Raw genomic sequence first — 576,716 nt, forward strand, 5'->3', positions numbered from 1 at the left:
CAATCTTTGTGCCAATGAGTTGAAAAAGTTTGCATGTTTCCCGCTCGCCTTCCTTGCATTGATTCCTCTCTTATCAAAGGTGCACAGACATATCAGCAGGTGTCGTCTTTAAAAAAAAAGGATTTCCAGCTCTTCCCGAATTAAAAACTTGCTGCTTTATTTATGGAACATAAATATATTAAAAAAAATCTGTTATTTCATTAATTATGTTAGGTGCAATATGTGAGATGCACCACGTGGCTGAGAAAGTAAGAGTCAGGAAATCCTTCTCTTCAATGAGTTGAAATAGACTTTGGGGACATACTAAGGCAGGTGATATCAAGAAAAGTGCCCAGGAAATGGATTTCTCACAGGCAAATTGTTCCTTCGAGCTGTTATGATTCACATCTAATGGAATTATCATTGTACAGACTACTGAGAAGGAAAATGTCAGAGTGAGATGTGGATCTCATATTCACAATGTATCTATAAACGCTGATAAAGATGTATTGTATTTTTATTTTTTATTCTAATTATTGTTTATTCTTATTATTTATTTTGTAGCATTCTTAATTCTAAAATGCGAAAACAAGGTTTACTATATGGAATAAGTGGGTAATGGTACGTAATTATATAAATGGTATAACAAACAAAAAGGTAGCAAAAGTATAAGCAGATATGGCTACGTAAACAATACACAGGTAATATGGGAAAAGAGACCCCGCCCATGAGGACCTCCAATCTGCAAGGAAGGGGGAAGTAGACAGTAGGTGAGGGTAGAAGCTTTTGATATGGCGGGGAGGTGGTAGATCTTCCTAAAGAAAAAAGGAGGCGATATTCAGGTTGTCACCTATCTAACAGATATATGATGACCTATGAATTGGTGGGATCCAACTGCTTGGATCTATTCTCCACCTATCGACAGCACGTGGCATCTTTATTCCCATTAGTATTGAGCAGCACTGTACTTGGTCAACCACTGCTCCATTCATTCCCTATAGAGCTGCCTGAAAAGCTAAGCGCAGTCCCTTACAGAGCGGATGGAGCAGCGGTCGGGCATGTGCAGAATACGGGCACGGGGAAAATGTTTATGAGATGGAGGCAGCAGGAGGTAGTAAGTGCTTGTACACACTTACGGGCATCATGTTACCGTGTTTAGATGGGACAAACTATATTTCAAAAACTTTACAATTATATTAAAAGAATTAGCTTAATAGTTTATCTTATTAATTAAAAAAAATGTTTAAACCTTTAGGGGAATATGGCAAATAAAAGTCTGCCCTAAAAACAAGGAATGTGGTCAGACATCTCTTCAATGAACCCTGGGATTAGCGATCAGGCAAAAATTCGAATTTGCGACTTTTTTTTGACAAATTTGATTTACATAGAAGTTTTTCTTCGCTGATGAAATCCCCCTTATTATGCTCTGGGGTCTCTCAAGAACCAAGAGCATAATAAAAGTAGGATCTAAAAACTATAGAAAACCTTATACTCATCTTATCGCTCACCTGTCCGGTTCCTCTGCTCCTCACCATCATTATCATCCATCTCCTTATCACCGCCACCCACTCTGAATCTCTGGGCCTTTCCATGCCATGCCAGGACTTCCATCTGTGATGAGGCCATGAAGGGTTCTGCGTAAGAGCATGTGAAGGTCATCATGACGTCACGACGTGCCCCCTTACCTGGCAATTTTGCTGATTTCGCGCAGAAGCGATTTACAAAAATTTTCCATTTTGGCAAATGCGTGTTTGCAGTACTCAAGTACAATTCAATTCCACTTGACTATATTGGTTCTTCTTTTCCTGGGATGTTCGTCTATTCTACAATGCAGTCCTTTATCGTATCACAGAAATTCCTTAGAAGGTCCCACCTAAATGCCGCGATCAGCACTGGTAGTGGCATTCAAACGGTTTTCTCTGATCTTTGCCATTGATGCAAGACATGGACAGGGAATTACACCCAATGCCTTGCTTCTGATCCTACAGGCAAATTTCTGCTGCACCTCTTTATACAAGTATCATTTTTTGCATTGTAAGGTTCAAAAATGTTTGTTTAAAGGAGGAATAAAAATTTTGAAAAAACATGGCTGCCTTCTGCCGTAAATAGCACCACTGTCGTTTACAGGCTGCGCATGGTGGTATCACACTGTTCCAGTGAATGGAGTTTAAGCACAATATTAGGCACAGTTTAAGGAGAAAAATTGAGTTATTTTGGAAAAAGCATTTCTTTATAATGACCTTACAACCCCTTTAAGCAAAACTGCTGTTGTTATTTCTGGTACTTTTCATTATTTAACCTAATTTATGAGAATTTCTGTGAGTACTGTTTTCTATTGAATGATATTGAAACCTTTGTTACCTTCTTCTTTGTTCAGTGCGACTTACGGTTGAGGTTTCAGCATCAGTTAACGGTCGACCTTCTTGTCGCTTCATGCTGAAATAAAGGAAATCTTGCATGAAAACTTCCTTTGAACAAATAAATGTTATACTCGCGGTCCAGACTTATTGTTTCTATTACTAAATCACAGCCGTATTAAAGCTCAAAGCAAATAAGAAAAAATAAGAAAAAACAATCTAAACTTAAAGGGGTTTTCCATTTTTAGCAAATAAACCTGAGTCATTGTACGTTAAAGGGAACCTGCCAGGTCCAATAACGATATTAACCTGCAGATACAGGGTTAATCTGAATGAGAATAGCAATCTAGAGGTGCCTGGCCTGAACTGTAATTATCCCAGGAGCCGCCGGCTTTCAGTCATGCAGGTGTGTCCGTAGCAATTACAGTCACCGCCCACTGCACTGAGAGCGACGGCTGTCCACACCCTGGTACTGACTTATAGCAGGATTTGGAGTGCTACGGTTCATAGCCGGCTGTCAGCCAAGGTCGGGGCATGCTCGCAGTCGGCGCTCTCAGTGCTTCGGGCATACCTGCATGACTGAAATCCGGCGGCTCACGGGAGAATATCAGTGCTTTCAGTACTGTGTCCGGGCACCTACAGATTAACCATGGATTTCAAAATTGCTGCTTCCTGTCCACCCCCTCTGGTGGTGATGATCACACTGATATGCAACACGGCAGAGATTGTAATTTTGTTTTCTATACAGATATTATATGATGATTCCTTTTTCTCATTTATTTATTTCTCATATTTGGAGATCATCAGCAAGTTGCCAGGAGCTGATGAAGCTGAGGTCTTATATGTGCATCTAAACAAGCCCTCATCCACATTAGCATAATGTCAGCTGAACCCACCGATATCGATGGGATAGGACAACAGACTATGGGGATGCCGGCCGACTGGTTGTCAGGGAAGATGTTGATCATTTTTGTCTGATTTGGGACTGACGATCGTATTGTTTTCCTTAAGAATAATCCAGCAAAATGGTGAAATTGTGGCTCCCAATCACCATTTTGCTGGATTCGCCTCATTGCAACAAAAATTGGATATTAATGAATCTAATGTTAGGAGTCGAGTTCTCGCCGCTGCACAGGGGGAATCTTGAACCATGTCTGCTGCGGTCTCCCATTCTGCATCGGCTGCAGTGGAGCCTGCTCAGTGGAGACATCGGTCCCAGCGTCTCACTGAATCTGATACTGTGCAAAGGGTTACTGCTGCCTCTCCAGGCTTTACTATTGTACCCTGCACTGGTCTGCGGCGAGCAGGCTTTTCTGGGACTAAGTCCTGCTTTGCACAAACTGAGCATGCCCAGGGCAAGATTTCTCAGTGGAGATCAAGGGTCACATGCTCAGGTACTGCAGCAACTTCCATTGGTCCTCCAGGAAGGCCCTGTACCTGATCAAGTTCTGTGGCAGCTTTCCATTGGTCCTTCTTGGAAGGTCCTGTAGGTGCTACAGCTATAAAGGGTTCTCATGACCGCACGTCCATGCGCTAGTGTCAATTTATGTATGAGCTCAGCGCCAGTGTGGTCATTTTTTGTATGCAGTGAGGGACCCGGCTGAAATAAGCCCCTAGAATGCTGGCACCTCTGGCGAGGAGTTTTGTGTGTGTATATTCAGGAACCCGGCTGAAAAAAGCCCCTAGAATGCTGGCACCTCCGGCGAGGAGTTTCATGTTTGATTTGACTGCATGACCACCATCTGCTCTACTAAGTAGCTGTGTTCCTCTGTGAGCCAAACAGGGCACAGCATTATCTTTGCTAACAGACTCTGTGAAGTAACAGAGTGTGTTTATACCACAATATAGTACCGCCATATCTAGCTGCTAGTGCTTTCCTGCACGGTGGATCCCGGGTTGCGAACACACCAATTTCCTCTAATAAATATATATTCGGTGCGTTCCGCCAACCCTAACCTCTAATTTTTTGTGGGGGGGGAAATTGTATTTGCTTCAAATCAATTCACTCATCTCTAACACTGGTTACATGTGTTTCACTGGAGGTTTTAATAGAAGTCAAACAATTCAATCCACAGAGAAAGTAGTTTCCCCATTGTTACTTCTTAAGTGCTTTCAAACAATATGTCTGCGCTGTTGGTTTTTACAGGTCTGGCGGCATTATATGACATCAACTGGGATGGCGAATTAATTCTCTGCATGTACTGACAACAAACAGACAGATAATCCATTTGTTCCCCATAATAGTCATAGGATTCGTTGATGTCCTGCATCCAGGTGGCTTTTGTGTAGTTTAATTATTGCTTTGCTGTGAATCAAATGCAGAATTGACTGCGATGACCAAAGACGGGATCAATGAACTATGCTCCTGCTCCAAGAATAATCTGAGGACGCAAGACTTGGACGTGCAGAGAAATTACTTACATTTTCAGGCATTGCATGTACATGTTAGCAGAAAACATAGAGCAAAGCAAAATAAAACCGGATCATGCAATACTCAGCAAGTTTGGTAATAAAATAAAAAGTTTAAACGACCACAACCATTTCAATAAAGTTAGCATAAATCGATAGTACAAGCGATTATAAGAAGCTTTGCAATAAGTCTTATCAGAGAAATATGCTTCCTTCTCCATTTATGAGCCACCCCCCTCCTGCTACCTGAACTTATTATTACAAAACTATAAAAATCTGTCTGCTGAAAACAAGAAGGATTTCCAGCTTAGATTACAGCTGCCTGTAGAGAGAAAGGCAAAGACAGACATCATGCTACCACTTTATATTATTTTATCTCAATTCAATGGTGGATTCACAGCTACACTGCTCAGTACTGCTGCTAATTTTGAATATGTGCTACGACAGAGACAGAAGAACAGGAATTCATCATTTACTTATCTTGCTTATATAACGCTAATAATTTCCATAGCATTTTACTGTCCCCATTTGGGCTTACAATCTACATGTTTTATCAGCATATCTTTGAAGTGTGGGAGGAAACTGGAGGAAACCCACGCAAACACTGGGAGAACGTACAAACTCCTTTGATGTTGTCCTTGGTGGAATTTGACCCAGGACCCCAGCACTGCAAAACAAAAGTGCTAGCCACTGAGCCACCGTGCTGCACGCATGTATGTGTGAGAAATCATAGCAGCTTGTCTCCACCCACTAGCTCAGAGGCAATTGAGAGTTAGAGAAAGAGCCTGCAGAGGGGAAACCTTGGGATAAAAGTAATAGAAAATGGCCAGAAATAATGTTATTCATTAGAAGCTTTTTCTTAAATATTACCTAAAATTTCAAGTATTCTTTAAGATCATGAAAATATTTATTGCCAGAAAAAGGCTTGGTTTCCTCACATTATATGTTTCCAGATAAAGCATACCTTCTACAAATCATGCAACCGGGATCCAAGAAGTATCGTTTCTCCTTGCGGAGATTGACATGTTAAAGGGAACCTGTCACCCCAAAATTCGAGTATGAGCTGCAGCCTCCGGCATCAGGGGCTTATCTACCGCATTCTGTAATGCTGCAGATAAGCCCCCGATGTAACCTGGGCCTCTCTGACCTTTCTCGGCACCTGCGCACTGCAGTACTTTGCTCTGACCTCAACGGGGCAGACAAAGTACGCCTGCGCTGGAGCCGCAGCAGGAAGAAAAGAAGAGGACGTCATTGCATGAAGATGGGAGGCGCCGGACCCGAATCGAACCGGGACCTCCCCTGGGTGAGTATAATCTAACTCGTTTTTCTTATCTTTCCAGGTACATCGGGGGTTTATCTACAGCATTACAGATTGTAGATAAGCCCCTGATGCCGGTGGCCGCAGCTCATACTCAAATTTTGGGGTGACAGGTTCCCTTTAAGCATGTCGAGGTGAGGAGACTTAAAGCCGCAATGCTCCTCTGGGAAACATGCAAATTGTCTCTTCAGAGAGGAAGAGGACTAGAGCTCTAGTGCCACCTATTGGAAGTAGCAATCCTAACAGTCAATGTTGACTCTTTAACGAGCCTGGTCACATGGCTTAAGATAAAAGCAAAATACAAAACATGCAAAATCATGAACGATATCAGTGTCATATTCAGAGTAGAAATTTCAGTGATCGGTGTGACTAAATTTGCTCCAACCAGAGTCCATATATGTTATTTCTAGTCTGTAGCTGGACCACGTTGCTTTTCCTAGTGAAAGAATATCTAGTAACGTCCTGGAACTTAGTGTGCTGCAGTTACTGCATGCTATAAGAATGTGCTGCTTAGTGCTTCTCATATATATCCAGGACCCTATAGTGAACCCATCCAGATATTTAATGCTCATCACAATCTATTGTATACAATGTATAATCGGCGTGCAGTATCACTGCTTTCACCTTGGGTAATATAGTAATGCCATCAAACAATTGAATAGAGAATCCAAATACCAGTCCATAGAATTAATATTGGTGCTCTCTCTACAGGTATCCCCAATGACGTCAGCCGTGCTTTGCAAAAAGACCAAGTACAAATAATGTGTAAACCGTACAGAGAAGAAGAAAACTGCATGCACTTACAGGTCATAAAAAAGTCACAATTTGATTTCAAAGAATTAAAAACATTATTTGAAATGCTGGAAAGTATGGACAGCAGCCGTTTCGCCTTAGGTGAGCTCTTCTTCCTGGTTCTAAGGTTTCCTATTAATTTCTATTAAAGTTCTGTTGTATAAGAGTTAATATAACAGATGATTCATGGTACCCGAAGCACAGGCCCTGACTTCATCATTCCAGACAGGTATGTCAAAAGCTGAAGCATTTTAAAGAAGCTATACTTTGAAAAATGAGCCGGGGATTGTGGTCCAAGGCCGGTGTCTGGAGGCTTCTCGCATGTCTGCCTCGATCCTTTAGACTGGAAGAAGTGGCGTAAATTATGATATAAATGTGCTCTAGTTCTGATTGGTGTACATTTCTTGTGGTGGTGCACGGCAGCTGAAAGATGTGCCAAATTTATTAACTCCTTAGTGGTCAAGACAATTTTTTTTTTCAAATCTAAAGTGTAACTTTACGTGATGATTGTCTCTGGAATCTTTCGAACATATCCCAGTGATTCTGAGAATTTTATTTTTTTTTCATGACACGTTATACTTTATACTGTGGTAAATTTGGGTTGATATGTTTTGCGTTTATTTATCAAAATATTGGAAGTTCTTTAATGGTGAAAATTAAAAAAAAAAATTGTAATTAACGAATGGGGTAAAATAGTCATTCCCCTCCCTTTGTTAACCATTTAGATGCAGCTGTCTCTACTCACAGCAGCATCTATGGAGTGAAACGTTCATGGTTGGTGCCAATACTGTTCGGGGAGTCGGCAGAATGGAGCCAACTATAGCATACATATGATACCGCTGCATTTACACCAGTTGTGGTACGCTATTCTCTTTTTTCTTGGGTCTGTGAAAAGGTCCATTGGTGAACATTAAGGGGGAGACTTATGACTCCTATTAAACTTGGCCATCTTACTCTAGTGCACTGTTCATAAAGACTGATGTGCCAAACGCTAGTCTCAATGAATTAGCACCATAGATATTACGGGATGATCCGTATTCTATTCTTATTGTTTTTTATTCTACTTATAGGTTTTCCTGTTCAGTGGAAATTAGCGCTCACTTAACAGGGTTTCCCATGTTCTGTTTTCAGAATCACACGGCTTCCCTGCATCCCAGTCTTCTGCTTGTCAAGAATGGTGCTCTCCTGAAGATCGAATGTGTGTACTGTACCAGTTGCACGATTTGGTTTCTGGACTGAACTGTGCGCACTACCATGTTGCTATCAAGAAAAGGTTTGTCTCTGCAGAATCAGAGGACTGCAGGGGGACTAGAGCCATTCAAATGCAGCTATCCGGCCATCTTCAGAAGAGCACTTCAATGTTTCACAATTATGAGGCTGATATGACACTGTAAGGAGACTTATAGGCCATGCATTGCTCTTCTAGGCAATAAAATATGCAAATTATCTCTTCAGAGAGGAAAAGGACTTGAACTTTAGTGTCACATATTGGAAGTAACAATCCTCAAAGTTAATATTGACCCTTTAATGAGCCTTAGGATATGACTTAGGATAAAAGCCAAACCAGAATTTCAATTTGCAGACAAATGTTGCCTCTCCTCAGTGCAAAACATGTGAACTGATTTGGCTGTCTCTCCTTGTGGAGAGTGACATGCCAGTGTATGAGTTTCTAATTCTAATAGGTGGCACTAGAGTCCTAGTCCTCTTCCTCTCTGAAAAGGCACATTTTATATTTAATTTTCCAGAAAAGCATTGTATTGCCTATAAGTCTCCTTACATTTGCATGTCATGCATGTCACACTCCTCAAGGAGATATGTTACCCCTTAAACTCTAGTCAGGACCTCTCACACAGTAAAATCAGATCTTTTGCTTTGCATTGATGAAGGACAACACCCCAAAGCACATGTCTGCAAATTGAGAATCTGGTTTGGCTTTTTTCTAAAGTCTAAATGTGGCAAAGCTCGTTAAAGGGTCGATATTGACTTTTAAGATTTCTACCTCCAATAGGTGGCATTAGAGTTCAAGTCCTCTTCCTCTCTGAAGAGACAATTTGCATATTGTTTTTACAAGCATTTTACAATGGTACCCACTTAAGAATAAACCCACTCAATTTTGTCAACTAAATCACATTAATATAATTATAGGATTCCCAGAAAATAGAATCGTGAAAGGATGTGAATAAACAATGCTATTTTCTCTACCAAACTTCTCTACCATAGATAGAATTACCTGTTTGAACTCTGACCCAGTTTGTGTATTTCAGTTATTTTTAGTGAAATCCTCTATTACTTAGATATTGATTAAATGACAAAAACAAAAAAAAGTATGGTAACAATAGAAATAGAAGACAAAACATTGTTACTCGACAATTGATGCCAGCTTCTAATTTCTGGGACACTGCGCTATAGAGAGAAAAAAACAGATGGACAAAGCTTGTTTTTAAATTTGTAAAAGAGAGTGAAAAGTAAAGTGAGGAAGTGAATTTATGGTGACCATTAGTTAAATAGAGGTCAAACAGAATTTGGAAAATTTTAAACTAGCCTTGATCTAGAGCAGACCTGGGCAAGCTACAGGCCGCGGGCCCCATCTGGTCCTTTGGCTGTTCCTACCTGGTCTGCGGAATGGAACAGCAAGAGAGCAGGAAATAGCTGTCACGGCTGCCATCCCCCACCTTCTTGCAACATCTCAATTCTGAGGAAGAGAAGAGTGGGTCACACTATGATACACAGAGCAAGGTTCAGCATCACACCGTACAGCGCAGCAGTGCATGGGCTGGAGGAGTTGTCCCCACAGCAGATCCTGTGCCTGATCCTGGAAAGGAGAGCAAGGCAACAGCCCCAAGAAAGAGCAAAACCACCGAGCCTGGGGAGCAGGCACTACCGCAGGTCCAAGAGGAGAAGCAGGCAGAACTGTGAGTGTCACTAGTGTCCTGCGTGGTCAGATCACATTGTGATGGCTTCTGAAGCTGTAGTCTGACCACAAGTCTCAGCAGCTGTCTCTACCCTGACCCCTTTATGAACATGGCTGCTTGCTTGGCCATAGTGTCCATGTGTCCACATGGGAAGACTTTTGGACTAAGCACAAGTCAGTTCAAAGTTAATGATAATGTGCCGGCACATGCCTGGACCTGGACTAGATGTAAAACTTTCGTATCTGGCAGATGTTGCTGAAAGGAGATTTCACCAAAACGGCCACTGCTTTCAGAAACTTGTCATCGAGTCAATTGCTCAGAAAGTTAGGCCACAATTTGTGACCCTTCTCCTTTTGCGATAGAAATGCAATTTAACTGCTATGCAAAGTATACAATAGTACAAAAATGCAATAAGTACAAAATTAGGAAAAAAGGTAAAACATCGATGGGGCAAAATACTTGTAGCCTTGGAATAATAATGAAGTTGGCTTATTAAGAACGGAAAGTTAAAGGGGTTATTTAAGGTTTGTTTTTTTTGCCCTATGGAGCTTTAGGCAGGAACTTACCCTACAACAATTTATTCCAGTTCAGAGCCTGGACCTCTCTTGCAGCAACTATCCTGTTTCCTTTGATGTCATGCCAATAGAACAGCTCCTTCTCTTCTGCTGTTCTCTGTTGATGGGGAATTACTGTCAATGTCATGCTGATTGACAGCCAGCTCACCTGCCTAACTACAGAGAGATGGCTGTCAATCAGCATGACCTTTACAGAAATGACCTTTTGACGGAGCTGAGTTGCTCTGTCGATGTGTGGTCAATGGAAGCAGAAGAAATGGCAACTGAGATGGGAGAGATTGTCACAGGGCAGAACATGCAGGTAGTTAGCAATTACGTGCTGGTAAGTTCTTAGCCCCATAGGGGGAAACAAATCCAGGATATCCCCTTTTAGTTACTCTTTGTTAAGAAATGTTGTAAATTCTTTTTTTCAATAATTCCAACTTTTTTATTCCTTTTCCTTCTTTTCCTAATGTTTCTTCTTTCCAGTGATTATGTTTTATCATGTGCTACAAGATGTTTTCTCAAATTAACTTTTCTCAATATTTTTTTCCAATCAGCGGGACACATCTATTAAATATGAAGTCAGGAGGTATTGTATTCTCTTGGGTTCTCCCTTGGACTAGCTCGAGGCTCTTACCATATGTTCTGAATCAAAATCCCTGATGTTGTGTAGTGCTGAAATTCTGGTTCTGTTGGTTTCACAGTAAGCCCAGGTGCAGCATAATGAGTTGGACACATGCTGTGATCAATACTCAATAGCAAAGTGCCTCAGTCTAGATGCCAACATCCCCAAGAACATGCCAAGGGAAAAGATGGGGGCAGAATACCATGAAATAATTTTTTTTTTTTCATTTTTTCTGGTCCCCAGCAGCACATTGATAGGTCAGTCTTCACTGACTTTGAAAAACTGCCTCCGATTGTCTTGAGAAGTTTGGTTTAAAGATGCGTTGACTTTAACTCAAGCAGAAAAAAAAATTGCCGCTTTCCTCAAATGCTAATGTCTCTGTGATCATTGTGATAGTGAATATTACTAAATATATAGGGGAAATTTAAAAAAAGTACCGTACTAAATGTTTCATTATTCATAGTATGCGATGTAGCAGATGGGCCTTACAATTACGATGTGTGCACTGAATTACAAACGGATGTTATGCGCTATGACAGAATCTTACTTGAGGCAGTGGTATTTTGGTTGCTGGAGATTGCCAGAATTATGGTAATTAAGAAACTCCAGTGAATAGATATCTTAAAGGATTTAAAAAAAAAACGTTAATGGTGTTTTGTAAGAGAATACAGAATAATGCAGCATGAATATGCAGTGAATGTAACTGGACAGGTTTACAGATATTAGAAGAGGCAGATGATATCTCTCTAGAGTATACAAAATATTGAGAGTGCGGAACCTCTCTGCTCTTTCTACAATCAAAGGGTCATTCCCATCTCGGCAAGTTATCACCTTGCCATAGGTCCAACAGCTGAGACTCCCTCTGTCCCTTAGAATGGTTCTCAGAAAAGCCCCTTAGAATGGTCGTACATTCAAATTGCGGTGCCATTCATTGTCTATGCGATCTAAGAAATAACCGTTCTCGTTGTGTAGACTGTCATGTGTCATGATCCAGTTCTGAGTTTATGTTCGTCTTATCTCTGGACTGGTCATGTGGGAGTTAATCCCCTCTGCCTCACTTTGAAGCTGGCTGAGCTATTTAAGTCCACTGCAGCCTGTGGGCCAGTGTCAGCTATAGTTCATGCTGCACGGTTTGAGCTCCTGACCTGGATACTTGTACTAGTGTTCCTTTTGCCTCTTTCTGCCTGCACCCGTTTATGACTTATTCTGACCTCTGTCTTGTACCCCGACTCCGTCTTATGTCTCACGTTTTGGTTACCACGTTCCCGGGAGGCTCTGACTACTTGCTTGTCCCCGACTACTCTCTGCTCGCCCCTTCTGTTCCGCGCTGCTATCTCCGTGCATGACTTTGGCTTGTCTGACATCCCTTTCATTACCTGTGACACCTGTGTTGTTGTTCAGTGTTGCTGCGCTGTGTGTACAACCTCTTTTCCTTAACCAGCACCCCCTGGTGGAGGTTGCTCTATACTGCACTGCAGCAGCACATTACATCAAGCAGGCGTAAGGAGACTTATAGGCCAAGCAATGCTTTTGTAAGAATATAAATATGCAAATACCCTCTTCAAAGAGGAATAGGTGTTTTGTTAAACTAAAGTGCCTCATATTGGAAGTAGCAATCCTAAAAGTCAATATCTAGTCTTTTACAAGCTATGCCAAATGACTTAGCATAAACCACTCAAACCAGAAGCTCCACTTGCCGACACATGTTTTGGTTTGTTTGCCACTCATCAGTGCAAAGCAGGAGATTTTATTTTGTTGGGTGAGAGGTCCCTAACAAGGGGTCTAAAGGGTAAAGTTTTAAAATAAATGGAGTACCCAGGTGCGGCCATTATAGAGCTGACGGCCCTGTGCTGTGCAGCTTGGTAACTGGGTAGTTCCGGCCGCCTCCGATATTGAGAACAGCTGATCAGCAGGAGTGCTGAGTGTCGCACCACCACTGATCAGACATTAATAACTTATTATAAGGATAGGCCATCAACGATAAAATAGTGGACAACCTCTTTAACAGTTACTGGCAAATATTGGGCAGATATAGGCGAAAGACTCTATCTGTGCAAACTCTTTTAATTTCTTTATCTCCAATATTATTTAAGTTAACATTTATACATTGGATTAGCAATAAGCCCTTTGTTTTCTGTTAAAATCAGTGGATGCATCACAATGTTTACTGAAATAAAGTGATTAAGATTATCTGGAGGTGTTCATGACTTTAACATATTAAGTCTGGCTAGTAACTTTGTGCATAAAAAATAAATAAATTGAATTTACTGGTATATACACAGGTTCCTAAAACATATTCTATTCAATCAAAACAGATTACAAATAAGTTGATACATTTCATAAAATACTTTTTAAAGGCTTATTCACATGTCAGTGATTTTTGCCGTACGAGAAAATTGATCTGAGTTCCATCATGGTTGCATCAGATATTCAACAAAGTGACAGCAGAATTCCATCAGGATTTGGTCAGAGTTTCATAAGTTTTGCTCTGATGAAAAAAATTTAGTTTCTCCACCCGGACAGTACTTGGATGGCAGAACCTTTGATTGCCTAGTTTGATCTAACACTTGGATCATCGGACACTTCTCCCCGATTTTGCATGGACGACTCGTTCAACAAAAAATTACAGACATGTGAACGGCCCATGTGATTGAGTCCTTACGGTCAGAGCCAAATATAGTGGTTTTCATTATTGCAAGTTATGGCGCATTACTAGAAATTACTCTGAACAAAGGAAGGAAACAGACGGCACAATGTCATTTCTGACTCACCGCTGTGCATACATTTCAGCTTCATCCCATTTACGCGAAGGTGGATGTGTTGCCCTAGTTGAGAGGACTGTGAATATATCTGTATGTACAGAGATCCCACTACCGATAGCCAAAATGTAATATTTCTTCTTTATGGTTGTCTGAAAATACGTTGGGAATTTGTAGCAGTGAAAAACTAAATTACAATAAAAGAACAAAGTTGAAAGTTCAACACTTTTCCTTAATAGCAGAGTGAAATAAACAAATAGCACGGGGAGCAATCAAGGACATCGGTAGCGAAAATAATTGTTGTAAAAATATTTCTGTGGATTTTGCAAATGACATTTAATTTTTTTAATAGGAAAATTTCCTTTACGCTTAAAAGTAACACAAAGAAATGAATAATAAAAATACGCAGGAGATAGTCGTGATCACATTGAGTGTCAGACTGCAGAACTTTCTTAAACTTCCGAAACCCTCAGTCTTCTGGATTTATTTAGTTTTTAATATCTTCCATTTTTAGAGTCAGAGTTGTAGGGGAGGAGGACACGCGCTCAGACAGGAGAGGGCCCCTGTGCAACAAAAATATAAGGGGCCTTTGCAGTCCAATAACTCATCTTAATGCAAAAAACAACTGGCTTTAGAGATGAAGGTGGGCCCCTTATCTCTTAGACCTCAAGGCGACAAGCTGTACCAATAGTGTGTCTGCCCCAGCTCCTGCTACAACCTATCGTTTTACATGCAAAAGTTGGGTCTTTTAAGGGTCAAAAGGCAGGATTGACACAGGATTTGCCCAAAAGATACATTACAGGGTGTGTTCACATTTGTACTCTCCGTTAATTGGATGTCCGTTATTGTGGAGAAACCAGAGTATAATAAATGTAAGATGTAGAAAATAAAAAGAAAAGAAAAAAAAACATTACTCATGTCACCTCTTACCTTCTCTGCTCAATAATCTCCAGTATGTTACTCATCGTTTCTTCTTACCGAACACTGAATCCCCAAGCTGCGTCACGTTAGGCCTGGACATCTGGTTGCAACTAATCCCAAGATGTTCCTGTGCATGCACAGAGACTTCTAAGGCCTAGTTGCGGTGGAAGTTCTGGTGTAGAGTACCTGTCGCAAAGTCGTGGTGCACATCCTAATGTCATGACTAGTGATGAGCGAACGTCTTGGAATAAGGTGTTATCGGAGCATGCTCGTGTATTAACCGAGTGTCTTCCGGCATGCTAGAAGAATATGTTCTCCTGGAGATTAGCAGCCGGCCAACGTCTCGGTCATTGGCTTTTTCACATAAAACACAAGAGCACTCAGCTGAACGAGCACTTCTGTGTATGGGAGAGTTGGCTGAGATGGCTGTTGGCTGAACAATCAGACAGTGGTGTCTGAATGTGGCTTTTTCCTATTTCTTAATTAAAAACACAACAAACATTTGATAGTGTTTTAACCCTGCTGTTGTCTTCGGTCTGGGGAGACCAATTTTGAACTTTGGTATTTTTGGGGGTGTTCAAGATGCGGTTCTGAAACTTATGGTTGATTGAATGAGGATGGGTCGGTCGGCCACGGGTTTCAGAGCCGCGTCTTGAAAATTGTAAAGAATATTGAAGTTCAAGGTCGGTCGTTTTTGACCGAAGACAACAGCAGGGGAGTATTGGGAACTAGAAAGGGATAGCTGTCGTCTCAGAGGTAGATAACGTGTTTGGCATCTTAAGGTTTTGGAAAAAAAAATATTTTCCTTTCTTAGAATCACTACAACAATAAAAAAAAATAGCTTCAAAGCTGGAAATATCAATGCTGTTTTTGATTAAACGTTAAAGTGAAATATACCATATCCCTAAAGTATCATTGCTCCTACCAAGTAAGATTCGTATTGTCCGTCACAGTGAAGCAGCTTTCAAAGCCTTTAACAGAGCAGCATCTCTCGAAAACATTTCCTTTTTCAATAGGAAATAATCTTAGAAATCCCTTTTCCCTCTCCGACATACAAAACAATTAAGACCTGCGAAGATGTTCCAAGCCCGAGATATCAGAAAGAGTTTAGTGTAGGTCGGACACATTGTACCTGTTAAGAGGAAAGTAAAACATTTTGGTCTGAGTTTCGGCTTTTATAAAAAAAGAGTTGTCAAGATGAGCTTTTATTATTCACGAAAAGACTTCAAGCTAAAAAGGCAGAAACACTAATAGTGAGGCAAATTGTAGTGTTATCAATTCATTTCATGGAGACGCTATTTGGGATGCTTACAATTTACAGATCTCTTTCTCAATGTTGTAAACATAAGGATAATTTAAAAAATGTTGAAATAAATAATACTGATTAATAACTTTTTTGAAGGTAGAAATATTTTTTTTTGCTTTCATGCATTATATAGATCCATTTTCATATTCGGTTTGACAGGCATCCTATTATTGCTTGTCACCTTCAATATTCTCTTGATATTTCGACGCTTGATTCTTGAGTAAGGATCAACGGGGCTTTGAGAGCAAGTCAGGTAGAGAAAAAGCCATAAGCCTTTTATTACAGCTGGCAAGAAGAGAACTCTCTCTCTTGTATGAAGTTAAAGATCTGTCCCCGGTGTACCTCCTTTATTGTACAGAGGCCTATAGAGTTTTTTTAATCTTATCACTCTGGTTCCGATGAAAAAAAATGAAAATCTTGCCATGTTCTATTGGCTGCTGGTACGGGGATATCACACTTGAAGAGAAATAGAAGGTGGACATGCAAAGATGTTAATTACTTTACTCTACTCGTAGAGAATGCTCTTCGAATACTGATTTATTTTGTTTTAAAATCCTGCAAAAGTTTAGATAAAGCAAAATATCTATAAAATGATCACTTTCAGGTCAAATTGTCTTTTTTCATATGTAAAGACTTCTATTATTTACTTTTGCAAATTACATTAAAAGAAAAAAAAGTATTTCCAGGTTACTTGATGGGGGCAATCATCATAAGATAAAAATAATATGTATGTATTTTATATTCTTGAATGTAAATTGTTAAATTTGCATAAAATTAGAGCAGAACAATTTTCCTGTATGCAATTTAGATTACTTAATGATTATGTGTAATAATAAAGGTCAGAAGGAATACGTGAAAGTTGTGCTCAAATTTCTTAAGAACTTTACATTGTAGAAAAAAGAAAGTCTCTTATGAGAGAACATTATTCCTATCAATAGTTGGTATTAACTTATTTTAAGAGTTTGATCAGGACTATGATATGGTTGAACCATCTTCAGGTTTAGTTATTGTAGCGTCGGAGTTCCTGCAAGCTTCCCATTCTCGTCTCCAGGGATGCCGACTCACTCACTCTTTGGTCCTTGGTGCACATTTCCCTTCCTCTTCCTGCTGCTGCCTCCCGGGGTCTGTGTTTGCCTGGCATATCCCATGGCACTGTGCCTATGGCACATGAGTGCATGCTCCACTTCTCTTAAAGAGACAGCACACGTTGTCCTAAAGCATCCCCAATCATTGATTGGGAGGCACTTATTATTTAAGGCACCTCCACCTGTTGGGAGGTGCCTGAGCAATGTATTTCACAGTTGTCTGCATGCTTGCTAGGTCTCATGTCCCCAGTGCTCATATCTCAGTACATCAGTCTTACTTTCCATGGCGGCCTGTATTTCAGTTGTATCTTACAGCAAACCCATCCTTTCTACTGGTACCTGCCTGCACCTCAAACTTAAGCTCAGAGGAATATGCTTTTTTTTTTCCACTTATAAGCCACTTAAGATTCCTCCACCTTCATGAACTTAAGTTGCTTGGAAATAAAACTACAATCTAATTTGTTCAAAGAGACTGCAAGCTCACTAAAGAATCAAATGAAAGCAATCTATTAAGATATGAGGAGAGAGTTAAAGAGTGGAAGGCAGAGAAACATGTAGACAGATCTGGTGATTTATTTTAAGTGTTTTGTTGGATTCACAGCTACACTGCCCATTACTATTGCAAAACATCCTTCTTCTGCTTCTGACCTTGTGCTACATAGAAAAAGGAGAGCAGGAATCCCTCATGTTTGTATATGCTGTGTATGAGAGTCAACATAGCACTTAGCCTCCACCCATAGTTTGGAGACAACTGAAAAGCAGAGGCGTAGTCTGTAGAGGGGAACTCTAGTGAAAATTGCAGGCTGCAAGTCACATAATGAACGAAAATACTGTTATTAATTATGTATGCACATATGACTGTTTATTCCAAAAACTTACCTGAAAGTATGATTCACTTTTACTAAGTTACAAGTTGGTTTATTTTGGTTCTCTTATAAATGAAGCCTTTTAAAACAATGCATATACTACAAATTTTACTCAAAACTAAAGAGGGGCAAATCGATTTGCAGGATCTTGGTCTAGCAGCTGGATGGGATCCCAGGAGAGACGGTCTCTTACCTCCTGACACTTCCTTAGGTTAGCAGGCCTGGGGTGCAACATCAGTGTTGCGGCATGACGCATGTGATACAACACCATGGCGGCTAATCAAAAGAGGATTTAGAATTTCCGACAGGTAGGAGATTCACTCATCTCTACTTAAAACCTAATTCCCGTACCCAGTGCGACAATAATACTACTATTCCTACCCTTTTATTCAAGGAAAAGATTACTTATCAATTTTACAAAAAAGGTAATTTTGCAGTGGAAAAATCAGTGCAATCTCTTTATATCTGATATCTCAACTCATATTATATGAAATCTTTTTAAATGACCTATCTTTGTAAGAACATAGATCAATGTGGCATTTCTTTTCCACAGTAGGTGAAAAATTATTATATATTACAAACAGTCCAACGTGGAATTTATCAATTCATTTTGGTTTATGACCTTGCAGAGCTCACTATTAGATTTCCCAGCTCCTCAACGAGTATACCAAGAACCAATTTCATGAGAAGTCAGTTTCCATAAGGAATTGGGGCCGTGAGTGGTAACCAAAGATTCATAGGGGAAGCTCTGTGTGCATGTGATTTATGAGCAAGCGGCGTGTTCATCATGCTTAAAACAATGGATCGATCCCAACAAGATAGCAATATTTACCATACATTCACACGCGCAATTTGTGACCTGAGCAACTCTAACTTATAGTACCTTCACACATAACGAGATCGTTAATGATATCGTTGCAACGTCACGCTTTTTGTGACGTAGCAACGATCTCGCTAACGATCTCGTTATGTGTGACAGCGACCAACGATCAGGCCCCTGCTGGGAGATCGTTGGTCGCTGCGGAATGATCAGGACCTTTTTTTGGTCGCTGATCACCCGCTGTCATCGCTGGATCGGCGTGTGTGACGCCGATCCAGCGATGTGTTCACTTGTAACCAGGGTAAATATCAGGTTACTAAGCGCAGCGCCATGCTTAGTAACCCGATATTTACCCTGGTTACCATTGTAAAAGTAAAAAAAAAAACACTACATACTCACATTCCGATGTCTGTCACGTCCCCCGCCCTCAGCTTCCCTGCACTGTGTCAGCGCCGGCCGTAAAGCAGAGCACAGCGGTGACGTCACCGCTGTGCTCTGCTTTACGGCTGGTGCCAACACAGTCAGTGCGGGAAGCTGACGGCGGGGGACGTGACAGACATCGGAATGTGAGTATGTACTGTTTTTTTTTTTTACTTTTACAATGGTAACCATAAGCGGCCCTGCGCTTAGTAACCCGATGTTTTCCCTGGTTACCCGGTGACTTCGGCATCGTTGAAGACAGTTTCAACGATGCCGAAGTTGTTCCCCTGATCGTTGGTCGCTGGAGAGAGCCATCTGTGTGACAGCTCCCCAGCGACCACACAACGACTTACCAACGATCACAGCCAGGTCGTATCGCTGGTCGTGATCGTTGGTAAGTCGTTTAGTGTAACGGTACCCTTAGACCGTTGTTTTTATGGTTAAACGGGAACAAACCTAGTTTTTCCCTAGCACACATCTGTGAACTGTAATGGGTTAATCTATCTTTACACTCTCAATCTTGCATTTACCTTAAAGATGAGAAAAACTGTCTAAATTCTAATTTGCCAGATTAGCTCAAATTCCACCATGAAATACAATTTACATCCAATTTATGGAACTGCATGGAAAAGAAGATTATGGTCTGGAGTCTCTCCAAACCCCTGAATATAAAAAAATGGAGGAATTGGAAAATATAATAAAATAATTCACCTCACCCCTCACTTATCCTGGCAATGCTGCTCCCCCATCTGGTCCTCTTTCTGGCTTTGGTCTTTTCTTCTGTCTTCACTTTTCGGGAACGCTGACATTGACTTGGCTTCAAGTGAGATCGCATGTCATGTCGTCATGGGTGTTGCCAGAGATAATGTGACCTAAGCCTTAGATACACAGAGAGAGAGAAGCCGGCACTACTGCTATGAAGACGGTCGTGTTTGAGGAAAGGGAGATAATCTTGATTTATAGGTAGTGAAAACCTCATCAACAACGTCATTAAGAGATGTCAACATGTCCATAGCAAATAGATCAATGGCTGCACTCAACTGTACTAAAGCAAGGGAATGTGTGATACATGAAATGTGAATAGCATAATGGCTCGTGAAATCTATGAAAAAACACATGAGATGCTTAGCACAAGATTTGGCCAAAAATGTGAGCCCATCCACCAACTTCAAGGTAATCTCACGGATCGGATGGGTCCCCGACCTGACTGCCTAGTGTGAACACTTACCTCTGGCTAATATCATGGTAATTTATAGGAAGGTCGGAACCAACTGTGTTTGGATGTAATGAAAATCACAGCATGAAGGGCGGGGCGTTCAAGTCAGAAAAAATAGTACATAGCAAATATAGGAAAACTGACTGAACATCCGATCTGAGATTACCTTGACGTTTGGTGGATGGGCTCACATTTTTTGGCCAAATCTTGTGCTAAGCATCTCATGTGTTTTCTTTACTAATGCATTTGCTGAAAGGAAAGGAAGACAATTATGACCTGCGTTTGTTAGTGTGATTGCCTGTATGGCTGGTGCCAATGGTGCTGGCGGTGCTTCTGATGCTTGCGGTTCTCACACTCATAGCCACGGTATGTGAGTTTCTTTTACACTGCTATTGTGCTACATTTTAGATCTCTGCACTATCATTCCCAATGTGTTAAAAAGTGGTGTGAAGTACCTGGAGATGGTGTGCAAAAGATTTTTTAGACAGATTTATTAAAGGGAACCTGTCACCCCCAAAATCGAAGGTGAGCTAAGCCCACCAGCATTAGGGGCTTATCTACAGCATTCTGTAATGCTGTAGATAAGCCCCCGATGTATCCTGAAAGATGAGAAAAAGAGGTTAGATTATACTCACCCAGGGGCGGTTCTGGTCCGTTGGGCGTCGTGGTCCGGTCCGAGGCCTCCCATCTTCTTACGATGACGTCCTCTTCTTGTCTTCACACTGCAGCTCTGGCGCAGGCGTACTTTGTCTGTCCTGTTGAGGGCAGAGAAAAGTACTGCAGTGCGCAGGCGCCGGGCCTCCCTGACCTTTCTCAGCGCCTGCGCACTGCAGTACTTTTCTCTGCCCTCAACAGTGCAGACAAAGTACGCCTGCGCCGGAGTCGCAGCGTGAATACAAGAAGAGGACGTCATCGTAAGAACATGGGAGGCTCCGGACCGCATCACCCATCGGACCAGACCTGGACGGGGACCGCCCCTGGGTGAGTATAATCTAACCTCTTTTTGTCATCTTTCAGGTCTCCAGAATGCTGTAGATAAGCCCCTGATGCTGGTGGGCTTAGCTCACCTTCGATTTTGGGGGTGACAGGTTCCCTTTAAGCTTTATAATAAAGAAAATGAGACATAATAATGCGAGGTGGGACATTTCATTAGGAAGTTAAAAAGCAACAAATCAATGGGAAGACCCCAGTTTCGCCTCAAAAGTATGTGCCATGGTGAATTTTGGGTGAAGCGATAATATAGTTTAATTGGGTCTCAAAAATTTTATTGGGCTCCCTCCAGTATCTCAATGTTAAAGCTTGTTGAATAAATAAATGACAATTATTAAAGGGAATGTATAGTTAGAAAATTATGTATTGTTTAAAACAGCTTTTTGTGTTATAGGCATTTGAAAAAAGAAAATGATATTGCAATTTTCACACTGGCCACTGGGGCTTTGTGAGGTCTTATTTCAGGAAGAGTTTTCAGCAGTCTCCTTATCTGCAGAGGCAGGACTACAATGACAGGCAATAACACCTCTATACACAACTAATAACGCGGGATCCACCAATCACAATGTCACACCTGGCCCCTCCCTTCACAGTGATCTTTGCACATGCTCATTAGGGTCTGGATCTCTTAATCTCTGTTAATGTACATTTTCTGATTACACATCCCCTTTAAAGATAGGAAATGACTCCGTTCTATAACCGCTTAATTTTTCTACACATTTTTTCTCCATAAACGGCTTTTTCTAGCTGTTAGACCTGTTTCTTTGTTTAGCGGTGCCACCTGAGCAGTGATACATGGAAGAATAATACCGCTGCAGAAGAACATTCACTATATGAAAACTCTCCGTATAAACCCAGAATGTAAACCACTCTCCATTCATAAAGAAACCACTGATAAAAGCGATAAAAATGGAATCGACATACTGGCGCTGTCTGTAAATAAATTCCATTCCCCCTTATCCTTTTACACTTTTTTTTCTCTCTTTCACACTAATGTAAGAATTAGCAGAATCGCGGTTCTGATGTATCACGTTCATTTATATCCGAGCGACTGACGTCTTAATTTAGAACATTAAGGGACAAATAACGATGTTAATTAAAAACAGAAAAGACTTGCCAAAGAATGTCTCTTCCATAGAGAACAATATACTTGCCCATTTCCGCTACATTTTCTGTAGACGTATTTTTTTTCTTCTTCAAATGGATTGAAAAGGATTATATCTCCGACATTTTACTTAATCATTATAATGATTTTTTTGAAGGTAAGGTTTTAATACTAGAGGCAGGCTAAGACCGTCCCGATGGGAATAAATTCTCGCAGTATGATGGATTCTCCACTTATTTTTAATCAAATTAGTGTTAACTAAGAACCCTATGTTATTTACATGTACTATTACTTTTTTTGATTATTTACTTACTATAAGGGATAAGCTCAATTTGTTTTTGTCTATTAAATGGCCACAGTGTGAACGTGCTCTTATGCACTGTATGTATACCAGCTTATGCTCCGGTTCATTTCTTTGGTTTCGCCGTATTATCAAATTGTTTTATATTTTTTTATTTTATTATTTCCGGGAGAATGCAGACGCAGCCGAAACGCGCGTTGGGGTCGTGGCACCATCAGACCAGAGGTAATGTAATTGTTATTAGTTTGTTTGGTTGTTACCCGTTATTCTGCCGCAAGTATTATGGACCTGGTAGTGGAGCATATGTGACTATGCCGTTGAGGCAGGAATGATTTGCAGTCCACGTGGCCATTGATTTACGTGGTAATGGGTTATATGGTTGTAACAGTTATCTCTGGTCTGGGGTGTCTTTATGTTGGTACTATTCCCATCAATAGTGTTTTATTATAGATGTATTATTAATAAAAGCATTTGAAATTCTTTGTATGTTTAGGTCTCTTTTGTGCAGTTAATTGTAGGTTTATGTATGTATGTGCAGGACTGATATTGTATCATCTCCTTATGGGCACAGGGTTAAACTAAGAGAGCTGTCACACAGACCGCTCTCCAGCGACCAACGATCCCGAGGTCCCCGGTAACCAGGGTAAACATCGGGTAACTAAGCGCAGGGCCGCGCTTAGTAACCCGATGTTTACCCTGGTTACCATCCTAAAAAGTAAAAAAACAAACACTACATACTTACCTTCCGCTGTCTGTCCTCGGCGCTGTGCTTCTCTGGTCTGGCTGTGAGCGCCGGGCAGCCGGAAAGCAGAGCGGTGACGTCACCGCTCTGCTTTCCGGCTGACCGACGCTCACAGCCAGTGCAGGAGGAGTGCAGAGCACAGCGCTGGAGGACAGACGGCTGTAGGTAAGTATGTAGTGTTTGTTTTTTTTTACTTTTAGGAAGGTAACCAGGGTAAACATCGGGTTACTAAGCGCGGCCCTGCGCTTAGTTACCCGATGTTTACCCTGGTTACCAGCGAAGACATCGCTGAATCGGTGTCACACACGCCGATTCAGCGATGTCTACGGGGAGTCCAGCGACGAAATAAAGTTCTGGACTTTCTTCCCCGACCAGCGATCTCCCAGCAGGGGCCTGATCGCTGCTGCCTGTCACACTGGACGATATCGCTAGCGAGGACGCTGCAACGTCACGGATCGCTAGCGATATCGTCTAGTGTGACAGTACCTTAAGGGTAACCTGTCCATTGTGTGTCTAAATTGGCATTTGTGTTAATGCTATGTATGATTACTGTTATAGTTGTAGGAAAAGCGTAGTACCCTACTTGGGCCACTAGATGGGGGTGCAGAGTTATTCAGCTTGTAAACTGTTAAGTGGGAGGAGCTAATGGCAGTTAATCTGGGAAGCATCTGGAAATTTGAATCAGTTGGGCGGGAGCGCCCTGTCAGGGCAGTCGGTTCTGCAGCAGCCCAAGATCCAGTCAGGCAGCATCAGGGCCAGGAAGGCTATGAGAGAAAGAAGGAAGGCATTGAAAGGGTCACTGGCAGTGCAGCATAAGTGGGACTGTGGCTGACAGGGAGGAAAGAACTAAGCAGTATGGACAGGTCACTCAGAATGTGGCGGCTTGCTAAGTGGATGGATGTACTCTGGACCAGGGCGAAATGGTTTAGGGGAATCCCTACTAAAGTAAGACTGGGCACAGAGGACGCTGGAGGATCGGTCATCATGGTCCATTCCGGAAGTGGGCTTAGTAAAGATGAAGGAAAGAGAGAGAAAAAGGAGAAGCTGTGTAATGCAATGCCTGAGGTAAATGTTGACAAGGAAAGAGAGGAGATAGGGACAGAGAAGGAATTGTGCATTGTAAAGCCTGCTGTCAATGCTGGAGAGAAACATTACATGTCTGTTTCTAGTAAAGTTCATAGCTCAAGCCTTCAACGGGACTGTGACTCTGTTCTCCTTCGGTTGAGGAAAACATGCAGATCTTTATAGGAAGCCCCGAGAGAAAAGGAGCAGCAGCTAGAAATTTGAATCAGTTGGGCGGGAGCGCCCTGTCAGGGCAGTCGGCTCTGCAGCTGCCCAAGATCCAGTCAGGCAGCATCAGGGCCAGGAAGGCTATGAGAGAAAGAAGGAAGGCATTGAAAGGGTCACTGGCAGCGCAGCATAAGTGGGAATGTGGCTGACAGGGAGGAAAGAACTAAGCAGTATGGACAGGTCACTCAGAATGTGGCGACTTGCTAAGTGGATGGATGTACTCTGGACCAGAGTGAAATGGTTTAGGGGAATCCCTACTAAAGTAAGTCTGGGCACAGAGGACGCTGGAGGATCGGTCATCATGGTCCATTCCGGAAGCGGGCTTAGTATAGATGAAGGAAAGACAGAGAAAAAGGAGAAGCTGTGTAGTGCAAAGCCTGAGGTAAATGTTGACAAGGAAAGAGAGGAGATAGGGACAGAGAAGGAATTGTGCATTGTAAAGCCTGCTGTCAATGCTGGAGAGAAACATTACATGCCTGTTTCTAGTAAAGTTCATAGCTCAAGCCTTCAATGGGACTGTGACTCTGTTCTGCTTCGGCTGAGGAAAACGTGCAGATCTTTATAGGAAGCCCTGAGAGAAAAGGAGCAGCAGCAATGCTGACTGGGAGTCATGGAGTGTATGTGAGGGGAGGTCAGGGTGTGCGAGAGACTTTTACCTCAGCCACGACTACAGCCCTGGCCGACCCTTACACTCTGTGACCTGCACAGAGGTTATTAGGCAGAGAGGAGAAGGACAACCAACACCAGGAGCAAAACAATAATAATACAATGACATCACAAGAATCTGCATAACTTATCATATGCAAAAAAATTGCAAGTCAAATTTATATATGAGATAGCCAAAACGATAGTCTATAAAATGATGGCAGTCTCATGTTTGAAGCAGTTGTGTATGGTGAGATATGGAGCCTGAAAGTCAAAAGTTCATTGTTACCCTTTTGCTCGGCAGTGTATTGCAGTCATCACATTATACAGCACTGTGTTCTTACAATTGCTCATTTTTCCTTTCTACCCAGCGAATTCTTCTCTATTCCATTAGGTCTAAGACATCACTTGATTAAAAACAGAATAGCTAGATCCTTCTAAGCTCTTTGTAGAAACAGGAGGTCAATTTTCCCTGCATGAGTCATCACTGCAAAAGTCCCTGACAAGGGGTAGGACGGAACAGCTGGGTCAGGAATTGAAGAGGGGAATGATAAATGCAGGGAAATAGACTTCCTGTTTCTACATAGAGAAAAGAGAAGAATTAGCTGGGTAGAAAGGTAAAATGAGCAATTGTAAGTATACAGTGCTATATAATGTGATGACTGCAATATTTTAAGATGATAAAAACTTTAATGTGATAAATAGAAATCTTGCAATTTTTGCACTGGCCACTGGGACATTTTTAGACTCTTTTTGCTGTTTCAGAAAAATCCCATGTACGCCAGTCTCAATAGTCAGGTGTTACTTTTATTCTGACGCAGCTAATGAGCGTGTGCAAACGTAATCATGAAAGGGGGATGAGCTGGGTCAGGTGTGGATCAAATATTGGGATTGGTGGATACTGTGTTATCAGCTCTGTATAGAGGTGTTATCTGTCATTGTAATCCTGTCTCTGATGGTAAGGAAACTGCTGAAAACTCGGTCTAAAAAAAGCCCTCACGGCCAGTGCGAAAACTGCACGATCTCTAATTTTATTTTTCACTGGCCATGTCTGTTGTGACAGCTACTGTACATACTGATTTTAAAGTTAAAATTTTGGTACAGATACCTAAACTATTTCTATCCCTTGTCTGACCTTGATCAGGCGGTGTGAACATCAGCTCCGGCAAGAGGGGAAAAGTTACTAATGAAAGTCTCATTTCTCCTCAATTTGTTTCTCTTAGGGTTTAGAGCATTGTCTATTCATGTTATCATTTACTTTCATAGCAGCGATCTCAGTGGAAAAGGGACAGATTGAATCTCACTTTGAAAAAGACATAGAAAAAAATGTGTTATTATAGCTGAGATGAACGAAGGAGTATACAAAAAAAAAGGAGCTGAAGGGTAATGGAAACAGCAGATTTATTCACAGACGTCCGAGGATATAAAACATCAGGTCACAAGAGAAAAATAGCAAAAAGGACAATTTATAGTTTAATCAGAGGTGTGGGCGGGGTCGGACTACCTGGCAGCAGGTTCACTAGTCCTCCGGTGATAATCTCCTGCTGATAAAACAGTGATTTTTATCAAAACTGCAGCAAGCAGCCCAGTAAGAGACGTATCACTGAAATCAGACTCTCAGCCTCTGTATCATGCTGGTTTCAGATCAGGTGACAAAAATCTGCTGACAGATTCCCTTTAAATCGTGTGTATTTTAGATCTGTAACAACGTTTCAGACTACACGTTCTTCGTTAGACTTTTCTGTCTTATAATGAAGCCTGTTCATAATAAAACCAGCACGCAGCATGATCATAGTTTATGCTTGAAGATGAGTGTGTCCTTAGAAGTCTATTTGGCTACGGGAGGTATGTTATCTCATATATTAAAGGGGTATTCCCATTTACAAGATCCCATCCCAATATGTAGTAAGCGTATTAATAATAATATTAGCAAATACCTCCAATTATCACTGTAGTGTAGTTCTTCTGATTAGCTATGTCGCTTACCCTGTGTTAAGGACAAAGCAGTAACATAGATATCAATGTTTACAGCCACTAACAACTAACTAATTAACTAACTGTCACCATATGAGTGGTAATAACCATGGATACCTTATTGCAATGCCCAGCACATGGGGTAAGTGACAGTTAATGAGAAGAACTATTCTACAGTTCTAATTGGAGGTATTTGCTAATATTATTATTATTATTAGATCTGCTACATATTGGGAAACGATCTTGGAGATGGGAATATCCCTTTAATTCATGTAAATTTGCAGAACAAGATCAACCACCCATTTTGAACTGAAAGGTTTCACTGCCCAGTCCCAGGCCTAATTTGAGTTTTCATAGACATATATTACCGATATCACCTTTGAACATGTTACAGATCAATATCTAAGTTACTATATAGAACTGTAGAATAGTTCTTCTCATTAACTTTGTCTCTTACCCCATGTGCTGGGCATTGCGATAACTTAGGTATCCATGGTTATCACCGCTCATATAGTGACAGTTAGTTAATTAGCTAGTTGTCAGGGGCCGTAAACATTGACATCTATGTTACTGCTTTTCCCTTAACATGGGGTAAGCGACATTGCCAATTAGAAGAACTACACTACATTTCTGAAAGTTTGCGATGCTCAGTCCTTGGTCTAATTTGAGTTTTCAGAGACACATATCACCCCTAGGAAATGACCTTTCAACATGTTATGAAGCAATTGTACATCAAGTTTGCTGTCAAAACATTCAAACAGCGGAGGATACAATCGTGAGTTGTGCGCTTGCAGTTTCTTTTCTATTTTTTACATAAAACTTTTACTGTCGCCTGCGAGCAAGAACTGAGTTTAGTAAAACAGTTCTAAGACGTCATAGTTCTAGGTCCTGGGAGAAAAATCATACAATAGCGGCTCTTATCAATGAATTGGAGTGTCAAGCCTTGCAGAAAGTTGTACATAAATATTGTGAGTTTTCACTTTCCCTGGAATATTGGGATAAGTGTCTCTATGATGCCCTAGTTACTTTTTGGGTTCAGCAACCCAAAGCTTGTTTAAAGGCTGTGACGCAGCCAATCAACAAGCTTTACTGTGTGGGCAATTCCAGCTCAATCACAGCCATGCCAAGTATTGTAACCTTGGCCAAATCTGTGCCTTGTCACAATTCTGTCTCTGAGCCAGATCCTTTGGCCTCATGATTCTCATTTGGTCTGACATGCACTGTGAGCTGTGAGGTCTTATATAGACAGGTGTGCGCCTTTACAAATCAAGTTCTATCAGTTTAATTAAACACAGCTGGACTCCAATGAAGGAGTAGAACCATCTCAAGGAGGATCACAAGGAAATGGACGGCATGAGACTTAAATATGAGTGTCTGAGCAAAGGGTCTGAATACTGATGACCATGTGATATTTCAGTTTTTCTTTTTCAATAAATTTGCAAAAGTGACTACGTTTCTGTTTTTTTCAGTCAAGATGAGGGTGCAGAATGTACATTAATGAGAAAAAAATGAACTTTTTTTGAATTTACCCAATGGCTGCAATGAAACAAAGAGTGAAAAATGTAAAGGGGTCTGAATACTTTCCGTACCCACTGTATATATTAGACACAATGACATCGAAATGTGGTTAAAGTGTATACTGATGGGCTGGCAAGAGACTCAGTATCCGTATGTTCCAGACTTCTGGAGCGCCCACCAGGGTCGTGGGGTTCCCGTGCCGGGTCCGATGGTTCTTCGTGGGTTGTCACAGCAGCAGTGACCCGCCAGGTCCGTGGCCCTGGGCGTCCAATAAAATTAAGATAAAGGGGAAATAAAGTTTATAGGGGATTAGTTCGTGACACCACAAGTGGTGGTTGGCAATAAGAAAATGGCCGACACTGCAGCTCAGGTCCACTGGGGAGCTTGGTGATGTAGCAGATGTTACAGCTCTCCACGGGTAGAGCTAGGCCCCAGGGCAGTTAAAGTGTTAAAGTCTATGATAGACTGTTGTAGTGCAGGGCAGCTTACGCAGTAATAATCCTGAGGACACATCAGGGTGCAGTTTTCACACTTTACTCACAGTCGAATGGTTACAGTCTCCAGCCGGGTGCTGTGTCCTCCAGGTCTGTGGTCCAGCCAGCTCTCAGGTAATTTAGGGTTCACTTTCCTGAGACTCCCTTTCTTATGTTCCTTCCCTGGCCATCTCTCTGCGCTGACTTCGCCCTCCTGCCCTGCGCCTCACACACGGTGTCCCAAGCCAGCAGCCTCGAATCCTGTCAGGCGACGACCTCCTGGTCCCCTAGATCCTATATGGCTGCCTTTTCAGCGAATGTGTGTGGATGTGGCTGTGGCACATACAGATACCACAGCCTCCGGCTTGCTAGCTGAGTCTTGTAGTTCCTCCACTAGTCTGGGGAGTCCCCATCACTGCGACCTGCTCCTTTCACCTGACTACGGGCAGCATGGATTTGGGCGCCACAGGAGGATTCTTCACTTCCCTTGCCCCTAGGACCCCTTTCTTCCTTCTCTCTTCACTTCTGCTCTGCTCAACTGCTCCCCACTAACTGAATAACTTTCCCTCCAATTGTCACACCACCCCCCACCAGATTGCGGCTCCTCTTCCCTAGCCTAGAGCAGTGTAGTGTTGAATGCACAGGTGCGAGTCCCGGATAGTGACCCCTCCTTACACAAGAGAGCTAGATACCATACCTCTGGCTGAGGTGCAGTACCTCTGTGGCGACTGGATCCTCAGGGGTGCTACATTTCGGGTGCTCATCAGCTACAAGCTATTTGCATCATATACTATGTATCATATAAGCCACTTATATTTGTATACTCGCCTCTAGTCTTTCAGTCTTTCAGAATTCGATCTGAACATCATTTTATTTTGAGCCCAAAACACCTTCACTTCAAAATCCTCCGCAGTTACCAGCTTCAAATTTCCGTTGTCATTAAATTCTCAGATAATCACTCTGCCCACACAAGCTACAGAAAAGCAGCATTAAATCCATTCACAGGCGCGATTTGGATGTCACAAGAATTGAACAATTCTGCAACCTGAAATAAACTCAGATGTTTTATTGATGCAGAGCAAAACAAAAAATATAATTATTGGAGAGCAATCAAAGCACAATATTCATGCACATTATCTCCATTTAACTCACCATTTACTTCCAGTACAGGATGCTCAATAACTGTGACCCTACAACACCGCAAAATACAACATACAGGTGCTTCTCACTAAATTAGAATAACATCAAAAAGTTCAATCATTTCAGTTCTTCAATACAAAAAGCGAATCTCACATATTCTATAGAGGCATTACACACAGAGTGATCTATTTCACGTGTTTATTTCTGTTAATGTTGATGATTATGGCTTACAGCCAATGAAAACCCAAACGTCATTATCTCAGTAAAGTAGAATACTTTATAACACCAGCTTGAAAAAATGATTTTAAATCTGAAATATTGGCCTACTGAAATGTATGTCCAGTAAATGCACTCAATACTTGGTCGGGGCTGCTTTTGCATCAATTAATGCATCAATGCGGGGTGGCATGGAGGCGATCAGCCTGTGGCACTGCTGAGGGTTTATGGAAACCCAGGTTGCTTTGATAGCAGCCTTCAGCTCTTCTGCATTGTTCGGTCTGGTGTCTCTCATCTTGACAATACTCCATAGATTCTCTATGGGGTTACGGTCAGGCGAGTTTGCTGCCAATCAAGCCCAGTGATACTGTCGTTTGTAAACCAGGTATTGGTACTTTTGGCAGTGTGGACAGGTGCCAAGTCCTGCTGGAGAATGAAATTTCCATCTCCAAAAAGCTTGTCGGCAGAGGGAAGCATGAAGTGAGCTAAGATTTCCTGGTAGACGGCTGCACTGACTTTGGTCTTGATAAAACACAGTGGACCTACACCAGCAGATGACATGGCTCCCCAAACCATCACTGATTGTGGAGACTTCACACTAGACCTCCAGCAGCTTGGATTGTGGCCTCCACACTTCCTCCAGACTCTGGGACCTTGATTTCCAAGATCTAGTGTGAAGTTTCCACAATCAGTGATGGTTTCAGGACCCATGTCATCTGCTAATGTAGGTCCACTGTGTTCTATCAAGACCAAAGTCAGCGCAGCCGTCTACCAGGAGATTTTAGAGCACTTCATGCTTCCCTCTGCCGACAAGCTTTTTGAAGATGAAAATTTCATTCTCCAGCAGGACTTGGCCCCTGTCCACACTGCCAAAAGTACCAATACCTGGTTTAAATACAACAGTATCACTGTGCTTGATTGGCCAGAAAACTCGCCTGACCTTAACTCCATGGAGAATCTATGGGGTATTGTCAAGAGGAAGATGAGAGATACCAGACCCAACAATGCAGACGAGCTGAAGGCTGCTATATGGAGAGATGTCAGCTATTGAGGCCCAGTCCCCAGCCGACCTCTAAAGTAACACACATGGCTGGAATCATACATGCTGCCCCTAGTTCAGATAGCACGTATTCGCTGCATGGTTCTCTTTAATCCTGCCCTACATAGCAATTTTATGGGGTATTTTTATTAGTTTTCATTACTTCCACCCCATTTAGAAAGTTAACAGCACTTAGAGGCAGATGATGGCTGAATAACACAACCATCATCTGCTGGGAAAAATGCGGACGCAGCTTCTGAGTTTGCATTAAAGACTTGTGATGTGTGCAGGGAAGGGAAGGAGGTGAGCTGTGACATCACCCATTGTGAATGGTGGATCCTGTGTTCTCTACTGTATATAGAGGTGTTATCAGTCATTGTACAGGAGGAGGAGGTGAGCTGTGACATCACCCATTGAGAATGGTGGAGCCTGTGTTATCTACTGTATATAGTGGTGTTATCAGTCATTGTACAGGAGGAAGAGGTGAGCTGTGACATCACCCATTGTGAATGGTGGATCCTGTGTTATCTACTATCTATAGTGGTGTTATCAGTCATTGTACAGGAGGAGGAGGTGAGCTGTGACATCACCCATTGAGAATGGTGGATCCTGTGTTATCTACTGTATATAGTGGTGTTATCAGTCATTGTACAGGAGAAGGAAGTGAGCTGTGACATCACCTATTGTGAATGGTGGATCCTGTGTTATCTACTGTATATAGAGGTGTTATCAGTCATTGTACAGGAGGAGGAGGTGAGCTGTGACATCACCTATTGTGAATGGTGGATCCTGTGTTATCTACTGTATATAGAGGTATTATCAGTCATTGTACAGGAGAAGGAAGTGAGCTGTGACATCACCAATTGTGAATGGTGGATCCTGTGTTATCTACTGTATATAGAGGTGTTATCAGTCATTGTACAGGAGGAGGAGGTGAGCTGTGACATCACCATTGTGAATGGTGGATCCTGTGTTATCTACTGTATATAGAGGTGTTATCAGTCATTGTACAGGAGAAGGAGGTGAGCTGTGATATCACCTATTGTGAATGGTGGATCCTGTGTTATCTACTGTATATAGAGGTGTTATCAGTCATTGTACAGGAGGAGGAGGTGAGCTGTGACACAACCCATTGTGAATGGTGGATCCTGTGTTATCTACTGTATATAGAGGTGTTATCAGTCATTGTACAGGAGGAAGAGGTGAGCTGTGACATCATCTATTGTGAATGGTGGATCCTGTGTTATCTACTGTGCATAGAGGTGTTATCAGTCATTGTACAGGAGGAGGAGGAGAGCTGTGACATCACCTGTTGTGAATGGTGGATCCTGTGTTATATACAGTATATAGAGGTGTTATCCGTCATTGTACATTAGGAGGAGGTGAGCTGTGACATCTCCTATTGTGAATGGTGGATCCTGTGTTATCTACTGTATATAGAGGTGTTATCAGTCATTGTACAAGAGGAGGTGAGCTGTGACACCACCCATTGTGAATTGTGGATCCTGTGTTATCTACTGTATATAGAGGTGTTATCAGTCATTGTACAGGAGGAAGAGGTGAGCTGTGACATCATCTATTGTGAATGGTGGATCCTGTGTTATCTACTGTGTATAGAGGTGTTATCAGTCATTGTACAGGAGGAGGAGGAGAGCTGTGACATCACCTGTTGTGAATGGTGGATCCTGTGTTATATACAGTATATAGAGGTGTTATCCGTCATTGTACATTAGGAGGAGGTGAGCTCTGACATCTATTGTGAATGGTGGATCCTGTGTTATCTACTGTATATAGAGGTGTTATCAGTCATTGTACAAGAGGAGGTGAGCTGTGACATCACCAATTGTGAATGGTGGATCCTGTGTTATCTACTGTATATAGAGGTGTTATCAGTCATTGTACAGGAGGAGGAGGTGAGCTGTGACATCACCTATAGTGAATGATGGATCCTGTGTTATCTACTGTATTTAGAGGTGTTATCAGTCATTGTTCAGGAGGAGGAGGTGATCTGTGACATCACCTATTGTGAATGGTGGATCCTGTGTTATCTACTGTATTTAGAGGTGTTATCAGTCATTGTACAGGAGGAGGAGGTGAGCTGTGACATCACCTATTGTGAATGGTGGATCCTGTGTTATCTACTGTATATAGAGGTGTTATCAGTCATTGTACAGGAGAAGGAGGTGAGCTGTGACATCACCTAATGTGAATGGTGGATCCTGTGTTATCTACTGTATATAGAGGTACTATCAGTCATTTTACAGGAGGAGGAGGTGAGCTGTGACATCACCTATTGTGAACAGTGGATCCTGTGTTATCTACTGTATATTTAGGTGATATCAGTCATTGTACATGAGAAGGAGGTGAGCTGTGACATCACCTATTGTGAATGGTGGATCCCGTGTTATCTCCTGTATGAGCTGTGACATCACCTATTGTGAATGGTGGATCCTGTGTTATCTACTGTATATAGAGGTGTTATCAGTCATTGTACAGGAGGAGGAGGTGGTGAGCTGTAATATCACCTAGTGTGAATGGTGGATCCTGTGTTATGTACTGTATATAGAGGTGTTATCAGTCATTGTACAGGAGGAGGAGGTGAGCTGTGACATCACCTATAGTGAATGGTGGATCCTGTGTTATCTACTGTATTTAGAGGTGTTATCAGTCATTGTTCAGGAGGAGGAGGTGAGCTGTGACATCATCTATTGTGAATGGTGGATCCTGTGTTATCTACTGTGTATAGAGGTGTTATCAGTCATTGTACAGGAGGAGGAGGAGAGCTGTGACATCACCTGTTGTGAATGGTGGATCCTGTGTTATATACAGTATATAGTGGTGTTATCCGTCATTGTACATTAGGAGGAGGTGAGCTCTGACATCTCCTATTGTGAATGGTGGATCCTGTGTTATCTACTGTATATAGAGGTGTTATCAGTCATTGTACAAGAGGAGGTGAGCTGTGACATCACCAATTGTGAATGGTGGATCCTGTGTTATCTACTGTATATAGAGGTGTTATCAGTCATTGTACAGGAGGAGGAGGTGGGCTGTGACATCACCTATAGTGAATGATGGATCCTGTGTTATCTACTGTATTTAGAGGTGTTATCAGTCATTGTTCAGGAGGAGGAGGTGATCTGTGACATCACCTATTGTGAATGGTGGATCCTGTGTTATCTACTGTATTTAGAGGTGTTATCAGTCATTGTACAGGAGGAGGAGGTGAGCTGTGACATCACCTATTGTGAATGGTGGATCCTGTGTTATCTACTGTATATAGAGGTGTTATCAGTCATTGTACAGGAGAAGGAGGTGAGCTGTGACATCACCTAATGTGAATGGTGGATCCTGTGTTATCTACTGTATATAGAGGTACTATCAGTCATTTTACAGGAGGAGGAGGTGAGCTGTGACATCACCTATTGTGAACAGTGGATCCTGTGTTAGCTACTGTATATTTAGGTGATATCAGTCATTGTACATGAGAAGGAGGTGAGCTGTGACATCACCTATTGTGAATGGTGGATCCCGTGTTATCTCCTGTATGAGCTGTGACATCACCTATTGTGAATGGTGGATCCTGTGTTATCTACTGTATATAGAGGTGTTATCAGTCATTGTACAGGAGGAGGAGGTGGTGAGCTGTAATATCACCTAGTGTGAATGGTGGATCCTGTGTTATGTACTGTATATAGAGGTGTTATCAGTCATTGTACAGGAGGAGGAGGTGAGCTGTGACATCACCTATAGTGAATGGTGGATCCTGTGTTATCTACTGTATTTAGAGGTGTTATCAGTCATTGTTCAGGAGGAGGAGGTGAGCTGTGACATCACCTATTGTGAATGGTGGATCCTGTGTTATCTACTGTATATAGAGGTGTTATTAGTCATTGTACAGGAGAAGGAGGTGAGCTGTGATATCTCCTATTGTGAATGGTGGATCCTGTGTTATCTACTGTATTTAGAGGATTTATCAGTCATTGTACAGGAGGAGGAGGTGAGCTTTGACATCACCTATTGTGAATGGTGGATCCTGTGTTATCTCCTGTATATAGAGGTGTTATCAGTCATTGTACAGGAGGAGGAGGTGAGCTGTGACATCACCTATAGTGAATGGTGGATCCTGTGTTATCTACTGTATTTAGAGGTGTTATCAGTCATTGTTCAGGAGGAGGAGGTGAGCTGTGACATCACCTATTGTGAATGGTGGATCCTGTGTTATCTACTGTATATAGAGGTGTTATCAGTCATTGTACAGGAGAAGGACGTGAGCTGTGATATCTCCTATTGTGAATGGTGGATCCTGTGTTATCTACTGTATATAGAGGTGTTATTAGTCATTGTACAGGAGAAGGAGGTGAGCTGTGATATCTCCTATTGTGAATGGTGGATCCTGTGTTATCTACTGTATTTAGAGGTGTTATCAGTCATTGTACAGGAGGAGGAGGTGAGCTGTGATATCACCTATTGTGAATGGTGGATCCTGTGTTATCCACTGTATATAGAGGTGTTATCAGTCATTGTACAGGAAGAGGAGGTGAGCTTTGACATCACCTATTGTGAATGGTGGATCCTGTGTTATCTACTGTATATAGAGGTGTTATCAGTCATTGTACAGGAGGAGGAGGTGGTGAGCTGTAATATCACCTAGTGTGAATGGTGGATCCTGTGTTATCTACTGTATATAGCGGTGTTATCAGTCATTGTACAGGAGGAGGAGGTGAGCTGTGATATCACCTATTTTGAATGGTGGATCCTGTGTTATCTACTGTATATAGAGGTGTTATCAGTCATTGTACAGGAGTAGGAGGTGAGCTGTGACATCACCTATTGTGAATGGTGGATCCTGTGTTATCTACTGTATATAGAGGTGTTATCAGTCATTGTACAGGAGGAGGAGGTGAGCTGTGACATCACCTATTGTGAATGGTGGATCCTGTGTTATCTACTGTATATAGAGGAGTTATCAGTCATTGTACAGGAAGAGGAGGTGAGCTGTGACATCACCTATTGTGAATGGTGGATCCTGTGTTATCTACTGTATATAGAGGTGTTATCAGTCATTGTACAGGAGGAGGAGGTGAGCTGTGACATCACATATTGTGAATGGTGGATCCTGTGTTATCTACTGTATATAGAGGTGTTATCAGTCATTGCACAGGAGGAGGAGGTGAGCTGTGACATCAGCTATTGTGAATGGTGGATCCTGTGTTATCCACTGTATATAGAGGTGTTATCAGTCATTGTACAGGAGGAGGAGGTGAGCTGTGACATCACCTATTGTGAATGGTGGATCCTGTGTTATCTACTGTATATAGAGGTGTTATTAGTCATTGTACAGGAGAAGGAGGTGAGCTGTGATATCTCCTATTGTGAATGGTGGATCCTGTGTTATCTACTGTATTTAGAGGATTTATCAGTCATTGTACAGGAGGAGGAGGTGAGCTGTGATATCACCTATTGTGAATGGTGGATCCTGTGTTATCCACTGTATATAGCGGTGTTATCAGTCTTTGTACAGGAGGAGGAGGTGAGCTGTGACATCACCTATTGTGAATGGTGGATCCTGTGTTATCTTCTTTATATAGAGGTGTTATCAGTCATTGTACAGGAGGAGGAGGTGAGCTGTGACATCACCTATAGTGGATGGTGGATCCTGTGTTATCTACTGTATTTAGAGGTGTTATCAGTCATTGTTCAGGAGGAGGAGGTGAGCTGTGACATCACCTATTGTGAATGGTGGATCCTGTGTTATCTACTGTATATAGAGGTGTTATCAGTCATTGTACAGGAGAAGGACGTGAGCTGTGATATCTCCTATTGTGAATGGTGGATCCTGTGTTATCTACTGTATTTAGAGGTGTTATCAATCATTGTACAGGAGGAGGAGGTGAGCTGTGATATCACCTATTGTGAATGGTGGATCCTGTGTTATCCACTGTATATAGCGGTGTTATCAGTCTTTGTACAGGAGAAGGAGGTGAGCTGTGACATCACCTATTGTGAATGGTGGATCCTGTGTTATCTACTGTATATAGAGGTGCTATCAGTCATTGTACAGGAGGAGGTGGTGAGCTGTAATATCACCTAGTGTGAATGGTGGATCCTGTGTTATCTACTGTATACAGAGGTGTTATCAGTCATTGTACAGGAGGAGGAGGTGAGCTGTGATATGACCTTTTGTGAATAGTGGATCCTGTGTTATCCACTGTATATAGAGGTGTTATCAGTCATTGTACAGGAGTAGGAGGTGAGCTGTGACATCACCTATTGTGAATGGTGGATCCTGTGTTATCTACTGTATATAGAGGAGTTATCAGTCAATGTACAGGAAGAGGAGGTGAGCTGTGACATCACCTATTGTGAATGGTGGATCCTGTGTTATCTACTGTATATAGAGATGTTATCAGTCATTGTACAGGAGGAGGAGGTGAGCTGTGACATCACCTATTGTGAATGGTGGATCCTGTGTTATCTACTGTATATAGAGGAGTTATCAGTCATTGTACAGGAGGAGGAGGTGAGCTGTGACATCACCTATTGTGAATGGTGGATCCTGTGTTATCTACTGTATATAGAGGTGTTATCAGTCATTGTACAGGAGGAGGAGGTGAGCTGTGACATCACCTATTGTGAATGGTGGATCCTGTGTTATCTACTGTATATAGAGGTGTTATCAGTCATTGTACAGGAGGAGGAGGTGAGCTGTGACATCACCTATTGTGAATGGTGGATCCTGTGTTATCTACTGTATATAGAGGTGTTATCAGTCATTGTACAGGAGGAGGAGGTGGTGAGCTGTAATATCACCTAGTGTGAATGGTGGATCCTGTGTTATGTACTGTATATAGAGGTGTTATCAGTCATTGTACAGGAGGAGGAGGTGAGCTGTGACATCACCTATAGTGAATGGTGGATCCTGTGTTATCTACTGTATTTAGAGGTGTTATCAGTCATTGTTCAGGAGGAGGAGGTGAGCTGTGACATCATCTATTGTGAATGGTGGATCCTGTGTTATCTACTGTGTATAGAGGTGTTATCAGTCATTGTACAGGAGGAGGAGGAGAGCTGTGACATCACCTGTTGTGAATGGTGGATCCTGTGTTATATACAGTATATAGAGGTGTTATCCGTCATTGTACATTAGGAGGAGGTGAGCTCTGACATCTCCTATTGTGAATGGTGGATCCTGTGTTATCTACTGTATATAGAGGTGTTATCAGTCATTGTACAAGAGGAGGTGAGCTGTGACATCACCAATTGTGAATGGTGGATCCTGTGTTATCTACTGTATATAGAGGTGTTATCAGTCATTGTACAGGAGGAGGAGGTGGGCTGTGACATCACCTATAGTGAATGATGGATCCTGTGTTATCTACTGTATTTAGAGGTGTTATCAGTCATTGTTCAGGAGGAGGAGGTGATCTGTGACATCACCTATTGTGAATGGTGGATCCTGTGTTATCTACTGTATTTAGAGGTGTTATCAGTCATTGTACAGGAGGAGGAGGTGAGCTGTGACATCACCTATTGTGAATGGTGGATCCTGTGTTATCTACTGTATATAGAGGTGTTATCAGTCATTGTACAGGAGAAGGAGGTGAGCTGTGACATCACCTAATGTGAATGGTGGATCCTGTGTTATCTACTGTATATAGAGGTACTATCAGTCATTTTACAGGAGGAGGAGGTGAGCTGTGACATCACCTATTGTGAACAGTGGATCCTGTGTTAGCTACTGTATATTTAGGTGATATCAGTCATTGTACATGAGAAGGAGGTGAGCTGTGACATCACCTATTGTGAATGGTGGATCCCGTGTTATCTCCTGTATGAGCTGTGACATCACCTATTGTGAATGGTGGATCCTGTGTTATCTACTGTATATAGAGGTGTTATCAGTCATTGTACAGGAGGAGGAGGTGGTGAGCTGTAATATCACCTAGTGTGAATGGTGGATCCTGTGTTATGTACTGTATATAGAGGTGTTATCAGTCATTGTACAGGAGGAGGAGGTGAGCTGTGACATCACCTATAGTGAATGGTGGATCCTGTGTTATCTACTGTATTTAGAGGTGTTATCAGTCATTGTTCAGGAGGAGGAGGTGAGCTGTGACATCACCTATTGTGAATGGTGGATCCTGTGTTATCTACTGTATATAGAGGTGTTATTAGTCATTGTACAGGAGAAGGAGGTGAGCTGTGATATCTCCTATTGTGAATGGTGGATCCTGTGTTATCTACTGTATTTAGAGGATTTATCAGTCATTGTACAGGAGGAGGAGGTGAGCTTTGACATCACCTATTGTGAATGGTGGATCCTGTGTTATCTCCTGTATATAGAGGTGTTATCAGTCATTGTACAGGAGGAGGAGGTGAGCTGTGACATCACCTATAGTGAATGGTGGATCCTGTGTTATCTACTGTATTTAGAGGTGTTATCAGTCATTGTTCAGGAGGAGGAGGTGAGCTGTGACATCACCTATTGTGAATGGTGGATCCTGTGTTATCTACTGTATATAGAGGTGTTATCAGTCATTGTACAGGAGAAGGACGTGAGCTGTGATATCTCCTATTGTGAATGGTGGATCCTGTGTTATCTACTGTATATAGAGGTGTTATTAGTCATTGTACAGGAGAAGGAGGTGAGCTGTGATATCTCCTATTGTGAATGGTGGATCCTGTGTTATCTACTGTATTTAGAGGTGTTATCAGTCATTGTACAGGAGGAGGAGGTGAGCTGTGATATCACCTATTGTGAATGGTGGATCCTGTGTTATCCACTGTATATAGAGGTGTTATCAGTCATTGTACAGGAAGAGGAGGTGAGCTTTGACATCACCTATTGTGAATGGTGGATCCTGTGTTATCTACTGTATATAGAGGTGTTATCAGTCATTGTACAGGAGGAGGAGGTGGTGAGCTGTAATATCACCTAGTGTGAATGGTGGATCCTGTGTTATCTACTGTATATAGCGGTGTTATCAGTCATTGTACAGGAGGAGGAGGTGAGCTGTGATATCACCTATTTTGAATGGTGGATCCTGTGTTATCTACTGTATATAGAGGTGTTATCAGTCATTGTACAGGAGTAGGAGGTGAGCTGTGACATCACCTATTGTGAATGGTGGATCCTGTGTTATCTACTGTATATAGAGGTGTTATCAGTCATTGTACAGGAGGAGGAGGTGAGCTGTGACATCACCTATTGTGAATGGTGGATCCTGTGTTATCTACTGTATATAGAGGAGTTATCAGTCATTGTACAGGAAGAGGAGGTGAGCTGTGACATCACCTATTGTGAATGGTGGATCCTGTGTTATCTACTGTATATAGAGGTGTTATCAGTCATTGTACAGGAGGAGGAGGTGAGCTGTGACATCACATATTGTGAATGGTGGATCCTGTGTTATCTACTGTATATAGAGGTGTTATCAGTCATTGCACAGGAGGAGGAGGTGAGCTGTGACATCAGCTATTGTGAATGGTGGATCCTGTGTTATCCACTGTATATAGAGGTGTTATCAGTCATTGTACAGGAGGAGGAGGTGAGCTGTGACATCACCTATTGTGAATGGTGGATCCTGTGTTATCTACTGTATATAGAGGTGTTATTAGTCATTGTACAGGAGAAGGAGGTGAGCTGTGATATCTCCTATTGTGAATGGTGGATCCTGTGTTATCTACTGTATTTAGAGGATTTATCAGTCATTGTACAGGAGGAGGAGGTGAGCTGTGATATCACCTATTGTGAATGGTGGATCCTGTGTTATCCACTGTATATAGCGGTGTTATCAGTCTTTGTACAGGAGGAGGAGGTGAGCTGTGACATCACCTATTGTGAATGGTGGATCCTGTGTTATCTTCTTTATATAGAGGTGTTATCAGTCATTGTACAGGAGGAGGAGGTGAGCTGTGACATCACCTATAGTGGATGGTGGATCCTGTGTTATCTACTGTATTTAGAGGTGTTATCAGTCATTGTTCAGGAGGAGGAGGTGAGCTGTGACATCACCTATTGTGAATGGTGGATCCTGTGTTATCTACTGTATATAGAGGTGTTATCAGTCATTGTACAGGAGAAGGACGTGAGCTGTGATATCTCCTATTGTGAATGGTGGATCCTGTGTTATCTACTGTATTTAGAGGTGTTATCAATCATTGTACAGGAGGAGGAGGTGAGCTGTGATATCACCTATTGTGAATGGTGGATCCTGTGTTATCCACTGTATATAGCGGTGTTATCAGTCTTTGTACAGGAGAAGGAGGTGAGCTGTGACATCACCTATTGTGAATGGTGGATCCTGTGTTATCTACTGTATATAGAGGTGCTATCAGTCATTGTACAGGAGGAGGTGGTGAGCTGTAATATCACCTAGTGTGAATGGTGGATCCTGTGTTATCTACTGTATACAGAGGTGTTATCAGTCATTGTACAGGAGGAGGAGGTGAGCTGTGATATGACCTTTTGTGAATAGTGGATCCTGTGTTATCCACTGTATATAGAGGTGTTATCAGTCATTGTACAGGAGTAGGAGGTGAGCTGTGACATCACCTATTGTGAATGGTGGATCCTGTGTTATCTACTGTATATAGAGGAGTTATCAGTCAATGTACAGGAAGAGGAGGTGAGCTGTGACATCACCTATTGTGAATGGTGGATCCTGTGTTATCTACTGTATATAGAGATGTTATCAGTCATTGTACAGGAGGAGGAGGTGAGCTGTGACATCACCTATTGTGAATGGTGGATCCTGTGTTATCTACTGTATATAGAGGAGTTATCAGTCATTGTACAGGAGGAGGAGGTGAGCTGTGACATCACCTATTGTGAATGGTGGATCCTGTGTTATCTACTGTATATAGAGGTGTTATCAGTCATTGTACAGGAGGAGGAGGTGAGCTGTGACATCACCTATTGTGAATGGTGGATCCTGTGTTATCTACTGTATATAGAGGTGTTATCAGTCATTGTACAGGAGGAGGAGGTGAGCTGTGACATCACCTATTGTGAATGGTGGATCCTGTGTTATCTACTGTATATAGAGGTGTTATCAGTCATTGTACAGGAGGAGGAGGTGAGCTGTGACATCACCTATTGTGAATGGTGGATCCTGTGTTATCTACTGTATATAGAGGTGTTATCAGTCATTGTACAGGAGGAGGAGGTGAGCTGTAATATCACCTAGTGTGAATGGTGGATATGGTGTTATCCATTTTATTTATTTGTGTTATTAGTCTGTATATTCAAGTCTGTAATGATGAGGTGGCTGCTTAATAGTTATATGTAGAGAAGAGGACGTGTAAGTCTAACATTAGACATAGTGATCAGTGTAAGAAATTGCAGGATTTCTTTTTTTATTAATATAGGCTGTGATAGGGAAATTTAAAAAAAAATAGATTTTATATGAATATTTTAAATCAACGATAGATAATTCTCTGATGAATTACACATTCCCTTGTAAAGCCTGTGTACCTACATTGGAATGGGGCAGCTGGCTGTCACTTCCATCCGAAACACTCATTCTTGTATGCAAACAATATACACATTAATTATTATTGGCAAATATTGGAAAAAAGAAAGCATAATAAACCATTCGGGAATAAAAGCAATAAAAGACAGACAGGTCCTACTGTAGGACTCCTGCATAAAGAATTGCCGAATTATACCAATATTTTCATCCTGACCCCTCTCATCAGTGGAAGCTCCTGTATCCGTCATCAGCAAAATATGAGCCCTGTTATGTGACATGCGGCAGCGCCGCTGATGGAGGCTGATGGCTGACATACTCCAGTGGATTCACTGCTGTGTTTATTTATTATTTACAAATCCATATGTGATGGATGATCACAAACAGAACAATGCAAACTATGCTCCATCCCTTCCTACAGCTGAATGTTTCAGCCAGGACGGAAGTTCAGGTTGTGGCCATACTGTCCTGCCTGCTCCATTCATTGTGAGACGGGTCTGGAGCAGGATCCGAAACATTCCCATCATTTTTTTTTTATTATTTAAAGTGGGTAAAAATTCTGTTCTGTATGTATTAAGTATTGGACGGAGAAGCATGTTCACTCGGAGCTCAAAATCCTCAGAATATGCTATATATATATATATATATATATATATATATATATATACATACACAGTATGTCACTGTCTTCTTGTATCCACCACTAGAGGGATTATAGAAGTGTAATGAACACTATTTATACTGTTTATATAGGATACAGTAATCTCCTAGCGGTCCGCCGACACCATAGATAGGGAGAACGTAGCTTTGTGTAAGATCAATACAACACACAACCCACTATAAAGATAGAAGACATTGAGAGCAGACTTTAAAAAAAAACACCACCATGGCGTTACATAGTGAATAATCACTTTAAATCCGAATTCAGAAAGCCCTGGTGTTGATATGACCATTCATGTAAACATTTCCTGCTCAAAGAAGTCACCAGTTCCTATACATATACTATGTGCATTTCTATTATTAATATTTTTTTTTTTAATTATAACATATATTATTACTTCATTTTCATATATATATATATACATACATAAAATCATTTATTTATTTTTATATATTTTATTATATATATTATAAAATTAGATTACTATTATATACTTATATTATAACATAAACATATGTTTATATAATACATACAAACAATATATAGGTATTTATATTACATTATATATACACATAAAATTACACGGAAAATACAAACAACATATAGGTATTTATATTACATTACATACACATAAACTTACACGGAAAATAATACATTTTATTATTATATTATTATCATGATATTGTATATTTTATTACAGAAAAAAATAGCAAAAATATATTATGAAAACAAAACAAAGAGAAATAATGAAAGTGTGACTTTCCTCCATGAAGTGTAAGAAGCAGGCAGAGAGGGATCTGGCCAGGTCTCCTTCCTCCTGAGCAGGCAGGGGGTCTCAGCTGAGGCTTGCATTGTGCAGAGCTGCTCTTGTCTTGATTTTAACCAGTTTCCTCTGTTTTGCCTCAAGAGTCATCTGGTCTGCTCTTGTGATTGTGGATACGAGTGGACGTCCCCCTCGCCTGATTTTATCCAGGGGGGCTACGCTGTACAGCTAATGATGGCTGAGGCAGGGCATTGGCTTGAGAACCTGGAGAAAGCACAGCAGCATTTTTCTCTTGACTCAGGTTCTCCTCCTGTAAAATCACATTGATTGAATGACACAGGAAGTTTATAAAGCAAAGTGCAAAACAACAACAACAACAAAAAAAAGAAGCATCAATTCAAAGACACCCAGGAGAATTACTGTAATGCAAATGTAGGAGAAAAAAAAATATGACAAAAGATTGTTTGCAAAGAGAAAGGAGTCTGCAGGGAGGTGTGGAGAGCTCCTCTAAGACAGGATCAACCGCATGGCTTTATTAGATGGAGTCGGGGGCTTTTATTCTTCTGATGAATAATTGGGAAGAGAAGGTTCAGATGGAGCTCAATGGTAAGTGGGGTGGACTGTATACATGCAGGAATGATGTCTAAGGAGGGACTACAGCAGGAAATGGATGAGTAGGGTCTCTGTCTCCTCCTCTGTACCTGAGAGCTCCAGGGAGCTGTCCAGACCCTGGTGCTGAATGGCCATTTCTCTGCTCTTAGAGATCCCATCTCCTCCAGAGGAGCTGTCCACATCTCACTGCTGAATGTCTGCTCGTAGTTTCTGATTTTCTTTTTTTTTTTTCCCCTGCTTTTACTGGAAAATATTAAGTCTTTTTTTATCTACAAAGAAAGAAAACCTTTCCTTGAAGAAGCAGGTGGAGATCCAAGATAGAGTCAACCATCGAGAACCATTGACCTGAAATATGCTCCTTGGGTCCTGCAGTAAAATCCTGGATGCTTCTTAAAGTTTTCTTGTCCAAATATTTTTGGAAGGAGGAATCGACGTTAGGTCAGTCCAGAAGTTCGATGCTTCCAAGCTTCCTCGGCTTTCCTATGAAGACTTTGCATCCTGACTCCAATCTGATGGTCCTTCACGTTTACTCTTTGTAGATGGGACTTTTCTTCTACATGGGCTTCATCTCATTGATTATGGTAACTCCCTAAGAACTACGAGAACCCAAAAAAGTCAGGCGGATCTAGCAGTCACTAGGTTGTGATGCGCCATTCCTGCTGAGTCTTATGGCTTGAAGGTAAGACACGCTCTATGATAGATAGATACATATGCATGAAGGCTTTTCCCTACGCAACGACCAGATCTTGGCATTTTTTGCTCATTTTAACCAACTGCTTGTGAATGCATCAAGCAGCTTGGCTCGGTGGAGGAGTTCTCCAGCGATTCGTCTTGTGTTGATACGTTGATGTGGACTGTTACTGACAAAACTGTGTAGTATTCTTTTCCCTTTGTGGACTCATTAGTGGACAATGTTTTTAAAACCTTTCGCAAAGACAACTAAGACTAAGTGAAAGAAATGTGCTCTTTTGATTGCTCAGCCTTACTTTAATGATCCTCAAGGTTTCTTCGAGGAATCTCCTTGACACATTTGAGTAAATATTTCCATAAATTGTGGCTCATGGTGTAAGACCTATGGAATATTAATACACAGCAGACAGGACAGAGTTAAAAGCCAGACCGTGATAAATGCATCTTGCAAGGTCTAGCCCCCCGTGCAGCATGTAGACGTGTAATAAGAGGCTGCGATTAACTCTTGAAGGTCCAGAAATCTCTTTTTTAGAATACTTGTAAAGAACATTGAATGGTACGTGTATCTCCGAGAGAAAGCGATGTCACTGGATACTTCTTCAGAATTAAATGGTGCATGGCAAGGATGGATGGTTGGTAAAAGAAAAGGTATCTGATTTTTTTTTTGCCGGACGTGAAAGAGTTTGAGGTTGCTAATAGGGGAGGATTGCAATGACCTTACTTATGTAAAATTAGAGTGTGAAATATAGGATTCCTGAAGAATACTAGTACGTGAACGGGCTTCGGTCATTGATTTGTCTTATAATGCTCATTTTACTGATAAAGTTACTCCTGGATTTGCCTTTGAACAAAAGTTAGAAACAAATGGAAGGAGGTTGGTGTATATATATGTGTGTGTGTGTATTGTAGGGATTCACGCTCTTGGGTAGGCATTGGCAGCATTCACACAGGCAATGGCCCAAACATGTGCAGTTTTACTGCTTTCATAAAACTCCAAAGGTTCAAAACCAAAAACCTGGGCACAAATATATCACAGCGAATAAACAGTCCATTTATATATATATATATATCAGTGCAGGCTCACCCAACCGGATTACAGTGTTGTCTCCTGGAGCAAACTTTACTCACAGAAGATGCACGATCCCACCTGTTATGGTGTCACCTTCAGCAGCTTCCAGCACCAGACCGAAATGTTTATCTCACACTGAACAGGCTGCAGCTTCCACACGGTTCTCTGCAGCTCCAACATACAGACTGCTCAGCTTTCCTAGCTGACCCGTGCAGTCTCCATTCAGCTTGTCTCTCTCCCTTCTACAGCTCACATTTCGACTGGTCTCTCACCAGCTCCTGCACACTCCACTCTGCACTACATCCAGCGGACTGACACAGGGTGAACTCATCTCCTAGATCTTAGTCAAAGCTAGCCAGGTGCATCCAAATAAGACCTGCAGTGCTAGGATTTAACCCATTACCTGTCTTTTCTAATATATCCCCTTCATGACCGGGGGATTTTCCGTTTTTCCGTGTTAGTTTTTCTCTCCCCTCCTTCCCAGAGCCATAACTTTTTTATTTTTCCATCAATATGGCCATGTGAGGGCTTATTTTTTGCGAAACAAGTTGTACTTTTGATCGACATCATTGGTTTTAGCATGTCGTGTAAACAGGAAAAAAAATTCCAAGTGTGGTGAAATTGCAAAAAAAGTGCAATTCCACACTTGTTTTTTGCTAGGCTTTTTTGCTAGGTTTACTAAATGCTAAAGCTGACCTGATATTATGATTCTCCAGGTCATTATGAGTTCATAGACACCTAACATGTCTAGGTTATTTTAACTAGTTGATAGCGGCGGGTGCATCGCGATTTCACCCGCCGCTATTGCAGGCACATGTCAGCTGTTCAAAACAGCTGACATGACCCGGCTTTGATGCGGGCTCACCGCTGGAGCCCGCATCAAAGCGGGGGTTCTGACCTCGGACGTACTATCCCGTCTGAGGTCAGAAAGGGGATATATATATATTTGTGTGTTTTGTACAGTAATCATTCCATAGTACAATTATGGATCCTGGGAGTTTACGTTGAGTCTTTGCATAGGACCACAGGCTATCTTATCTTCTTCTGAGACTTTCAGCGATCAGCTGTATACCTTGATAGATCCAGGCTAGCCAGTGTTCAATTCACTTACTGCGCCACCTCAGGGGATATAAGGTATTGCACAGTTTTGAAATCAGTGAACTATCCATGAAATACTCAGATTAGCTGAGGATTGTTCTTTGCCTTAAAGGGTCCTAAGTTGGGACCCAATAAGGGTCCTAAAAGGGACCTCAATCTGTTAACTCAGAATACCCTTATAAGTGATATGAAATTAGTTTTTTTCTTACTTAGAAAAACTCTTCACTGATAACTTTTTTCATTCATATGATTGCGTTACATATAAATGCAGGATTTGTGAATGTTTAATCTCACTTTATTGCTGATTGACGCTGATTTTTACAAGTTTGTATCCACGTGTAAAAGGTCTGTAAATTCTCCTTTTGTCTGCATGGAATTTCTACATTGATAGATCAATTAGCCCTAAAGATTCTACTTAGGACAGAGATTTAGACTGCGAGCTTGTCATGGGCAGGTAATGTCGTAAGTCTTTGTACAATGATATGGAATATGTTGGTGCTATCATCAGCCAGAAATAACTGTATTTATGCAATGCTGTAATTTTTTTTTTATAGACTCGCCAATGAAAACTTAGAATTCCATGACATTGATCTTACACGGTGCTCAACAAAAAAGATAACATGAATGTATATTCCCTAAGTAACCATGGCCAGTACGTGAATCATAGTTAAAAGGGTTGGCCACTTTTTAGGACTTTTTTTTTTTACTTAATTAAATATAATTGGGGATAAAGATCAATCTTATTAAAAGATCTCACCGTTTGTTTTCTAAAGTGTCCGCAATGCGCTATTTATTCAAAATTGCAGAATGAGTTAACTGAGAATCTGTCAGTGAGCTCGCTATAAAGGTCTGACGGGGAGTTTGTAACTTTAATTTTTAGCTCTTCTCAGCTGATTTATGGCCATAGGCTACAAGAGAGTCGAATGTGGAGGGAAACAGAGAGCCTGTAAAAGCCAAATGGTGCAAAATTGTTGATAAAACGCAATTAGAAAAATTATTTTTGGTGCCAAATACATGCATTTAAGTAAAAAAAACTTCCAAAAGTGAAAAACCACTTTAATAGCATCACGGTTCAGTTATACACTGATCATTAATATTTCTTGCAGGGAAAGTAAAGGTTCCATATGGTTGTGTTACTACTTGTCAGTTTCTAGAGTGAATTGGGTGAAATGTGAGCGGTTGGCTGGATCAGACTACTTCTTGTTCATTGACCTAATAAAGCTGTTAAAATTAGGAAAGTATAGGGGTCCTTCGCTCAGGACCTCTTCTAATAGCCATATATGATGGCAGTGTCAATGATCGATCTTGGCTCTGGACGATTCTCAAGTGAAATCTGTGAACAATTATTGATTTCGATGGGCGATAGGTAACGAATAATAACACAGTGTCATAATCAATAATGGAAATAAATCATGGTTTTATATTCAGCAATCATTGGTGGTAGATGGTCCAAGCCCTGGACTTGCAAACAAACACGTGGTCAGAGCAGCAATGAAGGCGCCATCAAGCCACTCTGCCTTAGCCAGTTCGCCATGGACTGGGGGTTGGAGCTTTGCATTGCCTGGAGAACCATAAGTTCAAGAAGACCACTAGTAATTCGAGGGTATGTTTTACCTTCTACTGGACCAACCAGAAATAATAAAACAAAACCACAGAAATGAGCCGGAGCATAAGTGGTTATAAGTGCAATCTGTAGGAGCACGTTCACACTGTGTTCATTTAACAAACAAAATCCGCGAAAAAAACCAAAACGAGCAATTACCCTGTAATATATAAATAAGTAAATAAATAGTACATGTAAATTACGTGATAATTAGTTAACACTAATTTGATTAAAAAAGCATAAAAGCCATCCCGTCACGACAAGGTGAACCCATCGGGACCCTCACCTTGTGTCAGCCGACCTGTATGTAGGTAAGGGCTGAGCGAGCAGGACAGGGGCTGATTGTTTATGCAGCCGTCCAAGAGAAGTCACGTAGAGGAATAGTATATATTATTTATATATGTTATTTATAATGTTCTGCTACAGAATTTACATGTACCAGTCACAGCATTTCACACAACCTCAACCTCACACAACCTCAACCTCACACAACCTCACACAACCTCAACCTCACACAACTTCACACAACCTCAACCACACACAACCTCACACCACCTCAACCTCACACAACCTCACACAACCTCACACCACCTAAACCTCACACAACCTCACACAACCTCACACAACCTCAACCTCACACAACCTCACACCACCTCAACCTCACACAACCTCACACAACCTCAACCTCACACAACCTCACACAACCTCAACCTCACACAACCTCACACCACCTCAACCTCACACAACCTCACACAACCTCACACCACCTAAACCTCACACAACCTCACACAACCTCACACAACCTCAACCTCACACAACCTCACACCACCTCAACCTCACACAACCTCACACAACCTCAACCTCACACAACCTCACACAACCTCAACCTCACACAACCTCACACCACCTCAACCTCACACAACCTCACACAACCTCACACAACCTAAACCTCACACAACCTCACACAACCTCACACCACCTCAACCTCACACAACCTCACACCACCTCAACCTCACACAACCTCACACAACCTCAACCTCACACAACCTCACACAACCTCAACCTCACACAACCTCACACCACCTCAACCTCACACAACCTCACACCACCTCAACCTCACACAACCTCACACAACCTCACACACAACCTCAACCTCACACAACCTCACACAACCTCACACCACCTAAACCTCACACAACCTCACACAACCTCACACAACCTCAACCTCACACAACTTCACACAACCTCAACCACACACAACTTCACACAACCTCAACCTCACACAACCTCAACCTCATACAACCTCACACAATGTCACACCGCCTCAACCTCACACAACATCAACCTCACACAACCTCACACCACCTCAACCTCACACAACCTCACACCACCTCAACCTCATACAACCTCACACAACCTCAACCTCACACAACCTCACACCACCTCAACCTCACACAACCTCACACCACCTCAACCTCATACAACCTCACACAACCTCAACCTCACACAACCTCACGTAACCTCAACCTCACACAACCTCAAATTTCACACAACTTTCACAGAATTTATGAAAGGTTGAACTCGTTGGATTAAACTTGTTTTATTCAGCATATTGATACATACTTGTAAAATTGGTGAAATACTCAAAATTTGAGGAGAGTGAATATTGTGAAATTCGACTCCACCAGTTTCTATGAATTAAAAAAAATAGATTTGCAGTGAATTGCAAGTACTGCAAAGCCTCCAATCACCCTGAAAATGAACGTAACACTCTGAGGTCTCCTATGACTGTATCCAACTCCTTTGAAGCTTTTTAACATAAGCGCAACCTTATTAATGTCAAAGCAAACTCAACATATTTGGCTATGGGTAAAACGATGGTAACTAGGGTTGAGCGACCTTGACCTTTTTAGAGTCGAGCCGTGTTTCGCGAAACCCGACTATCTTAGAAGTCGGGTCGAGTGGAATCGGCCGATTATCGCGAAAAGTCGGGTATCGCCCGAAACACGAAACCCAATGCAAGTCAATGGGGGAGCATAGTCGGCAGTGAGTGGAGGCCAGGAAAACACATACACTGCCCATTTTAATGGCAAAAACATCCATTCTTGTTAAAGAAGCTTGTCAATCATAATTTACCTTATAATAATTGGAAGGCATTTGAAATTGGGGGTCATTTGGCTAAAGTTGTGGGGGGTAGGGCTGGTTCAAGTAATTAGTGGGCCCAGTAAATCTGGACCACGTCACGGCAGTGGAGCAGGGAGAGGTAAGTATTTAAACTTTGCAAGTGCTGTGATCCTGAGCAAGCAGGGGGGGCCCACTCGTTGGCATTGGCACTGGCACAGGGCCCCTCAAAGTACAGCGGTGTGTTTGCACGGCGGGGGCGCCTCCCACCGGCAGCAACACTTTTGCGTACTATGAGAGGCCCTGTGCCAGTGACGTCGCCAACTAGTATTCCTCCCCCCACCTGATGAAGGAACCTGCACTTTCATCTGCACCTTCCTCTTTGTCCCCGTGTAAGGTGGTATGGTATGCGGGAAGAGGAACCTGACTTTCAGCAGGGTCACAATCTTGCTGTGTAGCGTGCACGGGGAATTTTGCGTTATGGGTCAATGTACCAGCAGACTCATCTATCACTGGCTGGGCAATGGGCAGGATGAGGAGGAAACACAGATATAGGCCCAAAGAATAAAGTGGGCTAAATGCAGTTCAAAATTGGTAACACAGGACTAACCAGGGGGCATTGCAGTGGAGGACAACTGGAATGAGAGGCTGACACAGAGAGTAGGCCCAAATCAGTAAGTAGTCGACATGCAGTTCAAAATTGGCAACCGTAGTAAACAGGCGGCACAGCTTTGTTCAGTGGAGGAGAACAGCAAGGAGTGGCAGACACCGATAGTAGGCCCCAACCCAACTAGTAGGCCAAATGCAGTCTAACATTAACAACTACTTAACGAGAGCCTGAAAATGGAATTTCAGGACAGGAAACCAGGAGAACAGCAAGGAGTGGCAGACACCGATAGTAGGCCCCAAACCAACTAGTACGCCAAATGCAGTTGTTCCGTTTAACCACAATTTAATGAGAGCCTGAGGATAGAAGTTCAGGAAAGGCAACCTGGAGAACACCTTGGAGTGTAACACACCATCTCTCTACACCCCATACCCAATTTGTAGGCCTAATGCAGCGTAGTTTCCAACAACTACTAAACGAGAGCCGGAAGATCGAAGCTCAGGAAAGGCAACCTGGAGAACACCTTGGAGTGGAACACACCATCTCTCTACACCCCATACCCAATTTGTAGGCCTAATGCAGTGTAGTTTCCAACAACTACTAAACGAGAGCATGAAGATCGAAGCATTGGCGAGGAAACCTGGGGAACACCTTGGAGTGGAACACACCATCTCTCTACACCCCATACCCAATTTGTAGGCCTAATGCAGCGTAGTTTCCAACAACTACTAAACGAGAGCCGGAAGATCGAAGCTCAGGAAAGGCAACCTGGAGAACACCTTGGAGTGGAACACACCATCTCTCTACACCCCATACCCAATTTGTAGGCCTAATGCAGTGTAGTTTCCAACAACTACTAAACGAGAGCATGAAGATCGAAGCATTGGCGAGGAAACCTGGGGAACACCTTGGAGTGGAACACACCATCTCTTTACACCCCATACCCAATTTGTAGGCCTAATGCAGCGTAGTTTCCAAGAACTACTAAACGAGAGCCGGAAGATCGAAGCTCAGGAAAGGCAACCTGGAGAACACCTTGGAGTGGAACACACCATCTCTCTACACCCCATACCCAATTTGTAGGCCTAATGCAGTGTAGTTTCCAAGAACTACTAAACGAGAGCCGGAAGATCGAAGCTCAGGAAAGGCAACCTGGAGAACACCTTGGAGTGGAACACACCATCTCCCTACACCCCATACCCAATTTGTAGGCCTAATCAGTGTAGTTTCCAAGATCTACTAAACGAGAGCCGGAAGATCGAAGCTCAGGAAAGGCAACCTGGAGAACACCTTGGAGTGGAACACACCATCTCTCTACACCCCATACCCAATTTGTAGTCCTAATGCAGTGTAGTTTCCAACAACTACTAAACGAGAGCATGAAGATCGAAGCATTGGCGAGGAAACCTGGGGAACACCTTGGAGTGGAACACACCATCTCTCTACACCCCATACCCAATTTGTAGGCCTAATGCAGTGTAGTTTCCAAGAACTACTAAACGAGAGCCGGAAGATCGAAGCTCAGGAAAGGCAACCTGGAGAACACCTTGGAGTGGAACACACCATCTCTCTACACCCCATACCCAATTTGTAGGCCTAATGCAGTGTAGTTTCCAAGAACTACTAAACGAGAGCCGGAAGATCGGAGCTCAGGAAAGGTAACCTGGAGAACACCTTGGAGTGGAACACACCATCTCTCTACACCCCATACCCAATTTGTAGGCCTAATGCAGCGTAGTTTCCAACAACTACTAAACGAGAGCCGGAAGATCGAAGCTCAGGAAAGGCAACCTGGAGAACACCTTGGAGTGGAACACACCATCTCTCTACACCCCATACCCAATTTGTAGGCCTAATGCAGCGTAGTTTCCAACAACTACTAAACGAGAGCATGAAGATCGAAGCATTGGCGAGGAAACCTGGGGAACACCTTGGAGTGGAACACACCATCTCTTTACACCCCATACCCAATTTGTAGGCCTAATGCAGCGTAGTTTCCAAGAACTACTAAACGAGAGCCGGAAGATCGAAGCTCAGGAAAGGCAACCTGGAGAACACCTTGGAGTGGAACACACCATCTCTCTACACCCCATACCCAATTTGTAGGCCTAATGCAGTGTAGTTTCCAAGAACTACTAAACGAGAGCCGGAAGATCGAAGCTCAGGAAAGGCAACCTGGAGAACACCTTGGAGTGGAACACACCATCTCCCTACACCCCATACCCAATTTGTAGGCCTAATCAGTGTAGTTTCCAAGATCTACTAAACGAGAGCCGGAAGATCGAAGCTCAGGAAAGGCAACCTGGAGAACACCTTGGAGTGGAACACACCATCTCTCTACACCCCATACCCAATTTGTAGTCCTAATGCAGTGTAGTTTCCAACAACTACTAAACGAGAGCATGAAGATCGAAGCATTGGCGAGGAAACCTGGGGAACACCTTGGAGTGGAACACACCATCTCTCTACACCCCATACCCAATTTGTAGGCCTAATGCAGTGTAGTTTCCAAGAACTACTAAACGAGAGCCGGAAGATCGAAGCTCAGGAAAGGCAACCTGGAGAACACCTTGGAGTGGAACACACCATCTCTCTACACCCCATACCCAATTTGTAGGCCTAATGCAGTGTAGTTTCCAAGAACTACTAAACGAGAGCCGGAAGATCGGAGCTCAGGAAAGGTAACCTGGAGAACACCTTGGAGTGGAACACACCATCTCTCTACACCCCATACCCAATTTGTAGGCCTAATGCAGCGTAGTTTCCAACAACTACTAAACGAGAGCCGGAAGATCGAAGCTCAGGAAAGGCAACCTGGAGAACACCTTGGAGTGGAACACACCATCTCTCTACACCCCATACCCAATTTGTAGGCCTAATGCAGCGTAGTTTCCAACAACTACTAAACGAGAGCCGGAAGATCGAAGCTCAGGAAAGGCAACCTGGAGAACACCTTGGAGTGGAACACACCATCTCTCTACACCCCATACCCAATTTGTAGGCCTAATGCAGTGTAGTTTCCAACAACTACTAAACGAGAGCATGAAGATCGAAGCATTGGCGAGGAAACCTGGGGAACACCTTGGAGTGGAACACACCATCTCTCTACACCCCATACCCAATTTGTAGGCCTAATGCAGCGTAGTTTCCAACAACTACTAAACGAGAGCCGGAAGATCGAAGCTCAGGAAAGGCAACCTGGAGAACACCTTGGAGTGGAACACACCATCTCTCTACACCCCATACCTAATTTGTAGGCCTAATGCAGTGTAGTTTCCAAGAACTACTAAACGAGAGCCGGAAGATCGAAGCTCAGGAAAGGCAACCTGGAGAACACCTTGGAGTGGAACACACCATCTCTCTACACCCCATACCCAATTAGTAGGCCTAATGCAGTGTAGTTTCCAACAACTACTAAACGAGAGCATTAAGATCAAAGCAATGGCGAGGAAACCTGGGGCACACCTTGGGGAGGCAGACACCGTTAGTAGGCCCTACCAAAGTTGTACCCCCAATGCAGTTTTAAAATTCCTAGAGGCTGAAAACAAGACTATTGACGCTCAGCTTTTTTCAAAGGAACACAGCTGAATTGAGTGGCGCAGACAGACACAGGTAGTAGGACTTAACCCAAAAATGTGGCTCACTGCAGCTTAAAAAAGTTACAGGGGTACACAAGCAGCAGTGCTCTGGGCAGTGGAGGACAATTTCAATAGTGGACTGCAGACAGACTTTGTACGCCTACTATTAAAAAAAGGATGCTCTATGCAATTAAAAATAGGTTCCAGGGGTCCACGGGCAGCAGTGGTGTGGTCAGTTGACGAGTATTGGAAGGAGGGACCGCAGACAGGCGTAGTAGGCCTAACATAACAAAATTAGGCTGTAGACACTGTAAAATTGGTTCCAGGGGTACACGGGCAGCAGTGGTGTGGTCAGCGGAGGAAAATTGGAATTAGAGACTGCAGACAGACTTTGTAGGCTGTCCCCTGTGGACCATGCATCCAACACATTAACCCAGTGCGCCGTAATGGACACGTAACTTTTTGTGGACATGCCTACTGGTCCATGCGTCTCTTGTCAGGTGCACCTTTCTACTGTTTGATTGCCTGAGTGCTATGACAATGCAGACTTTTTCATGCCGGTGGAGGGCTGGGATGGCTTTTCTCGCAAAAGAAATGTCGACTGGGTAGCTTGAACCGTTGCACAGCGTAGTTCATCTGGGCTTTCTAAATATAAAACAAAGAAAAAAAGGAGGCTACATGCACTTTCAGCTGGGTTCCAGGGGTACACGGCCAGCATTGGTCTGGTCAGTGGAGAACTATTGGAAGGAGTGACCGCAAACAGGCATCGAAGGCCTAACATAATAACACATTGCTGTTGGCAATTTTAAATTGGTTCCAGGGGAACACGGGCAGCAGTGGCCTGGTCAGTGTAGTAGTAGTAGAAAGAACGGACCGCAGACAGGCATCGAAGGCCTAAAATAAAAAAATTGGGCTGGCTGTAGGCAATTTTAAATTGGTTCCAGGGGTACACGGGCAGCAGTGGTGTGGTCAGTGGAGGCATATTGTAAGGAGTGACCGCAGACAGGCATCGAAGGCCTAAAATAATAACACATGGCTGTAGGCAATTTTAAATTGGTTCCAGGGGTACACGGGCAGCAGTGGTGTGGTCAGTGGAGGCCTAGTGGAAGGAGTGACCGCAGACAGGCATCGAAGGCCTAAAATAATAACACATGGCTGTAGGCAATTTTAATTTGGTTCCAGGGGTACACGGGCAGCAGTGGTGTGGTCAGTGGAGGCCTAGTGGAAGGAGTGACCGCAGACAGGCATCGAAGGCCTAAAATAATAACACATGGCTGTAGGCAATTTTAAATTGGTTCCAGGGGTACACGGGCAGCAGTGGTGTGGTCAGTGGAGGCCTAGTGGAAGGAGTGACCGCAGACAGGCATCGAAGGCCTAAAATAATAACACATGGCTGTAGGCAATTTTAAATTGGTTCCAGGGGTACACGGGCAGCAGTGGCCTGGTCAGTGTAGTAGTAGTAGAAAGAACGGACCGCAGACAGGCATCGAAGGCCTAAAATAAAAAAATTGGGCTGGCTGTAGGCAATTTTAAATTGGTTCCAGGGGTACACGGGCAGCAGTGGTGTGGTCAGTGGAGGCCTAGTGGAAGGAGTGACCGCAGACAGGCATCGAAGGCCTAAAATAATAACACATGGCTGTAGGCAATTTTAAATTGGTTCCAGGGGTACATGGGCAGCAGTGGCCTGGTCAGTGTAGTAGTAGTAGAAAGAACGGACCGCAGACAGGCATCGAAGGCCTAAAATAAAAAAATTGGGCTGGCTGTAGGCAATTTTAAATTGGTTCCAGGGGTACACGGGCAGCAGTGGTGTGGTCAGTGGAGGCATAGTGGAAGGAGTGACCGCAGACAGGCTTCGAAGGCCTAACATAACAAAAATGTCAATACAATGGTATTGTCAGTGGCAGGCATTGAAGGATGTCAGCGCATAGATTAAACATTGGTGGAGCTGTGAGATAATTTTGCAAGTGGTAGAGCACTGTTTGAGCTGGGGGGGGGGAACTGTCTTGTGGCCGGCGGTACAGGCCCAGGGCCCCTCATATTACAACGGTGTGTCTGACGTTGGGTGCGCACCACCACCGCCAGAGACACTTTATTGTACTAGGAGGGACCCAGTGGCAGTGCCGTCGACCAAAAGCGGGCACACCCACCTCTTCAGACAAACAGCACTCTCACGGGTGCTGTCGCCAAGTGTCGATACCACGGCCCTGTGTGGGGAGTTTGGCCATTTAGTGAGGTGTAAACATGTCGTATGCTGGACAATCAGGTGCAGAAAATTACGAGATTGGAAAAGGCATTCAGAATAGTCCACAGGCAAGACCTTTTCATAGGAAAGCTAGGTGTCAAAATTACGGGCAAGGTGGGGCAAAAGATTTCGAAATCCAGTTGTGGTTCATTTTAATGAAGGTTAGATCATCTACATTTTGGGTAGCCAGACGAGTCCTTTTTTCTGTTAGTATTGAACCTGCAGCACTGAATACTCTTTCTGATAGGACACTAGCTGCCGGGCAAGCAAGCTCCTGCAATGCATATTCTGCCAATTCTGGCCAGGTGTCTAATTTTGATGCCCAGTAATCAAATGGGAATGACGGTTGAGGGAGAACATCGATAAGGGATGAAAAATAGTTTGTAACCATACTGGACAAATGTTGTCTCCTGTCACTTTGAATTGATGCTGCAGTACCTGTCCTGTCTGCGGTCATAGCAAAATCACTCCACAACCTGGTCAGAAAACCCCTCTGGCCAACGCCACTTCTGATTTCTGCCCCTCTAACTCCTCTGGTCTGCTGGCCCCTGCAGCTCGTGTGAGAACGATCACGGGCGCTGTGTGCAGGGAATGCCAGAAGCAAACGGTCAACAAGAGTTGATTGTTTGGTTGCTAATATTAGTTCCAAGTTCTCATGTGGCATTATATTTTGCAATTTGCCTTTATAGCGAGGATCAAGGAGGCAGGCCAACCAGTAATCGTCATCGTTCATCATTTTAGTTATGCGTGTGTCCCTTTTGAGGATACGTAAGGCATAATCCGCCATGTGGGCCAAAGTTCCAGTTCTCAAATCTGCGGTTGTGCTTGGTTGAGGGGCAGTTTCAGGCAAATCCACGTCACTTGTGTCCCTCCAAAAACCAGAACCCGGCCTTGCCGCGCCACCAATTTCCAGTGGCCCCGGAAAAGCTTCCTCATTAAAAATATAATCATCCCCATCATCCTCCTCGTCCTCCTCCTCCTCTTCGCCCACTAACTCGTCCTGTACACTGCCCTGGCCAGACAATGGCTGACTGTCATCAAGGCTTTCCTCTTCCTCAGCTGCAGACGCCTGATCCTTTATGTGCGTCAAACTTTGCATCAGCAGACGCATTAGGGGGATGCTCATGCTTATTATGGCGTTGTCTGCACTAACCAGCCGTGTGCATTCCTCAAAACACTGAAGGACTTGACACATGTCTTGAATCTTCGACCACTGCACACCTGACAACTCCATGTCTGCCATCCTACTGCCTGCCCGTGTATGTGTATCCTCCCACAAAAACATAACAGCCCGCCTCTGTTCGCACAGTCTCTGAAGCATGTGCAGTGTTGAGTTCCACCTTGTTGCAACGTCTATGATTAGGCGATGCTGGGGAAGGTTCAAAGAACGCTGATAGGTCTGCATACGGCTGGAGTGTACGGGCGAACGGCGGATATGTGAGCAAAGTCCACGCACTTTGAGGAGCAGGTCGGATAACCCCGGATAACTTTTCAGGAAGCACTGCACCACCAGGTTTAAGGTGTGAGCCAGGCAAGGAATGTGTTTCAGTTGGGAAAGGGAGATGGCAGCCATGAAATTTCTTCCGTTATCACTCACTACCTTGCCTGCCTCAAGATCTACAGTGCCCAGCCACGACTGCGTTTCTTTCTGCAAGAACTCGGACAGAACTTCCGCGGTGTGTCTGTTGTCGCCCAAACACTTCATAGCCAATACAGCCTGCTGACGTTTGCCAGTAGCTGCCCCATAATGGGAGACCTGGTGTGCAACAGTGGCAGCTGCGGATGGAGTGGTTGTGCGACTGCGGTCTGTGGACGAGCTCTCGCTTCTGCAGGAGGACGAAGAGGAGGAGGAGGGGGTGCGAACGGCTACAGTCAACTGTTTCCTAGACCGTGGGCTAGGCAGAACTGTCCCAAACTTGCTGTCCCCTGTGGACCCTGCATCCACCACATTTACCCAGTGTGCCGTGATGGACACGTAACGTCCCTGGCCATGCCTACTGGTCCATGCATCTGTTGTCAGGTGCACCTTTGTGCTCACAGATTGCCTGAGTGCATGGACGATGCGCTCTTTAACGTGCTGGTGGAGGGCTGGGATGGCTTTTCTGGAAAAAAAGTGTCGACTGGGTAGCTCGTAGCGTGGTACAGCGTAGTCCATCAGGGCTTTGAAAGCTTCGCTTTCAACTAACCGGTAGGGCATCATCTCTAACGAGATTAGTCTAGCTATGTGTGCGTTCAAACCCTGTGTACGCGGATGCGAGGCTAAGTACTTCCTTTTTCTAACCATAGTCTCATGTAGGGTGAGCTGGACTGGAGAGCTGGAGATCGTGGAACTAGCGGGGGTGCCGGTGGACATGGCAGACTGAGAGACGGTGGGAGATGGTATTGTTGCCACCGGTGCCCTAGATGCAGTGTTTCCTACTACGAAACTGGTGATTCCCTGACCCTGACTGCTTTGGCCTGGCAAAGAAACCTGCACAGATACTGCAGGTGGTGCGGAAAATGGTGGCCCTACACTGCCGGAAGGGATGTTGCGTTGCTGACTAGCTTCATTGGCCGAGGGTGCTACAACCTTAAGGGACGTTTGGTAGTTAGTCCAGGCTTGCAAATGCATGGTGGTTAAATGTCTATGCATGCAACTTGTATTGAGACTTTTCAGATTCTGTCCTCTGCTTAAGGTAGTTGAACATTTTTGACAGATGACTTTGCGCTGATCAATTGGATGTTGTTTAAAAAAATGCCAGACTGCACTCTTTCTAGCATCGGATACCTTTTCAGGCATTGCAGACTGAGCTTTAACCGGATGGCCACGCTGTCCTCCAACAGGTTTTGGCTTTGCCACGCGTTTTGGGCAAGATACGGGCCCGGCAGATGGAACTTGTTGCGATCTTGATGCCTGCTGCGGCCCCTCCTCCTCCGCTTCAGAACTGCTGCCGCCTGCACCCTGTTCCCCCAATGGCTGCCAATCGGGGTCAAGAACTGGGTCATCTATTACCTCTTCTTGTAGCTCGTGTGCAACTTCGTCTGTGTCACCGTGTCGGTCGGTGGTATAGCGTTCGTGATGGGGCAACATAGTCTCATCAGGGTCTGATTCTTGATCATTACCCTGCGAGGGCAATGTTGTGGTCTGAGTCAAAGGACCAGCATAGTAGTCTGGCTGTGGCTGTGCATCAGTGCACTCCATGTCAGATTCAACTTGTAATGGGCATGGACTGTTAACTGCTTCACTTTCTAAGCCAGGGACGGTATGTGTAAAGAGCTCCATGGAGTAACCCGTTGTGTCGCCTGCTGCATTCTTCTCTGTTGTTGTTTTTGCTGAAGAGGACAAGGAAGCGACTTGTCCCTGACCGTGAACATCCACTAACGACACGCTGCTTTGACATTTACCAGTTTCACGAGAGGAGGCAAAAGAGCTAGAGGCTGAGTCAGCAAGATAAGCCAAAACTTGCTCTTGCTGCTCCGGCTTTAAAAGCGGTTTTCCTACTCCCAGAAAAGGGAGCGTTCGAGGCCTTGTGTAGCCAGACGACGAACCTGGCTCCACAGCTCCAGACTTAGGTGCAATATTTTTTTTCCCACGACCAGCTGATGCTCCACCACTACCACTACCCTCATTACCAGCTGACAATGAACGCCCCCGGCCACGACCTCTTCCACCAGACTTCCTCATTGTTTTAAAAACGTAAACAAACTAACGGTATTTGTTGCTGTCACACAACTTACACGGTGAGCTATAACTTCAGTATGATTTAGCTACCCCTTTACAGGTGAGTGAGACCACAACGAAAATCAGGCACAATGTTACACACTCTGTTGTTGGTGGCACCAAATGAGAGAGATGCCACACACGCAGGACTGTCACTGAAGCACAAATGTAAATATTAATCTCCCACTGATTTGATTTTTTTTTTTTTTCAGGGAGACTTTAGGAAAAAAAAATAATAGAATAAATAATGATTTTTTCAGGAAGAATTTAGAAACCAAATAAAATAAAATGATTTTTTCAGGGAGAATTTAGAAAACAAATAAAACAAAAAAAGGCTTTCTATGGCCAACTGAGTGAGAGATGACGCACACAGGAGTCAGGAGTGGCACACAAGCCCAGAGGCCAATATTTATCTCCCACTGATTGATTTATTGATTTTTTCAGGTAGAATTTAGAACCCAAATCAACCAAAAACATAAATAGGCTTTCTATGGCCCACTATTTGTGAGAGAGATGGCACGCTCAGGACTGGCACACAAGCCCAGAGGCCAATATTAATCTCCCACTTTTTATTTTTTTTCAGGGAAAATTTATAAACCCAATAAAAAAATAAATAAATAGGCTTTCTATGGCCCACTATCTGAGAGAGAGAGATGGCACGCTTAGGACTGGCACACAAGCCCAAAGGCCAATATTAATCTCCCACTGATTGATTTATTGATTTTTTCAGGTTGAATTTAGAACCCAAATAAAGCAAAAAAAAAAAAAAATGGGCTTTCTATGGCCCACTGAGTGAGTGATGATGCACACATTAGTCAGGAGTGGCACACAAGCCCTGAGGCCAATATTTTTCTCCCACTGATTGATGTAGTGATTTTTTCAGGTAGATTTTATAACCCAAATCAAGCAAAAAAATAAATAGGCTTTCTATGGCCCACTGAGTGAGAGATGACACAGACAGGGATGGCACTCTAGCAGAAATGTCAATCTTAATCTACCACAAAAAAAAAAAAACAGGGAGTGTCCTTCAATTACTATCTCCCTGCAGTAATCTCAGCCAGGTATGGCAGGCAGCAATAAGGAGTGGACTGATGCACAAATTAAATAAAAAGTGTGGACAAACAAAAAAGATAGCTGTGCAGAAAGGAAGGAACAAGAGGATTTGTGCTTTGAAAAAAGCAGTTGGTTTGCACAGCGGCGTACACACAGCAATGCAGCTATCAGGGAGCCTTCTAGGGCAGCCCAATGAGCTACAGCGCTGAGGGGAAAAAAAAAAAATGTAGCCTCCACTGTCCCTGCACACCGAAGGTGGTGTTGGGCAGTGGAAATCGCTACAGCACAAGCGGTTTGGTGGTTAATGGACCCTGCCTAACGCTATCCCTGCTTCTGACGAAGCGGCAGCAACCTCTCCCTAAGCTCAGATCAGCAGCAGTAACATGGCGGTCGGCGGGAACGCCCCTTTACAGCCCCTGTGACGCCGCAGACAGCAAGCCAATCACTGCAATGCCCTTCTCTAAGATGGTGGGGACCAGGACCTATGTCATCACGCTGCCCACACTCTGCGTTTACCTTCATTGGCTGAGAAATGGCGCTTTTCGCGTCATTGAAACGCGACTTTGGCGCGAAAGTCGCGTACCGCATGGCCGACCCCGCACAGGGGTCGGATCGGGTTTCATGAAACCCGACTTTGCCAAAAGTCAGCGACTTTTGAAAATGAACGACCCCTTTCGCTCAACCCTAATGGTAACCTTTCTTGACTGCTGTGATGTCAGACACTAGCTAAGATGTTTATTCAGTGCTTTATGGCTTTCTCTCCTTATCACTATGGCTAAGCAGTGAGCTGTCACGTTTTCTCACTATCCAGATTCACCATATAATGGTTGCTGCATTCCCTGCCTCTGCTTTTATACAGGTTATAATAATCTATCCTCATTGGCTGTTCTTTCAGTGCTGTCACACACTATGATGTTTATTCACTGCTTTATGGCTTTCTATCCTAACCTTCATGGCTAAACTGTGAACTGTGACATTTTCTCATGATCCAGATTCACCACGTAATGGCTAATGCATTCTTTGTTTCTGCCTTTATACAGGTTATAATAGTCTATCCTCATCGGCTGTTCTCTACTATTACACACATCTGTGATGTTTGTTCACTGCTTTATGGCTTTCTCTACTTATCTCTATGTATAAGTTGTGAGCTGTGACATTTTCTCACTCTCCAGATTTACCGCATAATGGTTTACCATATGTGGCATAGACAAAAGTATTTGTTGGTTATGTCTTTTCAACCCTGGTGCACCCTCCCCAGGTGCACCCCAGGATCACCCTTTGAGCAATTCTTTCATTAATCCATGAACCAGAGATCCATAATGCTCCTTATTAGTTAGTTATTATTCCCGGGGATGTCACAAGCGTCCATGTATTTGATATGCAGTACTTGGGTTTAAGGGGTAATGTTTCTCCTTGCGTAGAGGGACATGCCTGGCATACCAGTGTAAAGAGACTTATAGGCCATGATCCTCTGGGAAATTAAATATGCAATTTCCCTCTTCAGAGAGGAAGAGGACTAGAACTCTAGCGCCATTAATTGAAAGTAGCAATCCAAAAAGTCAATTTTGACCCTTAAGCAATCTTTGCCACAGGACTTAGACTAAAAGCCAATCTATATACTCAAATTTTCAGGCGTGTTTTGGAGTGTTTGCTCCATCTCAGTGCAAAAAAAGAGATCTGATTTGGCTAGGTAAGACTGTGATCTAAGTGGTAATGTTTCTACTTGTGGATGCCTGACATTCCAGTGTAAGTATTCAGAAACATCTAGGCCATACAATGCTTCTCTGGGAAATGTATTATGCAAATTGCCTATTCAGAGAGAAAGAGGACTAGAACTCTCTGGAAGTAGCAATCCTAAAAGTCAATATCGACGCCTTAACGAGCCTTGCCACCTGACCTAGGAAAAAACAGGGTGGCACATGTTAAGGAGCTGAAACTCCTAAACCCTTCATCCAATTTTAATGTGGATACCCTCAAATGAAAGCTGAAAGTCTGAACCTCAACTGCATCTGAATGGTTTTGTTTAAAATTCATTGTGGTAATGTCTGTAACCAAAATTAGAAAAATGTTATCTCTGTCCAAATATATATGGACCTAACTATATATGGCATCATGCTACCAGACGGTAATGCACAACACAGCCACTAGGTGACAGCATATAGACACATGCAGTATAAGCATCTCCCGACAGAGTATCACAAAATCATGTTTTATTGTTCCTTTTTGAAGGTGGCTACAAGAAGCCACTAAAATTGTCGTAAGATGCGCCAATAAGAGAGATAAGGCAGAACACGTCTAATGTTCTATGTCTAACGTCTGTCGTCCTAGGAATGATACTCACAATGTCTGTTCTGATATTATATTTCACACAGATTTGACTGTACCAGTGAAAGTGGTACAAATCCATTGAAATGTAAGGCCGTGTTCACACATAGAGTTTTTTTTTATTTTTTTCTTGTTGCGTTTTTTTTTATGAATATAAGGCTGCCGTCACACAATCAGTATTTGATCAGTATTTGTAAGCCAAAACCAGGAGTGGGTGATAAATACAGAAGTGGTGACATGTTTCTATTATACTTTTCCTCTAATTGTTCCACTCCTGGTTTTGGCTTACAAATACTGATGTAAAATAAAAGACTGAAGCTGCATCCTCACGCTCAGCGTCTCCCAGATGTCGGGCTGAGCAATCGCATTTTATGTCACTACTTAGCAATGCATCTGGATGTAGCAGGGTTGAGTTTGTCAAAGGACATATGGAATATTGGTGGACAGGTGAGGATTTCTTTGTTTTTTATTTTCCTGATTTTTGGGGGATAATAATAAATGTGTCAAAGAGAGTCAGGGGGTGTTTTGTTCAAATGAAGGGCTTTGCTATGTGTGTGGTGTTTTTTTTTTTTACTTAAACTGATGCAGTTAGTAATGGGGTGTCTTATAGACATCTCTCCATTACTAACCGCTGGGTTTGATGTCTGCTCACATTACAAAGCTGACATCAACCTCAATGCTATTACCGCATTTGCCACCACACCAGGGCAAGTAGATAGATCCAAAGATAAGCCCCTTATTTGATGCATCTAATAGATGATGAGGGGTGATGTTATTAGCCTGAAAGGGGGCCAATATCCATGGCCCCTTCCTAGGCTATTAATATCAACCTGCAGCTGTCTGCCTAGCCTGTGCTGTTTATTCAAAATAGGGGGGAATCCACATCATTTTTTGGGAGGGTCACACCTTGTTAATAACCAGCAAAGTCTTTGCAGACAGCTGTGAGCTTATATTAATAGCTTGGGAAGCTCCATGTTGATTACCCCCTTCCCAGACTATAAACTTCAGCCCCCCACTGTCGGCTTTCCCTCAGCTGGTTTAGAAAAATATGAGGGACCCCCACACCACGTTTTTCTTTTATGTTATCTATATATCTATTCTATATTGATGGTTTACATTCTGAATATACTGTACTCGGAAATTTAGTGTTTTCTATGAGATTGGCGCATAAAAAATAAAGCAATTTTTTTTCCCACACTCATTGACTTTCATTGGTGAGTCTTGGCCTTTGTTTTACGCCTGATTGACTAACATTGTAGCGGGTGCAATGCGATGTTTTCTTACATTGCACTTGTCGAGTGTATAGGCAGATGTGAGCGAACCCTAAGCCTCATACATGCATCCATGTTTAAACATGTAGGTGAAAAAAATGTACAGGTGTCATCAGTGTTTGGCCAATGTGTCCATTCTTAGACATTCGATTTTTACACGTATGAGAAAAACGGACCGATTTTTCTAATCAGATTTTGATCAACGTGTGGCACAAGTGTGATCTGATTCTCTTGTACGTGGAGAAATAAAAAAAAAAATGAAAGTCTCCACCTTCTCCATTCTAACAGTCCATGAAAATCGGATTCCACTCGGATGTCTTCCAAGTGCGGTATGATTTTTTTTCACAGACTCATTGACTCGCATTGACGATTTTGATATGACCCTTAGATCAAAATTGGAAATGACTCTGCAATTTTCTGTGGATCACTCAGTTTGCAATATCAGACATTACCAGTGCACATGAGTGGCACTATTTCTGAAAAATAAAAAAGAACAGCAGGTGTTCTCAAGATTCTCTCTATCACTAAGGGTGCACGTAACGAGTGTTTTTTCTATCACCATCATGTGGATTTAATTTTTTGATATTTATGGAATCAAATTTGAAGATTTTATCTATTTTTTGGATGTGCCTATTCATTTTTAATTTCTTGCAACTACTTAAACTATATTTTGGTGTTCACATAAAGCTGTGTGTATATATAAATGTCCGACGTACTTTATAGAAGATATCTCTAATGTATCTCTTTACCAAAAGATCCTATTTAATAGATAGGGATAATGTGTGCAATTTCATGCAAAGAAATTAGGAGCAAAAGTCTCCGATTATGACCCGTTACAGGTAGATGAAGCTGGGTTCTTCTATAATTCTCGTTCTGAGGAGCAGGTATGATCTCTAGATAAATATGATTTCCGAATGAAGTGCCGAAACTCCATAAAGTTGTAGTAAATGTCAAAGTCCTAATGACTAGATTTGTGTCTTGGACCCTTCACATTTCCACATTTTCAATGTTTATCTTTATTGCTCCGATATAAAGCAGCTACATAAAAAGTGAAGAAACTTTGCTAAAAGTTTGGATTTAATGTTCCATATAAGCGATTTCTGGTCTGTAATGAAACAGTATAACGGCAACTTACAGAGATTTGTTGCTCTCTTCTATCTGCTCTTTTTTCCTGGATTAAGCTCTGAGATCAGACACGAGGTCTGTAAACATGGAGACACGTACAGTACATAGAGCAAAGTATTGGGAGAATGTCACCCGCTCGTTGTACCTGAAGGAGCTTTTCTGACATCACATCATAAATCAATAGAGATAATATGGGAATTTTGGAATTTCGGGAGAGTCCAGGTAGGCTATCTTTGTTCTACTTCAGTGTTCCCCAACTCCGGTCCTCAAGAGCCACCAACAGGTCATGTTTTCAGGATTTCCTTAGTATTGCACAGGTGATAATTGCATCAACTGCACAGGCAATAATGCCATCACCTGTGCAATACTAAGGAAATCCTGAAAACATGACCTGTTGGTGGCTCTCGAGGACCGGAGTTGGGGAACACTGTTCTACTTCATCCCAAAGATATTGGATGGGGCTGAAGTCTGAGCTCTGTGCCGTCGATCATGTTCTTCCACCAAACTCCCCCAACCGTGTTTGTATGGACCTTGTGCACTGGGCACAGTCATTGGGAGCAGAAAAGGGCCTTCAATTAGCTACAATTGTCTACAATGTCTTTCCTTCTCCAGAGTCGACTGCTTGAGAGTCCAGTGGTGGCGGCTTTACACCACTCCATCCAACGCTCGGCATTGTGCTTATACGGCTGCATGCAGTTTCTTGCCAATGAAACTCCCAGCGGGGGCGCGGTGTTTGTGCTAAAGTTCCACCAGAGGAGGTTTGGACTCCGTAGTGTTGGAGTCAGCAGAGCGTTGGTGACTTTTCTGACCTCGGCTCCTCAGCACTCATCCCCCCGCTCTATAACATTACGGGTCTTCACTTTGTGGCTGAGTTGTTGTGGTTTCTTCTACTTATCAATAATGTCACTCACAGATGATGGAGAAGATTAAGGAGGAAGAAATGTCAGGAACTTCTTACTCCGGTGACTGCTATTACAGGACCGCGCTGGTATTAATTAGCTCTGCACCACCGGCCAGTCTTCACGTTAGTAAAGGTAGACGGCATGGTGAGGGACAGGAGGTTATACAGTTGTGAGGGGATGGATGTTATATACCGGGGGGCTGGATGCTATACACCAGGGGCAATGGGGCGGGAATTATACATTGGAAGCCATCTTTTATACATCAGGGACAAAAGGGCTGGATGTTATATATCGGATGGGGGGTGATGGAGCTGGAAGTTATACACTTGGGGGGCAAAAAGACCAGATTTTCCACTCGGGATGCAATGAGACTGAATGAAGAACCTGAATGCAGTGATTAAAGATGTGTCCAATGCTTTTGTTCATACATTGTTTGTGTATTTATTACCCTATACACATATTTTGAAGAACTAAGAAACTAGTAAGACTTTCCCAGGTTCACAATTCTCATGTGCCTTTGTAGTGGGGTAAATCTTAGGTGAGGCCCCCCACTTCACCAGCCTTATGACTGACGACTGACATCTATTAGTGATGTTTTGTGTTTTTCGACTTTGACATGTCTTTTCATTGGGGGTTCATTAGATTCGCACAAATCCAAAGTGCAAATAAAAGACTTAATGAAGACAGATGGCATTTTATTTTTCCAGTTGAAAAGTTTTATATTAAGCAGTTTTGTTATAGCGGCCCATTAACTTGGTCTATTAACCCGTATTAAGTTGCAGCAGACACATAATACAGAGAATTGTCACTTGGTACAGTGCACACTGACATTGGTATGCATTGCGCGCAGTTACACTTTAAAGTGACAAAACTCACATACAAGTATATTGTTTAAATGAGAAAAACCCTACTACAACCACTTTCACTATCAATTGTGATGCTTTAATTTATCTATCTGTCTAAACATTAACCTCACCTCTATATATCCATCTATTAGAGATGAGCATATTGGTTCAAGACAAATGGATTTCACTTCTAATTCTACCAATTTTTTAAAATTATTTTTAATCTGTTTTCTAATAACTTAGCGCAAGTCCAATAAAATGCTGAGTTTTAGAGATCGAGGAAAAAGGTAAAAAAAAACCTCGCAGCTCACCTATCCCAACTGTCGCAGCCCCTAGTCCAATACTCTGTGCAACCTTTCGTCTGGTCCTCCATGCAGCCGTCAGGACTCGAATCCAGCAGCTCTTCCCTCTGAGCTGTTCAGCTCGCTGGACACGTCCTTGCTTAACCAGATACTGTTACCTGCGTGGTTCCTGATTGTCTCCATCCTGCGCTCCTGATTGTCTCCAACCCAAGTTCCTGATTGGCTCAACCCTGTGATCTCCTGATTGAACACCCTACTTAAACATGGCACTGCACTTTCTTCCTTGTGAGACTATTGAGCTCCCATCCTTTAGTCTAGCTTATTTCCACCTGCTGCTTATCCTCAAGAATCTACTGCTGCTCCATGTACCGACCTCTGGCTATTTCCTGACTACTTTACCTGATTATCCTCCCAACAATACTGCTGCTCCGTGTAACGACCCATTGGATGATGGGAGCTGTAGTCCATCCACTGACACCAGTGACCGGAGGTAAACTTTATACCTCCGATCACAGCTGTAAAAAGACAGCGTGGGAACCGCGGCTATCTGACCGGCAGGGATGATTTCACTGCCAATCAAAAGCAGTGTTTGCCGCACTGTCATGCACATAACAGCGTGACAAACACCCGGTTTTTGGGCAGCCGAACCCGAACAGTTACACTGTTGAAGTCCTGAAAATGTCTGTGTTTGGGGTCCGTGCCTGAACAGTAGGTGTTCGGTACGGTCGCCGTACTTTATTGTTCGGTTCATCCATCTCTAATCCTGGGTTAAACTTAGATACTGAAACACTGACTTCCATTGAGAGCTCCATTGACTGTATGTTGGGGGTTCACAGCAAGAGCTTCCAAATGCAAATGCCACACCTGTAATCAGCTCCAGACCTTTTCTCTGCTTAAATGATGATGGATTAATAATGGAAAAGCCCATGCAGCCCATTAAAGAGCTTTTGAGATAATTGTCCAATTACTTTTGGTCCTTTTCAAAAGAGATAGCTATGTATTAAAGAGCTGTAATTCCTGCATGGTTTCCCTTTCCCTTCCATGCAGGAACGCTGACATACTCACTGCCGTGGCCGCTCAGTCACCTCCCCAGTCCCGGTCTCCTGTCTCCTGTGTCTGTGCATTTCCCAGCAGCATGCCTAATGCGCACTCTCTCCCCTGTTCTTAAAGGGACAGCACACACACCTGCTAAGATCCCCCATCCAATAGCTAGGACGGATCTTGAATAAAAGGCACTTTCCTCAATATGGCGGTGCCGAAACAACATTCTTTCATTAGTGAGTTGGGGTGCTACCAGTGAGTTGTGGGGTCTCAGTCTCTGAACCATGGGTCCTTGTGTGGCCAAGTCCTGAACCCATACCCCTGGTCCTTGTGTGACTAGGTCCTGAACTCAAACCCCTATTCCTTGTGGGACCACAGCCTGCACCAGAACCCTGAACCTGAAACTGCATCAGGCGGTTTCCAAACCTGTAACCCCACCAGTGGTACCTGAACTCTGAAACTGCTCTGGCTGTACCTGAATGCCGAAACTGCTCCAGTGATATCTGAACTCTGAAGCCACACTGGTGGTATCTAAACTCTGAAACCGCTTTGGCGGTAGATGAACTCTGAAGCCTCTCTAGCAGTATATAAAACTGTTCCCCAGACCTGGGTGTCTGAATGTGCACCTATTCAAGTACTTTCTGTTCTCTGGACAGTTATACCAGTCTCCGAATCCAGCCCTGTGTGTGACTCCTGTCAGTGTCCATTCTACCTGAGGATCCAGAATTGATATAGTCTGAGCTGAGCCTGAGTCCATGTCCATGTCTGCGTACCTAACCCCTGGGGTCAGCAGCTGCAGTATCGGGGACTGACTATGAGAGGTACCGCTTAGCTACACCCCTCCTAGGCAAGTCCGGCCCGGTGGCACAGTTGGTCCACGAACCACGTGAACCACCTGCATATGTTACACCCTTACTCCAATTAGGATGTGAATTTCCTCAAATTAAAGCTGAGACTCTGATCTTTAAGTCCACATTGATTATATTACTGTATCTGGAATACGTTTTGACAATCAACTAAAATGCCAAAACTTGTGTCACTATCCAAATATTTCTGGACCTAATGGTATAAATGTTTTTCTGCTTATCTAATTATCTATTTACTGTATCTATCTTTTATCTTTCTAATGTGTTGATGTAGTATATTCATGTGTCCTTATACAATATGTATTCATTATTGCAGAGATGGTTTTAGTTAATTAATGAAACGTATTATTGCAGAACTCACTTTAACAAAGTGCTCATATAGTATGGTAATTTCTTTAGCACCTGAACATTCAAGGTCCATGTGCGTTACATTCTGCAGCCTTTTATTCATCTTCATTAATAGGATATTTACAATTTTATATGTATTCGGCCTTGAGCTATTTACTTACCCGAGCCCAAGGTATCGAATCTACTACAATTAAAGGATTAGAAAAAAATACTAAGATGGGGGTCGCTTTTCTGGATCCAGTGCCTCCTCTCTTCTTCTGATTGCTGTTCTCCTTCCCTGCGTCATGTGTATGATGCATCCTATGTCATCCACACTGTGTCGCCAATGATGCTCCTGGCAATGGAAGAGCAAAACACTGTGGTGCGCATCATGCGTCATCTTTACCTGAGGGTTATTGACACTCTTTGGCCTTTAGCGGCGCATGCGCACTACAGTAGTTTGCTCTGGGCAGAGAGAAGTGTGCCTGAGCAGGAGCGCGATGGAGGACATTATGTGGATGATGTAGGATGCATCAACCACATGAAGCAGAGAAGGAGGATGGCGATCGTAGGAAGAGAGGAGATGCTGGATCCAGACCAGAGACGCCCATCGGACCAGACCGCGCCATCTTTAAGTAAAATAAAAGGTCTTTTTTGTGCCAAGCATAATGGATTGAAGACATACATACAGCATACTAGAATTATGTTACAGAGAGCTTACAGGTGCTGGCCGTACTTTATATGGGGAAAACCTGGTGACAGGTGTTAGGGGGTCAAGTTCCGCCTCTGCACAGGGGGAATCTCGAACGATCTCCTTTGCGGTTTCCCATTCTTTTCCAGCCGCAGTGGAGCCTGCTCAGCGGAGACGTCAGTCCCAGCGTCTGGCTCAGCCTGATACTGTTCGGATAGTTACTGCTGCCTTTCCAGGCTCAGCCATTGTAGTCAGTACTGGTCAGCGGCGAGCAGACGTCTCTGGGACTAAGCCCTGCTTTTCCCCTTCTGAACATGGCCAAGGTAAGACCTCTCATTGGAGGTCAGGGGTCACATGCTCAGGTACTGCAGCAGCTACCATTGGTCCTCTAGGAAGGTTATGAAGTTGTTTAGGTACTGTAACAACTCCCATTGGTCCTCTAGGAAGGTCCTGAAGTTGCTGCAGCTATAAAAGGTTTGCATGGCCGCACGGCCATGCGCTAGTATCAACTAAAGTTTTGTGCTCTGCGCCAGTGTGGTCTTATGCATGTGGATTCAGGGTTCGGCTGTATTAAGCCCTTAGAATACTGGCACCACCGGTGAGGAGTTTTGTGTGAGTGGATTCAGGGCCCGGCTGAAATATGCCCCTAGAATACTGGCACCTCCGGAGAGGAGTTGTGTGTAAGCTTTGCTGACTGCATGACCACTGTTGACCCTATTTGCTAGCTGTTCCCTTGTGAGATTAACAGGGCACAGCATTCTCTTTTCTCAAGCGTCTCTGTGAAGTAACAGAGTTCGCTTATACCGCCATATAGTACCGCCATCTACTAGCAGCAGGTTCTCTCCTTCACGGTGGACCCCAGGTTGCGAACGCACCTACTATTCAATATATATTTAATCGATGCGTTCTGCCAACCCTAACAACAGATTCCCTTTAATGATGTTGAAAACTAAGATACAGAATATTGGAGATGGTATAGATAACAAGGTTTCATGTACTTTGAAAGCCATCACATTAAATGATGCAGAAAATATTCTTAAATTTACTTAAATGGAATGTGTCAGCCCAAACTGACAGTATAAATTAAGCATTGAGACTTGTAGGAGATATAGCTACTAGTGATGAGCAAGTTTGCTCAGTATTCGAGTTTTCCGAGCTTGCTCGGGTGTTCTCCGAGTATCTTGGGCCTGCTCGTATATTATGTTTGTGTCCCCGCAGTTGCATGATTTGCGGCTGCTAGACAGCCTGAATGCATGTGGGGATTCCCTAACAAACAGGCAATCCCTGCATATGTTAAGGTTGTCTAGCAGCCCCAAATCATGCAGCTGCAGGGACACAAACATAATCTACGAGCACATTTAAGATACTTGGCGTACACCCGAGCATGCTCGGAAAACTCGAGCAGCGAGCACACTCGCTCATCACTAATAGCTACTATAAAAATTGCACTCTTAGTTCTCTAATTACTTCCTCTATTCTGCAAAAAAGTGAAGTCCTATCAAGCATGTTAATTAAAGTAATCAACGTACACTTGGTGTGACCGAGGGGTTTAGGGCACTGTTCCACCCACTGGTTTCGCCTGCCCTTGCTCTTTCACTGGTGATTGATAGCACTGTCTTGCTTGGAACGAGTGTTCCCTACACAGAAAGCATCAATGAAGAAGGCGGGCAGAATGGTGAACCGTGCCTCTTGGCTAGACCCAGGGTGCACCGAGAACTCTAATTAGAATATATGATTAAACTTCATTTTCTGCAGAACGGAGACAGCAATTAGAAAACTAACGGTGCTATTTTTATAGGGACTATATCCAAACAAAGCTGTGTGCTCTGTTTATACTATCTACTTAGGCTGACAAACTCCTTTTAAGTAGATATAGGACAAGTCAGACATATACAGTAGTTGAGTATATGATTAGCTTTAGATGGTTTTGAGAAGATTTAATAACACTTTTTTTAAAGAAATTCAATAAAACCCGAATCTTTTCCACGGCTTTGAACTTCAATGAATTTCAGCAATCCTTTGTAACTGAGGGCAGCTCAGAAGACCTAAGGTCATGGTGGTAGTAGAATACAAAGACAGGGCAATCAATACGTATCGCACAAATCCCATACTACCATGCCAGTAGGTGGCATCTCAGACCCGTGTAGTAAACTTGACTAGCAGTGGTTCAGAGTTACCAAATTGTTTGACGTGACATATTAGTATTTGCCAATGATTGTCTTATGTATTTACTGAAATATTTATCATATGAACAAAATGGTTTCCTTTACATAAAATCTGTTTTTATAACAGTTCATAAAGTCAAGGATTCAACTAGGGCTATGAGATACAAGAGTTTTGACTACAACCTTGATAGTAAATTTTACACATCTGACAGAATACGACAAGAGTTGCGCGAATCTCCTGAAATTAAATTCGTGCAGTTTCACTCAATTCGGGATGGAAATTCAATTTTCAGCAAATAAATGTGAAGAAAATTAAATCGGGCAGGAAGGGATTAAAAAAAAAATCTTATTCTTACCCTTCCTTGAAAACCCCACCTTCTCCATACCTGTCTTGCTTCTGCTAGTCCTCCAATCAGCTCTTCTATCTTATATGGATGTCATTGATGTGGGAGCTTGTGAATGGAAGACCCAACTGGATGGAAGATGGAAGAGGCAAGACAGAAGAGCCGATCGGGACAAGAAGAGGGCCGGCTGAAGAGAGGTGAGTATAAGATTTAAAAAAAACCTCAGTGTTACTGCCATGAGACGCCAATGCCTGACACACTGGCGTGAGCTGAAAAGCCTCTGGTTGGTCGGTGACGTATATTGCGATGCAGGGAATCAGAAGGTCCGTGTGGTGCAATATACTTCAGCTGGATATGCACCCTTGGATGCATATCCAGTTGAAGTAGATGCTGGGGTAGGCGATGTCTCCTCCTGCACACTCACAGTCACATTTGTATCCTTTGCGACCGTGATAGTTACACCCCTGACTGTAGCTGCCAATGTTTCTGAATCACTTCTGAATCAATGTTGTTATATCAACATTTGAGTTTTTGTGTTATAAATTGCATTGTAGCTGGAATGACATGGCGGCACTGCTCTACGGGTGCACTGCATTCACTCATAGGTAGTGTTGAGCATTCCGATACCGCAAGTATCGGGTATCGGCCGATACTTGCGGTATCGGAATTCCGATACCGAGATCCGATACTTTTGTGGTATCGGGTATCGATATCGGATCAATAGGGATGTGTAAAATAAAGAATTAAAATAAAAAATATTGATATGCTCACCCCTCCGGCGGCCCCTGGACATCACGCTGGTAACCGGCCGGCTTCTTTGTTTAAAATGAGCGCCTTCAGGACCTGCGAATGACGTCGCGGCTTCTGATTGGTCGCATGCCGCCCATGTGACCGGCACGCGACCAATCACAAGCCGCGACGTCATTCTCAGGTCCTTAATTCCTAGAATTAGGAGTTTTGTGAATGAGAATGACATCGCGGCTTCTGATTGGTCGTGTGCCGGTCACATGGGCGGCACGCGACCAATCAGAAGCCATGACGTCATTCGCAGGTCCTGAAGGCGCTCATTTTAAACAAAGTAGCCGGCCGGTTACCAGCGTGATGTCCAGGGGCCGCCGGAGAGGTGAGCATATCAATATTTTTTATTTTAATTCTTTATTTTACACATCCCTATGGATCCCAGGGCCTGAAGGAGAGTTTCCTCTCCTTCAGACCCTGGGAACCATGAGAATACCTTTAGATACTTGATGTCCCATTGACTTGTATTGGTATCGGATATCGGTATCGGCGATATCCGATATTTTTCGGGTATCGGCAGATACTATCCGATACCGATACTTTCAAGTATCGGACGGTATCGCTCAACACTACTCATAGGTAGAGAAGAACAAATAAATTCACAAAATCCTGGTCCAGTGGTCAGCTCATGTATTTCCACGGCCGCTAAATTGGAGTCTTGCAAACCATCTTCTACCTTCCAGCATCTACGATTCCTGTTTAGATTAGTTGGTTTGGTCCAGTGCCATAACAATTCACCAATGTGCCAGGTCAGCTAATCAAATAAGGAACTGTGGATACCGTTAAGTGAGAAGCGGTTTGCAGGGCCTCTATCCAGCAACAACAAAATATTGGCCTGGTCACTGGACCAGACTAAGGAATACAACAAGCAATCCAAGAAACAATGGTTCCTATGCTCGGTGGAAAGATGTATGCCCGTGCACAGTAGCTCTTCAGAACAATGAATAAGATGTATCTGGAAGGGCTTTGGAATACATTTTTCAGCAATGCATTAGATGTATAAAGTATATTATTCAATTATCAATGTATTTTTCTGTGTGGACATGAGGGATGTTAATTTCAGTCTTTATCTTTTATACAGTACATGATATGAAGGCACATGTAGGATTATTGGAACTCCTAAGGTGAACCCGGAGAACCACAACAACGAACCTCCCAAGGGTGAGCTGGCCTGGTAAACCACCCCCTATACAGGGAGCATCAGGGGCAGACCCAAAGGAGACTATTGCTGCGGACTGATACCTGGGGACAGGACGTAGGAGAAGCACGAAGGCAGGAGAGGGAAAAGAGCAGGAAGCAGAGACTGGTGGTACAAGAGGGACTGTAACAAAACAGACAGAGGAAGACAAAGGGAGGAAACTCAGGAGAGACTGGGAAACGGGAGAACAAGGAGCAGACAGGGATGGGCGGAAGGCACACGGAAAGCGCTACTGCGGGGTACCGGGATGAGGAAGCACTGGAAATGAGACAGTGCAAAAATACAGGACTGAAAACAGGAAAGCTCAGGGAAGCAAGGGACCTGAAGCTAGCGAAGCACAATAGACAATCAGGCAAAGAGTTGGGGGAGAGGCTACCTGATATAGGATGAGTAGCGCAGCACTTCTGGGTCAGGAAACCTCCAGGATCACGAAGGGGAGGAGCGGTGCGAGCGAAGACCAGCCTGTGGGAGTGCGCGTGTGCCGCCGGAGCAGGAAGGTGAAGTGCGCACGCGCCGCTGCTGAGAACCAGGATGCAGCGAGGAGGCAGGAACAGCAGAGACCAGGTGGTGCGCGGACAGCCCGGGAGCGCGCACAGACGGACACGCACGCCGGGAGCCGGAAGAAGACCCAGCAGAAGCGGCAGCAGTGGCGCGCCGGGACAGGTAAGTATGTAAAGAGCCAGAGGGGGATGCGGGAGACGTGACAGCACATTTATCCAACAAATACATAGAGAGTTGATGTATGGTAATTGAAGAGGATAGTAAATATTTTCCGCTTTGCTAATGCCCTTTTAGTAATTCTGCATCTACTGCGCATCTTTCCAATGTTCCAGTTTTTCAATGATTCCTTTCTATATTACAATTGAAAAAATTCTGTCTGACTTCTCACAAATCCTCCGGTTTTATCTTTTTAATTCCCATTTTTGATTTTGGCAGTTTAAGCCCAGTGGCTTCCATGTAATTCACTAGAGTCCACCTGCAGCCAAGCCCGTGTACAAAAGTCTGAAAGCTCGGGCTGCTGAATCTACTATATAATTGTCTAAGGGTCACTTCCATCTGTCTGTCTGTCTGTCTTTCCGTCTGTCTGTCACGGATATTCATTGGTTGTGGCCTCTGTCATGGAAATCCAAGTCACTGATTGGTCGCGGGAAAACAGCCATGACCAATCAGCGACGGGCACAGTCCAGAAGAAAATGGTCGCTCCTTACTCCCCGCAGTCAGTGCCCGATGCCCGCATACTCCCCTCCAGTCCATGCTCACACAGGGATAATGGCAGCATTGACCGCGGTGTAACGCACTCGGTTAACGCTGCTATTAACCCTGTGCGACCAACTTTTTACTATTCATGCTGCCTATGCAGCATGAATAGTAAAAATATCTAATGTTAAAAATAATAATAAAAAAAGAAAATAGTTACATACTCACCTTCTGGAGCCTCCGGATCGAAGCGGCCGGTTACCGATGCTCCTCGTGACCGCTCCATGCATTGTGGTCTCGCGAGAGGATGACGTACGGTCTTGCGAGACCACTACGTCATCTTCTCGCGAGACCGCAATGCACTCTTCAGACCGGAGCGCGCGAGGAGCATCGGTAACCAGCCGCTTCGATCCGGAGGCTCCGGAAGGTGAGTATGTAACTATTATTTATTTTAATTCTTTTTTTTAACAGGGCTATGGTGCATACTATGTGACTGGCCAATATACTATGTGACTGTGCTGTATACTACGTGGCTCTGTGCTGTATACTACGTGACTGAGCAATATACTACGTGGCTGGGCAATATACTATGTGGCTGGGCAATATACTATGTGGCTGGGCAATATACTATGTGGCTGGGCTGTATACTACGTGGCTCTGTGCTGTATACTACGTGACTGGGCAATATACTATGTGACTGGGCAATATACTATGTGGCTGGGCAATATACTATGTGGCTGGGCAATATATTATGTGGCTAGGCAATATACTATGTGGCTGGGCAATATACTACGTGGCTGGGCAATATATTATGTGGCTAGGCAATATACTATGTGGCTGGGCAATATACTACGTGACTGGGCAGTATACTACGTGTCTGTGCTGTATACTACGTGGCTATGTGCTGTATACTACGTGACTGGGCAATATACTATGTGACTGGGCAGTATACTATGTGGCTGGGCAATATACTATGTGGCTGGGCAATATATTATGTGGCTAGGCAATATACTATGTGGCTGGGCAATATACTACGTGGCTGGGCAATATCCTATGTGGCTGGGCAATATACTACGTGGCTGGGCAATATACTACTTGGCTGGGCAGTATATTACGTGGTTGGGCAATATACTACGTGTCTTTGCTGTATACTACGTGGCTCTGTGCTGTATACTACGTCACTGGGCAATATACTATGTGGTTAGGCAATATACTATGTGGCTGGGCAATATACTATGTGGCTGGGCAATATACTATGTGGCTGGGCAATATACTATGTGGCTGGGCAATATACTACGTGGTTGAGCAATATACTACGTGGGCTGTGCAATATACTACGTGGACATGCATATTCTAGAATACCCGATGCATTAGAATCGGGCCACCATCTAGCCTATAATAAATGCCCTATTATACATTTTGTAAGAATAAAATGGATAACGCGTATTAAATGGAAGCGTAGAGCTTTATTCTGATTGAGTTCAGATACTTGACATTTGTCAGCAAAATTTAAATTAAAAACTTAACCTGACCGGCCATAACATTAAAAATGGTAAAAGTCTGCATTTTGCTGCCAAAACAGCTCTGACCCATTGAGGCATGACTTCTGAAAGTGTTTTGTTATAAATTAAACCAAAACATTAAGTCGAATGAAGTAAGACCTCAGGGATCGAACTTGTTTTTCCACCACCTTCCACAATTGGATTGAGAACTGAGGAATTTGGAGGCCAAGTCAACACCTTGAACTTTTTGTTGGGTTCCTGGAACCACTCCTGAATAAGTGTTGCATTGAGGCAGGAGACATTATCCTTCTGAAAAAGTCTGCTGTCATTAGGAAGTATTGTGAAGGTATATACTTGATCTGCAAAAAGTTTTAGGCTGATAATACATGTCAAAGGCAATACTCAAGGCACTTTAGACAATTTTAGAGGTGCATAGGGAGGAAAAATTCCCTCACGGGCGATAATGTATTCTAATAGATTTCAATCAGCAATATGTGCTACAATAACTGTTCTGTAACATTGGAGAGGGCCGCCATCAGGGCATTACTGACCTGACTGGCGTATGGGGCCCGGCGGGCAGAGGGGGCCTGCATCGGGCCCCGTCTCATCTGCTCACCGGGCCCCTACCGGCAGGCTACACCGGACCCTTAGCGGCGCTGCGGCACTTTTTACGCTATTGACGTGCGGGCCCGCGCCTGCACGTCAATAGTTAACAGCCGCCAGCCAATCGGAGGCTAGCAGCTGACGTCAGCCGCAGTGTGCACGTTGCCGGCATCTGATGTCATTGTCAGTTGCCGGCGAGTGCGCGCTTCAGCTGCACGGAGGGAGCTTGGCCCTCCGCAGGAGCGCGGCCAGGTAAGAAGAACTTTTTTTTTATTGAGAGAGGTGATCCGGGGGGCTCGGGGCAGACTATGAGACATGGGAACATAATGCTGGACACAGGGAGCAGAATGCTGGACATAGGGGAAGAATGCTGGACATGGGTGCAAAATGCTGGACATAGGGCAGAATGCTGGACATGGGGGAAGAATGTTGGACATGGGGGCAGAATGCTGGACATGGGGGCAGAATGCTGGACATGGGAGCAGAATGGTGGACATGGGGGCAGAATGCTGGACATGGGGCAGAATGCTGGACATGGGGGAAGAATGCTGGACATGGGAGCAGAATGGTGGACATGGGGGCAGAATGCTGGACATGGGGCAGAATGCTGGACATGGGGGAAGAATGCTGGACATGGGAGCAGAATGCTGGACATGGGGGAAGAATGCTGGACATAGGGGAAGAATGGTGGACATGGGGGAAGAATGCTGGACATGGGAGCAGAATGGTGGACATGGGGGCAGAATGCTGGACATGGGGCAGAATGCTGGACATGGGGGAAGAATGCTGGACATGGGAGCAGAATGGTGGACATGGGGGCAGAATGCTGGACATGGGGCAGAATGCTGGACATGGGGGAAGAATGCTGGACATAGGGGAAGAATGGTGGACATGGGGGAAGAATGCTGGACATGGGAGCAGAATGGTGGACATGGGGGCAGAATGCTGGACATGGGGCAGAATGCTGGACATGGGGGAAGAATGCTGGACATAGGGGAAGAATGCTGGACATGGGGGCAGAATGCTGGACATGGGGCAGAATGCTGGACATGGGGGAAGAATGCTGGACATGGGGCAGATTGGTGGACATGGGAGCAGAATGCTGGACATGGGGGAAGAATGCTGGACATGGGGGAAGAATGCTGGACATGGGGGCAGAATGGTGGACATGGGGGCAGAATGCTGGACATGGGGCAGAATGCTGGACATGGGGGAAGAATGCTGGACATAGGGGAAGAATGCTGGACATGGGGGCAGAATGCTGGACATGGGGCAGAATGCTGGACATGGGGGAAGAATACTGGACATAGGGGAAGAATGCTGGACATGGGGCAGAATGCTGGACATGGGGCAGAATGCTGGACATGGGGGAAGAATGCTGGACATGGGGCAGATTGGTGGACATGGGAGCAGAATGCTGGACATGGGGGAAGAATGCTGGACATGGGGGCAGAATGCTGGACATGGGGCAGAATGGTGGACATGGGGGCAGAATGCTGGACATGGGGCAGAATGCTGGACATGGGGGAAGAATGCTGGACATAGGGGAAGAATGCTGGACATGGGGGCAGAATGCTGGACATGGGGCAGAATGCTGGACATAGGGGAAGAATGCTGGACATGGGGGCAGAATGCTGGACATGGGGCAGAATGCTGGACATGGGGGAAGAATGCTGGACATGGGGCAGATTGGTGGACATGGGAGCAGAATGGTGGACATGGGGGCAGAATGGTGGACATGGGGCAGAATGGTGGACATGGCGTAGAATGCGAGATATGGGGCTTGATTGGAGACATGGGGGCATGACTGGAGACACTGGGGGCATGACTGGAGACTCTGGGGGCATGACTGGAGACACTGGGGGCTTGACTGCAGACACTGGGGGAAGGATTGGAGACAGATGGAGCAGAATGGAGACACAGGGCAGGATTGCAGACATGGGGCTGAATGGAGATACGGGCACGATTGGAGACACGGGGCAGAATGGAGACACGGGGCATGATTGGAGACACAGGGCAGAATTGCTGACATTGGGGCATGACTGGAGACATAGGGGCAGAATGGAGATACGGGTATGATTGGAGACACAGGGCAGAATGGGGATACAGGGCATGATTGGAGACATGGGGCAAGATGAAAGACATGGGGGCATGATTGGAGACACTAGGGGCAGGATTGGAGACAGATGGGGCAGGATTGGAGACAGATGAGGCAGGATCATGGGGCAGGATGGATACGATGGAGACAGATGGGGCAGGATGGGGAGATCATATTGGGCAGAATGGATACTCATGAGGGCAGGATGGGAGAACATATGGCTGAAGCCAGGAATGAGACACACGGGGGCTAGGATGGGGAATATTATTACCATAAGGGCTAATTAAGGGATATTATTACTGCAGTGATGTATTTATTTTTATTTTTTGAGTATACTGTTTTAAATGGGGGGCGGTCCTGTTACTGTGTAGAGTGATACTATGTCGCCTTTTTTTCTCTATGTGGTGTAACGTAGAAGTTGGGAAAAATTAATTAATGTGTTCTGCAAGCGGAGCTCGAGATAACTGTTATTTCCTGCAGAGGAGGACTGGCTGGAAGAAGTGATGGTGGTCTGTGCTGGATGAAAGATGAAAACCCAAGATGAAGGACTTCACCTAGAGACATCACTGGTGAGTCAGTGTGTTACCTATACACTGACACTATACACTGTAGACTATATACAGAGCTCCTGTGTATAATGTCACCAGTGATCACTGTATTACCTGTATACAGGCGCTGCATATTAAGTACAGATCTCCTGTGTATAATGGCACTTATGTTGATATTATTGTATTTTTTTATTATTACTGATCAGTATTGTAGTATTCAGTCATTATGTGGTGGTAATATGTGGTCTGGTCATGGTGTAGCAGTATTTGTTCCTTATATGTGATATTATTCGATCACTGTGGTGGTAATATGTGGTCTGGACATGGTGTAGCTGTATTTGTTCCTTGCATGTGATATTATTGGTCATTTTAAAAATTGGAAAATAAATATACCAAAATTGTATTGCATATTTTAACAAATATTAAGTAGGTTACAGTAGAGTAGGGCCCGGCCAAAAGTGTCTACCTTGTTATCGTGGCGGCTTAAAAAATTATTTGGCCAAAACAAAAGCTGCCGGCTATATGTGTGATCTGGTGATGGGAACTGTTAATGTGTGATAGGTGAGAAGTGGAGTCTTTCCAAGAGAGAGCGGTGGGACTGTGGACAGTTCGAGGGGTGGAGGCGGGGCTGGGGTGGAGCCTGGGCGGAGTCTCAAGGGGGCCCCAAAAATTTTGTCAGTATGGGGCGTCGAAATTTCTAGTGGCAGCCCTGACATTGAACTAGGTAAGTTTGCCTTTGTGTCTCTGTCACATAGTAATGATCTTCAGCAAAGGAAAGGGGGCCTCAAACTGTCCCTGGAACTGGTACCCTAAATATATCTGTCCCAAGGGTACTACTCTTGATGGTAGAGAGGTCCAAGTCAGCTACCTTACTATGCTCCTGAAAATGCCCTAAACTGTTCCCTCCCATCAGAGGCCGGGTACAGGTATGTTAGTGTATAAACACATAAGATGAACAGGGATAACAAAAAGCAACTTACATACAAAAACACTCATCAAGGGTAGGGAGAAATATAGGGAAGGATAGGCATGTGCTAACCAAATGGGAATAGAATAATGTAGAAAGCATACACTCAAAAGCAGCACACAAAAATCTCCAGCAGCAAATACAAACTCCAATTTCAGCACACCAACTCCAACAAACCAGGAAGTAAACTTTCACAGGCACAGATGAAAAGGATAGGGTGAGGAAATGAGCAGGTCAGGAGTAGCTGTGAGATGCATCTGCAGGCCTAAAGCCAGCATACAAAGAGTTGTTAACTTCTTCAGCGCTAAAGGAAACAAAGTCCATTTAATTTGAGGAGCAAAACACAGGTTAAATAGAAGACCTGCGATTCCCAGGGACACACTCGCGACATTCTCTTGGCATCAATGAGCCTTGAGCAATTATAAGTCTGAGACTAGTTCTCCAGTTATCCTTTTGAGGACCATTTTTTGCTGGAGCCAACTACTGTGTACCTTATGAACATCCCATAAAATCTGCCATTTGTAATTAGCCTATTATGCAACTCAATACATGCCAAGATGAAATCAGAATTCTGTAGCTCCAAAACACCAGTTGTCCTGTCCCAAGTTTAGGACTAGCTGTGGGCTGTAGATTAGGCTGGGTGGTCCAGATAGGCAAAGAAGTCCTCCTGTGCAGTTTCAGCTTTAGCATTTGATAATTATCTTTCTAAGCGGACTGCCCTGCTCTTAAATCGGGTTGGTGAGACAAGATATTAAGTAACTGGGCCAACATATCAAACTAAATGCTAAAATGAGGAAGAAATGTGACTGCCTGTTTGTTGAGTTTTGTGACTGCCAGTTTTGTCGGTGCAGTCATCGTTGATGAGTGAGGTTAGATAAGAATAGATTCATAGACTAACTGAAAAGACCAAATGAGGGGTTTGGAGCACATCATCTCAAAATGCACAATATGATGGAACCTCAAAGTAGAGATGAGGAGTTTTGGCGTGCACTCGGTCATTCAGGTGCTGGTGGAATGGGGTGCGTGACCCCAAGACCAAGGCATGAAAAATTTCATCGCACACTCTCAATGGATAGTGATGCAAAGTTAGTTGATGCATGACGTTTTGGAGCTGGAGTACCTCAAAATACCCAATCAAAAGAGCAGCTCTTTCTTACGTGCCCTGCGACTTCCCATTGAAAGAGTTCCCTTTACTCTCTACTAAAGAATGACACTATGCTAAAGACGCATATAGGGTTATGTTATAATTTGTTACAACTTGCACCAAGTATTTCACCGTGCACCAATTGTTGAATAACAACTTGTGCATCATTATCCATTGAGAGTGTGCGGTGGAACCTCAAAGTAGACAGGTTGCAGAAGCCAAAGACAACGAGAAGGTCCATTAATATCAGCAAAAGAAACTGAGGCTAAAAGGCAGATAACAAAACTGGAAAAGTGAAGATTGGAAAAATTTTGGGAAGTAGCACAAATCTCCATTTTTGCTTTGTAATGCACATACCAAATTTTGGTGTAAAACCTTTATAATTCATAGATCCATTTTGTCACTGGGCCAAGCCAATAGTAATGTCGTGGTGTTTAAAATTCTCTTGACACAAATTAGGACCTTTGAAATTTTCTTACACTGTATTTGCTCAGAAATGCCATTGAGACGTCCTAAATTTGAGTCCTATGTCTCCGGCACCAAGGCACTGAATAGACAGAAGAAAACATCTCCGAGTCAGAAGACAAAAGGGCACCACCAATATATCTTGTGATGTATCTAACTTACACAACTTAAAGATAATATACCAAGATAGACTAACTTATACAATTAAATCCAGGACTCGGGGCACCAGACATCCTCCTTTTGGTAACTTTATTAGTGCAGAAAAATCAGTCTAGTCTTAGATTCAATACCAAGGCCGGGATGTGTGTCTTAGAAGCCCTTAAATCAGTGTTCCCCAAGTTCGGTCCTCAAGAGCCACCAACGGGTCATGTTTTTAGGATTGCCTTAGTATTGCCCAGGTGAGAATTCCATCATCTAGACAGTAGTGTTGAGCGATACCGTCCGATACTTGAAAGTATCGGTATCGGATAGTATCGGCCGATACCCAAAAAATATATCGCCGATACCGATATCCGATACCAATACAAGTCAATGGGACACCAAGTATCGGAAGGTATCCTGATGGTTCCCAGGGTCTGAAGGAGAGGAAACTCTCCTTCAGGCCCTGGGATCCATATTAATGTGTAAAATAAAGAATTAAAATAAAAAATATTGATATATTCACCTCTCCGGCGGCCCCTGGACATCACGCTGGTAACCGGCAGGCTTCTTTGTTTAAAATGCGCGCGTTTAGGACCTGAGGAATGACGTCGCGGCTTCTGATTGGTCGCGTGCCGCTCATGTGACCGCCACGCGACCAATCAGAAGCCGCGACGTCATTCTAATTCACTAAACTCCTAATTCTAGGAATTTAGGACCTGCGAATGACGTCACGGCTTCTGATTGGTCGCGTGGCGGTCACATGGGCGGCACGCGACCAATCAGAAGCCGCGACGTCATTCCTCAGGTCCTAAACGCGCACATTTTAAACAAAGAAGCCTGCCGGTTACCAGCGTGATGTCCAGGGGCCACCGGAGAGGTGAATATATCAATATTTTTTATTTTAATTCTTTATTTTACACATCCCTATGGATCCGATACCGATACCCGATACCACAAAAGTATCGGATCTCGGTATCGGAATTCCGATACCGCAAGTATCGGCCGATACCCGATACTTGCGGTATCGGAATGCTCAACACTACTAGACAGGCAATAATTCCATCACCTGGGCCATACTAAGGAAATCCGGAAAACACCACCTGTTGGTGGCTCTTGAGGACCGAACTCGGGGAACACTGCCTTAAATAGTCCCAGGCAGTTAATCACATGGAAGTACGTCAGGCCACCTGAAAAGTCTGATGTGGAGCACTAGAAAGTTCAACGGACCGGGGCAGATGGAGCAGAGGCCAGACCAGGGACAGGTGTGTAACAGAATGATCAGTGCCGAAAATACATTAATTTGTTTTAATTTTGCAAGAACTATTATTTAATGTTTATGTTACAGAACATTGTCTATTCTTCGAAGAGTTAGTACTAAAAGAAATGTTGTAGTAAAGTGTCATTCAACACTGCTCGACACAAATCAACACGTTTTAACGACATCCATTGTTCCATTGTTGCCATCGCAGTCTACTCAACTTGTTTTCCCAAAGCTCTGACATCATTCTGCACAATACAGCGATGTCATTATGCTAAACAGGGGGTCATTAAAGATCCTGCTATAACTTTAGAGCTGTTTCTTGTATGACAGTAATATCATTGTTTTTGTGCAATTACCGAGAACTGTTTGTTCAATTAGAGCTTATTATTTGGAAGTTAACAAGTCTATTAAACTACACAATGCAAAAGTGCGCAAGTGAAATGAGAAAATAAATAAAGCGCTTCGTCGAGTTGTATTAAAAAAAGTTCAGAGGGTATAAATTATAGCATGGCGTTCTCTACGCGACTCAAGTCATTGTGATTTGTGAGGAACTTTAGTTTAACTGCTAATTATATCTAGACCAAGATATAGAATAATTGGCAGCTAAAGAGACATTTAGAGAGAAGTTGCCATAATTGTGCATATTACAGGCTGACCCTTGAAAATTCATTTCTGATTGCGTATTATTCCAATACTCTATACGCTTTGAGGTCCAAGAAGTTGAGATATTGGACACTGCTGGACGCATCTTCAAACTAATGAGCGATTTCTTTGCTATTCTGTAAAACATTAGCTCCGTGGGGGATAGCCCCAAAAGTACAACCCCTGAAGAGTTTGAAGTTGTGTTTACTGCAAGCCTAACTTACTCAAAGACCTGGCGATTAGATCAATGTCAGGATATCAATACAGCTCCCATCTTCTGGCTACTTTCCTCCTGGAGATAGTTTCCTACTCGTTCCTGTGAGTCAGTCATGTGTATGAAGGGGTCTGGCTGGCTGACTGATTTCAATATGTAAGCCTACCCCTTCCTATTGCATCACAGCCAAATTATTGACAGAGAATTTAAAGTTCTGGTTTAACTATGTAATGGACTTCTTTTGCACTAATTTGAACGCATTCATGGCCAGACATTGTTTTTTTTTAACTTTTGTTTGTTTTTCCCACGTTTCCTTCAGCCTTAGTTATAACTTTTAATGGCATCATTTATTTCCATATAATTTACTATAGGGATTTATTGGTCTACATCTATGGAAGATATAGAGGCGCCGGTTGCCAATATAACCAACCAGCCTTCTCGGATTACAATGTTGGGAGGCAAATGTTGTTAAAGAAGGGTCCTACCCTCTCTGCATTAATGAGATTGTCCAATACTTTAACACATTGACCTATCCTTAGGATAGTTTCTCAATGTCTGATGAGTGGGGGTGCGATACCTGGCACACCGCCGATCAACTGTTCCCAGTGTTGGCCGGAACTGTCCAGTCATGGAGCAGCTGTATCTACTGTAGAGTGGCCACGACTATGTACTGCACATCCACCTCCCATTTAAATCAGTAGGGGCATATGTGCTGTACGTGGTCAAAGCCAACTCTTCCATCAATGGAGCTGTGCTGCGAGGCTCTGTAACTGCGTAGTTCCGGCCAACACCAGGAACAGCTGATCGATAAGGGTGACGGGTGTCACAACCCCACGGATTAGACATTGATGACCTATCCTGAGGATAGGCCATCCATGTTAATGTAGTGAACAACCTCTTCATCACTTAGCTGCCATACTCGCTATTGACTTGAATTAAAGAGATTAAATTGCATCAGTTGGAGCCAGTTCCAATCACTGTATTCATAGTTTGGTGCCAGCTGCACAACACAGTTATGACCCACCACTTATGGTGCAGACTCAGCTATTGAGACCAATCCATATACCCCCATTTGGGGTATACTTATGGTGCATGGTCATGAAGAGGTTTATTTTTTCTGGTTTTTAAAAACAAATTGTAAGATAAATTGAAATATGTTTTAAAATTAGGAATTGTGCTGATGTTGAGGCCACAGCATCCCCATGTTCTGGCAGGTTTCTGTACGAAACATTTGAAAAGATGTGCACAAGATCTGAAGAATAGGAGTATATTGCAATAGAGAGTATTGTTGATTGAGCAACTTTAATATTCTTTGTGAATAAAATTATTGACATGAATAGATCAAATTTGCTACTAATTTTTCCCAAAATTTGGATTCACCGGGAAAAGTTTAGGAGCGGAAATAAGTAAAAGAAATGGCAAATATTGTACTCACAGCTATCCGCCGGCTCTGCTCTAATTTTGGGATCGGTGATCAATCTTAAGTTTTCTCTCTCAGTTGAATATATTTTAGTATTTTTTCCCATTCCCCGCCCTCAGTTTATGCTTTGGGGTCTGGAAAGATCTCAGACCATAATAATTGGAAATCAAGGTGCTTTGGAATTGAATCAACTGGACGAATCTGAGCTAATCTGAATTTGAGCGAATCTGTCCATAGTGAATTTCAAAAAATGTGCGCATCTCTATTTGTAAAGAAATAAAATAATAATATTAATGATTTAAAAAGCTCATTATTTCTATATTAATCTATAAATGAACTCCTGATTGAACTGTATAGAAACAAGCACATTTTATTGCTCCAATTTTACCATCATGCGGGCCATCCAGAACTGTTTAAAGGCATAGTAATCTCAGTTTGCAGTAAGTAATAAAAATGCCTTAAAACACTCTCTCTCATTATTCTGGCATTTGGCAAATATTAATAATTATGGTAATCCTAATTCACCTAAAGATTTATTCTGATTTCATGTCAGATATTGAGAAAAATCTGCAGATGTGTCTTTTTATACGGAGGATGGAAACTTTTGGTTTCAACTGTAAGTATACTGTATCTAAGAGATATGACTTCTTACTGTGTAGCGCATGGTAATAATTACATCATTATTTATTACATTTAGCCTTTAATTCCCCACGGTGAGCTGCAAACATTGCACGTTTCCTTTGATATAACTGCTAGAAACTCATATGCTGCTGGCATTTTACTATGAAAATTTCCATCTGGATGTTAATAGATCTAAAGGAGTTTTCACATCCACTACCTTGTTACTGCACATTTAAGTATACAAAGTTCTCTTTATACAAACATTGACTATTACATATCCCTCCACTCAATAGTATTCTGTGTTCATATGATGAGTTTGACAATGCACACGTCCATTTTTAATGTTTAGGTTTAACCTTGATAAACTATTTTTGTATTAGGACATTTACTGATTGTACAGTAAAGTATTTATAATTTTACTGCTTGTACAGTAAAGAACCCATAGCCTTAAAGCTTGTACAGTAAAGAATCTAGAACCTCGCAGCTTGTACAGTAAAGAATCCATAGCTTCACAGCTTGAACAGTAAAGAATCCATAGCCTCACAGCTTGTATAGTAAAGAATCCATAGCCTCACTACCCTTACAGTAAATAATCCATAGCCTCACAGCTTCTACAGTAAATAATCCATAGCCTCACTGGTCGTACATTAAAGAATCCATAGCCTCACTGCTCGTACAGTAAAGAATCCATAGCCTCACTGCTTGTACAGTGAAGAATCCATAGCCTCACTGCTTGCACAGCAAATAATCCATAGCCTCACTGCTTGTACAGTAAAGAATCCATATCCTCACTATTTGTACAGTAAAGAATTCATGGTCTCACTGCTTGTACAGTACAGAACCCATAGCCTCACTGCTTGTACAGTAAAGAATCCATAGCCTCACTACTCTTACAGTAAATGATCCATAGCCTCACAACTTGTACAGTAAATAATCCATAGCCTCACTGGTCGTACAGTAAAGAATCCATAGCCTCACTGCTTGTACAGTAAAGAATCCACAGGCTCACTGCTTGCACAGCAAAGAATCCATAGCCTCACTGCTTGAACAGTAAAGAATCCATAGCCTCACTATTTGTACAGTAAAGAATTCATGGTCTCACTACTTGTACAGTAAAGAACCCATAGCCTCATTGCTCGTACAGTAAAGAATCCATAGCCTCACTGCTCGTACAGTAAAGAATCCATAGCCTCACAGCTTGTACAGTAAATAATCCATAGCCTCACTGCTTGTACAGTAATGAATCCATAGCCTCACTGCTTGTACAGTAAAGAATCCATAGCCTCACTACTCTTACAGTAAATAATCCATAGCCTCACTGGTCGTACAGTAAAGAATCCATAGCCTCACTGCTCGTACAGTAAAGAATCCATAGCCTCACTGCTTGTACAGTAAAGAATCCACAGGCTTACTGCTTGCACAGCAAAGAATTCATAGCCTCACTGCTTGTACAGTAAAGAATCCATAGCCTCACTATTTGTACAGTAAAGAATTCATGGTCTCACTACTTGTACAGTAAAGAACCCATAGCCTCATTGTTCGTACAGTATAGAATCCATAGCCTCACTGCTCGTACAGTAAAGAATCCATAGCCTCACAGCTTGTACAGTAAATAATCCATAGGCTCACTGCTTGTACAGTAATGAATCCATAGCCTCACTGCTCGTACAGTAAAGAATCCATAGCCTCACTGCTCGTACAGTAAAGAATCCATAGCCTCACAGCTTGTACAGTAAATAATCCATAGCCTCACTGCTTGTACAGTAATGAATCCATAGCCTCACTGGTTGTACAGTAATGAATCCATAGCCTCGCTGCTTGTACAGTAAAGAATCTATAGTTTTACTGCTTCTACAGTAAATAATTTATAATCTCACTGTCTGTATAGTCTCAATGCTCATGCAGTAAAAAATGCATAGTCTCACTGCTGTTACAGTAAAGAACCACAGTCTACGATGATGATTAAACGTCTTTCCTCTAGACTTAGAGGATTCCCCCTTGTCTCCATTGCAGGCCTAGTGTAGAATGATTATTGTACATACTGTATCTCTGTACTGTCCCATCATATATTTGCACATTGTAATGTGATCACCCCAAGCCTTTGTTTGCCCAAATTGAATACCCCCAAGCTTGATATTTTGTCTCGCTATTAGATTCCACCATTTTCCTTAATAACCTTAGTCGCTCGTCTTTCTGTTTGCGTTTAGCTCTGTCGTTCTTATACACTGGAACCCAAATCTAGAATTATAGGATGACCATTCAAATGTATGGGAAAAGACATCATATATATGTACGATTTGGTCCCAAGTTGCTCTTTGCTCTGACTAATAGGGTGGGATCCTATGGGTGGGATTTGCTAACTCTCCTGGAATGCCTGGAAGGATCCTATAAAACCTCCTGGATTTGACTAAACTCTTATACTCCACCAAAGTCTTCCGAAACCTCATGGAATGCAGATAGAGAGGTTTTGGAGGTGCCTGATTTGAAATTTAAAGGTCCATGATCAAGTTGTGTTTCGAAAAAGGACATGGCTGCACATAAAAAATAATTAGTTCCGGACAATGACCTTAAAAAGTTATGATTTTTTTGGAGAGACATATGAAGAGACAATCCTTATTATTGGGTCAAAGACATGCAATAGCTTCTCTTTACCTTGGACAAAGATTAGGTTCACCACCTTAACCATGAATCTCATTATCTTGACCAAGGCTGAGCGGCTTATTGGCACCAGCCTGGCACACGGCACTCACGTCACATAGCTCATCCACTACACCGTGCCTTTATTTTAAGGAATTCCGAGTTAGGTCGTCATTTAAAAAAAGCGTGTTCCCCTGTACTTTATATTACATCAAATATATATTTTAGAAAAACATTGTGCAATTTAGAGACATTCATAAAAGAAGCGACATCTCTGCTACTGGACATTGAAAAATTCTGTAATAAAGTGTTATACAAATTATCTACCAGTCATCCCTAGCGTGTTGCATTGGAGACTCGGAGCTTTATCGCCAGACTCTACGGCTCCTGCTCCCTCACCTCCTTATCTACTATTTAACATGTTGTCAGCTTAGGGCTGCACTTTCCAATAATGTATTATGTTCTGGATAGCAGGGCACATTTCAGTAGTCATGGACCATGACTTGGCTATATATTCCCTGCCGGTGTCACAAAGATGCACAACATATTTTATAAAGAGCACTCCCAAATGCTCACCATGTAAAGATAGTTAGAGCCATGGAAACCGTATCTGCAAATACAAGGAAATAAAGAATCAGATGGCAAGGATTAAGATATATTACTATTAGGTAACAATTAAAAGGGATGTACCGGATTATATATGAGAAAATAAAACATGGCTGCTTTCATCTTAAAATGGCACAAAAAGGTTGGTTATGAGTGCAGCAAAGAATTACTCAAGAAGAGTACTAAATGCAACCCATGGATAAGTGGGGAGCTGGAAGAAAGCAGCCATACTTCTATAACCCAAAGCCATCCACAACCTGTCTCCTCCAAACATCTTTGTCATGGTCTCCCGGTACTTACCTACACGCAACCTCCGATCCTCACAAGAACTTCTTCTCTACTCCCCTCTTATCTCTTCCTCCGACAACCGCATCCAAGACTTCTCCCGTGCTTCCCCCATACTCTGGAACTCTCTACAACAACACATCAGACTCTCGCCTACCATAGAAACCTTCAAAAAGATCCTGAAGACCCACCTCTTCCGACAAGCCTACAACCTGCAGTGATTCTCAACCTACTGAACCAGCGCACGACCAACTCTACCCTCCTAGTGTTTCATCACCCATCCCCTGCAGACTGTGAGCCCTTGCGGGCAGGGTCCTCCCTCCTTATGTACCTGTGTGCCTTGTTTTTTGCTCATGTTTAATGTCATTGTCTATATTTACCCCCCTTTTTCACATATAAAGCACCATGGAATAAACGGCGCTATAAAAATGTATAATAATAATAATAATATAACCCTACAACACCTATAAAAGAATTATCACTTGATTACAAACCTTGATTTAATACCATACTGGCCAACTTTTCAGGCCAGATTTCCGGGAGGCAGGGCCGGACTGGCCATCTGGCAATTCTGGCAAATGCCAGAAGGGCCTGTCTAGTTGTAGGCTGCTTGTCTGCTATGTTGTTAACAGAATTGGTGTTCTCAAGACACCCATATTGTTCAAAGTTGTGATGGAGCACAAAGTTGCTGACTCCGTCACTTACCCCAGCAGGCCACGGGTATCATTAGAAATATTGGCCTTGTAGTAAATTTTGCTTTCTTCAATCCTGGGCAATATTAGTAATATATCAACATCTGATGCTCGGGGGCAGGGACGGCATGGGCCTGTGTGATTTTAAATGCCAGGGCTGAATTTCAGTCCCAGTCCATACCTGCCGGGAGGTGAGGTGTTGTGGCAAGTCCCTTCTTTTTAACGCTACTACTCTACACATCCAAGTTTACACTCTCTGAAAAAACACAATTGGACATTGGAGACTTCCTTCCAGGAACACTTCTGATGGATTAGCTGGTTATTGGGAGATTTACCAACTCCTCAAGAAGTCCTGGAGGTCTACACTATTTCTGGATGATCTGCAAACTGCTCTCCAAAAACGCTCCTGGAGAGTAGTTTGACGATAATCATTTAGAACTTTTGGAAGTAGATGTCCATCTTTTGGACGCTACCATTGAAACACATTTCTTTAAAAAACCTACAACTCCAAATACATTGTTTTGCTATTATAGCGCACATTGTGAGGTTCCCTATTTTTGGGATCCTCCAAGAACGTGCACGAGAGCAGTTTGGCGATCACCATTTTCAATTTTTGTTGAAAAAAGTCCATATTTTGGATGGTACTTTCAAAACATGAAACCTATAGCTGCAAATACATTGGCTTGCTATGATAATGCCCATATTGACCATAATAAAAGATCTATTTCACGTGTCCAGTTTTTATGGTTGCACAAGGTTAAGAACGATGACAATATATTTAGGGTTGAAGCACAAAATTTAAGCAGATACATTTTCTGGGGATTCTCATAATCATTTCCTGGACGTCTCTAAGAATGATGGATACCAGAACAAATGGTTGACTATCTTTTATGGCACCAGCTAAAAATCCTGTTTTACACCAGTTTCTATAAAAACAAATGTATTCTGATTTGTGCTGTAATGGAAAGGTTCAGAAAAGTTGAGTATTTTGAATGTGCCTTATCACACTCAACACGACTGCCCTCCGCGGAAAACCACAAGACCTCAGGAAGAAGACTATAGACCACATTTGTTTCTTACACTGCGATGGTAAAATACAAGCTGAGGTCCGATAAGATTCATGGTGTACAAACCACACAAGGGGCGCATTGGGTCGTTCTCCGTGACCCCCTCCGGACTAGTTTTATGCTATCTAGATTTCTTCATGCTGATTTTAACCTTTCATTCTAACTAACATCATAACTAATCGTCGGTAATTGTAAAATTTACCTAGGTGTCTTATGCCATTAAGACTTCCGGTAGGATTTCATTGTTTATTGAATTTACGAACACCATCTGGTTCCAAACAAAAAAGCAAAAAGAGAATTATTGAATGATTCCTTGAATGCTAACCTAGTACATTCATTGTAGATGGCTCCTGAATACTAATTACACCAGTCGCTATGGCTTTTATGTTATCACTTCCCCATTACTGTAGGTTACATTAGCGGGCGCCAACGCAAGGTTATTACGTCAGATAAATATTAGATTAAGAGGCACTTGGCGATGTTAAACATGAAGGAACTGGTAAGTCATGGACTTGATAATGGAGCAGGTAACATTCATAATGCAGTGCACACATACTGTGGTCTCATCCTGCGCAAAATATCCCTGGTGACATTCGTCTAGTAGATGGTCACTATGGAATAATTGTATATAAAGGGAAATTTACCACTTAAGACCCACACAAAAAGGGGTCCAAAAAGGGAAAGTTCTCCAGAACCAGAAGTAAGAAGTTATAACTTTGATTTTGATCATATGGGATAAAAAAATTGGTACAATGTGCACTTATTAAAATAAACCATAATAACGGGTTTCGGTAGAATAACGCTTAAAGAGGACCTGCCATCACGATTTAACCTGTTAAAGTAAAGGTATGGCCGTAATTACCCTGTTATACTGATTCAATGGATACCTATAGAGGAAAAAAATCCTTAGCCTGATTCTCATTTAATTCATCTTAGAAGTTTTGGTGCAATAGCCTCTTCGTGCAGCGGGGCAGGACTGTGGGTAGGGTCTTCGGCTTTGACGTGGCCTCTCCACATTTGAGCCTCTTTTTTAAGTTTTGTGCAAACGCTGCCCTTGCCTATGGCATCGCTTGTGCACATTCATGTCCCGGTGTTCTCCAGCAAAATGGCACCAGAGGCGGTGCATGCTCAGGTTAACCTTACAGTCTCCAGCAAAATAGCGGCATATGTGAGGTCTAGATCTCGGCTTGACATTGAGCCAAGATCTCAAATTGCACATGCGCAGTCACTGGTGCCATTTTGCTGGAGTTCGCCAAAGCTTAATCTTAGCATGCGCCGCCTCCGGCTCCGTTTTGCTGGAGAATGCCGAGATATGAATGTGTGCAAGCGTGGCTCACAGCAAGGGTGGTGCTAGTGCAAAATTTAAAAAAAGAGGCTCATACAAATCCAAAGGGGCCTTGGCAGAGCTGAAGACTCTACCCACAGTCCTGCCCACCAGTCCCGCCCTGATGCACGAAGAGGCTATTGCATCAAAACTTCTAAAGTGAATGAAACAAGAACCAGGCTAAGGATTTTTTTCTACAGGTATCCATTAACAGGTTAAATCATGATGATTAATCATAGCTCATGATTAGGAGTATGTGCACATACCTTTAAATCTAGTGATGAGCTAGTGTGCTCGTTGCTTGGGTTTTCCCAAGCATGCTCGGGTGATCTCCGAGTATTTAGGCGTGCTCGGAGATTTAGTTTATATCGATGCAGCTTCATGATTTGCGGCTTCTAGATAGTTTGATTACATGTGGGGGTTGCTTAACAAACATGCAATCCCCACATGTATTCAAGCTGTCTAGCAGCCACAAATCATGCAGCTGTGTCGACATAAACTAAATCTCCGAGCACGCCGAAATACTTGGAGATCACCTGAGCGTGCTTGGAGAAACCCGAGTAACGAGCATATTCGCTCATCACTACTTAATACCCTTAGTATCCATACCCTTAAGTATTTGGTGCAGAAATTTCTGCACCATTTCTGCATTTCTTGGCAGGAAAACACAGCTTAACCCCTTCAAGTCGCGGCCCTTTTTCATTTCTGTGTTTTCATTTTTCACTTCCCTCCTTCCCAGAGCCATAACTTTTTTATTTTTCCGTCAATATGGTCATGTGAGGGCTTATTTTTTGCGGGACGAGTTGTCCTTTTGAACAACACCATTGGTTTTACCATGTCTTTTACTAGAAAACGGGAAAAAAATTCCAAGTGCGGTGAAATTGCAAAAAAAGTGCAATCCCACACTTGTTTTTTGTTTGGCTTTTTTGCTAGGTTCATTAAATGCTAAAACTAACCTGCCATTGTGATTCTCTAGGTCATTACGAGTTAATAGACACCTAACATGTCTAGGTTATTTTTTATCCAAATGGTGAAAAAAAAATTCCAAACTTTGCTTAAAAAAAAAGTGCCATTTTCCGATACCCGAAGCGTCTCCATTTTTCGTGATCTGTGGTCAGGCGAGGGCTTATTTTTTGTGTGCCGAGCTGACATTTTTAATGATACCATTTCGGTGCAGATACGTTCTTTTGATCGCCCGTTATTGCATTTGAATGCAATGTCGCAGCGACCAAAAAAACGTAATTCTGGCGTTTCGGATTTTTTTCTCGCTACGCTGTTTAGCGATCAGGTTAATGCTTTTTTTTGTTGATAGATCGGGCAATTCTGAACGCGGCGATACCAAATACGTGTAGGTTTTTTTTTTTTAATTGTTTTATTTAGGATGGGGCGAAAGGGGGGTGATTTAAACTTTTATATTTTTTATATTTTTTTCATATTTTTAAAAACATTTTTTTTTTACTTGTGCCATGCTTCAATAGCCTCCATGGGAGACAAGAAGCTGGCATAGCCTGATCGGCTCTGCTACATAGCAGTGATCATCAGATCGCTGCTATGTAGCAGAAATGCAGGTGTGCTGTGAGCGCCAACCACAGGGGGGCGCTCACAGCAGGCCTGCATCAGTTACCATAGAGGTCTCAAGGACCTCTATGGTTACCTTCCTGATGCATTGCCGACCCCCGATCATGTGACGGGGGTCGGCGATGACATCATTTCCTGCCGCCCGGCCGGAAGCGCCGGTTGAATGCCGCTGTCTGCGTTTGACAGCGACATTTAACAGGTTAATAGCGGTGGGTGAATAGCGATTTCACTCCCCGCTATTGCGCGCACATGTCAGCTGTACAAGACAGCTGACATGTCGCGACTTTGATGTGGGCTCACCGCCGGAGCCCACATCAAAGGGGGAGACACGACATGCGCCGTACTATTACTGCGCATGTCGTGAAAGGGTTAAAGGGAACCTGTCACCTGAATTTGGCGGGACAGGTTTTCGGTCATATGGGCGGAGTTTTCGGGTGTTTGATTCACCCTTTCCTTACCCACTGGCTGCATGCTGGCCGCAATATTGGATTGAAGTTCATTCTCTGTCCTCCGTAGTACACGCCTGCGCAAAGCAATCTTGCCTTGCGCACGCACAGTATGCTTTGCCCAACGGCGGGCAAAGCCAAAAAGCATTAGTGCGCATGCGCCGGTGCACTATGTCCCGGAACACAGAGAAATAGTTCCGGGACATAGTGCGCCGGTGCATGCACGCTAATGCTTTTCGGCTTTGCCCGCAGTTGGGCAAAGCATACTACACGTGCGCAAGACAAGATTGCCTTGTGCAGGCGTGTACTACGGAGGACAGAGAATGAACTTCAATCCAATATTGTGGCCAGCATGCAGCCAGCGGGTAAGGAAAGGGTGAATCAAACACCCGAAAACTCCGCCCATATGACCCAAAATCGATCTCGCCGAATTCAGGTGACAGGTTCCCTTTAAAATAGGTTCATTTTTGCCATATTTTTAATGCATTTTTGTACCAGATTCTTCCTTATCTCATTAGTATAAGTGAAATCTGCAGCAAAAATGCCTAAAAGAATAGGCATGTGGCAGAATTAAATGTGCAACAAACCTGCAACGTGTGCACAGGCCCTAATGGTTTTTCTATGTTTTCAATACATGCACATACAAATCGGGTGGTGGGGGGAATATCGAGCTGGCATATTCACTTTTGGACTTTCAGGCAGTGAGTGTCCCATAAAGGACACAGGAGCGCTCGAAAAAGTGGGAGCTGAGGCTCTTTTTAGAACATTGCAGTTTATGAGCAAAGGATGAAAACTTAGTGTCCCTCTTTCATCCCTTTTTCCATCTTTTGTTACCAGATAATGTCACATGATCGCCTGACACTTCCCCCTACACATTAAAGAAGAAAAATGGATCATTTTTATTTTTCAAAAGGATTCAAATGAATGCAGAATATGTTGTTTTTTTTTTTTTTTAAACTGATCTACTTGCTTTAATTTGCATCCGCTTGCAACGGTTTTACAACAAATCAGTTGTTTTTCCTTACAAAAATGTGGTGAGAAAAAGGTCTAGTTCTTGTTGCACATCCAGGTGTTGTGCTGTGGTTATCGTATTACAAAAGTGGAAAATACAAGTGATGAATGGTATTGTAAAAAAAATGAAGACTTACCACCGATCGGCTCCTGCCTCCTGCACGGCTGCTCTAACAGTTGGACCATTAGCAATGACGTTACAACCACCAGTGAACTGACCACGGGGGGTATTGAATGCAGGGTCAAGTGAATGGTTTTTGGGATGTTATTGCTTATGCTCCAGTAGAGATTGTTGGATGTTAGCTCCAGAGGAAGCGGATTCTGGTGATACGCACCTCTTCTTTTCGGTCTCTTAACTAATATATCCCATAAATAATGGAATTTGCCATTTTTTTCAATCTGATGCGAAACATTACAATATTTGGTCGTTTTCCTGGTTATATTAGCAGGATTAGGTTTTTATTGCTTGTTAGAGGCCATAAGAGGATATTATGGTCATAGTTCATGAAAACCTTGTGTATGTTCAGTACAGGAGAGGTGACGTACTGTTTAATAATATCTTTGGTCTTTCCCCAGCGCACAGTTATATCGCTTCCAATTATCCACAGTACAGTGAGGCATCCATAATACTCCACAAACGGTTCGTGTTGTTAATTAATGTGACCCTACTCTGCTCTCATTTTTTTGACCTTTATTCACACAGGATCTAATTAACTCACTAATACCCATCATTTATTAATCAGAAACATTAAAGAGGGTCAACGTCAACAAATCGTCAAATGTTACCATGGAAACCAATCTCCTAACCTTTGTTATCCGTGAGCGCTGAAATATGGCTTCATTGGGATTCATTTATCAAATGTACAAAATGTATAGAAAAGTGGAATAATTACTGAAAAGAAGTAATTATTTTAGAGCACAGAACAATATTATGCTGGTTGCCACCAAAATTGTAATTGCTTTCCTTTGTTGGAATGATCACATCCATGTAATCTAATACCATATTAAACGCTCTGGAATTAGGCATAAAACTGTTCCTCCTGAGCATCTTAGTCCTTAATGGAATAACAGGCTCTAAAATAAAAACTGGATGAAGCAGAGCCTCTGACACTCCGACCCCTCTCATTACAGATAATAACCATGCCCTTGTTATAGACCATAATCATGCCTCTCAGTGCAGACCATGACCATAACCTTGTTATAGACCATAATCGTGCCTCTCAGTGCAGACCATGACCATAACCTTGTTATAGACCATAATCATGCTTCTCAGAGCAGACCATGACCATAACCTTGTTATAGACCATAATCATGCCTCTCAGTGCAGACCATGACCATAACCTTGTTATAGACCATAATCGTGCCTCTCAGTGCAGACCATGACCATAACCTTGTTATAGACCATAATCGTGCCTCTCAGTGCAGACCATGACCATAACCTTGTTATAGACCATAATCGTGCTTCTCAGAGCAGACCATGACCATAACCTTGTTATAGACCATAATCGTGCCTCTCAGTGCAGACCATGACCATAACCTTGTTATAGACCATAATTGTGCCTCTCAGTGCAGACCATGACCATAACCTTGTTATAGACCATAATCATGCTTCTCAGAGCAGACCATGACCATAACCTTGTTATAGACCATAATCATGCTTCTCAGAGCAGACCATGACCATAACCTTGTTATAGACCATAATCGTGCCTCTCAGTGCAGACCATGACCATAACCTTGTTATAGACCATAATCATGCCTCTCAGTGCAGACCATGACCATGCCTCTTGTTATAGACTATAATCATGCCTCTCAGTGCAGACCATGACCATGCCTCTTGTTATACACCATGACCATGCCTCTTGTTATACACCATGACCATGCCTCTTGTTATACACCATGACCATGCCTCTTGTTATACACCATGACCATGCCTCTTGTTATAGACCATGGCTATACCTCTTGTTGCAGACCATGACCATAACTTTGTTATAGACCATAACCATGCCTCTCAGTGCAGACCATGAGCATAACCTTGTTACAGACCATAATCATGCCACTCGTTGCAGACCATGACCTTGCCTCTTGTTATCTTGTTATACACCATGACCATGCCTCTTGTTAAAGACCATGGCTATTCCTCTTGCTGCAGGCCATGACCATACCTCTTGTTATAGACAATGGCCATGACTCTCGTTGCAGACTATGACCAAGCCTCTTGTTATAGACCATGGCTATTCCTCTTGCAGACCATGACCATGCCTCTTGTTATAGACCATGGCCATGCCTCTTGTTATAGACCATGACCAAGCCTCTTGTTATAGACCATGACCATGCTGCTTGTTATACACCATGACCATGCCTCTTATAGACCATAGCCATGACTCTCATTGCAGACTATGACCAAGCCTCTTGTTATAGACCTTGGCTAATCCTCTTGTTGCAGACCATGACCATGCCTCTTGTTATAGACCATGGCCATACCTCTTGTTATAGACCATGGTCTTGTTATAGACCATGGCCATGCCTCTTGTTGCAGGCTATGATTAAGCCTCTTGTTATAGACCATGACCATGCTGCTTGTTGCAGACAATGACTGAGCCTCTTTTTATGGATTATAACCATGTTGCTTGATGCAGACCAAGCCTCTAGTTATAGACCATAGCTATACCTCTTGTTATAGATATGGCTATACCTCTTGTTATAGATATGGCTAGAACTCTTGCTATAGACCATGGCTATACCTCTTGTTATAGACATGGCTATACCTCTTGTTATAGACCATGGCTATACCTCTTGTTGCAGACCATGGCTATATCTCTTGTTGCAGACCATGACCATACCTCTTGTTGCAGACCATGACCCTGCCTCTAGTTATAGACCATGACCATGCCTCTCATTGCAGAAAATAGCCACGCCTCTCTCTACAGACCATGGCAATCTTGGCACATGCCTTGTTTTTTTTGGTGGCACTCTATATTTGCTGCATATTTGTGGAAATCACCTATAACTACAGATTTTCCTGAATACATGTTCAAACTTAAAACTTATAACTCTGCCCTTCACCATATCAAATAAACCTACTACATCTCCACTATCCTTTAATACCTAGTAATCAAAAAATGACTAATACTTTTCACTCCATCTATCACAAGAATAGTGCAGAGACTATTGCCAGTCTATTTGCTGAAGATCTGTTTAATTCGTTTTACTTTTTTCCAAAGTAAATTTGACAAGATTTAGCTGGAAATTATCTTACTGTCTCCAAGAAGCATTGATCTCATTCCTTCCGCCATTTTGTGCCTTAAGGCCCCTTCACATTTAAGGTACCGTCACACATAGCGACGCTGCAGCGATACCGACAACGATCCGGATCGCTGCAGCGTTGCTGTTTGGTCGCTGGAGAGCTGTCACACAGACAGCTCTCCAGCGACCAACGATCCCGAGGTCCCCGGTAACCAGGGTAAACATCGGGTAACTAAGCGCAGGGCCGCGCTTAGTAACCCGATGTTTACCCTGGTTACCATCCTAAAAAGTAAAAAAACAAACGCTACATACTTACCTTCTGCTGTCTGTCCTCGGCGCTCTGCTTCTCTGGTCTGGCTGTGAGCGCCGGGCAGCCAGAAAGCAGAGCGGTGACGTCACCGCTCTGCTTTCCGGCTGACCGACGCTCACAGCCAGAGCAGGAGGAGAGCAGAGCACAGCGCTGGAGGACAGAGAGCGGTAGGTAAGTATGTAGTGTTTGTTTTTTTACTTTTAGGATGGTAACCAGGGTAAACATCGGGTTACTAAGCGCGGCCCTGCGCTTAGTTACCCGATGTTTACCCTGGTTACCAGCAAAGACATCGCTGAATCGGTGTCACACACGCCGATTCAGCGATGTCTACGGGGAGTCCAGCGACGAAATAAAGTTCTGGACTTTCTTCCCCGACCAGCGATCTCCCAGCAGGGGCCTGATCGCTGCTGCCTGTCACACTGGACGATATCGCTAGCGAGGACGCTGCAACGTCACGGATCGCTAGCGATATCGTCTAGTGTGACGGTACCTTTAGCGACGCTGCAGCGATACCGACAACGATCCGGATCGCTGCAGCGTCGCTGTTTGGTCGCTGGAGAGCTGTCACACAGACCGCTCTCCAGCGACCAACGATGCCGGTAACCAGGGTAAACATCGGGTAACTAAGCGCAGGGCCGCGCTTAGTAACCCGATGTTTACCCTGGTTACCATGCTAAAAGTAAAAAAAAACAAACACTAGGTACTTACCTACCGCTGTCTGTCCTCCAGCGCTGCGCTCTGCTTCTCTGCTCTCCTCCTGTACTGTCTGGGAGCCGGAAAGCAGAGCGGTGACGTCACCGCTCTGCTTTCCGGCTCACAGCCAGTACAGGAGGAGAGCAGAGCACAGCGCTGGAGGACAGACAGCGGTAGGTAAGTATCTAGTGTTTGTTTTTTTTACTTTTAGGATGGTAACCAGGGTAAACATCGGGTTACTAAGCGCGGCCCTGCGCTTAGTTACCCGATGTTTACCCTGGTTACCAGTGAAGACATCGCTGGATCGGTGTCACACACGCCGATCCAGCGATGTCAGCAGGAGTCCAGCGACGAAATAAAGTTCTGGACTTTATTCAGCGACCAACGATCTCCCAGCAGGGGCCTGATCGTTGGTCGCTGTCACACATAACGATTTCATTAACGATATCGTTGCTACGTCACAAATAGCAACGATATCATTAACAATATCGTTATGTGTGAAGGTACCTTTAGACCCAAGAAGTCTCTAGGCTCCTATCTTGTTCTTGACCTACTGCCTATATTAGTGATCCACTTCCCTTACGCCCCATCCCCCTCCCTTGCCATAACTGCTCATCTAATATACTTTAAGGGTTTTATCAATATTGCAACTTATACCGTATCCATAGGTTAAGGCATTGATATATGACTTTTTGAGAGTTTGACCATTGGGACTCACATATTCTTGAGAACTGAACTCTGAATAACTCCAAACGGGGCTATTCAAAGCTTAAAAAAACAAAGCCAAAGACAGAAACAAAATGAACAAATATCCTCATTTAGGTATCTAAGTAAAATTAATAGTGCACATAAATAACGTAGGGTACTTAGTAAGTACTGTTTTTGATCGCTAAAAGTGTAAAAGCCGCCATCCCACCAACACTAAGGTGTACTCAAGTTTGGGATGGTCCTAACTAGTGATGAGCGAGTGTACTCGTTGCTTGGGTTTTCCCGAGCAGGCTCGGGTGACTTCCGAGTATTTATGACCGCTCGGAGATTGTTTTCATCGCTTCAGCTCACTGAGGGTTCAGATTACAGCTGTCTATATAGAGGAGAGAGAGAAACAGAAGAAGGTACAGACACAAAGTGATAGTATTGCTGCTTTCCAGCAAGTGGTAAATCTCATCCCGGATATGGATTCACAGCTGTAATGTTTGGTACTGCTAAATCAATCAGTAAAGGCAGGTTATTAGATTACATAGGGTTCATATTACAGTTCCGTTTATTAAAATCTAAAGAGGGGAAGAAGAAGGAGGAGCTGGAGTGACACAGGCAGAAAGACACTTTGCAAGAAGAGTTTATTTCACCGATGTGCTGGATCCACAGCTACACTGCCCAGTACTACTGGAAAATGTGCTGCATGAATACAGGGCATCAGGAATCCTTCATATCTGTGTGTGCTGTGTTTGAGAGACATAAAAGAAGCTAGTGTCCACCCACTAGCTCAGAGAAAACTGAACATTAGAGATAGAGCTTGCATTAGGCAAAACTTTTGAAAAGTCCAGGATATAATGATAGCTTATTCTGTAACGTCCTCTGAAGTGACACATACAGGTGCTTCTCACAAAATTAGAATATCATCAAAACGTTAATTTAGTTCAGTCCTTCAATAAAAAAGTGAAACTCATATATTATAAAGAGTGATCTATTTCAAGTGTTTATTTCTGTTAATGTTGATGATTATGGCTTACAGCCAATTAATCATATTACAATCCTGCGATTATGATGGTGGTGATGCAGATTGTGAGTCTCCTGTTAGCAGATCTATTTATTTTTGTATTGTGCTAATTTATGCTCTTTGCTACGCAGTGAGAGTATCTTACAGCCCAAGGAACATATTTATTATAATCACGAAATATAGTGTTTGCGGGGTATACCACGCGCCTAACGCAAATTATATCCCCAGGCTTTAATTTTTATGAATTACTATTCAGTGTAACCGTCTATATGTATTTAAAACATAACAGAAAATTACATTTTTCCCTGTGTTTATAAATAGCACATTATTGTATTCGCTTTCTAATATAACCTTATATACAGGATTCCTTGAAAAATCAATTTCTAGAAGAATGCTTTACAGGATATGCAAATATTTGTTTCACATTCACCTGACCTAAATTTGCAAACATTCTCTTTCCTGGGTGCAGTTCATACAGATGTGTTCTTCGTTGCATTTCTTCTTGGCTCAACATATCCCAAGATGGGTGGTGCATGGTGGTGCACCACATTTTGAGAAAAAAACATGATTTTGCAAAACTCATTTGAGAGATGCCCATGCTATGTATCGCTATCTAGTTGTGTGAATAGCAATGTGTCGAGGGCAGCAACTAACAGAATTATTTTTAACAGGGAAAAATAACTACATCTGGGCAATAAAAATGAAAAAAATATATACAGAATGGGAGGAATAGTACTAAGCAACAGCACATGTGAAAAAGACTCGGGTATACTAATAGATCACAAACTGAACATGAGTCAACAGTGTGATGCAGCAGCAAAAAGGGCAAATACAATTCTGGGATGTATTAACAGAAGCATACAGTCTAGATCACGTGAAGTCATTTTTGCCCTCTACTCCTCTTTGGTCAGACCTCATCGGGAATACTGTGTCCAGTTTTGGGCGCCACATTTTAAATAAGACATCACCAAACTGGAGCAAGTTCAGAGAAGAGCCACCAGAATGGTGACCGGTCTGCAAACCATGTCCTATGAGGAACGGTTACAGGATTTGGGAACGTTTAGCTTGCAAAAATAGGAGACTTAATAGCTGTCTACAAATATCTCAAGGGCTGTCACATTGTAGAAAGATCATCTTTTTTCTCATTTGCTCAAGGAAAGACTAGAAGCAATGGGATGAAACTGAATGGGAGGAGACACAGATTAGATATTAGAAATAACTTCTTGACACTTAGGGTTGTCAATGAGCGGTACAGGCGGCCACGAGAGGTGGTGAGTTCTCCTTCAATGGAAGCCTTCAAACAGAGGTTGGACAGACATCTGTCTGGGATGATTTAGTGGATCCTGCTTTGAGCAGGGGGTTGGACCAGATGATCCAGGGGATCCCTTCCAACTCTAACATTCTATGATTCTATGAGGGTTTTGCAAACATGAAGAGACAATGAGATTAGTTCATCACATGGCTCATTTGATGAAAACTTCGACAATCAGCTGCTATAACAAGAGGAGTTTGGGGATGAATACACATTTCCAATTTTACTATACGTCGCCATAAAACAGCTGTTGACTTGATGGGTCATAAACCTAAAAGCTGTCCATTTGGGACAACCATATCATTTTCATCATTTTCTTCCTCATCTCCTCGCTTATATTTATTGGGTAGAGTCTTGTCAAGATTTTGAGAGAAGCTCCAGATGATAATATATACTTCACAGTGTATTCATATTCAATGAATTGTGACAGGCGTATTGCAGCGGAGATTAGAGGGTGAGCCATTTTCATTTCTTTGTTCTGAGACGCTGGTCTCGTATATTGTTTGACGTACACGATGTTCCGAGCACGTTCTGCTCTTGTGAAATTAGATCTGAGTTTTCAATTTAAACAGTTTTAGATTGACTTAATTCTTGGATTTCGCTAACTTTTTAATCATTTATTTAACGATCAAGAATAGTCCAAAGTAGAGGATTAAATATTTATTTTACATTTGAATAATATGGGAATTATTCATTAGTGGTAATGTTAATTAGTGGCAATTATTAATGTATCTCAATATGTATCTAATAAGCTTCCAAATTTACCCATTAGTCCACTCTCTCACGTGAAGGAGTTGATTTAGCCTGGAATGATGGGCATAAATCTAGATGTGTCAAGTTAATAGAGATAAACCCCCAAGAGAACTGCTCCTGTAATTGCAAGAAAAGTTGACTCCACACATTATTGACTTTTAAAGATTCAATACTTATGCTGTTTTTGTTCTTAAAGGGAACCTGGTCTTTTGCTATGTAATCTGAGAGCAGCAAAACTTAGGGGCAGAGACCATGATTCCTATGATGTATCACTTAGGCTGGTTTCACACTTGCGTTTTTTTAAAAAAACGCATGGTACAAAAACGCATGTAAACGCGTGTAAACGCTGCGTTTTTTTGACGCACGCGTTTAACACGTGCGTCAAAAAAACGCAGCGTTTACACGCGTTTACATGCGTTTGCGTTTTTTTGGGGATTTAAAAAAAAAAAAAAAAATAAAAAAAAAGGTTACCAGACACAACCAATGGGAATAGAGAGGGCGTACATGATTGGCAATCAATATATAGACCCTAGGGGAACAGAAATTTTCAGAGCTTGCTACTGTTTCCGGTGTCATGATGGATCTTTCAATGGCGAACTTTTATTTCAAACTGGAGTTCAGCTTCAAGATTTTCCTTGCCTGTGTTTTTGCTTGGGAGCAAGACTGAAACCGCCAAAGATGGAGAAGGAGACAGCGTCGGCGTTTTTGGAGGCACCCCATCATTGAAGTGCGTGAGACCCGTGGAGCATATCACACGCTCTATGCGGAGCTGAATGCCAACCCGGAGAAATTCCAGGATTACACCAGAATGTCTCAGGATTCTTTCCGGGATTTACTGTCTCGTGTAGAAGGTTCCATACGGCGACAGGACACACGGCTCCGTAGAGCAATTCCACCCGAGGAACGTCTGTTAGTGACATTACGGTACGTTCCAAAACTAAACCAATGACAGTCCAAATTTTTGGTTATGACATGTATTTTGGGTTGTTTTTTTTTTACCTTTTTCTTACTTAAAAACACCATTAAGAGCAGATTTTAATTTTTCTCTCTCAGGAGAGAGTTTATCTTCCCTGCACTTCCAATACCGCCTTGGAATCTCAACCCTGTCCGGAATTGTTGTGGACACCTGTCGTGCGTTATGGAATGTACTCCGTGAGGAGTTTATACCCGTACCCACCGTGGACATGTGGCGGGAAATATCAAAAACATTTTTGAACGTGTGTGATTTTCCAAACTGTTTAGGGGCGGTGGACGGGAAGCACATCCGCATTGTTAAACCTGCCAGAACCGGATCTGAGTTTTTTAATTATAAAAAATATTTTTCGGTAGTGCTCATGGCAATAGCGGATGCGGAGTGTCGCTTCATCGCCGTGGACATTGGAGCTTTTGGCCGTGGCAATGATTCCCAGACATTCAAGAGCTCGGATATGGGCCGTCGGGTATATGGCAACAATTTTAATTTTCCCCCTCCACAGCCTCTCCCCAACACTCAAGGCCCACCGCTGCCATTTGTTATGGTTGGGGATGAGGCCTTCCAGATGTGTGAAAATCTCCTGAAGCCCTATTCTAGTAGGGACTTGGACCACACACGCAGAATATACAACTACAGACTGACCAGGGCCAGAAGAACCGTAGAGTGCAGCTTTGGCATTCTGGTTGCTAAATGGCGCATTCTTGCAACAGCCATCAATCTAAAAGTGGAAACTGTGGACAAGGTGGTCAAAGCCTGTGTGGTTCTACACAATTATATAATGGCTAAGGAGCGACCCCACATTGAACTTGATGAACCAGTTTCACACCCATTGCCAGATTTTCAGCATCACCCGATGCGGTCAACTGCAGCCGTTGGTCTTATGCGGGACCAATTTGCGGCCTATTTTGTGTCCGATATTGGACGGGTTTAATGGCAGGACAATGTTGTTTAAATGTCCTGTTGTATGTTAATGTTTACCAATTATTAAATACTGATACAAATTTTTCTAATTAATAAACTTTTTTGTGTTCACCAGGTCTCCTGTCTTTTTCCTCTCTAAAAAAAGTTTGAACAAAGATGGGCAGTAGATATGTATATCATAATTTGTAATCCAAAACCAGGAGTGGGTGATAGTTGATGAGGTAATAATTAGATTTTTTTAATCATAATTGACCTCTGTTGCACTCCCTATTTTGGTTTACAAAGAATGATATAAACACGCATACTTATAATAATGTAACCAGATTTAAATTTATTTATTGGTAATCTTCTTGACGTCATTGCGTCAAGACTGGCACGCTCTCTATACCCGTCAAGTCAAGTGTAAGAAATAATGAATTCATGATGAACATACACATGATCATGAATTCAAAATTTCTTACACCTGCCCAGGTGAGCATAGATATGTAGCGTGTGACAACCATTGTCCCATCAGTTTGACAAAAATTGTCACATAATGTGCTATATAGAATATGGTGAATATACAAGTCAGTAATCAACTAAACAGGTCAGGTGTCGATTTTGACATCTGACCGGTTCAGTTGAGTTCTGAACTTGATTGCCACCATTTTCTCTTTGGACAGTGACACTACACTAGTTAAAAATTAAAAATAAGAGTATGGAAATAACTGCTATTTTTTTGGCCAACTCATATCTGTAAACTAAAGAAACACATATAGATGTTGTCTGGTATTTTATACTACTGGAGATATGTGTAGGCCAAAAGAATAAGTGTGTGACGAACTTTATTGGTGTGTATTGAGAGCGGTGAAAGACACAATAAACCAAACATAATTGTTGCAAATAATCTTTTTTTTTTATTGAGGAAAAACAACAATTTATTTTTTGGTACCGCGCCGGGTTGAACCACGCCGGCTTGGGGTTGAGTGACGTAACTGTGGGGTATTCAGAACTGAAGCCTGGCTCACCGTGGAGGAGGCAGAGGTGGCAGGAGAATGGGCAAGAAAACTTGAAGGGTCTGGAAGTTCGGGGATGGGGCTTAAAACATGAGGGGCTTGAGACACACTGGAAGGTTGAGACACATCGGTAGGTGATGGGGGAGGAATAATCAAAGTTTTTTGTTTTTTATGAGTTTTGCCAGTTTTACGTTGGGTTTTCCGGGTTGGGGGAAGTCTTCTGGGGCTAGGTTGTAAAGTGTAGGCGGGAGACACGTCAGGACCCGGCTCCACAATTAAACAGTCAGTCTCCATTGTGGAGCGCTCGGCAATGTCTGAGTCCAATGGGGGAAAAGATAAAGTCCCGCCTGGGTCCTGGTGCCTCGTTGGGGGGGGGAAACAAAAACCCTCCCAGGATCCTGGTGCCTCGTTGGGGGGGGGGAACATAACACCCTCCCAGGTTCCTGGTGCATCGTTGGGGGGGGGGAACATAAAGCCATGGATGGGTCCTGCTGCATCGGGGTGGGCTGCATCGGGGTGGGTCCTGTCCGGAAAGGTATGGCTTGGTCGTGCTGCATCATGGGGGGCCCGGTGCGATACGCCATGGATGGGTCCTGCTGCATCGGGGGGTGTCCTGCCCGGAAAGCAACGCCTCGGTCCTGCTGCATCGGGGTGGGTCCGGTCCGATATGCCAGGCCTCGGTCCTGCTGCATCGGGGGTGGGCCGGTCCGATATTGCATGGATGGGTCCTGCTGCATCGGGAGGGTGCCGGGCCGATAAGCCACGCCAGGGTCCTGCGTCATCGTGGTGTGAGTGGAGGAGGTCCAAGCCGGAGCAGCGGTCGTCACGGTGGTGGCGGTGGGATGTCCAACAGCACTCGTCATCGTGTTGGCGCTGTAGTGGAGTACACCTGTAGAGGGAATAGAGGTGGCCGTGCAGTGGTATGCAGCAGAGGTAGGAATAGTGTTTACTTGTGACAGTGACGGCACAGTTGGATATGCCGCCACATTACGACTCTGACTCTGCTGCATAGCCTGCACAAAAGCAACATTGCAGGCCTGCATCACACACAGCTGGAGATCAGGGCTAAGGTGTTCCGACATGTCCTGTTCGATTTGATTAAAAAAATGATGAGCTGGCTTCTGGAGGTCGGCTTTCACTTGATCAACGCTTTTGGCGACATCCTGGATGCGGCACTCTAACAGGTTATGGGACACATCCATTCTGTCACCTAAAGCCTTGATAGTTTTGTGTAAAACCGAGCTCATGTGCAAAAACTCGGGCATGAGGGACCTATCCGAAGCCCTCTGTCGCTGCCGGGATGAGCCCGCAAAAATGGGTGCAGCGAAAGAGGACTGCGAAAGGGGAAGACCTGATGGGCCAGCCCCCTGGTCTCCAGTGAGTGTGGAAGACCCACCTGGTGCTGCGCTGCTGGATGGCTGGGACGGGTCCGTGGCTGCCGGCTGAAGGACCGCTCCAGAACCTGTGGCGACAGTCGTGCAGTGTGTGCTGTGAAAAAAGAAAACAGAAAATTAATACCAAACTATAACAAGACGGTACATCCTGTGGAATTAAAAATGACAGATTATGTCTATGCAATACAACCGGAGGCATGTGAGAAATACTTACGTTCTCATGAGAAGGACCGGTCTCAGGAAGGCCAACACACGGTGGTATTTGTAGAGCCGGTGCCTTGCTCCGGAACCACTAGCTGCACTCTTCTCTGCACGCAGGTCCTTGTTGAAGCGGTCCTTCATGGAACGCCAACGTGTCCTTACTTTGTCCACTGTGAAATAACAATAAAATATAATGGTCAGAATAAGGACTTTTGGCCGTGCTCTCGTGACTGTGTGTGATGACAGAAACTACGAAAAGTTTCTTTCATCACACACAGTCAAGAGAGCATGGCCAAGGTCTGTTGCTTCACACTACCGTGCAATACTTACCAAATGCATTACGGACCCGTGGCGGGGAATTCTCCCAGCCATCCCACAACGCTTGGGCCACCTCACTCCACAAACGACGGAGAACACTATTGACGGCGTGCTGTTGATCCCGGCTGTCCCACAACGGGACTCGCTCCTGGACCAGACTGATCAGCAGGTCATTATCAATCCGGTCGTCGTCCCGTTGTGAAACCTAAAATTAAAAGAAAATCATTTAAGTTTGCTCAACCACATTTGGAAAAAATAAGACACGATGATGAGAAAGGGCAGGAATATGAAAGACAACTTTCAGAAAAGGATGATACAAGAAAAATGTAAAGAAAAACAAGGGTACAGAAAAGGAAAGAATATTACAATAGGACAGTCTGCCTGGTATACATACCCGCTGCCGTCTTCTACCTGGACCTTGACTCCGCTGCTCAGTACCTCTCTGTCCCTCAGTTGAAGTGCTCTATAAAATTAAAAAAAAAAAATTGCCTCGTGTCGATGTGACAGTCAATACTTACCAAGCTGACGGACAAAAAAATTACCTCGCTCACGTGATCCACTTCTGATTGCCGTGGCTGGAACTCCTCATCAGACGAAGAAACCGGAGAAGACATTCTGATGCGTGTTGAAAGAAAAAAATTGAAGAAATTAGGACATGTAGATCCAAAAAATTGAAAATGAATGCATTGGCTAGTATATACTCACATTGCTCTGTGTCTTGTCCAACAATGCGTCCGGGCAGGGTGCTGTCTTCTTTGGAGTCTGATGAGAAGTGACCAGAAACTTCCCCCAACCTTCCTTTTATAACCCTGCTGCTATGGGGGAGGCTTATCAGTGTCTAGACATCCTTATCTATAGTTAATTCAATGGTGCCAAAAAAAACGCATGCGTCAAAAAAACGCATGCAAACGCATGTCCAAAAAAACGCATGCGTCCCCATTGACTCCAATGCATTTTTTGTCAAAAAAAAAAACGCATGTAAACGCATGCGTTTTTTTGGGGAAAAAAACGCCCCTCAAAATACTACAAGTTGCATTTTAGAAAATGAACGCATGCAGTAAAAAAACGCATGCGTTCACAAACGCGTGCAAACGCGTACACCAAAAAACGCATGCGTTTTCAATGTTAAATATAGGGAAAAAAAACGCATGCGGTTTTTTGGTAAAAAACGCTGCAGACAAAAACGCAAGTGTGAAACCACCCTTAGTGTGTTCTTTTTTATTTTTTTGAAAAATCATTGTTTTATCAGCAGGAGATTATCACTAGAGGACTAGTAAACCTGCTTCCAGGTAGTCCAACCATGCCCCCAACACTGATTGGCAGTGTACTCATAAAATGGCCAATCAGTGGTGTGGGCGGGGTTATACAAAGCTCAGCATTCATAGAACTGCTAGACTTCCAGCAGATAAAAGTGTTTTTAATTAAAACTGCTGCAGCCAGTAAATTAAGTGATACATCACAGGAATCAGGGACTCTGCTCCTACATCACATTGCTATCAGATGGGATAGGAAAAACTTGCGTAAAAGTGAAAAATATATTTTGCACCTTCAGAGCGACAGGCGTGGTATGTAAATTAAATTGTACTAACCCCTCCAAAATATTTATATTAATTCCAGGTAAAACATCAATGACTGTGAATACTTTTGCAAGTCACTATGCATCCTGTCTAATGGGGGCATCAGGAGGAGCTGCAGACTATTATGCATATCATTACTCCCATCTTGCGGATCAAAAACTGATGATAGAGAAGTCATTTTGAGTATTTTTTCTTTTCTTTTTTTTACACGAAGATAAAGAAACCATTATATTAACTCAAGATTGTTCGTAAAAAAAAAAGCTCATATAATTGAAATCTCATTTCCTTCAAGGACTACTTACACGATAATAGTTTTTGTTCGTGAATGTAGAATTTCCTTGTAAAAATCCGCCGTCAAATACTATAAATACGAAGTATATTAATTAGAAAAGAACCAGGCTCCTTGTCATGTACCTGGTGAATCAATTCAAATATATTTCATAGCAATTGGAATTCTCTAAATGTAACAATATTCTGAAAATCTTACACCTTAACCCCTCAGTGACCACCAATACATCTTTTTACTGATCTGAGTTATGTGAATAGCACAACATGGCAAGTGGAAATGCAGCAGCGGTCAGTTGGACACTATAGCTGACCCCCTACTGCATCAGTCATGATCGATGTTGGCATTGACCATGGCTGTTCAACCCCTTAGATGCCGCTGTCAAAAGTGGCAGCTGCATCTAGATGATTAACAGAGCATGGCGGCTTCCTTTTAACCCCGTTGGACCCCTGATGCCAAAGGTTAACATGGCAATTCACGGCCAAATAATGGTCTTAGAGTCTGCCAGATATGGTGGCCTGCTCAGATTTTAGCGGTAAATAATTTTAGTGGATTAAAGTACCAAAAATATAATTTTGCATTCCGGTCATTCCACTTTGTGTTAATTTCTAAAAAGCACCTAAAGGGTTAATAAACTACTTGTCAGCAGTTTTGGATATCTTTGAGGGGTGCTGTTTTTTTTAAATGGTATCACTTTTGGGGATTTTCCAATATTTCAGTAACCAAAAGTCACTTCATAACTGAACAGGTTACATTAGCATAAGGGGTATATGAGCCTAAAGTTAAATTGTAGCCTGAAATGAGCTAGTGATACAATTGTTGTGAATTCTGTGGCCAAGCTCCCTCCTGTGGTCGTGAGTGGTACTGCGGCTGGTTCTGTCTATAAGCTTCCTTTGGTGGATGAGAGTGGTACTGCGGCTTCTGAGTTTCCTTCCTCAGGTGATGAGGTTAAGTCGTTAGATGCTGCTCTATTTAACTCCACCTGGTGCTTTGATCCTGGCCTCCAGTCAATGTTCTAGTATTGGTCTTGCTTCCTCCTGGATCGTTCCTGTGGCCTCTCTATCCTGCATAAGCTAAGTTCTGCTTGTGTTATTTTTGTTTGCTATATTTTTTCTGTCCAGCTTGCTATATTTGTTTTTTCTTGCTTGCTGGAAGCTCTGAGACGCAGAGGGAGCACCTCCGTACCGTTAGTCGGTACGGAGGGTCTTTTTGCCCCTCTGCGTTGTTGTTAGTAGGTTTTTGTGTTGACCGCAAAGCTATCTTTCCTATCCTCGGTCTATTCAGTAAGTCGGGCCTCACTTTGCTAAATCTATTTCATCTCTGTGTTTGTATTTCATCTTTACTCACAGTCATTATATGTGGGGGGCTGCCTTTTCCTTTGGGGAATTTCACTGAGGCAAGGTAGGCTTATTTTTCTATCTTCAGGGCTAGTTAGTTTCTCAGGCTGTGCCGAGTTGCATAGGGAGCGTTAGGCGCAATCCACGGCTGCCTCTAGTGTGGTGTGTTAGGATTAGGGATTGCGGTTAGCAGAGTTTCCACGTCTCAGAGCTTGTCCTATGTTTTTGGTAAATGTCAGGTCACCTTGTGTGCTCTGAACTTCAAGGTCCATTGTGGTTCTGAATTACCTGTTCATAACATACAATATAATCAATTGTCCCCAATACTGGCTTCTGCAGCAAAATGAGCATGGGCACAAATCCCTAAGACGGCAACTTACTAAATATGATGCAAGGTCCATGCTGCGTCCCTCCACCCCGATGCGCGTTTCGGTCACACTTCTTCAGGGGACTGAATACGTGCTTAAAAAAATAGGTTTTGTAAATTTCCTTGAAAAAAATGAAAAATTGCTGCTAACTTTTTAAACCTTTTAGCATCCTAACAAAATAATAGACCGTTTTACAAATGGTGCTGATGAAAGACAGACAGATTGTATGGGACTTGATATTTATTAACTATATAGTGTGGTATCGCTATCTGAATTAAAGGTAGAAACATTCAAAGATTGAAAATAGTAAATTTTTTAACATTAGGCTATTAGGGTGCATTCACACTGCGCTCAGACACCCGTTCAACGGCTCCATCGAGGTTTATGTCCAAACACCCCACAAACGGGCCAAAACATTGTCATTATTCTACTTGATGTTCTACAAGATGATCGCATCGATTCGATGTGAAATGAATTTGTGCTTTTTTTCCTGAAATCTGCAGGTTCTTGTGAATCTTAATAATAAGCGATTTGATTTGTACAAATGGGACAAAAGTGACAGTCACGATTTAGCACATTGTGGCAGATTGCATGAGTCACAGACTGCATGGGCTAACGCCGATATACCTTGTAGCTGTGCGGGAACTCTCAGGATGCTCATAAGCCATTAGCTCCATGCGATAGTAATTCTCATCTGAGATGTAGCTAGCGTTACCTGTAACAGGTGAAATCCCAGATTCACGTTCACCGCAGCTGAATGTCTGCAAATAATTGAATATTGGGGTTCAGAACGCCCCAGATTGCAAACTCCGAACACTGACATCTTTTTTTCCCATAGTTTTTGCTTTCTCCTCTTCAGTCCAGACCTGTGAACTTCACCTATTTTGACAGCGACTGTTTCACACTTATCGTTCCACTTTCAGCTATTTTCAGTTATATAAAAAGTCTACAATTTTACATAATGATAGTGGCAAATGAAAAGAAAGAGGTCATATGTCAATGCAATCCCTGCAGCAAATCAGCACAGGCTTCCCTCTCCTATGGTCATATTTGACATCTGGAGTATGTGAGGGTTGCTGCTCTTCAGTTTGAATGTTTCGATTTTTCCAAGGAGTGGAGAGTGAAGCCAGCACTGATTGGTCGTCGCAAGGATTGGGTGGAATAACAATGCCATATCAGCCCTGGGAGAGCCGGTGCCAACACTGCTAGAACAGCACTAGCAATGGAAGTGAGTATAAGTGCTATTATTTTACTTTTGGGAGACATAGTAGTCTGAGCGGACTGCAAACTATGTCCTACGCTACCTGGACGGTGAGCAGACTGCAAACTGTGTCCTACACTTCCAGGTAGGTAAGCAGACTGTAAACTGTGTCCTACGCTTCCAGGATGGTGAGCAGATTGTAAACTGTGTCCTACGCTTCCAGGATGGTGAGCAGACTGTAAACTGTGTCCTACACTTCCAGGATGGTGAGCAGACTGTAAACTGTGTCCTACGCTTCCAGGATGGTGAGCAGACTGTAAACTGTGTCCTACGCTTCCAGGATGGTGAGCAGACTGTAAACTGTGTCCTACGCTTCCAGGATGGTGAGCAGATTGTAAACTGTGTCCTACGCTTCCAGGATGGTGAGCAGACTGTAAACTGTGTCCTACGCTTCCAGGATGGTGAGCAGACTGTAAACTGTGTCCTACGCTTCCAGGATGGTGAGCAGATTGTAAACTGTGTCCTACGCTTCCAGGATGGTGAGCAGACTGTAAACTGTGTCCTACGCTTCCAGGATGGTGAGCAGATTGTAAACTGTGTCCTACGCTTCCAGGATGGTGAGCAGACTGTAAACTATGTCCTACGCTTCCAGGATGGTGAGCAGACTTTAAACTGTGTCCTACACTTCCAGGATGGTGAGCAGACTGTAAACTATGTCCTACGCTTCCAGGATGGTGAGCAGATTGTAAACTGTGTCCTACGCTTCCAGGATGGTGAGCAGACTGTAAACTGTGTCCTACGCTTCCAGGATGGTGAGCAGACTGTAAACTGTGTCCTACGCTTCCAGGATGGTGAGCAGATTGTAAACTGTGTCCTACGCTTCCAGGATGGTGAGCAGACTGTAAACTGTGTCCTACACTTCCAGGATGGTGAGCAGACTGTAAACTGTGTCCTACGCTTCCAGGATGGTGAGCAGACTGTAAACTGTGTCCTACACTTCCAGGATGGTGAGCAGACTGTAAACTGTGTCCTACACTTCCAGGATGGTGAGCAGACTGTAAACTGTGTCCTACGCTTCCAGGATGGTGAGCAGACTTTAAACTGTGTCCTACACTTTCAGGATGGTGAGCAGACTGTAAACTGTGTCCTACACTTCCAGGATGGTGAGCAGACTGTAAACTGTGTCCTACACTTCCAGGATGGTGAGCAGACTGTAAACTGTGTCCTACACTTCCAGGATGGTGAGCAGACTGTAAACTGTGTCCTACACTTCCAGGATGGTGAGCAGACTGTAAACTATGTCCTACGAGGAACAGTTAAAGGATCTAGGAATGTTTGGCTTGCAAAAAGGAAGACTAAGAGGAGACTTATAACTGTCTACAAATATCTGAAGGGATGTCACAGTGTAGAGGGATCATCATTATTCTGATTTACACATGGAAACACTAGAACCAATGGCATGAAACTGAAAGGGAGAAGCTACAGATTAGATATTAGAAAATACTTTTGACAGTGAGGGTGATCAATGAGTGGAACAGGCAGCCACGAGAGGTGGTGAGTTCTCCTTCAATGGAAGTCTTCAAACAGAGGCCGGACAGACATCTGTTTGAGATGGTTTAGTGACTCCTGCATTGAGCAGGGGGTTGGACACAATGAGCCTCGAGGTCCCTTCCAACTCTAACATTCTATGATTCTATGAGTCTATGATAGGGATTCAGAAAGGGCTGAACAGCATAATTTCAGGACAATTGGACGACCTGTCATAAATCACATTTTGGAGAAATATTTGTAGAAACTTGAATTTCAAAACATTTAAATAGCTCTAATGATGGCACATTCTGTTCCTCACATGCATTCGATCCAAAAATAATGGATAAGTTAATATATAATCTTTCTAAAAATAATGTTTTTGAGCATAAAACTGAACTTCCTTTTTTATTGTTTCAACCTTCCCAATGATAAAACTCATACTGCTCGATCTGATGGAAGAGCTGGTCACCCCGGCAGAGGGAGCTACAAAATGTTATTTTTCTGGATGACACATCTTATTCTGCACATGTAAGAATAGTGATTTGTTCTCCTGTGAGGTCGTGTTCTGCTTGATGCTTTATATGTTTCATCCATCTTTTGAATTTTACTTAGACTTCAGGAAAATAGAAAAATAAATCCAATCAGATTTCCGCTGAGCCCGGTAAAGGACTGTCTGTCGTTGAATACATGTAATAGTGTTAGTTTTGCTACATTCTGTTTGATGTGACAAGAGACGTATGCGTGAATAGTATCCCGGGAACATGTGAAATCATTGCGTCAATTAGAGTGGCATGAATGAAGTGTGATATTTGGACGCCAAGAGTAGATTACCAAATACAAGCATTCGCAAAAGATGGAAAGTCCGCTATCGCTTTGCGTTTTTTAATGCATTTGCTGTGCCATAAAAATAACATTATCCACTTATTCTTTAGGCGATTTCATTTGCAATGATATCAATAATGCATAGTTTATTAAATATTTTACCAGTTTTTCACAATAAAAGCATGGAATTTTTCTTTTTTGGGAACACAAATTGAATTTTATCTTGCCGCCTGCATTCTAAGGCTGCCGTCACACTAGAAGTATTTGGTCAGTATTTTACATCAGTATTTGTAAGCCAAAACCAGGAGTGGGTGATAAATGCAGAAGTGGTGCATGTGTTTCTATTATACTTTTCCTCTATTTGATCCACTCCTGGTTTTGGCTTACAAATACTGATGTAAAATACTGACCAAATACTACTAGTGTGACGGCAGCCTAAGAGTTGTGACTCCGTGTGAGTTTCTCGCCAATGTACCTAAACGCTTTGCTTTTCTGTTGGACAAGTTTGTAGTTTTTATAATCGCGTATATACTGATTTGAAATGATGATCTTGCCACCTTTACAGGACTTCTTAGCCTTTTTCCACTTCGGCCTCAACAGAAAATTCATGATTCTGTCAGATCCTTAAAAGCCTGTTCGTGTGGATTTTCCTGGCAAGTCAACCTTAAAATTTAAGCTTCTGATCACCCCTTGTGCCTATTATGGCCCAAGAGAGTGCTCTGTGCAAGCGCGTGAAAGGTCTACAACAGGGGTGTCAAACTGCATTCCTCGAGGGCTCCAAACAGGTCATGTTTTCAGGATTTCCTTAGTATTGCACAGGTGATGGAATCATTCTGTGCAGGTGATTAAATTATCACCTGTGCAACACAAGGAAATCCTGAAAACATGACCTGTTTGCAGCCCTCGAGGAATGCAGTTTGACACCTCTGGTCTACAACGTCACGATGTCATAATGAAGACTTGGGCATGGATCTAAAATCTGATGGCACAACCCATGAGGATTTCACCACAGTTATCGTTCTCTTGTAATGTGTACTCCCTGTCCTCCCAATATTGCATGTGTTCATTGTGCCTTTAGGTTTAGGGTACTGGCGGTGCTGATGGAGCTCTTTCATTTAAAAAAGCGTCCCACTTCGCGGGTCCACCGGAAATTCTCCATCACTCTCCACTATTGAATGGAGCGAGTGAATAATATTCTTTTTTTTTTTCGTCGTTAATACTTAGACAAACTCTAGTTTTACAGATAAGATTAATGTACCTCTGGAGATATAATGAAAGATAAATATCTCATTACTTATTAAAACAATCGACGCAACGTATAACCCACGATTTATAATTCTCAGCTCACACAACAGTTTTTCCTATGACATTTAAGATATTGAGGTAGTAAAGTTTGAAAGAGACACAAAAGCTATAAAATCCTATAGAGTCCAAGGTAATCAAATATGTGTGCGAAGGTTTCAATCCATGGAGAAATTCTCCAATATTACAGATCATCTTTAATGTCTATTTCCTTGGAAAATGATCAATCGCATTTCAAGGCGGTGTAAAGTGGCAAATTACAAATTCAGTTGTGCTGCGATGACAACATATTGTACCTGTATGAAAGGTAACAGTGTGCTCAAGGGGTGGTCAGACACTAATATATATATTCATCCTAGGTGTCTCTCTATTTTAATAATATAATAGTTTTTCTAATATGGTTTATTTAAAAAGTCTCTGCCTTTCCCTCTCTAATCTAACTGCTTTATTTTATTTTCACCTCTTTCCGTTTTGAAGACGCTTCACTTGAGAATCCCCAATGCACGTTGGCATACTCAAACAAGATGTCATCATGGGTCAGAAACTGCCATCACTGATGCCGCCTTTGTCCTAACCGTGAAATTGAATTTGAGTGACCTCCATTTCAGAGGCTAGTCCCTGCTCTACTGAGCACTCGTCGGTTGTCAATTACGATATTATGCTCAGTATGAGCTCTTTTCTTACTGTGCAATATTCTTCTCAGCGCACACTGACAGTGCGCTCCATTGCAGGCTCTAATGAAAAGTGACAAGATGGCAACAGAGCGCACTGTCTGTATGCTGTTTAAGGAGATAACCGGATGAGCAGGTAAAGTAGAGATCAGCCTCCCCAGGAAAACGATGTTACTTTGTGGGGTGGGTTTTTCTCTGGTTTTCTTGCTCATTGTGGGTTATCTCCTTACGATGTGTACTGACAGTGCACTCTCTTGCCGAATTGTCACTTTTCATCAGAGCTGGTGAGGTAGCACACTGTCACTGTGCACAGAGAAGAATATTGCACAGTAATAAGTGAAATTATACTAAGCATATGTCAGAATTGACAACCAATGAATGCTCAGTACAGCAGGGACTAGATCAGCCCCTGAAATAGACATCATTGATGACACTTCGTTTCAGAGTGGGGACAGAGACTGTGACAGTAACCACAGCGTCTGCCCCTGATGATGTCTGTTAGAGTATGGTAAATCATAGAACAAACGCGGAAGCACTCACCGGTCCTGTAGTCAAAAGTTCCTTTATTCAAATATAGACAAACATCTTCACGGCTCGGGGGAACAGGACAGTGAGAGGAGTGTGCAGGAGGAGACGACGGCCGTTTCGCGCTTGAAACAGCGCTTCTACGGATCCATTGCAAAACTTCACCTGCATGATTGAAAGCTTCAGCCTGGTGTGGACCCCCTCTGTGCTAATGTCAAAGCTGACGCTGAAATGTGCATGTGAACTTTGCATACTGAGCAGGAATCAAATATACGTAATATCACAAAAACAGGAAAAATGGCTTTTGGCAAATAGCAGGTAAATGCCATGGGAACCACGAAAGCAATATAACATTTTCTACAAGCATTTCATTCCTCTAGGCTCAGCAAGGGCACACGTAACACCTTTTAATTACCCGACATGTAGCCTCCGTTGTCTGGCACTCAGTCATTTTTTTTTCTGGTTTCTTATATCCAATAACTGTGATTGAGCATTAGATTAAACAGTTTAATAGCTCGCGTATCGACAGTATAATGATGTAAAACTGGGACCAAAGGGTATAAGACTTAAAAGTTATTGAGGGGCAAATAATCTACTAATATTACATAAAGAAGCACTCCCATTAACGTTTTGATCCTCTTAATATATTGCAATCATCATATTATAGAACACTGTGTACTTACAATTGCTCATTTTGCCTTTCTACCTAGCCAATTCTTCTCTTTTCATTAGGTCTATGACATCACATGATTAAACACAGATTATTTTATTTGTTTGATGTTATCCTGAAATTCCTTAAAAAAAAAATTTGTTTGAAAATGGCGCCGGCTGCGCCAGTATAGTGGCAGCTATTGGTGTATATAGAGGTGATCCTACTGAGCTGGCGCCAGCGGCACCATCTTGAAGGAGGAAATTTATTTTTTCTCTACAAAGATGGTGCCACCAGTGCCTACCCAGTAGCAGCTATCGGATCAACCTAGGTATCATTTCAATCAGTATAACGGCGCCAACCTGACACTGCCTGTAGGTTACTGTGCACAATCCTGCTGAATTTGGCGGTCCGGTTTTGGGTCAAATGGGCGGTGTTTTCGGGTCTTTTATTAACCCCTTTTTGTCCCGCTGGCCGCATGCTGATCGCGAAATTGACTTGCCGTTGTTTCGCTTTCCTGCATAGTTAACGAGTGCGCAAAGCAATCTTGCCTTGCACACAGGCAGTATGCTTTGCCTAACTGCGGGCAAAGCCAAAAACCATTAGTGCGCATGCGCCGATGCACTATGTCCCGGAACACAGCGAAATATTTCCGGGACATAGTGCACCGGCGCATGCGCAATAATGGTTTTTGGCTTTGCCCGCAGTTGGGCAAAGCATACCACGCATGCGCAAGGCAAGATTGCTTTGCGCACGCGTTAACTATGCAGGAAAGCTAAACAACGGCAAGACAATTTCGCGATCAGCATGCGGCCAGCAGGACAAAAAGGGGTTAATAAAAGACCCGAAAACCCCGCCCATTTGACCCAAAACCGGACCCACCAAATTCAGGAGACAGGTTCCCTTTAATGATGATATATTTTTTGGCCTATCCATAAACAAGCTATTTATGCTATTTCCAGAGTTATGCTCATGTACAAAGTAACCATCATTTATTTTCTTTCTTTTTTTCATAACATAACAGCACAATTAGCAATTTGTAAAATGCCTCTTTACCCATTTATTAGATTTCTGATCTTCTATTTTATATTCAATGCTAAATTCATCAGTGAAGACGTATGAATCATATTACATATTACAGTTTCTGTTCTTAGAAGTATAAGAAGGGAAAAGGGGAAGGAAAAAGGATGAGCTTGAGGTTCACAAAAGCATGAAGAAGCTTTTTAAGAATTTTTTTTCCACTGATGTGCTGGATTCACAGCTACACTACTCAGTTCCTTAATATGCCTTTTTCTCCACTCATGAGCTACTTTTACTCCTCTCCCACCTCCTGAAATCCTCATTCACTCTGAACAACAAATAAAATCCATCTTGATAAAAACTAAACAGGGTGTCAGCTCATTGCATGATCAGATTACAGCTGTCTATGGAGAGCAGAGGAAGGAACAGAATAAGGTAAATACACAGATTCATAGTAATACAACTTTCTACCATGTGTTATAATTCATTCCAGTGTTAAATTATGCTAAATCCATCAGTTAAGACAGGTTATTAGCTTACACAGGGATCATATTACAGTTCCTGTTCTTAGAAGTATAAAGAGGGAAAAGGTGAATGAGGAAGTAGAACCTGGAGCGATACAGAGGCAGAAAGACACTTTTTAAAAGCTTTTTATCTCATCTATGTGATGGATTCACAGCTACACTGCTCAGTACTGCAGGAAAGCGCCAACCGTGCTGCTGTTACTCCTAAGGGTACAGTCAGACAGCCATATAAATCAGACCGAGATTGGATTACAATTCTCGGAATGTCCGCAGGTTTCCTGACCCGAGCGTGACAGCTGAATAGAAATATGTGAAGATGTCAACCTTGGGCTGGGAAATCTGCCTGCCAGTCCATGCATTCCAGTCCCATTTATACGTCCGTCTGACTGCTTAATAAACGTGCTACATAGAGTCAGGTAAACAGGAATGCCCCATGTCTGTATGTTCTGTGTATAGGAAACATCATAGCAGCTGGTCTCCATTCAGAAGCTCAGGGAGAAGCCAAAAATTAAAGATGGAGAAAGACAGATAAACACAAAGACAGATCTGATGATTTCTAGTTAGTATTTTGATGGATTCACAGCTACACTGCTAGGTGCTATTGTATAACATCCTTCTGCTGCTTCTGAACATGTGCTACATGGAAACAGCAGGGCAGGAATCCAACATTTCTGTGTGTGCTGTGTATGAGAGATAACAGAGTAGCTAGTCTCCTTCCACTAGCTCAGAAACAACTGAAAATTAGAGATAGAGTCTGCATGCAGAGGGGAACCAAATGACAATTGGTGCTGCAAACAGGAAAATTGGTGAAAAATGCAGGATACAAATTGTATAATGGGCCGAAATAGTGTTACACTATTATACTGTTCCGTTAAATCATCTGAAACAATAGGAACACCTTAAACTTAATCTAAAAAAGCAAGCAAACAAACAAACAAAACAAAAACTATGATTTTGATTGTTGAAGCCAAGCATCAGGATTACCTACTATAAAAAAGGGTGCATTAGAGGTTGAGCTTAGAAAAAAAATGCATTTTACACCTTTAGGGTATGTTCACACGTTCAGGATTTCCATCCTTTTTTTTTCAGGACAGTTTTTTTAAAAAACTGCAGCTCTTGGCAGAAAACGCAGGTCCTTTTTTTGGTCCTTTTTTTGTCCTTTTTTGATGCGTTTTTTGATGCGTTTTTTGATGCGTTTTTTGATGCGTTTTTTTTATCCTTTTTTTATGCAGTTTTCTATGCAGAGACTGTGTGTTTCCTAGGAAGCTTTTTAGGGCTAAAATGGCTGAAAATACCCTAACCCTACCCCTAACCCTAACCCTACCCCTAACCCTACCTCTAACCCTACCCCTACCCCTATTCTAACCTTAGTGAAAAAAAAAAAAAAAAATTCTTAATTTTTTTATTGTCCCTACCAATGGGGGTGACAAAGTGTGGGGGGGTGTCATTTACTATTTTTTTATTTTGATCACTGAGATAGGTTATATCTCAGTGATCAAAATGCACTTTGGAGCGAATCTGCCGGTCGGCAGATTCGGCGGGCGCACTGCGCATGCGCCCGCCATTTTGCAAGATGGCGGCGCCCAGGGAGAAGACGGCCGGACGGACACCGGGACGCCGGGTAAGTATAAGGGGGGAGATTAGGGCACGGGGGGGGCATCGGAGCACTGGGGGGGGCATCGGAGCACGGGGGGGGGCATCGGAGCACGGGGGGGCGGGATCGGAGCACGGGGGGGCAGCCACACTCCGCCCACGCACTTCCGCCCGCTCCCCCGCACTTCCTGCTGCAGCGGTTCTGCACATCAAATCGCAGTAAAACCCGCAGATATATTTTTGATCTGCGGGTTTTACTGCGGGTTTGACCTCACAATGGAGGTCTATGGGTGCAGAACCGCTGCGGTTCAGGAAAAAGAAGTGACATGCTCCTTCTTTTTTGCCGCAGCTATTCTGCGCGGCTTTTTAAACGAAATTACGGACCATGTGCACAGCAGTGACTGTTTTCCATAGGGTTACATTGTTATGTACCCTGCATGGAAAACTGCTGCGGAACCGCAGCGGCAATACCGCTGCGGTTCCGCAGTAAAAAACGCACTGTGTGAACATGGCCTTAATCTCAGGACATGGATATAAAATAGAGCTTTGGGTATGTGTGGAACATGGAAAGCTGAAAATCCGTACTTGTATCTTGGCCAAGGTAAACCTGTAATCTGCTTTCTCATATTTACTGCACGTTAAATGTAAATCAATGTAATTAGGGTTCACAATCTGCCCAGTGATAAGAGTCTCAGTGTTTATCTCATTAGCGCTACGAGACTAGAGATTCTAGAATTTACCGATATTAGATGAATAATGCGCTGACAATAGCCCATTCCGCATTCCGAAGATGTAAAACTTGAATAAAAAAAAGATATAATTCCCATATTGTATTGCAGCCCGTAATCAGGGAGGCAATAGGAATGGTGCCGCTGGGCTATCGATCTTACATTGCACTCTTTCTGCCACCGTCTGGTCCAAATGGAGCGTATGTCACATAAATAACAGCGACAGACTCATTTTTTCCTATCTCGCATTAGATACACAGAGCATTTGATATGACAGGTCCTTATAATTACCGCGCCTCGTCTAGCCTGGCGAAGCTCTGGACAGCGTCGCCTCATATTGATCATCTTACAACAACACATTAAAAGTTAAAGGGAGGCAAGGTGAAAGCATGGTTAAGAGGAAAATAAAACAATCATAACTGCATTTATTTCCCGGTCGGGAGAATTTATTGAAATATCATCTTTGTAGGAAGTTAGAATTTAAGAACGGAAGAGACAATCTAAAAAGTAAAGGTGGAATGGCGGCTAATTGGTTGAAAAAAAATATTCTCCGGACCTTACCTGTCCCACTGCTACAAATTTCCATAAGCTGTCTTCTGGGTGCCCACCCTTGGACTGGACTCAAATTTATTAATAAAATCCCTGCTGTTGTTTTCGGTCAAAAACGACCGACCTTGAACTTCAATATTCTTTAAAATATTCAAGATGCGGCTCTGAAACTCGTGGCCGACCGACCCATCCTCATTTAAGTCATTCAACCACAAGTTTCAGAACTGCATCTTGAACACCCCCAAAAAATACCAAAGTTCAAAAGCGGTCTCCCCAGACCGAAGACAACAGCGGGGTTTTAAGTTGCTTCGAGCAACTTACTCTAGTAATCTAATGGATCAACACTGGTATATGAAATGTCTGCACGAGAGCCACGACTGAATTCATCACCCAGATGCTTCTGGCTATTGTAAAAGTCACAGTCGGATCTCAGCACTCACAGAAAGTCATTAGAACGGTATAAACAATTATTTATTCCGCGCTCCATCTTGTGCTCAGATCTTTTTAGTTGACTTGTTTTGCGATGCTATTTTTTAGAAACATCAGAAATTGAATCTATTTGAGTTCGATAAATAACAAAACGTTTTATTATCTTTTACATTTCTGCGAAAAATTATAAAATGTATCACGCAATAGGGCGAATAACTGCTTTGTCTCCGCTTTGCTATTGTGTGAAGTCTTATAACTTTACGTTTTGAGTTCATACCCCAAGTGTCGCAATTCTGGATTCTTGGTAACAATAATATTCCACACTTTGCCCAAGGGCAGGAATGATTAGTCCTTCCATTTGCTAGAGACAGGAAACTAGGACAAGGAACATTGTTCGTTTTTTTTTTAAAGTTTCCATAGTTTCGTTCATGCATTTTTTTTATCCTTACAAACACAAGGGACATGCTGACAAAATATATAACATGAAACTTTGCCAATGGTCTGCAAAGTTTAAAAATATGTCTATATTTTTTTCCTATAATCAATCTGAAATAAAACATAAAGCGATCACTTTGTATTAATAGCTCCAAAGGGAGGCTTTTGTGTGAATTTTTAAAAGGTTAAAAAAATTGGAAAAAATAAATAAATAAAGGTAGAAATTAACATTAAATGAGTTTCCAGAATGTTTATATTGAGGGTCTTATCCTCAGCATAGGTCGTCAATATTAGAGCAGTACAGATGCCAATCAGCTGTTTTTGGCGCCGGCATTGGATGAATGGGATTAGTTGCGGAGCGGAACAGCGCAGCTCTGTCAACTGTATAGTGGCCTTGGCTGGGTATTGCACATCCTCCCCTCTTTGAGTGGATATGGTTGAACCTGCAGTATCCCAGTCTGGCCATTATACCGTTGACGAAGTTGTGCTGTTTCATTGATCAGATGTGATCGCCGCCAGCCCTGGGAACAGCTGATCACTTGAGGTGTTGTGCATTGCACCATCACCAATCTGATCATTTAAATTACTAGACAACCCCATTAAAGGCAAATCAGAAATATACAGATGTAGCGAACGTTAAAGTAAGTGTCCTCTCAAAAGGGTGTCTACGGACAGATATTTCACAAGCCACAGAGCTCATTAGATCCTCACCACGTCTCCTCGGCTCCCTTATCCCACTTTTATCTTGCCTTCATTGCAGGGGCCCCTGGGTTGCATCCACGGAGTTGCTGCTAGCCAGTGGTCCTAGGTGAGGAAAGAGATATGATCAACTGATTTAGAGTCAGAGAGATGGGGAAAATGACTGGATCAGAACCAAGTGTGTAGTCTTGGTATTAATGAGTTGAAGTCCAAGACATCAGAGACCTCAAACAGAGAGAGTCATCATGAAGTTCTGCGTCAAATATAGAAGTGAATCCAAGGGGCTTATCAACAGAGTAACCAAGAGAATATGCAGAGTTTGCAATGGCGGTCAATCCAATATAAACTGGGTAGGAGGAGTTGAGATTTTAATTGAATGCCTGGTGTGCTTATTGGCCACTGAACTCACTTACATATCGGTCCGCTGGCCAGCCCCAGTGATTGACCTCTCAGAATGACCATGGGAAACAGTGTTATTGAGGTTTCATTTCATGATTGGGCAACACATACACCGTACGCTCATGCTCAATTCCCTTCCTGAGGGACCACCAGAATACTGTGCGTGGGGGAAAAATGGATCATTGCTAATAGTCTCACTCCCCAGTGGACCTCCAGTTAGATCTTACACAACTGGAGGTTCAGTAGACTAGTCATTCTTTGGCTAGCTGATTTTAGAAAGCAGAAACTGCACTAATAATACCAGTGCTGCATCACCAGTGTGGTTTCCAGTGTTTAAAGCAGTGTTCCCCAACTCCAGCCCTCAAGAGCCACCAACAGTTTTTAGGATTTCCTTGGCATTACACAGGTGATGGGATTCTTGGTCGTCCAGCTGATGCAAGTATCACCTGTGTAATACTAAGGAACTCCTGAAAACATGATCTGTTTGGTGGCTCTTGAGGAACGGAGTTGGGGAACACTGGTTTAAAGTGTAGAAGGACCTTTGGTGACATCATGGTCGCGAGATTTTTGCCTTTCGGTAACTTTATTAGTGCGGAAAAATCACAATGTTTCGGCCACAAAGGGCCTTCATCAAGCCATAGAAAACGAGAGATATGCAGGAGGTCGTCTGGTGACCTGGTTCCTGGAATTCTCTGTATTGCTACAACCTTGTAGAGGATTGCACCAAGTGTGGATGGAAAACAGAATGGTGTACAGGACTCATCTGTGGCAAGTATAAGTGTTCTGTCACCATCATTCTTCTTCAGCCTGTATAAAGAGGCCGGAAAACTAGCACCAAACTTGAGTATAGTACGACATCACTGATTTAATGGTCTGAAACTGATTCACCCTAAAGTTTCTGTGTGAGGGTTGAAAATGTTAGCATTTGGGGTCCCACTTTAAATTTTTCTCAGGGCTACACTTTGTCTAAAAGAAGTCCTGGAAATGAGCAAAAAATAGTGTATGGGCAGCAAGTACAGGGATGGCAGCGGCACTCACGATACCATAGCTTATTTCCTACGTTTTTGTAATTCTAATTATTTGTCCTTATTATATTATAAGTTGGATTTTCACGTGAATATAATATTTCTTTTCAATAATTGTTATAAGCTGATTTTAATTTTGCTTTGCAATGGTTTTATCTGAATAAATAAATTATGACCTGGGAGATTTTCATATGGATTTTTTAAGTATTTGCTGTGAATGGACTTTTGATTAGCGGGTTTCTATTTCATTTAATTGTCAGAGGATACATAGATTTTGCTGACATATTTTAAGCGACCTTGAAACAAAATAATAAGCAGGATGGGGAGCGAGCACAATGGTAATTAGCTTCCAAACTGGTTTCCTACCAGTGCTCTTTCTGCATAACTGACCATTGAGTCTTGAGTCTAACAGTCGCTAATGACATTTTGGTCCGTTGCCTAGACATACTGCAGGTGTTTATGAGTATTGTTCGGCAACGGTCGCGAATCCAAGACACTTTGGGAAATATTTGGCACAGATATTAGATATCCATCCGTATCAATCAATTACTTTTAAGAAGTTACCACACAATGAACGTTGAGATTGATTATGTTGTTAGGTTGGATGTAATAATGCACTTTCCATCAGAGCGTAAAATATTTTCTCTCGAAAGGACGAACTATAGCAAAATGAGGAATGACGACTCTGACTTATGAATATTTCATATCAGTTTTGCAATGTTAGCTCTGGCAATTATACTAATTAGAAAAATGTCTTCAGAGGCATAATAAGCTTGAATGTACAGTATGCATTGATGCATTGATTTTTTTATTGAGCTCAGTGTATAAACCAGGACTTCTAAAAGCATAAGTAAAGGCTTATTGGCTATTGAGGTAATGTGACCCGGGGAAGTCCAGTCTAGAGATATCGAGTTTCTTCTGAGTTGTCCGACCAACACTAGCAGAAGGAGGCAGAGCGATTTGCAGAAACCCAATGGTAGAACTAGAGGAGAAAAGGCAGAAGTGTACGACACAGGTGCTGGGTATAGTTGGTGTGAATCGATTTGCATGACCCGATTTATTAGCCATATCAGTAATCTGTGGTTGCTTGATGGAAGCCATGAAAATTGCTTCTTACCTGATGGCATCTGACGGTCTTATTTTGATTTGTCAGCCTGGCACGACACCATCTTTGAGGCATGGCTCACATGTGAATGTGACATTGCACCTGTTACACTGGATATACCGGGCTCCACTTCCTTCACCTTAGTCCGCTGCCCTCTGTTGTGCTCCTTGTCGAGTTTTGTAGGCTGCCTGGCATGGCTCAGTAACATCATCTCCCTAATTCTATGTAAGGCCCATTAGGACATTCACCTGTCTTAGGACGGAGTCTGAAGACTTTCGCTTGGTGTACTCCTCTGTTGTGAGTTCTGTTTTTGGGCTCCCTCTGGTGGTTACTGATGGTACTGGGTGACTTGTGTTCTCTGCGGTCTCTGGTGTCCACCTGTTCCATCAGGTTATGGGAGTTTCCTATTTAACCTGGCTTTTTTGTCATTTCCTCGCCGGCTATCAATGTAATCAGCGTGTCTTTTTACCTCTGCTCCCTGCGTCTGTTATCTTCAGGACAAGCTAAGTTTTGATTTACCTGTTCCACGTTTTGCTTTATTTTTGTCTTAGTCCAGCTTGCAGATATGTGATTCCTTGCTGCTGGTTGCTCTAGTGGGCTGAAATTACTACTCATGTTCCATGAGTTGGCACATGAGTTCAGGTAATTTCAGGATGGTTTTTTGAAGGGTTTTTCGCTGACCGCGCAGTTCACTTTTGTATCCTCTGCTATCTAGCTTTAGCGGGCCTCATTTTTGCTGATTCTATTTTCATAACTACGTATGTGCTTTCCTCTCATTTCACCGTTATTACATGTGGGGGGCTGCTATTTCTGTGGGGTGTTTCTCTGGAGGCAAGTGAGGTCTGTGTTTCTTCTTATAGGGGAAGTTAATCCTTCGGCTGGCGCGAGACGTCTAGGAATCATCGTAGGCACGTTCCCCGGCTATTGCTAGTTGTGTGTTTAGGTTCAGGATCGCGGTCAGCTCAGGTTCCATCACCCTAGAGCTTGTTTTGTTTTTGTGCTTGTCCTTTTGTGATCCCCTGCCATTGGGATCATGACAGTATAGCCGGCCATAAAAAAAATTGGTCATCGTTTGGGCTGAAGTAGGAGGAAAAGTAGTCTGAGGAAGTTTTTTTTTTTTTTTTTTTCTCCCCTCCTCAGTGTTTGCTGCCTAGCCTTAATTGCAGCTTGACTGCTTCTTTCCTCCTCTTAATCCTTGAATGGCTCTGACCTCAGCTGTTTATCATGGACGTCCAGAGTTTGGCTTCCAGCCTGAATAATCTTGCTGCTAAGGTTCAAAATATACAAGATTTTGTTGTACATACGCCTATGTCTGAACCTAGAATTCCTGTCCCAGAGTTTTTTTCTGGAGATAGATCTAGTTTTCTGAATTTTAGGAACAATTGCAAGTTGTTTCTTTCTTTGAAATCTCGCTCCTCTGGAGACCCTGCTCAGCAGGTCAAGATTGTTATATCTTTCCTGCGGGGTGACCCTCAGAATTGGGCATTTGCATTGGCACCAGGGGATCCTGCGTTGCTCAATGTGGATGCGTTTTTTCTGGCATTGGGTTTGCTCTATGAGGAACCTAACCTAGAGATTCAGGCTGAAAAAGCTTTATTGGCTCTCTCTCAGGGGCAAGATGAAGCAGAAATATATTGTCAGAAATTTCGGAAATGGTCGGTGCTTACTCAGTGGAATGAGTGCGCTCTGGCTGCAAAATTCAGAGATGGCCTTTCTGAGGCCATTAAAGATGTTATGGTGGGGTTCCCGGCGCCTACAGGTCTGAATGAGTCCATGACTATGGCTATTCAGATTGATCGGCGTTTACGGGAGCGCAAACCTGTGCATCATTTGGCGGTGTCTTCTGAACAGGCACCTGAGATAATGCAATGTGATAGAATTCAGTCCAGAAGTGAACGGCAAGATTATAGGCGGAAAAATGGATTGTGTTTTTATTGTGGTGATTCAGCTCATGTTATATCAGCATGCTCTAAACGCACAAAAAAGGTTGATAAGTCTGTTGCCATTAGTACTTTACAGTCTAAGTTCATTCTGTCTGTGACGCTGATTTGTTCATTATCATCCATTTCCGTCGATGCCTATGTGGATTCAGGCGCTGCCCTGAGTCTTATGGATTGGTCATTTGCCAATCGCTGTGGGTTTAGTCTGGAACCTCTGGAAGTTCCTATTCCTTTGAAAGAAATTGACTCTACACCTTTGGCTATGAATAAACCTCAGTACTGGACACAAGTGACCATGCGTATGACTCCTGTTCATCAGGAGGTGATTCGCTTCCTGGTACTGTATAATTTACATGATGTCTTAGTGCTTGGTCTGCCATGGTTACAAACTCATAACCCAGTCCTGGACTGGAAAACAATGTCTGTGTTAAGCTGGGGATGTCAGGGGGTTCATGATGATGCATCTCCGATTTCTATCGCTTCATCTACTCCTTCTGAGGTTCCGGTATTTTTGTCTGATTATCGGGAGGTTTTTGAGGAGCCTAAGCTCAGTTCGCTTCCTCCTCACAGGGATTGCGATTGTGCTATAGATTTGATTCCTGGCAGTAAATTCCCTAAAGGTCGTTTGTTCAATCTGTCAGTGCCAGAGCATACTGCTATGCGGAATTATGTTAAGGAGTCCTTGGAAAAGGGACATATCCGTCCATCTTCGTCCCCTTTGGGAGCAGGTTTTTTTTTGTGGCCAAAAAAGATGGTTCCTTGAGGCCTTGCATAGATTATCGTCTTTTTAATAAGATTACAGTCAAATATCAGTATCCTTTGCCATTGTTGACTGATTTGTTCGCTCGCATTAAGGGGGCTAAATGGTTCACTAAGATTGATCTCCGGGGTGCGTATAATCTTGTGCGGATAAGGCAGGGTGATGAGTGGAAAACCGCATTTAATACGCCTGAGGGCCATTTCGAGTATTTGGTGATGCCTTTTGGACTTTCTAATGCTTCTTCTGTCTTCCAGTCTTTTATGCACGATATTTTCCGTGAATATCTGGATAAATTTATTATCGTGTATTTGGATGATGTTTTGGTTTTTTCTGATGACTGGGAGTCTCATGTTCAGCAGGTCAGGAAGGTGTTTCAGGTCTTGCGAGCCAATTCTTTGTTTGTAAAGGGTTCTAAATGTCTCTTTGGAGTCCAGAAGATTTCTTTTTTGGGGTATATTTTTTCCCCTTCTACTATTGAGATGGATCCCGTCAAGGTTCAGGCTATTTGTGACTGGACGCAGCCTACATCTCTTAAGAGTCTACAGAAGTTCTTGGGCTTTGCTAATTTTTATCGTCGCTTCATAACTAATTTTTCTAGTGTTGTTAAGCCTTTGACGGATTTGACTAAAAAGGGTGCTGATGTTACTGATTGGTCTCCTGCGGCTGTGAAGGCCTTTCAGGAACTTAAGCACCGGTTTTCTTCTGCTCCTGTGTTGCGTCAGCCAGATACGTCGCTTCCTTTTCAGGTTGAGGTTGATGCTTCCGAGATCGGAGCGGGGGCGGTTTTGTCACAGAGAAGCTCCGATGGCTCAGTGATGAAGCCATGTGCGTTCTTTTCTAGAAAATTTTCGCCCGCTGAACGGAATTATGATGTTGGTAATCGGGAGCTTTTGGCCATGAAGTGGGCATTTGAGGAGTGGCGTCATTGGCTTGAGGGTGCTAGACATCGTGTGGTGGTCTTGACTGATCACAAAAATCTGATGTACCTTGAGTCTGCCAAGCGTCTGAATCCTAGACAGGCTCGTTGGTCACTGTTTTTCTCCCGTTTCAATTTTGTGGTTTCATACCTGCCAGGTTCAAAGAATGTGAAGGCGGATGCTCTTTCTAGGAGTTTTGTGCCTGACTCCCCTGGAAATTCTGAGCCCACTGGTATCCTTAGGGATGGGGTGATTTTGTCGGCTGTCTCCCCAGACTTGTGACGTGCTTTGCAGGAGTTTCAGGCGGATAAACCTGATCGTTGTCCGCCGGAAAGACTGTTTGTTCCGGATAATTGGACCAGTAGAGTCATCTCCGAGGTCCATTCTTCTGTGTTGGCAGGTCATCCTGGAATATTTGGTACTAGAGACTTGGTGGCCAGGTCTTTTTGGTGGCCTTCCTTGTCGAGGGATGTGCGTTCTTTCGTGCAGTCTTGTGGAGTTTGCGCTCGGGCTAAGCCTTGCTGTTCTCGGGCCAGTGGATTGTTGTTACCTTTGCCTATCCCGAAGAGGCCTTGGACGCACATTTCCATGGACTTTATTTCGGATCTCCCTGTCTCTCAAAAAATGTCCGTCATATGGGTTGTGTGTGACCGCTTTTCTAAGATGGTTCATCTGGTACCCTTGCCTAAGTTACCTTCCTCCTCTGAGTTGGTCCCTCTGTTTTTTCAAAACGTGGTCCGTTTGCATGGCATTCCGGAGAACATCGTTTCTGACAGGGGATCCCAGTTTGTGTCTAGATTTTGGCGGACGTTCTGTGCTAAGATGGGCATTGATTTGTCCTTTTCGTCTGCATTCCATCCTCAGACGAATGGCCAGACGGAACGAACTAATCAGACTTTAGAAACTTATTTAAGGTGTTTTGTTTCTGCTGATCAAGATGACTGGGTTTCCTTTTTGCCGCTTGCCGAGTTTGCCCTTAATAATCGGGCTAGTTCTGCTACCTTGGCTTCTCCTTTCTTTTGTAATTCGGGGTTTCATCCTCGTTTTTCCTCTGGTCAGGTGGAGCCTTCTGATTGTCCTGGAGTGGACATGGTGGTGGATAGGTTGCATCGGATTTGGAGTCATGTGGTGGACAATTTGAAGTTGTCCCAGGAGAGGGCTCAGCAGTTTGCTAATTGCCGTCGCCGCGTGGGTCCTCGACTTCTTGTTGGGGACTTGGTGTGGTTGTCTTCTCGTTTTGTTCCTATGAAGGTCTCTTCTCCTAAGTTCAAGCCTCGGTTCATCGGTCCCTATAGGATCTTGGAAATTCTTAACCCTGTGTCGTTTCGTTTGGATCTCCCGGCATCGTTTGCTATTCATAATGTGTTCCATCGGTCGTTGTTGCGGAAGTATGAGGTACCTGTCGTTCCTTCGCTTGAGCCTCCTGCTCCGGTGCTGGTGGAGGGTGAATTGGAGTATGTTGTGGAGAAGATCTTGGATTCTCGTGTTTCCAGACGGAAACTCCAGTATTTGGTCAAGTGGAAGGGTTATGGTCAGGAGGATAATTCTTGGGTGATTGCCTCTGATGTTCATGCTGCCGATTTGATCCGTGCTTTTCATAGGGCTCATCCTGGTCGCCCTGGTGGTTCTCGTGAGGGTTCGGTGACCCCTCCTCAAGAGGGGGGTACTGTTGTGAGTTCTGTTTTTGGGCTCCCTCTGGTGGTTACTGATGGTACTGGGTGACTTGTGTTCTCTGCGGTCTCTGGTGTCCACCTGTTCCATCAGGTTATGGGAGTTTCCTATTTAACCTGGCTTTTTTGTCATTTCCTCGCCGGCTATCAATGTAATCAGCGTGTCTTTTTACCTCTGCTCCCTGCGTCTGTTATCTTCAGGACAAGCTAAGTTTTGATTTTCTTGTTCCACGTTTTGCTTTATTTTTGTCTTAGTCCAGCTTGCAGATATGTGATTCCTTACTGCTGGTTGCTCTAGTGGGCTGAAATTACTACTCATGTTCCATGAGTTGGCACATGAGTTCAAGTAATTTCAGGATGGTTTTTTGAAGGGTTTTTCGCTGACCGCGCAGTTCACTTTTGTATCCTCTGCTATCTAGCTTTAGCGGGCCTCATTTTTGCTGATTCTATTTTCATAACTACGTATGTGCTTTCCTCTCATTTCACCGTTATTACATGTGGGGGGCTGCTATTTCGGTGGGGTGTTTCTCTGGAGGCAAGTGAGGTCTGTGTTTCTTCTTATAGGGGAAGTTAATCCTTCGGCTGGCGCGAGACGTCTAGGAATCATCGTAGGCACGTTCCCCAGCTATTGCTAGTTGTGTGTTTAGGTTCAGGATCGCGGTCAGCTCAGGTTCCATCACCCTAGAGCTTGTTTTGTTTTTGTGCTTGTCCTTTTGTGATCCCCTGCCATTGGGATCATGACACTCCTCCTCCTGTGTACACCATACTTCAACTTGCTTCCATCACCGCTTGGTTCCACTGAATCCATCCTACTGCTCCTAAGATTCCTGAGTGTGTCAAGTCTTCACTTCCCACGGGCCTGCTTGCTTGCCACACCAACACCCGGGTCCATGTGCGTATCCGGATCTGAGGCTTAGAAGATCCACCTCACTACGTGAGCCTAAGCATTCTGGTTCTGGTAAAAACAAATAGGTATGGATGCTGTCAGTTAAGAGGCGATTCTCACAGCTCCCACAGATCTTGGCCCTCTTGACTTCACATCCAGCACTTCCCCCTTCTCAGGAGAGAGGGAGGAGTGGTAACAGATAAGAGGAGAGTAAGCCTTCTCATCTGCATCAGTTGTGGCGGCTTAATGGTGGGACGACTCTGTGGTACTTGTTTTGCTCTTCTGTTGAGGAATTTTGTTCCTCATTGAGGTATTTTTGCCACTATGGCATATTACATTTGCTGCTATGATGGTATTTGGTTAGTATAGACATTGTTTGGTGATGTGTTTATGCTGCTTTGAAAATAATAAGGGTTCTGAGCTGTTATATTTGTTTCCTGGAGATGGTAGGAATGCACCATCATTATGGATTTGTAGTGAAGCCTAGGCAGAAGAAGATGGGTGCTAGAATTAGTTGAGAGTTTCTAAGTATTTTTCTTTCTCCACTTAAGAGCCACTTCTACTCCTCCCCCAGATCCTGAATTCATCATTAAAGGTAACTTGTCATTCGATTAATGCTGCCCAAACCACAGACAGCATGAATCAGAGCCTGGCTGCATAATTACAGCCCAGTATGTTTTCTCTGAAATGCCATGGAGGAAATGGAAGTAGGGCTAGTTTAATCTCTGGCTAAGGTCCCAGGACAGATCTTCTAACTATAATTTCTCTAAAATGCCAGAACATTTCAGAAAACTTGGCTGCAATCGGGCAGCCAGATTCTGATTCATTCTGCCCGTATTACCCTTTAACTATGAAAAATAGCTTAAATTCCTCTTGGTCAAAGCAAGATAGATTAATAGCAAATTAGGGGGATCAAATTACAGTTTCCAATTGAAGTCTATGGACATGGGAGTGGAAGGGTAGAAGTTGAGGAAGATTGTATCTTTAAGCAAGTGATTTATCTCTCTTCAGTGCTGGATTCACAGCTACACTGCTCAGGTGTATTGCTGCTTCTGAGAGTGTGTTACATAGCTATGGGAGAACAGTAATATCTGCGTGTGCTGTGCATGGGAGACATAATAACAGCTAGACTCCACCCACTAGCTCAGAGACAACTGAAAATCAAAGATAGAACCAGCAGAGGGGGAAACTGGAGAAAAAATGCGGGAATGAAGTCATAAAATGTTTTTATTTTTGCACTGAACACAAATGGCAGCTTATTTGTAAAAGTTACCTGAAATGACTGGTATGCTTTGGTTTAACTACACATTCCACCAACAATCAAGATGTTTTGGAGAAGATTTCAAGTCGTTCTAATAAACTGACGTGCTTGACCTTTGGCATGTCTATGTGATTAAACTTTTTTTCCAAGAATTTATGGGTTTAAAATGGTAAGACGTCTAAATGTCTTTTGATATTGGCATGATTTCATTCCACAGATGGCCTGCTGTATGGATTCCCATACTTCAGAGAATGGCACAGTCGGGTCAGGTTCTACCATTGTGAAACAAGTTGTCAATAACCCTTTCCTCATATATGATGTGTATACAGCTGGCTCAGGTGATAAGCATACTGTATACATGGCAGGTGCCAGCTGTGTTGTGCAGCTGTCACCCACCTGACATTGCCCAGATTGTAGTTAAACCAGTTATGATTCCAGCGTGCAATTTGATTGTTGCGGCGGCCACGAGCCAAATGAAGCCCAACTGTCTGGCACGTTAGGTCTCCCTATTTGGAGCAGTCACATGTGTGGCTTAATAGGAAAATACAGACAGGAAATATAAAAATATTGTAGTGTATTGTAAATTAAATTGAATGATCGCAGGTTCAATTGCTTCTAAAACCTCCATTGATTCTAAAAAATAAAAAATAAAAACTATAAAAAATTTAAAATCTAAAAAAAACTAAATATAAATCTTAAAGAAGCGCTACCAGATTATTTTTTCCCCCTAGTGCTTAGAAATGAACGGATTGGTCATATTTCAAATTTGCCCATTCACGCGGATTTTGAAGGGAAATTTGATTTGCAAAGAAGTTTTTCTCCGCCAAAAAAAATCTGTATTTTGGCGAATGCAGATTTTGTCAGATTTGCATAGAATACAATCACATTCAAATATATTCGCTTATCACTACTAATAATTTTTATCTATGCGTGTCATGTATTAAAATACGTACCGATGGCCGTCTTCCCTGGTTTCCAGCACCTCTCTGGTCCTCTTCTGAACCATGTGACCGTGAATCAGACCAACCAGCTCACGCTGAGGATTACGTGTGGGACTGGATGTCACTTTCTTAATGGAAATCTTTGGGGTTTCTTTCTGACTCTTATAAACTTTCATTGGGAAAGCAGCTCGTGTCCACACAGTAGATGAAGCTGTGATCCAGAAGAGGACTGGAGCGACATCGGAAACCACAGAAGATCTGAAAGTATTTTAATACATTACTTCTTTAACCCTGGGTCAGACGCCATCTGCCACACCTGAGTTCAGGCACAGTGTGCCTGACAGTCACAGGTTAGGCTACTTTCACACTAGCGTCGTACGACGCACGTCGCAATGCGTCGTTTCGGAGAAAAAACGCATCCTGCAAAGTCTGCAGGATGCGTTTTTTTCACCATAGACTAACATTAGCGACGCATTGCGACGCATCGCCACACATCGCAACCGTCGTGTGACGGTTGCGTCGTGTTGTGGTGGACCGTCGGAACAAAAAAGCGTTCCACATAACTTTTTTTGTGCGTCGTGTCCGCCATTTCTGACCACGCATGCGCGGCCAGAACTCCGCCCCCTCCTCCCCGCAACTCACAATGGGGCAGCGGATGCATTGTAAAACTGCATCCGCTGCATCCGTTGTGCTGCATTGTCACAGGATGCATCGGTACGTCGGCCCGACGCACTGTGACGGGCCGACGCTAGTGTGAAAGTAGCCTTAGAAAACCAAAAAAAAGAAAAAACAAAGTATATCCGCACTGCTGTCATTCGCGATCACCTATCGGCGTGCTACAATATGCTGTACCAGCCCCTATACCTCCTACTCAATGCATGGGCATAAGGGGTGCTCAACCAAAAAGATATATAATTCAAAAGCAAAAGAAAAAAAGTGGTTAGCACTCACCAAACCCGATGCTATAAAAAGTCTTTATTTTGACATGGACATGGACAGGGAGAACTTGATGTCTGAAGGATGACAGCTGTTTCGCGCTACATGCGCTTCCACAGATCCCTTAGAAAACCGCCCATAATGTTTAATTATCTCAATTTCTGGGCTCTAAAAGTAATCAGTGACCATCATAGGGATGTATTAAAAGGGAGTACACAAAATCATATGCAAAAAAAAAATTAAGAACCATAAGCATAATAAAACAAAAAGTACCAAAACTTCACAACTACCACCAAATAGCCTCCAGTTTTCAGGACATAACTATTGCTAAACACTAAAATTAGAAAAAAAATCTTAATTGTAAGGCACTTAGATTCCGACATTAAAAGTTCAGAAGAAACACATTGGCAGAGAGAAAAGCAAGATTGGCCGATCATATTATCATATCAGAGATTATTATTACATGTCCAGGCGCAATGTGCCTGAGAAGCCTTTTCTAAGAAAACCCTCTTATTTGTAAGAAAATCCTACATATTTCTATGAAATATCCAAATTGTCTCTTCAGAGTAGAGGACTCGAACTCTAGTGCCACCTATTGGAAGTAGCAATCCTAAAAGTCAATGTCGACCCTTTAACGAGCCTTGTCACATGACTTAGGATAAAAGCCAAACCAGATCTCAATTTGCAGACACTGTGTTTCGGGGTACTGCCCCTCGTCAGTGCAAAGTGGAGATCTGGTTTGGCTGAGAGAGAGGCATCTGACCGGGATCCAAGAAGTATCGTTTCTCCTTGCGAAGAGTGACATGATAAGCCTGTCGAGATGAGGAGACTTAACTTTGCATTATTCATTCATAAAACTAGAAAAATAAACAATTGTGATGAAAACCCTCCAGAAAGTATTAACCTTCAAAAGAGAGAACCTTCAGGCGCAATGAGCATTGGGAGGCCATGGAGGTCTCACCTGCTCTCCGCAAGGACGGCGGTAAAACTTAGTGGGGGGTTTCAAGCAGCACCTAAAGATAGGAAGGTACTGGGAGTGGTGGGATCCCCTCCCGCCTTGGAGAGGAGGGGGGAAACAAAAATGTGTGATCTGTGGCCTATTGCGTCTGACGCAGGGTTAGTATACGACATCACAGTCATCATTTAGAAAGGATTAAGAAAAAAAATATTACTAGGAGAGATTCAACAATTAAAAAAAAGTTATCGCTCTTTGAATATGTAGATGAAAAAAATCAAAGGTGAAAGTAAAAACTGGATGTCGAGGGAAGAAGTTAACAGTCTATAGAAAAGAATAAAATCTCCCATTCCGCCTAAATGTCAGTTTGATTATTTCATTCCGCTGTACTTTTCCTGTAGAAAGACAAGAGTTATGGTGCTTGGACAAATACATCGTCTTCTTCATTCCGCTGCTCATGTGATGGACGCCCAAGTGATTGCGGAGGTTTCCCCACCATCGGCCATCACAGCCCAACTTCTTACTGCCTTAGGCACAGAATACGATTTACACCATCTGGATCGGCGTTGACAGTACTCTTCGTATACACTGGAAACGTGACTTCGGTAATAGTCATTGATCTCAGTATCTTGTAATGCGGAGCGAGCAGTCTGAGAGCATTTGTTATCTGAAATTACATTCACCATAGCGACATAAACTTCAATTTTTACACTGCTTTATTTAATCTCCGAGTGCTGATGTGTGTTTTATTGTCTGCATAACAAAGTTGCATATCTAGAAGACTGGTATGAACCCCGTAAGTCAGTCCTGACACCCACGCTGTAGGCGTCTGACAATAAAGCTCAATCAGATTCGCATGTCTCGGATTCCAATGCTGCAGAAATATTAATATTTTTATGCTTGTTTAAGCTTTAAATGAATTCCATGTTTGTGGAACGCTTATCTGGTTTATGGCGCTTCTATTTATCATCGCGACATTTCCATTTGTCTTTCTCTGCTTATTAAAATGTAGTCTATTACTTATCTGACAACAGGTTACACAACGGTGATTTATCTCCCTATAGATAGATAGATGGGCTCTGAACCGTTTCTACGCCATCAAATTTACAAATACAGCCAGGTCGACAAAAAACGCTCCCCACACAAGATTATTCACATAAATAGACAAATGTTCAGCTGGTCAATATCAAGGCCTTACCATTCCAGAAGAAAAACAGTATATATGGTTTGGTGTGGAAGTGGGGTAACATCGGATCTGTGACCGATGACCTGGCTAGTCACTCTCCATAAGAAGAAAACCTACCCCTTAGATCCCAGTCTTAGCCTCTCACCCAGCCAAATCAGATCACATACTTTGCTCTGATGAGAGGCAATACCCCGAAACACTGCTTCTGCAAATTCAGATTCTGATTTGGCTTTTATCTTAAGTCATATTGCAAAGCTTTTTGAAGAAAACCAGTTCACAGGATTTTGCTAAGTAAACTACAGGCATTGTCAGGTTGGCACTGTTACACTGATTAAAATAATACCTGGGGTGAAGAAATCCATCTTGTGGTTCTTGTGTAATCAGTTAGAAGTTTTCAGTTAATGATATGCCAGTGTTCCAGAGCGGGACTGTAGGCAGAGTCTTATCTTCCTGTTCTAGGCCAGAGAAACCAAGAAGAGACCTGACTGCAGGCCACCACAAAGCACAAACATGTTCCTCACCAAGATAGGTAGATAGACAGATAAAAGCTAAATCAGAATCTCAATTTGCAGACACAGTATTTCTGGGTAGTTACCCTCATCAGAGCAAAGTAAGAGATTTGATTTGGCTGGGTGAGAAGCTAAGACTGGGATCTAAGGGATAAGTTTTCTCCTTAAAAGTGACATGTCGGGTCATTAGTCACAGATCTGGTGTTATTCCACTTCCACACCAAACCATATATACTGTTTTTCTTCTGGAACGGGATGGTTTTGATATTGACCAACAGAACATTTGTCAATTTATGTGAATAATTCTGTGTTGGGGGCTGGTTTTTGTCCACTTGAATGGGGGCCCTGTGCATCCAGTGTTTGCCATGACAGCGTGGAAAACACTGCTTCTGATCAGCGGTAAAATCAGTACTGCTGGTAAGAGAGCCGCAGTTCCCACGCAAGCCCGCAGCTGTGATCGGAGGTATAAAGTTTACCTCCGGCCACTGGCATGGACTGATGGGACTACAGCTACCGTCAGCCTACACCTGCTGCCGCTAATAACAGTGAGAGCGGGGGGCGTGTCCTAGCTGGCCACGTGAGCGGACCCTGAGGAAAGAGCTCCCGCTGCCACCAGCAAGATAATCCTGAGCAGACACAGCTGTCTGCTTCAAATTGTGCCATACCTGCAGGCTGAAGTCCCCAGGAGTGAAGGGGAGTCGCAGAAGCCACCCGGTGAGACATGAAATGATGAGGAGGAGGCAGAAGGAAGTGGGCTCAGGAGAGGCTGGTGGGATCCAAGATGGCGCCGCTGCCAGAGCAGATGCTGTGAAAGCAAATGCCGCCTGTCAGAAGCGCCTTGAGGCTGCAGCAAAGCTAAAAAGGTTTGCCCGGGTGGACGGTGGGGAAGAGACACAGGAAATATCTGAAGAGGGATCTGAAGTAGAGGAGGAGGTGGAGAAGAGCCTTGATAAAGGAATGTCGGGGGCACAGAAGGGGCAGGAAGATAGTGGCATGGCTGCAGAGACGGAGGCTGAAAAGGCAGTGGAATTGAGTGGGGAACCAACCATAAAGGATGTTTTTATCCTCTTATCTTCTTGTAACCAGTTCGTAAATGACTTAACCCTTCAGATGAAGGAGGCTAAAGGGGAAATTATACAAATAAAGGCTGCTGTACAGAGAATGGACAAACGTATGGGAGAAGTGGAAGAGAGGATGAGCACTGTTGAGGATCATATTGTAAAACTGCAAAAGGCAGAGAAAAATTTTGTCCAACAGATAACGGAATTGGCGGCAAAAAATGAGGATCTAGAAAACAGATCCAGAAGAAATAACATCCGGATAGTGGTTTTGCCAGAAAAAAACAGACGGGAGCAATCCCACTGAGTTTATTGAAAGCTGGCTAAGGGAGAAGGTTGGAGCTGAAGTTCCGACAAAGGTCTTTGCCGTGGAAAGAGGGCACAGAGTGCCACCGCAGCCCCCTCCCCCTGGAGCTAACCCCCGTACTATGATGGCTAAAATATTAAACTACAGAGACAGAGATATTATATTTAGGAAGGCCAGAGAAATGGAGGACTTCACTGTTGGAGGACAGAGGATTGCCATTTATCCGGACGACTCTGCTGCAGTCCAGAAACAGAGAATGCAGTTTACTGTCATCAAGAGGCAATTGAGAGAACTGGGGGTGCAATACTCCATGTTTTTTCCTGCTAGGTTGAGAGTCGTCGCCTTCAAAAAAGTACACTCCTTCATGATGCCAGAGGATGCTGCTCAGTGGATTGATATTAATGCCAAGAAACTGCAGGCTAAAGGAGACTGACTTTCTGTGGCAACATGTGTGGTTATTGCTTCGCTTTTTACAGAAGAGAATTGGGCTTCTTTCTATGTTTATTTACTGCCTATAGCTCTTTCAAACTTTGGAAGAGTGAAGTATGGCCAGGTTGATTAATGGGCCAGACAGAGTTTGAGTTGGATAATATGGAGGGGGGTGGGGGATGCTGACAGGGTGTTCTGCAAATATTGCTTTTGTAATCTCTGTACTTTATTGTATGTTTTGATATGTTATTAATTAATGTAAGGAGCTGTGGTGCTGTTGGTGGCGGGAGCAAGGGGGTGGTGATAACTTAGGTGAGAATGCCTCAAACGGGCCTAGGAGCCCCACTCTCGATGACAGGAAAAAGTGATAGTTTGGGGTGTAGAATTCAAGGGGTGGGGAAAGGGGGTTGGACAGCGCATGTTAGGGAGTAAGGATTCTTGGATAACTATTCTGCGACATGATGGGGGAACACATTAAAATACTAAGTTGGAGTGTTAGAGGCCTAGCAGACAAGACCAGAAGAGCGGCGGTTCTTCAATATCCTCGTGATCAAAGAGCCTCCTTGATATGTCTGTTGGAAACGCACTTGGTACGTGAGAGGGTGGAAGTCTTGAGTAGGCGATGGCTGCAGAGGTCATATCACTCCACCTTCTCTACGTACGCAAGAGGAGTATCGGTGCAGGTCCCAGCAGGAGTGCGTTATGAAGAGGTGAAGGTTTATGTTGATGTGGAAGGGCAATATGTGATAGTGAAATGTAGACTGCTTGGGGTTTTGATGTATGTGGTGGCTATGTACATTCCTCCCCCCTATTCTAGCAAAAAAATTAGAGAAGTTTTGGAATTGATTGGACGGGGAGATCCGTTGCCGCTTTTAATTATAGGAGACCTCAATAACATTTGCGATGATTTTTGGGATAGAAATAAAAACATACAACACAGGACGGAAAGTCATATTACAGCATTTGGAACATATGTGCGAGAGATCAGAATGATTGATCTGTGGAGAGTACAACACGTGGGGGAGAGGGGATACTCTTGCTACTCACCGGTCCATGATGCGCTATCTAGAATAGACATGGCGCTCGGGAATAACATGTTTGACACTTTAGTGGGGGAAGTAAGGTATTTGCCGCCGGCATTCTCGGATCATAATCCATTGGAGGTGGAGTGGAGTTGGGCGCAACAAAGGGGAGAGTGGAAAATTCATCCTAACTGGTTGCATAGTGTGAGCTTGGAGACCATACAGCGAGAGGTAGAGGAGTTCTTTGAGATTAATGAGGGTAGTGCGGATATACTTACCATTTGACCATATGGGAGACTATGAAGGCATTTTTGAGAGGGCTGCTGTTTAGGGATATTAGTAGATGTAAACGTCAGTCAAAACAGGTGGAGAATGATGCTAGGGAAAGGCTGAGAATTGCTTTAGAGGATTTGATTACACTGGGCACTCCTGAGGCTGGGAAATGGCTAAAAGAAGCCCAGAACCGCATGGATAAAATTCTAGTGCAGAGGGCAGGAGAGGAAGAGAGAGTTTCAACATCTGGCGTTTTACCAGGAGGGGAGGTTGTTGGACATATGTTGTCATTGGTGGCTTCTGCTCAGAGGAGTACATCATTCGTACATTCATTGGAACTTGACAATGGCATGAAAGTATCGGAGACCTCTGAGATCTTAAGGGTCTTTATGGAATTCTGCGCGGATCTGTACTCCTCTGGTGTGGTCCCATCGGAGGGAGACAATATGGCATTTCTAGAGGTCATTGCCTTGCCTAGACTGAGTGAGGAGGATAGGGAAAGTTTGGAGGGCCCTATTACTAATGAAGAACTAAGTCGGGCTTTAAGGGCAATGGCAAGAGGTAGGGCGCTAGGAGTACATGGGCTACCAGCCGAAATATATAAAGAGATGGAAGAGGTGTTAATACCCAGATTAAGAGTGGTATTGAAGGAGGCCAAGCTTAGGGGAACCTTGTCAGCTTCCATGAGGGAAGCCATAATAGTAGTAATTCTGAAGGAATTGGCCGTGGAACCGTTGGCCACCAAAATTCGACAGTCCACCGAGGTTTTAGGGTTTAAATATCTGTCGATAGAAGAGAAGATAGCACTTTACGGTGACGATATACTACTGTTTCTGGGAGACCCGCATGACTCATTGAGCAATGCTATGCGGCTCATCGAGGGATTAGGTTCTCTATCAGGACTAAAAGCAAACTGGAATAAATCAATTTTATTCATGGTGGATGATGTGGGGGTGAGCTGGGTGATTCTACGGAAGAAGGTAGACTTAAGATAGCAGACAAATTCAAATATCTGGGGATACTAATCTCTTTGTCGATTACAAATTACTTGTACAGTATAAGACTCTGACACCAGTACGAGAAACTCTTAAGGCTAAGGTAGGGGCTTGGTCTAAGTTGCATTCGTCTGTTGTAGGTCAAGTTAATCTTATCAAAATGATTCTGATGCCTAAAATATTGTATGTTCTTCATAAATCACCTATCTGGATACCACGTGGGAAATTCAAACTGATCAACTCATTATTTAGAAGTTTGGTGTGGGGGAGACAGCATCCACGAATTAGGTTGGAGACGCTTCAGCAGCCTAAAGACGCGGGGGCATTGGCCTTGCCTAATCCTGAGATATATTTCCTTGCGGTCAAATGTCAACATTTAAAGGGCAGGGAGCAGGTGACGTCTGTCAATGGGGTACAACTCTTAATAGAAAAGATTACCAAAAGAAGTCCGGCGGTACAGTGTTTAGAGTATGGCTCCCTTGGGATGCCTGGGAAAATATATCCAACATTGCTTTTGATATATAAAATATGGGGAAGAGTCAAACAGATTTGTGGGGTCACTTGTCTTACCAGGTTTTCTCCACTTTGGTTTAATAATAATTTACCAGAATTTTTGGCAATGGGATGTATATCAGGATGGCTGGCTAAAGGGATTCGATATGACTATCAGATTTTAGAGCGGCGGGAGTTGAAGTCCTTTTCCCAGCTGCAGTCTGAGTATGGCCTCGAGGCCCTCGTGACATCCGGGGCTTATCAATATGCACAAGTTCGACATGCCTTTGTGGCTCAGAATAAGGGGGATTGCCTCAAAATCCAAAGTGACTTAAGGTACCTTCACGCTGAACAACATTACAACGATAGCGATAGCGATCCGTGACGTTGCAGCGTCCTGGATAGCGATATTGTTGTGTTTGACACGCAGCAGCGATCTGGATTCTGCTGTGACATCGCTGGTCGGAGCTAGAAGGTCAGAACTTTATTTCGTCGCTGGATCACCCGCTGACATTGCTGGATCGGCGTGTGTGACGCCGATCCAGTGATGTGTTCACTGGTAACCAGGGTAAATATCGGGTTACTAAGAGCAGGGCCGCGCTTAGTAACCCGATGTTTACCCTGGTGACCATTGTAAATGTAAAAAAAAAACCACATACTCACATTCCAGTGCCTGTCACGTCCCCCGGTGTCCGCTTCCCTGCACTCCTCCTGCATCCTGTGTCAGCGCAGGCCGGCCGGCCGTAAAGCAGAGCACAGCGGTGACATCACCGCTCTGCTTTACGGCCGGCGCTTACACAGGATGCAGGAGGAGTGCAGGGAGGCGGACGCCGGGGAACGTGACAGGCACCGGAATGTAAGTATGTAGTGGTTTTTTTTTACATTTACAATGGTAACCAGGGTAAACATCGGGTTACTAAGCGTGGCCCTGCGCTTAGTAACCTGATGTTTACCCTGGTTACCCGGGGACTTCGGCATCGTTGGTCGCTGGAGAGCTGTCTGTGTGACAGCTCTCCAGCGACCACACAAGGACTTTCCAACGATCACGGCCTGGTCATATCGCTGGTTGTGATCGTTGGAAAGTTGCTGAGTGTGACGGTACCTTTAGTATTGGAACGGGGATATCGAGGGGTGTTATCTCTTCCTTATATAAGGACTTACACCATACTTACTTATTGGGATATCGGTTTGGGGCGAAGGCTAAATGGGAAAGAGAGTTGGGTCCCTTGGAGGATGAAACATGAGAATCTGTTCTAGAATGGGTACCGAAGCTATCAATGAATGAGCCGTATAGACTTTCTCAGCTTTATGTTATACGTAGAGTATATAGGTCTCTGGGTGTCATATACAGAGCTGGGTTGAGATCCGATTCGGAATGCCCTAGGTGTAGGAATAATAATGCTGGAATGTTCCACATGCTCTGGTCGTGTCCGAGGTTGACTGTTTTTCGGTTAGTGGTTCTCAGCCGGATAGAAGGGGCGTACAGATGTGTAATCCCAAGGGAACCAGTGGTGTGCGTGCTGGGATATATGGATGAGATAATTGTAGATAACACATTGAAAATAGCAATCGCTAGACTGTTATACATGGCTCGGAAGGTCGTAGCAAGAAATTGGATGAAAGAGGAACCTCCCTCGAGGGGAGAATACATCAAATATCTGGGGAAGGTAATAGCCTTAGAATAGGGAGTCTATCAGAAAAGAGTGAAAATGGTTTTGTATGACAAATTGTGGACGCCTTGGTTGGAATTGGGTTAGGAGAAGATTAAGGGAAAATAGGCCTGAGGAGATTTTTCCTATAAAATAATGGTATATAAATTCATAGTGAAGGACATTATATTATACTAAAGTATATAATGCTACAAGACATGTTAAAAGAAGGATGTGAGCTGTCTAAGTGGGAAAGGGGAGAGGAATGGGGATAAAGGGGGGTGGGATGGGAAAAGGGGGGGTTAATGCTGGGGGGGAATTGAAAAACACATGTATTATTGTTAAATGTTTATTGCGTTTTATAATCAATAAAAATCTATTTGATAAAAAAAAATAACAGTGAGCGTTCATCAGCCAGTGCCTGCGCTCCAAATATTTAAAAAGTAGGTCCCCCTGTATTTTTGATACCGTATGTACTCGAGTAGAAGCCGACCCGAGTATAAGCTGACCCCCCTAATTTTGCCACAAAAAACTGGGAAAACTTATTGACTCGAGTATAAGCCTAGGGTGGAAATGCAGCATTTACCGGTGAATTTGAAAAATAAAAATAGATCACTCTTGCCCCATAGCTGTGCCATATAGTGCTCTGCACTGTTCATTATTGCCCCATAGCTGTGCCATATAGTGCTCCTCACCATTCATTATTGCCCCATAGCTGTGCCATATAGTGCTCTGCACCGTTCATATTTCCCCATAGCTGTGCCATATAGTGCACTGCACCATTCATATTGCCCCATAGCTGTGCCATATAGTGCTCTGCACCGTTCATATTGCCCCATAGCTGTGCCATATAGTGCTCTGCACCGTTCATTATTGCCCTATAGCTGTGCCCCATATAGTGCTCTGCACTGTTCATATTTCCCCATAGCCCTGCCATATAGTGCTCTGCACCGTTCATTATTGCCCCATAGCTGTGCCCCATATAATGCTCTGCACCGTTCATATTGTCCCATAGCTGTGCCATATAGTGCTCTGCACCGTTCATATTTCCCCATAGCTGTGCCATATAGTGCTCTGCACCGTTCATATTGCCCCATAGCTGTGCCATATAGTGCTCTGCGCCGTTCATTATTGTCCCATAGCTGTGCCATATAGTGCTCTGCACCGTTCATATTTCCCCATATCTGTGCCCCATATAGTGCTCTGCACCGTTCATATTTCCCCATAGCTCTGCCATATAGTGCTCTGCACCGTTCATATTGCCCCATAGCTCTGCCATATAGTGCTCTGCACCATTCATATTTCCCCATAGCTGTGCCACATAGTGCTCTGCACCGTTCATATTTCTCCATAGCTCTGCCATATAGTGCTCTGCACTGTTCATATTTCCCCATAGCTCTGCCATATAGTGCACTGCACCGTTCATATTGCCCCATAGCTGTGCCATATAGTGCTCTGCACCGTTCATATTGCCCCATAGCTGTGCCATATAGTGCTCTGCACCGTTCATTATTGCCCTATAGCTGTGCCCCATATAGTGCTCTGCACTGTTCATATTTCCCCATAGCCCCGCCATATAGTGCTCTGCACCGTTCATTATTGCCCCATAGCTGTGCCCCATATAATCCTCTGCACCGTTCATATTGCCCCATAGCTGTGCCATATAGTGCTCTGCGCCGTTCATTATTGTCCCATAGCTGTGCCATATAGTGCTCTGCACCGTTCATATTTCCCCATATCTGTGCCCCATATAGTGCTCTGCACCGTTCATATTTCCCCATAGCTCTGCCATATAGTGCTCTGCACCGTTCATATTTCCCCATAGCTGTGCCATATAGTGCTCTGCACCATTCATATTTCCCCATAGCTGTGCCATATAGTGCCCTGCACCGTTCATATTGTCCCATAGCTGTGCCATATAGTGCTCTGCACCGTTCATATTTCCCCATATCTGTGCCCCATATAGTGCTCTGCACCGTTCATATTTCCCCATAGCTGTGCCATATAGTGCTCTGCACCGTTCATATTTCCCCATAGCTGTGCCATATAGTGCTCTGCACCGTTCATATTGCCCCATAGCTGTGCCATATAGTGCTCTGCACCATTCATATTTCTCCATAGCTCTGCCATATAGTGCTCTGCACTGTTCATATTTCCCCATAGCTCTGCCATATAGTGCTCTGCACCGTTCATATTTCCCCATAGATGCTCCACATAAAGCTCTGCCATTGCTGCTGCTGCTGCTGCTGCTGCAATAAAAAAAAAAGCCATACTCACCTCTCTTGCTTGCAGCTCCCGGCGTCCGGTCCCGGTGTCTCTCCGCTTTGACTGATCAGGCAGAGGGCGCCGTGCACACTATATGCGTCATCGCGCACTCTGACCTGAACAGTCAGAGCGCAGAGACGCCGGGAAGATGGAGCGGCGCCCGGCGACTGGAACGGGGACAGATAAATATGAGATATTTACCTGGTCCCGGCGTTCGGCTCCTTCTCCCGGACAGCTGTCTTCGGTGCCGCAGCTTCTTCCTCTATCAGCGGTCACCGGCACCGCTGATTAGAGAAATGAATACGCGGCTCCGCCCCTACGGGAGGTGGAGCCGCTTATTCATTTCTCTAATGAGCGGTCCCACATGACCGCTGAACAGGGGAAGAGCTGCAGCACCGAAGACCGTGGGACGGCAGGGACAGCGCCAGGATCGCTGGAAGCAGGTAAGTATGCCTCAGCGCCCTCACCCCCTCACCAGCCGACCCTGCCACCCACCTTGACTCGAGTATAACCCGAGAGGGGCACTTTCAGCCCAAAAATTTGGGCTGAAAATCTCGGCTTATACTCGAGTATATACGGTAACCAGCCAGGCAAAACTGACAGCTGGGGACTGCAACCTTCAGCTGTCAGCGTTAGCAAGGCTGGTTATCAAGAATAGCGGGGTCCCCAACACAATTTTTTAAATTATTTAAATAAAGAATTTTAAAAAAATTGGTGTTGGGTTCCCCCATTTTTAACAACCAGCCTTGCTAAAGCAGACATCTGGGGGCTGGTATTATCAGGCTAGTAAGGGGCCATAAATTTTGATCCCCTAGCCTAAAAATAGAAGCCCGCAACAGCCTGAGAATATGCACATCTATTAGATGCGCGAATTTTGGAGCTTTGCCCAGCTCTTCTCACTTTCCCTGTAGCAGTAGCAAGTGAGGTTCATATTTTTGGAGCTCAAAGTCAATATATAAATAAGTCACCTTTGTATTGACGTCATCAAGAAGTGGCTTAAATATGGTACAACAGAGACATTACCTAGAACTGAACATCCCTCAATAATTAATGAAAAAACAAGATGAAAATTGGTTTAAGAGGTTGACAAGAGGCTTATAGCAAAATCAAAGGAACTATTGGAATTTCTGCTAGGTATTGGTTGTGTATTGCATGTTAAAAGAGTCTCCTGTAGTCTTCATATATCTAGCTTGTTTGGTTCGGTGGCAAGACAGAAACCTTTTCTAAGAAAGAAAAACATCTAATCCTGACTATGTTTTGCTAAAAGTGTGCCAAAGACATGTGGGAAACATGTTATGTCTACTGTGACCAATGTTGAAATTTTGGCCATAATTTGAAAAGGTATGTTTTGTGCAAAAAAAAAAAAAAAGCCACTGTGCATCAAGAGAAGAACATCATACCCACAGTGAACCATGGTGGAGACAGCATTGTTCTTTGGGGTGTTTCAGCAGCTGAAACTAGGATTTTAGTCAAGGTGGAGGGAATTATGAACATTTCCGGACATTAATCAATTGTACAACAAAACCTTCAAGCTTCTGCTAAAATGCTTTAGATGAAGAACAATTTCACTTTTCAGCACAACAATGACCCTAATCAACAAATCAATCAAATAAATGGCTTCACCAGAAGATGATCAAAGTTTTGGAATGGTCCAGCCCGAGCCCAGACCTGAATTCAAGTGACAATCTGTGAGGGACCTGAAGAAGATGCTCTGTGTTCTTGCAATTGACAGATTTGGAGCCACTACAAGGAACCTTGGGCAACGATTGTAAATTCTAGATGAACCAGGCTGAGTGACTCCTACCCAAAAAGACTGAACACTGTCAGAAATTCAAAGGTTACTTTAACAAAGAATTAGTGCAAGGGTGTGCATATTTATGCAACCACTTTATTTCAGTACTATATTTTTCTTTTCCACCTGGAAAGATTTCAGTCTGTTTTTCTATTGAATTGCACAGACTATTGGCCATATTTAGACAGAAAAAGCTCTGAGATTATTTTTCTTGGTAGGATTTTTGATTTTTTTTTTTTAACATAACAAAAACCTGGCATTTCAATAGGTTGTGCAAACTTTTTATATCCACTGGAATTTCCGGATGGAGGTACGGGATGGAACCAGGAGAGGACATAATGGAGCTTCTCTGCTCCAGATACTTTTTAAGGTGGCCAGTTGACCTTTTATTGAAAACTGTACAAGAGTGGAAAGAATGGATGGAGGAAAATGTGAGGCTTAAATTATTACTTGACCTCCCCCCAACTACAATCCTGAAAGTCCGACATCCAGGGTGGGGAGGATGTTCGGAATCTCCGTTTTTGAGCGCCAAGAAACCTCTATAGATGGTTCCACTAATGGTGCTGTTCTCTCTCATTCAATGATGCTGCCTTTCATGCAGATACAGTGGGGCAAAAAAGTATTTAGTCAGTGAGCAATAGTGCAAGTTCCACCACTTAAAAAGATGAGAGGCATCTGTAATTTACATCATAGGTAGACCTCAACTATGGGAGACAAACTGAGGAAAAAAAATCCAGAAAATCACATTGTCTGCTTTTTTATCATTTTTTTTGCATATTATGGTGGAAAATAAGTATTTGGTCAGAAACAAACAATCAAGATTTCTGGCTCTCACAGACCTGTAACTTCTTCTTTAAGAGTCTCCTCTTTCCTCCACTCATTACCTGTAGTAATGGCACCTGTTTAAACTTGTTATCAGTATAAAAAGACACCTGTGCACACCCTCAAACAGTCTGACTCCAAACTCCACTGTGGTGAAGACCAAAGAGCTGTCAAAGGACACCAGAAACAAAATTGTAGCCCTGCACCAGGCTGGGAAGACTGAATCTGCAATAGCCAACCAGCTTGGAGTGAAGAAATCATCAGTGGGAGCAATAATTAGAAAATGGAAGACATACAAGACCACTGATAATCTCCCTCGATCTTGGGCTCCACGCAAAATCCCACCCTGTGGGGTCAGAATGATCACAAGAACGGTGAGCAAAAATCCCAGAACCACGCGGGGGGGACCTAGTGAATGAACTGCAGAGAGCTGGGACCAATGTAACAAGGCCTACCATAAGTAACACACTACGCCACCATGGACTCAGATCCTGCAGTGCCAGACGTGTCCCACTGCTTAAGCCAGTACATGTCCGGGCCCGTCTGAAGTTTGCTAGAGAGCATTTGGATGATCCAGAGGAGTTTTGGGAGAATGTCCTATGGTCTGATGAAACCAAACTGGAACTGTTTGGTAGAAACACAACTTGTCGTGTTTGGAGGAAAAATAATACTGAGTTGCATCCATCAAACACCATACCTACTGTAAAGCATGGTGGTGGAAACATCATGCTTTGGGGCTGTTTATCTGCAAAGGGGCCAGGACGACTGATCCGGGTACATGAATGAATGAATGGGGCCATGTATTGTGAGATTTTGAGTGCAAACCTCCTTCCATCAGCAAGGGCATTGAAGATGAAACGTGGCTGGGTCTTTCAACATGACAATGATCCAAAGCACACCTCCAGGGCAACGAAGGAGTGGCTTCGTAAGAAGCATTTCAAGGTCCTGGAGTGGCCTAGCCAGTCTCCAGATCTCAACCCTATAGAAAACCTTTGGAGGAAGTTGAAAGTCCGTGTTGCCAAGCGAAAAGCCAAAAACATCACTGCTCTAGAGGAGATCTGCATGGAGGAATGGGCCAACATACCAACAACAGTGTGTGGCAACCTTGTGAAGACTTACAGAAAACGTTTGACCTCTGTCATTGCCAACAAAGGATATATTACAAAGTATTGAGATGAAATTTTGTTTCTGACCAAATACTTATTTTCCACCATAATATGCAAATAAAATGTTAAAAAAACAGACAATGTGATTTTCTGGATTTTTTTTTCTCAGTTTGTCTCCCATAGTTGAGGTCTACCTATGATGTAAATTACAGACACCTCTCATCTTTTTAAGTGGTGGAACTTGCACTATTGCTGACTGACTAAATACTTTTTTGCCCCACTGTATACTTTATAATTGGTATATAGTTTTCACGTATTGTTTCTGTTCTCATAAATAAGGCTTTGTGTGTTTTCCTGCTCAAGGTTGTGTTATTTAATGATGCCCTTAAGTATGAACCCTAATGAACACCATGTATGGAACTGATGCTAAGCATGATACATGTCCTCAATGTAGTATGAGCACCGGGTGCTCCTCATTAAATGCACAAACTCTAAGTCTATTGAAAATATATTTAATGGTGATATACCAGTGAGGATGCATTCCTGGTACACGCCATGCATTTTATGGTCTGTGTAAATATATTATTATAAAATCTATAATTATCTATAGGATAATTGTTGGCAAATGTGACCAGTTTCTGTAATCAACCAACAATTTATTTAACATATTTTTTTACCTACTTGCATAGCGCCATTAATTCCACAGCTCTTTACAGTCATCATAATCACTGTCCCCATTGGGGCTCACAAGCTAAGTTTCCTGTGAAGCTGGAAAAAAATGAATTAAACCCGCTCTGCCATTGGCCCAGTGATGAGCAGGAGACAAGACACATGGAAATGCGGTTCATTCGTCAACGGGTTTCCAAGTAACGCACTTCTTTATCAGGACAAACCACAGTTTCTCTCAATCAGTGCTGCTGTGCAGGAGTTCTTCTCTCTGCCCATGCGAGGGTAGAACAAAGCACTGCAGTGCGCATGCGCCTGCTTTACCTACTGGCCATCTGCGCTCGTCCTTTCCCGGCGCTTGCGCATTGAAGCACTTTGCTTTGCCCTCTGCAGCGCAGAGAGAAGTGCGCCTGGGCATTACGCCCGATGGGAGACACTGTGTGGATGACATAGGACACATCGTCCTTATGATGCAGGGAAGGAGGACGGCGATTGGAAAGAAGAGAGGAGGCAACAGATCAAGACCAAAGATGCCCATCGGACTGGACTGGCTGTCTGGGAGCATGTGCTCTTTGGCCTTTCCCGGCGCATGCGCATTACATCACTTTGCTTTGCCCTCGGTAGTGCAGAGAGAAGTGCGCCTGGGCAGTATGCATGAGGGGAGACTCTGTGTGGCTGACATAGGACACATTATCCACACGATACAAGGAAGGAGGACGGTGATTATAAAGAAGAGAGGAGGTGCCGGATCAAGACAAGAGATGCCCATCAGACTTGACTGGACTGGCTGTCTGGGAGTATGCGCTCTTTGGCCTTTACCGGCGCATGCGCATTACGTCACTTTGCTTTGCCCTCGGTAGCGCAGAGAGAAGTGCTCCTGGACAGTACACAATGGGAGCCACTGTGTGGATGACATAGGACACATCACCCACGTGATGCAGGGAAGAAGGACGGTGATTATAAAGAAGAGAGGAGGCACCGGATCAAGACCAGAGATGCCCATCGGACTGGACTGGACTAACTGGGAGTATGCGCTCTTTCCCGGCGCATGCGCATTATATCACTTTGCTTTGCCTTTGGCAGCGCAGAGAGAAGTGCGCCTGGGTAGTACGCTCAATGGGAGACACTGTGTGGATGATATAGGACACATTATCCACATGATGCAGGGAAGGAGGACAGTGATAGGAACGAAGAGGGGAAACACCGGATCAAGACTAGAGACGCCCAACGGACTGGACTGGAGTCTGGGAGTATAATAAAACGACTCTTTTGTGCATTGCACAGTGGATTGTGAACATACAGACAGCATACTAAAGTGCTGTAAAAGAGACCTTAAAGGTGGTGGCATTATTTTATAATGGGAAAACCTGGTGACAGATTCCCTGTAACAGCAGCATAGCCTGACCGTAATAGTCGTGTGGTCAGCACACTATGTCCACTTCCAGCCCCCTTCCTCCCCAGAACTCTCTTATAAGCCTGCTTTTCTTTCTTTTAACATACACACAGAGTGCAAACAGTAACTAATCTGGAACGCAAAACAGTTACTCAGCTTGAATTTTCCAGATCTGCTCTGTAATAAAATATTTAAAATACATTAAAAATACACAAAATGTCACATTCCTCTGATGCAGCGAAACATTTTTCTTTCTAAATCCTTACAACTGCCATTTCAGATTATCTCGCAGAAACACATGTTAGCGGGTTAATAAAGAGGTTCTTGTAGCGGAGGCTTAAATTATACATTTCATGTTAATGTAACCTTTTATAGAATAATTGCTCTCACAACTGGAGTCGTAGCTCTCCAGAGATAACACTTGGATTTCTTTCATTATTTTATCAAAGTTGCTTTTGCAGAATATACAATTGTTGAATGCGTTCAGGCAATGGTAAATGGTTTTCTTTTTAGATGTTTTGCCTTTATTAAATTATTGAAATCAAATGGTGCGCGGCTCAATCGTATGATTTTCTTCAAAGTACAAAAGATATTGTTCACATAAGCGGAGAGGTGGAATAGTAGAGGGGACGCTGACTTCTCTTCTCTGCCACACATCTCACCCTTTCTGCTCATGGTCCACTAAATTAGGATTTGGGTTTTGTAAAAACTTAGCGTAGAGAATAAATGAAAAAAAAAAATGCCTACACTCGTCTCTCCAATCTTCTGTGGTGCCGACAGTGCCTTTTCGGTGGTCCAGCCAATCGCAGACTTCATAATTTACATGCCAAAAATTATAGTATCATAGCACTTTTCAGTGGTCCAGCCAATCGATGACCTCATAATTTACATGCCACACATATCGGTATCATAACTGATTCCGATGATTGGCTGCAGCCGTTACATGAATGATCTTCGGCACAAGACCACTGCGGGAAACAGTGTGATAAATATTGAAAAATTCCATTTATTAGCCAAAAATTACTCTATTTTTATTTTTCATTAGATAGAGTTAGATATGAGACAATTGAAAAAATTGAAAATTGCCCAAAATTTCAGATTCCATTGAATATGATTTTTTTTTTGGAGGAATCAGTTTGTGCCAGCCTCTACTGATTCTAAGGGCCAAAAATTTTTTACAAAAACAATAGTTTCAGACTAACCTCTTTCTTTGTGTTCCCTAGTCACTAGTTTGGCCACTGCCTCTTCCTACTTCCATTTAGCTCTGTTTCCTTATTCTTGTCCCTCTGAGAATTCTGGTGGAAGCCACTGCTGACCAGTCCCTACGTTGTCACTTGGGTCATGACTCACGTCAATGACATTCATCACGTTCCACATGACCTCACCAGATGAACAGTGAAGTCAATGAAGAAGCCAAAAAGTAATCCCACAGCATAAAAAGAGATAACTGAATCGCGCTTATCCACCTCGATTTGTGTTTCGCCTATGCAGCATCTGCTCCATCTGGAAAACCGGAGATTTGCTTAATTCTAGATATTGATAGAGTTGTACATTAACTATTGTTTTAGGGTCTTAAACGGATCATATAATCACAATAAATACATTTAAAAAAGCACTCCTCCTCCCATCAAGGTATTTATTATCTTAATATATTTCAGTCATTATATTATATGGCACTGAATACTTACAATTGTTTTTTTTTTCATTGTACCTGGTTAATTCTTCTCTTTTCCATTAGGTCTGTGACATCACATGATTTAAAATAGGTTAGCTGAATCCTTCAAAACTCTGCGTAGAATTGAGTGATTCCATATTTTTTTTCCTCAGAATTGAGTGATTCCATAATTTTTTCCCCTATGCTTGGTTAAAAAAAGTAACCATTACTGACTACCACATTTTTTGTTCTTGATTTCTTTTAGTGTTTCCTAAAGCCAGAAAGCTGCCATTTGAAATGACTTTAGTTTTGTGCCGTGTCTGTGATCGGCTTTTTTTCTACAAAATTAAACAACTGCATGAACATCCTCAAAGGCCGGTGATTCCATAATTTTTGCCAGGGGTTGTAGGAAATCTAGTTTCCCTGCGCGAGTCATCATTAGAATTGTCATGGTAACCCCTTCCAAGAAGAGCTCATTTGGGTTGAGATGCAAATGATCTCCAATCTGCCATTATTGGTTCAAAATAAATAAATACGATGCACAAGGGATAAGAAAATTACACACAGCCAGTGTCTGTCATAGTATATTTCTTGTCTGCTTAGATTACAAGCAACAAGTATTTTATTACACCCCTCAGAAGAAAGGGGTATGGCTAAGAAGCACATTACCTAAGAAAAAAGATATGTAAGTTGGGAATAACAAAGTTGTAAAATATGGATTCTGCTGAATTCCTTGAAACGCGCTCTGTCCAGTTTACTATACTTTTCTAAACAAACACAAAGACACCTCTATATTAGAGATGACACCCTGTGTTATTGATTTTATGAATAACACTTATAAAACTAATACAGACACACAAGTTTGTTTTTTTTTAAAGATTTTTATGCTTCATGGCCAAAGTAAACATGCGTTTATGTGCTGCACGTATACCAACTTAAACCAAGCTCAATTTTTGTGTTTTTTCTTTGTATTTTTCCATTCTGTTCAAGCCGGGATGTGGCCTCCCTCTCCTGAGCTGGAAATTACTGTACATGTAAGAGCTTCCCTAGACTGGTGTCCACAGGTTGGGACCTGGTCCTTTTGTCTGCCCTTATTCACACACTGAGGTCAACTCTGACACATGGTAAGGTTTTTAATATTAGACAGCGTAGGACCATCCCGATTGTAGACGGTGGGATGGCTTTTATGCTATTTTTGACCCAAAACAGTGTTACTAAGAACCCTGAGTTATTTAGATGCACTTTTGCTTTTTACTTATTTAGTTAGAGCAGGGTTTATGCTTATTTTGCTTCTTGTAGGTTTTTTTAAACATACAAATTTGTCTAAATGATCATCAAAGCAAAGTGCGAATATTTACCATAACAAAACTACAATTTTACATCAATGAAAAGTCCCTGGCAGCCCAGCTCCACCTTCTGTTCAATTCCTGGATCATCTGCTCCCCCCTGTCAGGGATTTTGCAGTGATGCAAAATTGTAGTTCTAATGATGACTCATGCAGGGAAAAGAGACTTCTTGCTTCTAAATAGAGCTTAGAAGGATTCAGCTGATCTATTTTTAATCACATAGTGTCATAGACCTAATGGAAAACAGAAGAATTAACTGGGTAGAAAGGCAAAATGAGCAATTGTATGTACACATTGCTATATAATATGATGACTGTAATATATTAAGAGGACAAATGTTTTGACGGGAATGCTTCTTTAAGTGACAGATGTGTCAGCGTGTGACGGCAATCTTTTTCCATGAAGACACATACTGTAGGTCTGCATTTTTTTTATGCATTTATGAAATAAAACTGTGGTTGGGCAAATATTATATGCTAGAATAAAACTATTCTATAGGATAAAATATATATAAAAAAGTAATATAATTAAAATACTAAAGAAACGTAAGATAAGAATTCACGGAGATGTAGCTTGAAACAGATAAAATTCGAGTTATTCTGTCCCAAGCAATGCCCTCAATGACTGCCTCATTCAATATTCACCATAACCTTGTCAGAGGGAGGACGAGAGATTTATTTTGTCACCGTCCTATAATTGGGGCAGAGTTTGTGTTGGTCAGACGGACTAATTTCATGCCATGTCCTATTTTGGTTAGCAGCTCTGTCAGGGAAATTACATATTCAGCTCTAATAGACAATTTGTTCCATCAATTTTGATTACACGTGGCCACAACTTGACCTTTTTAGTATTCTCCCCTTTGATACGCTACTTTCAACAATGCCCAAGAGTCTGAAGAACATTATCAATTAGCGGTCTGCACGTGGAAGGATTTTGCAGAGGTAAGGAGGATAAAAATGTTATGGAGCTAATGATAAATAATAAAGCGGTTACGGCAGACACAGAATCTTATTCTTTTAACAGGACCAGGCAGAATGTCTCGGTAACTTTCTGACCCAATGTTCCAAACTGGAAACTTATTGTATAACCATTGGTTATAGTATTTTAGCCATGTTCCTGTTAATCCCACCCCATGAGGAATGGGACAGAAAAGTGATGTAAACAAGACTAGTGTTGAGCGATACCGTCCGATACTTGAAAGTATCGGTATCGGATAGTATCGGCCGATACCCGAAAAATATCGGATATCGCCGATACGATATCCGATACCAATACTAGTCAATGGGACATCAAGTATCGGAATGTATCCTGATGGTTCCCAGGGTCTGAAGGAGAGGAAACTCTCCTTCAGGCCCTGGGATCCATAGTGAGGTGTAAAATAAAGAATTAAAATAAAAAATATCGATATGCTCACCTCTCCGGCGGCCCCTGGACATCACGCTGGTAACCGGCCGGCTTCTTTGTTTAAAATGAGCGCGTTTAGGACCTGCGAATGACGTCGCGGCTTCTGATTGGTCGCGTGCCGCTCATGTGACCGCCACGCGACCAATCAGAAGCTGTGACGTCATTCGCAGGTCCTTAATTCCTAGAATTAGGAGTTTAGTGAATGAGAATGACGTTGCGGCTTCTGATTGGTCGCGTGGCGGTCACATGAGTGGCACGCGACCAATCAGAAGCCGCGACGTCATTCGCAGGTCCTAAACGCGTTCATTTTAAACAAAGAAGCCGGCCGGTTACCAGCGTGATGTCCAGGGGCCGCCGGAGAGGTGAGCATATCAATATTTTTTATTTTAATTCTTTATTTTACACATCCCTATTGATCCGATACCGATACCCGATACCACAAAAGTATCGGATCTCGGTACCCGATACTTGCGGTATCGGAATGCTCAACACTAAACAAGACACAAAGAAAAAACAGGGATAACATAAAACCTTTATGATACAAAAGAACCAACAATAGGGAGGAGGATAGGGACAGGGAGGAATAAACTAAATGGGAACAGGGACCAGGAGATAAACACACACGTACTACAGCAAACCACACAACACTTCTACAAGAACTTCACTCCAAACATTTACCTTTAGCACACAGCACAGGAAGACGAATCTCTAGTAGCCACAACAAACTCCTATTCAGCACAGCGTCTCCAAAGAGCAAGGAAAGCAAAGCTTTCACTACAAGACAGAGAAGGTCTGGCCAGGTTTTATAGGGAGAGGCAATGACCAGATCAGAAGCAGCTGAAAATGGAACTGCAAGTTTCTGATCATTAACCTCTGAAGCGCCAAAGGAAACCAAATACTTTTAATATGGGACGCAAACAGGCTAAATGGAAGATCTGCGATTCGCAATACATAGTGATCTTCTACCCCCAGATCTCCCAAGAGTGACACAGAAACCATTAAAGCCACTTTAGTACAGGTAGCATGTAGTACAGTACATGTAACTGGCACAATAAAAAATACTAAAAGTGGTTTAATTTACTTTTCATTATGCCATTATTAATTACTGGAGTCCTGGTGGCTTCAACATGACATAACATAATTACTAAAGTTTATGTGTAAGATCAGAGCCACAAAGGTAAAGTTGTGCCACCAAAACCAATGCTGATGAATTGCCGAATTTGTACATTGATATACCGTATGTCAGACCCCCTTTTGTATGCATGATTGCAAAGTTCTGCAGACAGCTCCACGCTATAATGCAATTACGAGTTTCCTACCGAGTATAATTAAATTCCTAGGAAGCTGTAATGATTAGGCGCAATCTCAGTTACATGATCACATCGCTAGAAATCACCCAGGTAGCCTAGAATATGGAAGATGAACACATGTTGCTAAAGTGCAACACGTTGGTTTCTTAAAGGGAATCTGTCCTCAGGGTTTTTCCACTTACTCTGAGAGCACGACAACCAATCCTATATGAGTTCATACCGGACAAGGAAGAGATCCCACAGATAATAAATACAACCAATAATTTTATTAATCAACATTTAAAAGACAAAATAAAAAAAAACAGAAATGCCGTGATAGGGAACACCGGAAGAAGCTGGTGGCGAAACGCGCGTCGGGGCGAGGGGACGCCAGGAGCACTCTTACCGCAGGTATTTACTTTGATATATGACATCAGCCTTGCTTATGCATGGATGGGCACGTCTTCCCTAGATTAATAGGGATTTGGGTTCCCTACTTTTGTCTACATGATTAACCCTTGTCTTACCATATTCAGGAGCATTGTACCTTGATTTTGATTCTTATTTCTCTCTATTCCACATAACTTTGGCTGTTGTATTTGTGCTGGATATACCTTATTGACCCTGTTGTGTTATTATTACCGGTTTCTAGTGGGGGCTTAATTACTAGCAGTTTTTATTACATGTACATTGATTTATGCTATATTTGCATAACTATTATAGGTTTTCACTGGATGTCTCCTCTTTTGAGCTGTCATCACTTTTCTGCCCCATTTTTTGATACAGCGCTTGGCATCCCCTATAACGGCATTTCAGCTTTTTTTAAGAATTTGTCTTTTAAATGTTGATTAATAAGATTATTGGCTTCATTCATTATCTGTGGGATCTCTTCTTTGTCCTGTATGAACTCAGATAGGATTGGTTGTCGTATTATTAATTAAGTGCCCCCATAATTTTTTGGACACATGTTGATCTAATTACTCTGATGGCAGCATGATGTAGGGGTAGAGAACCTGATTCCAGCACATGTCCAGAAGCAACAACCATCATTGTACAGGTTAAGGTTAGTGCTGACAGAACATGCTTGGATAAGATATTATCTGAGCATGCTCAGGTGCTAATAGAGTGTCTTCGGCATGCTCGAATATTATGTTCCAGTCCCCGCGGCGGAATGTCTCGTGATCGTTCGACTGCCACAACACATGCAGGGATTGTCTGGTTGCTGGGCAATCCCTGCATCTGTTGCGTCTGTCGATCAACTGCAAGATATGCAACCGTGGGAACTCGAATATATTATTTGAACACACCAAAGATACTCTGTTAGCACCCGAGCATGCTCAGATAACACCTTATCCCAGCACATTCTCTCAATACTAACCTCAACCTGTAAAACTATGGCTGTTGCTTCTGGACATATGCTGCATGAAGATGTAAGAGCAAGAATACCTCATGTCTTTGTATGTGCTGTGTATGAAAGACATCATAGCAGCTAGTCTTTGCTCTCTAGCTCAGAGACAACAGAAAATTAGAAATAGTGTCTGTAGATGGAAAAACGCTGAGGGAAATATAGGCTACATGTCATAAAATGGTCAGAAATATTGTGTTTCCTCGTGTACACATGACTCTAGAGAAATCCCTATTTTTTCTGTGCCTGCTGTGTATGGGAGATATCATAACAGCTAGTCGCTACTCACTAGCTCAGGGACAATAGAAAATAAGATATGGATCTGCAGAGGGAAAAACTGATGAAAAAATGCAGGATTAACGTTATACAGTATAATGGTCAGAAATATTGTGTTTCCTTGTGTACACATGACTTTAGAGAAATTCATGTTTTCTGTGCATGCTGTGTATGGGAGATATCATAACAGCTAGTCGCTACTCACTAGCTCAGGGACAATAGAAAATAAGACAAGGAGTCTGAAGAGGGAAAAACTGATAAAAAATGCAGGATTAAAGTTTTACAGTATAAAGGTACCTTCACACTAAACGATGCTGCAGCGATCCAGACAACGATCCGGATCGCTGCAGCGTCGCTGTTTGGTCGCTGGAGAGCTGTCACACAGACAGCTCTCCAGCGACCAACGATGCCGGTAACCAGGGTAAACATCGGGTTACTAAGAGCAGGGCCGCGCTTAGTAACCCGATGTTTACCCTGGATACCATCCTAAAAGTAAAAAAAACAAACGCTTCATACTTACCTTCCACTGTCTGTCCCTGGCGCTCGGCTTCTCTGTACTGGCTGTGAGCACAGCGGCCGGAAAGCAGAGCGGTGACGTCACCGCTCTGCTTTCCGGCCGCTGTGCTCACAGTGAGTGTAGGAAAGCACAGCGCCGGGGACAGACAGCGGAAGGTAAGTATGAAGCGTTTGTTTTTTTTACTTTTAGGATGGTATCCAGGGTAAACATCGGGCAACTAAGCGTGGCCCCGGTCTTAGTAACCCGATGTTTACCCTGGTTACCAGCGAAGACATCGCTGAATCGGTGTCACACACGCCGATCCAGCGATGTCAGCGGGAGAGCCAGCGACCAAAGAAAGTGCTGGCCTTCTAGCCCCGACCAACGACATCACAGCAGGATCCTGATCGCTGCTGCGTGTCAAACTGAACGATATCACTAGCCAGGACGCTGCAACGTCACGGATCGCTAGCGATATCGTTTAGTGTGAAGGTCCCTTAATGGTCAGGAATATTGCGTTACTTGTGTACACATGACTTTAGAGAAATTCATGTTTTTTCTGTGCATGCTGTGTATGGGAGATATCAGAACAGCTAGTTGCTACTCACTAGCTCAGGGACAATAGAAAATAAGATATGGATCTGCAGAGGGAAAAACTGATGAACAAATGCAGGACTAAAATTATATAGTATAATGGTCAGAAATATTGTGTTACTTGTGTACACATGACTTTAGAGAAATTCATGTTTTTTCTGTGCATGATGTGTATGGGAGATATCATAACAGCTAGTCGCTACTCACTAGCTCAGGGACAATAGAAAATAAGATATGGATCCGCAGAAGGAAAAACTGATGAAAAAATGCAGGATTAAAGTGATACAGTATAATAGACAGAAATATTGTATCTTAACCTAGAGGTGGATTCATGCTGTAGCTGCTTCTTATGCTGTTTATGGGAAACATCATAGCAGCTTGTCTCCACTCACTAGCTCAGGGAGAACAGAAAATTAGAAATGGAGTCCGCAGAGGGAAAAACTCTTAAATATACAGTCATAATATGGCCAGACATATTATTATTATTATTATTATTATTATTCATGTACAGATGACAGGTTATTTTGAAAACTAAAATGATAAATTCACTTTAAATCCCCTAGTGGTGGTAGACGTTTCCTGGGAAATTGAGGATAAAAAAATGAACTAGAGTATCAACGACTGATCAATGGTATTGAAAGAAAACGTTAAATTTTACAATTAATTCAATACATCAATGTGCTCTTGATCGGGTGAAATGACGCAATCACTCCCTGATATGAAATTGCAATGTGAAGCTCGGTAATGACGGATTGAGTTTCATTCTCACGTGCGCTTAAATGGCTTTATCCGTTTTTTTGTCGCTGTCATGTCCTTTTAAACCATAAAGTTATTTCACATTTGCATAATGCTTAGTCTTGTCCACAGCTGCTTCAGATGATCATGACTTGATCTAAATTATCCACATAAAGTCAGGTGTTGCCTCACTCGCCGGGTGCTCATAGATCACAGTGACAGCATGGACTATATTAAAAGTTAATGTTACTGCTGTGCTGCAATGCCAATGACAGTTACTGCCCGGGCACCGGCTCCTCTGGAATCATAATAAGCTGATACAGGAATCTCAGCCAAGACCTATACAGGATAAATAGCGTCTGCGGATTCCTATTAATGCTGCTGGATGAAGCGGCTCTTAAAGAACTGTGACAATGAGGTGTATGACAGGAATACACAAAATAACCAATGATCTGCTGCACGAGGAGTCAGAAGGGAGGTTATCATCAGAAATTGGACTACTGTTTAAATCAGGGTTTTCTGTTGAATGGATTTTTTAGGTTTTATTTTAAAGGGAATTTTTCAACAGGTTTTTGCTACAGAATTAAAGAGCAGCAAGATGTAGGGACAGAGATCCTGATTCCAGTGATGTATCACTTAGTTTACTGGGTGCAGCAGTTGTGATAGAATCACAGTTTTTTCAGCTGCAGATCTAGCAGAGCTCAGAATGCTGAGCTGTGTATAACCCCGCCCACACCACTGATTGGCTGCTTTCTGTGTATAACCCAGCCCACACCACTGATTGGCAACTTTCTGTATATAACCACACCCACATCACTAATTGGCCGCTTTCTGTGTACATTGCATATTTACTGAAAGCTGTTAATCAGTGATAGGGGGGTGGAGATGGATTAAGAGGCATCAGGCAGCTTGTCCTCTACTGATAGTCTCCTGCTAATAAAACACTGGCTTTATTGAAAGAGCAAAACACAGCCCAGTAAGTGATAAATCACTGGAATCAGGTCTCAGATTACATAGTGTAGTGTAGTGTAGCGGTGTCCACACTGCGCAGTGATGAGGCAGTGACCCAGGAAAAGTTCAAAGTAAAGTCTGTTTTAGTGATCAGTAGTGTTGAGCGATACCGTCCGATACTTGAAAGTATCGGTATCGGATAGTATCGGTCGATACCCGAAAAATATCGGATATCGCCGATACCGATATCCGATACCAATACAAGTCAATGGGACATCAAGTATCGGAAGGTATTCTCAGGGTTGCCAGGGTCTGAAGGAGAGGAAACTCTCCTTCAGGCCCTGGGATCCATAGGGATGTGTAAAATAAAGAATTAAAATAAAAAATATTGATATATTTACCTCTCCGGCGGCCCCTGAACTAAGCGCGGGTAACCAGCAGGCTTCGTTGTTCAAAATCAGCGCTTTTAGGACCTGAGAATCACGTCCCGGCTTCTGATTGGTCGCGGGCCGCCCATGTGACCGCCACGCGACCAATCACAAGCCGCGACGTCACCGCAAGCTATTAACGCGCTCATTTTTAAAAATGAGCGCGGTAATGACTTTCAAAGACGTAGCGGCTTGTGATTGGTCGCGGCCACGCGACCAATCACAAGCCGCGACGTCACCGCAAGCTATTAACGCGCTAATTTTTAAAAATGAGCGCGTTAATGACTTTTAAAGACGTAGCGGCTTGTGATTGGTCGCGGCCACGCGACCAATCACAAGCCGCGACGTCACCGCAAGCTATTAACGCGCTCATTTTTAAAAATGAGCACGGTAATGACTTTCAAAGACGTAGCTGCTTGTGATTGGTCGCGGCCACGCGACCAATCACAAGCCGCGACGTCACCGCAAGCTATTAACGCGCTCATTTTTTAAAATGAGCGCGGTAATGACTTTCAAAGACGTAGCGGCTTGTGATTGGTCGCGGCCACGCGACCAATCACAAGCCGCGACGTCACCGCAAGCTATTAACGCGCTCATTTTTAAAAATGAGCGCGGTAATGACTTTCAAAGACGTAGCGGCTTGTGATTGGTCGCGGCCACGCGACCAATCACAAGCCGCGACGTCACCGCAAGCTATTAACGCGCTCATTTTTAAAAATGAGCGCGTTAATGACTTTCAAAGACGTAGCGGCTTGTGATTGGTCGCGGCCAGGCGACCAATCACAAGCCGCGACGTCACCGCAAGCTATTAACGCGCTCATTTTTAAAAATGAGCGCGGTAATGACTTTCAAAGACGTAGCGGCTTGTGATTGGTCGCGGCCACGCGACCAATCACAAGCCGCGACGTCACCGCAAGCTATTAACGCGCTCATTTTTAAAAATGAGCGCGGTAATGACTTTCAAAGACGTAGAGGCTTGTGATTGGTCGCGGCCACGCGACCAATCACAAGCCGCGACGTCACCGCAAGCTATTAACGCGCTCATTTTTAAAAATGAGCGCGTTAATGACTTTCAAAGACGTAGCGGCTTGTGATTGGTCGCGTGGCCGCGACCAATCACAAGCCGCTACGTCTTTGAAAGTCATTACCGCGCTCATTTTTACTTGCGGTATCGGAATGCTCAACACTAGTGATCAGTGTACTCAGAAACAGATAGTAAATCGGATCCTCCAGCTGTGAAAACAAATACAGTTCATGACTAGCTGCCGTGGGTGATTGCACCGCCGTGTATCCTGAGGGTGCCAGGCCTTTTGGTTCCATTTGGCCCTGTGTTGCCTCACACAGGTTGAGCTCTGTAGAGCCTTCAGCTCTGCATGCTTGCAAAACCAAAACTGACACAACCAACCCTTTTTCTGCAGGGGTCTTTACAAAGAACCTGTAGCCATAGGCCACATGGAAAACCGTGGCCGGGGGTGGAAATGGGTCTACCCACTACCATCCTGTAGCCCATTTCAAAAATAAAAGCTCCTGGCAGATTTTCCTAAATCTGCATAAGACAAATAGCCTGCCCAAGACAAACACTTACTCTTATTTTGCATTGCAATCACAGCTACACCAGTGACTGCAATGCTCTCCCACGGCCTCAATATGTATGTGTGCGCATCCTGAGGGACACATAGCAACCCTCTCAAGTAACACCGGTCATTTCCTCAAAATAGTAAAAGCCTTTAATATCACAATCTCTTAAACCCCTTCCCATCTGATGACATACAGTTACATCAAAAGTCATGTTCCTGACTTTGAAGTGACCCAACAGCCGCTGATGTCTGACAAATGCCACAGTCTGCGACAGCGACATTGACTGCTCACGACCAAGGGGCACGTCATTCCGCAGACCCATCGGTGCACACGTGACGTGATGACGGGGCGCCGACAGGTTGTCATGACAGTCGGGAGTTTGCTGAAGACCATGTGCCTGTCATTGCGGTACTTTTGTGAAAACAAGCCTGTACCTGGCATTCATAGGACACCATGATTTTCGGTCTATAGAGCTGTGCTGTTCCACCTCAGACATTTATGGCATAGCCACCGTTGGGACTCACAACCATCTGTCCAGAATATCTTAGTATAGGTCATCAATAACAAATCATTGGGTGTCCAACACCCTTCACTCCCACTGATCAGCTGTTACTAGCCCTCCCTCATGACATATATAAACCTATAACACTGTTTTACTGCATATCTCCAATCGAAGTGTAGCAGCCTCTGCTGGGTGCTGCAGAACAGCTCCTATTTAAAGGGAACCTGTGATGTCAAGAACCACTATTAACCTGCAGATATGAGGTTAGTCTGCAGGTTATTATCCTTTTGAAGCCATGTAGCCATCACACTGGAAGCTCAGCTAACAGGAGGAAATTAATTTTATTCCTCCTGCCGGCCTCAGGCTTTCAGTCATAGAGGTGCGGCTTCAGTCACCGCTTAGTACACAATGAGCAGCAGTTGTAACCGCGACTCCCACGCTGACTGACAGCCGGCTCAAAAGTGCAGCAGTACAGAACCGGCTGTCAGTCAGTGCCGGGGCGTGGTTACAGTTGCAGCTCACTATGTACCGAGTGGTGACTAAGGCCGAATCGGCTGCTCCTCTATGACTGAAAGCCGGAGGCTGCAGAGAGAAATAAAGTACCATTCATGCAGGAGACATTTGACAATTTTTCACAAATAAAGAAAATGATGATACAATTAAAAATTTCCACTCATGATATGTTTACACAAAGAATTTTCATTAATCAAAGAGTCAGAAATGAAATAAAAATATATTTTCTCCTGTTAATGTTTTTGTAAGGAAAACCTTCATCATATTAGTAGGCAAAGTATTTCAGCAGAACTTCGCTTTTCATCCTGTGCTGAGATCTAATGTCGCTTCGGTTTGAACTTTTGTTTTTCGCTGTTTTACAGTCTCTTTTGTTTATCGCTCACGGACACAAGTTTCGCTTTGTCTGTCCGTCTTTATAAAATGATAAGGTTTAAGCATTTAATTAATCATGCTTTCCTTTGACTGATTTTTGTGTCTTTTATCTTCGCTGAGCTCCGTTTGAAGCATACGCATTTACAAATGTTAATTTCTGAATGTAATTTGCCCTTATTCTAATTGCGTCTCCAGTTCTACATTGTATTTTCATTTTGGAAATTAAATATTTTGTCAAATTGCCCTTTTCTCAGAAACATGTTCTGGGTGATGCTGTGGAACAATGTTTTCTATTATGTTGTTATTCTTAATCCCTTCACGACGGGGCCAATTTCCATTTTTGCCTTTCCGTCTTTTCCTCCGCTTCCCAGAGCCATAACTCTTTAATTTTTTTCTGTCCACATAGTCATATGACAAATTGTTTATTGTGGGACAGGTTGTATTTTTGAGTGACACCATTCATTATACCACATAATGTACTGTAAAATGGGAAGAAAGTGCGGTGAAATTGTGAAAAAAAAACCGCAATTCTAGCATTACTTTTTGGGACTTGTTTTTACAATGTACATTTTGTGGCAAAAATGATCATGCAATATGATTTTTCTCATCAATACAATTTTGGTGATAGTCAACATGTCTAGTTTTTTAAATTATTTTAGTGGTGAAAAAAATCAAAAGTTTGCAAAAAACATTTTTTTTGAGTTGTTCTCGCAGTTTCCAAAACCCGTAACTTTTTTTTTATTTTTTAGCCCATAGAGCTGTGTGATGGGTTATTTTTTGCAGGTTGAGATGATGTTTCTAGCAATACCATTTCGGGATAGATCTACATTTTTGACCTCTTGTTGTAGCCCTTTTTGTTGAATTGTGGCGACCAAAAAAAAAACTAATTTTGGTGTTTTTGAATTTTTTTCATTTACTGTGTTTATCAATTGGGTTAATTGTCTTCATATTGTGATAGATCAGACTTTTCAGAAAGAAGCAATACCACATATTTGTATTATATTTATATGTTTATTTTCAAGGAGGGAATGAACTGTTATTTTATTTTTTTCATATTTTTAAAAATCATCCACAGCATTGCTGCATATAGCAAAAATCATGGTCTCTTTTAAAGCCTGGCAACAGGAAGAATTTCAAAGAGCTCCAAATGACCTACACATGGGTCATCAGCTGGCTCCCGGCTGTCATGACAACTCATTGGCAACCAGCGATCACATTACGGGCATGCCACTGGGCGGAGAGAATGATGTGCATGCATGGCAGTGCGTATTAATGCCGCTGTCAGATTGACAGTAGCATTTAACAGGTTAACAATCATAGGGGAAGCATCGCTGCCCACGCTATTGTAACACCCCAGGTAACTGGCTGTTACAGTGGCATTGCTTTCCTCACGAGGAGAGTGATGTCATGCTTGGAAGCGAGGAAGGATCCCTTTAACAGGTATTCAGCACATACAACACCATTCTGACTACAGGCCAGAAGGGGGAGCTCTACACCCGACTTCAGGGGAGCTGCTCTCTCTGGTTGGGAGGAGGAGTCAGTTGCTAGGCAGTTGCTAGACAGTTGGGGAGAGTTAGTCAGTTGGTGAGAGGAGAGCAAGGAGTGAGGAAGGAAAGCAAGCGCCGTGCAGACGAGTGATTTTGCAGCTCCTGGGAAGGAAAAAGAGAGCAGAGCAACTTGTAAAGAGACTGAAAGGAGGAAGGCGCAAAAGCGAAGTGAAGAGCTGGAGAGAAAAGTTGTGACTGAACTTCCCACGCTGAGCGCATATACCGGTAGCCGGAAGACCGAGGTTGTGGGGGTAACTTCATGCCCCACGGCAGAAACCAGCGGACAGCTAGATTTCAAGTTACCTGTCCACCATCAACACAGTAACAGATAGAGCCCGGGTTGTGATAGAGATCCTGTAAAAAGGCTCAAGTTACCTGTCGTACGGATTAGTGTCCTACCTAAAGGGGGACAGAGAGAACGTGAGGACCTGATGTGAGGCCTATGGCAATAAGGGACTACAACAAAGCAGCACTAGAAGGAAGGCTTCCAACACCACTTGGTTAGAGGGATTCCTGAGACCCTTCCAAGCCGGCCGGACTACCAACAGCACCTGTGATCTGGTACCCTGGACTGTGGCTGCCTGAATCATATAGTAAAGAGGTAAAGAGACAGCAACCCTGTGTCCTCTGTTTCTTTCTACACCACCTACCAGCTGTCCCTACTACACTGGGAGCTCTGGGGACCCAGCTTCACCTGCGGGAAGCCATACCATCCCTGCTGCCATAACATCACCCCAGTGGACCCCTTTAAGCAGCGTTGGTCACTCCTGACCGAATACCACAGGTGGCATCACAAAATTGTATTATTTCACACACCCCTTTAAAGACCTTTCCTTTAACATGAGTGCCCAGCGCCACGGACCAGGTCACCACCGCCGTGACACATCCCTTTAAGTGCCAGACCCGGTACTGAGTACCCTACGGCCCTGGCGGGCGTTCCACTATTGTTAGCGGGAGGCCCTAGGAGTAATGCACAGCCATCACTTGCATAGTATGGGTTGGGCTCGCTGCGTGAGCCCTCTCCATACACCCACTTCCAACTTGCAACGTACATGCGGATGTCATGAAGAGGTTAAATTTATAGATGGTAATCTTCTTTTCAAAATACATTTTTTGTTGGTCGGGTCTCTAAAGTTAGGCTAATGACAGCTTGTCCAGGTCCTGCTAAAAATCTGAAGAATTCAGTAGCAAGTGTTTAAAGAAACTCCCCCTAACATCAAAATTTGTATCCTCTTAACATATTGCCATCATCACGTTATATAGCACTGTGTACTTACAATTGCTCATTTTCCCTTTCTACCCAGCTAGTTCTCTTTTCCATTAGGTCTAAGACATCACGTGATTAACCACTGACAAGCTGAATCCTTCTAAGCTTTGTGTAGAAACAAGAGGTCAATTTTCCCTGCATGAGTCATCACTGAAAAAGTCCCTGACAGGGGGAGGAGGGAACAGCTGGATCAGGAGATGAAGAGGGGAATAATTAAGACAAGGAAAAGAGACTTCCTGCTTTTACATAAAGAAAAGATATTAAACTTAATTAACTGGGTAGAAATGCAAAATGAGCAATTGTAATATATTAAGAGGATATAAACTTTGATGGGAGGAGGAAGAGGAGGAGGAGGAAGAGAAGGAGAAGGAGGAAGAGTGCTTCTTTAATCCTGCTCCAGCTACACTACAGATAAAAAGAAAAACAACATGGTGTGCGAACTGAAATTGCTGTGCTGCCCGTTTTAGGCACACACGCCCCTGCAGAGTACTCAAACAAAAGAAACATGATCTTGTAGATACTTACTTTCTGCATCTCTCCTTTATGAGTCGATAGGAAACATATAAAGTTCACCTAGTCAATATTGCAACCAGTGCAGCACCATTAGTCTGGACAATTCCAGTAAGATTGTTGTCTGATCTTCTTTCTTCAGGAGCGCACTGCTTCACTCCTCCTGGCTTCATGCCTGCTGGGGAACAGTCTGCTCCAGAAGATTGACATTTCCGACTGGCGGCATGGTCACACCAGTGGTTCGAAATTTGTGTTCTTCCTTTCACCTAGCAGAGATGACTTTGCCTTTGCCCCTTTAATGGAGCACAGGGGCAGGGAAACAGCAAACAGCTGCCTAAGAAATCTAGGGAATGAGCAGTAAAATATGAAATTAAAAAATATTTTTAATAAGAGAGATACATTGCAAAGTTGCTTAAATGAACAATTTGCATTGTTACCTAACTACAGGTACGGACTGGGACTGAAATTCAGCCCTGGCATTTGAAATCACACAGGCCCATGTTGTCCCCGTCCCAGAGCACCAGATGGAATATATCACTAATATTACCCTGGATGGAGGAAAGGAAGAGTTACTACAAGACCAATATTTCTAATGATACCTGTGGTCTGCTGGGGTAAGTGATGGAGTCAGGGACTTTGTGCTCCATCACAACTCTTAATAATATTGATGTCTTGAGAACATCGATTCTGTTAACAACATAGTAAACAAGGCAGCCCATGACCAGACAGGCCCTTCTGGCATTTGCCTGAATTGCCAGAGGGCCAGTCCGGCCCTGCCTAACTAACATGTAGAGACAAAGTTGGGCAAATTTATTTTAGTGGAATTGAATTGTACTTGAATTTTACAAAAGCCTGTATTCTTCAGAATGTGGATTGTTTTGTGGTTCACCTTTTGTGGTTGTCTTTTGCTGAACTTTAGAGTGTCGGCAAAAGGTTAAAAAATAATAATACTCAGCTCACTGCTCACCTCTGGTCACCTTCACTTGTTGCACTATCCTGTACGGTCCTTGGTACTTCTTCTTACCACCACATGCACTAAAACCATGGGCACCTTCATTCTAGTCAAGGAATTCCAGCCATGTTTAAGCCCAGGAGATTCCTGTGCACGTGCAGGGACGTTACAGGCCTTGACGTAAAGTGCTTGTTGTATGGTCACCTCACACAATCTGGCCTAGAGTGAAGATAAGCCGGATTTTCAGGATGTGGCAGGGATAAGAATAGGCCAAGGACCATATGGAAGAAAGTGAGCAGCAGAAGAGAGCAGTGAAGTGAGTATTGGTTGTCTTTTTTACTACATCTCATGTTTTTTATGCTCTATAGTCCTTTCAAACCCTAGACCATAATAATAGACAATCAATTTGCAGAGAATAAATTGACAGCAAATTTAATTTCTATTCAAAATCTGTGTGGTTTAATGAATTCGACAGAGCCGCTCATCTCTAGAAAAAAACACCTTTTAGTTATATACATTTTTCAGACACATTAAAAGATTTTTTTTTAAGGAGAGGACCACTTTAGGCTTTGTTGAGGCCACTAGAGATGAGAAGATCGATTTGCGTAGGATTGAGCTTAAGCTGAATTTCCTGAAATTTGCAATTTCCCATTAATTAAAACATTTTGAGATTTGATCTGTGGTTGGCAAAAAAAAAACTTGCCTGGCATGATTTTCCAGACTTCTGAAGCATCAGAGGTTGGGCTAATGTAATTTTGCATTGCCGTGTGGCCCCCATTATACCCTGCAACTATTAATACTTACCGATTATCATACCTTGTACAGTGGTTGTCAGTACCTGGGCCATCACAGATCAGCAGCAGTCATGCATAGTTTGCACAGTTTATACATCAGATTCATCTTCCATCTTACTCTCTCTAGGTAAGTCTCTCTCTCCTCAGAGTGTAAGCTCTTATGGTCAGTGGGGTCCTCTCTCTCCTGTAGAGTGTAAGCTCTTATGGTCAGTGGGGTCCTCTCTCTCCTGTAGAGTGTAAGCTCTTATGGCCAGTGGGGTCCTCTCTCTCCTGTAGAGTGTAAGCTCTTATGGCCAGTGGGGTCCTCTCTCTCCTGTAGAATGTAAGTTCTTATGGTCAGTGGGGTCTTCTCTCTCCTGTAGAGTGTAAGCTCTTATGGTCAGTGGGGTCCTCTCTCTCCTGTAGAGTGTAAGCTCTTATGGTCAGTGGGGTCCTCTCTCTCCTGTAGAGTGTAAGCTCTTATGGTCAGTGGGGTCCACTCTCTCCTGTAGAGTGTAAGCTCTTATGGCCAGTGGGGTCCTCTCTCTCCTGTAGAGTGTAAGCTCTTATGGCCAGTGGGGTCCTCTCTCTCCTGTAGAATGTAAGTTCTTATGGTCAGTGGGGTCTTCTCTCTCCTGTAGAGTGTAAGCTCTTATGGTCAGTGGGGTCCTCTCTCCTGTAGAATGTAAGTTCTTATGGTCAGTGGGGTCCTCTCTCTCTCTCTCTCCTCTCTCTCGTGTACAGTGTAACCTTCTCTTATGGTCAGCAGAGTTCTGTCTCTGTCTTCTAAAGAGTGTAAGCTTTTATGATCAGCGGCATCCTCATTCTCTATCCTATAAAATATAAGCTCTTATGGTCAGTGGGGTCATCTCTCTCTTCTGTAGAGTGTAAACTCTTATTATTAATGGGGTCTTCCATCTTTGTCTCCTGTAGAGTGTAAGCTCTTATGGTTATCGGGATTTTTTCTCTATCACCTGTAGAGTGTAAGCTCTTATGGTCAACAGGGTCCTCTCTCACTTTACTGTAGAATTTAAGATCTTGCGGTCAGCGTGGTCTTCTCTCTCTCCTGTAGAGTGTAAGCTCTTATGGTCAGTGGGGTCCTCTCTCTCCTGTAGAGTGTAAGCTCTTATGGTCAGTGGGGTCCTCTCTCCTGTAGAGTGTAAGCTCTTATGGTCACTGGGGTCCTCTCTCTTTCTTTCCTGTAGAGTGTAAGCTCTTATGGTCAGTGGGATCCTCTCTATCCTGTAGAGTGTAAGCTCTTATGGTCAGTGGGGTCCTCTCTCCTGTAGAGTGTAAGCTCTTATGGTCAGTGGGGTCCTCTCTCCTGTAGAGTGTAAGCTCTTATGGTCAGTGGGGTCCTCTCTCCTGTAGAGTGTAAGCTCTTATGGTCAGTGAGGTCCTCTGTCTTTCTTTCCTGTAGAGTGTAAGCTCTTATGGTCAGCGGGATCCTCTCTCTCTCCTGTAGAGTGTAAGCTCTTATGGTCAGTGGGGCCCCCTCTTTCTTTCCTGTAGAGTGTAAGCTCTTATGGTCAGTGGGGTCCTCTCTCTCCTGTAGAGTGTAAGCTCTTATGGTCAGCGGAGTCCTCTCTCTCCTGTAGAGTGTAAGCTCTTATGGTCAGTGGGGTCCTCTCTCTCTCTCCTGTAGAGTGTAAGCTCTTATGGTCAGCGGAGTCCTCTCTCTCCTGTAGAGTATAAGCTCTTATGGTCAGCGGGGTCCTCTCTCTCCTGTAGTGTGTAAGCTCTTATGGTCAGTGGGGTCCTCTCTCTCCTGTAGTGTAAGCTCTTATGGTCAGCGGGGCCCTCTCTCTCCTGTAGAGTGTAAGCTCTTATGGTCAGTGGGGCCCCCTCTTTCTTTCCTGTAGAGTGTAAGCTCTTATGGTCAGTGGGGCCCCCTCTTTCTTTCCTGTAGAGTGTAAGCTCTTATGGTCAGTGGGGTCCTCTCTCTCTCTCCTGTAGAGTGTAAGCTCTTATGGTCAGCGGGGTCCTCTCTCTCTCTCCTGTAGAGTGTAAGCTCTTATGGTCAGTGGGGTCCTCTCTCTCTCTCCTGTAGAGTGTAAGCTCTTATGGTCAGCGGGGTCCTCTCTCTCCTGTAGAGTGTAAGCTCTTATGGTCAGCGGAGTCCTCTCTCTCCTGTAGAGTATAAGCTCTTATGGTCAGCGGGGTCCTCTCTCTCCTGTAGTGTGTAAGCTCTTATGGTCAGTGATAGGGTTGAGCGACCTTTACTTTTATAGGATCGGGTCGGGTTTCACGAAACCCGACTTTTTCAAAAGTCGGGTCGAGTGAAATCGGCCGATCCTATAAAAAAGTCGGGGTCGGGGTCGGCCGAAACTCGAAACCCAATGCACTGCATTGGGTTTCCATGGTTCCCAGGGTCTGAAGGAGTGGAAACTGTCCTTCAGGCCCTACGATCCATATTTTAGTGTATAATAAAGAATTAAAATAAAAAATATCGCAATACTTACCCTCTGACGCGCCCTGGTACTAACCGGGAACCTTCCTTCCTTAGAATCAGCCTTCCAGGACCCTGCGGTGACGTCGCGGTGACGTCGCGGCTTGTGATTGGCCGCGCGGCCTCCCATGTGACCGCTCGCGCGGCCAATCACAAGCCGCGACGTCACCGCGACGTCACCGAAGGTCCTGGAAGGGCTGATTCTTAGGAAGGAAGGCTGCCGGAAAGAAGCAGGGCGCGTCCGAGGGTGAGTATATACCTAATAGGAATACCTAATACCTAATACCTAATAGGAATATACTCACCCTCGGACGCGCCCTGCTTCTTTCCGGCAGCCTTCCTTCCTAAGAATCAGCCCTTCCAGGACCTTCGGTGACGTCGTGGTGACGTCGCGGCTTGTGATTGGCCGCGCGAGCGGTCACATGGGCGGCCGCGCTGCCAATCACAAGCCGCGACGTCACCGCGACGTCACCGCAGGGTCCTGGAAGGCTGATTCTAAGGAAGGAAGGTTCCCGGTTAGTACCAGGGCGCGTCGGAGGGTAAGTATTGCGATATTTTTTATTTTAATTCTTTATTTTACACTTAAATCTGAATTCCGATACCAATTCCCGATATCTTAAACATATCGGGAATCGGTATCGGAATTCCGATTCTAGATTCAAAAGATCGCCGACTTCATGGCCGACCCACACTGGGGTCGGGTCGGGTTTCATGAAACCCGACCTTGCCAAAAGTCGGCGACTTTTGAAAAATTTCGACCCGTTTCGCTCAACCCTAGTCAGTGAGGTCCTCTCTCTCCTTTAGTGTAAGCTCTTATGGTCAGCAGGGCCCTCTCTCTCCTGTAGAGTGTAAGCTCTTATGGTCAGCGGGGCCCTCTCTCTCCTGTAGTGTGTAAGCTCTTATGGTCAGTGGGATCCTCTCTCTCTCCTGTAGAGTATAAGCTCTTATGGTCAGTGGGGTCCTCTCTCTCCAGTAGAGTGTAAGCTCTTATGGTGAGTGGGATCCTCTCTGTCCTGTAGAGTGTAAGCTCTTATGGTCAGTGGGGTCCTCTCTCCTGTAGAGTGTAAGCTCTTATGGTCAGCGGGGTCCTCTCTCCTGTAGAGTGTAAGCTCTTATGGTCAGTGGGGTCCTCTGTCTCTCCAGTAGAGTGTAAGCTCTTATGGTCAGTGGCATCCTCTCTCTCTTGTAGAGTGTAAGCCCTTATGGTCAGCGGGGCCCTCTCTCTCCTGTAGAGTGTAAGCTCTTATGGTCAGTGGGGTCCGCTCTCTCCTGTATAGTGTAAGCTCTTATGGTCAGTGGGGTCCTCTCTCTCCTGTAGAGTGTAAGCTCTTATAGTTATTGGGGTCCGCTCTCTCCTGTATAGTGTAAGCTCTTATGGTCAGTGGGGTCCTCTCTCCTGTAGAGTGTAAGCTCTTATGGTCAGCGGAGTCCTCTCTCTCCTGTAGAATGTAAGCTCTTATGGTCAGCGGGGTCCTCTCTCTCCTGTAGAGTGTAAGCTCTTATGGTCAGTGGGGTCCTCTCTCTCCTGTAGAGTGTAAGCTCTTATGGTCAGTGGGGTCCTCTCTCTCCTGTAGTGTGTAAGCTCTTATGGTCAGCGGGGTCCTCTCTCTCTCCTGTAGAGTGTAAGCTCTTATGGTCAGTGGGGTCCTCTCTCTCTGTCCTGTAGAGTGTAAGCTCTTATGGTCAGCGGGGTCCTCTCTCTCTCCAGTAGAGTGTAAGCTCTTATGGTCAGTGGGGTCCTCTCTCTCCCCAGTAGAGTGTAAGCTCTTATGGTCAGTGGGGTCCTCTCTCTCTCCTGTAGAGTGTAAGCTCCTATGGTCAGCGGGGTCCTCTGTCTCTCCTGTAGAGTGTAAGCTCTTATGGTCAGGGGGGTCCTCTCTCTCGCCTGTAGAATGTAAGCTCTTATGGTCAGTGGGGTCCTCTCTCTCTCCAGTAGAGTGTAAGCTCTTATGGTCAGTGGGGTCCTCTCTCTCTCCTGTAGAGTGTAAGCTCTTATGGTCAGTGGGGTCCTCTCTCTCTCCTGTAGATTGTAAGCTCTTATGGTCAGCAGGGTCCTCTGTCTCTCCTGTAGAGTGTAAGCTCTTATGGTCAGCAGGATCCTCTCTCTCCCCTGTAGAGTGTAAGCTCTTATGGTCAGTGGGGTCCTCTCTCTCCTGTAGAGTGTAAACTGTTATGGTAAGTGGGGTCCTCTCTCCTGTAGAGTGTAAGCTCTTATGGTCAGCGGGGTCCTCTCTCTCCTGTAGAGTGTAAGCTCTTATGGTCAGCGGAGTCCTCTCTCTCCCCTGTAGAGTGTAAGCTCTTTTGGTCAGTGGGGTCCTCTCTGTCCTGTAGAGTGTAAGCTCTTATGGTCAGTGGGGTCCTCTCTCTCCTGTAGAGTGTAAACTCTTATGGTCAGCGGGGTCCTCTCTCTCCTGTAGAGTGTAAGCTCTTATGGTCAGTGGGGTCCTCTCTCTCCTGTAGAGTGTAAGCTCTTATGGTCAGTGGTGTCCTCTCTCTCCTGTAGTGTGTAAGCTCTTATGGTCAGCAGGGTCCTCTCTCTCCTGTAGATTGTAAGCTCTTATGGTCAGTGGGGTCCTCTCTCTCTCCAGTAGAGTGTAAGCTCTTATGGTCAGTGGGTTCCTGTCTCTCTTGTAGAGTGTAAGCTCTTATGATCAGTGGGGTCTCTCTCCCTCCTGTAGAGTGTAAGCTCTTATGGTCAGTGGGGTCCTCTCTCCTGTAGAGTGTAAGCTCTTATGGTCAGCGGAGTCCTCTCTCCTGTAGAGTGTAAGCTCTTATGGTCAGCGGAGTCCTCTCTCTCCTGTAGAATGTAAGCTCTTATGGTCAGCGGGGTCCTCTCTCTCCTGTAGTGTGTAAGCTCTTATGGTCAGCGGGGTCCTCTCTCTCCTGTAGTGTGTAAGCTCTTATGGTCAGCGGGGTCCTCTCTCTCTCCTGTAGAGTGTAAGCTCTTATGGTCAGTGGGGTCCTCTCTCTCTGTCCTGTAGAGTGTAAGCTCTTATGGTCAGCGGGGTCCTCTCTCTCGCCTGTAGAATGTAAGCTCTTATGGTCAGTGGGGTCCTCTCTCTCTCCAGTAGAGTGTAAGCTCTTATGGTCAGTGGGGTCCTCTCTCTCTCCTGTAGAGTGTAAGCACTTATGGTCAGTGGGGTCCTCTCTCTCTCCTGTAGAGTGTAAGCTCTTATGGTCAGCAGGGTCCTCTGTCTCTCCTGTAGAGTGTAAGCTCTTATGGTCAGCAGGGTCATCTCTCTCCTGTAGAGTGTAAGCTCTTATGGTCAGTGGGGTCCTCTCTCTCTCCTGTAGAGTGTAAGCTCTTATGGTCAGTGGGGTCCTCTCTCTCCTGTAGAGTGTAAGCTCTTATGGTCAGTGGGGTCCTCTCTCCTGTAGAGTGTAAGCTCTTATGGTCAGCGGGGTCCTCTCTCTCCTGTAGAGTGTAAGCTGTTATGGTCAGCGGAGTCCTCTCTCTCCCCTGTAGAGTGTAAGCTCTTTTGGTCAGTGGGGTCCTCTCTCTCCTGTACAGTGTAAGCTCTTATGGTCAGCGGGGTCCTCTCTCTCCCCTGTAGAGTGTAAGCACTTTTGGTCAGTGGGGTCCTCTCTCTCCTGTACAGTGTAAGCTCTTATGGTCAGCGGGGTCCTCTGTCTCCTGTAGAGTGTAAGCTCTTATGGTCAGCGGAGTCCTCTCTCTCCCCTGTAGAGTGTAAGCTCTTTTGGTCAGTGGGGTCCTCTCTCTCCTGTAGAGTGTAAGCTCTTATGGTCAGCGGGGTCCTCTGTCTCCTGTAGAGTGTAAGCTCTTATGGTCAGTGGGGTCCTCTCTCTCCTGTAGAGTGTAAGCTCTTATGGTCAGCGGGGTCCTCTCTCTCCCCTGTAGAGTGTAAGCTCTTATGATCAGTGGGGTCCTCTCTGTCCTGTAGAGTGTAAGCTCTTATGGTCAGTGGGGTCCTCTCTCTCCTGTAGAGTGTAAGCTCTTATGGTCAGTGGGGTCCTCTCTCCTGTAGAGTGTATGCTCTTATGGTCAGTGGGGTCCTCTCTCTCCTGTAGAGTGTAAGCTCTTATGGTCAGTGGTGTCCTCTCTCTCCTGTAGTGTGTAAGCTCTTATGGTCAGCGGGGTCCTCTCTCTCCTGTAGAGTGTAAGCTCTTATGGTCAGCGGGGTCCTCTCTCTCTCCTGTAGAGTGTAAGCTCTTATGGTCAGTGGGGTCCTCTCTCTCTCCTGTAGAGTATAAGCTCTTATGATCAGTGGGTTCCTCTCTCTCCTGTAGAGTGTAAGCTCTTATGATCAGTGGGGTCTCTCTCCCTCCTGTAGAGTGTAAGCTCTTATGATCAGTGGGGTCTCTCTCTCTCCTGTAGAGTGTAAGCTCTTATGATCAGTGGGGTCTCTCTCCCTCCTGTAGAGTGTAAGCTCTTATGGTCAGTGGTGTCCTCTCTCTCCTGTAGAGTGTAAGCTCTTATGGTCAGCGGGGTCCTCTCTCTCCTGTAGAGTGTAAGCTCTTATGGTCAGCGGGGTCCTCTCTCTCCTGTAGAGTGTAAGCTCTTATGGTCAGTGGGGTCCTCTCTCTCTCCTGTAGAGTGTAAGCTCTTATGATCAGTGGGTTCCTCTCTCTCCTGTAGAGTGTAAGCTCTTATGATCAGTGGGGTCTCTCTCCCTCCTGTAGAGTGTAAGCTCTTATGATCAGTGGGGTCTCTCTCTCTCCTGTAGAGTGTAAGCTCTTATGATCAGTGGGGTCTCTCTCCCTCCTGTAGAGTGTAAGCTCTTATGATCAGTGGGGTCTCTCTCTCTCCTGTAGAGTGTAAGCTCTTATGATCAGTGGGGTCTCTCTCCCTCCTGTAGAGTGTAAGCTCTTATGATCAGTGGGGTCCTCTCTCTCCTGTAGAGTGTAAGCTCTTATGGTCAGTGGGGTCTCTCTCCCTCCTGTAGAGTGTAAGCTCTTATGGTCAGCGGGGTCCTCTCTCTCTGTCCTGTAGAGTGTAAGCTCTTATGGTCCAGATGTGTTATTTCTCTCTCCTCTCCCCTACTTTTTTTCGAGTAATTACAAACTTTCCAGTACTGAAAATTGCAAAAATTTATTTGTAGCAAATCAAAATTTGGGGGGAAAATTTGTTCAAGTCCAACAAATTTCAAAAGATCTGCTTATCTCTGGAGGCCATTATCCTTCACCCTTGCAGTGCTTTTTTTTCGGAGATAGGGAAGAGATAGGAGACCTTTTCCTTTTATTATGTGGCACGCTACATGTTTTTTTGACACAAATCACCAACGTCGCCTGTTAAATAAAAAGATAAAAATATTTTCTGTAAATAATAATAACAACATGTTCATTAAGTAATTAGTAACTCTTAAGAATTTTCTGCGCATAGACCAAAGTCTCAATCCAAAAGCAGATTGGATTTCATCTTTTGCTTGCAGCTACCGGTGAGGATATAAATGAGCCGGATGCGTTGTTCTGTGTCTGTCTGCATTAAGTAAGAAGGTAGAAAAAAAATCGAAGAAAATATTTCTTTGTTTAGCGTAAAAACTTCCTCCCCCTCTCACCAGCTCGGCTTTTGAGTCATTCGCTCCTAACATTTAATTAAATTGTGACACCTTGACAGCTAGCACGCAAAAATACAGAGAATAATCAAGCAAACTTCACAGGCCTGTCAGGGCTCCTTTCAATTAGCCGTTATTAGGGCTCATAAAGTAATGAATTTCAATGTCCCTTTACAATACAAATATTCATTGAAGGAAAGAGGAAGCAGGGAAGCAGCGTGGCATAAATGAATTTTTAACTAAACTATTTTTTTTTAATATATTTTTCTTATCTTATCGCCTTTTGTAGAGACAATGTAACAATTTCAAAGGACAAATGTCGAAGAGGCAAAAGTAATTATTAGTGATGAACGAACGTGCCATGATAAGGCATTACCCGACCATGCTCAGGTGCACAAAACATTTGTTTGGCTCCCGGCGGCTTCATGTCTCGCGGCTCCCCGCGGCTTCATGTCTCACGGCTGTTCGACAACCACAACACATGCGGGGATATCGTGTTTATTAGACAATCCCTGCATGTGTTGTGGCTGTCGAACAGTCGCAAGGACTCGAACATATTGTTCGATCACACTCGATTAGCACCCGCGCATGCGCCGATAACACCTTATCCCAGCTTGTCCGCTCATCATCACTAATAATTATGGTAAAAACAAGGTTTTTTTTGTAAGCACAGTTGGCTTTTATTGTTACGTTTCGAGTAGGCACGCCTATTCCATTTGATTTCTCCACTTAGAAAATGACCCATGGTATAAATTAAGATTTTAGATTCAATACTAATTTTTTACAAATTTAATGAGATTTATTTCATATAATTTGGATCAGTCTTTATTATAAATTCCCTTCAAATATTGGAAATATTTCACTGTATCGAAATGAGCAAATTAATAAGAAACAAATCAAATTCTTTTTTAAAAAAAAAAAAGACTGATTTGCCAAAATCCTAATTTCTTGGCCATTTGCTTCAGGAAGAGCCAACAAAATGGCAAGTGGCCAGTGACCAATTTGGTGGATTCCTCTAGGCCATTTTAATTTCTCCTGCGCTGTCTCGGTCCGGTCCGATGGGCGTGATGAAGTTTTTTTATGTGAAGGACAAGTCTTCGAGAATCTGATCAGATCATGTTTTGTAGGTAAGGCACAATTTCCTAGAGATGGCAGAATTGATTTACCTGGTTAAAAAGTCTGAGGTAGAGATGAAGGAAATCTGCAAATATCCGAAATCTGCTGGCGATTTCGATTTGCATTGAATAAATTTGGTGCAAATAGAATGGGCAAAAGAAAATAGCTAACGCTTAGGCCATGTTCACACGTTGCATTTTTGCAGCGTTTCTTGATGCGTTTTTTTCATGCAAAGTAAAAGGTGCTTTTTTTACAGTAGCAGCAAAAGCTCTGAGATTACGGAAATCATATGCACACGATTGCTTTATATTTCCTGGCGGAATTGAAAAGCTGTTGCTTTTTTGGAAACAGCAGCATGGGAATTCTTTCAGCATTTTTTCACATTAGATTGCAATGAGAAAGTGCAAAAACACTGCAAAAATTGTAACCATGCGTTCTTGACTCATTTTTGCAGTGTTTGCTGCTTTTTTAGTGAATAAAACTAATTTTATTAAAATGTACTGTAGACAAATCGCATATATCATAATTTGCAGCAAAAATCTGTTTTTTATGAGCAGCTATTTTTTTCTGCGCTCCATGGATATATAGCATTAGGCACATATAAAAATTGTTATAGTCTTTGATTACCAATTGTCTGTTGTACTTGATGTCCTCAAATTGAATAAGAATTTTGTATTTTATGTCTTTTCTATGTGCCTAATGTTATAAATCCATCTAGTGCAGTGTCACTTATTTTTTTTACTGTTTGGTTTTTTACCTCCTACCACTATCAGGGACGCTTAATGCCACTTTGCTGCTTTTAGTATTACTTTTTGCAGTGTGAGCAAGCGAGGGTGTTATTCACTGTTGTTTTTCCTCTCAGCTTTTTTTTCTTCCAAGAGAGCAGATTTTGGCAGCAGAAACATAAACATAACATTATACTCGCCACTCCTCATCCATCTTACTCGAGTCGTCACTCCTCATCCATCTTACTCGTCACTCCTCATCCATCTTACTCGCCACTCCTCATCCATCTTACTCGCCACTCCTCATCCATCTTACTCGAGTTGTCACTCCTCATCCATCTTACTCGTCACTCCTCATCCATCTTACTCGCCACTCCTCATCCATCTTACTCGCCACTCCTCATCCATCTTACTCGCCACTCCTCATCCATCTTACTCGCCACTCCTCATCCATCTTACTCGCCACTCCTCATCCATCTTACTCGCCACTCCTCATCCATCTTACTCGCCACTCCTCATCCATCTTACTCGCCACTCCTCATCCATCTTACTCGCCACTCCTCATCCATCTTAATCGCCACTCCTCATCCATCTTAATCGCCACTCCTCATCCATCTTAATCGCCACTCCTCATCCATCTTACTCGCCACTCCTCATCCATCTTACTCGCCACTCCTCATCCATCTTACTCGCCACTCCTCATCCATCTTACATGCCACTCCTCATCCATCTTAGTAGCCACTCCTCATCCATCTTACTCGCCACTCCTCATCCATCTTACTCGCCACTCCTCATCCATCTTACTCACCACTCCTCATCCATCTTACTCACCACTCCTCATCCATGTTACTCGCCACTCCTCATCCATCTTACTCACCACTCTTCATCCCGCCAATATCTTTCCTCTCCTTTTCACTCCTTTTTTCTATCTTCAATGCTCTTCTCTTTCCAGGCCTCCAGCGCTGCCATTCGTTCTTCGCTAGATATCATGCTGTCATGTGGGGCCTGACAAACATCACTATCATGCTTTGCATTCAACATGGCGGCGTGGGATCTAGTGAAAAGCAATGGCACTGGAAGCCTGACAAGAAGAGAACAAAGGAGACAGATGACAGAGGAGCTAATTGGAGTATCAGAGGTTGTGAGAGAAGTATGTGGAGGAGGACTGAGTAGAAGTGAGTATATTTTTTTAACCCTTGCCATGCCCTCAGAATTCAGGAAAATAGCAGTCGGCCACCATTTTGCTGAAATTCGAGCAATTTGAATCACAAAAAAAATTGATTCGGGTGAATCCAAATTTTGTGTTAAAATTCGGAATGAATTAAATTTATCATTTTGATTTGGTCATCTCTTGTCTGTCAAATCTAAATTGTGCAATACTTCTAAATGCTAAAGTACTAATTGTCTTCCAATTTACCAGTTAAAAAGCAAGAACAAAAATTATTGTTTAGTTGTTAGAAAGATAGGTAAAAAAAAGACAGAATAGCAAACAAAACAAAAAAATGAAACATTTGTGTTCACACTTCCGTCTTTCAGCTCCCGTCACAATCCATCATTTTTTGAGAATGCAGGATCCTGCATTTTCTCCTAGACTTGTATTAGTGATGGATTGTGATGGATGGCCATCTTTCACTGGATCCTGCATAAAAAAAAATGGTCCGTCGGGCAGAGAAAATGTTCAGAGGAACGTTGTTTCTGCACGTCGGAAAATCGGTCAGCGACGCATCCTGCGCTGCCCGTCACTTGCTACAATAGTAGCCTATGGGCGCAGGATGCGTCGCTGCCTGTGAAAAGCAGGAATCCAGCGACGGGTCCCGCCTTTTCAAAGAGCATGCGTGGAAGAATTTCCCGCCTATGCAGCATCAATAGTAACAAGATATAATGTTAAAAATAATAAAAAAAATCGCAATATTCTCACCTACCGGCGTTCCCACGCAGCATCACCAATGCTCCCGGCAGCTAGCGTTACTTCCTAGTAATACATTGTGAAATCTAGCGAGAAGGCGCGGTCTCGCGAGACTGCAACTTCTCGTGAGATTTCGCAATGAATCACTAGGAACGCTAGCTGCCGGGAGCATCGCTGCGCTGGAACGCCGGTAGGTGAGAATACAGCGATTTTTTTTTTTTTTTTTTTTTCCTGGTTAGTGTTGTGTATGCGTTTTTGCAGTGGAAAACCGCTGCGAAGACGCATACACAACAGGTACACATAGGCTCGACGGGTCCGTCAGAAAGACTGGCCCAGTGCACACGTTTTCCACAATCTGCACAGGATCCGTCATTTCAACGTCTCGACGGATCCTTTGCAGATTTGGAAGACGGAAGTGTGAAAGGAGCCTTAGCCAATGATTTGATCTCGGAAGTATGGGGCTGCCCTCTGATATATACTCTACTCATGTTGAGGTTTTCAACATTCAGTTGACTTGTAATGTCATTGAGAAAGAAGAAAAATGTGAAGAGGGCCATTGCAATGTCAACTTTTCTGACTAAATCAAAAAGGGATAACGTTTCTGCTCGTGAAGAGTTACAAGCCAAGCCTGGCATGTCAGAGTAAGGAGACTTATACGCCAGGCATGCTCCACAGGGAAATTTAATATGCAAGACTAGAACTCTTGCGCCACCTATTAGAAGCAGCTATCTGATCTCATACTTTGCACGGATGAGAGGAAACCTCCCGAAACAAGTGTTTACAAATTAAGATTCTGGTTTGGCTTTTATCCTGTCATATGGCAAGGCTCGTTAAAGAGTCAGCATTGACTTTTAGGATTGTGGTTTCTAATAGGTGGAGCTAGAGTTCTAGTCCTCTTCCTATCTGAAGAGAAAATTTGCATATTTAATTTCCAAGAGGAGCATGCATGGCTTAAGTCTCTTCATTCTGACATGCCAGGCTTGACTTGTCACTCTCCACAAGAAGAAACCTTACCCCTTGGACAACAGTCTAAAACTTCTTACCTAGCGAAATCAAATTGCATATTTTGCACTCATGAGAGGCAACACCCTGAAGCACCGCGTCTGCAAATTGAGATTCTGGATCGGCTTTTATCCTTAGTCATATTGCAAGGCTCGTTAAAGGGTCAATATTGACTTTCAGGATCGCTGCTTCCAATAGGTGGCGCTGTGGAGTTATAGTCTCCTTTCTCTTTGAAGCGATAATTTGAATACAGACTAAATGTCATCAGAAATATCCTCTAACCATTGACTAAATATATTTTCTAGGGATGCATCTTAAACTCAGTTGCACAAGCCACTTTTGTGCCGGTTTCGAAATTGTAAGTCTGGAGTAGTTTTAGAATTAGCGACAAGTATAACGTAAGGCCATAGACTTCTCCTTCCTAAATCAAAAGCAGCATGTGTGAACAAAAAGAATAGCCCAGAAGGAAAGCAAAAAGTGAAATGTCTGAGATTAAGCATTCCATTATTCAACATCCCGATGTTTAAAGCCATAACATTAATCACACAGAGTAAAAAGGAAAGAAAGTAAAAACTGTAAACTACCGGGTAGAAAATGGAATAGAAAATAACACAATAGCAAATTAGAAATCAGCCCACATGGAGCGTTATTATTCTTCCCACATCTGACACTCTTTATTACAATGTTGTCAGTCAACAGACAGCTACAGAGAGGAGAAAAGATGTGTTCTGAAGGTTGTGATCTCAGTCAAGGAGCATAAACCACCCATTCCTTGTACTAATGGATAACAAGGTTTCTATCATTTTTGAACAGAGTTTTTTAATAAGTCGGCGCTTGAAAGCTTTTGCACTTTAAAGACTCAAAACTTTTTAGTGTTGCTGGTAAACTTGAATTTGCTAATAACTGCTGTCTACAAATTGATACTGTCGTTATTTATTTTCCAATTTTCAAAAATGTATGAATCCTATCTTAAAGATGCACGCCCATTCAAATTTTCTAATGAAATCTGTTTATTTGTAGATGTAATGTACTATGAGAGTATTAACCCTGCTGTTGTCTTCGGTCTGGGGAGACCGATTTTGAACTTTGGTATTGTTTGGGGTGTTCAAGATGCGGTTCTAAAACTTGTGGTTGATTGACTTAAATGAGGATGGGTCGGTCGGCCACGGGTTTCAGAGCCGCATCTTGAATATTTTAAAGAATATTGAAGTTCAAGGTCGGTCGTTTTTGACCGAAGACAACAGCTGGGTTTTAATATACCTATTGCCTCTCACTGGGATCCAGGGCTGCTCTGCTCCTTTTCTCAGTGACATCAGAGCTCTTCGGACTCTCCCAGTAACTGTGAGCTCTGCATGATCTGTAAGCGACTTTTACAATGTAGGGAGCGATAGAATGAAGCTTCATAGACTCACACTGTAAAAGAGACTTCCAGGTATTCATAGAGCATAGAGTGAACCGGAGAGTCTGAAAGGTGGTGGTGACGTCACTGAGAAGAAGAGCAGAAGAGAGCTGGATTCTGGAGAAGGAGGCGGTAAATGAGCATAAGTGACTGCATTAATTCACTCCCACTACATTACATGCACACATACACAGATTTAATTAATAAAATATTCATAGGAGTGCTTGCTTAAAAAAGCATGAGATGCCTAAAAATTCCAGCGCATGCATCGCAGGAACGGAAGATGTGGCGAATACTGGAGGGGTTTTGATGAAGCTGAAGGGCCGAAGAAGTGAGCGGTAAGGTGAGTATAAATATATATATTTTTTTAACTTTTTGATGGCATTTCATGGTTCAGAAAAATTATGGCCAGCCACCACCATTTAGCTTGAGCTGCACGGAAGCAGATTACAAAAAAAAATCGGCATTTTTGCGTATATGCAGACTTTTGTCTGATTCAAGTAGAATTCAATATCACTCGAATTTATTCACTCATCTCTAGTGTCATTCAAAACTACAGATTCTTATACAAACCGCCAAACAGCTAAGTCAACAGAAAAATATAAAAGTGGTGGTTTACGGAAGAAAGGGAGTAAAAAAAGGGAGGCGCAAAGATGGAAAAATCACCTGGTTAGAAAAGTGTTAACTACAACCCTATTGGGATCTCAACGGAATTTTAAGAATATGGAGAGAAGAGAATAGCTTGATCATACATTGTTAGAATGTCTGCATGTATTACTTGTGGCTTTTATGTAGCTCAGGACCCAATATAGCAACCGATACAACTTTCTGTGATTAAAAATTAGCAATTTCCAGATTTCTAACCTTGGGGCCATGCTCTACTGAGAGTCATTGGTTATAGCACAGAGTCATTATTTTGCCTTTAATTTAGCGCACCAAATATGCTATGCCGAGCATGGACATGCATGTGCAGTCAAGGAGAAATTAAGTAGCAAAGCTGTTATCTTGTGCGCAGTCATACACCACATTACATCCGAGAAATGAAAGCCGAGACACAGAGATTTGGAGGCTGCTTAAATTTCCTATCTGTTTTACTGATTAAAAATTCATGAAAATCAAGAGGAAAGAGTCTCTCAGCATGAAATTACAGTTATAAAAGACAGCTTGCATGTTTGCTAGCTGGAAATCCAAGACAACCACATAAGCAGTCGGAACTGAAGAGCTTTGTAAACCATTTAACCTTCTTCCCCACTGACTCCAGATGTAGAGCTCCATTTTTCATTGACTCTTCGTTACTTTGAGCATCTTACCTAAGAAAGAAAATGTAAAACATTAATGGAGAGTCGTTGTACTTTTACAGAAATGTCACAGGTATTGATGAGTTTATCCAAAATACATCACGTTTCAACGTTTCAAAGCCACTTATAAAGCAAAATGGTGCCCACGTTGCATCAAGTGTTTGGTGCACCGAGAGGAAATAGAATCTTGTCTCAAGGATTAAAATGAGAGCCTCTTGTGGATCTGAGTAATCCAAGCAAGAATAAAAGGTCTTAATGAGGATTTTCTCTTCCTATTTAAAATTCTCCCTGTAAACAGGTACTTGGGATGCAACAGCGTAGAAAGTGAGGACACATCGGTAACTTAACCAAGGAATGGGAGTCTAAGCTTCTACAGTGTTAGGCTGCAAGTCTCTTCTTCTTCTGGCCCCGGTCCCCTGTTTACTGTACAACTGCAACTCTTGTCGTCAATCTAACGAATGTCCCTATAACAAGATTCCGTCACTTCTCATGGCTCTCATCACTCTTTTTCAGAACTAGCTCTGTTCACTTAGTCCCAGTCCCTTCTTTCAGATCTGGTCACTCGTTTCTTCTCTCGCTTTGGGTTCCTGTCTGGTCACTTGATTCCTCGCTCAGATCTGGTCACTCAACTCTTCATTCAGACCTGGTCACTGGATTCTTCACTCATCTCTGGTCACTTAATTCCTCAATTAGATCTGGTCTAGTCTCTCGATTTTTCACTCGGGCCTGGTCACTCTTAATGGTGGCTATAAATCAACCTCATTGCCTGGCACATCCTTACGCCTTCAGGTTCAGGCATCAGCTTCTCTCGTTCACTGTCCTATTGGGCCTTTTATAATTACTATCACCTGCCCTGGTGTTTCCTGTATTCTCTTTCCCCAGGGAACACACACTTCTTCTTCAGTTCCAACTAATATAATTCTCTCTGCTCTCCCTTTTTCCATCTTCTTTGGCCAGTAGATGGTGGTGCTCACTTGCAGACACTCTTTTAGGCATTAACTGCTCGAGTCTTCTCAGTAGTCCATCTTCTTACAGCTCTTTTAAACGTACTGATGACCCAATAGCAAAGATGATAGGACAAAGCTAGGTGGGAATGAAAAGCCTCCCCTTTTATAAATTTGTCTTTGTCCCACCTCTTTGAAAGGTGTCAGCCTCAAAAAATGTCACAGCATAGTACTAAGATATATCTACTTCTTTCTATTGATCAGGGGGAATCCCAAGATCATTATCCAGACTGATAAAAAAAATGAGTTCATATTCTGTTTTGGTTTCGTTGCAACACATCTTTAGTGCCGGTGACTACCTCTTGAAGCTCATCAAGAGAATGCCAAGAGTGTGCAAAGCAGTCATCAAAGCAAAAGGTGGCTACTTTGAAGAACCTAGAATATAAGACATATTTTCAGTTGTTTCACACTTTTTTGTTAAGTATATAATTCCATATGTGTTAATTCATAGTTTTGATGCCTTCAGTGTGAATGTACAATTTTCATAGGCATGAAAATACAGAAAAATCTTTAAATGAGAAGGTGTGTCCAAACTTTTGGTCTGTACTGTATATATATGTATATATATATATATATATATATATATATATATATATATATATATATATTGATATAAATACACTTTCTATTAACAGTATATTTCTTAAATTAATACAGAATATTAAAAAATGTAAAAAATATTTTGAAGCTATACATATATATTTATATATATATACATATAAAAAGATATAGCAAGTGTGTTCTGTCTGCATTCATATATTATATATGTACAATCTTTCTCTAAACAGAAAAGGAAGAAATCCATTGAAAAACCTATGTGAGAGATTTTGTTCTAATACATTGCAGCCATATTATTTTAGTAGAAATATAAAAAAAAGAAGATTACATGACAATGGTGATATTTAGAGAGGGCTTAAGAATACAGGAGTTATAGTAGTCTTCTAATATTAACTAAAACATTCCGTGCCGGTCGCCATGACAACCAGTCTCCTGTACCGTCACCTTTTTGCATTGGATAATACTTATATTGCAGACTTGGCGGTGGTGGAAATGGATTTGCTTAAGCTAAGTATTTGTAAACTTTTCTTCCGGTATTTCGAATTTTCGCCTCATTAAAATGTCATTTTGATGTCAATTAGAATTTTTTATGGACTTTGACAATATTTGAAAAGTTGGTAGAGGAATGGTAGACAAAGCGCTGAGCATCCGGACTGTGCGCTTGGATTTTCCCGCTGTCCTGGAATGACCTCTGGAACACGGAACGTAATGTCGACTCTTCACATCGTCTTCTTCCTTGAACCGTCCTCTACATTGATGAACATCGATGAACTTTCATTGCTCCACTTTCTATCAGTCACTTCTAATTATTTTGAAAAATTAGAGAAAAATCCAATACAACGTTACATTACGGCTTAGTTGACTTTGAATTAATGGTTTCAAACTTTCTGAAAGCTTGTAGTTTGTCGTGTGACTTTTGAAGGACCATGTGCGCTCATTGTTCGGTTTCCGGACAACACCTGTTCTACCGCTAGAGTAGCAGTAACTGATAGGATTGGACAGGAGGCATCACATGGTCGCCATGGCCTCAATCATGTGATGAGGAACAGAGATAAGTATATGGAGGAAGTGTAATAAGCATATGCGGCTTGAAAAATTTCCTTTAAAGGGAATGGCCAGTTTAAAGCATTTTGAAAATGTATTTATTTTATTTTAAAATTGGCAACATTGCTTTTTTCATATCGCAATCTTTATTAAAGGTTTTCACACTGACCCCTGGAGATATTCTAAACTCATACTCTCTGTTGTTTCGGGAAATTGACGCGTACATTAGTAGCAAAGAACATACTCTTCTCTGCTCAAGCATCTAATGAGCATGTGCAAAGATCATTTTATAGGAGGAGGTGAGCTGTGACATCACCTATTGTGAATGGTGGATCCTGTGTTATCTACTGTATATAGAGGTGTTATCAGTCATTGTACAGGAGGAGGAGGTGAGCTGTGACATCACCTATTGTGAATGGTGGATCCTGTATTATCTACTGTATATAGAGGTGTTATCAGTCATTGTACAGGAGGAGGAGGTGAGCTGTGACATCACCTATTGTGAATGGTGGATCCTGTGTTATCTACTGTATATACAAGTGTTATCAGTCATTGTACAGGAGGAGGAGGTGAGCTGTGACATCACCTATTGTGAATGGTGGATCCTGTGTTATCTACTGTATATACAAGTGTTATCAGTCATTGTACAGGAGGAGGAGGTGAGCTGTGACATCACCTATTGTGATTGGTGGATCCTGTGTTATCTACTGTATATAGAGGTGTTATCAGTCATTGTACAGGAGGAGGAGGTGAGCTGTGACATCACCTATTGTGAATGGTGGATCCTGTGTTATCTACTGTATATAGAGGTGTTATCAGTCATTGTACAGGAGTAGGAGGAGGTGAGCTGTGACATCACCTATTGTGAATGGTGGATCCTGTGTTATCTACTGTATATAGAGGTGTTATCAGTCATTGTACAGGAGGAGGAGGTGAGCTGTGACATCACCTATTGTGAATGGTGGATCCTGTGTTATCTACTGTATATACAAGTGTTATCAGTCATTGTACAGGAGGAGGAGGTGAGCTGTGACATCACCTATTGTGAATGGTGGATCCTGTGTTATCTATTGTATATAGAGGTTGCACGCACGCGCCCAGACTGGTTGGCGCGGGCATACGGGGGTGTGGCCCCACTGGACCACAGACCAAACTTCCCTTGAAGGGGCGTAACTAAGTAGCTTCCTAGGTGTTCGCTGGAGCCTCTGATGGTGAGGTCAGACTTGTGCAATAGGAAGCTACCAGGTGCCACTCCAGGGTGATGTCTGGCTGTGGCTGCTGATCCCACTAAGGAACGGAGCAGGCACGGCTGGCACTCTGGCTGACAGGCGGGCACGGCTGGGACACAGGCAGGCAGACGGGTACAACAGAGACACTGGCGGGCAGGCGGACACGGCTGGCTCTCTGGTAGGCAGGCGGGTACGGCTGGAACATAGGAAGAACCGGTAGGGACCGGTCTGCAGGCAGGTATGTGAAACAGGTTGGAACCTGTTCAGACAGGAGGACTAAGTAACAAGTAGAGAAAGACCGGATGCAGAGCGAAAGCACAAGAGCTAGAACCAAGAACAGAAACGCAGGAGGCTGAGTACGGGTAGAAGGTGGAACGAAGAGAAGAGGAGAAGGCAGAGCCAAGGGCGGAGCCGCAAGAGGCGGAGCCAAGGGCAGAGACGCTGGAGGCGGAGCCAAGAGCGGAGACGCTGGAGGCGGAGCCAAGAGCGGAGACGCTGGAGGCGGAGCCAAGAGCGGAGACGCTAGAGGCGGAGCCAAGAGCGGAGACGCTAGAGGCGGAGCCAAGAGCTGAGACGCTAGAGGCGGAGCCAAGAGCGGAGACGCTGGAGGCGGAGCCAAGAGCAGAGACGCTGGAGGCAGAGCCAAGAGCTGAGACGCTAGAGGCGGAGCCAAGAGCTGAGACGCTGGAGGCAGAGCCAAGAGCTGAGACGCTGGAGGCGGAGCCAAGAGCGGAGACGCTGGAGGCAGAGCCAAGAGCGGAGACGCTAGAGGCAGAGCCAAGAGCTGAGACGCTAGAGGCGGAGCCAAGAGTGGAGACGCTGGAGGTGGAGCCAAGAGCGGAGACGCTGGAGGCGGAGCCAAGAGCGGAGACGCTGGAGGCGGAACCAAAAGCAGAGACGCTGGAGGTAACGCCAAGAGCAGAGACGCTGGAGGCAGAGCCAAGAGCAGAGACGGAGCCAAGTGTAGAAAACAGGAGGCAGAGCCAGATAGAACCGCAAAGAGCGGAGCCACAGAGCAAAGCCAGAGAGTGCGAAGCAAGGTCTGAGTGCAGAGCCGCAAGAGTGCGGAGTGTAAGCAGACTGAGAACACAAGAAAAGACACAGCAAGGAAGGAAGCCACAGACAAGGAGACCGAGAAAAGACAACGTACAGACAAGGCAATGGAACTAGACACAGGGACAAAGACACAGGGACCAGGATATTCTGCCTCCTGGAGGGCGGACTACAAGATCAAGGCAATAGCACAGAGAAAAGCTCAGAGGGAGTAACTCAGAGCAGGACCTGGCAAACTCAGCAGCTAAACACTAACTGAGCAAACACATTGCACAGGCCCAGACCACAGGGTGGAGCTGCACTATATACAGGAGGCCTCTTGGCAATTGGTCAGGAACTGATTAGACAGATGCACCTGATTCCTATAAGAACCAGAGAGTTCAGGCGCCGGCCCCCTATACACACAGCCATGAGGCTTACACAGAGCAGAGACACAGAACATGGAGCTGGCATGAAACAGAAACCACATCATGACCTGGAGCAGTGGGTAAGATTGTGTGAGAGATGTGAGGCCATGCTGTGATGCCAGCAGAGTTGTTACAGAGGTGTTATCAGTCATTGTACAGAGGGGGAGGTGAGCTGTGACATCACCTATTGTGAATGGTGGATCCTGTGTTATCTACTGTATATAGAGGTGTTATCAGTCATTGTACAGGAGGAGGAGGTGAGCTGTGACATCACCTATTGTGAATGGTGGATCCTGTGTTATCTACTGTATATAGAGGTGTTATCAGTCATTGTACAGGAGGAGGAGGTGAGCTGTGACATCACCTATTGTGAATGGTGGATCCTGTGTTATCTACTGTATATAGAGGTGTTATCAGTCATTGTACAGGAGGAGGAGGTGAGCTGTGACATCACCTATTGTGAATGGTGGATCCTGTGTTATCTACTGTATATAGAGGTGTTATCAGCCATTGTACAGGAGGAGGAGGTGAGCTGTGACATCACCTATTGTGAATGGTGGATCCTGTGTTATCTACTGTATATAGAGGTGTTATCAGTCATTGTACAGGAGGAGGAGGTGAGCTGTGACATCACCTATTGTGAATGGTGGATCCTGTGTTATCTACTGTATATACAAGTGTTATCAGTCATTGTACAGGAGGAGGAGGTGAGCTGTGACATCACCTATTGTGATTGGTGGGTCCTGTGTTATCAGTTGTGTATAGAGGTTTTACTTGACAATGTAATTATGCCTGTGATGATAACGAGTCTACTAAAAACTCATCCTGAAAGTACAGGAACAAAGAGTCTAAAAAAGCCCTAGTGGCTATTGTGAAAATTGCAAAGATCACTTATTTTATCAGTATTATTTTTTAATACAGATTGTATTTTTGTAAGTAAAAAGAGGAAAATATACAAAGTAGGTTGCTTTCTCATGACACATTGCCTTTAAATAAGTGTTCCTATAGTCATCTAATAAAAATAACAAAAACAAAGAGATACTCAATAATGTGATTTCTAATCGCTCCAGCACAGATTGTTCTCATTGTATCACTGGCCCTGATGAAGCCGCATAGCTGCGAAACACGTGGCCCTTCCCACAGCCCAGCCCCATGCTGGCTCTCTCCTCTTTATCAGGTGTACCCTAGCCTGATGTCAGACTCCGTTGTGCCTTGTACCTGTCTCTCCCCATGGGTTTACTATTAGATGAGCTCTGTTTGCTGTGCGGGGGGTGTTTCTGTCTGTCACCTGAAAAATTTCATTTCTAATGGAGCTTATTCTTCCCCATAGTTTGTGTTTCTTTCTATTGCTCCTCCCTGAGGACGCCTAGGGTCAGAGCTTGTGTTTATTAGTAGCTTGGGTCACTCTCATCTTTAATTAATCCGGTATTCGCCCTATGGGACTTCTTCACACCCCTATAGTCCCGGGGCACCGCATTCACACCACCTCTCCATGGTTATTTGGGCTCATTGAGGGTAGATGGAATCTGGTTATTTACAACTCATTTCCAGGTTTCTTTTGATTATTATATGAATTTGTTGTACTAGTTGGCTATATATTATTTGAGCGGGGGTATGATTTTGTATTGTTGCATGTTTTTAAGTGATTTTATTACTCTTATCACTCAAAAAATTATATTATTATTATTATTATTATTAAAACCAGCTTTTTGTAATATGCTAAATATTAAAAAAAAGTCAAGTTAGTGATAATTTAGCAAAAATATATTTGATTAGAAATCGTTTTCTTCTAGCTTTAACGGTCACAATGAATTCTGCAATTCCCACAAATACTTTTCAGCAGTCGTGAAGCAACGTTGATAACTGCTCTGCATGGATTTAATGTGCTGTCTCTTCTGTTGGATACTATAATGAAAAAAATAGATAGAAAAGTAAAAGCGAAGTACCGTAATTTACTGCAATGAATTAATCCAATGACACAATGAACCTTCTGAAATAAAAAGCATTGATATGTGTTATAGGGAAAGCGTAGTGGTTATTTTGGCTTTTAAGGAGTCTTTTGGAATGGGTATGCTTCAAGAGACGCCTGCAAAATTGCTTAAAAATGATCACTGCTTATATTCTTTTATAAAATGACTTGCTGGTCATATATGTTAAGGGGTTGGGATTCTCTCTCTGCACAGGATAGATGCCAAGCCTTGCCTGCATCTGCGGTCTCCCATTATGCTTTGACTGCTGCAGGTGCTGCTGAGCGTAGACATCGTTCCCAGTGTCTTGCTCGGGGTTGTGCTATACGTCTGGTTACTACTGGCTCTTCAGCCAAGCCTATGGTAACCAGCGTTAGTCAGCGGCGAGCGAACACTCTGGAGACTAAGTCCAGAAATCACCCTACTGAGCATGCTCGTGATGTGGCGACGTCTCATTGGTAGTCGGTCGTCAGCTGCTCTGGTGATGTGACAGCTCCGGATTGGTCCACGGCAAGGTCCTGTCCAGCTGGACTTGAGCTGCATGTACTGTATAACAGGTTTTCAGAGGCGCACGCCGGTGTGCTACTATCAACCTAATCTCATGTGTGAGTGTACCTTGCAACTGTGTGGTCTCTGGACCTCAGGATGTAAGGACGCCATTGGAAAGTCTGGGCAGCCATATAAAGGAGCTGCTAGGGATTGATAGGTCAGTACAGATCTATATATATACTGCTCAAAAAAATAAAGGGGACGCAGATGGGGTTGTGCTCACAGCCCATCACTGTGCAGAACGCTTGGCACTTGTCTCTTCACAGGTGAAAGCAGGTTCACACTGAGCACATGTGACAGACGTGACAGAGTCTGGAGACGCCGTGGAGAGCGATCTGCTGCCTGCAACATCCTTCAGCATGACCGGTTTGGCAGTGGGTCAGTAATGGTGTGGGGTGCCATTTTTTTTGGAGGGCCGCACAGCCCTCCATGTGCTCACCAGAGGTAGCCTGACTGCCATTAGGTACCAAGATGAGATCCTCAGACCCCTTGTCAGACCATATGCTGGTGCAGTTGGCCCTGGGTTCCTACTAATGCAGGACAATGCCAGACCTCATGTGGCTGGAGTGTGTCAGCAGTTCCTGCAAGATGAAGCTATGGACTGGTCCGCCCGTTCCCCAGACCTGAATCCTATTGAGCACATCTGGGACATCATGTCTCGCTCCATCCACCAACGTCACATTGAACCACAGACTGTCCAAGAATTGGCGGATGCGTTAGTCCAGGTCTGGGAGGAGATCCCTCAGGAGACCATCCGCCGCCTCATCAGGAGCATGCCCAGGCATTGTAGGGAGATCATACAGGCACATGCAGGCCACACACAATACTGAGCATCTTTTCCTTGTTATGAGGCATTTCTACTGAAGTTGGCTCAGCCTGTAATTTGATTTTCCACTTTGATTTTGAGTATCAATCTAAATCCAGACCTCCATAGGATATTCATTTTGATTTACATTGATAATTGTTATGTTTTATTGTTATGAACACATTCCACTATGCAATGCATACAAATTTGCAATTGGAATATTTCATTCAGAGATACAGTATGTAGGATGTGGTATTTTAGTGTTCCCTTTATTTTTGGAGTGTTGTATATATTAGCAATGACCATTAAACTCTTGGGGAGTCCAGGAAGCAAATGCTCAACTATTCAGCAGTGCCACCATAGGAAAAATTAAGGCATTAGATGCTGCCCATAGAAGTCAACAAGCTGTTTGATGACTTAGACCTAAAAGCCAAAGACAAAGAAATGTTCTTTGTAGATCATCACTGACCCAATAAAATGTCCTTTGATGGATTTTTAAGAGAAAAAAAAATCAGAAATAGCTTGCCTCTTGTATACTTTTTTTTGCAATTTGCCTTGTGCAAATACAGCAAAATGACAACCATTTGGCTCCTATTCAACTTGATCATATATGGCTGGGAAAAAAATTGTTATAGTCAACTTTCCTCAGCTCTCCACCACCGCTGTTCTTCCTATGGGCTTTTCTGTCTTTTATCTTCTATCTTCTATCTTCCTTCATGCCGGGACTTCCATTCGTTAGGCTCTACACCATCACATATATGACGTGACCCATGTCAATGGCAGCATGGGGTGTAACATTGATGTGCAATGCCCTCCGTATGAGGATGTAAGGCCCAGTGAATGGAACACATGGTAGGAAGGAAGGTAGAACATAGAAGACAGGAGAGCTGATCGGAAGACCAGTGGTAGTGGAGAGCTGACCCAAGGTGAGTATAAGATAGGAAGGAAGATTGAGGTTAGAAGACAAAAGAAAGAATAGCCAATCTGAGGATTAGTGTCGAGGAGACAGGTACAGGGAGGACTGAGAAGAAGGGAGTAGAAGGTGTTTTTTGTTTCAAATCCCATCCCAGCCCTTTTAATTTTCAGCAAATGTATTTGATGAACATTAAATTTGTGGAGATTCATCAAACTCTAGTTTGCATCCATATGTAGCATAGTTAGTGTACTTTTCTGAAAGTGTAATTTAAATGATTATTCTTAGTTGGGCTCTGAAACCTCAAAAAACTGGGCTCCTCAACCCTTTCTTGAGCAAAGTGGAGGTGTACATGCTCATTCATGGGACTGCCCAGTACAATAATCAGCTAATTCTATCAGTCCCATAGATGAATGAAACAAAGACCCCTGATCATTTAGGGTGAAACTGTCCTGTTTTCGGAGGTCTAGAGGACCAATTTCGTAGTTTGTAGGACCTGCAGAGATCAACAAGTTAACCCTCATCCTGTGGCTAAGGCTACTTTCACACTTGCGTTTTTTTGAATCAGTCACAATCCGTCGTTTTTTGAGAATGCAAAAAGAAAGACTTGTATTAGCGACGGATGGCCATCCGTTTCATCCGTCGTACACTGGATCCGTCGGAAAATAGCGGTCCGTCGTGCGAAGAAAATGTTCATAGGAATGATTTTTCTGCACGTCGGAAAATCGGTCAGCGACGCATACTGTGCTGTGCGTCGACGGATATAATGGAAGTCTATGGACGCAGGATCCGCCGCTGACCATCACACCCTGGAATCCAGCGACAGATCCCGTTTTTCCCCTCTGAGCATGCCCGGAAGGATTGTCAGATCCGGAAAAAGTCTCTCTCTCTCTCTCTCTCATCCCCGGACATTTAATTCCCGGAATTTGTGTACGACGCATCCGTCCTTACACTGGATCCATCGCACACGTTTTTCCCTATTTTCATGACGTCCGTCGATACGTCATTTTGCTGCACCACGACAGACAGCAAAAAACGCAAGTGTGAAAGTAGCCTAAGTAATAACTTGATTTTTGGGAAATAACTCTTTAACGGTCCCAATATATGGAAAAGGAAAACATTTAAACTACTCTAATCTCATCTGTAGAAGCAAGACAGGTCTATGCCAGGAGTCACTGGTAAATGGCAAAGTCAGGCTATATTCACAGTTTGCGGTTTTTACAGCGGAACCGCCGCGATTTTGATGCTGCGGGTCCGCAGCAGTTTCCATAGCGTTTACAGTAACATGTAAACCCTATGGAAACCGCAAACCGCTGTGCACATGCTGCGGGAAAAACCACGCGGGAACGCAGCGGTTTACAACCCGCAGCATGTCACTTCTTTGTGCAGAATCGCTGCGATTCTGCACCCATAGAAATACATTGAACCGCTTACTTCCCGCATGGGGCTGTGCCCACGTTGCGGGAAGTAAGCGGATAATGTGCGGTTCCTACCCGGGGTGGAGGAGAGGAGACTCTCCTTCAGGCCCTGGGAACCATATTTGGGGTTAAAAAATAAAAAATCATGTTATACTCACCCTCTGAAGTCTTCAGCGCTGCACGCGGCCGTCCGGTCAGAGTTGCTGTGCGACCAGGACCTGCGGTGACGTCGCGGTCACATGACCGTGACGTCACGAAGGGTCCTTCTCGCACAGCATCTTTGGAACCGGACCGCCGCGTGCAGCGTCGAGGAGATCGGGACGTCAGAGGGTGAGTATAACCAATTTTTATTATTTTTAACATTACTATTGATACTGCATATTGCTGCATATGCAGCATCAATAGTATAGGCGGAAACCCGCAGCGGAAAACGCGGAACAAACCGCGATAAATCTGCAGGGAGAACCGCAGTTGTTTTGCCCTGCAGATTTTTCAAATCTGCTGCGGGAGAACCCGCAGAAGGACAACGCAAAGTGTGAACATAGCCTCAGAGTCCATATGGGGTTCTGGTTGTACATAAAACGTCGCAGTAAAACATTTCAATTATGGAAACCACAATATAATTCTGTATTTTAGACAATTTTGTCTAAGGGAATTCCAATTTTATTATTGACTGGAGAATACCTCTTAAAGTCCCAAGAGTCTTTCAATGTGGACGTGTCAGCGTTATGTCATTTCTTCATGACACATCGATGGAGAATTGGGTAGTATAAAACTAAAGTCATGTTGATCTGCTCCATTCACGCAGAAGACTTTACTCTTAGAATCAATGTTGCTTTCGTCAGTGGGCCCTAGAGTTATTTTCTGCGGCTCTTCTTTCAGTTTGCCTACCAGGCACGATGTAATCATAAGAAGAGCTTTGGGTGCCGGGAAGTAGGAGGTGGCTCCCATCCAGTGTCCACAACTTACTCCCAAGGTCGTTGGACCAAGTTCTGCAAATTGATTTGCACCAACTCTATCAGTTTACACTGAATGCGTCTCCAGTTTAGGATCTCGAGGACCAAGATATCTCATCCTCATATACTGTACTATATTTTCACCTGGTCTCTAAGAAATATGGCCCTCGGTAAGTCTCAACTTGTGACGTGAACGAACATGCTAAGCCCCAAAGCCGGTTGGGTACACGGACCCCGGTCATCAGTGTAGCTGGCAATGGCACGTGGACAGCATGGACATGGCACAAACAGGACTCATGAAAACTTCAGGAAGGTTGAAGAGAGTCTAGTAGGGCAGCAGGGATTGAAACATGTTAGTACAGTGTGCACAAGAGCTGGACAATACTAAACTAGAGTCTTGAATAACAATCCAAAGACACAAGAGAGTGTCCTGATGGGTCTTAAAAGAGCTAGCAAGATGATGTCACATGTTGGGCAACCTAGAAATCCCGATGTGGAGCACAACAGAGGCAATTAGACTGAGATGAGGGGAGCAAAGCCCGGACCTGGAACTGGTGTGTTACATACATACATACATGCTACAGTGGCAAAATAGTTGGCTAACGGTTCAACCAATGGCATCATTTATAGCTCCGAACTTCAAAATCTGTAAACTGCCCCTCACCTATCATGTATATTTACAGAGCCAGTTTCTTCTTATCTGACAGATGGGAACAGTGTCGGACAGGGGTGCCAAGGACCCACCAGTAACATTGACTTTGGGGGGCCCATCTTTCACCTGCATACAAATATTACACTACCCTTGTTCACAAATTTGCCAAGTACTGCCCACACAGGTGTGTTGGTGTCCCAGATCTGTACGGGGCCCACCGAGGGATTCCCCTGTTCCCCTATGGGCCAGCCTGAGCTTGGATGGGACATTGCGTTTTTATGCCCCGGGTATGATGACTATATTGGCATACTCCAAAACTACATTTCAGTACCCAAGACTTACAGCATGCAAGTGTTAAAAGCTATAAAAAAAAAACACGAGCAGCAGATTTATCGAGGTCATTGGTGGATTTACCATCAGCTTGTTCACAGGTGATGATCTCAGAAAGTATAATACTTTAATATATGTTAATTGCATATTATGCTTCAAGGCTCTACTTTATTTGTGGCTATTATCATTCACCTTGAAAAGAATGCCATACCACAAAACCTTCAAGTTGTCAATTACCACATCCATTTAAATAAATCCCAATCACCTGAAAGAATGATCATCTTATATATCTTATAGATGGAAAATGATTGCCAAAAAAAATAATTATTCTTATCATATCAACGCCTATTATAGGAGCTGAAATGACCAAGAGACTAGAGATGAGAAAATCTCTTAAAATTTGCATGTCATCGATATAGAGCTGCCATCATGAAGGCAGCACCACTCTACTACCATAGCGCGACTGCTTGCCATGACCCTGTATGAAGTATGGCAGGCATCCCCACCGATCCAGGAAGCCTGACCTTACAGCAATACAGAATGCTGATTGACTCCATGCCAAATGTATAAGTGTCAGATTGACAGATAGTGGCATTCTCTTGGACCTACAGATCTTCAAGAATGTTACATATTTTTTTCACCAACCTTCTTATTTAACTGGCTGAGTGCTCAATTCATCAGGACTTATGCAGAGCCGCCCCAGCACCTGTAATAATGAGCTCATTTCCCAAATTTCCTGCTGTCTGTAGTATCATACATAAACTACTATACAGATGCGGTAGAGAAAGTGAGCAGAGGCAGACACTAAAGTAAAGGCATGGGGAATTCAAAATATTATTGTCCTCTGCCTCCTCCCCACACCCACAGCTTGTTTCCACTGTTATCTGCCCTCCATGCACCTCTAGCTGCTTATCTGCCCTCCATGCCCCTCTAGCTGCTTTCTGCTGTTATATTCCCTCTGCACCCCACTAGCTGCTTTCTGCTATTATCTGCCCTCCATGCCCCTCTAGATGCTGTCTGCTTTTATCTGCCCTCCATTCCCCTCTAGCTGCTTTCTGCTGTTATCTGCCCTCTGCACCTCACTAGTGTCTTTCTGCTGTTATCTACCCTTGGCATCCCTCTATCTGCTGTCTGCTGTTATCTGCCCTCCATGCACCTCTAGCGGCTTTCTGTTATCTGCACTCCATGCACCTCTAGCGGCTTTCTGTTATCTGCACTCCATGCCCCTCTAGCAGCTTTCTGTTATCTGCCCTCCTTGCTCTTCTAGCTGCTTTCTGCTCCATGCCCCTCTAGATGCTGTCTGCTTTTATCTGCCCTCCATTCTCCTATAGCTGCTTTCTGCTGTTATCTGCCCTCTGCACCTCACTAGTGTCTTTCTGCTGTTATCTACCCTTGGCATCCCTCTATCTGCTGTCTGCTGTTATCTGCCCTCCATGCAACTCTAGCGGCTTTCTGTTATCTGCCCTCCTTGCTCTTCTAGCTGCTTTCTGCTCTTATCTGCCCTACATGCCCCTCTAGCTTCTTTCTGTTGTTATCTTATTATTATTATTCATTATTATAGCACCATTTATTCCATGGTGCTTTACATGTGAGGAGGGGTATACATAATAAAAACACGTACAATAATCTTAAACAATACAAGTCACGACTGGTACAGGAGGAGAGAGGACCCTGCCCGCGAGGGCTCACAATCTGCCCTCCACGTCCCTCTAGCAGCTGTCTGCTGTTTCCTATTCTCCACATCCCTCCAGCTGCTTTCTACTGTTATTTGCCCTCCATTCCCATCTAGCTGCTCTCTGCTGTTATCTGCCCTTCATGCCCCTATTGCTGCTTTCTGCTGTTATTTGCTCTACATGCCCATCTAGCTGCTTTCTGCTGTTATTTGCCCTCCACGTCTCTCTACCTGCTGTCGGCTGTTTTCTGCTCTCCGTGCCCCTCTAGTTGCAATCTGCTGTTATCTGCCCTCCACGTCCCTCTAGCAGCTGTCTGCTGTTTCCTATTCTCCACATCCCTCCAGCTGCTTTCTACTGTTATTTGCCCTCCATTCCCATCTAGCTGCTCTCTGCTGTTATCTGCCCTTCATGCCCCTATTGCTGCTTTCTGCTGTTATTTGCTCTACATGCCCATCTAGCTGCTTTCTGCTGTTATCTGCCCTCCACGTCCCTCTAGCTGCTGTCTGCTGTTTCCTGTTCTCCATGTCCCTCCAGCTGCTTTCTGCTGTAATTTGCCCTCCATGCCCATCTAGCTGCTTTCTGCTGTTATCTGCCTTCCACGTCCCTATTGCTGATTTCTGCAGTTCATTACCCTTCCACCTGATTTCCGCTGTCCTTTTCCCTGCCAATTGTTTTGTCCCTTACTCTGCTGCCCCTAGTCCAGCTTATTTATTAAAAACTCACCTCCACCTACTGGTATGAGTATGCTGTTTTAATCACCAGAATTCTACTATTTAGAGAAAAAACAATGCGCACGTGTAATTTGTGTGTATTGAGATTAAATAATGTATGTATGTAAAGTGTATCCTGGTGTGTAATGCGTATGTCTGTGTACTGTACATATGTTAGTGCCTGTATCTGTGTAATAGAAATACATGTGTGCATATTTGAGCGTGTACTGTGTATGTGTGTATGTGGTGTGTATGTGCGAGAGTGTTTAATGTAAGTATCAGGAAACTGGATTTCAGAAAGATGGAGGACGTCAAGCATGAAGTCATAGGCAACATTCCGGATTGGGGATTTTCAGATTCTGCTGTACCAATCTGTGGCAATGTATACCACCATACATGTGGATAGGATTTAAAAAAAATAACTCTATACACACTTAGGAGAAAAAAATTGCAAAGCAATAAAAACATTCTCCAGATTTCCCAATCTACAGCATTCTTATGGTAATTTGTAGTTTTTCTTTGTTTTCCCTTATACACCATGGATAATGGGGGGCTGTGAATAAGGCTGGGTGGGTGGAGACTCAATGGAAAGGAGGATGGATAATGGGGGCTGTGAATCAGGCTGGGTGGGTGGAGACTTAATGGAAGAGAGGATGGATAATGGGGGGCTGTGAATCAGGCTGGGTGGGTGGAGACTTAATGGAAGAGAGGATGGATAATGGGGGGCTGTGAATCAGGCTGGGTGGGTGGAGACTTAATGGAAGGGAGGATGGATAATGGGGGGCTGTGAATCAGGCTGGGTGGGTGGAGACTTAATGGAAGGGAGGATGGATAATGGGGGGCTGTGAATCAGGCTGGGTGGGTGGAGACTTAATGGAAGGGAGGATGGATAATGGGGGGCTGTGAATCAGGCTGGGTGGGTGGAGACTTAATGGAAGAGAGGATGGATAATGGGGGCTGTGAATCAGGCTGGGTGGGTGGAGACTTAATGGAAGGGAGGATGGATAATGGGGGGCTGTGAATCAGGCTGGGTGGGTGGAGACTCAATGGAAGGGAGGATGGATAATGGGGGGCTGTGAATCAGGCTGGGTGGGTGGAGACTTAATGGAAGGGAGGATGGATAATGGGGGGCTGTGAATCAGGCTGGGTGGGTGGAGACTTAATGGAAGGGAGGATGGATAATGGGGGGCTGTGAATCAGGCTGGGTGGGTGGAGACTTAATGGAAGAGAGGATGGATAATGGGGGGCTGTGAATCAGGCTGGGTGGGTGGAGACTTAATGGAAGGGAGGATGGATAATGGGGGGCTGTGAATCAGGCTGGGTGGGTGGAGACTTAATGGAAGAGAGGATGGATAATGGGGGGCTGTGAATCAGGCTGGGTGGGTGGAGACTTAATGGAAGGGAGGATGGATAATGGGGGGCTGTGAATCAGGCTGGGTGGGTGGAGACTTAATGGAAGAGAGGATGGATAATGGGGGCTGTGAATCAGGCTGGGTGGGTGGAGACTTAATGGAAAGGAGGATGGATAATGGGGGCTGTGAATCAGGCTGGGTGGGTGGAGACTTAATGGAAGAGAGGATGGATAATGGGGGGCTGTGAATCAGGCTGGGTGGGTGGAGACTTAATGGAAAGAAGGATGGATAATGGGGGCTGTGAATCAGGCTGGGTGGGTGGAGACTTAATGGAAAGGAGGATGGATAATGGGGGCTGTGAATCAGGCTGGGTGGGTGGAGACTTAATGGAAGAGAGGATGGATAATGGGGGGCTGTGAATCAGGCTGGGTGGGTGGAGACTTAATGGAAGAGAGGATGGATAATGGGGGGCTGTGAATCAGGCTGGGTGGGTGGAGACTTAATGGAAGGGAGGATGGATAATGGGGGGCTGTGAATCAGGCTGGGTGGGTGGAGACTTAATGGAAGGGAGGATGGATAATGGGGGGCTGTGAATCAGGCTGGGTGGGTGGAGACTTAATGGAAGGGAGGATGGATAATGGGGGGCTGTGAATCAGGCTGGGTGGGTGGAGACTTAATGGAAGAGAGGATGGATAATGGGGGCTGTGAATCAGGCTGGGTGGGTGGAGACTTAATGGAAGGGAGGATGGATAATGGGGGGCTGTGAATCAGGCTGGGTGGGTGGAGACTCAATGGAAGGGAGGATGGATAATGGGGGGCTGTGAATCAGGCTGGGTGGGTGGAGACTTAATGGAAGGGAGGATGGATAATGGGGGGCTGTGAATCAGGCTGGGTGGGTGGAGACTTAATGGAAGGGAGGATGGATAATGGGGGGCTGTGAATCAGGCTGGGTGGGTGGAGACTTAATGGAAGAGAGGATGGATAATGGGGGGCTGTGAATCAGGCTGGGTGGGTGGAGACTTAATGGAAGGGAGGATGGATAATGGGGGGCTGTGAATCAGGCTGGGTGGGTGGAGACTTAATGGAAGAGAGGATGGATAATGGGGGGCTGTGAATCAGGCTGGGTGGGTGGAGACTTAATGGAAGGGAGGATGGATAATGGGGGGCTGTGAATCAGGCTGGGTGGGTGGAGACTTAATGGAAGAGAGGATGGATAATGGGGGCTGTGAATCAGGCTGGGTGGGTGGAGACTTAATGGAAAGGAGGATGGATAATGGGGGCTGTGAATCAGGCTGGGTGGGTGGAGACTTAATGGAAGAGAGGATGGATAATGGGGGGCTGTGAATCAGGCTGGGTGGGTGGAGACTTAATGGAAAGAAGGATGGATAATGGGGGCTGTGAATCAGGCTGGGTGGGTGGAGACTTAATGGAAAGGAGGATGGATAATGGGGGCTGTGAATCAGGCTGGGTGGGTGGAGACTTAATGGAAGAGAGGATGGATAATGGGGGGCTGTGAATCAGGCTGGGTGGGTGGAGACTTAATGGAAAGAAGGATGGATAATGGGGGCTGTGAATCAGGCTGGGTGGGTGGAGACTTAATGGAAAGGAGGATGGATAATGGGGGCTGTGAATCAGGCTGGGTGGGTGGAGACTTAATGGAAGAGAGGATGGATAATGGGGGGCTGTGAATCAGGCTGGGTGGGTGGAGACTCAATGGAAAGGAGGATGGATAATGGGGGCTGTGAATCAGGCTGGGTGGGTGGAGACTTAAAGGGAACCTGTCACCTGAATTTGGCGGGACTGGTTTTGGGTCATATGGGCGGAGTTTTTGGGTGTTTGATTCACCCTTTCCTTACCCGCTGGCTGCATGCTGGCTGCAATATTGGATTGAAGTTCATTTTCTGTCCTCCATAGTACACGCCTGCACAAGGCAAGATTGCTTTGCGCAGGCGTGTACTATGGAGGACAGAGAATGAACTTCAATCCAATATTGCAGCCAGCATGCAGCCAGCGGGTAAGGAAAGGGTGAATCAAACACCCAAAAACTCCGCCCATATGACCCAAAACCAGTCCCGCCAAATTCAGGTGACAGAGTCCCTTTAATGGAAGAGAGGATGGATAATGGGGGGCTGTGAATCAGGCTGGGTGGGTGGAGACTTAATGGAAGGGAGGATGGATAATGGGGGGCTGTGAATCAGGCTGGGTGGGTGGAAACTTAATGGAAGGGAGGATGGATAATGGGGGCTGTGAAACAGGCTGGGTGGGTGGAGATTCAATGGAAGGGAGGATGGATAATGAGGGGCTGTGAATAAGGCTGGGTGGGTGGAGACTTAATGGAAGGGAGGATGGATAATGGGGGGCTGTGAATAAGGCTGGGTAGGTGGAGACTTAATGGAAGGGAGGATGGATAATGGGGGCTGTGAATCAGGCTGGGTGGGTGGAGACTTAATGGAAGGGAGGATGGATAATGGGGGGCTGTGAATCAGGCTGGGTGGGTGGAGATTCAATGGAAGGGAGGAGAGATAATGGGGGGTTGTGAATCATGCTGGGTGGAGACTCAATGGAAGTGCCTATGTCTGAGCTTTAGAGGAGACCGTTATTAGGACTGTATTTTACAATACTATAGAATTGTTACATATAAAACAAGCAGTCAAACTATAGCAAGTTCACATCCTCTAGAGGAACTGAAATAAAAAAGTAAAATAAAATAAAATTCTTAAAACATAAAATAAAACACAAAATTTGGAATTTTTCCCCTTTTTCCCATTTAAACATGACGGAACTAAAAAATAAAAAAGTACATATTTGGTATCTTTACATTCGTAAAAGTCTGATATCTACAAACATGTTTGCCGGCAGTCAGGACATCTTGCCTCCAAGGGTCCTCAGCGGTCGGGGAGACGTCAGCGTCTAGTGGCAGTTGGAGGAGGAACACTAGACACGGCGACGTTTGCCTCAAAGTTGTCCTTCAAGGGGACAATTACCATAGGCCCATCCACTCTTATGGTCGAGCTATGCGTGGATTCTGGGGCAGAGGGTAAGTTTATGTCTTCCTCTTTTGCCCAGCGTCACGCAATACCCTTGGTGATGCTCGCCAAGCCTGTAACCGTTCGAGTGGTAAATGGGTCAACACTACCCTCACAGATTACCCACCAAACCATTCCTTTCACGCTTTCTGTGTCTCCATCACATCAGGAGATAATCTCCCTATTAGTCATTCCTGAGGGAATTGATGAGGTCCTGTTGGGGATACCATGGCTTCGCTACCATTCTCCTCATATTGAGTGGTCCTCTGGGAGAATTTTGGGATGGAGTAAATCCTGCGAGGGTAGATGTCAGAGGGAGTGCGTTCAGGTTGCTACTACACAGGTACCCGCAGATCTTTCCTCTCTCCCCAAGCACTATTGGCCCTATGCAGACGTGTTCTCCAAAAGAGCTGCGGAGACCCTTCCGCCTCACCACCCCTATGACTGTCCTATTGACCTCTTGCCTGGTGCTGAGCCTCCCCGGGGTCGAGTCTATCCGTTATCTCTCCCGGAGACGGAGGCAATGTCTCAGTACATCCAAGAAAATCTGGCAAGAGGATTCATTAGGAAGTCAGTGTCACCGGCGGGGGCTGGGTTCTTCTTCGTACAGAAGAAGACTGGAGACTTACGTCCATGCATAGACTACAGGGGTCTTAACACCATCACCGTTAAGAACAAGTACGCATTACCCCTGATATCTGAGCTGTTTGATAGGCTACGGGGAGCGAGGGTATTTACGAAGTTAGATCTGCGGGGTGCTTACAACCTGATTCGCATCCGTGAGGGGGATGAATGGAAGACGGCTTTTAACACCAGGGATGGGCACTATGAATATCTGGTGATGCCCTTTGGGCTCTGTAATGCCCCAGCCGTTTTCCAAGACTTTGTGAACGACATCTTCCGGGATATGCTCACCACCTCGGTCGTAGTCTATCTGGATGATATTCTCATCTTCTCTCCAGATATTGACTCCCATCGGAGAGATGTTCGCAAAGTCTTCGACCTCTTACGGGCAAACTCCCTCTACGGAGAAGTGTGTGTTTGAGCAGGAGTCCTTGCCTTTCCTTGGTTACATCATCTCTGCCCAGGGTTTGGCTATGGATCCTGCTAAGCTACATGCTGTAATGGACTGGCAGGAACCCCATTCTCTTAAAGCGGTGCAGCGCTTTATAGGGTTCATTAATTACTATCGCCAGTTCATTCCACACTTCTCAACTTTGGTAGCTCCCTTGGTTGCCCTCACCAAAAAGGGAGCAAATCCCAAGTTGTGGTCAGAAGAGGTCTCTAAAGCCTTTCTCTCGATCAAGTCACACTTCGCTAGCGCTCCCATCCTACATCGCCCCGATGTTGATAAACCATTTATCTTGGAGGTGGATGCCTCATCCATTGGTGCTGGAGCAGTCCTTTTCCAAAAGGATGCTCAAGGTCGGAAGCATCCTTGCTTCTTCTTCTCCAAGACCTTCACACCAGCGGAGAGGAATTATTCCATCGGGGACAGGGAGTTGCTAGCCATGAAGTTGGCTTTTTCAGAGTGGAGACATCTCTTGGAGGGAGCTCGCTTTCCCTTCCAAGTCTTCACTGACCACAAGAACTTGGTATATCTACAAACGGCCCAGCGGCTGAATTCTCGCCAGGCTAGATGGTCCCTGTTCTTCTCCCGGTTCCATTTTACTCTCCATTTACTCTCCGGGGAGAAGAACGTTCATGCTGATGCTCTCTCCCGCTCCGTAGTGTCATCGGAGGAGGAGGAGCCTCGGCTTATTGTCCCTTCTGAGAGCCTGAGAACTGTAGCTCCGGTTTCGCTTGAGTCTGTGCTCCCGGGCAAGACTTTCGTACCAGCTAACTTGCGACCGGAGGTTCTCTCTTGGGCTCACTCCTCCAGAGTGGGTGGGTATTTTGGGACCAAGAGGACATCTGAGCTTTTGGCGAGAACATACTGGTGGCCGCATATGGCCCGAGATGTCAGGGACTATATTCAGGCGTGCGTTTCTTGCGCCAAGAATCGGTCTCCTCGGCAACGGCCTGCTGGGTTGCTTTACCCTCTACCGGTGGCAGACAGGCCCTGGGAGATGGTCGGGATGGACTTTGTGGTGGGCCTACCCAAGTCGCGTGGCTGCTCCATTATTTGGGTTGTCACCGACCATTTCTCTAAGATGGTGCATTTGGTGCCGCTTCCTCGGTTACCCTCAGCACGGGCCTTGGTGGTATTGTTCATTAAGCACGTTTTCCGATTGCATGGTATGCCTGATAAGATTGTCAGCGATCGGGGTCCCCAGTTCGCGTCTCGGATTTGGAGAGAGCTCTGCCGTTTACTCAGCATAGAGTTAAACCTCTCCTCTGCATACCATCCCGAGACAAATGGGTTGGTGGAGAGAACCAACCAGACTCTGGTGACACATTTGCGACATTTCGTCTCTGCTAGGCAGGATGACTGGGCATCTTTGCTACCTTGGGCGGAATTTGCCTTGAACAACGCCGTAGCCGATTCCACTGGTCAAACTCCTTTTCTCCTTAATTTCAGCCAGCATCCGCGTGTCCCTGTGCCCATGCCCGTGTCATCCACCGATTCTAGGGTGGCAGACTGGGCGGTGGAGGCACGTGACATCTGGGACCGCACATAGGATGCCATCCGGGCCTCCAAGGAGAGAATGAGGGTTTCGGCTGATACACACCGGCGCCCCGCTCCGGTCTTTGCTCCTGGCGACTTAGTGTGGCTCTCCGCCCGTAACATCAGGCTGCGAGTTGAGTCCACTAAGTTTGCTCCTCGCTACATTGGCCCGTTTAAGGTTCTGGAACAGGTCAACCCTGTGGTCTATTATTTGGCTATTCCTCCACGCCTTGGTATCACTGATACTTTTCACGTTTCCCTCTTAAAGCCCGTTCATTTGTCCCAGTTTTCTGAGTCATCTGCTGGGACATCGGGTTCATCCACGGATGAGTTTGAGGTGAATGCTATTGTGGGGTGCAAGGTGGTACGTGGCAAGAAATTTTATCTGGTGGACTGGAAGGGTCACGGCCCAGAGGATAGAACCTGGGAGCCTGTGGAGCACATTCGGGCTCCGCTGCTTATTGCAGCTTTTGAGCGTAGTGAGGCTCAAGGAGGGGGGGCCCTAGGAGGGGGGGTAATGTTAGGAGTCGAGTTTCCTCTGCTGCACAGGGGGAATCTCGATCTGTGTCTGCTGCGGTCTCCCATTCAGCATCGGCCGCAGTGGGGTCTGCTCAGCGGAGACGTCGCTCCCAGCGTCTCGCTGAGGCTGATTCGGTGCATAGGGTCACTACTGCCTTTTCTGGCTTTCCTATGGTACCCTGCACTGATCTGCGGCGAGCAGGCCTCTCTGGGACTAAGTCCTTATTTACACACACTGAGCATGCCCAGGGCAAGGTCTCCCATTGGAGGTCGAGGGTCACATGTTCGGTCACATGTTCAGGTACTGCAGCGCATCCCATTGGTCCTCCAGGAAGGTCCTGAGAGGGCAAAACTTTGGTAGCAGCTTCCTGTGCTGTAACTATATAAACTGCGCATGACCGCACGGCCATGCGCTAGTATCGTCTTTTGTCATATGATTTGCGCCAATGTGGTCATGCGTTTGTATGTGTTCAGGGACCCGGCTGAAATAAGCCCCTAGAATGCTGGCACCTCCGGCGAGGATATTGTGTATAAGTGTGTTCAGGGACCCGGCTGAAATAAGCCCCTAGAATGCTGGCTCCTCCGGCAAGGAGATTGTGTATGCATGCATGACCACTCACTGCTCACATCTGGGTAGTTGGCCTGTGCCTCTGTGAAAGTCTAACAGGGCACAGAGCCTGCCTCTCGCGGTTACTCTGTGAAGCTAACAGAGTTGGTATATACCGCCATATAGAGCCGCCATTATTTAGCAGCAGGTACTTTCCTGCACGGTGGATCCCGGGTTGCAAACGCACCAATTCCATTTAATAAACAATATATTTGGTGAGTTCCGCCATCCCTAACACCTTGTCACAGGGTTACCGCGACAGAGAGGTTCCAGAGAACCGCAGCGCTCTGGGCCTCATTCACACACAGTGAACAGAAGCTCTTCTCCTGTATTCTGACCTGGCTGCTTTGTGCCAGCAGTGCAGGAGTTAACCTTGTTGCTAAGTTGCTGTGAGCTGGGTCACTTAGCTGAAGTGGATTTTGTAATCTCCTCCTCTATATAGACCCAGCCTTGACTACAGCTATTGTCAGTGATCAGTTCTGCTGCCTGGCTTGGAGGTTAAAGGAGGGTAGTGTTGGAGCTTGGATGTTTATTTACAGAGATTGGTGTCTGCTGTTTTGGTTGCATGCTAAACCTGTTTTCCTTCCTAATTTTTTCCTTCTCTTCCCATCTCTGTGTTTCCTCTGTGGTTGTGTGAGCATTTGGTGAGTTTGAGACTTTTAGTTACCTTGTCTGTATACCCTGTTTATTGTTGTATTTATACACTGGTGCAGTCCACCTCCCTGGGGGGGAAAGGGGACCACTGATAGGGCCTGCACAGGAGACAGGGATACGCTGGTGGCTCAGGCCTCCTAACCATCATAGGCACTCCTGAGATAAGGGAAAGCCAGGGCCCCATTATAGTGGCAGGGACAGGTGCGGGTCCCAGTACGCCGTCCTGCCCTTATCGCCGTTATCGGCGTGACAGTACTTTAACAGGTTGTCCATGCTTAGGGTAACAATCTGTAGTCACTCGATAACTGCAGACTTGTGAGTCCTCGCAGTGTGCACACTACATGCTGTCAGGATTCTCCGATGCCGGTGCTGAGAGTGGGTTGTCAATTCATTTGTATTGAGTGAGGTTATGCGCATCTAGTAGGTATGTGACCGCATGCATGCAAATCACATACTTGCGATCACGAGACAGCGCGATCCCTACACCAGAGAATCCTGACAGTACTCAGTATGCGCACTGTAAAGATTCGCAAGTCTGCAGTCACATAGAGTGACTACAGACTTGAACCCCAAGCCTGGACAACCCCTTTAATAGGCTAATTATGTATGTGGATTGTATAGTGAAATCTAGTGAGAGATCTTCTTTAATTCTAACTCTTTTTTTTTCATAGTTAATTCGATGACGGGAGGAGTAAGTCATTACCTTCTAAATGCTGAATACACTTATCAAGGAAGGTCCATTGAGACTCGGAAAGATTTGCTACTTTAATATAACTGAGACAAGCCTTTTCTTGGCCACTAAGCTCAATTATTATCACATGGACCTGAAAGTGCTTCCCTGTGGGAGCTTTCAATTAAGATTGTGCTATGGCATCGTTATTTAAAGCACATCCATCCGTCATTATCAGCCCCCCTGAAGAAGCCTAATAAACTTGGCTTAAACAGTAGAACAGTCATTTCTGTGGAATTTTAATGAACCTTCCTAATAGGTTATAATCATCACGAGCAAAAAACTGACGGGCGCACTAAGCCCAGGTTGTGTATTTCATCCCTTAATAGCAAATTAATCATTACAGAATGAAGTGAGAGTTATACGTTATTGTGATTCATTTTTTGCAAAATTTCTGCCTAAAAGGGGGTTGCATTATTTTGACATGTGAACACAATAAAGAGCGATGCCATACATTCCATGTTTATCAACCAAAGTGAAGAGCTGCTAAAGAGCATTACCTCTCCTCTCACTCTTGTGGACCAGCTCTTGGACCTTTGGGTCACTACAGGGAAAATGAGCAGCCATCAAGTTATTTTTCTTTGGCATAATAAGTTTTTGTGGGGGATCTTAAGAGCCTGATTGAAAAAAAAAATTTTGGAAAAAAAAAAGTTGAAATAAATTTGATTTTTGAATTGGGGTACATTGGACTGGCCATCTGAAGCATTATATATTTGTACTCTTAGGACTCGATTTATCATTTGCGCTTTTTTTTAAGTCCTTTTTTTTAGTCTTGATGTTTCTGTGCACATTCATTTTCTCCCAAATCCTGAATTTTTCTCAAAATCTACAATACTAGAGCAAAAGCACCATTAAAAAGTCATATGAAAACGTCAACATTTGCACAAAAATTAGCACATTTTTACAAATTCATGAAGAAAAGCCAAAAATGGTGAACAGAGAAAAAAAACACGTGAAAGTAGATAAATATATATATATTATATAAACTGTATATAAGGGCAAAAAATGGAAGCAACACACCAGTTAGACGTGAAAACTAGTGCTATTTAATAGCCCAAAATGGCTCCGTGTCGGCTCAAAGTGTGAGCCGTTTTCAACACATATATATAGACATATAAATTGTGGTAACTTGTTTTCATCAGACAACCCTTTAAGAACAGGAGGACCAGGTTTTAAGGGCAATTAACCCCTTACTGACCTTTGCTGTACTATTACTGCGGAGGTCGGTACCCTCGCTTTCATGCAGGCTCCGGCAGTGAGCCTGCATCAAAGCCGGGACATGTCAGCTGTTTTGAACAGCATACATGTGCCCGCAATAGCGACGAGTGGAATCGCGATTCACCCGCCGTTATTAACTAGTTAAATGCCGCTGTCAAACGCTGACAGCGTCATTTAACCGGCGCTTCCTGCCATTGGACCGGAAATGAGCGCCGCCGACCCCCGTCACATGATCGGGGGTGAGCGATGCATCAGGATAGTAACCATAGAGGTCCTTGAGACCTCTATCGTTGTTGATGCCGGCCTGCTGTGAGCGCCCCCCTGTGGTCGGTGCTCACAGCAAGCCTGTAATTCAGCTACATAGGGGCGATCTGACGATCGCTGCTATGTAGCAGAGCCGATCAAGTGGTGCCAGCTTCTAGCCTCCCATGGAGGCTATTGAAGCATGGCAACAGTAAAAAAAAAAAGTTTAAAAAAATGAAAAAAATAAAAAATGTAAAAGCTTAAATCACCCCCCTTTTGCCCCATTCAAAATAAAACAATAAAAAACAAATCAAACCTACACATATTTGGTATCGCCGTGTTAAGAATCGTCCGATCTATCAATAACAAAAAGCATTAACCTGATCGCTAAACAGCGTAGCGAGAAAAAAATTAGAAACGCCAGACTTAAGTTTTTTTGGTCGCCGCGACATTGCATTACAATGCAATAATGGACGATCAACAGAACGTATCTGCACAAACGTGGTATCATTAACAACGACAGCTCGACACGCAAAAAATAAGCCCTCACCCAACCCCAGATCATGAAAAATGGAGACGTTACGGGTAACAGAAAATTGCGCCATTTTTTTTTTAGCAAAGTTTGGAATTTTTTTTACCACTTAGATAAAACGTAACCTAGTCATGTTTGGTGTCTATGAACTCATAATGACCTGAAGAATCATAATGGCAGCTCAGTTTTAGCATTTAGTGAACCTAGCAAAAAAGCCAAACAAAAAACAACTATGGGATTGCTCTTGTTTTTGCAGTTTCACTGTACTTGGAATTTTTTTCCCCTTTTCTAGTACACGACATGCTAAAACCAATGGTATCGTTCAAAAGTGCAACTTGTCCCACAAAAAACAAGCCCTCACATGGTCATATTGACGAAAAAATAAAAAAGTTATGGCTCTGGGAAGGAGGGGAGCGAAAAACGAGAACGCAAAAACGGAAAAGGGCAAGATCTTGAAGGGCCCGATTTATCATTGTATTTGTGTCTATTTTTTGTCTATTTTTTCCCTCTACTAGTCCTTACCCGATGGCCAGGGTTTAGATAGGAAGGATTAAGCAACTTTGTAACCAAATATGTTTGAGTCTATGGGTACACTCGCTCTGTTGACCATGAGCCGCAATACAGCCACGGCAATATCTACTCGCCCTCTGTTGGCCACAAACAGTACTACAGCCATGACAGAGTCTACTTACCCTTTGCTGATCAATGCATAATAAAAATATATCATTCCTCTATTTCTACTGTCCTGTGCCATTAAACATGAATTCCCCCCTTTAAGGCTAAGGGGAATAATTCCTTGCATGCTTGTGAAGTAGGAATATTTGTAGTCATCTACGCAGTTGACAGTAAAGAGTTAATAACGTTTGTGAAATAACTTCTATTTCATTCCGCCAGCTGTTTTCTCTTGGGAAATCAATTTTGAAGTGAAATCTGTATTTTAACATATCCAAAACTTGCGTCTTGCTTTCCACAAGATGGGGACTCAAACATTAAAATGCTATTGTGCCATCATTTCAGGTCAAGTAAATGAGACTTTAGGAAGGGCATCCTTTGTAGGTATCGGCAATGCATGGATTTTAGTAGGGTTTAGGATTCAAAAAACATACCAAAAAAAAAAGAAACAGCATTACCAACACAATGTCAGGTTACAAATGCTCTAGCAAGATGAAGCAGACCCCCATGATAAAAGCAGGGGGCAGCACGGGTGCAAAATACTGATGAAAACAGCCACTCACAAACCTACCAATCCATGGAGAAGGTGGATGACTAGTAAAAAATGCACAAAAAATGTGCACTAAAAATGAAAAATAATGTCTATGATAAATATATTACATGAGGAATCGGTCGATATTTTGACCAAAATACGCAAGCTCGCAATCCAAGGGTTTAGGATCCTTCAATTGTTGTATCCGGCTAATGTGTTCTCAATATAGTCGCATTATGACAAGTGATGCGACTCCTTTGTTCTTGTTGTGTGGGAGTAAAAGCTGAAGTTCTTGTGCTCTGAAAACATCTTGGTTGTGCATGATCTGTTTGCAGACTTTTCATATGTGTTTTGCAAGAAATCATTAAGAAATTGTGACATGTTAAAAGCCATGGACACATTTTTTTGAAGGAAAGATTCATTATGTTCTGATTTTGAAAAATGGAAGAATTCTGAAATATAAAGTGGTTTATCTGGAAAAAAAAAAGTCAGCACAATTCAAACTATGAATTGAAAATGCAGTAACAAGCAACGCATACTAGTTCTCCAAGTATCAGAGCTAGAAGGAAAACTTGTGTCTCCTAATTCAAGATGGGTTCTATATTTTTCACTTTTAAAAATAGCTGTGATGCTGAGTCACTACTCACAGACAAGCCGTAACACAGGGTAGTCAGGAGGTCCAAGTTCAGATACAAGGAGGACATGTAGTACAGAGGGGCAAGACAAGGGCATGGTCAGGAACAAGTCCGGGGCCAAATGCAGGAAGGGTACATCAAGAAAAGGGAGTGAGACAAAGGGATAGTCAGGAAGTCTGAGATCAGATAACAGGCAGGCACGTAGTACAGAGCGGCAAGACAAAGGCATGGTCAGGAACAAGTCCGGGGCCAAATGCAAGAAGGGTACATCAAGAAAAGGGAGTAAGACAAAGGGATAGTCAGGAGGTCTGAGATCAGATACCAGGCAGGCACGTAGTACAGAGCGGCAAGCCTAGGGCATGGTCAGGAACAAGTCCGGGGCCAAATGCAAGAAGGGTACGTCAAGGAAAGGGAATGAGAAAAGGGAATCTTATGGGGTCAACGTTTATGCAGCATTATATGGGGCAAATATCTCTGGAGCATCTTATGGGGCCATAATCAACATTTGTGCAGCATTATATTGGGCAAATGTCTCTATGGAGCATCTTATGGGTCCCTTATTAACCTTTATGCAGTACTGTATGGGGCAAATGTGTCTATGGAGCATCTTATGGGGCCATTATTAACCTTTGTGCAGTATTATATGGGGCATATTTTAATATGGAGCATCTTATGGGGCCCATCATCAACTGTATGGAGCATCTTATGGGGCTCATCATGAACTGTATGGTAGTCAGAGGCAAAGTCCATAGTCAGGTCCCTAAAGTCAGAAAGCATCAAGAGCAGAAGGGATAATCCACACAAATATTCACAACAAACTCTAGGTCCGGCAACAAGATCAGAGAATGCTAAGTACACACATGAAACAAAGCTAAGCTACAACTGACGGTGGGCTGGTCACAGCGAGCCAGCTAAATAGCCAGCAAATCAATAAGGATGGGAGGCACCTGGGGAAACACCCACAGACTAGACCAGACTGAGCAGCAGGGCTGTCAATCAAAGAGCTGATAGACCAGCGCACCCCAGCATCTCATTGGATGACTGAACTGTCACTCACAATACTGACAGTCCAGCACACTCCAGATCCCATAGGGCGGCTGAGCTGTCAGTCACAGCCACAATGATGAGACCGTGACAATAGCTAAGCAGTTCCTAATAGAGATGATTGAAATTTAGAGCAAAATTCAATTTACAGAAGAATTTTTTCTTTGCAAAGTGAATGTTCTTTATTATACTCTGGTGCCTTTAAAGATCGCAGCATGCAAAGAAAAGTGAAAAATGTATTTCTCACTGCTCTCCTGCCTCGCCGTCCCTGCAGCCTTCTGTCTGGATATCCATGCCACTTTTTCCCCCCCATTGCACACATCCTCTTGGCCACCTAACTTCATGTCGTGGCTTTAATTACCGACTAGACCTTGTAGAACACATGCCATAACGTCATGACGTGCACTGTTATGGCATTCCTTATGGCCTAGTTAGGGATGGACCCCACAGCATGGAGTGAAATGGCCTAAGAGGATGCACATGACCGCACAAGAGGTAGAGGAGAAGCATATATATGTGAATTATGAAATGTTATTTATTCTTTTATATTTTCTGGACAGTAATATCTTTCTCATATATTAGTTAAAGAGTAGATACAAGCGGATCAAGTTTGAGTTGAGTTTCTAGAAAATTTCTCGAAATTCTTGGTTCCATGTAAATTTGAAACAGAAAAAAAAAAACCTTATCTGGCACGATTTCTTCCCACACTTTTGAAGTATCAGATTTTGTGGTAACAATAAATATTGCATTTGTCTTTAAGTTATAATAATGCATCAGAACGAGGCTGTGAAGTTTATGAAATGGGTTGTTGGTAGCTGCACCTCGGACACACATCAAGTGCTACTTGTGACCCAAAGCCTAAGGTTTGGTGACGACACTCACGATCCAAAGCTTTGTGCTTGACCCTTGGACAAAATTCGTCAGCCCTTGACCTAGTATGACAGAGGATCCCAGCTTCAGAGGACTCGGGAAAAGGTAATGCAACGTGGACGGATAGTTGTACTGTCTACAAGTCATTGGATAAACTTACATTGTATATGTGCACAGATTTATAATATATTAGATATCACTTATCCTTCAAGTTTTGTGCTTTTCAACTGTGTTTTATGTCATGTTACCTTGTGATGGCCAGCCTTTTATTAAAATATTAATCTTATAGAATTCTATCTTATCATTTGTGCATACTTTTATAGGTTTAGTAGATTATGAAACCTCTACATGTAGAGGGAAAAAGGTTTAATCATCATCACAGATGACAAATCTTTATGTGAGCAGTGAGATTATAGATTTTTTTTTACTGTACTAGCAGTGAGACTATGGATTATATTCTGTATAAGCAGTCAGATTATGGATTCTTTACTGTAAGAGCAGTGAGACTATGGACTATATTCTGTATAAGCAGTCAGATTATGGATTCTTTACTGTAAGAGCAGTGAAGTGATGGATTATATGCTGTATAAACAATCAGATTATGGATTCTTTACTGTAAGAACAGTGAGACTGTGGATTATATTCTGTATAAACTGTCAGATTATGGTTTCTTTACTGTAAGAGCAGTGAGGTGATGGATTATATTCTGTATAAGCAGTCAGATTATGGATTCTTTACTGTAAGAGCAGTGAGGTGATGGATTATATTCTGTATAAGCAGTCAGATTATGGATTCTTTACTGTAAGAGCAGTGAGGTGATGGATTATATTCTGTATAAGCAGTGAGACTATGGATTCTTTACTGTAAGAGCAGTGAGGTGATGGATTATATTCTGTATAAACAGTCAGATTATGGATTCTTTACTGTAAGAGCAGTGAGACTATGGATTATATTCTGTATAAGCAGTCAGATTATGGATTCCTTACTGTAAGAGCAGTGAGGTGATGGATTATATTCTGTATAAGCAGTCAGATTATGATGGATTATATAATGTATAAGCAGTCAGATTATGGATTCCTTACTGTAAGAGCAGTGAGGTGATGGATTATATTCTGTATAAGCAGTCAGATTATGATTCCTTACTGTTAGAGCAGTGAGGTGATGGATTATATTCTGTATAATCAGTGAGACTATGGATTATTTACTGTACTAGCAGTAAAACTATAGATTCTTTACTGTACAAGCAGTGAGCCTATGTTTTTTTTCTGTATTAGCAATATGACTACAGATTCCTTAATGTACGAGCCGTGAGACTGTGGATTCTTTACTGTGCAAGCAGTGAGATTACAGATTCTTTACCGTACGCGTAGTGAGACTATGGATTCATTACTGTACGAGCAGTGAGACTATGGATTTTGTTATGGTACGAGCAGTGAGATTATAGAGCTATCTGCCACATGATGTTGTAATTGTTGATTTCCTAAACAAGTTCAAGGAGGGACTGGACGTTTTGCTTGATAAATATGATATTACAGGTTATGGGTACTAGATTCTGTGATGAGACGATGATCCAGGGAACTGGTTTGATTGCCGTATGTGGAGTTGGGAAGGCATTTATTTTCCCTAATATGTGGCAATTAGCATCTTACTCATAGGGTTTTTCCTTTCCTGTGAATAAACATATTAAGTAATCAATGGACTTTTGTCTACCTCCAATGAACTAGAAGTAGTTCTAGAACTTGAAATATTTGAAATAATATAACCATTTGCAATAAACAATATACATTGGGGCAAAAAAGTATTTAGTCAGTCAGCAATAGTGCAAGTTCCACCACTTAAAAAGATGAGAGGCGTCTGTAATTTACATCATAGGTAGACCTCAACTATGGGAGACAAACTGAGAAAAAAAAATCCAGAAAATCACATTGTCTGTTTTTTTATCATTTTTTTTGCATTTTATGGTGGAAAATAAGTATTTGGTCAGAAACAAACAATCAAGATTTCTGGCTCTCACAGACCTGTAACTTCTTCTTTAAGAGTCTCCTCTGTCCTCCTCTCATTACCTGTAGTAATGGCACCTGTTTAAACTTGTTATCAGTATAAAAAGACACCTGTGCACACCCTCAAACAGTCTGACTCCAAACTCCACTATGGTGAAGACCAAAGAGCTGTCAAAGGACACCAGAAACAAAATTATAGCCCTGCACCAGGCTGGGAAGACTGAATCTGCAATAGCCAACCAGCTTGGAGTGAAGAAATCAACAGTGGGAGCAATAATTAGAAAATGGAAGACATACAAGACCACTGATAATCTCCCTCGATCTGGGGCTCCACGCAAAATCCCACCCCGTGGGGTCAGAATGATCACAAGAACGGTGAGCAAAAATCCCAGAACCACGCGGGGGGACCTAGTGAATGAACTGCAGAGAGCTGGGACCAATGTAACAAGGCCTACCATAAGTAACACACTACGCCACCATGGACTCAGATCCTGCAGTGCCAGACGTGTCCTACTGCTTAAGCCAGTACATGTCCGGGCCCGTCTGAAGTTTGCTAGAGAGCATTTGGATGATCCAGAGGAGTTTTGGGAGAATGTCCTATGGTCTGATGAAACCAAACTGGAACTGTTTGGTAGAAACACAACTTGTCGTGTTTGGAGGAAAAAGAATACTGAGTTGCATCCATCAAACACCATACCTACTGTAAAGCATGGTGGTGGAAACATCATGCATTGGGGCTGTTTCTCTGCAAAGGGGCCAGGACGACTGATCCGGGTACATGAAAGAATGAATGGGGCCATGTATCGTGAGATTTTGAGTGCAAACCTCCTTCCATCAGCAAGGGCATTGAAGATGAAACGTGGCTGGGTCTTTCAACATGACAATGATCCAAAGCACACCGCCAGGGCAACGAAGGAGTGGCTTCGTAAGAAGCATTTCAAGGTCCTGGAGTGGCCTAGCCAGTCTCCAGATCTCAACCCTATAGAAAACCTTTGGAGGGAGTTGAAAGTCCGTGTTGCCAAGCGAAAAGCCAAAAACATCACTGCTCTAGAGGAGATCTGCATGGAGGAATGGGCCAACATACCAACAACAGTGTGTGGCAACCTTGTGAAGACTTACAGAAAACGTTTGACCTCTGTCATTGCCAACAAAGGATATATTACAAAGTATTGAGATTAAATTTTGTTTCTGACCAAATACTTATTTTCCACCATAATATGCAAATAAAATGATAAAAAAACAGACAATGTGATTTTCTGGATTTTTTTTTCTCAGTTTGTCTCCCATAGTTGAGGTCTACCTATGATGTAAATTACAGACGCCTCTCATCTTTTTAAGTGGTGGAACTTGCACTATTGCAGACTGACTAAATACTTTTTTGCCCCACTGTATATATATATATATATATATATATATATTGTGAGGCTGTGGCCTCTGATACAGCTAGGGGGTGCTGTTTGTTCTCCCCAGAATGTGCATGCAGACGGATGAAGTCCATAGGTGTGCATGAGAGTCACGGATTTCCGGTCCAGGTTTTCCAGGTGGCTGAAGGCCACAGGTTTGTGTGTGTTTAAAAGCCCTGCAGTAAGGGGTGTGGGTGTGTCAGGTGTCTGGTCAGGTGTGCGAGGTGCACATCAGTGTCAGTCTGGTGTGTGCTGGTCTGCAGAGTGCATGGAGGCTAGCAGAGCCAGCACCCAGGGCAGCTGAATAGCCTGGCACCTGCAGTGTACACAGAGATGCAAGTTGTCCATGGTACTGGTCTCGGATGTGGACAGTCCTGTGCTCGGAGGTGGATGTCCTGTGCCCGTAGGAGTCGGATGTGGACAGTCCTGTGCCCGGAGGTGGATGTCCTGTTCCCTGTAGGAGTCGGATGTGGACAGTCCTGTGCCCGGAGGTGGATGTCCTGTACCCGAAAGAGGACTAGCATGTGCAACGATTGCAAACAGGTGGATATGGTGCCCGGCTGCTATCCAGAGGATATCCTGAACTATGTACAACTGTGTGAGTAAAGAGACTGTGATACAGTGATGCAGGACACCCACGAGAACTAGTCAGAGGAGGGCTGGCGTGTGCAGTGTCTGCAACATATGAGGCTGTGTGTATGGAGACGTATAGAGACTGAGATGGCCTGCGGTCGCCCAGGGAAACTGGACAAGGGAAGTCAAGCCTGTGTAGGGACAGCAAATCTAAAGTCATGTGATATGTATTGCTTTGAACTGGTGTAAACTGGTCACTGATAATATCCACTGAAGTTACATGCATTTATGTGAATTGGACTTTAATGCTGTGAAGAAACACATTAAAAGAGACTTTTGTGTTTGAATTTGTGGGTCACTGCTTCTTCACTGCGTACGATGCTACTGCAGCTTTACAATATATATACAGTGGGGCAAAAAAGTATTTAGTCAGTCAGCAATAGTGCAAGTTCCACCACTTAAAAAGATAACAGGCGTCTGTAATTTACATCATAGGTAGACCTCAACTATGGGAGACAAACTGAGAAAAAAAAATCCAGAAAATCACATTGTCTGTTTTTTTAACATTTTATTTGCATATTATGGTGGAAAATAAGTATTTGGTCAGAAACAAAATTTCATCTCAATACTTTGTAATATATCCTTTGTTGGCAATGACAGAGGTCAAATGTTTTCTGTAAGTCTTCACAAGGTTGCCACACACTGTTGTTGGTATGTTGGCCCATTCCTCCATGCAGATCTCCTCTAGAGCAGTGATGTTTTTGGCTTTTCGCTTGGCAACACGGACTTTCAACTCCCTCCAAAGGTTTTCTATAGGGTTGAGATCTGGAGACTGGCTAGGCCACTCCAGGACCTTGAAATGCTTCTTACGAAGCCACTCCTTCGTTGCCCTGGCGGTGTGCTTTGGATCATTGTCATGTTGAAAGACTCAGCCACATTTTATCTTCAATGCCCTTGCTGATGGAAGGAGGTTTGCACTCAAAATCTCACGATACATGGCCCCATTCATTCTTTCATGTGTCCGGATCAGTCGTCCTGGCCCCTTTGCAGAGAAACAGCCCCAAAGCATGATGTTTCCACCACCATGCTTTACAGTAGGTATGGTGTTTGATGGATGCAACTCAGTATTCTTTTTCCTCCAAACACGACAAGTTGTGTTTTTACTAAACAGTTCCAGTTTGGTTTCATCAGACCATAGGACATTCTCCCAAAACTCCTCTGGATCATCCAAATGCTCTCTAGCAAACTTCAGACGGGCCCGGACATGTACTGGCTTAAGCAGTGGGACATGTTTGACACTGCAGGATCTGAGTCCATGGTGGCGTAGTGTGTTACTTATGGTAGGCCTTGTTACATTGGTCCCAGCTCTCTGCAGTTCATTCACTAGATCCCCCCGCGTGGTTCTGGGATTTTTGCTCACAGTTCTTGTGATCATTCTGACCCCACGGGGTGGGATTTTGCGTGGAGCCCCAGATCGAGGGAGATTATCAGTGGTCTTGTATGTCTTCCATTTTCTAATTATTGCTCCCACTGTTGATTTCTTCACTCCAAGCTGGTTGGCTATTGCAGATTCAGTCTTCCCAGCCTGGTGCAGGGCTACAATTTTGTTTCTGGTGTCCTTTGACAGCTCTTTGGTCTTCACCATAGTGGAGTTTGGAGTCAGACTGTTTGAGGGTGTGCACAGGTGTCTTTTTATACTGATAACAAGTTTAAACAGGTGCCATTACTACAGGTAATGAGTGGAGGAAAGAGGAGACTCTTAAAGAAGAAGTTACAGGTCTGTGAGAGCCAGAAATCTTGATTGTTTGTTTCTGACCAAATACTTATTTTCCACCATAATATGCAAAAAAAATGTTAAAAAAACAGACAATGTGATTTTCTGGATTTTTTTTTCTCAGTTTGTCTCCCATAGTTGAGGTCTACCTATGATGTAAATTACAGACGCCTCTCATCTTTTCAAGTGGTGGAACTTGCACTATTGCTGACTGACTAAATACTTTTTTGCCCCACTGTATCTCGACCATTTAAAACAGACACACTCTATTTGGGCAAAGGAATCAGCAATAAAAGCAAATTAGTTGTTGAAAATAACCCAATGTGGAAAATAAATAGACTGATAGCTGTACAATACCCTCATGTGGGATAAAATATAATATAGCGCCAACCTTAATGTAACTCATGGGCTCCAGTTTCATATGGAGTGATGCAGTTTTGTGGTGGGATCTATTAGATGTCACATCACGTAGATGTTATTCCCTGGAAAATGACAGGTTTCAACATTGAAGCTGTCATATGGAAGAGCAAAATATTTCCTCTGAGCCCCAAACTTCCCTGTAGGTCTTTTTAAGTTTTATAATGTAAAATGTTGCAGCGAAAAGTCAAGAGAAAAACCATGTTAGTTAAAAACAATTTTATGCTGTAACAAAAATATTTACAAATAGGGAAAAATGAATTAATTACACTGGATAAATAAATGGTACTGTCATGTTAATAGATTGAAGATTGTGGAAAAAATATATATTCAAATATATTAAAATATATTGAAAAAAGAGCCACACACAATAGAATTGGCTATCTGTATAAAGGGAATAACTCAATTAAATAAATATGGATAATGAGACAATGCTTCTTGTCGATACAAGTAGTAGATATATGCATAATATTAATAAGATTAATAATAACGGCATTCGGCTCGATCTTGAGCCATGGCGACTTGATGGATGAACAATCTGTAGGAAGATCGATCTCGTGCAAGCCTAGATAGGTCCACCAGAGCTTTTTCCACCATTTCCTTGATGGTATCAAACCATCGGGTTGCTGGTCTTCTACTTTGCCTTGTTCCTTCTATTCTTCCGACCATGATGTCCTTCTCCAGAAACGTTATGCAATTAAAGACAATGTTGCATCCAGAGTTGGGGTCATCTATATTAGACCGGGATCACACATACGCGAGATAAGGCCGAGTTTCGCAGATGAATACCCAGCTCTGGCGTAGGTTTCTGGCCTCCACGGGATACCGTTGCAAGCAGCTATAATGTCACACAACACACCCGCATCTGCCCGATTCATGGCCAGCGACGTTACCGGCCGGATCACCCCGGTTTTAACTTACTGCTCAGAAGACTAGCTTCTTGCTTCACCAAAGAGCTTTGGACTCTGAAGGACACTGACAACAAGAAGCCGTGTGAACCAAAACACACACACAGAGAAGTCACCAACATGCACCCGCCACCAGGATTTTACGGACGTAAACAAGAGACAAGCCCCACAAACTGTAGATTCACATTTAACAACTCATATTTTAATTCTTTATAACCTATTAATTTTTTGACATTAGAGTTAACACTGTGCAATGAACAGTCGTTTAATCAGTCATTTTAAGTGGACTTCCATTAATATTGAGAAGAGCTATATCTATTAACCCTTTATATGTGTTTGTCTACTAGTTGGCTCAACGGGAAGCATTGTTTCATTGTCGAAATGTTTTCTTATTGAGTTATTCCCTTTATACAGAGGATCATCACAGATAGCCAATTCTATTGTGTGTTCAACATATTTTAATATACCTTTTTTTCACCCATCTTCAATCTGATAGAACTCTGGTAACATTTATTTATCCAATAGTAGTTTCTTACTTATGGGCCATCACATAGGAACCGTGGATCTGTCAGCAGCTTCTATCACCTTGGGCGAAAGTGTATTTATGCATGAGTTAATTACACTGTCACATCTGATTGTTGATATCAATATTTCTTTTTAAGCCCGTGAAAGTTTGTCCCAACAAAAGAAAAGTTTGCTTTAGACTCTGTAGAAAGTTCCCCAGTATTTTTTTGTGCCAAAAAAAATTGGCGTAAATAGTTTATAAATAAGTCAAACCCCCTAATCTTAAGTAATTTGCCACAATATGAAAAATTTCCACTTTTGATTGAACATGATTTAAAAATAATCCTTTTTAACGTACTGAACTCCACCTTCTAGTAATCTTACAAAAAAGTCAATCCTCACCTCCGTGCTCTCTTTAATACTTAACCAAGTCTGCAGGATTTTCAGACTAACTCCCAGCAGTAATACCTTGGATTGCATGCTCTTACACCATTTATTTATTATTTCTCCTTCCTATCGAAATACTTGCTTAATTTCTTAAAAAACATTTGCTGGAAATTCTTGTTTGACTTGTACAGATGTTAGAAATAGACAAGGTAAGTTTTAATTTTTCTAAGTGATGTATATCTGAAACTGCAGTGTATTAATATTTGTAAGTATGTACATTCTGCTTAGGATTGAGAAAACTATTTTTTTTACTGTTAATCAGTGAATTTATTGCTATAGTTTCTCTATTAAATAAGATAAGTGTTTGTACCAAGTTTAAAAGTGAACTCTAGAGATGAGCGAATATTTTTTGTAAATTGAATTTGCTAACTTCACCGAGTTTTTCCAAAAAACTTGACTCAGGGGGTATCAATGCACTGCAAATTGAATGTACTCCAAAAACTTCATTCTCAAGTGCCTACCCTTGACTGTTTATCTATTTGGTCAAACATGTCATGTATACTGTAACCATTGCTGCTGCCTCGGCTTGATGTCACTAACATCATCACTCATGGGACATGACCGCGAGTGACCTTAGGAGCCTTGAGAACCAGGCTCCATAGGTCAATCCCAGTCACTTCTCAAGGGTGATGACATTACTGAAGTTATCACTTGTCAGACATGACGGTGAGTAACCTACGAATTGTCGGAAGCTTGCTGGCTTCACCGAGTTTTTCCCAAAAACTTGACTCGGGGTGTATCAATGCACTGCAAATTGGATGTACTCCAAAAACTCCAATTGTCCTGAAAATAAGTGTGTAACACTTTGAGGTCTCCTAGGGCTCTATTGAGTCTCCCTCAAGCACTTTAAAGGAAATTTGACATCTGATACATTCTGCCAGACCCACAGACAACATGTGTCAGGCACTGGCTGTGTGAACTCAGCCCGGTATGTTTGACTCCGAAACTCTGCGACGTTTTAGAGAAACCAGGGACTGATGCACTCTGTTGATTATTCGGACAGGCAAATCCTCAGTAGCTATAGTTTGTTTTGAAAAAGGGTTTGGTTAGAACTAGAAATGCATAAATAAAAGCCCAAATTAATATGAGCTGAGTTAGAAATACTCATCTTCTACAGCAGCACGGTCATTCTCAAGTGCCTACCCTTCACCGTTTATCTATTTGGTCAACCATGTCATGTATACTGTAACCATTGCTGCTGCCTCGACTTGATGTCACTAACATCATCACTCATGAGACGTGACCTTAGGAGCCTTGAGAACCAGGCTCCATAGGTCAATCCCAGTCACTTCTCAAGGGCGATGACATTACTGAAGTTATCGCTTATCAGACATAACGGTGAGTAACCTATGAATAGTCGGAAGTTTTGAAGTCAGTAAAAAGTTTATTAAAAAGTTTTTAAAAATATTACAAAAATATAAAAAAATGCAAAAGTTTAAATCACCCCTCTTTTGCCCCATTTAAAACAAAACAAAAAAAAATTTAACATACACATATTTGGTATGACTTTGTTTAAAAATGTTAGGTCTATCAAAATATAAAGTAAATTAATCCGATTGATAAACGGGATAAGGAGAAAATGAATTGAAAACATCAGAATTATGATTTTTTTGTGTGTTTCAACTATTTTTATTATTTTAAATTTACAGATGATTAGGGAAAGAAGGGGAGGTAAGGTAGGGTGAACAAGGGGATTCAGGGCGAGGACGGAAGGGAAAATGATAAAGATTTGAGAACTTATACAGTATATTAATATATATATAGTTTAAATAATAATGAACATTAAGGAATAATAAGTAAAGTAGAAGATGGAATGTTAAACAAAAAATAAAGAAAAAATTAAGGGTTTGGAAATGTTAGGTTCCAATGATCCCATTTTTTAGAGTTTTTAATGAGGCAATCATTGTTAATTGCAAAACGTGGCTCCTGAGAGCTATGTAAATACATCTTTTCCATTATTTCCGAGAATTTAGGTACTTTTGATTTCTTCCAGAAGAACGCCAAGGAATTTTTTATTACCAGGAAAAGGTGGATAAGAACATATTTAATTGAGGAGTCAAATTCTTCTAGGCCGATCGAAAGCAATGCCATCTGAGGTGTAATCGAAAGATTACCTGTAAAAAGCATACTTATAGTAAGGGAAGCCTGTTTCCAGAGTTGTTTAATTTTTGGGCAACTCCAGAAAATGTGAAAAAGGATTCCTGGATTTCCATATTCTCTCAGAATTATGATTTTTTTTAACCTTCACAATATTGCAATAAAATGCAATAATTGGTGATTTAAACTTTGTATCCACCATAAAAAGGTATCAATGAAAACTTCAGCTCAGGGTGCAAAAAAATAAGCCTTCATCCAGGCTCAGATCCCAAAAACTGGAGATGATTCAGGTCTTGGAAAACAGCGACATAAGCAATTTTTTCCAGCGCTAAAGAGTAAGAAAAGGGCTGCACTCACCGATCTTCCAAAGCAGTTTCTTTATTAACTCACATAAAAGTGCTGCAGGCCTGACGACGGCCGTTTCACGCCTACCTGGTGCTTCTACGGGTCAGTGAGTGTGCTCTCCCAGGTCCAGGTGAAATAGACATCCGGAGACAAAACTCCTCCTCTGTCCTAGTCACCTGGCCCCACCAGAACGCCCACCCACATACAAACATGGTAAAAACACTTAAAAACATATTCAACACCATTTCTTGCACCAAACGCTTAAACAAAAATACTATTGTATGAAGACAACTACACATTTTGAATGTACATCAGGCTTACAATATAAACTCTGCCTCTACTGGTCGATAAAGCTGCGGGATGGCGGTACTCACTCATTAGAGAGTCACCTCTATCTTGCGTCTTACTATGGAGGAGAGGATTCCGATCTCCCCACCTACACCTTCACCGTTCTCCGGCTCACTCAATATGGTGCCATATTGCTGTACCTGGGAGGGCAAGACGGGGTTAAAAGCTCAATGGAATAAACCTGCCACTATCTACATGAATTGCACTACAGAAAAATGGACATGTCAACCCGATCATTGAGACCTAACGGACCCATGGCTCCTGTCCGCATAATCCATCGTGCTTCTCTTCTTAACAACATATTATGCAAATTGCCTCCCTTCTCGGGTAAAGTTACTTTCTCAATCCCTGCAAATCTTGTCATCACTTTGGGATCTCCTCTGTGGGTGTCGTGAATGTGACTTATCAGTTTAGGTACTCCCTTATTTGTAGAAATTGATTTATAATGTTCACGAAACCGTACGTACAAGCATCGTATGGTTTTCCCTATATAAAAGCGCCCGCACAGGCAGTACAGCAACAACATACTTTGTTTTACAGGAAATGAATTCTGGCACTGTGTGTGTAATTGCACCCATAGTCAACGTATGCCCTGTAATGTGATGGTAACAATACGCACAATGTCCACACCGATAATTACCTTTCAAGGTGCTCCGTTCCAACCAATTGCTTTTATCCTCAACTATTCGATTACGGACCAGCAAATCTCTTAATCTCGTACTTCTCCTATTGGAAATTAATGGACCTCGGGTAACTATTTCCCCCAATTCTCTGTCCTTCTCTAGAAGATGCCAATTTTTTCTGATAGCCACCCTTATATGTTGGTCCATGGGGCCATATTTAAAGCAGAAATTAAAACGCTTACCGCTACCTGTATCTACTGTCTTTCCTCTATCATCCATAAGAGTTCTTTCCATGGGTTTCTGCATTAATTTTCTCGGGTACCCCCTTCTTCTTAATCTACCGCCTAACTCAGCTGACTGCGATTCAAATCCTTCTTGTGTGCTATTTACGCGCTGTACACGCAATAACGGCCTGTACGGAAGTGACTGTTTTGTATGGAGGGGGTGGTAGCTGTGGTAATGGAGTACTGAATTGGATGCTGATGGTTTGCGATATAATGACGTACAGAGTCCTTCATCTTTAACCTCTACGGTCACGTCTAGGAAATCTAAACGTGACCCCCCAAAAACAGATGTAAATGTCATGTTTGACGTGTTGCAGTTAAGGTACTCGACAAACTCAACGAAAGTATATTCGGGCCCATCCCTCACAAAAAACATATCATCGACATAACGGCAGAATAATTTGATATGCTTCATAAATTTGTTACTATTAGCATATACATATTTCTCTTCGAACAGGCCTTTATCAGCTGTCTCACTATTGTGTCTGACCAGTGGGTTATTTCATGCAATGCCTTTTTTTCCATAGCTGTCAAATTGGACAGAGCTTTGTGATACACTAATGCTTCAACATCCTTAATTACTTGAGTCTCAAAAAGGTCAATAACATTACCCGGTGAGATAGGGGGCATGTATCTCGAAGATACACCCCCGTAAACAGCTCTACAGGCACTATGCCTACGTCATAAGCAATTTTTTTATTATTTTACAAATTTCAGATTTTTTTTACCAATTAAATAAAAAGAACCTACATATATTTGGTATCTATCTGCGTACTCGTATTCACCTTGGGAATGATAGTACCAGGTCAGATTTGGCATTTACTAAGCATGGTAAATAAAAAAAAACAATTGTGGAAATGAACTTTTTTTTTGTAATTTCACCTCATTTGGAGTTTTATTTTCCTGTTATCCAGAACGCTATATGGTCAAATAAATGGTCTCACTCAAAAGTACAACTCGTCCCACAAAAAACAAGACCTCATACGGCATTGTGGACAGAAAAATAAAAAAAATTATTGCTCTTGGAAGAAAGGGAGCAGAAAACAAAAATGCAAAAATGGAAAATGGCCCAGGGGTGAAGGGATTAAAAGTCAAATAGTGCATACATGTTAATGAAAACTAATTGCAAAAGTTATTTTTAGCCAAAAATTAATGAATTTAAGGATAAAAAAAAATGTAGCTGAAGGTGTCTATATCCTTAAAATTAAAGATAAGTGTTTTGAAATTCGAGGTTGCAAGCTTGAATTAATTTTTCCCAAAAATGGGATTCACAGTGAATCGGCTCATAGTAAATCTCAAGTACTGCAAAACCTCCCATTGCCTTTACCGTATCCAACCTATGCATGCAAAATGTCAGCCTTAATGAATCGGGACCTATAAGTACAGTTTCTACAGTTCAGGAAAATGTTATCCTGGTTGGGTCGATTAGAAAACAAAACATTAGCTTTACTCGGAACGTCTTAATATGTCGTGATTCATTGAGTTAATCGGATTTGCACTCTTTAGAATGCAATTTTTCTTTTTCCTTCATATTTCATGCGGTATTTTAAGAAATTGTAATTATAATTTTTACATAAACTTTAGACTTGCTTTCGTTGGCAAAGCTTTCTAAACTCTGTGCTATTTCTTTGGCTCTTTCATTGAAGTATAATCCAATTTATTTGACTTGAAGCATCATATGATATTTTGTACAGCAGACCTCCTACTGTGATTCGGCTCTTATCCACAATACAGAACACACTTCAAAGCTTTCATAGAACAATGAGCTTCCTTACTGAATACGAAGGGTAAGACCGGCGCAAAAATCAAATCCTCAACAATCTAAATTCTGCACTAAACCTTCACACCTTAAGGGTTCTGAGTTCATAGACTGAATGGAAATCATTAAAATAAATCATATCATTGCATTTAATACATAATATATGTATAAATATAAAGACAGACTTTTTCTTCTGCAAAGTATTGTAATGACTTAGCCTTTTTAAGGGATATTCCTATTTCAGCAAGTGATCACTAATGCAAAAACTTGATTTATCGCTGGGGAGATTCCTCCAGGGTCTCCAACTGATCCTGAAAATAGTGCACCAATTCAATAGAGTAACGGTAGCGCTAGAAATTTTCTATGGGATGATGGAGAGAGCCAAGTACTATCGTATCAGTGGAAATCCCATAGATGGTTCCCCTAATTATCGGAGTATGATCTCCTAGCCTTTGGATAGATAATAACTTATCACAAGTAAAATAATCTGTAATGTACAAAGTTCTAGAGGAAAGGATACATATATATAGAACTTTCTCTGGATTCTAGAACTTTCTACATTCCAGGTTATTTCCCTCTTGATGAGTTATCTTGTCTAAGGCTAGGGAATAATACTCTAATAAATTAGCTAAGTTTATCGCATCTTTGGAAAGCTGAGTTCAAATTCCCTGGCCACATGCAGGCCTGATTACTTTTCTCTATCAAGAAATCACTTAAATAGGACCTGCCTGACAAAGAGAAGTAGATTAAAAGACCCTCAAAAGCTAGACATCATGCCGCTAACCAAAGAAATTCTGAAACAAATGAGAAGCAAAGTAATTGAGATCTTTCAGTCTGGAAAATGTTATAAAGCCATTTCTGAAGACTGGGGAAGCAGAGCTAGATCAGTGATGACTTATGAAACAGAGCAGAATCAGTGATGACTGATGAGGCAGAGCAGAATCACTGATGACTGGTGAGGCAGAGTAGGATCAGTGATGACAGGTGAAGCAGAGCTGGATTAGTGATGACTGGTGAAGCAGAGCAGGATCAGTGATGACTGGTGAAGCAGAGCTGGATTAGTGATGACAGGTGAAGCAGAGCTGTATTAGTGATGACTGGTGAAGCAGAGCTAGATCAGTGATGACTTATGAAACAGAGCAGAATCACTGATGACTGGTGAGGCAGAGTAGGATCAGTGATGACAGGTGAAGCAGAGCTGGATTAGTGATGATTGGTGAAGCAGAGCAGGATCAGTGATGACTGATGAAGCAGAGCTGGATTACTGATTACTGGTAAAGCAGAGCTGGATTACTGAGTACTGGTAAAGCAGAGCTGGAAAAGTGATGACTGGTGAAGCAGAGTTGGATTACTGAGTACTGGTGAAGCAGAGTTGGATTGCTGAGTACTGGTGAAGCAGAGCTGGATTAATGATGACTAGTGAAGCAGAGTTGGATTACTGAGTACTGGTGAAGCAGATCTGGATTACTGATTACTGGTGAAGCAGAGTTGGATTGCTGAGTACTGGTGAAGCAGAGCTGGATTAGTGATGACTGGTGAAGCAGAGTTGGATTACTGAGTACAGGTGAAGCAAAGTTGGATTAGTTTTGACTGGTGAAGCAGAGTTGGTTTACTGATGACTGGTGTAGCAGAGCTGGATTAGTGATGACTGGTGAAGCAGAGTTGGATTACTGATTATTACTGGTGAAGCAGAGATGGATTAGTGATAACTGATGAAGCGGAGTTGGATTACTGAGTACTGGTGAAGCAGAGTTGGATTGCTGATTATTACTGGTGAAGCAGAGATGGATTAGTGATGAATGGTGAAGCAGAGCTGGATTACTGAGTACTGGTGAAGCAGAGTTGGATTACTGATTATTACTGGTGAAGCAGAGCTGGATTAGTGATAACTGGTGAAGCAGAGTTGGATTACTGAGTACTGGTGAAGCAGAGTTGGATTACTGAGTACTGGTGAAGCAGAGTTGGATTGCTGATTATTACTGGTGAAGCAGAGATGGATTAGTGATGAATGGTGAAGCAGAGCTGGATTACTGAGTACTGGTGAAGCAGAGTTGGATTACTGATTATTACTGGTGAAGCAGAGCTGGATTGGTGATAACTGGTGAAGCAGAGTTGGATTACTGAGTACTGGTGAAGCAGAGTTGGATTACTGATTACTGGTGAAGCAGGGTTGGATTACTGATTACTGGTGAAGCAGGGTTGGATTACTGATTACTGGTGAAGCAGAGTTGGATTGGTGATGACTGGTGAAGCAGAGTTGGATTACTGATTACTGGTGAAGCAGAGTTGGATTACTGATTACTGGTGAAGCAGAGCTGGATTACTGAGTAGTGGTGTACAGAGCTGGATTAGTGATAACTGGTGAAGCAGAGCTGGATTACTGATTACTGGTGAAGCAGAGCTGGATTAGTGATGACTGGTGAAGCAGAGTTGGATTACTGAGTACTGGTGAAGTAGAGTTGGATTACTGATTACTGGTGAAGCAGAGCTGGATTAGTGATGACTGGTGAAGCAGAGCTGGATTAGTGATAACTGGTGAAGCAGAGTTGGATTACTGAGTACTGGTGAAGCAGAGATGGATTAGTGATTACTGATGAAGCAGAGCTGGATTACTGAGTACTGGTGAAGCAGAGCTGGATTAGTGATAACTGATGAAGCAGAGCTGGATTACTGATTACTGGTGAAGCAGGGTTGGATTACTGATTACTGGTGAAGCAGAGCTGGATTGGTGATGACTGGTGAAGCAGGGTTGGATTACTGAGTACTGGTGAAGCAGTGTTGGATTACTAATTAGTGGTGAAGCAGAGCTGGATTAGTGATAACTGGTGAAGCAGGGTTGGATTACTGATTACTGGTGAAGCAGAGTTGGATTGGTGATGACTGGTGAAGCAGAGTTGGATTACTGATTACTGGTGAAGCAGAGCTGGATTACTGAGTACTGGTGAAGCAGAGCTGGATTACTGGGTACTGGTGTACAGAGCTGGATTAGTGATAACTGGTGAAGCAGAGTTGGATTACTGAGTAGTGGATTAGTGATTACTGATGAAGCAGAGATGGATTACTGAGTACTGGTGAAGCAGAGCTGGATTAGTGAGAACTGATGAAGCAGAGCTGGATTACTGATTACTGGTGAAGCAGAGCTGGATTACTGATTACTGATGAAGCAGAGCTGGATTACTGAGTACTGGAGAAGCAGAGCTGGATTAGTGATAACTGGTGAAGCGGAGTTGGATTGCTGAGTACTGGTGAAGCAGAGCTCGATTAGTGATGATTGGTGAAGCAGAGTTGGATTACTGATGACTGGTGAAGCGGAGTTGGATTACTGAGTACTGGTGAAGCAGAGCTGGATTACTGATTATTACTGGTGAAGCAGAGTTGGATTACTGATTACTGGTGAAGCAGAGTTGGATTACTGAGTACTGGTGAAGCAGAGTTGGATTACTGATTACTGGTGAAGCAGAGTTGGATTACTGATTACTGGTGAAGCAGAGCTGGATTAGTGATGACTGGTGAAGCAGAGCTGGATTAGTGATGACTGGTGAAGCAGAGTTGGATTACTGAGTACTGGTGAAGCAGAGCTGGATTACTGGTTACTGGTGAAGCAGAGCTGGATTAGTGATGACTGGTGAAGCAGGGTTGGATTACTGATTACTGGTGAAGCAGAGCTGGGTTAGTGATAACTGGTGAAGCAGAGTTGGATTACTGAGTACTGGTGAAGCAGAGCTGGGTTAGTGATGACTGGTGAAGCAGGGTTGGATTACTGCTTACTGGTGAAGCAGAGTTGGATTACTGAGTACTGGTGAAGCAGAGCTGGATTAGTGATAACTGGTGAAGCAGAGTTGGATTACTGAGTACTGGTGAAGCAGAGCTGGATTAGTGATAACTGGTGAAGCAGAGTTGGATTACTGAGTACTGGTGAAGCAGAGCTGGATTACTGATTACTGGTGAAGCAAAGCTGGATTAGTGATGACTGGTGAAGCAGAGCTGGATTAGTGATAACTGGGAAGCAGAGCTGGATTAGTGATAACTGGTGAAGTAGAGTTGGATTACTGAGTACTGGTGAAGCAGAGTTGGATTACTGATTACTGGTGAAGCAGAGCTGGATTAGTGATAACTGGTGAAGCAGAGTTGGATTACTGAGTACTGGTGAAGCAGAGCTGGATTACTGATTACTGGTGAAGCAGAGCTGGATTAGTGATTACTGATGAAGCGAAGCTGGATTACTGACTTCTGGTGAAGCAGAGTTGGATAACTGATTACTGGTGAAGCCGAGTTGGATTACTGAGTACTGGTGAAGCAGACCTGGATTAGTGATTACTGATGAAGCAGAGCTGGATTACTGAGTACTGGTGAAGCAGAGCTGGATTAGTGATAACTGATGAAGCAGAGCTGGATTACTGATTACTGGTGAAGCAGAGCTGGATTACTGATTACTGATGAAGCAGAGCTGGATTAATGATGACTGGTGAAGCAGAGCTGTGTTAGTGATGACTGGTGAAGCAGAGTTGGATTACTGAGTACTGGTGAAGCAGAGTTGGATTACTGATTACTGGTGAAGCAGAGTTGGATTACTGAGTACTGGTGAAGCAGAGCTGGATTAGTGATAACTGGTGAAGCAGAGTTGGATTACTGAGTACTGGTGAAGCAGAGCTGGATTAGTGATAACTGGTGAAGCAGAGTTGGATTACTGAGTACTGGTGAAGCAGAGTTGGATTACTGATTACTGGCGAAGCAGAGTTGGATTACTGAGTACTGGTGAAGCAGAGCTGGATTAGTGATAACTGGTGAAGCAGAGTTGGATTACTGAGTACTGGTGAAGCAGAGCTGGATTAGTGATAACTGGTGAAGCAGAATTGGATTACTGAGTACTGGTGAAGCAGAGCTGGATTAGTGATAAGTGGTGAAGCAGAGTTGGATTACTGAGTACTGGTGAAGCAGACCTGGATTAGTGATAACTGGTGAAGCAGAGTTGGATTACTGAGTACTGATGAAGCAGAGTTGGATTACTGATTACTGGTGAAGCAGAGCTGGATTAGTGATAACTGGTGAAGCAGAGCTGGATTACTGAGTACTGGTGAAGCAGAGCTGGATTAGTGATAACTGGTGAAGCAGAGTTGGATTACTGATGACTGGTGAAGCGGAGTTGGATTATTGAGTACTGGTGAAGCAGAGTTGGATTACTGATTACTGGTGAAGCAAAACTGGATTAGTGATTACTGGTGAAGCAAAGCTGGATTAGTGATAACTGGTGAAGCAGAGCTGGATTACTGATTACTGGTGAAGCAAAGCTGGATTAGTGATAACTGGTGAAGCAGAGCTGGATTACTGAGTACTGGTGAAGCAGAGCTGGATTAGTGATAACTGGTGAAGCAGAGTTGGATTACTGATGACGGGTGAAGCGGAGTTGGATTACTGAGTACTGGGGAAGCAGAGTTGGATTACTGATTACTGGTGAAGCAGAGCTGGATTACTGATTACTGGTGAAGCAGAGCTGGATTGGTGATGACTGGTGAAGTGGAGTTGGATTGCTGAGTACTGGTGAAGCAGAGCTGGATTAGTGATTATTACTGGTGAAGCAGAGCTGGATTAGTGATGACTGGTGAAGCAGAGTTGGGTTACTGATTATTACTGGTGAAGCAGAGATGGATTAGTGATAACTGATGAAGCGGAGTTGGATTACTGAGTACTGGTGAAGCAGAGTTGGATTGCTGATTATTACTGGTGAAGCAGAGATGGATTAGTGATGAATGGTGAAGCAGAGCTGGATTACTGAGTACTGGTGAAGCAGAGTTGGATTACTGATTATTACTGGTGAAGCAGAGCTGGATTAGTGATAACTGGTGAAGCAGAGTTGGATTACTGAGTACTGGTGAAGCAGAGTTGGATTACTGAGTACTGGTGAAGCAGAGTTGGATTGCTGATTATTACTGGTGAAGCAGAGATGGATTAGTGATGAATGGTGAAGCAGAGCTGGATTACTGAGTACTGGTGAAGCAGAGTTGGATTACTGATTATTACTGGCGAAGCAGAGCTGGATTGGTGATAACTGGTGAAGCAGAGTTGGATTACTGAGTACTGGTGAAGCAGAGTTGGATTACTAATTAGTGGTGAAGCAGAGTTGGATTACTGATTACTGGTGAAGCAGGGTTGGATTACTGATTACTGGTGAAGCAGGGTTGGATTACTGATTACTGGTGAAGCAGGGTTGGATTACTGATTACTGGTGAAGCAGAGTTGGATTGGTGATGACTGGTGAAGCAGAGTTGGATTACTGATTACTGGTGAAGCAGAGTTGGATTACTGATTACTGGTGAAGCAGAGCTGGATTACTGAGTACTGGTGTACAGAGCTGGATTAGTGATAACTGGTGAAGCAGAGCTGGATTACTGATTACTGGTGAAGCAGAGCTGGATTAGTGATGACTGGTGAAGCAGAGTTGGATTACTGAGTACTGGTGAAGCAGAGTTGGATTACTGATTACTGGTGAAGCAGAGCTGGATTAGTGATGACTGGTGAAGCAGAGCTGGATTAGTGATAACTGATGAAGCAGAGTTGGATTACTGAGTACTGGTGAAGCAGAGATGGATTAGTGATTACTGATGAAGCAGAGCTGGATTACTGAGTACTGGTGAAGCAGAGCTGGATTAGTGATAACTGATGAAGCAGAGCTGGATTACTGATTACTGGTGAAGCAGGGTTGGATTACTGATTACTGGTGAAGCAGAGCTGGATTGGTGATGACTGGTGAAGCAGGGTTGGATTACTGAGTACTGGTGAAGCAGTGTTGGATTACTAATTAGTGGTGAAGCAGAGCTGGATTAGTGATAACTGGTGAAGCAGGGTTGGATTACTGATTACTGGTGAAGCAGAGTTGGATTGGTGATGACTGGTGAAGCAGAGTTGGATTACTGATTACTGGTGAAGCAGAGCTGGATTACTGAGTACTGGTGAAGCAGAGCTGGATTACTGGGTACTGGTGTACAGAGCTGGATTAGTGATAACTGGTGAAGCAGAGTTGGATTACTGAGTAGTGGATTAGTGATTACTGATGAAGCAGAGATGGATTACTGAGTACTGGTGAAGCAGAGCTGGATTAGTGAGAACTGATGAAGCAGAGCTGGATTACTGATTACTGGTGAAGCAGAGCTGGATTACTGATTACTGATGAAGCAGAGCTGGATTACTGAGTACTGGAGAAGCAGAGCTGGATTAGTGATAACTGGTGAAGCGGAGTTGGATTGCTGAGTACTGGTGAAGCAGAGCTCGATTAGTGATGATTGGTGAAGCAGAGTTGGATTACTGATGACTGGTGAAGCGGAGTTGGATTACTGAGTACTGGTGAAGCAGAGCTGGATTACTGATTATTACTGGTGAAGCAGAGTTGGATTACTGATTACTGGTGAAGCAGAGTTGGATTACTGAGTACTGGTGAAGCAGAGTTGGATTACTGATTACTGGTGAAGCAGAGTTGGATTACTGATTACTGGTGAAGCAGAGCTGGATTAGTGATGACTGTTGAAGCAGAGCTGGATTAGTGATGACTGGTGAAGCAGAGTTGGATTACTGAGTACTGGTGAAGCAGAGCTGGATTACTGGTTACTGGTGAAGCAGAGCTGGATTAGTGATGACTGGTGAAGCAGGGTTGGATTACTGATTACTGGTGAAGCAGAGCTGGGTTAGTGATAACTGGTGAAGCAGAGTTGGATTACTGAGTACTGGTGAAGCAGAGCTGGGTTAGTGATGACTGGTGAAGCAGGGTTGGATTACTGCTTACTGGTGAAGCAGAGTTGGATTACTGAGTACTGGTGAAGCAGAGCTGGATTAGTGATAACTGGTGAAGCAGAGTTGGATTACTGAGTACTGGTGAAGCAGAGCTGGATTAGTGATAACTGGTGAAGCAGAGTTGGATTACTGAGTACTGGTGAAGCAGAGCTGGATTACTGATTACTGGTGAAGCAAAGCTGGATTAGTGATGACTGGTGAAGCAGAGCTGGATTAGTGATAACTGGGAAGCAGAGCTGGATTAGTGATAACTGGTGAAATAGAGTTGAATTACTGAGTACTGGTGAAGCAGAGTTGGATTACTGATTACTGGTGAAGCAGAGCTGGATTAGTGATAACTGGTGAAGCAGAGTTGGATTACTGAGTACTGGTGAAGCAGAGCTGGATTACTGATTACTGGTGAAGCAGAGCTGGATTAGTGATTACTGATGAAGTGAAGCTGGATTACTGACTTCTGGTGAAGCAGAGTTGGATAACTGATTACTGGTGAAGCCGAGTTGGATTACTGAGTACTGGTGAAGCAGACCTGGATTAGTGATTACTGATGAAGCAGAGCTGGATTACTGAGTACTGGTGAAGCAGAGCTGGATTAGTGATAACTGATGAAGCAGAGCTGGATTACTGATTACTGGTGAAACAGAGCTGGATTACTGATTACTGATGAAGCAGAGCTGGATTAATGATGACTGGTGAAGCAGAGCTGTGTTAGTGATGACTGGTGAAGCAGAGTTGGATTACTGAGTACTGGTGAAGCAGAGTTGGATTACTGATTACTGGTGAAGCAGAGTTGGATTACTGAGTACTGGTGAAGCAGAGCTGGATTAGTGATAACTGGTGAAGCAGAGTTGGATTACTGAGTACTGGTGAAGCAGAGCTGGATTAGTGATAACTGGTGAAGCAGAGTTGGATTACTGAGTACTGGTGAAGCAGAGTTGGATTACTGATTACTGGCGAAGCAGAGTTGGATTACTGAGTACTGGTGAAGCAGAGCTGGATTAGTGATAACTGGTGAAGCAGAGTTGGATTACTGAGTACTGGTGAAGCAGAGCTGGATTAGTGATAACTGGTGAAGCAGAATTGGATTACTGAGTACTGGTGAAGCAGAGCTGGATTAGTGATAAGTGGTGAAGCAGAGTTGGATTACTGAGTACTGGTGAAGCAGAGCTGGATTAGTGATAACTGGTGAAGCAGAGTTGGATTACTGAGTACTGATGAAGCAGAGTTGGATTACTGATTACTGGTGAAGCAGAGCTGGATTAGTGATAACTGGTGAAGCAGAGCTGGATTACTGAGTACTGGTGAAGCAGAGCTGGATTAGTGATAACTGGTGAAGCAGAGTTGGATTACTGATGACTGGTGAAGCGGAGTTGGATTACTGAGTACTGGTGAAGCAGAGTTGGATTACTGATTACTGGTGAAGCAAAACTGGATTAGTGATTACTGGTGAAGCAAAGCTGGATTAGTGATAACTGGTGAAGCAGAGCTGGATTACTGATTACTGGTGAAGCAAAGCTGGATTAGTGATAACTGGTGAAGCAGAGCTGGATTACTGAGTACTGGTGAAGCAGAGCTGGATTAGTGATAACTGGTGAAGCAGAGTTGGATTACTGATGACTGGTGAAGCGGAGTTGGATTACTGAGTACTGGTGAAGCAGAGTTGGATTACTGATTACTGGTGAAGCTGAGCTGGATTACTGATTACTGGTGAAGCAGAGCTGGATTGGTGATGACTGGTGAAGCAGAGTTGGATTACTGAGTACTGGTGAAGCAGAGCTGGATTAGTGATTATTACTGGTGAAGCAGAGCTGGATTAGTGATAACTGGTGAAGCAGAGTTGGATTAATGAGTACTGGTGAAGCAGAGTTGGATTACTGATTACTGGTGAAGCAGAGCTGGATTAGTGATGACTGGTGAAGCAGAGCTGGATTAGTGATGACTGGTGAAGCAGAGTTGGATTACTGAGTACTGGTGAAGCAGAGCTGGATTACTGGTTACTGGTGAAGCAGAGCTGGATTAGTGATGACTGGTGAAGCAGGGTTGGATTACTGATTACTGGTGAAGCAGAGCTGGAATGGTGATGACTGGTGAAGCAGAGTTGGATTACTGAGTACTGGTGAAGCAGAGCTGGATTAGTGATTACTGATGAAGCAGAGCTGGATTACTGAGTACTGGTGAAGCAGAGCTGGATTAGTGATAACTGATGAAGCAGAGCTGGATTACTGATTACTGGTGAAGCAGAGCTGGATTACTGATTACTGATGAAGCAGAGCTGGATTACTGAGTACTGGTGAAGCAGAGCTGGATTAGTGATAACTGGTGAAGCGGAGTTGTGAAGCAGAGTTGGATTACTGAGTACTGGTGAAGCAGAGTTGGATTACTGATTGCTGGTGAAGCAGAGTTGGATTACTGAGTACTGGTGAAGCAGAGCTGGATTAGTGATTACTGGTGAAGCAGAGTTGGATTACTGAGTACTGGTGAAGCAGAGCTGGATTAGTGATAACTGGTGAAGCAGAGTTGGATTACTGAGTACTGGTGAAGCAGAGTTGGATTACTGATTACTGGTGAAGCAGAGTTGGATTACTGAGTACTGGTGAAGCAGAGCTGGATTAGTGATAACTGGTGAAGCAGAGTTGGATTACTGAGTACTGGTGAAGCAGAGCTGGATTAGTCATAACTGGTGAAGCAGAATTGGATTACTGAGTACTGGTGAAGCAGAGCTGGATTAGTGATAAGTGGTGAAGCAGAGTTGGATTACTGAGTACTGGTGAAGCAGAGTTGGATTAGTGATAACTGGTGAAGCAGAGTTGGATTACTGAGTACTGGTGAAGCAGAGTTGGATTACTGATTACTGGTGAAGCAGAGCTGGATTAGTGATAACTGGTGAAGCAGAGCTGGATTGCTGAGTACTGGTGAAGCAGAGCTGGATTAGTGATAACTGGTGAAGCGGAGTTGGATTACTGAGTACTGGTGAAGCAGAGTTGGATTACTGATTACTGGTGAAGCAAAGCTGGATTAGTGATTACTGGTGAAGCAAAGCTGGATTAGTGATAAATGGTGAAGCAGAGCTGGATTACTGAGTACTGGTGAAGCAGAGCTGGATTACTGATAACTGGTGAAGCAGAGTTGGATTACTGATGACTGGTGAAGCGGAGTTGGATTACTGAGTACTGGTGAAGCAGAGCTGGATTGGTGATGACTGGTGAAGCAGAGTTGGATTACTGATTACTGGTAAAGCAGAGCTGGATTACTGATTACTGGTGAAGCAGAGCTGGATTACTGATTACTGGTGAAGCAGAGCTGGATTGGTGATGACTGGTGAAGCAGAGTTGGATTACTGAGTACTGGTGAAGCAGAGCTGGATTAGTGATTACTGATGAAGCGAAGCTGGATTACTGAGTACTGGTGAAGCAGAGTTGGATAACTGATTACTGGTGAAGCAGAGTTGGATTACTGAGTACTGGTGAAGCAGAGCTGGATTAGTGATTACTGATGAAGCAGAGCTGGATTACTGAGTACTGGTTAAGCAGAGCTGGATTAGTGATAACTGATGAAGCAGAGCTGGATTACTGATTACTTGTGAAGCAGAGCTGGATTACTGATTACTGATGAAGCAGAGCTGGATTACTGAGTACTGGTGAAGCAGAGCTGGATTAGTGATAACTGGTGAAGCGGAGTTGTGAAGCAGAGTTGGATTACTGAGTACTGGTGAAGCAGAGTTGGATTACTGATTGCTGGTGAAGCAGAGTTGGATTACTGAGTACTGGTGAAGCAGAGCTGGATTAGTGATAACTGGTGAAGCAGAGTTGGATTACTGAGTACTGGTGAAGCAGAGCTGGATTAGTGATAACTGGTGAAGCAGAGTTGGATTACTGAGTACTGGTGAAGCAGAGTTGGATTACTGATTACTGGTGAAGCAGAGTTGGATTACTGAGTACTGGTGAAGCAGAGCTGGATTAGTGATAACTGGTGAAGCAGAGTTGGATTACTGAGTACTGGTGAAGCAGAGCTGGATTAGTCATAACTGGTGAAGCAGAATTGGATTACTGAGTACTGGTGAAGCAGAGCTGGATTAGTGATAAGTGGTGAAGCAGAGTTGGATTACTGAGTACTGGTGAAGCAGAGTTGGATTAGTGATAACTGGTGAAGCAGAGTTGGATTACTGAGTACTGGTGAAGCAGAGTTGGATTACTGATTACTGGTGAAGCAGAGCTGGATTAGTGATAACTGGTGAAGCAGAGCTGGATTGCTGAGTACTGGTGAAGCAGAGCTGGATTAGTGATAACTGGTGAAGCGGAGTTGGATTACTGATTACTGGTGAAGCAGAGCTGGATTAGTGATAACTGGTGAAGCAGAGCTGGATTGCTGAGTACTGGTGAAGCAGAGCTGGATTAGTGATAACTGGTGAAGCGGAGTTGGATTACTGATTACTGGTGAAGCAAAGCTGGATTAGTGATTACTGGTGAAGCAAAGTTGGATTAGTGATAACTGGTGAAGCAGAGCTGGATTACTGAGTACTGGTGAAGCAGAGCTGGATTACTGATAACTGGTGAAGCAGAGTTGGATTACTGATGACTGGTGAAGCGGAGTTGGATTACTGAGTACTGGTGAAGCAGAGTTGGATTACTGATTACTGGTAAAGCAGAGCTGGATTACTGATTACTGGTGAAGCAGAGCTGGATTACTGATTACTGGTGAAGCAGAGCTGGATTGGTGATGACTGGTGAAGCAGAGTTGGATTACTGAGTACTGGTGAAGCAGAGCTGGATTAGTGATTACTGATGAAGCGAAACTGGATTACTGAGTACTGGTGAAGCAGAGTTGGATAACTGATTACTGGTGAAGCAGAGTTGGATTACTGAGTACTGGTGAAGCAGAGCTGGATTAGTGATTACTGATGAAGCAGAGCTGGATTACTGAGTACTGGTGAAGCAGAGCTGGATTAGTGATAACCGATGAAGCAGAGCTGGATTACTGATTACTGGTGAAGCAGAGCTGGATTACTGATTACTGATGAAGCAGAGCTGGATTACTGAGTACTGGTGAAGCAGAGCTGGATTAGTGATAACTGGTGAAGCGGAGTTGTGAAGCAGAGTTGGATTACTGAGTACTGGTGAAGCAGAGTTGGATTACTGATTGCTGGTGAAGCAGGGTTGGATTACTGAGTACTGGTGAAGCAGAGCTGGATTAGTGATAACTGGTGAAGCAGAGTTGGATTACTGAGTACTGGTGAAGCAGAGCTGGATTAGTGATAACTGGTGAAGCAGAGTTGGATTACTGAGTACTGGTGAAGCAGAGCTGGATTAGTCATAACTGGTGAAGCAGAATTGGATTACTGAGTACTGGTGAAGCAGAGCTGGATTAGTGATAAGTGGTGAAGCAGAGTTGGATTACTGAGTACTGGTGAAGCAGAGTTGGATTAGTGATAACTGGTGAAGCAGAGTTGGATTACTGAGTACTGGTGAAGCAGAGTTGGATTACTGGTGAAGCAGAGCTGGATTAGTGATAACTGGTGAAGCAGAGCTGGATTGCTGAGTACTGGTGAAGCAGAGCTGGATTAGTGATAACTGGTGAAGCGGAGTTGGATTACTGAGTACTGGTGAAGCAGAGTTGGATTACTGATTACTGGTGAAGCAAAGCTGGATTAGTGATAACTGGTGAAGCAGAGCTGGATTACTGAGTACTGGTGAAGCAGAGCTGGATTACTGATAACTGGTGAAGCAGAGTTGGATTACTGATGACTGGTGAAGCGGAGTTGGATTACTGAGTACTGGTGAAGCAGAGTTGGATTACTGATTACTGGTAAAGCAGAGCTGGATTACTGATTACTGGTGAAGCAGAGCTGGATTACTGATTACTGGTGAAGCAGAGCTGGATTGGTGATGACTGGTGAAGCAGAGTTGGATTACTGAGTACTGGTGAAGCAGAGCTGGATTAGTTATTACTGATGAAGCGAAGCTGGATTACTGAGTACTGGTGAAGCAGAGTTGGATAACTGATTACTGGTGAAGCAGAGTTGTATTACTGAGTACTGGTGAAGCAGAGCTGGATTAGTGATTACTGATGAAGCAGAGCTGGATTACTGAGTACTGGTGAAGCAGAGCTGGATTAGTGAGTACTGGTGAAGCAGAGCTGGATTAGTCATAACTGGTGAAGTAGAATTGGATTACTGAGTACTGGTGAAGCAGAGCTGGATTAGTGATAAGTGGTGAAGCAGAGTTGGATTACTGAGTACTGGTGAAGCAGAGCTGGATTAGTGATAACTGGTGAAGCAGATTTGGATTACTGAGTACTGGTGAAGCAGAGTTGGATTACTGATGACTGGTGAAGCGGAGTTGGATTACTGAGTACTGGTGAAGCAGAGTTGGATTACTGATTACTGGTGAAGCAGAGCTGGATTACTGATTACTGGTGAAGCAGAGCTGGATTGGTGATGACTGGTGAAGCAGAGCTGGATTAGTGATTACTGATGAAGCGAAGCTGGATTACTGAGTACTGGTGAAGCAGAGTTGGATAACTGATTACTGGTGAAGCAGAGTTGGATTACTGAGTACTGGTGAAGCAGAGCTGGATTAGTGATTACTGATGAAGCAGAGCTGGATTACTGAGTACTGGTGAAGCAGAGCTGGATTAGTGAGTACTGGTGAAGCAGAGCTGGATTAGTCATAACTGGTGAAGCAGAATTGGATTACTGAGTACTGGTGAAGCAGAGCTGGATTAGTGATAAGTGGTGAAGCAGAGTTGGATTACTGAGTACTGGTGAAGCAGAGCTGGATTAGTGATAACTGGTGAAGCAGAGTTGGATTACTAAGTACTGGTGAAGCAGAGTTGGATTACTGATTACTGGTGAAGCAGAGCTGGATTAGTGATAACTGGTGAAGCAGAGCTGGATTGCTGAGTACTGGTGAAGCAGAGCTGGATTATTGATAACTGGTGAAGCGGAGTTGGATTACTGAGTACTGGTGAAGCAGAGTTGGATTACTGAGTACTGGTGAAGCAGAGTTGGATTAGTCATAACTGGTGAAGCAGAATTGGATTACTGAGTACTGGTGAAGCAGAGCTGGATTAGTGATAAGTGGTGAAGCAGAGTTGGATTACTGAGTACTGGTGAAGCAGAGCTGGATTAGTGATAACTGGTGAAGCAGAGTTGGATTACTGAGTACTGGTGAAGCAGAGTTGGATTACTGATTACTGGTGAAGCAGAGCTGGATTAGTGATAACTGGTGAAGCAGAGCTGGATTGCTGAGTACTGGTGAAGCAGAGCTGGATTAGTGATAACTGGTGAAGCGGAGTTGGATTACTGAGTACTGGTGAAGCAGAGTTGGATTACTGATTACTGGTGAAGCAAAGCTGGATTAGTGATTACTGGTGAAGCAAAGCTGGATTAGTGATAACTGGTGAAGCAGAGCTGGATTACTGATTACTGGTGAAGCAAAGCTGGATCAGTGATAACTGGTGAAGCAGAGCTGGATTACTGAGTACTGGTGAAGCAGAGCTGGATTAGTGATAACTGGTGAAGCAGAGTTGGATTACTGATGACTGGTGAAGCGGAGTTGGATTACTGAGTACTGGTGAAGCAGAGTTGGATTACTGATTACTGGTGAAGCAGAGCTGGATTACTGATTACTGGTGAAGCAGAGCTGGATTGGTGATGACTGGTGAAGCAGAGTTGGATTACTGAGTACTGGTGAAGCAGAGCTGGATTTGTGATTACTGATGAAGCGAAGCTGGATTACTGAGTACTGGTGAAGCAGAGTTGGATAACTGATTACTGGTGAAGCAGAGCTGGATTAATGAGTACTGGTGAAGCAGAGCTAGATTAGTGATTACTGATGAAGCAGAGCTGGATTACTGAGTACTGGTGAAGCAGAGCTGGATTAGTGATAACTGGTGAAGTGGAGTTGGATTGCTGAGTACTGGTGAAGCAGAGCTGGATTAGTGATGATTGGTGAAGTAGAGTTGGATTACTGATGACTGGTGAAGCGGAGTTGGATTACTGATTATTACTGGTGAAGCAGAGCTGGATTAGTGATAACTGGTTAAGCAAAGTTGGATTAATGAGTTCTGGTGAAGCAGAGCTGGATTACTGGTTACTGGTGAAGCAGAGCTGGATTAGTGATGACTGGTGAAGCAGGGTTGGATTACTGATTACTGGTGAAGCAGAGCTGGATTGGTGATGACTGGTGAAGCAGAGCTGGATTACTGAGTACTTGTGAAGCAGAGCTGGATTAGTGATTACTGATGAAGCAGAGCTGGATTACTGAGTACTGGTGAAGCAGAGCTGGATTAGTGATAACTGATGAAGCAGAGCTGGATTACTGATTACTGGGGAAGCAGAGCTGGATTACTGATGAAGCAGAGCTGGATTACTGAGTACTGGTGAAGCAGAGCTGGATTAGTGATGACTGGTGAAGCAGAGTTGGATTACTGAGTACTGGTGAAGCAGAGTTGGATTACTGATTACTGGTGAAGCAGAGTTGGATTACTGAGTACTGGTGGAGCAGAGCTGGATTAGTGATAACTGGTGAAGCAGAGTTGGATTACTGAGTACTGGTGAAGCAGAGCTGGATTACTGATTACTGGTGAAGCAGAGTTGGATTACTGACTACTGGTGAAGCAGTGCTGGATTACTGATTACTGGTGAAGCAAAGCTGGATTAGTGATAACTGGTGAAGCAGAGTTGGATTACTGAGTACTGGTGAAGCAGAGCTGGATTAGTGATAACTGGTGAAGCAGTGTTGGATTACTGAGTACTGGTGAAGCAGAGTTGGATTACTGATTACTGGTGAAGCAGAGCTGGATTAGTGATAACTGGTGAAGCAGAGTTGGATTACTGAGTACTGGTGAAGCAGAGTTGGATTACTGAGTACTGGTGAAGCAGAGTTGGATTACTGAATACTGGTGAAGCAGAGTTGGATTACTGATTACTGGTGAAGCAGAGTTGGATTGCTGAGTACTGGTGAAGCAGAGCTGGATTAGTGATGGCTGGTGAAGCAGAGATGGATTAGTGATGGCTGGTGAAGCAGAGATGGATTACTGATTACTGGTGAAGCAGAGCTGGATTAGTGATAACTGGTGAAGCAGAGTTGGATTACTGAGTACTGGTGAAGCAGAGTTGGATTACTGAGTACTGGTGAAGCAGAGTTGGATTACTGAATACTGGTGAAGCAGAGTTGGATTACTGATTACTGGTGAAGCAGAGTTGGATTGCTGAGTACTGGTGAAGCAGAGCTGGATTAGTGATGGCTGGTGAAGCAGAGATGGATTAGTGATGGCTGGTGAAGCAGAGATGGATTACTGATTACTGGTGAAGCAGAGCTGGATTAGTGATAACTGTTGAAGCAGAGTTGGATTACTGAGTACTGGTGAAGCAGAGTTGGATTACTGAGTACTGGTGAAGCAGAGCTGGATTACTGAGTACTGGTGAAGCAGAGTTGGATTACTGAGTACTGGTGAAGCAGAGCTGGATTAGTGATAACTAGTGTTGAGCGATACCTTCCGATATCGGAAAGTATCGGTATCGGATAGGATCGGCCGATATTCAAAAAATATCGGATATCGCCGATACCGATACCCGATCCCAATGCAAGTCATTGGGACCAAAATATCGGAATTAAAATAAACCCTTTCTTGCCTTGTAGGTTCATTCTACATGAAGGAAAACAACTAAGAATAATGCCGGATGTATTTGGGGAGGTGGCGGAGACATTAAAGTCATAGAGGTTTATCCCAATCAAATAGAATAGCATGTTTTTGTTTTTTTTTTAAGACGTTCGGAGTGACAAAGATATTGACTATGTACATTTTTTTTAAATTTTGTCAGATATTGATGTTTCACTATTCCACGCCCTTCCCCTTCTTTTTTTTCTTTTTTTTTTTTCTTTTCCCACACTTTCATCTTCATCATCATCACCATCTTTGACATCAACTTCTTCTTCACCTTATTCATCTTCTTCTTCATCCTTTACCTTTTTTTTTTTTTTTTTTATTACATTCTTCATATTCATTTTATTCAACTATTATTATTCTTCCTATTCTACATATTCTTTTTATTCCACTGTTATTATTCTTCCTATTCTACTTCTTCATCATATTCTCATTTGTGACAGGCATTCCCGTAGTTGTTATCTATAAAAGTTGGAAGATTACACCTTCCGTTCTGCCAGTCACAAAAGTTACATTTGTCCGCGTTCAGTTTGGCCTGCAGCATCAGGCTTTATCCAGGGGCACCACGAGGAGGAACGGACTCACCCCCATACACTGCTTAGTCTTCTTCTGCATATAATTTAGATAATATCTTTTGCTCTGATATTAAGTCTTATGCTTAATGTTCTTCTGCTCTTTGTTATGCAGCATCTTGTTCTTCTGCTTCTCGGTCTTCCATGTCGTCGTCTCCAGGGTTGTCGTCTCCAGTGTCGTCATCTCCGCCGTCGTCGTCTCAGCCGTCGTCGTCTCCGCCGTCGTCGTCTCCGCCGTCGTCGTCTCCGCCGTCGTCGTCGTCGTCATCGGGGTGGTCTTCCGGGTCGTCGTCGTCATCGGGGTGGTCTTCCGGGTCGTCGACTTTAGGGTCTTCAACTTGGAAATGTAGCAGAAGGTACAAGAAGGCTGAGAAAATGCCAAGAACCAGCTGATGGAACTGGAACTCGGATGGCTACCCGAAGGTTCAAGAGCCTATGGAACTACCGAGGACCAGCTGACGTTACTGGAACCCGGTTACTAAGCAGGAGGTACCCGTGCTAAAAAGCACTACCAAGGACCGCCTGACGTTGGCGGAACTCGGATACCCAGAAGGAGGCACCTAAGCCAAAGGCTCTGCCCGGAACCAGCTGACGGTACTGGAACCAGGATGGGGAGCAGAAGGTACAAGAGCAAAAGACACTGCCGAGAACCAGCTGACGGTACTGGAACCCGGATGGGTAGCCGAAGGTCCAAGAGCCAATGGAACTACCGAGGACCAGCTGACGTTACTGGAACCCGGTTACTAAGCAGGAGGTACCCGTGCCCGAAAGCACTACCAAGGACCACCTGACGTTGGTGGAACTTGGATACCCAGAAGGAGGCACCTAAGCCAAAGGCTCTGCCCGGAACCAGCTGATGTTACTGGAACCAGGATGGGGAGCAGAAGGTACAAGAGCAAAAGACACTGCCGAGAACCAGCTGACGGTGCTGGAACCAGGTGGTGGACCTGAAGGCCCACAGGAGAGGAGAGAACAGCTAGGCCGCGAGGCAGCCGCAGTTACCGAACCCCAACAGTCCTACAGGGGGAGCTGGGCCTACTGGCACTACAGAACCAGCCTTGACTACCAGTTCACGCAGCCCACATAGGAAGCTCCTAAACTGGAGGCACCCTGGAGTTGGCTAACCCGACAGCACCACGACGGGGCAAGCATAGGCGTCTCAGTGAGCTTGACACAACCCGGAAACAGCTGACGGTGCTGAAACCAGGCTTGGCACGAGGGAGTACCTGTGTCAAAAACACTGCCGAGAACCAGCTGGCGTTGCTGGAACCCAGATGCGTTGCCCCAGTGTGCAAGAGCCAATGGCACGACCGAGGACCAGCTGGCGGTGCTGGAACCCGGTTACTAAGCTGTAGGTGCCCGCGCTTAAAAGCACTACCAAGGACCGCCTGACGTTGGCGGAACTCGGATACCCAGGAGGAGGCACCTAAGCCAAAGGCTCGGCCTGGAACCAGCTGACGGTGCTGGAACCAGGTGGTGGACCCGAAGGTCCACAGGAGAGGAGAGAACAGCTAGGCCGCGAGGCAGCCGCAGTTACCGAACCCCAACAGTCCTACAGGGGGAGCTGGGCCTACTGGCACTACAGAACCAGCCTTGACTACCAGTTCACGCAGCCCACATAGGAAGCTCCAAAACTGGAGGCACCCTGGAGTTGGCTAACCCGACCGCAACACGACGGGGCAAGCATAGGCGTCTCAGTGAGCTTGACACAACCCGGAAACAGCTGACGGTGCTGAAACCAGGCTTGGCACGAGGGAGTACCTGTGACAAGAACACTGCCGAGAACCAGCTGGCGGTGCTGGAACCCAGATGCGTTGCCCCAGTGTGCAAGAGCCAATGGCACCGAGGACCAGCTGGGGGTGCTGGAACCCGGTTACTAAGCTGTAGGTGCCCGCGCTTAAAAGCACTACCAAGGACCGCCTGGCATTGGCGGAACTCGGATACCCAGGAGGAGGCACCTAAGCCAAAGGCTCGGCCTGGAACCAGCTGACGGTGCTGGAACCAGGTGGTGGACCCGAAGGTCCACAGGAGAGGAGAGAACAGCTAGGCCGCGAGGCAGCCGCAGTTACCGAACCCCAACAGTCCTACAGGGGGAGCTGGGCCTACTGGCACTACAGAACCAGCCTTGACTACCAGTTCACGCAGCCCACATAGGAAGCTCCTAAACTGGAGGCACCCTGGAGTTGGCTAACCCGACAGCACCACGACGGGGCAAGCATAGGCGTCTCAGTGAGCTTGACACAACCCGGAAACAGCTGACGGTGCTGAAACCAGGCTTGGCACGAGGGAGTACCTGTGACAAGAACACTGCCGAGAACCAGCTGGCGGTGCTGGAACCCAGATGCGTTGCCCCAGTGTGCAAGAGCCAATGGCACCGAGGACCAGCTGGCGGTGCTGGAACCCGGTTACTAAGCTGTAGGTGCCCGCGCTTAAAAGCACTACCAAGGACCGCCTGGCGTTGGCGGAACTCGGATACCCAGGAGGAGGCACCTAAGCCAAAGGCTCGGCCTGGAACCAGCTGACGGTGCTGGAACCAGGTGGTGGACCCGAAGGTCCACAGGAGAGGAGAGAACAGCTAGGCCGCGAGGCAGCCGCAGTTACCGAACCCCAACAGTCCTACAGGGGGAGCTGGGCCTACTGGCACTACAGAACCAGCCTTGACTACCAGTTCACGCAGCCCACATAGGAAGCTCCTAAACTGGAGGCACCCTGGAGTTGGCTAACCCGACAGCACCACGACGGGGCAAGCATAGGCGTCTCAGTGAGCTTGACACAACCCGGAAACAGCTGACGGTGCTGAAACCAGGCTTGGCACGAGGGAGTACCTGTGTCAAAAACACTGCCGAGAACCAGCTGGCGTTGCTGGAACCCAGATGCGTTGCCCCAGTGTGCAAGAGCCAATGGCACGACCGAGGACCAGCTGGCGGTGCTGGAACCCGGTTACTAAGCTGTAGGTGCCCGCGCTTAAAAGCACTACCAAGTACCGCCTGACGTTGGCGGAACTCGGATACCCAGGAGGAGGCACCTAAGCCAAAGGCTCGGCCTGGAACCAGCTGACGGTGCTGGAACCAGGTGGTGGACCCGAAGGTCCACAGGAGAGGAGAGAACAGCTAGGCCGCGAGGCAGCCGCAGTTACCGAACCCCAACAGTCCTACAGGGGGAGCTGGGCCTACTGGCACTACAGAACCTGTTGTGAGTTCTGTTTTTGGGCTCCCTCTGGTGGTTACTGATGGTACTGGGTGACTTGTCTTTCCTGGGTCTCTGGGTTCCACCTGTTCCATCAGGATATGGGAGTTTCCTATTTAACCTGGCTTTGCTGGCATTTCCTCGCCGGTTATCAATGTATCCAGTGTGTCTTGTTACCTCTGCTCCCTGCTCCTAGAACCTTCTGGTCAAGCTAAGTTTGGATTTTCCTGTTTTGGTGTTTTGCTTTATTTGGTTTTTTAGTCCAGCCTGCAGATATGTGATTCTTTGCTGCTGGTTGCTCTAGTGGGCTGAAATTGCTCCTCATGTACCATGAGTTGGCACATGAGTTCAAGTAATTTCAGGATGGTTTATTGAAGGGTTTTTCGCTGATTGCGCAGTTCACTTTTGTATCCTCTGCTATCTAGCTTTAGCGGGCCTCATTTTGCTGAAACTGTTTTCATACTGCGTATGTGCTTTCCTCTCATTTCACCGTCATTATATGTGGGGGGCTGCTATTTCTGTGGGGTATTTCTCTGGAGGCAAGAGAGGTTTGTGTTTCTTCTAATAGGGGAAGTTAGATCTTCGGCTGGAGCGAGACGTCTAGGATCATCGTAGGCACGTTCCCCGGCTACTTTTATTTGTGTGTTAGGTTCAGGGTCGCGGTCAGCTCAGCTTCCATCGCCCTAGAGCTTGTTTGTATCTGTGCTTGTCCTTTAGTGATCCCCTGCCATTGGGATCATGACAGTATAACCGGCCCACAAAGTGTTAATTGTAGTGGCTGAAGTAGGAGGATAAGTAGTCTGAGGAAGTTTTTTTTTTTTTTTTTCTCTTTCCCTCAGAGTTTGCTGCCTAGCCTTATTGCAGCCTGGCTACTTCCTCCTCCTCTTAATCTTTGAATGGCTCTGATCCCAGCTGTTTATCATGGACGTCCAGAGTTTGGCTTCCAGCCTGAATAATCTTGCCGCTAAGGTTCAAAATATACAGGATTTTGTTGTACATGCTCCTATGTCTGAACCTAGAATTCCTGTCCCAGAGTTTTTTTCTGGAGATAGATCTCGTTTTCTGAATTTTAGGAACAATTGCAAGTTGTTTCTTTCTTTGAAATCTCGCTCCTCTGGAGACCCTGCTCAGCAAGTCAAGATTATTATATCTTTCCTGCGGGGTGACCCTCAGGATTGGGCATTTGCATTGGCACCAGGGGACCCTGCGTTGCTTAATGCGGATGCGTTTTTTCTGGCATTGGGTTTGCTCTATGAGGAACCTAACCAAGAGATTCAGGCTGAAAAAGCTTTGTTGGCCCTCTCTCAGGGGCAAGATGAAGCAGAAATTTATTGTCAAAAATTTCGGAAGTGGTCGGTGCTTACTCAGTGGAATGAGTGCGCCCTGGCTGCAAAGTTCAGAGATGGCCTTTCTGAGGCCATTAAAGATGTTATGGTGGGGTTCCCTGCGCCTACTGGTCTGAATGAGTCTATGACTATGGCTATTCAGATTGATCGGCGTTTATGGGAGCGCAAACCAGTGCATCATTTGGCGGTGTCGTCTGAACCGTCACCTGAGATAATGCAATGTGATAGAATTCAGTCCAGAAGTGAACGGCAAAATTATAGGCGGAAAAAAAGGTTGTGCTTTTATTGTGGTGATTCAGCTCATGTTATATCAGCATGCTCTAAACGCACAAAAAAGGTTGATAAGTCTGTTGCCATTAGTACTTTACAGTCTAAGTTCATTCTGTCTGTGACTCTGATTTGTTCATTATCATCCATTTCCGTCGATGCCTATGTGGATTCAGGCGCTGCCCTGAGTCTTATGGATTGGTCATTTGCCAATCGCTGTGGGTTTAGTCTGGAGCCTCTGGAAGTCCCTATTCCTTTGAAGGGAATTGACTCTACACCTTTGGCTATGAATAAACCTCAGTACTGGACACAAGTGACCATGCGTATGACTCCTGTTCATCAGGAGGTGATTCGCTTCCTGGTACTGTATAATTTGCATGATGTCCTAGTGCTTGGTCTGCCATGGTTACAAACTCATAATCCAGTCCTTGACTGGAAATCGATGTCTGTGTTAAGCTGGGGTTGTCAGTGGGGTCATGATGATGCACCTCCGATTTCTATCGCTTCATCTACTCCTTCTGAGATTCCTGTGTTTTTGTCTGACTATCGGGATGTTTTTGAGGAGCCTAAGCTCAGTTCGCTTCCTCCTCACAGGGATTGCGATTGTGCTATATATTTAATTCCAGGCAGTAAATTTCCTAAAGGTCGTTTGTTCAATCTGTCAGTGCCAGAGCATACTGCTATGCGGGATTATGTTAAGGAGTCCTTGGAAAAGGGACATATCCGTCCATCTTTGTCCCCTTTGGGAGCAGGTTTTTTTTTCGTGGCCAAAAAAGATGGTTCCTTGAGGCCTTGTATAGATTATCGTCTTTTGAATAAGATTACCGTAAAATATCAGTATCCTTTGCCATTGTTGACTGATTTGTTTGCTCGCATTAAGGGGGCGAAATGGTTCACTAAGATTGATCTTCGGGGTGCATATAATCTTATACGAATAAAGCAAGGTGATGAGTGGAAAACCGCATTTAATACGCCTGAGGGCCATTTTGAGTATTTGGTAATGCCTTTCGGACTTTCTAATGCTCCTTCAGTCTTCCAGTCCTTTATGCACGATATTTTCCGTGAATATCTGGATAAATTTATGATTGTGTATTTGGATGATATTTTGGTTTTTTTCTGATGACTGGGAGTCTCATGTTCAGCAGGTCAGGAAGGTGTTTCAGGTCCTGCGGGCCAATTCCTTGTTTGTAAAAGGCTCAAAGTGTCTCTTTGGAGTCCAGAAGATTTCTTTCTTGGGGTATATTTTTTCCCCTTCTACTATTGAGATGGATCCCGTCAAGGTTCAGGCTATTTGTGACTGGACGCAGCCTACATCTCTTAAGAGTCTGCAGAAGTTCTTGGGCTTTGCTAATTTCTATCGTCGTTTTATAACTAATTTTTCTAGTGTTGTTAAGCCTTTGACGGATTTGACTAAGAAGGGTGCTGATGTTGCTAATTGGTCTCCTGCGGCTGTGGAGGCCTTTCAGGAACTTAAGCGCCGGTTTTCTTCTGCTCCTGTGTTACGTCAGCCAGATGTTTCGCTCCCTTTTCAGGTTGAGGTTGATGCTTCCGAGATTGGAGCGGGGGCGGTTTTGTCACAGAGAAGCTCCGATGGCTCAGTGATGAAGCCATGCGCGTTTTTTTCTAGAAAGTTTTCGCCGGCTGAGCGGAATTATGATGTTGGTAATCGGGAACTTTTGGCCATGAAGTGGGCATTTGAGGAGTGGCGTCATTGGCTAGAGGGTGCTAGACATCGTGTGGTGGTCTTGACTGATCACAAAAATTTGATTTACCTTGAGTCTGCCAGGCGTCTGAATCCTAGACAGGCTCGTTGGTCACTGTTTTTCTCTCGTTTCAATTTTGTGGTTTCATACCTGCCAGGTTCAAAGAATGTGAAGGCGGATGCTCTTTCTAGGAGTTTTGTGCCTGACTCCCTTGGAAATTCTGAGCCCTCTGGTATCCTTAGGGATGGGGTGATTTTGTCTGCTGTCTCCCCAGACTTGCGACGTGCTTTGCAGGAGTTTCAGGCGGGTAAACCTGATCGTTGTCCGCCTGAGAGACTGTTTGTTCCGGATAATTGGATCAGTAGAGTCATCTCCGAGGTCCATTCTTCTGCGTTGGCAGGTCATCCTGGAATATTTGGTACTAGAGACTTGGTGGCCAGGTCTTTTTGGTGGCCTTCCTTGTCGAGGGATGTGCGTTCTTTTGTGCAGTCTTGTGAGGTTTGTGCTCGGGCTAAGCCTTGCTGTTCTCGGGCCAGTGGATTGTTGTCACCTTTGCCTATCCCGAAGAGGCCTTGGACGCACATTTCCATGGACTTTATTTCGGATCTCCCTGTCTCTCAAAAAATGTCCGTCATCTGGGTTGTGTGTGATCGCTTTTCTAAAATGGTTCATCTGGTACCCTTGCCTAAGTTACCTTCCTCCTCTGAGTTGGTCCCTCTGTTTTTTCAGAATGTGGTTCGTTTGCATGGGATTCCTGAGAACATCGTTTCTGACAGGGGATCCCAGTTTGTGTCTAGATTTTGGCGGACGTTCTGTGCTAAGATGGGCATTGATTTGTCCTTTTCGTCTGCATTCCATCCTCAGACGAATGGCCAGACTGAACGAACTAATCAGACCTTGGAAACTTATTTAAGGTGTTTTGTTTCTGCTGATCAGGATGACTGGGTTACCTTTTTGCCGCTGGCCGAGTTTGCCCTTAATAATCGGGCTAGTTCTGCTACCTTGGTTTCTCCTTTCTTTTGTAATTCGGGGTTTCATCCTCGTTTTTCCTCTGGTCAGGTGGAACCTTCTGATTGTCCTGGAGTGGACATGGTGGTGGATAGGTTGCATCGGATTTGGAGTCATGTGGTGGACAATTTGAAGTTGTTCCAGGAGAAGGCTCAGCAGTTTGCTAATCGCCGTCGCCGCGTGGGTCCTCGACTTCTTGTTGGGGACTTGGTGTGGTTGTCTTCTCGTTTTGTTCCTATGAAGGTCTCTTCTCCTAAGTTCAAGCCTCGGTTCATCGGTCCCTATAGGATCTTGGAAATTCTTAACCCTGTGTCGTTTCGTTTGGATCTCCCGGCATCGTTTGCTATTCATAATGTGTTCCATCGGTCGTTGTTGCGGAAGTATGAGGTACCTGTTGTTCCTTCGCTTGAGCCTCCTGCTCCAGTGCTGGTGGAGGGAGAATTGGAGTATGTTGTGGAGAAGATCTTGGATTCTCGTGTTTCCAGACGGAAACTCCAGTATTTGGTCAAGTGGAAGGGTTATGGTCAGGAGGATAATTCTTGGGTGGTTGCCTCGGATGTTCATGCTGATGATTTGGTTCGCGCTTTTCATAGGGCTCATCCTGGTCGCCCTGGTGGTTCTCGTGAGGGTTCGGTGACCCCTCCTCAAGGGGGGGGTACTGTTGTGAGTTCTGTTTTTGGGCTCCCTCTGGTGGTTACTGATGGTACTGGGTGACTTGTCTTTCCTGGGTCTCTGGGTTCCACCTGTTCCATCAGGATATGGGAGTTTCCTATTTAACCTGGCTTTGCTGGCATTTCCTCGCCGGTTATCAATGTATCCAGTGTGTCTTGTTACCTCTGCTCCCTGCTCCTAGAACCTTCTGGTCAAGCTAAGTTTGGATTTTCCTGTTTTGGTGTTTTGCTTTATTTGGTTTTTTAGTCCAGCCTGCAGATATGTGATTCTTTGCTGCTGGTTGCTCTAGTGGGCTGAAATTGCTCCTCATGTACCATGAGTTGGCACATGAGTTCAAGTAATTTCAGGATGGTTTATTGAAGGGTTTTTCGCTGACCGCGCAGTTCACTTTTGTATCCTCTGCTATCTAGCTTTAGCGGGCCTCATTTTGCTGAAACTGTTTTCATACTGCGTATGTGCTTTCCTCTCATTTCACCGTCATTATATGTGGGGGGCTGCTATTTCTGTGGGGTATTTCTCTGGAGGCAAGAGAGGTCTGTGTTTCTTCTAATAGGGGAAGTTAGATCTTCGGCTGGAGTGAGACGTCTAGGATCATCGTAGGCACGTTCCCCGGCTACTTTTATTTGTGTGTTAGGTTCAGGGTCGCGGTCAGCTCAGGTTCCATCGCCCTAGAGCTTGTTTGTATCTGTGCTTGTCCTTTAGTGATCCCCTGCCATTGGGATCATGACAAGAACCAGCCTTGACTACCAGTTCACGCAGCCCACATAGGAAGCTCCTAAACTGGAGGCACCCTGGAGTTGGCTAACCCGACAGCACCACGACGGGGCAAGCATAGGCGTCTCAGTGAGCTTGACACAACCCGGAAACAGCTGACGGTGCTGAAACCAGGCTTGGCACAAGGGAGTACCTGTGTCAAAAACACTGCCGAGAACCAGCTGGCGTTGCTGGAACCCAGATGCGTTGCCCCAGTGTGCAAGAGCCAATGGCAAGACCGAGGACCAGCTGGCGGTGCTGGAACCCGGTTACTAAGCTGTAGGTGCCCGCGCTTAAAAGCACTACCAAGGACCGCCTGACGTTGGCGGAACTCGGATACCCAGGAGGAGGCACCTAAGCCAAAGGCTCGGCCCGGAACCAGCTGACGGTGCTGGAACCAGGTGGTGGACCCGAAGGTCCACAGGAGAGGAGAGAACAGCTAGGCCGCGAGGCAGCCGCAGTTACCGAACCCCAACAGTCCTACAGGGGGAGCTGGGCCTACTGGCACTACAGAACCAGCCTTGACTACCAGTTCACGCAGCCCACATAGGAAGCTCCTAAACTGGAGGCACCCTGGAGTTGGCTAACCCGACAGCACCACGACGGGGCAAGCATAGGCGTCTCAGTGAGCTTGACACAACCCGGAAACAGCTGACGGTGCTGAAACCAGGCTTGGCACGAGGGAGTACCTGTGTCAAAAACACTGCCGAGAACCAGCTGGCGTTGCTGGAACCCAGATGCGTTGCCCCAGTGTGCAAGAGCCAATGGCACGACCGAGGACCAGCTGGCGGTGCTGGAACCCGGTTACTAAGCTGTAGGTGCCCGCGCTTAAAAGCACTACCAAGGACCGCCTGACGTTGGCGGAACTCGGATACCCAGGAGGAGGCACCTAAGCCAAAGGCTCGGCCTGGAACCAGCTGACGGTGCTGGAACCAGGTGGTGGACCCGAAGGTCCACAGGAGAGGAGAGAACAGCTAGGCCGCGAGGCAGCCGCAGTTACCGAACCCCAACAGTCCTACAGGGGGAGCTGGGCCTACTGGCACTACAGAACCAGCCTTGACTACCAGTTCACACAGCCCACATAGGAAGCTCCAAAACTGGAGGCACCCTGGAGTTGGCTAACCCGACCGCAACACGACGGGGCAAGCATAGGCGTCTCAGTGAGCTTGACACAACCCGGAAACAGCTGACGGTGCTGAAACCAGGCTTGGCACGAGGGAGTACCTGTGACAAGAACACTGCCGAGAACCAGCTGGCGGTGCTGGAACCCAGATGCGTTGCCTATTAAAGATTGTTTTCCTAGAGCCCCAACTAGCGGTGCTGGAGCAAAGGGTAAGCAGGGGGAGCAGAGTGTAGGCCAAAGCCTGCACTGGAGGCAGCTTTGTGTCAGCGTTGCGTTTGCAGGACACTTTGCCGGCTACACAGTGTGGGAACAGCTGGCGTTGCTGAACCCCACTAACACAATGGCGGGTGTTTTTCTCTATGCAGCTAGCACTTGCGGGCAAAAACTTGCGATGTTAGAGCCCGTGTTGAAGCAGGAGGAGGAGGAGAGGAGCAGAGTGTAGGCCGAAGCCTAGTTGAACCAATTTCAAAGGAAACCTTTAACCCCCCCTCAGGTGTTACAAAGTACAAGAGACACACCTTGTGCAGTATTAATGCTGCACAAGTGAAAGGTTGCTCTATTAATTTGTCTACTTGCACACGCTGAATGAAAGACGTACACAATTTAGCCCATTCTACAGTCAAACTGTAGTGGATGCGTGACTTGGCTTTTTAAGGAGACGCAGCACAGGTGTCCCAAATAACGCCTTGGTGCTTGGCGCAGCTTCCTGAGCGTTGTTATTTGCTGTACAGGAGTCTGCGCTCTTGTGTTATCCCTTGGCAATGCCCTGTTAGAGCTGCCCGCCTTATGACCTCATTTCATGTTGGCCGGTGCGGTTAACGATGGCCATAAATCCCAGACCCACAGTGCCTTTTCATAAAGTCACACTGCGGTGCTGGGATTCGTGGCCTTGAGCAGTAAATATTTTGGCCGCTCACACACGTCCTTACACCTGCTTCAGACTGGGCGGCCTCTGCTGATCCCTTCTCGCATGCCGCGGCCATGAGGCTGCACAGTCTGAAGAAGGCGGAAGGAGATGAGTTAAGACAGGCGAAGATATGCACTGCTCGTGCCCATCAATCACACCCTCGCAGTCAAAATATATGAGACAACGAGGGGCGTTGTGTCGGGCAGGGCGGACGCACAGGCACAGCCAGCCAACCAATGATGTCAGAAGATGGGCAGCGCTAACAATGGGGGTGCTGCGTGTCATTAGAAAGGAAAGTCACACCTCAGGGACAGTGGAATGGTCTCTAATGATACACATTTTGTACGTGTTGAGTTCCACGTGGGCAAGGAGAAAAAGTCAGCCACCTTGTACAAATGCAGCAGTACTGCTGTACAAGGTGGCTGTTATACATAGAAACACCTGGGGGGGTGGGGCCAGGTTCCCTTTAACCCCTTTACCCCCAAGGGTGGTTTGCACGTTAATGACCAGGCCAATTTTTACAATTCTGACCACTGTCCCTTTATGAGGTTATAACTCCGAAACGCTTCAACGGATCCTGGTGATTCTGACATTGTTTTCTCGTGACATATTGTACTTCATGATAGTGGTAAAATTTCTTTGATAGTACCTGCGTTTATTTGTGAAAAAAACGGAAATTTGGCGAAAATTTTGAAAATTTCGCAATTTTCAAACTTTGAATTTTTATGCAATTAAATCACAGAGATATGTCACACAAAATACTTAATAAGTAACATTTCCCACATGTCTCCTTTACATCAGCATAATTTTGGAACCAATTTTTTTTTTTGTTAGGGAGTTATAAGGGTTAAAAGTTGACCAGCAATTTCTCATTTTTACAACACCATTTTTTTTTAGGGACCACGTCTCATTTGAAGTCATTTTGAGGGGTCTATATGATAGAAAATGCCCAAGTGTGACACCATTCTAAAAACTGCACCCCTCAAGGTGCTCAAAACCACATTCAAGAAGTTTATTAACCCTTCAGGTGTTTAATAGGAATTTTTGGAATGTTTAAATAAAAATGAACATTTAACTTTTTTACACAAAAAATTTACTTCAGCTCCAATTTGTTTTATTTTACCAAGGGTAACAGGAGAAATTGGACCCAAAAAGTTGTTGTCCAATTTGTCCTGAGTACGCTGATACCCCATATGTGGCAGTAAACCACTGTTTGGGCGCATGGGAGAGCTCGGAAGGGAAGGAGCGCTATTTGACTTTTCAATGCAAAATTGACAGGAATTGAGATGGGACGCCATGTTGCGTTTGGAGAGCCACTGATGTGCCTAAACATTGAAACCCCCCACAAGTGACACCATTTTGGAAAGTAGACCCCCTAAGGAACTTATCTGGATGTGTGGTGAGCACTTTGACCCACCAAGTGCTTCACAGAAGTTTATAATGCAGAACCGTAAAAATAAAAAATCATATTTTTTCACAAAAATTATATTTTTGCCCCCAATTTTTTATTTTTCCAAGGGTAAGAGAAGAAATTGGACCTCAAAAGTTGTTGTCCAATTTGTCCCGAGTACGCTGATACCCCATATGTGGCAGAAAACCACTGTTTGGGCGCATGGGAGAGCTCGGAAGGGAAGGAGCGCCGTTTGACTTTTCAATGCAAAATTGACAGGAATTGAGATGGGACGCCATGTTGCGTTTGGAGAGCCACTGATGTGCCTAAACATTGAAACCCCCCACAAGTGACACCATTTTGGAAAGTAGACCCCCTAAGGAACTTATCTGGATGTGTGGTGAGCACTTTGACCCACCAAGGGCTTCACAGAAGTTTATAATGCAGAGCCATAAAAATAAAACAAAATTTTTTTCCCACAAAAATTATTTTTTAGCCCCCAGTTTTGTATTTTCCCTAGGGTAACAGGAGAAATTGGACCCCAAATGTTCTTGTCCAATTTGTCCTGAGTACGTTGATACCCCATATGTGGGGGGGAACCACCGTTTGGGCGCATGGGAGGGTTCGGAAGGGAAGGAGCGCCATTTGGAATGCAGACTTAGATGGAATGGTCTGCAGGCGTCACATTGCGTTTGCAGAGCCCCTAATGTACCTAAACAGTAGAAACCCCCCACAAGTGACACCATTTTGGAAAGTAGACCCCCTAAGGAACTCATCTTGATGTGTTGTGAGAGCTTTGAACCCCCAAGTATTTCACTACAGTTTATAACGCAGAGCCATGCAAATAAAAAATATTTTTTTTTCCACAAAAATTATATTTTAGCCCCCAGTTTTGTATTTTTCCAAGGTTAGCAGGAGAAATTGGACCCTAAATGTTGTTGTCCAATTTGTCCTGAGTACGCTGATACCCGATATGTGGGGGGGAACCACCGTTTGGGCGCATGGGAGGGCTCGGAAGGGAAGGAGCATCATTTGGAATGCAGACTTAGATGGATTGGTCTGCAGGCGTCACATTGCGTTTGCAGAGCCCCTAATGTACCTAAACAGTAGAAACCCCCCACAAGTGACCCCATATTGGAAACTAGACCCCTCAATGAACTTATCTAGATGTGTTGTGAGAACTTTGAACCCCCAAGTGTTTCACTACAGTTTATAACGCAGAGCCGTGAAAATAAAAAATCTTTTTGTTTTCCCACAAAAATTATTTTTTAGCCCCCAGTTTTGTATTTTCCCAAGGGTAACAGGAGAAATTGGTCCACAAAAGTTGTTGTCCAATTTGTTCTGAGTACGCTGATACCCCATATGTTGGGGTAAACCCCTGTTTGGGCACACAGGAGAGCTCGGAAGGGAAGGAGCACTGTTTTACTTTTTCAACGCAGAATTGGCTGGAATTGAGATCGGACGCCATGTCGTGTTTGGAGAGCCCCTGATGTGCCGAAACAGTGGAAACCCCCCAATTATAACTGAAACCCTAATCTAAACACACCCCTAACCCTAATTCCAACGGTAACCCTAACCACACCTCTAACCCTGACACACTTTTGAGGAGTGGCGTCATTGGCTAGAGGGTGCTAGACATCGTGTGGTGGTCTTGACTGATCACAAAAATTTGATTTACCTTGAGTCTGCCAGGCGTCTGAATCCTAGACAGGCTCGTTGGTCACTGTTTTTCTCTCGTTTCAATTTTGTGGTTTCATACCTGCCAGGTTCAAAGAATGTGAAGGCGGATGCTCTTTCTAGGAGTTTTGTGCCTGACTCCCTTGGAAATTCTGAGCCCTCTGGTATCCTTAGGGATGGGGTGATTTTGTCTGCTGTCTCCCCAGACTTGCGACGTGCTTTGCAGGAGTTTCAGGCGGGTAAACCTGATCGTTGTCCGCCTGAGAGACTGTTTGTTCCGGATAATTGGATCAGTAGAGTCATCTCCGAGGTCCATTCTTCTGCGTTGGCAGGTCATCCTGGAATATTTGGTACTAGAGACTTGGTGGCCAGGTCTTTTTGGTGGCCTTCCTTGTCGAGGGATGTGCGTTCTTTTGTGCAGTCTTGTGAGGTTTGTGCTCGGGCTAAGCCTTGCTGTTCTCGGGCCAGTGGATTGTTGTCACCTTTGCCTATCCCGAAGAGGCCTTGGACGCACATTTCCATGGACTTTATTTCGGATCTCCCTGTCTCTCAAAAAATGTCCGTCATCTGGGTTGTGTGTGATCGCTTTTCTAAAATGGTTCATCTGGTACCCTTGCCTAAGTTACCTTCCTCCTCTGAGTTGGTCCCTCTGTTTTTTCAGAATGTGGTTCGTTTGCATGGGATTCCTGAGAACATCGTTTCTGACAGGGGATCCCAGTTTGTGTCTAGATTTTGGCGGACGTTCTGTGCTAAGATGGGCATTGATTTGTCCTTTTCGTCTGCATTCCATCCTCAGACGAATGGCCAGACTGAACGAACTAATCAGACCTTGGAAACTTATTTAAGGTGTTTTGTTTCTGCTGATCAGGATGACTGGGTTACCTTTTTGCCGCTGGCCGAGTTTGCCCTTAATAATCGGGCTAGTTCTGCTACCTTGGTTTCTCCTTTCTTTTGTAATTCGGGGTTTCATCCTCGTTTTTCCTCTGGTCAGGTGGAACCTTCTGATTGTCCTGGAGTGGACATGGTGGTGGATAGGTTGCATCGGATTTGGAGTCATGTGGTGGACAATTTGAAGTTGTTCCAGGAGAAGGCTCAGCAGTTTGCTAATCGCCGTCGCCGCGTGGGTCCTCGACTTCTTGTTGGGGACTTGGTGTGGTTGTCTTCTCGTTTTGTTCCTATGAAGGTCTCTTCTCCTAAGTTCAAGCCTCGGTTCATCGGTCCCTATAGGATCTTGGAAATTCTTAACCCTGTGTCGTTTCGTTTGGATCTCCCGGCATCGTTTGCTATTCATAATGTGTTCCATCGGTCGTTGTTGCGGAAGTATGAGGTACCTGTTGTTCCTTCGCTTGAGCCTCCTGCTCCAGTGCTGGTGGAGGGAGAATTGGAGTATGTTGTGGAGAAGATCTTGGATTCTCGTGTTTCCAGATGGAAACTCCAGTATTTGGTCAAGTGGAAGGGTTATGGTCAGGAGGATAATTCTTGGGTGGTTGCCTCGGATGTTCATGCTGATGATTTGGTTCGCGCTTTTCATAGGGCTCATCCTGGTCGCCCTGGTGGTTCTCGTGAGGGTTCGGTGACCCCTCCTCAAGGGGGGGGTACTGTTGTGAGTTCTGTTTTTGGGCTCCCTCTGGTGGTTACTGATGGTACTGGGTGACTTGTCTTTCCTGGGTCTCTGGGTTCCACCTGTTCCATCAGGATATGGGAGTTTCCTATTTAACCTGGCTTTGCTGGCATTTCCTCGCCGGTTATCAATGTATCCAGTGTGTCTTGTTACCTCTGCTCCCTGCTCCTAGAACCTTCTGGTCAAGCTAAGTTTGGATTTTCCTGTTTTGGTGTTTTGCTTTATTTGGTTTTTTAGTCCAGCCTGCAGATATGTGATTCTTTGCTGCTGGTTGCTCTAGTGGGCTGAAATTGCTCCTCATGTACCATGAGTTGGCACATGAGTTCAAGTAATTTCAGGATGGTTTATTGAAGGGTTTTTCGCTGACCGCGCAGTTCACTTTTGTATCGTCTGCTATCTAGCTTTAGCGGGCCTCATTTTGCTGAAACTGTTTTCATACTGCGTATGTGCTTTCCTCTCATTTCACCGTCATTATATGTGGGGGGCTGCTATTTCTGTGGGGTATTTCTCTGGAGGCAAGAGAGGTCTGTGTTTCTTCTAATAGGGGAAGTTAGATCTTCGGCTGGAGTGAGACGTCTAGGATCATCGTAGGCACGTTCCCCGGCTACTTTTATTTGTGTGTTAGGTTCAGGGTCGCGGTCAGCTCAGGTTCCATCGCCCTAGAGCTTGTTTGTATCTGTGCTTGTCCTTTAGTGATCCCCTGCCATTGGGATCATGACAAGAACCAGCCTTGACTACCAGTTCACGCAGCCCACATAGGAAGCTCCTAAACTGGAGGCACCCTGGAGTTGGCTAACCCGACAGCACCACGACGGGGCAAGCATAGGCGTCTCAGTGAGCTTGACACAACCCGGAAACAGCTGACGGTGCTGAAACCAGGCTTGGCACAAGGGAGTACCTGTGTCAAAAACACTGCCGAGAACCAGCTGGCGTTGCTGGAACCCAGATGCGTTGCCCCAGTGTGCAAGAGCCAATGGCAAGACCGAGGACCAGCTGGCGGTGCTGGAACCCGGTTACTAAGCTGTAGGTGCCCGCGCTTAAAAGCACTACCAAGGACCGCCTGACGTTGGCGGAACTCGGATACCCAGGAGGAGGCACCTAAGCCAAAGGCTCGGCCCGGAACCAGCTGACGGTGCTGGAACCAGGTGGTGGACCCGAAGGTCCACAGGAGAGGAGAGAACAGCTAGGCCGCGAGGCAGCCGCAGTTACCGAACCCCAACAGTCCTACAGGGGGAGCTGGGCCTACTGGCACTACAGAACCAGCCTTGACTACCAGTTCACGCAGCCCACATAGGAAGCTCCTAAACTGGAGGCACCCTGGAGTTGGCTAACCCGACAGCACCACGACGGGGCAAGCATAGGCGTCTCAGTGAGCTTGACACAACCCGGAAACAGCTGATGGTGCTGAAACCAGGCTTGGCACGAGGGAGTACCTGTGTCAAAAACACTGCCGAGAACCAGCTGGCGTTGCTGGAACCCAGATGCGTTGCCCCAGTGTGCAAGAGCCAATGGCACGACCGAGGACCAGCTGGCGGTGCTGGAACCCGGTTACTAAGCTGTAGGTGCCCGCGCTTAAAAGCACTACCAAGGACCGCCTGACGTTGGCGGAACTCGGATACCCAGGAGGAGGCACCTAAGCCAAAGGCTCGGCCTGGAACCAGCTGACGGTGCTGGAACCAGGTGGTGGACCCGAAGGTCCACAGGAGAGGAGAGAACAGCTAGGCCGCGAGGCAGCCGCAGTTACCGAACCCCAACAGTCCTACAGGGGGAGCTGGGCCTACTGGCACTACAGAACCAGCCTTGACTACCAGTTCACACAGCCCACATAGGAAGCTCCAAAACTGGAGGCACCCTGGAGTTGGCTAACCCGACCGCAACACGACGGGGCAAGCATAGGCGTCTCAGTGAGCTTGACACAACCCGGAAACAGCTGACGGTGCTGAAACCAGGCTTGGCACGAGGGAGTACCTGTGACAAGAACACTGCCGAGAACCAGCTGGCGGTGCTGGAACCCAGATGCGTTGCCTATTAAAGATTGTTTTCCTAGAGCCCCAACTAGCGGTGCTGGAGCAAAGGGTAAGCAGGGGGAGCAGAGTGTAGGCCAAAGCCTGCACTGGAGGCAGCTTTGTGTCAGCGTTGCGTTTGCAGGACACTTTGCCGGCTACACAGTGTGGGAACAGCTGGCGTTGCTGAACCCCACTAACACAATGGCGGGTGTTTTTCTCTATGCAGCTAGCACTTGCGGGCAAAAACTTGCGATGTTAGAGCCCGTGTTGAAGCAGGAGGAGGAGGAGAGGAGCAGAGTGTAGGCCGAAGCCTAGTTGAACCAATTTCAAAGGAAACCTTTAACCCCCCCTCAGGTGTTACAAAGTACAAGAGACACACCTTGTGCAGTATTAATGCTGCACAAGTGAAAGGTTGCTCTATTAATTTGTCTACTTGCACACGCTGAATGAAAGACGTACACAATTTAGCCCATTCTACAGTCAAACTGTAGTGGATGCGTGACTTGGCTTTTTAAGGAGACGCAGCACAGGTGTCCCAAATAACGCCTTGGTGCTTGGCGCAGCTTCCTGAGCGTTGTTATTTGCTGTACAGGAGTCTGCGCTCTTGTGTTATCCCTTGGCAATGCCCTGTTAGAGCTGCCCGCCTTATGACCTCATTTCATGTTGGCCGGTGCGGTTAACGATGGCCATAAATCCCAGACCCACAGTGCCTTTTCATAAAGTCACACTGCGGTGCTGGGATTCGTGGCCTTGAGCAGTAAATATTTTGGCCGCTCACACACGTCCTTACACCTGCTTCAGACTGGGCGGCCTCTGCTGATCCCTTCTCGCATGCCGCGGCCATGAGGCTGCACAGTCTGAAGAAGGCGGAAGGAGATGAGTTAAGACAGGCGAAGATATGCACTGCTCGTGCCCATCAATCACACCCTCGCAGTCAAAATATATGAGACAACGAGGGGCGTTGTGTCGGGCAGGGCGGACGCACAGGCACAGCCAGCCAACCAATGATGTCAGAAGATGGGCAGCGCTAACAATGGGGGTGCTGCGTGTCATTAGAAAGGAAAGTCACACCTCAGGGACAGTGGAATGGTCTCTAATGATACACATTTTGTACGTGTTGAGTTCCACGTGGGCAAGGAGAAAAAGTCAGCCACCTTGTACAAATGCAGCAGTACTGCTGTACAAGGTGGCTGTTATACATAGAAACACCTGGGGGGGTGGGGCCAGGTTCCCTTTAACCCCTTTACCCCCAAGGGTGGTTTGCACGTTAATGACCAGGCCAATTTTTACAATTCTGACCACTGTCCCTTTATGAGGTTATAACTCCGAAACGCTTCAACGGATCCTGGTGATTCTGACATTGTTTTCTCGTGACATATTGTACTTCATGATAGTGGTAAAATTTCTTTGATAGTACCTGCGTTTATTTGTGAAAAAAACGGAAATTTGGCGAAAATTTTGAAAATTTCGCAATTTTCAAACTTTGAATTTTTATGCAATTAAATCACAGAGATATGTCACACAAAATACTTAATAAGTAACATTTCCCACATGTCTCCTTTACATCAGCATAATTTTGGAACCAATTTTTTTTTTTGTTAGGGAGTTATAAGGGTTAAAAGTTGACCAGCAATTTCTCATTTTTACAACACCATTTTTTTTTAGGGACCACGTCTCATTTGAAGTCATTTTGAGGGGTCTATATGATAGAAAATGCCCAAGTGTGACACCATTCTAAAAACTGCACCCCTCAAGGTGCTCAAAACCACATTCAAGAAGTTTATTAACCCTTCAGGTGTTTAATAGGAATTTTTGGAATGTTTAAATAAAAATGAACATTTAACTTTTTTACACAAAAAATTTACTTCAGCTCCAATTTGTTTTATTTTACCAAGGGTAACAGGAGAAATTGGACCCAAAAAGTTGTTGTCCAATTTGTCCTGAGTACGCTGATACCCCATATGTGGCAGTAAACCACTGTTTGGGCGCATGGGAGAGCTCGGAAGGGAAGGAGCGCTATTTGACTTTTCAATGCAAAATTGACAGGAATTGAGATGGGACGCCATGTTGCGTTTGGAGAGCCACTGATGTGCCTAAACATTGAAACCCCCCACAAGTGACACCATTTTGGAAAGTAGACCCCCTAAGGAACTTATCTGGATGTGTGGTGAGCACTTTGACCCACCAAGTGCTTCACAGAAGTTTATAATGCAGAACCGTAAAAATAAAAAATCATATTTTTTCACAAAAATTATATTTTTGCCCCCAATTTTTTATTTTTCCAAGGGTAAGAGAAGAAATTGGACCTCAAAAGTTGTTGTCCAATTTGTCCCGAGTACGCTGATACCCCATATGTGGCAGAAAACCACTGTTTGGGCGCATGGGAGAGCTCGGAAGGGAAGGAGCGCCGTTTGACTTTTCAATGCAAAATTGACAGGAATTGAGATGGGACGCCATGTTGCGTTTGGAGAGCCACTGATGTGCCTAAACATTGAAACCCCCCACAAGTGACACCATTTTGGAAAGTAGACCCCCTAAGGAACTTATCTGGATGTGTGGTGAGCACTTTGACCCACCAAGGGCTTCACAGAAGTTTATAATGCAGAGCCATAAAAATAAAACAAAATTTTTTTCCCACAAAAATTATTTTTTAGCCCCCAGTTTTGTATTTTCCCTAGGGTAACAGGAGAAATTGGACCCCAAATGTTCTTGTCCAATTTGTCCTGAGTACGTTGATACCCCATATGTGGGGGGGAACCACCGTTTGGGCGCATGGGAGGGTTCGGAAGGGAAGGAGCGCCATTTGGAATGCAGACTTAGATGGAATGGTCTGCAGGCGTCACATTGCGTTTGCAGAGCCCCTAATGTACCTAAACAGTAGAAACCCCCCACAAGTGACACCATTTTGGAAAGTAGACCCCCTAAGGAACTCATCTTGATGTGTTGTGAGAGCTTTGAACCCCCAAGTATTTCACTACAGTTTATAACGCAGAGCCATGCAAATAAAAAATATTTTTTTTTCCACAAAAATTATATTTTAGCCCCCAGTTTTGTATTTTTCCAAGGTTAGCAGGAGAAATTGGACCCTAAATGTTGTTGTCCAATTTGTCCTGAGTACGCTGATACCCGATATGTGGGGGGGAACCACCGTTTGGGCGCATGGGAGGGCTCGGAAGGGAAGGAGCATCATTTGGAATGCAGACTTAGATGGATTGGTCTGCAGGCGTCACATTGCGTTTGCAGAGCCCCTAATGTACCTAAACAGTAGAAACCCCCCACAAGTGACCCCATATTGGAAACTAGACCCCTCAATGAACTTATCTAGATGTGTTGTGAGAACTTTGAACCCCCAAGTGTTTCACTACAGTTTATAACGCAGAGCCGTGAAAATAAAAAATCTTTTTGTTTTCCCACAAAAATTATTTTTTAGCCCCCAGTTTTGTATTTTCCCAAGGGTAACAGGAGAAATTGGTCCACAAAAGTTGTTGTCCAATTTGTTCTGAGTACGCTGATACCCCATATGTTGGGGTAAACCCCTGTTTGGGCACACAGGAGAGCTCGGAAGGGAAGGAGCACTGTTTTACTTTTTCAACGCAGAATTGGCTGGAATTGAGATCGGACGCCATGTCGTGTTTGGAGAGCCCCTGATGTGCCGAAACAGTGGAAACCCCCCAATTATAACTGAAACCCTAATCTAAACACACCCCTAACCCTAATTCCAACGGTAACCCTAACCACACCTCTAACCCTGACACACCCCTAACCCTAATCCCAACCCTATTCCCAACTGTAAATGTAATCTAAACCCTAACCCTAACTTTAGCCCCAACCCTAACTGTAGCCCCAACCCTAGCCCTAATCCTAACCCTAGCCCTAACCCTAGCCCTAACCCTAACCCTAGCCCTAACCCTAGCCCTAACCCTAGCCCTAGCCCTAACCCTAGCCCTAGCCCTAACCCTAGCCCTAGCCCTAGCCCTAACCCTAGCCCTAGCCCTAACCCTAGCCCTAACCCTAGCCCTAACCCTAGCCCTAACCCTAGCCCTAGCCCTAACCCTAGCCCTAACCCTAGCCCTAATGGGAAAATGGAAATAAATACATTTTTTTTTTATTTTTCCCTAACTAAGGGGGTGATGAAGGGGGGTTTGATTTACTTTTATAGCGAGTTTTTTAGCGGATTTTTATGATTGGCAGCCGTCACACACTGAAAGACCCTTTTTATTGCAAAAAATATTTTTTGCAATACCACATTTTGAGAGCTATAATTTTTCCATATTTTGGTCCACAGACTCATGTGAGGTCTTGTTTTTTGCGGGACGAGCTGACGTTTTTATTGAAAACATTTTTGGGCACGTGACATTTTTTTATCGCTTTTTATTCCGATTTTTGTGAGGAAGAATGACCAAAAGCCAGCTATTCATGAATTTCTATTGGGGGAGGCGTTTATACCGTTCCGCGTTTGGTAAAATTGATAAATCAGTTTTATTCTTCGGGTCAGTACGATTACAGCGATACCTCATTTATATCATTTTTTTATGGTTTGGTGCTTTTATACGATAAAAACTATTTTACAGAAAAAATAATTATTTTTGCATTGCTTTATTCTCAGGACTATAACTATTTTATTTTTTTGCTGATGATGCTGTATGGCGGCTCTTTTTTTGCGGGACAATATGACGCTTTCAGCGGTACCATGGTTATTTATATTTGTCCTTTTGATCGCGTGTTATTCCACTTTTTGTTCGGCGGTATGATAATAAAGCGTTGTTTTTTGCCTCGTTTTTTTTTTTTTTTTCTTACGGTGTTTACTGAAGGGGTTAACTAGTGGGACAGTTTTATAGGTCGGGTCGTTACGGACGCGGCGATACTAAATATGTGTAATTTTATTGTTTTTTTTTTTTTATTTAGATGAAGAAATGTATTTATGGGAATAATATATATATTTTTTTTCATTATTTTGGAATATTTTTTTTTATTTTTTTTACACATTTGGAAAAATTTTTTTTAACTTTTTTACTTTGTCCCGGGGGGGACATCACAGATCAGTGATCTGACAGTTTGCACAGCACTCTGTCAGATCACTGATCTGATATGCAGCGCTGCAGGCTTCACAGTGCCTGCTCTGAGCAGGCTCTGTGAAGCCACCTCCCTCCCTGCAGGACCCGGATCCGCGGCCATCTTGGATCCGGGGCTGGAGGGAGCAGGGAGGGAGGTGAGACCCTCGCAGCAACGCGATCACATCGCGTTGCTCCGGGGGTCTCAGGGAAGCCCGCAGGGAGCCCCCTCCCTGCGCGGTGCTTCCCTGCACCGCCGCACATCGCGATCATCTTTGATCGCGGTGTGCCAGGGGTTAATGTGCCGGGGGCGGTCCGTGACCGCTCCTGGCACATAGTGCCGGATGTCAGCTGCGATAAGCAGCTGACACCCGGCCGCGATCGGCCGCGCTCCCCCCGTGAGCGCGGCCGATCGGCTATGACGTACTATCCCGTCCAGGGTCAGATAAGCCCAGGGCACCTCGACGGGATAGTACGTCTAAGGTCACAGAGGGGTTAATTTCAGTTCATGTGCCTGCGTGGCGTTTGCAGGTCACGTTGCCGGCTACACAGCAGGGGAACAGCTGGCGGTGCTGAACCCCACTGACACATTGGCTGGTGTTTTTCTCTGTGCAGCTAGCACTTCCGGGCAGAAACTGGAGGTGTTTGAGCCCAGGGTCAGCAGGAGGAGGAGAGGAGCAGAGTGTAGGCCGAAGCCTGCACTGGTGGCAGCTTTTGGTCAGTTGTGCCAGCGTGGCTTGTGCTGGACACGATGCCGGCTACACAGCGGGGGAACAGCTGGCGGTGCTGAACCCCACTGACACAATGGTGGGTGTTTTTCTCTGTGCAGCTAGCATGTCCGGGCAGAAACTGGCGGTGTTTGAACCCAGGGTCAGCAGGAGGAGGAGAGGAGCAGAGTGTAGGCCGAAGCCTGCACTGGTGGCAGCTTTTGTTCTGTTGTGCCAGCGGGGCTTGTGCTGGACACGATGTCGGCTACACAGCAGGGGAACAGCTGGCGGTGCTGAACCCCACTAACACATTGGCTGGTGTTTTTCTCTGTGCAGCTAGCACTTCCAGGCTACAACTGGCGGTGTTATAGCCCAGGGTCAGCAGGAGGAGGAGAGGAGCAGAGTGTAGGCCGAAGCCTAGTTGAACCAATTTCAAAGGTAACCTTTAACCCCCCCCTCAGGTGTTGCAAGGTACAAGAGCCACACCTTGAACTGCATTAATGATGCACAAGTCAAAAGTTGCTCTCTTAATTTTGCTCCTTGCACACGCTGAATAAAACTCGTACACTATTTAGCCCATTATACTGTCAAACAGTAGTGGAGGCGTGACTTGTCTTTTTAAGGAGACGCAGCACAGGTGTACAAATTTACACCTAGGTGCTGGGCGCAGATTCCTTACCGTTGTTATTTGCAGTACAGGAAACTGCGCTCTTGTGTTATCCCTTGGCAATACCCTGTTAGTGCAGGCCGTCTCATGACCTCATTTCATGTTGGCCGGTGCGGTTAACGATGGCCATAAATCCCAGACCCACAGTGCCTTTTCCTAAAGTCACACTGCGGTGCTGGGATTCGTGGCCTTGTGCAGTAAATATGTCCGACGCTCACACATGTCCTTACACCTGCTTCAGACTGGGCGGCCTCAGCTGATCCCTTATCGCATGCCGCGGCCATGAGGCCGCACAGTCAGAAGAAGGCGGAAGGAGGGGAGTGAAGATAGGGGAACATATGCACTGCTCGTGCCCATCAATCACACCCTCGCAGTCAAAATATATGAGACAACGAGGGGCGTTGTGTCAGGCAGGGCGGACGCACAGGCACAGCCAGCCAACCAATGATGTCAGAAGACGGGCAGCGCTAACAATGGGGGTGCTGCGTGTCATTAGAAAGGAAAGTCACACCTCAGGGACAGTGGAATGGTCTCTAATGAGACACATTTTGTACGTGTTGAGTTCCACGTGGGCAAGGAGAAAAAGTCAGCCACCTTGTACAAATGCAGCAGTACTGCTGTACAAGGTGGCTGTTATACATAGAAACACCTGGGGGTGGGGGGCAGGCTCCCTTCAATTTCAGTTCATGTGCCTGCGTGGCGTTTGCAGGTCACGTTGCAAGCTACACAGCAGGGGAACAGCTGGCGTTGCTGAACCCCACTGACACATTGACTGGTGTTTTTCTCTGTGCAGCTCGCATGTCCGGGCAAAAACTGGCGGTGTTAGAGCCCAGGGTCAGCAGGAGGAGGAGAGGAGCAATGTGTAGGCCGAAGCCTGCACTGGTGGCAGCTTTTGGTCGGTTGTGCCAGCGTGGCTTGTGCTGGACATGATGCAAGCTACACAGCAGGGGAACAGCTGGCGTTGCTGAACCCCACTGACACATTGACTGGTGTTTTTCTCTGTGCAGCTCGCATGTCCGGGCAAAAACTGGCGGTGTTAGAGCCCAGGGTCAGCAGGAGGAGGAGAGGAGCAATGTGTAGGCCGAAGCCTGCACTGTTGGCAGCTTTTGGTCGGTTGTGCCAGCGTGGCTTGTGCTGGACACGATGCAAGCTACACAGCAGGGGAACAGCTGGCGTTGCTGAACCCCACTGACACATTGACTGGTGTTTTTCTCTGTGCAGCTCGCATGTCCGGGCAAAAACTGGCGGTGTTAGAGCCCAGGGTCAGCAGGAGGAGGAGAGGAGCAATGTGTAGGCCGAAGCCTGCACTGTTGGCAGCTTTTGGTCGGTTGTGCCAGCGTGGCTTGTGCTGGACACGATGCAAGCTACACAGCAGGGGAACAGCTGGCGTTGCTGAACCCCACTGACACATTGACTGGTGTTTTTCTCTGTGCAGATCGCATGTCCGGGCAAAAACTGGCGGTGTTAGAGCCCAGGGTCAGCAGGAGGAGGAGAGGAGCAGAGTGTAGGCCGAAGCCTAGTTGAACCAATTTCAAAGGTTACCTTTAACCCCCCCTCAGGTGTTGCAAGGTACAAGAGCCACACCTTGTGCAGCATTAATGCTGCACAAGTAAAAGGTTGCTCTATTTAGTTTGCTCCTTGCACACGCTGAATAAAACACGTACACTATTTAGCCCATTATACTGTCAAACAGTTGTGGAGGCGTGACTTGTCTTTTTAAGGAGACGCAGCACAGGTGTCAAAATTTGCACCTAGGTACTGGGCGCAGATTCCTGAGCGTTGTTATTTGCTGTACAGGAGTCTGCGCTATTGTGATCACTTGGCCATGCGCTGTGAGCGCTTCCTGTCTTCTGACCTCATTTCATGTCGGCCGTTGCGGTTAGCGATGGACATGAATCCCAGACCCACAGTGTGTTTTCAAAAAATCACACTGCGTGGCTGGGATTCGTGGCCTTGTGCAGTAAATAGGTTTGCCGCTCACACATGTCCTTACACCTGCTTCAGACTGGGCGGCCTCAGCTGATCCCTTATCGCCTACCACGGCCAGGAGGCCGCACAGTCTGAAGAAGGCGGAAGGAGATGAGTTAAGACAGGCGAACATATGCACTGCTCATGCCCATAAACCACACCCTCGCTGACAAAATAAATATGACAACGAGGGGCGTTGTTTCTAGCAAGGCGGATGCACAGGCGCAGCCAGCTAACCATGATGACAAAAGACGGGAAACGCTACCAAGGGGGGTGCTGCGTATCATTAGAAAGGAAAGTCACACCTCAGGGACAGTGGAATGGTCTCAATGAGACACATTTTGTACGTGTTGAGTTCCACGTGGGCAAGGAGAAAAAGTCAGCCACCTTGTACAAATGCAGCAGTACTGCTGTACTAGGTGGCTGTTATACATAGAAACACCTGGGGGGGTGGGGCCAGGTTCCCTTTAATTTCAGTTCATGTGCCTGCGTGGCGTTTGCAGGTCACGTTGCCGGCTACACAGCAGGGGAACAGCTGGCGGTGCTGAACCCCACTAACACATTGGCTGGTGTTTTTCTCTGTGCAGCTAGCACTTCCGGGCAAAAACTAGCGGTGTTTGAGCCCAGGGTCAGCAGGAGGAGGAGAGGAGCAGAGTCTAGGCCGAAGCCTGCACTGGTGGCAGCTTTTGTTCTGTTGTGCCAGCGTGGCTTGTGCTGGACACGTTGCCGACTACACAGCAGGGGAACAGCTGGCGGTGCTGAACCCCACTGACACATCACCTAGTGTTTTTTCTGTGTAGACAACACTTCCAGGTGGCAACTGACAGTGTTGAAACCCAGGGAATCAAAGAGGAGCAGAGTGTAGGCCGAAGCCTGCAGTGGAGCAAGTTGAAAGGGAACCTTTAACCCCCCCCCCCCCAGGCATTTGTTGCTGAAAGAGCCATCTTGTACAGCAGTAATACTGCACATGGAAAATGGTGGCTCCGAAAATTATGCTCCTTGCAAAAGCTGAAGTACACACTCATATAATGTGTCCCCTCACACCGTCAAACCATCCCGGAAGTGGGACTTTCCTTTGTAATGTGACACAGCACAGCCGTCATTCCAACCCCCTTGGTGCCGGGCGCCACCTCCTCAACATTGTTTGGTTCTGTCACGGAGCCCGCGCTGTAATGTTATCCCTTGGCCATGCACAGTTAGCGGTGCCCGTCTTCTGACATCATGTAGGTGTCAGGCTGGCAGTGCCTGTGCGTCCAAGCTGCCCTAGATCCAACCTTGCAGTGTCATCTAATGTAGTCCCACTGCGGGCCAGGGATCCATGGGCATGCGCAGTGCATATCATCGCCTCTCACTCACCTCCTTCCTGCTTCTTCAGACTGTGCGGCGTCACGGCCGTGGCATGCTATTAGGGATCAGCTGACGCCGCCTAGTCTGAGGAAGCGTGAAGAAGGGGAGTGAGAGGCTAGTATATGCACTGCGCATGGCCATGGATACCAGGCCCACTGTGGGATCACATTAGACGACACTGCGAGGTGTGATTTCGGGCAGCGTGGACGCACAGGCGCAGCCAGGACGACAACAAATGATGTCAGAGGACGGGCAGCGCAAACTGTGCATGGCCAAGGGATAACATAACAGCGCAGGGTCCATGACGGAATCAAACAACGCTAAGGAGGCAGCGCACGGTGCCAAGGGGGTAGCAATGACGGCTGTGCTGCGTCACATTACAAAGGAAAGTCCCACCTCCGGGACGGTTGGACGGTGTGAGGGGACACATTACATGAGTGTGTAGTTCAGCGTTTGCAAGGAGCATAATTTCAAGAGCGACCTTTCCCTTGTGCAGTATTAGTGCTGCACATGGTGGCTCTTTCAGTAACAAACGCCTAGGGGGGGGGGGACAGGTCCCCTTACATTTTAGTTGTGCCAGCGTGGCGGTCGCATGACACGTTGCCGGATACACAGCTGGGGATCAGCTGACGTTACTGAACCCCAATAACAGAGGAGCAACTGTTGACTGTGCACACAGCACTTCCAGGCACCAACTGGCGGTGTTAGAGCCCAGGGACAGCAGGAGGAGCAGATTGGAGGTATTGCCGCACACACAGCTGGGGATCAGCTGACGTTACTGAACCCCAATAACAGAGGAGCAACTGTTGACTGTGCACACAGCACTTCCAGGCACCAACTGGCGGTGTTAGAGCCCAGGGACAGCAGGAGGAGCAGATTGGAGGTATTGCCGCACACACAGCTGGGGATCAGCTGACGTTACTGAACCCCAATAACAGAGGAGCGACTGTTGACTGTGCACACAGCACTTCCAGGCACCAACTGGCGGTGTTAGAGCCCAGGGACAGCAGGAGGAGCAGATTGGAGGTATTGCCGCACACACAGCTGGGGATCAGCTGACGTTACTGAACCCCAATAACAGAGGAGCGACTGTTGACTGTTCACACAGCACTTCCAGGCACCAACTGGCGGTGTTAGAGCCCAGGGACAGCAGGAGGAGCAGAGGAACAGAGTGTAGGCCGAAGCCTGATTGGAGCAAGTTGAAAGGGAACCTTTAACCCCCCCCAAGACGTTTGTAGCTGAAAGAGCCATCTTGTGCAGCACTAACGATGCAAAAGGAAAAGGTGGTTCTTTTAATTATGCTCCTTGCAAACACCGAAGTAAACACTAAAAATGTGTCCCCTTATACCGTTAAACCGTCCCGGAGGTGCGAATTTCCTTCGTAATGGGACACAGCACAGCTGACATTCCTATCCCCTTGGTGCCGTGCGCTGCCTCCTCAGCGTTGTTTTAAGCTGTCACGGAGCCTGCGCTGTTCTGTTAGCCCTTGGCCATGCCCAATTAGCGCTGCCTGTCTTCTGACATAATTTGGTGTCAGGCTGTTACTGCCTGTGCGTCCACGCTGCTCCAGATCCCACCTCGCAGTCTCGTCCAACGTAATCCCACTGCGGGCCTTGGAACCATGGACATGCACAGTGCATATTCTCGACTCTCACTCCCCTCCTTCCCTCTTCTTCAGACTGTGCGGTGTCACGGCCGTGGCATGCTATTAGGGATCAGCTGACGGCGCACAGTCTAAAGAAGGCGGAGGGAAATAAGCGAGAGCCCGAGGGGAAGATATGCACTGCGCATGGCCATGGATCCCAGGCCCGCAGTGTGACTCAATCAGAAGACACAGCGAGGCGGGATCTCGGGCAGTGCGGCCGCACAGGCGCAGCCAGCCTGACACCAAATTATGTCAGAAGACAGGCAGCGCAAATAGGGCATGCCCAAGTGATAACAGAACAGCGCAGGCTCCGTGACAGCTTAAAACAACGCTGAGGAGGCAGCGCATGGCACCAAGGGGGTAGGAATGACGGCTGTGCTGCGTCACATTGCGAAGGAAAGTCCCAGCTCCGGGACAGTATAACGGTATCAGTGAACACATTTTATAAGTGTTAAGTTCTGCGTGTGCAAGGAGCTAAAAAAAAGAGCTACCTTTTCCTTGTGCAGCATTACTGCTGCACAAGATGGCTCTTTCAGTAACAAACGACGGGGGGGGGGGTTCAGGTTCCCTTACATTTAGGTTGTTGTGCCAGCGTGGCGGTCGCAGGACACATTGCCGGCTACACAGCTGGGGATCAGCTGACGTTACTGAAACCCAATAACACTGGGTCGTATGTTTTTACTGTGCAGCCTGCACTTCTGAGCCGCAACTGGCGGTGTTGGAGCCCAGGAATAGCAGTTCAGGTGGTAGAAAGATGAACACAGCAGGAGACCTGGATGACACCCAATTACTTAATCAGGCAGAGGAGTGGCAAATTCCTGCGAGATCCAGGCCTGGTTCATTTTCAGGAAAGTAAGCCGGTCAACGTTATCGGAGGATAGTCTCATGCGACGGTCTGTTAGTACGGTGGTGAAGAGACAGATGGCTGCTCTCCAGTGCTCTGTGCCTGAGAGGATGTGGCACTAACTGAAGTCGATGCCGAGGCGTTAGCTGCCATCCACCCGACAACGGCTTCAATTTGGTCTTCACGCAGCAGCGGTGCATGGCGCTCTCCGACAAAGCTGCGCATGAAGGACTGTTGCCTGCTGAAACTGAGTGACGACGAGTCACCGGCGCCCGCAGCAGGCACAGAATCACCACGTCCTCTCCCTGCTCCTCTCCCTGCTCCGCGCCCACGCCCACGTGCCTTACTCCCTGCCCTCTTCATCTTGGTTGACAGATAAAGATAAGCAGAAAAGTACTAAGGCCTTAGCGTGCTTATTCCTGAAATGCTCCTTCTAACAGGTGTAAGAAACACTAATGTTGTAAAGTGTGGACTAAACTTTATTATTTTTCAAATGTGGCCTACACAAGTGTTAAGTTGTGTTTGGTGAACTTTACTTTTTTTTTTGTGCAGATCGGGCTACAGAGCTAGTTTAAATCACACGGAGACCGTGCAGACAGCCGTAAACGGCGCTGCAAGGCCAAAAAACCCTCCTCTAGGTTATCCTATGTAGTGTTTTTCCACTATTTAGCTGGAGACGGGTGGAAAGACACTAATAGGAATTTTTTTTTTTAATTTTAAACAGGCTGCACTATTTGAAAAAAAGGAAATTGTTTTTCAAGGTATGAGGCAGTAACGCACCCTGAGCTGAATCCAACCGGCTATGGCTGCACACAGACTACAGGGCGAGCTGGGCTCACACGGAGACCGTGCAGACAGCCGTAAACGGCGCTGCAAGGCCCAAAAACCCCCCTCTAGGTTATCCTATGTAGTGTTTTTCCACTATTTAGCTGGAGACGGGTGGAAAAACACTAATAGGGATTTTTTTTTTTAAATTTTAAACAGGCTGCACTATTTGAAAAAAAGGAAACTGTTTTTCAAGGTATGAGGCAGTAACGCACCCTGAGCTGAATCCAACCGGCTATGGCTGCACACAGACTACAGGGCGAGCTGCGCTCACACAGAGACCGTGCAGACAGCCGTAAACGGCGCTGCAAGGCCAAAAAACCCTCCTCTAGGTTATCCTATGTAGTGTTTTTCCACTATTTAGCTGGAGACGGGTGGAAAAACACTAATAGGAAATTTGAGAAAAAATGTTCAGCAGGCTGCACTATGAGCAAAAAAGGACAACTGTGTGAGGCAGTGTGAACCCCCCCTGAGCTGAATACAACCGGGTATATGGCTGCACACAGACTACAGAGTGAGCTGCACACACACACACACACAGAGACCTTGCAGAACGCTGTTAAAACAGCGCTGCAAGGCAAGAGCAAGGTGAACAGTGAAGAACACACAGCGTTTTGCTAAATTAGCCTTTGGAAAGGAAAATAAAGCAATTAGCTAGCTCAACTGGCCCTCAGTTAGAACACAGCGTCCTGTCCCTAACTGAAATCACAGCAGAGTGAGCGCAAAATGGCGGCAGCGTTTTTTATAGTGCAGAGTGACATCATTTCAGCAGCCAATCACAGCCTTGCCAGTACTTACATGCCCACCATGCTAAACAGGATGTGCCCACACTTCCAATCATTCCTCATTGGCTGCTGCGTTCTGTTTGAATTCTGGGAACTTCCGATTCCGGTATCCGATACGCGGGAAGTATCGGAATTCGGTATCGGAATTCCGATACCGCAAATATCGGCCGATACCTGATACTTGCGGTATCGGAATGCTCAACACTAGTGATAACTGGTGAAGCAGAGTTGGATTACTGAGTACTGGTGAAGCAGAGCTGGATTACTGGTTACTGGTGAAGCAGAGCTGGATTGGTGATGACTGGTGAAGCAGAGCTGGATTACTGAGTACTGGTGAAGCAGAGCTGGATTAGTGATTACTGATGAAGCAGAGCTGGATTACTGAGTACTGGTGAAGCAGAGCTGGATTAGTGATAACTGATGAAGCAGAGCTGGATTACTGATTACTGGGGAAGCAGAGCTGGATTACTGATGAAGCAGAGCTGGATTACTGAGTACTGGTGAAGCAGAGCTGGATTAGTGATAACTGGTGAAGCAGAGCTGGATTAGTGATGACTGGTGAAGCAGAGTTGGATTACTGAGTACTGGTGAAGCAGAGTTGGATTACTGAGTACTGGTGAAGCAGAGCTGGATTAGTGATGACTGGTGAAGCAGAGCTGGATTAGTGATGACTGGTGAAGCAGAGTTGGATTACTGAGTACTGGTGAAGCAGAGCTGGATTACTGGTTACTGGTGAAGCAGAGCTGGATTAGTGATGACTGGTGAAGCAGGGTTGGATTACTGATTACTGGTGAAGCAGAGCTGGATTGGTGATGACTAGAGTTGAGCGACCTTGACCTTTTTAGAGTCGAGCCGGGTTTTGCGAAACCCGACTATGTCCAAAGTCGGGTCGAGTGAAATCGGCCGATTATGACGTAAAGTCGGGATCGACCGAAACACGAAACCCAATGCAAGTCAATGGGGCAGCATAGTCGGCAGTGAGTGGGGGCCAGGAAAACACCTAGAGTGGCCATTTTAATGTCAAAACCATCCATTCTTCTTAATGAAGCTTGTCAAGCGTAATTTACCTTATAATAATTGGAAGGCATTTGAAATTGGGGGTCATTTGGCTAAAGTTGTGGGGGGTAGGGCTGGTTCAAGTAATTAGTGGGCCCAGGAAATCTGGACCACGTCACGGCAGTGGAGCAGGGAGAGGTAAGTATTTCAACTTTGCAAGTGCTGTGAACCTGAGCAAGCAGGGGGGGCCCACTCGTTGGCATTGGCACTGGCACAGGGCCCCTCAAAGTACAGCGGTGTGTTTGCACGGCGGGGGCGCCTCCCACCGGCAGCAACACTTTTGCGTACTATGAGAGGCCCTGTGCCAGTGACGTCGCCAACTAGTATTCCTCCCCCCACCTGATGAAGGAACCTGCACTTTCATCTGCACCTTCCTCTTTGTCCCCGTGTAAGGTGGTATGGTATGCGGGAAGAGCAACCTGACTTTCAGCAGGGTCACAATGTTGTTGTGTAGCGTGCACGGGGAATGTTGCGTTATGGGTCAATGTACCAGCAGACTCATCTATCACTGGCTGGGCAATGGGCACGATGAAGTGGAAACACAGATATAGGCCCAAAGAAGAAAGTGGGCTAAATGCAGTTCAAAATTGGTAACACAGGAATAACCAGGGGGCATTGCAGTGGAGGACAACTGGAATGAGAGGCTGACACAGAGAGTAGGGCCAAATCAGTAAGTAGTCGAAATGCAGTTCAAAATTGGCAACCGTAGTAAACAGGCGGCACAGCTTTGTTCAGTGGAGGAGAACAGCAAGGAGTGGCAGACACCGATAGTAGGCCCCAAACCAACTAGTACGCCAAATGCAGTTGTTCCATTTAACCACAATTTAATGAGAGCCTGAAGATAGAAGCTCAGGAAAGGCAACCTGGGGAACACCTTGGAGTGTAACACACCATCTCTCTCCACCCCATACCCATTTTGTATGGCCTAATGCAGTGTACTTTTCTACAACTACTAAACGAGAGTCGGAAGACCGAAGCAATGGCAAGGAAACCTGGGGAACACCTTAGAGTGTAACACACCCTCTCTCTACACCCCATACCCAATTTGAAGGTCTAATGCAGTGTAGTTTCCAAGAACTACTAAACGAGAGCCGGAAGATCGAAGCTCAGGAAAGGCAACCTGGGGAACACCTTGGAGTGTAACACACCCTCTCGCTACACCCCATACCCAATTTGAAGGCCTAATGCAGCGTAGTTTCCAACAACTACTAAACGAGAGCCGGAAGATCGAAGCTCAGGAAAGGCAACCTGGGGAACACCTTGGAGTGTAACAAACCCTCTCTCTACACCCCATACCCAATTTGTAGGCCTAATGCAGCGTAGTTTCCGACAACTACTAAACGAGAGCATGAAGATCGAAGCTCAGGAAAGGCAACCTGGGGAACACCTTGGAGTGTAACACACCCTCTCTCTACACCCCATACCCAATTTGTAGGCCTAATGCAGCGTAGTTTCCGACAACTACTAAACGAGAGCCGGAATATCGAAGCTCAGGAAAGGCAACCTGGGGAACACCTTGGAGTGTAACACACCCTCTCTCTACGCCCCATACCCAATTTGTAGGCCTAATGCAGCGTAGTTTCCGACAACTACTAAACGAGAGCCGGAATATCGAAGCTCAGGAAAGGCAACCTGGGGAACACCTTGGAGTGTAACACACCCTCTCTCTACACCCCATACCCAATTTGAAGGCCTAATGCAGTGTAGTTTCCAAGAACTACTAAACGAGAGCCGGAAGATCGAAGCTCAGGAAAGGCAACCTGGGGAACACCTTGGAGTGTAACACACCCTCTCGCTACACCCCATACCCAATTTGAAGGCCTAATGCAGCGTAGTTTCCAACAACTACTAAACGAGAGCCGGAAGATCGAAGCTCAGGAAAGGCAACCTGGGGAACACCTTGGAGTGTAACAAACCCTCTCTCTACACCCCATACCCAATTTGTAGGCCTAATGCAGCGTAGTTTCCGACAACTACTAAACGAGAGCATGAAGATCGAAGCTCAGGAAAGGCAACCTGGGGAACACCTTGGAGTGTAACACACCCTCTCTCTACACCCCATACCCAATTTGTAGGCCTAATGCAGCGTAGTTTCCGACAACTACTAAACGAGAGCCGGAATATCGAAGCTCAGGAAAGGCAACCTGGGGAACACCTTGGAGTGTAACACACCCTCTCTCTACGCCCCATACCCAATTTGTAGGCCTAATGCAGCGTAGTTTCCGACAACTACTAAACGAGAGCCGGAATATCGAAGCTCAGGAAAGGCAACCTGGGGAACACCTTGGAGTGTAACACACCCTCTCTCTACACCCCATACCCAATTTGAAGGCCTAATGCAGTGTAGTTTCCAAGAACTACTAAACGAGAGCCGGAAGATCGAAGCTCAGGAAAGGCAACCTGGGGAACACCTTGGAGTGTAACACACCCTCTCGCTACACCCCATACCCAATTTGAAGGCCTAATGCAGCGTAGTTTCCAACAACTACTAAACGAGAGCCGGAAGATCGAAGCTCAGGAAAGGCAACCTGGGGAACACCTTGGAGTGGAACACACCATCTCTCTACACCCCATACCCAATTTGAAGGCCTAATGCAGAGTAGTTTCCAAGAACTACTAAACGAGAGCCGGAAGATCGAAGCTCAGGAAAGGCAACCTGGGGAACACCTTGGAGTGTAACACAACGTCTCTCTACACGACGGAAGGGCTGATTCTTAGGAAGGAAGGCTGTTGGAAATAAGCATTGCGCATCCGAGGGTGATTATATTCTTATTAGGTATATACTCACCCTCGGACGCGCCCTGCTTCTTTATTTGGAATGAATGTTTATTTGCAATGTGGTGTTGACTTTCTCTATTATTTTGGTAATTAATGATTTTATTATTTTCATTATTTTGCATCTTCTCGGCAATAATATAAAGAAGACGCGACAGGACAACACTCGGTGGATGCCATATGTGTGTTTTCAATTTAAAAAAACTTTCAGTTAACTACTTGCAGGAGAAAGTAATTGTAGCTGGTGGCCATTTTTAGTACTGTACCAGATTTTAGTTGTGTGTTTGTTTTTAATGTTAAAATGTCTGCATTTGATATCTCACCAGTATTTTCTTTTTTATAAGCAAAATACTTATTTTTATATTTTCTGATGTTGGTTCCAGGGGTACACGGCCAGCAGTGCCCTGGTCAGTGTAGTAGTAGTTGAAAGAATGGACCGCAGACAGGCATCGAAGGCCTAAAATAATAACACATGGCTGTAGGCAATTTTAAATTGGTTCCAGGGGTACACGGACAGCAGTGGTGTGGTCAGTGGAGGCCTAGTGGAAGGAGTGACCGCAGACAGGCATCGAAGGCCTAAAATAATAACACATGGCTGTAGGCAATTTTAAATTGGTTCCAGGGGTACACGGGCAGCAGTGACCTGGTCAGTGTAGTAGTAGTTGAAAGAATGGACCGCAGACAGGCATCGAAGGCCTAAAATAAAAAAATTGGGCTGGCTGTAGGCAATTTTAAATTGGTTCCAGGGGTACACGGGCAGCAGTGGTGTGGTCAGTGGAGGCCTAGTGGAAGGAGTGACCGCAGACAGGCATCGAAGGCCTAAAATAATAACACATGGCTGTAGGCAATTTTAAATTGGTTCCAGGGGTACACGGGCAGCAGTGACCTGGTCAGTGTAGTAGTAGTTGAAAAAATGGACCGCAGACAGGCATCGAATGCCTAAAATAATAACACATGGCTGTAGGCAATTTTAAATTGGTTCCAGGGGTACACGGGCAGCAGTGACCTGGTCAGTGTAGTAGTAGTTGAAAGAATGGACCGCAGACAGGCATCGAAGGCCTAAAATAAAAAAATTGGGCTGGCTGTAGGCAATTTTAAATTGGTTCCAGGGGTACACGGACAGCAGTGGTGTGGTCAGTGGAGGCCTAGTGGAAGGAGTGACCGCAGACAGGCATCGAAGGCCTAAAATAATAACACATGGCTGTAGGCAATTTTAAATTGGTTCCAGGGGTACACGGGCAGCAGTGACCTGGTCAGTGTAGTAGTAGTTGAAAGAATGGACCGCAGACAGGCATCGAAGGCCTAAAATAATAACACATGGCTGTAGGCAATTTTAAATTGGTTCCAGGGGTACACGGACAGCAGTGGTGTGGTCAGTGGAGGCCTAGTGGAAGGAGTGACCGCAGACAGGCATCGAAGGCCTAAAATAATAACACATGGCTGTAGGCAATTTTAAATTGGTTCCAGGGGTACACGGACAGCAGTGGTGTGGTCAGTGGAGGCCTAGTGGAAGGAGTGACCGCAGACAGGCATCGAAGGCCTAAAATAATAACACATGGCTGTAGGCAATTTTAAATTGGTTCCAGGGGTACACGGACAGCAGTGGTGTGGTCAGTGGAGGCCTAGTGGAAGGAGTGACCGCAGACAGGCATCGAAGGCCTAAAATAATAACACATGGCTGTAGGCAATTTTAAATTGGTTCCAGGGGTACACGGGCAGCAGTGACCTGGTCAGTGTAGAAGTAGTTGAAAAAATGGACCGCAGACAGGCATCGAATGCCTAAAATAATAACACATGGCTGTAGGCAATTTTAAATTGGTTCCAGGGGTACACGGGCAGCAGTGACCTGGTCAGTGTAGTAGTAGTTGAAAGAATGGACCGCAGACAGGCATCGAAGGCCTAAAATAAAAAAATTGGGCTGGCTGTAGGCAATTTTAAATTGGTTCCAGGGGTACACGGACAGCAGTGGTGTGGTCAGTGGAGGCCTAGTGGAAGGAGTGACCGCAGACAGGCATCGAAGGCCTAAAATAATAACACATGGCTGTAGGCAATTTTAAATTGGTTCCAGGGGTACACGGACAGCAGTGGTGTGGTCAGTGGAGGCCTAGTGGAAGGAGTGACCGCAGACAGGCATCGAAGGCCTAAAATAATAACACATGGCTGTAGGCAATTTTAAATTGGTTCCCGGGGTACACGGGCAGCAGTGACCTGGTCAGTGTAGTAGTAGTTGAAAAAATGGACCGCAGACAGGCATCGAATGCCTAAAATAATAACACATGGCTGTAGGCAATTTTAAATTGGTTCCAGGGGTACACGGGCAGCAGTGACCTGGTCAGTGTAGTAGTAGTTGAAAGAATGGACCGCAGACAGGCATCGAAGGCCTAAAATAAAAAAATTGGGCTGGCTGTAGGCAATTTTAAATTGGTTCCAGGGGTACACGGACAGCAGTGGTGTGGTCAGTGGAGGCCTAGTGGAAGGAGTGACCGCAGACAGGCATCGAAGGCCTAAAATAATAACACATGGCTGTAGGCAATTTTAAATTGGTTCCAGGGGTACACGGGCAGCAGTGACCTGGTCAGTGTAGTAGTAGTTGAAAAAATGGACCGCAGACAGGCATCGAATGCCTAAAATAATAACACATGGCTGTAGGCAATTTTAAATTGGTTCCAGGGGTACACGGACAGCAGTGGTGTGGTCAGTGGAGGCCTAGTGGAAGGAGTGACCGCAGACAGGCATCGAAGGCCTAAAATAATAACACATGGCTGTAGGCAATTTTAAATTGGTTCCAGGGGTACACGGACAGCAGTGGTGTGGTCAGTGGAGGCCTAGTGGAAGGAGTGACCGCAGACAGGCATCGAAGGCCTAAAATAATAACACATGGCTGTAGGCAATTTTAAATTGGTTCCCGGGGTACACGGGCAGCAGTGACCTGGTCAGTGTAGTAGTAGTTGAAAAAATGGACCGCAGACAGGCATCGAATGCCTAAAATAATAACACATGGCTGTAGGCAATTTTAAATTGGTTCCAGGGGTACACGGGCAGCAGTGACCTGGTCAGTGTAGTAGTAGTTGAAAGAATGGACCGCAGACAGGCATCGAAGGCCTAAAATAAAAAAATTGGGCTGGCTGTAGGCAATTTTAAATTGGTTCCAGGGGTACACGGACAGCAGTGGTGTGGTCAGTGGAGGCCTAGTGGAAGGAGTGACCGCAGACAGGCATCGAAGGCCTAAAATAATAACACATGGCTGTAGGCAATTTTAAATTGGTTCCAGGGGTACACGGGCAGCAGTGACCTGGTCAGTGTAGTAGTAGTTGAAAAAATGGACCGCAGACAGGCATCGAAGGCCTAAAATAAAAAAATTGGGCTGGCTGTAGGCAATTTTAAATTGGTTCCAGGGGTACACGGGCAGCAGTGACCTGGTCAGTGTAGTAGTAGTTGAAAGAATGGACCGCAGACAGGCTTAGAAGGCCTAACATAACAAACTTGGGCTGGCTGTAGGCACTTTTAAATTGGTTCCAGGGGTACACGGGCAGCAGTGGTCTGGTCAGTGGAAGTCTAGTGGAAGGAGTGACCGCAGACAGGCTTCCAAGGCCTAACATAACAAACTTGGGCTGGCTGTAGGCACTTTTAAATTGGTTCCAGGGGTACACGGGCAGCAGTGGTCTGGTCAGTGGAAGTCTAGTGGAAGGAGTGACCGCAGACAGGCTTCCAAGGCCTAACATAACAAACTTGGGCTGGCTGTAGGCACTTTTAAATTGGTTCCAGGGGTACACGGGCAGCAGTGGTCTGGTCAGTGGAAGTCTAGTGGAAGGAGTGACCGCAGACAGGCTTCGAAGGCCTAACATAACAAAATTGGGCTGGCTGTAGGCACTTTAAATTGGTTCCAGGGGTACATGGGCAGCAGTGTATGGTCAGTGGAAGTCTAGTGGAAGGAGTGACGGCAGACAGTCTTCGAAGGCCTAACATAACAAAATTGGGCTGACTGTAGGCACTTTTAAATTGGTTCCAGGGTAACACGGCCAGCAGTGGCCTGGTCAGTGTAGTAGTTGTAGAAAGAAGGGACCGCAGACAGGCTTCGAAGGCCTAACATAACAAAAATGTCAAAACAATGGTATTGTCAGTGCCAGGCATTGAAGGATGTCAGCGGCTAGACTACACATTGGTGAAGCTGTGAGAGATAATTTTGCTAGTGGTAGAGCACTGTTTGAGCTGGGGGGGGAACTGTCTTGTGGCCGGCGGTACAGGCACAGGGCCCCTCATATTACAACGGTGTGTCTGACGTTGGGTGCGCACCACCACCGCCAGAGACACTTTATTGTACTATGAGGGACCCAGTGGCAGTGCCGTCGACCAAAAGCGGCCACACCCACCTCTTCAGACAAACAGCACTCTCAAGGGTCCAAGCGCAAAGTGGCGATAGCACGGCCCCGTGTGGGGAGTTTGGCCATTTCGTGAGGTGGAAAAAAGTCGTATGCTGGACAATCAGGTGAAGAAAATTACGAGATTGGAAAAGTCATTCAGAATAGTCCACAGGCAAGACCTTTTCATAGGAAAGCTAGGTGTCAGCCGGGCAGGGTGGGGCAAAAGATTTTGAAATCCAGTTGTGGTTCATTTTAATGAAGGTTAGATCATCTACATTTTGGGTAGCCAGACGAGTCCTTTTTTCTGTTAGTATTGAACCTGCAGCACTGAATACTCTTTCTGATAGGACACTAGCTGCCGGGCAAGCAAGCTCCTGCAATGCATATTCTGCCAATTCTGGCCAGGTGTCTAATTTGGATGCCCAGTAATCAAATGGGAATGACGGTTGAGGGAGAACGTCGATAAGGGATGAAAAATAGTTTGTAACCATACTGGACAAATGTTGTCTCCTGTCACTTTGAATTGATGCTGCAGTACCTGTCCTGTCTGCGGTCATAGAAAAATCACTCCACAACCTGGTCAGAAAACCCCTCTGTCCAACGCCACTTCTGATTTCTGCCCCTCTAACACCTCTGGTCTGCTGGCCCCTGGAGCTCGTGTGAGAACGATCACGGGCGCTGTGTGCAGGGAATGCCAGAAGCAAACGGTCAACAAGAGTTGATTGTTTTGTTGCTAATATTAGTTCCAAGTTCTCATGTGGCATAATATTTTGCAATTTGCCTTTATAGCGAGGATCAAGGAGGCAGGCCAACCAGTAATCGTCATCGTTCATCATTTTTGTAATGCGTGTGTCCCTTTTGAGGATACGCAAGGCATAATCCGCCATGTGGGCCAAAGTTCCCGTTGTCAAATCTGCGGTTGTGCTTGGTTGAGGGGCAGTTGCAGGCAAATCTACGTCACTTGTGTCCCTCAAAAAACCAGAACCCGGCCTTGCCACGCCACCAATTTCCCGTGCCCCCGGGAAAGCTTCCTCATTAAAAATATACTCATCCCCATCATCCTCCTCATCCTCCACCTCCTCTTCGCCCGGTACCTCGTCATGTACACTGCCCTGACCAGACAATCGCTGACTGTCATCAAGGCTTTCCTCTTCCTCTGGTGCAGACGCCTGATCCTTTATGTGCGTCAAACTTTGCATCAGCAGACGCATTAGGGGGATGCTCATGCTTATTATGGCGTTGTCTGCACTAACCAGCCGTGTGCATTCCTCAAAACACTGAAGGACTTGACACATGTCTTGAATCTTCGACCACTGCACACCTGACAACTCCATGTCTGCCATCCTACTGCCTGCCCGTGTATGTGTATCCTCCCACAAAAACATAACAGCCCGCCTCTGTTCGCACAGTCTCTGAAGCATGTGCAGTGTTGAGTTCCACCTTGTTGCAACGTCTATGATTAGGCGATGCTGGGGAAGGTTCAAAGAACGCTGATAGGTCTGCATACGGCTGGAGTGTACAGGCGAACGGCGGATATGTGCGCAAAGTCCACGCACTTTGAGGAGCAGGTCGGATAACCCCGGATAACTTTTCAGGAAGCACTGCACCACCAGGTTTAAGGTGTGAGCCAGGCAAGGAATGTGTTTCAGTTGGGAAAGGGAGATGGCAGCCATGAAATTCCTTCCGTTATCACTCACTACCTTGCCTGCCTCAAGATCTACAGTGCCCAGCCACGACTGCGTTTCTTGCTGCAAGAACTCGGACAGAACTTCCGCGGTGTGTCTATTGTCGCCCAAACACTTCATAGCCAATACAGCCTGCTGACGTATGCCAGTAGCTGCCCCATAATGGGAGACCTGGTGTGCAACAGTGGCAGGTGCGGATGGAGTGTTTGTGCGACTGCGGTCTGTGGACGAGCTCTTGCTTCTGCAGGAGGACGAGGAGGAGGAGGAGGAGGGGGTGCGAACGGCTACAGACAACTGTTTACTAGACCGTGGGCTAGGCAGAACTGTCCCAAACTTGCTGTCCCCTGTGGACCCTGAATCCACCACATTTACCCAGTGTGCCGTGATGGACACGTAACGTCCCTGGCCATGCCTACTGGTCCATGCATCTGTTGTCAGGTGCACCTTTGTGCTCACAGATTGCCTGAGTGCATGGACGATGCGCTCTTTAACATGCTGGTGGAGGGCTGGGATGGCTTTTCTGGAAAAAAAGTGTCGACTGGGTAGCTCGTAGCGTGGTACAGCGTAGTCCATCAGGTCTTTGAAAGCTTCGCTTTCAACTAACCGGTAGGGCATCATCTCTAACGAGATTAGTCTAGCTATGTGGGCGTTCAAACCCTGTGTACGCGGATGCGAGGCTAAGTATTTCCTTTTTCTAACCATAGTCTCATGTAGGGTGAGCTGGACTGGAGAGCTGGAGATCGTGGAACTAGCGGGGGTGCCGGTGGACATGGCAGACTGAGAGACGGTGGGAGATGGTATTGTTGCCGCCGGTGCCCTAGATGCAGTGTTTCCTACTACGAAACTGGTGATTCCCTGACCCTGACTGCTTTGGCCTGGCAAAGATACCTGCACAGATACAGCAGGTGGTGCGCTAAATGGTGGTCCTACACTGCCGGAAGGGATGTTGCGTTGATGACTAGCTTCATTGGCCGAGGGTGCAACAACCTTAAGGGACGTTTGGTAGTTAGTCCAAGCTTTCAAATGCATGGTGGTTAAATGTCTATGCATGCAACTAGTATTGAGACTTTTCAGATTCTGACCTCTGCTTAAGGAAGTAGAACATTTTTGACAGATGACTTTGCGCTGATCAATTGGATGTTGTTTAAAAAAATGCCAGACTGCACTCTTTCTAGCATCGGATACCTTTTCAGGCATTGCAGACTGAGCTTTAACCGGATGGCCACGCTGTCCTCCACCAGGTTTTGGCTTTGCCACGCGTTTTGGGCAAGATACGGGCCCGGCAGATGGAACCTGTGGCGATGTTGATGCCTGCTGCGGCCCCTCCTCCTCCTCTGCTTCAGAACTGCTGCCGCCTGCACCCTGTTCCCCCAATGGCTGCCAATCGGGGTCAAGAACTGGGTCATCTAATAACTCTTCTTGTACCTCCTGCGCAACTTCGTCTGTGTCACCGTGTCGTTCGGTGGTATAGCGTTCGTGATGGGGCAACATAGTCTCATCAGGGTCTGATTCTTGATCAGCACCCTGCGAGGGCAATGTTGTGGTCTGAGTCAAAGGACCAGCATAGTAGTCTGGCTGTGGCTGTGCGTCAGTGCACTCCATGTCAGATTCAATTTGTAATGGGCATGGACTGTTAACTGCTTCACTTTCTAAGCCAGGGACGGTATGTGTAAAGAGCTCCATGGAGTAACCCGTTGTGTCGCCTGCTGCATTCTTCTCTGTTGTTGTTTTTGCTGAAGAGGACAAGGAAGTGACTTGTCCCTGACCGTGAACATCCACTAACGACGCGCTGCTTTTACTTTTACCAGTTTCACGAGATGAGGCAAAAGAGCTAGAGGCTGAGTCAGCAAGATAAGCCAAAACTTGCTCTTGCTGCTCCGGCTTTAAAAGCGGTTTTCCTAATCCCAGAAAAGGGAGCGTTCGAGGCCTTGTGTAGCCGGACGACGAACCTGGCTCCACAGCTCCAGACTTAGGTGCAATATTTTTTCCCCCACGACCACCTGATGCTCCACCACTACCACTACCCTCATTACCAGCTGACAATGAACGCCCCCGGCCACGACCTCTTCCACTAGACTTCCTCATTGTTTTAAAAACGTAACCAAACTAACGTTATTTGTTGCAGTCACACAACTTACACGGTGAGCTATAACTTCAGTATGATTTAGCTACCCCTTTACAGGTTGGTGAGACCACAGCGAAAATCAGGCCCAATGTTACACACTCTTTTTTTGGTGGCTGCAAATTAGAGAGATGCCCCACACGCAGGACTGTCACTGAAGCACAAATGTTAATATTAATGTCACACTATTATTTTTTTTTTATTTTTATTTTTTTCAGGAACACTTTAGAAACCCCCCAAAAAAAAAAAAATAGATTTTTGCAGGGAGAATTTAGAAAACAAATGTAACAAACTATATGCTTTCTATGGGCCACTGAGTGAGAGATGACGCACACAGGAATCAGGAGTGGCACACAAGCCCAGAGGCCAATATTTTTCTACCAATGATTGATGGAGTTATTTTCTCTGGTAGATTTTGGAACCCAAATCAAGGAAAAAAAATGTAGGCTTTCTATGGACCACAATTGGAGAGAGAGAGAGAGAGAGATGGCACACCCAGGAGTCAAGACTGGCACACAAGCAGAAAGGCCAATATTAATCTCCCACTGTTTTTTTTTTTTTTTTTTTTTTTTTCAGGGAGACTTTAGAAAAAAAAATAATAAAAAAAATATGATTTTATCAGGAAGAATTTAGAAACCAAATAAAATAAAATGATTTTTTCAGGGAGAATTTATAAAACAAATAAAAACAAAAATAGGCGTTCTATGGCCCACTGACTGAGAGATGACGCACACAGGAGTCAGGAGTGGCACACAAACCCAGAGGCCAATATTTTTCTACCAATGATTGATGTAGTTATTTTCTCTGGTAGATTTTAGAACCCAAATCAAGGAAAAAAAATATAGGCTTTCTATGGACCACAATTGGAGAGAGAGAGAGAGAGAGAGAGAGAGAGAGAGAGAGAGATGGCACACCCAGGAGTCAAGACTGGCACACAAGCAGAAAGGCCAATATTAATCTCCCACTGTTTTTTTTGGTTGTTTTTTTTTTTTTTTTTTCAGGGAGACTTTAGAAAAAAAAATAATAAAAAAAATATGATTTTATCAGGAAGAATTTAGAAACCAAATAAAATAAAATGATTTTTTCAGGGAGAATTTATAAAACAAATAAAACCAAAAATAGGCGTTCTATGGCCCACTGACTGAGAGATGACGCACCCAGGAGTCAAGACTGGCACACAAGCAGAAAGGCCAATATTAATCTCCCACTGTTTTTTTTTTTTTTTTTCAGGGAGACTTTAGAAAAAAAAATAATAAAAAAAATATGATTTTATCAGGAAGAATTTAGAAACCAAATAAAATAAAATGATTTTTTCAGGGAGAATTTAGAAAACAAATAAAACCAAAAATAGGCGTTCTATGGCCCACTGACTGAGAGATGACGCACACAGGAGTCAGGAGTGGCACACAAACCCAGAGGCCAATATTTTTCTACCAATGATTGATGTAGTTATTTTCTCTGGTAGATTTTAGAACCCAAATCAAGGAAAAAAAATATAGGCTTTCTATGGACCACAATTGGAGAGAGAGAGAGAGAGAGAGAGAGAGAGAGATGGCACACCCAGGAGTCAAGACTGGCACACAAGCAGAAAGGCCAATATTAATCTCCCACTGTTTTTTTGGTTGTTTTTTTTTTTTTTTTTTCAGGGAGACTTTAGAAATAAAAATAATAAAAAAAATATGATTTTATCAGGAAGAATTTAGAAACCAAATAAAATAAAATGATTTTTTCAGGGAGAATTTAGAAAACAAATAAAACCAAAAATAGGCGTTCTATGGCCCACTGACTGAGAGAGAGAGAGAGATGGAACGCTTAGTACTGGCACACAAGCCCAAAGGCCAATATTAATCTCCCTTTTTTTTTCCAGGGAGAATTTCTAAAACCCAAAAAAAAAATAAAATAGGCTTTCTATGGCCCACTATTTGTGAGAGAGATGGGACGCTCAGGACTGGCACAGATGGCACGCTCAGGACTGGCACAGAAGCCCAGAGGCCAATATTAATCTCCCTTTTTTTCTGGGAGAATTTATAAAACCAAAAAAATATTTAAATAGGCTTTCTATGGCCCACTATTTGTGAGAGAGATGGCACGCTCAGGACTGGCACAGATGGCACGCTCACAACTGGCACACAAGCCCAGAGGCCAATATTAATCTCCCTTTTTTCAGGGAAAATTGATAAAACAAAAAAAAAAATTAAATAGGCTTTCTATGGCCCACTATTTGTGAGAGAGATGGCACGCTCAGGGCTGGCACAGATGGCACGCTCAGGACTGGCACACAAGCCCAGAGGCCAATATTAATCTCCCTTTTTTTCTGGGAGAATTTATAAAACCAAAAAAATATTTAAATAGGCTTTCTATGGCCCACTATTTGTGAGAGAGATGGCACGCTCAGGACTGGCACAGATGGCACGCTCACAACTGGCACACAAGCCCAGAGGCCAATATTAATCTCCCTTTTTTCAGGGAGAATTTCTAAAACCCAAAAAAAAAATAAAATAGGCTTTCTATGGCCCACTATTTGTGAGAGAGATGGGACGCTCAGGACTGGCACAGATGGCACGCTCAGGACTGGCACAGAAGCCCAGAGGCCAATATTAATCTCCCTTTTTTTCTGGGAGAATTTATAAAACCAAAAAAATATTTAAATAGGCTTTCTATGGCCCACTATTTGTGAGAGAGATGGCACGCTCAGGACTGGCACAGATGGCACGCTCACAACTGGCACACAAGCCCAGAGGCCAATATTAATCTCCCTTTTTTCAGGGAGAATTTCTAAAACCCAAAAAAAAAATAAAATAGGCTTTCTATGGCCCACTATTTGTGAGAGAGATGGGACGCTCAGGACTGGCACAGATGGCACGCTCAGGACTGGCACAGAAGCCCAGAGGCCAATATTAATCTCCCTTTTTTTCTGGGAGAATTTATAAAACCAAAAAAATATTTAAATAGGCTTTCTATGGCCCACTATTTGTGAGAGAGATGGCACGCTCAGGACTGGCACAGATGGCACGCTCACAACTGGCACACAAGCCCAGAGGCCAATATTAATCTCCCTTTTTTCAGGGAAAATTTATAAAACAAAAAAAAAAATTAAATAGGCTTTCTATGGCCCACTATTTGTGAGAGAGATGGCACGCTCAGGGCTGGCACAGATGGCACGCTCAGGACTGGCACACAAGCCCAGAGGCCAATATTAATCTCCCTTTTTTTCAGGGAGAATTTATAAAACCAAAAAAATATTTAAATAGGCTTTCTATGGCCCACTATTTGTGAGAGAGATGGCACGCTCAGGACTGGCACAGATGGCACGCTCACAACTGGCACACAAGCCCAGAGGCCAATATTAAACTCCCTTTTTTCAGGGAAAATTTATAAAACAAAAAAAAAAATTAAATAGGCTTTCTATGGCCCACTATTTGTGAGAGAGATGGCACGCTCAGGGCTGGCACAGATGGCACGCTCAGGACTGGCACACAAGCCCAGAGGCCAATATTAATCTCCCTTTTTTTCAGGGAGAATTTATAAAACCAAAAAAAAAAATAAATAGGCTTTCTATGGCCCACTATTTGTGAGAGAGATGGCACGCCTAGGGCTGGCACAGATGGCACGCTCAGGACTGGCACACAAGCCCAGAGGCCAATATTAATCTCCCTTTTTTTCAGGGAGAATTTATAAAACCCCAAAAAAAATAAAATAGGCTTTCTATGGCCCACTATTTGTGAGAGAGATGGCACACTCAGGACTGGCACACAAGCCCAAAGGCCAATATTAATCTCCCACTGTATTTTTATCAGGGAGAATTTATACACCCCACAAAAAAAAATACAGAAAAATGAAAAGGCTTTCTATGGCCCACTATGTGAGAGAGATGGCACACACAGGGATGGCACTCTAGCAGAAATGCCAAATTGCCAATCTTAATCTCCCACCAAAAAAAAAAAAAAAAAAAAAACAGGGAATGTCCTACAATTACTATCTCCCTGCCTGCAGTAATCTCAGCCAGGTATGGCAGGCAGCTACTATCTCCCTGCCTGCAGTAATCTCAGCCAGGTATGGCAGGCAGCAATAAGGAGTGGACTGATGCACAAATGAAATAAAAAGTGTGGACAAACAAAAAAGATAGCTGTGCAGAAAGGAAGGAACAAGAGGATTTGTGCTTTGAAAAAAGCAGTTGGTTTGCACAGCGGCGTACACACAGCAATGCAGCTATCAGGGAGCCTTCTAGGGCAGCCCAATGAGCTACAGCGCTGAGGGGAAAAAAAAAAAAAAAAAAACTTCCACTGTCCCTGCACACCGAGGGTGGTGTTGGACAGTGCAAATCGCTGCAGCACAAGCGGTTTTGTGGTTAATGGACCCTGCCTAACGCTATCCCTGCTTCTGACAAAGCGGCAGCAACCTCTCCCTAAGCTCAGATCAGCAGCAGTAAGATGGCGGTCGGCGGGAACGCCTCTTTATAGCCCCTGTGACGTCGCAGACAGCAAGCCAATCACTGCAATGCCCTTCTCTAAGATGGTGGGGACCAGGACCTATGTCATCACGCTGCCCACACTCTGCGTTTACCTTCATTGGCTGAGAAATGGCGCTTTTCGCGTCATTGAAACGCGACTTTGGCGCGAAAGTCGCGTACCGCATGGCCGACCCCGCACAGGGGTCGGATCGGGTTTCATGAAACCCCGACTTAGCCAAAAGTCGGCGACTTTTGAAAATGTTCGACCCGTTTCGCTCAACCCTAGTGATGACTGGTGAAGCAGAGCTGGATTACTGAGTACTAGTGAAGCAGAGCTGGATTAGTGATTACTGATGAAGCAGAGCTGGATTACTGAGTACTGGTGAAGCAGAGCTGGATTAGTGATAACTGATGAAGCAGAGCTGGATTACTGATTACTGGGGAAGCAGAGCTGGATTACTGATGAAGCAGAGCTGGATTACTGAGTACTGGTGAAGCAGAGCTGGATTAGTGATAACTGGTGAAGCAGAGCTGGATTAGTGATGACTGGTGAAGCAGAGTTGGATTACTGAGTACTGGTGAAGCAGAGTTGGATTACTGATTACTGGTGAAGCAGAGTTGGATTACTGAGTACTGGTGAAGCAGAGCTGGATTAGTGATAACTGGTGAAGCAGAGTTGGATTACTGAGTACTGGTGAAGCAGAGCTGGATTACTGATTACTGGTGAAGCAGAGTTGGATTACTGACTACTGGTGAAGCAGAGCTGGATTACTGATTACTGGTGAAGCAAAGCTGGATTAGTGATAACTGGTGAAGCAGAGTTGGATTACTGAGTACTGGTGAAGCAGAGCTGGATTAGTGATAACTGGTGAAGCAGAGTTGGATTACTGAGTACTGGTGAAGCAGAGTTGGATTACTGATTACTGGTGAAGCAGAGCTGGATTAGTGATAACTGGTGAAGCAGAGTTGGATTACTGAGTACTGGTGAAGCAGAGTTGGATTACTGAGTACTGGTGAAGCAGAGTTGGATTACTGAATACTGGTGAAGCAGAGTTGGATTACTGATTACTGGTGAAGCAGAGTTGGATTTCTGAGTACTGGTGAAGCAGAGCTGGATTAGTGATGGCTGGTGAAGCAGAGATGGATTAGTGATGGCTGGTGAAGCAGATATGGATTACTGATTACTGGTGAAGCAGAGCTGGATTAGTGATAACTGGTGAAGCAGAGTTGGATTACTGAGTACTGGTGAAGCAGAGTTGGATTACTGAGTACTGGTGAAGCAGAGTTGGATTACTGAGTACTGGTGAAGCAGAGTTGGATTACTGAGTACTGGTGAAGGAGAGCTGGATTAGTGATGACTGGTGAAGCAGAGTTGGATTACTGAGTACTGGTGAAGCAGAGTTGGATTACTGATTACTGGTGAAGCAGAACTGGATTAGTGATAACTGGTGAAGCAGAGTTGGATTACTGAGTACTGGTGAAGCAGAGTTGGATTACTGAGTACTGGTGAAGCAGAGTTGGATTACTGAATACTGGTGAAGCAGAGTTGGATTGCTGAGTACTGGTGAAGCAGAGCTGGATTAGTGATGGCTGGTGAAGCAGAGATGGATTAGTGATGGCTGGTGAAGCAGAGATGGATTACTGATTACTGGTGAAGCAGAGCTGGATTAGTGATAATTGGTGAAGCAGAGTTGGATTATTGAGTGCTGGTGAAGCAGAGTTGGATTACTGAGTACTGGTGAAGCAGAGCTGGATTACTGAGTACTGGTGAAGACGCTTGAAAAACGATGATCCAAAGGCAATGATTTCATATAAAAGCCAAAATTTTATTAATACATAAATTGATTTAAAAGACACATTCTGCCAATCATTGGGGAAACAGAACAACCGACAAACATCACACCAACACCAATGTCCACGCATAGTGCTCCAGCATACTTAAATTATGGATAACAATATCCAGCGATAGTACATATAGACAGAATACCGGCCGATACCTGCCTCAATGTGCCACTAATTGAGCCAATATGCATACCCCCTAGCACCACCCCTATCAAACCTATCATAGGCCTAAATAATAGAAGGGAACATGGTAATTACCGTATGGAAAAGGGGTCCCCACTGCTGGACACCATGCGTCTGCCCCGACGCGCGTTTCGAACTCCTTTTTTATCGGCCGGTATTCTGTCTATATGTACTATCGCTGGATATTGTTATCCATAATTTAAGTATGCTGGAGCACTATGCGTGGACATTGGTGTTGGTGTGATGTTTGTCGGTTGTTCTGTTTCCCCAATGATTGGCAGAATGTGTCTTTTAAATCAATTTATGTATTAATAAAATTTTGGCTTTTATATGAAATCATTGCCTTTGGATCATCGTTTTTCAAGCGTCTATGTAGTAGTTGATGATAGGCTATAATAATCCGTTATTTACATGGTGACTAATTTATGAATGATTATTATATTACCATGTTTTTTTGTCATATATCTTTGGTGAGTACTGGTGAAGCAGAGTTGGATTAGTGATAACTGGTGAAGCAGAGTTGGATTACTGAGTACCGGTGAAGCAGAGCTGGATTAGTGATAACTGGTGAAGCAGAGTTGGATTACTGATTACTGGTGAAGCAGAGATGGATTACTGAGTACTGGTGAAGCAGAGTTGGATTACTGAGTACTGGTGAAGCAGAGCTGGATTAGTGATGACTGGTGAAGCAGAGCTGGATTAGTGATGACTGGTGAAGCAGAGTTGGATTACTGAGTACTGGTGAAGTAGAGCTGGATTACTGATTACTGGTGAAGTAGAGCTGGATTAGTGATGACTGGTGAAGCAGAGCTGGATTAGTGATGAGTGGTGAAGCAGAGTTGGATTACTGAGTACTGGTGAAGCAGAGCTGGATTAGTGATGACTGGTGAAGCAGAGCTGGATTAGTGATGACTGGTGAAGCAGAGCTGGATTAGTGATGACTGGTGAAGCAGAGCTGGATTAGTGATGACTGGTGAAGCAGAGCTGGATTAGTGATGATGACCAGTGATACAGAGCATTGGAGATTCTGCTGGTGGTGAGCATAGTGGAGGCAATGTTGGCAGATCATAATCCTGTTATTTAATTTTTATTATACATACAGTACGAGTGTTAGAATCTATTAATCATTGTCTAAAAGAGTTTAATATGTATAGAGTGTGTTATTAATATCTGGAATACTATGTGGAAAGTGTGAAAAATCTCATATATCTTAACCTCTCGTCTTCTGTTTTGCAGGGCTAATTTGAAGAGGGAGCTTCTCACCTTCATGGATCTAAGGAATCTGTCCACGTACAATGATGAATACAATAATGGCACGAACGTCACAGACATTGATCAGAAGACGCACTACAACTACTATGCCATGCTGCTTACGCTCCTCATATTCGTCATTGTCTTTGGCAATGTCTTGGTTTGCATGGCAGTATCGAGGGAAAAGGCTCTACAAACCACCACCAATTACCTAATTGTCAGCCTGGCGGTAGCGGATCTGCTGGTGGCAACATTGGTGATGCCCTGGGTGGTTTACCTGGAGGTAAGGTTATTTTATGGGTGTTGAAATCTTACACAAGTCCTTTATTTGTGGAGTTTGTCTCATCTCCAATAGTAAACTCCAGCTTTGATCCTGGAAACAATACAGCAGCTAGGAAATATAGAGAAAAAATGTAGTTAGGATTGTGTCATTGAATCACTTTTTTTAGTCTGGTTTCACATTTGCGGATGGAGGTGCTGTGGAGGGCTGCGTATATCCTCCGTGAAGTTCTACCCACCACCGTACCTCCTCTGGTCAACTCTGTCTATGTCGGCATATGTACCCTATCTTTACTATTAGGTACGCAGGCAAAGCCGATGTATGTGGATGCCTCCAAATGCGTCGTTTCGACGGTGTGGCAACCGCACCAAAATGCGTTCGGTGTAGGTCGCCGCATCGTCAAAACAACACATGCGGAGGTATCCGCATACATCGGCATGGCCTGCGTACCTAATGGTAAATATAGGGTACGCATGCCACATATCGACGTAGGCGGAGCTGACCGGAGAAGGTGCGGAGATGGGCGGAGCTTCATGGAGGACGTACGCAGCCCATCCGCAAATGTGAAACCAGCCTTACTTGCCTTTCCTTATAAATTAACTATGTTAAATAATTATGTTACAAATATCTGGACGATAATGTTTAAATTCGTCAAGGAAAATATTGCATGATGTTAGACAATTATTCATAAAAAAATACATAAAAAGCAAAACCTATTCACAAATACTAGAGTAGAGAAAAAAAAAGCTTCCCTGACCCTCATTGGTATTCCGTCACTGCCAGACCAGAGGCCTTCGAACCGCCTCCTATCTGCCGGAATCCCTGGATCTTCTTCTAAATAGTGGGTCCAGAGGGACGTCATGGTTGTGCATGACGTAAGCGAGGACCTGCTAATAAGAAGTGCTGGGGATGCCATCAGGTCAAAGGAGGCTTGAAATACATTGTAGAAGATTTTCTTACTAATGAAACCGCTAAATTGATAAATGTTTTAGCACATAGGGTGCTGGAATATAAAAATGTCCTCGAGAGGTCTACATTGAGAAAACACGAAATAGGAGAATGCTCAAAATTTTTCATGCAGGATGGGAATGACACCAGTGAGTACGCTTTATAGTTATTATTGCTATAAAGAAACCTTATTTTGAAGGAGAGAGAAGAAACTGAAAATACAATGTCCAATTTATGGGCAGGATACAGTCCTAGGAGAGCTGAGTGCTACATGCTCTTAGAGAGCAGTGTAGAACTTGCCACAAATTGAATTTTCTGGAAAAATTCAGCGGAACTCATGAATTAAATTTTTCAAAAGTTTTGCTCATCTCAAGTCATCAAGACTGATGGATCTTTAATTTATAATAAATTCCAAATGCAAATTGTCTCATCAGTGAGGAAGTGGACTTGAACTCTAAAGCGCCACCTGTTGGAAGCAGCGATCCTACAAGTCATTATTGACCCTTTAACACTAGGACTACTGGTATAGTCATTTTGACTACTTACTTGCATTAGTTCTAGTCAGGGTTCACGAGTCCAGTAGTCCTAGTGTTAACAAGATGTAGGATAGAGTTCTAGTCCTCTTCCTCTCTGAAGAGGCAATTTGCACATTAAATTACCCAGAGGAGCATTGCACGGGGAGTAAGTCTCCTCACCTTGGCATGCCAGATATGTCACTCTCCATAAGGAGAAATGTTACCCCTTAATAAATTCCAGACACTAATAAGAGAACCCTGTGCTAGTAATGTACAGAAGAGAAGAAACAATGGGAGAAAATGCAAAGCTGAAAAAAGGTGTATGCATACCCTGTCAACCGTGTGCTCGCTAAAAAAGATACACTCAGAATCCACTAATATGCGCTCCCCAGGAACGATATTGGAAAACACACATAAGGACCGCAACAAATGTGCGAAAAAATGATAAGTCTTCATATATAAAATGAACCAGCCAACACACTTGGGCCAGATGGTAGGGATGCCCGAGATAAAACTCAGTATGAAAAAGAATGCAAATGCCGTAGAGTAAAGGACAATAGAAATCACAGCAAAGAAAATAGTGAGAATGTATATACAATGTACAATATGTTGTAAGCCCGGGAGTGGATCTCAAATCGGGCTGCAAGTGGTTATAAAAACATGACGTGAGTGGACAGAAAGAAATTGGGAGTCAGCCTGATATAATCCACCCTTACAATGCCGAATGTGTACCAAATCCTGGGTGAAAATATCCATACATAAAGAACACAAATGAGATACAATAACCATTGGTAATTATCCCACTCACCGCAATACAGTCCAGCAGAGTTCTGGGTATTCAGTCACTTGGAATTAATTATGTAAGATGACCCACATTCAGCAGGTGTAGGAAAGGTCTTTGGGAGAAAAACGTGGTCCGGTACGCAACTGGCGGGGACTGCCAGATCGCTCCACATTTGTTCTCAAACACCTTTCATGCACCTGCCGAATGTGGGTCATCTTACATTATTAATTCCAAGTTACATATTTATAGTGTATTTATTATTGTTTTTCACTCTAGAGCAGTTGAATTCTTTCTCATACCGAGTTTTATATTGGGCATCCCTATCATTTGGCCCGAGTGAGTGTTAGGTGTCGAGTTCCCACCACTGCACAGGGGGAATCTCGAACCATCTCTGCTGAGGTCTCCCATTCTTCTCCAGCCGCAGTGGAGCCTGCTCAGCAGAGACGTCGGTCCCAGCGTCTGGCTCAAGCTGACACTGTGCGAGTGGTTACTGCTGTTCTTCCAGGCTCAGCCATTGTAACCACTACTGATCAGCGGCGAGCAGGCATCCCTGAGACTAAGTCCTGCTTTTCTTCTGAGCATGCCCAAGGGATAACCTCTCATTGGAGGTTGGGGGTCACATGCTCAGGTCCTGTAGCAGCTCCTATTGGACCACTAGGAAGGTCCTGGTGAGCTTCTGCTATTAAAGGTTCACATGGCCGCATGGCCATTCGCTAGTATAAACTTATGAATGTGTGTGTGGATGTATGCCTGTCGATGGATGAAAGCTCCGAATCATTCCCATCCCTAGTGTTGTTGACTGTTCGCGAATGGTGGAAACTACCTAGTGCCTGACAGTGCTATCCTGCACAGCTAGCACACGATACAGCGTCTGATAGCAGTGACCGCCAGTGCGGCGCTTTCCTGGCCCAAGTCTGTGTGGTTAGTGGCGTCCACCAGAGCGGCACTGCACGCACTCTTGAGCAGTAAATTATTAGTTCTATTTATCTCTGACACCCCAATAGTGGTGTCGAGTGCAAGAGGTCTAGAGGAACTCTTTCCCTGAGTCTTGGGACAGAGTTCTGTGACTCTTTGCTTGCGCTCTTTGTGCGGTACCGCGGCCCTGTGATACAACAGGGTTCACTTCCTGCATACCGGGTGAAGCTAACCCTGTGTGTATCTACATTGTACCGCTATATAGTCCGTCATTACTCAGCAGCAGGTTCCATCTCTGCACGGTGGACCCCGGGCTGCGAACGCACCTTATACCATCCTTATAATTATTTGGTGCGTTCCGCTAGCCCTAACAGTGAGTCAGGTGGTTCATTTTATATATAAAAACTTTTAGCACATTTGTTGCTGTAATTATGTGTTTTTTTCCAATATCGTTCCTGGGGAGTGCATATTAGCCCAAAGGTATATACCTATCTACGGTTTCTGAGTCTATCTTATAATAAATTATATTACATTTCATTGATCTGTAAATTTGCATCTTATAGCGATTTAAAAAAAAAATAAAATTAAATTTACCTACAGTATTATATAGCAAATGCACTCTGGCAATGAAATGATCCACATTCATCAAGACACAAAGCCTGAAGTGTTTAAGTATTTAAAATATATACTGAAAAACAGTAATATATATATATAGTATATATATATATCAGGTTATCAAAACTCAAAGAGACAAAAATAGGCGTCACTGACTGAAATGCTGAGATTATCGGAATTATTATAACCAGTGTTTTACAATAGTCTTATTATTACCAGCCGTACTTCAAGATCATGGGTGCTCTTCAGGAAAAAGCATAGCAATCCACTTGTATTCATGAAGAAGGAAAGAAGGCACTCACTGATCTGAAATTCCCAACTTTTATTACATCTTCACAAAAAATTCATGGCCGGGAGAGTGAGGAACGGAGCTGTTGTGAGCAGAAACAGACGACGGCCGTTTCGCGCTGTGCTTGCGCTTCTATGGGTCAGTATGTGCAAGGATGTGATGAAGGAAGAAATACACCGGCAAAGGTGTTCTCCTCCCTCCCCACTCTCCTCCCACTTAACAAAAAAATACAACACATTAAAACCAAGTGAATCACACAATTAAAAACATCATCTTTACATCATACTTGAGCATAAATGTTAGATCAGAAGGCCATAATTAGATAATAAAACCACAATTTTTATTGAACAACATCATTAAAAACATATAACCAAGGTGTACATAAAAGAGAGACAGAGCAATCCATACATCACAATCACCCATAAACACGCACAATCACGGGTAATATATCTATTTCTACATTTCTCAATTGACCTTGGGAGACAATTAATAATAATAAGAGTCAGTCACCTGTATACTCATTCCCATATAAGAGCATTGCATATGAAACTATAATTAGCCAGGACTATATGTCTTAGGATAGATGCTTTCTATATGGTACACTCTATATTATATGTCCCAGGTGTAAGCACACTAGCCACACTCAGTATATTGATTGACCAAGAAGCCACATATTATTAGGCAAACATATCCATAATCCATATCCATAATTACCTTGGTACAGGTGTGGAGAGTGTGCCTCTAGTACCCGTAGCCGCACGTGCGCCCTTTTTCCGGGCAGATCATGTCAAGGGTTAACTTTGCTCTGCCTCATTCTGGGTTCTGGTTTGCTATTTAGCTCCGATGCATCCTGCTGGCGGTGTCAGCTATAGTTCTGGCTTCGGCGTGTGAACCTGACTCTGGTAGCTCTTGATCTGTCCTGCTGTTATTCCTGACTTGCCCCGTGTCTGTTTACTCCCTTTGTCTGCCCTTTTCCCTGTGTTTGCCTGTTTGTTGGCTTGATTCTAGGGTTTTTGACTTGGCTCGTATTCTGACTCGCTTCTGCCTTTTGTCTTTGTCTTATCTGTTTCTGACCATTCCTGAACCCCCTGGCTTGTTCCTGACCACGTATACTGCTGCTACTATTGGTACTTCTGCTTCTAATGCTTTTTGCCCCAATCTTGTCTGACCACTCTCTTGCCACTTGGTGGCGTCTGTGCTGCTGCTCTGTGTGTGCTGTCTTACTTCCCTCTCAAGCTCCCCCTGGTGGAGGTTGTGCTATACTGCACTGCAGCAGCATGACAATGGCGTTATTATTTCGACACTGGCACAGCCGCCAAACTTTCCCAGGCGAAGCCGCCAATAAAAATGCTGAAAATTAGTGGGCAAACTCCAAGTATTACAGTCTGCCCCTTAAAATCTCTGGGATGTTTGTATAATACAGGACAAGAATTGTGTGCAAGAGCAAGAAACCTTATCCGAGCATGTTCGCTCATCACTATTGATTGCCTATCCTAAGTGTAGGCATAAATGTTTACATCCAGGACAACTCCTTTAACTTATTTTGAGCTTTATAGAAGAAAAACAATTGCTTCTTTTTTTTATAGACCTTTTTTGGACCTTTAAATTTTGTGGCGTTGGCTTAGTTGCTGCTGGTCAATGCAATTATGATGATGCCAAATGTATTACTACTTTAAAAAATCCTTTCGTATTGTGTCGCTATACAATTCCTCTTGCTAATTGTCAGAGCTACTTTGGGATAGAAATGAAAAAGTGATGGAAATTGACGTTTTCTATATTATTTTTCTCATTTTTTATAACTGCATGATATCACAGATCCACTAAGTCATCGTATAAGAAATCTAGAACCCAATAATCCGATTAGACAGCTCCTTTCTCTTCTTTACCCAACCTTGTCTACTGCCGCATGCCGCCATCGCTTATCCCGCTGCTTCCCCCTCTTCTCCGATCCTGCACAGTTCCGTGACATCGGCTTAGTCGAGGACATTTTGCTTTTGTTTGATGTTGGATTATAGGGATTTGTAGGCAATTGGATGCGATATTATGAGATTTTTATGTCAGTAACTGAATTAACTAATAAAAGTTTAATGTACCGACCAATATTGCAAGGAGTGAGGAAGTGTGATAGACTGACTTGATGATAAGACGCCAGTCCCTACTGTATTCAACATTATTCTCTTTACAAATGGTTTCAATTAACAGACTTTAGTGAATTAATGTTATTGTTACCAGTGCACGTTTATTTCACATAATGGAACTTTGACTTTTCACTCATATTTATTGTGTTAGGCTACGTTCACATTTGCGTTGTGCGGCGCAGCGTCGGCGATGCAACGCACAACGCATGCAAAACGCATACACAACGCAGTGTTTTGTGACGCATGTGTTCATTTTTTGCATGATTTTTGGCGCAGAAAAAACTGCATCATGCAACTCTGCGCCCTGACAGTTGTGCCAAAATGAAGCCTGCATCACAAAACACGAGACAACGCATGTCCATGCGCCCCCCATGTTAAATATAGGGGCGCATGACGCATGCGTCGCGGCTGCTGCGCCCGACGCTGCGTCGCACAACGCTAATGTGAACGTAGCCTTATAGATTGTGATTATGGGAGATTGTCTTGGTAGAAACATCCCACTGTGACTCGTTACTAATTGCAACGCTTTGCTTGAATTTGGAACATCCAATGTCCAAAACTAAAAGCAGTAAAGTTCTTATTTGGTCACTTTTGTTTCAACAAACTTTTCAAAAATTAATAGTTCAAGCGTTTATAAGAAACCTTGCAATATATCTTATCGGAGAAATGTGCTTCCTTTTCCACTTAAGAACCATTTCTTTTCATCACCTCCTGTCTCCTAAACTAATAATTCACTGTAAAAATCCATCAAATCCCTTTTGGTTTATACAATCTTGCCTTGCGCAGGCGTGTACTACGGAGGACAGAGAATGAACTTCAATCCAATATTTCGGCCAGCATGCAGCCAGCCGGTAAGGAAAGGGTGAATCGAACACCCAAAAACTCCGCCCATATGACCCAAAACCGATCCCGCCAAATTCAGGTGACAGGTTCCCTTTAAGCCCAAGGTTTTCATGGCAGTTACTGGTCTTCCCATTTTTGGTACACTGCTGACCTTTCTGTATTTTCTGTGATGAGCAGGCACTACAATAAGTCCAAGGGTTGCAATTGCACCTGGGCCCAAGGGTCCCCAAAAGTCCCAATTAAGACCAAATTAAATTAAATACTTGCAGTAATTGGGGGCACTGTTGGAGCTTTTGAATTGGGGCCCATGAGCTTCAAATTACGACCGTGAATGCCCCTGTTGGGTTGAAGTGAACAAAAGCTAAAATGTGGTCAGTAGACTGATTCATCAAAGTGATTATATTAGAATTCTGGAATTAATCACTTTGAAAGTTTTCATGCAATGCAGAGTTTTTATGTCAATTTTGGCTATCTTCACCAAATTGGGTAGAGCTGAAGTAGGACGGGGCGTTTGGAGATGGGGCTTACAGCACAAATCTTATTCCAGTCCTTGACTCTTGACTGCCTGTTAATGAATCAGCCTCCTCTGACTCCAGAATGCCCCTTCATCAATTCACGTTTACCATATGGATCTCATTTTGAACCTTGTTCTTTTATTCTTCATGGCTATGATTTCTTGTTATGAAGATACTAGATGTATATCCAATGTATTTCATATAATATTGATTATATCTCATTATGTTACTTTGTTTGACATCATGTTTTTTTTATGACCAATGTTTATTTTTGTTAACGTTATACAGATATCCTTTGAAAAAGGCCTGACATGGCCGAAACGTTGGCTGTTTGAATGTATCCTTTTTCTCATGGGTCATTGAATAAAAATATTCTTGAATTGCATGTTTGAGTGCTAAAGTATCTTTTAAACCGGTAAAGAGAGGGGCGTAATAGTGCAGTTACCAAAATAACAATTAGTTTACTGTAAGGTAAAATTCTCACCTTTACACGTTGTGAGTATGCACCACACATATAGTAAGAATGATAGGAGGGCTGCAGATGGCACCGGACCCGCGAAGGATCTTCAAGAAATTCTGGATAGTATATTCAAGATGCTGACAATTCCGCGCTCCTCCAAAATCATGCAAGGGAATCACAGAGTTCAGAAGAGTTGCATACTTTATTCAGGGCTATAAAACCACTCGTTTTGTGGATGTCCTGTCCTCTTCTTCAGGTACATTGCCAATAATTGACAGGACGTCCACAAAACGCATAGTTTTATAGCCCTGAATAAAGTATGCAACTCTTCTGAACTCTGTGATTCCCTTGCCTGATTCTGGAGGAGAGCGGAACTGTCAGCATCCTGAATATCCTATCCAAAGTATCTTTTGAGTATATGAAGACAACGTCTTACTTCTGAGCACCATCCAAAAATTTTTTGCAGTAGATCAAATTTTTTGCAGATGCCCTTACCCCTCATCAAAACCGACATGAACATTACCGGTCTTGATGTTTTGGTTATTTTCAATCTTTTGGAGCCTCTTGCCTCCTTTCGTAAGTTTAGAAAGCATGGCTGTAATAAAGTTACAAACCTGAAAACTAACGAAACACAGATAAAAGATGGAAAAGAGCCAAACCTTATTTTTTTTACATTTTCATATACCGTATATACTCGAGTATAAGCCGACCCGAGTATAAGCCGACCCCCCTAATTTTGCCACAAAAAACTGGGAAAACTTATTGACTCGAGTATAAGCCTAGGGTAGAAAATGCAGCATTTACCGGTGAATTTCAAAAATAAAAATAGATGCTCCATACCGTTCATTATTGCCCCATAGATGCTCCATATACAACTGTGCTATATAGAATGCTCTGCACCGTTGATTATGGCCCCATAGATGCTCCTTATAATGCTGTGCCATATATGCTCTGCACCTTTGATTATGGCCCCATAGGTGCTCCTTATAATGCTGTGCCCCATATATGCTCTGCACCTTTGATTATGGCCCCATAGATGCCCCTTATAATGCTGTGCCATATATGCTCTGCACCTTTGATTATGGCCCCATAGGTGCTCCTTATAATGCTGTGCCATATATGCTCTGCACCTTTATGGCCCCATAGATGCTCCTTATAATGCTGTGCCATATATGCTCTGCACCTTTATGGCCCCATAGATGCCCCTTATAATGCTGTGCCCCATATATGCTCTGCACCTTTATGGCCCCATAGGTGCTCCTTATAATGCTGCCCCATATATGCTCTGCACCTTTCATTATGGCCCCATAGGTGCTCCTTAGAATGCTGCTGGTGCTGCCATAAAAAAAAAAAAAAAATCACATACTCACCTCTCTTCTCAGGACGCCGGCGCTTTCAATAATTACCTGCTCCTCTGCGGCTCCGTCTCCAGCACTGACGCTCAGCAGAGGGCGTGCACTGACTACGTCACAGCGCCCTCTAACCTGAGCGTCACTGCTAGAGGACGCTGCAGACGGAGCCGGAGCGAGGAGCAGGTAATTATAGCGCTGCGCTCCCCTTACCTGCTGCGGCGCGGTCCCTGCAGTCCCTGGCTTCCCCGGCGCTGCGGCTTCTTCCTGTAATTGAGCGGTCACATGGCACCGATCATTTACAGCAATGAATATGCGGCTCCTCCCCTATGGGGGTGGAGCCGCCTATTCATTTCTGTAATGAGCGGTGCCATGTGACCGCTCAGTACAGGAAGAATCTGCAGCGCCGGAGAAGCCAGGGACTGCAGGGACCGCGCCGCAGCAGGTAAGTATGACTACACGGCCCCCGCTCTCCCTCCCCTGCTGACACCCGGGTATATGACTCGAGTATAAGCCGAGAGGGGGACTTTCAGCCCAAAAAAATGGGCTGAAAATCTCGGCTTATACTCGAGTATATACGGTATATATTTTAGATCAATAACTTGAACTCAAAGACCAAAAGGTTTCAGTTAAAAATAGAAGTGGCTAATCTTTGTGTGTTTGACATTTGAGGAGATACCTTGCAATAAGTCCTTAAGGCAAAAGCAAAGTGGGTTAACTGATTCAGCTCTGGCACTGCACAACTCTCTTTGTAAAGGCAAAGTATTTATAAAAAAAAAGGGTTTTCACTACAGATGAGAAAATCTTCAAAAATTCATATTAGGCAGATTTTGTTCATTTTGGCCAGGAAGTTTGATTTGGATCACATATATTCAATGCTAATTGAATGAGCCCAGATTGCTGTTAAAAATTATATATTTTTTATGATCTGAGATTTCCAGACCTCCAAAGTGTGGCTATACCATGATGCATATTTTAATTTCATGACATCAGAATGTGCAAAGCTGGCATTGAGGGACACTGTCGAAATGAAGGATATCCTTAGCTTAGGCCATCATCTAATCCGTGGGAGTGCTACACCCGGCACGTCCACTGATCAGCTGTTACTGGTTCTTGGATGCTGCCCGAATACATCAGCTCAGTTTCATTTCTATAGGTGTCGCACTGAGGGGCACTACTGATCCCCTCTATTCAAATGATTAAGGGATCTGTATTTTCTGAGTTAGCATCCAAGACCTTACAGCCACTGCCAGTAACAGCTGATATGGTGGGGATGCCGGGTGTTGCGCTACCAACAATCAGATATTGAAGGCCTATGCTAATGAGATAGTGGGCAACCTCTTTAAATTTCCAGGCATACCTCTGACAAGACGTACTTTTATGAAATGCAGAAAACTGCTGCCAAACTTTGGTAATGGTATACCTACACAAAAACACATCATTAAACTGACCAAATGAATTGATGACCAAAGCGATTTAGTGCTAATCAAATTTGTGTCGAATTCTTAGATATTTGGTGAACTTAGCAAATTCAAACAATTTGTGATTCGCCTCATGCGAATCACCTAAAATGGCCACCGCCATTGAACTAATTACAGATGACTGCATCAGTCAGAAAGGAATCACATGACCTCGAGTGGTTTTCTCTAGAATGCCTTGCCGCTGCTACCTAACATGGTATAGCACAGCCAATCAGGAAGGACTACCATAAGTCACATAAAAGCCGAGGCAGGGAATGCAGCAGCTATTTTCTAGTGATTCTGGACAGTGAGAGATTGTAATAACGTACAGCTTCATTATAGACATAATGGAGAGAAAGCCATAAATCACTGAATTAATTGTGCAGACAGTTTGTGATCGTAAAGCTGTGAAGACAAAAGCTGTGTGTGACAAAAAGAGAATAGTCGTTCGGTTTTTTCACCTTGAAAAAGATGCCAGTCTAGTCCTGAAACTAGTTGGTGTGAATAAAAACCTTACTTGTTTACCATTGAAGCTTCTTCATTCCCGTAAGCACAGCCCAGGTTCTGTGATCTTTCCACTAAAGTGAATTACTATCTGGAAGAAGTTCTCATCCAACCATGAGACCTCAACTGAGGATTCTAAGGTTCTTATACTGTATGTATTGTGTCCTTACACCTCCCCCAGGTGTGCACTAACATCACTTTAACCCTCACCACTATTTTTCAATCCTGTCTACTATTTTTCATGTGGCATTGCCCTACTGTGCAATTCTGTCCCAACCAGACCTCGGAAAAGAGAGTAGTGTGATACACATTTTTGAAGTATGAATATGTTGCAAATCGAGATTCTTTGGAAAATTCAGTGAAGATTGTGAACTCAAATATTGAAAGATTTGCTTATACCAATTACCCAAAGCTTCCTTTTCCTCACTTCAGGAGTAACCCATACATTAGATTGTCAGCCTCCGATTCCAAAGCCTGTATGTGTTAGGACTGGCGGAACGCACCAAGTTTAAGATGAAATAATATTAGGTGTGTTCGCAGTCCGGGGTCCACCGTGCAGGTGAAAACCTGCTGCTAGTAAATGGCAGCGCTATATGGCGGTGGAAGCGAACCCTGTTAAATCACAGGACCACAATACAGCACTAAAGAGCGCAAGCTAAGAGTCACCGAACTCAATCCCTAGACTCAGGGTTGAAGTCCGTACAGACTACTTGCGCACAACACCGCAACAGGGAGTATTAGGTAACTAATAGAAATAGTTTTTAGAGCACCGAAGTGCGAACTGTGCCGTATTGGCAGACACCACCAAGCACCCAGACGTGGGTTAGGAAGCGCACTACTGGCGCGTGGCGCCGCACTGGCGATCACAGCAATGGACGCTGATTCATGTGTATCATGTTGTGAGGATAGTCGGGCACTAGACAGCAGCCATACACCTTACGCGAACAGTCATTCAATAGGGTGGGTTATTTAAAGGACGACTTGCACTCATCAACATACACACGTATACAATTGAAAAAAGCTCACAAGGACCAATGCAGTCAAACGAAGTCCCATAAAAAAAATCAAACTTTATTAAATAACAGAATTGATAAAGTGTCACACGTGAACAGACATCTGGAAAACAGAGGGAAGATAAGGCACTATATGGCGGTACTAAAATAACCAAAGGACACGAGCACCCATCACTGTAGCCCTAGTCACATACTTGTATAGCAGCGGGACCCTTGGCCCTAAATATATACTATGAGGATCCATGACCCATTATAAAGCAGCAGTGGCCAAATACATGTCTATATCCAAATATACTAACACAAAGAACATGGCCAAGGAGCACCCAGATATGAGTAGATTACCTGCCAGTGGCACAGTGAGAGGTCCCGGGTCCACCCCGACGCGCGTTTCGGAGCTCTCCGCTCCTTCCTCAGGGGGGATACCTGGCAGGTAATCTACTCATATCTGTGTGCTCCTTGGCCATGTTCTTTGTGTTAGTATATTTGGATATAGACATGTATTTGGCCACTGCTGCTTTATAATGGGTCATGGATCCTCATAGTATATATTTAGGGCCAAGGGTCCCGCTGCTATACAAGTATGTGACTAGGGCTACAGTGATGGGTGCTCGTGTCCTTTGGTTATTTTAGTACCGCCATATAGTGACTTATCTTCCCTCTGCTTTCCAGATGTCTGTTCACGTGTGACATTTTATCAATTCTGTTATTTAATAAAGTTTGATTTTTTATGGGACTTCGTTTGACTGCATTGGTCCTTGTGAGCTTTTTTCATATTTATGCTGGCAGTTGTCCCAGCTTATGTCCTGTTGTACATGCCCTGCGTGATTTTTTGCTATTATGCATACAAAAGGGTCTTTATTCTATGTCAGTGCATGGATGTCGTTTCTAACGATTTTGCTACACGTATACAATTGTACACTAGCGGCTGTGCGGTCATGCGAAGCTTATATAGCTGCAGTACGTATAGGACCTTCCAAAAAAGGACCAATGGGAATCTGCCACAGAAGTTTAGCACCTTCAGGACCTTCCAGGAGGATCAATGGGAACCGCTGCAGCATCTGAGCATGTGACCCTCGATCTCCAATGGAAGATCTCACCCTGGGCATGCTCAGAAGGGAAAGAGCAGGACTTAGTCCCAAAAGCATCTGCTCGCCGCTGCCCAGCACTGGCTTTAATGGCAAAAGCTGGAGAAGCAACAGCAAGCCTAAGCACAGAGTGAGACTGAGCCAGACGCAAGGACCGACGTCTCCGCTGAGCAGATTCCACTGTGGCAGGAGAAGAATGGGAGACCGCAGCAGAAACGGCCCGAGATTCCCCCTGTGCAGAAGCGGGAACTCGACCCCTAACAGTATGTTTGTTCTACATTTTATTTTCATTGAATACAGACTTTACCCATGAATTGAGAACTTTGAGAATGAAAGATCGGCCCAGGACGATGAAGTACCTTTGCCTTTAAAGTTGCCTGTATTCATGTGTGCTATTGATTTATGAAGTTAAAAAGAAACTGATGGTTACATTTTTAGAGCAAAATTGGGCTACTTTCTACTGGGTCAATAAAAAGAGCAGAACATCTAACAACTCAATTTGGATAAGTTGCTAGCTTACTGTTCTGCTGCTGCTATGATGAGCAGTCAATAAATTACTGTACGTCTTTGTATATTCTCCGAAAAGGGAACATCACTGGGATTTCATAAAATTATATCTGTAAGATACTTTTTCCACTGTGTTTGGGAGGCAATTCATAGCTACCATCTGTAATGTCAATCCTCATGCTGACATTGTATCTTTAGCTCTAATCCTAAAATAACGTTAGATCCAGTTAGATACTCCGCTGGGCAAGATGTCCAACTGCTACAAATTAAAGACCTACATAACAATCGAAAATTTATATTTTCAACACATTTTCAATACCTTTCACATCCTGTTGGGCATATTTTATTTTATATCTTATTATGATATAAGTTAGACATCTAATCTCCTGGAAATGGAGATAGTGATGGCTAAAGATTGCTTTCTGTACAAGATAATTTTCTTCAAGTGCATCGATAGACTCACACTCCAGGAATGACAAGAGCCCACTCGATCGACCTTCTCGCTCGATCTTTTTCTTTCATTCTAATATGTTCTTAATCCTCGATGTAATGAGATATTTCCAATTGATTTACTGGAATTAATATATCTTACCACTTTCCATCAGAAGAGAGCTTGCAAGCATTTTTTTTATAAAAACAGATGCAATGTTAAACTTTTTGACTTTTATTTAAAAATGGTCACAACAGGTTTAGAACATGCATTAGGTTGATAAAGAGGAAATGATGGGTTACATTTTTAACATTGACATTTTGCTGGAAAATGAGAAACGACTGCTTTGATTTACTTTCATACTTTCAAGGGCATATTAAATAAGCTAAATATGCTTATTGCAGGGAGTTATTGGCTTTGAATAGCTTAAAATGATCCCTTAAGTTTTTAAGGGGATAATGTTAGTGTTAGACGGGAATTAGCGTTTGCCATGTTCATTTGCAACAAATCAGTGCTTAATTCGTATCTGGTTAGGCATAAAAAAAAAATCCCCTCGACAATAAATAAAAAGCTTCAACTTGTCCTCCTATATTCAGTTTTAATTAGTGTGTAAGCAGCTGCAGTGGACCCTCGGGATTCAAAGGGGCACAGACTTCTCCAGAAATCCAGTAAACGATGGAATCACCCAAAGATCATGGAAACAACTTTGGCACAAACCAGGTGCTTAAGTTCGAGGTTGTGCTAATGAGCAACCGAAAATGCCCTATTTTAATCTTTGCTGTTGGACCACTCATTTTTATGTATGCCTTTGGTTAAAAAATAAAATTACTAGAATTACAGCTTAATCTTTTATTTAAAGGTTTAACTTTCATAGTCCAAAAACAAAATAAATAAATTATAATTAGTTGCTACCAGTGCCTCCTCCCTGCTTCTATTGACCCTGGCCTTTGATAATGTCATGGCTCGATTTTCGACCTGATCTGATGATCTGTTGCTCCGTGATCAGTTCCTCTGTCTGCTGAGCTATTGCATTTTTCTTTCCTGTCCAAATGCTGATTGTTCCAGTTGTCTTTGTTCCCCCTGATTCGCTCCTCTTCTTCGGGTGTTTTCAATTTTCCTGTTTTGGGCTGCCCTATTGCATTCTGGGTTGGGTTTTATATGTTCACCCTTCACTACAATTCATTGCTGGCTATAACTTTAGGTGGACTTGGGTTTAGGAGTTCCAACCCTTTAGCTAAGAGGTTAACCTTACATGGTAAACAGCATTTGAATTTCTGCTTTGAGTTGGTTTGTTTACCTTCCTCTCTTCCTTTAACCCCTTAGTGACAGAGCCAATTTGGTACTTAATGACCAGGCCAATTTTTGCAATTCTGACCACTGTCACTTTATGAGGTTATAACTCTGGAACGCTTCAACGGATCCCACTGATTCGGAGATTGTTTTTTCATGACATATTGTACTTCATGTTAGTGGTAACATTTCTTCGATATTACTTGCGATTATTTATGAAAAAAACGGAAATATGGCGAAAATTTTTAACATTTTGCAATTTTCATACTTCGTATTTTTATGCCCTTAAATCAGAGAGATATGTCATGAAAAATAGTTAATAAATAACATTTCCCACATGTCTACTTTACATCAGCACAATTTTGGAAACAAAATTTTTTTTTGTTAGGGAGTTATAAGGGTTAAAAGTTGACCAGCAATTTCTCATTTTTACAACACCATTTTTTTTTAGGGTCCACATCACATTTGAAGTCATTTTGAGGGGTCTATATGATAGAAAATAACCAAGTGTGACACCATTCTAAAAACTACACCCCTCAAGGTTCTCAAAACCACATTCAAGAAGTTTATTAACCCTTTACGTGCTTCACAGGAACTGAAACAATGTGGAAGGAAAAAATGAACATTTAACTTTTTTTTGCAAACATCTTAATTCAGAACCATTTTTTTTATTTTCACAAGTGTAAAAACAGAAATGTAACCATAAATTTTGTTATGCAATTTCTCCTGAATACGCCAATACCCCATATGTGGGGGTAAACCACTGTTAGGGCGCACCGCAGAACTTAGAAGTGAAGGAGCGCCGTTTGACTATTTCAATGCAGAATTGGCTGGAATTGAGATCGGACACCATGTCACATTTAGAGAGCCCCTGATGTGCCTAAACAGTGGAAACCCCCCACAAGTGACACCATTTTGGAAACTAGACCCCTTAAGGAACTTATCTAGATGTGTGGCGAGCACTTTGAACCCCCATGTGCTTCACAGAAGTTTATAACGTAGAGCCGTGAAAAAAAAAAATCGCATTTTTTCTACAAAAATGATATTTTTGCCCACAAATTTTTATTTTCACAAGGGTAACAGGAGAAATTAGACCACAAAAGTTGTTGTGCAATTTCTCCTGAGTACGCTGATACCAATTATGTGGGGGTAAACAACTGTTAGGGCGCACCGCAGAGCTTGGAAGAGAAGGAGTGCCGTTTTACTTTTTCAATGTAGAATTGGCTGGAATTGAGATTGGATGCCATGTCGCGTTTGGAGAGCCCCTGATGTGCCTAAACAGTGGAAACCCCCCACAAGTGACACCATTTTGGAAACTAGACCCCTTAAGGAACTTATCTAGATGTGTGGCGAGCACTTTGAACCCCCATGTGCTTCACAGAAGTTTATAACGTAGAGCCGTGAAAAAAAAAATTGCATTTTTTCTACAAAAATGATCTTTTTGCCCACAAATTTTTATTTTCACAAGGGTAACAGGAGAAATTAGACCACTAACGTTGTTGTGCAATTTCTCCTGAGTACGTCGATACCCAATATGTGGGGGTAAACCACTGTTTGGGCGCACCGCAGAGCTTGGAAGAGAAAGAGTGCCGTTTTACTTTTTCAATGTAGAATTGGCTGGAATTGAGATCGGACGCCATGTCGCGTTTGGAGAGCCCCTGATGTGCCTAAACAGTAGAAATCCCCCACAAGTGACCCCATTTTGGAAACTAGACCCCCCATGGAACTTATCTAGATGTGTGGTGAGAACCTTCAATGCCCAAGTGCTTCACAGAAGTTTATAATGCAGAGCCGTGAAAATAAAAAATATTTTTTTTTTCCACAAAAAAGATTTTTTAGCCACCAAATTTTTATTTTCACAAGGGTAACAAGAGAAATTGGACCCCAAAAGTTGTTGTCCAATTTGTCCTGAGTATACTGGTACCCCATATGTGGGGGTAAACCACTGTTTGGGCGCACGGCAGAGCTCGGAAGGAAGGAGCGCCGTTTTGGAATGCAGACATTGATAGAATGGTCTGCGGGTATTATGTTGCGTTTGCAGAGCCCCTGATGTACCTAACCAGTAGAAACCCTCCACAAGTGACCCCATTTTGGAAACTAGACCCCCCAAGGAACTTATCTAGATGTGTGGTGAGAACTTTGAATGCCCAAGTGCTTCACAGAAGTTTAGAATGCAGAGTCGTGAAAATAAAAAATATTTTTTTTTTTCACAAAAAAGATTTTGTAGCCCCCAAGTTTTTATTTTCACAAGGGTAACAAGAGAAATTGGACCCCAGAAGTTGTTGTCCAATTTATCCCGAGTACGCTGATGCCCCATATGTGGGGGTAACCCACTGTTTGGGCGCACGGCAGAGCTCAGAAGGGAGGGAGCACCATTTGACTTTTTGAGCGCAAAATTGGCTGTCGTGTTTGGAGACCCCCTGATGTACCTAAACAGTGGAAACCCCCCAATTCTAGCTCCAACCCTAACCCCAACACACCCCTAACCCTAATCCCAACCTCATCCATAATCCTAATCACTAACCCTAACCATAATCACAACCCTTACCCCAAAACAACCCTAATGTCAACCCTAACCATAACCCTAATCAAAACCCTAAATCCAACACATCCCTAATCCTAATCTCAACCCTAACCTCAAACCTAACCCTAATCCCAATACACCCCTAATCACAACCCTAACCTTAACCCTAATCCCAAACCTAACCCTAATCCCAAGCGTAACCCTAATGCCAACCCTAACCCTAATACCAACCCTAATCCAAACCCTAACCCTAATCCCAGCTCTAACCCTAACTTTAGCCCCAACCCTAGCCCTAACTTTAGCCCCAACCCTAACCCTAGCCCTAGGGCTACTTTCACACTTGCGTCGTTTGGCATTCCGTCGCAATCCGTCGTTTTGGACAAGAAACGGATCCTGCAAATGTGCCCGCAGGATGCGTTTTTTGCCCATAGACTTGTATTGCCGACGGATCGTGACGGATGGCCACACGTCGCGTCCGTCGTGCACTGGATCAGTTGTGTTTTGGCGGAGCGTCGGCACAAAAAAACGTTCAATGAAACGTTTTTTTGTACGTCGCATGCGTGGCCGTAACTCCGCCCCCTCCTCCCCAGGACATAGATTGGGCAGCGGATGTGTTGAAAAACTACAGCTGCTGCCCACGTTGTGCACAATTTTCACAACGTGCGTCGGTATGTCGGGCCGACGCATTGCGACGGCCCCGTACCGACGTAAGTGTGAAAGAAGCCTAACCCTAAGTTTAGCCCCAACCCTAACCCTAAATTTAGCCCCAACCCTAGCCCTAACCCTACCGCTAACCCTACCCCTAACCCTAACCCTACCCCTAACCCTACCCCTAACCCTACCCCTAACCCTACCCCTAACCCTACCCCTAACCCTAACCCTACCCCTAACCCTAATTTTAGCCCCAACTGCTGTTCTCCTGCCGGCCGGCAGATGGAGACAGATGGCGGGCGCACTGGGCATGCGTCCGCCATGTTCTGCTGCCGGCGGCCAGGAGGAGCAGCAAGAGGATCCAGGGACCTAGGTGAGTATGCTAGGGTCCCCGAATCCCCCTATTTCTCTGTCCTCTGATGTGCGATCACATCAGAGGACAGAGAATTACACTTTACTTTTTTTTTTTTTTTTTTGCGGTCGCCGGTAAACAGTTAATTACCGGCGATCGCAAAACAGGGGTCGGTAATACCGACCCCAATCATGCTCTTTGGGGTCTCGGCTACCCCCGGCAGCCGAGACCCCAAAGATTCTCCCGGTGCCGGCCGGCGGGCACACTGCGCATGCGCCCGCCATTTTGAAGATAGCGGCGCCCACCGGGAGACACGAGGAGCATCGGGGGAGCTAGGTGAGTATTGGGGGGCCACCTGAGACCCCTTTTCTCTGTCCTCCGATGTGCGATCACATCGGAGGACAGAGAAATTAAAAAGAGATCGCTTTTTTTTTTTTTTTTTGCGATCGCCGGTAAACGGTTAATTACCGGCGATCGCAAATGCGGGGTGGGTTAAAAAACCCCCGAATCATGTTCTCTGGGGTCTCAGCTACCCTCGGCAGCCGAGACCCCGGAGAAAATCGGCCTCTGGGGGGGCGCTATGGACTTTTTCCACAGCGCCGTTAATTAACAGCGCTGTGGTTTAAGTACCCTTAGCGGCCGCCGTTAAAAGGCGTATCGGCGGTCGCTAAGGGGTTAATCTCCTTAGTTTTCTGGTAGGTTATTGTTGTTCCGTTTAATTTTAGTTCTCCTTAGCTTTTTCTTTCTATTGACATTGATCTTGGGATGTATTTTCTAAACATTGGAGATATTTGTATCAACAATAATACAGTATAGTGTAGTTTTTACTAATTATACTAATTATTAGTCATAATTTTCTTTGCATTTTTGTATCAAACACTAAAGGCCCAATTCATTAAAGGGGTTCTCCCAGAATGTAGTTAAATGACGGCTGTCAAATAATTCAAATATCTTCAAACACTACTCTCGAGATCTGTGCCTTAAATGTCAGAGGAGCTGTATCATAAGCACACATAACTCCATGAGCCAAGAAGAATGTCTGTGACATCAGGAAAAATAAATGTTCTCCTCGTATGACTAACCATGGAGGAGTGAGGCTGGAGAAAAAAAATCCTCCATGCTCAGTCAGAGGAGAAGATTTATTTATTCTGATGCCCCTGCCCTTCTCCTCAGCTTACCAAGATATGCTTTTTAATAATACAGCTCCTCTGCCAGCTGAGACACAGGTCTCGGGAGCCGTGTTTCTTCAAACTGCAGCCCGTGTTGACAAATGACTTGGGCAGTCTGCAATTTGAATTATGTGATGGAGGCCACTTTTCTTACATTATTAGACAACCTACTGGATTGACTTGGGCAGTCTGCATTTCTGGCAAAAGTTATGCCACTAAAACAGCATCATTTTTTATTAATCAGATGGGCGAGCTTCACAATGCCCTTTTCCACCTATGCTTCACACATTTTCCCGTACTTGCTCAGGACTTGGGTAAAAAAGGCCAAAAGCAACAAAATTTGTGTAAAAAAACAAAGCATTGTAAAAACCATGCCATATATGAAGATTTTTTAGACCATAAAATTGGCAAAAACATCTTCATGAATTGAGGTCGAAAGCATTTTCTCCTGACTTAAGCATATGAGAGTGGTCATAATTACAGAAGCAGAATTCAAAAGGTAAAATCACCATTCATAAAAAAAAAAGCAACACACAAAAACATAGCAGGATCATTTTCTCTAGGATATCTGGACAATTTCAAGACAGAGCTGGAAAAACAGTTGATTCATCAGAGTATGCTTTTCATGTCATAATCCTCGGCCCCGATGAAACTTTGTGCATTGTGACCTTGGATAACATTTAGAAGTCAATGTTAATGTATCCTTCAGAAGAAATCGCTAGATTCTTAAGCACTCTTATAGGACGTTCCATTAATAACATCCTATCGCCAGGCAGCCTTGTTATAAGTAGTATAAAAGACACTTATTAATCATAGCAAAGCACTAAACTGGGGCTAAAGTGAGCACCAAGAGGAAAATGATAATATTTCAGTCTCATGTTGTGTTTTTGTGTTTGGATATATATTATATATTTTCCTTTTTTTTTTACAACTTAGAAATAGTTTAAAACTACAAGCAAAATTAAAGGGACAGTTTAGGCAGAATGCTATATATTTTATTCATTGATTAACTTTTTTTGTATGTGATGAGTCCAGTGGGTGGTCCAACTCGGTGATTAACAGCTATCTCAGCATGCACAGTCATCCGGAGAAGACTGTCAATCATTGATTAGGACCGCCCACTGGACTAAATATGACATCCAACATCCAGCAGTCTAGTGGTATAAACAGACAGCATGGTGGCTCATTGGTTAGCACCGTTGTCTTGACAATGCTGACCTCCTGGGTTCAAATCTGACCAAGGACAACAGGTATGTGGAGCTGCATATTTTGGTTTATTTTATGCCCATACAACAAAAACATAGGAAATTTAGATTATGAGGATAGTGAATGATGACAATGACTGTGAAGAATGGCAAAATATATTGCAAGCAAGGACGGATAATAGAGGTGAGCAAATTTTTTGAAATTTGAGTTATTCGAGTATTGCTGAATTTTTCCTGAAAAATTTAATTTGTCACAATTTGATTGGCCATGATTTTTAAGTACTTTAAATCCTCAAATTTTCATGAAAAGATGTATGTTACACTCTGAGGTCCACTATTACTGTATCCAGCCCCTTTTAGCATTTTACTACCAACAAAGTAATCTCTACATATATGACCATCCAGATCCATTACAAAGCAGCTGCTGCATTCCCTGCTTCAACTTTTATGCAGGCTATGAAATCCCTCCTGATTAGCTGCGCTATACCATATGATACGATAGCTGCCATGTCTTATAAGAAAGTCCTACTCAGCTGCGTCCGAGGTGATGTGAGCTTTCTCAGGCTGATGCAATCTTCTGCAGTGCGTAAAATGGCAGAATAGGGGAGAATGTACTGTAGTCAGCTGTGCCACAATACAGTTGATGGAACTGTGCTATGCAAATCCACCACTGATAATATTCAGCCGCCACTGTTTCCATAAACAGGTAATCAACAAGTGTGCCGAATGTCACATTCCCCCACCTATCTGATTTTGATAACCTATCCTTAGAATAGTCCATCAATATAAAAGTGCTGGACAACCCCGTTAATTCATAAGTTGTATTACAATGGGCCAAACAAGGTAGGAAACCCTTAGGATAGGTCATCAATGTCTGATCGGTTGGGGTCCTACACCTGGCACCCCCACCAATCAGCTGTTATCGGTGGTGGCGGTGACCACCAGTCTGAAGTGCTCACTTGCGGAGCTGTCTTCTGATAGTGACCATGGCACGGAACTACACATCCACCTCTTATTCAAATCAATAGGAGGCGGATTTACAGTACCCTGCGGCAGACACTACCAGAAGACAGCGAGTTTTGCATGGGAGTCATTCTGGTCAGAGGCCGCCACCGCTGACACCGATAACAGCTGATCGGCGGGGGGTGCCAAGTGTTGGACCCCAACTGATCAGACATTGATGGCCTATCCTAAGGCTGGTCATCAATGCTAAAGTAGTGGACAACCTCCGCAAGCCTAATTTTTATAGGCAACTAACAATGAAAATTGTGTTTCCCTTAATCTCAGAACATTTCCACAACATATGCTCATGCTTAGCTCGAAAAAATAATATATTCATCTGCACTAACTTCTTAAAAAAAAACAGCTCGCCGTGCCAGCGTCAATTACTCTTCTCAACACCGAATATTAATATTCATGCAAATTTCCCTATATATATAAAACTGCAGATTGGCAGATTTTGTGAGCTAAAATAAAACTTTTGAAACTTTTGTTACAGACTGAAATGACCTGTTGTGTAAGTAGGCCAACTTCTTTATACTGGGTTTCAAAATTTTACATCTCAACTTAGAAAAGTGCACTATCTGCAGAAATAATATATACGTAACATTATGGCATCGAATCCCTAGTATTTGATGCACCAGGCAGAATACATAGGACATGTGACCTAAGGTCCAATAAACACAAGTCAACTTGTCAATTTACTTTACAACATATTAGGAAATCAAGTCTAAATCTGAATGCAATGTAGAAAAAAACCATAAAAAATCTGTTAGATATTTCTATAGGCAGAGATCAGGTCCTGATCCAGCTCACAAGAGTGTACAATTACAGGGCTCTTCACTGAGAGAATCATCTGCTGAGGTAGAAAATCTGCTTCCATCATTGACTCTTTGATGGGTTTCCAAGGGTGCAAACCATTTTCAATTTGATATAGGATATACACGTAATTGCATAAATACAGGTACTGTCACGGTCACTCCTTCTGTGGCCGTGCCTGCTGCTGGGACCACTGCCGCTCCCCCCGCTCATACTTATCCACTGCAGCACGCTCCTCCTGCATGCACGCGTCCTCTCCTTTATTCTTCTCCGCTCCCTGGTTCTCGTTTGGTGCACGTGTGCAATGCCCACTCCAGCACTTCCTCTTTCTGATTTACAGGCACTCTGTATCTCCTCTCTGTGGTCCTGGAGGACCGTGACCTGGAAGTCCTTCAGCACTCCATGTAGTTAAGGAGATTCCTTCCTCTGCTCTTTGCCAGTCTGTCATTTGTGCTTCTGTGACTCAGGTCCACCTTTATATTTGCACTGCCTGTTCTGACTCTCTGCTCTGTCCAGCCAGTTCAGCTTCTCTGTATTTCCCAGGCTTCCTTATCTCCTCATCCAGTCCAGCCTTCCCAGTGTCCGCTCCGTACTCTGTTAGTCTGGTGTCTGTCCTGTCCTGCTTCCTTTTTGTCTTCCCCTTCCCAGTGCTCCTTTGGTCTCGCCTGTACTCGGCTCTTACCAAACTGTACTAAATCTTACCCCGCTCTGTCCGTCTTATGCCTAGATTCTCTATTTTGTACCTCCTACTACCCGTCTCCGGGTTCCAGCTTCTGCGGCAAAAGTCTCCCTTGGGTCTGCCCCTAACGCTCCCTGTATAGGGGGTGGTCTACCTGGTCAGCTCACCCTTGGGAAGTTCGTTGTCGTGGATCTGCGGGTCCACTCCAGGTGTTCCAAAACATCTCACAGGTGCTTCTCACAAAATTAGAATATCATCAAAACGTTTATTTATTTCAGTTCTTCAATGCAAAAAGTGAAACTCATATATTATATAGAGTCATTGCAAACAGAGTGATCTATTTCAAGTGGTTATTTCTGTTAATGTTGATGATTATGGCGTAAGCAGCTAAAAGGTCTGGAGCTGATTCCAGGTATGGCATTTGCATTTGAAAGCTGTTGCTGCGATCCCACAACATGTAGATTGTTTTTAATTGTATCTAGGTTCAGCAAAACAAACATTAAATATAGCAAAAAAAATGACAATACATTGTGATTGATGTAATAGCGTGCTTGCTTCCACTTTGGAAGTTTCAAAGAAATATTGTGGTTATTATTCTCTAGGGATTTGACAGCGCCAGCAGCTTGGGTCTTCCACCTTTTACAAATAGCTCTGCTCTCGATCTTCAAATGATTTTCATTTTTCAGTTGTCTGAGGCGATATGCTACATTTGTGAAACTTCTTGAATAAATTCAGGCCAGTACTGCAGTTCTAGAATATAGTTTTAAAAGACGAAACATTTAAGAATCATCAAAAGAACAGATATCTACATTGATAGGACTCAGGCACAGGATGGATTATATTGGATGAGTGCTATAAGGGGTTTTCACAGATAGCACTCTTTCGCTTGTTGTTCTATGGGGCTGTACATATGTCCGCTTTTTTCTTCGGACTGATTAGTCCAAGAAAAAAAAATCGGTGACATGCCAATTTGATCCAAGTATCGGATTAAAATTGGCGATGCAAGTCTATGAGTCTGAGGAAAGCAAAACATTGGACAACACTCGGATGTTATCCGAGTGCAATTCTGTTTTCACTGACTGACTGCATGAAGAAGGTGGAGAAACTTTTTTTTTCTCTAAAAACTCATCAAACTCTGCTTAGAGTCCAGTCAACAAAATCAGACCAATTTTCTCGGATGGAGAAGACGATGGAGTGCACCTACTCTTAGAGTTAGCTTCCTACTGTTTTTTTTTTTTTTTTTTTAGATAAATTAATTGATACATGTTTAGAATTGAGTTATCCTATGGACAGACATATTTGTGATTAGCGCTGCTATTCTGCAGGTATAGTGTCCTGGAATTGAAAATGAACGGACTTGCATAGGGTTTGCTCCTTCTCACTGATTGATGATGGTTTCCTCTGGTTAGTTCAATTTTATTATTATTATTATTATCATTTATTGTTATAGCGCCATTTATTCCATGGCGCTTTACATGTAAGGAGGGGTATACATAATAAAAACAAGTACAATAATCTTAAACAATACAAGTCATAACTGGTACAGGAGGAGAGAGGACCCTGCCCGCGAAGGCTCACAATCTACAAGGGATGGGTGAAAATACAGTAGGCGAGGGTAGATCTGGTCATGCAGCGGTTTGGTCAATCGATGGTTAATGCAGATTGTAGGCTTGTCGGAAGAGATGGGTCTTCAGGCTCTTTTTGAAGGTTTCGATGGTAGGTGAGAGTCTGATATGTTGTGGTAGGGAGTTCCAGAGTAGGGGTGATGCGCGAGAGAAATCTTGTATGCGATTGTGGGAAGAGGAGATAAGAGGGGAATAAAGAAGTTTCAACTTCAAGAATAATAATGGAATTGTCCCAAATCAAGACTAGATCTTGAAGCTCCGACCTCAACCCCATCAAACACATTTAGGATGAACTAGAACAGAGATTGTGAGCTCAGCTTCTTCCCAACATCAAACATTTTCTTCTTGACGGAGGGGCAAAAATTACAATAGGGCTACCAAAATCTTGTAGAAAACCTTTACAGAAAAGGAGCTAATATATCTGCTGAGGGGAGACTCCATATTAATGTCTATGGATGTAGGATTGGAGGTCATAAATGTTCCTGTAGGAGTAATGTGGACATGTTCCGGTTCTTTTGTCTATACAGTGTATGTAAATAATGGAACCATAAGCAAAGTATGAAATAATAATGATATTCTAATAGATACAGGAATTCATACTATATTGGCTGAACTTTATGTGTCGAGGAAAATAATTGCTTAACCGATATCCCGCTAAGGTTGTATGGGCACGTTAAGAGGAAAAGGGCTTGTGGTAGAAGGTCTTAAAACAGCGCAATCGACTTTAACGGTCTTAAGGAATAATCATACCTGCTTCACTTCTGCTCAGAGATAGGAAATATTAATGAATCTGATGAATGCTCTGTTTTTCAATGTGCAAGTGCACCAGTGTTTATTACTGCCCCCAGCCATGCATCTCATCTGTTCCCAAATGATCTTCCGCTACTTTGATCATTAGATAAATGCATAATCTCATCAAATATATGGTAACAATGTGTAAAGTTAATGAAGCCAACAGAAATGTGTGTAGCCACAGATCACATATGCTGATTACGTCCCCGGTGATGGAAAACGGCAATGTTATTAAACTAGAACTTACAAATCCAGATTATCCTGATATGAAAGGCACCATAAGACTTCATGTAAAAGATCAAGTGTTTCATCAAAATTTGATATTAAAATAATAAAATTGTCTCCTTAAATAATTTAAAGGGAACCAGACAACATGATCTACCCTTATTAACTAATTACAGTGCAGCATTTGTAATTAAATACCGACTTCTAACAACCCTAATGTTAAGGGAAAGTTGCCAGCGTAATTGTAAAGTCTGTGTTTAATCTTGACCCAAACAAATAGGGTAAGAACAGTCAATGAGTATATTAGCCATAAAAAATTATATCTTTATTTTATGTTTAGATTAAATATACAAATTTTTACAATGTTAAAACAGCGACTGTCTGGCAATGATTCAGGGATCAAAACATAGTAGTACTACTACACATAATAATCAATTCCTCTATGAGACTGCACCTAAATAATCAATGACAGGGTGCTATGTGGTGCCCCAGGAGTCTGGTTGCCACAGAGGCATTACCTCCATCAAAGTGGGTGATGTCATGCCTGAAAGCAAGGAGGGGTTCCTTTGCCAGGTGACTTCAGCATACAACACCTTTCCTAGTCCAGACCAGAAGAGGGAGCTCTAACACCCGGTTTCAAGGAGGCCTCCCTATAAGTTCTGGCCTGGAGGCGGAGTTAGTTAGTCTAGTGTGTAGTCTGAGAGTGAGAGGAGAGGAGACGCAAAGAACCTGGGGAGTGGAGCTGTGAGTGACCAATCTCACCCCAGAAGAGAGCACTGACAAAGAGGATGCCAGAGTCCTTGGCTGTGTGGGTGCTGCACGCCCCGACAGCCAAATCTGGAGGGCAGGGAACTGCAAGCTCCCTGGCCACACTGAACACTCGAAGGCATCACAGCAGACCAAGAGCCGGGGCTGCCAGTGAAAAGGCAGTGCCCATGATAGGCTCGTGCTGTCTGCCATACGGGTTAGAAGCAACACAGAGAATAGAAACTTGAGCAGAGATTAAAGCAGCAAGGACCTAAAAGAATAGCGCAGAAGGAAGGCCTCCAAACCCACCTGGCTAGGTGGATCCCAAGTTGCTTCCAGGCTGCCCAGACTCCATCATCACCTGGTGCCTGTGCCCCAGACTGCACCTGCAACTAACAAGTAAAGGTAAAGGAAGTTGCAATCCTTGTGCCCTCCAGTCATTTTCCGCACCCTCAGTCCTGCACCCCATCGTCTATGATCCCTTACCATCTGTACCGGTAGCCCTGGGGCCCCGCTCTACCTTTGGGGAGCAGAACCATCCCAGCTGCATCAACATCAGCAACAGCAGTTCCCTTAAGCAGCATCAGCCATCCATTACTGAAGACCACAGGTGGCATCATGAACTAACTCCCTTTAGACTTTTTTTCCCCTTCATTTCATTAATTTTATTGGATGCCCAGGGCCACGGACCGGATCACTGCTGCCGTGACAACCCCCTGAAGAACCGTCGGACCCAGCTTGAGTGCCCCAGGGCCCTAGTGGGCGCTCCAGCTAGATAAGCTACTCCTTGATACAATCAATGCAAGCTCTGTGACCTAATAATCAATGTTAGGGTACTGCATAAGCAACTCCAAAATTCAATAAATACAGGCAGAAAGACAGCTTTTAGGTAAGAAGATAAACTTACTAAAAGTTCAGTGTAGTTGATCCCTGCTGCCCAACGCACATTTCCTGGCAACTTCTTCAGGAGACTTGTGTTGGGGTGGGAGTGTTCTTGTTTTATAGAGAGCACCAGCCTGTCAGAGTCAGTATAAACCTCACGTTAGCGCTGCTGATGTGAAAAAGCTGTGTGACTTGTGAAATACGTCCCCTTCATATAGCGCATGCGCTGTCGGTTTCTCACATCTAGTAAAGGTTTTCCAGTTCGCAGCCCATGGAGCGCAAACACAGAGCACCATCATGAAGACAGCACGGGCGAAAGAGCTCCTGTGGGCCACTCCCCCAAACATCGATGTGATGAAAACTGCGCATGCGCTCTGGGCTAGATATCGGAGCAAAGAAAGCGCCGGACAGTGACTCAGTGATGGCCTGTTAACCATCTAGATGCTCCTGTCACTCATTGATGTAATACTGCAGAGGGAAGGGCTCCACCGGTCAGACTTCAGGTCTGACGCCATAGGCAGAAGATTAGTGTGTATGCCCTAAGTCACAGTGTCAGCCGGGCATTTGTGTGATTTAAGAAGCAGGGCGGGGGCAGAGGGGCACTCCAAATACAATAACCATGCTTCAGTAGAAGTTATATCAGCTGGCTGGGCAATATGTGGCACTACAAGATTAAAACATTGGTTTTTCAATTATTCTGGAAACATTACCATAACATTGGAGTTGCTAGAAATCAGTGTTACATGGTGAATGCGAAGGTGAAATAAGTTAATAGGGGTAGATCCCTGCTGTCAGGTTCCCTTTAACCCCTTTCCGTCATTGGTCATAATAGTATACCGATGTCGGAATCTCGCTGTTTGGTGCGGTCTCCGGCGCTGAACCCGCACGTGTTCTGGCACATGACAGCTGATTTATACAGTTGACATGTGCCTGCAACAGCCGTGGATGGAATCGAGATTCACCCGTGTCTGTAAAGTAGTTTAATGCTGCTGTCAGTTTCTGATAACGGCATTTAACTCGTGCTTACCAGAAGTGCGCCGTAAATCTTGCCCATTTGTGACCTTGTCACATGATTACAGGTCACCTATGGGTCAGCATGATAACCAGAGGTCTGAAGCAGACCTCTATGGTTGTCATTGCCGGATTGCTATGAGCGCAGCCCCTGTGTGTAGCAGAAGCGATCAAAGTACTGCTACTTCTAGTCTCCCATGGACTATTGAAGCATGCAAAAAGTAAAAATAAATTTTTTAAAAATATTTTTAAAAAAAAGTTCAACTCACTTACCTTCGCCCCATTCAAAACAGAACAATAGCAAAAATCAAATATACACATATTTGGTATCGCTGAGTTCAGATCCGCACGATCTATGAACATAAAAAAAAAAGAAACGTAACGAGAAACAAATTCAAAACTTCAGAATTACGTTTTTTTGGTTGCCGCTACATTGCAATAAACTGAAAAATCGAGCGAACAAAAGATCACATCTACACCAAAATGGTCATAATAAAACCGTCAGCTTGGCATGCAAAAAAATAAGCCTTCAGTCAGCCCCAGATCACAAAAATGGAGACGCTACAGGTCTCAGAAAATTGCGCCTTTTTTTAACCAAAGTTTAGAATTTTTATTCACCACTTAAATAAAAAATAACCTAGTCATGTTAGGTGTCTATGAACTTGTAATGACCTGGAGAATCATAATGGCAGGTCAGTTTTAGCATTAAGTGAACATGGTAAAAAACAAAAAAACAACTGTGGAATTGGACTCTTTTGCAATTTCACAGCACTTGGAATTTTTTCCCCATTTTTCAGTACACGATATGTTAAAACCAATGGTGTCGTTCAAAATACAACTTGTCCCACAAAAAATAAACCCTCACATGGCCATTTTGACATAAAACTAAAAAAAGTTATGGCTCTGGGAAGATGGGAAGCAAAAAAATGAAAACGGAAAAACGAAAATACTTTGCGTCATGAAGAGGTTAAAACAAAACAGAAAATTATGCTTTTCACAAATGCCACCGAAACACCATTTTTTAGCTATAAGAATTTAAGATAATAAAAAATGGAAAACCTTTCTGTATTTTGAAATTGAATTTGAACAAATTATAAAACATTGCCACTGCTAACATAATGAGCACCGACAGATAACAAAAAGAGCAATTCACCAATCTAGCAATTTATCTTCACTCTTTCAAAAAGCTATTTTGTAGAAAAAAAACTCTTCTTTCACATTTGTCAGATTTATTAATATTTCTACCCTTCCAAAAACTTTTGATATGTCTTCTGCACATGAATACATAAATTGCTCGTGTTAAGTAGGGCAGTGGTCATTTCTTTCTTTAACCAAAAATTTTTATGTGTAAAACTAATGAAAAAAATAAAACAGCACATGAGTTTTTGTCTATTCTTGATGTTTTGAGCATAAAAGTGCTACTATATGGTATGATATGGGTGTATCCTGCCATTGTTTTAAAAAGAGATACTATGCATTGATATGTAGCAGACAATTTGCTCTGTAGTCATACAGCAAAACTTAACTGCACTGAGCCCCGTTAACGGCAGCAAAAATCACATTTATATTCCATGAAATTAGGTAACCCCTTTAATTTACAATGCCCTAAAATAACTTTGGGAAATAGTTTTTTCTATGTCAGACAGATTATCAAGCAGTTCTGGTGAAAAAAGCTTTTGTATAATTTAATATTTAGCCTTAAAAGGGCTGTCAACTACCTCAATACAATTTATCAATACAGTCAGGGAAAGTGTTTATTTCTGTTCAGATACAATGTAAAGGCTGCAAACAATCAAAGAATCTTAATTGGCGGCAGCAGTCACCTAATATTCCAGGAAGGGATAGCCAGCCGACTGACGGAGGACAGGAAGCAAGCCCATTGGCGGAGGACAGGAAGCCAGCCCACTGGCGGAGGACAGGAAGCCAGCCCATTGGCGGAGGACAGGAAGCCAGCTGACTGGTGGAAGACAGGAAGACAGCTGACTGGCAGATGACAGGAAGCCAGCCGACTGGCAGATGACAGGAAGCCACCCGACTGACGGAGGACAGGAAGCAAGCCGACTGGCAGAGGACAGGAAGCCAGCCCACTGGCAGAGGACAGGAAGCCAGCCCACTGGCGGAGGACAGGAAGCCAGCCCATTGGCAGAGGACAGGAAGCCAGCTGACTGGTGGAAGACAGGAAGACAGCCGACTGGCAGATGACAGGAAGCCAGCTGACTGGCAGAGGACAGGAAGCAATCCGACTGGCAGATGACAGGAAGCCAGCCAACTGGTGGAGGACAGGAAGCCAGCTGACTGGTGGAAGACAGGAAGACAGCCGAATGGCAGATGACAGGAAGCCAGCTGACTGGCAGAGGACAGGAAGCCAGTTGACTGGCGGAGGACAGGAAGCCAGCCGACTGGCAGAAGACAGGAAGCCAGCTGACTGGCGGAGGACAGGAAGCCATCTGACAGGCAGAAAACAGGAAGCCATCTGGCTGGCAGAGGACAGCAGCAGCCATATGGTGGAGCCATTCTGTTAGCTGATTACCCTCTTTTTTTACTTTTTGACCACTCTGGGTCCTTTAATGTAATGTCTTAAATTAGTGGATAACCGCCTAAAAGGAGTGTTCTAAGGAATAAAATATTTATTAAAGGGCTTCTGCAAGCAACCCTATTTTCAGTCTGAGTACGACCCAACAAAACATTGTATCGCACTAAGACCAATGTTATTTGCACATGTTTGATTTTTTTCTGAGTCTGTTCGAGGAAAGAATTGGAATGCACAATTTGCATCTGTTAATTGTATGGGACTCTGCCATGTAAATTAGTGCATCCATCAAATTATTTAGACCAGAGGTCCCCAACTCCAGTCCTCAAGGCCCACCAACAGGTCATGTTTTCAGGATTTCCTTTGCATTGCACAGGTGATGCAATTATTACCTGGGCAAGACTAAGGAAATCCTGAAAACATGACATGTTGGTGGGCCTTGAGGACTGGAGTTGGGGACCCTTGATTTAGACCACACTCAGACGACATCCGAAAGCTGTCCAATTTTCAAGGACTGACAGAATGGAGAAGAATGAAAATTTTTTTTCTTCTCCTCGTCCGAGAAAATTATATCACATTGTGAACACACTCTGATCAAATTTTGATAAGAGTGTAATTAGCATAAACAGCCCAATTTTTTCAAATGAGAAAATTACGGTTATATGACCCTAGCCAAACTGACAGCAATTATTAAAACAATGATCTTAGTAATGTATAATGCTTCTATTAAAAACGTAGAAAATTTTTATCAGATTCTATCCTCCTAGAAGAGTATGAGGAAGTTTCCTACTTTCCTTTGTAAACACAGAAGCAAACAGATTTTGTGTAGAGATGTAACAGTACCATATGACACAGGCCCAGTAGGTCCCAACCTCCACCATGCCGACATTGTGGGAAGGCTGTCTTCCCCATATTACTGTTATCCCACCCCACCTGACATGTAATGACAACGTTATTCAGATACACCTGGTAGTTTCAAAACTCCTGATACAGAAGATCAGCGCGTAAAAAGAATTATGAGGGAAAGATAGGGTCCCCACAATGATTTGGAGGGGGGAACCTAGGCTATGTGCACACGTTGCAGATTTGCCTGACAATCCGCAGCAGATTGGCCGCTGCAGATTCACAGCAGTTTTCCATCAGGTTTACAGTATCATGTAAACCTATGGAAAACCAAATCCACATTGCCCATGGTGTGGAAAATACCGCGCGGAAATGCTGCGTTGTATTTTCCTCAGCAGGTCAATTCTTTGTGCGGATTCTGCAGCGTTTTACACCTGCTCCTGTATAGGAATCCGCAGGTGGCAAAACGCAGGTGGAATCCACACAAAAAACGCTGGAAATCCGCAGTAAATCCGCGGTTAATCCGCAGGTAAAACGCAGTCTGTTTTACCTGCGGATTTTTCAAAAACAGTCCGGAAAAATCCACACACGAATCCGCAACGTGTGCACATAGCCTTAGAGGGGTTGGGCCACTGAATACTCTGATGGCTTGACAAGGGATGCTTTTTCCTACATCATGACTAGAGAAATAGACATCTCCTGTTTCTCTCCTAAGAAGTCAAAAACTAAATATACATTTTATAAATATAAAACTAAAATAATTTTTAATAGATGTACATTTCAAAGACTATTGTTTTAACAATTGCTGTCAGTGGTCATCCTCTTTTTTAATCACTGGAACAGCACTTTAATTATTGTACATAATATTTCAGGTAGAACATTAGAAAAAGCATTAAAAAAAATCTGTATTTCTGTATCCACTACTGGTCATGTATGTATCGCAGGCAAAGAGCACCATTACTCCTTACTACGCTCAACTATATTGCAAGTGTTTCTGCAAAAAAGGACCTTACAAATTCAAATAAAAATGTGAATGTTCTGGAATGCTGAACTCTACTCCGTTCCCCTTTTGTCATATTCTTAATGCATTTGAGTTGTTTGTCAAGGTTGTTTTTCCCTATGAATGGTATGGAAGAAATAATAAATTGCTTACTACTATGTATAGGTCTTTATTGATAAGGATTCCATGCCCAATGAAATAATGAGTATAACTTTTTACAAGACTATAAAACTTTTTCAAATAAAAAATAATGGACTTAGTTATAGTTATATAAATAGTGTGTCGTGGTGAAGCTAGTGTCCGATGTGCCCCGTTGCAAAATATGGACCTGACCCCAACCTGTATGTTCATCAGATGTATGGAACCTTGAGGCTTTCCAGATCCTGTGAAAACATACGAGTTTGCTCTCAAATATAATAATGTCCCCTATCCTATAATAAGGTCTCCGATCCTGTGTCCCTTTCCTGTATTAATGCCCTCCATCCTAGCTCCTTCCTGTTATAATATCCCCCATCATGGGTTCCTTACAGGTACTATGTCCTCCATCCTGAGCTCCTAACTGATATATTGTCTCTCTTTCCTTGTATACTGTCCTCCATCCTGGGCCTCTTCCTGGCATAATGTCTCCCTTTCCAGGTATAATGTCCTCCATCCTGAACCCCTTCCTGATATGTCTCCCTTTCCTTGCATACTGCCCTCTATCTTGAGCCCCTTCCTGGTGTAATGTCTTCCTTTCACGGTATAATGTACTCTATGCTGGGCCCTTTTCTTGGTAAAATGTCTCCCTTTCCTGGTATAATGTTCTCCATCATGGGCCCCTTCCTGGTATAATGACTCCCTTCCTGGTATAATGTCCCCAATTCTGGGCCTCTTCCAGTAATATATGGTACCCATTATGGTAAAATGTCTATTATTCCTCGTATAATGTTCTCCATCCTGGCCACCTTCCTGGTATAATGTCCCCAATTCTGGAACTCTTCCAATAATATGTTACCCATTCTGGTATAATGTTTCCCATCCTTGACTTCTTCCATTAATAATGTCCTTGTTCTGTGGCTCTTCTCCAACAAATTATATATATATATATATATATATATATATATATATATATTATATATATTATATATATATATATATATATATATATATATATATATATATATATATATATATATTTATATATTAAATAATTGATTCTACTCTCCTTCCCATGCACACAACATGCTGTGTACTTTTCCATAGCTGTACAGAAGCCTGCAGCGGACTTCAAACTTCAATGTGCAAGCGACAGACAGCGCGTGATGTTACTGCTATGCGCCACCAGTGACTTGCACGACCCACGTCATCTGCCAGTCTCTGATTGGCCAGTGGCATGTATTGTATTGCAGGATCTGTGACACAATACATTTCAGCTGAATGTGCATCCTCAGATGCACATCCAGCTGAAATAGCTGCTGGTGTTGGCAGACCTCTCCTCCTGCACAGATCCAGTCACGATCACACTCTCCGAGAGTGCAATCGTTACATCCTCGAAAGTATGGATAAAGAAAGACATATGTTCATAGAGTTCAATGGAGGGATAGGAATTAATATGAATGGAGACAAAAGGTATTGTTGAATACTTTAGAAATTTGCTTGTCCAAAAAAAGGGGTATATGGCTAATGGAGGCGGACACTCATCGTAGTAGACTGTGTTTGGATGTCCATCTCCAGTAGGCATGTATGCCTGAAAATGATGCACGACAGAGCACACAGGGACTCCGTCTGTACAGTGACTCCATGTCGGCACATACTCTCAAATTCGGTTTTGCAGGGGGTGCGGAAATAAGTCTCAATAGGACCACTGATTGTGGGGAAGAGCGCAGTATGAAAGGGTCCTAAGCAACAATATGGCAACTCATAGAGGTGCCAAACATCAGTACAGGGAGAAATTAAAAGTCAAGTTAGTTTTCGGGCATCAAAAAAAGTCTAAAAATTTGGCTTTTTAGAAAAAAGATGGGACACAAAAGGATTGTTTCCTATCCCCACATGACTATTTTAACTCATGTACAATTAAACAAATGATGAACATTTTATCTGAAATCTATAACTAATAGCTGGGGTACAGTTACATTTTTGGTTCAAAAGACTTGCAAACTTTATTATGAGGCATGCACCTCTTAATGCATGTGATGCACTTTGCTACAGACTGGATTCTCCCCCCAAATACACCTCCTATAGATCAGGCACACATTTGCACCAAAATTTATGCTTGATTTAGGCTTCATACCCGGACCGTAAAACACCCAATGTGTGCAGCCGGACTCATTCCAACTTTTGGCAAATACTTTGCAAAAAGCCAACATTTTTGAGCAAATTGAAAATTTTTGCAAGTTTTGGTGAAGAAAACACCAAAGACGTAATGGCTTTTTATTCTATACGAAGACTAAAAAGACGTTTTAAACTCAAAACATCTTCAACATCTGAACAGTAAAAAAAAGGACACAAAATATTCCTAAAAGTGATCTCCATAATAAAATAACAAGCCACAAAAAAAATATGAAAATACTGAGCATTTTAACTTTACATTCAGCTTTTATTGTAATTTTTTTTTTACTGGGAACCAGGAAATCAATTTAATTTAAGATACTTTTCATTTAAGAAGTTAAGCTTTTATCGTCTTCCAAAAAATTTCACGAGAATGTGCAACCTCAACCCTTTTGCCCTCTGTCTTACAGCAGGTTGTTTTCATGTCACATGATAAAAGTCCATTTATAGCGAGCTATCTCCTTCGTTATCATCACACACATCTGCTGCCGGTATGAATGTACGGAATAAGCCTCTTATGGTCTTTCTGGTTTTCAGCCTCTCGGAGCTTTAATTCTCTTCCATCAGATAGTCATCTGCACTATTGATTTTCTGTTCTCCCGTCTCTTTCTGCTTCTTAGGTGGTTGGCGAGTGGAGGTTTAGTCGTATCCACTGTGATATCTTCGTCACCCTTGATGTTATGATGTGTACGGCAAGTATCCTTAATCTCTGTGCCATCAGCATTGACAGGTAAGAGACATCGGGAGAGATTGCTCTTCTGGTTTGACAATGGTGACTTTATATGATGAACATATGCTATGAAAAGGAACACTTATGACCAAAGCGACATAGTCAAGAGCATCTTTTTAAATGCATTGCTTCGAGAAAAAGAAGCGTTTGGAAACTATTGACATAAATTAACATTTAATTAGTTATTGTCTTTTAATTTAAATATGAAAAATGTTTGTATATTTGCATCAAAATATGGTTATTTCCATGCTCACTTTTTCTCTTTGAGATGAGCAGATCAAGCAAAATTTGCCTTCACTTAATTTAAGTGTTTTTTTTCCTGGGAAATTTGATTTGCAGAGAAGTTCCTCTCAGCAAATTTAATGCTTCTTATCATCCTACTAGTTATTTCCAAGCCCTAGGGCGTAAAACACGTAAGATATAAAATTGTTAAAAAAAATCTTTATATTTACGTCACTGCCAGTGCTCACCTCTCCGGACCCTCTGCTCCTCATAGTCACCCATCAGGTTCACACCACATCTGCAAATCGCCGACACGCCGAAATCCCCGGGCCTCTCACGTTAGGTCAGAGCTTATATGGCACTGGAGGATACATGTGTGCAGAAAGTCACCCTCTTGGGTCCGTCCTCATCAATGTGATAGGCCTGGGGTCTTTAACGCAAGTGGTGGTGATCTAGTGATGCGGCAAGGGCCGGACCGGTGAAGCAGAGGGGCCTGAAAGAGGATTTTTTTAAAACATTTGGATGGCCTTGTACAGTTCAGAAAAGTGGCGGTAGTTTAGTGAATTTTGTAAAATATGAGTAGAATTCGATTCTATGTAATTCAGAGTTGACTTTGATACTTTCAGGCACTGAATATATAACACCACAAGGATGAAAGTGATCAAATAAAAAGGGCGGTAACAAGTCAAAATACATTTCATTGTATATCCCTTTCTACTTAGTGACATAATCTAAGCTATTTCCTACTATACTTGCATTAAAAGTTCCATATCCTTCTCTAACTACACTATCTAATCGGCAGTCCACTTTTTTACTACTTCCTGCGCAATGACTCTTTGAGAATCTCAGCACATGCTGGGTTACTCATAGTGTCATCAGGGGCAGAGTCTGTGGTCACTGAAATGAAGTGTCATTAATTACGCTTGTTTCCGGGGCTAGTGCCTGCTGTGTACCTGAGCACGAGCTCTGTTGTCAGCTCACATCAGTAGTAACTAGCTGCCCCGGAAGTGACTGGATTCCTGTGGGCTGGGTATCATGACCACACTCTGTTGCCGACTGGTTGCTACTGAGCTGAGCCGACAACAGAACGCATGCTGTGATTGTGCACATCACACAAAAAACTTTTCATGATTTCCTGAGACTCATAAACTGATAATTTTAATATCAAGCTGGAAAACTTTAACAAGTGATTTTACAGTCATTCTATCTTGGATTTAAAAAAAATAAGTACACCTCCTTCCCAGGTCTAAGAGATTTAATTAATGCATGCAGCATGTATTCTTTAAGCTGGGGACAGACAAATCCCCTTTAAAAGGATTGTCCAGTGTAAATTGATAAGTCTGCAGTTACTCTTTGTGACTGTAAACTTGTAAATCTCTCAGCGCATGCATTGTGCCTTGCGAGGATTCACCAGGTCTGGAGAGTATGTATGCCTTATACATACTTCTGACCAGAGCCCGTCTAGTGGGCGCAGCCTTGCTTCATACACTTGTATTTAGCGAGGTCATGGCAATGGACGTTTAGCCCACTAGTGTATGAAGTGAGGTTGCACCCACTAGATGGGCTCTGGGTGAGAGTATATATCGTGCATACGTACTGTCATGGGTTGACTGTGACAGAGAGGAGCCAGAAGACAGCAGCATCTGATTTCTCCTAATCCTGCACTGTTTAGAAGCATTTTACCTTCATATTAAATGGTGCAAGTTTCTTTGAGCAGTGCAGGAAATACTCTGCTGTGTTGAGAGCTGCTGGAAGCTTTCCTGATTAGGGCTCCCAGCTGTGCACTCTTAGCCGCTCCCATCTCCTATATAATCTGGACCCTGCCTTGCACTCATTGTCAGAGAAGCTTTTGCTGCATGGCTGGAGGTTGTTGTTGGTTGTTATTGGAGAAGGTGTTTGGTGGATTTATCGTGACAGTTGCTAGGTTTTGAGTGTGTGATAATTCTCTTTCTTCTCCTACTTTGGTTTAACCACATCCTCCACTCTTCGATGCATTCCTCTATTGTATGTGTGAGTATATTTGTATGATTGGTATTTTCCTTTATCCCTGTTCGTATTGCGGCACACTACTTGTCCCCTCTTCCCTGGATGGGGAAGGGTGCAGACTGAGGGTGGATTCAGGATCTAAGGCAAGTCATGTGGCCCTGGCATCTTCACCATCAGAAGTAAGAACAGGGCGAGCGTTAGGGACAGGGAAGGAGCCCCTGGCCCTGAAACACCCTACAACAGAGCCGTGGCATGAACCTGCAAGTCCCGGCTATAAAAGCGGAGAATCTTTGCAGCGCACAGTGTGCACGCTCGATGGAGTCATAAGTCTGCAGTCACACAGAGAGACTGCAGGCTCATCAATTTAACTAGAATTCCCCTTTAAGGAGCAGTTTATTTATTGATACTGGCATGCCAAATGACAATGGTTCTTGTATTTTGTCAGCATCTGACATATCAGTATGACTCTATGAGAAGAAGAAAAGGGATAAAAGTGTGTTATTTTAAACTTTAATTAGCCCTGTAGATATGAATTAAACTGGCAATTTTGCTTCTATAATCTGCAAAAAATACTTCTTCTGGCTGATGGTAAATGCAATTTGCACCACAGTCGTGCACAGCGTGCATTGCAATGAAATTCAGGCTCCTGCTGTATGCATCCAACTATTTCACAATAAATCTATGTGAAACTTATCCTGGATAGACAAAGTAACCGAGAAATAAAAATTGCAGAAAAGTTATTAAATCAGTAGATGCAAAGAGCACTGCCGACACAGGCAGGTCCGTAATTTCCAACTGAGCTCTAGTGTTAGTACAATTATAGGCATAAAGAAAGCGGTACTGTATTTGTAGCATTATTTATTACTAGCTGAAGAGCCCGGCGTTGCCCGGGCATAGTTACTAACTGCTGTTCCGCTCTCTCCCTCTGAAGCCCCCTCTCCACTTGCCATCCCGCTCGCTTCCTCCGCAGCCCCGCTGTCTCCCTCCGCAGCCTAGCTCTCCATTCACTGTCCAATCGCCATCCTGCATTTTCCCTCCACAGCTCCGCTCTCTCCCTTAGCAGCCCCTGTCTCCACTGGCCGTCCCGTTCTCTCCCTCGTAGCTCCGCTCTCCACCCGAATCCCACACTTTCCCTCTGCAACCCCACTCTCAAGCCGCCAGTGGGCAGGGTTATTTGGAGTGGGTGTGGCTTCATACATACACACAGATGCATACCCTCAACTTTATATGTATAGATATTTATTATATTTGGGATTGCCATTCAGTAAATTCAGACTATAAAGCAATAAAGAAGAATTGATCCTGAAAATCACTGACACGTAGAAGATTAATGTGGAGCCAACAATATATTAGAACACTTGGTGAGATAAAATTAACTTTTAGAAGACATGCAATTGGTGTATTAATCCCTTATTTCTTAACTGATTTCTTAAGTTCTAGAAGCCTAAAAAAAATCATGCAGTTATAAATCTACAGCTTATCATAAAGGATATGGATAATTTTTGTGTGTTATATCTTGGACTAAATATCATTTTTGCTATTGAGTTTCATTAAAAATGTTGCACCTTTTGGCTTTTACAGGCTGTTTCCTTGTACATTGCTGGCTGCTGGGTGAATTCACTTAGTATCCATGAGATGTGATTTGGGTAGGTGAGCGGCTAATACTGGGATCTAAGGGGTAAGCTTGAGAAGAGTGACATGCCAGGTATTAGGAAATTTAAATACCTTGCATACTGCTTTGGGAAATTAAATATGCAAATTGTCTCCTCAGAGAGGAAGAGGATTTGAACTCTAGCACCACCTATTCTAAGTAGCAATCCTACAAGTAAATATTGAGGAGCAATACACAGAAACACTGTCTGCAAATTGAGATTTTGGTTTGATTTTTATCCTAAGTTGTATCATAAAGCTCATGAAAGAGTCAATATTGACTTGTAGGGTCGCTGCTTCCAATAGGTGGCTCTAGTGTTCAAGTTCCTCTTCCTCTTTGAAGAGATAGTTTGCATATTTAATTTCCCAGAGGATCATGCAAGTCATTGAAGTTTCCTCATACTGGAATGCCAGACCTGGCATGTCACTCTCCACAAAGAGAAACCTAACCCCTTAGATTTCTATTATTTAAAACATATTTTTAAATAAACATGGGTTTTCCGCTTTAAAGGGAACCTGTCACCCCCAAAATCGAAGGTGAGCTAACCCCACCACCATCAGGGGCTTATCTACAGCATTCTGGAATGCTGTAGATAAGCCCCTGATGTATCCTGAAAGATGAAAAAAGAGGTTAGATTATACTCACCCAGGGGCGGTCCTGCTGCGGCCCGTTCCGATGGGTGTCGTGGTCCGATCCGGGGTCTCCCATCTTCTTACGATGACATCCTCTTCTTGTATTCAGGCTGCGGCTCCGGCTGCAGTGCGCATGCGCCGACAAAGGTCAGAGAGAGAACTGCCCATGGGCGAGTATAATCTAACCTCTTTTACTCATCTTTCAGGATACGTTGAGGGCTTATCTACAGCATTCCAGAATGCTGTAGATAAGCCCATGATTCTGGTGGGCTTAGCTCACCTTCAATTTTGGGGGTGACAGAGTCCCTTTAATGAGACCTGGAAGGATTCTGTGCAAGTACCCCAAAAATCATGGTGTCACGACCTTACATACACGTGCACAGATTCCTCCTGAGCAGCAGCAAACCGAAGATTTAGTAAGGACCAGACCGGTGATAGCAAAGAGCAGAGAGGCCGGTGAAATGAGCAGCATAGTAAATTTTAGGATACACTCTTGTTTTTTACATCTTACTTTTTTATATTCTGAAATCTACAAAGACCCCAGAGCATAATAAGAGCCATTAAATTCTCAAATTTCAAATCCCATTTCCTGTGAAAATCTGCGTGAACTGTTGTGAATTCTGTGGCTGAATTCACTCCTGTGGTCACAAGTGGTACTGCAGCTTCTGAGCTTCCTCCCTCAGGTGTTCTGGTGAGCTCGTTAACTGCTTCATTACTTAACTCCGCCTGATGCTGCTATCCTTGCTCCTTGTCAATGTTTCAGTGTTGGATCTGAGCTTCTCCTGATTGTTCCTGTGACCTGCTGCTCTGTATAGCTAAGTGCTTTTTGCTTTTTTGTTGCTTTTTTTCTGTCCAGCTTGTCTTTTGTTTTGCTGGAAGCTCTGAGACGCAAAGGGTGTACCGCCGTGCCGTTAGTTCGGCACGGTGGGTTTTTTTTGCCCCCTTTGCGTGGTTTTGCTTTAGGGTTTTTTGTAGACTGCAAAGTTCGCTTTACTGTCCTCGCTCTGTCCTAGAATATCGGGCCCCACTTTGCTGAATCTATTTCATCCCTACGTTTTGTCTTTTCATCTTACTCACAGTCATTATATGTGGGGGGCTGCCTTTTCCTTTGGGGAATTTCTCTGGGGCAAGTCAGGCCTATTTTTCTATCTTCAGGCTAGCTAGTTTCTTAGGCTGTGCCGAGTTGCCTAGGTAGTTGTTAGGCGCAATCCACAGCCGCTTTTAGTTGTGTTTAGGATAGGATCAGGTGTGCAGTCTACAGAGTTTCCACGTCTCAGAGCTCGTTCTTGTATTTTTGGGTATTTGTCAGATCACTGTGTGCGCTCTGATCGCTAAGCACACTGTGTTTCTGGATTGCCTTCATAACACCTGTCATTAGCAAACATAACAGTACAAGGAGCCTAACTAATGATTCTCAATAGAGGGAAAGAAAAAGTTCTGACATCATTTTTTTTTTTTTCTGCTCTGTGTTCACTTTTTTTTTTTTCCCCTAGACATTTGGGTGATTCTGGACACAGGTGTGGACATGGATATTCAGGGTCTGTGCTCTTCAATGGATAATCTCGTTATAAATGTACAAAAAATTCAAGATACTATTGATCAGAAATCTATGTTAGAACCAAGAATTCCTATTCCTGATTTGTTTTTTGGAGATAGAACTAAGTTTCTAAGTTTCAAAAATAATTGTAAGCTATTTCTGGCCTTGAAACCTAATTCTTCTGGTAATCCTATTCAACAGGTTTTGATTATTATTTCTTTTTTGCGCGGCGACCCTCAAGACTGGGCATTTTCTCTTGCGCCAGGAGACCCTGCATTGAGTAGTGTCGATGCGTTTTTCCTGGCGCTCGGATTGCTGTACGATGAGCCTAATTCAGTGGATCAGGCTGAGAAAAATTTGCTGGCTTTGTGCCAGGGTCAGGATGATATAGAAGTATATTGTCAGAAATTTAGGAAATGGTCAGTACTCACTCAGTGGAATGAATCTGCGCTGGCAGCTTTGTTCAGAAAGGGTCTCTCTGAGGCTCTTAAGGATGTCATGGTGGGATTTCCTATGCCTGCTGGTTTGAATGAGTCTTTGTCTTTGGCCATTCAGATCGGTCGACGCTTGCGCGAGCGTAAATCTGTGCACCATTTGGCGGTACTGCCTGAGGTTAAACCTGAGCCTATGCAGTGCGATAGGACTATGACTAGAGTTGAACGGCAGGAATACAGACGTCTGAATGGTCTGTGTTTCTACTGTGGTGATTCCACTCATGCTATTTCTGATTGTCCTAAGCGCACTAAGCGGTCCGCTAGGTCTGCCGTCATTGGTACTGTACAGTCCAAATTCCTTCTGTCCATTACCTTGATATGCTCTTTGTCGTCGTTTTCTGTCATGGCGTTTGTGGATTCGGGCGCTGCCCTGAATCTGATGGATTTGGATTATGCTAAACGTTGTGGGTTTTTCTTGGAGCCTTTGCGGTGTCCTATTCCATTGAGAGGAATTGATGCTACACCTTTGGCCAAGAATAAACCTCAATACTGGGCCCAGCTGACCATGTGCATGGCTCCTGCACATCAGGAAGTTATTCGCTTTCTGGTGTTGCATAATCTGCATGATGTGGTCGTGTTGGGGTTGCCATGGCTACAAACCCATAATCCAGTATTGGATTGGAATTCCATGTCGGTATCCAGCTGGGGTTGTCAGGGGGTACATGGTGATGTTCCATTTTTGTCGATTTCGTCATCCACCCCTTCTGAGGTCCCAGAGTTCTTGTCCGATTATCAGGATGTATTTGAAGAGCCCAAGTCCGATGCTCTACCTCCGCATAGGGATTGTGATTGTGCTATCAATTTGATTCCTGGTAGTAAATTCCCTAAAGGTCGATTATTTAATTTATCCGTGCCCGAACACGCCGCTATGCGCAGTTATGTGAAGGAATCCCTGGAGAAGGGACATATTCGCCCATCGTCATCACCACTGGGAGCAGGGTTCTTCTTTGTAGCCAAGAAGGATGGTTCGCTGAGACCGTGTATTGATTACCGCCTTCTTAATAAGATCACTGTTAAATTTCAGTATCCCTTGCCATTGTTATCTGACTTGTTTGCTCGGATTAAGGGGGCTAGTTGGTTCACTAAGATAGATCTTCGTGGTGCGTATAATCTGGTGAGAATCAGGCAAGGAGATGAATGGAAAACTGCATTCAATACGCCCGAGGGTCTTTTTGAGTATCTAGTGATGCCGTTCGGACTTGCCAATGCTCCATCTGTGTTTCAGTCTTTTATGCATGACATCTTCCGTGAGTATCTGGATAAATTCCTGATTGTTTACTTGGATGACATTTTGATCTTCTCAGATGATTGGGAGTCTCATGTGAAGCAGGTCAGAATGGTTTTTCAGGTCCTGCGTGCTAACTCTTTGTTTGTGAAGGGATCAAAGTGTCTCTTCGGTGTGCAGAAAGTTTCATTTTTGGGGTTCATCTTTACCCCTTCTACTATCGAGATGGATCCAGTTAAGGTCCAAGCCATCCAGGATTGGATTCAGCCGACATCTCTGAAAAGTCTGCAAAAGTTCCTGGGCTTTGCTAATTTTTATCGTCGCTTCATCTGTAATTTTTCTAGCATTGCCAAACCATTGACCGATTTGACCAAGAAGGGTGCTGATTTGGTTAATTGGTCTTCTGCTGCTGTGGAAGCTTTTCAGGAGTTGAAGCGTCGTTTTTGTTCTGCCCCTGTGTTGTGTCAGCCAGATGTTTCTCTTCCGTTCCAGGTCGAGGTTGATGCTTCTGAGATTGGAGCAGGGGCGGTTTTGTCACAGAGAGGTTCTGATTGCTCAGTGATGAAACCATGTGCTTTCTTTTCCAGGAAGTTTTCGCCCGCTGAGCGTAATTATGATGTGGGCAATCGAGAGTTGCTGGCCATGAAGTGGGCATTCGAGGAGTGGCGTCATTGGCTTGAAGGAGCTAAGCATCGCGTGGTGGTATTGACTGATCTTAAGAACTTGACTTATCTCGAGTCTGCCAAGCGCTTGAATCCTAGACAGGCCCGTTGGTCGTTATTTTTTGCCCGCTTCGACTTTGTGATTTCGTACCTTCCGGGCTCTAAAAATGTGAAGGCGGATGCTCTGTCTAGGAGTTTTGTGCCCGACTCTCCGGGTTTATCTGAGCCAGCGGGTATCCTCAAGGAAGGAGTCATTGTGTCTGCCATCTCCCCTGATTTGCGGCGGGTGCTGCAAAAATTTCAGGCGAATAAACCTGATCGTTGTCCAGCAGAGAAACTGTTCGTCCCTGATAGGTGGACTAATAAACTTATCTCTGAACTTCATTGTTCGGTGTTGGCTGGTCATCCTGGAATCTTTGGTACCAGAGAGTTAGTGGCTAGATCCTTCTGGTGGCCATCTCTGTCACGGGATGTACGTACTTTTGTGCAGTCCTGTGGGATTTGTGCTAGGGCTAAGCCCTGCTGTTCTCGTGCCAGTGGGTTGCTTTTGCCCTTGCTGGTCCCAAAGAGGCCTTGGACACATATTTCGATGGATTTCATTTCTGACCTTCCCGTTTCTCAAAAGATGTCAGTCATTTGGGTGGTCTGTGATCGCTTTTCTAAAATGGTCCATCTGGTGCCCTTGGCTAAATTGCCTTCCTCCTCTGATTTGGTACCTTTGTTCTTTCAGCATGTGGTTCGGTTGCATGGCATTCCTGAGAATATTTTTTCTGACAGAGGTTCCCAGTTTGTTTCAAGGTTTTGGCGAGCCTTTTGTGGTAGGATGGGCATTGACCTATCCATTTCCTCGGCTTTCCATCCTCAGACTAATGGCCAGACCGAACGAACCAATCAGACCTTGGAAACATATCTGAGATGTTTTGTTTCTGCAGACCAGGATGATTGGGTGTCCTTTTTGCCGTTGGCTGAGTTCGCCCTTAATAATCGGGCCAGCTCGGCTACCTTGGTTTCTCCATTTTTTTGCAATTCTGGGTTCCATCCTCGTTTCTCTTCAGGACAGGTTGAGTCTTCGGACTGTCCTGGTGTGGATTCTGTGGTGGATAGGTTGCAGCAGATCTGGACTCAGGTAGTGGACAATTTGATCTTGTCCCAGGAGAAAGCTCAACTTTTCGCTAATCGCAGACGCCGTGTGGGTCCCCGACTTCGTGTTGGGGATCTGGTTTGGTTATCTTCTCGTCATATTCCTATGAAGGTTTCCTCTCCTAAATTTAAACCTCGTTTTATTGGTCCGTATAGGATTTCTGAGGTTCTCAATCCTGTGTCTTTTCGTTTGACCCTCCCAGACTCCTTTTCCATACATAATGTATTCCATAGGTCGTTGTTGCGGAGATACGTGGCACCTATGGTTCCATCTGTTGAGCCTCCTGCCCCGGTTTTGGTGGAGGGGGAATTGGAGTATATTGTGGAGAAGATTTTGGATTCTCGTGTTTCTAGACGGAAACTCCAGTATCTGGTTAAATGGAAGGGTTATGCTCAGGAAGATAATTCCTGGGTTTTTGCCTCTGATGTTCATGCTTCCGATCTTGTTCGTGCCTTTCATGCGGCTCATCCTGGTCGGCCTGGGGGCTCTGGTGAGGGTTCGGTGACCCCTCCTCAAGGGGGGGGTATTGTTGTGAATTCTGTGGCTGAATTCACTCCTGTGGTCACAAGTGGTACTGCAGCTTCTGAGCTTCCTCCCTCAGGTGTTCTGGTGAGCTCGTTAACTGCTTCATTACTTAACTCCGCCTGATGCTGCTATCCTTGCTCCTTGTCAATGTTTCAGTGTTGGATCTGAGCTTCTCCTGATTGTTCCTGTGACCTGCTGCTCTGTATAGCTAAGTGCTTTTTGCTTTTTTGTTGCTTTTTTTCTGTCCAGCTTGTCTTTTGTTTTGCTGGAAGCTCTGAGACGCAAAGGGTGTACCGCCGTGCCGTTAGTTCGGCACGGTGGGTTTTTTTTGCCCCCTTTGCGTGGTTTTGCTTTAGGGTTTTTTGTAGACTGCAAAGTTCGCTTTACTGTCCTCGCTCTGTCCTAGAATATCGGGCCCCACTTTGCTGAATCTATTTCATCCCTACGTTTTGTCTTTTCATCTTACTCACAGTCATTATATGTGGGGGGCTGCCTTTTCCTTTGGGGAATTTCTCTGGGGCAAGTCAGGCCTATTTTTCTATCTTCAGGCTAGCTAGTTTCTTAGGCTGTGCCGAGTTGCCTAGGTAGTTGTTAGGCGCAATCCACAGCCGCTTTTAGTTGTGTTTAGGATAGGATCAGGTGTGCAGTCTACAGAGTTTCCACGTCTCAGAGCTCGTTCTTGTATTTTTGGGTATTTGTCAGATCACTGTGTGCGCTCTGATCGCTAAGCACACTGTGTTTCTGGATTGCCTTCATAACACCTGTCATTAGCAAACATAACAGTGAACAGGCGAATTCCAGTTTTGCCCTATCTGCTCATCTCTATTTGAAACTCTTATCTGTTTTTTTTCCTGAGCTACTTTCGCTTGATTTATGATCACAGATCACATCAAAGCCGAATGTGCAAGGAAACAAAGAGGCTGTAAAAGCAAAGTACAAAACAAAAAAATAAATAGTAATGACACCCAATGGCTAAAACGATACACTGTTAATTAATTCTAGTGGGTTTTAACTTATTTGTCAGCTTCCCAACCTCAGTGACAATTCTGGTAAATGTGAGCCTTGGGCTGATACCTGCTTTGCCTAAAATAAATCCTAACACCAATAACCAGTAATATAGTGCCTTATAGCGGTATTTTTAGACCATTGCGTTTTGCAAACGATAATGTTTTTCATTTGTATTGCAGCTTATGATAACCCTGTTGTACAATTTTTCGCTATAATTTTCCTTCTGACGTTTTTATCGCTAAGCCTTACCATATGTAGGACTTCAGTTCTAGAGATCAGTCAGTAAGTTGCTATAAATTATGATTAATTCACACACATGAATTATTGAATATGTGGAAACAAGGTTTTACAATCGTTATAAACAGTTTTATGCGGAACCGTTGTATAATCAGGGCGTATATTGCTTCCCCGTGGCAGCAATTATCTCTTAATTGGAAGGCAGGCCTGTTTGTAAAGAACATTTCCGGTTATTTTGGAGAAATCGTTTGATTCTTCGATGAACCTAGGCGCTTTGGGCTAACAGGAGAAGAGGCTTGTACTTAAACTTTAATATTTTAGAGTGATAGGGTGACAAAATCGAAAAAAAGATTGTATCTCCAGTGGTTTGATACAAATGTGATCTGGAAGCAGGGTCCTGGGATGCAACAAGCAGACGAGGACACAGCGGAAGTAACCAACTTAACTATGTATTGTCTTAACACGGATATATGGGAGTAATTTTGTAGGAAGCAAATTATGTAAATACAGGAAATCAAGAGTATACAATATTAGCTTTGATGATAATAAACACACAATGACACTTGCAACACTAATTCTCTTTGTTATCTGATTCTAATTAGATGTGATGCTGACTGCAATAGTAAAGGCAATAAAATGGTTCCCCAAAACGATTCACTTATATTCAGGCTCTAATGGGGGTCACCTGTATTTCATGCTAGGCCATAAGTCCTTCTAACAAAGTCAATTAATACTGTATGGACCCTAAGGACACTGGCCGTCCACCTGTCCCATCTATTGCACAACCCCAGATCAAACCCTGTACCGTACGTCACTGCTGGGAGCAATGGCCTGATTCACCAGTGCCTCCACACCACCATAGCAGAAGTCTATTTCTGGATTGGATTCCGCACTCGGTGTTCGACAGTTATCTATCGGGCCAAGATGGATGAGGGCTGGTCTTCGGAACTTGACCAGTATAGTTTGGTTCATGGGTCTTGACTGGCAATTGGCTAGGCCTCTGTCTTGACCGATGTAGTCAGGTTCACGGGTCTTGACTGGCAATGTCTATACGCCGTTCACTGGCTCACGACACCCCGCTGGTATAGGCCTCCAAGCACGTACCGTTGACAGCATTCCCCTCAGCACACGTCCTGTTGGTTTCACTTCCTGAAGCCAAATCTATTCCAGCCCTTTCAATCTGGCCTTTTATATTGGTAGCTGCACCACAAATGGCACCTAACCCGATGCTCTTCTTAGACTCATCCTTCCCCCAACACTTTCCCCATCCTTTAGTTCTGCAGGGTTTCATTTGAACAGTGGGTGTCAGTCTCCAATCACAAATGCCACACAGCACTGGGGAATCTCATCTTTCACAGCACACCCCCTTACAGCTGCATAACATCGCAAATCAGAACTGTGCTTAAAGGGGTTTTTCCATTAAATTATATCTAGGGCTTGTTTGGTCAAGAAAGGTATAACAATAAAGAAAAAAGAAAAATACCCCCCTTCCTGCTCCTCCACTAATGGAGTTGTGTCCTCCACCGGACTGCTGGTAACAACATCCAACAAAATGGGATGTGATGTGATGGCTGCAGCTAATCAGTAGTCAGCTCATTCCATTTGAGGCAAGTATCTTGATTTTTTTTAACTTAATTTTATTACACCACCCTGGACCAAACAAGTTTTAATTAAAGCAATGTGGAAAAGCCCTTTACAAAAATATATTAAAAGGTTTACTAAATCTGAAATTACAGTATTTTACAATTTGCACGCTATATAAAAAATGTCCCTCTCTGCTATAAAAAAACTATTTCCTGTTGTTTCCCGAGGTTAGGCAGGGGTGTAACCCAGCTAGGCAGGGGTGTAACTAAGTTATTCGGGTGTTTTATATCCCTCTGTTAGGAAAAAAGAAAGCAGTTCAGCATCAACTAAGACTTAAAAATAACATACCCCGTATTTTTTGGACTATAAGATGCTCCGGACTATACGACGCACCCAGGTTTTAAAGGTGGAAAATAGGGAAAAAAAATATTTGAAGCAAAAAAATGTGGTAAAATATTTAATAACATAAATAGCATACTATTATATGTGGTGTTATTAAACATAATAGTATGTTATTATGTTGGAAGCTACGGGTAGAAGATGGTGCTGCAGGACCAGTGTGGTGTCTGTAAAGTACTATATGAAGACGCTGGAGGGTGAGTGTAAGAATGGGGGCACAGGGCTTATATTTAAAGCACCACTCCAGCGCTGAGAAGTAACGCTGGAGTGCTGCTTTAAGATCCCATTGGAGAACCTTTAAATAATCAAGGCATAAAACCCACCAAAACTTTGAAGGTTTTCTGTGGATTCTGGCACCAAGACACTCACATCTGGTCCTTTAAATTATGCCGTAAGTGTACCATCTATTGACCCCTATTGGAGTTTTCTCAGTCGGGGTGAGATATTGCATATTTGGCTCAGCTAGTGGTTAGGCAGCAATTATTTGCTGCTCACTGGTTCTTTAACCACTTTTGGGCTGCCCATTAACTCTAAATGTCCAAGCAGTCCACACTGTACTCTGTAGTGACGCTCTAAAACGTCACTGCATAGTAAGAAACTTGTAGAAGATTGTGCAGCTGTGTGGGATGGCCGGTCAGCCACAGCCAGACTCTCCACAAAGAAGTTAGACATGGTTTATCATGTCTGCTGTCATGATTGCTGTGTACACAAAGCTGTACAAGTGTTGTGCATTTATATTAGGATTCACTAACAGTGCTTCCTCTTCCGAACCTAGAGGTCATGTGATCGGTTGGTGAAGGGAAGGACAAGGAGCTGCTGAGTTTAAGGAAACAGAGTGTGTAAAATAATGCAAAAAAATATATAAAAAATAAAAAAATAAAGGGTTACTGGAGGTCATGGACAAATGAAGTCAAGAAAACCACTGACATGCAGCAGGATTACTGGAAGCCATAGACAAGTAGCTCGAGGACTGGAAACCACAGGTGACCAAGAGATGGCCTGTCAACAGTAACTAAACTCAAAGTGTTACTAGATGTCATGATCCAGACTGGGTTTTGAGTCCTGTTTTCCCTTTTTCCCCGTCTGGTCATGTCAAGAGCTAACCTTTCTCAGCCTCTGTCTGTGTTCAGGGTGGCTATTTATCGCCGCTGCTTCCTGCAGGCGATGTCAGTTATAGTTTCTGCCTAGTGCTGCTGTAGCTGACTCTGATTGCTGTGATTGGTCCTGCTGCGTTTGCTGTCTAGACCCGTGTATCTGTATTCCCCTATTACCGTCTTGACTCAGTGTTTCCCTTTAGTGTGCAGACCCCCTGGTTTGACATGGCGTGTATCTTGACCTGTTTCTGTCCTTTGTCCATTGGCTTATCCGCTTACTGACCACCTGGCTTGTCTCTGACTGCAAGTTTGCTTATTCCTTTGGAACAGTGCTACAGTCGAGGATTTGACCCAGCTTGTTTGACTATTCTGCTGCCACCTGTGGTAGCCTCACTGCTGCACTGCAGGTCAGCTCTGCTTAAGTGCAGACCTGCTTCCTCTCTACTGCCATGTAGTGAAGCCTGAACCTACCTGCGTTGCAGCAGCATGACACTAGAAAGTCTTAATGCAATACCAAGAGACAGGTGTGTGTCTTGGGAGGCCTTATATAGGCCTAGAAAACACAACACATGAGAGCACACCAGGCTATTTGCAAAGCCTGACGTGGAGCAAAAAAAAAAAAATCTGTCAGATCAGGACAGGTGCGTAACAGTTTAAACCGATATTAGAAAAAAAAGGAATGTAAGAATGACCTAAAAATTAAACCCCAATGTTTAGTGAAAAAAAAGATGCAAAAATATTTGAAGATTCAAGCGAGAAAATTATTAAAGCCACAACAAGTGCATATAAGATAAAACCCGATAAATATACCTGGTCAGAAGTGGGGAAATGTCCCAGTCCTGAACTTTTTAGGATGGTGAGTGTAGCACATGTACAAGTGGAAGCTAGGATGGAAACCAAGGGAGAAGCAAAAATGAGAACTACATTTCCATAGTGGTGGAAATAGAGTGGACATTAGCGACAACGATCAGATAGGATCACGTATGGTCAGTATGATCGGGAAAGTGGACAATTTTAGACAGTACAATTGTAATTAAACAGAGTACAAACTTCATAAACTGCGTGATGGATAGAATATTCCTAGAAATAGTGTTTTCCCAATCCAGGCCCTTAATTTTAATTCCAGTACTGTTATCAGATTTGTAAAGATTCTGTCCTATTACGCAGAAAATATTTATAACGTGGATGGTATGTGCCGCATGAGTCAATGCTCTTTAAGAGCATTGATTTCCTACTTGCAGGCGCATGGATGTAATTTCCCTGGTGGAACGCCTAATACTGTGGAAATGTCATACATAAAGGATTGTGCCTGATGCTTTATGAATTATCATAACTAAGTTAAATATAATATGTTCTATATGAAAGCAGTAAAAGGAGGGACCTTTATGTACAGGGCATGTTAGAAATAAAAAGCTAAATCCACCCCCACAAGGACTGCAGCCACCAACATCTTGATATCTTTTAGCATATGGGCTTCTGGGCTTGGAAGGTTCGTGCCGCCATAGAACATGGTTACTTAGTAATATGAAAAGAAAGAGAAGCCATCAAATGTACCGGTTTCTAGTTGCTATGTCAAGAATTTATATGGCTACGTTCAGTAACAAGGCCAAATAAAGAAATTCAATGTTAGAATACCGTTGGTAAATTGCATTCCAATGATGATGCCCTTAGTGACCAGGCCAAATTTTTCAAATACGACCAGTGTCACTTCATGTGAACGCTTCAACAGAACTCACTGATTTTGAGATTGTTTTTTGTGACACATTGTGCTTTATGTTTATGATAAATTTATATTGATATTTTCTGCTTTTATTTCTAAAAATATCAGAAATGTGTCCAAAAATTCAAAAAACTAGCAATTTTCAAACTTTGAATGATTATTCCTTTAATCTAGACAGTCATATGAGATAAAATTGTCATAAAATAACATTTTCCTCATGTTAGCACCATTTTTAACCCCTTCACGACACGCGCCATACATGCACAGCACATGTCGTGTCTCTCCCTTTGATGTGGACACCGGCACTGAGCCCACATCATTCCTGGCACATGTTTTAAACAGCTGACATGGGCCCCTAACAGACGCAAGTGGAATCGTGATCCACCCACGGCTGTTAACCTGTTAAATGCTGCTGTCAGTCTCTGACAGCAGCATTTAATGTGATCGCTCTTGAAGCGTGTCACTAATCCCGCCTATCGGCACCCATTTCATATGACCGCAGGTCACCGATGGGTTGGCATGACAATCCTGGGTCTGCAGCAGATCCCTGGGATTGTCATTGCCAGATTGCTATGAGCACCACCCAGCGGTCGGCGCTCATAGCAAGTGAGCATTTCTGCCACACGAAGGCGATCTGATCATCGCCTGTATGTAGTAGAGCCAATCAGAAGATCGCAGCTTCTAGTCTCCCATGTAGACTATTGAAGCAAGAGCAAGAGGCTGCTGCATTTGCTGCCTCCACTTTTATATAGACTCTGATATTCCCTCTTGACTGGCTGCATTATACTATGCGATGCGGTAGTCATTATAGGGAAATCCGCACTTAGGTCATGTAAACCTTTTTGGCCAATACCATTTTCTGCAATGTGTAACAATTTGCCAGGCATATTTTTGGCAACTTTTTTTTTCTAGTTGAAAATTGGTGAAATTCACCAAGACCTGCAAATTTCAAAAAATTCATCTTGCATTCAATTTGAATTGAATGGATTTGCTCATCTCTACTGCCATCTCTAAAGAGCGAAGTTGGCTCTTATTTTCCATCTCTTGAATAATATTGTAGACAATCTTTCTGCAGTCTATACTTCTTAGCTTATATGAGCCTAGAGGCCTCCATGCAGATTAGACTGTCAGCCAAAGCAGCTCATATCGACAGGTTCAGATGACACCCTAATATACAGTCATGGCCAAAGTATTGGCACCCCTGAAATTATTCTAGAAATTGAAGTATTTCTTCCAGAAAATTATTGCAATTGCAGATGTTTTGTTATACACATATTTATTTCCTTAGTGTGTTTTGGAATAACTAAGACAAAAAATAGGGAAATGCCGTGCCCCCACGTAAGGGCAATGGGGTACTCGGTACTGGGTCCTTCAGTCCCCTCAGCGGGGATGTCACGGTGGCCTGACCCGGACCGTGGCCCTATGAGGGGTGCACAAAATAAAAGGGAGAGTTTGTAGATTAACGGTAGTGTTCGTGACGCCACCTGTGGTACTCGGTCAGGGTGACCGACGCTGCTTAGGGGTCCGCTGGGGTGATGGAATGGCAGCTAGATGGTATACCTTCCCACAGGTGAAGTATTTCCCCAGGGCTTCCCAGAAGTGTAGGTGGTGATGGTGGATGGTGCAAGGCGCGGTGAATAACAAGGACACAATGGGTACAGTCTCTTTACCTTTACTGAAGGCTTCGGCATCCACAGTCCAGAGTGCCGGATGACAGGGTAGACAGAGTCCGGCCGGTCTGGTGGCAATTCCAGAGTCCCCTTATCCAGGTGGAAATCAGTAGCCTTCCCCTTGCGCACAGTAACGTAGTAGGTCCCTACTTGCATTAGCTACCATAAGGTCCTCACTCTTGTTACTTCTCTCTCTCTGTCCCCCAGATGGATAGGACATAACCCGTATGACGGTGGTGGCCTAAGGCTATTTTATAGGGACCCTAGTGTCGCCCCTTCTCCGCGTTGCCACCTTGTCTGCTTAGGTGTTTAGGTCGGACAGCCAACTTGGAATCGACTGCCCTGCCTGTCTCTGAAGTAAAGCGTAGAGTCTATTACTCCCTCGGTGTTCCAGCCACCGGATCTGCACTTCAGGTGGAGGCAGCCTGCTTCTAGCTGGTCTCCCACTGGTGTTTTACTCCTGTTGCTATGACTTCTGTGCTCACTCACTACGGCACACTTCCTTTCGTGTCCTTTCTTAGGAGGCTGCCGCATGGGTTGCAGGCGCAGCTCCGTGTCCTTCTTTCCTTACTGAGCCTCAGATGTTCTTTCTTGTTCCTCTGCCTGACAGGAATTTCCTGGGCTGAGCCCAATCTGCTTCTCTCCTTCTCCTCCTCCTGACTCCAACTGACTGACTTCCTAACCAACCCACCAGTTTTACCCTTTGTGAGGAGTGGCCTAGTACATAGAACCCTTAGCTCCCCCTGGTGGACCGGCGTGTGAATTGTGTGTGTGGCTGTGATACCTGTCATGGTGAACTCCTTTGGTGCCATCAAACGTAACATCTCTCCCTCTGGTGGAAGAACGACATTACTGCAACGACCAGGACTCTGGGGCGCTGCAGAAAAAAGGCAATTGTACATAATTTTACACAAGATCCAAAAATGGGCCAGATAAAATTGTTGGCACCTTTTCAAAATTGTTGGTAAACAACTTTGTTTCTAACACGTGATGCTTGTTCAATGCTTGGTGTCAACCCTTTTGGCCATGATTCTATATGGGAGCGCCTGCCAATTGGTTCTAGAGGGAGATGTGAATTGGAAATGTCTGATTTCGAACTTCTGATGGCTTTGTTTATCCAGAGGTATGCCACCGGCAGAAATGTCTGTAAGGGCGTTGTCACAGAGAATACAGGACTGGTCGGCCATGTGAGCACTCCTGCGTATGGTAAAGTTGGCTGTCAGCTGAACAATTGGCTCGAGAACCCTTCAGCCATCAGGCATCAATGTGTATGGCCAGCTTAAGGAAACTTTTATTATTTATCAGTGTACCAAGTAGCTCTCCTCTGGAAGGGAGAACACTATCTGATAACAGTCAACCATGAAAAAGAGATACGCATCTGTTTCAATGCAAAAAAGGGCATTGGTTGGATGAATAGGATGCCTGTGAAACAGGTCTCATTAGAAGAGATCAATGAGAAGGCAAATAGCAAGAAACCTAACACTGCAGTCTACATAAAGGTGTATCTTTCTTTTGCAGAAGGATGAGATAGTTTTCTTCGTTCTAAATTTGCATCCCATGAAGCTTTGCTCATAAATAAGTCTCGATGCATAAGCTTGACCTATTCAATAAGAAAGATACAATACGAAGTGCTATTGGAAAATGGTGGCGTTATATTTATCAGTAAAAATTGACGGAGGAGTAGTGATGGGTGAACATGCTTGGGTAACGTCTTTTCCGAGCATGCTCGGTGTTATCCGATTATCTTGGCTGTGCTCGCTTGTATATTATGTTTGAGTCCCTGATGCTGCATGATATTCGGTTTTTAGACAGCTTAACCAGATGTGGGGATTCGGTAGCAAACAGGCAATCCCTGCATGTGCTCAGGCTGTCTAACAGCCGCAAATCATGCAACAGCACAGAATCGAACATAATATACAAGTACACCCGAGATACTCGAATAACACATGAGCATGCTCGGAAAAGACCAAGTACGTTCGCTTATCACTACAGAGGAGTTATAAAATGCCTTGCAAATGTTTTTCTTGCATACAGACTGCATATCTATAATGTGTGCTTGTTTTAGGTACACAGCAGTGGCAATGCCGATGCTCTACAACACACGTTACAGCTCCAAGCGCAGAGTGACGGTCATGATTACAGTAGTTTGGGTTTTATCCTTCGCAATCTCTTGTCCACTTCTCTTTGGACTAAATAACACTGGTGAGTATACAAAATTAAAATGAATACTTTGACTGTTCTTTTTTTGTAGGAATCATTTAGATGCTAGTGCCAAGCAAACAGAGAGGGAGGAAGAGACGTGATTGCCAGGGAACGTAAAGGGGCTTTGCAGCCAAAGTCATTTATTTCTGATTGACTAGGTAGGTGATAAATGCTAGATTCATCAGGATTGGATTGCTGGCACTCTCACCAATCTCTAGTTCTTGGCAGTTTCTGCTCTTTCAGCTGGAAAGTGATAAATGTTTGTGCCTGAAATGCACCATAAAAGAATTGTCTTATTGAGAGATCCAGTTTCCATGTTTTTTTTAGCACATGAACATCATTGATAAAGTTCCCTGTTTGGATTGAGAGGATGAGTTAAAATAATTGTCCACTGCTAACTTATTGATGACCTCTCCTTAGTATTAGATAGTATTGTAACAGTACTGGGTAATATTATTTATACTAAGGTCAATGATACGTCATCAATATTGGTGGAGGTCCCACACAACTGGCATCCCCACTGATGAGTAGTTATTGACTCTGATGTTGGTTGGATGTACAGTGCATGGATCTGGAACTTCATGGCTCCGTACACTGTGTAGTGGCCGTTCCTGGGAACTGTAGCTAGGCTCCAATTGAAGTGAATGGAAGAAGAGCTGAAGTACTCATGAATGACCACTACACAGTGTAAAACGCTGTGGTATCTGGCTCCGATCACGGTTTACATCACACCTGATTGGTGGGGTCCTGGGTTTCAGATCTCTACTGATCTGATACTGATTCCCTATCCTAAGGATAGGTCACCAACATGTCAGTCCCAGACAACCCCTTTATGTTCTTCTAATACACAATAACAAACTATAATTTGAGTGACCATTGTAAACATTATTACCTAGTGTTACATTTCTTATCAAATGTATAGAATTGTAAACAAGTGCAAATTATGTAGCAAAACAAAAATTTTCAAAAATTAATCCCAGCAAGGTTTTCACCATTTCAATTCTTACTTTTGAATGTTTGATAATGGTAAACGAGCTCTAAACATTGAATTATGATCGTCCGAAAGTCCAAATGTTCTCACATCTATCAGTTTTATGTAAATGCCAAGGTGTATAAATCCTGGACTCAGTGATGTAGCTAGGCTTTCCTTCACCTGTGGCAAAATATTCAAAGCACTACCTTCACTTGCACATCTAAAATCCCCCCCCAGTCAAAGTGACTTGTTGATGCCCCCACCCCATGACACAAATGTTCTCACATCTATCAGTGTTATGTAAATGCCAAGGTGTATAAATCCTGTACCCAGTGATGTAGGTAGGCTTTCCTTCACCTGTGGCAAAATATTCAAAGCACTACCTTCACTTGCACATCTAAAATCCCCCCCCCCAGTCAAAGTGACTTGTTGATGCCCCCACCCCATGACACTCAGCACCTAAGCACCTAGAGAACTAGATGACATCTTATCCCACTTTGCTACATTCCTGGTTGTAAATTTGGGGAAACATTTAAATTGTTAACTATTGAGCTATAGTTGGTAAAAAATGTAAAATCAGAACTATAGGTCTTCTTGGTCAATTTCCTATCGTAATGTGACAGATTGTAAAGTATCATTCTCGTTGACCATATTGCCTGTCCGACATTTTGACAGGTACACACAGTTGGATGGGATACGTGAAGCAAGAGACAGAAGCACTAATCCAACTAAGTGGTGCCGGCATGGGGTGCGTCATTCTATGCACACATCGGTGCTCCCATGATGCAATTGAGAGGTGCCAATGGGTTGCCATGATATTCAGGAGTCTTCTGAAGACCGCTGTGATTGTCATGACTGTTCTCTGGCAATTATAGGCATCCGTAACAGCTGTATATAACACAAGCAATGAGATGTTCACAGGCTAACTCCTCCAAAGTACAAAGAAATACAATTAAAAACTAAAAAAAAGTTTAAACAAATATGAAAAAAATTAAAAAGCATAAAAGTTCAAATCACCCTTTTTTTACCACATTTCAAAAAAAGATAATTAAAAAATACAAAAATACACATATGTTGTATTACCGCATTCAGAAAACTTAGATATTTAGAAATTATTAACCCAATCAGTAAACACTGTAAATTGGAAGGGGAAGGACTGGCACACTGTTCTATAAAAGAATTGTGTGCTCGAGGAAGGGTCTCGTGGCCCAGATTGATAGAGATGGGAACCTCAGCACCACAAAAGAAAATGAGACTGTAGGTCTTGCTGCAGTGTAAATTTATTTTGATCTGGCAAGGAGTCAAAAACAGATGTGGTACGTGATGAAGACTTGTTAGGCGAAACGTTTGTTCATGTGATTGCGGAATAAACTTTATCTTTTTGGCGATTGATCACCCTTGATTGGACGCTTCCTACCTGTTTATGTATCAATAAAAACATTGTCTCACACCGTAAAAAGTAAACCGTCGCACAGCTCCGTTGATTGAAAAATGACGACGATTTGGGTCTCTTGATGACACATTCCCCCAATTTTTTAATAAAAAATTTCAGATTTAATGTTTTCACCATTAAAATATTTTAAAAAAACCCAGGTTGTTTGGTATCGATGTAACAGTACTGATCAGAAGAATCATATTGTGAGGTCATTTTGACCACACACTGTACACTGAAAAACCAACTCCCCCCCCCCAAAAAAAAAATGTATTTTTCATATTTCATTGTACTTTTTTTCCCATTTTCCAGCACATTATGTGGTATAATGAATGGTGTTATTCAAAGTACAATTCATCCTTCATAAAACGAGCCCTTATGTGTCAATGTGGACAGAAAAATAAAAATTAGTTAGGGTTCTCGGATGAAGGGGAAAATAAAACGCAAATTGGACATGTTGGGATGGGGTTAAGTTAATTTGTTTATAAATGTTCTTTAAATTAAATAATCCTATTTCTGGGATGATGTTGGGTTAGGGTTAGGGTTAGGGTTTTAGGGTTAGGGTTAGGGTTGATGTTGGGTCAATAAAATGCTTTGAAAAAATTTCAATATCCAACTGCTGAAGAAAACGAAAAAAAATAAATAAAAACACCAATAAGGTCACACGCTATTCAATTTTATACCAACTGCTGGATTCCTGTGGCATGTTGGTCGTGAGAAATATTTTATTTTACATTTTTGTTTTTTTTTCTGTTTTTTTCCAGAAGTTGAGAACCCTCTTTTATTTGATCTTCTACTCAACGCTTCTCTATAGAGTAGGACATTACACTTTTAGTTGTTTTTGCATGACATGTTTTTTTGTGCGACTGAACAGAGACTTGACAGAGCATAAGGAAATATATCACCTTGAAGCGTCATAAATAGATGACAGTCCTATGTCAAAGGAAGGAAAACAGGTAACCCTGCATATATATGCCATACACCTTTTTAGTATTCAACATGGATGTCTGCAAATCTAAAACTCCCCTGTTGCAAAAATGGCAAAATACATGGCATGCTAAAAATGACCGACGTCATAATCCCCAAAAAACGCAATAGGGAGTCTAAAATAAAAGCTATATAAGCAAATATACAATATATGTATTTTATTGATATAGGATATACTGAATGGATAAATACACTTTTGAATTGTATTCCAGGTAAACACAAATCTTTGCAAAAATACAATAACATTTTTCACTTTTTTCAAATGGAACCGGCAATATATTACCGGCAGAATAGCTGCCTGAGTGATAATAAAGACAAGTAATTAGAAATCCCCGGGGCTGTTACTATTATCTATTTTTATAAAATGATAGACTTTTATTTTCCCACAAGCGAAATGTCAAAACGGATTTATTGATGAAGCAATCCAGATTAAATATTGAAGACAAGCGAAATAGTCAGTGGATGGTAGACCAATATATGCTGCTTTGGAAGCAGCGACAGTGTTAAATTTAGAGAGCTTGGGCATAACAGAGAAACATACCAATTAATAACATGCAGTAAATCCAGCACAATTACATAATTGCTCAGGTTTTTCCTGCACCGTTAGGCTACGTTCCCACAATGAGCTTTTGGTGAGTTTTTAATATTTCTGCAACCATTAAGCACTTCCTTTTTACAAAAAAAAAATGCAGTGTAAAAAAAACTCAATGAGTGCTCATTGTGGGGCAGTAGCCTTAATGCACACCAGGCGTTCAAAGTACTACGGGAAATAATTTATTAGGAGAAAACTGGAAGACAATAGTGCAAATGTTACACTGTGAAGATCTTAGTTAGGGGAGAGGTGCCTCAAACTGTCCCTGGAACTGGAACCCTAGCTATCCCTGTCCCAGGGGTACTCTTGATGGTAGAGAGGCCTGAGTCTCCCACCTCACTATGCTTCTGTTAAGTTAATCCCTGGTCTGTCCCCTCCCCAACCTCAAGGAGAATAGGACAGAAATGTATATGTGAACAAGACACAAAGACTAAACAGGGATAACAGAAACCCAGTATCAAACAAAAGCACCAACGAACAGTAAGGAAGAGGATAGGGACAGGGAGGAATAAACTAAATAGGAAATACGGACCAGGAGATAAACACACACGTACAACAAAACATCTCTAACAACAACGTCTCTACAAAACACTTTGCTTAAGCACACTGCACAGGAAGACTAATCACCAAAATTAACAATAAACTTCTATTCAGCACAGAGTCTCCTAAGAGCATGGAAGCAGCAGGGCTTTCACTGGCAAGACAGAGCAGGTCTGGCCAGGTTTTATAGGAAGTTAACAGCCACATCAGAAGCAGCTGAAATGGAGCCGCATGTTTCTGACCAGCATAGAAAGGTTTGTTAACCTGTCCAGCACCAAAGGAAACCAAATTCATTTAGTATGAAATCCAAACACACAGGCTAAATGGAATATCTGCGATTCAAAATACGCAGTGATCTTCTACCCCAAGACCTCCCAGGCTGGCACGACATACTCAGAACAAAACAAAGGGTCTTATCCAGATATAGGATATGAGAAATATACACCATATGATGGAAAAAGAGATCCAGGAGTCGATGTTTTGAAAATCGTAGTTTTATTAGTAGTGTTGAGCGATACCTTCCGATATTCAAAGGTATCGGTTTGTATTGGCCGATATCCAAAAAATATCGGATATCGCCGATACCGATACCCGATACCAATGCAAGTCAATGGGACACAAATATCGGAAGGTATCCTGGATTGTTCCCATGGTCTGAAGGAGAGGAAACTCTCCTTCAGGTCCTGGGATCCATATTCATGTAAAAAATAAAGAATAAAAATAAAAAATATGGATATACTCACCCCTCCGAAGGACCCTGGCTGTCACCGCTGCGAGCGTCTGCCTCCGTCCCTAAGAATGCAGTGAGTGAAGGACCTTCGATGACGTTGTGGTCAGGTGACCGGTCACCTGACCGCTCACGTGACCGTGACATCATCAAAGGTCCTTCACTCACTGCATTCTTAGGAACGGAGGCAGACGCTCGCAGCGGTGACAGCCAGGGTTCGCCAGAGGGGTAAGTATAGCCATATTTTTTATTTTTATTCTTTATTTTTTACATGAATATGGATCCCAGGGCCTGAAGGAGAGTCTCCTCTCCTCCAGACCCTGGGAACCATACGCACCGCACACGCCGATTCCAATTTCCGATATCACAAAAATATCGGAACTCGGTATCGGAATTCCAATACAGCAAATATCAGCCGATACCCGATACTTGCAGTATCGGAATGCTCAACACTATTTATTAGTTAATATGTTTAACCCCTTAGCGACCGCCGATACGCCTTTTAACGGCGGCCGCTAAGGGTACTTAAACCACAGCGCCGTTAATTAACGGCGCTGTGGAAAAAGTGTATAGCGCCCCCCACAGGCCGATTTTCTCCGGGGTCTCGGCTGCCGAGGGTAGCCGAGACCCCAGAGAACATGATTCGGGGTTTTTTTAACCCTCCCCGCATTTGCGATCGCCGGTAATTAACCGTTTACCGGCGATCGCAAAAAAAAAAAAGCGATCTCTTTTTAATTTCTCTGTCCTCTGATGTGATCGCACATCGGAGGACAGGGAAAAGGGGTCCCAGATGGCCCCCCAATACTCACCTAGCTCCCCCGATGCTCCTCGTGTCTCCCGGTGGGCGCCGCCATCTTCAAAATGGCGGGCGCATGCGCAGTGCGTCCGCCGGCCGGCACCGGGAGAATCTTTGGGGTCTCGGCTGCCTGGGGTAGCCGAGACCCCAAAGAGCATGATCGGGGGTCGGTTTTAGCGACCCCTGTTTTGCGATCGCCGGTAATTAACTGTTTACCGGCGACCGCAAAAAAAAAAAAAAAAGTAAAGTGTAATTCTTTGTCCTCTGATGTGATCGCACATCAGAGGACAGAGAAATAGGGGGATTCGGGGACCCTAGCATACTCACCTAGGTCCCTGGATCCTCTTGCTGCTCCTCCTGGCCGCCGGCAGAAGAACATGGCGGACGCATGCCCAGTGCGCCCGCCATCTGTCTCCATCTGCCGGCCGGCAGGAGAACAGCGGTTAGGGCTAAAATTAGGGTTAGGGGTAGGGTTAGGGTTAGGGGTAGGGTTAGGGGTAGGGTTAGGGTTAGGGTTAGGGTTAGGGGTAGGGTAGGGTTAGGGCTAGGGTTAGGTTAGGGGTAGGATTACGGCTAGGGTTAGGTTAGGGGTAGGGTTAGGTTAGGGGTAGGGTTAGGGGTAGGGGTAGGGTTAGGGTTAGGGGTAGGTTAGGGGTAGGGTTAGGTTAGGGGTAGGGTTAGGGGTAGGGTTAGGTTAGGGTTAAGGGTAGGGTTAGGGGTAGAGTTAGGGGTAGGGTTAGGGGTAGGGTTAGGGGTAGGGTTACGGCTAGGGTTAGGTTAGGGGTAGGGTTAGGTTAGGGGTAGGGTTAGGTTAGGGGTAGGGTTGGGGCTAAATTTAGGGTTAGGGTTGGGGCTAAATTTAGGGTTGGGGCTAAATTTAGGTTTAGGCTTCTTTCACACTTACGTCGGTACGGGGCCGTCGCAATGCGTCGGCCCGACATACCGATGCACGTTGTGAAAATTGTGCACAACGTGGGCAGCAGCTGTAGTTTTTCAACACATCCGCTGCCCAATCTATGTCCTGGGGAGGAGGGGGCGGAGTTACGGCCACGCATGCGCGGTCAGAAATGGCGGATGCGACGTACAAAAAAAGTTTCATTGAACGTTTTTTTGTGCCGACGCTCCGCCAAAACACAACTGATCCAGTGCACGACGGACGCGACGTGTGGCCATCCGTCACGATCCGTCGGCAATACTATGGGCAAAAAACGCATCCTGCGGGCACATTTGCAGGATCCGTTTCTTGTCCAAAACGACGGATTGCGACGGAATGCCAAACGACGCAAGTGTGAAAGTAGCCTTAGGGCTAGGGTTAGGGTTGGGGCTAAAGTTAGGGCTAGGGTTGGGGCTAAAGTTAGGGTTAGAGCTGGGATTAGGTTTAGGGTTTGGATTAGGGTTGGTATTAGGGTTAGGGTTGGCATTAGGGTTACGCTTGGGATTAGGGTTAGGTTTGGGATTAGGGTTAAGGTTAGGGTTGTGATTAGGGGTGTATTGGGATTAGGGTTAGGTTTGAGGTTAGGGTTGAGATTAGGATTAGGGGTGTGTTGGATTTAGGGTTTTGATTAGGGTTATGGTTAGGGTTGACATTAGGGTTGTTTTGGGGTAAGGGTTGTGATTATGGTTAGGGTTAGTGATTAGGATTATGGATCAGGTTGGGATTAGGGTTAGGGGTGTGTTGGGGTTAGGGTTGGAGCTAGAATTGGGGGGTTTCCACTGTTTAGGTACATCAGGGGGTCTCCAAACACGACAGCCAATTTTGCGCTCAAAAAGTCAAATGGTGCTCCCTCCCTTCTGAGCTCTGCCGTGCGCCCAAACAGTGGGTTACCCCCACATATGGGGCATCAGCGTACTCGGGATAAATTGGACAACAACTTCTGTGGTCCAATTTCTCTTGTTACCCTTGTGAAAATAAAAACTTGGGGGCTACAAAATCTTTTTTGTGAAAAAAATAATATTTTTTATTTTCACGACTCTGCATTCTAAACTTCTGTGAAGCACTTGGGCATTCAAAGTTCTCACCACACATCTAGATAAGTTCCTTGGGGGGTCTAGTTTCCAAAATGGGGTCACTTGTGGAGGGTTTCTACTGGTTAGGTACATCAGGGGCTCTGCAAATGCAACATAATACCCGCAGACCATTCTATCAAAGTCTGCATTCCAAAACGGCGCTCCTTCCTTCCGAGCTCTGCCGTGCGCCCAAACAGTGGTTTACCCCCACATATGGGGTACCAGCATACTCAAGACAAATTGGACAACAACTTTTGGGGTCCAATTTCTCTTGTTACCCTTGTAAAAATAAAAACTTGTGGGCTACAATATCTTTTTTGTGGAAAAAAAAAATATTTTTTATTTTCACGGCTCTGCATTATAAACTTCTGTGAAGCACTTGGGCATTCAAAGTTCTCACCACACATCTAGATAAGTTCCATGGGGGGTCTAGTTTCCAAAATGGGGTCACTTGTGGGGGATTTCTACTGTTTAGGCACATCAGGGGCTCTCCAAACGCGACATGGCGTCCGATCTCAATTCCAGCCAATTCTACATTGAAAAAATAAAACGGCACTCCTTCTCTTCCAAGCTCTGCGGTGCGCCCTAACAGTGGTTTACCCCCACATATTGGGTATCAGCGTACTCAGGAGAAATTGCACAACAACTTTTGTGGTCTAATTTCTCCTGTTACCCTTGTGAAAATAAAAATTTGTGGGCAAAAAGATCATTTTTGTAGAAAAAATGCGATTTTTTTTTTTTCACGGCTCTACGTTATAAACTTCTGTGAAGCACATGGGGGTTCAAAGTGCTCGCCACACATCTAGATAAGTTCCTTAAGGGGTCTAGTTTCCAAAATGGTGTCACTTGTGGGGGGTTTCCACTGTTTAGGCACATCAGGGGCTCTCCAAACGCGACATGGCGTCCAATCTCAATTCCAGCCAATTCTACATTGAAAAAGTAAAACGGCGCTCCTTCACTTCCAAGCTCTGCGGTGCGCCCAAACAGTGGTTTACCCTCACATATGGGGTATCGACGTGTTCAGGAGAAATCGCACAACAACTTTTGTGGTCTAATTTCTCCTGTTACCCTTGTGAAAATAAGAATTTGTGGGCGAAAAATCATTTTTGTGTAAACAAAAGCGATTTTTTATTTTCACGGCTCTACGTTATAAACTTCTGTGAAGCACTTGGGGGTTGAAAGTGCTTGCCACACATCTAGATAAGTTCCTTAAGGGGTCTAGTTTCCAAAATGGTGTCACTTGTGGGGAGTTTCCACTGTTTAGGCACATCAGGGGCTCTCTAAACGTGACATGGCGTCCGATCTCAATTCCAGCCAATTCTGCATTGAAAAAGTCAAACGGCGCTCCTTCACTTCTAAGTTCTGCGGTGCGCCCTAACAGTGGTTTACCTCCACATATGGGGTATTGGCGTATTCAGGAGAAATTGCATAACAAAATTTATGGTTACATTTCTGTTTTTACACTTGTGAAAATAAAAAAAATGGTTCTGAATTAAGATGTTTGCAAAAAAAAGTTAAATGTTCATTTTTTCCTTCCACATTGTTTCAGTTCCTGTGAAGCACGTAAAGGGTTAATAAACTTCTTGAATGTGGTTTTGAGAACCTTGAGGGGTGTAGTTTTTAGAATGGTGTCACACTTGGTTATTTTATATCATATAGACCCCTCAAAATGACTTCAAATGTGATGTGGTCCCTAAAAAAAAATGGTATTGTAAAAATGAGAAATTGCTGGTCAACTTTTAACCCTTATAACTCCATAACAAAAAAAAATTTTGTTTCCAAAATTGTGCTGATGTAAAGTAGACATGTGGGAAATGTTATTTATTAACTATTTTTCGTGACATATCTCTCTGATTTAAGGGCATAAAAATACAAAGTTTGAAAATTGCAAAATTTTAAAAATTTTCGCCATATTTCCGTTTTTTTCATAAATAATCGCAAGTAATATCGAAGAAATGTTACCACTAACATGAAGTACAATATGTCACGAAAAAACAATCTCAGAATCAGTGGGATCCGTTGAAGCGTTCCAGAGTTATAACCTCATAAAGTGACAGTGGTCAGAATTGCAAAAATTGGCTCGGTCATTAAGTACCAAATTGGCTCTGTCACTAAGGGGTTAACCTTCATCAGGCTGCATAATTTTACAACGTTAACAGGCTGCAGAGGTACAATTGTACCTTTATATATATTTTATTGAAATTTGGCCAATATATTCTGGACCAAAACTGCAGAGATGTCACCAAATTTCAGCCCTCTACGGCTTTTCGAAAAAAAAAGTTATTGCAATTTTAAAACGGAATAGTTACAATTGTACCTACTCAGCCGGACGAAGGTTAAAAGTTCACAGAAATTTTCTTCAGGACAAAACCACATTCCCACCACAAAACCACATTTGAAACACGTTGACTAATAAAACCAACATATCGACTACTTTTCCATCATATGGTGTCTCAGGCAGGGCAATTAAAGATCCAACCTCTATGGTTTTCCCTTCCATTAAAGGGAACAATTTGGAAGGGACCTTTTTACCCATTTTATCTTGAAATCTGGGCTCTAAGGGGTTAGTTTTCTCCTTGTGGGGAGTGACATGCTAGGTCTGGCATGCCAGTATGAGGAGGCTTAATCGCCTTGCATGCTCCCTCTGGGAAATTGAATATGCAAATTGTCTCTTCAGAAAGGAAGAAGACTAGAACTCTATAGCTCCACCTATTGGAAGTAGCTATCTTACAAGTCAATATCGACCTTTTAGCAAGCCTTGCAAATATAACTTAGGTTAAAAGCCAAATCGAAATCTCAATTTTCAGACATGGTGTTTCGATGTCACCCAGCCAAATCAGATCTCATATTTTGGAAAGATGAAGAGCAATACCACGAAACATCGTGTCTGCAAATTGAGATCCTTATTTGGCTTTTATCCTAAGTCATATTGCAAGGCTCGATAAAGGTTTAATATTGACTTTTAGGATCGCTGCTTCCAACAGGTGGCACAAGAGTTCAACACATCTTGAAATCTGCAAAGTATTCCAACTCAATGCAAATCAAATTCTGGTTCAATTTTTAGGAATTTGTTTGACCTGACGAAACGGAACAATTTACAATTCAGTTTGTGTGAATTGCTTATGATGACTCTCATTGTGCACATTGAAGATGGTATCAGCGCAAGAAGGCGTACATGACCTCAGGCATGGCTGGGCAGAGTCACCTATAATATTACGCATGATACAAATAATAAATAGATTCCGTGCTCTAAGTAAAAAATAAATATCAAAATTACATGTAAAATACACAGGGTATACAGCTGACAGGCTTTTGATAACAAAAAAAAAGTAAAAGCAGTCCCATCGCGAAAAGGTGTACCCAATTAGGGTCGTCCGTAACTTTAGTATTCCATCTCGCTATGTGCCTGGAGGCCTCAAAATAGATGGGGGCAGAGAAGGACCTGGGCCTGACCATTTTACACCCGCCCATGGAAAACTAAAAAAAAAAGTTGAACAGCTCCAAAGAGGAGGAAGGGGGTGGCACAGCCATGATGCCTTGCAGCTATCAGATCACATGGTATAGCACAGCCAATCTAAAAAGAGACTATTCTAGCCTGTATAAAAGCAGAGGCAGGGAATACAGCAGCTATTCTGTGTTGAATCTGGATAGTGGGAAGACATCACAGTTTAGCCATAGAGATAAGGAGAAAAAGACATAAAATAATGAATAAACTATACGGATAATGTGTGTAACAGCACAGCCGTAAAGAACAGTTGCCAACTGGTTAGCCATAGCCATATATGTTGAGGTCACTTTGGCATTATGAAGGCTTTGATTGTGATAAAAAGCTTGAAAGGGTTGGATACAGTCATAGAAGACCTCAGAGTGTTACACACATCTTTTAAAGGCAATTATAGGCTTTGAGGTACTTTTGGTTCTCTGCGGATATATTAACTGAACATTTGATTTTTTTTTTTTTTTAAATTGCTAAGTTGGTGAATTTGAAATTCAAAAACTTGCTCATCTCTAGTATTCAATAATGATGCTGTTATGGTGGAAATACTTCATCCTGCTTCCCAGAACCCATTGTTTATTGTTGAAATCCAGTTTGAGCTTTCACACTGAGGAATCAGTTTACACTATGTCCATAGAGGTCTGTGGAGAAAAAGGTAAAAACAAACAGAATGCACTGCAGCTCTCGCGTAAGTGTTTTATTGCATCCCAGTGCTGGATTCACAGCTACACTGCATAACATGCTTGTATAACATCAGTGCTAGTAAAGTGAAATATTTTATCTATACTTTAAACAAAATACCAATTTATTTTGTAATCCTTTTTTAAGGGGACTTCCTCTAAGATGTTCACAGATTTTCTGATTAATACAACTTCTTTAAAAATGTAGGCTTAGATTTGACATTTTATCTTTACAAAATGTTTACAAATATTTTTTGGTAATCTAAAAGTGTACTCACTGTTATACAAAATTATATATTTCGCGTAGGAGGCTCCTTCTGGTATAATGTCTCCTGACTTCTGCACCCTCTCAGGCTCACAGACACAAAGAAAAATCTGCAGTTTCATCCCCCTCCTCCCTCTCCCTCCTTTATCCAGTATGGACTCTGTTGTTCTAGGATGTAATTATGGAAGATTTAGGACATTTTATAACCTTTACAGAGACTGCAGAAAGATTAACTAAAGATGGCCGGAAGATGTAGAAGATACATAATATGTAAATTATAATGTTTTATATGTTCTAATGTACTACTAATAATAATAATTAAAACATTATAACAAAAGGAATGTTTTAAGTAATAGCTATTGACAACTGTCGTGGTTTAATACTGCAATAGTGGTCTAGGGCTTTTATATTGATATATTATCTATAGAAGGAGTATAAATATCAGATCAGTGGGGCAGAAGGCAAGACTTGACACATCCTACAGATCAGCTGTGTGCTGTTCCCTTAACAGCCAGTTTATTTTCGGCATAAAACCCGAAAAGAATAGATCCAGAGACTCTGTTGTGGCCATTCTCAGGTGTTACACCGAAGCTCCTATTGAAGTGAATAGGAGTTAAACTGCAGTACCTAAGAATGGCCACTATGCAGTGTGTGGAGCTGTGCTTTTCTGGCTCTGTATATTGCGTATATCTGTCCGGCGCCAAAGCGGCAACTCGCAACTGATCGTGACTGGTTAGGCTACGTTCACATTTGCGTTGTTGGGCGCAGCGTTGTGGACGCAACCAACAACGCAAAACACAACGCTGCATTTTTTGACGCATGTGTTGCTATAAACTAGTAATGTTCTTGAATTTTGGCGCAGGGAAAACGCTACAAGTAGCGTCTTCCGCGCCCTGTCTGGTGCATCAAATTGACGCACGCGTCGTAAAACGCAATACAACGCATACCGGCGCATGTCCATGCGCTCTCCATGTTAAAGATAGGGGCACATGACGCATGTGTCGGTATGCGTCGACGACGCTGCGCCCAACAACGCAAATGTGAACGTAGCCTTACGCCACGTTTCGAGCCCCCCACAGATCTGATATTGACGACCTAGCCTAAGGGAAGGACATCAATCATGGTCATGGACCATTTGTAAAGAATGATCCTGTTCTAACTTTTTTTTTTTGTTCCAGCTTCTAATGAGTGCCTCATTGAAAACCCTGCGTTTGTCATCTACTCCTCTGTTGTATCCTTCTATGTCCCCTTTATTGTCACACTCCTGGTGTATGTCCAGATTTATATCGTTCTACAAAAAAGGAGGAAAAGGGTGAACACTAAGCGCAACAGCCGTGGTGTGGATGCAGAGAACCACAAGGTAAGTTATAGCTATACTTCTAGATGTTAAAAAATGAAGAAAAAAACAGAACGATCACAATAGCAAACCATAATCAAAAACTATATTCAGGTCTTTAAACACACCAGTCCTCTTAGATCAAATTATGTGAATTGTGGGCACGGCTAAATTACCAGCACATTTTAACATATGGAAATAATAGTTTGGCTATATATGTGTTTGTCCCCTAATAAAACCTTTTTTTTGTATAAACCTGATGCGCCATTCATGGGAAATCTAGTAAAAAAGTCAAATAAGCCAAACAGGTGCACTGGGGGCGTGTCATAGCACTTGGAAGAGGCAGTCCTAATGCACTGACACACCCCTGTGCACTTTCAGCCTGACTTTCATATTGCTTCTACACTAGATTTCTTATGACTGTAACATTGGATCTGTACAAAAAAATATTTCCTTTTACTGGGGACAATTATTTTCATTTGTAAAACCTGTGCTGATTGGATCCCTTTAAGAAACCACACATTTTGCACCTTAAAGACTTTGCTTTTTTTCCTCCATAATTTTATTCCATAAGCCATATCATTTTTATATATATATTTTTTTTTTCAGATGGTGAGTTATATTTTTCAATAGTGATGTTTTTCAATATACCATATAAAGTGTATTCTTTAGCAAGATCGCAAAACATTTTCTTTTACAATTTAAAAATTTTTCCCTGAAAGCAACAGTACGGAAATGTTTCTTAGGCTATGTGCACACGTTCAAGATTTCTTGCAGACCGGACATTTTCTGCAAGAAATCAGCATGCGTTTTTCTCACATTTTTGGTGCGTTTTTTTTTTGCGGATTTTTCCGGAGGTTCCCAATGCAATAATATAGTTGGAAATCCGCAAAAAAAATCCGCAAAATTAATGAGCATGCTGCGTTTTTCACCGCGATGCGTTTTTTTCACGGAAAAAAACTCATGTGCACAAAAATTGCGGAATGCATTCTAAATGATAGGATGCATAATGTATGCGTTTTTCTTCGCATTTTTATAGCGAAAAAAACACAAAAAATCTGCAACGTGTGCACACAGCCTCAAGGAGTTTTTTTTGGCACCATTTTACTTTGATCCTGTGTCATTACAAAGATGACTATGCAAATCAAACATTTTTCATTTATTATTATTGTATTTTTGTATGTAAAACACACAGTTCTTATGTTGACATTTTTTTTTTACATATTTATTTTTCAACAAATTTATAAACTAGCTTTCCAACTTTAATTTCAGACCCACTAAAGTAACGTAACTTGCATGAGCCTAATCGCTCCTGTAAGACACTGCAATACTTTAGTAGTGCAATGTATTGTGATCATCATTGAAAAAGTAAAGACGCTCCAAAATACCAATCATAGCTGTCAATTGTTCTGCCATCAGCTTCCCGGACTCCATCATCCGCTCCTGTGTTCAGAATGTCCGAGCCTCTTCCAGGCTCTTTTTTTCACTCCCTTTCTCCCAGAAATCAAATGGATCGACTCCTCAACATTATCTATCGGTGGAGAGTCCAGATGGCACATTACGACAGGCTTGGATAGCTTTAGTCTAATTTGTATGAATACATACGAAAAAAAGATGATCAAATGGTCGAGTTTCAAAAAGATCTATATAAATTTTATTAACAAACTATTTAAAATTACATCACACAAAACTGGAACAAAAGGTGAAATAGAGTGACACATTCGCTTACTGTAATACATAGGTAACCGACGTCATCACCCGGAACAGCAGCTAAACTACGTGACATATACATACATACTTTAGTCCCTTGTATGGACCGCTACCAGCTGTAGCCAATATATCATAAATGCCACATAGTGCACTATTGCCCTGCCACTACTAACTGGTGCAGGTAAAGATATCACATCCCCATATCTATATAACAATATCCAGCAAGGACCGTACAAACCGGTCACCAATATTTACCTGCTGTTGCAGAGATACGGGGGTAAAGCTGCAGTCCGGGTGAGTGCGTCAACCCCGACGCGCGTTTTGGATCTTATCCTTTTTCAAGGGGCCCTGGGGTCACGTAACAGTGTCAAAATGGCAGCCATTGAGGTGACTGTCTATCAAGTGCTTGAGTCACTGGTAGACGGAAAAGGGCTAGAACAGTATACGGGCCCTTTGCAGCCCAAAAGCTCATCATAATGCACAATTTCTCCTGCTTTGGAGATGGAGATGGGCCCCTTTGCCTCTCGGGCCCCTGCACAGTTTGCACTAATGATATGGCTGCCCCTACTCAGAGTGACTACCTTCCATCTTTCTAACTGCTTAGATGCCATTGTCAATACTGACTGTGGCATCTAAGTGGTTTAACGTCTGGTATTTAGAGCTCCTTTTGCCCACTGAGCAACTTTTGGCACTAGTCCCACCAGGGCTAAAAGCAATAACATGCAGAACTGTATCTTGGACCTTACATCTAACGCTACTTTCAGACTAGCGTCGCACACTGCATGTCGCAATGCGTCGTTTTGCAGAAAAAATGCATCCTGCAAAATTGTCTGCAGGATGCGTTTTTTCTCCATAGGTGTGTATTAGCGACGCATTGCTACACGTCGCAACCATTGTGCGACGGTTGCGTCGTGTTGTGGCGGACCGTCGGCACCAAAAAACGTTGCTTGTAACGTTTTTTGGTGCGTTGTGTCTGCCATTTCCGACCGCGCATGCGCGGCCGGAACTCCGCCCCCTCCTCCCCACAGCTCAGAATGGGGCAGCGCATGCGTTGTAAAAATGCATTTGCTGCCCCCATTGTGCGGCGCTTCCACAGTATGCGTCGGTACGTCGGCCCGACGCACTGCGACGGGCCGAGTACGACGTTAGTGTGAAAGTAGCCTAATATGTGCATAGGAATTAGGAATCAAAATATTTTTGCAGAAAGTTGATAACTGTCATAACTTTGGGGGTGGGGTGATATCGAGAGAGACTTGAATGCTTAATAGATATGCCCACAGCGTAATTAATTATACATTCTTCTTTTTTTAATCTTTAGATTAATAACAGTCATTTAGTCGATCAAATGTTCTTCATGATACATGCTGTCAAGAGCACTAGCTGTTGTTTTTTTCCCCATTAAGCATGTGCGCTTTGTTCTGTAGGACAAATGTACTCATCCAGAAGATGTGAAGCTGTGCGCCGTCTTTGTTAAGTCCAACGGGAGCTTCCCAGCTAATAAAAAGAAAGTGGTAAGTATAAAAGAGAGAACTATGTTTAGAATGATGTCTTATCAAAAAAAGCATCAATTACTCTACAGCAACGGAGAATTCAACCACGGGATATTAGAATAGTCATGGAGAAAGGGAGCACTCCACTCTATAGGGACAATTGCTGAACGATATATTTAATCCTTTGGAGATGCAGGCTTACTTTGTCTTTCAACAGGTTTTTTTCTCTTTCCTCCTTTTAAGCGTTATATATACAGTATATACACACACTAGCTGAAAAGCCCGGCGTTGCCTGGGCATAGTAAATATCTGTGGTTAGTTATAGCACCTCACGTCTCTTATTTTCCCATCATGCCTCTCATTTTCTCCCTAACACCTCTCATTTTCCCCCTCACTCCTCTTATTTTCCCCCTCACTCCTGTCATTCCCCCCTAACACTTGTCATTTCGACCTCACATCTGTCATTTTCCGATCACTCCACTATTTTCCCTCACTCCTCTCATTTTGCACTCACACCTTTTCATTTTCACCTCACACCCCTCATTTTCACCTCAGTATATACATATTTGTCATCTCCCTTATATAAAGTATACACCTGTATGTCATCTCCCCTGTAAATAATATATACCTGCTGTAGGTCATCTCCTCCTGTATATTGTATATACCCATATGTCGTCTCCTCCTGTATATAGTATATACAGTACCTGTATGTCATCTCTTCTGTATATACTATATGTTAGGACTGGCAGAACGCACCAAGAAAGGTGATATAGATGCGTTCGCAGTCCGGGGTCCACCGTGCAGGTGAAAACCTGCTGCTAGTAAATACAGACTATATGGCGGTACACTAAAGTATATACACGTGGGTTCAACCTCACCCAGCGTGAAGAGAGCAATCCTGCTGCGTCACAGGATCGCGGCACCGCACCTAAAGCGCGAGCGAGTAGTCAGCGTACTTAACCCCAACTGGCATTGAAGTCCGATTAGACCCTCGCTGGCACAACACCGCAACTGGGTGTGAAAGGAAACTAAATATAAATATATAAATGCACAGGAGTGCGAGCAATGCCGCACTGACGGACGCCACCAACCACACTGGCTTGGGTATGGAAAGCGCAAGGCAAGCGCACGGCGCCGTACAGGCGGACACAGCAAGAGGACGCTGCAATGTGTGTTTCATGCTGTTGGATAAGTCGGGCGCTAGATTAGCAAACATACACCTTCCGCGAACAGACATTCAATAGGGAGGGTTATTTAAAGAGCGACTTTCACTCACAACACACACACATATTTACAAGACAATACTAGCGCATGGCCGTGCGGTCATGCGCAGTTTATATAGTTGCAGCACAGGAAGTGGCTACAGCACTTTTGCCCTTCCAAGACCTGCCAAGAGGACCAATGGAATGCGCTGCAGAGCCTGAGCACATGACCCTCGATCTCCAACGGGAGATCTTACCCTGGGCATGCTCAGTACGTGCAGACAAAGACTTAGTCCCAGAGAAGTCCGCTCGCTGCTGACCAGCACTGACTTTAATGGCAGAGACTGGAGAAGCAGCAGCAACTCTTCGCACAGAGTCAGACTGAGCGAGACGCTGGGATCGACGTCCCTGCTGAGCAGACTCCACTGCGGCTGGAGGAGAATGGGAGACCGCAGCGGAGACGGATCGAGATTCCCCCTGTGCAGCAGAGGAAACTCGACTCCTAACATTACCCCCCCTCCTAGGGCCCCCCCCCTCCTTGGGCCTCGCTACGTTCGAAGGCAGCAATGAGCTGCGGAGCCCGAATGTGCTCAACAGGCTCCCAGGACCTGTCCTCGGGACCATAACCCTTCCAGTCTACCAAATAAAATTTTTTACCACGCACCACCTTGCACCCCAAAATAGCGTTCACCTCATAATCGTCCGTAGACGAACCCGATGTCCCAGCAGATGACTCGGAAAACCGGGACATATACACGGGTTTCAAGAGGGACACATGAAAGGTGTCGGTGATACCCAGGCGTGGCGGAAGGGCCAAACGATAGACCGCAGGATTAACCTGCTCGAGGACCTTGAATGGGCCCAAGTAGCGAGGAGCAAATTTAGTGGACTCAACTCGCAGCCTGATGTTACGGGCGGAGAGCCACACCAAGTCGCCAGGAGCAAAGGTCGGAGCGGGGCGCCGATGAGCATCGGCGGAGGACCTCATTCTCTCCTTAGAGGCCCGAATGGCATCCTGAGTGCGGTCTCAAATATCCCGTGCCTCCACAGCCCAGTCTGCCACCCTGGAGTCGGCGGAAGACACGGGCATAGGCACAGGTACCCGTGGATGCTGACCATAGTTGAGGAAGAATGGGGTTTGTCCAGTGGAGTCGGCTACGGCGTTGTTCAATGCAAACTCTGCCCATGATAGCAAGGATGCCCAGTCATCCTGCCTGGCTAAAACAAAATGTCGCAGGTATGTGACCAAGGTCTGGTTGGCCCTCTCTACCAACCCATTCGTCTCGGGATGATAAGCGGAAGAGAGATTCAACTCAATACTGAGAAGATGACAGAGCTCTCTCCAGAACCGAGACGCAAACTGGGGACCCCGGTCACTGACAATTTTGTCTGGCATACCATGCAGGCGGAAGATATGTCTAATGAACAACGCTGCCAAGGCCCGTGCAGAAGGTAACCGCGGCAGCGGCACCAAATGCACCATTTTTGAGAAATGATCGGTGATGACCCAAATGATGGTACAGCCGCGAGACTTGGGCAAACCCACAACAAAGTCCATCCCGACCATCTCCCAGGGCCTATCTGCCACCGGCAAGGGATAGAGCAAACCAGCTGGCCTTTGACGCGGAGATTTATTTTTGGCGCAGGAGACACACGCCAGAACATAATTCCTGACATCCCGGACCATATGCGGCCACCAGTACGTCCTCGCCAGTAGCTCAGATGTCCTCTTTGTCCCAAAGTGTCCACCCACCCTGGACGAATGAGCCCAAGAGAGAACCTCCGGTCGCAAATTAATGGGCACAAAAGTCTTGCCCGGAGGCACAGACTCTAGCGAAACCGGCGCCACGGTTCTCAGGCTCTCGGAAGGGACAATAAGCCGAGGCTCCTCTTCCTCCTCCTCAGTTGACATAAGGGAGTGAGAGAGAGCGTCAGCACGGATATTCTTCTCCCCGGCGAGATAATGAAGGGAAAAGTGGAACCGGGAGAAGAACAGGGACCATCTGGCCTGGCGAGAATTTAGCCGCTGGGCTGTCTGCAAATAGACCAAATTTTTGTGGTCCGTGTAAACTTGGAAGGGAAACCGCGCACCTTCCAGAAGGTGTCTCCACTCCGAAAAGGCCAACTTCATTGCTAGCAACTCCCTATCCCCGATGGAGTAGTTCCTCTCCGCTGGCGTGAAGGTCTTGGAGAAGAAGAAGCATGGATGCTTCCGACCTTGAGCATCCTTTTGGTAGAGGACTGCTCCAGCACCAACGGACGAGGCATCCACCTCCAGTAGGAATGGCTTATCCACATCGGGACGATGTAAGATGGGAGCGCTAGCAAAGTGGGACTTAATAGAAGTGAAGGCCTTGGAGACCTCTTCTGACCACAATTTGGGATTCGCTCCCTTCTTGGTGAGGGCTACCAAGGGAGCTAACAGAGTTGAGAAGTGGGGAATGAACTGGCGGTAATAGTTTATGAACCCCATAAAGCGCTGCACCGCTTTAAGAGAATGGGGCTCTTGCCAGTCCATCACCGCCTGTAGTTTGGCAGGATCCATAGCCAATCCCTGGGCCGAGATGATATAGCCCAGGAAAGGTAAGGACTCCTGCTCAAACACACACTTCTCCAACTTTGCATAAAGAGAGTTTGCCCGTAGGAGGTCGAAGACTCTGCCAACATCTCTCCGGTGGGAGTCAATATCTGGAGAAAAGATGAGAATATCATCCAGATAGACTACAACCGAGGTGGAAAGCATATCCCGGAAGATGTCGTTGACAAAGTCTATGAAAACGGCAGGTGCATTACAGAGCCCGAAGGGCATCACCAGATACTCATAGTGCCCATCTCTGGTGTTAAATGCCGTTTTCCACTCGTCCCCCTCACGGATGCGAATCAGGTTATAAGCACCCCGCAGATCTAATTTAGTAAACACTCTAGCTCCCCGAAGCCTATCGAAAAGCTCAGATATCAACGGCAAAGGGTACTTGTTCTTAACTATGATAGCATTAAGACCCCTGTAGTCTATGCATGGACGTAGTTCTCCATTCTTCTTCTGCACGAAAAAGAACCCTGCCCCAGCAGGTGACACTGACTTCCTGATGAACCCTCTTGCCAGATTCTCTTGTATGTACTGAGACATTGCCTCTGTTTCCGGGAGAGATAATGGATAGACTCGACCCCGGGGAGGCTCAGCACCAGGCAAGAGATCAATAGGACAGTCATAGGGGCGATGGGGCGGAAGAGTCTCCGCTGCCTTTTTGGAGAATACGTCTGCATAAGACCAATATTGCTTGGGGAGAGAGGAGAGATCTGCGGGTACCTCTGTAGTAGTAACCTGAACGCACTCTCGATGACACCTGTTCCCACAAGATTCACCCCATCCCAGAATTCTGCCTGAGGACCACTCGATGTGAGGAGAGTGGTACCGTAACCAAGGTATCCCCAAGAGAACCTCATCAATTCCCTCAGGAATGACGAGTAGAGATATAATCTCCTGATGAGATGGTGACATGGACAGAGTAAAAGGGATAGTTTGATGTGTAATCTGTGTGGGCATTGTCGACCCATTCACCACTCGTACCGTTACTGGTTGAGATAGCATGACCAGAGGAATTGCATGACGTTGGGCGAAGGCTGAAGACATAAAATTGCCCTCAGCCCCAGAATCCACGCAGAGTTCCACCGAGTGAGAGGATGAGCCCAATGTTATTGTCCCCTTAAAGGACAATTTGGAGGCAAACGTCGCCGTGTCTAGTGCACCTCCACCAACTACCACTAGACGCTGACGTTTCCTCGACCGCTGGAGACATCTGGAGGCAAGATGTCCAGACTGTTGGCAAAGATGACAAATCTGGAGTGCACGAGCGGTCCGGGACTTAGATCCTGCTCGAGACTCTACCACAGGCTCATGGGGCTCAGGAGCCTGGTCTGGAGATTCCAAAGGTTTGGCGAAGGTGGGAGCCAGCCGAAACCTCTGCCTACACTGGGCTCGCTCTAACCTCCGCTCGTGAAAACGGAGATCAATACGAGTGGATAGAGTAATTAATTCCTCCAGTGTGGCGGGAATCTCCCTAGTGGCCAGGGCGTCCTTAACGTGGTCAGCCAGCCCCCTCCAAAATATAGGAATGAGGGCTTTATCCGACCACTCCAGTTCAGATGCTAAGGTGCGGAAGTGGACGGCAAAATGACTGACCAAGGACGAGCCCTGAGTCAATGCCAACAATTGGAGCGCCATATCATGGGTGACACGAGGTCCTAAAAAGACCTGTTTCAGAGTGCTCAGAAACAACGGAGCACTCTGCACCACATGATCGCTACGCTCCCATAGCGGCGTAGCCCACTGCAACGCTCTGTCCGACAGAAGAGACACTATAAATCCCACCTTAGCCCGCTCTGTAGGGAAACGAGAGGCCAGAAGCTCGAGATGGATAGAGCACTGACTCACGAAACCCCTACAAGACTTACTGTCACCAGAGAATTTCTCTGGAAGCGGGAGGCGAGTTAGAGTCGGGACAGGAGCGGCAGTGGACAAGGTGGCTGCAGCAACAATAGCAGCCTGAACAGCGACAGCAGTGACATCCACAGCTGAAGTTGAATGCTCAAGAGCCGCCAACCTTCCCTCCAGCTGCTGGATGTACCGCTGTGAACGCTGATCGTCCATCATTTACTAGCCAGACCCTGGCGCTAGTATTCTGTTAGGACTGGCGGAACGCACCAAGAAAGGTGATATAGATGCGTTCGCAGTCCGGGGTCCACCGTGCAGGTGAAAACCTGCTGCTAGTAAATACAGACTATATGGCGGTACACTAAAGTATATACACGTGGGTTCAACCTCACCCAGCGTGAAGGGAGCAATCCTGCTGCGTCACAGGATCGCGGCACCGCACCTAAAGCGCGAGCGAGTAGTCAGCGTACTTAACCCCAACTGGGATTGAAGTCCGATTAGACCCTCGCTGGCACAACACCGCAACTGGGTGTGAAAGGAAACTAAATATAAATATATAAATGCACAGGAGTGCGAGCAATGCCGCACTGACGGACGCCACCAACCACACTGGCTTGGGTATGGAAAGCGCAAGGCAAGCGCACGGCGCCGTACAGGCGGACACAGCAAGAGGACGCTGCAATGTGTGTTTCGTGCTGTTGGATAAGTCGGGCGCTAGATTAGCAAACATACACCTTCCGCGAACAGACATTCAATAGGGAGGGTTATTTAAAGAGCGACTTTCACTCACAACACACACACATATTTACAAGACAATACTAGCGCATGGCCGTGCGGTCATGCGCAGTTTATATAGTTGCAGCACAGGAAGTGGCTACAGCACTTTTGCCCTTCCAAGACCTGCCAAGAGGACCAATGGAATGTGCTGCAGAGCCTGAGCACATGACCCTCGATCTCCAACAGGAGATCTTACCCTGGGCATGCTCAGTACGTGCAGACAAGGACTTAGTCCCAGAGAAGTCCGCTCGCTGCTGACCAGCACTGACTTTAATGGCAGAGACTGGAGAAGCAGCAGCAACTCTTCGCACAGAGTCAGACTGAGCGAGACGCTGGGATCGACGTCCCTGCTGAGCAGACTCCACTGCGGCTGGATGAGAATGGGAGACCGCAGCGGAGATGGATCGAGATTCCCCCTGTGCAGCAGAGGAAACTCGACTCCTAACGCTATATACCTGTATGTCATCTCCTCCTATATATAGTATATACCAGGGATTCAAGCTTGAGGAGGCTAATTTGCATATTCCAGGTGCCTTCTGGGAAAAGCGAAGTCTCCCTAAGCTAGAAGATCGTTGGGTACAGCCGGGACCAGCTGCTTGGAAAGCATCGCCAAACCAGGGATTCAAGCTTGAGGAGGCTAATTTGCATATTCCAGGTGCCTTCTGGGAAAAGCGAAGTCTCCCTAAGCTAGAAGATCGTTGGGTACAGCCGGGACCAGCTGCTTGGAAAGCATCGCCAAAACCAGGGATTCAAGCTTGAGGAGGCTAATTTGCATATTCCAGGTGCCTTCTGGGAAAAGCGAAGTCTCCCTAAGCTAGAAGATCGTTGGGTACAGCCGGGACCCAGCTGCTTGGAAAGCATCGCCAAACCAGGGATTCAAGCTTGAGGAGGCTAATTTGCATATTCCAGGTGCCTTCTGGGAAAAGCGAAGTCTCCCTAAGCTAGAAGATCGTTGGGTACAGCCGGGACCAGCTGCTTGGAAAGCATCGCCAAAACCAGGGATTCAAGCTTGAGGAGGCTAATTTGCATATTCCAGGTGCCTTCTGGGAAAAGCGAAGTCTCCCTAAGCTAGAAGATCGTTGGGTACAGCCGGGACCCAGCTGCTTGGAAAGCATCGCCAAACCGCGCGCCGTATTTTTTGCCTGTAGGATATTATTGCAAGAGAGCTTGGCTGAGTAGATTACACAAGAAGGAAAACACACAGCAAGTCAGCAGGATCTAGGAGCAACATGGCAGATGTGACAACCTACATGGTGAGCTGCAGCATGTGCTACATGTTCACAGACCGACCAGAAGAAGAATCAAATTTCACCTGTCAGAAGTGTAGACTAGTGGCCCTTTTAGAAGAAAAGGTGCGGGGTCTGGAAGAAAGAATAGTAACTTTGAAACTCATCAAAGAGAATGTAGACTTTCTAGACAGAACAGAAGCATCTCTACTGGTCACAGAAGGTGAAAAAAGTGTCAGAGAACCTCCAAAAGCAGATGAGTGGAAGCATGTGACCAAAAGAAGCAAGAAGACCATGGAGAAATCACCAACCACACAACTGAAGAACCGATATCAAATCTTTGTAGAGGATGAAGATGGCACACCTAAGGATGAAGCAATACCAGCAAGCAAAAAAGAAAAGGGCACACAGCAACAAGTGACAGCAAAAAGTACAGCCAAGAAGCAACGAAGAGTGGTGGTGGTGGGAGACTCACTACTGAGAGGCACAGAAGCAGCCATCTGCAGACCGGACATAACTGCAAGAGAAGTATGCTGCCTTCCAGGTGCGATGATCAAGGATGTGACCGATAGGATACCAAAGCTCTTCAGCTCCAAGGACGTCCACCCATTTCTTCTGATACATGTTGGCACCAATGACACGGCAAGGAAAGACCTACCGACAATCTGCAAAGACTTTGAAGAGTTGGGGAAGAAAGTAAAGGAACTGGATGCACAGGTAGTTTTTTCTTCTATCCTTCCAGTAGACGGGCATGGCACCAGGAGATGGAACAGGATCCTTGATGCAAACAACTGGCTAAGACGATGGTGCAGACAACAAGGATTCGGATTCCTGGACCACGGTGTGAATTACTGGTACGATGGACTCCTCGCCAGAGATGGACTACACCTCAACAAACCTGGGAAACACACATTCGCCAGAAGACTCGCTACACTCATCAGGAGGGCGTTAAACTAGAAGAAGAGGGGACGGGAAGAAAAACATTAGACTTGAACAAAGAAGACCCAGGAAAACATACTCAGATGGGAGGTAAGAACATTTCTAAAGCAATCCACAGCGAGGAGATTGGAACAAAACAAAATCCTCTAAACTGCATGCTCGCAAACGCCAGAAGCCTGACAAACAAGATGGAAAAACTAGAAGCAGAAATGTCTACAGGTAACTTTGACATAGTGGGAATAACCGAGACATGGTTAGATGAAAGCTATGACTGGGCAGTTAACTTACAGGATTACAGTCTGTTTAGAAAGGATCGTAAAAATCGGAGAGGAGGAGGGGTTTGTCTCTATGTAAAGTCTTGTCTAAAGTCCACTTTAAGGGAGGATATTAGCGAAGGAAATGAGGATGTCGAGTCCATATGGGTCGAAATTCATGGAGGGAAAAATGGTAACAAAATTCTCATTGGGGTCTGTTACAAACCCCCAAATATAACAGAAACCATGGAAAGTCTACTTCTAAAGCAGATAGATGAAGCTGCAACCCATAATGAGGTCCTGGTTATGGGGGACTTTAACTACCCGGATATTAACTGGGAAAGTGAAACCTGTGAAACCCATAAAGGCAACAGGTTTCTGCTAATAACCAAGAAAAATTATCTTTCACAATTGGTGCAGAATCCAACCAGAGGAGCAGCACTTTTAGACCTAATACTATCTAATAGACCTGACAGAATAACAAATCTGCAGGTGGTCGGGCATCTAGGAAATAGCGACCACAATATTGTACAGTTTCACCTGTCTTTCACTAGGGGGACTTGTCAGGGAGTCACAAAAACACTGAACTTTAGGAAGGCAAAGTTTGACCAGCTTAGAGATGCCCTTAATCTGGTAGACTGGGACAATATCCTCAGAAATAAGAATACAGATAATAAATGGGAAATGTTTAAGAACATCCTAAATAGGCAGTGTAAGCGGTTTATACCTTGTGGGAATAAAAGGACTAGAAATAGGAAAAACCCAATGTGGCTAAACAAAGAAGTAAGACAGGCAATTAACAGTAAAAAGAAAGCATTTGCACTACTAAAGCAGGATGGCACCATTGAAGCTCTAAAAAACTATAGGGAGAAAAATACTTTATCTAAAAAACTAATTAAAGCTGCCAAAAAGGAAACAGAGAAGCACATTGCTAAGGAGAGTAAAACTAATCCCAAACTGTTCTTCAACTATATCAATAGTAAAAGAATAAAAACTGAAAATGTAGGCCCCTTAAAAAATAGTGAGGAAAGAATGGTTGTAGAGGACGAGGAAAAAGCTAACATATTAAACACCTTCTTCTCCACGGTATTCACGGTGGAAAATGAAATGCTAGGTGAAATCCCAAGAAACAATGAAAACCCTATATTAAGGGTCACCAATCTAACCCAAGAAGAGGTGCGAAATCGGCTAAATAAGATTAAAATAGATAAATCTCCGGGTCCGGATGGCATACACCCACGAGTACTAAGGGAACTAAGTAATGTAATAGATAAACCATTATTTCTTATTTTTAGGGACTCTATAGCGACAGGATCTGTTCCGCAGGACTGGCGCATAGCAAATGTGGTGCCAATATTCAAAAAGGGCTCTAAAAGTGAACCTGGAAATTATAGGCCAGTAAGTCTAACCTCTATTGTTGGTAAAATATTTGAAGGGTTTCTGAGGGATGTTATTCTGGATTATCTCAATGAGAATAACTGTTTAACTCCATATCAGCATGGGTTTATGAGAAATCGCTCCTGTCAAACCAATCTAATCAGTTTTTATGAAGAGGTAAGCTATAGGCTGGACCACGGTGAGTCATTGGACGTGGTATATCTCGATTTTTCCAAAGCGTTTGATACCGTGCCGCACAAGAGGTTGGTACACAAAATGAGAATGCTTGGTCTGGGGGAAAATGTGTGTAAATGGGTTAGTAACTGGCTTAGTGATAGAAAGCAGAGGGTGGTTATAAATGGTATAGTCTCTAACTGGGTCGCTGTGACCAGTGGGGTACCGCAGGGGTCAGTATTGGGACCTGTTCTCTTCAACATATTCATTAATGATCTGGTAGAAGGTTTACACAGTAAAATATCGATATTTGCAGATGATACAAAACTATGTAAAGCAGTTAATACAAGAGAAGATAGTATTCTGCTACAGATGGATCTGGATAAGTTGGAAACTTGGGCTGAAAGGTGGCAGATGAGGTTTAACAATGATAAATGTAAGGTTATACACATGGGAAGAAGGAATCAATATCACCATTACACACTGAATGGGAAACCACTGGGTAAATCTGACAGGGAGAAGGACTTGTGGATCCTAGCTAATGATAAACTTACCTGGAGCAGCCAGTGCCAGGCAGCAGCTGCCAAGGCAAACAGGATCATGGGGTGCATTAAAAGAGGTCTGGATACACATGATGAGAGCATTATACTGCCTCTGTACAAATCCCTAGTTAGACCGCACATGGAGTACTGTGTCCAGTTTTGGGCACCGGTGCTCATGAAGGATATAATGGAACTAGAGAGAGTACAAAGGAGGGCAACAAAATTAATAAAGGGGATGGGAGAACTACAATACCCAGACAGATTAGCGAAATTAGGATTATTTAGTCTAGAAAAAAGACGACTGAGGGGCGATCTAATAACCATGTATAAGTATATAAGGGGACAATACAAATATCTCGCTGAGGATCTGTTTATACCAAGGAAGGATACGGGCACAAGGGGGCATTCTTTGCGTCTGGAGGAGAGAAGGTTTTTCCACCAACATAGAAGAGGATTCTTTACTGTTAGGACAGTGAGAATCTGGAATTGCTTGCCTGAGGAGGTGGTGATGGCGAACTCAGTCGAGGGGTTCAAGAGAGGCCTGGATGTCTTCCTGGAGCAGAACAATATTGTATCATACAATTATTAGGTTCTGTAGAAGGACGTAGATCTGGGGATTTATTATGATGGAATATATGCTGAACTGGATGGACAAATGTCTTTTTTCGGCCTTACTAACTATGTTACTATGTTACTATGTTACCTGTATGTCATCTCCTGTATATAGTATATATCTGCTGTATGTCATCTCCTCCTCTATATACCTATGTGTCATCTCTTTTATATAGTATATACTTGTATGCCATCTCCTGTATATAGTATATACATGTGTCATCTCCTCCTGTATATAGTATGTACCTGTGTATCATCTGCTCCTGTATATAGTATATACCTGTGTATCATCTGCTTCTGCATATAGTATATACCTGTGTGTCATCTCCACTGTATATAGTATATACCTGTGTGTCATCGCCCCTGTATATAGTATGTACCTGTATGTCATCTCCCCTGTATATAGTATATACCAGGTTGTCATCTCCTCCTGTATATAGTTTATACCTGTGTGTCATGTCCTCCTGTATATAGTATATACCTGTGTGTCATCTCCCCTGTATATAGTATATATGTGTGTGTCATCTCCTCCTGTATATAGTATATACCTGTGTCTCATCTCCTCCTGTATATAATATATACCTGTATGTCATCTCCTCCTGTATATAGTATTTACGTGTGTCATCTCCTCCTGTATATAGTATATACATGTGTGTCATCTGCTCCTGTATATAGCATATATCTGTGTGTCATCTCCTCCTGTATTAGACCTCGTTCACACGTTATTTGGTCAGTATTTTTACCTCAGTATTTGTAAGCTAAATTGGCAGCCTGATAAATCCCCAGCCAACAGGAAGCCCTCCCCCTGGCGGTATATATTAGCTCACACATACACATAATAGACAGGTCATGTGACTGACAGCTGCCGTATATCCTATATGGTACATTTGTTGCTCTTGTAGTTTGTCTGCTTATTTATCTGATTTTTATTTTTGAAGGATAATACCAGACTTGTGTGTGTTTTAGGGCGAGTTTCATGTGTCAAGTTGCATGTAGCGACATGCCTGTAGCGACTTTTGTGAGATGAGTTTTGTGTGGCGATATGCGTGTAGCAACTTTTTGTGTGTCGAGTTGCATGTGACAGGTTAGTGTAGCAAGTTGTGTGCAGCAAGATTTGCGCATGGCGAGTTTTATGTGTGGTGCGTTTTGAGTATGTGCAAGTTTTGTGTGAGGCAACTTTTGCATGTGTTGCAACTTTTGTGCATGTGGCAATTTTTCCGCTTGTGCAATTTTTCCACCTGTGTCCAGTTTTCCATGAGGTGAGCTTTGCACGTTTGGCGAGTTTTGCGTGAGCCTAGTTTTGCATGTGGCGAGTTTTGAGCGGCGACTTTTGTGTTTCGACTTTTATGTGGCGAGGTTGGTGTATTTGTGGTGAAATGTGCGCTGAGGGTAATATGTGTTCAATCACGTGGTAATGTGTGGCGCATTTTGTGTGTGTGTTCATATCCCCGTGTGTGGTGAGTATCCCATGTCGGGGCCCCACCTTAGCAACTGTACGGTATATACTCTTTGGCGCCATCGCTCTCATTCTTTAAGTCCCCCTTGTTCACATCTGGCAGCTGTCAATTTGCCTCCAACACTTTTCCTTTCACTTTTTCCCCATTATGTAGATAGGGGCAAAATTGTTTGGTGAATTGGAATGCGCGAGGTTAAAATTTTGCCTCACAACATAGCCTAGGACGCTCTCGGGGTCGAGACGTGTGACTGTGCAAAATTTTGTGGCTGTAGCTGAGACGGTGCAGATGCCAATCCCGGACATACACACATACACACACACACACACACACACACACACACACATTCAGCTTTATATATTAGATATATATATATATATATATATATATATATATATATATATCCTTTCAAGCATCATATACAGTTGAAACCAGAAGTTCCCACACACTATATAAAAAGACAAATCTGCATGTTTTTTTTCAATATCCGATATGAAATCAGAATTAACCTTTCCAGTTTTAGGTCAATTAGGATTGCCATAATTATTAATATTTGCCAAATGCCAGAATAATAAGAGAGAGAGAGAGAATGTTTTAAGGCATTTTTATTGCTTACTGCAAAGTCAAAAGTTTCCATACATTTCATTAGTATTTGGTCCCATTAAACTGAATGAATTGGGTCAAACATTTGGGATTTCCTTCCACAAGCTTCTCACTATAGTTGGTCGGAATTTGGGCCCATTCCTCCTGACAAAACTGGTGTAACTAACTGATCTAAGTCTGTAGGTCGCCTTGCTCACACCTGCCTTTTCAGCTTTGCCCATAAATTTTCATTAGGATTGAGATCAGGGTTTTGTGATGGCTACAAAATGTTGACTTTGTTATCCTTAAGCCACCTTGTTGCCATTTTGGCAGTGTGCTTCGGGTCATTGTCCATTTGGAAGACCCATTTCAGTCCAAGCTTTATCTTCCTGACTGATGTCTTGAGATGTTGCTTCAGTATTGCCACATAATCTTTTTTACTCATGATGCTATCTTGTTGTGAGTTCTGTTTTTGGGCTCCCTCTGGTGGTTACTGATGGTACTGGGTGATTTGTGTTCTGCTGTCTCTGGTGTCCACCTGTTCTATTAGGATTTGGGAGTTTCCTATTTAACCGGGCTTTCTTGTCATTTCCCCGCCGGCTATCAAGGTTATCAGAGTGTTTTGTTACCTCAGCTTCTGGCTTCAGTAATCTTCAGGACAAGCTAAGTTTTTGATTTTCTTGTTCCACGTTTTGCTTTATTTTTGTCTTGTCCAGCTTGCATATAATTGTTTCTTTGCTGCTGGTTGCTCTAGTGGGCTGTAATTGCTCCTCATGTTCCATGAGTTGGAACATGAGTTCAAGTAATTACAGGATGGATTTTTGAAGGGTTTTTTGCTGACCGCGCAGTTTACTTTTGTATCCTCTGCTATCTAGTTTTAGCGGGCCTCATTTTGCTGAATCTGTTTTCATACTGTGTATGTGCCTTCCTCTCATTTCACCGTCATTATATGTGGGGGGCTGCTATTTCTGTGGGGTATTTCTCTGGAGGCAAGAGAGGTCTGTGTTTCTTCTAATAGGGGAAGTTAGATCTTCGGCTGGTGCGAGACGTCTAGGATCAACGTAGGCACGTTCCCCGGCTATTGTTATTTGTGTGTTCAGGTTTAGGGTCGCGGTCAGCTCAGGTTCCATCACCCTAGAGCTCGTTGGTGCTTGTCCTTTTGTGATTCCCTGCCATTGGAATCATGACAGTATAGCCGGCCTAAATGTTTGGGCTGAAGTAGGAGGAAAAGTAGTCTGAGGAAGTTTTTTTTTTTTCTCTCCTCTGAGGTTGCTGCCTAGCCTTAATTGCAGCCTGGCTGATTTTTTTTTTTTTCCTCCTCTTAATCCTTGAATGGCTCTGACCTTAGCTGTTTATCATGGACGTCCAGAGTTTAGCTTCCAGCTTGAATAATCTTGCTGCTAAGGTTCAAAATATACAAGATTTTGTTGTACATGCTCCTATGTCTGAACCTAGAATTCCTATTCCAGAGTTCTTTGCTGGAGATAGATCTAGTTTTCTGAATTTTAGGAACAATTGCAAGCTGTTCCTTTCTTTGAAATCTCGCTCTTCTGGAGACCCTGCTCAGCAGGTTAAGATTATTATATCTTTCCTGCAGGGTGACCCTCAAAATTGGGCATTTGCGTTGGCACCAGGGGATCCTGCGTTGCTTAATGTGGATGCGTTTTTTCTGGCATTGGGTTTGCTCTATGAGGAACCTAACCAGGAGATTCAGGCTGAAAAAGCTTTATTAGCTCTCTCTCAGGGGCAAGATGAAGCAGAAATATATTGTCAAAAATTTCGGAAATGGTCAGTGCTTACTCAGTGGAATGAGTGCGCCCTGGCTGCAAAGTTCAGAGATGGCCTTTCTGAGGCCATTAAAGATGTTATGGTGGGGTTCCCTGCGCCTACGGGTCTGAATGAGTCTATGACTATGGCTATTCAGATTGATCGGCGTTTACGGGAGCGCAAACCTGTGCACCATTTGGCGGTGTCTTCTGAACAGGCACTTGAGACAATGCAATGTGATAGAGTTCAGTCTAGAAATGAACGGCAAAACTATAGGCGGAAAAATGGGTTGTGCTTTTATTGTGGTGATTCAGCTCATGTTATATCAGCATGCTCTAAACGCACAAAAAAGGTTGATAAGTCTGTTGCCATTGGTACTTTACAGTCTAAGTTCATTCTGTCTGTGACTCTGATTTGCTCATTATCATCCATTTCCGTCGATGCCTATGTAGATTCAGGCGCTGCCCTGAGTCTTATGGATTGGTCATTTGCCAAGCGATGTGGGTTTAGTCTTGAGCCTCTGGAAGTCCCTATTCCTTTGAAGGGAATTGACTCTACACCTTTAGCTATGAATAAACCTCAGTACTGGACACAAGTGACCATGCGTATGACTCCCGTTCATCAGGAGGTGATTCGCTTCCTGGTATTGTATAATTTACATGATGTTCTAGTACTTGGTCTGCCATGGTTACAAACTCATAATCCAGTCCTTGACTGGAAAACAATGTCTGTGTTAAGCTGGGGATGTCAGGGGGTTCATGATGATGCACCTCTGATTTATATCGCTTCATCTACTCCTGAGGTTCCTGTATTTTTGTCTGATTATCGGGATGTTTTTGAGGAGCCTAAGCTCAGTTCGCTTCCTCCTCACAGGGATTGCGATTGTGCTATAGATTTAATTCCTGGTAGTAAATTTCCTAAAGGTCGTTTGTTCAATCTGTCAGTGCCAGAGCATACTGCTATGCGGGATTATGTTAAGGAGTCCTTGGAAAAGGGACATATCCGTCCATCTTTGTCCCCTTTGGGATCAGGTTTTTTTTTCGTGGCCAAAAAAGATGGGTCCTTGAGGCCTTGTATAGATTATCGTCTTTTGAATAAGATTACCGTAAAATATCAGTATCCTTTGCCTTTGTTGACTGATTTGTTTGCTCGCATTAAGGGGGCTAAATGGTTCACTAAGATTGATCTTCGGGGTGCGTATAATCTTATACGAATAAAGCAAGGTGATGAGTGGAAAACCGCATTTAATACGCCTGAGGGCCATTTTGAGTATTTGGTAATGCCTTTCGGACTTTCTAATGCTCCTTCAGTCTTCCAGTCCTTTATGCACGATATTTTCCGTGAATATCTGGATAAATTTATGATTGTGTATTTGGATGATATTTTGGTTTTTTCTGATGACTGGGAGTCTCATGTTCAGCAGGTCAGGAAGGTGTTTCAGGTCCTGCGGGCTAATTCCTTGTTTGTAAAGGGCTCAAAGTGTCTCTTTGGAGTCCAGAAGATTTCTTTCTTGGGGTATATTTTTTCCCCTTCTACTATTGAGATGGATCCCGTCAAGGTTCGGGCTATTTGTGACTGGACGCAGCCTGCATCTCTTAAGAGTCTGCAAAAGTTCTTGGGCTTTGCTAATTTCTATCGTCGTTTTATAACTAATTTTTCTAGTGTTGTTAAGCCTTTGACGGATTTGACTAAGAAGGGTACTGATGTTGCTGATTGGTCTCCTGCGGCTGTGGAGGCCTTTCAGGAACTTAAACGCCGGTTTTCTTCTGCTCCTGTGTTGCGTCAGCCTGATGTTTCGCTTCCTTTCCAAGTTGAGGTTGATGCTTCCGAGATTGGAGCGGGGGCGGTTTTGTCACAGAGAAGCTCCGATTGCTCGGTGATGAAGCCATGTGTGTTCTTTTCTAGAAAATTTTCGCCCGCTGAGCGGAATTATGATGTGGGTAATCGGGAACTTTTGGCCATGAAGTGGGCATTTGAGGAGTGGCGTCATTGGCTGGAGGGTGCTAGACATCGTGTGGTGGTCTTGACGGATCACAAAAATCTGATTTACCTTGAGTCTGCCAGGCATCTGAATCCTAGACAGGCTCGTTGGTCACTGTTTTTCTCTCGTTTCAATTTTGTGGTTTCATACCTGCCAGGTTCAAAGAATGTGAAGGCGGATGCTCTTTCTAGGAGTTTTGTGCCTAACTCCCCTGGAAATTCTGAGCCCACTGGTATCCTTAGGGATGGGGTGATTTTGTCGGCCGTCTACCCAGACTTGCGACGTGCTTTGCAGGAGTTTCAGGCGGGTAAACCTGATCGTTGTCCGCCTGAGAGACTGTTTGTTCCGGATAGTTGGACCAGTAGAGTCATCTCCGAGGTCCATTCTTCTGCGTTGGCAGGTCATCCTGGAATATTTGGTACTAGAGACTTGGTGGCCAGGTCTTTTTGGTGGCCTTCCTTGTCGAGGGATGTGCGTTCTTTTGTGCAGTCTTGTGAGGTTTGTGCTCGGGCTAAGCCTTGCTGTTCTCGAGCCAGTGGATTGTTGTCACCTTTGCCTATCCCGAAGAGGCCTTGGACGCACATTTCCATGGACTTTATTTCGGATCTCCCTGTCTCTCAAAAAATGTCTGTCATCTGGGTTGTGTGTGACCGCTTTTCTAAAATGGTTCATCTTGTACCCTTGCCTAAGTTGCCTTCCTCCTCTGAGTTGGTCCCTCTGTTTTTCCAGAACGTGGTTCATTTGCATGGGATTCCGGAGAACATCGTTTCGGACAGGGGATCCCAGTTTGTGTCTAGATTTTGGCGGACGTTCTGTGCTAAGATGGGCATTGATTTGTCCTTTTCGTCTGCATTCCATCCTCAGACGAATGGCCAGACGGAGCGAACTAATCAGACCTTGGAAACTTATTTGAGGTGTTTTGTTTCTGCTGATCAGGATGACTGGGTTACCTTTTTGCCGCTGGCCGAGTTTGCCCTTAATAATCGGGCTAGTTCTGCTACCTTGGTTTCTCCTTTCTTTTGTAATTCGGGGTTTCATCCTCGTTTTTCCTCTGGTCAGGTGGAGCCTTCTGATTGTCCTGGAGTGGACATGGTGGTGGATGGGTTGCATCGGATTTGGAGTCATGTGGTGGACAATTTGAAGTTGTCCCAGGAGAAGGCTCAGCAGTTTGCTAATCGCCGTCGCCGCGTGGGTCCTCGACTTCGTTTTGGGGACTTGGTGTGGTTGTCTTCTCGTTTTGTTCCTATGAAGGTCTCTTCTCCTAAGTTCAAGCCTCGGTTCATCGGTCCTTATAGGATCTTGGAAATTCTTAACCCTGTGTCGTTTCGTTTGGATCTCCCGGCATCGTTTGCTATTCATAATGTGTTCCATCGGTCGTTGTTGCGGAGGTATGAGGTACCTGTTGTTCCTTCGCTTGAGCCTCCTGCTCCGGTGCTGGTGGAGGGAGAATTGGAGTATGTTGTAGAGAAGATCTTGGATTCTCGTGTTTCCAGACGGAAACTCCAATATTTGGTCAAGTGGAAGGGTTATGGTCAGGAGGATAATTCTAGGGTGGTTGCCTCTGATGTTCATGCTGATGATTTGGTCCGCGCTTTTCATAGGGCTCATCCTGGTCGCCCTGGTGGTTCTCGTGAGGGTTCGGTGACCCCTCCTCAAGGGGGGGGGTACTGTTGTGAGTTCTGTTTTTGGGCTCCCTCTGGTGGTTACTGATGGTACTGGGTGATTTGTGTTCTGCTGTCTCTGGTGTCCACCTGTTCTATTAGGATTTGGGAGTTTCCTATTTAACCGGGCTTTCTTGTCATTTCCCCGCTGGCTATCAAGGTTATCAGAGTGTTTTGTTACCTCAGCTTCTGGCTTCAGTAATCTTCAGGACAAGCTAAGTTTTTGATTTTCTTGTTCCACGTTTTGCTTTATTTTTGTCTTGTCCAGCTTGCATATAATTGTTTCTTTGCTGCTGGTTGCTCTAGTGGGCTGTAATTGCTCCTCATATTCCATGAGTTGGAACATGAGTTCAAGTAATTACAGGATGGTTTTTTGAAGGGTTTTTTGCTGACCGCGCAGTTTACTTTTGTATCCTCTGCTATCTAGTTTTAGCGGGCCTCATTTTGCTGAATCTGTTTTCATACTGTGTATGTGCCTTCCTCTCATTTCACCGTCATTATATGTGGGGGGCTGCTATTTCTGTGGGGTATTTCTCTGGAGGCAAGAGAGGTCTGTGTTTCTTCTAATAGGGGAAGTTAGATCTTCGGCTGGTGCGAGACGTCTAGGATCAACGTAGGCACGTTCCCCGGCTATTGTTATTTGTGTGTTCAGGTTTAGGGTCGCGGTCAGCTCAGGTTCCATCACCCTAGAGCTCGTTGGTGCTTGTCCTTTTGTGATTCCCTGCCATTGGAATCATGACATATCTATTTTGTGAAGTGCACCAGTCCCTCCTGCAGAAAAACAACTCCACAACATGATGCTGCCTCTCCCATGTTTCACAGTTGGGATGGTGTTCTTAGGCTTCCAAGCTTCTCCCTTTATACTCCAAGCGTAATGATTGTCATTATGCCCAAAAAGTTCAATTTTAGTTTCATCAGACCACAGGACATGTCTTCAAAAGTTAAGGTCTGTGTTCCTGTGTGTATTTGAAAACATTAATGTGGCTTTTTTAGGTTTCTACTAGCTGAAGAGCCCGGCGTTGCCTGGGCATAGTAAATATCTGTGGTTAGTTATAGCACCTCACTTCTCTTATTTTCCCAGCACGCCTCTCATTTTCCCCCACACATCTTTCATTTTCTCCCTCACTCCTCTCATTCCCCCCTAACACTTGTCATTTCGACCTCACCTCTGTCTTTTTCTGATCACTCCACTATTTTCCCTCACTTTCATTTTCACCTCACACCTCTCATTTTGCCCTCAGTATATACATGTTTGTCATCTCCCTTATATATAGTATATACCTGTATGTCATCTCCTCCTGTATACACCTATGTGTCATCTCCTCTTGTATATAGTATATACCTGTCTGTCATCTCTTCTGTATATACTATATACCTGTATGTCATCTCCTCCTATATATAGCATATACCTGTATGTCATTTCCTGTATATAGTATATACCAGCTGTATGTCATCTCCTCCTCTATATACCTATGTGTCATCTCCTCTTTTATATAGCATATACCTGTATGTCATCTCTTCCTGTATATAATATATATGTGTGTCATCTCCTCTTGTATATAGTATATACCTGTGTGTCATCTCCCCTGTATATAGTATATATCTGTATGTCATCTCCTCCTGTATTAGACCTCATTCACACGTTATTTGGTCAGTATTTTTACCTCAGTATTTGTAAGCTAAATTGGCAGCCTGATAAATCCCCAGCCAACAGGAAGCCCTCCCCCCCGGCAGTATATATTAGCTCACACATACACAAAATTGTTTGGTGAATTGGAACGCGCGGGGTTAATATTTCGCCTCACAACATAGCCTATGACGCTCTCGGGGTCCAGACGTATGACAGTGCAAAAGTTTGTGGCTGTAGCTGCGACGGTGCAGATGCCAATTCCGGACATACACACATACACACACATTCAGCTTTATATATATTAGATTGGAGGAATGGCTGCTTCCTGGCAGAGTGGCCTTTCAGTCCATGTTGATACAGTACTTGTTTCACTATGGATATTGACATAATTTTACCAGCTGCCACCATCATCTTCACAAGGTCTTTTGCTTTGGTCCCTTGTTGATGTGCACATGTCAGACCAAAGCACGTTCATCTCTGGGACACAGAACCCGTCTCCTTCCTGAGCTCTATGATGGCTGAACATTCCCATCTTGTTTGTACTTGTGTATAAATGTTTGTAAAGATGAACGAGTCACCTTCAGGTATCTTGAAATTGTATGCAAGGATGAGCCAGAATTGTGAAAGTTCGCAATTCTCTTCCTGATATCTTGGCTGATTTCTTTCGACTTTCCCATGATGCTACACAAAGAAGTAGAGTGTTTCAGGTGTGTATTAAAATACATACACAGGTGTGTCTCTAATTAACTCAGAAGCTTCCAAACACATGACATCATCATATGGGCAGTCCAGAATTGCTTAAAGGCATAGTAATCTTAGTATATGTAAACTTTTAACTTTAAAGGGAAGGTGCCATAAAAAAAAAATTGTAGCAATTGAAAAATGTAAAGAATTAATGTTTACATTTTCTTAAAAAAATATTATCATTTGTTTATAATTTAGTAAAATATGAAAAATCATTTTAAAAAGTTTTGCATTTCCACTTTTAAACACTAGGGGGAGCAGCTACTGAAATTTGACAAAAACCTAGTGTACAACTAGCTCACATTACTGCACTGCAGTAATTATGGGCGGAGTCTGGTGACATAAGTGATGTCACTCCTCTCCTCTCCGTCTGGGTGTTTGCTAAGGGATAAAAGAGGATTCAGGAACACAATGAGCAGCCATTTTGTTGGTGACTGCAAAGTTATATTGACAAGTAGACAGTCACCGAGGATGGCAGGCAGCAAGAATTCTGGGAGACATATGGTGGAGGGATTAAATATTTGAGAACTCTCAAGGAAAAAATACACACACGATGTTCACGGCAATATGTAATATATGGTATATAATAGTAGGAAAATACCTATGCCTCAATGTGCGTATACATGGATAATTCCAAAAAAGGGGGCAAATCGGAAAATATAATCATAAGCAAAGAAGAACACCCGTGATGCGTCCAGAAATAAATGAAACGTTTTTTACTATTTATACAAAAAAATTAACAAAAATATAAAAAGGTGGGGACAATACCAGAACTTAAAGGGCACACCGAAGGGACAACCAGACTGCACAATGTTCAATTACAATATACGGGAAAAAGTTAATAAAAATAGGAAATGGCAGTGAGCATGTGCTGGGAATATTTAATACAAAAATAAATTCCAAATATATTGCCGATACAAAAAATAAATAAATAAAGGACAGCGGTGAACATGTGCTAAAAATAATTAGCAGACAAAAATAACAACTATACTGCCACTCCAAAGAGTAGTTTTAAGACACGTGCTAAAAGTGACATGTGCAAAGTATGCAGTGCAAAAAATCTATATATATTGCTAAAGTGCATATGCTTAGTAGAGCGGAGAAACAAAAGGAGAGGAAAGGAGAAAAAAATCAGCACAGTCGCTGAATGATGCAATAATCTAAGGTAATGCCATATAAATATATGTAGCCCAATGAAAATCCACCAAATGAAATCTCCAAATAAATATCTTAATGCACGCTGCAGAGTCCTTAGGATGCAACCGACCCCGACGCGCGTTTCGGCGTCTGCCTTCGTCAGGCATAAACTAAATACAGGCTGCAATCACAGCTTCTCGCTGCAGATACTTACCTCGGACCCTCGCTTCCCAGCAGCAGCTTCTCCCTGGCAGCTCCTGCCATGGCACGCACTGAGCTGTGAGTGCGATGACAGAGGAAAATAAAGCAACAAAATGGCCACGAACTCCTCCCCCAGCTGTGACCTAGCAGCCCAGTGGGCGTGCCCAGGTCACAGCTAAGAAGCAGGAGGAGCGGCCTCAATGAAAGAGATGCGGTCAGAGTCCGACCGTTGGCTCCTATGCCCATGGCTGCCGTAAGTGAGGTGTGCAAGTGTCGTGCCCAGACACACCCACACTAATGAAAATGGCAGCCTCCAGTGGTAAAAGTAAAAGTGAATAAATAAAAAAGTATGAAAGTACTACATTTACTCTTGTATTAAAAATAATTGATTATATAATCAATAATTATTAATACAAAAACTAAAATCACGGCACCTCACCTTCCCTTTAAGTAATAAAAATGCCTTATACCATTCTCGCTCTCTCTCATTATTCTGGCATTTGGCAAATATTAATAATTATGGTAATCCAAATTGACCTAAAATGGGAAAGATTTATTCCGATTTCATGTCAGCTATTGAGAAAAACATGCAGATGTGTCTTTTTATCTAGTGGATGTAAACTTCTAGTTTCATCTGTGTATGTGTGTATATCGTCCTTTCAAGCATCATATACAGCTCCGGAAAAAAAATAAGAGACCACTGCAAAATGTTCAGTTTTTCTGATTTTTCTCTTTATAGGTATATTTTTGAGTAAAATATAAATTGTTATTTTATTCTATAAACTTCTGACAACATGTCTCCGAATTTCCAAGCAATGAATTTTGCATGTTTTTTTATGACAAAGAAAAATGGTCAAAAAAAAAAAACAGTGCTTTTAGACCTCAAATAATGCAAAGAAAACAAGTTCCTAATCACTGAGAAACAATCCTAATGTTTTACCTCAGGACGAGTTCAGAAATCAATATTTTGTGGAATAACCATGGTTTTTAGTCACAGCTTTCATGCGTCTTGCCATGCTTTCCACCAGTCTTTCACGTCTTCTGGGGCAAAAATGTCAGCAGTTCTTCTTTGTTTGATGGCTTGTGACTGTGCATCATCCTCTTGGTTACATTCCAGAGGTTTCCAATGGGGTTCAGGTCTGGAGATTGGGCTGCCCATGACAGGGTTTTGATGTGGCGGTCTCTTAATTTTTTCCAGAGCTGTATACGGTCCTCTTTGCTTCTTCTTAGTGCCACTGCTGAAACCCTGGATCTCTTTACACTAAGAAAGGATTGCATGCCTGGGACATCCCTGTGTGTATGCATGTCACAAGGTCGTGGTGCACGTGACATCATGATGTTGCTACCTTATGACTTAGATGTGCAGGAATGTCCCAGGCTTAGTCCTAACCTAGAGTGAGCATGATTATCGTCATCAAGACTACAGATGATAAAACAAAATTTGAAGCCACCTACTTATGCAGATTCTTCTGAGAAATTTGAGTTGCGGAGATGTCATTCTCCATAATGTCTCATAATATTCGTTGGGGTCTTTCCAGACCCCAAAACATAATAAATGTAATATTCCTATACTTACCTCACTGCTCACCTCTTTGGCTCCTCTGCTCCTCACCATCACCAAGCCAGCCTGCGTCACAATTTTTGTTCCCACCACTCTAGTTGAAATTCCCAGGCTTTTCACACTGAGTCAGGACTTCCATCTATAATAAGGCCTGAGGGGTCTTGATGTCACGATATGGGCCATGACCATGTAGGCAGAACCATCCTAAACGTCCTCAGAGCTGGAAGTCAGAGCTCAGTAGGAGAGGCCTGGGGATTTCAGCATGAGTGTCAAGGATAGGAAGATGCATTTTACTGAATCCACATGGAAGCAAATTATGAAACTGCATTTTGGCAAAAGCATATTTCTGCTGAATTAGAGTAGAATTGAATTCCACTGGAATTTATTTGCTTATTTCCAGTCACAACATTGTGACCTTATAATGTGCGTGAAGAACAATGTCCTGAGCCTGGTCGTGATCGGATGTCCCAGCCTAGTATGAAGAGGTTTGAGGTTTCAGCATGCAGCAGTTAGAAGAGACACCAAGAACCCATGAGGGACAGCGATGGTGGCCTGAAAGGATGAGTGGTGCATTGAGCATTAATTGATGTTTAGTAGTTGTTGTTTTTTTAAAACTTTTGACAGCCCTATAGGGTTCAGCAAAGTGATGGTCAGCTGGCAGCTATTTTATTGAATTACCGCAGATCGAATTCTGTTTTTTGTACAATAAGGATTTTTTAAAAAAAACATTCGAGTAGATTAAATTCATCCAACTGTAATACCGTAATTACTTCTCATCTTACCACCCCACCCCATACCTAACCTTCTACATACATGGTATGCTGATGACACTCAGATCTACCTCTCTGGCCCAGACGTCACCTCTCTGCTGTCCAAAATCCTGGAGTGTCTATCAGCCATATCCTCGTTCTTCTCCTCTCGCTTCCTCAAACTCAATGTGGACAAATCGGAACTCATCATCTTTCCTCCATCTCATGGATCTTCCTTACCTGACTTATCTATCACAATTAACGACATCACGCTTTCCCCCGTACCGGAAGTACTCTGTATCGGAGTAACCCTTGATTCTGCCCTGTCCTTCAAACCACACATCCAAGCTCTTTCCACCTCGTCGCCTCCAGCTCAAAAATATCTCCAGAATCCGTCCTTTTCCTCAACCCTCAATTTACTAAAATGCTTGTGCACGCCCTCATCATCTCCTGCCTCGACTACAGAAACATCCTTTTCTGCAGCCTCCCTGCTAACACCCTTGCACCTCTCCAGCCATCTTTAACTCTGCTGCCCGACTAATTCATCTCTCTCCTCGCTACTCCTCCGCTTCCCCTCTCTGCAAAGCTCTTCACTGGCTCCCATTTACTCTGCATATCCAGTTCAAATTACTAATACTGACCTACAAAGCCATCCATAACCGGTCTCCTCCATATATCTCTGAACTAATCTCCTGATATCTTCCCTCACGTGACCTCCGGTCCTCCCAAGACCTCCTTCTCTCCTCCACACTTATTCGCTCCTCACCCAACCGCCTCCAAGACTTCTCCCGAATATCCTCCATCTTCTGGAATTCTTTGCCCCAACACATCCGACTATCAACCACATTCGAATTCTTCAGACAGAACCTGAAAACTCATCTCTTCAGGAAAGCCTACAGCCTGCACTGACCCCGCTGCCTCCTCATCACTACTGAAGCTACTACCTCACCAACACCGGAGCTCCTGCAACCCTCAACCTATTGTCTCCTTCCCCATAATCCTGTAGAATGTAAGCCCGCAAGGGCAGGGTCCTCGCTGCTCTGTATCAGTCTGTCATTGTTAGTTTGTTTACTGTAAGTGATATCGGTAATTTGTATGTAACCCCTTCTCATGTACAGCACCATGGAATCACTGGTGCTATATAAATAAATATTAATAATGAGCATGAGGCATTAAACTTTTAGAGTAATTAGTCTTGGATGACAGCTGTATAACACAGCCAGCTCTCACATTGTGAAGTTCCTGAGACATCTCCAGAAAGTAAAAGGGCAGGAAGAATTTTTCCTCCAAGACATTAGTTTACTTTTAAAACTGGATAGTTTTATAATTTCAGATTCAGAAAATCCAGTTATAATACAACAAAATATATGCTTGGCCGTATGACCACTAACTACCTGTCTTATTTCATATTCTTTGGAAGAAGTCATTGAGCCTAGCATTAAGCACTTTAAGTGCGCAGCAAGATGGCTGTATAAATCAGGGCGAGATCTGAATGCAGTGCACAGACTAGCCGGCAAATCTACCTACCTGAGCATGACAGCATTTTTGTGGCTATCACGCTTGGGCTGCCAGGCAGTCCATGTACTGCGTTGCGATCTCGTTCAGATTTACGCTTCCGTCTGATTGCACCCTATTCAAAGTACAGTTGTTGTAACAATGACTTCCACACAGTCTAGTAGTGCCTGCTTTCCAGGCAGGGAGCATAGTCGGACTAAGCTTCATATTCCCCCTCCTTAGTCCTTATAGAGCATGCTCACAACACTCTTCTTCAGTAGATGGTAGGTGTAGTTTTATATTGTTCAGATGACTACTGAAAGATCCTCAGGGAAAAATAAATATTAAAGTGTATAAATGTTAATTTTTTAACAAACCATTAAATAAAGCAAAACGGAGCAGAAAATGTGCATTTTTTATTATGTAGGTTTGATTAGTTAAACAAGTAGATGAAGAATCTCCTTTAAGTATAAATAGTTTCAATAATGTAAATTATTGAAATACTTGCATTTTTAAGAATGATTACAATATGTGATTCACATCACTTTCTTATGTAAACAAAACCAATAGTCACGTTAAAAAAATTTAAAATAAATCTAATAAAAAATAAAATACACCAGATATATAAAACATAAAATAAAAAGGTGAAATGAAAGGAACCCAAGTTTTCAATAATAGCCACAAGTCATCTTTCATAAAGTAATTGTGATCGACATGGTGACCTCTCAGTGGAATCATATGCATTAAAATCTATTGACAAATTGATTCTACTAGTGACAAATAAATTACCTACAGATTGAAAAGCTTTGGTGGAAACCCAAGTCTACTAAAATCTAAAATTAAAGTGCAAGGACTGAATACATAATATGGAATTCTTAAGCTTATATTTTTGGTGATAAATGGCAAAAGAATGGCCAGAAAACGGCAAAACCCCCAAAATATGATGGAATTATCAATGAAAACATTTTATAGATGATTATTAAAGCTATGCTCGCTCTTTTTAAAAGATCAAGGACTTCCAAGTAAATAGACCATAATACATGACTCTTTAGTAAGTTGGAGCCATTGAATTTAAAGATGTTATGATGATTCTGTCATCAAATTCCGATTTGAGAATCTGGACCCTATGTTAAAGTTGTAGATTTACAGAGCATTTATGGAGCGGTAAAATTACAAAGAGATTACAGGTTTTTAGTTCCATTTTTATCCACCTTAAAGAATTTGTCCACCATTTGGACATCTTCATCTCATACTCCATGCTTGGCCTCCATAAAACAATAAAGCTCATACTTCCTGTGCTGGTGCCGTTCACGCAGTGTCGGCACACCATCTCCTGGGGCTCCCTCGCTGTTTTTGTGATATGTGATGCTGACGCTGTTGTCGCAGGTCTCGACCTACTCTCTGATGAGTCCACCGTAGAGATGACGTCACGGCACCGGAGAGATAAGACACAATACACCAGGGCTGTATCTGAAATAGCTCTAATTTTATTAAGCTTACACACACTTTTTATGCATTCTTGTGTCGGAGGCGGATTCTCCATATATGGGCTAAGCGTTGGAGTGTATTACTCCCTTCTCCCTATGGTTTCGAAAACATATTTTTACACAGTACATTATTCGTTATTTTACCAAGGACATTCCCTGCTACAATTAGTTCTTAGCAATCAGCAATAACAGCACAATGAAGAATAGTGAATAACAACTTGTTTTTCTGACCTTTGGTAACTCTTACACAAAATGGAGGCAAGCAAGATAGAATGGATCCTGCTATAACAATGCCCAATCAGTGCTAGAGTCACTGTCCTCGCCTCCTGTTGAATTGAGCAGGAAGAGGAAGTCAGGGATCAGCTGCAGCCCGGACTTCCTCTTCATGTTTAACATAGTTAGAAAGTAACATAGTTAGTAAGGCCGAAAAAAGACATTTGTCCATCCAGTTCAGCCTGTATTCCATCATAATAAATCCCCAGATCTACGTCCTTCTACAGAACCTAATAATTGTATGATACAATATTGTTCTGCTCCAGGAAGACATCCAGGCCTCTCTTGAACCCCTCGACTGAGTTCACCATCACCACCTCCTCAGGCAAGCAATTCCAGATTCTCACTGCCCTAACAGTAAAGAATCCTCTTCTATGTTGGTGGAAAAACCTTCTCTCCTCCAGACGCAAAGAATGCCCCCTTGTGCCCGTCACCTTCCTTGGTATAAACAGATCCTCAGCGAGATATTTGTATTGTCCCCTTATATACTTATACATGGTTATTAGATCGCCCCTCAGTCGTCTTTTTTCTAGACTAAATAATCCTAATTTCGCTAATCTATCTGGGTATTGTAGTTCTCCCATCCCCTTTATTAATTTTGTTGCCCTCCTTTGTACTCTCTCTAGTTCCATTATATCCTTCCTGAGCACCGGTGCCCAAAACTGGACACAGTACTCCATGTGCGGTCTAACTAGGGATTTGTACAGAGGCAGTATAATGCTCTCATCATGAGCATCATCATGTTTGATGAGCATCATCATGTTTGATTTGTCTGAAGGGATAGTAACACTGGTGCTGATTGGGTGGCGGGGTCACATGTCACAAAAGCAGCACGGGAGCCCCAAGACCGCGAGTGCCGACACAACGGGAACAGTGTCTGCACGGGAGCTGAGTATAAGCTTTATTCATTTATGTGGGCCAAACATTTGGATCAAGAAGAGCTTTTCCTAGTAGTGGACAACTCCTTTAAATTCCCATCTGCTTTTGCAGTAACTGCTTGACCTTGAGCACTGCTGCTTAGCTTGCTTGTAGCCAGAATACCCAAATCCTTCTCCTGTTGAATAATCAATGAGATGAAGTTAAATAGAAGTGTATAAAGTGGGAAATGTAAGGAAGAGATAACCACTAGAAAGAACCACGGGCAGATAGATGCAAAGACAGTGCTACAGTTTCTACTGAGTGTTATTCAAAATTACAGAGCTGGATTCACAGCTAGTCTGCTTCGTACTGCTGTATAATGTTCTCCATTTGCAGTAAAGTATGAAAAAAGAAAAGGTTGCAGCTTCAATTTGCAATGTTTATTCCAATTTAAAAGGATTCTGTGACCAAGATAGACACAGCAACGCATTTTGAACGCACAAACCACTTTATCAAAATCTCTGATAAAGAACGCAGTTTGTGCGCTCAGAAATCGTTGTCTCTATCTTGATCATAGAATCCTTTTAAATTGGAATAGACTTTGAAAATTGATGAAGTTAGAACCTTTTCTTCTTTTTCGTACGTTACTGCAAGTAATCAGGACGCCTAAAGCTTGGGTGACCTGGTTACCTCTTTTTTTATAACTTTTCCAAAAACAGATAGCGGGGAAGTATCTCCTCTTTTCTATGTGATTGGTAAACTGTAAAAAAAATTGTTGTTGTGTTTTTACTTTTCTAATAAGCGTAATATAACAACTACACAAATGTTCAAAATAATCTTGGAGATGCCTATTTCATGGAATTTCTTTTGTTTCTGCCTCATCTCATCTACTTTTTCTTGTAGACATTCTAATCAGTTTAACATATTTTTAAGTCAACCGTGAACAATTCTTCCTCGGGGAAAATATTTGAAGATTTAATCACAACTTTGACATTTTACTATTATAATTTTAAATATATGATCACATTTTTTTTCTCAGTGAACAACCTTGTACACTTGGAATACTAAGCAACAAGTAGAATGAAGTGAATCTTGAAAAATTTTCTTTCACATTGAGTTTTCTAAAAGTCAAAACTGCTCAATTTGCTGCTTATTTTCATTGTGGAGAATTACGGTAATTCTCCAAAGATGAGCAAATATTCTCTCTTCTCCTTTGATTCATTGAGATGCAAGATAAGTGGAGAATTTCAAATCTATATAATAGATTTTACTTTATAAAATCACATATCATTAGCAAGATGATGATATCTTATCAGATGAGCAGAAAAGTCGAAAAGTCAAAGGGGCTTCATGAAAATTATCAATGCAACCCACAATTCTCATAAGTACCATAAACATCCATAATAATGTAAATAAATGTCTATCTATGTTCTTCCCCATTCTATACCCCCATTAAAGTAATTTACAGAAATTGCTGAGGAATGGATTGGCAACATTGTTCACCTTGTATGAAGATCGGTTGTAAACAGCTGCGATCTACTTTCCACAAGATTTGCCAAGAACTCTATTTTTTATGTTCTCATTCAACACATTACCACAATCTATAGCAATTTGCAACCAACATCTCAACCAATGTGTGACCCTATATAGGCACATAACATCTTCTTGAGCAGAGTTTAGTAAAGTAATTTTTTTTTTTTTCAAAGCTAGTCAACTTGCACCATACATCTTAGGATATGTTGAGCCAGGAGTAAAACGTAGAAAGGACTCCTCTGTAACTTGTAATTTGTCCATTACCTGGTGGTCCAATATACTATATAAAATGCTGCAATACTATCAGTAACCGATGGTTAATAGCATGATTCATAGAGCTCAACAAATCTGCCAAAATTCGAATTTGATAGTTTTGCTCGAAGTCGAGAATATTTGATTTGATGCATTGAATACTCTCCAAGATCTCTCCAGACTACAACTGGGTTCTCCTTTAGCTCTGTTCTACTCTTCAGTCTAAACTCTCCGCTGCTGGGTAGGTCTCACACTACAACATGACAGGCAGTTTTCCTTGATGTCATGATGCTTATGATGACATTGCTAAACCAAGAATCCGCAAAGACCCTAGTCCATGCCCTCATCATCTCCCGCCTTGACTACTGTAACCTCCTGCTCAGTGGCCTCCCCTCTAACACTCTTGCACCCCTCCAATCTATTCTAAACTCTGCTGCCCGACTAATCCACCTGTCCCCCCGCTATTCCCTGGCCTCTCCCCTCTGTCAATCCCTGCACTGGCTCCCCATCACCCAGAGACTCCAGTACAAATGCCTAACCATGACATACAAAGCCATCCACAACCTGTCTCCTCCATACATCTGTGACCTCGTCTCCCGGTACTCTCCTGCACGCAACCTCCGATCCTCACAAGATCTGCTTCTCTACTCCCCTCTTATCTCCTCTTCCCACAATCGCATACAAGATTTCTCTTGTGCATCCCCCATACTCTGGAATTCTCTACCACAACATATCAGACTCTCGCCTACCATCGAAACCTTCAAAAAGAACCTGAAGACCCACCTCTTCCGACAAGCCTACAACCTGCAGTAGCCACCGATCGACCAAACTGCTGCACGGCCAGCTCTACCCTCACCTACTGTATCCTCACCCATCCCTTGTAGATTGTGAGCCCTCGCGGGCAGTGTCCTCTCTCCTCCTGTACCAGTCGTGACTTGTATTGTTCAAGATTATTGTACTTGTTTTTATTATGTATACCCCTCCTCACATGTAAAGCGCCATGGAATAAATGGCGCTATAATAATAAATAATAATAATAATAATAACATTGCAGGAGATGTAGTCATTGTAGAAAGAGGACAGTGAGGACTGAAGGGAAGACCAGAGCCAGTAAGAGCAAGTGTAAAGCTGCAATGGTGGAATAGATGAGGGGAGAGATTAGTATTTAATTTTTATTTCTTAAAAGGAGATAATCAGAACTTGGTTAAAAAAAATGTGCCTAAGCGCTAACAGGCAGGTAGCTGTTGCTTATCTGCCTTTTGTACCGGCGCAGTTCTTCACCATCACAGACCACTCCTGCTGGTGACTCAACTGCCTCTGCTCATGTCATGGTGTTGACAGAGCGGCAGCTTCTTTTCCTGGCTGTTCTGTCCGCAGGGTGTGACTTCCGACTTCATGCACATTAACAGCTGCCTCTCCCAGTTAGGACACATCACCACAGGGACTCTAACGCCACGGACCCGCAGCTTGGACTGGGATCGCATCCCTACCTCATACGTCATCATACTCCTCTATATAGTGCCAGTAGCTCTTTCTAGGAGCTTCTACACAAAAAAAATTGTTTGTCTACTGCAGTGTCTCCTTCTTATAATTTACTGTACTACAAGCGAGGTTTGATAAAGACCCATTATGGGGTTGAAACGTTACCTCGACAACTTTACGCTACTACCTCGACACTCTTACGCTACTGTGGTGAACATAATAAAATTTCACTCATTTTTTTGCATTTGAAAATCTATACCTTGAGTGCGACTGTTTTTTACAAACCTCTCCCAGTTAGGAAGCGGGGATCCAGCAGTCAATCAGCATGATGTCGGCAGTCACGTGCTGTCAACAGAGGAGAGTAGAAAAGAAGCCACCGCTCTGTCAAGGAGACATCAGCAGAGGCGGCTGAATCGACGGTAGGAGCGGCCTGTAACCACTCTGTGCTGGCAAAGACCAGCTCCAGGCATTACAAGCTGGTAGGTTGCAACTACCTGACTGATAGTGTTTAGGATTTTTTTTTTTTTTTTTTTTTTTTTTTTTTACACAAAGTACCGGACCTAAAAGCAAATCAAACAATATGTCAGCTGGCCAGCTAACAATTGAATTGCAAAAAAAAAAAAATCAGATTATGGCAAAGCCATTTGTTTTGGCAAATTTAAAGTGAATTTCATTTGCGTCAAATCAAGTTGCTCCTCTGTAATGACCCTAACAGATATCACTGATATGACTGCTAGTGGATATTGTTTTAGCCCTGGTAGTTCTGTGACCAATTGTGGTTTATTGCCCTATGGCTTGTTAGTACAAAGGCGGAGTGCAGGTGGTCATTGGTCAATACTCTGGTCATCTGATGATGTGTTGTCATGGCTTGTCTTCATATGTCTCTTTGTTTTGTTATTTTGGGGTGGAAAATTATTTACAATTCTTTTTACATATGAAACTAATGATTCCAACTGTGTTTGTTGTATATCATCCAAAAAGTCCACTGCATACTAAAGCTGAATTTGTGAAGAAACCATTATAAGCTCAAACTTTGCATCTCTATTAGTCAACTCTTTCACCATGGTGTTCTCCTCCGCTTCTGTTCTCATGATTTCTATCATCTGACCCTTAGTTGTGTCTTCTTGTACTCAATTTTCACAAATGTGGAAAGTTTAGGGATACAAATTACTCCCAAAATCTCAATTATTCTAGAAAAAGACCTCGGTGAGCATTATCCTTCTGAATTGACTATGTAGCTCAGGCTGCCTTATAGACAGAACGAATCATGCTCCAGATCAATATTGCAATTCATTAACTGAAAAGTAAAAGTATTTATTGGGTTCTACTGATTATTCTTTAACCATATAGCATTATGAAAATTGGATTAAAAAAAATTTGGAGGATGCTCAGTTTAAAAAAAAAACGGAATCCGGCGCCGGAATCCAGCACCTTCCGGCTCCCATAGGCTTCCATTCTAGCAAAAGCCGGAAGTGCCGGATCCAGTGCTTCTGCCTTTTTCACCGGAGACAAAAAACGATACTATGTACATTTTTTCCAGACACCGGAAACGACCATTTTTGCCGGACGAAACGTAAGGTCATCCGGCGCAATCCAGTGCTAATACTAGTCTATGGGGAAAAAAACGGATCTGGGGGCATCTTTCTCTGGATCCAGGTTTTTTCAAAATTTGCCGTATTGAGCCTGACAGCGAAAGACGGATGCGTGAAAGAAGCCTAGCACTAAAGCAGTGAAGAGCAGATCACTGAAGCGAATACATATTGATAAGCACTCTACATTGAAATTGCAGTGTTGATATTTCAATCCAAATTATTTTCAGATGAAATACACATCAATAAAGTGGGTCACATTCTATCATCTGAGGTTTTCTGGCCGAGAGCCGAGCAATATCCTTAAATCTGTAGTCATCTCAGTCATGAACCTCATTATGGGAATTTGTCACACCTCTGGAATTACTCCACATTAATAATGTAGCTTTAGATTAGCTGTATATTATATACATGGAACCTGACAACATTAGATTATCACCATTATATATTTATGGTACTCATCAGCATTTCTAAATAACAATTTCCCATCAATTTGTAATAATTCCTAAGGAAAAAAAAGTAAATTATATATTTTTTTCTTTTATCTTTCTATTCTATAAACAAAATTTATCTGATAATTGTCAGAATTTGGGGTTTTGCATACAATAATAATCAATATTTTGTACAATTTTAGATAGTGGACATATTGTTCACCCTATAGTAATATATCTATTTATCAACCTACCTTCAATTATTTATATATCTATAGTATAAAAGACAGAAGGATGAATGCTCACGTCTTTGTAATTGAATTGTAGTTTCTCATTCAGTCTTATGGTGTATGATGTATGGCCCCATTGCCCCTGATGTAGAAGTTCCAGCATCATTGCTCCCAGTGTATAACATGGAGCCCCATTGCCCCCCAGTGTATATCATCCAGTCCCTTTGCCCCCAGTGTTTGAAATCCAGCCCCATTGACCCCCAATGTTTAACATCCGACCTCATTGCACCCTAGTGTATTATATCCTGCCACATTTCCCATGGTGTATAACGTCCAGCCCCATTGCTCCCTGGTGTACTATATCCCGTCCAGTCACCCTTCTGGTGTATAACATCCTTCCCTATTGCTCCCAGTGTATAACATCCAGCCCCACTGCTTCCAGTGTATAACATGGATCCTCATTGCCCCCCACCCCCCCCATTGTATATCATCCAGGTCCTTTTCCCCAGTATATAACATCCAGCACCATTGTACTCCAGTGTATAACATCCAGCCCCATTGCTCCTAGTGTATAACATGGATCCTCATTGCCACCCCCAGTGTATATCATCCAGGTCCTTTTCCCCAGTATATAACATCCAGCACCATTGTACTCCAGTGTATAACATCCAGCACCATTGGCTCCCAGTGTTTAAGATCCAGACCCATTGCCCCTAGTGTATAACATCTGGCCCCATTATCACCAGTGTATAAAATCCTGCCCCTCGCCCCCTGGTGTATAACATCCAGCTTCTGGCATCTGGTGTATAAACTCCGGCCTCTGACCCCCAAAGTGTAACTTCCTGCCCCCCCACCACACCATGTGCCTTTACTAACCTATGACAGAATGGCTTGTGGTGCAGAGCTCACTGATACCAACACAATCCTGTAAAATCGTTCATCCATCATAGCGCTGCAACTTGGCAGTACATAAGAAAATTCTCAAGGCTAGAAGTTCTAACGAACGCCCAATATTAGAACCAAAATGTTAATAACTATTTGGAATGCCATTAAAAATATTTTGTTTCATTCACTGCAATTTGAGTGACGAGTGCCTTATTTGCTTGGTAACAGGTTGGAACCCTACTCAAGCACCTCATCTAACCAGAAAGTGCCGTATATCGCTACCATGCAATATTAATGCACTGCAGGATGTAGCAGGCACCCATGATAAAAGCGGAGGCAACGCAGGTGTTTTTCACAGGATAAATTGTCTTTTTTTGGGGAACAAGGGGATTTTGCTGTATCTATGTGTAATATGCTATAACATTCCATGATGGAATTACCCCTTTGAATAAGGTCAAAGTTAATTAACAAATAATCACTGAATCACTTACTACATACTGTATATTTAGAGAATATGTCCAATGTGTTCAACTAGGAGCTCACAGTTTCTCAGCCAATGAGGGAAGAGCTCTTTCTTGATTGACAGTTTGGATCAGAAGACTCATTGCGCCAAAGGTTAAACCGTTCAATGCCCATTATTGCTACTTGAAGCAGCTTTTCCTCTGATGCATCGAAGTAGCACAGTGCCGCTGAAGCTGGCTTTAATCAGGAGCCAACAGTTCACTCCAGCTTTCCAGCCACCATCACAGCAGTACTTACAACATCTTTTGGAAAGAGTTTGTAATTGTAAGCAATGAGTATATTCCACCACTTCTGTCAGACTGATCTTAGGCAACAAGGCGTAAGCAATAAAACTAAACTACTCGTGAGAACAAAGAGGATTTTCAATAACAAGTAGATTGCAAAATTGCTTGACTTTTCATTGGCTGTCTACTAAAGATATTACCAAGTCATTGAGTGCTCTTCGGTCTATGTGGCATAACTGAATAATCCTAGGAACCACTTTACAACAGGATAAACCTCTGATCATTGTGTTCCATTTACTTTTCTTTGTTTTTGCATATTTCATTGTTACACAGGAAGCAGAAAACCATCCAGAAGAGATGGAGATGGAAATGATGTCAAGCACATCACCACCGGAAAAATCAAAGCACAAGTCAGCGTCCCCAAACCACCAACAACTGGCTGTGCCAGCACCCTCCAATCAGTTCAACACTTCTGTCCCTTCTCCAGCAGATAGTCCATGTAAGGCCGAAAAGAATGGTCATCCAAAAGACAGTGCTAAGCCAACTAAGGCTTTTGAAACTCAATCAATGCCTAACGGCAAAACAAGGACCTCTCTTAAGACTTTGAGCAAAAGAAAGATTTCACAACAAAAGGAGAAGAAAGCAACACAGATGTTAGCCATTGTACTTGGTGAGTATGACAAATGCCTACGGCGACAATATTCATGATGTAATTACATTTGCATTAAACAGGAATTACCAAAATGATATCTCTGGATTCTGGAGCCACACAATATGTCTGGCTTCTAAGATTCCACCAATCAAGTAGGCTTTCCTTCACGTGTACAATTGCCCTCAGGTCAGGGGCAGATGACTGTAGGTTCTCTCATCTGAAAGAATCTGGTCAATTATGCAAAGGACACTTTGATCAAACTCTGTTCAGAGTTGTATCAGAGTGAACTCCAATTTTCTTGGATGAGAAGAAGATGGAGAAAAAAAATTCTCCATCTTCTCCAATCTGTCAATGCGCTGAAATCGGACCACACTCGGATGTCATCCCGGTGCAGTCTGATGGTTTCCATGGACTCATTGACTTGCATGGCCAAGTGTGATCCAAATATTGCATCAAACGCGGCCATGCAACAACTCTTTCTTTGGATAGTCTCTGTCTAAGGAAACAAATTGGATATGTGCATGGCCCCCTAGACCAACATTGGTCCAAGTACGATCTTATGTTATGTCGTATTACACACAGACTGAAAATTAGCTTGCCCAAATTGAAACTTTGACTGTGTGTAGCATATATTTTGCAACATACCCTGTGGCCTCCTTGGAATTGATCCTGATGGTATTCATCCATTTTGTTTCCAATTTTATATGAACACAAAATTTCCACCATTATATGGGAATTTCCCTTTAGAAAACAATTTTAGAGGTTACAGATAAGCACCGCTCCACTGCTTTCTAATAAGACCAGTGCCGATGACATGGAAGTGGTGTGCTTCAGTGCTAGTAAATTGTAGGACAGTGGAGTAGAAATGGGGTGTCTGACTTTTAAGAAGTCACTCCATAAAAAAGTCAAAGATTCCAGCAAGCAATCCGCAACCAAAATAAAAACTCAAATAAAAATAACGAGGAATGCTGTCAGGATTATTCATGACAAGGCCATTTTTAACGACTATATAGTTTCAATTTATAGTCTACATTTCAGCTTAGACTGAAGTTTTGATTTAAGTAGGTCATCAGACAAGGTGACTGGCAGTCCTGTGTAGGACACACGTCCATATTGACCAAGGAACCCACTCGATAATATATGTAGCAAACAAAAAACTGTAGACAGTGTCCAGTCCAAGGTGAAATAAAAAAAGTTGACATTTTATTCCACCATAGCAAATATAAATTCCACATTTCCACTACAAGTGGGTCTTTCTCCCCACTTGTGGTCGAAACTTTGTATTTATATTTTCTAATGGTGGAATAAAATTTCAGTAGTGATGAGCGAATATACTCGTTACTCGAGATTTCCCTAGCACGCTTGGGTGTCCTCTGAGTATTTTTTAGCGCTCGGAGATTTAGTTTTCATCGAATGATTTACAGCTATTAGCCAGGCTGAGTACATGTGGGGGTTGCCTGGTTGCTAGGGAATCCCCACATGTAATCAAGCAGGCTAGTAGCTGTAAATCATCCAGCTGCGACGAAGAAAACCAAATCTCCGGGCACTAAAAAATACTCAGAAGTCACCGAGCATGCTCGGGAAATCTCGAGTAATGAGTATATTCGCTCATCACTAAACTTCAGCTTTTTTTATTTCACCTTGGACTGGACACTGTCTACACTTTTTTCATTTTCTTGATTTAAGGAGGTGTCATTGATTGAGGTCTCACCACAGGGACCGACTTTGAGTCTATAGGAAAATCCAACTCTATTCATAGAAAAGAAAGATGCAACAAATAACAGTAATGGTGTTCTTCACACTAGGCCAATCCCTTATTAATGACTCCTCCACGAGGGAAAGAACCACTTTTTCCACTCAGACAGAGTTGTAAAGGCTGTAGACTATAAGCAGCTACAGATTGGCTGCAGCATTCATGTGATATTGTTTATGTCAGGAAACCAGTAGGGGACTCACATTTGAGAGCAGCAAAGCAGCGCCTGTCCAGAAGTTCAGTATACATTATCTTTTACTAATAAGTCATTGCACAATAATGGAAAACCATTTTAAACTCTGAGCCATTTTTTTTTTCACTTTTCACCCTCAAATTCATTATGAAATCTGATAGTTAAATGTTGATGACTACATTAAAACTGATCAATATTTTTTTTCTAATTTTTCATTTTTAAAATGGAACCAGTCAAGAAATTTGCATTGCCTTAACTATAAGTAGAATGAAACAACCACCGATTGTCAGATTACAAAAAAACTATTTTTTTTAGTCTAAAAGTCGAGATGTTTCAGAGAAAATATTGAAGGGTTGTAAAGGGAGTTTTTCAAAATTTTTGCACCAATTTTGTCAGCAGATTTTAATATAGAATTAAAGGTGTTTTGTACATTTTGACCCAATGAATTCCTAATGATATAATATGTTGTGTTTACTCAGGAGTCTTCATTGTCTGTTGGTTTCCTTTCTTCATAACCCACATCCTAAATATGCATTGCAACTGCACAATTCCACCAGCCTTGTACAGTGCATTCACTTGGCTTGGATATGTCAACAGCGCGGTCAACCCTATTATATATACGACATTTAATGTGGAATTCAGAAAGGCCTTTATAAAAATACTTCACTGCTAGAAGATGTGTCGGATGTTTAACCATGGGCGACTATTACAGAAGTGGGAAAGTTAAGGGAACCTTGCTGTCTTCATTGATGGAACCGGTTTCCCACTTACTGCTCTTATGCCATAAACTTCATGCCTATGCTTCGCGAGTTGGAGGCAGGAAATAGTTCTACTTCTGTAGACATGCATTGAGTTTTCGACAATGGATCTTTAATGAACTGTATGTTGCCAAGACAGCTGTGGGAAACGGCAAAATGAGCCTTAAGAGTACTAGACATTGCCTTCTCAACTGCAATCAAGAGACAGAAGAAGGGACGGATTCAGCCATTATCAGGACACGTGCAAATGTCATTGTAGTCTCACCAAAGACCAAAGTCATTTTGTTCAATCTGATCTTTGCAATAGAAGAAAGCTGCCATTTGCTAAGCAACACTTGGAATCAGGGAAATGGGGCTTTTTCCTTCATTAAGAACTACACATGGTTCCGTAGGTTTATGGACACTTTCAGCTTTTAGAATAACATGGCAATCAATGTAACAAGGAGAGCAATGCCAGTATTACATTGCGGATACAAAACTGTAAATAAAGAATGATCCGAAAAGAAGCCCAAAGCCAAAAAATAAGAATATAAATATAAAATGTGTCTTGCATGGTGTGTGTAACATTAATAGTACATCATAATATCACACCATGACCCAACGAAAAAAAACAATGAACTCGTTTAGCAATTGTCTGCTGTCTTTCTGATTGTCACTTCCACTGCTGCCAGACCTCCAGCATGCAGTGCAGAAAAAAAAAAATTCATTCGAATTTACATGGTAATAAAAAAACACAACAAAATGTATGACATTGTGAGTATACGATATTAGTGCAAATAACATTATGCCTTTGGCTTGTGCTTGTCGCCAGTAAAACTGGGTCGAAATGTCTGTGCGCCAGCTGACCACTTAGTACATCGTGAAAACTGCATCACTTCATCCAGATAATATGACAATTGCTTTTCCAATGACTTGTAAATGTAATACATTTGGAAAAAGAATCGCATTGAGCATGGTACATTGACGACATTGCTTTGCACAATGGGACATCCCATATACACCTGTTCATTAATACACAACTTGTGAATTGAGCCCTTTATAAAAAGAAGCAAAATGGGTAATGAGGAAAAGGAGAATGTGGACGTTGCTTTGTCCAGTGGTATCAACAGATGCAGGTGCCACATATAGATGCAGCCGCAGCCAACATGTCTGCCTTATGCTATGATGATGGATGGAGTAGCGTGTCAATGGTATTTCACATTAATGGGGACACCCATTTTACCCAATTAGTGGAGCGCGATGGTACGCTACGTAGGAAGTTGTCAGCTGCTTCATTTGTGTGTTGCCTTTATTTGCTCAATGTAGAGTGATGTCAGTGGTAGACATGAGCGGATAACTTTGCGCAACCAATGTCCATGGCCCAGGTCAGTGGTCATGAGTTGCTCAAATTTCCTAACTTTTTGGTATCCCGTGCTTATCTTATGATCACAAATGTCTTATGATCCCAACGAACAGATGATGTCACGCCAACCAAAAGCCGCACCGAAGAACTAGGAACGTCAGGAAATTTGTGCAGCTCCCGTCCATAGAGAGAGAACACTGACCTGGACTGTGGACAAAGGCTGAACTAATCAATCCGCTCATCTTTACCCAGTGGAAAAGACGGCTACTTATAAAGAATGAATCTTTCCAAACATATCAATGTCTGTTTATTCAAATGCAATAGCGTAAAATCAATTTTTCATTCCACACTCTGTATGCTAATTGCCAAGGAAGAGTCAAGGGGGCATTTACGCGGTAAAGAAGAGTCATACTGTCTGAAGTCTATCCCAGATATTTTTGCCGTTACCAATGATGTGGTCTGTCGTCATAAATAAGCTAAAAGGAGATAAAAAAAAAAACCATGTAAAAGAGTGAAAACTTTCCCTTTGGACAATAAGAATGAATTCACTACCGGATTCTCTCAACAGACAGAGCAACATGGAGACCATAGAATGCAAACCGAGCAAACTTTTTGATGAAGAAACCCAATTATCAAAATTATTTTTAGACAAAAATACATGTATATAAATAAGAAAAAAAATATTCTCGTTAAGAGTGTCAATAGCATTTTAAGGGATGGAGTTGGACATTGGACAGAATAATTCTTCCATTCAGAGTGAACGCCCACTTGACTGTTCACAGATCATATTACCGTACAATGGTACAGAGTCTTAAAAAAGATTAGTTTTCTGCATCTGAAAAAATAGACAGGAGCACATTTAAATAGATAATTGGGTCATTTAATAACATATGGTGGGCAGTTAAATGGCCTGAGAAGTTCCCTTTAGGAAATCGCTGTATTCTGTATGAAGTCCCCTAATACAGACATTGACCATCGTTTAAAAATTCACATAGTCAGACTGGTAATTTAGCGCCACAACCATACCAGAATGATTTACCGTGCACTCCTATAAATGATCGATTGTATTACACAGACATTTTAAGAAGCCAATGAGTCATGAATTTATATTTAAAGCGGAACGCTAATTACAATTGACAGTAAGATTAATGAAGCAAGAAAATATGCTCCAATAAAATGATGAAAGTTCTATTTGTTATATTTTTTATTTCCGATCTCAGGTCGGAGTACAAATTTTGACATTATTATTGCTCTGTTATTTTTTTTTTTATTACTTATTTGTTTCAAGGACGATGCATTCACCTGTGTTCATTATCAAACCTTCCCAAGTAATGCACTTTAAATAACTTGCCGAGAAGAAAAGAACGGGAAGAGGAACAACATCTGCCACATTCCAATAGTCAATATATGTTCAGTGTTTTTATGACGCAACCTTCAATATCCCTACAACCTTGGGTATAGTGTTTATGCCGGACTGGAGTTTAATTGGAGTTTGTCCCCCCAAAAAAATGTAAGTTTGGAAAAATTGCTAATTGGTAATAAAATATAAAACATAATGTACCGTATAGAATTTACTATCTTGAGTGGATACTGTATGGGTGATTCAGGGGTGCAGCTGTATGGGAGGCGGGAACCACAAAGTGCCTTCCCACATAAAATACACTGATAAGAAGCAAATGGAGGTGGGAAATCTGTCACAGAATTTTAATTAAGGCCCAGGGTTTCATGTTACATGTTTGATTTGATTATTCCTATAGGAATTGATAACATTCAGTCACGGCCAAAAGTGTTGACACCCTTAAAATTGTTCCAGAAAATGAAGTATTTCTCCCAGAAAATTATTGTCATTACACATATTTTGTTATACACGTTTATTTCAATTGTGTGTATTGGTACAACACTTGGGATGAGGGGGCCATGCATACCGGGATAGCGATAAGGGGGCCATGCATACCAGGGTAAGGATGAGAGGGCCATGTGTATCAGGATGGGGATGAGGGGACATTATATACTAGGATAGGGGATATTCAGTAAAGAATTGGCTTTTCATTTTTTTTCCTAATTTCCTCCTCTAAAACCTAGGTGCGTCTTATTGTCCGCTGCGTCTTATAGTCCAAAAATATGGTATTTTACTCACTGTATGTTGAAAAACAAACAGTTCAGTCTACAAAACTTGCTAGATAAAAACAGGTTAGCCCACAAACTGGAAAAATCACATCCCTGAAGTATTACACATCATTACTTTAACTATATCTATGTGGAAACCACGACTCTTCGGTTTAACGTTCACCCCTTTTAGCCTCATTACTCACTTCTTAGCAATTTTGGCCTTTTCTTTTTCTGGGGGAAAGCAGCAGCTTGCCTCATGTGAGCAGGGAGCAGTAGACTTTCCCAAGAATGCATTGAGATCAGATTCTGCGAGCGCCATGTTTCCAGTCTTCCAACTCTAACCTTCAGAAAATATAATCCCTTACACACAACGGTAGTGGAGTCTTGTTTGCTTTTCAAATACCTCTGTTCTCTCAATACCACATATTATTGATCTCTTCAATTTCAGACTACTACACACTAGAGTTGAGCGACCTTGACCTTTTTAGAGTCGAGCCGGGTTTCGCGAAACCCGACTATCTCAAAAGTCGGGTCGAGTGAAATCGGCCGATTATGACGTAAAGTCGGGATCGACCGAAACACGAAACCCAATGCAAGTCAATGGGGAAGCATAGTCGGCAGTGAGTGGGGGCCAGGAAAACACCTAGAGTGCCCATTTTAATGTCAAAACCATCCATTCTTCTTAATGAAGCTTGTCAAGCATAATTTTCCTTATAATAATTGGAAGGCATTTGAAATTGGGGGTCATTTGGCTAAAGTTGTGGTGGGTAGGGCTGGTTCAAGTAATTAGTGGGCCCAGGAAATCTGGACCACGTCACGGCAGTGGAGCAGGGAGAGGTAAGTATTTCAACTTTGCAAGTGCTGTGAACCTGAGCAAGCAGGGGGGGCCCACTCGTTGGCACTGGCACAGGGCCCCTCAAAGTACAGCGGTGTGTTTGCACGGCGGGGGTGCCTCCCACCGGCAGCAACACTTTTGCGTACTATGAGAGGCCCTGTGCCAGTGACGTCGCCAACTAGTATTCCTCCCCCCACCTGATGAAGGAACCTGCACTTTCATCTGCACCTTCCTCTTTGTCCCCGTGTAAGGTGGTATGGTATGCGGGAAGAGCAACCTGACTTTCAGCAGGGTCACAATGTTGTTGTGTAGCGTGCATGGGGAATGTTGCGTTATGGGTCAATGTACCAGCAGACTCATCTATCACTGGCTGGGCAATGGGCAGGATGAGGAGGAAACACAGATATAGGCCCAAATAATAAAGTGGGCTAAATGCAGTTCAAAATTGGTAACACAGAAATAACCAGGGGGCATTGCAGTGGAGGACAACTGGAATGAGAGGCTGACACAGAGAGTAGGCCCAAATCAGTAAGTAGTCGAAATGCAGTTCAAAATTGGCAACCGTAGTAAACAGGCGGCACAGCTTTGTTCAGTGGAGGAGAACAGCAAGGAGTGGCAGACACCGATAGTAGGCCCCAACCCAACTAGTAGGCCAAATGCAGTCTAACATTAACAACTACTTAACGAGCGCCTGAAAACGGAATTTCAGGACAGGAAACCAGGAGAACAGCAAGGAGTGGCAGACACCGATAGTAGGCCCCAAACCAACTAGTACGCCAAATGCAGTTGTTCCATTTAACCACAATTTAACGAGAGCCTGAAGATAGAAGCTCAGGAAAGGCAACCTGGAGAACACCTTGGAGTGGAACACCATCTCTCTCCACCCCATACCCATTTTGTAGGCCTAATGCTGTGTAGTTTTCTACAACTACTAAACGAGAGTCGGAAGACCGAAGCAATGGCAAGGCAACCTGGGGAACACCTTGGAGTGTAACACACCATCTCTCTCCACCCGATACCCATTTTGTAGGCCTAATGCAGTGTAGTTTTCTACAACTACTAAACGAGAGTCGGAAGATCGAAGCAATGGCGAGGAAACCTGGGGAACACCTTGGAGTGTAACACACCATCTCTCTCCACCCGATACCCATTTTGTAGGCCTAATGCAGTGTAGTTTTCTACAACTACTAAACGAGAGTCGGAAGACCGAAGCAATGGCAAGGAAACCTGGGGAACACCTTGGAGTGTAACACACCATCTCTCTCCACCCGATACCCATTTTGTAGGCCTAATGCAGTGTAGTTTTCTACAACTACTAAACGAGAGTCGGAAGACCGAAGCAATGGCAAGGCAACCTGGGGAACACCTTGGAGTGTAACACACCATCTCTCTCCACCCCATACCCAATTTGTAGGCCTAATGCAGCCTACTTTCCGACAACTACTAAACGAGAGCATGAAGATCGAAGCTCAGGAAAGGCAACCTGGGGAACACCTTGGAGTGTAACACACCCTCTCTCTACACCACGGAAGGGCTGATTCTTAGGAAGGAAGGCTGTCGGAAAGAAGCAGGGCGCGTCCGAGGGTGATTATATTCTTATTAGGTATATACTCACCCTCGGACGCGCACTGCTTCTTTATTTGTAATGAATGTTTATTTGCAATGTGGTTTTGACTTACTCTATTTTTTTGGTAAATAATGATTTTATTATTTTCATTGTTTTGCATCTTCTTGGCAATAATATAAAGAAGACACGACAGGACAACACTCGGTGGATGCCATATCTGTGTTTTAAATTGAAAAAACCTTTCAGTTAACTACTTGCAGGAGAAAGTTATTGTAGCTGGTGGCCATTTTTAGTACTGTACCAGATTTTTGTTGTATGTGTTTGTTTTTAATGTTAAAATGTCTGCATTTGATATCTCTCCAGTATTTTCTTTTTTATAAGCAAAATACTTATTTTTATATTTTCTGATGTTGGTTCCAGGGGTACACGGGCAGCAGTAGACAGGTCAGTGGAGGCCTAGTGGAAGGAGGGACCGCAGACAGGCTTCGAAGCCCTAACATAATAAATTGGGCTGGCTGTAGGCAATTTAAAATTGGTTCCAGGGGAACCCGGGCAGCAGTAGACAGGTCAGTGGAGGCCTAGTGGAAGGAGGGACCGCAGACAGGCTTCGAAGCCCTAACATAATAAATTGGCCTGGCTGTAGGCAATTTACAATTGGTTCCAGGGGAACACGGGCGGCAGTAGACAGGTCAGTGGAGGCCTAGTGGAAGGAGGGACCGCAGACAGGCTTCGAAGCCCTAACATAATAAATTGGGCTGGCTGTAGGCAATTTAAAATTGGTTCCAGGGGAACACGGGCGGCAGTAGACAGGTCAGTGGAGGCCTAGTGGAAGGAGGGACCACAGACAGGCTTCGAAGCCCTAACATAATAAATTGGCCTGGCTGTAGGCAATTTACAATTGGTTCCAGGGGAACCCGGGCAGCAGTAGACAGGTCAGTGGAGGCTTAGTGGAAGGAGGGACCGCAGACAGGCTTCGAAGCCCTAACATAATAAATTGGGCGGGCTGTAGGCAATTTAAAATTGGTTCCAGGGGAACCCGGGCAGCAGTAGACAGGTCAGTGGAGGCCTAGTGGAAGGAGGGACCGCAGACAGGCTTCGAAGCCCTAACATAATAAATTGGGCTGGCTGTAGGCAATTTAAAATTGGTTCCAGGGGAACCCGGGCAGCAGTAGACAGGTCAGTGGAGGCCTAGTGGAAGGAGGGACCGCAGACAGGCTTCGAAGCCCTAACATAATAAATTGGGCTGGCTGTAGGCAATTTAAAATTGGTTCCAGGGGAACCCGGGCAGCAGTAGACAGGTCAGTGGAGGCCTAGTGGAAGGAGTGACCGCAGACAGGCTTCGAAGGCCTAACATAAGAAAAATGTCAATACAATGGTATTGACAGTGCCAGGCATTGAAGGATGTCAGCGCATAGACTAAACATTGGTGGAGCTGTGAGAGAAAATTTTGCAAGTGGTAGAGCACTGTTTGACCTGGGGGGGGGGGACTGTCTTGTGGCCGGCGGTACAGGCCCAGGGCCCCTCATATTACAACGGTGTGTCTGACGTTGGGTGCGCACCACCACCGCCAGACACTTTATTGTACTATGAGGGACCTAGTGGCAGTGCCGTCGACCAAAAGCGGGCACACCCACCTCTTCAGACAAACAGTACTCTCACGGGTGCTGGCGCCAAGTGGCGATACCACGGCCCCGTGTGGGGACTTTGGCTATTTAGGGAGGTGTTAACATGTCGGATGCTGGACAATCAGGTGCTGCAAATTACGAGATTGGAAAAGTCGTTCAGAATAGTCCACAGGCAAGACCTTTACATAGGAAAGCTAGGTGTCAGCCGGGTAAGGTGGGGCAAAAGATTTCGAAATCCAGTTGTGGTTCATTTTAATGAAGGTTAGATCATCTACATTTTGGGTAGCCAGACGAGTCCTTTTTTCTGTTAGTATTGAACCTGCAGCACTGAATACTCTTTCTGATAGGACACTAGCTGCCGGGCAAGCAAGCTCCTGCAATGCATATTCTGCCAATTCTGGCCAGGTGTCTAATTTTGATGCCCAGTAATCAAATGGGAATGACGGTTGAGGGAGAACGTCGATAAGGGATGAAAAATAGTTAGTAACCATACTGGACAAATGTTGTCTCCTGTCACTTTGAATTGATGCTGCAGTACCTGTCCTGTCTGCGGTCATAGCAAAATCACTCCACAACCTGGTCAGAAAACCCCTCTGGCCAACGACACTTCTGATTTCTGCCCCTCTAACACCTCTGGTCTGCTGGCCCCTGCAGCTCGTGTTAGAACGATCACGGGCGCTGTGTGCAGGGAATGCCAGAAGCAAACGGTCAACAAGAGTTGATTGTTTGGTTGCTAATATTAGTTCCAAGTTCTCATGTGGCATTATATTTTGCAATTTGCCTTTATAGCGAGGATCAAGGAGGCAGGCCAACCAGTAATCGTCATCGTTCATCATTTTTGTTATGCGTGTGTCCCTTTTGAGGATACGTAAGGCATAATCCGCCATGAGGGCCAAAGTTCCAGTTCTCAAATCTGTGGTTGTGCTTGGTTGAGGGGCAGTTTCAGGCAAATCCACGTCACTTGTGTCCCTCCAAAAACCAGAACCCGGCCTTGCCGCGCCAACAATTTCCACTGGCCCCGGAAAAGCTTCCTCATTAAAAATATAATCATCCCCATCATCCTCCTCGTCCTCCTCCTCCTCTTCGCCCGCTACCTCGTCCTGTACACTGCCCTGGCCAGACAATGGCTGACTGTCATCAAGGCTTTCCTCTTCCTCAGCTGCAGACGCCTGATCCTTTATGTGCGTCAAACTTTGCATCAGCAGACGCATTAGGGGGATGCTCATGCTTATTATGGCGTTGTCTGCACTAACCAGCCGTGTGCATTCCTCAAAACACTGAAGGACTTGACACATGTCTTGAATCTTCGACCACTGCACACCTGACAACTCCATGTCTGCCATCCTACTGCCTGCCCGTGTATGTGTATCCTCCCCCAAAAACATAACAGCCCGCCTCTGTTCACACAGTCTCTGAAGCATGTGCAGTGTTGAGTTCCACCCTGCTGCAACGTCTATGATTAGGCAATGCTGGGGAAGGTTCAAAGAACGCTGATAGGTCTGCATACGGCTGGAGTGTACGGGCGAACGGCGGATATGTGAGCAAAGTCCACGCACTTTGAGGAGCAGGTCGGATAACCCCGGATAACTTTTCAGGAAGCACTGCACCACCAGGTTTAAGGTGTGAGCCAGGCAAGGAATGTGTTTCAGTTGGGAAATGGAGATGGCAGCCATGAAATTCCTTCCGTTATCACTCACTACCTTGCCTGCCTCAAGATCTACAGTGCCCAGCCACGACTGCGTTTCTTTCTGCAAGAACTCGGACAGAACTTCAGCGGTGTGTCTGTTGTCGCCCAAACACTTCATAGCCAATACAGCCTGCTGACATTTGCCAGTAGCTGCCCCATAATGGGAGACCTGGTGTGCAACAGTGGCAGCTGCGGATGGAGTGGTTGTGCGACTGCGGTCTGTGGACGAGGTCTCGCTTCTGCAGGAGGACGAGGAGGAGGAGGAGGGGGTGCGAATGGCTACAGCCAACTGTTTCCTAGACCGTGGGCTAGGCAGAACTGTCCCAAACTTGCTGTCCCCTGTGGACCCTGCATCCACCACATTTACCCAGTGTGCCGTGATGGACACGTAACGTCCCTGGCCATGCCTACTGGTCCATGCATCTGTTGTCAGGTGCACCTTTGTGCTCACAGATTGCCTGAGTGCATGGACGATGCGCTCTTTAACATGCTGGTGGAGGGCTGGGATGGCTTTTCTGGAAAAAAAGTGTCGACTGGGTAGCTCGTAGAGTGGTACAGCGTAGTCCATCAGGGCTTTGAAAGCTTCGCTTTCAACTAACCGGTAGGGCATCATCTCTAACGAGATTAGTCTAGCTATGTGGGTGTTCAAACCCTGTGTACGCGGATGCGAGGCTAAGTACTTCCTTTTTCTAACCATAGTCTCATGTAGGGTGAGCTGGACTGGAGAGCTGGAGATCGTGGAACTAGCGGGGGTGCCGGTGGACATGGCAGACTGAGAGACGGTGGGAGATGGTATTGTTGCCGCCGGTGCCCTAGATGCAGTGTTTCCTACTACGAAACTGGTGATTCCCTGACCCTGACGGCTTTGGCCTGGCAAAGAAACCTGCACAGATACTGCAGGTGGTGCAGAAAATGGTGGCCCTACACTGCCGGAAGGGATGTTGCGTTGATGACTAGCTTCATTGGCCGAGGGTGCTACAACCTTAAGGGACGTTTGGTAGTTAGTCTGTTGTGAATTCTGTGGCTGAATTCACTCCTGTGGTCACAAGTGGTACTACAGCTTCTGAGCTTCCTCCCTCAGGTGTTCTGGTGAGCTCGTTAACTGCTTCATTACTTAACTCCGCCTGATGCTGCTATCCTTGCTCCTTGTCAATGTTTCAGTGTTGGATCTGAGCTTCTCCTGATTGTTCCTGTGACCTGCTGCTCTGTATAGCTAAGTGCTTTTTGCTTTTTTGTTGCTTTTTTTTCTGTCCAGCTTGTCTTTTGTTTTGCTGGAAGCTCTGAGACGCAAAGGGTGTACCGCCGTGCCGTTAGTTCGGCACGGTGGGTTTTTTTTTGCCCCCTTTGCGTGGTTTTGCTTTAGGGTTTTTTGTAGACTGCAAAGTTCGCTTTACTGTCCTCGCTCTGTCCTAGAATATCGGGCCCCACTTTGCTGAATCTATTTCATCCCTACGTTTTGTCTTTTCATCTTACTCACAGTCATTATATGTGGGGGGCTGCCTTTTCCTTTGGGGAATTTCTCTGGGGCAAGTCAGGCCTATTTTTCTATCTTCAGGCTAGCTAGTTTCTTAGGCTGTGCCGAGTTGCCTAGGTAGTTGTTAGGCGCAATCCACAGCCGCTTTTAGTTGTGTTTAGGATAGGATCAGGTGTGCAGTCTACAGAGTTTCCACGTCTCAGAGCTCGTTCTTGTATTTTTGGGTATTTGTCAGATCACTGTGTGCGCTCTGATCGCTAAGCACACTGTGTTTCTGGATTGCCTTCATAACACCTGTCATTAGCAAACATAACATTAGTCCAAGCTTGCAAATGCATGGTGGTTAAATGTCTATGCATGCAACTTGTATTGAGACTTTTCAGATTCTGCCCTCTGCTTAAGGTAGTTGAACATTTTTGACAGATTACTTTGTGCTGATCAATTGGATGTTGTTTAAAAAAATGCCAGACTGCACTCTTTCTAGCATCGGATACCTTTTCAGGCATTGCAGACTGAGCTTTAACCGGATGGCCACGCTGTCCTCCAACAGGTTTTGGCTTTGCCACGCGTTTTGGGCAAGATACGGGCCCGGCAGATGGAACCTGTTGCGATGTTGATGCCTGCTGCGGCCCCTCCTCCTCCGCTTCAGAACTGCTGCCGCCTGCACCCTGTTCCCCCAATGGCTGCCAATCGGGGTCAAGAACTGGGTCATCTATTACCTCTTCTTGTAGCTCGTGTGCAACTTCGTCTGTGTCACCTTGTCGGTCGGTGGTATAGCATTCGTGATGGGGCAACATAGTCTCATGAGGGTCTGATTCTTGATCAGCACCCTGCGAGGGCAATGTTGTGGTCTGAGTCAAAGGACCAGCATAGTAGTCTGGCTGTGGCTGTGCATCAGTGCACTCCATGTCAGATTCAACTTGTAATGGGCATGGACTGTTAACTGCTTCACTTTCTAAGCCAGGGACGGTATGTGTAAAGAGCTCCATGGAGTAACCCGTTGTGTCGCCTGCTGCATTCTTCTCTGTTGTTGTTTTTGCTGAAGAGGACAAGGAAGCGACTTGTCCCTGACCGTGAACATCCACTAACGATGCGCTGCTTTTACTTTTACCAGTTTCACGAGAGGAGGCAAAAGAGCTAGAGGCTGAGTCAGCAAGATAAGCCAAAACTTGCTCTTGCTGCTCCGGCTTTAAAAGCGGTTTTCCTACTCCCAGAAAAGGGAGCGTTCGAGGCCTTGTGTAGCCAGACGACGAACCTGGCTCCACAGCTCCAGACTTAGGTGCAATATTTTTTTTCCCACGACCACCTGATGCTCCACCACTACCACTACCCTCATTACCAGCTGACAATGAACGCCCCCGGCCACGACCTCTTCCACCAGACTTCCTCATTGTTTTAAAAACGTTACCAAATTAACGGTATTTGTTGCAGTCACACAACTTACACGGTGAGCTATAACTTCAGTATGATTTAGCTACCCCTTTACAGGTGGGTGAGACCACAACGAAAATCAGGCACAATGTTACACACTCTGTTGCTGGTGGCAACAAATGAGAGAGATGCCACACACGCAGGACTGTCACTGAAGCGCAAATGTAAATATTAATCTCCCACTGATTTGTGTTTTTTTTTTTTTTAAAAGGAGACTTTAGAAAAAAAAAAAAAAAAATGATTTTTTAAGGATGAATTTATAAACCAAATAAAATGAAATTATTTTTTCAGGGAGAATTTAGAAAACAAATAAAACATAAAATAGCCTTTCTAGGGCCCAGTGAGTGAGAGAGGACGCACACAGGAGTCAGGAGTGGCACACAAGCCCAGAGGCCAATATTTATCTCCCACTGATTGATTAAGTGATTTTTTCAGGTAGATTTTGGAACCCAAATCAAGCAAAAAAATTAATAGGCTTTCTATGGCCCACAATTGGAGAGAGAGAGATGGCACACCCAGGAGTCAAGACTGGCACACAAGCAGAAAGGGCAATATTAATCTCCCACTGATTTGTTTTTTTTGTTTTTTTTCAGGGAGACTTTAGAAAAAAAAAAAAAAAAAGATTTTTTTCAGGAATAATTTAGAAACCAAATAAAATAAAATGATTTTTTCAGGTAGAATTTAGAACCCAAATCAACCAAAAAAATAAATAGGCTTTCTATGGCCCACTATTTGTGAGAGAGATGGCACGCTCAGGACTGGCACACAAGCCCAGAGGCCAATATTAATCTCCCACTTTATTTTTTTTTTTCCAGGGAAAATTTATAAACCCAATAAAAAAAATAATAAATAGGTTTTCTATGGCCCACTATCTGAGAGAGAGAGATGGCACGCTTAGGACTGGCACACAAGCCCAAAGGCCAATATTAATCTCCCACTGATTGATGTAGTGATTTTTTCAGGTAGATTTTGGAACCCAAATCAAGCAAAAAAATAAATAGGCTTTCTATGGCCCACTGAGAGATGGCACACACAGGAGTAAGGAGTGGCACACAAGCCCTGAGGCCAATATTTTTCTCCCACTGATTGATGTAGTGATTTTTTCAGGTAGATTTTAGAACCCAAATCAAGCAAAAAAATAAATAGGCTTTCTATGGCCCACTGAGTGAGAGATGACACAGACAGAGATGGCACTCTAGCAGAAATGCCAATCTTAATCTCCCACAAAAAAAAAAAAAAAAAAAGGAACTGTCCTTCAATTACTATCTCCCTGCAGTAATCTCAGCCAGGTATGGCAGGCAGCAATAAGGAGTGGACTGATGCACAAATTAAATAAAAAGTGTGGACAAACAAACAAGATAGCTGTGCAGAAAGGAAGGAACAAGAGGATTTGTGCTTTGAAAAAAGCAGTTGGTTTGCACAGCGGCGTACACACAGCAATGCAGCTATCAGGGAGCCTTCTAGGGCAGCCCAATGAGCTACAGCGCTGAGGAAAAAAAAAAAAAAAAAAGAAGCTTCCACTGTCCCTGCACACCGAAGGTGGTGTTGGGCAGTGGAAATCGCTACAGCACAAGCGGTTTTGTGGTTAATGGACCCTGCCTAACACTATCCCTGCTTCTGACGAAGCGGCAGCAACCTCTCCCTAGGGTCAGATCAGCAGCAGTAACATGGCGGTCGGCGGGAACGCCCCTTTATAGCCCCTGTGACGCCGCGGACAGCAAGCCAATCACTGCAATGCCCTTCTCTAAGATGGTGGGGACCAGGACCTATGTCATCACGCTGCCCACACTCTGCGTTTACCTTCATTGGCTGAGAAATGGCGCTTTTCGCGTCATTGAAACGCGACTTTGGCGCGAAAGTCGCGTACCGCATGGCCGACCCCGCACAGGGGTCGGATCGGGTTTCATGAAACCCGACTTTGTCAAAAGTCGGGGACTTTTGAAAATGTTCGACCCGTTTCGCTCAACCCTACTACACACCATGAACTGGAAAGTTACTGCACACGTGTCCACCAATGAAGGTGGACCTACACTCAATCCATAGGAGAAACAACATGGAGGCACAATTAGAGAAGAAAATGTAATGCATTTATTAAAAAAAAAAAACTTTTAATTTATATATATTGCACATAAGCTTATTTTCAAAAACTCTTGAATTGATAACAATACTTTTTGTGAAGCACCCGATTTAAATAGAGGAATGCAATCACAGCCCTATTAAAGTAAGACTCTGCTAATGGTTAGGTTAAGACAAATAAGTGGACTCACAATTATCCAAACAGCAGTTATTTTGTGCTTTTGGACAACCTTTCACCAGACTTCAAGTCCTACTAACAGTGGGTTGGAATAGAAAATCATTAGGATTAGTGGTTATTATTAGGTTAGATGACCAGTGAGTGCTAATTTCAATAAAGTGCCTTACTGGAAATCTTTGTGCCAAGTTCTCCAGACCGGGAGCTTTCTTCTCTGATTATTAGACAAATTGCAAAATCCTTTGTAATCCCACTTGTGAGATTGCTTTATTTTGATGGTGAGAGAGACCAAAAGTGGTCTCATTCAGAAAGAAAAACTATCATCCAGCAGTATTTTGGCTAGTAGTTTGGTGTTTCGAAGCCAACCCTAGGAGTGATTTTAAAATAAGGAAGTATACAAATCTTTCATTCTGTAATTTTTTTTCTCTGTTCTTTCAGCTCTTCTTTTTATTTTAAAAATATGAATGGAAAGTACTAAAAAGATTATTATCATGTGAATCTGACTTTAAGATGTCCAGACACAATAAGGCAAGACAAGTTGAACATATACTATGTATGAAAGTGTTAGCTCTTCTCCGATGGCAGAGTCAGTGAAAAGGAGGATTGGGCAAATGTATGACAGTGTTGACTGTCTTCCGATGGCAGATGTTGGTGAAAAAATGGATTGGGCAAGCTTATCGAAGTGCTAACACTCCTCTGATTGCAAATGTCAGTGGAAAGAAGGATTGGGCAAGGTAATAAAAGTGTTGACTCTTCTCGGACGGCAGATGTCGGAGAAAAAGAAGGATTGGGCAAGTGTATTAAAATGCTGACTCTCCTATGTTGGCAGACTTCAGTGAAAAGAAGGATTGGGCAAGTGTATGAAAGTGCTGACTCTCCTCCATTGACAGATGTCGGGGAAGGAAGGATTGGGCAAATGTATGAAAGTGCTGACTCTCCTCCATTGACAGATGTCGGGGAAGGAAGGATTGGGCAAATGTATGAAAGTGCTGACTCTCCTCCATTGACAGATGTCGGGGAAGGAAGGATTGGGCAAATGTATGAAAGTGCTGACTCTCCTCCATTGGCAGATGTTGGGGAGGAGGAAGGATTGGGTAAGTGTATGAAAGTGCTGACTCTCTTCCATTGGCAGATGTCAGTGGAAAGAAGGATTGGACAGGTGTATGAAAGTGTTGGCTATCCTCCATTGGCAGATGTTGGGGGAAAATTGGGCAAGTGTATTAAAATGATGACTCTCTTCCGATGGCAGATGTCAGTGAAAAGAAGGATTCGGCAAGTGTATGGACGTGCTGGAACTCCTTCGATTGCAGCTGTCAGGGGAAGGAAGATTGAGAAAGTGTATGAAAGTGTTGACTCTGGATTGAGAATGTTGAATTTCAACATGACCCATCCTTTTGTGTTACTTAAAATAAGCAGAGGCGTCTGGCAGCAACCCACTCCATTTCTTCCTTTTGAGAACACATATGTATGGAGGCATATCTATTGGTCAACAGCTTCTGGACAGTAGACAGCTTTAGAGAAATATGTCAAATAGAAGAATGATCCAACCCACTAGGTTGAGATATCTGAAGCTAACCTTGACTGCTTCACTGCCGTAGATCACGAAGAAATGTAACATTGACCCTTTAACACACTTAGATCACCATGGAATTTACAATGAAGTCTGTTGCTACTCTAGACCTCAATGGATTTTGAAATTCTAAGAAAAGCAGTAAAAAAAAATGGCCATTTGGGAGTCATATATTGTTTCTTTTCCTCTAGCCCACTTCCTATTAACCTGGCCTTGCTGTGCAGCACGTGGAGTACCTCGAGATCTGCATAGGCTTTACCATGTCCATATGGACTAAAAATATACAAAACTCCTGCTCAGCTTGTTTATTTTCTATTGTTATCAATGTGATAGCCAAGAATGTGATTACATAAATCAAGCAGCTTAACGGCTGATTAACTTAACTTGATGGGAATTATTTTTGTGCACGTACATTCGTAAAATTCGATCAGTTGTCTTGTAAAATTTATAATCACACTTTCTTTTTTTTGTTGTTGTGCCTAATTGGTTATTATCCCAGTGGTAAGGTTTTTAGAAAATGCCATCAAATGCAATGAAAATTTATTCTGATTGATAGTGTCCCACTGCTTAATCATAATATGCCATTCGAGATTAGTGAACACTTAATTAGCCGGAAACAGCAGTGGTGCCTAGAAAATGAATATACAGCCTCACCACCAAGATTCAGTCACTTGGATGATATAGTGATATTGACTGAGCGTTTTATCTGTCTGTTGGCTAGATATTGTGCCATTACAGAATGACTGCTCTGCTTCAACATTTCTAATAAAACATGGAATATGGCCAAAACTTTTCCACTATACATTGTATATCTGCACCTTGACAGTCTAAAAAAGCAAACGTGCTGTTACTGCTGTCAAAACTAAAAAGGCGTCGGTGCGTCCGGTCGCTTATGAAGACGGAGAGCTGCTATTTCAGGTAGAAAATTGGAAGCGACTTGAGTAGTTGAAAAACAGCAGTTGATGCAGAAAGTCTCGGCAAGTAGTAGAGTTAATTACTTTACTGCCGTTTGGAAATTGGCAGCTTGGCATCGTACAGAAGAACATGACTGACAGCCAGTGTCTTCACCAAGCTTCATTAAACCCTTTCTAGTCAAAAAAGTTGCTTCTCATGATCGACTGATTTCATATTTTCCAAAATAAGTGGAAACAATTGACTTTTTGGGTTTGTTGCTGAAAGGGAAATTCGCATTTTCATAGTATTTTATATTATGTCATCTGAGATTCATGGAATACTGACAAATACATTTGATTTAATTTTAAGAATATCTTTATGGAAAATAAGTATTGACACACAGATACAATGGCATGTAAAAATGTTGACACCTCTGGTCAAAATTACTGTAATTGTGAACAGTTAAGCGAGTTGAAGATTAAATCATCTCTAAAAAGGTCTAAACTTCAAGAGGACATTTCCTTTGCAATTTAGGAGATATATATATATATATATATATATATATATATATATATATATATATATATATATATGTTTGGGCACCCTTGGAGGTTTGTGGGCTCAGACTACTTTGATCAAGGTTTCAGACCTTAACTAGCCTGTTAGAATTAAAGGCTTGTTCACCATGATTGTTAGGAAAGGCCAGGTGATGCAAGTTTCCAAGCTTTATAGAAATCCAACCTCCTCTAACCTTGTGCCAAAAAAACAACAGCCATGAGTTCTTCTAAGCAGCTGCCTAGCACTCTGAAAATGAAAATGGCGGAGGACCACAAAAGCAGGAGAAGGCTATATGAAGATAGCAAAGTGTTTTCAAGTTGCCTTTTCTTCAGTTTGAAATGTAATTTAGAAATGGCAGTTACAAGGAACACTGGAGGTCAAGATAAGGACTGACAGATCAAGCAAAATTTCAGTGAGAGCTGCAAATCAGAACCTCCACTTCACTGCAAAAGACCTTCAGAAAATTTAGCAGATCCTGGAGTTGCATTACATTGTTCAATTATTCAAAGACACCTTCACTATCTTCTCCTGCGTCCTCACCATAAAATTCAGCATCAGTAGTATGCAAAAGAACATCTAAAGCAAGCCTAATTCTTTTTAGAAACAAGTTCTGTGGACTGATAAGGTTAAAATAGAACGCTTTGGCCACAATGATCAAAGCTATGTGTGGAGAAAAAAGGGCACAGAATTTCAGGAAAAGAACATCTCACCAACCATTAAGCATAGAATGGATGAATTATGCTTTGGGATTTTGTTGCAGCAAATGGCATGGGGAACATTTCACAGGTAGATGGAAGAATGGATTCAAGAAATTTCAACAAATTCTAGAGCAGACATAATAAAAAAAATCTGAAATGGAAAAGAGGATGGCTTCTACAAATGGGTAATGATCTTAAACACATGTCAAAATCCACAATAGACGACCTCAAAAGGTGCAAGCTGGAGGTTTTCCAATGGCCCTCACAGTCCTCTGATCATTGAAAATCTGTGTCTAGACTTCAAAATAGAAAAAATACATACCATGAGATACGGCCTTCCCAAAACCCTGTCTGATGACAAATGCACACTCAGCAGGATGCAGCAGGCATCCACTGATAAAGGCTAGGAGCGGCACAGGTGCAGACTACTTGATAAAAACAACCACCCCAACCAAACATTGCAGGCGTTGGCTGCCTAGCAGAAAAAAAATGCACATTGATATAACTCACATAGGATGCCAGTCACACTGATAGGTGCGGTGCACAGTGTCTGTATGCAACCTATTGATGACGCCCCTTGTATTAACAGGCGGGCTGCCCAGCACTATAAAATGCAGCGCACAGTTGACGTTGACGTTGGGTTGCGGGCTTACTTTATTTTGGCCAAAATATTAAACCAATACCTCATATAGTGTATGTATTTATCATATGCATGCATTTTTTTGCACTATATCATATCTTGTTCTGCAGGATGTGGCCAGGCCTCTGTATGTTGGCTAGGTTTTTCTGGGGCATCTTTCACTGTGCCCTGCATTTTATAGTGCTGGGCAGCCCGCCTGTTAATACAAGGGGCGTCATCAATAGGTTGCATACAGACACTGTGCACTACACTTATCAGTGTGACTGGCGTCCTATGTGAGTTATATCAATGTGCATTTTTTTCTGCTAGGCAGCCAAACCCTGCAATGTTTGGTTGGGGTGGCTGTTTTTATCAAGTAGTTTGCACCTGTGCCGCTCCTAGCCTTTATCAGTGGAGGCCTGCTGCATCCTGCTAAGTGTGCATTTGTCATCAGACAGGGTTTTGGGAAGGCCGTATCTCATGGTATGTATTTTTTCTGAGTTTTTTTATGTTAGCTGTTTTAGACTTCAAAATAGCAGTGCATACAAGAAGACCCGGGAATCTCACAGATCTGGAATAATTTTCCAAGGAAAAATGGATGAAAATCACTCAAAGAAGAATTGAAAGACTCTTGTCTGGCTACAAAAAGCATTTACAGGCTGTGATACTTTCAAAAGTGGGTGCTACTAGGCACTAACCATGCAGGGCGCTCAAAATTTTGCATCTGCACATTTTCCTTTTTGTAATTTTTAAAAAGGCCTAACATACAAAGGAAATGTGTCATCTTTAACCCCTTCATGACGAGGTATTTTCGTTTTTGTTTTTTTTCTCCCCTTCTTCCCAGAGCCATAACTTTTTTATTTTTTGGTCAATATAGCCATGTGAGGGCTTGTTTTTTGCGGGACAAGTTGTAACTTTTAACAGCATCATTGGTTTTAGCATATCGTGTACTGGAAAACAGTATTCCTAGTGCAGTCAAATCGCAAAAAAAGTGCAATCCCACACTTGTTTTTTGGTTTGCTTTTCTGCTATGTTTACTAGATGCTAAAACTGACCTGCCATTACGAGTTCATTGACACCAAACATGTCTAGGTTCTTTTTTTATCTAAGCGGGAAAAAAAAAAAATCCAAAGTTTGTTAAAAAAAAAAAAAAATTGCGCCATTTTCCAATACCCGTAGCGTCTCCATTTTAAATGATCTCGGGTTGGGTGAGGGTTATTTTTTGCATGCAGAGCTGACGTTTTTAAAGATACCATTTTAGTGCAGATACAATCTTTTGATCACTCGTTATTGCATTTTAATGCAATATTGCAGCGACCAAAAAAAACGCAATTCTGAAGTTTTGACTTTTTCTCGTTACGCCGTTTAGTGATCGGGTTAATTTTTTTTTATATTGATAGATCGGGCAATTCTGAATCTGGCAATACCAAATATGTGTAGGTTTGATTTTTTATTGCTCTATTTTGAATGGGGCAAAAGGGGGTGATTTGAACTTTCATTTTTTTTACTTTTTAAATATTTTCAAAACTTTGTTTAGCTTTTGGCATGCTTCAATAGTCTCTGTGGGAGACTAGAAGCTGCCATAACCCGATCGCCTCTGCTACATACAGGCAATGATCAGATCGCCTGTATGTAGCAGAATTGCTGACTTCCCATGAGTGCCGACCACCAGGCGGCACTCGTAGCAATCCAGTAATGACAAACATAGAGGTCTGCTCGAGACCTTTGGTGGTCATGCCAACCCATCGGCGACCCACGGACATGTGACACAGGCGCCAATGGGAAGGATTTGCAGCGCATTTGCCGGAAGTGGGTGTTAAATACCACTGTCAGAGTTTGACAGCGGCATTTAACGGGTTAACAGCCACGGGTGGATCGCGATTCCTCTCGCGTCTGTTAGCGGCACACGTCAGCTGTTCAGAACAGCTGACGTGCTGGAAAAGATGTGGGCTCAGCGCTGGAGCCCACATCAAAGAGAGAGTGTCCAACATCGGCATATTATTACACCCAATGTCAGAAAGGGGTTAACTTTAAGCCATTTAAAAATCATTTCATGTTCAACTTGCTTAACTGTTTACAATAATTATAATCAGGGGTGCCAAAACTTTTACATGCCACTGTATTAATAATTGATTTCAGGTTTTTTATTCAGTCCTCTTGCCTCCAGTGTACAACATCCGTCTCCTCGTCTTGCCATCAACTTTTATTATCGTATGATTTCTTTTCACATCCTGTTTGGCAAGAGTGAAATTATTTTGGTTGAAAAGATTGACAAAAATTACATTTTGTATGGGGAAAATGTATGGTAAAATAAATAAATGGCAATGGAAGGAATAATGTAAATAAAAAAATAAAAAATCCATACCGTGGCTAAGAATGTGGGAGCAGCAAGAAGCAGCACCACCACCACTGACATTAGCCATAAGGGCTGTAGTATTATTAAACACAGATTCCAATTGGCCTCCTTTGCCTTTGGTAAGCCTTTTAGGGTGGAGAAAGGGGAGGGCATTATGGAATATTTGACTCATCACTCATCTCAATCACAGCAAGAGGATGTTACCTCTGAGAGAGAAACCATCAGTTTGAATAAGTGTTCTGTACAAAATGGCCGGTCTGATCATAAATTGCTTAGCGAGATACATTTTGGTCTATTTTTGTGTTATTTAAAAAAAACATAAAACATCTGTCAAAACATGAAGTCTGCCAGTGTAATTTTTTATTAATTGGAGTGTTAGTTACTAACTAACTTCCGGTTCCACGGTGAGGTCAATTTGACATTACTAAGGCTATGTATATGTTACAACTAGAGATGGGCGGACCCCTAGATGTTTGAGTCTGGTAGTTTTGACTGAACAGTAAAACAAAAAGTTCGGATTCAGGTACCAGAATAGTATCCCGACCCAAACCCGGACCCCATTCACTTGAACGGCAGGCCCGAACATCCAGTGTTTTGCAAGCTGTCATAACAGAGAGAGCAGGCGGCGGCTGATAAGAGTATTCATTAGTCGGCACTTGCACTCTAAAATAATTAAAAAAAAAAAAACGGCGTGGGTGCCCCTATCTTTTTGATAACCAGAAAAAAAAAAAACACAAAAATTGAGCTTGGTTTGAGTTGGTATACATGCAGCACAAACATGCAAGGTCATATTGGCCATAAAGTATACAAAACGAGCAAAACCCTACTGAAACTAAATAAGTAAAAAGCAAAAGAACATTTAAATAACAGTTCTTAGTAATACTGCTTCTGATCAAAAATAGCCCAAAAGCTTTCCCACCGTCAACAAGGTGACCCTGATCAGGACGGTCCTATGCTGTCTAATATTAAAAACCTTAACATGTGTCAGAGTTGACCTCAATGTGTGAATAAGGGCAGACAAAAGGACCGGGTCCTGACCTGTGGACACCAATCTGGGGAAGCCCCCATATGTAATTTCCCTGTTTTGCTTTCTTCCCCTTCCTACACACTATGGTGGATTCCTCTGTTATATGTGATTAAATATTGTGTGTGTGAAGTTTTCAGTTTCCCCTTGTCTTTGCTGCCCTGTTTGTCGGGTTGGTGTACTGTGGTGCACATTAGCGCCCTCGCATCCCTGAGTGTGGAAAGGGGAGAGACAAAGGGCAAACTTAGGAGATAAGGCAAGGGCGGAGGCCCCAACATCTTCACTATCTGAAGTATCCATGGGAACAGGGCAAGCTAGGGCACCTCCTAGAGTTAGGGCCAGGAAAGGAGCCCCTAGTCCCAGGTCACTCGACAGCTGTTTCGTGACAAGTAGGGATAGGTTTAAGGAAACAAAGTTATTCTTGCCTCTCATGAGCTCTTCCCTCACCTAGACTTCTTCTGCCGCTCCCTAGCTTGTTCTCCAGTTGCTCCTCTTCAGCCTTTGTCTAGGTCAGGATATTCCATCACTGCCATTGACTAAGCACCAGGTAGTGTTAATACTGTATTCATCGTGCTCCACATGACCTTGAGGTACTCAATTAGAGTCAGTGCTGGAAGGCATGGCCCAAGAAGAGGAGGAATGAGTGGATGTCTGGGTGGATAGCTGCCTCCATAAATTGAGGAAAACTGTCTGAATCGAAAGTTGGCGGTCTCCAAAAGGAGAAACAGTAGCCCTAGACATACTGGAACTTGTAGTTAGGTCCAAAGCAGAATACAGCATACTGTCACGATACTGATGGAGCACTGCTGGAATCCAGTGGCTGGAGGACCATGAGCAGGGTACACAAGCAGTAGTTGAAGTTCTTGGATGTTGCAATGGGAGCTGTAAACACGATCCGGAGATTAATAAGAATAGACTGGGAACATACAGATCCTAGGAGCTGGAGACTGGAACTAGGCTAAAGATTAGACACAATACTCAAGCTATGAGTGAATATTCCATGTGGCTTTAAGTAGACCCAAACAGGAAACAAAATGGCTTTCACAGGTTCATTATGAGCCATATTGGAAAAAGGCGATTTCAGAAACACAACAAGAGCCTTTAGTGGTAAGGAGTGGAATTGCAGCAGAATTTATCAAAGTGAATAATAACAGCCACTAGTGGTCAATCCGCAGAAGGAAAACAGAATCCTGACACTAGTAAGCTTAGAGGTAGAGCTGAGCGGTTCGCTTTACTTGACTCCAGTCCATGGTCCAGGTCAGTATTCACTTGCCATGGATAAGCTGCGTAAATTTTCTTACCATCTGGGATCCCAGACTCGGTTATGATTAGCAGGGCTGTCAAGACGTCACCTGTATGCCACACATTGTACAGACCAGGGAGGCAAATCAGATGCCACTCAGGGGAACCTGGAAGCTCAGGAAATGTACACAACTCCTGTCTACAGCCCAAGGCCGGGGTCACACTTGCGAGTGCAATGCGAGAAACTCGCACGAGTCTCTCGCGTCAATACCTGACACTGCCGCCAGCACTCGGGACCAGAGCTTGCGGCTGCATGTATTTCTATGCAGCTGAACGCTCCAGTCCGAGCACTTGGTATTGATGCGAGAGACTCCTGCAAGTTTCTCTCATTGCACTCGCAAGTGTGACCCCGGCCAAAGACTAGTAATCTGGACCATCGACCGGGGTTGCGTAAAGTAATCCACTCATCTCATCAGAAATTCAAACCCAATATAGTGGAGTTATATAGCATTATCAGTCGAAATCCAGAGTCTCCAAGGTAATAGCAGACACTAATTCACTAAGAACAGAAGATCAGCAGTGATGGGAATTGTGACCAAAAGACGTTACTGGAGCTTGGTCAGGTATGATGAAATAGAACTGATTAATTTAGTATTTTAGCCTCCAGTGTCTTCTATGTGCCTATTACTTGCATTTACAATTTTAAAGAACTGGAAGAACAATAGTGCAAAGGGTAAAGGAACCTATTAGTATCCAGGACAGCCGTCAGGATTGTTATAGGTAACGTTTTATGCCTCATTTATTTCATTATCTCATTACATCAACTTCATTACATGCTGCCATTTTTATTTGCTTCAACTATTTAATATTTACCTGTTGGATTTTGGTTCCAGTTTTTTAGGACATGCAGTATTATATGCACCAAGATTGTAGGTTATTTTATCTCGATCACTGGGATTCAACTTCATGGACCTCCATAGACCTCGAGAATGAGGCTCTGCAGAGGCTCATCTGAATGGAACGGAGGTCAAGAATTCGCACCTGTCCTCTATCCATGAGATAGAAATGGAGATCCCAATGAATGAACAGAGCGGCAATACACATGCTCCACCACTGCTCCACTCAGAACAGTCTGATATCCAGCAGTCACATCTCCTTCACCTTTCCTATGTCTCTCTATCAGATCAGCAGGGACCAGTACAAGACCTGCGAGTGATCCCTGAGGATGAGTATATTTTCTTTTTTTATCATTATTTTTAATAAGTAGGAGCCCTTCTATCTTCTATATAAATAATTGTCTAAGGGTCACTTCCGTCTGTCTGTCCTTCTGTCACGGTTATTCGTTCGCTGATTGGTCTCGGCAGCTGCCTGTCATGGCTGCCACAACCAATCAGTGACGGCCACAGTCCGATTAGTCCCTCCCCTGCACTCACTGCCCGGCGCCCGCTCCGTAATCCCCTCCGCTCACACAGGGTTAATGGCAGCGGTAACGGCCCGCAGTGTAACGCACTCCGTTACCGCTGCTATTAACCCTGTGTGTCCTCAACTATTTACTATTGATGCTGCCTATGCAGCATCAATGGTAAAAATATGCATGTTAAAAATAAAACAAAAAACAAAAAACCTGATATACTCACCCTCCGCCGCCTTTCTCGCTCCTCACCACGCTCCCGGGACCGCTCAATCGCAAGCGTCAGCTTCTGGTCCCGTCCCAGGGCTGGTGTGCGACAAGGACCTGCCGTGACGTCACGGTCATGTGACCGCAACGTCATCATAGGTCCTGCTCACAGCAGCCCTGGGACCTCAAGCTGCCGTTTGCAATGGAGCAATCCAGGGAGCGTGGCGAGGAGCGGGAAAGGCGGCGGATGGTGAGTATAGCAGGACTTCAACGGGCTATAGGTGAGTATATGTTTATTTATTTTTTTTAAGTCTCTATACTACGTGGCTCTGTGCTGGCCAATATACTACATGACAGGGCAATATACTACTGGCTCTGCTATGTACTATGTGGCTGGGCAATATACTACATGGGCTGTGCTATATACTATGTGGCTGGGCAATACGTCGCTGGGCAATATACTACGTGGGCTGTGCAATATACTACGTGACTGGGCAATATACTACGTGGGCTGTGCAATATACTACGTGACTGGGCAATATACTATGTGACTGGGCAATATACTACGTGACTGGGCAATATACTACGTGACTGGGCAATATACTACGTGACTGGGCAATATACTACGTGACTGGGCAATATACTACGTGGCTGGGCAATATACTACGTGACTGGGCAATATACTACGTGACTGGGCAATATATTACGTGGCTGGGCAATATACTACGTGGACATGCATATTCTAGAGTACCCGATGCGTTAGAATCAGGCCACCATCTAGTTTGAAATAATTTTAATAGGCTAAACCCCTCCCTCTTGGAATGTGATGAAACACTTAGTAGAAAGCAACAGTATCATCTGTGTGTCTCTCTCTGCCTCTCTCTGCCCTTTCTTTGGGAAGCTATAATCAGATCCTTCACTGAATTGGCAGCCAATCCTGTTTTGAGCAACACAGATTTTACTATTTTTCAGAGGGAATGATAAGTTCAGGAGGAGGCGGTGAGAAAGAAGTGTTTCATAAGTGGAGAAAGAAATTAATTTAGTTTTTTAAGATATTACATTGTGTTTTTTCTATTCATTTGTACTTTTGATTTTTCCAAAGCTTGTTGATTATGACTATTTTTTCCTTGTCTAGAGTATGTCAGAGGAAAAAAAAAAAAATCATTGCATGTCAGAGTTTGATCCGATATTAGCCATAGAGTAGAGTCGGAGTGCACATGGATGACATGCGAGTGCAGTCAGATTTCCGCTGACTAACAGAATGAAGAATGATGAGGAATCATCTGCTTAAGCATTATTTAAAGAGGCTGTCCATGATTTTAAAAAAAATTGGCGGTTTTCTTCGAAAAATAGCGCCACTCCTGTCTACAGGTTGTTTATGGCATTGCAGCTCTGCGCCAGTCAATTCAGTGGAGCTGACCTGCAATACCAAACACAACCTGGAGACAGGAGTGGTGCCGTTTTGGGAAGAATGAGACTTTTTTTTTTCGTGGACAACCTCCTGAAAACATTTCTTCTGTAGTCATAACTATGATTTGCCGCATTCCTTTTCCCAGCGACATTGCCCTCGTTTATTCAATAGCTCTGATCTGAATTTTATTGCAGCAATTCCCGCTATTTTTAAAAGGAAAACACAAGCCGGATAAGCAAAGGGGTCTGGATAAAAAAAAAAAAATGATGTTATGAGAGCAAACTTTCCCCTTGGCTACGTGAGAAAGCAAGATGGACTATAGTTCACTGTCTAATCTGTTTGTTTCACAGCCCTGCGACAAAATTGTCACGGTTCATCATATTTCCCGTTCTCCAGAGTTTCCCCTCTCATCATTCCCTCCGGCTTGTCACTGTCACTTTCGACTTATCATTCGGCCACTTAGGTCATCAGCTAAATGTATTTTTCCTTTTGTTGCATCATGTGCTTGCAGTCCGCCGGCCTCGGACACTACGATTTATTATTATTAGCGCGGAGTATAAAACGCATCAGATGACATTACTGACACGCAGAGGTTTAGTCACACGCCATAGGATAGCATACTGCCTGAAGAGGTTCACAAAGCTAACATTTACCAGAATTCCGGTGAAATTTGCACAAAAATTTGCACCATATTGTTTCAGAGTTTCATGCGTTGTATTTTTTTCTTTTTTTTTTTACTTGCTTGACAAAGGGGTGTGGCTATAAAGGAAAATGAGTGTGGCTTTAAATGTGACATCATGCGTCAAAATGGTTTCAACATTTTGCAAATTATCAGTGAAATGTAAGCAATCTTAGGAGGAGGGCTTGGAATAAATTTCCGCTTTGTTTCCTGGCATCAAATAGTTACAAAATATAAAAGCAAATGGTTTTTTTCACACATGGGTTATGATTTTTTTTTTTTACTTCAACCAAAAATGGAATGTTGCTTACCTTTAGAAAAGAGCAGACTTGAACTTTAACCCCTTCACAACAGGCACATGTCATGTCCCTCCACTAAGCCCACATCTTTCCAGGCACATGTCAGCTGTTTTGAAAGTAGCCTTATACAAGCCTCACCTGTGTGTGATACTCAGCACCATCTCCTCCATGGATGGTTGGAGTGTTAGTGGCTGTTTTAATCAGAATGTTGCACCTGTGTTGCCCCCGCCTTTCCCATGGAGGTCTGCTGCATCCTGTTAGTGGATTAGTGTTGTGACTTGTGTTGGTAAGTAACTCTGCTTTTTTTTTCCCTCTGTGTTTTGATTTTTTTCGTATCCTTTTCTTGTGTTTATGATGACATAAGCAGAAATAAAATGTTCCAGTACGGCATCCATTCATTTGAATGGGAACAGAAATGTCCGATTTCCTTCCTTTTCCGTTTTTCAGCAACAACATAAAATCTAGTCTAAGCATCTTTTACTTTTGTTTTTGTTTGTTTTTTTTGTTTTTCTCCAGCCAAAAAAAGTTGATAGCAATCGGGTCTATTTTTTTATCTTGTTTTGCATTGTGATAAATTAGAAACTGATCATAATGACCATCTGTTATATCATCCACTATCAGATGTAATATTTAGCCAAGAAAACTAGAGGAGTTTTAGTAAAAAAGGAATCCTTTGCAAATAGGACAAAAGTGGATGCAAAATAGAATCCAAAGTGTCCGATGTTGTTTTTTTTTTTTTTTTTTTCTAAATACGTATCTGTTGAGAAAACTTTCATTTTGTAACTGTTGTCATTGGAAGTGTCGGGTTTTGATTACAGCCGTCACTCACAATTCTGTGAGCCGTTACTGTAGCTGCTCCGGCCGGCCCGTGTGACTGAAAGCCGGCAGCTCCTGGGAGGAATTGTTATTTTTTCCCAGTAGCTGTGTTATGGCCATGTTCACATGTCCAGTGTTTTGTCTGTATTTTACATCAGCATTTGTGGAACAATCAGAGGTAAAGTCTAATAGAAACATCTGCACCACTTCTGTATTTTCACCCACTCCTGGTTTTGGCTACAAATACTGATGTAAAATACTGATCAAATACTGAAGGTGTGAACGTGGCCTCTCGGTAAGGAGGGCGGGCAGCATTGTGGTTGACCCCCTATCTGCAGGTTTGTAGCATTTGGGGATAAAACAGGTTCCTTTTCATTTGTAACTGGTCCTTTTTAATGCTGGATCCACTGGACATGTGAACAGAGCCTTAGATTGTAATATATGAGGATCAATTGATTTGATTAAAAAAAAAAAATGTCCTAGGTAAGCTATATGTTGAAGTTTCACTGTGCATAGTGGTGGTAACAATGCAAATGTTGAATGTCCTATTATCTGGATTTTTGGTGCTTTACTTGTCCTTGTTCTTCTATCAACTTTTACTACAATAAGAATCATGGTATAAAATTACTGAATATTCTGTTCTGGGTGTTTGTATCGTATTTGACAGTATACAAAATATTGCCGAAAGTTCAAGGGTGACGTTAAGGGCTCATACTTACTCTTTTTTTGTGCAGATGGAATTTTTTTTTTTAGAGTTTTTCTTACAGCAGATCCACTACAAAAATCACCTGAAAAAAAAAAAAAAACCCAAAAAACTTTAATGATTGATCATTTTCATTTCAGTGTTCGGGTAAGTTCACACAGGGCGTTTTTGCAGCTTTTTTTTAATGCACATTTTCAGCTGCTTTTTACAGTCCCAGCAAAGTCTATGAGATTTCAGAAATCTCATGCACGCACATTGGGTTTTTATGTGATCAGTATATTGTGCTTTGCAACTATTTTTTTTTTTTTTTTGCATAGGGCGTGTCACTTCTTTCAGCGTTTTTTCAGCCATTGACTTGAATAGATGGTGAAAAGCGCGGCAAATACGCCAGGTTGACTTTTCTTGCAGCGTATTTGCTGCAGAAAAGTCAAGGAGAGCCGGAGGTGACGTCACGCTCGACTCTGCTACATCTAGATGGCAGGCTGCATGATGCGTCTATACATCCTGTCATCCGGCAGAGCGGACCTGATCCTCATTCACTTGAATGGGGGTCCGACAATGCAGTGATTGACACGCTGTCATGTGCATGACAGTGCCACAAACGCAGCTTCTGATCGGCGGGGAAATCCCCCCTGCCGGTCAGTATGCCGTGGTTGCCATGCTGTCAGAAGACAGTGTGAGTGCATGCTGTGGTCGGAGGTATAAACTTCACCTCCGGTCACTGGTGGCAGCTGATGGGACTACCGCTCCCGTCATCTGACACCTACAGCCGCTAATTAAAGTGATAAAGTGAGGGCAGGAGCGGCGGATGGGAGTCATCATCTGCCGCTCCTGCGCTATAAATAAATAATCTTTAAAAAACGGCGTGGGTTCCCCCCTATTTTTTGATAACCAGCCAGACAAAACTCACAGCTGAGGGCTGCAACCCCCAGCTGTCAGCTTCAGCAAGGCTAGTTGTCAAGAATAGAGGGGTCCTCACGCTTTTTTTGTTTTTAAAAAGTTATCTAAATAAATAATTTTAACAAATGGCGTGGCGTTCACCCCCTCCCCCATTTTTGACAACCAGCCTTGCTAAAGCTTACAGCTGGGGGCTGGTATTCTCAGGCTAAGGGGCCATAGATATTGGCCCCCCCAGCCTACAAATAGCAGCCCGCAGCTGCCCTGAAAAGGTGCATCTATTAGATGGGCCAATTCTGGTGCTTTGCCCGACTCTTCCCATTTGCCCTGTAGCGGTGGCAAGCGGGGTAATGAGGGATTAATGTCACCTTGCTATTGTAAGGTGACATTAAGCCGGCTTAGTAATGGAGAGGTGTCAAAAAGACACCTATCCTTTACTAATCCTATAGTAATTAAAGGGTTAAATAAATACACACATGCAAGAAAAAATACTTTAATGAAATAAAACACAGTTTTACCATTTTATTGTTCTGCCATTCCAAAGCGAAGCCATTGATCTTCTGAAATAAAAATAAAATAAATCAAACAAAAGTATACTCCCTGATCTATCGTAGTCCAAAATAATGAGTGTCCCGTTAAGTATCTGGGGGAGATAAAGCTTACAACCGGGAGCGCTACTAATGCGACCGCTCCCGGCTGTAAGCAACTGGGGAATGAATGAGACGGAGCAGGCGCAGTCTTAGTAACGAGCGGCGACGTCACCGAGCCTGCGCTCCCTCACAGCCTGACCTGAGGTAACCTCTGCACCGTGGGAAAATGCCGGGGAAGAGGATCCCACAGGTAAATTATCTATATATTCTATCAATCTATTTATTCTATCTATAGGAAGTTGTTGTTTTTTCTTTGTGTTCACTCAACTTTATTGGCATGTACAAAGAGAAAAAAACGCATGAAAAAAACTCACCTAAACCTGCATTTTTGGCGCAGCTTCTTTCCTGCCAAGATGATCAGGTTTTGCTGCAGAAAAAAAACGCAGCAAAAATGCCCTGTGTGAACTTACCCTTACTCTACCTTGGTACTCCAAAGACCCAAGGCACCATTTATTCTCCTTTGAAAAAAAATTTAATTGACACCAGTATATACACAGGAAAATATCAACATCTTGGCCACGCAGAGCCTTTATCAAGCAAAGAGAAATGTGCACTTTTATCTTGGCTTGATATAGGCTCTGTGTGACCAAATCATTGATATTTTCCTGTGTGAACACTGGTGTCAATGAAACATTTTTTTTCAAAGGAGAATAAATGGTGCCCAGTGGAGGGGCTGAACCAAGTGTGCACGGGATACGGTATGGTAGATAGGATTTACCCTGTACAGACGGACGTGTTACTCTACTTTTGGTATTCATATGTTCAGTGTTTCGGCTATGTGCACACAATGTCTTTTTCAGTTGTATTCTATCCATGGACATCACAGCAGCTTTGTTTCTGTCCACCAGCTCAGAGACCTCTAAAAATTAGAAATGGAGCCTGCAGAGGAAAAAAATGGGACATAAGTCAAGTAATGCCTACTTTATTCCTCATGGTCACGCGTTTCCGCTTTTTCAGAAGTTACCAGAAACATCAGGTCCGAAAAAATAGTATTTCTCAGCAGCCATAGTCATAATCGGCATGTAAATATCATTGTAAACATATGCAGGGAGGAAATCTACTATATAATTGTCTAAGGGTCACTTCCTTCTTTCTGTCTGTCCAGGATATTCATTGGTCGCGGCCTCTGTCTGTGATGTAAATCCAAGTCGCTGATTGGTCTCGCCAGCTGCCTGTCATGGCTGCCACGACCAATCAGCGATGGCCACAGTCCGATTAGTCCCTCCATACTCCCCACAGTCAGTGCCCGGTGCCCGCTCCATACTCCCCGCAGTCAGTGCCCGCTCCATACTCCCCACAGTCAGTGCCCGACGCCCGCTCCATACTCCCCGCAGTCAGTGCCCGACTCCCGCTCCATACTCCCCGCAGTCAGTGCCCGGCACCTGCTCCATACTCCCCGCAGTCAGTGCCCAGCGCCTGCTCCATACTCCCCACAGTCAGTGCCCGACGCCCGCTCCATACTCCCCGCAGTCAGTGCCCGACTCCCGCTCCATACTCCCCGCAGTCAGTGCCCGGCACCTGCTCCATACTCCCCGCAGTCAGTGCCCGATGCCCGCTCCATACTCCCCGCAGTCAGTGCCCGGTGCCCGCTCCATACTCCCCACAGTCAGTGCCCGACGCCCGCTCCATACTCCCCGCAGTCAGTGCCCGACTCCCGCTCCATACTCCCCGCAGTCAGTGCCCGGCACCTGCTCCATACTCCCCGCAGTCAGTGCCCGATGCCCGCTCCATACTCCCCGCAGTCAGTGCCCGGCGCCTGCTCCATACTCCCCGCAGTCAGTGCCTGGCACCCGCTCCATACTCCCCGCAGTCAGCACCCGCTCCATACTCCCCTCCGGTCACCGCTCACACAGGGTTAATGCCAGCGGTAACGGACCGCGTTATGCCGCGGGTAACTCACTCTGTTACCGCCGCTATTAACCCTATGTGACCAAGTTTTTACTATTGATGCTGCCTATGCAGCATCAATTGTAAAAAGATCTAATGATAAAAATAATAAAAAAACAAAAAACCTGCTATTCTCACCTTCGGTAGTCCGACGATGCGCTCACACCTGCCGCCAGCTTCCGGTCCCAGAGATGCATTGTGAAATTACCTAGAAAACTTAGCGGTCTCGCGAAACCACTAAGTGATCCGGGTAATTTCGCAATGCATCCTGGGAACGCAAGATGGCGGCAACCGCGCACATCGCCAGAGGTTCGCTGGATCTGCGCTGGATCCCGCTGGGTGAGTATATAACTATTTTTTATCTTAATTATTTTTTTTAACAGGGATATGGTGCCCACACTGCTAAATACTACATGGGCTGTGTTAGATACCGCGTGGCTGCTAGATACTACCTGGCCAGTGTTAGATACTATGTGGGCTGTGTTCTATACTGCGTGGGCTGTGCTATATATTACGTGGCCAGTGTTATATCCTGCGTGGGCTGCGTTATATACTACATGGCTGCTATATACTACGTGGGCAGTGTTATATACTACGTGGCTGTTTTCTATACTGCGTGCTATATACTACGTGGCCACTGTTAGATACTATGTGGGCTGTGCTATATATTACGTGGCCAGTGTTACATACTATGTGGGCTGTGTTATACACTGCGTGGCTGCTATATACTGTATGGGCTGTGTTATTTACATAGTGTTCCAAATTATTATGCAAATTGGATTTAAGTGTCAAAGATTTAATTGTTTTGTTTTTCAAATAAACTCGTGGATGTTATTGTGTCTCATGGCTCAATGGATCACTGAAATCAATCTTAAACACATGTGATAATTAGTTTTCCAGGTGATTTTAAGTAAAGGAAAGCTACTTAAAAATGATGTTCCACATTATTAAGCCAGCCACAGGTTTCAAGCAATATGGGAAATAAAAAGGATCTCTCTGCTGCTGAAAAGCATTAAATAGTGCAATGCCTTGGACAAGGAATGAAAACATTAGATATTTCATGAAAACTTGAGTGATCATCATACTGTGAAGAGATTTGTGACTGAAACAGAGCACAGACAGAGTTCATGCAGATAAAGGCATAATGAGGAAGATTTCTGCCAGACAAATTCATGGGATTAACAGAGCAGCTGCCAAAATACCATTACAAAGCAGCAAACAGTTATTTGAAGCTGCTGATTCCTCTGGAGTCCCTCAAACCTCAAGGTGTAGGATCCTTCAAATGCTTGCTGTGGTGCATAAACCTACTATTCGCCCACCCCTAAACAGTGTTCACAAGCAGAAATGGTTGCAGTGGGCCCAGACATACATGAAGACTAATTTTCAAACAGTCTTGTTTACTGATGAGTGTCGAGCAACCCTGGATGGTCCAGATGGATAGAGTAGTGGATGGTTGGTGGATGGCCACCATGTCCCAACAAGGCTGCGACGTCAGCAGGGAGGTGGAGGAGTCGTGTTTTGGGCCAGAATCATGGAAAAACAGCTGGTAGGGCCCTTTAAGGTTTCTAAAGGTGTGAAAATGACCTCTGCAAAGTATATAGAGTTTCTGACTGACAACTTTCTTCCATGGTCTAAAAGCAGAAACGTGCCTTCAGGAGCAAAATCATCTTCATGTATGACAATGCTCCATCTCATGCTGCAAAGAATGATTCTGAGTCACTGGCTGCTATGGGCATAAAAGGAGATAAACTCATGGTGTGGCCACCATCTTCTCCTGACCTCAACTGTATAGAGAACCTTTGGAGTATCATCCAGCACAAGATCTATGAGGGTGGGAGGCCGTTCACATCAAAACAGCGGCTCTGGGAGGCGATTCTGACTTCATGCAAAGAAATACAAGCAGAAACTCTCCAAAAACTCAAGAATGCAAGAATTGTGAATGTGATATCAAAGAAGGCTCCTATGTTAACATGTCACTTGGCCTGTTAGGAGGTTTTGGAGTTAAATAGCTTTTTTGTTCAATGAATGTGACCTCCTAATGCCGCAAATTCCACAAATGAGCATTTTCAGTTCTTTAAAACATATCAAATGTATAGAAAGTATACTTTGCCTAATAATTTGGAACAGTGCATTTTGAGTTTTTATTCATTTTGGAGATTATACTGTTCTCATTGGGAGGTTTCTTCAATAAAATTTGATGTATAATCTAACCGGTGATGACTTTTATTAGACTGACTGTCGTTTGCACCAACCATTTAGGAAAATCAGAGAAAAATATCATTTGCATAATAATTTGGAACATGGTGTACTATGTGGGCTGTGTTATTTACTGCGTGGCCTATATTAACGCATCGGGTATTCTACAATATGTATGTATGTATATAGCAGCCACATGGTATATACCACAGGCCATGTAGTACTCCTATATACTATGTGGCCTGTGCTATATACTATGTGGCCTGTGCTATTTACTATGTAGCCTGTGCTATATACTATGTGGCTGCTATATACATACATACATATTCTAGAATACCCGGTGCATTAGAATCGGGCCACCATCTAGTGAAGTTATCATTTCCCTGCAGCTGCTTGCTACCAGCAGGGAACTGTCAGCGCTCACTACATGGTGGGCGCACGGTAATAACTCCTCCTTCTCCTCAACAGATATCCTGCTCCGCATGTACGCTGCACGGAATAATGTCAATCAAGGAGTGCTGGGTGTGATTTCAGCACCCTCGCTGTGTAGTGAGCGCTGACTGTTCACAGACCCCTGTGCCACCCTTATGACTAGAAGCGAGTACCTCCATAGAATTTATAACTATGGGCTATGGTCAGATGGCCGAGAGAATTAGGCCTATAATGCAAATGACAGTCCAATCTGAGTGTGATCAGAGTGTCAGCACGTTATCATCTGACTCTCTCAGATGAGGAGGAGAGGATGGGGGAAAAAATATATTCTGTTTGAGCGGAAATCGGTCTGCACTCAGATAGCAGTCCAATATCTGCTTACTGTCACAATGGAATTTTTTTTTTTTTCATGATGATTTCCACAAACTCATTCAGCTGCTTGGTCGAGTGAGATCTGAGTATTGGATCAAACTCTGACATCCTGCAGATATATACTATATATATAATTTTTATCTTTTTTTGTTCCCTGTGACTGGCACGGTCCAAGGAAAAAATCAGACTTAAGCAATACCCAAAACAATAACATTGGTCCAAGTGTGATCAGATGTTTTATCAGATAGCGCTCGGACCAAGTCCTCCTTGCTGGGGTTATCCAGTTTTGGCTCCAAGACCTGCAGTCACTCCATGTGACTGAAGACTTGTGAATCCTCACAGCGGTAACAGTGCACTCGGTTGGGATTCTCCAGTGCCAGGAGCAGGCAATTATGTAAGGCTTCTTTTACACAAACCGTGTTTTTTTGCGGGCCACTTCGCTGCAATTTTCAATGTCTGCTGCAATATCGGACCGCAAAAAACTGTCGGATCGCTGTTGTTCAGGTTCCCAATACAAAAGTATTGGGGGAAAAAAACGGCAGTCCGCAAAACCAGAAGTCACGGCGCACCGCAAAACCAGAATTCATGGCGCACCGCAAAAACAATCTTCTGTTGTTTTTGCGGCCCCATTGATTTACAATGGGGGCCATGTCCGTAAGCCGTGAAAAATATTGAGCAAGCTCAATATTTTTTCACGGCCATAAGTACAGCCATACAGCATACGGTGCTCCTACGATTTTTCGCGGCCCGTTCTTGCGGCCCCATAGAAATCTATTGAGGCCGCAAAACCGCGGCAAGTGTAAAAAGAAAAAAAAAAAGCCTAACCAGAAGTATGCGATTTGCTTACTCCCAGTCACATTCCAACTAGATGTGTGTGGCATAGATCAATACAAGTGAATTGAGCAAGGGCAAGTAGGTCTAGTCGGAATGTGACCGGCTGTATGCAAATCGTACATGACTGTCCGGTCTCACCACAGATATCGGAGAATCCTGACAGTGTGCACTGTACAAAATTCACAAGTCTGCAGTCACATAGTGACTACAAATTTTTGTGCCAAACCTGTACAACCCCGTTAATTTTTTTTCTATTCAGTTGCACATCCAATTATACACCTGCACAAGTTTAAAACAGCCTTTGCTTGCAGATTACAACTATGGCTGCAGGTAATTATTTTTTGTTGTTCTACTGCTCGTAGATTAAAGGTACCGTTTCACTGAACGACTTACTAACGATCACGACCAGCGATACGACCTGGCCGTGCTCGTTGGTAAGTCGTTGTGTGGTCGCTGGGGAGCTGTCACACAGACGGCTCTCTCCAGCGACCAACGATCAGGGGAAAGACTTCGGCATCGTTGAAACTGTCTTCAACGATGCCGAAGTCCCCGGGTAACCAGGGTAAATATCGGGTTACTAAGTGCAGGGCCGCGCTTAGTAACCCGATATTTACCCTGGTTACCATTGTAAAAGTAAAAAAAAAAAAAAAACAGTACATACTCACATTCCGATGTCTGTCACGTCCCCCGCTGTCAGCTTCCCTGCACTGACTGTGAGCGCCGGCTGTAAAGCAGAGCACAGCGGTGACGTCACGGTCGGTCGCTGACAGTCAGTGCGGGAAGCTGACGCCAGGGGACGTGACAGACATCGGAATGTGAGTATGTACTGTTTTTTTTTTTTTTTTTTTTACTTTTACAATGGTAACCAGGGTAAATATCGGTTTACTAAGCGCGGCCGTGCGCCTAGTAATCCGATATTTACCCTGGTTACCAGTGAACACATCGCTGGATCGGCGTCACACACGCCGATCCAGCGATGACAGCGACCAAAAAAAGGTCCTGATCATTCCCAGCGACCAACGATCTCCCAGCAGGGGCCTGATCGTTGGTCGCTGTCACGCTTAACGATTTCGTTAACAATATCCTTGCTACGTCACAAAAAGCAACGATATCGTTAACAAAATCGTTGTGTGAAGGTACCTTAAGGTCACAGTTGAGTTTGGATAGGCGGAAGGGACCGGCAGGAGGCTGCTTGGATGGTAGAATCCGGTTTCCCATTCATAGTTGTAACATCAGCTTCGCAATAATCTTGTAGGTTGAGATAATACGGAATAATAAACATAACAATTGTAACAATAGCAGTTTACAACCTTGCAATATCTACCGTAGCCATTTACCGTAATAACTTCTTCTGCAAGAAAAAAATGTATAAAATGACGTAGACAATTCCTACATCTGTCTCCCGGCACAAGGCTGCCGTTGAGTTTTGTTCTTGTTGCTTTTGTGCCATTGAATAGGAAATTTGAACAAAAGGTTTTTGATTTGTGCTAAATTCTGAATATAATTTTCAAACACACATCGTAGCCGGCAGGGGACTCAATTCCCACAAAATTGCGCTATTAAATGATCGTAAACAACACTGAAATAAAAAGGCAGCGAAAGAAGAGGTTTGTGGGGTTTCACTTGATCATTCTGGGTAATTGTAAGCTCCGCCATTTAATACTTTTGTTTTATTGCAGTTTAATCAGGTTGTGATTCCTTATTTCTGTTGCATGGAAAATCCATTAAAGGAACATTTACAACTTATTTGTAATATCATCTTCCTGTAGTTTTTAAGTATAAAATTCAATGTGATACATTTCATATCAAAAGCGAACAATATGTTTCGCTGGTCGTCTGCCTTCAGTGCTGCAAAAGTGAATACACCTTGACCCAGGGATACAATGAAACCTGGGAAAGTCAGGACATTTCCCTGTAATATTTATTGGAAGACAGGAATTAATAGGATAGTCTAAGATCGCAGTCAGACTGCCTTATAAATTGGAGCGAGATCGGACTGGCCAGTGGCTGTCGCTACCTGAGTGTGACACAAAAATGTAAAGAGTTGGAGGGCATCTCCGGACAAAAATTTTCAAACTTTATTTCATATCAAAAGAGGGGAATAACATTTCCACATGTTGGCAGTAAAACACTGAGTGTGATAGAAATACATGGTGTTGGGACAGGCAAGGAAAGGTTTGTGTGTGTAGGGCTAGCACCAGCAATCGAAGCAGCAGTACCACAATAAAGTTGTAACACACAATGCACAGGCAGAAAATGCTGGAGATTTTTGGCTGTATAGGGACTTCAGCACTCATGGCAGCAGAACAGTGCAAGGAGCAACAGACAGGCATGCAGATACTATGGCCAATCTAATTATTGACATCAGCTGCAGGTGAACGAAAATCAACTGATCCCTACTGGATTCTTTTTGATAAATGTAAAGTTTAGCACACTTGTGGAGGAAAATCTGGTCCCTTTGGGCATAACAAAGCCACCTTCCATGCTGAATATCCTCTCTGAAAATACACTGGTATATGGGTAAGAGCGTACGCTAATGGCAAACTGGGCCAAGTCTTGCCACTGGTCCAATCTACTCATCAAGAAGTCGGGCTAATGTGGTGACAATCTATTATTTGTCGGGTACGTCTGATTAACATAGCCTTATTCTTTCACTACTGAATTTATCTTTTGTGCACAACATTGCACCAAATTATAGATATGTATATTATTTTTTATCATTACTTCCTCAGTTTTCTGCCATCAGGCGTCTACTCTTTGTATTGTAATGCTACTGTCATGCCGTAAGCGGCGATAAAGGGGCAGGACGGCGTACTGGGACCCGCACCTGTCCCTACCACTTTAATAGAGCCCTGGCTTTCCCTTATCTCAGGGGTACCTATGATGGTTAGGAGGCCCGAGCCGCCAGCATATCCCTGTCTCCTGTGCAGGCCCTATGAGTGGCCCCTTCTCCCCCTAAAGGAGGTGGACTGCACCAGTGTAATAATACAACAAATAACAGGGTATACAGACAAGGTAACTAAAAGTCTCAAACTCACAAAATGCTCACACAACCTCAGAGGAAACACAGAGAAGGGACGAGATGGAATAAACTAGGAAGGAAAACAGGTTTAACATGCAACCAAAACTGCAGACACCAATCTCTGTAAATAAACCTCCAACACCAACACTACACTCCTTCAACCTCCAAGCCAGGCAGTAGAACTGATCACTGACACTAGCTGAAGTCAGGACTGGGTCAGGACTGGGCCGCCGGCCAGTCGGTGCAGTGACTTCCGATCTCGCTCCGATTTACACGAGGGTCTGTCTCTGCCGCTCTGCTCTCTAGATTTTATTCTTACCTAATTAATCTATACTAAACTGGTTTGTTATAAGTGACCAGCACACTGCCATGGCAGATTTTAGGAACACATGGATGTGACGTAGCACTGATGGGGAGTTGACTCCTACCTTAAAGACACCAGGCTCTGTAACCAAGTTCTGTTAAAATCCCTGTGTTATAAGCAGGAAACAATCCCCAGAGGACTAGTAAACCTGCTGCCAGGTAGTCAAGCATATTTATAGGCTCTATATAACCCCGCCCCCAACACTGATTGGTAGCTTTCTGTGTTCGCTATACATTGGCAGAAAACTTCCAATCCGTGCTGTGGGCGGGGTTACACACAGCTCAGCATTCAGAGAACTGCTATATTTACAGCAGAGAGAAAAGGGATTTCATGAGAGTGACAGCAACCCAATAAGTGATACATCACTGGAATCAGGGTCTCTGCCTCTAAATCAAGCTCCTCTCAGATGGGATAGCAAATACCTGATGACAGATTTCCTTTGACACAACACACAAAGGGGGTCATTTTTGAGGAAGGTGGCTGTGCACTTCATACCTTTTACCTTTACACATGGGGTTAGCCTAGAAACTTTTCTTTTTCCATAATACAGTATATTTCATCCAATATCTTCCTAATTTTGTGTACAATTGGAAACCTACAAGATAGAAGTACTTCCCAGATACTTTGATGGTCACCATAATGGTTCTGTATTACAATTGTGGCACCCCAGGAGTCGGGTTGCCACAGTGGCATTGCCTCCCTCACAGGGAGTAATGTCATGCCTGGAAGCAAGGAGGGGTTGCCTTACCAGGTATCAGTAGGAGAGAAGTGGAGCTGTGATTAAACTTGGCCCAGAGCTGAGCGCTAGGAACCGGATAACGGAGTCCATGGTTGCGTGGGTACTGAAGTCCCAGCAGCTAAATCCGGAGGGCAGGGGACTGCAAGTTTCCTGGCCCGATCTAATACCCGGCGGCACAACAGAATTCTACAGCCAGCCCTTGTGTCATTCAGTGATGTCTTGCGCTCTGAGTCCTGCACCACAAGGTACACGAAGCCTGACTTAAACAGAACTGGTAGCCCTGGGGCCCCGCTCCACCTGTGGGGAGCAGAACCATCCCAGCTGTGTCACCATCAGCCCCAGCGGTGTCTTTTAGCAGAATCGGCCATCCGTTGCCGAATACCACAGGTGGCGTCACATTAAATCCCATATACATATTCCCCATTTTACGGCACAGCCAGGGCCACGGAGTCAGGTTACGGCCCCGTGACTTCCCCAAAGGACTGTCCAACCTGGTTCCGAGTACCCCACGGCCCTGGTGGGCATGTCAGACTCATGTTGAGGATTTCAGCTAAGTAACTTATATACGTTTGTATTTCACTTAAAAAAAAAAAAAAAAAAAAAAAAAACATAGATGGGAAAGGGCCAATAATTATTGTAACGAGAGAACTGTGAGAATTATACAAACAAACCAGAAAAACAAAATACTATCGCTCAATTAAAATGAACCGACATCTCCAGCTGTTTCTTTGCAGCGCCTGCCAATGAATAAGTCATAGGATGTGCTTATGCTGATAAATTGTTTAAATTGCTCGAATCTATGTTTGCTGTAAGCTAAGCCTCTGAATCGTATTCTTCCTCATACACAGGAGAAAGTCATTATAATATGACAGAGAAGAATAGCATAACATTACTGTCTTCCACTTTTGTAACATTTAATCAGTTATTGTTTTATTTTCCTGAAGGCAACATTAAAATGATATATTCTAATCAGTGCTAGAAATACACAGTCTGACGGAACCAGCAAATTTATACATTATGCTGATATGGTGACTTTTAGTGGCGTCTAGAGTCTGATGGGCCCCAATGCAACATTTGGCCCCGGGCCCCCACCTGCAATTTAGTTAGTCAGATGTATGGACCCTTGCAGTGTTCTAGATCATATAAAGGCATACATGTTATCCCCCATGTAATTTCATGTAATAAACTCCCACATCCTGGGCCCCTTCTAGTAATAATTCCCTACCTGGTATAATTTACCCCATCCTTGAATAATGTCCCCATCCTGGGTACCTTCCTGGTATAATATCCTCATCCTGAGTACCTTCCTGGTATAATGTCCCCATCCTGGGTCCCTTCCTGGTATTATGTCCCCATCCTGAGTACCTTCCTGGTATAATGTCCCCATCCTGGGTCCCTTCCTGGTATAATATCCCCTTCCTGAGTACCTTCCTGGTATAATGTCCCCATCCTGGGTCCCTTCCTGGTATAATATCCCCATCCTGATGTACTTTCTCCCATCCAAGGCCTCTTCCATTCTTCTCCGGCGCATTTTAAAAAGAAACAAACAATTCTACTCGCCTTCCTCCGCTCCCACACCTCGCAGCGTCCTCTTCTGTAGCCGGCACAGAAGCTGGCAGCCTTCTCCGGTGTGCCAACATGGCCACAGCATGAAGTCCCTGGCAAGCCAGCAACAGCTGCTGTCCTCTGACTTGCCAGCAGCGTGTATTTCAGAATTGGCGGGTCTATGTGCAGCAATATATTTCATGTGAATGGGCGTTCGAGGAGGCACATTCGGGTGAAATTGGAGTCTGCAGGCCCCTCTCCCTATATGCCCCTGGTGACTTTTGGGTAGTTTTTTCGGTTTGACAAAAATTAAAGTAATCCTGTAATTATCAATTTTGCTATGGATTCATCCAATCTTTTTTTATATTTCTACTTAGATTTTTTTTTTTAATCTACTTAGATTATAGGAACAAATAAGACAAAAAAACAGGCAAGGACCAGGGCATTTGCAAAAAAAGACAAAAATCTACTTTTAGTAAAGCTAAAAAGTGTGTGTGTGTGTGTAATATATATAATTTCTTGTACAACAGGCATATAAATAGATTGTTGGGTGAGCCAAAAGAGAAATGCATAAGAAGTATAGATGTGCTCAAAAGGGGTACAAGTATGATAAATCTGTGTAGTGTTGGACATTTTCAATACATAAGCTGATTTGGATTGAAGTGGCAAAAAGATAGTTCCTAAAAGACAAGTCGCCCAACGAGCGTTTCACAAATGCTTCATCTCCTGCTTCGACCCCCTGATGAAGCATTTGTGAAACTCCCATCAGGTGATTTAGTGTATGAGCTTTATACTCCTTTATTGCTACTATTTCTCTTACCTCTTGTACCTTATGTCACTTGCCTTGCAGGAAACACATCTTTTTGGCACTTCAATACAAATCAGCTTATGCACTGTGTATGCTTGACACTGCACATATTCAGTACAGCAATTGGCACATCATTAGAATCAGGGTCACTTTTACTTTATGCTACCCTTGGAAAGGGAAGCAAACGCCCAATGACAGACTTAAGTTTAAAATGTATAATCCCCTATTTTTAACACATAAATTGAAACTTGCAAAATTATTAAATTTGTACTTCATATCGAACAAGTTATATTTTTATTCCTAAAGGCAGAAATGACGAGAATAACTCCAGTAGTAACACTGACTCTACTAGCAATAACACTGGCATTTTGATTCCTTGTAAAAAAAAAAAATTACTATTTTTGTTTTCTAAATGTAGATGTCAGAAATCATATTATTCAGAATAGCAAAACTGCAGGTCGTCCTACCAGCCAGTGGGTTAATGCACAATCCAAGCTAGTGTGAATAATTGGAAAAAATATTAATTACTGCAAGCGCATTAAGCAGAGGACTCATTTATACCTCCCATGGGCACAAATCTGTAGCGCTGGTCAGAATGTTGCACGAGTTTCCCATCTGTAGACTACTCAGGCAGAAATTAAAGTTGAGCGAGCATATACATAATCATGTTGTTTTACTTTCTGCTGAGTTCATAATAGATTTTATATACATGACTGATGGGTAAAATAAAAATTACACGCAAGAAAAGAAATGACGGAATTGCTGTTTTTGTTTTGTTTTTTTTGCATTTTACTGCATTTAGATTTTTTTTTTCTACAGTTTCCAGTATAATTCCTGGTAAAAATGAATGATACCATTCAAGATGACAACTCATCCCCCAAAACCAAGTACGGAAAAAAAATGAAAGAGCAAAAGGTGAAAACTGGGCAATGGGAGCAAATAGTTTAAAAAGAGTTTCTCAACATCATAAATGGTTAAAATTGCAAAGTGCCTGCATAAACAAGCAATTTTGGACTGTGACTCTTTTACAAGAGATCGTCTTTGTTCTCAAGAACGGAGACCTTTTTAATCCTATTGTGTACTGGTTGCCTGGCATCAATCTCTGCAGTCTGATATATCATATGTTTAATCCAATTTATTTAAAAAAAAAAAATCTGACAAATGTACATATACACAATAAATATTTTATTGAGACACACCACACAATAGAAATACAATTATTTAAATTATTATTAAAAACGAGGAACAATGAAAGCAAGGGGAGGCCGATGAGAGACACCAAATTGTGAATGTAGGTGTCACGGGGCTACCGCGACAGAGAGGTTCCAGAGAACCGCAGCGCTCTGGGCCTCGTTCACACACAGTGAACAGAAGCTCTTCCCCTGTATTCTGACCTGGCTGCTTTGTGCCAGCAGTGCAAGAGTTAACCTTATTGCTGAGTTGCTGAGAGATGGGTCTCTCTCAGCTGAAGTGGATTTTGTAATCTGATCCTCTATATAGACCCAGTCCTGACTTCAGCTATTGTCAGTGATCAGTTCTACTGCCTGGCTTGGAGGTTGAAGGAGTGTAGTGTTGGTGTTGGAGGTTTATTTACAGAGATTGGTGTCTGCAGTTTTGGTTGCATGTTAAACCTGTTTTCCTTCCTAGTTTATTCCATCTCGTTCCTTCTCTGTGTTTCCTCTGAGGTTGTGTGAGCATTTTGTGAGTTTGAGACTTTTAGTTACCTTGTCTGTATACCCTGTTATTTGTTGTATTATTACACTGGTGCAGTCCACCTCCTTTAGGGGGAGAAGGGGCCACTCATAGGGCCTGCACAGGAGACAGGGATATGCTGGCGGCTCGGGCCTCCTAACCATCATAGGTACCCCTGAGATAAGGGAAAGCCAGGGCTCTATTAAAGTGGTAGGGACAGGTGCGGGTCCCAGTACGCCGTCCTGCCCCTTTATCGCCACTTACGGCATGACAGTAGCATTACACAAAGAGTAGACGCCTGATGGCAGAAAACTGAGGAAGTAATGATAAAAAATAATATACATATCTATAATTTGGTGCAATGTTGTGCACAAAAGATAAATTCAGTAGTGAAAGAATAAGGCTATGTTAATCAGACGTACCCGACAAATAATATATTGTCACCACATTAGCCCGACTTCTTGATGAGTAGATTGGACCAGTGGCAAAACTTGGCCCAGTTTGCCATTAGCGTACGCTCTTACCCATATACCAGTGTATTTTCAGAGAGGATATTCAGCATGGAAGGTCGCTTTATGCCCAAAGGGACCAGATTTTCCTCCACAAGTGTGCTAAACTTTACATTTATCAAAAAGAATCCAGTAGGGATCAGTTGATTTTCGTTCACCTGCAGCCGATGTCAATAATTAGATTGGCCATAGTATCTGCATGCCTGTCTGTTGCTCCTTGCACTGTTCTGCTGCCATGAGTGCTGAAGTCCCTATACAGCCAAAAATCTCCAGCATTTTCTGCCTGTGCATTGTGTGTTACAACTTTATTGTGGTACTGCTGCTTCGATTGCTGGTGCTAGCCCTACACACACAAACCTTTCCTTGCCTGTCCCAACAAATTCTACAATGTGCTACTGCCACTGCCAATAGACAGCTACACATTTCCTGCCTTTCCATTGTGTTCTATAGCTATAACGAACCGCTGTTGGAAACCCTACCCTGCACCGAGCAAATAAACCTGAAAATGCTTAAAAAAGGGATAATTTTTGGACATCATGTTAAAAAGCCATTGTTTCTTCATTTTTTTTAACTACAAAACTGTTGCTGATCCCCAGAAAGGGATAATATTTGGAGGGCTTATTAAAAAGCTATAGCTTCTACATTTTCCAATCATTAAATTAACAGCTTCTGTCAGTGGTAATTATTGAACGACCACTTGGCAAAAAGTCATGGCTTTTTCAGTACATATTGCATATGTATAAACAATGGCACAGCATGCATTTACTCAAAAGAAAGGATCATTGATGGACTTATGGATTATACATTATAAAACCATAAAAAGTGCAGTGTGTTGTTAAACAGACTGTTGGATACAGATGGTGAGTTCCCATATACTGTACCCATATCTACAGTATGTTGTGGTAGTACAACTCATATGGCGGTACACAGAGGTAGAAAACCGGAACACTGTCTCTTTAAGTCTTCAGTTGGTTTATTATATGGAGGCATAAACCTACAAGAAGGTAAAGTAAACACAGCCCTTCAGGCCAAAATAGGAAAGCAACATAGAAAACAAAATGCTGTAACAGAGTCCATGCGTATGCAAGTAGCAGCCCGCTCTGGAGCAACACAGGTTCAGTCTTTCCTCCTCAGGACACAAAACCACTGGAGATCCTCTCTCCAGTCTTGCTGAACAAAGACTGTCTCTGGAACCCAGCTATTTAAGCCCCAGACTACATCCTGGGGTGGAGATAAGGTGGACATCCTCCCACCCGCTCTATGGATGTCCACATGAAAGCCAGTCCTTTATGAAAATTAGCTTAACCCCTCATGGCATTTAGTGTGCTGGAGGAAAATACTCTAGGTTTCACATCACTGATACCATTAAGCATAGGGACACATATCTCCCCTCCAATACTTTACCAGTAACTGTGTCACAATGTATAATATATTGAGGTCAACTTGACATTACTAAGGCTGCACCTGTCCTAAAAAGCTTTACAGAAAGGGCTGGATACAGTCCTAGGAGATGCTATATGTGTTATTTTAGGGCAATTGGAGGCATTGCAGTATTTGGGGAAAATTTGGTGCAGCTGCAAAATTTTTGTTTCAAAACATTCACTCATCTGTGATAACTAAACTATTTATTTCCAATCAAAGAAGAAAAACAGGAAAGGCAGCACTCACTGATCCATCACGAGAGGTAACTTTTATTGAGTAAAAGATATCACAGCCGGGGGTACAAAAACATGAAGTGCGGCAAGCCTAACGACGGCCGTTTCGCGCCCTCCCGGCGCTTCCACGGGTCAGTGTTGTTTCCTTTGAGCGGTGGTGCTGTCAGCTTTTTTTCTCTAAGATTAAACTATTTGCAGAGCATACCAACAAGTTCTTCTCTTTAATTCATAATAGATTCCAGATTTAAAGTTATTATCCTTGAATTTGTGAGTGAAGTATATGGATAACGCACTGGAAATATTTTGTACATTTTGCAAATTGCTATTTTTTCTCATGCCATTGTAGTTTAAATTGCATTTACACAAAAGTGAAGAGTACATTTGTATGTTCCATTCTTTTCATAGGGAGACATGTAGTTATTTCTTTTATTGAATACATTTCAATATTTATTAGGCAAAATCATTATTCTTTACATCATTGTTTTCACATTTCATTGGTAACCATTTAATAAAAGCTGAATCGCTGTGCTTTAGCTAAACTTCCTTTTGTCAAGCACATAATAAAAAAAAACAATACTTATTTCTTAGTCGATTCTGGATCAGCTAATCATAATAAATAGACAGCAGGTATAATGAGGATCATCCAAATGCAAGCAGCCTGTGCCGAATGCCTCCTCAGAAACAATTCCGACACAATGCTTTTTCCTCATCAATTGCTGATTTCAGTACAGGAAGATGATGAATTCCAATCTACGAAATCATTACTAAGACATTGGAGATGTGGCGATGCACAGTTCTATCATTAGCTAGAAAAATTCAATGACACCTTAAAGTTTTAGGTGACTTAAAAAATATCTAATTTTCAGATGTCTCTTAGCTAGTGGGTAAAGACTAACTGGCTAAGAAGTTTTATAATATTTGTATATGGAGTTTTACCAGCAATATCAGTGAGCTTATTAACTTACAGTAGTTACGTAGGCTGAAAAAAGACATTGATCTATCAACTTCAGCCTTCTTCATCAGTTATACGTTCTCTATAGTTAAATTATTTATAACCCACTATGCCATTTGTCGTCAAAAAAGCATATGCTGTAATTCTTTTATAAATACTGACATGGTGTCGGCCATTACTACCTATTGCGGTTGGGAACTCCACATTCTGACTGCTCTAACAGTGAAGGACCTTTTGCTAATTAACTGCTGCAATAGCCTTTCCTCCACACTTAAGTCTCCTCACCTCGACATGCTTATCATGTCACTCTCCGCAAGGAGAAACAAAACTTTTTGGATCCCGGTCAGACGCCTCTCAATCAGCCAAACCAGATCTTCACTTTGCACTGACGAGGGGCAGTACCCCGAAACACAGTGTCTGCAAATTGAGATTCTGGTTTGGCTATTATCCTAAGTCATGTGACAAGGCTCGTTAAGGAGTCGACATTGACTGTTAGGATTGCTACTTCCAATAGGTGGCGCTAGAGTTCTAATCCTCTTCCTCTCTGAAGAGACAATCTCCACACTTAATGAATGTCCCCCTGGTCCTTTGAAAGGTCTTTGGAAGGAATAAGTCATGTGCCAGTCTTTTTGTATTTACCACCTTCCATATTTATACATATAAATGAGATCTACTCTGAGGCATCTCTTTTCTAAGCTAAACAAGTCCAACTTTTCCGACATCTCATCTTATGTGAGAGATTTATTCCCATATAATAATCTAGTTACCAACTTTGGTATCTTGTTGGCTTTTGCGGCTGCTCCTTGATATTGAGTACTGCTTGGGATTACTGTTCTGTAATCGCAAGTATATTTCCATTAAATGTATGTGGAGCAGTAAGATGACTTCGGGTTGCATTACTCTACAATTAACCTTAAACCTCATCTGCCATGTGTTTGACCATGCAGACTTCTTATCCAGATCGTTCACTGATAATGTCCTGTTAAGTTGACTTTTTTTATTATCCTACTTAGTTTGGTGTCATTAGTAAAGACTGATACTTTACACTCAATCCCATCCACAAGGTCATTAATAAAGACGTTAAAAAATTGGGTCTAATACTGATCCTTGTGGTTCCCACTGCTCCCAGTAATTATCCTTATGGCCCCCACTGTTCCCAGCATTGATCATTATGGCTCCCAGCACTTACCCTTATAGCCCCCACTGTTCTCAGTACTGATTCTTGTGGCCCCCGCCACTTTCAGAAGTGAATCTTAAACTCCCACTGCTCCCAGTACTGATTCTTGTGGCACCCACTGCTCCCAGTACTGATCCTTATTGCCCCCACTGTTCCCAATAGTTAATCGTGTTTCCCCCACTGTTCCCAATACTGATCCTTATGGCCCCCACTACTCTCAGTACTGATCCCTGTGGCCCCTACTTCTCCCATACTGATCCTTGTGGCCCCCACTACTCTCGGTACTGATCCTTGTCACTATACTACTACCCTTGTCACTTTTAGAGAATGCACCATTTTCAATGACTCTTGTTTCCTGTAGCCTAAGCAGTCTTTTTTTTTTTTTACCCATGTGCATATAGTGTTCCCTAACCCTTGTTTCTGACTCTAGCCTCCAATTCTGTGGCACTGAATCTGTTAGAAGTTATTAATTTGATAGGAAGCATGGTGGACAAAACAAGCAAATAGGGTTTTATCCAGACAACAGCGTTTATAGGTGATGTAGTTCTGCTCTCCTTTTGGGTTTTGCTAAATCACAACACTTATGATGGCTCAATACATGGTTCCATCTGCTCCTTCTCCTTGAGTTGGGGCATCTAGAGAACAAGTGAAGGATATGGGGATATGCTACGTTGCCAGTATTCAATGAAGATATCCAGGGAGATCAGAGTATTGTAGTATAAGTGCAGGTTATTCTTAACATTTTTCAAAGTACAACTCCACAAAGCTATTACTAGTATTTTTCAAATCCCATAGAAATGCCTATGGGAAAAAATATAAAAATTAATGAGCAATGATGGAATTTCAACAAAACATTACTAACCCCAAAACTACCTCCAGAAACGTCCATCTGAGACTACTTTTTACAAGGGTAATGATTAGTCTTTTAACATAAATATTGAGTTTTCTAAAGTTTTTGGCTAAAGGCCATTTTAGCAATTCTATTTCAGTTAAATATTCATCATAATTCCTTTAGTTCTTAACTAAGCAAAATTCACAAACTGCTCAATTTTAATAATTAAAAATCCAGGTTAAACTTCGCCTTTAGTAAGCAAAACATTTCTAAGGTCATACCGTTCACGAACTAATTTCACATTCATTGTGGTGATCAGTCTGGTTTTCTGTTACCTTTCATGTGAAAGTTACTTTTTAAATAATGCTCATTTAGAAATATTCTGCTAACTTACCTTGAATTGCAAATACGATTACAATGAAGTTGAAAAATCTTTATTCCTAGCTTCATTTACATGAACCATTTGCAAGGGACCACAAGTTTCAAGAAATTTGACTCAATCCTCTGTGGATTGATCCACTCACCTCTAATTGTGAAGCTAGAAAATGTCTAAAATTCCAATTACGTAACCGGGCATCGAATTGGAATGATCTTTATCTTGAGTTCTTTTCTTTAGCAGAGGACTTAAACTGTCCATGGATGGACACTCTTGCACCCCTCCAATCTATTCTAAACTCTGCTGTCCGACTAATCCACCTGTCCCCCCGCTATTCCCCAGCTTCTCCCCTCTGTCAATCCCTTCACTGGCTCTCCATTGCCCAGAGACTCCAGTACAAAACCCTAACCATGACGTACAAAGCCATCCACAACCTGTCTCCTCCATACATCTGTGACCTCGTCTCCCGGTACTTGCCTACACGCAACCTCCGATCCTCACAAGATCTCCTTCTCTACTCCCCTCTTATCTCCTCTTCCCACAATCGTATACTAGATTTCTCTCGCGCATCACCCCTACTCTGGAACCCTCTACCCCAACATATCTGACTCTCACCTACTATCGAAACCTTCAAAAAGAACCTGAAGACCCACCTCTTCCGACAAGCCTACAACCTGCAGTGACCACCGATCGACCAAACCGCTTGCACGACCAGCTCTATCTTTACCTACATTATCCTTACCCATCCCTTGTAGATTGTGAGCCCTCGCAGGCAGGGTCCTCTCTCCTCCTGTACCAGTTATGACTTGTATTGTTTAAGATTAGTGTACTTGTTTTTATATATACCCCTCCTTACATGTAAAGCGCCATGGAATAAATGGCGCTATAACAATTAATAATAAATGGTAACCATTCATTCAAACTCGCGATACCGTTCATGTGTTTACCTGGTTCCTTCCATGAATCACTAAAAGTGCTAAAACTATTCTATTATTCTGGAAACCCACTCTTCTGTTGGCTAAGACTCAATCTCACCAACTTCTACTTATATTCATATTTTATAAAATCTAAAGAAGGTTTTGGCTGTAGGAGAATTGTGACTGTAATAAATGTGCCTTTCTAGGCTCCAGTGACAAGTCTTTGCTTTCTTGGTTAACAATTCACTTAGACTAACGGCGGGGGATTTTGAACCATGCAAAAACTGGGGTCCCGCCATTAAAATCCAGTGGCACTTTATTAGAAGCAGGTCCCTCTTCTCTTCACCATATATCACAGAAAAGGCTTTCTTATTACTTTATTCCCTGTCCATATGTCCTATTTGGATATTATGCCTAACGGAAATCTGCCAGACCAGTCCATGCATTACATATATGGTCACTGCTTAGAATGGTGGGTTACTCACTAAAATGTACTGTACAGTATGGCCAGATGTGACTTTCACCACATGTCTGCCATCTTTAACCCACGACCATAAATTGCTATCTCTATGGTCACTGAAACCAGTCCAGTGGTGAACTAACTTCTAGACCAACTTCTGGGCCAATCCCTTTATAAAAGCGGGTTGCCTTTGTGAGATTAACCTTTATTAAAAGCCCTTCTTACATGACAATTCCAGGAAATAATTACTTTGCTTGTTAAATATTAATGGATGTCGTGAAAAGATATCCCATTTACATATGGTGCATATCATAGAATGTTAGAGTTGGAAAGGACCTCAAGAGTCATTGTGTCCAATCACCTGCTCAATGCAGTGCAGGCATAGAATATATGGAAATACTATAGGTTTATAAGCGTTGCTGCCTATTCCGAATGAGTCCGTAAAGGCATGTTGCTTGTATCGGTCCATGATGGCTGAAATGGGTTATTGGCTGCTGTTTTGCATTGCCTTTTCATCTCTCTTGTAAAATAACATAATTAGTCAAATTGTGTTATTCTTTGAGTGACTAGAAATTTACCATTTACAGACTTCCAGCTACTATTGTATAAAAGGTGGTTAAAGTTTCCACACAAGAACAAACCATGACTTCGTGAGAAGAAAATGGTTGTTGAAATAACACAATTCTTCCCTAAGGGGTTTTAGTAAAAGTCTCATTAAAAATTATTCCATGAGCAGTAAATTCTAGTATTCTAGTCTAGTATTCTAGTGGGACCACAATGTTGGATGCTGTAGGAAGCTAGCCTTAGACATTGCTAAGCCTTTAAATGCTACTAAAGGAAGATATTATATACTTGAGGTGACCTTAACCATTCCTTTTGGCCTCCCCTGTGTAAGAGTCATACAGTTCATTCGAAAAGACATAGAATTCAAGCTCCTATCAAGTTCTAATACAATTTTGATGGTTTGATCATTAAAAAATGTATTTTTCTTAACGTATAAATTATTTATATATCCTTTGCCAATGTTCCAATTTTAAAGAGGAATTTTCACTAAATGTTTCATGTTAAACTGAACATAACATATACAATTGTGCTCAAAAGTTTACATACCCCGGCAAAATTTTTGCTTTCTTGGCCTTTTTTCAGAGAATATGAATCATAGCATCAAAAATTTTTCTCCACTCATGGTTACTGGTTGGGTGAAGCCATTTATTGGCAAACTACTGTGTTTTCTCTTCTTAAATCATAATGATAACCCAAAACATCCAAATGACCCTGATAAAAAAGTCCACATACCTTGGTGATTTTGGCCTGATAACATGCACAGAAGTTGACACAAATGGGTTTGAATGGCTACTAAAGGCAACATCCTCACCTGTGACCTGTTTGCTTGTTATCAGTGTGTGCATAAAAGCTGAGTGAGTTTCCTGGATCCAGACAGACTCTTGCATCTTTCATCCAGCCACTGACATTTCTGGATTGTGAGTCATGGGGAAAGCAAAAGAATTGTCAACGGATCTACGGGAAAAGGTAGTTGAACTGTATAAAACAGGAAAGGGATACAAAAAGATTTCCAAGGAATTGATAATGTCAGTCAGCAGCATTCAAACTGTGATTAACAAATGGAAAATCAGGGGCTCTGTAAAAACAAAACCACAACAAAAATGTCGTCCACAAATAACATCAGCTGAAATACAGGACTCTCTGAAAACTAGCGGTGTAACTGTTTCAAGATGCACAATAAGGAGGCACTTGAAGAAAAATGAGTTGCATCATTGAGTTGCCAGAAGAAACCCATTACTGCAGAAATGCCACAAAGTATCTTGTCTACAATACGCAAAACAGCACAGAGACGAGCCTCAAAACTTCTGGAACAAGGTAATTTTGAGTGATGAGACCAAAATTTAACTTTTTGACCACAACCATAAACGTTACATTTGGAGAGACGTCAACAAGGCCTATGATTATGTCACACCCTCGCTTCCACCGTGGCTCCCTGCCCCCTGTTGTACTCACCTGTTCTCGGCGCACCTCCACTGCTGCGGGTTCCCGTTTGGCGTCCTCTCCTCTGCACACGCTCCCGGTCTCTGCCTCCCGTCGGCTGCACGCGCACGCTTGGTTTAGCGCTGCGCACACACACCTCTGAGAGTGTCCCTGCCTCTCTGTCCTTTCCTCTCAATCTCCTGGAGGACTCCAACCCGGAAGTTCTCACAGCGCTGGCCTTATTATCCTGCCTCTTCCTCCAAACCTTGCCTTGCGTTCCTTTGTGCCTGCAAGTGATTTAGGCTGCACTATTGTCCAGAGTTTTCGTATACCTGACCTTGTGCTTCTTCCATTATCCCTCTAGGTCCAGTCCCAGTTCCTCATCCTGTCGGCTCCCACTTTGTCCTGCCTGTTTGTCCATGTCCACTGCACCGTCCTTGTTCCAGTTGCCGGTCTCACCTCAGCTACCTACAGGTCCAGTCCCAGTTCCTCATCCTGTCGGCTCCCACTTTGTCCTGCCTGCTTGTTCGTGTCCACTGCACCGTCCTTGCTCCAATCGCCGGCCTCACCTCTGCTACCTATTGGTTTGTGCTGTCCTCTTGTACCACCCCTCTGTACTGTCTTAGTCCTCTTGGTCTAGTTTACCTTTCTGGGTCCTACTTCTAGCCCTTTCACTCTGCCTTCCAGCTGACGTGGCGATAGTCTCTTACGGGTCTGCCCCTAACGCTCCCTGTATAGGGGGTGGTCCATCTAGTCAGCTCACCCGTGGGAGGATCATTGTCACGGTTCAGTGGGTCCGCCCCTTCGTACCCTCTGTAGTGTCTCCGTCTCTGTCACAGATTACAGCAAAAGCTCATATTTGGGGATCATCTTATCTGCATTGCACCATGTCTTATGCTAATATTGTTACTACAAGTAACTGCATAAAGGTAAATGGAGTTACCATCTAAGTAGTTGAAGGTTACGTAATATCTAATTTTCATCTAAAAATGAGAGTAAATGAAAATCTATTCTCATTTCCAACAGAACAAATATAAAATTGTCTAAAGACAGCAATACATAATTTTCCATAGGGGTAGTGGACTTGCTTTAATAACAATTCACTGGTGTTGAGCTGGATATGGTCGTAAGTTCACGCTTCCCATCAAAACTCTTTGCTTACTTTCCGAATTGCATTTGCATATGAATCGAGCAATGATTTGTGATAATAACTTTTTCTCTGGAATAGATGCATTCTTAAGGCATAACCAGTCTAGAAAGTGCCCTTATGTAAAGTGTATCAAGCATTTTGTGTATGCAAATCAAATTTCCAATCATGCATAAAACTTTCCTTGGCAGCCATCCCCGAGGATTCGGTATTTGCCAACTAAATTTTGATGTTTTTAAAGTGTTGGATGTCAGAACCAATTAACTATAGACGTGTAATTCCCAGTGGAGGTTTGTACCTGCTATTAGAGATAATTATAACCGCAACATTGCTAGGCATGGAAAGTCTTATGCATGCAAAATGAAAACCACTCCGGTATCAGGTCAAGCTGTACATAGATATCAAACAGCTGTGAAGAGCGAGGGGTTACCGTGTGTCTGTCAAGTGATTGTGTACTTTGTAATTATTTTCCTTACTGGATTGTTTGGTTATGTTCTTTACTACACCCATTTAATTAAAGGGCTTGTATATCTTAAAAAAAAAAAAAAGTAGTTAAATGCCCTCAAATTCATACGATTTCTAACTTACTAATATATTTCAGGTCTGAAAAGTGCCCAAATTCACGTACAAACGCCAATCTCAGCAAGTCCCATTATGGTTTGTGTCCTAATCATTGGAGTCTAAGGGGTAATGTTTCTCCTTGTGAAGAGTGACAAGCTAAGCCTGGCATGTCAGGGTGAGGAGACTTGTAAGCCTTAAATGCTTCTCCCTTGCTTTTATCCTAAGTCATATTGCAATGCTTGTTAAAGAGTCAATATTGACTTTTAGGATCACTACTTCTAATAGGCGATGCTAGCGTTCAAGTCCGCTTCCTCTCCGATGAGGCAATTTGCATATTTAATTTCCTAGAGGAGCATGCATGGCTTATAAGTCTACAACGACAAGCCTACAACCTGCAGTAACCACCGATCGACCAAACCGCTGCATGACCAGCTCTATCCTTGCCTACTGTATCCTCACCCATCCCTTGTAGATTGTGAGCCTTCGCGGGCAGGGTCCTCACTCCTCCTGTACCAGTTATGACTTGTATTGTTTAAGATTATTGTACTTGTTTTTATTATGTATACCCCTCCTCACATGTAAAGCGCCATGGAATAAATGGCGCTATAACAATAAATAATAATAATAAGTCTCCTCATTCTGACATGCCAGGCTTGGCTTGTATCTCTCCATTAGGAGAAACGTTACCCCTTTAACTCCAGTCCAGAGCCTCTCACCTAGCCAAGTCAGATCTCATACTTTGCCCTAATGAGGGACAACACCCAAAACACGCGTCTGCAAATTGAGATTCTGGTTTGGCATTTATCCTAAGTCATATTGCAAGGCTCGTTAAAAAGTCATTTATTGACTTGTAGGACTGCTTTTTTCAATTGGTGGTGTTGGAGCTCTAGTCCTCTTCCTTTCTGAAGAGACAAATCTGCATATATAAAGCAGTAAAATGTGTGAAAAGGGCGGACCATCTGCTCATTTCAATAACCAAGCCAGACCTCTTCTCTGTCAGAGATGAAGCGTTCGTTTTTTTTTAAGGATCCGTTTTGCTGGACTTCATACTCCTTCTACATCTAAGTTACACCATAATTAATATTGCTAGGATAACAAAATGTGTTCTTTTTGTCCATGTCCTAAAATTGCCCCTTTTCTGTGACCCACTTTGTAAATATGCCCCCTTAGTACTTTCCACAGTAATAGTTCCCCCAAAGTAGGTCCCAACATAGTAAAAGTGCCTCCACAAATTAACAGTACACCTCTAGTCCAATAACAGTAATAGTACTCCATTGTGCCACTTTAGTGACTCTGCCCCTCTCTCATAGTAACAGCACCCCCTAAATAAGCCCTGCAGTAAAAGTAATAAGGTAACTCTCTCACTTGGCTATATTCACAGATGAAAAGAGTAGCTCAGGCAAACTGTGGCAAGGTCATAGCATTTTGAAGGCCAGAATGAAAGTGAATGGTGGAGGAGGTAGATGGCGGCTCCAATCACTATTGATATTTTACCAGGCCAGTTTCTGCATGTTAAACTGGCTACATGATGGAATAGCGGCTGCAGCGCTTAAGGAAACTTAGTATTTTTTTCTATTTCTCATTTATATTGTGGAGATATTAGCTTGTATGGCTTAGGTTATAATTTATGATGAGCCCAACTGGATGTTACCAGAGAGGCATGTCCTTTGTTCACTGCATGACACTGACCAATCTTAAGTAGGAGGTGTCATTCAGGGGGGGAAAAGAACAGGCTCAGCTCTCAGGCCTGATCTAGTCAACCAATGTGTAGTTTTGATCAGAGTTGAGTGTCATTATACTCAGATCTCCTCTCACTGACTGCAGTAAGAGAAAATCTGGAAGTGTTTGTAATCACACTCAGCTCTGCCATATTCTCCTTTCCCCTTTCCCCCTTTCTCCTTACACAGGTAATATCATAAGGGAAGATCTGGAATTGTTTGTAATTACATTCAGCTATGCTGTGCCACCCTTCCTCTATACTAATTGCATTAAGAGGAGATCTGGAAGTGTTTGTAATTACATTCAGCTATGCTGTGCCACCCTTCCTCTATACTAATTGCAGTAAGAGGAGATCTGGAAGTGTTTGTAATTACATTCAGTTAAGCTGTGCTGCTCTCCCTCTATACTAATTGAAGTAATAGGAGATCTGACAGTGTTTGTAATTACATTCAGCTATGCTGTGCTGCTCTCCCTCCATACTTATTGCAGTAAGAGGAGATCTGGAAGTGTTTGTAATTACATTCTGCTTCGCTGTGCTGCTCTCCCTCCATACTAATTGCAGTAAGGGAAGATCTGGAATTGTTTATAATTAGATTCAGCTATGCTGTGCCGCCCTTCCTCCATACTAATTGCAGTAAGAGGAGGTCTGGAAGTGTTTGTAATTACATTCAGCTACGCTGTGCTGCTCTCCCTCCATACTAATTGCAGTAAGAGGAGATCTGGAAGTGTTTGTAATTACATTCTGCTTCGCTGTGCTGCTCTCCCTCCATACTAATTGCAGTAAGGGAAGATCTGGAATTGATTATAATTAGATTCAGCTATGCTGTGCCGCCCATCCTCCATACTAATTGCAGTAAGAGGAGATCTGGAAGTGTTTGTAATTATAGTCAGCTCTGCTCTATACTACTACAATATAGATGCAGAGATCAGGGCTGAGTAACTGGCACAATCTTTTTTTCCTTCTGCTTATTATCATTTCTCAATGTAATGCAAAGGACAAAGTACCATCTTTTTCTGACTATAAGACACATTTTTCTAACAAGAAAATCTCTTGTTAAAAAGTTTTTGCATCTTATAGTCCAGAGGCAGGTTGCTTTGATGGAGGAGAACACTGACACCACATCCTTCATTGTCACAGAGAGAACTCCTCACTCTTCTCCTACCCCTAACTAATCTATGTGTAAGATGCAGAACAGAAGAGGAATCTACCATAAATAAATGGAGGATGCAGGAACTGTGCACCGGCAGGACATTGGAATGAGTAATTCTAGGACCTTTCAGGTCATGTGACTGGAAGTGGAAGGTCTTACAAATGCTCTGCTGCTGCAGCCTCCATACAGGTCCCGATCAGAAACTGCAGAATGTGGTAATGAATAATGTGCGTGTCTATATGTGCATGTAGCAGAGCGGTGCATGTAGCAGAACTGTGTATATCTATATGTCCATGTAGAAAATTGGGGGAGGAGGAGGGAGAGAGATTGTGGAGCTTACCACGTTGTTGATCAAAATCAGAATTTCAAACTGGAGTTCCTCCCCAAGGTGCGGCATCCACTGGTGATTACAGACGAAATGGTAGAAAAAGGGAGAAGGTCATTGGCACAACCATCCAGGATATGAGAAAAACTGATTCTTTATTGAAAACTGATTAAAAACATTAAAATAGAAACCTCGGGTCCTTTTCTTTAAAGAGCACAAAATAAAAGTGCCATGGCACGACCACCTAAATCTACTGTTAGTGTTAACTAATATTGAATTGAGAGTTATAAATAAGTCTTTAGATTTGTAAGACCATAACATGTTACTGTATGTATTCCTTCTCTACGGCCCTATACATGACTCATCATAATATCTGCTCTTTATGGTACAGTCCAGATATACTGTACATACTGTACTCGGTACATGCCCTTTGACTATATCGGCTACTTTATTAGTTCTGCCTGAGTGAATTATGACAAGTTCAACGTGTTTCATACTAATCTGCAAAAATTCCATTTGATTGATCAAATGGTTTTCCAAGCAAGGTCAGGTCCCAACCCTTGACCCCTCTAAGTGGTTCTGCTCAGACAGAATTTTAGCTTTTTGATTTTCTTTCTCATTACACAGTTTATTGATTAGATTAATTTACTTTATATTTTGATATATTAGATTTTTACTTTATTTTTAATTAGGCAAAAGGGGGCGATTTGAACTTTGTGCTGTTTTTTTTTTTTGTTTGTTGTTTTCTTCTTCTTTTAAAACTTTTTCACTTTTTACTGAATATAACAGTCCCCTTTTGAAGACTTGAAGCTGTATTAGTTTGATCACTTATGCTACACAAAGCATTGAAGCAACACTGCTATGTATAACACAAATCACAATCTGCTATGAAAGAACCTGTGATAGAAATCACTACCAAAATGTGTGGTTTTATACAATTTAGTAGAGGAAAATGTGCCAAAGAAGAGAAACGAGGCTGTTTTTAAGCTGTTTTAGTGCAAATTGTGTGCCAAAAACCACATTAAAACACTTACATCAGTTACATCTACTTAAAGCAAGCTTTCCATTAATTTTAGTTACAAAACTTGCCTATGTAGTTTGTCTGTTTTAATTTTGTCATGTTCTTATTACAAAAAGTGTCTTAAAATAAAGAAAAATGGCTTGTGAGGTCATGATGGAAATAAAAAGGGTAGCATATTTGGATAGGAACATGAAAAAACATGTTTTGGTGCAGGATTTGCACCTTATTTAGTATTAGTATTATAGGTATCTGAACCTTAAGAAGTTGCAGATTCTGTCCCAGAAACTGTTGTCTTTTTAATGATTTTATCCAACTAAACTACATCTTTTATTATCTCCACTATGACATCATGCCATTCACTTCCAGGCAGTGCTCAGCCTTGGCTATTGTGGAGACACGGACAAGTCCATATTATAGGCTTACACAAGCAAAAGCCTGTTTTTTTGACCAACCAGAAAGAAACACAAAAATTCAAAAGTCATCACATAGATAACAGTCTATTCTTCCTGGCTTACTAAAAATAGACATCTGGTTAATTAAGATAGAATGCTGTCTTCACAGCTATCTACAGGCAGCTTTCTCTACTCTTGGAACAACTCCTTAGGCAGTGGAGGACCAAAGTCCTACAGAGCAGCCTTCTACTCATGGCAGGAGGTATTATCATGCATAATCCTGCAGAACTACTTCAATTTGGTACCACCATTTCCTTTTTTCATGAAAGCTTGTCCCAGAGGTTATTGCCCAGGGAAACGTCCTCCCTTTATATTTTAGTCTTTTACGGAAAAAGCATCTTGTCAATACTTTAGCTTGCCTTCCAATGGTAAGTTGCTACAAAATACCAGTTTTTTACGCTGTTTTTATCACTGTTTTTGCAACAGATTGGCATCAAAAATACTCTCTAGCTACAACTAATATTATAATTAAAAAATCATCAAAACCACTCTGATGGAAAAAGCAATAAAAAAACAAACCTTCTTAAAAAAAACTGTCTTTTAGTAGCGTTTTTCAGATCTGGATTTCTTAGAATTTTATGTGAACATAGGCTTATGGTGCTGCAATGTGTTTAAATTCTCAAAAGTTAAGTAGGGCTGTGTTCACAGGTCCAGTAATCATCCGTTCGAATGAATCTGGCAACAAAACGTTAACAAAAAAATTGTGCAGACAAAATTTTGTTGTCTGTTTTTAAAATAAAACAATCTGTTTTTGTGTATGGAAATGGACGGGTTAATTAGCCATCCATTTTTCTGTCATTTGAAAAGGATCCATTTTTTTGCATACTGGATCCATTTCGGATGGGAGGAAACAGATGACTATTTAACTGATCTGTTTTTCATAGCCTTCAATGTAATTAAAAAAAAAAACAGATCCAGTTAAAATCAGTTTTTTAAAAACTGACTAATGTTTTGTCTGCACAACTTTTACTTTCCTTCTAAGGGATTGCTGCTGGATCCGTTGTAATGGATGATTACTACTAGAAAATGGACTAATGCAAAAGTTTGAGCACCTTGCATGGTTATTACCTAGCAGCACCCCCTTTTGAAAGTATCACAGCTTGTAAACGTTTTTGTAGCCATACAAGAGTCTTTCAATTCTTGTTTGAGGGATTTTCATTCGTTCTTCCTTAGAAAAGTCTTCCAGTTCTGTGAGATTCCTGGGTCGTCTTGCTTCCTCTGCTATTTTGAGGTCTAGCCACAGATTTTCAATTCTGTTCAGGTCAGAGGACTGTGAGGGCCATTGTAAAACCTTCAGCTTGCACTTTTTGAGGTGGTTTATTGTGGATTTTGACATGGGTTTAGGAACATTATCCATTTGTAGAAGCCATCCTCTTTTTAACCTCATCTTTTATTTTACAGATGGTGTTACGTTTGCATTAAGAATTTGTTGAAATTTCATTGACTCCATTCTTCTCTCTACCCATGAAATGTTCTCTGTGCCATTAGCTGCAACACAACTCCAAAGCATGATGGATCCACCACCATGCTTAATGGTTGGAAATGTTGATTTCTTGAAATTCTGTGCCTTTTTTTCTCCACACATACGTTTGATTATTGTTGCCAAAGAGTTCTATTTTAACCTCATTAGTCTACAGGATTTGATTCCAAAATGCATGAGGCTTGTTTAGTTATTCTTTTGTATACTTCTGCTGTTGAATTTTATGGTGAGGAAACAGGAAAGGTTTTCTTCCGATGAATTTTCCATTAAGGTATTATTTGTGCAGGTGTCTACATACATACATACATACATACATACATACATACATACATACATACATACATATATAACAGTTTGGTTTGGGTACTAGAACAGTACCCAAACCCAGACCCCATTCAAATGAGTGGGGGGCATGACAGCACAGCAAACACTGGTTCTGATTGACGGTACCATTACAACTACTGGTCAGAGAGCTGCGGTTCCCACACTGCTCAGTGAGTTGACAGCAGTTTACCTTGAGAAATTTTTTAAGGTGAACTGTTGTGAACTCACTTATCTCAGATCTGCATTGCGAGACTTTTTCTCACGGTGCTAGCAGTGATTTCACTGAGGTCACCACAGTTCATCATCAATGAAATGAGCTGGAAACACAGCCTCAGTGACCTGCGGTAACTTCGTTTGCGTCACCACTAGTCACTGAGGCTGCGCACTCAGCAGCTAATTTTCCCATGTTTTAGCCTGGATGGTCGCATCTTGGCACCATCCAGGTTAAAAATCACTTATTGCAGACATGGATTATGGCATGGGACAGTATTTCAGGCAGGTGAGGGATATGGTTGTTTTTTATTTATTATTTTACAGGAGACCAGTGCTTCAATGTAGTGGGCGTTAGGCAAGTATTAATTATTTTCTGTCTTGTACAGGGGACCAGGGCTTCAATGGAATGGGCATAAGGTAAGGTTACCTTTTTTGTTTTTTATTTTAAATAAATGTGTAAACTAGTGTGTATTTTTGTTTCAAATAAAGGACTTTATTCTGGGCTTTTTTACTTACAATATGACTATAGGGTTATTAATGGATAGGCATTTTATAGATGCCTTTCTGTTACTAAACCCTGGGCTTGATGTCATCTGTCAATACAAAAGTGATATCAATCCTACAAATATTACCCCACTTGCCACTTCCACTACGAAAGTGGGAAGAGAAGGACAATAGATGTGCTTTTTCTGGGGCAGCTGCGGGCTGCTATTTTTAGACTGGTGGGGGACAATATTTATGGCCCCTTTCCAGCCTGAGAATATCAGCCCGCATCACTCAGTTTTGCCATACTGGTTATCAAAAATAGAACAGACCCCGCATCTCTTTTTATTTAAATTTATTTATAGCGCAGATGCTGGCTGATGAATACTCACATCAGCTAGCACCTGCTTTCGCTGTTAAATGCGGCAACAGGTGTAGGCTGATGGGAGTACTACTCCCATAAGCCAATGCCTGTGACCAGAAGTAAGCTTTTTACTACTGGTCACAGCTGCTGGCTCACACTGTCATCTGACAGCATGGGAACCGCAACGCTCTCACGGGCGTGGTAATCTTGCCACCAATCGGAGCAGTGGGTGTTTCTCACGCTGTCATGCAAATGGCAGGGTGGGAAACACCCAATGTTTGGTGTGGTGAAACGAAACAGAAAACAGACTTCGTGGAGAAGTCCGTGTTCGGAGTCCGTTCTAAAATAGTAAGTGGTAGTTACAGACTCTGAACTCGACTGTTCATGTTCGCCCATCACTACTGTCTAGCAATCCTACAAGCAGCTCTCACTGAAAATTTGTTTGGTCTTCTTGACCTTATTTTGACCTCCACTTTTAATGCTAACTGTCATTTCTTAATTACATTTCAAATTGAAGAAAATACAATTTGAAAACGCTTTTCTTTCTTCTTACAGCCTTCTACTGCTTTGTGGTCCTCCACCCTTTTCATTTTCTGAGTTATAGGCAGCTGCTTAGAAGAACCAATGTCTGCAGTTTTGGGGCAAAAGTTTAGAGGAGGCTGGGTTTTTATAAAGCTGTGACATTGGCATCACCTGGCCTTTCCTAGCTATGATGGTGCAAAAGCCATAACTCCAAAAGACTGATTAATGTCTGAAACCTTGGTCCAGGTTATTTGAGCACACAAATTTCCAAGAATGCCCAAACTTTTGCATTGGCCCATTTCCCTTTTTAGTAATTTTTTAAAATGTCATCTTTAACTTTATCCCTTTTAGAGATCATTAAACCTTCAACTTGCTTAACTGTTCACAATACCAGTAATTTTGACAGTGGTGCCCAAACTTATAGATGCCACTGTAGAACCAAATCTAAGATAATGTCAGATTGGAATTTTAATATAGTTTTTAAGCTTAATTTACAATTTATAATAGAACATTTTTGGCTGGAAACTAGATTTCAAGTCTTCATGTGACTGTTACAGTAGTAGGATTTGACAGAAGGGAATTTCATGTGAATATTCTTTTCGAAACTTTCCAAACAGTGCAAAAAAGTGAAAATGACGTTTGTAAATTGAGCATTATTCGAGTTCTCTTATAGCCTCCTATAGTCTATATCTTTTCATACAGCTCCTATAGCCAAGTCACAAGTCTTTTATTCTCAGCAGCTTTATTTCTTTTAGTGCCATTTACTAAAAAATCAATTGTGAACCGATTTGCCTTATTCAAGTGTCAACAATTACGAATATTGGAAGCTCTAATGAGAGACTTGAATGCCTTTTTATGGTAAATAAGTGTATAAATTTGAGAATGGTGTTGCATCCTTGTGATTCAATGCCGCTAAGGACATGCTGAAACTGTTAAGCAGATTCACAGGAAGCGTACTCTATTCGATTGTTAAAAAAAGTGAAAAAAAATTGCATTGCTTACAGCACAATGTTCCCCCAATTCTTAACTAGATGTCAATAATGGATCAGTAACTTTAAATACCTGTCACAAGATGATGTACAACTCAAAATAAATGTCATTAAAAAGTCTTTAAATGACACTGCTATATAAATCTCTGCCCGCGACTGTCAATTGGGAATGAATAGCGCATTTGGATTCAAGAGATATATCTTTAGCAAACATTCCAATGAGAATTTTACTGATTAGCCGTGTTAGGCACTGATAATGCACACGTGACTGTCTGTACGTTTTGTGATCAGTGACATTCCAAGACAAATGAGTGTAATTATAATACGCAAGATTTTCACATTAAATATAATTGACAAATTTCGATGTTTAAATCCACACTCGACATAGAAATTTACTAAAAAAAATTGAAGCTATTCCCCATCATATCTCTTCATTTGTTTTGATTTAATTTGGTCTCATTATGCAATTTAAACTGAGAAATATATAACCAAAATCTTCTTTTTGTAATCCAGGAGATTAGCCATTTTCTCCTTACTCCTCTGTTTCCAGTCTTGTGTCTGGCTGTGAGACAACTGGCTTTAGCAGATTCCTCCCCTCATGGCCAATTCCCTTATAGGCAGACGCAAGACTGGGAACAAAGGAGTAAAAAGAAAATAACAAATCTCCTGGATCACCAAATAAGTTTTTTTTTATTATATATTTCTCACTTTATATTTCTTGGAACTCAAAACGGGTAACTTATTCGTTTTACTCCACTTTTTGGTGTTATTTTCACCTTTTTGATTGTCTTTTTTTAGGCTTTGTTCCTATACTGAACAATTCTCATTTTTTATTGGTGAGAACAAGGTAGGGGTTACACTTGCCAGATATTTTTTAAAAACATTTATGATTTTCAGCTTTTTAAAAAGTTTTCAAAATGTTTAAACAATCTACTCAACTATGGAGTGTCATGCTCCTGGATTTTAACCGGTGAGTTTGTGTTCTGTGGTCAGCTTCTCTTTCCACAGGAGACACCCCTTTTCTCTGTGTGTTTGGGTTCTGATTTTCTGGCAGCGGTCTGCTTACCTTAATAAGGGTATGTTCACACTATGCGGTTTTTACTGCGGAACCGCCGCGATTTTGCCGCTGCGGGTCCGCAGTTGTTTTCCATGCAGGGTACAGTACAATGTTACCCTATGGAAAACAAAAACCGCTGTGCCCACATTGCGGAAAATCCCGAAAAAAAAAAACGCGCTGAATTGCTGCGGAAAAAAAGAAGGACCATGTCACTTCTTTGTGCAGAATCGCAGCGATTCTGCACCCATAGAAATGCATTGATCCGCTTACTTCCCGAATGGGGCTGTGCACACCATGCGGGAAGTAAGCGGATAATGTGCGGGTTATACCCGGGGTGGAGAGGAGACTCTTCTCCAGGCCCCGGGAACCATATTTGAGTAAAAAAAAAGAATTCAAATAAAAAAATCATGATATACTCACCCTCTGAAGTCTCAGCGCTGCACGCGGCCGTCCGGTCTCAGGTTTGCTATGCGACCAGGACCTGCGGTGACGTCGCGGTCACATGACCGTGACGTCACGAAGGTCCTGGTCGCACAGCATCTTTGGAACCGGACCGCCGCCTGCAGCGCCGAGGAGATTGGGATGTCAGAGGGTGAGTATATAATTATTTTATTATTTTTAACATTACTATTGATGCTGCATATGCAGCATCAATAGTAGGGGTAAAATCCCGCAGCGGAACCCGTAGGACAAACCGCGATAAATCTGCAGGGATAACCGCAGCGGGTTTGCCCTGCAGATTTATCAAATCCGCTGCGGGAGAACCCGCAGGACAGGACGCAACGTGTGAATGTGGCCTAAAGGTGTTTTCACTTGTATGCCTATCACCTTTTGGTTGCAGCTTTATATTATTTTATACTGCTGACGTTTCTTGCTGGTGTTGGATTAATTTGTGTGTTCTGACATTCTATTGATGTTTGGAGCCAGTTTATGAGATTCCAGCAAAGGATTTTAGCGTTGCTTTTTCTTTGCTATACTTTGCAGCTATCTTCTGTTTAGCATTAGGAAGTAGGCAGTATACTTGTTAACAGTACTTGTTTTATTCTTTGCTTGGCATTGATTTTTTTTTTCAGCACACTTCTCTTTTTGGTAAGTAATTCACACTCTGCTCTGCCCTCCTGTTCTTTAAGAGGAAAGTGAAGCAACTTGTCGACCTTTTAGACAGTTTAGGCCATGGTTACCATCTCCTAGCCTGTCGTTAGGTAAATTTTTACACCAGCAGGAACCACTAGGTATTGTGGAATCAGGATATCTAGTCAGTACAGGAATCGGCGGAGTCAGTTGCAGTTTTTTGTATTACCTATTTTCCTGAGTGAGTTGCTACACATGAATAGCTATCTGAGGTGTATGGACATGACTTCACATTCAGACTGCACACAGGGTTTGTAGTTTTATAAAATGAAGATAAATAGATCTACATAATAGTTGTGTGCACAGAACGGCAGATTTTTTTTCTTTTAATGAAGACTATTTACATATCCAAATGACAATAAAAATTGGTTGCTGTTACGCACCTGTCCTGGATCTGTATTTTACTTCCCTCTCTCCAGATACTAGACTCTGCTGTGCTCCGCATTGGGCTTTGCAGAAGGGACAGCGTGACTCCATGTGAGCATCAGCCCGGACATGTATAAGGCTCACTGAGACTCACCCTTGTGTCTTGTTATTGCATTAAGACTTTTGTGTTGCTGGACCTTAGTTTGCTACACATATACTTCTGTGCTCCACCTTCCTACTGTTTCCTGACATCCTCTGCCTGCCTGAGATTTCCTGATGTCCTCTGCCTGCCTGCAGTTTCCTGATGTCCTCTACCTGCCTGCGGCTTCCTGATGTGCTCTTCCTGGCTGCAGTTTTCTGACATCCTCTGCCTGCATGAGATTTCCTGATGTCCGCCTGCTGGTGGTTTACTGATGTTCTCCTGCCTGCATTTTCCAGATATCCCCCTACCTGTATTTTCCTACATCCTGTCTACCTACTTGTGGTCTCCTGTCCCTTGGCTGTCCATATCCCATATGCCCCACCTAGCTGCTGCACTGACACCTGTGGCCCGTGTGCCCATCTAGACCTTGGGATGAGTTAAGCCATCTCACCTAATGAGCCTATCAGTTGCAAAAATATACTTAATCCTCAATCCAATACTGTAGCAAATACAAGACTTCTTATTCCTATATCCCGTCTGTAACTTTTTTTCCCTTTCATTTGGGTCTATAGGCAACAGAGTGCTCACAAATGTCTAACTGGCTACGAGTCAAAGAGGACAAAGATATTGAGATTCTAGATTATTTCACAAACATCTCATCCGGCACATGATCCTATCTTAAAGTATTTCACCTCTCTCTTCTTCCTCTAACTTTAACTCATAGAAACGACACATAGATAAGAGAAGCGTGCGTCGCATTGTATATTTTCTATTCTTCATTCCAATTGCATTCAATATTTATAAATCGGACCGGGCTGTCACCGTAGAACCATCAATCTTTAGAACGTAGTGTTGTATTTCATTCCTTTTGTTCGGCAGGTCACCAGAGTGAATATTTATTAGATTTGAAATGATTTATGACAACCATATAGTCCTGACAAATTTAATTCACTCTTTCTCTATTCACTTTAGGGATGCAAGAAACAGAACTGAATTTTTTAACTTTGTCCCATAGGTTTCTAAGCTGATGCATGCCACTGTGGAGTATGAAAAGATCTTAAAATAGAAACTCCGGCACACAATAAAAATGCGTATATTTAATTGTTCATCAATACCTCGCCCCCTTTCTGTCGGAGTCCCACAAGGTTCAGTCCTAGGGCCCCTGCTCTTCTCCATTTATACCTTTGGCCTGGGACAGCTCATATAATTTCATGGCTTTCAGTATCATCTCTATGCTGATGACACACAGATCTACATCTCTGGACCAGATATCACCTCCCTACTAACCAGAATGCCTCAATGTCTGTCCACTATTTCATCCTTCTTCTCCACTAGATTTCTGAAACTTAACATTGACAAAACAGAATTCATCATCTTTCCCCCATCTCACGTGACCCCCCCAACGAATCTATCCATTACAGTAAATGGCTGCCCACTCTCCCCAGTCCCACAAGCTTGCTGCCTCGGGGTATTCCTTGATGCTTATCTCTCCTTCAAACCACATATCCAAGCCCTTTCCACTTCCTGCCGACTTCAACTCAAAAATATTTCACGAATCCGTTCATTCCTCAACCAAGAATCTGCAAAAACCCTAGTGCATGCCTTCATCATCTCTCGCCTTGACTACTGCAACCTGATGCTCTGTGGCCTCCCCTCTAACACTCTCGCACCCCTCCAATCTATTCTAAACTCTGCTGCCGAACTAGTCCACCTGTCCCCCTGCTATTCCCCATCTTCTCCCCTCTGTCAATCCCTTCACTGGCTTCCCATTGTTCAGAGACTCCAGTACAAAACCCTAACCATGACGTACAAAGCCATCCACAACCTGTCTCCCCCATACATCTGTGACCTCGTCTCCTGGTACTTACCTACACGCAACCTCCGATCCTCACAAGACCTCCTTCTCTACTCCCCTCTTATCTCCTCTTCCCACAATCGTATACTAGATTTCTCTCGCGTATCACCCTTACTCTGCAACCCTCTACCCCAACATATCAGACTCTCACCTACCATCGAAATCTTCAAAAAGAACCTGAAGACCTACCTCTTCCGGCAAGCCTATAACCTGCAGTAAACACCGATCGACCAAACCGCTGCATGACCAGATCTACCCTCGCCTACTGTATTCTCACCCATCCCTTGCAGATTGTGAGCCCTCGCGGGCAGGGTCCTCTCTCCTCCTGTACCAGTTATGACTTGAATTGTTTAAAGGGAACCTGTCACCCCGTTTTTTCAGATTGAGATAAAAATACTGTTAAATAGGGCCTGCGCTGTGCGTTACTATAGTGTATGTAGTGTACCCTGATTCCCCACCTATGCTGCGAAATACATTACCAAAGTCGCCGTTTTCGCCTGTCAATCAGGCTGGTCAGGTGGGCGTGGTGACATCGCCGTTTCTTCCCCAGCTTTCCGTTGGTGGCGTAGTGGTGTGCGCATGTCCAAGTGCCGAATCCACTGCGCGCAGGTGAAGAAAAAGCGCGCGATCTGCGCTGTTACCCTTGTCATCGGTGGGGGCAGCCATCTTCCTGAGGCCGCGCGTGCGCAGATGGAGTGCTCTGCTGCACGGGGCTCCAGGAAAATGGCCGCGGGATGCCGCACGTGCGCAGATGGAGATCACGGCGGCCATTTTCCCGAAGCCGAGTTTGCGTCTCGGCTTCAGGAAAATAGCCGCCGCGATCTCCATCTGCGCACACGCGGCATCCAGCGGCCATTTTCCTGAAGCCCCGTGCAGCAGAGCACTCCATCTGCGCACGCGCGGCCTCAGGAAGATGGCCGCCCCACCGATAACAAGGGTAATAGCGCAGATCGCATGCTTTTTCTTCACCTGCGCGCAGTGGATTCGGCACTTGGACATGCGCACACCACTACGCCACCAACGGAAAGCTGGGGAAGAAACGGCGATGTCACCACGCCCACCTGACCTGACCAGCCTGATTGACAGGTGAAAACGGCGACTTTGGTAATGTATTTCGCAGCATAGGTGGGGAATCAGGGTACACTACATACACTATTGTAACGCACAGCGCAGGCCCTATTTAACAGTATTTTTATCTCAATCTGAAAAAACGGGGTGACAGGTTCCCTTTAAGATTATTGTACTTGTTTTTATTATGTATACCCCTCCTTACATGTAAAGCACCATGGAATAAATGGCGCTATAACAATAAATAATAATAATAATAATTTCATGAACAGTCTAAGAATTGTATGGACAGTTTGCAATGTCTGTGCACATTGACGTTGATTCTTAATTTCGCCTTTGGATATTTGATAACGTGTGCTTAATTTTTGTCTAGCATCTTTGAAAACACCCAAAACTAGGTTTTAGTTCAGTAATGTAATTTTCAAGATGGCATGCAGAAGACATTACAAGCAATTGTCATAAGTAATTTATTCTATTACATGTCTGGTAGCAATAATTGCATTTTACATTACATATAATTTGATGTGGAAATGAATTTTGTCAGCAAGTCAGCCATTTATTAATTGCAGAAATAATTATGCTAGCATATTAAATATGAATAAAAGATGAAAAGAAAATTTGAGAATGTCTTTAGATACATTTCAAATCTTCTTCATAAGAGTATCAAATAAGGTTAGGCTTCCAAAAATACTCTCGATCAGGTTACAGATTCTACATTGCTGTCACTCTTTTTACTTATTGCCCTACAATTTTATAATAGCTGGGTCTATAGATGGCTTCCCATTCTGTCCTGATCATACAGTATTGACCAATCTATAAACAGTCAGGTGTACAGAATGGCAATAGTGTAATATAAGGAAGCCACCTACCCCTGCTGCCCTGCATTCACAGAAATTGGTTCAAGGTAGGAAGAAAGAGAATTGTGTAGCAATGAAAAGCTGCACGGTTCTCCCAATGATCAGACCAAGTATTTTATAAGGACTTTTCTTTATCATTAAAGGGACACTGTCACCTGGATTTGGAGGGAACAATCTTCAGCCATGGAGGCGGGGTTTTTGGGTTTTTGATTCACCCTTTCCTTACCCGCTGGCTGCATGCTGGCTGCAATATTGGATTGAAGTTCATTCTCTGTCCTCCATAGTACACGCCTGCGCTGTGCAAGATTGCCATGTGCAGGCATGTACTACGGAGGACAGAGAATGAACTTCAATCAAATATTGCAGCCAGCAGGTAAGGAAAGGGTGAATCAAAAACCCAAAAACCCCGCCTCCATGGCTGAAGATTGTTCCCTCCAAATCCAGGTGACAGTGTCCCTTTAAGGATAATGTTAGGTGGTTATACCCAAGGGCGACCATACAAATCATGAGTTCCCAGAGCAGAAGTTTTATTTGGGCCCCTCTCCCCAAATAAACCCTTAATATTCAGGAAAGTCACAGAATAGCATACCTCACAACATTGCAGCTCTTACAAAGTCATTTTTTCTCCTATATTGTCCTCCATGCAGTATTTGCACCACATAGTCCTCTATACAGTATTATGGGCCCCATATATTCCTCCATACAGTATAATGGGCCCCATATATTGCTACATACAGTATAATGGGCGCCATATATTGCTCCCTAAAGAGAATATAAATAAATACCTCTACTCATTCTCCCACTGCTCTGGTGTCGTCAGAGTTTTCTGGCTGTCTGCACTGCTCAGCACAGAGGGAAAGGTGATACTCTGTTAAGACTCGAGTATCATGGTGCTTGGATCTGATCCATTACTTGGTGAGCAATGGGCGGTGCTCGAGGTAAAACTCGAATCCTTGCCTCGCATCTTTGGCGCCTGTTACACAGACAATAAGCATGCGGGGATTCCCTATGAGTTGTGACATTACTGTGATTGGCTGGCCGCTTGACATCATCAGGAGTATAAAAGGACAGGCGCTGCCCGGTTTGGCACACTCACCCCCTTGTACAGCTCTGTGACACTTCGTATTGGAGGGAGAGAGTGTTAGTCAAGGCCTGTGCGCACACTATAACGAATCGGAGGTCTATAATCTTGATACTGGTGATGAGCCATCATACGAACAGCCCTTCTAAGGGTTAATCGTTTCCTTTGCTGTTTGTATCACATACAATCTTCTTTTTTTTTTTTTTTTTTTTTTTTTTTTTAAGATTTACACAAAGAAAAAAGGAAAAACAACCAGACAAACATTGGAGAAACACAGTTCTCCACTCCTCAACCTTAAGAAGAATAAAACATGAGTTATTTATACATCTTGGCTCTGCATAACCATCATAATTAGATTAACAAATATTTGAACATAGTAATTGTAGTCAACCCAGTTACATATAACTTGTGGAAGAACACGTTCAATCTTCATTTAGCCTAGGAAGGGAGAGAGTCGCAAGAGCAGCAGGGGAAGTGACAGAATCCAGTCTGTAGACAGGTATTAAGCTTGTGCAGTCCGTTGACAAATGTATAGCTGCAGCTTTTTTTTGTGGAGGCTGAAAAAATGGAATATATTTTGATTCATTGAGTATTACATTCTTTTTTGTGTCAAATAACACTCCCAAATATTGTTGAAACATTTTCCTAGGCTACATTTTTTTTAGACATACACTATTTCATAGACTGGAGTACATCTCTTGTGTCTCTAACACTGAGAAAAAGCTTTTAAAAAATGTTTGTAAGCTTCCATTTTCTCAGCCATAAATGATCTAGGAACATTTTGGTGATCTCCAAAATAGTTAAAAAAAAAAAAAAAAAAAAAGCTTTTGAAATTGTCTGGGCTTCCATTTCTCAGAAATACAGTATTACATGGTCTGGGTACATTTCTGTGATCTTCAAAACTTTTAAAAAAAAAAAGCACTTAAGCATTTTTCTGGATTGAATTTGATTGTCATCCATACATTTTTGTGCATTCTTTCTGTGGATTAAACTCCCAAAAAATGCTTGGATTGCTACAGCTGACCATCTTTTTCTTTTATTAAACCTAAACTTGGTATTAAGAGAACTCGCAATTACAAATGCATAAGGTGTGCATTAAGGGATGAGGAAGTGTAAGAGCTGCTGCTGCTGATGCCCGTAGATGCAGAGAACGTGGGGCATGGTCTACACTGTCTGCTCTCACCAGCCTAAAGTCTGGATCTCTTAATCCTCACCCTGATCCGCCTTCCTCCCACCATGTTGAGACCCACGAGTCTAGTTATCCCACACTAGGGCAATTCTAGGAGCTCTTAACAACATAATTTCTTGATTATGGCCTCTCAAACTGCATGCTTTAAGAGGGACAGGAGGACATGCTGTTCAGTGATGCACAAACCTTAGAGCAGCCAAAACATGACAGTGGGAAATGGCGAACTTGAGATGAGAAGGAAGATGATGAGATATAGTTGCTGCTAAGACTTGTTCTTAAGTCAAAAAGTCAGGAGCACCAGTGTGTGATGGAGGAAGACGAGGTGGTGGATGACGAAGTCACGGACCCAACCTGGAAATCTTGCATTAAGAGCGAGGCCAGCAAAGCTGAGGGGGAGAGAATGGGAGCACCAAAACCAACAGGAAAAAGTAGAGGGGGTGACCAGAGGGACAAGGCGGGCAACTGTTCAGCAGAGCACAGACACCTAGTGCATTTCTGTGTCAGTGAGGTGTTCCCCAGTTTGGAACTTGTTTAAAAAGAGTTCCGAGACTAATAAAATGGCCATTTGCAACCTGTGCCATGCCGAGGATCTCTATACGTAGTGACAGTGTACAGGTAATACAGGGATCACCAGTGACACTATATATAGGATCACTATATATAATATATTGTATACAGGTAATACAGTGATCACCTTTGAGATTATTCAGAGAAGCACTGTATATAGTGTATAGGTAATACAGTGTTAACCGGTGACATTATACACTGGAGCTTTGTTTATAGCATCAGTATACAGGTAATACAGTCGCCATCAGTACCATTATACACTGGAGCTATGTACATAGTATACAGTGTATAGTGTAAGTGTGCATGTAACACACTAACTCACCAGTGACTTGCCTAGTTGAAGTCCTTTGTTTTCGCTTTTCTTTTTCATTCAACGCAGGCCTCCATCACTTTTCCAACCAAGGCTCGTCTCTGCAGAAAATAAGTTATCTAGAGCACCGCTGCAAGAGCACATTCTCCACTTTTTCTCCAACTTCTACACTATGTAAGATGAAGAAAAAAAGCTACTTAGTGCTGCCCTGCACATTAACAGGACCCCTCCTCATTTCATCATTTGTTCTCCGCACCCTCACGTTATAATCATTTGCTGTCCCCCGTACCCCACTCTCAATTCATCAATTGCTCTCCCCACCCCCAATCATTATTATGGGGTACATAATATGGGGCTCCCTGAACTGCACCTTCAATACAGCATCACTTACTGTTCCCCATCCTCCAGCCTCTACACAGCATAATTTACTCTCCCTAATCTTCAATACAGCATTTGCTGTCCCCCACCCTCAATACAGCATCATTTAGTGTCCCTCCTTCCCCACCCTCAAAACTGCATAATTTAATGTCCCTGTCCCCTACCCTCAATATTGCATTTACTGTCCCACATCTCCCACCCTCAATACGGCATCATTTGTTCTCCCCACACCCATTTAATTCATTTTATTTAAAAAAAGCCATGCCTCTCATACAAACCGTAAGCACCGTCACCGGACAACATCATGTCACAATAGAGGTGGGGGGAGCTCCCTTTGGAATTGCACTGCTGTTCTGATTTGATGGTTGTGCATCTCCAGGAAAGCTCCCTGTGCCCAGATATGCACCACAGCTCACCCGGACTTGGTATGAGCCCCTCCTTTTTGCTTCTGCTCACCTGGCCCTATACACCAGTAAGGACAGTAATGTCCTGATATTGTCCCTGCCTAGTAGCACCCCCTTTTGAAAGTAGCACAGCACAGCTTGTAAACGTTTTTTGTAGCCAGCCAAGAGTCTTTCAATTCTTGTTTGAAGGATTTTCATCCATTCTTCCTTGGAAAATTCTTCCAGTTCTGTGAAATTCTAGGGTCATCTTGCATGCACTGCTATTTTGAGGTCTAGCCACAGATTTTCAATGCTGTTCAGACCAGGGGACTATTAGGGCCATTGTAAATTCTTCAGCTTTTGCCTTTTGAGGTCGTCTATTGTGGATTTTGTTGTCTGTTTTAGGATCATTATCCATTTGTAGAAACCATCTTCTTTTCAACTTCAGCTTTTTTTTTTACATATGGTGTTATGTTTGCATCAAGACTTTGCTGAAATATAATTTAATCCATTCTTCCTTCTACCCGTGAATTACTCGCTGTGCCATCTGCTGCAAAACACCCCCAATGCATGATTGATCTACCCCAATGCTTAATGGTTGTCAAGACGTTCTTTTTCTGACATTCTGTGCTCTTTTTTTTTTTTTTTTTCTCCATACATACTTTTGATCATTGTGGCCAAGGAGTTCTACTTTAATATCATTTGGTCCACAGGACTTGTTTCTAAAATGCATCAGGCCTGTTGAAAAGTTCTTTTTCATGACGCTGAATTTTATGAAGATGTAGGAGATGTTTTCTTCTGAGGACTCTTCCATGAAGGCTGTTATGAACTGGTGAATCAGAACCACAATGGACCTAGTGGTTAAGAGCACACAAAGTGACCTGATAGTTACTAATAACATAGGACGAGCTCTGAGACGTGGGAACTCTGCTGACCGCAATCCCTAATCCTATCATACCACACTAGAAGTAGCCGTGGAGCGCTCCTGACCAGACCTAGGCGCCTCGGGCACAGCCTGAGAAACTAGCTAGCCCTGAAGATAAGAAAAATAAGCCTACCTTGCCTCAGAGAAATTCCCCAAAGGAAAAGGCAGCCCCCCACATATAATGACTGTGAGTAAAGATGAAAATACAAACACAGAGATGAAATAGATTTTAGCAAAGTGAGGCCCGACTTACTGAATAGACCGAGGATAGGAAAGATAGCTTTGCGGTCAGCACAAAAACCTACAAACAACCACGCAGAGGGCGCAAAAAGACCCTCCGCACCGACTAACGGTACGGAGGTGCTCCCTCTGCGTCTCAGAGCTTCCAGCAAGCAAGAAAAACCAATATAGCAAGCTGGACAGAAAATATAGCAAACAAAAGTAACACAAGCAAAACTTAGCTTATGCAGGGCAGACAGGCCACAAGAACGATCCAGGAGAGAGCAAGACCAACACTGGAACATTGACTGGAGGCCAGGAACAAAGAACTAGGTGGAGTTAAATAGAGCAGCACCTAACGACTTAACCTCGTCACCTGAGGAAGGAAACTCAGAAGCCGCAGCCCCACTCACATCCACCAGAGGAAGCTCACAGACGGAACCAGCCGAAGTACCACTCATGACCACAGGAGGGAGCTTGACCACAGAATTCACAACAGAAGGCTATATTTTTGCAGGTACCAGTCAAGTGTATTGCGGTCTCTGGGGAGCACAGAGGAGGTGACATGGAATGAAAGATCCACCGCAGCTCCAGCCGTATGCCTACAATGAAGGATGGGTGCAGTAGTAGAATGAAAAAAAGGTCAGAGAAGCGCTAAGAACTCAAGGACATAGGTGTATTAGATGATTCCACAACACATTTTCACGGTAACCCTGTCTTTTTTTTCATTCTACTATATTTGTGCAGGTGTTTCTGAACAATGTACGACAACACTAGAGTCTGAAAAATCTTTCTGGAGGTCTTTTGCAGTAAAGTAGGGGTTCTGACATTCCTCTCTAGCAATCCTACTAGCAACTCTCGCTGAAATTTTGCTTGGTCTTCCAGACCTTATCTTGACCTCCACTCTTACTGTTAACTGCCATTTCTTAATTACATTTCCAACTGAGGAAAGGGCAACTTGAAAACGCTTTGCTATCTTTTTAGCCGCCTCCTGCTTTGTGGGCCTCCACAATTTTCATTTTCCGAGTGCTAGGCAGCTGCTTAGAAGAACCCATGTCTGTTGTGTTTTGGCACAAGGTTAGGGGAGGCTGGGTTTTTATAAAGCTGAGAAATTTGCATCACCTGGCCTTTCCTAACAATAAGAGTTATGGTTTATTCAAATAGGCTAATTAAGGTCTGAAAGTTTGGTCACCGTTACCTGAGCAACACAAATCTCCAAGGATGCCCACACATTTTCATTAGCCCATTTTCTTTTTTGTAATTTTTAAAATAAAAAGTACATTATATTTTGTTTGAATAAAATAAATACAAAGGAAATGTCATCTTTAACTTTAAGCCTTTTAGAGATCATTTTATGTTCAACTTGCTTAACTGTTCATAATTAATTTTGACTAGTGGTGCCCAAACTTCTATATGCCACTGTACATGCCATGCACATATTGTGATCTGACTTCACATTTTGCCTTCTGTATGGGTACAACCTACCTAGCATTTTTTGTTACTGCCTTTTTGGCAAGGGTTGAAATGTACGGTGAAAGAAAATTGTCAGGGGCAATAGACGAGATAGTGTAAAAATACAAAAAAAAGTACTGTGGCTAAGAATGCAGGAGCTGTTAAAAGTATTAGAAGCACCACCACCACTGGCACCAGCGATTTAGGCAGTATTGCTTCCACATGTTGTCAAGAATTTGTCTTTTTTGCTTCAAACAAATGTATATAGTAGGGAGGAAATAGAGGACATCAGAGTATGTTTAATGGCAAATCATTCATCAAAGCAGTATGATGTTACCTCTGATGAGGACATCATCAGTTTAAGATGGTGTTCTTCATAGAAAAGTCTGCTTTACCACAAGGGACTAAGAAGGATAATTTTTAGATAGTTTTTTTCATTGCATTCGAAAAGGTCAAACTATAAGTTTTTGAAACTTCTAAAAGTATCCAAACTTAACAAGTTTTGGCTTGCGTGTTACAGAATTATTGGGAAACTGATATTATCAATGACTACTGTAATGTTTGCAATTTACAATTAAAGCATGGTCTTAATTTGGGTAAATTAAATTCCTTCCTCGTTACAGGAGTAGACAACACCACTGCTGTAGTTTGCTATGGAACAAAACACCTCGTGTCTGAATACATTTCTCCTTCCATACACAAAGTTTTATCCCACTGGTTTTGTATTATGAAGCTGACATTTCCATGCCCTTTCTGACACAAGGAACCAAACATCCAAAACATATTTCAAGGTGAATTGGAAATCAATAAGAGCAGTGCTCTTTGATCCAACATCTGCCATGGCTTTGTTGGGGGATTGAGCATAAGCGTTAAGTAACTTAACGGGAACTAAAAGCATTAAAACATTACTGTGCTTCATGGAACACAAATAACACACAAGCTCCTATGTGGAAGGTAAACTCTCTTACATTTTTACAACCTGAAAAACCGGATTACTTACCAGTAATGCTCTTTGCTCATTATTCTGTCTACTCAAGCTCAAATCTGTCATTTTACCCTTCGCCACGACAGCACCCACATGAGAGAGGGGATCCGCCCATAGGAACAGGAAACCTACAGAATAAAAGGAGGCGGTTCCCCTCTCCTCCTCAGTTTGGTTTTCAGAGTACAAGAGGAACCGCAAGGTTTTAGTTCTATTCATATCAGATAATTCTAATGCCTTAAAATACTTTTTGCAGCAATCCATTTGTCAGAGTTAAAAAGGAAAACCCGTGTATGACTAGGGAGGGTAGTGAGTGGGTGCGGTCTTGGACTCTCTAAAATAGCATTACCGGTAAGTAATCTGGCTTTTTACCCTTCGCCACGACAGCACCAACATGAGAGACTTTCAGAGAACCGTCACCTTGGTGGGATTACCGTGCTAAGGACAGCTCTACCAAAAACCAAGTCAGAAGATGTGGATAGATCGAGTCTATAGTGGTTGTAGAAAGTGGAAGGTGTTGACCAAGTTGCGGCCTTACATATTAAGTCAATTGGCATGTCTGCTTTCTCAGCCCAGGAGGATGCCATGGCCCATGCCTTCCGGAGGAACTTTTGCCTTCTGACAAATAAGCCAAGCAGATAGCTTCTCTGATCCATCGGGATAAGGTAGCTTTTGTGACCCCACATCCTTTCCTGTGGCCCTGAAAGGACATAAACAAAGCCCTACTCTGCCTCCAGGCCTGAGTTCTGTCTCTATAGGTCAGGATTAGGGTTGAGCGACTTTTACTTTTTTAGGGTCGAGTTGGGTTTCGCGAAACCCGACCATCTCTAAAGTCGAATCGAGTGAAATCGGCCGATTATGGCGAAAAGTCGGGGATCGACCGAAACACGAAACCCAATGCAAAGTCAATGGGAATTTTTTTTTTTTCTTCTCTCTCTCTCTCTCCCTCCCTCTCCCTCTCTCTCTCTCTCTCTCTCTCTCTCTCTCTCTCCCCTTCATCCCTGAACAGAAAAGCTGGTGTTACACATTGCAAATCGCTACTGCGCACAATTGACAAGATGACGATAGGCGTCCACGCCCCTAAGACCTATGTCATCACTCTGCCCATGCTCCTTCATTGGCTGAAAAAGTGGCGCCAAGCACGTCATACAAAAAGCGACTTTAGCGCGAAAGTCGCGTACCGCATGGCCGACCCCACACAGGGGTCGGGTTTCATGAAACCCGACTTTGCCAAAAGTCGGCGACTTTTGAAAATGAACTCAACCCTAGTCAGGATGGTTCTTTTAACATCTAAGGTATGAAGCTTTTCTTTTTCTGGACTTAAAGGGAGTATCAAAGAAGGAAGGAAGAAATCTCCTGTCACCTATGATAGCTAGATGCAACCTTAGGGAGGTATGAGGGGTCTGGTTTAAGGATTGGAATACCAACAAGAAATGTGGGTCTATGGAGAGGGCCTGGATGTCACTGACCCTTCTGACTGATGTTAAAGCTACCAGTAGAGCTACCTTATAGGACATGTTATTTAAGAGGATAGATTCTAGTGGCTCAAACGGGGAACTAGTTAAGGCATCAAGGACTAGATTCAAATCCCATGGTGGTAAATGTGGAATGTGGACAGGGTTACTTCGCTCACATGCCCTAATGAATCATCTATCTCCTGCTATATTGCACCCATACAGGGCCCCCAAGGCTGAAACCTGGACTTTTAAGGTGCTTACTGATAACCCCAGTTCTCAACCTTTTTGGAAAAATTCTAGGCTGGCCAAGATTGGAGCCTGTCTAGTAAAAGGTTCCGTATGAAAGTTTCGAAATTTTCTCCACACCCTGCTATATATTAACATAGTAGAATTTTTTCTACTTAACAACAGAGTGTTTACAAGGTAATCAGAGAAGCCTCTTGCACTTAGTAGCTGCCTCTCAAATTCCACGCCGTCAAGTGTAGTCCCTTCACCTGAGGGTGGAAGAATGGGCCTTGAGAGAGCAGCTTTGGTCAGGTCTGAAAGAATCTAAGGGTCGCATAGTGGCATGGCTCGGAGAATAGAGAACCATGGTCTCTTTGGCCAAAAGGGTGCGATAAGGGTCACCCTTGCTTTTTCCCTCCTGATTTTCCTGAGCACAAGCAGAATTAGCGTCATCGGAGGAAAGGCATATGCTAGATCGAACTTCCAGGGAAACTGAAGAGAGTCCAACATGTCCAGATGGTCTATTTTGTTTAGGGATGCGAACCTTTGTACTTGTCAGATCTATTCGCCACCAGGGAGAACAATTTGTGGAATACCCCATAATTTTTCTATTTTTTTTAATATATGGGCATTGAGAGTCCACTCTCCCTGGCGCAGCATGTTTCGACTGAGAAAGTCTGCTTTTGTGTTTTCTATTCCTTTGATATGAAGGGCTGTTAGGGATGAAAGATGGGTTTCTGCCAATTGAAAAATATCTGCTGCTATCAACATTACATTTTCCGATCGTGTTCCACCTTGACGGTTCACATATACCACTGTGGTGGAATTGTCCCACAGATTCAGGGGATACATGTAAGAATCTTGTCGAAGAAAATGATTTAAAGCACGATCAACTGCTTTTAACTCTTTCTAATTGGAAGAATGTGATTCTGCAGGACTACAGTGATCCTGTGCTAGACTATCCGCCATGTGGGCACCCCATCACGAAGGACTAGTGTCAGTGGGGATTATTCTGGAAGGCTCTATAAACCAGGGTACTCCTCTGGAAAGGTGGTCTGTATCTATCCACCAGGCCAGAGACTCTATTACATCTTGGGAAAGAGTTATCTTTCTTTCTAGATGTCCCCATGAGATTTCCTGAACATATAAGATTTCATGTTGTAAGGCCCTGATATGATACCGGGCCCATAGAACTGCTGGAATACATGAGCTTAGGGATCCAAGTAACAACATGGCCTCCCTTAGTTACATCTTATGATTCTTCCTTGCTAATCTCACTTTTGATATTATAGTCCATTTTTTAGACTCTGGAAGAAAACACCTCTGACTTTCAGAGTTTAGATGTAGTCCTAGGAAGGACTGGAAGGTTTCCGGAACCAATCTGGATTTTTTTAAATTGACAATCCATCCTAACTCCTGCAAGGATGAAATTGTATTAGATAGACGATCCTCACACTGAGAGACAGATCTTCCCACCACTAGAAAATCAACTAAATAGGGTACAATTAGCGTATCCTGTTGGCATAGATAAGCCATCACCTCTAGCATTACTTTTGTGAATACACGAGGAGCCATCGAAAGACCAAAGGGCATTGCTACATATTGGATATGACAGACCTGTCCTGCCAGGTTGATTGCCACTCTCAGGTACTGTTGGTGCTTGGTGTGTTTGGGAAGATGGTAACAGGTATCTTTCAAGTATATTGCTGCCATCACACATCTAGGAAATAAAAGTTTGATAGTAGAACCAATGGATTCCATTTTAAAGGTACGATTACATAAAAAGGTATTTAATTTTTTTAGATTTATAATGGTTCAGAATGAACCGTCAGGTTTGGTGACCAGGAATAAAGGGGAATAAAATCCCCTTCCTTCCTGATCCTTGGGAACTTCTATCAAAACTTTCTTGGATAGCAAGGACAAGATCTCCAATTCAAGAGCCTTTTGTTGTTTTGGCCCCCTAAGAGATGTTACTATAAATGAATCTTGGGGAATTCGTTCAAATTCTAGTTTTAAACCAAAACTTATGATGTCAAGGATCCACTGGCTTGATGTTATACGTTTCCATTTCTGAAAATTTTTTTTAGCCTACCACCAACTTGGGGATTAACGGTACTTATTACGTCTTGCCCCAAAGGGTCCACCAAACAAGGCACCAGTCTGTTTGGTGTCCTTTTGTCTCCCAACGATCTTTCTGGGTTTCAAATGCTTTGTTCCTATTAAAGGGTCATCGTCTAAATGCTCTCCTGTAGGAAGGAAGAGATTGATTAGGGAATACCTTCTTTCTCTCCCCTTCTTTGGTCAGAAGATCGTCTAATGTCTTTCTAAAGAGTAACTCACCCTGGCACGGGATTGCACAAAGTTTTGCATTTGTCTGTGCGTCCCCCTTCCAGCTCTTTAACCAGAGTGCTCGCCGGGCTGTGGTCACCAGGCCGGCTGACCTAGCTGCTAAACGTAGGGAATCTGCTGATGCATCTACCAGAAATGTCACAGCCTCTTTAATTAGTGGGATTGTTGGCAGAATCTTTTCTCTGGCTATTTTGCCTCTAAGCTGTTCCCCCAATTGATCCACCCAAACTAGTAATAACCTTGCAGTACATGTACTAGAAATGGTGGGCTTGAATGCCCCCTTGTTGGCCTCCCATGATCTTTTTAACATCTTTTCTGCCTTACGATCCAGAGGGTCCGCTAAAATTTCTGAATCTTCCACTGGCAGTACCGATTGTTTTGATGTGGATGCTACAGCGGCATCCACCTTGGGAACCTAAGACCAGGTAGTTAGCGCTTCATCACTAAAAGGATAGCGTCTTTTAGAGCAGGGGTCCCCAACTCCAGTCCTCAAGGCCCACCAACATGTCATGTTTTCAGGATTTCCTTAGTCTTGCCCAGGTAATAATTGCATCACCTGTGCAATGCAAAGGAAATCCTGAAAACATGACCTGTTGGTGGGCCTTGAGGACTGGAGTTGGGGACCCCTGTTTTAGAGGATGATGGTAAAACCCCCGTAGGTTCTGTTTATCCCATTCCATTTTAATCAATTTTTTTATGGTTGAAATTACCGGGAAGGTTCTACGTTTTTTCTGTGCCAGCCCGGCAAACATTATGTCCTGTGCGGACTTAGATCCTTTTGTGTCAGGGCATGCCATTTGTATTTCTGACAGATTTAATTAAATTATCTATACTGCCATCAGGAAGGCAGAGGCAACCTTCATATTCTGATTAACTTGATTGAGATTTTGGAGTATCAGAGGATCTACCCTGCTCATCATCCGAATCTGAACTGGGAATTGGTGAAAGGGATCTACTCGGTATCTGTCCACTTGAACCGTTGGCCTGCCCCAAAGCCTGTATTTCTTCTCTAATTATGGCTCTAGCGTCATTACCCTTTCTTCCCGTAAGGTTAAATTGATGCAGTCAGGGCATAATTTTTTTATATATGAATCCGGAAGGAGCTGTGTGTATAGGGCACATTCTTTATGTTTAGACTTCTGTGTCCTTTTCTTAGTCTAATAGAAGAGGGGAATATAGGAGGAATAGATCAGCTTAATAGGAAGAGGATATTTACACTCACCCAGTGAAGCTGAAAGGTACCGGTTCTGGAGGCGGGGACACTCGGATCTTAGGTAGTTTGTCCTTTCTACCCTGCTGTCTGCCTGTAGATCCCTGCTCTCTAGAGCGTCCACTGCTCTTTGTGCTGCCACTTTTAGTGCTTCCCTCCTTGCTGGGAGGACGCTGCGCTGCTGTGGGTAGTGTTGTGAATTCTGTTGTCGGGCTCCCTCCTGTGGTCATGAATGGTACTTCGGCTGGTTCTGTCCATTGACTTCCTCTGGTGGGTGTTTCTGAGTTTCCTTCCACAGGTAATGAGGTTAAGTCGTTAGCTGGCTGCTCTATTTAACTCCACTTAGATCTTTGCTCCATGCCACCTGTCAATGTTCCAGTATTGGTCTAGTTCACTCCTGGATCGTTCTTGTGACCTGTCTTCCCAACAGAAGCTAAGTTCCAGCTTGTATTTCTTTGGTTTACTATTTTTCTGTCCAGCTTGCTATTTTTATTGTTGTCTTGCTTGCTGGAAGCTCTGGGACGCAGAGGGAGCGCCTCCGCACCGTGAGTCGGTGCCGAGGGTCTTTTTGCGCCCTCTGCGTGGTCTTTTTGTAGGTTTTTGTGCTGACCGCAAAGTAACCTTTCCTATCCTCGGTCTGTTCAGTAAGTCGGGCCTCACTTTGCTAAATCTATTTCATCTCTGTGTTTGTATTTTCATCTTTACTCACATTCATTATATGTGGGGGGCTGCCTTTTCCTTTGGGGAATTTCTCTGAGGCAAGGTAGGCTTTATTTTTCTATCTTCAGGGCTAGCTAGTTCCTTAGGCTGTGCCGAGTTGCATAGGGAGCGTTAGGCGCAATCCACGACTATTTCTAGTGTGTTTGATAGGATTAGGGATTGCGGTCAGCAGAGTTCCCACGTCCCAGAGCTCGTCCTATATTATCAGTAACTATCAGGTCATTCCGTGTGCTCTTAACCACCAGGTCCATTATTGTCCTGACCACCAGGTCATAACAGGGTAGGTGTGCTTCATTAGCCGGCGAAGACATGTGCACACGCCGGCTCTGCTGCACGCAACCATTTTTAAAGCTGGCGCTACATCTCCTGCCTCCCCTGTCCTTCCCCGGAAGTGCTCCGGTCACTTCTGGGTCAGACACGCCGGCTCCCCTCACCACACTTCAGACGCCAAAAGTTTTAAAAAAGCCGGCCAGCGTCCCACTGCTGCAGTGTACCTGTGCACGTCCTCGTGTAAGCGGGCGGCCCACCCCAGACCCAGACCACGGATAGGTGAACAGACGAGGGAGAGGCTGCAAGCAGGGGCTCCCCCATCGCTGCATCTGGTACCGCAGCCCCTGCTGTTCCCTCAGATACCACACATGCAGATGCTCTAGCCCAGGAATCCTCTTCTCTGCTGGTATCTTGGGATTCCTATAGGAACAGGAAACCTAAACTGAGGAGGAGAGGGGGACCGCCTCCTTTTATTCTGTAGGTTTCCTGTTCCTATGGGCGGATCCCCTCTCTCATGTGGGTGATGTCGTGGCAAAGGGTAAAATGACAGATTTGAGCTTGAGTAGACAGAATAATGAGGTAAAATAATTAGAGTTGAGCGACCTTGACCTTTTTAGAGTCGAGCCGGGTTTTGCGAAACCCGACTATGTCCAAAGTCGGGTCGAGTGAAATCGGCCGATTATGACGTAAAGTCGGGATCGACCGAAACACGAAACCCAATGCAAGTCAATGGGGCAGCATAGTCGGCAGTGAGTGGGGGCCAGGAAAACACCTAGAGTGCCCATTTTAATGTCAAAACCATCCATTCTTCTTAATGAAGCTTGTCAAGCGTAATTTACCTTAAAATAATTGGAAGGCATTTGAAATTGGGGGTCATTTGGCTAAAGTTGTGGGGGGTAGGGCTGGTTCAAGTAATTAGTGGGCCCAGTAAATCTGGACCACGTCACGGCAGTGGAGCAGGGAGAGGTAAGTATTTCAACTTTGCAAGTGCTGTGATCCTGAGCAAGCAGGGGGGGCCCACTCGTTGGCATTGGCACTGGCACAGGGCCCCTCAAAGTACAGCGGTGTGTTTGCACGGCGGGGGCGCCTCCCACCGGCAGCAACACTTTTGCGTACTATGAGAGGCCCTGTGCCAGTGACGTCGCCAACTAGTATTCCTCCCCCCACCTGATGAAGGAACCTGCACTTTCATCTGCACCTTCCTCTTTGTCCCCGTGTAAGGTGGTATGGTATGCGGGAAGAGCAACCTGACTTTCAGCAGGGTCACAATGTTGTTGTGTAGCGTGCACGGGGAATGTTGCGTTATGGGTCAATGTACCAGCAGACTCATCTATCACTGGCTGGGCAATGGGCACGATGAAGTGGAAACACAGATATAGGCCCAAAGAATAAAGTGGGCTAAATGCAGTTCAAAATTGGTAACACAGGAATAACCAGGGGGCATTGCAGTGGAGGACAACTGGAATGAGAGGCTGACACAGAGAGTAGGGCCAAATCAGTAAGTAGTCGAAATGCAGTTCAAAATTGGCAACCGTAGTAAACAGGCGGCACAGCTTTGTTCAGTGGAGGAGAACAGCAAGGAGTGGCAGACACCGATAGTAGGCCCCAAACTAACTAGTACGCCAAATGCAGTTGTTCCATTTAACCACAATTTAATGAGAGCCTGAAGATAGAAGCTCAGGAAAGGCAACCTGGGGAACACCTTGGAGTGTAACACACCATCTCTCTCCACCCGATACCCATTTTGTAGGCCTAATGCAGTGTAGTTTTCTACAACTACTAAACGAGAGTCGGAAGATCGAAGCAATGGCGAGGAAACCTGGAGAACACCTTGGAGTGTAACACACCATCTCTCTCCACCCCATTCCCCATTTTTTAGGCCTAATGCAGCCTACTTTCCGACACCTACTAAACGAGAGCATGAAGATCGAAGCTCAGGAAAGGCAACCTGGGGAACACCTTGGAGTGTAACAACAACCTCTCTCTACACCACGGAAGGGCTGATTCTTAGGAAGGAAGGCTGTTGTAAATAAGCATTGCGCGTCCGAGGGTGATTATATTCTTATTCGGTATCTACTCACCCTCGGACGCGCCATGCTTCTTGATTTGTAATTAATGTTTATTTGCAATGTGCTTTTGACTTACTCAATTATTTTTTTTAATTATTGATTTTATTAAATTAATAGTTTAACATCTTATTGGAAATAATTTAAAGGAGACGCGACAGGACAACACTCGGTGGATGCCATATCTGTGTTAACAACTCCAAAAAACTTTCAGTTAACTTCTTGCAGGAGAAAGAAATTGTAGCTGTTGGACCTTTGTAGTACAGTTCCAGATATTTGTTGTGTGTTTGTTTTGATTGTTAAAATGTCTGCATTTGAGATCTCAACACGATCTTATTTTTTATAATCAAATTAATTTTTTAAATATTTTATTAGGTTGGTTCAAGGGGTACACGGGCCGCAGTAGACAGGTCAGTGGAGGCCTAGTGGAAGGAGGGACCGCAGATGCGCCACTGTTTCACCCATACACAATTAGTAGGCCTAATGCAGCGTAGTTTCCAACAGCTACTAAACGAGAGCCGGAAGATCGAAGCTCAGGAAAGGCAACCTGGGGAACACCTTGGAGTGTAACAACAACCTCTCTCTACACCACGGAAGGGCTGATTCTTAGGAAGGAAGGCTGTTGTAAATAAGCATTGCGCGTCCGAGGGTGATTATATTCTTATTCGGTATCTACTCACCCTCGGACGCGCCATGCTTCTTGATTTGTAATTAATGTTTATTTGCAATGTGCTTTTGACTTACTCAATTATTTTTTTAATTATTGATTTTATTAAATTAATAGTTTAACATCTTATTGGAAATAATTTAAAGGAGACGCGACAGGACAACACTCGGTGGATGCCATATCTGTGTTAACAACTCCAAAAAACTTTCAGTTAACTTCTTGCAGGAGAAAGAAATTGTAGCTGTTGGACCTTTGTAGTACAGTTCCAGATATTTGTTGTGTGTTTGTTTTGATTGTTAAAATGTCTGCATTTGAGATCTCAACACGATCTTATTTTTTATAATCAAATTAATTTTTTAAATATTTTATTAGGTTGGTTCAAGGGGTACACGGGCCGCAGTAGACAGGTCAGTGGAGGCCTAGTGGAAGGAGGGACCGCAGATGCGCCACTGTTTCACCCATACACAATTAGTAGGCCTAATGCAGCGTAGTTTCCAACAGCTACTAAACGAGAGCCGGAAGATCGAAGCTCAGGAAAGGCAACCTGGGGAACACCTTGGAGTGTAACAACAACCTCTCTCTACACCACGGAAGGGCTGATTCTTAGGAAGGAAGGCTGTTGTAAATAAGCATTGCGCGTCCGAGGGTGATTATATTCTTATTCGGTATCTACTCACCCTCGGACGCGCCATGCTTCTTGATTTGTAATTAATGTTTATTTGCAATGTGCTTTTGACTTACTCAATTATTTTTTTAATTATTGATTTTATTAAATTAATAGTTTAACATCTTATTGGAAATAATTTAAAGGAGACGCGACAGGACAACACTCGGTGGATGCCATATCTGTGTTAACAACTCCAAAAAACTTTCAGTTAACTTCTTGCAGGAGAAAGAAATTGTAGCTGTTGGACCTTTGTAGTACAGTTCCAGATATTTGTTGTGTGTTTGTTTTGATTGTTAAAATGTCTGCATTTGAGATCTCAACACGATCTTATTTTTTATAATCAAATTAATTTTTTAAATATTTTATTAGGTTGGTTCAAGGGGTACACGGGCCGCAGTAGACAGGTCAGTGGAGGCCTAGTGGAAGGAGGGACCGCAGATGCGCCACTGTTTCACCCATACACAATTAGTAGGCCTAATGCAGCGTAGTTTCCAACAGCTACTAAACGAGAGCCGGAAGATCGAAGCTCAGGAAAGGCAACCTGGGGAACACCTTGGAGTGTAACAACAACCTCTCTCTACACCACGGAAGGGCTGATTCTTAGGAAGGAAGGCTGTTGTAAATAAGCATTGCGCGTCCGAGGGTGATTATATTCTTATTCGGTATCTACTCACCCTCGGACGCGCCATGCTTCTTGATTTGTAATTAATGTTTATTTGCAATGTGCTTTTGACTTACTCAATTATTTTTTTAATTATTGATTTTATTAAATTAATAGTTTAACATCTTATTGGAAATAATTTAAAGGAGACGCGACAGGACAACACTCGGTGGATGCCATATCTGTGTTAACAACTCCAAAAAACTTTCAGTTAACTTCTTGCAGGAGAAAGAAATTGTAGCTGTTGGACCTTTGTAGTACAGTTCCAGATATTTGTTGTGTGTTTGTTTTGATTGTTAAAATGTCTGCATTTGAGATCTCAACACGATCTTATTTTTTATAATCAAATTAATTTTTTAAATATTTTATTAGGTTGGTTCAAGGGGTACACGGGCCGCAGTAGACAGGTCAGTGGAGGCCTAGTGGAAGGAGGGACCGCAGACAGGCATCGAAGGCCTAAAATAATCACACATGGCTGTAGGCAATTTTAAATTGGTTCCAGGGGTACACGGGCAGCAGTGGTGTGGTCAGTGGAGGCCTAGTGGAAGGAGTGACCACAGACAGGCATCGAAGGCCTAAAATATTAACACATGGCTGTAGGCAATTTTAAATTGGTTCCAGGGGTACTTGGGCAGCAGTGCCCTGGTCAGTGTAGTAGTAGTTGAAAGAATGGACCGCAGACAGGCATCGAAGGCCTAAAATAAAAAAATTGGGCTGGCTGTAGGCAATTTTAAATTGGTTCCAGGGTTACACGGGCAGCAGTGGTGTGGTCAGTGGAGGCCTAGTGGAAGGAGTGACCGCAGACAGGCATCGAAGGCCTAAAATAATCACACATGGCTGTAGGCAATTTTAAATTGGTTCCAGGGGTACACGGGCAGCAGTGGTGTGGTCAGTGGAGGCCTAGTGGAAGGAGTGACCACAGACAGGCATCGAAGGCCTAAAATATTAACACATGGCTGTAGGCAATTTTAAATTGGTTCCAGGGGTACTTGGGCAGCAGTGCCCTGGTCAGTGTAGTAGTAGTTGAAAGAATGGACCGCAGACAGGCATCGAAGGCCTAAAATAAAAAAATTGGGCTGGCTGTAGGCAATTTTAAATTGGTTCCAGGGTTACACGGGCAGCAGTGGTGTGGTCAGTGGAGGCCTAGTGGAAGGAGTGACCGCAGACAGGCATCGAAGGCCTAAAATAATAACACATGGCTGTAGGCAATTTTAAATTGGTTCCAGGGTTACACGGGCAGCAGTGGTGTGGTCAGTGGAGGCCTAGTGGAAGGAGTGACCGCAGACAGGCATCGAAGGCCTAAAATAATCACACATGGCTGTAGGCAATTTTAAATTGGTTCCAGGGGTACACGGGCAGCAGTGGTGTGGTCAGTGGAGGCCTAGTGGAAGGAGTGACCACAGACAGGCATCGAAGGCCTAAAATATTAACACATGGCTGTAGGCAATTTTAAATTGGTTCCAGGGGTACACGGGCAGCAGTGGTCTGGTCAGTGGAAGTCTAGTGGAAGGAGTGACCGCAGACAGGCTTCCAAGGCCTAACATAACAAAATTGGGCTGGCTGTAGGCACTTTAAATTGGTTCCAGGGGTACATGGGCAGCAGTGGTCTGGTCAGTGGAAGTCTAGTGGAAGGAGTGACCGCAGACAGGCTTCCAAGGCCTAACATAACAAAATTGGGCTGGCTGTAGGCACTTTAAATTGGTTCCAGGGGTACATGGGCAGCAGTGTATGGTCAGTGGAAGTCTAGTGGAAGGAGTGACGGCAGACAGTCTTCGAAGGCCTAACATAACAAAATTGGGCTGGCTGTAGGCACTTTAAATTGGTTCCAGGGGTACATGGGCAGCAGTGTATGGTCAGTGGAAGTCTAGTGGAAGGAGTGACCGCAGACAGGCTTCGAAGGCCTAACATAACAAAAATGTCAAAACAATGGTATTGTCAGTGCCAGGCATTGAAGGATGTCAGCGCCTAGACTACACATTGGTGAAGCTGTGAGAGATAATTTTGCTAGTGGTAGAGCACTGTTTGAGCTGGGGGGGGGGGAACTGGCTTGTGGCCGGCGGTACAGGCACAGGGCCCCTCATATTACAACGGTGAGTCTGACGTTGGGTGCGCACCACCACCGCCAGAGACACTTTATTGTACTATGAGGGACCCAGTGGCAGTGCCGTCGACCAAAAGCGGCCACACCCACCTCTTCAGACAAACAGCACTCTCAAGGGTCCAAGCGCAAAGTGGCGATAGCACGACCCCGTGTGGGGAGTTTGGCCATTTCGTGAGGTGGAAACATGTCGTATGCTGGACAATCAGGTGAAGAAAATTACGAGATTGGAAAAGTCATTCAGAATAGTCCACAGGCAAGACCTTTTCATAGGAAAGCTAGGTGTCAGCCGGGCAGGGTGGGGCAAAAGATTTTGAAATCCAGTTGTGGTTCATTTTAATGAAGGTTAGATCATCTACATTTTGGGTAGCCAGACGAGTCCTTTTTTCTGTTAGTATTGAACCTGCAGCACTGAATACTCTTTCTGATAGGACACTAGCTGCCGGGCAAGCAAGCTCCTGCAATGCATATTCTGCCAATTCTGGCCAGGTGTCTAATTTGGATGCCCAGTAATCAAATGGGAATGACGGTTGAGGGAGAACGTCGATAAGGGATGAAAAATAGTTTGTAACCATACTGGACAAATGTTGTCTCCTGTCACTTTGAATTGATGCTGCAGTACCTGTCCTGTCTGCGGTCATAGAAAAATCACTCCACAACCTGGTCAGAAAACCCCTCTGGCCAACGCCACTTCTGATTTCTGCCCCTCTAACACCTCTGGTCTGCTGGCCCCTGGAGCTCGTGTGAGAACGATCACGGGCGCTGTGTGCAGGGAATGCCAGAAGCAAACGGTCAACAAGAGTTGATTGTTTTGTTGCTAATATTAGTTCCAAGTTCTCATGTGGCATAATATTTTGCAATTTGCCTTTATAGCGAGGATCAAGGAGGCAGGCCAACCAGTAATCGTCATCGTTCATCATTTTTGTAATGCGTGTGTCCCTTTTGAGGATACGCAAGGCATAATCCGCCATGTGGGCCAAAGTTCCCATTGTCAAATCTGCGGTTGTGCTTGGTTGAGGGGCAGTTGCAGGCAAATCTACGTCACTTGTGTCCCTCAAAAAACCAGAACCCGGCCTTGCCACGCCACCAATTTCCCGTGCCCCCGGGAAAGCTTCCTCATTAAAAATATACTCATCCCCATCATCCTCCTCATCCTCCACCTCCTCTTCGCCCGGTACCTCGTCATGTACACTGCCCTGACCAGACAATCGCTGACTGTCATCAAGGCTTTCCTCTTCCTCTGGTGCAGACGCCTGATCCTTTATGTGCGTCAAACTTTGCATCAGCAGACGCATTAGGGGGATGCTCATGCTTATTATGGCGTTGTCTGCACTAACCAGCCGTGTGCATTCCTCAAAACACTGAAGGACTTGACACATGTCTTGAATCTTCGACCACTGCACACCTGACAACTCCATGTCTGCCATCCTACTGCCTGCCCGTGTATGTGTATCCTCCCACAAAAACATAACAGCCCGCCTCTGTTCGCACAGTCTCTGAAGCATGTGCAGTGTTGAGTTCCACCTTGTTGCAACGTCTATGATTAGGCGATGCTGGGGAAGGTTCAAAGAACGCTGATAGGTCTGCATACGGCTGGAGTGTACAGGCGAACGGCGGATATGTGCGCAAAGTCCACGCACTTTGAGGAGCAGGTCGGATAACCCCGGATAACTTTTCAGGAAGCACTGCACCACCAGGTTTAAGGTGTGAGCCAGGCAAGGAATGTGTTTCAGTTGGGAAAGGGAGATGGCAGCCATGAAATTCCTTCCGTTATCACTCACTACCTTGCCTGCCTCAAGATCTACAGTGCCCAGCCACGACTGCGTTTCTTGCTGCAAGAACTCGGACAGAACTTCCGCGGTGTGTCTATTGTCGCCCAAACACTTCATAGCCAATACAGCCTGCTGACGTATGCCAGTAGCTGCCCCATAATGGGAGACCTGGTGTGCAACAGTGGCAGGTGCGGATGGAGTGTTTGTGCGACTGCGGTCTGTGGACGAGCTCTTGCTTCTGCAGGAGGACGAGGAGGAGGAGGAGGAGGAGGGGGTGCGAACGGCTACAGACAACTGTTTACTAGACCGTGGGCTAGGCAGAACTGTCCCAAACTTGCTGTCCCCTGTGGACCCTGAATCCACCACATTTACCCAGTGTGCCGTGATGGACACGTAACGTCCCTGGCCATGCCTACTGGTCCATGCATCTGTTGTCAGGTGCACCTTTGTGCTCACAGATTGCCTGAGTGCATGGACGATGCGCTCTTTAACATGCTGGTGGAGGGCTGGGATGGCTTTTCTGGAAAAAAAGTGTCGACTGGGTAGCTCGTAGCGTGGTACAGCGTAGTCCATCAGGTCTTTGAAAGCTTCGCTTTCAACTAACCGGTAGGGCATCATCTCTAACGAGATTAGTCTAGCTATGTGGGCGTTCAAACCCTGTGTACGCGGATGCGAGGCTAAGTACTTCCTTTTTCTAACCATAGTCTCATGTAGGGTGAGCTGGACTGGAGAGATGGAGATCGTGGAACTAGCGGGGGTGCCGGTGGACATGGCAGACTGAGAGACGGTGGGAGATGGTATTGTTGCCGCCGGTGCCCTAGATGCAGTGTTTCCTACTACGAAACTGGTGATTCCCTGACCCTGACTGCTTTGGCCTGGCAAAGATACCTGCACAGATACAGCAGGTGGTGCGCTAAATGGTGGTCCTACACTGCCGGAAGGGATGTTGCGTTGATGACTAGCTTCATTGGCCGAGGGTGCAACAACCTTAAGGGACGTTTGGTAGTTAGTCCAAGCTTTCAAATGCATGGTGGTTAAATGTCTATGCATGCAACTAGTATTGAGACTTTTCAGATTCTGACCTCTGCTTAAGGAAGTAGAACATTTTTGACAGATGACTTTGCGCTGATCAATTGGATGTTGTTTAAAAAAATGCCAGACTGCACTCTTTCTAGCATCGGATACCTTTTCAGGCATTGCAGACTGAGCTTTAACCGGATGGCCACGCTGTCCTCCACCAGGTTTTGGGCAAGATACGGGCCCGGCAGATGGAACCTGTGGCGATGTTGATGCCTGCTGCGGCCCCTCCTCCTCCTCTGCTTCAGAACTGCTGCCGCCTGCACCCTGTTCCCCCAATGGCTGCCAATCGGGGTCAAGAACTGGGTCATCTAATAACTCTTCTTGTACCTCCTGCGCAACTTCGTCTGTGTCACCGTGTCGTTCGGTGGTATAGCGTTCGTGATGGGGCAACATAGTCTCATCAGGGTCTGATTCTTGATCAGCACCCTGCGAGGGCAATGTTGTGGTCTGAGTCAAAGGACCAGCATAGTAGTCTGGCTGTGGCTGTGCGTCAGTGCACTCCATGTCAGATTCAATTTGTAATGGGCATGGACTGTTAACTGCTTCACTTTCTAAGCCAGGGACGGTATGTGTAAAGAGCTCCATGGAGTAACCCGTTGTGTCGCCTGCTGCATTCTTCTCTGTTGTTGTTTTTGCTGAAGAGGACAAGGAAGTGACTTGTCCCTGACCGTGAACATCCACTAACGACGCGCTGCTTTTACTTTTACCAGTTTCACGAGAGGAGGCAAAAGAGCTAGAGGCTGAGTCAGCAAGATAAGCCAAAACTTGCTCTTGCTGCTCCGGCTTTAAAAGCGGTTTTCCTAATCCCAGAAAAGGGAGCGTTCGAGGCCTTGTGTAGCCGGACGACGAACCTGGCTCCACAGCTCCAGACTTAGGTGCAATATTTTTTTCCCCACGACCACCTGATGCTCCACCACTACCACTACCCCCATTACCAGCTGACAATGAACGCCCCCGGCCACGACCTCTTCCACTAGACTTCCTCATTGTTTTAAAAACGTAACCAAACTAACGTTATTTGTTGCAGTCACACAACTTACACGGTGAGCTATAACTTCAGTATGATTTAGCTACCCCTTTACAGGTTGGTGAGACCACCGCGAAAATCAGGCACAATGTTACACACTCTTTTTTTGGTGGCTGCAAATTAGAGAGATGCCCCACACGCAGGACTGTCACTGAAGCACAAATGTTAATATTAATGTCACACTATTATTTGTTTTTTATTTTTATTTTTTTCAGGAACACTTTAGAAACCCCCCCCCCAAAAAAAAAATTGATTTTTGCAGGGAGAATTTAGAAAACAAATGTAACAAACTATATGCTTTCTATGGGCCACTGAGTGAGAGATGACGCACACAGGAATCAGGAGTGGCACACAAGCCCAGAGGCCAATATTTTTCTACCAATGATTGATGGAGTTATTTTCTCTGGTAGATTTTGGAACCCAAATCAAGGAAAAAAAATATAGGCTTTCTATGGACCACAATTGGAGAGAGAGAGAGAGAGAGAGATGGCACACCCAGGAGTCAAGACTGGCACACAAGCAGAAAGGCCAATATTAATCTCCCACTGTTTTTTTTTTTTTTTTTTTTTTTTTCAGGGAGACTTTAGAAAAAAAAAAAATAAAAAAAATATGATTTTATCAGGAAGAATTTAGAAACCAAATAAAATAAAATGATTTTTTCAGGGAGAATTTAGAAAACAAATAAAACCAAAAATAGGCGTTCTATGGCCCACTGACTGAGAGATGACGCACACAGGAATCAGGAGTGGCACACAAGCCCAGAGGCCAATATTTTTCTACCAATGATTGATGGAGTTATTTTCTCTGGTAGATTTTGGAACCCAAATCAAGGAAAAAAAATATAGGCTTTCTATGGACCACAATTGGAGAGAGAGAGAGAGAGAGAGAGAGAGATGGCACACCCAGGAGTCAAGACTGGCACACAAGCAGAAAGGCCAATATTAATCTCCCACTGTTTTTTTTTTTTTTTTTTTTTTTTTCAGGGAGACTTTAGAAAAAAAAATAATAAAAAAAATATGATTTTATCAGGAAGAATTTAGAAACCAAATAAAATAAAATGATTTTTTCAGGGAGAATTTAGAAAACAAATAAAACCAAAAATAGGCGTTCTATGGCCCACTGACTAAGAGAGAGAGAGAGAGATGGAACGCTTAGTACTGGCACACAAGCCCAAAGGGCAATATTAATCTCCCTTTTTTTTTCCAGGGAGAATTTCTAAAACCCCCCCCAAAAAAAAAATAGGCTTTCTATGGCCCACTATTTGTGAGAGAGATGGGACGCTCAGGACTGGCACAGATGGCACACTCAGGACTGGCACAGAAGCCCAGAGGCCAATATTAATCTCCCTTTTTTTCTGGGAGAATTTATAAAACCAAAAAAATATTTAAATAGGCTTTCTATGGCCCACTATTTGTGAGAGAGATGGCACGCTCAGGACTGGCACAGATGGCACGCTCACAACTGGCACACAAGCCCAGAGGCCAATATTAATCTCCCTTTTTTCAGGGAAAATTTATAAAACCAAAAAAAAAATTAAATAGGCTTTCTATGGCCCACTATTTGTGAGAGAGATGGCACGCTCAGGACTGGCACAGATGGCACGCTCACAACTGGCACACAAGCCCAGAGGCCAATATTAATCTCCCTTTTTTCAGGGAAAATTTATAAAACCAAAAAAAAAATAAAATAGGCTTTCTATGGCCCACTATTTGTGAGAGAGATGGGACGCTCAGGACTGGCACAGATGGCACGCTCAGGACTGGCACAGAAGCCCAGAGGCCAATATTAATCTCCCTTTTTTTCTGGGAGAATTTATAAAACCAAAAAAATATTTAAATAGGCTTTCTATGGCCCACTATTTGTGAGAGAGATGGCACGCTCAGGACTGGCACAGATGGCACGCTCACAACTGGCACACAAGCCCAGAGGCCAATATTAATCTCCCTTTTTTCAGGGAAAATTTATAAAACCAAAAAAAAAATTAAATAGGCTTTCTATGGCCCACTATTTGTGAGAGAGATGGCACGCTCAGGACTGGCACAGATGGCACGCTCACAACTGGCACACAAGCCCAGAGGCCAATATTAATCTCCCTTTTTTCAGGGAAAATTTATAAAACCCAAAAAAAAATAAAATAGGCTTTCTATGGCCCACTATTTGTGAGAGAGATGGCACACTCAGGACTGGCACACAAGCCCAAAGGCCAATATTAATCTCCCACTGTATTTTTATCAGGGAGAATTTATACACCCCACAAAAAAAAATACAGAAAAATGAAAAGGCTTTCTATGGCCCACTATGTGAGAGAGATGGCACACACAGGGATGGCACTCTAGCAGAAATGCCAAATTGCCAATCTTAATCTCCCACCAAAAAAAAAAAAAAAAAAAAAACAGGGAATGTCCTACAATTACTATCTCCCTGCCTGCAGTAATCTCAGCCAGGTATGGCAGGCAGCTACTATCTCCCTGCCTGCAGTAATCTCAGCCAGGTATGGCAGGCAGCAATAAGGAGTGGACTGATGCACAAATGAAATAAAAAGTGTGGACAAACAAAAAAGATAGCTGTGCAGAAAGGAAGGAACAAGAGGATTTGTGCTTTGAAAAAAGCAGTTGGTTTGCACAGCGGCGTACACACAGCAATGCAGCTATCAGGGAGCCTTCTAGGGCAGCCCAATGAGCTACAGCGCTGAGGGGAAAAAAAAAAAAAAAAAACTTCCACTGTCCCTGCACACCGAGGGTGGTGTTGGACAGTGCAAATCGCTGCAGCACAAGCGGTTTTGTGGTTAATGGACCCTGCCTAACGCTATCCCTGCTTCTGACAAAGCGGCAGCAACCTCTCCCTAAGCTCAGATCAGCAGCAGTAAGATGGCGGTCGGCGGGAACGCCTCTTTATAGCCCCTGTGACGTTGCAGACAGCAAGCCAATCACTGCAATGCCCTTCTCTAAGATGGTGGGGACCAGGACCTATGTCATCACGCTGCCCACACTCTGCGTTTACCTTCATTGGCTGAGAAATGGCGCTTTTCGCGTCATTGAAACGCGACTTTGGCGCGAAAGTCGCGTACCGCATGGCCGACCCCGCACAGGGGTCGGATCGGGTTTCATGAAACCCCGACTTAGCCAAAAGTCGGCGACTTTTGAAAATGTTCGACCCGTTTCGCTCAACCCTAAAAATAATCAAAAATGTTCTTCATGGTATGTCATACAAAATAATCTTGTCTTGGCTTTCTCTATTTTTTAATTTTTGAATGATTAATTAGAACCACCCAATGAAGGGGTTTGGTGAGATTGGACTAAATTAAGGCAAATGAAAGCAATTGTCTAATATAACAAAATAAATACTCATCAAATATCCTGTGCAGTGTTAAGCGCCGTCTTTCTGCTGCTCCCCACCAAGGACTGCAACCGTGACATCCTGTTAACACATGACCACTGCAGCCAGTCACGTACATCAGTGGACCCAACAAGGTAGACGGCACAAGACTACTGAGGTCTTTGTTTGACCTAAAAAGTGTGAGGCGTAACAATAAGCCATCTCTGTATTAGTCGAATATACAAAAGGTGACTTTTTTTGGTTACTTTCGAGCATTTTCCTCAATTTTAGCCCATCTTGAATAATTCATGTAACATTTACCATTTTTCTTCCCAATTCAGTCACATTTCAGTCACAGAGCTATGGATGAAAGTGGGTGTTCTGTTTCTGTGTACAGGTAACATAGTAATATAGTTAGGCCGAAAAAAGACATTTGTCCATCCAGTTCAGCCTATATTCCATCATAATAAATCCCCAGATCTACGTCCTTCTACAGAACCTAATAATTGTATGATACAATATTGTTCTGCTCCAGGAAGACATCCAGGCCTCTCTTGAACCCCTCGACTGAGTTCGCCATCACCACCTCCTCAGGCAAGCAATTCCAGATTCTCACTGCCCTAACAGTAAAGAATCCTCTTCTATGTTGGTGGAAAAACCTTCTCTCCTCCAGACGCAAAGAATGCCCCCTTGTGCCCGTCACCTTCCTTGGTATAAACAGATCCTCAGCGAGATATTTGTATTGTCCCCTTATATACTTATACATGGTTATTAGATCGCCCCTCAGTCGTCTTTTTTCTAGACTAAATAATCCTAATTTCGCTAATCTATCTGGGTATTGTAGTTCTCCCATCCCCTTTATTAATTTTGTTGCCCTCCTTTGTACTCTCTCTAGTTCCATTATATCCTTCCTGAGCACCGGTGCCCAAAACTGGACACAGTACTCCATGTGCGGTCTAACTAGGGATTTGTACAGAGGCAGTATAATGCTCTCATCATGTGTATCCAGACCTCTTTTAATGCACCCCATGATCCTGTTTGCCTTGGCAGCTGCTGCCTGGCACTGGCTGCTCCAGGTAAGTTTATCATTAACTAGGATCCCCAAGTCCTTCTCCCTGTCAGATTTACCCAGTGGTTTCCCGTTCAGTGTGTAATGGTGATATTGATTCCCTCTTCCCATGTGTATAACCTTACATTTATCATTGTTAAACCTCATCTGCCACCTTTCAGCCCAAGTTTCCAACTTATCCAGATCCATCTGTAGCAGAATACTATCTTCTCTTGTATTAACTGCTTTACATAGTTTTGTATCATCTGCAAATATCGATATTTTACTGTGTAAACCTTCTACCAGATCATTAATGAATATGTTGAAGAGAACAGGTCCCAATACTGACCCCTGCGGTACCCCACTGGTCACAGCGACCCAGTTAGAGACTATACCATTTATAACCACCCTCTGCTTTCTATCACTAAGCCAGTTACTAACCCATTTATACACATTTTCCCCCAGACCAAGCATTCTCATTTTGTGTACCAACCTCTTGTGCGGCACGGTATCAAACGCTTTGGAAAAATCGAGATATACCACGTCCAATGACTCACCGTGGTCCAGTCTATAGCTTACCTCTTCATAAAAACTGATTAGATTGGTTTGACAGGAGCGATTTCTCATAAATCCATGCTGATATGGAGTTAAACAGTTATTCTCATTGAGATAATCCAGAATAACATCCCTCAGAAACCCTTCAAATATTTTACCAACAATAGAGGTTAGACTTACTGGCCTATAATTTCCAGGTTCACTTTTAGAGCCCTTTTTGAATATTGGCACCACATTTGCTATGCGCCAGTCCTGCGGAACAGACCCTGTCGCTACAGAGTCACTAAAAATAAGAAATAATGGTTTATCTATTACATTACTTAGTTCTCTTAGTACTCGTGGGTGTATGCCATCCGGACCCGGAGATTTATCTATTTTAATCTTATTTAGCCGGTTTCGCACCTCTTCTTGGGTTAGATTGGTGACTCTTAATATAGGGTTTTCATTGTTTCTTGGGATTTCACCTAGCATTTCATTTTCCACCGTGAATACCGTGGAGAAGAAGGTGTTTAATATGTTAGCTTTTTCCTCGTCATCTACAAACATTCTTTCCTCACTATTTTTTAAGGGGCCTACATTTTCAGTTTTTATTCTTTTACTATTGATATAGTTGAAGAACAGTTTGGGATTAGTTTTACTCTCCTTAGCAATGTGCTTCTCTGTTTCCTTTTTGGCAGCTTTAATTAGTTTTTTAGATAAAGTATTTTTCTCCCTATAGTTTTTTAGAGCTTCAATGGTGCCATCCTGTTTTAGTAGTGCAAATGCTTTCTTTTTACTGTTAATTGCCTGTCTTACTTCTTTGTTTAGCCACATTGGGTTTTTCCTATTTCTAGTCCTTTTATTCCCACAAGGTATAAACCGCTTACACTGCCTATTTAGGATGTTCTTAAACATTTCCCATTTATTATCTGTATTCTCATTTCTGAGGATATTGTCCCAGTCTACCAGATTAAGGGCATCTCTAAGCTGTTCAAACTTTGCCTTCCTAAAGTTCAATGTTTTTGTGACTCCCTGACAAGTCCCCCTAGTGAAAGACAGGTGAAACTGCACAATATTGTGGTCGCTATTTCCTAAATGCCCAACCACCTGCAGATTTGTTATTCTGTCAGGTCTATTAGATAGTATTAGGTCTAAAAGTGCTGCTCCTCTGGTTGGATTCTGCACCAATTGTGAAAGATAATTTTTCTTGGTTATTAGCAGAAACCTGTTGCCTTTATGGGTTTCACAGGTTTCTGTTTCCCAGTTAATATCCGGGTAGTTAAAGTCCCCCATAACCAGGACCTCATTATGGGTTGCAGCTTCATCTATCTGCTTTAGAAGTAGACTTTCCATGCTTTCTGTTATATTTGGGGGTTTGTAACAGACCCCAATGAGAATTTTGTTACCATTTTTCCCTCCATGAATTTCAACCCATATGGACTCGACATCCTCATTCCCTTCGCTAATATCCTCCCTTAAAGTGGACTTTAGACAAAACTTTACATAGAGACAAACCCCTCCTCCTCTCCGATTTTTACGATCCTTTCTAAACAGACTGTAACCCTGTAAGTTAACTGCCCAGTCATAGCTTTCATCTAACCATGTCTCGGTTATTCCCACTATGTCAAAGTTACCTGTAGATATTTCTGCTTCTAGTTCTTCCATCTTGTTTGTCAGGCTTCTGGCGTTTGCGAGCATGCAGTTTAGAGGATTTTGTTTTGTTCCAATCTCCTCACTGTGGATTGTTTTAGAAATGTTCTTACCTCCCTTCTGAGTATGTTTTCCTGGGTCGTCTTTGTTCGAGTCTAATGTTTTTCTTCCCGTCCCCTCTTCTTCTAGTTTAACGCCCTCCTGATGAGGTAATGTGAACTTTGGCCAAGTTTGATGCTTGAAATATTATTTTTGTGATTCCAACTTTGATCCAAATCAACAATTTTTGACGTACCAAAATATACTTCTGGTTAGTTCTTATCCACTTGAGATTTACTTGAGATTATATTTTTAATCTCTTAAGAAAAAAAACAAAACAACAACAACCGGAGGTTGATCATTGATGCGCGTAAGTGATCAGCGCTCGACGGCTGTAGGACACATGGATGATTCTTTTTTTGCCCTGACTAACTCAATTCAGTAAAAAATACTGTAGTAGACGATGATTACTACAGTATATTTTTGCTGTCCTAATCTAAGCCTATCAATTAATCTAAATCATTGTTTACTTGATTCTTATTTCACTAGAAAGAAAACCACAACCGGAGTCCAGACAGAGGTGATTATTTTTTGTTCTTGTTTGTTTTTTTATATATATTTTTTTATAATATACATTTTCTCTTACCCCATGACGGCACTAACGAGAGAGAGGGATCCGCCCTCAGGGACAGGAAACCCACAGGTTAAAAAGGCGGGACCTCTCCTCCACCTCAGTTCGGTTTCCTGTCCCCGACGGGGATCCCACAACTCACCATCCAGGAGTCCAGGGACCATCAGGCCGAGTTCAGGCAGCGGGGGGCCCTGCCACGGTCTCAGGTGGATTCCTCCCTGAGGGCGCGATCCGGGGTCGGCGGGCCTCGTAGATGTGCGCAGAGGGGAGGCAGTGAAGAGGATGCCGAGAAAGCCTGCCTCTTCCTTTTCAAAGGGATGATCGGCAATAGGTAGCGGCGGCTACCTGGAGGGTTTCTCCACCGATCCATAAGGCACACAGGAGTGGTGACGCCGGTCACTGACAGGAGAACGCTGGGAGCAGCGGCGGCTGCGGAAGCTCCGTCCCTCCTGTGAGCCGGCAAACAGTGAGCGCGCGCGCGGGGTTCGGCGACTTACTGCGCAGGCGTGGGGGTCACTTCCGGGGCGGCGCAGGGCACCTCTGGGTAAACCGGAAGTTGCCTGGCGCCGCTCCATTAGTATATATCCAGAAGAAAAAGGGGTATACCGCTGCTCAGAGATTACCACCATGAGTGGAATAGAGCAGTCGGTGGAAGAAATTTCACAGGCCCCTGTGACAAAGAACCCGAAGGAGCGCCATTCCTCAAGAAAACCCACGCAGCGCAGCAGCTCAGGATCCCAGCGTAGCAGAGGCTCTGGTGGATCCAGGAGGGAGACGGTGGTTCAAGTGGAGGAGGCATCCTCAAAGCCACAGCCGGTATCTTCCTCACATTAGGAGGGTAAGTGACCTCCGTGAAAGTGTAAATTCTAATAGGGGTTTATTGTTTCCTAGGGAAAGAAATGCCAGGGGAAAAGTAAACATAGAGTATGCCCGCTTTGTTCAGCAGATTTGCCGGATTCATGGGTTAAAAAACTCTGTGCGCCATGTATTAAGAACACCATTGATGAGGAGACACCAAGTTTCACATCTGAATTAAAAGATTTAATTAAAACCCAAGTAGCAGACGCATTAAAAAGCGTAAAAAACCGTAAAAGAAAACATAAAGAAAAATCTCCAGATTACAGCTCCAGCGAGGGAGATAGTACGAGTGGGGATTCTGATAGCTCTACAGCTTCATCATCCTCCTCCGCATCTTCAGAAAGCGGTCGCAACTGTTTCCCAATAGATGAAACGGATGCGTTGGTGAAAATGGTTAGGGCGACAATGGGTCTGGCAGACACTCGTTCCAAAAAAATCTGTACAAGATCTTATGTTTAGTGGCCTGGAACAAAAGAAGTACAGAGTGTTCCCATTAAATGAAAAAATTCAAGCCCTTATAAAAAAGGAGTGGAAAAGACCAGACAAAAAAGTACTGTTAACACCCAAAAGGAAATACCCATTTGATGACCCAGCCTGCGCCTCATGGGGAAAAGCGCCAAAATTAGACGTCGCCATCGCGAAAGCCTCTAAAAAGTTCGCTCTGCCTTTTGAAGATATGGGGACCCTCAAGGATCCTATGGATAAAAAGGCCGATGTCTTCCTAAAAGGGTCCTGGGAGGCCGCCAGCGGGGGGCTAAAACCCGGTATAGCTGCTACGTGTACAGCTAGAGCACTAATGGTCTGGCTGGATCATTTAGAGACTCAATTAAAAAATAAAACCCCGAGAGAGTCTATACTAGACTCCGTGTCAGCGATGAGAGGGGCCGCTGCATATTTAGCAGATGCCTCAATAGACTCAGTTAGACTGACGGCAAGATCGGCTTCCTTCTCAAATGCGGCTAGGAGAGCATTATGGCTAAAGTGCTGGCCGGGGGACCTGCAAACTAAAGCTAAGTTGTGTTCCATTCCGTGTGAAGGTGAATATTTGTTCGGTCCCACCCTAGACGATGTCCTCGAAAAAGCGGTTGATAAAAAGAAAGCCTTTCCGGGATTCCTAAATCAATCTTATAGGCGGCCCTTTCGAGGAAGGAGGTTCACACAAAGACGCCCCAAAAAAATCAAAAGGAGGGGTGGGAAGACAGAAAATTCAAAAGAGGAGGTTTCATGTTCAACAAGCCGGATAATAAAAAACAGCAACAATGAGGGTGTGCCCCAGGTAGGAGGGAGACTGACCCACTTTCTTCCAACCTGGGAAAAAATTTCTGGAAGTGCCTGGACTCTAAACATCATAAAGACGGGCCTAAAACTAAGCTTTCACACAATGCCACACAATCAGTTTGTGGTCACACCACGAAGAAAGTCAGAGATCGAGCAGCTAAGCATCCAGAGAGAAGTTCTCACTCTTCTGGAGAAGAAAGTCTTACAGGAAGTTCCACAACAGGAAGAGACGAGGGGGTTTTATTCTCCGCTCTTTCTTCGAACAAAACCGGACGGAACTTTCAGAGTAATTATAAATTTGAAACAACTAAACAGATACCTGGTAATAGAAAAATTCAAAATGGAGACAATAAAATCATGTGTCAGATCCCTTATCCCGTCTTGTTTCATGACTGTTATAGACTTAAAGGACGCATACTATCATGTGCCAATCCATCCGGATTTCCGGAAATATCTCAGGGTTGCAGTAATGATACAAGGGGAACTGAAACATTACCAATACAAGGCTCTTCCGTTTGGTCTAGCCATTGCCCCGAGAGTATTCACAAAATTAATGGCGGAAGTAATGGCCCATATAAGGGAACAAAACATATTGATTGTGCCTTATCTGGACGACCTCCTAGTGATGGGCAGTTCCTCTCTACATTGCAGCCAGCAACTAAACAGAGTGATGGTAGCCCTATCGAATCTAGGATGGTTTCTGAACCTGGAAAAATCCAGGCTTATCCCATCTCAAGTACAGTTGTACTTGGGGATATTAATAGACTCAACAAAGCAAGAGTGTCGTCTGCCAGAAGAAAAAGTATCCAACATGATACATCTAGTGAATCAGTTGAGTATCTCTCCTCTGATCTCTCTAAGGAGAGCCATGTCCATACTGGGATCAATGACATCCTGTATCCCAGCGGTACAGTGGGCTCAGAGCCACTCGAGAGATCTCCAGTGGGAAATACTAGAGGCGGTATCCCACGCAGGAGGAAATTTAGAAAAGCAATTAAAAATATCCTCTCGGACAAAAACTTCCTTAGCTTGGTGGACAGACCCGTCCAATCTCAGGAGGGGGGTTCCATGGGTATGGCCGGTCTCGATAATCCTGACCACAGACGCAAGCCCTTGGGGGTGGGGGGCCCACCTAAACAGGCAAATTGCCCAAGGTCCTTGGTCAGTAGAAGAAAAAGACCTTACTTCAAACATGAAGGAGCTTTTAGCAGTTCAGTACGCCATCAATCATTTTTTAACTTCCCTCCGTTCCCACCACGTGAGACTACTGACGGACAACAGGGTGGTAGTAGCATATTTAAACCATCAGGGAGGGACGAGGTCTCAATCCCTAATGAAAGTGACAAATTTCATCATGTCACAAGCAGAAGCCAACTTGTCCTCCCTGACAGCCCTTCACATAAAAGGGTCAGAAAATCAAACTGCAGATTTTCTAAGCAGAACCCAATTAAAACAGGGGGAATGGGAGTTAAATACAAGTATATTCAAACGCATAGTGGATCTTTGGGGGGCCCCGGATATAGATCTATTTGCAAACAATCAAAATCGGAAAACGGAGGCCTTCTGCTCGATAGATCCTCGGGGGAGTCCAGTGGCCATAGACGCGTTGTTAATTCCATGGAAATTCCATCTAGCTTATGTGTTTCCTCCGATAGCTCTAATTCCCTTAGTCTTGAAGAAAATCAGGGAAGACAGAGCCAAAGTGATACTGATAGCTCCGTTCTGGCCGAAAAGAGTATGGTTCCCATGGCTACGCCTAATGTCCATAGCGGATCCATGGGTACTCCCAGATATCCCAGACCTTCTGCATCAAGGGCCAGTGAATCACCCTCAAATAAAAAGTTTGCACATGACGGCCTGGCTTTTGAAAGGGAACTGTTAACAAAAAGGGGGTTTTCTTCAAATTTAATTTCTACCCTGCTGGCCAGTAGAAAACCTATAACTACCAGAGCCTACGGCAAAGTCTGGAAAAAGTTCCTCTCCACGTCAGGACTTATCCTATCAAATCAGATGCCAATTCAGGAAATCTTAGAATTTCTTCAAAAAGGTTTAGAGAAAGGCCTAGCAACAAACACGCTGAAGGTTCAGATTGCAGCATTGGGTGCCCTTTACAACCAGGATTTGGCGGGGAATCACTGGGTAAAAAGATTTATTAGAGCATCTACTAGGTCCAGACCAGTTATACATCTCACCGCTCCTCCCTGGGACCTGAACTTAGTCCTTTCAGCACTAACTAAAGCGCCGTTCGAACCTTTATCTCAGGCTTCACTAAAAATAATATCTTGGAAAACCTGTTTATTGGTGGCCCTAACCTCAGCTCGCAGGATTAGTGATCTGCAGGCCTTATCAGCCTACCCACCTCTAACACAAATATTAGATGACAGAGTAATCCTCAAAACTGACCCTTCTTACCTTCCCAAAGTGGCGTCAAAATTCCACAGATCTCAAGAGATAGCGTTACCATCTTTTTGCCCCAATCCAAAAAACAAAAAAGAGGAGGCTCTACACACACTAGATGTAAAGAGATGTCTAACACACTATCTATCAGCCACAAGGGAGTGTAGGAAAGGGAGGGCTCTGTTTGTCTGCTTTCAGGGACCAAATAAGGGTCACAAGGCATCGAAAGCCACGTTGGCGAGGTGGGTAAGAGATGCCATCAAGATGTCATATACCTCATCCGGGGAAAAAGTTCCAGACACAGTTAAGGCTCATTCAACCAGGTCGGTGGCAACCTCTTGGGCTGAACGTGGTGGAGCATCAATAGATCAAATATGTAGAGCAGCCACTTGGTCTTCCCCCTCTACATTCTTCAAGCACTATCAGCTTAATCTATCCTCTCCCTCAGACTTAACTTTTGGTAGGAGAGTTCTTGAGGCAGTAGTCCCACCCTAAAATTTTCATTCTTTGAAATTCTCTCGTTAGTGCCGTCATGGGGTAAGAGAATATCGTAGTTACTTACCGATAACGGTATTTCTCTGAACCCATGACGGCACCTGTATATTCCCTCCCTTCACGTATGGGTGTCCACACTACTTATAAATTAAGTCACGAGGTGTGCATAAAAAAAAAAAAAAAAAAAAGTGTATATATATATATATATATATATATAGAGGAGCTTATATAAGTTATACAGTTATATTTTGTTGTGTAAAAATAACCAATTAAGTTACAGCAGAAATTCCCTGCAAGGCTCTGTAAACCAACTGAGGTGGAGGAGAGGTCCCGCCTTTTTAACCTGTGGGTTTCCTGTCCCTGAGGGCGGATCCCTCTCTCTCGTTAGTGCCGTCATGGGTTCAGAGAAATACCGTTATCGGTAAGTAACTACGATATTTTTATATATATTTTTTGTAATTTTCTTTGTAATTTTTGTATTCTCATTTGTATTTTTATTATCATTTTTTTTAATCATTTCATTTATTCATTTATTTATTAATTTCATTTTTTTAATTCATTTCATGATGTATTGGACATGGTGAATCCGCAAGGTTCAATGAACACATGCGGAATCACCTGCGTTCAATAGCCGGCAGCGCTTTGGTTGCAACAGACGTGCTGCGTCTAAAGCACTGCCAATTACTTTTGGCAAGAAAAACTTTTGGCTTTTCAAGAAAAGCTTTTTGAAAGTGTTTTTTAAGAGTGTAAAAAGTCCTTTGTCATGTAATTCAAACACTGGCCCATCCTAGTTATGCATTAGGATGACCTTTTAATCTGATGAAACACCGCTCCTGAGACCTGTGTCTCAACTGCAGGAGAGTTGTATTGTAAGCACATGTACATACATAAGCCGATGGGAAGTGTGTGACAGGAGCTGTGGTTATGCTTCAAGTACAAAGGCCTGACTATCATGGCAGCACCATGCATGGGCTTAATTCAAAAAGGGGGACATGGAACAACCATTCCCATGATTATTGTGATCCTGTATATATGTGATAAGTTGTGATTCTGGTAACACCAATGTGATAGTTATACTCAAAACAAAATAAGAATCACAATTTATGATAAATATACTCTTCATCATAAACTTTGTGTTTTGCCTAACTGGAATATTTTATGCCTTTTTATTCCCCCATGGCTATTTTTGGATGGGCACATCCCGTATCTTTTTCTTGGCTTAACAAGTATAGACTGAAAAGTAAAAGCAATGTGATTTACGCTAAGGGCATTTCTCTTCCAAGATGATCTGTAGAATTTGTTCATTTTTTTACGGATACATCTCCCTATTTCTATTACTAAGTCATAAGCCGTGGCCTCTTCTTCCTATCCAGATTCACCCCAAAATAACCGCTGCATTCCCTGCTTTTGCTTTTTTACAGTTTGATTGTCTCTCCTGTTTAACTGAAGTATACCATGTGATATGATTGCTGCAATACATTATAGAGGTGCCCAACTAGCTGCATTCGAGGTCTCCTGAGCCTTTTCTGGCTGATGCCATCTTCTGCAATGTGTGAAATGGTGGTGACCATTTTTGGCCATTTACAAAAATAGAATCCCAAATTGTTTGATTTAAGGTTCGCCAAATTTTTTAAAATTTTACATTAATAAGATTTGCATTGAATTGATTCTCTCATGCTACTTAAAAGATATCTGAAAATGTGAAAGGGAAATACAGGCTTCTAGAAGAAGAGGAAGATGTCAACAACTTGGATTGTCCAGATCACACATTCATCCAAGGTGTACAATATATAGTAGTCAGCAGTACACAGCTAGCTATAAAGTCCTGTAAAATAATGAGAATATGTTTTCCGTGTCTGGAGTAGTGAATAATTTGTAATTGCTAATGGTATAACCAGGGAGAAGATGTATGTGCTATTAGGACGTCAACTACCAGAGAAGCTTTTACCATATTCCAAAACTCCCGTTAGGCCATTAATCAAACAGGAGCAGTATTGTATCCTTTTCACTGCTTTAAATTTTGATATGCAAATTATGACATTAATATATACCACATGCAAGCAAAAAGAAATTAACCCATTCCTTGTTTCATTCCAATCCTTGTTTATGCAGAGTGGAGTTCACTGTAGGGCTCAGCTCTTAGTGGTATCACACTGAGTAAGCTATGATTTTCCATGGGACTGCAAATAAAACTATTATGTTATCTTAAAAAGGGTATCCATGAGTAATAGTAATAATGACCTATTTTTAAACCCTTCATAACTAGGCAATTTTTCAATTTTTGTGCTAGGCAACCGGATAACACCATGAACACACTCTGATCAGCCCGATGCGGTTGTCTGACTCCTGCTCCAGCATTAACAACAATCAAGTTATAGGTTTGGACTTTTGGAGTTAAGGTACCGTTACACTAAACGACTTACCAACGATCACGACCAGTGATACGACCTGGCCGTGATCGTTGGTAAGTCGTTGTGTGGTCGCTGGGGAGCTGTCACACAGACAGCCCTCTCCAGCGACCAACGATCAGGGGAACGACATCGGCATCGTTGAAACTGTCTTCAACGATGCCGAAGTCCCCAGGTAACCAGGGTAAACATCGGGTTACTAAGCGCAGGGCCTTGCTTAGTAACCCGATATTTACCCTGGTTACCATTGTAAAAGTAAAAAAAAAAAAAAAACAGTACATACTCACATTCCGATGTCTGTCACGTCCCCCGCCGTCATCTTCCCGTACTGACTGTGTCAGCGCCGGCCGTAAAGCAGAGCACAGCGGTGACGTCTCCACTGTGCTCTGCTTTACGGCCGAAGCTGACGGCGGGGGACGTAACAGACATCGGAATGTGAGTATGTACTGTTTTTTTTTTTTTTTTTTACTTTTACAATGGTAACCAGGGTAAATATCGGGTTACTAAGCGCGGCCCTGCGCTTAGTAACCCGATGTTTACCCTGGTTACAAGTGAACGCATCGCTGGATCGCGTCACACACGCCGATCCAGCGATGACAGCGGGTGATCAGCGACCAAAAAAAGGTCCTGATCATTCCCCAGCGACCAACGATCTCCCAGCAGATGCCTGATCGTTGGTCGCTGTCACACATAACGAGATCGTTAGCGGGATCGTTGCTACGTCACAAAAAGCGTGACGTTGCAACGATATCGTTAACGAAATCGTTGTGTGAAGGTACCATTAGACCCAGAGTGATCTGAAATTGATGATCAATGTTCCCAAAAATCCTTGAAAGCCCTGTTCAATCCTTATAAAGAAATTATAATATATGGATTGTCTCCTGTGCATTCAGATAATTGCATATCAGCAAGCAATTACATGACGGAGATGAAAAAATAAATAAATCAGGAACTTAATTAGATTTTTAATGCGCAATCTATCACCTATCTCTTGATGGGAACTGAACACTAGTGTCTAGAGTGCTGTAAATTTAGCTGCTGCATTCATTCTTTGCAATTATTATATATGGGGAATTTAATGGAAAAAACACTACATTGTGACAGCTCTCTACATCCATCTGCTGTATTAGCATAATGCTGAATACACAAGAAGTGAGTGACATAGTTGAAATATTCCAGATAGATATCACAAGCTGGAGAGTAAGTACATGAGACTTACTTGATTACCTTCATGCAAAGCTGGCAAATTCCTATCCCTACATAGACATTTGTTCTCAACATTTAATGAGCTTGTACTTTTTGTACAGTATGGCGAATACTAGAGTTGAGCGACTTTTACTTTATCAGGATCGAGTCGGGTTTCGCGAAACCCGACTTTCTCAAAAGTCGGGTCGGGTGAAATCGGCCGATTATTGCGAAAAGTTGGGGGCCGACTGAAACACGAAACCCAACGCAAGTCAATGGAGAATCAAGTCTGCAGTGAGTGGAGGACAGGAAAACACCTACAGTGCCCATTTTAATGCCAAAAACATCAATTCGTATTACTGAAGCTTGTCAATCTTAATTTACTTTATAATAATAGTTAGGCAATGAAAACAGGGGGTCATTTGGCTAAAGTTGTGGGGGGGGGGGTTAGGGCTGGCTCAAGATTTTCGTGGGCCCAGGAAACGCGGAATACGTCACGGCAGTGGAGCATGGAGAGGTAAGTATTTCAACTTTGCAAGTGCTGTGATCCTGAGCAAGCAGGGGGGCCCACTAGTTGGCACTGGCACAGGGCCCCTCATAGTACAGCGGTGTGTTTGACGGCGGGTGGCGCCACCCACTGCCAGAGACACTTTTGCGTACTATGAGAGGCCCTGTGCCAGTGCCAACGAGTATGCCACTCGACCTGATGAAGGAACGTGCATTTTCATCTGCACCTTCCTCTTTGTCCCCGTGTAAGGTGGTATAGTATGCGGGAAGGGACACCTGACTTTTAGCATGGTCAGATTCAGGCTGTGTTGAGTGCAAGGGGAATGTAGTGGTCTGGGTCAATGTACCAGCAGACTCATCAAGCAGTGGCTAGGCAATGGGCAGGATGAGGAAACACAGATATAGGCCCAAATAATAAAGTAGGCTAAATGCAGTTCAAAATTGGTAACATTACACAGGCGGCATTGCTTTGTTCAGTGGAGGACAACTGTATTGAGTGGCGCAGACAGACTTAGTAGGCTCAAAATAAAAAAGTAGGCTAAATGCAGTTCTAAAGTGGTAACAGGAGTACACAGACAGCATTGCTTTGTTCAGTGGAGGAGGACAACTGTAATGAGTGGCGCAGAGAGACTTAGTAGGTCCAAAATAAAAAAGTAGGCCAAATGCAGTTCACAATTGGTAACAGGAGTACACAGGTGGCATTGCTTTGTTCAGCAGAGGACAACTGTAAGTAAGGGCTGACACAGTTACTAGGCCCAAATAAGTAAGTAGGCTAAATGCAGTTCAAAATTGGTAACAGGACTAAACTGGCGGCATTGCTTTATTCAGTGGAGGAGAACTGTAATGAGTGGCTGACAGTTAGTAGGTCAAAATAATAGTGGGCTAAATGTCTGCCAAAAAATTGTTCATAAATAAACAGGCGGCATAGCTAGGTACAGGGGTGGGCTCCTTTACTGAGTAGCATACAGTGGTAGTTGGCGCAAAGTATTAACTGGTCTAAATGGAGGCCAGGGCCCCTGTATATTTTTACTATCATCTATCATTTCAACAAATTTGTATTGGCAGTGCCATTGAAGGATTTAACAGCACAGACTACACAGTGGTGGAGCAGGGAGAGGTAAGTTTTGCAAGTGGTAGAGCACTGTTTGAGCTGGGGGGAACACTCTCTCGTGGGCGGCGGTACTGGCACAGGGCCCCTCATATTACGATGGTGTGTCTGACGTTGGTTGTGCACCACCACCGTCAGAGACACTTCATTGTACTAAGAGGGACCCTGTGCCAGTGCCGTCGCCCAAGAGTGGGTACACCCACCTGTCCAGGCAAACGGCACTCGCATGGGTGCTTGCACCAGGTGGTGATCACAGCCCTGTGGGGGGAGTCAGCCCATTTAGGGAGGTATAAAAATGGCCTATGGTGGACATTCAGCAGCTGCAAATGGAGGAATTGGAGCAGTCAGTAAGAGGAGGCCAAAAGCAAGACATTTTTCAGGCAAGCTACGTGTCAGCAGGGGAAGGTGGGGCAAAATAATTTGAAATCCATGATTGGTTCATTTTAATGAAGGTTAGATCATCAACATTCTGGGTAGCCAGATGTGCCCTTTTTTCGGTGAGTATTGAACCAGCAGCACTGAAGACTCTTTCTGATAGCACACTAGCAGCTGGGCAAGCAAGCTCCTGTAATGCATATTCTGCCAATTCAGGCCAGATGCCCAGTAATCAAAGGGGAATGACCTGTGAGGGAGAACATCGATAAGGTTGGAAAAGTAGTTCGTAACCATACTGGACAAATGCTGTCTCCTGTCACTTTGAATCGATGCAGCACTACCTGTTGTGTCAGCAGTCATTGCGAAATCACTCCACAACCTGGTCATAAAACCCTCTGTTCAACGTCACTTCGGATTTGTGCACCTCTAACACCTCTGCCTTGTTGCCCCTATGGCTCGTGTGAGAACCATCACCACCGCTGTGTGCTGGGAATGCCTGAACCAAGCGGTCTACAAGAGTTGCTTGTTTCGTAGCCAATATTTGTTCAAGGTTCTCATGTGGCAAGATATTTTGTAATTTTCCTTTATATCGTGGATCCAGGAGGCAGGCCAACCAGTAATCGTCATTGGTCATCATTTTGATAATGCAGGGGTCCCTTTTTAGGATACGCAAGGCATACTCAGCCATGTGGGCCAATGTTCCAGGTGTCAATTCACTGCTTGTGCTGGGTTGAGGAGCACTTTCTTGCAAATCAACATCACTTTTGTCCTGCAAAAACCCTTTACCTGACCTTGCAATGTCCCCAGTCACCAGTTTCTATTGCCCCCTGAAAAGCATCCTCCTCCCCCTCCTCTTCCTCTTTGTCCACCACCTCATCCAGGAGAGTTCCCTGAGCAGACAATGGCTGACTGTCATCAAGGCTTCCCTCCTCCTCGGCTGCAGACGCCTGCTCCTTAATGTGCATCAAACCTTGCATCAGCAGACGCATTAGTGGGATGCTCATGCTTATGATGGCGTCATCTGCACTAACCAGAACTGTGCATTCCTCAAAACACTGAAGGACTTGACAGAGGTCTTGTAGCTTCGACCACTGCACACCAGACAACTCCTCCATGTCTGCCATCCAACTGCCTGCCCGTGTATGTGTATCCTCCCACAAATAAATGACAGCACCCTTCTGTTCGCACAGCCTCTTAAGCATGTGCAGTGTGGAGTTCCACCTTGTTGCAATGTCAATTATTAGGTGGTGCTGGGGAAGATTCAGCGATCGCTGATGGTTCAGCATACGGCTGGAGTGTACGGGCTACCGGCGGATGTGTGAGCAAAGTCTTCGCACCTTCAGGAGCAGGGCTGATAACCCCGGATAATTTTTCAGGAATCACTGCACCACCAGGTTCAAGGTGTGAGCCAAGCAAGGTATGTGTTTCAGTTCTGAAAGGGCAATGGCAGCCATAAAATTCCTTCCATTATCACTGACTACCCTGCCTGCCTCAAGATGCACACTGCCCAGCCATGACTGAGTTTCTTGCCGCAAGCACTCGGCCATTACTTCCGTGGTGTGTCTGTTGTCGCCCAAACACTTCATTTCTAACACAGCCTGCTGACGCTTACCACTAGCTGTTCGATAATGGGACACCTCGTGTGCAACACTGGCAGCTGCGGATGGAGTGGTCGTGCGACTGCACTCTGTGGACGAGCTTTCGCTTCTGGAGGAGGAGGGGTGGCGAACGCCTACAGCCAACTGTTTCCTAGACTGTGGGCTAGGCAGAACTGTCCTACTATGGCTGTCCCCTGTGGACCCTGCATCCACCACATTAACCCAGTGTGCCGTGATGGACACGTAACGTCCCTGGCCATGCCTACTGGTCCATGCATCTGTTGTGAGGTGCACCTTTCTACTGACTGATTGCCTCAGTGCATGGACAGTGCGGTCTTTGACATGCTGGTGGAGGGCTGGGATGGCTTTTATCGCAAACAAGTGTTGACTGGGTAGGTCATAGCGTGGTACTGCGTAGGCCATCAGGGCTTTGAAAGCTTCGCTTTCATCCAACCGGTAGGGCATCATCTCTAGCGAAATTAGTCTAGCAATGTGGACATTCAAACCCTGTGTACACGGCTGAGAGGATGACTACTTTCTTTTCCTAACGAGAGTCTCTTGTAGGGTGAGCTGGACTGGAGAGGTGCATATGGTGGAACTAGCGGGGGTGGTGGTGGACATGGCAGATTGAGAGAGGGTTGGTGATGGTATTCTTGATGTTGGCCAACATACAGTGTTTCCTACCAAGAATCTTGTGGTTCCCTGACTGCTTTGGCCTTGCGACGATACCTCCACATGTGCTGCTGGTGGTGTCCTAACCGGTGGGTTTACAGTGAGGGAAGCAATGTAGCGTTGCTGACTACCTTCATTCTGAGCAGGTGCACCAACGGCACGGAACGTTTGGTAGTTAGTCCAGGCTTGCAAGTGCTTGCTGGTTAAATGTCTAAGCATGCACGTTGTATTTAAATTTTGGAGAATCTTCCCTCTGCTAAAGGTCTTTGAGCACTTCTTACAGATAACTTTGCACTGATCATTTGGATCTTGGTTAAAAAATTGCCACACTACACTCTTCCTACTATGGAACACCTTTTCAGGCATTGCACGCTGTGCTACTATCACCAGATGGCCACGCTGTCCTAAAACTGTTTTTGTTTTTGACAAATGTTTTTGGCCAGATACGGGCCTGCCAGATGAAAGCTGTTGTGATGTAGATGGCTGCTGCGGATCATCCTCCTCCACTTCTGTGCTACTGGCAGCGGTACCCTCTTCCCCCAAAGGCTGCCAATCTGGGTCAACAACTGGGTCATCTATCACCTCCTCTTCTATGTCCTGTGCACCTTCCTCTGTGTCACCGTGTAAGGTGCTATAGCGTTCGGGATGGGGCACCATAGTCTCATCAGGGTCAGATTCTGGCTCAGTACACTGCGAGGGCAATGTAGTGATCTGAGTCAATGGAACAGCATAATAATCTAGCTGTGGCTGTGCATCAGTGCACTCCAGGTCCGATTCATCTTGAAATGGGCTTTTAACAATTTCCCTTCCTAACCCAGGCACGGTATGTATAAAGAGCTCTATGGAGTAACCTGTAGTGTCGCCTGCGCATCCTTCACTTTTGGTTTGGGTGAAGGACACAAGGAAGCGACTTGTTCCTGACCGGGGGCATCCACTGACGACTCGCTGCTTTTATATTTGGAACTTTCTGAAGAGGAGGCGAAAGAGCTAGAGGCTGAGTCAGCAAGGAAAGCCAAAACTTTTTCCTGCTACTTCGGCTTTAAAAGCGGTTTTCCTACTCCCAGATAAGGGAGCCTTCGAGGCCTTGTGTAGCCAGACGATGATGCTGGCTCAACACCTCGAGCCTTTGGTGCTATTTTGCTTTTCCCACTACCACCAGATGCTCCACCACCATCATCAGTACCAGCTCGCAACCACCGCCCACGGACTTTTCCACCAGACTTACTCATTTTTGGGAAAATCTAACCAAAATAACAACGTGTACGTGGTACTGTAAAACAAGGTAGAAGGTGTATATAAACTTGTTGTGAATTTAAATCTCCCATTCTTAGTGGAGACTGAACCAAAACTCAGGCCCAGTGCATAACACTACACAATGTAAGTGACAGAACGTGGCTGGCTGATATACGACAAATTAACAGAACTGACGTAGATCCACTTAGTGACAATTTAAATCTTCCTTTTCTGGGGGGGAGACTGCACCAAAACTCAGGCCCAGTGTATATAACAACAAAATGTAAGTGGCAGAACATGGCTGGAAGACATACGACAAACTAACAGAACTGACGTAGATCCACTTTGTGACAATTTAAATCTCCCTTTTTTGGGGGGAGGCTGCACCAAAACTCAGGCCCAGTGTATAACACTACACAATGTAAGTGGCAGAACTTGGCTGGAAGATATATGAAAAAATACAAGGGCTGTAGTACAATTTCAATCTCCCTACAATGATCTCAGGACAAGTATGGCAGCAATAAAAAGGACTGCTGCACACAAAAGTGTGGACAAAGAAACAAGAGAACTGTGCAGAAAGGAGCAACAGGATTTTTGCTTTTAAAAAAAGCAGTTGGTTTGCACAGCGGCGTACAAACAGCAAAGCAGCTATCAGGGAGCCTTATAAGGCAGCCTAATAAGCTACAGAGCTGATGCACAAAATTATAAACTCCACTGTCCCTGCAAAGAAAAGGTGGTGTTGGACAGTGGAAATCGCTACAGCACAAGCAGTTTCGGGGTTAATCTTCCCTCCCTAACTATATCCCTTCTTCTGATGAAGCTGCAGCAACCTCTCCCTATGCTAAGATCGGCAGAAGTAAGATGGTGGTCGGCGTGAACGCCCCTTTATAGCCCCTGTGACGCCGCAGAAAGCAAGCCAATCACTGTCATGCCCTTCTCTAAGATGGTGGGGACCGAGACCTTTGTCATCACGCTGCCCACACTCTGCGTCCTCCTTCATTGGCTGAAAATGGTGCTTAAAGCGTCATGCGAAACGCAACTTTGGCGCGAAGATCGCCGACCTCATGGCCGATCCCACACTAGGGTCGGGTTTCACAAAACCTGACTTTGCCGAAAGTCGGCGATTTTTGAATTTGTCCAATCCGTTTCGCTCAACCCTAGCTAATATGGTATATGGAATCATTCATCTTTCACAATTTTCTAATGAAAATGAGAAATGTCTTTCTGGTTCTAGACGTGCCAGAAAGAGAGATCAGGTGGTAAGTCTCAGAGATTCTTGTCCAATGAATGGCCTCAGTTTACATCTTTTTAGTACTTTTTTGTACATACAATTATAGATTGACGACTTTTATAAATAAATTGGCTAAAACATATTAGTAAATAGAAAAAAAATCACAACGTATCACAAAAATGATGTGGCTGTGATTGGTGGTGGGGAGTTTGAATGCCATTGTCCATGGCATAAAGAGAGGAGAAAGCCTCTACAGTCTCAGTGAGGGCAGAGAAAATAGGCTGAAGATAAGGAAGAAAGCACAAAAGGAGTAGGAAGTAATAGCAGGATAGAAGATGCCCTGATATATGAGCTCATGAAGAGAGCAGCACCCTAAATATACAAAGATCTCACAATAAGCCCAAGTTTCATGTTTTTGGAACATGCTACACATTATTTTTGATTACTCGATTTGCATTCATCTTTATTATGCCAGTGGATCGCTGTTGTGAATTCTGTGGCAGAGCTCCCTCCTGTGGTCACAAGTGGTACTTCGGCTGATTCTCTCTGTGAGCTTCTGTTGGTGGAGGGAAGTGGTACTGCGGCTTCTGAGTTTCCTCTCTCAGGTGATCTGGTGAGGTCGTTAGGTGCTTCTCTACTTAACTCCACCTAGTACTTTGATCCTGGCTTCCTGTCAATGTTCCAGTGTTGGACTTGCTTTTCCCTGGATCATTCCTGTGGCCTGCTGCTCTGCATAGCTAAGTTCTTCTTTGCTATTTGTTTGCTATTTTTTCTGTCCAGCTTGTCTAATTTGTTGCTGGAAGCTCTGGGACGCAAAGGGTGTACCTCCGTGCCGTTAGTTCGGTACGGAGGGTCTTTTTGCCCCCTTTGCGTGGTTTTCTTTAGGGTTTTGTGTAGACCGCAAAGTTACCTTTTCTATCCTCGATCTGTTAAGAAAGTCGGGCCTCACTTTGCTGAATCTATTTCATCTCTACGTTTGTCTTTTCATCTTAACTCACAGTCATTATATGTGGGGGGCTGCCTTTTCCTTTGGGGTATTTCTCTGAGGCAAGGTAGGCTTATTTTCTATCTTCAGGCTAGTTAGTTTCTCAGGCTGTGCCGAGTTGCATAGGCAGAGTTAGGCGCAATCCACGGCTGCCTCTAGTGTTGGTTGGAGATGATTAGGGATTGCGGTCTGCAGAGTTCCCACGTCTCAGAGCTCGTTCTATGATTTTGGGTTATTGTCAGATCACTGTATGTGCTCTGACCGCTATGTCCATTGTAGTACTGAATTGCCTTTCATAACAGTAACAGTACAGGAAGCCAAAAGTACTAATGATTCTAAATAGAGGGAAAGGAGAAGTTCTGAGACCATTTTTTTTTCTTTGCACTGTGTTTTGCCTTTTTTTTCCCCTAGACATTTGGGTGGTTCAGTACACAGGTGTAGCGATGGACATTAGAAGTCTGTCTTCATTTGTGGATCAGCTCTCGGCAAGAGTACAAAAGATTCAAGACACTATTGATCAGAAAGCTATGTTGGAACCAAGAATTCCTATTCCTGATTTGTTTTTTGGAGATAGAACTAAGTTTCTGAGTTTCAAAAATAATTGTAAATTATTTCTGGCCTTGAAACCTCGCTCCTCTGGTGATCCAGTTCAACAGGTTTTGATTGTTATTTCTTTTTTGCGCGGCGACCCTCAGGACTGGGCATTTTCTCTTGCGCCAGGAGATCCTGCATTGAGTAATATCGATGCGTTTTTCCTGGCGCTCGGATTGCTGTACGATGAACCTAATTCAGTTGATCGGGCAGAGAAAAATTTGCTGGCTCTTTGTCAGGGTCAGGATGAGATAGAGGTATATTGTCAGAAATTTAGAAAGTGGTCCGTGCTCACTCAATGGAATGAATCTGCGCTGGCAGCTATGTTCAGAAAGGGTCTCTCTGAAGCCCTTAAGGATGTCATGGTGGGATTTCCTATGCCTGCTGGTTTGAATGAGTCTATGTCTTTGGCCATTCAGATCGGTCGACGCTTGCGTGAGCGTAAATCTGTGCACCATTTGGCGGTATTACCTGAGCTTAAACCTGAGCCTATGCAGTGCGATAGGACTTTGACCAGAGTTGAACGGCAAGAACACAGACGTCTGAATGGGCTGTGTTTCTACTGTGGTGATTCCACTCATGCTATCTCTGATTGTGCTAAGCGCACTAAGCGGTTCGCTAGGTCTGCCACCATTGGTACGGTACAGTCAAAATTTCTTCTGTCCGTTACCTTGATCTGCTCTTTGTCATCGTATTCTGTCATGGCATTTGTGGATTCAGGCGCTGCCCTGAATTTGATGGACTTGGAGTATGCTAAGCGTTGTGGGTTTCTCTTAGAGCCCTTGCAGTGTCCTATTCCATTGAGAGGAATTGATGCCACGCCTTTGGCCAAGAATAAGCCTCAATACTGGACCCAGCTGACCATGTGCATGGCTCCTGCACATCAGGAGGTTGTTCGCTTTCTGGTGTTGCATAATCTGCATGATGTGGTCGTGTTGGGGTTGCCATGGCTACAAGCCCATAATCCAGTATTAGATTGGAAATCCATGTCGGTGTCCAGCTGGGGTTGTCAGGGGGTACATGGTGATGTTCCGTTTCTGTCAATTTGGAACCTCAGAAGGGGTGGATGACAAGAGTTCTTGTCTGATTACCGGGATGTATTTGATGAGCCCAAGTCCGATGCCCTACCTCCGCATAGGGATTGTGATTGAGCTATCAATTTGATTCCTGGTAGTAAATTCCCAAAAGGTCGACTGTTTAATTTATCCATGCCTGAGCACGCCGCTATGCGCAGTTATGTGAAGGAATCCCTGGAGAAGGGGCATATTCGCCCGTCATCGTCACCATTAGGAGCAGGGTTCTTTTTTGTAGCCAAGAAGGATGGTTCGCTGAGACCTTGTATAGATTACCGCCTTCTAAATAAGATCACGGTTAAATTTCAGTACCCCTTGCCATTGTTATCTGATTTGTTTGCTCGGGTTAAGGGGGCTAGTTGGTTCACCAAGATAGATCTTCATGGTGCGTATAATCTGGTGCGAATCAGGCGAGGAGATGAATGGAAAACTGCATTTAATACGCCTGAGGGTCATTTTGAGTATCTGGTGATGCCATTCGGACTTGCCAATGCTCCATCAGTGTTTCAGTCCTTTATGCATGACCTCTTCAGAGAGTACCTGGATAAATTCCTGATTGTGTACTTGGATGACATTTTGATCTTCTCGGATGATTGGGAGTCTCTTGTGAAGCAGGTCAGAACAGTTTTTCAGGTCCTGCGTGCTAATTCTTTGTTTGTGAAGGGATCAAAGTGTCTCTTTGGTGTGCAGAAGGTTTCATTTTTGGGGTTCATCTTTTCCCCTTCTACTATCGAGATGGATCCTGTTAAGGTCCAAGCCATCCATGATTGGACTCAGCCGACATCTCTGAAAAGTCTGCAAAAGTTCCTGGGCTTTGATAATTTTTATCGTCGCTTCATCTGCAATTTTTCTAGTATTGCCAAACCATTGACCGATTTGACCAAGAAGGGTGCTGATTTGGTCAATTGGTCTTCTGCTGCTGTGGAAGCTTTTCAAGACTTGAAGCGTCGTTTTTCTTCTGCCCCTGTGTTGTGTCAACCAGATGTTTCTCTTCCGTTCCAGGTCGAGGTTGATGCTTCTGAGATTGGAGCAGGGGCTGTTTTGTCGCAGAGAGGTTCTGATTGCTCAGTGATGAAACCATGCGCTTTTTTTTCCAGGAAGTTTTCGCCTGCTGAGCGAAATTATGATGTGGGCAACCGAGAGTTGCTGGCCATGAAGTGGGCATTCGAGGAGTGGCGTCATTGGCTTGAAGGAGCTAAGCATCGCGTGGTGGTATTGACTGATCATAAGAACTTGACTTATCTCGAGTCTGCTAAGCGGTTGAATCCTAGACAGGCTCGTTGGTCGCTGTTTTTTGCCCATTTTGACTTTGTGATTTCGTACCTTCCGGGCTCTAAAAATGTGAAGGCGGATGCTCTGTCTAGGAGTTTTGGGCCCGACTCTCCGGGTTTGTCTGAGCCGGCGGGTATCCTCAAGGAAGGAGTAATTGTGTCTGCCATCTCCCCTGATTTGCGGCGGGTGCTGCAAAAATTTCAGGCTAATAAACCTGATCGTTGTCCAGCGGGGAGACTGTTTGTCCCTGATAGGTGGACGAATAAAGTTATCTCTGAGGTTCATTGTTCGGTGTTGGCTGGTCATCCTGGAATCTTTGGTACCAGAGAGTTGGTGGCTAGATCCTTTTGGTGGCCGTCTGTCGCGGGATGTGCGTGTTTTTGTGCAGTCCTGTGGGATTTGTGCTCGGGCTAAGCCCTGCTGTTCTCGTGCCAGTGGGTTGCTTTTGCCCTTGCCGGTCCCGAAGAGGCCTTGGACACATATCTCTATGGATTTTATTTCTGATCTTCCCGTTTCTCAAAAGATGTCAGTCATTTGGGTGGTCTGTGATCGCTTTTCTAAGATGGTCCATCTGGTACCCTTGTCTAAATTGCCTTCCTCCTCTGATTTGGTGCCATTGTTCTTCCAGCATGTGGTTCGTTTACATGGCAATCCAGAGAATATCATTTCTGACAGAGGTTCCCAGTTTGTTTCAAGGTTTTGGCGAGCCTTTTGTGGTAGGATGGGCATTGACTTGTCTTTTTCCTCGGCTTTCCATCCTCAGACTAATGGCCAGACCGAACGAACCAATCAGACCTTGGAAACATATCTCAGATGCTTTGTTTCTGCCGATCAGGATGACTGGGTGTCCTTTTTGCCTTTGGCTGAGTTCGCCCTTAATAATCGGGCCAGCTCGGCTACCTTGGTTTCGCCATTTTTCTGCTATTCTGGGTTCCATCCTCGTTTATCTTCAGGACAGGTTGAGTCTTCGGACTGTCCTGGTGTGGATACTGTGGTGGACAGGTTGCAGCAGATTTGGACTCTTGTAGTGGACAATTTGACCTTGTCCCAGGAGAAGGCTCAATGTTTCGCTAATCGCAGACGCCGTGTGGGTCCCCGACTTCGTGTTGGGGATCTGGTTTGGTTATCTTCTCGTCATATTCCTATGAAGGTTTCCTCTCAAGTTTAAACCTCGTTTCATTGGTCCGTATTGGATTTCTGAGGTTCTTAATCCTGTGTCTTTTCGTCTGACCCTTCCAGATTCTTTTTCCATACATAACGTATTCCATAGGTCATTGTTGCGGGGATACTTGGCACCTATGGTTCCATCTGTTGATCCTCCTGCCCCGGTTTTGGTGGAGGGGGAATTGGAGTATATTGTGGAGAAGATTTTGGATTCTCGTGTTTCTAGACGGAAACTCCAGTATCTGGTTAAATGGAAGGGTTATGCTCAGGAAGATAATTCCTGGGTTTTTGCCTCTGATGTCCATGCTCCCGATCTTGTTCGTGCCTTTCATGTGGCTCATCCTGGTCGGCCTTGGGGGCTCTGGTGAGGGTTCGGTGACCCCTCCTCAAGGGGGGGTACTGTTGTGAATTCTGTGGCAGAGCTCCCTCCTGTGGTCACAAGTGGTACTTCGGCTGATTCTCTCTGTGAGCTTCTGTTGGTGGAGGGAAGTGGTACTGCGGCTTCTGAGTTTCCTCCCTCAGGTGATCTGGTGAGGTCGTTAGGTGCTTCTCTACTTAACTCCACCTAGTGCTTTGATCCTGGCTTCCTGTCAATGTTCCAGTGTTGGACTTGCTTTTCCCTGGATCATTCCTGTGGCCTGCTGCTCTGCATAGCTAAGTTCTTCTTTGCTATTTGTTTGCTATTTTTTCTGTCCAGCTTGTCTAATTTGTTGCTGGAAGCTGTGGGACGCAAAGGGTGTACCCTTACCCTTAGTTCGGTACGGAGGGTCTTTTTGCCCCCTTTGCGTGGTTTTCTTTAGGGTTTTGTGTAGACCGCAAAGTTACCTTTTCTATCCTCGATCTGTTAAGAAAGTCGGGCCTCACTTTGCTGAATCTATTTCATCTCTACGTTTGTCTTTTCATCTTAACTCACAGTCATTATTTGTGGGGGGCTGCCTTTTCCTTTGGGGTATTTCTGAGGCAAGGTAGGCTTATTTTCTATCTTCAGGCTAGTTAGTTTCTCAGGCTGTGCCGAGTTGCATAGGCAGAGTTAGGCGCAATCCACGGCTGCCTCTAGTGTTGTTTGGAGAGGATTAGGGATTGCGGTCTGCAGAGTTCCCACGTCTCAGAGCTCGTTCTATGATTTTGGGTTATTGTCAGATCACTGTATGTGCTCTGACCGCTATGTCCATTGTAGTACTGAATTGCCTTTCATAACAGATCGCCCCCAGACACAGGGCCACGCGTTTCGGTACCGGGCCCCTCTGGTTCGGTTCTGAGGTTGTCCCGGTGGCTAAACCCTGTCCGCGACCCTGCTAGGGGGCGTCCAATAAAGGTGGTACAGTCTGTCAGGGGTTCGTGACGCCACCTGTGATGTTCGGTCAGGGTGACCGACGCTGCTATGGGGTCCGCTGGGGTGATGGAATGGCAGCTGGATGGTATACCTTCCCACAGGTGAAGTATGTCCCCAGGGCTTCCCAGTGGTGTAGGTAGCGATGGTGTGAGGTGCAGACAATAACGAGGACACAAGGTTGCAGTCTCTTTACCTCTTTACTGAAGACTTCAGGATCCTCAATCCAGAGCACGTTTAACAGGGCTATCAGAGACCGGCCGGTCCGATGGGCACATCCAGAGTTTCCCTCGCAGATGGAAATCGTTGCCTACCACTAGCGCCTGTGTGTTGTAGTCCTACCCTGCTGAGCATTCGGAATAGTCCTCACAACTGCTGTTCTCGTTTGTTCGTTCGTTCTCTCTCTACAGCTCTCTCTCTCTTTAGTTCCAGATGTTACTAGTTTCTCGTCCCCCAGTATGTTATGGCTAGGACGCACCCATATGACGGGAAGGCTTGGAGGTCTTCCGGGACCCTAGAGACGCCCCTCTCCCAATGTTGCCCCCTATGTCTTCTTAGGAAATTTAAGGTAGACAGCCAACCTATAATTAACTGTCCTGCGGAGTTCGAAGTAATGCCTGAAGTCAGTTACTCCCGCGGTGTTCTGGCCACCGGCTACGCGCCTCAGTAGGATGTTGCCTCGGTCTCACGGCACGACTCCTACTGGTACTCCTTTTTGCTTGACCTCGTTTACACTGTTCCACAATATCCTTCCCTTTCTTATCTCCTTCTTAGGATACCGCCGCAAGGTAGTGCAGGCGCGGTGCCGTAACATTCTGTTCTGTTCGCTAGGCTCCTGCCAGGTTCCCACGCTTGACAGGGACCCCCCTGTGTCTTCTCCCCGCAACACCCCCTGCCACAGGATGTTGCCTGAATCCAACCCAGTCAGCTTCTGACTAACTTCCTCCCCTGCCCCTAGTTTTACCAGTGTGAGGAGTGGCCCAATAAATAAAGCCTTTTTCTTCCCCTAGTGGCCGGAGTGTGAAGTGTAATGTGTGCTGGTGATACCTGGTCAGGAGAACTCCTTCAGTGCCATCAGACGTACCATCACTCCCCTTAGTGGCAGAGTGTCATACTGCAACGACCAGATCTCTGGGGCGCTGCACCAGTAATATAGGTACACGAGCCTCTGATGGTGGTGATAAGCTTGGCTGCTGCTGGTCACCAGGAACCACACCAGGGCAGTGTCAAGTCTTCAGGGTCAGACATATTTCTACGAGGTACAGGTGGACAGAGGCAAACTACTCGCTAATCGCTAGTTAAGACGGCTTCAACAACAATTTTTAGATGTAATACTCTTCCTAATTTTGCTTTCTTGGGGGCTTTTGGTGCTTTTTTCTAATAGTACATATCATTTAAATCAGATTACTATCATTTTCCAATGGGAGGTGAGGATTAGATTTCTGTAATGCGATGCTTTAGTAGATAATGAGCTCCTGTATTCTAATTTGTTCTATAGCCATAACAGCTTGATAGAAGAATTCCCCAGACGAGAAAGCATTTAGTGCTTACAATCCTAATGTTGGACATGTACAGTGAAAACAATTTATATCTCTGAAGCCTGGATGTTTACAGCTCAGGAATATTCTGTAGTACATATCTCCCAAGGGGCAACGCTCACACATTTTCTACATTGCTGACCCTGGTGGTATTTTCAGAATTTAACTTTTAGGCGCACGGCATAAAAAACAGAAAGGCTGTTACATTTTTTTTCAAAAAAATATGTAACAGTAGTAAAATAGCTGTTGTATTTAACAAAATATTATGTTAAGTCAACACAGGCTGGCTCATACACTCATACATTTAAATTGAGTTCGCCTAACACAAGAGAATAGGAAATGATCTGCAGCATCTGGCAGCTACCGCTACACTCTGAATACACCAGAGAACTCCTATAAATACAGTGACCACTTGCAAATACTAGGGCTGAACGGCTGGCTATAAAAGAGGATGGGTTTGTACAGTTGATCCAATCTCCCGGAATTTGCATTGGGCAGATATGCTCAATTCAATGATGTGAGTTGTGAGTTGTTGCGGCATGACACTTGGGGTGCAATGTATGTTGGTGATGCTCATCGTGCCGTATGCAGTGATGTGGGGCATTTTTCATGACACTTTGTTCCTAAGTGATGGCTTGGAGTCTAACCAATGGAAGACTAAGACAGAAGAAAGATTAAAGATAGAAGAAGGTAGATCATAGAATCATCAAGAGTTGTAAGGGACCACCAGGGTCATCGTGTCCAACCCCCTGCTCATGCAGGATTCACTAAACCATCTCAGACAATGTCTGTCCAACCTCTGTTTGAAGACTTCCATTTAAAGAGAACTCGCCAGTCGCCACCTGTGGTGGCAAGAAGAGGCAATCGTAGAACTGCCAGTGACAAGACAGTTATGGGAAGAGCCAAGGAGAAGTGAGTCTAAGATTTTTTTAACCACTTCCGGGCCTTCCAAAATCAGAAAAATAGTGGCCGGTTGCCACATTTTTTAATTTGCCAGAAGCAAATTCCAAAAATTAGGATTTTTTTTTTACAACATTCAATATGTCTCAAATAGATTTGCCCATCTCTAGTGGTTTGCACTGTTTTGAAGTAGGATATGCTGAACATATTTCAGCCTGGGTGGAGTTATTTCCAGAGGGGGTATGCAGTGAAGATACTTTATGACAGCCTGGCGTGCACCATGGTGGGAGTAGGGAGGAGGGAGGGGCCAATTTGTGATATGGGATTTCCGTGACAGACAGACAGACGGAAGTGACCCTTAGACAATTACATAGTAGATTGTCTAAGGGTCTGTTTGTAACCGAAAGCCCGCGTCGCTGATTGGTCGCGCCCAGCTGGCCTCGACCAATCAGCGTTCACATGGAGGACAGTGTGTAAGGGAGAGAATAACATGGAGGACAGTCTGTGATGGAGAGAATAACATGGAGGACAGTCTGTGAGGGAGAGAACAACATGGAGGACAGTGTGTAAGGGAGAGAATAAAAATTTTCCCCGTTTTTAGGTTTATCATATGGTAAAATAAATAAGTCATCCTGTAGAAAATAAGCTGTCATACAGCGATAGATGACAAATAAAGTTTTGACTCTTAAAATAAAGACAAGAGGAAAAACAATGGCAGTGTTTCCAATGGGTTAAAACATAAATGTAAGCACCAATGTTTATATGAATACTAGATGGTGGCCTGATTCTAACGCATCGGGTATTCTATTATATGTATGTAGTTTATTTATGAAGATTTAAGAACAATGCAATGAATACACTCAGGATTTTCTGGGTAAAATATATACATTATCAGTGAAGCGGTGATTAAATCCCACGTCAATATCACTGATTGGTCGCGGCTGGCCGGACGCGACCAATCAACACAGCGGGGTTTAAATCTCGAGCCAATATCTCTGATTAGTTGAGACCAATCAGCGAAGCATGGTTCAAATCCCGCGCCAATTCATGGCCGGACTGCACCTGTTGCTGATTGGTTGCAGGCAGCTGGTGTCGTGGGATTTGAACAATGCTGCGCTGATTGGTTGCGCCCGGCCGGCCGCGACCAATAAGTGATATTGTCGCGGGATTTAAACACCGCTTCACTGATAATGTATATATTTTACCCAGAAAATCCTTTATATTCATTGCATTGTTCTTAAATCTTCATAAATAACTACATGCATATTCTAGAATACCCGATGCGTTAGAATCGGGCCACCATCTAGTACACAATATTTATCACCTATTTATTATGCTTTTCTTATATAGCCCCATCCTATTCCACAGCGATTTACAGACATCATAACTGTCCCTATTGGGGCTCACAATCTAGATTGCCTATCAGTATGTCTTTGAAATGTGGGAGGAAACTGGAGAACTGGAAGTAAACCCATGCAAACAGAAGGAGAACATGCAAACTCCTTTCAGATATTGACATGGGTGGGATTTCAACTCAGAACCCCAGTGCTGCAAAGCAATAGTGCTAACCACTGAGCCATTGTGCTGCCGAGAACTGAGCACTGTGCACCTATCTACAGGATGGATGACTTCTGTATCATTACTAGGGCTTAGGCTGCTGAGACTCCCACCGGTACTGAGAACAGAGGGCCAAATCATCTCTGCTTGAACTACCACTCCCCTAGCAAGGTAGTGAGTATGTGCGACCACTTCTCTTATAGACCGTGAATAGAGTGATGCTCGCACATTCTCACTACTGTTTTTTTGAGACGGGCGACTTTGGGAGTTTCTTTCTTGAGATCAGTGATCGTACCAGCAAATAGACTCATAATTGTCATATATTTTTCACCTATCCTATAAATAGACGGTAGTAACCTTTTAATCAATATAGAAAAGTGTAAAGTAGGCACTGAAGGTGGAACAGACAAGGATCCATCGAGTCAGAAAGGGCATGTTGTTATCTGATTCTTTTTTTTTTTATTATAATTTTGAACCAATAACTTCAAATTATTGCTATATATATCATTTGTATATATTGAGAGTAAAGATTCGTAACAATAACTTGTGTAAAACGCTGCAACGGATAACACAAGAGAGGCTCCAGAGATGCCGGTAGTTTGCACACAATTCGCAAGGCTCTGATCCAGGTGCCCTTGACGTAGTCACTAGACCAGGGTCCTGCAAATCTCTCACTTAATTCTGATATTCTTATATGTATATATAGTCACATTTACTGTATGTATTTAGAAAATCCTGATCTAAAATGACTGAAAGGTTTTACCTTTCTAACCCTAATTACCTCGATTTATCGTCTACCAAATGTGCAGTCTAAATTGGCAGGAACCTTTAGCAGACGCACATAAATTTCGACTTTGGGTGAAAGGCCACTTTAATACAAGCTCCTGAATCTTCCTTTTGACATAACTTATTATACTGAAGTCTATTTTGATGTTAAATAAGTTGAAGCTTCATTTTTGAAGTGTAAAATTTGAGGGCATGGAGATTCACATTTGCCTAAATTACAGCTTGGTTTTGCATAACTACAGTCTGGCATTAATTCTAAATGTGAATTAATGGAATTTATAAGCATATAATACAAGAAGCGCTCGGCTGCGACGGAACAGTCATCACTTTTATAGACTCTGTCTTAATCAGCGAGACGAGGATCTTACTTATTCTGTTTAGGATACAAATCAAACAATCATTTTGGTACTGATCGGGTTTCTTCTTGGCATATTTAAGAGTATTTTCCACATATCTCATCGAGGTTGCACGTAAAGAGAAACGATTGCTTCACCGCCAAATTAAGAGGGTTCCCGACAATTCTCAGTTCCATCTTGAGACAGATTTCCTACTGAAGTGTGAGCTATTACAGATGCAATGTAGTCTCTCTTGCATATGTTGGAAACTTACACACCTTCTGTCATGACTCTGACAGGATGGTTCCATCTCCATCCTGGTCAGGTCAGGGTTAATTCTAGTCCGCCTCTCTTTGGTTCTGGGGCAGCTATTTAATGTTGGTAGTTCCTGGGTTTGGTGTAGGTGATACTTCTGTATACTCTGTGGTTGCTGACCCAGGTTACTCATCCGTAATCGCTGTGCCTCTGTGTGTGTGAGCTTTTGCTGTGTATGACCCGGTTTGTCCCCTGACTTTTGCCTCTGTTTTCTGCATTGTGCTGCCCTGTCCTTCCTGATTATCTGACCCATTGGCTCATCTTGGTTTACTCTGTCTTGTCTATAGGTACTATGCTGTCATCTGACTTTTGACCCTCGGCTCTACTTTGACTATGTTTACGCTCTGTGCCTTGTACTCAGCGCTCTCAGCTGCCTTCTCTGGTCGCAAGTGCAGTGACTCCACCCCCTGTCATCACGTGACTGCATTGTTCCAGGTCCTGTTCTCACTGCTTAGTCTCAGGTCCTTGTGCACTTTGTGCCTTGTTCCTCCACTCCCTGTGTTTGTTCTTGTGCCCTCTGATAGTGCCCCCCTAGGCTGCGCCCCCCCTTGGCCCCTAGGCTGCACCAGTGACACAATCGGTGACATTACACCTTCTATATCCCTTTTAGTATAGCATCTTCCTGAAAGAATTAACCATAAGGCACATTACTTTAGGGTCCCTTTGATTATATTTTAGGACATTGGTCTTCAGCGTCTCTCCAGCTAAAATAAAGCTGCAACTTCCAATATCACCTGAAGACCGTAAACTTCTTTTTAACCATGGAAGCTTACAAACTCAGCCTAGTTACAGGAATATGACATTTCTTAAAGTCTAGATTGTGACAATGCTGCTGTAGCTAAAAGCTAAAATATACTGGAAATTAAAGTGTTGCCTATAACAATTCACATCGGGGGGAGGAGAGCAAATCCTAAAGTTCTAAAACACGATAGTCATATTTTCCCGAGTGCATCGAGTAAACATTCTCATTAGGTGCAAAGATCCGAGTCTTTTGGCTGGTGTGGTCGTAAGTTCTTTCCATTTTTAGGAGAAGCACACGCTGTTGCCTTATTTACTTTATGTACGATCTAAATGTTAATTCAACTTGTTTTAGTCTTGTAATAATAGGACGTTTATAGCGGTATAAACCAAAGGCCCAAAAAAACTTCAAAAAGCAAACAAACAGTTGTTTATTTTTGGAGTAGCACATTATGCAGAAAAAAAAGTATTAAAAAGCAGAGCATGTATAAACGGATCAATAAACTAATTTACTTTACAGCAAATCATTGGCGTTGGGATGGAGGGCTTTGTAACTTCAAAATGGTTCCTTACAATGTTAATGAGCAACTTACAGCGTGAAGTTCCGGCAGCGCTCCGTAGACATTCTGATGTTTCATGAGGTTATTTTGTGTTCTACATGCATTAGTCACTTCATATTGTGCTGATGCATGTTTGTACTTTCTCCTTACACTGATATCTTTGGTGAAGAAATCGGCTTTGTGGTTCTACTTTAATCACTATTTGAAGTTTTCTGCTAAATTTCGGTGCACAGGGGCCGGACAGTGCATCGAGTCTTCTCCTCCCAGTATGTGATTCCCTAGATCAGTGTTCCCCAAGTCCGATCCTCAAGAGCCACCAACAGGTCATGTTTTCAGGTTTTCATTAGTATTTCACAGGTGATGGAATTATTGCCTGTGCAGGTGATGCAATTATCACCTGTGCAATACTAAGGAAATCCTGAAAACATGACCTGTTGGTGGCTCTTGAGGACCGGAGTTGGGGAACACTGCCCTAGATCCTCCACTTACCTGAAATCTCAGCAGACCTCTCATTCACAAAGAGAGGAGACCGGTCATTTAAAGACTGGAGGCAGCAGAGGTGACGGAGAGTCAAAGACTTGAAAACTTCATGCACTATCTTAAAATTCCTCTGTGTGCACAGAGCCAATGAAAGAGAACCCATGCAGCTAACTGCAAAATACAGTGGGGCCAGAAAAGGAGTACCCCCAAAGACATAGGACCAAAAAAGTACCAGACCACAGAAATATTCAAATAAAAAATGCCTTTATTTGTACAAGATGGCAATTTAGTAGTACTCAACATTAATATCTGCCTGTGCTCGGCTAAAGAGATATATAAAAAATGGTAAAAATTAATATACTATTCTAATATATAGATGGATATGATGGACCAGGAGTAATGTAAAGATTGATCAACCAAAATTATTAAATATGAACCAGGTATAAGATCTCAAAAAAGTTAAAGAGGAATAAAAGATAATGAATAAATGAACAATAATGGATTCAATAATTCATAACAAATGGTGAAAAAATTATATATAATTAATGCACATGCCGGTGTAAAATGTTGAAAAACTTCCCCAGTATGGGAAAAGGCAATTCATAGTGCAATAGAATAAACAGATGGAAATTACAAAGTGCCAAGGTGCAAAAAGTGCAATATGTGGGATCAATACCAGGGGCATACACCATTAAGGTCCGTCAGAGTCCCGAAACAGCGCATACCTCGACGCGCGTTTCGGAATTATTTCCTTCTTTTAGGGCTATAGATCATTTCGGGATTCTCAGGTGTACTGTATTTATTGAAAATACAGTGGGTGTGCCACGTTGGCACTATATGTAAGTTTTTCATTAAATCTCTGCATTTCAAAGCCATGGTTAGCAGATTGTGCAGAGATGAGAACAGCTATTTACGCTACCGCTGTATTGTTGAATCAATACACATCTGGGACAGGTTTGTGCAGAACAGTTTTTTTCCCAAATTAGTAATGGTAAAAAAAATATATTTTTTTTAATTATTATTTTGATGCATATATTTAGCAGCTTTTCAAAGTTTAATAGAAAGAAGGACATTATTTTGCTCAAAACAAGAGCGTAAGAACAGATTTTGAGTCTGAACATTGATGTAAAGGAGATCGTACAGCTTTGAAAGTTTCATATTTTGGACTCCCTTTGCGTATTTGATATCAATGACTCTAAATCTAACTTTTAAGCTATTCAGATGGAAATATCAGTGGAGTCCTTCATGGGAATGTAAGGGATGGGGGGGGTGGAGACACAAGTATGGCCTGAATCGAGCCTTATCGATTTTCTGTTTAACGTCTTGACTGTAAAAAAACACTGTCTACAGGCCATGGCTAGACTTTGCTATTTAAAGAGGTCACGTAAAGGGGATATATGGGACTTTGTAAAAAACAAAAAATGCCTAACTGCCAATGTCATGCTGATTGACAGCCAACTCCCTTAGTCACATTCTGTCAAGAGAGCCGGGCAGAAAAGAAGCCTCCTTCAGACGTATTCGTAATCAAGGGGAAATGACCGGTCAGCCACAGCTCTCACTTTTTCTTTATTCCATCCAAAGGAGAGGACAGTGACGCCAGAGCTGGTTGGGTGCAGGGCTCACTTGTCAGGACAACAGCACATGAGCCTCGGGAACATGAGTGCTGATGCAACTGGGAACTGTACCGTCACGGGAGGTGAGTATAAGTGTTTTTACTTTCACGGGAACATTCAGATGGAGAAGGAGTTGTCCTAGTAGTGGAAAACCCATTTCAAATCAATGCCCCCAACACTGGCATCCAATAAATAGGCATACAACTCTCACAAAAATGTCTTAAAGTGGATCCAAAACCTAACTCCCCAAAAAATATGCAAAATATCTACAGATATGTGGATATGCCAAAATAAATAACGACGTGCTAGCAAATAGAAAATAATTGTACGGTGTGTGTATATATAATAGCAATCTCTAGAAAAATACCAAAAAAAAGTTGCTGGTAAACTGCGAGTGCATAACACGTGGCACAATAAAAAAGTAAACCACAAGAAAAGGAGCAAGTAATGAGAGATATATCATTACTCCTCAAAAATATATTAAGTGGATATGTTAATTAAATCATTATTGCCACCCACATAAACAATCCCTATTCTGATGTGCATTTTCAAAGGCTGTATCACCTTAACAATATTTTTTTTAGATACCCTACGAGTCAGACTAGAAATATAGTAACTAATCAGAGTATGGATATTAAAAACTCTGTTAATGCTCCTAAATGACAAACTTCTCCATTTTCTGTCCTGAAAACCTCCACCAAGTAATTTGCTTTTAGCTTTTATTCTACAGAAATCTTGTGAAATGCATTTGCAATGTGTAAAGTAGTAATTATTACAACCGTGGGTTTAAATTTGGACATTTTATTGCTCAAAAGACAGGATTATGACACTGTACATCCGGCAAATTGTAAAAAGCTTTCATATAATTCCTACCTTCATGGGGCCCTTGTTCACCTATGTGCTCCTGTGATTGAATATGAAATTCAGCCAGATGAAAATTGTGAACTGAGAGAGAAGCTAAAAGTGGTGGCTTCATTAGATGTAGAAAGCAAAAAGGTTAAAAGTAGTGTTGAGCGATACCGTCCGATATTTGAAAGTATCAGTATCGGATAGTATCGGCCGATATCCGAAAAATATCGGATATCGCCGATACCGATATCCGATACCAATACAAGTCAATGGGACACAAATATCGGAAGGTATCCGTAATGGATCCCAGGGTCTGAAGGAGAGGAAACTCTCCTTCCGGCCCTGGGATCCATATTCATGTGTAAAATAAAGAATAAAAATAAAAAATATTGATATACTCACCCTCTGATGCGCCCTGGTCGTCTCCGCTGCAACCGCCTTGCTTTCGTACCGAAGAATGAGCGTGTTAAGGGCCTTCGTTGACGTCGCGGCTTGTGATTGGTCGCTGAGCGGTCATGTGACATTCTTAGGAATGAGCGCATTAATGACATTCGATGACGTCGCGACTTGTGATTGGTCGCGTGAGCGGTCACATGACCGCTCAGCGACCAATCACAAGCCGCGACGTCATCGAAGGCCCTTAACCCGCTCATTCTTCGGAACGAAAGCAAGGCGGTTGCAGCGGTGACAACCAGGGCGCGTCACAGGGTAAGTATATCAATATTTTTTATTTTTATTCTTTATTTTACACATTAATCTTAATCCCGATACCGATTCCCGATATCACAAAAATATCGGAACTCGGTATCGGAATTCCGATACCGCAAATATCGGCCGATACCCGATACTTGCGGTATCTGAATTGCCAACACTAGTCAAAAGTAAAAATAAATAATGATTAGGTAGAAAATTTGCATACAGTAACACCATATCGTAGTGCAGGCACAACACTACGAAGAGCTTACATTGGTGGCAAATGGTGGCATCCGCAGCCATGGCGTGTATCCATAAACAGAAAAGTGAGGAAACTTGGGACCTTGGGAAGAATATTATTAGGTCCAGAATCAGGGACATCTGCATTCTCCTAAGATGAACGCAGAATTTTTTAACGAGGTCTCAAATACAATGCACTTTGAGATGATTGTTCCTCCTTCTTCTGATTTAAAGAGTCACTAAAACTAAAGATCAGGCACAACTTGATTTCTCCAATTCACACAATGGAAATTTGACTATCTGAGAAATTATTCTCCATGAATCGAATGTCCTTTAATTATATTCTATGGTCTCTCCAGTCTCCAGTGCATAATAAATGTAAAAGAAATATCCCTATACTCGCTAACCTCTCCAGTTCCTCACCATCACCCATTCAGTCCTCATCGCATCTTCTTGACTCCACCGCGAGCTCTGAAATAAATACCATGCAAGCTGTCAGTTTTGGCTCTAATACACAAGAAGGTTCTACACCAGCATGATGTGAAGGGTCACAGCGCCATGACTTGTGCCGTAACCTTGCGCAAGAAGGCGCAGTACCATCCCGATTCTCACATTAGGCTGATAGTAGATCTTGACAGAAAAATAGATCTTGAACCTTTTTAATGGCGTTTCACTGCTTGGGAAAAATAGCATCAGGCGGTAGTGTATTACAAAAAATGCACATTTTGGAGACTGCAGATTTTTGTAATATTAGAGTAGAATTCAGTTAGACTCTAATATATTCGCTCATCTCTAACTGGAACCTAAAATATGTGATATAATCAGCCCAAACATGTTTTTATTTGTGACTTCAATGAAAGTCACATTCCAGTCACTATAGCACGAGGATAGTCTACAGATCCTTAGTACACAGCTTCAGGTCTCCGCATTGAGCATGACACATGAACATACTATGCTACGAAGTTTTGGATACAACATTGCTATCTGGTTTGGACAACTGTTCCCCGGGCCCTGGTACATCTAGTATTAATTGATTATGTGATGTCACACAAGTGGCATCACATCTGAATATTTTTGCTTTTGTAATTATATAGAGGTTATAGCCAAACCATGCTGAGAGTAACGGTGTGTGCTGATCAGGTGAGATAACTCCAGTTGACTTGTACTTACTGGTTTTATTGGTATGCTCTACAGAGGAACATGTCCCTTTCTTTCATTTTTAGACTGGAACTTTGCTTTAAAAAAAAGCCTCTTAAGTCACCATTTCTTAAATAAAGGGGTTGTCTGATCTTAGGCTGCAGGTTTGTGGTACGTCACTTCACACTTGTCAATCATCATGTTATGCGCACTGAGAGCTGTGAAGATTCTACGGTGCCAGAAGTAGGTGGGCTTGTGTCCACAAGTTTTTGATTTGCATATATATGGTCATATGCTGACTAGATTTGTGTCCTTGCTTAATGAAAGTGAATTGAGTGAGGCTGGACACATCTAGTTGGAATGTGGCTGGAAGTAATAATAATAATAATAATCTTTATTTATATAGCGCCAACATATTCCGCAGCGCTTTACAGTAGGCAAACAGTATACTTACACCACGACCGGCTTCAGAGAATTCTCACAGTATGCTCCTGTTGTCAAGATTCACTAGTCTACAGTCACATAGATTAACTGCAGACTTGTGTCAAGGATCCCTTTTGTAACTACTGCTCGCCGCAGTAAGGGAGCCATGTGACAGAGGGGGAGTGGCCAGGGATGGAGCCAGGCTCCTGCGTGCAAAGGAGGCAAACGGCGCCAGAGAGTACTCAAACGTGCCAAGGTCAATAACCGGGAGATAAGCGAGGTAAGGGAGGATGAGGCAGAAGGATAGTCGGGTGGGAGCTGGAGGTCAGAAAGCCAAGAGAATCAAACAGACCAGATCGAGCACAGAGAGCAAACAAACAACACAGTATGCACACACACACACACACACACCAGGGGGTCAGGCACAAAGAAAAAATGAAAATATAACTGTCAGAGAATCCTAGTCCACAGCTCGCATTGATGTGCCATCCTGGATGAGCTGCACTACCTGAGCCACTTTTGTGGGTTGTAGAGTCCGTCTCATGCTACCACGAGTGTGAAAGCACAACCAACATTCAAAAGTGACCAAAACATCAGCCAGAAAGTATTGGTACTGAGATGTGGTCTGTGGTCCCCACCTGCAGAACCACTCCTTTATTGCCGGTGTCTTGATAATTGCCAATAATTTCCATCTGTTGTCTACTCCATTTGCACAACAGCATGTGAAATTGATTGTCAATCAGTGTTGCTTCCTAAGTGGACAGTTTGATTTCACATAAGTTTGATTTATTTGGAGTTATATTCTGCTGTTTAAGTGTTCCCTTTATGTTTTTGACCAGTGTGCTTTTGAATGAAAGAGCCTTATTGGGGGTTGTCTTTTATATATTGATGACATTTTGTCATGGTCTCCTGAGTTTCTGGGATTAGGTGGTTTTAGGGTTAACCTGGATGGGCCTCACTCTGGGATTCTGGGAGGCCCCTTATAGCCTCATTGCGGGGCCATTCCCTGTTGCTTATACTCTGACCTTTGGCGGAGTGTGTTTGACCCTGTGTGCTTTGTGCCTGTGCTACGTTATGCCTGTCTAGTTCTGACTTGCCTATGTCCCTATTATGAGTTTTGCCTACCCTTTTTGTACTGTGCTGCCCTCCCTGTGTACGACCCCTTGGCTACGTCCTGACTACCCTCTAACTGCTTCTCTTGTACTGTGCTGTGCTCTCTGTTTATGACCCCTTGGCCACGTCCTGACTATCCGTTCTGTTTAGATTTGCCCCGTAGTTACCCTTCTAGGAGTTTTCCGTCAGCTCCTAGCTCTCAGGAGCTTAGGCCACGCCCCCAGCAGCCTGGTGCTTCAGGTCCTATCTGGCCTGAAGCAATCTCTCTCTGCTCCTGCTTCCTCTGAGAGACCTGTGGCCGGCTCTGCCCCTTGGCAGTCACGTGCTTCAGGTCCTGTTTGTCTGAAGTACACATCTTCACCGCTGCTGCCCCGCTCCACAGACATCTTTGGGCACAGTTTGTTTTACTCAGGACACATGCACTGGCTCAGCGAACAAGTGCAGTGCGGTGTTTCTGACATATTTTTATTGGATGGGTCATCATTATTCGATAGGTAGGGCACAATTGCCCATCAGCTGTTAGTAGGTCCTGTAAATGTAAAGAGTGTACTTAGCCAAAAACACACGAGTTCTCTTAACTATGTAGTGGCTGCTCTTGTATACTGCAGGTCAGACCAAAGTCACTTCAATAGGAGCTAAGCCATGGTACCGAAGAATGGCCAATATATATTGTTTGGAGCTGTGGGGTTCTGGTTCCGTATGTTGCAATCTTCCGGTAGCCGAACGACCTGTAAAGAATTGATCTGTGGAAGTTGTGGGTGTCGGACTGCCTCCATTGTCTGATATTGATGATGTATCCTAAATGTAAGGTCCCTTTACACTGCACGGTTACTGTGATCACTGGTAGAATCAATTTTCATTCTGTTGAGTCCATATTCCTTTAATATGCTGGGTAGGGAGCAGGTGATCATGTGGTTGCCAGGTTTCTTAAAAACATAAGCATTGCTGCTTTCTCTTTTCCCAACATGGTGATTATTAAACGTTATTGAAGCTCAACATTAAAAGACAGAAGTGGTTAGAAATCACTTCTATCTTCTTCCCCGTGCCTTGGCTGTATTTGGCAGCCGGGGACTTTGCTTGCTCCTCCTAGATTCCTCACAAACATCACTGTAGTGTACTTGTGCCACTCACCAAGGTGTTTAACACTTGGGGTGGAAGATTTGGAGCTTATGTGCCCCATCTCCTTTCCATGATCTTTTGAGCTATTTTGCACACCCTTGTCTGTAGGAATTGGACTTGTTGCAGAAATATCTACGGCTACTACTTATCTAGAAAGGGCTTCTTGAAATCCATGTGCATGCCTTAAAAAACTACCTTATTAGGTTGATAAAATTGACTTCCATAGATTTCTGCCGCAAATGTACCACAAGGACACAGGCTCGGGTATCTACTGCTACGAAAGATCAGCTTCTGACCAAAGCAAAACCTATCGCAAAGCACTGGGCGAATCTGCAGGAATTCGAAGTCTCCGCAACCGATTGAATTTGTCCATGAAGTTTGATTTGCATCAAACTTATTCAAGTCAAATCTAATATACATAATTATTGTAGTAGCATGTACATTCTGCTCGCTTGGTCCGACTCCTCAGCTGTCCTGCCATGCAGCCCTGCTATGTCGTCTTCTTCGATCCAGTTTTCATTGCAACCTTCACTAGACAATCTCCTGCATCTCTCCGATGCTCGTCATCTTTTGCACACTCTGCACTGACTAGGTCACGACATCAAGATGGTACAGTGAAGACCGAATCAGTGACACAGACGAAAGACCGTCTAAGTTAACATTATTATTATTTATTTATTTTTTTTAGATTTCCAGCAAGTCGTCATTTTGTTGAATTCGTACAAACTGGATTGCAAAAAATTCTAATAAATATTATTTTGGGGGCAAAAATTTAAAGAAAGTTTGATTTGCCAGCTAAACAAGAAATGTAGACTTTTGAGATAACCAAAAGATCATTTTTCCATGATGAACAAGCGTATCATTTGTTCATTGGATGATCAGTAGCCTGTTTAGACTGCAAGATCGTTGTAAATTAAGTTGGGTAATTTAGGATTGGGCTTCATAGGAATGATTGGTCAAATTTAAGTCATGGTTATGGTAGGTTCTCATTTTATCTGTTTGGATGGAAAATCTGCCAATGTCTAAGAACCTTATGGTTCTGTCCATATTCGTGTGATGGCTTCTGCTAATACTGGAAACTATGAGTGCTGCAATGGATGAACAAAGCTTATTTAACTTTTAATGAAACCATTTTTTATGTGAACTCTTCCATTTTGTACAAGGCTTTTACATGACTTTTATCGCATGAGTAATTATCAATGAAGTCAAGGATTACCATTAATGCAATAGTGTAAATTTTGATACGCCTTGGTGTCTGAAAGGTTCCTAATTGCAATATATCACTACGGACAGATGTATAATAAGAGACATGAAATACAGGATCGGATTACTTCGAGAAAACAAGTGTTGGATATTGATCATTAATAGACTTTGCCAAATGTAATCATGCTTTTATCTGTTGGACTCGTTCAGTCTCGTAATCTTGAAAGCTCCATTATAGTTCAATGATATTTACGTCAGTCTCTTGCTGGCGAGCACTTCACTATATGTCGCACATTTACTGATAGAAGGTCAGAGAACAGAGAGAAAATTGATAAATCACTTCCAATTTGAATTGTAGTTTCATATTATTTTGTTATTTGAAAATTCTAATGTTGAGGAAAGGTTACTGCAGTAATAATAAGTCCCCTACATGCACAAAGGTACTAAAATAGAGCATTATGGAACTACTGATGCTAGGTTAAACTTTTCTGCCAACTGGATGCATACATTTTTTGATTGAATGTTGAAAATGTACATCTTCCTAAAGTGAAAGTGTCATTAGTTTCATGCTGCAAGTATGGCAAGTGGAATGACATTCCTCAAATCCCATCAGGATCCTTCAAAACAGGGTATTTAGTAGATGAGCTAATATACTCGTTACTCGAGATTTCTCGAGCATGCAAGGGGGTCCTCCGAGTATTTTTTAGTGCTCGGAGATTTAGTTTTTCTTGCCACAGCTGAATGATTTACATCTGATAGCCAGCTTAAGTACATGTGGGGGTTTCCTCGTTGCTAGGGAATCCCCACATGTACTTAAACTGGCTAAGAGATGTAAATCATTCAGCTGCGGCAAGAAAAACTAAAACTCGGAGCACTAAAAAATACTCGGAGGACCCCCGAGCATGCTCGAGAAATCTCGAGTAACAAGTATATTTGCTCATCATTAGTATTGAACTCTTAAGCCCTTCAAAGAAAACATAGTTTTAAAAACTAATCAGGATGAGGGTAGCAAGTCCAGGCGCAGGTCGAAGAGTCCAGGCGCAGGTCGGAGAGTCCAGGCGCAGGTCGGAGAGTCCAGGCGCAGGTCGGAGAGTCCAGGCGCAGGTCGGAGAGTCCAGGCGCAGGTCGGAGAGTCCAGGCGCAGGTCGGAGAGTCCAGGCGCAGGTCGGAGAGTCCAGGCGCAGGTCGGAGAGTCCAGGCGCAGGTCGGAGAGTCCAGGCGCAGGTCGGAGAAGAGTCTGGGTGTGGGAAGAAAAGTATAGTCACAGTAATTAGGGATAGGAAATGAGAGTACAATCCCGGACATCGAGAAAAATCTTCATGTATGGGGAGAATCGTCTGAGTATGTGACCAAGAAGCTAGTTCCAAGGAGATTGAGCTAGTCATATGAGAGATTACAGGCAATGGTTGAGGAGCCAAAGAATGGGTAGAAGTGACTTGAAATAGTGTGGGCATAAGTAACGAACGATGGCATGGGAGAAAAGTCCAGTCATAAGTAGAAGAACCTGGACACAAGAAGAAGAGGCCAGACATGGGGAGGAGACCCCTAACATGGGGAGAAAAGTCTATGCATGGTCAGAATATTCTGAGTATGGGACCAAGAGACTAGTCACAAGGAGAAGAGGTTAGTCATAAGAGAAGATTTCAGGCAAGGGAAGAATAGCCAAGGAATGGAGATAAGTGCCTGGGCCTGGTATAAATAGTATGGACATAATGAAAGCATTCAGGCATTGGGATAAGAGTCAGAGTCCAGTCATTGGTAAAAGCGGTTGGACATTAGAAGAAGAAGTTGGATAAGGGGAGAAGAGTCATGACATGGAAAGAAAAGTCCAGACATGGACAAAAGTCATGAATGGGTAAAATAAGCTGGGCACGGGAACAGAGTCTGCTGTATGGCTTTTTTATATTAAGCTAGGCCAATGACCAATTTCTAATTTCAAATATATAAATACTTTTCATGTCTTTTTTTTTTTTTTTTTTTAAGTCCTACACTTTTCATACTGCACCTAAAACATAGAGCCTGGTACAATTTGAGACCCAAGATCCAAGTTTTTGTAGTCCCTATATCCTAGTTATGTCAATCATTGAAGTTCATGCTGAATTACATATGACTTATGCAGTCAATGGTTTAATGCTGACGTATTCTCTTTATGTAGGTAGCTGATGCATTTATGTCTTTTATATCCTCTGATAAATTCAATACAAGAGAACCGTCTCACCATTGCATTCTTGTCTTTGTAACAAAGTACCAAAACAATTGATTGGGGCAGCCATGAATCTAATGTTTGCCATTGCTTTATTCTGTATTTCTATCTTATATTGACTTTCTCCAATGTCGCATAAAACAATTTTGTGCTTGTTTGAAACTGCAAATGGCAGAATCAATCCTTCGCCTTTTGTTGGCTCTTGAAGTAACGTAATACGAGCAGCTAAGTTTTCAATTACTTCTCTACAATAGCAGAATTATGTACTGCTGACAAGTTAAAGCTGACAGTCTGAATTTCACTCTCAGAATAAAATGACTGATTAGGTCTTAACTTAATTTAAATAAAAATAGAAGTAAAAAAAATTTTTTCAATGCAGGTTGTGCAATTAGGGAAGGGGCTACCAAAATTTGGTGCATAATAATGGGAATTTGCCAATCAGCTGCAGAAGAAATATTAAGTTATATATATGTACCTGGTTAGGGAGGGTTTTTTTCTTGCAGAGGTACAAAATCTGCATATTACTGCTGCAGGCTTTCTGTAGCAAACTTACATTGCTGCATTCTTGCACCGTTCCTCTCTACCGGTTGACGTGGCTCCAGTCTAGTGGTTGGTATTAGCAGAGATTACGAGGACGTGCTCCTTTCAACTAAGCTGGAATTAGGGACATGCCAAAACTTTAATATTGCATCATTCATTCCATGGGTAAGATATACAGTAGAGGAGGTACATGCTCATCTGGGGGTCGTTGTGATTTTGGTTGTCACTGGTATCCAAAGATCATTTGAGTTTATTATATTAAAAGCAAATCATTTATTACATTGACAAAATACAATGAGGTTTGGGCTTAGACAATACCCTTCATCAGTAGTAAGTTTATCACAAAGTACACAGTGGGGTGTGGGTTAAGTTAAGCTAGGGTCACATGAGTGTATCATCTTTCATCCGGGAGAATAATGTAAATGACACTTTGATCAGACTTTAATCAGAGTGTGATAATCGTGTTATCCGATTTTCTTGGATGAATAGAAGATGGAGAATAAAAACTCTGTCTTCTCCATTCTCTCAGTTTGTGGAAACTAAACTGTCCTCAGATGTCATCCAAGTGCAGTCCAATTTTTTTTTTCCATACACTCATTGACTTGCATGGCCAATTGTGATCTGAATATCAATTCAAACTCGGGCCTGCTGTAATTTTTTCCCAGGACCGGGTCTGTCCGAGGAAAAATTGGACATGTGCACAGCCTCATTGGTCCAGGTTTGATTGGACTGATATATAGTTGTCTGCAAGAGCCCTTATAGGAAGGGCAGGCTTCCTACTCTTCAAAGACCTAGTGTTTACCCATTCCATTAGTGTTAGGCTTTGAGAATCCAGAACTAACTGCACTATATCCTATACTATAAATTGATAATGTACAAAACCTATGATTAAAAAAAATATTCTGCAGGAAGTGAATAAATAGTAATAATACATGTAAAATTACATAGGATAATTAGTTGACACTATTGATGAAGTCTAAAAGCCATCTAACCACGACAAGGAGTACCCAATCGGGATGGACCTAGCAGGCTTCAAAATAGATGGCAGCAGAGCAAGACCTGGACCTGACTTTTATGCACTTTTTTGTGGAAAGCTATGTAGATGAGATGCAAAGACCAAAAACACATGGGCCACCTGCATAGCGAACAAGTCTGTAGAAACCTGTGTATTTACTGTGACTTTTTTACAACAGAGTATTTTTTGACCTCTCTGTGCGCTTTTATGTCTGGGGAGTTCACCACTCCTCTGTGGGTCATTTGCATTGTAGCTGTTCCATCTCGCATGTTTTACGTGGATATTTTCTATGAGCCCTGTTCATACAGGTACTATACAGATGATCAGGTTTTTAAATACATCAGATAGGGATTATATACATTAGACAGGACTAGGGTTGAGCGACCTTGACTTTTTTAGGGTCGAGCCGGGTTTCGCGAAACCCGACTATCTCAAAAGTCGAGTCGAGTGAAATCGGCCGATTATGGCGAAAAGTCGAGGATCGACCGAAACACAAAACCCAATGCAAAGTCAATGGGATTTTTTCTCTCTCTCTCTCTCTCTCTCTCCATCCCTGAACTTTATACAGTGCAAATCGCTACAGCGCACAAGCGACAACATGACGATAGGCGTCCACGCCCCTAAGACCTATGTCATCACTCTGCCCACGCTCCTTCATTGGCTGAAAAAATGGCGCCGAGCGCGTCATACGAAACGCGACTTTGGCGCGAAAGTCGCGTACCGCATGGCCGACCCCACACAGGGATCGGGTCGGGTTTCATGAAACCCGACTTTGTCAAAAGTCGGCGACTTTTGAAAATGAACGATCTGTTTCGCTCAACCCTAGACAGGACTGCTCTATTATGGGTATACCTTGGCGATTGGTGGAGCAGCTTAACATACTTTTTTTGCAAAAAAAACGTATTAACTAAACACCCTGTATTTTTTCATTTTTTGACTAGCACTTGCTTATTTACTGTGACTTTTTTACAACAGAGTATTTTTGACCTCTCTGTGCGCTTTTGTGTCTTCAAGTAGATGAGATGCACAGCCTAAAAAGGGCCAAAAAATTAAAGCAAAAACAAAGACATGAACTTGAACATTGTTGGTATACGGTAAGTGAATTGTGTAGGTGTACATTCACAGTTTAGCCATTTAACAGAGAAAACCTAGGATAAAAGTAAGATAAGCAAATACCCGGCAGTAAGTGAATAAATAGTAATAGTACATGTAAATATCATAGGGTTTGACAATATTTTGATGAAAGGAGTGTACAGGCCATCCCACCACGACAAGGTGTACCCAGTCAGAAAGCATTCGGCTTTGAGAGTCCAGAAGTAACTGCAATATATACTATGCTATATAAAATAATGTGTGTGTAACCATTTAGTTGTTAATGTCATACTTGCCGCATAGCTAATTTCCCGCAGCACCGAATCAATGGGATTGGAGTTTGTTGATGCATGTTTAATGCCAATATTTTGGCCACCCTGCATTTCTCATTTACTGAAACCCCGCACAGCTCAGCAGTTTGATTTCATAATTAAGAAGGAAATGAGACCAGTGTTACATTAGCATTTCCATTGTAACCATCTCATTTCCTTCTCCATTAATTAGACGCCAGCCTTTCGAGGTGTAAGATCATGGTTTCTGATTTGCAACAGCTTAAAAGTAACTGGACTCCGTACCATTTTAATTGGAATCAACATACGATAAATGGGAAAACAAACAGACTAGGGAACGGCCAGACATTGTAAGTTACTAATTCGATTTTTTCCTTAATTAAAATGATGTCAAATCAGACTTTCATTTCATTTGACAAGGCAATTTAGTGACCAAGTGTAATACATACAGACAAGGTCTACACTGCAAATGGAAACCTATAGGATTTACCAGTTCTCGAGAATGCCCCGAACCAGTGTTTGCTAAAACAAGCAGCTAATGCAGAGTAGGATTAGAATATTGTGGGCAGAGAAATTGATTGTCCAGACAATTGGATATATAGTTTGTCAATCCTCTTTTCGATGGAGCATAGATAGGCTGTAGGGTATGTCTCCTCTTTGGAGGACCTCCTAGATCTGTGTGTTACGCAGACCGGCCATTTTGATTAATGGGAAATGTTTACTTTCTCTCTGTGATGCCTCTGCAGAAAAAAAAAGGTTCTAGGTTGGGTTTTTCAATGGTTTACAGCCAGTTGGAATCATAGCATATAGTAGTCAGGTTATTGATTTGTGAGTAGGAGGTTAGGTAAAATTTAAAGAGGACTTATCAGTTATGAGAAAACCAGAAGTCACAATATATGAAATTGAAAAACTTTTCTAAAACTTATGTCATCAGTGTCACAAGTGCACTGATCGTAGTCACCTGTCAATTCCAAAATGGCTACCACAAACAGACTTGGAGCAAAGGTTCTCCATTTCCCGCACAGGGATCTGCACTTACACAAGGGTCCCAGGGCTCGGGCCACAGAGATAGCTGCTGTTCATTGGTGCAAGCTGGTAAGATGGATAGTCAGGTAGCACGGTCAGATTCAGGAGGTCGGGGAACAGGATTAATCAGAATGAAACACCAGATAGACAGAACACTGGTAAAATCGGGAAGCACAAACATTGACTGGCAGTGGGAACTGATTCTCAGGGGTTTGTATAATGAGCAGCCCCACCAAGTGCTGACAGCAGGAAGAGACCCTGTAGGTTCTGGACTGGCCAGAGCCACAAGTCCTAGGAATAATATAGGATTGATTCTGTCAAGCACAACTCGCAACAAAGGTGTAGCACCGCCTAGCTGCTGAGGCAGAAACCAGCACAGATGTAACAATTAGGAAATCAAAAGATTTTCCTGAGAATCACAGTGATGCAGGTTTTAGCCTTTCTGGGAATTACAAACTATGGTGAGATTTTATACAGATCGGTCAAGATTTAGCTTGTTTGTGATTTCCTGTTGGTAAATTTACAAGAAAATAATTTTACAAACATGGCAAACTACGTCATCAGTTCATCTCGATAGGCAGTGAATCGGGGAAACCCACATGAAATTTTAACTTTCCTCTTACTAAGAGCCTGAAGTTAACTTCAAATTGGATGTTGCAACTTATCAGCCGCGTAAAGAGATGTACCTGTATTTTGTACATCCCAGATAAAGGAGGAGGATACAGCTGCTTGTAAAGGGTTAATATTCAAGGGGAGGACATAGCCGCTTGTAAAGGATTAATCTGCAAAATAAGAAATCATAATATACTCTACACAGACAGCCACAGTCACAACCTACGGCAGAGAAGGCTGTGACAGGATTTACCTCAGCTGCTGTTTCTATACTTTGCCACACCGGAAGCAATCATCTTAAAGTGCTTCATATATCAATGCATTGACTTGAAGGCACCTACATTTCCGATGTTTTTCCTTGCTATACCCTCTCAATGTCCTTTTAGATAGTATTATATCTCACCTTGGAGTCAGAAAGTCTCACACAACTATTAAAATAGTGTGGCGGTGGAGAGCCCAACTTCAGCCGACTTCAGTCTCTCTTTCTTGAAAGGTCCAAACTCTTTTCCCTAAATTAGATAAATTGGACACAAGATTGACTACTAGTGATGAGCGAGGGTACTCGTTGCTTGGGTTTTCCCGAGCATGGTCGGGTGATCTCCGAGTATTTGTTAGTGTTCGGAGATTTAGTTTTCATCCCGGCAGCTGAATGATTTGCGGCTACTAGACAGCTTGAGTACATGTCGGGGTTGCCTGGTTGCTAGGGAATGCCCACATGTAGTCAAGCTGGCTAGTAGCTGTAAATCATTCAGCTGCCGGGATGAAAACTAAATCTCCGAACACTAACAAATACTCGGAGACCACCCAAGCGTGCTCGGGAAAACCCAAGCAACGAGTATACTCGCTCATCACTATTGACTAGGTTTCCTAATTATATATAAGGCGGGTTTGTCTCACTTTACTTTATGAAATTTTCCAGCAGGCAATAGGTCCTTTAACTAGTGAGAGTGAAATATTACTTCGGAAACATTTTTTAAGACGCAAACCCGTAAACTCAATAAAGTAAGGGACGTCCAAAATAAAACGATCCAATTGAAGATAAACTGGACAATCTTACAGACAATTCAGATAATTGAAACAGATTTTTAACGCTTCAGTAAGTCATTCACTTTAATAAACTCTGTACCATTAGACGTCTATGGAAGATAAAGAAAAACAAAACAAGAATAGCTGCAGTCATGCATTCCCCATGGGTAATAAATATGGTTGAACACTTTGGGTCAGGCTTAAACATCAGTATTTATGAAATGTGATAGACATGTCTAAATCAGCCGAACAGGGAATAGTTCAGCAGGGAAGAGAACCATGAATCATTAAATTGTTTATATCTTGCTTTTTTTGAAATTTAGTCTTTGACAGCTTCTAAGCCAGAATATCTTCTTCATCGCCGACAAGTGGTCTAACGCTTAACTTGCTTTTAATCTGGGAGGCCACAAGCTGTACCTTTTCTAAAGCCATTCTAAAGGTCAATCCTCAGAGAAGGGATGATGCTGTGGGTCAAGTAATGATTTCCTCCAATTTCTTTCATTTTTTTTTTCTCTATGAATCATTAAAAAAAGACCAAAAGACAAGATCAGGGATCTCAACATAAGAAAAGCAAGTTAAAATGATAGCGGCAGGTTCTTCTTTCACAATTCATCCTCCCACTCAAAAGAATTTCCATGGTCTTCAAAGTCAAATATCATTGTTTTGGAATTTTATACTATTGTGGAATTAACAGATTTCTGTATCAAACGCTTTACGCATAAAACTTACTATACAATAGTATCTGATACAATAATAAATCATCAGAAATAAATATGGCAACTGGAAACAGTATTTTGTTTTAGGGGGAATTTGTCAGCAGGTTTTTGCTATTTAACATAAGAGCAACATAATCTAGAGCAAGAGATCGTGATTCCAGAGATGTCACTCACTCGGCTATTGTTTGTAGTTTCAATACAATCAGCATTTTATCAGCAGGAAATTATCACAGCTGAACTAGGTTTCACATGCCAACCAGTCCAGCTAGTCTATGTAACCCAGCCCCTAACTGTGATTGGAAGCTTGCTGTAATGTACACAGAAAACTGCCAATCAGTGGTGTGGGGGCGGGGTTACACAGCCCAACTTTCATAGTACTGCTACATCTCTAGCAGATAAAACAGGGATTCAATCAGAAAAACACCAAGTAGTCCAGTAAATAATGCATTACTGGAATCAGCCTTTCTGCCCCTACGTCATGGTGTTCTCAGATTACATAGCAAACACCTGCTGACAGATTACATTAAGTATACTTATTGCAATGTGACTATCAAAAATTGAGGCCTGCACACCACTTTTGTGATGTAGAAGTACGAAGTTGGCACTCGTATAGGTGAGTGCAAGAACTTATTAGACATTTCAGTCAATACCTGACCTTCATCAGTCATCTGGATAGAGGAGATCTGTGTGGCAGTGCACTGTGTGAGAATCTGCACTGTCCACTGTTAAGACAGGAAGTGCACTGCATATATCAGGGAGCTGCTGTGCTGAGTAAGAGGACCTATAGCACCAATCCCCGACGCGCGTTTCGGACCAGACCAGACCTGGCGATGTGTTTCCATCACACCGGATTACTCTTTTTTTAATACCTTTTACTCACATATGTGATTTTTGTCAGTGCTTTCTGTGCCACCACTTACCGTACTAGTTAATAAAGGTAATTTTATTTTATAACTGCTTCCTTGTCCTGATACTTGATTTTGAACCATGTAACCTGTGTCTCGGTTCTATTCTCTTTCTTTTTTTTTTTTTGTTTAAAGCATAATTTCTAGATAAATGTAAAATGGTTCCAGCATCAAAATCATCAATTAAAATCCACTTTATTAGGTATTAATAATTGTTAGTCATTTCCATTTTAAATTCTCCCCTAGTAAAGTGGTTTTGAATTCAAGATCTTGACCGTAAAACCATCTTTTCTTCATTTGTTTCTTTTGTGGCACCAAAAGCCCCTGTGCCTTGGATCTCCATATGGATGATCTGAGTATCTTCCATTTTGTTTTGTTTTTTTTACTTCTGGATACTCTGTCTGGAGATGTCAATGATCAATGTGTCTGTGTGCTATCACCTAGTGGTGGGGATGTACAATGCAGGCTGCGGAGGATCTTGTTAACATGTCATGACATTGTATTGAATTTGCATTTTGAGACACTGGATTCTTTGTGCTCAAATTTGCATTTTCTTAATTTTACAATTAGAACTGTCCAAAAAAATTCTTCAGTCTGTTACCAACTTTAACATTAGCAGTGTATAGCGCTATCATTTTAGCAGAAAACGCTACTTTTTTAAGGCACAAAAGTCTGAAATATGTTCACTGAATGATTCCAAATGAACTCTGTTGATTTCTAGTTTTGTTTTTTTCTCTTTATCAAATTTCAGTAAATGAAAGGTCTGACATACAAATTAGTTTTCATCCTTAATTCTTATCTATTTAATGGCATAATCTAAACCATTTTCTAGTACTGTATTTGGAGTCCTTTATCTGTCACTGTGCGATGTGCACAATGACAGTGCACTCTCTCGCCTGCTTAGATGAGCAGTACTGAGCCTGCAACAGAGCGCATTGTCAGAATACCCAGCGTGCAGATAGCAGCATCACACTTTTGGGGGCAGCGCTGATCTTTGCATGCCGTGTATTCTGACAATGCGCACTGACAGTGTGTTCTCCTGCCGGCTCTTTACTGCTGATCTGAGTCAGTGAGAAAGCGCGCTGTCATTGTGCACATCCCACAATGATAGAGGAGGGACTAGCCTAGCCCCTGAAATGAAGGTCATTTAAGACGCGTTGTTTTAGTGAGGGGGCAGAGGCAGCAGTCACTGTCAAGGTGATCACAACCTCTGTTCCCTGATGACGCTTCATTCAGGTATCCAAGAATGCACTTGGATTCTCAAACAAAACGTCATCAGAAAGGAAGTACAAAAAAATAAAATGAAGCAGTTAGTGTAGTTAAGGTAGGATAGGGGCTTTTTAATTTAATTATATTAGAAGGTAGTTTAGATTATGTCATGAAAGGGAATATTGGATGAAAATTAAATAGTGTATCAGACAAACCCTTAAAGTTGAACAAGTCATTATGTCTTTGTTCTTACACTCTCAATATAAATTTGTTGAATAAAGCTACCATTAAAAGTTACAATAATTGTTCGCTGGCGTCATTAGTGTTCTTTATTTTTTCAGTGCCTGAATTTTGTTGATGTACATTTCTGCACTTCTATGCTTATTGTACTATTTGCATGTATTGTCTATGCTTTAAGTTAATGGAAAATGTTCTCATTTCAGTACAAATTGTTGCCCTACTTCATTGCTTTCTCTATGGAGCTGGAATAAATATATTATATTAAAAATAATGAAACGTTGATTTTTGAAAATTGTAAAAGCAATTTTTTTTTGTATTTTCTAAAATGCTAGATAAGAGGCAAACATCGCAATACTTAGTAGAGATGGGCAGACATATTGAAGAGAAATTAAATTCGACTTTATTTTTACAAAAATTGAATTTCTACAACTTGCTCCTTGTAGATTTCACAAAATAGTGATCCGTTTTGGCTGAAACGTGAAAAGTCAACGAACGGTAAAAAAAAAAAAAAAAAAAATTTACTCGCCTTACCATTTACTTCACTACACACCATCTTTTCCTCGGGACCTCTTCTTTCCCTCTTCATACCATCTCCAGTCTCTTTACATGATATCTAGCCACAACCAGGTATCAGAGGTCACTGTTCAGAGCACATGTCATGACTTCATGATTTTGCAACATTACAACGAGTAGGGACAACCAATGCCAATGTAGAGTAAGGATTCCAGAGATGGCAAAAAGAAGAAGCCCTGAGGACCAGATGGTGAGCAGTGTGGAGTTCAAAGGCCGGAGACGTGAGCAATGAGGTGAGTATTAGGGTTTTTTCAATCTTTTTTTAACCTTACGTTTATTATGAGAGACCCCAAAACATAATATGGACATTCAATGTGTGGAGAACAGCTTCACTGCAAATAACATTTTCCAGGAGTTGTCGATTTACAATTTTGCCATATCCACTCATCTATAATACTTAACTCAAACTTGCTCTACTGAATCCATTTTAACCTTCGTCAGGCTGCATAATTTTACAACGTTAACAGGCTGCAGAGGTACAATTGTGCCTTCATATATATTTTATTGAAATTTGGCCAATATATTCTGGACCAAAACTGCAGAGATGTCACGAAATTTCAGCCTTCTACGGCTTTTCGAAAAAAAAAAAGTTATTGCAATTTTAAAACGGAATAGTTACAATTGCACCTACTCAGCCGGACGAAGGTTAACACTGTTCGGTCCCTATTTAGAACTGAAGTGATGGAGTCCAGTCCTGAGGTCACATGACCGCTACTGCCAATCACTGACTACAGTGAGTCACCACTATGAACAGTGATAGGCTACTGAAGTCACATGTCCTGGTGACATGACGTAATCTCTGCAGTTGGCAATAGAATCCGGTAAGGGACTAAACAATGTTGGTACAGAAGCCATGGGGCATAAATTACGAAAGTATTGCTGTTTTTTTAACTTTTTTTTTATTATCTTAGAAAACAAATGTCACTCCTACTAAAACCCTTTTAAATCTAATAAATTAAAATAAGTATTTCATTATTTTTTTCTATCATTCTGAAAGTATATATGTTTTTAAATAAATTCTTAGTCAGCCTCGGAACAGGAAGAGAATTGGAAGTGTGGAAAGTAGTGGTAGATATTTTTTTTAGCAACCCCTTTTAATGACCAGTTTGATTTATTCTGTAAAAAGAATTATCTATGCAAACATATATTAATTACAACTTATTAAAATTATTAAATGACATTAGTTCTTGGTGAAAGTGCTGCCTTAGTCTGCAAAATAAAATTACTGAGGAATATTCATCCTCAATTCAACCCTCTTTCCCAACTATTATAAGCAGCACAGTAGTCATTTAGATTCTAATTTAAGAAAATGAATCTGTGTGCCTGTCTGAAGCTATAAACATAGGCTACTCAATCCTAATTAGACTTTGGTAACATTAGAGACATATCCCATGATTATGGTGACGACACATAAACCACCATTACAGCCAATGTAGGCCACCATGATTAATGAGAAGTGACAGGATAGCTAAACACTACAGTGAGCGGGAACTAGACGGTTTGTCATTCATCAAGTGCCTAAAATGTGACCGGCCTTCTACCCTTTGGAAATGGTAACTCTGGGACGGACATGTCAATTTGATCAAACTGTTACTTCAGCTAATAGCCCTTTGCTAATTAGATTGATTGCTAGAACTGTCAATCATCATCAAGATTTTTTTTTCCAACTGTTGGAGAAAAGTATGAGATTTCCAATGGTTTCATACATACAGTTCGAGATCCCACGTGGCCAACACAAGTGCTAATCGGTACTACGTTAAATATTATGTATATTTTTCTCATTATGTATAGTTTTTTTGCTCAGATGTCATGGCATATTTTTCATTCTTGAGATAGTTAAAAATATAGGAAAAATTATTGAGATTAGGTGCGTCATGACTCTGTTGTCAGGTGTCCCGGGGCCGGGACCGTTATTATTATTATTTATTATTATAGCAAAATCTATTCCATGGCGCTTTACATGTGAGAAGGGGTATACATAATAAAAACAAGTACAATAATCTTAAACAATCCAAGTCACGACTGGTACAGGAGGAGAGAGGACCCTGCCCGCGAGGGCTCATAATCTACAAGGGATGGGTGAGGATACAGTAGGTGAGGGTAGAGCTGGTCACTCGGCGGTTTGGTAGATCGGTGGTTACTGCAAGTTGTAGCCTTGAGGTGGGTCTTCAGGTTCTTTTTGAAGGTTTCTATGGTAGGTGAGAGTCTGACCATTAGCTCCTTCTCTGTCCCTAACGCTAGGGGCACCGTAGCTCGCTCTGTTCCCCGGGTTACTTTTGACCGTGACGATGCCGGGGCCACGTACCTTGCCTTAGCTTGCCTGCAACAGTAGCAATCAGGGACCATTTCCATGCACTAACAGACTCCCATAGCACAATGTGATGGCACAGTTCTATTGTTTTGCCCAAACTCCCCCATACCTGCCGTATCAGTACTTCAGTGACGGCTCATAGGAGACTGTGATTTTAGCAATATACAGTACTGCAATACTGTGGTATTGCAGTACAAGTGATCAGACGGAGACTAAAAAGTGAGAAAAATGTTTTTTAAAAAATGTAAAATGCATATATAAAACTTTGAGTACCCCTCCATTTTTCCCCCTTTAAAAATAAAGAACTAGAAAAAATAAAAAATAAACAAATTTGGGATTTCTGCATCCATGAAAGCTTGATACATCGAAATATAAAATGAACCAAAATAAAAATAAAAAAATATATAAATATAATAAAAAAATATAAAATAAACCAAACAGTACAAGTTGTAAAGCGGAAAAGAGTTGTATTGATCGCTGCAACTTTACCTAAGGGCAGGTGGAGTAACAGTAGACTCTCTCATCTGAGAGAATCGGGTCGATAATGCAAATCACACTGTGAAGAAGCTCTGATCCAAGTGTAATCTGATTCTCTCGGATGAGGAGAGGATGGAGAAAAAAATGTCTCCATCTTCTCCATTCTGTCAGCCCGTGAAAATCAGACTGCGCTCAGGTGTCATTAAAGCTGCATTCTGTACCGCTATCGTATGTACATATTGAATATATAACATTAGAACTGCATTGCTGCTGTAGAAAATAATTAAACAAATGAAGGTAATTAGCTCAGAAATTGGTCAGTTCATGTGAGCCCAACCGCCATCGACAAGGCGTACCACTTTGTCGTGATCCTAACATGATACCTCTCCCATGCTAAAAGCCTACAATTATATGGACAGGTAGGATCAAGCTACTATTTAAAGATGCCTTAGGCAGATGGGAGGAGTGCTCCGTCACCTCCAAACAGGAAAAGACAAATGTGAACAGGTGCAAGCTATATATAACTGGCTGTTGGGCTCACATGAACTGGCCAATTTATCCACTAAGTACTTTACTTATTTTCTGTAGAAGTAATGCAATTCTAGCTTCATATATTCAACTAGATTGTGGCCCGATTCTAACGCATCGGGTATTCTAGAATATGCATGTCCCCGTAGTATATGGACAATGATGATTCCAGAATTCGCGGCAGATTGTGCCCGTCGCTGTTTGGTCGAGGCAACCTTTATGACATCATCGTCGCCATGGCAACCATTATGACATCTACATCGATACTGTGCCCATCGCTGAATCAGAAACATGGGATTTCTACGTCCTTTATGACATCATCGTTGCTGTGCCCGTTGCTGATTGGTCGAGGCCAATCAGAGACGCGGGATTTCCAGGACAGACAGACAGAAAGACCCTTAGGCAATTATATCTAGACTAGATTGTGGCCCGATTCTAACACATCGGGTATTCTAGAATATGCATGTCCCCGTAGTATATGGACAATGATGATTCCAGAATTTGCGGCAGACTGTGCCCGTCGCTGATTGGTCGAGGCAACCTTTGACATCTTCGTCGCCATGGCAACCATTATGACATCATCATCGCTGTGCCCGTTGCTGATTGGTCGAGGCAACCTTTATGACATCTTCGTCGCCATGGCAACCATTATGACATCATCGTCGCTGTGCCCGTTGCTGATTGGTCGAGGCAACCTTTATGACATCTTCGTCGCCATGGCAACCATTATGACATCATCGTCGCTGTGCCCGTCTCTGATTGGTCGAGGCCTGGCGGCATCGACCAATCAGGGACGTGGGATTTCCAGGACAGACAGACAGACAGACAGATGGAAAAACCCTTAGACAATTATATATATAGATGAGTACACATTATAGCATTACAGAGGGCCGCTTTAATTTGTTAGTTGTAAAATCGCTGTGATCACATTCATGTAATTAAAGGGGTTGTCCAGTCAAAAGCACTGTGCACTGTAGGGATTCGCTGGTTTCAGACACGGGACCAGAGGGTATGTATGAGTTATACATACTCCCGGCCAATAGACATGGTCTCGCTCCATTCACTTGTATCGGGCCGAGGCCACAACCCATCTAGTGATGCAATTGACCAATGGGCGTGTCCAACTAGAGGGCATGGAGCGTGAGGCCACACCCACTGGCCAGGATTATGTATAACTCATGCCTGCTCTCCGATCCTGGGTTTTAAATCAGCGAATCACCGCAGCACACAGTGCATGCACTGAGGGGATTCAGAAGTCTGCAGTCACACAGTGACTACAAATTTATCGATTTTGACCGGCGACCCTTTTAAAAACACAATGTTGTATAATTCCAGCAACATGTAAAGAATAATTTACATGATTATGGCCATGATAAATGAATAAAATACACGTGATTGACATGAGCAATTGTAGCATTCATTGCAGTTTGTCTTGTGATTTATGTTCAGTATATGTTTATTATCCGTGTTTGAATCTTTCAGCTGTCTTACCCTGAATCCTTCTTATTCTAAAGGTACCTTCACACATAACGATATCGTTAACGATATCGTTGCTTTTTGTGACGTAGCAACGATATCGTTAAGGAAATCGTTCTGTGTGACAGCGACCAACGATCAGGCCCCTGCTGGGAGATCGTTGGTCGCTGAGGAAAGTCCAGCACTTTATTTCGTCGCTGGATCTCCCTGCAGACATCGCTGGATCGGCGTGTGTGACACCGATCCAGCGATGTCTTCACTGGTAACCAGGGTAAACATCGGGTTACTAAGCGCAGGGCCGCGCTTAGTAACCCGATGTTTACCCTGGTTACCAGCGTAAAAGTAAAAAAAACAAACACTACATACTTACCTACCACTGTCTGTCCCCGGCGCTCAGCTTCTCTGAACTCCTCCTGTACTGGCTGTGAGCGTCGGTCAGCCGGAAAGCAGAACGGTGACGTCACCGCTCTGTTTTCCGGCCGCTGTGCTCACAGTCAGTGCAGAGGAGTGCAGAGAAGCACAGCGCCGGGGACAGACAGCGGTAGGTAAGTATGTAGTGTTTATTTTTTTTACTTTTACGCTGGTAACCAGGGTAAACATCGGGTTACTAAGCGCGGCCCTGCGCTTAGTAACCCGATGTTTACCCTGGTTACCGGGGACCTCGGGATCGTTGGTCGCTGGAGAGCGGTCTGTGTGACAGCTCTCCAGCGACCAAACAGTGACGCTGCAGCGATCGACATCGTTGTCGGTATCGCTGCAGCGTCGCCGAGTGTGAAGGTACCTTTACTCTTTATATAATAGGAAATATCTTCCAGTTAGATATTGGGTTCAAGTATTCCTCCATCATACTGTCGTATTGATGGGCAACCTGTCAGTGTAATGGTATGCAGCAGTCACCAGTTGATCAGGTGCTGATCTGACCTCTTCCAACATTGATTGTATTTTCATACAGACCTATAGTAGACTTAAGTTAAAAAATGTTGCAGATCCTAATGAGCCAACAGGGACATACAGTCTATCTGTTTACGGGCTCACGTTCAGAAACCCTAACAGTCAATGTCGACCCTTTAAGGCTATGTTCACACTTTGCGGATTTTGCTGCGGATCCGCAATGGATTTGACCGCTGCGGATCTGCAGCAGTTTCCCATGAGTTTACAGTACAATGTAAACCTATGGGAAACAAAAAAAACGCTGTGCACATGGTGCGGAAAAAACCGCGCGAAAACGCTGTGGATTACATTCCGCAGCATGTCACTTCTTTTCTGCGGATTTTCACCTGCTCCAATAGGAAACTGCAGATGAAAATCCGCATAAGAAACCGCAGTAAAAACCACGATAAATCCGCAGTAAAAACCACGATGGGTTTTCACTGCGGATTTTGGAATTCCGCTGCGGAAAAATCCGCAGTGGAATCCGCAAAGTGTGCACATAGCCTAACGAACCTTGTCACGTGACTTAGGATAAGAGCAAAACCAGATCTCAATTTGCAGACACTGTTTCGGGGTGCTGCCCCTCGTCAGTGCAAAGTTGAGATCTGGTTTTGTGGTGAGAGAGGCATCTGACCGGGATCCAAGAAGTATCATTACTCCTTGCGGAGAGTGACATGTTAAGCATGTCGAGACGAGGAGACTTAAAGCCGCAATGCTCCTCTGGGAAATATGAAAATTGTCTCTTCAAATAGGTGGCACTAGAGTTCTAGTCCTCTTCCGCTCTGAAGTAGCAATCCTAACAGTCAATGTCAACCCTTTTAACGAGCCTTGTCACATGACTAAAGATAAGAGCCAAACCAGATCTCAATTTGCAGACACTGTGTTTTGAGGTACTGCCCCTCGTCAGTGCAAAGTGGAGATCTGGTTTGGCTGATTGAGAGGCGTCTGACTGAGATACAAAAGTATTGTCTCTCCTTGCGGAGAGTGACATGTGACATGCAGTTTGCACTGACGAGGGGCAGTACCCCGAAACACAGTGTCTGCAAATTGAGATCTGGTTTGGCTCATATCCTAAGTCGTGTGACAAGGCTCGTTACAGGGTCGACATTGACTGTTAGGATTGCTACTTCCAATAGGTGGCACTAGAGCTCTAGTCCTCTTCCTCTCTGAAGAGACTATTTGCATATTTCCCAGAGGAGCATTGCGGCTTTAGGTCTCCTCATCTCGACATGCTTAACATGTCACTCTCCGCAAGGAGAAACGATACTTCTTGGGTTTTGATATACTGTACATGGTCAATAATTACTTTTATTTATTAGTTCTTGAGCAAATCAATACAAAAAGTACTTTGACCTAAAGTGTTTGGTTAGCAAGCAAAATATACTAGAGATTTTTTTTTGCTGTTACACAATTTTTTTTCCATTCCTCTAAAATCATGCTCTTATAATAACAGCACTTTACTGTTTCGTTTCAGAATTTTACAGCGCGTGCAAATAAGTAAAGCATGTTTTCTGAACATAAATTGTTCTGCTGTGTCTTGACTAGCAGCAACGTGCTAAAGATACTAGATTCCGCATTGCTGTTACCTTGATCATTAAAGCATGTAAGGGCTCTTAGCTGAACAAAAAAAGCAAAACAACGTGAATACAAAACAATTTGCAATTTGGAATAACAGCATCTCATATATTTTACAGAAAGTGGAGCCTTTTACTACTGATCAACCTTGACTATTGTGTTGAGTACTGGAGGGTTTTATGCCTTTAGTTATTTTAGCTATATACATTATTTGTGAAAAGTTTTATTATACTAACTTTTTTTTATGTTTTATAAGCAAATATTCAAAAAAAATTATACACAAGGCCGGAGATCCAAATTTATCATTGTGACGCTAGTCACTACTCGCGGACAAGCTGTGAGGCCGGGTAGTCAAGAGTTCCAGTGTCAGATACAAAGAGGGTTCATCATAAATAAAGTGATAGGGTAAAGGCATAGACAGGTAACCGTCCCAAGTCAGAATTCTGAGAAGGTAGTGGATCAAGACAAAAAAGTAAGGGAAACGGATAGTCAAAGGCAAGGTCCAAGGTCAGGCAGCAAAGATTAAATACAGGAAAGCCGAGAACAGAGCAAGCATAAATCGCTTGAGCAAAGCTACAACTGAAACTCATTGGAGGCAGAGAGTGAGGTAAAAAGCCAGGTCATCACTCAAATAGCTGACACATGGAAGCCCTGATAGGATGGCTGAACTGTCACTCAACATACTGACAGTTCAGCAAACCACAGCCTGAAATTGAACGGCAGAGCTGCCAATCACCCTACTGACAGTTCAGTATGCCCCTGTAGTAGATTAGATAGCTGAACTGTCACTCACTGTTTCCAGACACACGTATAGGTGGAATCTTGACAGTCATTTAAAGCAACATATAGCTACATAAC

General features: G+C 43.5%; 1 protein-coding gene across 1 annotated transcript; it reads left to right on the forward strand.

The window, feature by feature from the left end:
• The first annotated feature begins 44,718 nt into the window (after positions 1-44,718).
• DRD2 (dopamine receptor D2) lies at positions 44,719-420,980 on the forward strand. The gene is made up of 8 exons (XM_069742861.1): positions 44,719-45,964; positions 304,767-305,064; positions 341,702-341,811; positions 361,664-361,800; positions 375,474-375,655; positions 378,766-378,852; positions 415,427-415,763; positions 418,171-420,980. Exons 2-8 carry the CDS (start codon positions 304,798-304,800, stop codon positions 418,362-418,364), a joined length of 1,314 nt encoding a protein of 437 aa, XP_069598962.1. The 5' UTR covers positions 44,719-45,964; positions 304,767-304,797; the 3' UTR covers positions 418,365-420,980.
• Positions 420,981-576,716: the final 155,736 nt, after the last annotated feature.

Source organism: Ranitomeya imitator, chromosome 10 (genome assembly GCF_032444005.1).
Source record: "Ranitomeya imitator isolate aRanImi1 chromosome 10, aRanImi1.pri, whole genome shotgun sequence".
In the NCBI taxonomy this organism is placed as follows: domain Eukaryota; kingdom Metazoa; phylum Chordata; class Amphibia; order Anura; family Dendrobatidae; genus Ranitomeya; species Ranitomeya imitator.

Bases quoted from the DNA above. Each gene is read 5' to 3' on its own strand.
- DRD2 (XM_069742861.1), top strand. From the start codon at position 304,798: ATGGATCTAAGGAATCTGTCCACGTACAATGATGAATACAATAATGGC. The intron at 305,065-341,701 runs GTAAGGTTATTT...TCTGCTTCTTAG, and splicing joins CCTGGGTGGTTTACCTGGAG to GTGGTTGGCGAGTGGAGGTT. The intron at 375,656-378,765 runs GTAAGTTATAGC...TTTGTTCTGTAG, and splicing joins TGGATGCAGAGAACCACAAG to GACAAATGTACTCATCCAGA.